Genomic DNA, 576,716 nt, shown 5'->3' on the forward strand with positions numbered 1-576,716 from the left:
TTACAATATTGACAATATAACAAACTGGATCAAATGAATAAGTCTACAGCTAAATACTTTACCCAGGCTCCATCATGTCTGTTGTGGGACAGCACCTACCAACCACCACCTGTCTGCCCAGGACAGAACGACAAGGGTTTCAATACTTTTGTTTTTACACATAATGCAATTCACCAGGGAATGTTCTATTATACAGTGCCAGTCAAAGGTTTGGACACACCCACAAAAGTTTGGACACACCTACTAATTCAAGAGTTTTTATTTATTTTTACTATTTTCTACATTGTAGAATAATAGTGAAAACATCAAAACTTTGAAATAACACATATGGAACAATGTAGTAACCAAAAAAAGTGTTAAACAGATATATTTTATCTTTGATATTCTTCAAAGTAGCCATCCTTTCCAAGATGACAGCTTTACTGTAAAAGGTCTGGAAGTAGCTGGTGCAGAGTCAGGCGCAGGACAGCAGAGATAAGTAATAAAAGTTACATTACTCAAAATTGCCAAATACATGAAGATATACCAAGCCCACACTAAAGGACTGAAATACATAAAACAAACACTCACAAAAACCATGGGGAAAACAGAGGGTTAAATAAGGAACATGTAATTGGGGAATTGAATCCAGGTGTGTAAAACAAAGACCAAACAAATGGATAATGAAAAGTGGATCAGCGATGGCTAGAAGGCCGGTGACGTCGACCACCGAACGCCGCCCGTACAAGGAGAGGGACCGACTTCGGTGGAAGTCGTGACATTTACACACTCTTGGCATTCTTCTTAGGAGGTAGCCTAACTTTGAGTCAGATTTAGAGGAATTTCATTTAAATCTACCTGTATGGTATAAGCATCCTCAGGTAGGGGAAGTAGGGTAAATTGAGCCATTTTTTTACATTCAGCATCACTCTGTAAAGGGAAATACTGTATAGCGTTATTTTTAACTGATTGTTGTCCTATGGACAGAGTCTCACACCTCAGCTGTAGATCTCTGCAGTTCATCCAGAGTGATCATGGGCCTCTTGGCTGCATCTCTGATCAGTCTTCTCCTTGTATGAGCTGAAAGTTTAGAGGGACGGCCAGGTCTTGGTAGATTTGCAGTGGTCTGATACTCCTTCCATTTCAATATTATCACTTGCACAGTGCTCCTTGGGATGTTTAAAGGTTGGGAAATCTTTTTGTATCCAAATCCGGCTTTAAACTTCTTCACAATAATATCTCGGACCTGCCTGGTGTGTTCCTTGTTCTTCATGATGCTCTCTGCGGTTTTAACGGACCTCTGAGAGTATCTCAGTGCAAGTGCATTTATACGGAGACTTGATTACACACAGGTGGATTGTATTTATCATCATTAGTCATTTAGGTCAACATTGGATCATTTAGAGATCCTCACTGAACTTCTGGAGAGAGTTTGCTGCACTGAAAGTAAAGGGGCTGAATAATTTTGCACGCCCAATTCTTCAGTTTTTGATTTGTTAAAAAAGTTTGAAATATCCAATAAATGTCATTCCACTTCATGATTGTGTCCCACTTGTTGTTGATTCTTCACAAAAAAATACAGTTTTATATCTTTATGTTTGAAGCCTGAAATGTGGCAAAAGGTCGCAAAGTTCAAGGGGGCCGAATACTTTCGCAAGGCACTGTAAATATTACCAGTACCTTTTTAAAACCATGTCTATCTTTATTTTCCATACACAATTACAATCGCTTTTTGTCTGTTTTTATTTTTTATTTTTTATTTAACCTTTATTTAACCAGGTAGGCTAGTTGAGAACAAGTTCTCATTTACAACTGCAAACTGGCTAAGGAAAAGCAAAGCAGTGCGACACAAACAACAACACAGAGTTAATAATAATAATAAATACATGGAATGAACAAGCAGACAGTCAATAACACAATAGAAAAAATGAAGTCTATATACAGTGTGTGCAAATGGCATGAGGAGGTAAGGCAATAAATAGGCCATGGTAGAAAGTAATTACAATTTAGAAAATTAACACTGGAGTGATATATGTTCAGATGATGATGTGCAAGTCGAAATACTGATGTGCAAAGGAGCAAAAATAAATAAACAAATAACAGTATGGGGATGAGGTAGTTGGATGGGCTATTTACAGATGGGCTATGTACAGGTGCAGCGATCGGTTAGCTGCTCGGATAGCTAATGTTTAAAGTTAGTGAGGGAAATATAAGTCACCACATTCAGCAATTTGTGCAATTTGTTCCAATCATTGGAAAGGCAGCCAAAGGACATGTTGGCTTTGGGGATGACCAGTAAGATATACCTGCTGGAATGTGTGCTACGGGTGTTGTTATTGTGACCAGTGAGCTGAGATAAGGCAGAGATTTACCTAGCAAAGACTTATAGATGACCTGGAGCCAGTGGGTCTGGCAACGAATAGTGGTGGGTCGTATATGGGGCTTTGGTGACAAAACAGATGGCACTGTGATAGACTGCATCCAGTTTTCTGAGTAGAGTGTTGGAGGCTATTTCGTAAATGGCATCGCCGAAGTCGAGGATCGGTAGGATAGTCAGTTTTACTAGGGTATGTTTGGCGGTGTGAGTGAAGGATGTTTTGTTGCGGAATAGAAAGCAGATTCTAGATTTTATTTTGGATTGGAGATGTTTAATATGAGTCTGGAAGGAGAGTTTACAGTCTAGTCAGATACCTAGGTCCACATATTCTAAGTCAGAACCGTCCAGAGTAGTGATGCTAGGCGGGCAAGGGCAGGGAACGGTTGAAAAGCATGCATTTAGTTTTACTAGCGTTTAAGAGCAGTTGGAGGCCACGAAGGAGTGTTGTATAGCATTGAAGCTCGTTTGGAGGTTTGTTAACACAATGTCCAAAGAAGGGCCAGATGTATACATAATGGTGTCATCTGCGTAGAGGTGGATCAGGGAATCACCCGCAGCAAGAGCAACATTGTTGATATACACAGAGAAAAGAGTTGGCCCGAGAATTTAACCCTGTGATACTCCCATAGAGACTGCCAGATGTCCGGACAACAGGCCCTCGGATTTGACCCACTGAACTCTGTCTGAGAAGTAGTTGCTAAACCAGGCGAGACAGTCATTTGAGAAACCAAGGCTGTTGAGTCTGCCAATAAGAATGTGGTGATTGACAGAGTCGAAAGCCATGGCCAGGTCGATGAAGATGGCTGCACAGTACAATCTTTTATCGATGGCGGTTATGATATTTCTTAGTACCTTGAGCATGGCTGAGGTCCACCCGTGACCAGCTCGGAAGCCGGATTGCACAGCGGAAGAGGTGGGATTCAAAATGGTCAGTGATCTGTTTATTAACTTGGCTTTCGAAGACTTTAGAAAGGCAGGGCAGGATGGATAAAGTTCTATAACAGTTTGGGTCTAGAGTGTCACGCCATTTGAAGAGGGGGATGCCCGTGGCAGCTTTCCAATCTTTAGGGATCTCGGGAAAGTAGCTCCGGGGGGGTTGGAGCTGTTGGCCGGGGTTGGGGTAGCCAGGAGGAAAGCATGGCCAGCCGTAGAGAAATGCTTATTGAAATTCTCGATAATTGTGGATTTATCAGTGGTGACAGTGTTACCTATCCTTAGTCCAGTGGGCAGCTGGGAGGAGGTGCTCTTGTTCTCCATGAACTTTACATTGTCCCAAAACTTTTTAGAGTTAGAGCTACAGGATGCAAATTTGAAAAAGCTGGCCTTTTTCAGGGCAGTCAGGGCAGTCAGGTCTGGCGTGAACCAAGGGCTATATCTGTTCTTAGAAATACAGTTTTTGAAAGGGGGATGCTTATTAAAGATGGTGAGGAAATTACTCTTGAAGAACGACCAGGCATCTTAGACTGACGGGATGAGGTCTATATCCTTCCAGAATTCCTGGGCCAGGTCGATTAGAAAGGCCTGCTCGCTGAAGTGTTTTAGGGAGTGTTTGTCAGTGATGAGGGGTGGTCATTTTATCATGGACTCATATCTGATGCAGCAATGAGGCAGTGATCCCTGAGATCCTGATTGAAAACAGTGGACGTGTATTTGGAAGGCAATTTGGTAAGGATGATGTCTATGAGGGTGCCCATGCATAAAGCAATCACAGGTGTCGATTGGGAGAGCTAGCTAAGACAACAACGGGCAAGACAACAGCTAATCAGCTAAGACAATAACAACAGGTAAAATGGTGATGAATGGGCAGAGAGGGTCAGTTACCTACACACAGGGCCTGATGTTCGAGGCTGGGGCTGACAGATAGCAAAATGGAGTACCGTGATTAATGAACAGTCCAGCAGGCATCAGCTGTGTAGCCAAGTGATCATAGGGTCCAGTGAACAGCAATAGATGAAACAGGGAAGCCGCTGGCTAGTCATTACTACCCAGCTAACAGGAGACACAGCGTTAAAAGTTCGCAGGCCGGGGCTACGTCCGGCAAAGGCCGGTTGGGGGCACAGCGGAAGGAGTTACATCGGCAGACCAGTAGTGGTGGAACGGCGGGCCTTCGTGTTGACAAAGGGTCCTGGCCAGTTGGCAAAAGAGGCATTGTAGGTTTTAGTAATTTTGTTTGCTAGTTTGGAGATGCGCCTGGCTCGTGGCTAACTGGTGCTAGCTTCAGGACAGGGGTGTTAGCCACTATAGCCACTCGGTAGCAGCTAGTTAGCAGCGATGATCCAATGCAAAGGTCCAGAACTTACGGCAAGGATCCGGAGGAGTACTGGAGTTCTAGCCATGTTGGGGGAGAGTCTGGGAGGCATCAACCGTGTAGCCGAGCGATCACTGAGCGGTCCGGGATGTGGGCTTGGCTCATAGCTAGCTTTGTGACTGGGCCACGAGGTGGCAGCTAGCTAGCTGTGATGATCAGGAGTAATGAACCAGAGCTTATGGCAGGAATCCAGCATTATACTGGAGAAAACAGTCCGATACTGGCAGGTTGGCAAGTGTTATCAAGGCTAAAAGCGGCTGGTGTCTGTGCCAAAGGTAAAAGCCGCTAGCAGTGGCTGACAATGACTAAATAGCTAGTTGCTAATTTGCTGGTTAGCTTCTGATGGAGGTTCTGGCTAAAAGGTCTAAAAATAGCGGATCCGTATCAAATTGGGAGAGGCGGGTTACCGGAAGGTATATTTAATTTAAAAATGGAAAAGAGATTGAAAATAAATTGAAATATATACAAAAAAGACGAAAAATACAAAATGTACAGGGGAGAACTGCAAACCGCGTCTGCACTGCTATGTCATCTTGGATCAGTATGTTAATCATTTTAAGCATCTTTTAACACAGGCTTAACACCTAACACATATTTTGTACTTTTAACATAGGCCAGGCCCTGCTGTTACCTCATATCCCAGTAACAATGCCTTGATTTAGGCCTGGGAAGAAAACACTTTAATTTTCTCAACTCGCCATAGGCTCAACCATTGGCTCGACTTATTCCATGAGCTTTGGCTCAGTTTATCCCAAGGCAAACATTTTGACTATATTAGTCCACACAACTACAAGGATGCACATTCATGCTAGTTTTAGAACCTCATATTGAAGTTTATAGATGTTTAGAACAATCTTTACATGATCTACTTTGGTCAAGATACAAGCATCATGAAACCTCTAACATACAGTAATACATTCATTTGAAAATCCATTCTTTGGACCGAACTTGCTTACCACTTTTTCCATGTGGTTTCTTCCTCCATGGACTCCATGACATTATTACCTTTTCCTCCATATTTGGTCAAATTATTATTTTTGTGTATGGTTTCCTCGAAGCAAAGGTGGCTCAATTTACCACAATCTCCCCTACCAAACAAATTACCTAGTTCCTACGTTTCTGTTTGTGGGTGTGAAGAGGTGAATTCCTCTCTGTCCAATGTGGTCCAATTGTGTGCGTGTGTGTTTGTGTCTGTGTGAGATGTGTGGTCTGCGTGTGTTAAACATAAAGTCAGTCAGTTGGAATCATATTCAAAGCTCGGATGGTATTTCCTGTGTCCCAGTTTCCCCATGATATCGTAAACTCTATTTTTCCCGTTTGGCCACACAGTATCGTAGCGGAGTTTTATATCCACAATCCGATAGCGGTTAAAAGTCATTTCAATTCGACATGATAATCAAATGTATCATGTGTATTCTGTATACATGTGTTCACACTGGATGGTACCAACATACTGTGGCTATACTTTAATAAATGGAGCAGAGTGGAGAACTCATTATTCAAACCCACAGCCCTCTGTAGCCTCTGTGACCTCTGTAGCCTCTAGGACCTCTGACCTCTGTAGACTGTGGCTCAGATTAAAGCCTATTCAAACATGGAGACGTCAAGTCACCATGACCCATTTGGCTCCAATGGGGCTTAAAGTGGCTATTAGCTGTAGCCTCTTGAGGTATCCCCTAATAAGAAGCAGATATGAAAAGCATTTTCAGCCCTTGTAATTAAACGGTTCAAGATTAATGATCTAATGAAGCATATCTCTATGCTCTTTGTGTTGATAAATGACCTAAACGTAGCCTCTCATGATAGTCTAGATGGTGATTGTAGTTTAGGTCAAAAGGGGGACTGAAAGCTGAAGACAAGGTATGCTGGCAAGGTGTCAGTGCTTAGGCCTTAGCTAGTTCATAGAATGAGTTTAAATTAGCCAAAAGCCGCTAGAAAGTACACCTTCGTGAGCTGGTGGCTATAAAGGGGAAATCTGTAGTTGAAACATAACAAAAGTCCAGTCCCTGCCATTGATTTGGTAAAAAGCTGAAGGATTGGGCTTCAGCTTTCAAATTCCTAAACAGAGTTATGGATGCAAGGACTGACCATCCATGATATCAACATTATAGTTATGAACATGTTTTGAGGCTGTACAGTTTTTGTTTACCTTTACTTTGTTTACCAACATTGGAGTAAAAGCTTCTATTTGGGGGGTTCTGATGGGCTACGACACCTGAACTAAGCTCATGAAGTTATATTTTTCCAGAATCGATGGCTACATATCATACATTTAAACATCCAAAAACGGATTTAGCGACTGCGGATTGGCCCTTGAATACCCTTTCTGAACCCATGATCACCTGGAACAATTTACCAAGATATCCAAGATGAATATCACTACCATTATTACTCCGAGCTTGAGAGGAAAAGCCTTCCCTAACCTAACACGGTGCTGTTATTGCAAATAATAAAACGCCAACCCATTACCCCCGCTATGCTCCCATAAAGGTTAGCGCAATTCATTATTTATTTTGCATGGCCGTTCCCCTCCTGATGTGTTTGAAATGGCCTCCCTAGGATTTGTGCTCACTGCCAGCACACACAGAGAGAAGGATATATACGACTGGGAAGAGCAGCCTTTCACCTCGAGGCAAAACACAAACGGCTGTTGCTTGGAAACAGAACAGGAATCCCATTCCATCATTCATTATGAACTATGTGGTATCCTCCCCAATACTGCTCACTGATATCACTCAGCCAGCCAGGCCATATTCAATTAGCCTCTAGCCCCGAGAGCTGAGCAGATGTATCAAACGTCCAAATGTTCTTGGAAGGAGACCGTCTCGGTCATCTTAGATCAAGAGTGAAGCCATCAAGAAACTTCCAAGCTCTAAGGGAAAATGTCAACTTTTATAATATGTCAGGTTAGATCTTTGAGTGATCTGTTTTCATTCACTTTGGTAGCCAGCTAGCCCATCTATCATCAACTTAACTTGAGAATTGAGAAAAGTTGCCGCAAAGTCTTTTGTCTCCATGTTGCCCAACAGTTCATTGCCACAACAGTGACATAATGGTGGAAACAGAAGTTATGTTCTTGTAGTGAAATGGGTTTCTGTTTCAAGATAAAGGTTGGGAGTACTGCATTATTATTTTAGGGGCAAGAAATGCATCTTGATTTGAAGAACATCGGTAATGTCTCATTTCGGACTTATTTTAGACCAATACCTGGAATCAGTTGTTCGATGCTCTATATTATATAATTTGGAATTGTGTCAGCATTAGTCATGACACTGTAGTCAATTTCCCACCAAGCTTTCTGACAACAGTCCATCTTGAGGCAATCACATTCTTATAGACAAGTAAGCTAACAACGTCACGAAAACAACGCGCACGCTTTAATGGAGCAGAAATCCACTTGTAGTTGGGATTCTGGATGGCCAGATAGCTAGCAAAAATTAAGACAAGAAACTGGCATGTGGGGAATCGTAGGTGTCTCGTTTCAGCAAATTTGATCTTGTTCTTACCATGTCTTGTTTTGAGATGTTTTGAGTTGTCACGTCTATGCTAATATGGCTCAAATTCACTAGCTAGTAAACCAACAACTGTAACAATGTATTTGAGAGACAAAATGTGCTCATTGTGCAAATGTATTTGTGTTTTCAATAAACATTGGAGACAAAATATAGTTTGCATGTTGTTAACAATGTAAGCCAAGCCCTTCTGTTTTGCCCCATAGTTGTGTATGCGTAGATCTTGTTGCTAAACCACCAACCCGTCTATACAGAGACAATTTAGCAAAAAGGGGAAAAAACTATTGCAAACATGGTCTGATAAAGGTCTATGTATCTCATAGTAAGACATCAAACTGGTGCATCCCTCTACACAAACACAACACCAGCCCCAACACACAGAGATAGCAGATGGGCTGTCCGATCAAGTTTCCCACAAATCCATCCATGAAAATAGAAGGTGGCAGCTGGAGCATTCCTGCTGTTATTGCGGTTCAACCTTAGCTAAAGCAAGGAGAATTGAACCATTATTCTAGAGTGGAAACTCAGAAGACAGGTAGAATTGTCAGCGCCATTAAAAAGAAAAGTAAAAAAGTAACCTGATTAATATGGATTGGGGGACTAAGCTAAATGTTGAAGAATAAAGCCTAAAGACATTCCATATTATACAATTTCTTTATACACAAATGGAACTACAAAGGCTTCATGCTGCAATTAACATTCCAGCATGAATATCTGATTATGGTTCCAGGGTCAAATAGGTTAGGTTATTAAGGATCAAGATTGAAGAGAGTAACCTATCTTTAAAACATTTGATAGACTGCTATCAATATCACATAACTCTGAATGAAAGACATTACAGAGGATTTGGATCTTACATTGGGTGTAGTGTTTCAACCTCACTGACCTATCATGGACCTATCATGGACCTATCATAGACCTATCATAGACCTATCATAGACCTATCATGGACCTATCATGGACCTATCATGGACCTATCATGGACCTATCATGGACCTATCATGGACCTATCATGGACCTATCACTGGACCTATCATGGACCTATCATGGACCTATCATGGACCTATCATAGACCTATCATAGACCTATCACTGACCTATCATGGACCTATCACTGACCTATCATGGACCTATCATGGACCTATCATGGACCTATCATGGACCTATCATGGACCTATCACTGACCTATCATGGACTTAGACCTATCATAGACCTATCACTGACCTATCATGGACCTATCATGGACCTATCATTGACCTATCATGGACCTATCATGGACCTATCATGGACCTATCATGGACCTATCATGGACCTATCATGGACCTATCATAGACCTATCACTGACCTATCATGGACCTATCATGACCTATCATGGACCTATCATGACCTATCACTGACCTATCATGGACCTATCATGGACCTATCACTGACCTATCATGGACCTACCACTGACATATCATGGACCTATCATGGACCTATCACTGACCTATCACTGACCTATCATGGACCTATCACTGACCTATCATGGACCTATCATGGACCTATCACTGACCTATCATGGACTTATCATGGACCAATCATAGACCTATCACTGACCTATCATGGACCTATCACTGACCTATCATGGACTTATCATGGACCTATCATAGACCTATCACTGACCTATCATGGCCCTATCATGGACCTATCATGGACCTATCATAGACCTATAACTGACCTATCACTGACCTATCATGGACCTATCATGGACCTATCATGGACCTATCACTGACCTATCATGGACCTATCATGGACCCATCATAGACCTATCACTGACCTATCATGGACCTATCATGGTCCTATCATGGACCTATCACTGACCTATCATGGACCTATCATGGACCTATCACTGACCTATCATGGACCTATCATGGACCTATCACTGACCTATCATGGACCTACCACTGACATATCATGGACCCATCATGGACCTATCACTGACCTATCATGGACCTATCATAGACCTATCACTGACCTATCATGGACATATCATGGACCTATCGCTGACCTATCATGGACCTATCACTGACCTATCATGGACCTATCACTGACCTATCAATGACCTATTGCTGACCTATCATGGACCTATCATGGACCTATCACTGACCTATCATGGACCTATCACTGACCTATCATGGACCTATCATTGACCTATCATGGACCTATTGCTGACCTATCATGGACCTATCATTGACCTATCATGGACCTAGGCCCCAATTAAATGAACTGCAGACAAATGAAGATAGTGCTAAACGTTAACTCAAGAGTGTTTACACTGCTAGATGTTAGCTATTTTAAAATTCACACACCCTCCAAGCTCTTGGGTATAACAGGTGCTGTAACCTTTTATAAATTATAGGTCTAACAGTTATTGTTTCTTCTGATTTTCTGTGCAAATTAAATCCTGTTCATCACACCAGTTATGTCTCAATAAGGAAATGTGTAAATATCAAGTATGGACAAAATTGTCCCACTTTGTGTAGACTTGGCCTGCACTCCTTTTGCAGTGGAATAATTAGCTGCAGTGTCAAGGATATCTTCAGCGGACGCCTAAGAAAAGGTATTTACATAAACTGAACTCCAGTGCAAAGTTTAGTAACATGTTGTTGTAATAGTCAGTGAGACTAGAGGGACTGGGAACAGGAAGGTCAAAGGTAAACAGTTGACCTGTGAGGCTTTTTGGTTCACGTTTTTACACACACACAAAACACACACAATACACACACACAATACACACACAAAACACACACAATACACACACACAATACACACACAATACACACACAATACACACACAAAACACACACAATACACACACAAAACACACACAATACACACACAAAACACACACAAAACACACACAAAACACACACAATACACACACAACACTTCATTTATAGTGTTTGTGATTTTCTTACCTATTACTGATTACAAGCTTTGCCACTTATACTTCTCTAGAGATAAACACACGGGCAACATTTCATTTGAATAAAGAGTTGTACTTTAGGGAACATTTGTAGGAAAAGGGTTTCTGTCCTCTACTAGATGTCCATCAGAGTAGGTCTAGTGATGAATAGAAGGGCACCTGTTCTGCTAAACGTAAAAGGAGCTGTTTCATTGAATTCCATTTCACTCTTATGACTATCTGAAGTCTTGTCCTAACTGTGTACTGTGAGGTTGAACCACATTGAGTTGTCCATTTTTGATCGATAGCTCCGACTCTCACTAGCCTGGAAAAAAATGATGCTTTATTGAGAATGATTCATTATAGCAGACAATTATGATCAAACAATCAAATCAATCGAACTAGCTTTTCTCACACTTCTCAAAGGTGACTTTCTCATAGAACAGGGATATTTACTAGTGTACAGTTTAATTGCATGGTGTAAGACGGTATTCAGGATATCAATGGTGCGTTGTTCTTGAAGAGAGTTTTCAGTGAGCTGGGTGACATGAACTGCGTTCAGCAGAGGATGGGTTTGTGTTTCATTCCTCCTTTTATTAAATTAAACAAGACATTCAATTCCCGTTTGAAAACAACAGCTCAGTTTAATCTCTTGGTAAACTCTGCAAAAATAACAACTGTTGTTGGTTGTGGCCAAGAGAATCTAGAATTCTTCCCCTCGTGGGAGATCAAAACCAATAAAGCCACACAGAAGGCCAGAAAAGAGGAGAAACACTCCAAAATGTGTTGACACATTGTCCAACCAGTAAGCCAGACATTATAGAAACAACGATAACCACTGCTCTTCAGTCTTGTTTTGTCCTGTATTATCTCTGTTAATGTTTAAAGGAGCACTCCATGTGTGGTAAGCAGTGAGGATGACACTATCTGTCATCGTGGAAATGACCGGACCAAAGTGCAGCATGGTGAGCGTACATTTCTTTTACTGGTAAATGTCGCCAACAAAACAAAGAAACGACCGTGAAGCTTACAATGACAACTACCCACCATTACAAAAGGGGAAAAGGCTGCCGAAGTATGATTCCCAATCAGAGACAACGATAGACAGCTGTCCCTGATTGAGAAACATAGAAACAAAGAACATAGAGTTTTCCACTCGAGTCACACCCTGACCAACCAAACATAGAGAATAAAAAGATCTCTACGGTCAGTGCGTGACACTATCACTTGTTTGTTTTCATTTGAGAGGACTGGGGGGAGAGGGGTTGCGTCCTGGTTGTTGTAAATCAAACAATGATAGTGTTTTATGTGTTTATTTCATTGTATAAGGGATTTGTTGTGCAACCACTGGAAAGAAAAGCTTCTAAGTGTCTTCAAGTTTTATTTGTCAGTGATGTTGTCCACAGGAGGTTGGTGGTATCTTAATTTTGGGAGGACTGGCTTGTGGAAATGGCTGGAGTGGTATATATGGAATGGTATAAAATACATCAAACATACGGTTTCCATGTGTTTGATGACATTCCATTCACTCCATTTTTGTCACGACTTCCACCGAAGTCGGTTCCTCTCCTTGATCGGGCGATGTTCGGCGGTCAGCGTCACCGGTCTTCTAGCCATAGTCCATCCACTTTTCATTTTCCGTTTGCTTTGTCTTGTTTTTCTACACACCTGGTTTTCATTTCCCTCATTAATCGTTGTGTATTTAACCCTCTGTTCCCCCCATGTCTTTGTGTGGAATTGTTTGTTGTAAGTGCTTGTGCACATGTTTACTGGTACACGTCGGGTATTGTACCCATGTTGGTTATTTCTTTATGCCGGCGGTTTTGAGATGAAACAGCTCCGGCTATTACCTAGTTCTGCTCTCCTGCGTCTGACTTCCCTGTCACCAGTTACGCACACCTTACAATTTTGTCCATTATTATGAGCAGTTCTCCCCTCAGCAGCCTACTGTTATGTAATATTTATTTGATTGATAAAACCTAATCATCTACCTTTTTATAAACATTATGGTGTTGTTGTTACAAAAAGGTCCTAATCCAGGCACTTGTCATCTCCCGTCTGGATTACTGCAACTCGCTGTTGGCTGGGCTCCCTGCCTGTGCCATTAAACCCCTTCAACTCATCCAGAACGCCGCAGCCCGTCTGGTGTTCAACCTTCCCAAGTTCTCTCACGTCACCCCGCTCCTCCGTTCTCTCCACTGGCTTCCAGTTGAAGCTCGCATCCGCTACAAGACCATGGTGCTTGCCTACGGAGCTGTGAGGGGAACGGCACCTCAGTACCTCCAGGCTCTGATCAGGCCCTACACCCAAACAAGGGCACTGCGTTCATCCACCTCTGGCCTGCTCGCCTCCCTACCACTGAGGAAGTACAGCTCCCGCTCAGCCCAGTCAAAACTGTTCGCTGCTCTGGCCCCCCAATGGTGGAACAAACTCCCTCACGACGCCAGGACAGCGGAGTCAATCACCACCTTCCGGAGACACCTGAAACCCCACCTCTTTAAGGAATACCTAGGATAGGATAAATAGTGCCGGTTCTTAGTGAGACCTGAACGTCTGGTTCAGATGTCCCAGTGTTGTGCTTGATAGGAGATTTAGATGCATCTATTGTTTGTTTGAAATCTGTTAAATGACTGTTCCACTGAAACCCCACCTCTTTAAGAATACCTAGTAGGATAAAGTAATCATAAAATATTTAGATGCACTATTGTAATGGTTGTTCCACTGGATGTCATAAGGTGAATGCACCAATTTGTAAGTCGCTCTGGATAAGAGCGTCTGCTAAATGACTTAAATGTAAATGTAAATGTACACACTATTGTAAAGTGACTGTTCCACTGGATGTCATAAGGTGAATGCTTGTAAGTCATAAGAGCGTGTAAATGACTTAAATGTAAATGTAAATGTACACTACACTTTGAAGCTTGCATTGTGTCAGACACAATGCAGGGTTGGTGATACATTGCTATTTTGAACTCCTAATAATTTCCACATTAATAATTCCTTCTGCATGGAAATATCCAATCAGCATAGCTAGCTCAGTCACTATGAATAACCCATTTCCCATTTTGTTTTGAAATATGTGTCAGTTGTTGTTCTCCCCGAGACTGAACCAGTGGGACTCTAAACGTCTGCTGTCTCTGTTTCCCTCCATTTGCTACCTGTCACACTCAGAATCCAACAACACAACAACATGACTAATGAAGTAAATAACGGAATCCTTTTTTTTTGTTCAGTTTGCTGGAAAGGCTGAGAAGATGAAAAGAAGCAGAGAGGTGAAAGTTGAAAAAGGTTGGTTCCTCAAGACGTCTGCCACGTCTCATAGAAATGGATTAGCAAAATGAAGCAGTGGGTGAGGTAGCAGAATACAGGAGTGGGTGAGGTAGCAGAATACAGGAGTGGGTGAGGTAGCAGAATACAGGAGTGGGAGAGGTAGCAGAATGGAGGAGTGTGTGAGGTAGCAGAATGGAGGAGTGGGTGAGGTAGCAGAACGGAGGAGTGGGTGAGGTAGCAGAATGGAGGAGTGGGAGAGGTAGCAGAATGGAGGAGTGGGTGAGGTAGCAGAATGCAGGAGTGGGAGAGGTAGCAGAATGGAGGAGTGGGAGAGGTAGCAGAATGGAGGAGTGGGAGAGGTAGCAGAATGCAGGAGTGGGAGAGGTAGCAGAATGGAGGAGTGGGAGAGGTAGCAGAATGGAGGAGTGAGACAGGTAGCAGAATGGAGGAGTGGGAGAGGTATCAGAATGGAGGAGTGGGAGAGGTAGCAGAATGGAGGAGTGGGAGAGGTAGCAGAAAGGAGGAGTGAGACAGGTAGCAGAATGGAGGAGTGGGAGAGGTAGCAGAATGCAGGAGTGGGTGAGGTAGCAGAATGCAGGAGTGTGAGAGGTAGCAGAATGGAGCAGTGAGACAGGTAGCAGAATGGAGGAGTGGGAGAGGTAGCAGAATGGAGCAGTGAGACAGGTAGCAGAATGGAGGAGTGGGAGAGGTAGCAGAATGCAGGAGTGGGGAGGTAGCAGAATGCAGGAGTGGGGGAGGTAGCAGAATGGAGCAGTGAGACAGGTAGCAGAATGGAGGAGTGGGAGAGGTAGCAGAATGCAGGAGTGGGTGAGGTAGCAGAATGCAGGAGTAGGAGAGGTAGCAGAATGGAGGAGTGGGTGAGGTAGCAGAATGGAGGAGTGGGAGAGGTAGCAGAATGCAGGAGTGGGTGAGGTAGCAGAATGGAGGAGTGGGAGAGGTAGCAGAATGCAGGAGTGGGTGAGGTAGCAGAATGGAGGAGTGGATGAGGTAGCAGAATGGAGGAGTGGGAGAGGTAGCAGAATGGAGGATTGGGCGAGGTAGCAGAATGCAGGAGTGGGTGAGGTAGCAGAATGCAGGAGTGTGAGAGGTAGCAGAATGGAGCAGTGAGACAGGTAGCAGAATGGAGGAGTGGGAGAGGTAGCAGAATGGAGGAGTGGGAGAGGTAGCAGCATGGAGGAGTGGGTGAGGTAGCAAAATAAAGCAGTGGGAGAGGTAGAAGAATGCAGGAGTGGGAGAGGTAGCAGAATGCAGGAGTGGGAGAGGTAGCAGAATGGAAGAGTGGGATGGGTAGTAGAATGCAGGAGTGGGTGAGGTAGCAGAATGCAGGAGTGGGAGAGGTAGCAGAATGCAGAAGTGGGAGAGGTAGCAGAATGGAGGAGTGGGTGAGGTAAAAGAATGCAGGAGTGGGAGAGGTAGCAGAATGCAGGAGTGGGTGAGGTAGCAGAATGCAGGAGTGGGAGAGGTAGCAGAATGCAGGAGTGGGAGAGGTAGCAGAATGCAGGAGTGGGAGAGGTAGTAGAATGCAGGAGTGGGTGAGGTAGCAGAATGCAGAAGTGGGAGAGGTAGCAGAATGGAGGAGTGGGTGAGGTAAAAGAATGCAGGAGTGGGAGAGGTAGCAGAATGCAGGAGTGGGTGAGGTAGCAGAATGGAGGAGTGGGATGGGTAGTAGAATGCAGGAGTGGGTGAGGTAGCAGAATACAGGAGTGGGTGAGGTAGAAGAATGCAGGAGTGGGCGAGGTAGCAGAATGCAGGAGTGGGAGAGGTAGCAGAATGCAGGAGTGGGAGAGGTAGCAGAATGGAAGAGTGGGAGAGGTAGCAGAATGGAGGAGTGGGTGAGGTAGCAGAATGGAGGAGTGGGAGAGGTAGCAGAATGGAGGAGTGGGAGAGGTAGCAGAATGGAGGAGTGGGAGAGGTAGCAGAATGCAGGAGTGGTTGAGGTAGCAGAATGCAGGAGTGGGAGAGGTAGCAGAATGCAGGAGTGGGAGAGGTAGCAGAATGCAGGAGTGGGAGAGGTAGCAGAATGGAAGAGTGGGAGAGGTAGCAGAATGGAGCAGTGGGTGAGGTAGCAGAATGCAGGAGTGGGAGAGGTAGCAGAATGGAGGAGTGGTTGAGGTAGCAGAATGGAGGAGTGGTTGAGGTAGCAGAATGGAGGAGTGGGAGAGGTAGCAGAGTAGAGGAGTGCGAGAAGCGAATGAAAATCGTATCTAAATTCCCTCATTTTAGACCGATCTCTCTTTAACAGAAATCTCCATGCTGCCCTGTAGGGCAACGGGAGCCGTGGATTGAGAATGTCATTTTGAGCATGAATGAACCACACTAATTACCTTGAAGTAAATAGGCGATGGGGAAACATCTCTGATAATTGGATGAATGTGGAGCCTAAGTATTTGTTATCATGCATCACCCATTCCTCTGCTCATATTAACTAAAGCACATTCCAACTGAACAACCAGAGACAACAACCAGAATCAAGAGAAACTGGTTGAATCAATGTTGTTTCCACATCATTTAAAAAAATATGTTTATGCGATGATATTGGATTGGCAAAAAGGTAATCAATTTAAGGGAATTTCGGCTTTTTTTCATCCAACTTTTCACCTAAACCTATTGACAGGATACATTTTTTGTTGTTGATTTGATATTGAATTCATGCTAGTTGACAACTCAATTACATGTCAGTCAGAACTTAACGTTAAACGGACTTCTGTGCCTAGTGGGATGGATTTTCTCCCCCCTCCAGGAAGAGGTCTGGAACTGGAACTAATGAATTGAGTCAATAAACTCTCCAGGCTGCTGCTTTACAATAAACAGGACTCACAGTGGGGGCCTCTTGGGATGCAAGGGAAATGCACATACTGTATAATATGGAAATCTGGACTGATGAACTCTGTGCCTCCAGAAGAGGATGTGTATCCAACTGTGCCTGGATTGGCCCTGTGAAATCCAGCAACAAATGAAAAGTGACTTGAAGATGAAAACTTCAAGAGGTCAACCATATGAAATTAATAGAAACTAACTGTATACCACAGGCAGTATGCATACTGCTCTTTGCTCTCTTTACAGCTCTATTCTGCTCCATACTGCTCTGTGCTCTCTATACAGCTCTATTCTGCTCTGTACTGCTCTATACTTCTCTATACAGCTCTATACAGCTCCATACTGCTCTATACAGCTCTGTACTGCTCTATACTTCTCTATACAGCTCTATACAGCTCTATGCAGCTCTTTAGAGCTCTATACGGCTCTGTTCTGCTCCATACAGCTCTATGCAGCTCTGTTCTGCTCCATACTGCTCTTTGCTCTCTTTACAGCTCTATACAGCTCTGTTCTGCTCTGTACAGCTCTATACAGCTCTATGCAGCTCTATACAGCTCTATACAGCTCTATGCAGCTCTTTACAGCTCTGTTCTGCTCCATACTGCTCTATACAGCTCTGTACTGCTCTATACTTCCATACAGCTCTATACAGCTCCATACTGCTCTATACAGCTCTGTACTGCTGTATACCTCTTTATACAGCTCTATACAGCTCTATGCAGCTCTTTACAGCTCTATACAGCTCTGTTCTGCTCCATACTTCTCTATGCAGCTCTATACAGCTCTATGCAGCTCTGTTCTGCTCCATACTGCTCTTTGCTCTCTTTACAGCTCTATACAGCTCTGTACTGCTGTATACCTCTTTATACAGCTCTATACAGCTCTATGCAGCTCTTTACAGCTATATACAGCTCTGTTCTGCTCCATACTTCTCTATGCAGCTCTATACAGCTCTATGCAGCTCTGTTCTGCTCCATACTGCTCTTTGCTCTCTTTACAGCTATATACAGCTCTGTTCTGCCTCATACTTCTCTATGCAGCTCTATACAGCTCTATGCAGCTCTGTTCTGCTCCATACTGCTCTTTGCTCTCTTTACAGCTCTATACAGCTCTGTTCTGCTCCATACAGCTCTATACAGCTCTATGCAGCTCTATACAGCTCTGTTCTGCTCCATACTGCTCTATGCAGATCTGTCCTGCTCTATACAGCTCTATACAGCTCTATACAGCTCTATGCAGCTCTTTACAGCTCTGTTCTGCTCCATACTGTTCTTTGCTCTCTTTACAGCTCTATACAGCTCTGTTCTGCTCTGTACAGCTCTATACAGCTCTATGCAGCTATATACAGCTCTATACAGCTCTATGCAGCTCTTTACAGCTCTGTTCTGCTCCATACTGCTCTATACAGCTCTGTACTGCTCTATACTTCTCTATACAGCTCTATACAGCTCCATACTGCTCTATACAGCTCTGTACTGCTGTATACCTCTTTATACAGCTCTATACAGCTCTATGCAGCTCTTTACAGCTATATACAGCTCTGTTCTGCTCCATACTTCTCTATGCAGCTCTATACAGCTCTATGCAGCTCTGTTCTGCTCCATACTGCTCTTTGCTCTCTTTACAGCTCTATACAGCTCTGTACTGCTGTATACCTCTTTATACAGCTCTATACAGCTCTATGCAGCTCTTTACAGCTATATACAGCTCTGTTCTGCTCCATACTTCTCTATGCAGCTCTATACAGCTCTATGCAGCTCTGTTCTGCTCCATACTGCTCTTTGCTCTCTTTACAGCTCTATACAGCTCTGTTCTGCTCCATACTGCTCTATGCAGCTCTGTCCTGCTCTATACAGCTCTATACAGCTCTATACAGCTCTATGCAGCTCTTTACAGCTCTGTTCTGCTCCATACTGCTCTTTGCTCTCTTTACAGCTCTATTCTGCTCCATACTGCTCTGTGCTCTCTATACAGCTCTATTCTGCTCCATACTGCTCTATACTTCTCTATACAGCTCTATACAGCTCCATACTGCTCTATACAGCTCTGTACTGCTCTATACTTCTCTATACAGCTCTATACAGCTCTATGCAGCTCTTTAGAGCTCTATACGGCTCTGTTCTGCTCCATACAGTTCTATGCAGCTCTATACAGCTCTGTTCTGCTCCATACTGCTCTATACAGCTCTGTACTGCTCTATACTTCTCTATACAGCTCCATACAGCTCCATACTGCTCTATACAGCTCTGTACTGCTGTATACTTCTTTATACAGCTCTATACAGCTCTATGCAGCTCTTTACAGCTATATACAGCTCTGTTCTGCTCCATACTTCTCTATGCAGCTCTATACAGCTCTATGCAGCTCTGTTCTGCTCCATACTGCTCTTTGCTCTCTTTACAGCTCTATACAGCTCTGTTCTGCTCTGTACAGCTCTATACAGCTCTATGCAGCTCTATACAGCTCTATACAGCTCTATGCAGCTCTTTACAGCTCTGTTCTGCTCCATACTGCTCTATACAGCTCTATACTGCTCTATACTTCTCTATACAGCTCTATACAGCTCCATACTGCTCTATACAGCTCTGTACTGCTGTATAACTCTTTATACAGCTCTATACAGCTCTATGCAGCTCTTTACAGCTATATACAGCTCTGTTCTGCTCCATACTTCTCTATGCAGCTCTATACAGCTCTATGCAGCTCTGTTCTGCTCCATACTGCTCTTTGCTCTCTTTACAGCTCTATACAGCTCTGTTCTGCAGCTCCATACAGCTCTATACAGCTCTATGCAGCTCTGTACTGCTCCAGCTATACAGCTCTGTTCTGCTCCATACTGCTCTATGCAGCTCTTTACAGCTCTATTCTGCTCCATACTGCTCTGTGCTCTCTATACAGCTCTATTCTGCTCTGTACTGCTCTATACTTCTCTATACAGCTCTATACAGCTCCATACTGCTCTATACAGCTCTGTACTGCTCTATACTTCTCTATACAGCTCTATACAGCTCTATGCAAGCTCTTTAGAGCTCTATACGCTCTGTTCTGCTCCATACAGTTCTATGCAGCTCTATACAGCTCTGTTCTGCTCCATACTGCTCTATACAGCTCTGTACTGCTCTATACTTCTCTATACAGCTCCATACAGCTCCATACTGCTCTATACAGCTCTGTACTGCTGTATACTTCTTTATACAGCTCTATACAGCTCTATGCAGCTCTTACAGCTCTATACAGCTCTGTTCTGCTCCATACTTCTCTTGCAGCTCTATACAGCTCTATGCAGCTCTGTTCTGCTGTATACCTCTTTCTCTTACAGCTCTATACAGCTCTGTACTGCTGCTCTTTACAGCTCTATACAGCTCTGTTCTGCTCCATACTTCTCTATGCAGCTCTATACAGCTCTATGCAGCTCTGTTCTGCTCCATACTGCTCTTTGCTCTCTTTACAGCTATATACAGCTCTGTTCTGCCTCATACTTCTCTATGCAGCTCTATACAGCTCTATGCAGCTCTGTTCTGCTCCATACTGCTCTTTGCTCTCTTTACAGCTCTATACAGCTCTGTTCTGCTCCATACAGCTCTATACAGCTCTATGCAGCTCTATACAGCTCTGTTCTGCTCCATACTGCTCTATGCAGCTCTGTCCTGCTCTATACAGCTCTATACAGCTCTATACAGCTCTATGCAGCTCTTTACAGCTCTGTTCTGCTCCATACTGCTCTTTGCTCTCTTTACAGCTCTATTCTGCTCCATACTGCTCTGTGCTCTCTATACAGCTCTATTCTGCTCCATACTGCTCTATACTTCTCTATACAGCTCTATACAGCTCCATACTGCTCTATACAGCTCTGTACTGCTCTATACTTCTCTATACAGCTCTATACAGCTCTATGCAGCTCTTTAGAGCTCTATACGGCTCTGTTCTGCTCCATACAGTTCTATGCAGCTCTATACAGCTCTGTTCTGCTCCATACTGCTCTATACAGCTCTGTACTGCTCTATACTTCTCTATACAGCTCCATACAGCTCCATACTGCTCTATACAGCTCTGTACTGCTGTATACTTCTTTATACAGCTCTATACAGCTCTATGCAGCTCTTTACAGCTATATACAGCTCTGTTCTGCTCCATACTTCTCTATGCAGCTCTATACAGCTCTATGCAGCTCTGTTCTGCTCCATACTGCTCTTTGCTCTCTTTACAGCTCTATACAGCTCTGTTCTGCTCTGTACAGCTCTATACAGCTCTATGCAGCTCTATACAGCTCTATACAGCTCTATGCAGCTCTTTACAGCTCTGTTCTGCTCCATACTGCTCTATACAGCTCTGTACTGCTCTATACTTCTCTATACAGCTCTATACAGCTCCATACTGCTCTATACAGCTCTGTACTGCTGTATAACTCTTTATACAGCTCTATACAGCTCTATGCAGCTCTTTACAGCTATATACAGCTCTGTTCTGCTCCATACTTCTCTATGCAGCTCTATACAGCTCTATGCAGCTCTGTTCTGCTCCATACTGCTCTTTGCTCTCTTTACAGCTCTATACAGCTCTGTTCTGCTCCATACAGCTCTATACAGCTCTATGCAGCTCTATACAGCTCTGTTCTGCTCCATACTGCTCTTTGCTCTCTTTACAGCTCTATTCTGCTCCATACTGCTCTGTGCTCTCTATACAGCTCTATTCTGCTCTGTACTGCTCTATACTTCTCTATACAGCTCTATACAGCTCCACACTGCTCTATACAGCTCTGTACTGCTCTATACTTCTCTATACAGCTCTATACAGCTCTATGAAGCTCTTTAGAGCTCTATACGGCTCTGTTCTGCTCCATACAGTTCTATGCAGCTCTATACAGCTCTGTTCTGCTCCATACTGCTCTATACAGCTCTGTACTGCTCTATACTTCTCTATACAGCTCCATACAGCTCCATACTGCTCTATACAGCTCTGTACTGCTGTATACTTCTTTATACAGCTCTATACAGCTCTATGCAGCTCTTTACAGCTATATACAGCTCTGTTCTGCTCCATACTTCTCTATGCAGCTCTATACAGCTCTATGCAGCTCTGTTCTGCTCCATACTGCTCTTTGCTCTCTTTACAGCTCTATACAGCTCTGTTCTGCTCTGTACAGCTCTATACAGCTCTATGCAGCTCTATACAGCTCTATACAGCTCTATGCAGCTCTTTACAGCTCTGTTCTGCTCCATACTGCTCTATACAGCTCTGTGCTGCTCTATACTTCTCTATACAGCTCTATACAGCTCCATACTGCTCTATACAGCTCTGTACTGCTGTATACCTCTTTATACAGCTCTATACAGCTCTATGCAGCTCTTTACAGCTATATACAGCTCTGTTCTGCTCCATACTTCTCTATGCAGCTCTATACAGCTCTATGCAGCTCTGTTCTGCTCCATACTGCTCTTTGCTCTCTTTACAGCTCTATACAGCTCTGTTCTGCTCCATACAGCTCTATACAGCTCTATGCAGCTCTATACAGCTCTGTTCTGCTCCATACTGCTCTATGCAGCTCTGTCCTGCTCTATACAGCTCTATACAGCTCTATACAGCTCTATGCAGCTCTTTACAGCTCTGTTCTGCTCCATACTGCTCTTTGCTCTCTTTACAGCTCTATTCTGCTCCATACTGCTCTGTGCTCTCTATACAGCTCTATTCTGCTCCATACTGCTCTGTGCTCTTTATATAGCTCTATTCTGCTCCATACTGCTCTGTGCTCTCTTTACAGCTCTATACAGCTCTGTTCTGCTCCATACTGCTCTGTGCTCTCTATACAGCTCTATACAGCTCGAGGGCTATACAGCTCTATACAGCTCGATGTTCCCATTCTGTACGATGCTGTAAAGTGAGCAAAAATATTACATCTCTGCCTTCATTTTGCCAAGTGCTCCAAGTGCTTTTTGGAAGTTTTCCTTGGTAAGCCCTGCTCTTGATTTGTGTTGCTGTTGAGCACCTTTCCTTTGTTTGCTGAAGCACAAAGGACCATCTGAGCTCTGTACTCACCCAACATTTGTAAAGAAATGTAAAGCAGAAATGAACAAGTGGTCATAATTCTGATCTGGTCCAGACTGCCTTTCAAGTTAACATTTAACAATGGCGCTGGGGTTGAGCCCAGACAGAAAGGTCACTAAAGGTCATCATGACGTGAATACTGAGTACTATGTCGAACAGAGCAGAGAAAAGTCCCCCTTGTGAGTCATTTACGCATCACAAGCCTAGATATTACAGAAAGACATCCAGTATATTTCTTTGTCAGTTTCCATTACGTTCACGCCTTGGAGGTTTTTTTAGTTGTTGGAGGAAAGCCCATGTTTTCATTGGTTAAGCAATCATGTTCTTTGGCCTGGGTTTGCCTGGAACAGGGAGTCCAGTCCAGGACCTATTAATTTCAAGCCAAAAATCCATTAGCTGGGAAATGACACATTTCATTCCCCTAACCGGACTCCACTCATAATGACCTTGAATCAATGTTAAACCAGGGAGCTGTGTGATTTTGGAGCCTGCAACAAAAGGTAAACAGGGTCAATTGTAATTCAGTCCCATTAATGTAAATGTCAGTTTGTGCTCAGAGCCATTGGTTCACTGCTCCCCACTCTGATTTTTGAAACGTTCTTCACTTTGTTCCAGCATTGGGATCTAATCAAACCTATTTGTGGTTCAATTGGATCATTTAAAACCAACTGCAGATTTTCATTGTAAACTAATGTGATTATTTGGTCAGAGACACACAATGCCAAGACAAAACATTGAAGTAAAACTTCCATTGAAAATTTTGCACATTGCTTCACTCTGTTAGAATTAAGATGCCAAGCTCTTTCGCCATGTGTAATGTTCCAAAATAAGATTAAAGGGCACATTTACAAGCAATTAATAATCATATCCACTTCACATACACCATGTGGCAACACATGCAGGTTGACATTGGGTATAGTAAGCAATATCAACTTAGTGTAATAAACGTAATGTTTATTGAGAGCTGGTGAATGCGTTTGCATTGTTTATGAATATGTTGAGTCCTTGGGACTATAATGGGCTCCGATAGTTATTGCCAAATGTTGAAACATAAAGCTTAGCAATGTAAGAGGAAGCACACTAACATGTCAGCCCTCTTACAAACTCTGACAATACCCATTGAGCAGAAAACACACTACAATTCCTACGTGTGAAAAACAAATTAAATGGAAAAGCTATTTAATCAAATTAAATTCAGGATGCTTTTCCCATCTACAAATGTGGGATCTTAATTTGACCAGTATTGTCGCAGCAACAAGATTTCAACGATTAGTCCATAATATCGCTCGATCGGAAGTTAGGCTATTAGTTGGCCAAAAGTAAGCTACATGAAAAGTGCAATTCTGTTCAAATAACTGTACGTTAATGTGGTTTTCAGTGAATTTATGTAAGTCATGAAGCATCATGAATTTTCAACAAAATAAGAGTGCTGAAATTAAGATCCTACAACTGTACAGCACATCAGATAGGTATTTTCAATTCAGCTCGGCTTGTCTTCTTGCCAGTTGCTCTTACTATTTTCCCAGCTGGCTGGTCAGGCAGTTTCCTGGCCATTACACTACTCAGAGGGAGCAGCACCTGCTAATCCTATGAGTTCCTATAGGAGTGGGAGCACATGTACCAATGCAGCCGGGAGGGGATGAGCGATGATTTGACCCGTAATTCAATTAAAGGAGGGGACGGGTGGGAGGCAAACCTCAGCCAAGGCATCATTTTATAATTCTCTGTACTAATCTGGGGCAGTGCTGGAATGTGCTGTGCAAGTATTCAGTATGACAAGGCTTCATTACGCACAACACCTGAGAGAAATGACAGGATCTGAAATGAGATTCTGGGCTCCTGGCGGGTATACAACTCATTTTTTCTACTGCTTGACATGGCAGACATCATGTGAGAGATAGGCCCTCATAGTAAAAGGTTTGATAGAGGTCTATGTGGAATTTAAGACTACGTTTTAGCAATTTACCTGGTTGCATAGAAACAAGAATGAGCTCAGTAATGTATAATGTACATTTATGTTTTTTTTAACAAAGATGCTGGTTGAATTATGCTTCAACGTTGTGAGATTAATTATTTTATACAGCAATCTTAAACTCCTTAACAATGACTATACATGTACAGTACTGTATCATCAACAGTTGGATGCAAAAATAGAGTTAGTAGATCTTTAAAAAAAAGTATTTATTTCCCCTTTATTTAACCAGGTAGGCCAGTTGAGAACAAGTTCTCATTTGCAACTGCGACCTGGCCATGATAAAGCAAAGCAGTGCGACACATACAACAACACAGAGTTACACATGGAATAAACAAACATACAGTCAATAATACAGTAGAAAATCTAAATACAGCATGTGCAAATGAGGTAGGATAAGAGAGGTAAGGCAATAAATAGGCCATGGTGGCGAAGTAATTACAATATAGCAATTAAACACTGGAATGGTAGGATGTGCAAAAGATGAATGTGCACGTTGAGATACTGGGGTGTGAAGGAGCAAGATATTCACAGATGAGCTATGTACAGGTGCAGTGATCTGTGAGCTGCTCTGACAGCTGGTGCTTAAAGCTAGTGAGGGACGAAATAGTATCCAGCTTCAGAGATTTTTGCAGTTCATTCCAGTCATTGGCAGCAGAGAACTGGAAGGAAAGGCAGCCAAAGTAAGAATTGGCTTTGGGGGTGACCAGTGAGATATATCTGCTGGAGTGCGTGCTACGAGTGGGTGCTGCTATGGTGGCCAGTGAACTGAGATAAGGCGTGGCTTTAGCGGAGACTTGTAGATAACCTGGAGCCAGTGGGTTTGGCGATGAGTATGAAGCGAGGGCCAGCCAACGAGAGCATACATGCCGCAGTGGTAGGTAGTATATAGGGCTTTGGTGACTAAATGGATGGCACTGGGATAGACTGCATCCAATTTGTTGAGTAGAGTGTTGGAGGCTATTTTGTAAATTACATCGCCGAGGTCAAGGATCTGTAGGATGGTCAGTTTTACAAGGGTTTGTTTGGCAGCATGAGTGAAGGATGCTTTGTTGCGAAATAGGAAGCCGATTCTAGATTTACCGTCTCTAGGACGGTCTCTCGCCCCCTTATGGTGATAGGTGGAACCATTACAACCTGATTGTTGTTAATTTCTCTAGGACGGTCTCTGGTGCTCTCTGGTGACAGATAAAACCATGACAACCTGATTGTCGTTAATGTAATGTCTCTAGGAGAGTCTCTGGCCTCCTTCTGGTGACAGATAAAACCATGACAACCTGACTGTCCTTAATGTCTCTAGGACGGTCTCTGGTGCCCTTCTGGTGACAGGTGGAACCATGACAACCTGAGTGTCGCTAATGTCTCTAGGACGTTCTCTGCTGCCCTCTGGTGACAGGTGGAACCATGACACTCTCTCTCTCTCTCTTACATATCAATGCATACACAAAAACTGTCTAGGTCAAATAGGGGAGAGGCTTTGTGCCGCGAGGTGTTGCTTTATCTGTTTTTTGAAACCAGGTTTGCAGCTTAATTGAGCAATATGAGATGGAAGGAAGTTCCATGCAATAAGGGCTCTATATAGTACTGTACGCTTTCTTGAATTTGTTCCAGATTTGGGGACAAAAATAACTTTTCTATCTTTCCATCTAAATTCTATCAAGTTATTCAGTCTTTTACCAGAGTTTTATTTTGACCGTTTGTTTACCAAACTATACCGTTTTCTTATTGTTTTGATGTTATAGCCTGGGGGTTAGAGCATTGGACTAGAAACGGGAAGGTTGTGAGTTCAAACCCCCCGAGCTGACAAGGTACAAATCTGTCGTTCTGCCCCTGAACAGGCAGTTAACCCACTGTTCCCAGGCCGTCATTGAAAAAAAGAATGTGTTCTTAACTGACTTGCCTGGTAAAATAAAAAATAAAATAAAAAGAATAATGTCATGATGTCTATGACCTCATCACTTTATGTCATTTGGAAAGACACCTGATGCAGTAAGATCATTATTTGATCAACAAACAACAACAAAAGCAATGCAGAGAGGAAAGAGTGAGGGAAGGTTCTTTTCTGATCAGAGATCAATTGAGTATGAAATATCTTCTTGAACAATTTCCTTTCTTCCTATCTATCAATGTTGATCACAAATGATTAAAGTGAAACAGTGAACCAAAAATGGACCACTTTCAGAGGGAGATATTTTCAGAATGGCTTAGGGATGATGTGAGTTCTGTACATCTGCTATCCCAGAAGATTATGTTCCCTTGTCAATACCTCTAATAAACCACAGGTGCATTTACGCCCTAGATTTGGAGCTAACCTATTTTAAAATAACTTGAATTAAACTAAACTTTCAAAAAACTTCAACAATTAAAACCAGAATACAGGCGGTCTTTCCTACGTAGCAGCAGGAGGTGGATAATTTCACAACTCCTGTATTTCACTACATATGCCCATTAATATGTTATTAACATATCATGTGTCATAAAAATGTAGAATTTCCTCACTACACACACAGACAAGTGTCTCCGTGTAACGGATGTGAAACGGCTAGCTTAGTTAGCGGTGCGCGCTAAATAGCTTTTCAATCGGTTACGTCACTTGCTCTGAGACCTTGAAGTAGTAGTTCCCCTTGCTCTGCAAGGGCTGCGGCTTTTGTGGAGCGATGGGTAACGACGCTTCGTGGGTGACTGTTGTTGATGTGTGCAGAAGGTCCCTGGTTCGCGCCCGGGTATGGGTGAGGGGACGGTTTAAAATTATACTGTTACATCCGCATCTCATCGCAGACGTTAAGGTCGGGGTTTGGTGGTTCCATCCTCCCGCACTCCCTCTCCAATACCCATGGAGCTGGGAGGGGCGGTGCACAGGGAGACAGGAGGGTTTTTTCGCTCGTGCACCATCTGTGGCCGCAGAGGTCACACTGCTGGTCGGTGCCGGGTTGGTTCCTCTGGGAATCGACGAAGCAGGCAGGGCGCTCCGGCGTCACCCCTGGTGAGCTGGCACCATTCTCTCCCAAAGTCGTCGCTTGCACATATGTTTGTGTCACTTTTCCCCACATTTTGTTTTCTTTGTTTTACCTTTATTTAACCAGGCAAGTCAGTTAAGAACAAATTCTTATTTTCAATGACGGCCTTGGAACAGTGGTTTAACTGCCTGTTCAGGGGCAGAACGACAGATTTGTACCTTGTCAGCTCGGGGGGTTTGAACTTGCATCCTTCTGGTTACTAGGCGGGGCGATTGTGCGATAGATATCCTGGTAGACGCTGCACTTCCCAGGAGTCACGTGTATCCCTTCTCACAGGCAGAGACGGAGTCTATGGAAACATATGTCTCCTAATCCCTGCGTCAGGGGTACATTCGGTCCTCCACTTCACCCGTCTCCTCTAGTTTCTTTTTTGTAAAGAAGAAGGAGGGAGGTCTGCGCCCGCGTATTGACTACCGGGGTCTAAATCAGATCAGATTCTATGTTGAATCAGATCACTATCATAAATATATTCATAGTTACCCTCTACCGCTCATAGCTACAGCGATAGAGTCAATGCACGTGGCGTGCTTCTTCACCACACAAGATCTGGCTCACGACCCAGACCCTGTCATTCCGCCTGCCCTGTCAGAAGCTGGGTCCGCGGTTTGTTGGCCCATTTAAAGTCCTGAGGTGTGTAAATGAGGTATGTTACAGGTTACAGATTCCCCCCCGATTACCCCATTAACCCCTCGTTCCATGTGTCTCTCCTCAGGCCGGTGGCGGCTGGTCCACTCCAGTAGTCTGAGGTGTGGGAGGTTCCTCGACCCCCTCTGGACATCGATGGAGGCCCGGCGTACTTCGTTCGTTCTTTGCTGGAATTAAGACGTCGGGCGAGAGGCCTTCAGTACCTCATGGACTGGCAGGGGTATGGTCCGGAGGAGAAATGCTGGGTTCCGGTAGAGGACATGTTGGATCCTTCCATGCTGCGAGATTTCCACCGTCTCCATCCTCGCCCCCCGGATCGTCCCCGAGGTCAGTGCCGACGTGCTGCTGGAGCCGCATGTCAGGGGGTGAATACATATGCACGCACCACTTTTCCATTTTTATTTATTTTTAATTTGGACTATTTTGTGTATGTCCATTACATGAAATCCAAATAATAATCCATTTAAATTACAGGTTGTAATGCAACAAAATAGGAAAAACTCCAAGGGGGATGAATCCTTTTGCATGGCAGTGTAACAGTTTATTACGGTCATTTTCTTAATGGGTGCTGTCACACCCTGACCATAGTTTGCTTTGTATATTCTATGTTTTGTTTGGTCAGGGTGTGATCTGAGTGGGCATTCTATGTTGGATGTCTTGTTTGTCTGTTTCTGTGTTTTGGGCCTGATATGGTTCTCAATCAGAGGCAGGTGTTAGTCATTGTCTCTGATTGAGAACCATATTTAGGTAGCCTGTTTGGTGTTGGGTTTTGTAGGTGATTGTTCCTGTCTTTGTGTTTGTTACACCAGATAGGGCTGTTTTCGGTTTTTCATGTTTCTTGTTTTTGTATATTGTTCATTTATCATCTTCATTAAAGATGTATCTAAATAACCACGCTGAGTTTTGGTCCGCCTCTCCTTCAACAGAAGAAAGCCGTGACAGGTGCGTGCTTATTGGTAACTGGCATAAGCAATTTCATAAATGTGTTGAACACCGACCAGCAAATATTATTTGAATCATCAACACTATATTAGGCCCAGTAAGCTTTTGGAACATTGGTTTTCCTAGATATGGCTACTATATTGTGATCACTACTGTAACGGCTCTCCTCTTTGTGTGATGATGAGGAACAGGAATCATCAGACCAAAACGCAGCGTGGTAAGTGTTCATAGTACATTTAATTAAATAAACTGAACACTGAATGACAAAAAACAACAAAGAGAGTGAACAACACGAAACAGTCCTGTAAGGTGAAAAAACAGGAAACAACTACCCACAAACACAGGTGGGAAAAGGCTACCTAAGTATGGTTCTCAATCAGAGACAACGATTGAGAGCTGCCTCTGATTGGGAACCATACCAGGCAAAACACAGAAATACAACACACAGAACAAAACATAGAATGACAAACATAGAATACCCACCCCAACTCACACCCTGACCAAACCAAAATAGAGACATAAAAAAGGAACTAAGGTCAGGACCTGACAACTACATCCTATGGATTTGGATACTGCTTTAAAGCAAATTTCTACAAAATTTACAAGGAAACACTGTCAGCTTTTACAAAAGAAATAAACCGAGGTCTCTCCTTCAGCTTTCAGCATTCAACAACAAACAACATATTTTGTTCATGCAAGGTTTTAAGTCTAAATTAAAGAAAAGAAGGTATAAGTAAGGAGGGGATGTGGTAGGTGACTGACTGGTTGGTGTCTGTTTGGGGTGGATATTGTGTGTGAGTGTTAGTATGAATGATCTACTGACATGAAGGGGGTGGACGTTTATAGTACATTGTTTCAGTGGGTATTGATGGGGACAAAGTAGCAAAATGTTGTCTAATCACTGACTTGTGTGTGTCCTACAGACTAATCCTGCTGCTAATGAAGATGACCTTGACACCAGCTTTAGTAGTACAGAGTCTGTAGCAGTGGAGGTTCCATCTTCCTCAGTGAAATTTCATAAAAAGAAAAATAGTGAAACATTGAAAAAGTCTATATTTTTTGATAAAACTATAATAAATATATTCATATGTTACCAAATAATTGATTAAAATACACTGTTTTGCAATGAAGGCCTACAGTAACTTCAACAGCACTGTCTGTGGTAGCACCATGGTGAAGCCGGAGGACAGCTAGCGTCCCTTCTCCTCTGGCTACATTGACTTCAATACAAAACCTAGGAGGCTCTTAAGCCTCACCCCCTTCCTTAGATATACATGGTAATTATGACCTCTTCCGGAGGATGTCCTCCAACCAATTAAAGAATGGTAGAATGGCCAACGCTGCCGAAAATGTTGTGTACTTCTTGTTGAAGAACCCCTTTCATTCTCTGGGGATACATGGAAAAGGTGCGAATTAAAAGTGAGGGTCGACCTCTGCCTGAGGACAGTTTCATGAAGACGGATGAAAAGGTGAGGGCGTTCAATACTAACTTGAATCAAAAGTGCAGCTGATTAACAGGGAGCCTTTCATCAGGCTGCCTGTATTGCCTGCCTTACCTGCTTTTTGGAAAGTCTGAGCCTTGGTCAAAAGGTTGGTGCAGTGACCTGAAGAACATCGATCGTTTACGAAAAAAACTAAACCAGGGCATGCAAGAATTTGCTTTTAGGAGGACATGACGGGAGATAATGTTCCGTTAACAAGGGCAACTACAAGGAGCTTGAAGAGGTAATTGATGTTGAAAACAATTCCAAATGATTTGATAGCTTCCATCACCTCATCCATTAAAGGCTATATTAAACACTTTTTATGGCTGCAGGCACTAGCATTTCACTGAATCCTAAAGTGGTTAAAAACCTCTTTGGGCTGCAATCCCGTTAAAGGGATGATATGACAACAGCCAGTGAAAGTGCAGGGCACCAAATTCAAATCATCAAAAACCTCATAATTAAAAGTCCTCAAACATACATCTATCTTATATCGTTTTAAAGGTAGTATTGTTGTTAATCCCACCACAGTGTACAATTTCAAATAGGCTTTACGGCAAAAGCACCACAAACGATTATGTTAGGTGACCAACAAACCTTTTACAAGTGACTAAATGATTCCAGCTGCATCAGAAACCAGTAAAGTGTTGACTTCAACTTCTTCATCAATTCATTGTGATATTCATGAAATGTATTTGGATCAACTAGATTCAATCTTACTGCTAAACAAATGATGCAGGGAGTTGTTGTATAATTTAACACTAGAACCGCCTGGCTTTTCAGAATATAAGTACCCGCGAGAGAACATTGCTGGTTGTCCCTTTATCAACCTACAAGGAGTGCAAACATGCTTGATAAATAGATGCTTGATAAATAGGAAATAAACTATTGTAAATTATTAATTGCAAAAATAAATATTCATAGGAATCTCGTTTAAAAAAATAACAATAACATTTATTTGTTTAGATAGTCAAGGATATGTTTTGTATAATTCTGCAAAATTCTTACAATAAAAACATTACAGTGTGATCCATTTGATGAAATGTATTTGTTATAGTAATTAATAAAGTTCAGTTACAGCTTCTTCTGACAAAGTAGAAAAAGAATCTCAGAATTTTAGATTATAGGCTCAATCAACCAATGACGTCATTGGTTGAACTGTCCCGACACGAAGATACTAAAATACAGCTATAGTGCATAATTATGTCTGAAACATCATCTCATCGCTCAGAATTATGTAGGGAGACAGTAAAAACACAACAAATACGGTCTAGTGGTGAAGTTTCCCATTAATTTGACGATATACATTGTCATTTCGATAACAGTCTTTGAGTGACATGAAAGTGGAATTTTAAATGTACTATATTTTAACTTTTAGTATGAAGAATATGGAAAATCAATCAGAAGATGAATATCATTGTGGTGTAGAAAGATTGATGGATGGATATCATCATCATCACAATCATCATCATCATCACATCATCATCAGTATCATCACCATCTTCATCACCATCTTCATCATCATCATCATCACCATCATCACAACCCATCATCTTGCTGCCAGTAAGAAAGGCCAGCTGAGGGCGAGAGGTAGTCTAGCAGTTAGGAGCCTTGGGCCAGTAACCGAAAGGTTGATGTTTCGAATCTCTGAGCTGACTAGGTGAAAATCTGTCTGGCTTCAGTGGAGTTTTGGTAGCCAAAGGAGCCGTCCTCCTCCTGAAATACACAACCTGCTGTTTCATCTTCTTCTCATTGAGTTGCTTATTATTCCACCACAAGTGAAAGTTATCCACAAAGTACCTGGCATCACGGCCGTCACCCTCAATTATACACCCTACAATAGAGGAGTCATCTTCTTTTAGCTAAATGTACTCAACTGTTATTTTGCTATGTAGATTTGCACAACCCCTTCAGGTTCTGTCAACTTTAATTTCCCCTACATGACCTCTCTACGCCCCAGGTGACCTTTGTACGGTTAACGTGGGAGCAGACATTCTCTGTTAGCTTAACCCTGTTCTGTCAGAACATCTTCAGAGGCTAACACTAAATGTGGCTTTTATATTACCAGCCTAATGCTGGAGGGGAAAGTGCCAGAACGTTCTCTGTGAAGGGTGTAATTAATGCCTTTGACAGCATATTTAATCTGGAGCACTTAAAGTGAAGGATAATTCTCAGTGGGTTACACGGGGGACAGGATCCATGGTGGTTTTGACATCACCGGAGCGATCATAACATCGGCGGTCCCGAATGATTCTTCTTCTTTAAAACCTGTGCTTTATTCTGCTAAAGAACCACTACTTAACCTATGTCACCTTGTTCAAAAAATGAAAGAACAATAGACACAACTCTAAAAATATTATCCATTTCACTCTGGTAAATGCAGCTAAAAATATAAACAAAAGAACCGCAATGATGGGTCATTTGATTAGTTCAGTGGAGTCTGGCACAAAATAACAGTGTATCTGTTCACCACAATGGAACTGATTGGAGCAGTTGGATAAGATGGACACAATAGCAGCAGAAGAGAACAGCAATTATTAAATTATCTTCTAATCAGAACACTGGTGAAGAAAGACAAAGCACAGCATGCTTGGTCCTACCAACAGCTGGAAAGAACTAGATAACAAACATGGACGTCTCAGTAGCCAGTGAACAGATTGGTTCAGATTAAGCTCTGCGATATCCCATCACAGACAGTGTATCATATAATTAGTCCACTGCAATAACACACCTCTCTTTAAAAAGGAACCTGAATTGTCTGACAATATCTTTTAGAGGGACAGGATCAAGAAGTTATCTAGTTCCCAGTTAAAAGATACAAAGCGATTTGATGCAACATTGGGTTCTTTCAACCACACAGGTGGATTCAGAATCTATTGGGGATGTAGTTAGAATGCAAAAGTAAGTAGCATAGGGAATGGTGTTGAACCTCAGGAGCTGTCCAACAGCGGAGTATAGTCTTTCAAAAATAGCAGACTGTACAGCTGGGGCACTTTGAACACTCACTGCATTCTCCTGTCTTCTCTTGCTTCACAGTGATGAGGAACCCTTGTTTTCACCTATCCAAACCGGTTCGTCTCATTTGTGTTAGGCCAGTGACTACTTCAAACAGAAAAACACGATTCAATAGGTCAAACCTCAGATCTCACTTGGATCACGATCCGGCTTTACTTCTAGGGAGGACCGATAGATGCATGTCAAAAGTATTCAAACAATGCCCCAGTCTATGTCATAGCATTTATCTCAATTGAATAGCGTTTAAAACATACTGTGAGTTTCCACACAATATAATGCATCTCTAAGTGTTTTATGATGTAAGGTCCTTTTTAAAAATGGTATATCCTTGGGTTATATTTTTGTTGAAAAGAAAAATCGTTCCTTTTGAAAATGATATTAGCAAGGCTATTTGAAATATGAGGTTAAAGGGTGAGTTGGCTAAGCACACATACAACACATGCTTCTGGTTAAAGGCACAGAAAGTGCTTGTAACGTTTGAGTCCATTTGGATATGAGTTGGCCGTGGGATTACTATTAGCAAGGAAAATATTTCACGTCTGATTAATCCTTTAAATGATGTATCATGCTTTCCCACATGTGTTATCCCTTCACAAGATTGGCTAAATGTTAAAACAAAAGTGTTCAACTTGGTTATGCAAATCTCTCAGATAATGGCACATTTGTGCTAGCCATTCAAATAGGGGCCAAGCTGAACTTGCATCTAAGGCGGTAATCATTTTCAGCCCGTGCAAGGGTATGCATTATGGCATTACCTCCTTAGCTAATGAGATATTCCTACCTTTTGTAATTCAAAAGCAATTCACGGAACAGTGTTTCATCAAAACATTGAATGCATTTGTTCAAGCTCTGTAAAACACCAGACATGAACTCAAATGTAGTTTAAAGCCTTAATCTTGATCTAAGAGCAAGATAATCTGATACAGAGATAAACCACTTTTTCAGTGGTGCCCAACTCAGTCTGGGAAATATCCGTATCAAATCAAATCAAATGTATTTGTCACATACACATGGTTAACAGATGTTAATGCGAGTGTAGCGAAATGTTTGTGCTCCTAGTTCTGACAATGCAGTAATAACCAACAAGTAATCTAACTAACAATTCCAAAACTACTACCTTATACACACAAGTGTAAAGGGATAAATAATATGTACATAAAGATATGTGAATGAGTGATGGTACAGAGCAGCATAGGCAAGATGCAGTAGATGATATCGAGTACAGTATATACATATGAGATGAGTAATGTGTAAAAGTGTAAAATTGGCTAGTGATAGATGTATTACATAAAGATGCAGATGATATAGAGTACAGTATATACATATACATATGAGATGAGTAATGTAGGGTATGTAAACATTATATTAAGTAGCATTGTTTAAAGTGGCTAGTGATGTATTTTACATCAATTTCCATCAATTCCCTTTATTAAAGTGGCTGGAGTTGAGTCAGTGTGTTGGCAACAGCCACTCAATGTTAGTGGTGGCTATTTAACAGTCTAATGGCCATGAGATAGAAGCTGTTTTTCAGTCTCTCGGTCCCTGCTTTGATGTACCTGTACTGACCTCACCTTCTGGATGATAGCGGGGTGAACAGGCAGTGGCTCGGGTGGTTGTTGTCCTTGATGATCTTTATGGCCTTCCCGTGACATCAGGTGGTGTAGGTGTCCTGGAGGGCAGGTAGTTTGTCCCCGGTGATGCGTTGTGCAGACCTCACTACCCTCTGGAGAGCTTTACGTTTGTGGGCGAAGCCGTTGCCGTACCAGGCGGTGATACAGCCCGACAGGATGTTCTCGATTGTGCATCTGTAGAAGTTTGTGAGTGCTTTTGGTAACAAGCCAAATTTATTCAGCTTCCTGGGGTTGAAGAGGCACTGCTGCGCCTTCTTCACGACGCTGTCTCTGTGGGTGGACCAATTCAGTTTGTTTCTGTGATGTGTACGCCAAGGAACTTAAAACTTACTACCCTCTCCACTACTGTCCCATCGATGTGGATAGGGGGGTGATCCCTCTGCTGTTTCCTGAAGTCCACGATCATCTCCTTTGTTTTGTTGACGTTGAGTGTGAGGTTATTTTCCTGACACCACACTCCGAGGGCCCTCACCCTGTAGGTCGTCTCGTCATTGTTGGTAATCACGCCTACCACTGTAGTGTCGTCCGCAAACTTGATGATTGAGTTGGAGGCGTGCATGGCCACGTAGTTGTGGGTGAACAGGGAGTAAAGGAGAGGGTTCAGAACGCACCCTTGTAGGGCCCCAGTGTTACCTATTCTCACCACCTGAGGGCGTCCCGTCAGGGAGTCCTGTACCCAGTTGCACAGGGCGGAGTCAAGAACCTGGGTTGACAAGTTTGACAAGTTTGGAGGGTACTATGGTGTTAAATGCTGAGCTGCAGTCAATGAATAGCATTCTCACATAGGTATTCCTCTTGTCCAGATGGGTTAGGGCAGTGTGCAGTGTGGTTGAGATTGCATCGTCTGTGGACCTATTTGGGTGGTAAGCAAATTGGAGTGCGTCTAGGGTGTCAGGTAGGGTGGAGGTGATATGGTCCTTGACTCGTCTCTCAAAGCACTTCATGATGACAGAAGTGAGTGCTACGGGGCGGTAGTTGTTTAACTCAGTTACCTTAGCTTTCTTGGGAACAGGAACAATGGTGGCCCTCTTGAAGCATGTGGGAACAGCAGACTGGGATAAGGATTGATTGAATATGTCCGTGAATCTACTTTCTCTCTATACTGACGCTACACTGAATAGCTACACTGTTTGTATTTGGTCATGTTTCCGGTCACCTTTCCCTGGTTAAAAGCAGTGGTTCGAGCTTTCAGTTCACCCGAATGCTGCCATCAATCCACGGTTTTCGGTTTGGGAATGTTTTAATCGTTGCTATGGGAACAGCATCATCAATGCACTTTCTAATGAACTCGCTCACCGAATCAGCGTATTCGTCAATGTTGTTGTTGGAAGCAATGCGGAACATATCCCAATCCATGTGACCGATGCAGTCTTGAAGTGTGGAATCAGATTGGTCGGACCAGCGTTGAACAGACCTGAGCACGGGAGCTTCTTGTTTTAGTTTCTGTCTGTAGGCAGGGAGCAACAAAATGGAGTCGTGGTCAGCTTTTCCGAAAGGAGAGCGGGGGAGGGACTTATATGCGTCGCGGAAGTTAGAATAACAATGATCCAGGGTTTTACCAGCCCTGGTTGCGCATTCGATATGCTGATAGAATTTAGGGAGTCTTGTTTTCAGATTAGCCTTGTTAAAATCCCCAGCTATAATGAATGCAGCCTCGGGATATGTGGTTTCCAGTTTGCAAAGAGTCAAATAAAGTTTGTTCAGGGGCATCGATGTTTTTATTTATTTATTTTATTTCACCTTTATTTAACCAGGTAGGCAAGTTGAGAACAAGTTCTCATTTGCAACTGTGACCTGGCCAAGATAAAGCATAGCAGTGTGAACAGACAACACAGAGTTACACATGGAGTGAACAATTAACAAGTCAATAACACAGTAGAAAAAAAAGGGGAGTCTATATACAATGTGTGCAAAAGGCATGAGGAGGTAGGCGAATAATTACAATATTGTCTGCTTGGGGGGGAATATATATGGCTGTGATTATAATCAAAGAGAATTCCCTTGGTAGATAATGCGGTTGACATTTGACATTGAGGAATTCTAAGTCAGGTGAACAGAAGGATTTGAGTTCCTGTATGTTGTTATGATCACACCACGTCTCATTAATCATAAGGCATACGCCCCCACCCCTCTTCTTACCAGAAAGATGTTTGTTTCTTTCGGCGCAATGCGTGAAGAAACCAGCTGGCTGCACCGACTCCGATAGCGTGTCTCTATTGAGCCATGTTTCTGTGAAGCAAAGAACGTTACAGTCTCTGATGTCCCTCTGGAATGCTACCCTTGCTTGGATTTCATCAACCTTGTTGTCAAGAGACTGGACATTGGCGAGTAGTATGCTAGGGAGTGGTGAGCGATGTGCCTGTCTCTGGAACCTGACCAGAAGACTGCTTCGTTTGCCTCTTTTACGACGTTGTTGTTTTCGGTGGGATCCATTCCCTTGTCCTGGGTGGAAGGCACCACACAGGATCCGCTTCAGGAAATTCATATTCCTGGTCGTACTGCTGGTGAGATGACGTTGCTCTTATGTTCAGTAGTTCTTCCCAACTGTATGGAATGAAACCTAAGATTTCCTGGGGTACCAATGTAAGAAATAACACGTAAAAAAACAAAATACTGCATAGTTTCCTAGGAACGTGAAGCGAGGCGGCCATCTCTGTCGGCGCCGGAAGTAAATGGTCTACATCATATTCTACATCATATTAGTAAGGCAGGGATAAAAAGGATTAAGGTTAGGGTTAGGGTTAGGGTTGTCAGGGTTAGGGTGGGTGAGGTAAGAGTTAGTATTAACTTTGGTTAGATGGAACCGCCATCCGACACCATAGGAAATCTTTTGGCTATGCAATTGGAAATCAACGTCATCTGCATCGTTACATTATAGTTTCCCATTTATTTGTGTATGTTTTTGGCCCACTTAACTGTCACTTGCTCAGACATTTGAATCTAATCCAAAATATATAAGCATTACAACAGGTTGCCAAGTAAATAATATAATTAGAAAACAATAGTTTAATGGTACAAATTATGGACCATAAATTCCAGTTTGGTATGCAAATGTAAGAAGTTTCAGTGTGTCAGCATCAGGAAAGGTCTTGCTGGTTGGTATTGATTTCCTTTGTCTACACCACTCCCTGGAATGCATTATTCCCAAGAGAGAGATACACATGGTCTCTCAATGCTTGTGAATTCTATTCCATATTTATGAGGGCAGGGCCAAGTTCTGTGAGGTGAACCTGTACTTTTGAGAAGTGGGCACTGACGGGCACTGAAACACTGTTGCTGTCATGGAAATAAACCCTGTACTTTGATGGGAACACCACAGTCCTACGGTTTCAGCATGGAGCTGGACAACATTTTGGAATTACTCGCAATGTCCTATCAGCTCTCATGTCAAATACGTAATATCATCAAAGTTGTTGAAAGGCAATACTATAGAAGTATGTGGTCAACAATATGATTTTCAGAACAATTAAAAATGCAGGAGGGGTACAGATAAGTTTTATAGTTGAGGTACTACTGTAGGTAAACAGTGCAATAATTGAACATTTAAATGGCAAGCCGGAGGGGACTTACATCCAAGAGGGTAATGTTTTCTGAACGTCCAACTCTCTGGTATAGAATACAGAGTAATTTCCCTGTAATAACTCATCTTGACATTCAGCGGTCGTCTCTGTACGCCACTTATTTTCAAACTCAATTTCCCACAACATGCACTTCTTTTTTGATACAGCATTTAAATCAAATCAAATCAAATTGTATTTGTCACATACACAAGGTTAGCAGATGTTAATGCGAGTGTAGCGAAATGCTTGTGCTTCTAGTTCCGACAATGCAGTAATAACCAACAAGTAATCTAGCTAACAATACCAAAACTACTACCTTATAGACACAAGTGTAAGGGGATAAAGAATATGTACATAAAGATATATGAATGAGTGATGGTACAGAGCGGCATAGGCAATATACAGTAGATGGTATCGAGTACAGTATATACATATGAGATGAGTATGTAAACAAAGTGGCATAGTTAAAGTGGCTAGTGATACATGTATTACATAAAGATGCAGTAGATGATATAGAGTACAGTATATACATAAACATATGAGATGAATAATGTAGGGTATGTAAACATTATATTAGGTAGCATTGTTTAAAGTGGCTAGTGATATATTTTACATAATTTCCCATCAATTCCCATTATTAAAGTGGCTGGAGTTGAGTCAGTGTGTTGGCAACAGCCACTCAATGTTAGTGGTGGCTGTTTAACAGTCTGATGGCCTTGAGATAGAAGCTGTTTTTCAGTCTCTCGGTCCCAGCTTTGATGCACCTGTACTGACCTCGCCTTCTGGATGATAGCGGGGTGAACAGGCAGTGGCTCGGGTGGTTGTTGTCCTTGATGACCTTTATGGCCTTCCTGTGACATCGGGTGGTGTAGGTGTCCTGGAGGGCAGGTAGTTTGCCCCGGGTGATGCGTTGTGCAGACCACACTACCCTCTGGAGAGCCTTACGGTTGTGGGCGGAGCAGTTGCCGTACCAGGCGGTGATACAGCCCGACAGGATGCTCTCGATTGTGCATCTGTAGAAGTTTGTGAGTGCTTTTGGTGACAAACCGAATTTCTTCAGCCTGCTGCGCCTTCTTCACGATGCTGTCTGTGTGGGTGGACCAATTCAGTCTGTCTGTGATGTGTACGCCGAGGAACTTAAAACTTACTACCCTCTCCACTACTGTTCCATCAATGTGGATAGGGGGGTGTTCCCTCTGCTGTTTCCTGAAGTCCACAATCATCTCCTTAGTTTTGTTGACGTTGAGTGTGAGGTTGTTTTCCTGACACCACACTCCGAGGGCCCTCACCTCCTCCCTGTAGGCCGTCTCGTCGTTGTTGGTAATCAAGCCTACCACTGTTGTGTCGTCCGCAAACTTGATGATTGAGTCGGAGACGTGCGTGACCATGCAGTCGTGGGTGAACAGGGAGTACAGGAGAGGGCTCAGAACGTACCCTTGTGGGGCCCCAGTGTTGAGGATCAGCGGGGTGGAAATGTTGTTGCCTACCCTCACCACCTGGGGGCGGCCCATCAGGAAGTCCAGTACCCAGTTGCACAGACCCAGGGTCTCGAGCTTGATGACGAGCTTGGAGGGCACTATGGTGTTAAATGCCGAGCTGTAGTCGATGAACAGCATTCTCACATAGGTATTCTTCTTGTCCAGATGGGTTAGGGCAGTGTGCAGTGTGGTCAAGATTGCATTGTCTGTGGACCTATTTGGGCGGTAAGCAAATTGGAGTGGGTCTAGGGTGTCAGGTAGGGTGGAGCTTTCTTGGGAACAGGAACAATGGTAGCCCTCTTGAAGCATGTGGGAACAACAGACTGGGATAGGGATTGATTGAATATGTCCGTAAACACACCAGCCAGCTGGTCTGTGCATGCTCTGAGGGCGTGGCTGGGGATGCCGTCTGGGCCTGCAGCCTTGCGAGGGTTGACACGTTTAAATGTTTTCCTCACGTCGGCTGCAGTGACGGAGAGTCCGCATGTTTTAGTTGCGGGCCGTGTCAGTGGCACTGTATTGTCCTCAAAGCGGGCAAAAAAGTTATTTAGTCTGCCTGGGGGCAAGACATCCTGGTCCGTGACTGGACTGGTTTTCTTTTTGTAATCCAGGATTGACTGTAGACCCTGCCACATACCTCTTGTGTCTGAGCCGTTGAATTGAGATTCAACTTTGTCTCTTTACTGATGCTTAGCTTGTTTGATTGCCTTGCGGGAAGGAATAGTTACACTGTTTGTATTCGGTCATGTTTCCGGTCACCTTGCCCTGATTAAAAGCAGTGGTTCGGGCTTTCAGTTTCACGCGAATGCTGCCATCAATCCACGGTTTCTGGTTTGGGAATGTTTTAATCGTTGCTATGGGAACGACATCTTCAACGCACGTTCTAATAAACTCGCTCACCGAATCAGCGTATTCGTCAATGTTGTTGTCTGACGCAATACGAAACATATCCCAGTCCACGTGATGTAAGAAGTCTTGGAGTGTGGAATCAGATTGGTCGGACCAGCGTTGAACAGACCTCAGCGCGGGAGCTTCTTTTTTAGTTTCTGTCTGTAGAAAGGGATCAACAAAATGGAGTCGTGGTCAGCTTTTCCGAAAGGAGGGCGGGGCATGGGCCTTAAATGCGTCGCGGAAGTTAGAATAGCAGTGATCCAAGTTTTTTTCAGCCCTGGTTACGCAATCGATATGCTGATAAAATTTAGGGAGTCTTGTTTTCAGATTAGCCTTGTTAAAATCCCCAGCTACAATGAATGCAGCCTCCGAATAAATGGATTCCAGTTTGCAAAGAGTCAAATAAAGTTTGTTCAGAGCCATCGATGTGTCTGCTTGGGGGGGAATATATACAGCTGTGATTATAATCGAAGAGAATTCCCTTGGTAGATAATGCGGTCGACATTTGATTGTGAGGAATTCTAAATCAGGTGAACAGAAGGACTTGAGTACCTGTATGTTGTTATGATCACACCACGTCACGTTAACCATGAAGCATATGCCCCCGCCCCTCTTCTTACCAGAAATATGTTTGTTTCTGTCTGCGCGATGCGTGGAGAAACCAGCTGGCTGCACCGATTCCGATAGCGTCTCTACAGTGAGCCATGTTTCCGTGAAGCAAAGAACGTTACAACTTCCGGCGCCGACAGAGATGGCCGCCTCGATTCGCGTTCCTAGGAAACGATGCAGTTTTTTTTTTTTTTACGTGTTATTTCTTACATTAGTACCCCAGTTCATCTTAGATTTCATTACATACAGTCGAGAAGAACTACTGAACATAAGAGCAGCGTCAACTCACCATCAGTACGACCAAGAATATGACTTTCGCGAAGTGGATCCTGTGTTCTGCATTTCACCCAGGACAACGGAATGGATCCCAGCCGGCGACCCAAAAAAACGACTTCGTAAAAGGGGGAAACGGAGCGGTCTTCTGGTCAGACTCCGGAGACGGTGTAATGATCATGTACAGCATTTTCTTCATTAAAAGTCATGAGTAACCTACACGCTGCATTTCGGTCTGACTCACTTCAAACAACAGACGAATATCATTACAGAATCGCCCACCACGATTCACAGACCGAGCAGCGTGTGAACTGGCAGGAGCTAAAGGAGGACGATATGGATGGCAGAAGCAGGGATTATATGATGTGGGAAGAAATCGACAGGTGGGCAGCCGATCCAGAGCGAGTGCAAGAGCCCGCCTGCAGCAATGCGAAGAGGGCTATACACGGATGGAATCGAGAAGGAAAGCATTGCTATACAGAGCGAAAACTGAAGGTAACAGGGGAAAGCGCAGAGAGAGAGTGGCTGAGTCAGGAAACAGACCTGAGCCTACTCTCCTTGTTAATCGTGAAGAGCAGTTGCAATGGGAGAGAATGCATCATTTGGAGATTTGGACATGGGAGGAGGAATTAGACGGTCAAGGACCCTGGGAGCAGCCGGGAGAATATCGCCGTCCCAAGGAGGAAATAGAGGCAGCTAAAGCGGAGAGGCGTATGTATGAGGAGGCAGCACGGCGACGCGGTTGGAAACCGAAAAGTCACCCCCCAAAAAATATTGGGGGGGGCTAAAAGGGAGAATAGTTATGCCAGGTAGGAAACCTGCGCATACTCCCTGTGCTCACCGTTGGGCTAGAGAGACCGGGCAGGCACCGTGTTATGCTATGGAGCGCACGGTGTTTCCAGTGCGGGTGCAGAGCCAGCTGCGACACATACCAGCCCTTCCTATTGGCCGGGCTAGAGTGGGCATCGAGCCAGGTAAGCTTGGGCAGGCTCGGTGCTCTAGAGCTCCAGTGCGCCTGCACGGTCCGGTCTATCCAGAGCCACCTCTACACACCAGTCCTCCGGTAGCATCTCCCCGCACCAGGCTTCCTGTGCGTGTCCTCGCGCCAGTACCACCAGTTCCAGCACCACGCACCAGGCCTCTAGTGCGCCTCGCCTGTTTAGCGCAGCCAGAGCTTTTCTCCTCTCCTGCGCTGCCAGAGTCTCCTGTCTGTCCAGCGCCACCAGTGCTCCCAGTCGGCCCAGCGCGTCCAGTGCTCATCGCCTGTTCAGCACAGCCAGTGCTTTTCTCCCCTCCTGTGCTATCGGAGTCTCCAGCCTGTTTAGCGCAGCCAGAGCCTTTCTCCTCTCCGGCGCTGCCGGAGTCTCCTGTCTGTCCAGCGCCACCAGTGCTACCAGTCGGCCCAGCGCGTCCAGTGCGCCTCGCCTGTTCAGAGCAGCCAGAGCTTTTCTCCTCTCCTGCACTGTTGGAGTCTCCCGCCTGTTCAGCTCAGCCAGAGCCTTTCTCCTCTCCTGTGCTGCCGGAGTCTCCTGTCGGCCCAGCGTCACCAGTCTGCCAGGATCCACCAGAAGTGCCAGTCTGCCAGGATCCGCCAGAAGTGCCAGTCTACCAAGATCTTCTAGATCGGCCAGACAACTTTAATCATCCAGGTCCACCAGCCAGCCAGGATTTACCGGAGCCTACTACCTGCCTGAGCTTCCTCTCAGTACTGGGCTCCCTCTCTGTACCGGGCTCCCTCTCAGTACCGAGCTTCCTCTCAGTACCGAGCTTCCTCTCAGTACCGGGCTTCCTCTCAGTACCGGGCTTCCCTCAGTACCGGGCTTCCCCTCAGTACCGGGCTTCCCCTCAGTACCGGGCTGCTTTGGTCCCAGGCTGCACCTCTGTCCCGGGCTGCCCCTCTGTCCTGGGCTGCCCCGCTGTCCTGAGTTGCCCCTCTATCCTGAGTTGCCCCTCTATCCTGAGTTGCCCCTCTATCCTGAGTTGCCCCTCTATCCTGAGTTGCCCCTCTATCTTGAGTTGCCCCTCTGTCCCGAGCTGCCCCTCTGTCCCGAGCTGCCCCTCTGTCCCGAGCTGCCCCTCTGTCCCGAGCTGCCCCTCTGTCCCGAGCTGCCCCTCTGTCTCAAGCTGCCCCTCAGTTATGTGGGGGTCAGGGTGAGGACTATTAGGCCATGGTCGGCGGAGAAGGTGGATTATCCTAGGACGCGAAGGGGAGGAACTAGGACATTTATGGAGTGGGGTCCACGTCCCGAGCCAGAACCGCCACCATGGACAGATGCCCACCCGGACCCTCCCTATGCTCTTGAGGTGCGTCCCGGAGTCCGCACCTTAGGGGGGGGGGTTCTGTCACGCCTTGGTCATTGTATCTTGTGTTTTTGTTATATGTTTGGGTAGGCCAGGGTGTGACATGGGTTTATGTTGTATTTCGTATTGGGGTTTGTATTAATTAGGAGTGTGTATTAGTAGGGGTGTGTCTAGTTAGGCTTGGCTGCCTGAGGCGATTCCTAATTGGAGTCAGCTGATTCTCGTTGTCTCGATTGAGAACCGTATTTAGGCAGTCTGAGTGCGCGTTGTTTTCGTGGGAGATTGTACCTGTCTTTGTGTTAGGCTGTAAGTAGTTTCACTCGTTTGTTGTTTTGTATTCTCAGTTATTTCATGTACAGCATTTTCTTCATTAAAAGTCATGAGTAACCTACACGCTGCATTTCGGTCTGACTCACTTCAAACAACAGACGAATATCATTACAATTATTATGTGGATTATAGGTTGACAATCAAGTCTGATAATTCAAATTACAAAACTGCTACCTCAAATATAGTACACTACAAGTTAAACATTTCCTGCATCAGGGTGATCAAATTAAGTCTACATCGTGGTAGAAGTCTTGTCATTATTTAATTATTTAATGTAAAACACTTTAGAAAGAGCTATCTGGAAAGCTGCTATCTGCAGTGAGAGAGCTATCTGGAAAGCTGCTATCTGCAGTGAGAGAGCTATTTGGAAAGCTGCTTATCTGCAGTGAGAGAGCTATCTGGAAAGCTGCTATCTGCCGTGAGAGAGCTATCTGGAAAGCCGCCATCTGCCGTGAGAGAGCTATCTGGAAAGCTGCTATCTGCCGTGAGAGAGCTATCTGGAAAGCTGCTATCTGCAGTGAGAGAGCTATTTGGAAAGCTGCTTATCTGCAGTGAGAGAGCTATCTGGAAAGCTGCTATCTGCCGTGAGAGAGCTATCTGGAAAGCTGCCATCTGCCGTGAGAGAGCTATCTGGAAAGCTGCTATCTGCCATGAGAGAGCTATCTGGAAAGCTGCTATCTGCAGTGAGAGAGCTATCTGGAAAGCTGCTATCTGCAGTGAGAGAGCTATTTGGAAAGCTGCTTATCTGCAGTGAGAGAGCTATCTGGAAAGCTGCTATCTGCCGTGAGAGAGCTATCTGGAAAGCCGCCATCTGCCGTGAGAGAGCTATCTGGAAAGCTGCTATCTGCCGTGAGAGAGCTATCTGGAAAGCTGCTATCTGCAGTGAGAGAGCTATTTGGAAAGCTGCTTATCTGCAGTGAGAGAGCTATCTGGAAAGCTGCTATCTGCCGTGAGAGAGCTATCTGGAAAGCTGCCATCTGCCGTGAGAGAGCTATCTGGAAAGCTGCTATCTGCCGTGAGAGAGCTATCTGGAAAGCTGCTATCTGCAGTGAGAGAGCTATTTGGAAAGCTGCTATCTGCAGTGAGAGAGCTATCTGGAAAGCTGCTATCTGCAGTGAGAGAGCTATTTGGAAAGCTGCCATCTGCTGTGAGAGAGCTATCTGGAAAGCTGCTATCTGCCGTGAGAGAGCTATCTGGAAAGCTGCTTTCTGCAGTGAATAAAATCCTGACCTTACTAGTTGAACGTAAATACAGAATGGAAATTACACTTTTAGTCTGTAGGATCTCAGGTAGGCTTTTATAGACATTGTTTAAAAGACAGCATTTATTACTCAGTGAGAAACTTTTTAGACCGATAAGATTCAATTAACAGTGGGGTGATCAACTGCTTATAAAAATGAGTGTCGTTGAACTGCTTCATAATCCCCTGCCCCTAAAGAGGACAACTAATTTCCAATGCACATTAAACGTTGCTCGCTTAATGAACAGTTGCTACTGTCAACTAACTGAGAAGGTACAGCCACGCGCAGAGATAACAAGCATTCTGTATTTGCTTGATGTGAAAGGACTTGGTGAAGGCTGATTGCTTGCTGGCACTGAAAGAACAATTCAGTCAGCCATGTTGGAGCATTCAGTCAGCCATGTTTGGGAACCAGAAGTCTTCAGCCCACTGTGCTGGACAGTTTAGCTTCCACCGAGTCCAGAATATTTCATTGGGGATAAGGACGGCAAAACTCCCCACTTTGTTTTTGTACTGGGTCATTCCGCTGGGGACACACACGGTTGGACCTCTGCCAGGAGCCATTAAAGAAGCGCTCCACATTCCGGCACATCACTTGGACACGGAGGATTTTGTGATTGTTTTGGTCTCTATCTTTCCCTCCTTGGGTAATGTCCACTTGCATGCTCTGTGACACTCAGGGATATGGTAAGCTTATCCGAGGAGACCATCCGACTCTCCAAAAATGCAGAAAATTGCCCCTGTTGGTCCCTTAAGCAAGGCTGGGAAATTAGATTGCCATGGTGATACACCTCTATCGCTGCCACTGTGGTTCCCACTTAGCAACTCGCCAAGCCAGAGCAAGTATCGACCAATCCCCAGTAGACAGAAAACCTACCTCAGCAGCCTCCTGATAACCAAATAAAATCACATCAGAACTCAGGGCATGCAGGAGGATAGGGACCGTAGCCTCGCCTGTAGAATGAATCAACATCTATGAATTGATACTTTATTTTGGTTTCTAATGAAGCTTAGCAGCCCCAATTTGTTCCATGTTTAGGAAGTGGTTTTACTGCTGAAGGAATAAAACCTTCAAGGAAGTATAATACACAGTAGAAATATTTTTAAGCGCACCGCTCATCAGCGGGTTTGTGTTTTTTGTCATGAATCTTGTTCTGGACACAGCTCTGCAGAGTGGTCGCTAGTTAGCACAGGCACAAAGTTGTAAAATCTGATTTTAAACCTAACCCTAACCTTATAGCTACACTGCTAACACTAATGTCAAAACCTAACATTAAATGTAGGCCAAAAAGCACATTTTTGTTTCAATTAATTCTTAAAATATAGCCAATTTTGACTTTGCAGCTGGTCAATTTAAGGGGAAATCGCTCAGTGCTGTCTCCAGGACAAAACTCATGACAATAAAAGTCAGCCTGGCACCAGAGGTATTGTCATCTCCTCACATGCTATGGATTCCTGCCGGCAAGAGTGAGTCGATTGCTGAAGGCCTTTTTTGTCCACAAACCAACGTGGCTGGCTTTCCAAAGACTTGTCAAGCACTCATAATGTTGTCACTGCAGTTAGAGATTAACGTGACCCATACATTTCAGGCAAATCTGGTCCAATTAACAGCGTTCTCCTGCCACTCCTGAGGTTATTGAGTATGCTGTATTCTACTGGACTCTGTGGGAAGGGTTCTACATGGAACCCAAAAGAGTTCTAACTGGAACCAAAAGTATTCTACCTGGAACCAAAAATGGTTCTTCAAGGGGATATCCTTTGGGGAGAGCTGAAGAACCCTTTTAGATTCTAGATAGCACATTTTGTTTCTGAGTGTGGAGGGAATCACACAATTCAGATTTTAATGCTGTGTTTCTATAGGCTACATGGCTCCACACAATTCATCTGGATGTGCTGAGGAATTTCCTATGGAGAGATGCGAGATGCTCAACTGTAAATATACCCACCACTGTTGCCAGTTCCCATAATCCTCTTCAAAGTCTCCTATGGTGTCATCAGTATTGTAATGCAGTGTAATATGTCGAAACCCTGCTGGTTAACCAGCTTGACACTTTTAATGAATGCTTATCTATTACAAATGTGTCAGAAAATGTTTTTGTGTTTAAAGAAGCTGTTAAGGCTAAATTGGATGGACAAATCTATGTTGGCTCTCCATTGAATGTGTGTTATGTGTAGCTTACCTCAGGAACTCAAGAGGTGTATATGAGGTCCTTTTACATTAAATGGAAGCAAATATGTTCTGCTTTCTCAAGGGAACCAAGGATTCTCAAACCTCTGAATAAAACAGAGGAGAAAACAATATCTGCGCTTATTATAGCTGGTAGTTCGGCCTAATCCGAAAAATCAACCTTCCTTATCTCTGGGGTGTGATGTTTATCTCCCAGCACAATATCCCTCACGCCCTCTGAGAGGCTGGCAATCAATCCTGAAAGCACTCATATTTTCTCCAGTGTGTCTTCCTGGGTAAAGGCGAAATCAATGGCTAAACTAAGTAATGAAATCCATTGGCTATCATGTCTGTGGCACTGCCAGCTGAGCCGGGAATGTGCTGGTGAATTCCGACCGCATTGGTTCTCTCACTATTTCCCAGAAAACAATTTAGCCTCTCATGAGTCGTAAGTCACCGTTAATGACACAGTCTCATGATATGTTTCAGTGAAGCACCATTATTCCTATGACTTTTTCCTGATTTGATGCTGAGATAATTAATTTAAGATACCGTGTCCTTGACTAATGGTTACAGTTCACCACAGAGGGATATGCTAAGAAGAGGAGGCTTTGAGGCTTGAGTGAATAAATGTCCCCTTTTTTACTTAGCTATACTCCTGGAGTGGCCTTTTGACGAACTGCCCCCTACCTAGTCCCTCCACCCCGCAGAGGGGTTAACCACATTTTGTGTTCAGCTGTGTGAAATTATGGAGAGCAATTTCACAGAAAAGCCCAATCGTTTGTTTACATGTTATGGTCATAGTGGTCTGGTTCACGCTGAATACAGATTTCGGCACAGGAAATGGGAAACACGTTCACATGAGAGGTGAGAGGTCAGAGCAGAAGCAATAACTGGTCTGGATGCATCGCAGCTGTTAAAGACACACCCTGCCACGTTTTCCACCAGGCTCCCCAGAACAATGGAATGGTGTCCTCCTGTTTTTGAGGTTAGGACCAAATGATAAGGTAGAAATGATAAGGTATTCCTCCCAAATGAATACATATTACTTGGATCAATAAAAAAAATTAGCTCATGCAGGTACAATTGATTCCCTTCACCCAAGCTTGCCTTTTTACAACTACCCCCAGGCATAGAGAGGTGTGAAATTGTGAACCACTTTGTGAAAAACCTGACCTACAGTATTTTAATGCGATTTCCAATTCCACCATCTGGAGGTAATTTGGTGCTTCCTGCTTGGATGGCATCTGCAGCTGTTAACATGCCCAGGCATCTCTCTCACACTGGGGAAAGACTACACACGGTTCACACACAGCTGGACTTGATAGTTTTCATCTGCAATCAAATCAAATCAAAGTTTATTTGTCACATGAGCCGAATACAACAGGTATAAACCTTACATTGAAATGCTTACTTACAGGCTCAAACCAACAGTGCAATTTAAGTAATATATATTTTTTAATAAATAAAAAGAGGCGAGTGAGAGGTGAAGGCTATTTTCACCATGATGTTCTGCCGAGATCCAATATGTCAAAAACTGACCGAAACAGCTGTTGGTGTTTGGACTAAAAGGTCATCTTGAACGATTGTTCTAACACATCAAAGCATTTTGTTCCCTTTATGTTCCTATTATATAATCACCGACCCGTTATATTCCTATCATATAATCACTGACCCTTTATGTTCCTATTATATAATCACTGACCCTTTATGTTCCTATTATATAATCACTGACCCGTTATAATCCTATTATATAATCACTGACCCTTTATGTTCCTATCATATAATCACTGACCCTTTACATTCCTATTATATAATCACTGCCCCGTTATAATCCTATTATATAATCACTGACCCTTTACGTTCCTATTATATAATCACTGACCCGTTATATTCCTATTATATAATCACTGACCCTTTATGTTCCTATTATATAATCACTGACCCTTTATGTTCCTATTATATAATCACTGACCCTTTATGTTCCTATTATATAATCACTGACCCGTTATAATCCTATTATATAATCACTGACCCTTTATGTTCCTATTATATAATCACTGACCCTTTATGTTCCTATTATATAATCACTGACCCGTTATGTTCCTATTATATAATCACTGACCCTTTATGTTCCTATTATATAATCACTGACCCTTTATGTTCCTATTATATAATCACTGACCCGTTATATTCCTATTATATAATCACTGACCCTTTATGTTCCTAGTATATAATCACTGACCCTTTATGTTGTACAGCAAGTATGCTCTGTATTCTTATACAGTATTTAGTGCATGCTGTGCTGTGCTCGCATTCACCAACTCTTATCCAATATCACTGTGCTAAATACTGGACCTTAAATCATAGATTTTGTGTTCCCTAAATCATCTACAAACTCCATGTGCTCTTATATTTTATTCAATGTTTTCTGAGGCAAATATGAAACTGGCCGACTGCTGTGTGGAGACAACGATTTAATACAAGGGGAAGTTAAAGCAATGGGTAACTAGCTATTATACTGAAATGTATAATTATATTTTTGATCTCTTACCTTTTATATCCAGTAGTTATATAAAGGTGGATAATTAATTATTGACACTGTGGAATAATGTTTCCGAATTAAAATCAAGGTATTTGGTGTTTCAGAATTGTTTTATGAGTTTTTTTTTTTCCAAGTTGACCTCAACATGATCTGTGTTGACATGATCTGACATGATCTGTGCTGAAAGTTACAGGGCTGTGATCAGTGGCTACAGTATTTGTGTGTAAATTACCCTTTGAGTCCATGAAAGACCTAGGTTACAGAATCCTATGATGTGGAAAGTCATTTATATACTGTAGTTCAGATATTTCCGCTTCTATAGGGGTAGTCATGGTCACTGAGCCTGGAAAATATCTCAACAGTGTATCTGTGTGATAGTCATTGAGAAATCTGACTGGACTACGGTTAATCTGATCTATGTTATAGACATTGAGAGACTGGACTGGACTACGGTTACTGTGATCTATGTTATAGACATTGAGAGACTGGACTGGACTATGGTTAATGTGATCTATGTTATAGACATTGAGAGACTGGACTGGACTACGGTTAATCTGATCTATGTTATAGACATTGAGAGACTGGACTGGACTACGCTTAATGTGATCTATGTTATAGACATTGAGAGACTGGACTGGACTACGGTTAATCTGATCTATGTTATAGACATTGAGAGACTGGACTGGACTACGGTTAATGTGATCTATGTTATAGTCATTGAGAGACTGGACTGGACTACGGTTAATGTGATCTATGTTATAGACATTGAGAGACTGGACTGGACTACGGTTAATCTGATCTATGTTATAGACATTGAGAGACTGGACTGGACTACCGTTAATGTGATCTATGTTATAGACATTGAGAGACTGGACTGGACTACGGTTAATCTGATCTATGTTATAGACATTGAGAGACTGGACTGGACTACGGTTAATGTGATCTATGTTATAGACATTGAGAGACTGGACTGGACTACGGTTAATCTGATCTATGTTATAGACATTGAGAGACTGGACTGGACTACGGTTAATCTGATCTATGTTATAGACATTGAGAGACTGGACTGGACTACGGTTAATGTGATCTATGTTATAGACATTGAGAGACTGGACTGGACTACGGTTAATCTGATCTATGTTATAGACATTGAGAGACTGGACTGGACTACGGTTAATGTGATCTATGTTATAGACATTGAGAGACTGGACTGGACTACGGTTAATCTGATCTATGTTATAGACATTGAGAGACTGGACTGGACTACGGTTAATGTGATCTATGTTATAGACATTGAGAGACTGGACTGGACTACGGTTAATCTGATCTATGTTATAGACATTGAGAGACTGGACTGGACTACGGTTAATGTGATCTATGTTATAGACATTGATAGACTGGACTGGACTACGGTTAATGTGATCTATGTTATAGACATTGAGAGACTGGACTGGACTACGGTTAATCTGATCTATGTTATAGACATTGAGAGACTGGACTGGACTACGGTTAATGTGATCTATGTTATAGACATTGAGAGACTGGACTGGACTACGGTTAATGTGATCTATGTTATAGACATTGAGAGACTGGACTGGACTACGGTTAATCTGATCTATGTTATAGACATTGAGAGACTGGACTGGACTACGGTTAATCTGATCTATGTTATAGACATTGAGAGACTGGACTGGACTACGGTTAATCTGATCTATGTTATAGACATTGAGAGACTGGACTGGATTTCTCTGTGCACGTCATAGTGTTGAATGAGCCATTTTATCTTTTAAATAATTATTTTTTAACTTGAGCTTCATGTGTTGCCAACACGGCCCTACAACTATCATTTAAGGCAAAGTTGTTGAGATGGTGAAAATCCCTTCACATACCTGGGGATAACCATCAACAGCATACACAACACAGCTTTATACCACTGGACTGTTGTGGTAGATAAGCATTGAGATAGCAACACAGTGTTCTCCATGCACTGTGCTCCATTGCATTAAAAGATCAAATAGATCTAACTGCTGCTGTTTTTCTGAATAATCAACTCAGTGTTTCTGTGCAGTAGTCTATCTCCACATGCTCTCGTCTTCCAAAAATAACACACTACGAAATGATTACGCACAGAGATAGAGAGCATTTTACAATCTAGCTGCACATGCAGTTGAATGAAAAGTCACTTTTGTAGCCTCTGTCCTGATTAACTACTGCACTGGAGTTTATTTATTCTCAGTTTGCAGGTATTGGTGCCTGACTGTAAGAAATCTCCTCTATTCAGCTAAATCACACCGAACAGTAACACACAGACTCACTTTACCCTACAACTGTGTGTTTTTGCTCTTCATGGCGCAAACTTCAGTCTTTCTGGAATTTACTGTGGATTTCAAATGTATATCATTGAGTCTTCAGTGCTGCAATGATTTGAAAATCATTTATAGTATTATTGCTCACAAATGTATCACTGTCACGCCCTGACCTTAGAGATCCTTTTCATGTCTCTATTTTGGTTTGGTCAGGGCGTGAGTTGGGGTGGGCATTCTATGTTGTTTTTCTATGTTTTCTTTTCTAAGCGTTTGGCCTGGTATGGTTCCCAATCAGAGGCAGCTGTCTATCGTTGTCTCTGATTGAGAACCATACTTAGGCAGCCTTTTCCCACCTGGTGTTTGTGGGTAGTTGTTTCCTGTTTTGTGTTGTGTCACCTTTCAGGACTTGTTTGATTTTTTGCTGTTTCACTTTGTTATTTTGTATTTTGTGTTCCGTTAGATTAAATTAACATGGACACTTACCACTCTGCGTTTTGGTCCGATTTTCCTGTTCCTCAGATGAAGAAGATCGTTACAATCACATTGAATACATACTGTATATATTACAGTACATGTACTGTAATTCCCTACATGTTTCACGTTCTGACCTTAGTTCCTTTGTTTTGTCTTTGTTTTAGTATGGTCAGGGCGTGAGAGTTGGGGTGGGCAGTCTGTTTGTTTTTCTATGTTGGTTTTTGAGTTTGGCCTGGTATGGTTCTCAGTCAGAGACAGGTGTTGTTACTTGTCTCTGAGAATCATACTTAAGTAGCCTTTTTCCACCTGTGATTGGTGGGTGTTTATTTTCTGTTTTGTGTGTCATCACTAGACTGGACTGTTTCGTTTGTTCGTTCTTCCTAGTTGTTATTTTGTTTAGTGTTCATTTTTGATTATATTAAAAATCATAAACACTTTACCACGCTGCACCTTGGTCCTCACCTTCTTCCACCGACGACTGCCGTTACAAAATGTGTCTGTTTCATTGTGTTGTTATAAACTGGGTGCGTCGAGCCCTGAATGCTGATTGGCTGACAGCCGAGGTATATCAGACCGTATACCACGGGTGTGACATAACATGTATTTTTACTGCTCTAATTTACATTGGTTACCTGTTTATAATAGCAATAGCAAGGCACCTCTGTTTTTTTATGTATGGCGAATATACCATGGCTAAGGGCTGTGTCCAGGCACTCCACATTGTATTGTTTATCTGAAAAATATACAAGTAAAACATTGTGAAGTATAACTTCAAACCATACAGCTCTAATTATATATTCTATGATCCCATCATTGCAAATGTTCAGATTTCAAGATTGGGACAAAGCTCGCTCCATATTCATGCATCTCTGTCTATGCAGTGAAGTTAATCTGTTCGGTGCAAACTATAATCTGTATTAGAAAGAGGGGTGGTTAGTTTAGCGGTTGGGTCAGTCACCAAAAGGCCGCTGGTTTGAATCCCCGCACCCACTCTGTGAAAATTCTACTGATGTGCCCTTGAGCAAGGCACTTAACTCTAATTGCTCTGGATAAGAGCGTCTGATAAATGCATTGACGTTTTAGTCCATCATAGATTGGCCTAGAATACTGTGCTTTTATTGGGTGGATTATAACATGGTGTGAAGGGAAATGCACACAGTTTAAGTGATTGTAGAGAAGGAGAAAATGAATTACTCTGTCTGCAAGGCTCTAATAACAGGAGGGAAAATTGGTATCTTCATTAGAGAGACAATTCAATTTAAGGAGTGGCTGCGGTTCTGGGTTTTCTGGACTCCGACCTGCTGTTGTAAAAAAATATGGAGATTTGTGCACATGCAAGATCCACTAGTCTACCTCCTTTCAGCTGCTGCTCAGTGCTCAGTGCTCAGTCCTCAGTGCTCAGTGCTCAGTGCTCAGTGCTCAGTGCTCAGTCCTCAGTGCTCAGTGCTCAGTCCGCAGTGCTCAGTCCTCAGTGCTCAGTCGTCAGTGCTCAGTCCTCAGTGCTCAGTGCTCAGTCCTCAGTGCTCAGTGCTCAGTCCTCAGTGCTCAGTGCTCAGTGCTCAGTCCTCAGTGCTCAGTCCTCAGTGCTCAGTCCTCAGTGCTCAGTGCTCAGTCCTCAGTGCTCAGTCCTCAGTTCTCACTGCTCAGTGCTCAGTCCTCAGTGCTCAGTGCTCAGTGCTCAGTCCTCAGTCCTCAGTGCTCAGTGCTCAGTTCTCAGTGCTCAGTGCTCAGTGCTCAGTCCTCAGTGCTCAGTTCTCAGTCCTCAGTGCTCAGTTCTCAGTGCTCAGTGCTCAGTCCTCAGTGCTCAGTTCTCAGTGCTCAGTGCTCAGTCCTCAGTGCTCAGTCCTCAGTGCTCAGTGCTCAGTGCTCAGTGCTCAGTGCTCAGTGCTCAGTGCTCAGTCTTCAGTGCTCAGTTCTCAGTGCTCAGTCCTCAGTGCTCAGTGCTCAGTGCTCAGTGCTCAGTGCTCAGTGCTCAGTGCTCAGTGCTCAGTCCTCAGTGCTCAGTGCTCAGTGCTCAGTGCTCAGTCCTCAGTGCTCAGTTCTCAGTTCTCAGTCCTCAGTCCTCAGTGCTCAGTGCTCAGTGCTCAGTTCTCAGTCCTCAGTGCTCAGTTCTCAGTGCTCAGTGCTCAGTCCTCAGTGCTCAGTGCTCAGTGCTCAGTGCTCAGTGCTCAGTGCTCAGTGCTCAGTGCTCAGTGCTCAGTGCTCAGTCCTCAGTGCTCAGTTCTCAGTGCTCAGTTCTCAGTCCTCAGTGCTCAGTTCTCAGTCCTCAGTGCTCAGTTCTCAGTCCTCAGTCCTCAGTGCTCAGTTCTCAGTCCTCAGTCCTCAGTCCTCAGTTCTCAGTTCTCAGTTCTCAGTTCTCAGTTCTCAGTGCTCAGTTCTCAGTCCTCAGTGCTCAGTTCTCAGTTCTCAGTCACTCCATAACTCCACTGCCGCTTGTACACAAAACAGTTAGAACAACCGTAGGCTATTACAAACATAAGCATGACACAAACAGTGTTCATGTTATTTTTCAGGAGGGGAGTTACATGCAGATATTAAGGGAAAGCCTTACATTTACAAGGCTTGCTGTTTAAAGTAGCTGGAACAAAGCGTCAGAGCATTGACTGAAAGGCAAGTTCCTCAACCTCTGATGTTTATCAGAGTCTTTGAGAGTGCAGTTTTATTTGTTTAGTTTCTATTTATTTTTATAGTATTATTTAGGATCATCCCAGATTCTTACAAACTTTTTGAGAATTAAACCAAATCTTTTGATAACAACACAGTGTGTGAGTCTAGCAATACCACTCTGCTGGCTCTCATATGAAGTTAAGTAGGTCTACACCTTGTTGATACCTGGATGGGAGACCAGATTCTGCTGTAAGTGGAAGTGGTGTTGGAGGGCCAGTAGAAGGTACTCATCAGTGGTGTTGGAGGGCCAGTAGAAAGTACTCATCGGTGGTGTTGGAGGGCCAGTAGAAGGTACTCATCGGTGGTGTTGGAGGGCCAGTAGAAGGTACTCATCAGTGGTGTTGGAGGACCAGTAGAAGATACTCATCGGTGGTGTTGGAGGGCCAGTAGAAGGTACTCATCAGTGGTGTTGGAGGGCCAGTAGAAAGTACTTATCAGTGGTGTTGGAGGGCCAGTAGAAGGTACTTATCAGTGGTGTTGGAGGGCCAGTCGAAAGTACTTATCGGTGGTGTTGGAGGGCCAGTAGAAAGTACTAATCAGTGGTGTTGGAGGGCCAGTAGAAGGTACTCATCGGTGGTGTTGGAGGGCCAGTAGAAGGTACTCGTCAGTGGTGTTGGAGGGCCAGTAGAAGGTACTCATCGCTGGTGTTGGACGGCTAGTAGAAGGTACTCATCAGTGGTGTTGGAGGGCCAGTAGAAGGTACTCGTCAGTGGTGTTGGACGGCTAGTAGAAGGTACTCATCGGTGGTGTTGGAAGGCCAGTAGAAAGTACTCATCGGTGGTGTTGGAGGGCCAGTAGAAGGTACTCATCGCTGGTGTTGGACGGCAAGTAGAAGGTACTCATCAGTGGTGTTGGAGGGCCAGTAGAAGGTACTCGTCAGTGGTGTTGGAGGGCCAGTAGAAGGTACTCATCAGTGGTGTTGGAGGGCCAGTAGAAAGTACTAATCAGTGGTGTTGGAGGGCCAGTAGAAGGTACTCATCGGTGGTGTTGGAGGGCCAGTAGAAGGTACTCATCGGTGGTGTTGGAGGGCCAGTAGAAGGTACTCATCGGTGGTGTTGGAGGGCCAGTAGAAGGTACTCTTCGGTGGTGTTGGAGGGCCAGTAGAAGGTACTCATCGGTGGTGTTGGAGGGCCAGTAGAAGGTACTCATCGGTGGTGTTGGAGGGCCAGTAGAAGGTACTTATCAGTGGTGTTGGAGGGCCAGTAGAAGGTACTCATCCCTATAACTAAGGACCAGATCCTGATACATCAATGTATGCCATCATTGTGAATTTACACACAGGGTTTGACTCATGGTCATTAACAATCCCATGGCACATGTTGCAAGATAAGGGGTGCTAACCGGTGTCGTGGATTAATATTTCCAACCTAGCAGCCCATAATACTATGACTACCTCAGTTCCCAGTTGGATCATTCAAGCCCTTTTATCTCTGAAATTCTTCCCCAAGTCATTGCTGCATATTTCAATGTGTTCTTATTCAACTTGGTATACTACTGAGAGTTAGCTAAAATACTGACATACTGAAAGAAAACATAATATATAATATATGGTCTACACAATTTCCTTTGCATTGCATAATTTCAATTAAAAACTGGAGTGGCCTGTTAGTAAAGTATACAACATTAAGCTGAGCAAAATCTAGTTTTCATATAGGATGCATTTTAAAAGGAGAATCCTTAGTGCTTCCATGTTGGATTCATATGAATTAAATATATGTACTCATTGATTTGTGAAGAATATAACTTATAAAATACCTAATGAACAGCTGTCGTACCCCATCAGAACCCAAAATACGAGCTTGCTTTACTCCAATCTTTGTAAATATTGTAAATGTAATAAAAACACTGCATAGACTCAATGTGCTTAACTATAATTTTGATATCTTGGTTGGTCAGACCTTGCATCAATAGCTCTGTCTATAAATGTATGAGTGGTTACATTTCTCCAGGCCCACCTCCCAGTTTTTTACCAAAACAAAGGTGGGGTAGCCTTTGTTATTGTTTCAACTGTGGATTTCACCTTTAAACCAATCTAAAGGTGGAATTGAATCAGGCTCATGTCATCAACGTCCAATCTATCACAGACAAACAACCCGGCATGCATCACAACTAGCTAACCCGTCGGTAGCAGTCAGAGTTTCTTTAGGTCTATTTTAGTATTCAAAAAAGTAAACTCTGGCTTTTATGTGATACAACCATCCACCTAATCCCATTCACCATAAGGTTACCTTCCACCTTTCGCACTCAGAAACCCCAACAGGGAACAGGCCCCTGCTCTCAGCATCCGTGGCAAAGGATGTTTTAAATCTGAAACTCATATCAAAATGTAAGCAATTTCCATACTGATGGACCTTCATATCAGCCTCAGTCAGAGAAGCCTCACCTGAACATTTCTGCCATCAATATTTTAGAGACATTTCATGCGAGTCTTCTTTTGACTGCTGGTGTGATGAGCTGTGATGGTGATGGATATAGTGGAGCCGTGCTCTTCTGCACTCGTGATGCAGGGCCTCATTTCACAAATAAAAAAAAATGGCCTGATGCACGCTTTCTGTGAGTACTCTTGTTGAAATGCAATTGTCAACTATAATGGAATCTGAATGAATGTGTTAACAACAATATGAGATCATCGGGTGTATTATCCAGAATACAAAAAGTAGACAGATAGAACAATCAGTGTTTCAGGGACCTATGGCCCTACTTTTTAATCATCAAATGGCCGTCCTCAGAGAGGTAGTTGATACATCATAAAGACCTTAGAGGAGGGGTGAGGCAAGTTTTAGTTAAACTATTCTTAGGTCTGTGAGTTCGGGAGACCTGGTTGAAAAACTACATTGACTAATTCAAACAGAGACTCTACCAATTATAATGAGTTAATTGTATGTGGAAATTGTATTTTTTGCACGTTTTCTAGCTGCAAAAAAAATCACCCTGAAAGGTGGCACTTGATGTCCAGATGTATGTCAATTTGTTATCACCTCATGATCTGTCGCTTTAAATGTGCAGCTTGCTGGCACTTCCAGTAGATCTGCAACGTTAACCCGAGTACGTTGACGTCACTAAACTTTCCCACCATATGTGTGTTGAGATGAGATGAGGGCATGAGAGAGTGGGTTGATGTGGTATCGCCGAGGACCATCTTTCAGGACAGCCCGTTAACTGTCGTGTTGTAATGTAAGTCAATTCAGATTTTTTTCATACGTTTTTGGAATTGGATTAGCCTACACTTGTTTCAATAGTTTTTGTGTTTGGATGTTGATCGAGTCGCATGTTTGTGTAGCCTTCTTGTTGTTTTCTGTACAAAACACGTCCGCGCAGCCTAGTGAAGAATAATAATGCACTTCTTGCAAGTGCAAAATATGTCGAACTTTATACATTTGCTATCAGTGTATTTGTAGTGCGGATAGGTCCATTCTATGTTCACATATTCTCAATGTTACTCCGTGATGTTGACAATAAACTTTGTAGCGCGCACTCGGAACGACAGGTTTATTTGCTTCAGCGTGGATGCGAGCGTCAAGTGGCACTAAGTTTTACTGTTGGTAGACATGACGACAGAAGGCAATACTGCATTGAGTGCAATGCTACATATTTGCAATTCGTCTATTGGAATCATGTTCCACAACTGCATGCATAAATCAAGCCACCGAGACACCGTATTTCAGTGCACGCGGGAGGTACACGCGGGAGGTACATTTTCATTATTGCAGTTTATAAAGACCAGATATAATATAACGGTGTTATTACCAGTTGTAACGGTGTTACATTGTCTTTTCACTGTGGTAAGCTATACTGCTTAAAAACAGTTGCTTATCGATTTTTCAGACTTTCAGAGAATATGTAATTGCCATACAAATTGTACATTTCATTAAACAGCTGATGAAAAATAATAATATATACTACTAGGACCTATTTCAATATTGTTGATGTTGTATGTTTATTTCAGACATTTGTGACTGCAGTTGTCATTGTCACTGAGTAAGCTATGTTTTTCACACTTTCACCATGGTACCTTCAGCAACTTCATACTGGTCATTACTTTGCACTATTTCATCCATGGGGGCAGTCTTTTGCATTTTGCCAAAGATCTGGATTTATTTTCTATTTATTTAACTAGGCAAGTCAGTTTAAGAACAAATTATTATTTACAATGACGGCCTACTGAGGAACACTGCTTTGTTCAGAGGCAGAATGACCGATTTTTACCTTGTCAGCTTGGGATTCGATACAGCAACCTTTCAGTTACTGGCCCAACGCTCTAACTACTAGGCTACCTGCCACCCCAATTTGTCCTCCAGTGTTTGGGACAGTGTAGAGATACTGCAGGCACTGTTGTTTTCACCCTGAGGCAAAAGAGGAGCTCCGAATGGAAAAGACATGCAGTCCACGTTTACCTCCCAGAGAATTGTTTATTGCTTTCAGTGCCAAAATGAACTCTGTCCACTAGAGGACATGTGGCATGTCTTTTTGTGGTCATATTTCACATGGTTAATGTACTGCATGATGCTGGCTGTGACTTTTTCACCGACCATGTCTCATACACCATTTCCATTGATGTATGTTTTCATCTCTGAAGTAGTATTGTAGTGTCTGTGGCAATTTGATGAATTGTATAGCCATTACTGCTCTGTTAAAGCTAGAAACATGAGCATTTCACTGCACCTGCGATACCATCTGCAAATCTGTGTACGCAACCAACAAACGTTGGTTTGATTCGATTGATTGACTGTTTTATTAGAAACATGTCCACCTACCAAACATTGTCTGTTACAGTGACCATTACCCGAGAAACAAGGATATTTAGCCTAATGTATCTGGGCAAACAATGTTTCCATTGTGAGCAACTGAAACCTGTCTTGATGCCATGTGCAATGCCTTTAGGCTCTTACACAATGAATTACGCCTTTTGCAAATCATTGTGAATGAGCCTTTAAAGCCCAGGATAAAGCAGAGAGCCAACTGATCTTTCTTTCAATTTTCAGTGGTCCTCCATGACCGCGAGAGAAGTAGAAGCGGTCATGGAACACTGGGTACGATTGGAGCGCATAGTTAAATTAAGGTCATAATATAAGCGAGGCGACAAAAGAACAACATGTTATTCAGCTAAAACCCCCTGAGCTGGCATGTAGGCTAAGGCTCCAATGTGTCGTCACAGTTTTACTGGGTTTAGGAACATTCCACTGAACTATACTGTATCTGGTCATGCAGAGTTCTGTGAAGGATGCATTTGAAACAAGTCAAGCACCGTCAGTCAGGTGTGTGTTGTGTCTGCAATGGCACTTGTTTGAAGTGCAGTAGACTATAGGGAGGAAGTCCCACAGTAATTTAGGTTGACACAGGTTTGGTATATTGACTCAACCGTAGAGTGTGCAGAATAACATTCTGTCTGATCTAGATTGACTCAAACGTAGAGTGTACAGAATAACATTCTGTCTGGTCTAGATTGACTCAAACGTAGAGTGTGCAGAATAACATTCTATCTGATCTAGATTGACTCAAACGTAGAGTGTACAGAATAACATTCTGTCTGATCTAGATTGACTCAAACGTAGAGTGTACAGAATAACATTCTATCTGATCTAGATTGACTCAAACGTAGAGTGTACAGAATAACATTCTATCTGATCTAGATTGACTAAACCGTAGAGTGTACAGAATAACATTCTGTCTGATCTAGATTGACTCAAACGTAGTGTGCAGAATAACATTCTGTCTGATCTAGATTGACTCAAACGTAGTGTGCAGAATAACATTCTGTCTGATCTAGATTGACTCAAACGTAGTGTGCAGAATAACATTCTGTCTGATCTAGATTGACTCAAACGTAGTGTACAGAATAACATTCTGTCTGATCTAGATTGACTCAAACGTAGTGTACAGAATAACATTCTATCTGATCTAGATTGACTAAACCGTAGAGTGTACAGAATAACATTCTGTCTGATCTAGATTGACTCAAACGTAGTGTGCAGAATAACATTCTATCTGATCTAGATTGACTAAACCGTAGAGTGTACAGAATAACATTCTGTCTGATCTAGATTGACTCGTAGATTCTGTCTGATCTAGATTGACTCAAACGTAGTGTGCAGAATAACATTCTGTCTGATCTAGATTGACTAAACGTACATTCTGTCTGATCTAGATTGACTCAAACGTAGTGTGCAGAATAACATTCTGTCTGATCTAGATTGACTCAAACAGAATAACATTCTGTCTCAAACGTAGTGTGCAGAATAACATTCTGTCTGATCTAGATTGACTCAAACGTAGTGTGCAGAATAACATTCTGTCTGATCTAGATTGACTCAAACGTAGTGTGCAGAATAACATTCTGTCTGATCTAGATTGACTCAAACGTAGTGTGCAGAATAACATTCTATCTGATCTAGATTGACTCAAACGTAGTTGCAGAATAACATTCTGTCTGATCTAGATTGACTCAAACGTAGAATAACATTCTGTCTGATCTAGATTGACTCAAACGTAGTGTGCAGAATAACATTCTGTCTGATCTAGATTGACTCAAACGTAGTGTGCAGAATAACATTCTGTCTGATCTAGATTGACTCAAACGTAGTGTGCAGAATAACATTCTGTCTGATCTAGATTGACTCAAACGTAGTGTGCAGAATAACATTCTGTCTGATCTAGATTGACTCAAATGTAGTGTGCAGAATAACATTCTGTCTGATCTAGATTGACTCAAACGTAGTGTACAGAATAACATTCTGTCTGATCTAGATTGACTCAAACGTAGTGTGCAGAATAACATTCTGTCTGGTCTAGATTGACTCAAGAATAACATTCTGTCTGATCTAGATTGACTCAACCGTGTGTACAGAATAACATTCTATCTGATCTAGATTGACTCAAAGGTAGTGTGCAGAATAACATTCTGTCTGATCTAGATTGACTCAAACGTAGTGTGCAGAATAACATTCTGTCTGATCTAGATTGACTAGATTGAATAACATTCTGTCTGATCTAGATTGACTCAAACGTGTGTGCAGAATAACATTCTGTCTGATCTAGATTGACTCAAACGTAGTGTGCAGAATAACATTCTATCTGATCTAGATTGACTCAAACGTAGTGTGCAGAATAACATTCTGTCTGATCTAGATTGACTCAAACGTAGTGCAGAATAACATTCTGTCTGATCTAGATTGACTCAAACGTAGTGTACAGAATAACATTCTGTCTGATCTAGATTGACTCAAACGTAGTGTACAGAATAACATTCTGTCTGATCTAGATTGACTAAACGTAGATTGACTGTACAGAATAACATTCTGTCTGATCTAGATTGAGAATAACATTCTGTCTGACGTAGATTGACTCAAACAGAATAACATTCTGTCTGATCTAGATTGACTCAAACGTAGTGTGCAGAATAACATTCTGTCTGATCTAGATTGACTCAAACGTGTGCAGAATAACATTCTGTCTGATCTAGATTGACTCAAACGTAGTGTGCAGAATAACATTCTGTCTGATCTAGATTGACTCAAACGTAGTGTTGACAGAATAACATTCTGTCTGATCTAGATTGACTCAAACGTAGTGTGTAACATTCTATCTGATCTAGATTGACTCAACAGAGTGTCAGAATAACATTCTGTCTGATCTAGATTGACTCAAACGTAGTGTGCAGAATAAGAATAACATTCTGTCTGATCTAGATTGACTAAACGTAGTGTGCAGAATAACATTCTGTCTGATCTAGATTGACTCAAACAGATTGACTCAAACGTAGTGTACAGAATAACATTCTGTCTGATCTAGATTGACTCAAACGTAGTGTGCAGAATAACATTCTGTCTGAATAACATTCTGTCTGATCTAGATTGACTCAAACTGTCTGATCTAGATTGACTCAAACGTAGTGTGCAGAATAACATTCTGTCTGATCTAGATTGACTCAAACGTAGTGTGCAGAATAACATTCTGTCTGATCTAGATTGACTCAAACGTAGTGTGCAGAATAACATTCTGTCTGATCTAGATTGACTCAAACGTAGTGTGCAGAATAACATTCTGTCTGATCTAGATCTAGATTGACTGATCAGAATAACATTCTGTCTGATCTAGATTGACTCAAACGTAGTGTGCAGAATAACATTCTGTCTGATCTAGATTGACTCAAATTCGTAGTGTGTGTGCAGAATAACATTCTGTCTGATCTAGATTGACTCAAACGTAGTGTGCAGAATAACATTCTGTCTGATCTAGATTGACTCAAACGTAGTGTGCAGAATAACATTCTGTCTGATCTAGATTGACTCAAACGTAGTGTGCAGAATAACATTCTGTCTGATCTAGATTGACTCAAACGTAGTGTGCAGAATAACATTCTGTCTGATCTAGATTGACTCAAATGTAGTGTGCAGAATAACATTCTGTCTGATCTAGATTGACTCAAACGTAGTGTGCAGAATAACATTCTGTCTGATCTAGATTGACTCAAACGTAGTGCAGAATAACATTCTGTCTGATCTAGATTGACTCAACCGTAGAGTCAAACGTAGTGTGCAGAATAACATTCTGTCTGATCTAGATTGACTCAAACGTAGTGTGCAGAATAACATTCTGTCTGATCTAGATTGACTCAAACGTAGTGTGCAGAATAACATTCTGTCTGATCTAGATTGACTCAAACGTAGTGTACAGAATAACATTCTGTCTGATCTAGATTGACTCAAACGTAGTGTGCAGAATAACATTCTATCTGATCTAGATTGACTCAAACGTAGTGTACAGAATAACATTCTATCTGATCTAGATTGACTAAACCGTAGAGTGTGCAGAATAACATTCTGTCTAATCTAGATTGACTCAAACGTAGTGTGCAGAATAACATTCTATCTGATCTAGATTGACTAAACCGTAGAGTGTACAGAATAACATTCTGTCTGATCTAGATTGACTCAAACGTAGTGTACAGAATAACATTCTGTCTGATCTAGATTGACTCAAACGTAGTGTACAGAATAACATTCTGTCTGATCTAGATTGACTCAAACGTAGTGTGCAGAATAACATTCTATTTGATCTAGATTGACTCAAACGTAGTGTGCAGAATAACATTCTGTCTGATCTAGATTGACTCAAACGTAGTGTGCAGAATAACATTCTATCTGATCTAGATTGACTCAAACGTAGTGTGCAGAATAACATTCTATCTGATCTAGATTGACTCAAACGTAGTGTGCAGAATAACATTCTGTCTGATCTAGATTGACTCAAACGTAGTGTGCAGAATAACATTCTGTCTGGTCTAGATTGACTCAACCGTAGAGTGTACAGAATAACATTCTATCTGATCTAGATTGACTCAAACGTAGTGTGCAGAATAACATTCTGTCTGATCTAGATTGACTCAAACGTAGTGTGCAGAATAACATTCTGTCTGATCTAGATTGACTCAAACGTAGTGAGCAGAATAACATTCTGTCTGATCTAGATTGACTCAAACGTAGTGTACAGAATAACATTCTGTCTGATCTAGATTGACTCAAACGTAGTGTGCAGAATAACATTCTATCTGATCTAGATTGACTCAAACGTAGTGTACAGAATAACATTCTATCTGATCTAGATTGACTAAACCGTAGAGTGTGCAGAATAACATTCTGTCTGATCTAGATTGACTCAAACGTAGTGTGCAGAATAACATTCTATCTGATCTAGATTGACTCAAACGTAGTGTACAGAATAACATTCTGTCTGATCTAGATTGACTCAAACGTAGTGTACAGAATAACATTCTGTCTGATCTAGATTGACTCAAACGTAGTGTACAGAATAACATTCTGTCTGATCTAGATTGACTCAAACGTAGTGTGCAGAATAACATTCTATTTGATCTAGATTGACTCAAACGTAGTGTGCAGAATAACATTCTGTCTGATCTAGATTGACTCAAACGTAGTGTGCAGAATAACATTCTAATAACATTCAGAATAACATTCTCTAGATTGACTCAAACGTAGTGTGCAGAATAACATTCTATCTGATCTAGATTGACTCAAACGTAGTGTGCAGAATAACATTCTGTCTGATCTAGATTGACTCAAACGTAGTGTGCAGAATAACATTCTGTCTGATCATCAGCGTAGAGACTAACTCAAAGCTGCCATTTTCTGCCTCTTGCTCCTTAGATCTTAGTCTTGACAAGCCTAAATGTTTTATGGTAAATTGATGGATTTTCTTTCATTTGATGTTTTAAATGTTAGAGAATGGTGTGTCATCAAAATTAAATTTTATTCAGTGACTAATTGATATTGACTTAAAGAGAATGGACAGGATACACTTACAAATAATTCATAATATATTGTACAAATTCGAATTTATAACAAAAACATATTGCAGGATCTTTAAAAAAAGAATTGCAGGAAGTAACATATAAGAAATGGAGGATTTGGCCGATCTTCATGTACCTGTTTTGGCTTGTTAGCACTGCTTTCAAAACTACTGACTGAAATGATACAAAAACATTTATAATGCATCTTTAATAGTTTTGTCACTTAGCCATTGTGCCAGGGTTGAGGATTTCCCTTTGCCCAACCTTACGGCAACAACAGTATTCTCCTCAGTGTACTCAGTCAACACTTTCAGTGGTCTTTCCAGTCTGTCTGAGTCTTAGACCATTCTCACGCGGACTGATAACATCATCGCATTCAGCCGATGCTTACTATCCCTCACTGTCACTGAGATCTCACTGAGATCTCCATCACTCCAAGCCTAGGAGCTGCCTCTATCACTTACTGCTGCATTCCATTGGTCAGAGTTTACTTTTAACCCCATCCTTATAACAGAAAAATATATATCTTGAACCAAATAGGCCCATTCCTAACGTGACTAGTAATTGAGGTAAACTTAAAAGGTGATGGACACTCAGTGGAGAACCTGCACTCATCTCAAAGAAATGCTAATAACTAATATCACGTCTGCGTGCAGGCAATAATGACATGTCTAAATTGTTCTTTCATTAATGGAGGACAGTGTGTGGCAGGAGCGAGTCAGTGAAACAGAGACTTTTGATGTTTTTGTCTTGCTTGACTTATGCATTGACTCCCTGAAATGTCAAAGCTTTGAATTTCAGACGTAATGAGTGAATTAATCCTCTCTGCACTTATTACACATCTCAATTAATCATTGCCCCTTGCCAATGATGTGGCGGAAAGTTATTAGGTCCTGTAATATTCCCCCTTCGGTGATTATATATGATTTTGTCTTAACTGTTCCAGGCAGATGGGCATTGTTGTTATTGAATAAAGACTTTCCAAGCTGTGATGGGACCCTTTGTTATTCAAACAATGTATGGAACTGGAAGTCTTTTAGAACCACCCGAGCTACTGTATCAAAGATAATACTGCTCAACTCCCAGGCACACTTTATAATGTATTTTCACAGTCAATGTTTTCTCAATTGACTGCACTTTTGTGTGTGTTCTACTTCTGTAAGAATACTTTGCATTGGGAAAAGCATTGTAAAACAATCACAGACTGAGTTGTAAAAGAGTAGTACATTTCTGAAAATCCATTTTGTGTGAAATCATGTTGGAATGAAAACATTCTAATATTCATAGAAAAAGGTATTGTGAATGAAGTAAAGAACCACAGGGATGCTGGCCCTTGTTGACTCCAAAGCTCGCCACATTTGTGTCAAGTTGTTTGGATGTCCTTTGGGTGGTGGACCATTCTTGATAAACACAGGAAACTGTTGAGGTTGAAAAACCCAGCAGCGTTGCAGTTCTTCACACAAACCTGTGTGCCTGGAACCTACTACCATAACCCATTCAAAGGCACTTCAATATTTTGTCTTACCCATTCACCCTCTGAATGGCACGCATACACTTCCACCATGTCTGAAAGCTTAAACATCCTTCTTTAACCTGGCTCCTCCCATTCATCTACACCGATTGAAGTGGATTTAACAAGTGACATCAAGAAGTGATCACAGCTTTCACCTAGATGCACCTGGTCAGTCTGTGTCATGGAAAGAGCATGTGTTCTTATTGTTTTGTAACTCAGTGTAAATATATATGTTATCCACCGCATAATAAGACATTTAACAGCTCATACATGACAATTAAATAAGCATTATACCTTTTTAAATATGTTAATTAAATATCTTACAATGTCCTTGTTATTAACGTATTTCATGTGTACCGCTACATTCTTTGGTCTGGTACTAAATGTGCAATATTCTCTGGGCACAGCCAGACTTTCGGGATGTCCTTTAAAAACAAGCTCTCAACAGTTTGATCTCCAAGGAAGTGGTGACCACTGTACAAGGGCGGTCAGAAACACAATATATCACTTCGCATAGATTCTGGTGTTCCACCAACGCCAGCGGGGAAATGACTTTGTAAGATTTCATCATTTGTGAGACCATACCAGAGCAACCAGATATGAATTCTTAGAGCATTGTAATACAGTGGAAGCATGCTATGCCACTGCTTATAGTTACAAGTTAAGTAAAACTATGATACATCTAAGATGTATCAAACCAAATGTCTGCAGCTCGGGGCTCATGTTATGCATTTGGCTAGATGTCAAGATCAGCTTTTTGGTTACAGCAGAGACATTCAGTCCCCTCCTGGATCAAGATCCCTGTTGCCTAAATAGTTTTGTGTTAAAGACCTTCCCTCTCGGTCTCGAGTGAGCCCCACCTCAGTAGGCTAGGTCCTGGGTTCTCGTACCAGATCCGTCTCAGCGGAGGCGGGATGTCCATTAATTCAGAGTTGAACATCGGCACACACGTTCAAAAGTCCTCCACGTGCTTTCCAGTCTTTGTTCATATCAGACACAGCTAAGTCATTGTTAGCAAAAAAGGTTTACAAAGGCCTACACTATGGAGCTGCTTGCTTGTTAAGACATGAACATTATTTACACAAATCACTGGTTAAATACAAAGTGAATATTGTAATAATGCTATTCTGTAGTCTAGCACTATATAATTGTTTAAAAAACAGATTCATTCCCGAAGTCGTTCACTTATCAGCTGAACATCAACTGTTGGGTGAAAAGAGCAGCAACTCCTCATACATATAGATGATTGCTGCTCAGAAAGAAATGTGTTCTAATAATCCCAGTCACTGCATAACATTCCTAAATGCAATCTTGGGAAAATACAACTGTTTTGATGGAAAATTACTGAAAAGAGGGGGATCCCAGCTGCATCAGACAGGTGATCATGCTTCAGTCATGTAGCCACCATGCTGCATCAGACAGGTGATCATGCTTCAGTCATGTAGCCCCCATGCTGCATCAGACAGGTGATCATGCTTCAGTCATGTAGCCACCATGCTGCATCAGACAGGTGATAATGCTTCAGTCATGTAGCCCCCATGCTGCATCAGACAGGTGATCATGCTTCAGTCATGTAGCCCCCATGCTGCATCAGACAGGTGATCATGCTTCAGTCATGTAGCCCCCATGCTGCATCAGACAGGTGATCATGCTTCAGTCATGTAGCCCCCATGCTGCATCAGACAGGTGATCATGCTTCAGTCATGTAGCCCCCATGCTGCATCAGACAGGTGATAATGCTTCAGTCATGTAGCCACCATGCTGCATCAGACTGATAATGCTTCAGTCATGTAGCCCCCATGCTGCATCAGATGATCATGCTTCAGTCATGTAGCCCCATGCTGCATCAGACAGGTGATCATGCTTCAGTCATGTAGCCCCCATGCTGCATCAGACAGGTGATAATGCTTCAGTCATGTAGCCACCATGCTGCATCAGACAGGTGATCATGCTTCAGTCATGTAGCCACCATGCTGCATCAGACAGGTGATAATGCTTTTTTCTAAAATAGCACAACTGCCTGATAATATGGACCATGTACAAGCCCCAAAGATTTTTATCAATATGCTATTGGGCACATTTCTGGAGGGGAAGATTACATTTGAAATGATTTAATATAGGCTGTAATGTATGTCATCACTGGGGGGGGGGGGGATGATTTTATTTTTGTTTTCTAAACAATCAGTGTAAATATCAGATTTTATGGTAGGCTATAAAAGGTACTGGCCCAGACTGCAAATGAAACATGAGATCACCAACGATTTAAATTCTGCGTGCAAAACTAGCTTTTCATTTGATCTTGGCCCTGGCCAGTAATTTTCTCATTTGGGCCACTGTCAATTTTACAATGACTTATAGCGACCTTTAATAAAATGACTCTTGTTGACTTGATGCATATTTGGAATTGAACATTCACTCTGCAGCACATTTTCCTCACACATGTCCTTGTAAACTGCAGTGTATTAACGAAGCAACTAAATATAAGCGCTGTAATTATTTATTTTCCCCCTAATCTTTGACAGTAACATGAATAAACTTTTAATAGTTTGGTGTCAAAGGTGATGTAAAGCTTAATAAAATGCAGGCTGTCATCATGGTTATATGATGTCAGGTCTATATTGGTGTCTCGATTCAGTCGAGCCTGCATTGCAGATCTTTTACCCTATGGTTTAAACAAAATCACAAAACGGTTGAGGGGACTGTAAGAACCTATTTTTACTAGTTTAACTAGTTTTCATTAGACGTGTGTGTTTAAAAAAATAAAACATATTTCACCTTTATTTAACCAGGAAGGCAAGTTGAGAACAAGTTCTCATTTACAATTGCGACCTGGCCAAGATAAAGCAAAGCAGTTCGACACATACAACAACACAGAGTTACACATGGAGTAAAACAAACATACAGTCAATAATACAGTATAAATAAGTCTATATACAATGTGAGCAAATGAGGTGAGATAAGGGAGGTAAAGGGAAAAAAGGCCATGGTGGCAAAGTAAATACAATATAACAAGTAAAACACTGGAATGGTTGATTTGCAGTGGAAGAATGTGCAAAGTAGAAAAAAAAAAATGGGGTGCAAAGGAGCAAAATAAATAAATAAATAAAATAAATATAGTAGGGAAAGACATAGTTGTTTGGGCTAAATTATAGGTGGGCTATGTACATGTGCAGTAATCTGTGAGCTGCTCTGACAGTTGGTGCTTAAAGCTAGTGAGGGAGATAAGTGTTTCCAGTTTCAGAGACTTTTGTAGTTCGTTCCTGTCATTGGCAGCAGAGAACTGGAAGGAGAGGCGGCCAAAGAAAGAATTGGTTTTGGGGGTGACCAGACAGATATACCTGCTGGAGCGGGTGCTACAGGTGGGTGATGCTATGGTGACCAGCGAGCTGAGATAAGGGGGGACTTTACTTAGCAGGGTCTTGTAGATGACATGGAGCCAGTGGGTTTGGCGACGAGTATGAAGCGAGGGCCAGCCAACGAGAGCGTACAGGTCGCAATGGTGGGTAGTATATGGGGCTTTGGTGACAAACGGATTGCACTGTGATAGACTGCATCCAATTTGTTGAGTAGGGTATTGGAGGCTATTTTGTAAATTACATCACCGAAGTCGAGGATTGGTATGATGGTCAGTTTTACAAGGGCATGTTTGGCAGCATGAGTGAAGGATGCTTTGTTGCGAAATAGGAAGCCAATTCTAGATTTAACTTTGGATTGGAGATGTTTGATGTGGGTCTGGAAGGAGAGTTTAGGGTCTAACCAGACACCTAGGTATTTGTAGTTTCCACATATTCTAAGTCAGAGCCGTCCAGAGTAGTGATGTTGGACAGGCGGGCAGGTGCAGGCAGCGATTGGTTGAAGAGCATGCATTTAGTTTTACTTGTATTTAAGAGCAATTTGAGGCCACGGAAGGAGAGTTGTATGGCATTCAAGCTTGCCTGGAGGGTTGTTAACACAGTGTCCAAAGAAGGGCCAGAAGTATACAGAATGGTGTCGTCTGCGTAGAGGTGGATCAGAGACTCACCAGCAGCAAGAGCGACATCATTGATGTATACAGAGAAGAGAGTCGGTCCAAGAATTGAACCTTGTGGCACCCCATAGAGACTGCCAGAGGTCCGGACAGCAGACCCTCCGATTTGACACACTGAACTCTATCAGAGAAGTAGTTGGTGAACCAGGCGAGGCAATCATTTGAGAAACCAAGGCTGTCGAGTCTGCCGATGAGGATGTGGTGATTGACAGAGTCCAAAGCCTTGGCTAGATCAATGAATACGGCTGCACAGTAATGTTTCTTATCAATGGCGTTTAAGATATCGTTTAGGACCTTGAGTGTGGCTGAGGTGCACCCATGACCAGCTTTGAAACCAGATTGCATAGCAGAAAAGGTATGGTGAGATTCGAAATGGTCGGTAATCTGTTTGTTGACTTGGCTTTCGAAGACCTTAGAAAGGCAGGGTGGGATAGATATACGTCTGTAGCAGTTTGGGTTAAGAGTGTGTCCCCCTTTGAAGAGGGGGTTGACCGCAGCTGCTTTCCATCTTTGGGAATCTCAGACGACACGAACGAGAGGTTGAACAGGCTAGTAATAGGGGTGGCATCAATTTCGGCAGATAATTTTAGAAAGAAAGGGTCCAGATTGTCTAGCCCGGCTGATTTTGTAGGGGTCCAGATTTTGCAGTTCTTTCAGAACAACAGCTGACTGGATTTGGGAGAAGGAGAAATGGGGAAGGCTTGGACAAGTTGCTGTGGGAGGTGCAGTGCTGTTGACCGGGGTAGGAGTAGCCAGGTGGAAAGCATGGCCAGCCGTAGAAAAATGCTTATTGAAATTCTCAATTATAGTGGATTTATCAGTGGTGACAGTGTTTCCTATCCTCAGTACAGTGGGCAGCTGGGAGGAGGTGTTCTTATTCTCCATGGACTTTATAGTGTCCCAGAACTTTTTTGAGTTAGTGTCCCAGGAAGCAAATTTCTGCCTGAAAAAGCTAGCCTTGGCTTTTCTAACTGCCTGTGTATAATGGTTTCTAGCTTCCCTGAACAACTGCATATCATGGGGATGTTCGATGCTAATGCAGAACGCCATAGGATGTGTGTGGGCAGTATTTTGTAAACAAAGATAAGCTGTGCAATGGAAGGTTTAAATGGATTCCTAATCCACCTGCCCTGTCTCTTATGACAACACTTAGCCTCAGGTTGCACACATTTGTTTTTTTTCAGTCACTTAACTATTTAACAGCAGATTTATCAGAAAATAATGCCTTTCCAAAAAAAACTTCCAATAATGTGTAATTTCTGTAAATGCAATTTTGATAAGCTTATTGAGATGGGACCAACCTGCTTGCTAAATCCATAATTTTCTCATGCAGAATGTCTCAGAACCTATAATGGCATAATCTGTGTATTTGGTTGGTCCTAATCTCCTGTGGGCATATTCTGTGTTTAGACCAAGATAATTTGCCAGGACTGAATGGGGTGCTTGAGATCAGCATTTGTTCCAGGTTATTTGGACATATCAGGATTGGGTGAAGATAGTTTTTACACTGCTTCACCTCGAGTGAGCCCACACAATAGGGGGGACTTTGTTTTTGCCACAAATCTCAATTTCTAACACGTATGAACACAGAAGTTAATCTCGCAGCTGAACAAATTCTGTGAGATTAAACCTCCTGGGTTAACAGAGATTAGAATTGGATGTAGCCTAAAATATTAAACACTGCAGACCTTTCCATTCATGACCATTTTGGAGGAGCACTGCCTACTGTCACAGGTCAGAATGGTGTAGTAGTCAATTCACAGCTAAGGCAGAGAGGAAGTACATGATAAATGTTGTACAGATTTCACATTTAACAGACACTCTTATCCAGAGCGACTTACAGTAGTGAGTTAATACATTTTGATACTGGTCCCCTGTGGGAATTGAACCTATAACCCCAGCGTTGCAAGCATCATGCACTACCAACTGAACCTATAAACAGTTTGTTACTGCTTGTTTTGAGATAAACAAATTCCCACATTTTCAAGTGTAATGTTTTGTATTTTTGAGATATTACGATGTCTTTTACTTCCTTAACCCTGATGTTTACTGTCATCTTGAATCCATGCTAAGGACAATCCCACCACTATAACTAAGTTAGAGTAGTCGCCATGAAGTTAAATTGATAAGGCTGTTAATTGTAGAATTGATCAGGCTGTTGATTGTGGCCTGTGGAATGTTGTCCCACTCCTCTTCAATGGCTGTGCAAATTTGCTGGAAATTGGCGGGAACTGTAAAACAGTTTCTGACAGTTTGTGTAGAAATTCTTCGGTTGTGCAAACTCACAGTTTCATCAGCTGTTTGGGTTGCTGGTCTCAGACCATCCCACAGGCGAAGAAGCCGGATGTGGAGGTCCTGGGCTGGCATGGTAACATTTGGTCTGCGGTTGTGAGGCCGGTTGGACGTACTGCCAATTTCTCTAAAATGATTCTTGAGGTGGCATATGGTAGAAAAATGAACATTCAATTCTCTGACAACACCTCTGGTGTACATTCCTGCAGTCAGCATGCCAATTGCATGCTCCCTCAAAACTTGAGACATCTGTGGCATTGTGTTGTGTGACAAATCTTCACATTTTAGAGTGGCCTTTTGAGAGAAATACGTTTTTGTGCATATGGAACATTTCTGGGATCTTTTATTTCCATCCATGAAACATGGGATCAACATTTTACATGTTTCCTGTATATTTTTGTTTAGTATATTATTTGCGAGGAAGTTGCTACCATTTAAAAGTTTTGCTACCATTTATTTACAAGCTGCTTATGTCATTAATGATAATCTTATTGAGTTGTGTTGTAAATCACATCAAGAAAGAAATGTTCACCTCTTTTCACTGTTTTAATGTCGACCACTTATTGTCAAAACAAACTCACAGCAATTGAATATCAATGAGTTTCAAACAGTCACATCGTGGACATAGTTATACTTTTGAATTAATTAATAACAGTCTCCAAAATGTAATTTGTTGATGAATGTGTTATTGCTTTTTTAATTGATGAGGTAATAGAATATTGAACATAGCATTGCACAATTAGCTAGTTAGGATTCAAGATGGCTGCCTGTTCTGGATTAATTTATGTTGTACATCTCTGCTATATCAGAAGCTGCAACCTTCCCTACACTTCCTTATCAGAAACAGCTTTTTCCAAGGATTTACATATGTCTATCTCATTTCTGTTATGGTTAGTATTGAGTGCATTAAGGCTATGCTTGAGGCTGTTTTGCTGTTTAAGATCAATGTATGCTGTGTAAGATCAATCTATGCTGTGTTAGATCAATCTATGCTGTGTAAAATCAATCTATGCCGTGTTAGATCAATCTATGCTGTGTTAGATCAATCTATGATGTGTAAGATCAATCTATGCTGTGTTAGATCAATATATGCTGTGTTAGATCAATATATGCCGTGTTAGATCAATCTATGCTGTTTAAGATCAATGTATGCTGTGTTAGATCAATATATGCTGTGTTAGATCAATATATGCCGTGTTAGATCAATCTATGCTGTTTAAGATCAATGCATGCTGTGTTAGATCAATCTATGCTGTGTTAGATCAATCTATGCCTTGTTAGATCAATCTATGCTGTGTTAGATCAATCTATGCTGTGTTAGATCAATCTATGCTGTGTTAGATCAATATATGCTGTGTTAGATCAATCTATGCCTTGTTAGATCAATCTATGCCTTGTTAGATCAATCTATGCTGTGTTAGATCAATCTATGCTGTGTTAGATCAATCTATGCCGTGTTAGATCAATCTATGCTGTGTTAGATCAATCTATGCCTTGTTAGATCAATCTATGCTGTGTTAGATCAATCTATGCTGTGTTAGATCAATCTATGCCGTGTTAGATCAATCTATGCCGTGTTAGATCAATCTATGCTGTGTTAGATCAATCTATGCCGTGTTAGATCAATCTATGCCGTGTTAGATCAATCTATGCCGTGTTAGATCAATCTATGCTGTGTTAGATCAATCTATGCTGTGTTAGATCAATCTATGCCGTGTTAGATCAATCTATGCTGTGTTAGATCAATCTATGCTGTGTTAGATCAATCTATGATGTGTAAGATCAATCTATGCCGTGTTAGATCAATCTATGCTGTGTTAGATCAATCTATGCCGTGTTAGATCAATCTATGCTGTGTTAGATCAATCTATGCTGTGTTAGATCAATCTATGCCGTCAATCTATGTTAGATCAATCTATGCTGTGTTAGATCTGCTGTGTTAGATCAATCTATGTTAGATCAATCTATGTTTTTATCTATGCTGTTAGATCAATCTATGCTGTGTTAGATCAATCTATGCCGTGTTAGATCAATCTATGCTGTGTTAGATCAATCTATGCTGTGTTAGATCAATCTATGCCGTGTTAGATCAATCTATGCCTTGTTAGATCAATCTATGCTGTGTTAGATCAATCTATGCTGTGTTAGATCAATCTATGCCGTGTTAGATCAATCTATGCTGTGTTAGATCAATCTATGCTGTGTTAGATCAATCTATGCTGTGTTAGATCAATCTATGCCGTGTTAGATCAATCTATGCCGTGTTAGATCAATCTATGCCGTGTTAGATCAATCTATGCTGTTTAGATCAATCTATGCTGTTTAGATCAATCTATGCTGTGTTAGATCAATCTATGCTGTGTTAGATCAATCTATGCTGTTTAGATCTGTTTTGATCTGGATTCAAAGGTTGAGTGTTTTTATCTCTTGTTCCCTTGTAATCGTGTTGCCCTCAAAACATCATTTTTTTCTTGTAAATGCGGCTCTGAGTTTTTAGTTCTCAAATCTCTTGCTGTATAGTGTGAGAACTTTATTACTTAGCCACCCATCGTGGAGTGGATTACGTGTCAAGTGTCTGCATTCACGGTAGCCTGGCAGACATTCCCTTCGTTCAGCTCCACAGGAGTTGACGGACAGCGTTCGGAGCTGACAGCGTTCAGAACCCAGCTAAGCAGAGCTAAGAAACAGTCTGGCATTGGCATTGGCACTGACATTACGACTGCTGGAAACACAGCAAGGCATGTCTTTTGTAGACCAACACCCCTTGAGAAATGACCGGCATGTATTTCTGAAAAGTTTCTCTTTCTATTTTTTGTCAAAGAGAGCTTCTGAGAAGGAATCGATTTGTGAAAATATCACACTATGTGCAAAATGGCAGCTTTTAATGTCCACATGATTCCGTAGTGACTTTTTATGTCTCTTTTATTTCTAGCAGGGTGCCATTCATATCACACTCATTAGTCTTGATTTCCCATTAATTTTCAAGCTCCCCAGCCTCGCGGCGCTTTGGCATTTTTCATCGCTTCTGACAACATGCCTGTAGTATCCTACTGCTCGTAATGAATCGGGGAATTATCTGTATTTTATTGGTTTGTTTAGTGCTTTAGGGGGAAAGGGCTGATAGCTCCATTCGTCCTCTATGGGCCAGACTGCATATCTCATCGTGGCAGGCCTGAAACGTCTTTGGGTCATATATTTTGGCAAGGCTGCAGACGGTGTGATACATAACTTAGGTCCGATAAGTAAGTTATTCATTCTGGTTCCCTCAATCAGTCAAGGCTAGAGAGAACTCCCAGGCAGACGCCCTCATAAAGTTAATCCACATAAAAACTAATGAGATTTATAGGGTAACCATTACAATGCTGCCTCCTCGTGCCAAAATAATCCATATTTACTCTGTTTAATGCTGTTGTTTATGCTCACAGTTGACTTGTCAGTTCTCGAGGCCTGCAGATCAGGGTGTTGATTCAAAACTCTGGGCATCCTTTCTCTATCCTTGGATCAGTTGATTCATGGTTGATGTTGGAAGCGATTATGGCATGATTTTCTCAAAACATATATTCTGTATTGAACTCTGAATGGATCAGAGTCATCTTTGCAGTATAGGCTACGGCTTAATAGTATGGTTAGCTCACTGAAGATGATTGCTTATAGTCAAATGTTATTTACTGTCAAAACCAAGGGCTGTGTGAGCATGTGAAGTCAAGTTGTACCAACGTTGTATATTGCAATTGTATTTCTCACCTGACAAAGGTACACATTTTGTCTTTAAAGGTGTTAGACGTCATCAACTGGCTGAATAGGGTTGCAGAATTCTGGAAACTTTCAATAAATTCTCTGTTTTTCATAAAATCACAGTTGGAAGATTCCCGGAATCAGGAGGGAATAAATGGAACATTCAGAATCCTTCAACCAGGATTTCTGGAAAACCAGAGAAAACCAAAGTCCCTGGTATTTTGCAACCCTATGGCTGACAAAATCAAAGACTTCCTTTCTCAGTGTTGTCCCACTAAGGATTTGGGAGAGTTCCTTTTGCTCCGGATACAATATTTATTTGAGCGACAGAATTAAAGTGCGATTCCAACTAGGGCTGTCAAACTGTAAAAATAATGAATCACGATTAATCACATGATTTTCTGAAGTCAATCGCAATTCATCTCAACTTTTGAATTTGCTCAAATTTGTCCCTAAAATATTTTTTTCATTTAATAAACAGTGCATTGAGTTACAGGCATAATGTACTATGCTTCGACTTTAATGGACGGAAACACAAAACCTTCTGTATCAGAATGTTTTTAACAGGACCATAAACAACACAAACTTCACTGTAACGTACTATTACATTTATTAGCTAATAATGCTCCCAATGTTTAATTAAGTAGGCCTACTCCCCCCACACACATACTGTTAAAGCTTCAGGCATTTTAAATGAGTTCTCCCAATTTCTGATTAGAGGGCTGACTATAGGAGAAAATAACTGTCTCTATGAATAACAAGAACATAGGGCTTTTAACCCTCTACTGCACACATTTAGGTTTTTCATGAAAATAAATAGTCCATCCTATTTTTTGGAAGATTTAGGCCTTTAATAGTAAAAAATACAAACACTTTTACCCCCCCCCCCACACACACATATAATTGTCTAATCGCTGTGCCATAACGGTACTAAAACACCAAGAAAAATCTCCAATTTTCAGAACATTTATAATGTGAAATATAAATGAGTAGAAAAAAGCATTATTTTTACAAGGTGGGCCTGAACTTGTATTTCACTGCCTCTCAAACCTGATTCTCGGTCAGTTTTTCTTTGCTGTCACTGTCCTCAAGCTGACACATATTCTAAGTGTCGTGTCTTTGGCTATGCCGGATTAGGTGATATGACATGCTATTCTATAAAATCCTTTCTCCGTAATTAATATTATCTGATTGAGCTAATCATCTAAATGTAATTAACTCATTGGATTGGTTACAGACAAGTCATCACATATTGTCATGTGTAGAAATAGTAAAAATATATATTGGGGTGAGGGGCAAAAAGGTTTTCTGTTGCCTGAGGGCAATGATGTGAGGTAGAGCGGTAACACTGGAACAGCCGGGACATTCAGTCTATAAGTATCTGCTAGAGAACGTTGTCGGGAAGCCTATTAGCATACACAGGGCCTAATGAATACTTTTCATATATGCTATTGGAAGATAATAATTTGGTTGTGTTTATGATGGTCTTAGGTAACATAAGAATAGAAAATAACAATTATTTCAAAGAACATAACAACATTTTCATTTGTTTTTGTTACTCTATTCCAAGGGTATTCAACTCTTACCCTACGAGGTCCGGAGCCTGCTGGTTTTGTGTTCTACCTGATAGTTAATTGCACCTACCTGGTGTCACAGGTCTAAATCAGTTCCTGATTGGAGGGGAATAATGCAGTGGAACTGGCTTTGAGGTCCAGAGTTGAGTTTGAAGGCTCTAGGCTATAAGTTAAAAACCACTAGTTCAAGGGTCAAATCCATCACAAGGAGATCCGTTATCATTTTGTTTGGGCAGGTCTAAAGAAAAATTGTGGAAATTAGAAAAGGTATATCAATATAAAACAGTAGCTTATTTTAAGTTCATCATGTTACTGTAACGTCGTTCTTCGTTTGTAGAAAGAGAGTCGGACCGAAATGCAGCGTGGTGGTTACTCATGACTTTAATGAAAAAAGTGACACATGAAATAACTAACAAATACAAAACAACAAACGGAACGTGAAACCTAATTACAGCCTATCTGGTGCAACTACACAGAGACAGGAACAATCACCCACGAAATACACAGAGAAACCCCGGCTACCTAAATACGGTTCCCAATCAGAGACAACGAGAATCACCTGACTCTGATTGAGAACCGCCTCAGGCAGCCAAGCCTATACAACACCCCTACTCAGCCGCAATCCCAAATACTACAAACCCCAATACGAAAATACAATATATAAACCCATGTCACACCCTGGCCTGACCAAATATTTAAAGAAAACACAAAATACTAAGACCAAGGCATGACAGTTACTAGTATTTGCTTAATAGCCTGAGCCAGTACTCATGTGCAAGTGTTTAGCTGCCAGGACGAGTGCTCATGTGCTGAACACATGGACAGTGGAGTGCTCATGTGCTGAAGGCATGGACAGTGGAGTGCTCCTGTGCTGAACACATGGACAGTGGAGTGCTCATGTGCTGAACACATGGACAGTGGAGTGCTCCTGTGCAGAACACAGGGACAATGGAGTACTCATGTGCTGAACACATGGACAGTGGAGTGCTCATGTGCTGAACACATGGACAGTGGAGTGCTCCTGTGCTGAACGCATGGACAGTGGAGTGCTCCTGTGCTGAACACATCGACAGTGGAGTGCTCATGTGCTGAACACATGGACAGTGGAGTGGCCATGTGCTGAACACAGGGACAGTGGAGTGCTCATGTGCTGAACACATGGACAGTGGAGTGCTCATGTGCTGAACACATGGACAGTGGAGTGCTCATGTGCTGAACACATGGACAGTGGAGTGCTCATGTGCTGAACGCATGGACAGTGGAGTGCTCATGTGCTGAACACATGGACAGTGGAGTGCTCATGTGCTGAACGCATGGACAGTGGAGTGCTCATGTGCTGAACACATGGACAGTGGAGTGCTCATGTGCTGAACGCATGGACAGTGGAGTGCTCATGTGCTGAACACATGGACAGTGGAGTTCTCATGTGCTGAACGCATGGACAGTGGAGTGCTCATGTGCTGAACACATGGACAGTGGAGTGCTCATGTGCTGAACACATGGACAGTGGAGTTATCATGTGCTGAACACATGGACAGTGGAGTGCTCATGTGCTGAACGCATGGACAGTGGAGTGCTCATGTGCTGAACACATGGACAGTGGAGTTCTCATGTGCTGAACGCATGGACAGTGGAGTGCTCATGTGCTGAACGCATGGACAGTGCGGATATTCTTGGAAAAAGTGACATTTGGAAATAAAGCTGCACCTCTTGAATTAGGAGAGCTATTTGACAAAGGTAAGTGTCATAGAAACTGCAGAATATGCACATACTGATACTATATATAAATCAAAACGTTTTACCAGCATGCAAATCTGAAGGAGGATTTGATAAAGCTGTGCTCCTTTCCCTGCCTTGTCTTTAGGCTAACTCTTATTAGGTGTGAAATGAGTTTGGGAATAGTTTAGGTGTTGTTTCAACGGGCCAGCAATATTGGCTGGCATCGTTTGTTTCCGTTTGCTCATCAACTCAGATAGAATCAAGGATATATTTGTTTCATTATTCTATAGGCCTCCTGCAACACAGAGCATGTTTTCCTTTTGATTACTAATAGAGTAAATGATACAGTCCAGTAACAGTTCTTCTTTTTACAAAGTAAAACGTTAAAGAGAATGATATAAACTATCAAGGCGCACGGTCAAATAATTTGCCATGAACATGAGCGCCAATGCTGATAAATAGGCATAACTAAGTTGTAAAGAATGAATTGCATAAATAAATACAGTGCTTTCAGAAAGTCTTCAGATCCCTTCACTTTCCCACATTTTGTTACGTTACAGCCTTATTCTAAAACGGATAAAAAATATATATCATCAATCTACAATACCGCATGATGACAGAGCAAAAACAGTTATTTTATTTAAAAAATATATTTTATCAAAAACAATCTGAAATATGACATTTTCATAGGTATTCAAACCCTTTACTCAGTACTTTGTTGAAGCACCTTTTGGCAGAGATTATAGCCTCACGTTTTCTTGGATATGACGCTACAAGCTTGGCACACCTGTATTTGACGCGTTTCTCCCATTCTTCTCTGCAGATCCTCTCAAGCTCTGTCAGGTTGGATGGGGAGCGTCACTGTACTGATATTTTCAGGTCTCTCCAGAGATCTTCGATCGGGTTCAAGTCCGGGCTCTGGCTGGGCCACTCAAGGACATTCATCAAGGATCCCTCTGCACTTTTCTCCATTCATCTTTCCCTTGATCCTGACTAGTCTCCCAGTCCCTTCTGTTGAGAAAGATCCATACTGCATGATGCTGCCACCACCATGCTTCACCGTAGGGATGGTGCCAGGTTTCCTTAAGATGTGACGCTTCGCATTCAGGCCAAAGAGTTCAGTCGTGGTTTCATCAGACCAGAGAATCTTGTTCCTCATGTTCTGAGAGTCTTTAGCTGCCTTTTGTCAAACTCAAAGTGGGCTATTACGTGCCTTTTACGCAGGAGTGTTTTCAGTCTGGTCACTCTACCATAAGGCCTGATTGGTGGAGTGCTGCAGAGATGGTTGTCCTTCTGGAAGGTTCTCCCATTGTCGCAGAGAAACTCTGGAGCTCTGTCAGAGTGACCATTGGGTTCTTGGTCACTTCCCTGCTAAGGTCCTTCTCCCCCAACTGCTCAGTTTTGCCGGGCTGCCAGCTCTAGGAAGAGTCTTGGTGGTTCCAAACTTCCTCTATTTAAGATTGATTTAGGCCACTGTGGTCTTGGGGACCTTCAATGCTGCAGACATGTTGGTACACTTCCCCAGATCTGTGCCTCGACACAATCATGTCTAGGAGCCAGATGGATAATTCCTTTGATCTCATGGTTTGTTTTTTACTCTGACATGCACTGTCAACTATGGGATCTTATATAGACAGGTGAGTTCCTTTCCAAATCATGTCCAATCAATTGAATTTACCACAAGTAGACTCCAATGAAGTTGTAGAAACATCTCAAGGATGATAGGTAGGCTGTCATTGTAAATAAGAATTTGTTCTTAACCTCTCTAGGGTACGTGGGATGGAAGCGCCCCCTGTCAACAGCCAATGAAGCTGCAGGGAGCCAAATTCACAACAACAGAAATCCCATAATTAAAATTCCTGAAACATACATGTATTTTACACCATTTTAAAGATACACTTGTTGTAAATCCAGCCACAGTGTCCGATTTCAAAAAGGCTTTACGACGAAAGCAAACCAAACGATTATGTTAGGTCAGAGCCAAGTCACAGAAAAACACAACCATTTTTCCAGCCAAAGAGAGGAGTCACAAAAATCAGAAATATAGATCAAATTAATCATTAACCTTTCGTCAGATTACACTCATAAGACTCCATGTTACACAATACATGTATGTTTTGTTCGGTAAAGTTCATATTTAAATCCAAAAATCTGAGTTTACATTGGCGCGTTATGTTCAGTAGTTCCAAAACATCCGGTGATTTTGCAGAGAGCCACGTCAATTTACAGAAATACTCATAATAAACTTTGATAAACGATACAAGTGTTATTCACAGAATTAAAGATATACTTCTCCCTAATGCAACCGCTGTGTCAGATTTGTAAAAAATTTTACGGAAAAAGCAAACCATGCATAAATCTGAGTACGGCGCTCAGACAACAAATCAAGCCAAATTGATATCCGCCATGTTGGAGTCATCATTAGTCAGAAATAGCATTATAAATATTAAATTACCTTTGATGACTTTCATCAGAATGCACTCCCAGGAATCCCAGTTCCACACTAAAGGTTTGTTTTGTTCGATAATGTCCATCATTTATGTCCAAATAGCTACTTTTGTTAGAGTCACGAAGCGCGTACACTAGGAGCAGACGAAATGTCAAAAAGTTATGTTACAGTCCATAGAAACATGTCAAACGATGTATAGAATCAATCTTTAGGATGTTTTTAACATATATATTCAATAATGTTCCAACCGGAGAATTCCTTTGTCTGTAGAAAAACAATGGAACACAGGTCGCTCTCACGTGGACGCGTGAGACTGAGCTCGTGGCTGCTGGCAGAACTCTTACTCATTCCCCTCTCATTCGGCCCCACCTCACAGTAGAATCATCAAACAAGTTTTTAAAGACTGGTGACATCTAGTGGAAGCCTTAGGAAGTGCAACATGACCCCATAGACTCTGTGTATTCGATAGGGCAAGAGTCGAAAAACTACAAACCTCAGATTTCACACTTCCTGGTTGGATTTTTTCTCAGGTTTTTGCCTGCCATATGAGTTCTGTTATACTCACAGACATCATTCAAACAGTTCTAGAAACTTCAGAGTGTATATGCATATTCTAGCTTTTATGGCAGAGTAGCAGGCAGTTTAATTTGGGCACGCTTTTCATCCAAAATTCCCAATGCTGGCCCCTACCCTAGAGAAGTTAGCTGACTTGCCTAGTTAAATAAAGGTTAACTTTAAAAAAAATATCAATGGAAATAGGTTGCACCTGAGCTCAATTTCGGGTCTAATAGCGAAGGGTCTGAATACTTATGTAAATAGGTATTTCTGTTTTTTATTTTTAATAAATTATTATTATTATTTTTTCACTTTGTCATTATGGAGTATTGTGTGAAGCTTGATGAGGACATTTTTTTAATAAATCCATTTTATAATAAGGCTGTAATGTAACAAAATGTGGAAAAAAGTCAGTCTAAATACTTTTCGAATCCATTGTATTTGTGAAAATATTTATTCATGACAAGATATGAAAGCGATAGTCATTTATTAATTGTATTAACCCTGTATTGTTACCTTACCCATATCTTTACGCATGAACCAATCACATCTCGTCTTTTCTTCTCTGCTCCTAATGTCACAATGGCCACAATTCTTCATCATTTTTATACTGTTCTAAATTAAATCAACCTGTTCACCTTCCTTATTCTTCAGTTAGGCCTAATTGAAATTAAATTGTGAACTAAAGTGCACAATTATCAGTTTATTTTGCCCATTCATTCATTTAGCCTACGACATTCATTCAGTGAGGCGAGAGAGACACATTAGCACCTAGCTTGATACCAACGTCTTAACAGCGCATTTGTTTTGGCCCCTTAAGGTAGAAATAGGTTTGAAAACAACTCGTAAAAAAGCTCTCAATACTTTTCTGTTTGTCATTTCAAAATTCTGACTTCTGAGCAATGTTAAATAGAAACATTTAGGAAAAGTCCGGGAACGAGTAGGAGGAATTGTTCTTATTATTATTATTTTTATTTTTTTACAAAATCAAATGTCAGCAGTCGTTGGCCTATGGTTCTGGTGTTAAACCTATCCAACAAAGTAATGCATTCCACAGAAGACAATAAAAACAGTTAAGTCTGAGTTAGAGGTTGACCGAATAATCTGAATGGTGGATTAATTAGGGCCGATTTCAAGTTTTCATAACAATCGGAAATCAGTATTTTTGGGTGCAGATTTTGTTGATATATTTTTTGAATTAATTATTGTTTTTTTACACATTTATTTTACACATGTATTTATTTAGGCAAGTCCGTTAAGAACACATTCTTGTTTTCAATGACGGAACGAGGCAGAATGAAAGATTTTTACCTTGTCAGCTCAGGGGATCCAATCTTGCAACCTTACAGTTAACTAGTCCAACGCCCTAACCACCTGATTACATTGCACTCCACGAGGAGCCTGCCTGTTCCCCGAATGCAGTAAGCCAAGGTAAGTTGCTAGCTAGCATTAAACTTATAAAAAACAATCAATCAACGACTGTCGTTGCTCCAATGTGTACTTAACCATAAACATCAATGCCTTTTTAAAATCAATACACAAATATATATTTTTAAACCTGCATATTTAGCTCAAATATATCCAGATTAGCAGGTAATATTAACCAGGTGAAATTATGTCACCTCTTGCGTTCATTGCACGCAAAGTCAGGGTATATGCAACAGTTTGGGCCGCCTGGCTCTTTGTAAACTAATTTTCCAGACTTTTACGTAATTATGTGGATAATATTGAAGGTTGTGCAATGTAACAGGAATATTTAGACTCATGGATGCCATATATGAGATAAAGATAAATGAGATAAAATACGGAACGGAATAAATGTATTGTTTTCGACGTGATAGTTTCCGGATTTGACCTAGAAGGTGTCATGGGGATTATGACTCGCACTTTGGTAGTCAATACTTATCATGCCCATTATTAAAATATGATTTCCTGCATATAGAAATTACAGTTTTTGTTTTCAACATTCATCACAGGTAAATTAAACTCTATTTTTATTCAAACAGTTGAAAGTATTTGTCTCCTAAGCAGACTCTTCAGTAACATTGTCACTTCAGAGCTGTGTGTGTGTGTGTGTGTGTGTGTGTGTGTGTGTGTGTGTGTGTGTGTGTGTGTGTGTGTGTGTGTGTGTGTGTGTGTGTGTGTGTGTGTGTGTGTGTGTGTGTGTGTGTGTGTGTGTGTGTGTGTGTGTGTGTGTTCTACAGATGGCAGAGAAAAGCAGAGCACCAGTGTGGGACTATTACATGGAATTGGCACCAGGGAAAGCCAGGTGTCTTATTTGTGATAAAGATGTAAGCATGGGGTCAGCAACGACTAAATCAAAAAATACCACCAACCTGTGGAATCACCTTAAGAACACCCATCCAAAAGCCCATAATATGTATTATATTAAGTTAAAATAAAAGTGTTCATTGTTCATTCAGTATTGTTGCAATTGTTATTACAAAAATATGTGTTTATATATATATGTATGTAAAAAATAATATGGGCCGATTAATCGGTAGCAGATTTTTTTGTCCTCCAATAATCGGTATCGGTATCAGCGTTGAAAAATCATAATCGGTCGACATCTAGTCTGTTCATGTAAAATATCAGACAGCTATTAGATCTAGCCTAGGATACTTATCCATGTTATTTAAAGTAGATAAAGGTGAATTATAGAGAGAGTTAACATGACCTCTGCTACTACAAGAACTGGGATAATTTGCTTAAATCTTTTGACCTGAGAACTACATCCCAAAACAGTAGCTAATGGAATAGATGTCCTGTTCTGATTAGTTCTGATTTAAAATCATTGTGGGAAATTAGAGTTGAATCGAGGCATTCAGCCATGGCATTGTAAACATGATTTTGGTTAGCTAGCTATCTACTTCTGTGCAAATGATGTTTTTTCTGTTTTTTCTGTTGTCTAAAGACCCGTTCCCGCCCGGGAACGGGTTCATGGTTGAACTTGCTCCAAACTGTGTGCATAGTGCAGAGAGACAGACAGCACTGCATCAACTGCTGCTTGCTGAGAAACACAGCGTTGGCAGAGGGTATTGTGTGGTGTGCTTAAAAGGGTCTGTGCGGAAGATGCGATTAACGGCGCCAAAATAACGAACTGTGTTAAAAATGTGTCAAAAAACTTTTACAGCCCTAACTATAACATTATCCTCTGGGGCACACGACTCCTCACTCACCAATGAGCTGAGTGCTAAAGTGCTAAGTTCCACTCCTTCAGGGGACTCAGAATTTGCATGCAGCCAATTTTGATTAGTTTTAAGCAGCGGATTACTTAGATGCTCTCACAAGAGGTGTTCCGTTTGAATTGCACGTCTGCCGCTGAGGTATGTAGGGTTGTGCGATGTCAACCTTTGTCCTATTGTGATTATGTACCCACAAAGCATTGTGATATACGATGCTATCGCCCCTATATACGATATACGACCCCCCTACACAACCCCAAATAAACAACAAGAGTTGGGCTATAGCGTAAAATCAAAAGGCAAATTGATGAATCATGGCGAAAGGTTGATGAAAAGCTAAGTGCAGCCAATCTTTTCTACTTTTCTAATATCTTGTATAAAAGCTTTTATATAGCAGGAGAATAGGTTTCTGGCCATTTAGTTTCCAACCACTCATGGAGGGATTTTCCTGTTCTGTATGGATCATTTCTTTCTTAACCCTAGAATCATTTCTTTCTTAACCCTAGAATCATTTCTTTCTTAACCCTAGAATCATTTCTTTCTTAACCCTAGAATCATTTCTTTCTTAACCCTAGAATCATTTCTGTCTTAACCCTAGGATTATTTCTTTCTTAACCCTAGGATTATTTCTTTCTTAACCCTAGAATCATTTCTGTCTTAAACCTAGGATCATTTCTTTCTTAACCCTAGAATCATTTCTTTCTTAACCCTAGAATCATTTCTTTCTTAAACCTAGAATCATTTCTTTCTTAACCCTAGGATTATTTCTTTCTTAACCCTAGGATTATTTCTTTCTTAACCCTAGGATTATTTCTTTCTTAACCCTAGGATCATTTCTTTCTTAACCCTAGGATTATTTCTTTCTTAACCCTAGAATCATTTCTTTCTTAACCCTAGAATAATTTCTTTCTTAACCCTAGAATCATTTCTTTCTTAACCCTAGGATTATTTCTTTCTTAACCCTAGGATTATTTCTTTCTTAACCCTAGGATTATTTCTTTCTTAACCCTAGGATGCATATGGCGGGTCAAAATGTCCCAGGCCTATTATTTTTTATTTGTTGCTGTATTGAACCCCCCCCCCCCTGATGTCATCATCTAATATTCCAGGAATTCATTAAATAATGTGTCTTTAAAGTTAACATCCTAGTTTTGTTTTTTCATTTTTTATTTTTTTTATTCAAAATTGTTTTTTTTTCATCACTACCCCAAGTTTTAATATTTGGGTCAAATATGGAATTCACTGCATTGCACTCGTCAAACAAACCTTTATTTTTTGTTACAACAATAAAATCTAAGTAATTAATAAAATATTTGTTAAATATATTGTTTTTAAATGTTCATTAATCACCGTTTCAATTTCGCCTTTTTTAACTTATTGAGTGAAAGGAGTGAACTGGAGTGAACACCCCTTCCCCCCCCCACTAAAGGCAGGACCAGAGGCCATAACATTCTTTGTAGCTGCCCAGTGCCGGGGTCAACAGTTCATTAGTGCCAACATCATTGAGGAGATCCTAAAGTGTACAAATTTAGAAGGACGGAGAAAAACGACAGCAAAAAGGACAGAGTGGAGAGAGGTCAACAAAGAGGAAGTAAAGGCCTTTATTAGTTTAACTGTCCCTGCCGGCATGGAGGAAAGGTGGGACATCTCCACACGGGAGCTATTTTTGTAACCACTGTAGGATCCGATGTATAATGCCACCATGTCTGTCGGAAGATATCCGTCGCTACTTGATGCTTGATGACAAGAGGACCAGAGTGTTCAGAGAAGCAATGGAGCGAAAAGAGGAACTGGTATGTGTGATATCTTTTCCTGGCAAACTGAAGAGGAAGGTTCATCTCCAGCGAAGATGGACATAATCGCCTTCAGAAGTTTCCCGTGGTGACTAATTGAACAGCGACTTGCAATCAAAGTTGTCACTCAAAAAATTGGATGCAGTCTATCACAGTGCCATCCATTTTGTCACCAAAGCCCCATATACTACCCACCACTGCGACCTGTACGCTCTCGTTTTTTGGCCCTCGCTTAGCAGCACCCACCCGTAGCACGCGCTCCAGCAGGTATATCTCACTGGTCACCCCCAAAGCCAATTCCTGCTTTGGTTGCCTTTCCTTCCAGTTCTCTGCTGCCAATGACTGGAACGAACTGCAAAAATCACTGAAGCTGGAGACACATATCTCCCTCATTAGCTTTAAGCACCAGCTGTCAGAGCAGCTCACAGATCACTGAACCTGTACATAGCCCACCTGTAAACAGCCCATCTATCTACCTACCTCATCCCCATACTTTATTTATTTATTTATCTTGCTCCTTTGCACCCCAGTATCTCTACTTGCACATTCATCTTCTGCACATCTACCATTCCAGTGTTTAATTGCTATATTGTAATTACTTCGCCACCAGGGCCTATTTATTGCCTTACTTCCCTTATCTTACATTATTTGCACTCACTGTATATATACTTTTTATTTTATTTTTTCTACTCTATTATTGACTGTATGTTTTGTTTATTCCATGTGTAACTGTGTTTTTGTATGTGTCGAATTGCTATGCTTTATCTTGGCCAGGTCGCAGTTGCAAATGAGAACTTGTAAGAGCGTCTGCTAAATGACTTAAATGTAATGTAAATGTAGCCTACCTGGTTAAATAAAGGTGAAATGGAAAAAAAATCTTACATTTGTCACAAGTCATGTACTATACGAAGACAAATATGTCCTTTGTGTCATTAGCATAATGCGTGTCATTAGAAGCAGCAGGAAATGCCAACCTCGCCCCCTCGACTATAAAGACAGTGAATCATACTTCTAAATCAATATTAGAATGCATGAGCATGATGGAGTTTTTCAATAATATTATGACCCACAATATAATGTTGTCCTATTTCTTTAGGGTTTATTCTTAGATAGAGAAATGCCTTTAGGTCAACCAATTGGTGCACTAGTGCATGTTTTTGAATTTTATTTTAGAATTGTATTACGATCGCCATTAGCTGACGCCATAAAGTCAGTGAATCTTCCTGGTGTCCAACACAGAACTAACAAGATATTACAAACAATTACAATTTACATTAAGACATTATTACGATTTTAATAAGTAGACATTACAGACAGTTTAAATACCTGACAGGTAATACATTTAACATTCAGTAGATGTTCTATAGTATCTGTCCAGTCATATGGTCCTTGACATTAGATGTTCTATAGTATCTGTCCAGTCATATGGTCCTTGACATTAGATGTTCTATAGTATCTGTCCAGTCATATGGTCCTTGACATTAGATGTTCTATAGTATCTGTCCAGTCATACGGTCCTTGACATTAGATGTTCTATAGTATCTGTCCAGTCATATGGTCCTTGACATTAGATGTTCTATAGTATCTGTCCAGTCATATGGTCCTTGACATTAGATGTTCTATAGTATCTGTCCAGTCATATGGTCCTTGACATTAGATGTTCTGTAGTATCTGTCCAGTCATACGGTCCTTGACATTAGATGTTCTATAGTATCTGTCCAGTTATATGGTCCTTGACATTAGATGTTCTGTAGTATCTGTCCAGTCATATGGTCCTTGACATTAGATGTTCTATAGTATCTGTCCAGTCATATGGTCCTTGACATTAGATGTTCTATAGTATCTGTCCAGTCATATGGTCCTTGACATTAGATGTTCTGTAGTATCTGTCCAGTGATATGGTCCTCCACGTTAGATGTGTGCTTTTAGGTGCCTTTTCGCAAACTCCAAGTGGGTTGTCATATGCCTTTTACTGAGGAGTGGCTTCCGTCTGGCCAATCTACCATAAAGGCCTAATTGTTGGAGTGCTGCAGAGATGGTTGTCCTTCTGGAAGGTTCTCCCATCTCCACACAATAACTGAGGCAATGGAAAGATGTGGGGTGATGAAAGAGAGCCATGCCACCACCACTCAGAGGAGCCAGAAGAGGAAGAGGTGCCAGCTCTACCCACCACTCAGAGCAGCCAGAAGAGGAAGAGGTGCCAGCTCTACCCACCACTCAGAGCAGCCAGAAGAGGAAGAGGTGCCAGCTCTACCCACCACTCAGAGCAGCCAGAAGAGGAAGAGGTGCCAGCTCTACCCACCACTCAGAGCAGCCAGAAGAGGAAGAGGTGCCAGCTCTACCCACCACTCAGAGGAGCCAGGGCCAGAAGAGGAAGAGGTGCCAGCTCTGCTCACCACTCAGAGCAGCCAGAAGAGGAAGAGGTGCCAGCTCTACCCACCACTCAGAGGAGCCAGGGCCAGAAGAGGAAGAGGTGCCAGCTCGACCCACCACTCAGAGGAGCCAGGGCCAGAAGAGGAAGAGGTGCCAGCTCGACCCACCACTCAGAGCCAGGGCCAGGAGAGGAAGAGGTGCCAGCTCTACCAACCACTCAGAGGAGCCAGAAGAGGAAGAGGTGCCAGCTCTACCCAAGCGCAAAGGATAGAGAAGTCAGCTGCTGGTGTTCTCAGTGCAACACACCCGTCTGCAAAGAGCACTGTCACATGCTTGTGGTTTGTAACAGATGCATGGACTAAGACAGCTTAAGTAAACATCACACACATGCTTGTGGTTTGTAACAGATGCATGGACTAAGACAGCTTAAGTAAACATCACACACATGCAAACTTTGTTCCTTTTAGTGTTCATGTTTTCTAAATTCACATTTGTTAGTGTTGCCATTTATATTGATGATGAACTTTGGATTATCAAATAAATGTTTTGAAATATTATGAAACATATTTAAGGTGTTTTTATTTTGTTATTCACACTAAAAGGGTGAATGTGAATTGTGAATTGAACTTTGATTGTAAGTAATATACGGTCATAATTTCAATAGGTGTTATGAATGTTCATATTATTTTAACATTGAAATGTGTATCAAACTGTTAAACAGAAACTAAAAACATTTCAAACAATAAAATCATTTTTGAAAGGTCTAAATCATTATGTTCCACAAAATGGATCATATTTTAGACCCATTTAAAAAAGCAGAAATGACATTATTGGGTTCTTCATTATGCATTATGCATTCTTGGGGCGCCATGTTTACTATGCATCCTAGGGTCATTAAACTTGACTAAACTTGTCAAATCGATTTTTCTAAAGACTACCGATATTGTTTCTTCTCTCTCATTATTAGTCCCCTGGTTACTTTAAGTTGTTAGGCTATTCCAATAACTTTTGGAGATGGAACTCTATTACGTTAATTGTTTGATAGGGAGAAAGCCATGCATAAAATGATGACCCGTAGCCTTCGGTTATATTCATATCCCATTGAATGGAGAGAGAAGGGAATATAGACTACGTTTTTAAAACAGCTAGACAGAGAGAAGGGAATATAGACTACGTTTTTTAAAACAGCTAGACAGAGAGAAGGGAATATAGACTACGTTTTTAAAACAGCTAGACAGAGAGAAGGGAATATAGACTACGTTTTTAAAACAGCTAGACAGAGAGAAGGGAATATAGACTACGTTTTTAAAACAGCTAGACAGAGAGAAGGGAATATAGACTACGTTTTTAAAACAGCTAGACAGAGAGAAGGGAATATATACTACGTTTTTTAAAACAGCTAGACAGAGAGAAGGGAATATATACTACGTTTTTTAAAACAGCTAGACAGAGAGAAGGGAATATAGACTATGTTTTTTAAAACAGCTAGACAGAGAGAAGAGAATATAGACTACGTTTTTTAAAACAGCTAGACAGAGAAGGGAATATAGACTACGTTTTTTAAAACAGCTAGACAGAGAGAAGGGAATATAGACTACGTTTTTAAAACAGCTAAACAGAGAAGGGAATATAGACTACGTTTTTTAAAACAGCTAGACAGAGAGAAGGGAATATAGACTACGTTTTTAAAACAGCTAGACAGAGAGAAGGGAATATAGGCTACGTTTTTTAAAACAGCTAGACAGAGAGAAGGGAATATATACTACGTTTTTTAAAACAGCTAGACAGAGAGAAGGGAATATATACTACGTTTTTTAAAACAGCTAGACAGAGAGAAGGGAATATAGACTACGTTTTTTAAAACAGCTAGACAGAGAGAAGAGAATATAGACTACGTTTTTTAAAACAGCTAGACAGAGAAGGGAATATAGACTACGTTTTTTAAAACAGCTAGACAAAGAGAAGGGAATATAGACTACGTTTTTTAAAACAGCTAGACAGAGAGAAGGGAATATAGACTACGTTTTTTAAAACAGCTAGACAGAGAGAAGGGAATATAGACTACGTTTTTTTTTAAACAGCTAGACAGAGAGAAGGGAATATAGACTACGTTTTTAAAACAGCTAGACAGAGAGAAGGGAATATAGACTACGTTTTTTAAAACAGCTAGACAGAGAGAAGGGAATATAGACTACGATTTTTAAAACAGCTAGACAGAGAGAAGGGAATATAGACTACGTTTTTTAAAACAGCTAGACAGAGAGAAGGGAATATAGACTACGTTTTTTTTAAACAGCTAGACAGAGAGAAGGGAATATAGACTACGTTTTTTTAAAACAGCTAGACAGAGAGAAGGGAATATAGACTACGTTTTTTAAAAACAGCTAGACAGAGAGAAGGGAATATAGACTACGTTTTTTAAAACAGCTAGACAGAGAGAAGGGAATATAGACTACGTTTTTTAAAACAGCTAGACAGAGAGAAGAGAATATAGACTACGTTTTTTAAAACAGCTAGACAGAGAAGGGAATATAGACTACGTTTTTTAAAACAGCTAGACAGAGAGAAGGGAATATAGACTACGTTTTTTAAAACAGCTAGACAGAGAGAAGGGAATATAGACTACATTTTTTTTAAACAGCTAGACAGAGAGAAGGGAATATAGACTACGTTTTTTAAAACAGCTAGACAGAGAGAAGGGAATATAGACTACGTTTTTTAAAACAGCTAGACAGAGAGAAGGGAATATAGACTACGTTTTTAAAACAGCTAGACAGAGAGAAGGGAATATAGACTACGTTTTTAAAACAGCTAGACAGAGAGAAGGGAATATAGACTACGTTTTTTAAAACAGCTAGACAGAGAGAAGGGAATATAGACTACGTTTTTTAAAACAGCTAGACAGAGAGAAGGGAATATAGACTACGTTTTTTAAAACAGCTAGACAAAGAGAAGGGAATATAGACTACGTTTTTTAAAACAGCTAGACAGAGAGAAGGGAATATAGACTATGTTTTTTAAAACAGCTAGACAGAGAGAAGGGAATATAGACTACGTTTTTTTTAAAACAGCTAGACAGAGAGAAGGGAATATAGACTACGTTTTTTAAAACAGCTAGACAGAGAGAAGGGAATATAGACTACGTTTTTTAAAACAGCTAGACAGAGAGAAGGGAATATAGGCTACGTTTTTTTAAAACAGCTAGACAGAGAGAAGGGAATATAGACTACGTTTTTAAAAACAGCTAGACAGAGAGAAGGGAATATAGACTATGTTTTAAAAAAACAGCTAGACAGAGAGAAGGGAATATAGACTACGTTTTTTAAAAACAGCTAGACATTCCTTGTGATTCACACATTGTGACATGTTGCGTTCAATCACTTAGCTAATTTTAAGCCTGGATCTCTATTACTTGAATGTGTATTGAACTCGTCCTCATTAACATGGCATCTTGTCTCTTCTCTTTCGTCATACAGTGTTTGCCCAATTAGCTTTGTGTCTGTTATCATTATAGATTCTCTCTATTGATGTACTGTAATAAAAAGTAGACCCACTGTATTGAATCATTTGCATTTATATGTGACCCGTTTCAGGAAGCTAAGGAGTATGTCGCACGTCACTACTGAATTTAACTGAATTTAACAGGCGCTATCAACAAACTGAATTTAACAGGCGCTATCAACAAAGATCACTGGAAATAGTTGTGATGGACTACTTTCTCAAAGACAATTGTGCCATGCTGACTCTCTCTCTGACTCTTAAAATGAATCAGATGATGAGGAAGTCCCTGATTTAGGTAAAAACATTTTCATTGAACCAGACATTGTAAAGTCTTCCTATGACAGTGATGTTGAAGAAATACATATTTTAATCAGTGGAATGCCCGGAGAAAATAGAGTATGATTGCAAATGCGGTGAGAGTCGAGGTCAAATCATGACAACAGTGATCTTCAGGTCGGAAAGTCAGAGCTTCAGAAAGAGGCCTGAGTCCCGAGTTGGATTTCTGAGTTAGATGACCATTCTAAACCATTTTTCCCCGTCTGAGCTTGTTTTTTTTCCAGAGTTCCCAGTTGCCTTGAACGCACTGAAGTCGGTAGTCTGAGATTTCCGAGTTCCCAGTATCTAGTTCCCAGTTGCCTTGAACGCACTGAAGTCGGTAGTCGGAGATTTCTGAGTTCCCAGTACCTAGTTCCCAGTTGCCTTGAACGCACTGAAGTCGGTAGTCGGAGATTTCCGAGTTCCCAGTACCTAGTTCCCAGTTGCCTTGAACGCACTGAAGTCGGTAGTCGGAGATTTCCGAGTTCCCAGTACCTAGTTCCCAGTTGCCTTGAACGCACTGAAGTCGGTAGTCGGAGTGTCATGCAGGTGAAAGAGGACCCAAAAGCGACTTGGCGAAAACAGAGTCTTTAATCCAGTAAAGTGAATACAATCAAAAAAACACAACTTTCACTCGAAATGACGAGGACAAACTGTAGACTCGATCTTGAACAGCAGGTGAACAGCAGGTTGCCTCGGGAAGGCACTTGAACCAGACAGACTCAGACACCTGCTCACCACGCAGCATCTGAGGAAAACACGACACGACAGGGCGATACACAAACACAGCACGGTGAAATCTAGACAAGGAACCGACAGGACAGGAACGGAACACAAAGGAAGAAATAGGGACTCTAATCAGGGGAAAGGATCGGGAACAGGTGTGGGAAGACTAAATGATTGATTAGGGGAATAGGAACAGCTGGGAGCAGGAACGGAACGATAGAGAGAAGAGAGAGCGAGAGAGTGAGAGAGGGAGGGGGAGAGAGAGGGATAGGAAGAGGGAAAGAACCTAATAAGACCAGCAGAGGGAAACGAATAGAATGGGAAGCACAGGGACAAGACAAGATAATAAATGACAAAACATGACACGGAGATTTCCGAGTTCCCAGTACCTAGTTTCCAGTTGCCTTGAACGCACTGAAGTCGGTAGTCGGAGATTTCCGAGATCCCAGTACCTAGTTCCCAGTTGCCTTGAACGCACTGAAGTCGGTAGTCGGAGATTTCCGAGTTCCCAGTACCTAGTTCCCAGTTGCCTTGAACGCACTGAAGTCGGTAGTCGGAGATTTCAGAGTTCCCAGTACCTAGTTCCCAGTTGCCTTGAACGCACTGACGTCGGTAGTCGGAGATTTCCGAGTTCCCAGTACCTAGTTCCCAGTTGCCTTGAACGCACTGAAGTCGGTAGTCTGAGATTTCCGAGTTCCCAGTACCTAGTTCCCAGTTGCCTTGAACGCACTGAAGTCGGTAGTCGGAGATTTCCGAGTTCCCAGTATCTAGTTCCCAGTTGCCTTGAACGCACAAAGTCGGTAGTCAGAGATTTCAGAGTTCCCAGTACCTAGTTCCCAGTATCTAGTTCCCAGTTGCCTTGAACACACTGAAGTCGGTAGTCGGAGATTTCCGAGTTCCCAGTACCTAGTTCCCAGTACCTAGTTCCCAGTTGTTTTCAACGCTGCATTATACGTTTCTAATTTTGTCAGAAAGTTGTTTTCAGTGGAAGTTAAAGTGTATTGTTAGCTAGCTAGCTAACGTTAGCTGGCTGGCTCGCTAGCTAACTTTACATGTATGAGCTGTGTAATAATATTATCAGAAAGCTATTTTCATTGCTAGTTATCGCCTAACATTGAACCTAGCTGGTTAGCTTTAGCTACCTGCAATTTCATGCATGGTGTATGGTAGTATGGGTTGGGATTATGGCTCTAAACAAAAGACTCCACTAAGCTAGTAACCATTTCACTGTATCTTTTACACTTAGATTTGATTTGATAAAGTTTGTGTTTACCAGAGACAGTAATATGAAGAACAACATGACTTACACCAAAGTCAGATTACGATATAGGCCAAAAACTAGATAAGGTGTATTTTTACTTCTACTTTTTGCTAAAACTTTCACCACTTTTAGTCTTAATCGTAGGTTGTTTACTACACTACCTTACTATGTTTAACACATGGCCTCAGACCTAAATCCTTAAAGAGATGGGTGGGGCTAAGGCTTAAGAGGGTGTCAACGATGCCGAATGTGTGTAGACAAAGAAGAGCTCTCCAGTAGGTGTACCAAAGCATTCACTGGCCATTTTCTCAAAGGTGGGGCTACCTCTTGATCAACTTTAAAGGCAGAATTACTTTCCCATTGTTCCTCAGCTGTAGTGTTGATATACAATTTTCTAGCTCTGAGTCTCTACATTTATCCAATGTAAAAATCACAATTTCAAATGTTTCTACATAGGACCGAATCAAGGTGGTGGGGCACATATTCTCTGTATCTAAACTATGGTATCAAATAGCATAATTTCAGGTTGCATGGAATAATGAGCTGGCACATTTAAATCCAATTCCTTCTCAAATTTTATATTCAACTTGAAGCATAAACAGAGTAAATCTTTAGGGAAAATTCTTTGTGCGAGTATGAGTGACACATTTTTTATAGATAAGTGAGCTCAAATCCCACTGCTTCCTGACATTTTATTAGGCGTGAAGTCACTGTGCATATTTGTCAGACTTCAAACGTCAGACTTCAAAAGATATTAACATTTTGTTTTTCACCTCTTACAAAGACTGGGTACAGCGACTATAAAGAGAAGTATTTGCATTCTGTCCTGAAATGTACTCTTTCGGGTGGGTGGGGGGGTGAGTCTTGGAAGAGATTCGAGAAGATTGCATGTCTAGGAAGAAACCTGACAACCAATTCCTTCAAAGGTCATCTAAAGGCTCTTCAGACTATGGACAGTGAGGGTCAGTTTTCTCGGAGAGGGTCAGAGAAGGTATTGACTTAGTGGTGTCGTGAGTTGTTGCCTGTTTGGGCCTTCTCCAAGATACATTGTTCTCCTGCTCAGACTCTCTTCACGCTGTGGTTGATTACAAAAGGCCCCTCGCTCCCGGGCTCCAGGATACCATTTGCACAGCGCGGATGTGGACGCTCTTTGCTCTCCAAGCTTCTCCAAGCTTCCAGTAAAGGGTAGCTTGGGATACATCAACATATGACAATGGAGGATGACGTCTGACTTTTCCAAAAGCTTGTCAGATTACTCTTCTCTGTATTGTAGCCATATAACAGGCTTCTCTTAGGCTGTATTCATGACAAACCATGGGAGATGGACATAATCGCCTTCAGAAGTTTCCCATGGTGACTAATTGAACAGCGACTTGCAATCAAAGGTTGTCACAGATCTTATTATAATATATATAATAATATATGCCATTTAGCAGACGCTTTTATCCAAAGCGACTTACAGTCATGTGTGCATACATTCTACAGTTTGTCATGGTAGAAGACTTGCTCAACAGACATGCAAACATGGACATTTTTGTTTACTTTACCATCTTGTTTGTGTTCCCCCATCTAAGTGCCCCAGAACAGGCAGAACATGTCATAGGTCATGTACTATACGAAGCCAAACATGTCCTTTGCTTTGTCATTAGCGTAATGCGTGTCATTAGGAGCAGCAGGAAATGCCAACCTCGCCCCCTCGACTATAAAGACAGTGAATCATACTTCTAAATCAATATTAGAATGCATGAGCATGATGGAGTTTTTCAATAATATTATGACCCACAATGTAATGTTGTCCTATTTCTTTAGGGTTTATTCTTAGATAGAGAAATGCCTTTAGGTCAACCAATTGGTGCACTAGTGCATGTTTTTATTATTATTATTATTATTATTATTATTATTATTCTCATTTTATTTGAGAATTGTATCAGGATCCCTATTAGCTGACGCCATAACGTCAGTGAATCTTCCTGGTGTCCAACACAGAACTAACAAGACATTACAAACAATTACAATTTACATTAAGACATGATTAAGATTATACATTACAGACAGTTAAAATACCTGACAGATAATACATTTAACATTCTGTAGATGTTCTATAGTGCCTGTCTAGTCATATGGTCCTTCGCATTAGATGTTCTGTAGTATATGTCCAGTCATATTGTCCTTCACGATATTATTTTAATGTTTTCTTGAGGTAGATGTACTTTGTGCTTGAGAAATGTGAGTTGGTAAATAATTCCATTCAGTGATGGCTCTGTATAAAACTGTAGATTTGAGGAGATTTGTCCTTTGTCTAGGTGGTATCAGGTGCCCTGTATTTGCCTGTCTGGTTTGGTGGTGATGTTTGTTGCTAGTTTCAAATCAAATCAAAGTTTATTTGTCATGCGCCGAATACAACAGGTGTAAACCTTACAGTGAAAAGCTTACTTACAGGCTCTAACCAATGGTTCCAAAAAAAATGTATGTGTGTGTGTGTGTGTGTGTGTGTGTGTGTGTGTGTGTGTGTGTGTGTGTGTGTGTGTGTGTGTGTGTGTGTGTGTGTGTGTGTGTGTGTGTGTGTGTGTGTGTGTGTGTGTGTGTAAGTAAAGAAATAATACAACAGTAGAAAGACATTTTTAAAAAGAGTAGCAAGGCTCTATACAGACACCTGTTAGTCAGGCTTATTGAGGTAGTATGTACATGTAGGTATAGTTAAAGTGACTATGCATATAAGATAAACAGAGAGTAGCAGCAGCGTAAAAGAGGGGTTGGGGGAGGGGGGAGGGGCACACAATGCAAATAGTCCGGGTAACCATAGGTTACCTGTTCAGGAGTCTTATGGCTTGGGGGTAAAAACTGTTGAGAACTCTTTTTGTCCTAGACTTGGCACTCCGGTACCGCTTGCCATGCGTTAGTAGAGAGGACAGTCTATGACTGGGGTGGCCGGGGTCTTTGAACATTTTTAGGGCCTTCCTCTGACACCGCCTGGTGTAGAGGTCCTGGATGGCAGGCAGCTTTACCCCAGTGATGTACTGGGCTGGACGCACTACCCTCTGAAGTGCCTTGCGGTCGGAGGCCAAGCAATTGTCGTACCAGGCAGTGATGCAACCAGTCAGGATGCTCTCGATGTTGCAGCTGTAGAACCTTTTGAGGATCTCAGGACCCATGACAAATCTTTTTCGTTTCCTGGGGGGGAATAGGCTTTGTCGTGCCCTCTTCACGATTGTCTTGGTGTGTTTGGTCCAATCTAGCTTGTTGTTGATGTGGACACCAAGGAATTTGAAGCTCTCAACCTGCTCCATTACAGACCCGTCGATGAGAATGGGGACGTGCTCGGTGCTCCTTTTCCTGTAGTCCACAATCATCTCCTTAGTCTTGGTTACATTGAGGGATAGGTTGTTATTCTGGCACCACCCGGCCAGGTCTCTGACCTCCTCCCCATAGGCTGTCTTGTCATTGTCGGTGATCAGGCCCACCACTGTTGTGTCGTCAGCAAACTTAATGATGGTGTCGGAGTCGTGCCTGGCCATGCAGTCATGGGTGAAGAGGGAGTACAGGAGGGGACTGAGCACACACCCCTGGGGAGCTCCACTGTTGAGGATCTGCTTGGCAGATGTGTTGCTCCCTACCCTCACCACCTAGGGGTGGCCTGTCAGGAAGTCCAGGATCCAGTTGCAGAGGGAGGTGGTTAGTCCCAGGATCCTTAGCTTAGAGATGAGCTTTGAGGGTACAATGGTGTTGAACGCTGAGCTGTAGTCAATGAACAGCATTCTCACATAGGTGTTCCTTTTGTCCAGGTGGGAAAGGGCAGTGTGGAGTGCAATAGAGATTGCATCATCTGTGGATCTGTTTGGGCGATATGAAAATTGGAGTGGGTCTAGGGTTTCTGGGATAATGGTGTTGATGTGAGCCATTACTAGCCTTTCAAAGCACTTCATGGCTACGGACGTGAGGTCTACGGGTCTGTAGTCATTTAGGCAGGGATGCCATGAGAGATTCTGATGCATCTGGTTGACATTCATTCAGATAGTGCATTGAAGAGCTAATCTGGCAGCCTTGTTTTTAGAGCGCTTTTAAAAATCAAATCAAAGTTTATTGGTTGTGTATACTGATTTGCAGATGTTATCGCAGGTGCAGCGGAATGCTTGCCTTTCGACCTCCCTTCAGTGCCGTAACACTAAATGCTAAGCACAATACACACATAATCCAGAAAATAATCTAAATCAGTTATATAGGATGAGCCATGACTAGAATACAGTATACACATATAAAGTGGGTAAAACAGTATGTTTACATTAATAAAGTGACCAGTGTTCAATGACTATGTACATAGGGCAACAGTCTTTAAGCTGCAGGGTAGAGTACCGGGTGGTAGCCGCCTAGAACGGTGACTATAACGCCCTAAGCGCACGGGATTGCTATAGAATGTTGGTTATGTATATATTACCCGAGAATGTCAATAATTCCAGGGGACGATTCGGAAGGAATTAGTAGTGTCTCCATAATGTTTAAATTGGGGATATTTCAGTCATCTGCCGTAGAAGATGTCCGAACTGCCCTCCGGCCTTCAGATGTGAGCTAAATAACGGACTTGCACTTGATATGCATTTTTTGGCTATGAATGAGAACGTGAATTTGTCATTTCCAAACGTTTAGCTCAGTTGTATGCTGCTTTGCTATCGATTAACAGAAAGGGTTGCATTAAATATGCACAATCTTTTTTTAGTGATGCCGATGTTCAATTAATTTCGCACACAACGTATTAACAAAAGCATTCACCTTGAAGGTTGATACATACAGGCCCTTCATATATAGGCTATGTATATAGGCTATGAGCAGCACTTTGTTCAATTTATCAATGTTTTACTCCTTTCTTGCTCAAACCACAAGCATCACCTGTCAAACTTTGACATTTCTCTCAATACACAGGGATGTCGATTCGCACGGGACTGGTATTATCAGAGGACTTTTGAGTGTGCCAAAGTGTAAAAATGACTGACATGGCAGATTTGGACAGGACTAAAATGACAGATGTGGTGTTTTGTGCTCGTACACATAATGACTTTACCAGACCTCCCACAGTAAAACGAATCCCGTCCGAATAGGGTTTAAGGTTCAGGGTAGGGTATTGGGTGGAGGCTGGCTAGTGATGACTGTTTAACACTCTAATGGAATCTGTTTCTCAGTTTCTCTGTATCATCTTTGATGGACCTTTACTGTGTCCGCCTTTTAGATGGTAGAAGGGTGAACAAACCGTGGCTCGGGTGGCTGAGGTCCTGATGGTTTTGGACTTCCTGTGACACCAGATACACTGACCGCACCATCCTCTGGAAAGCATTGTGGTTGTCAATGGTACAATTGCTGTACAGCCCGACAAGATTGCTGATACAGCCCGACATGACGCTATCAATAGAGCATCAGAAGAAGTTCGTGAGGGTCTTGGGGCCCAAGCCAAAGTTCTTCAGCATCCTGAGGTTGTCTAAATGACAACAATAACTGTCTAAATGACTATCTCCCCATAGCACTCATATCTGTAGCCATGAAATGTTTTGAAAGGCGGGTCATGGCTCACATCAACACCATCTTCTCAGACACCCTGGACCCACTCCAATTCGCATACCGTCCAAACAGATACAAAGATGACGCAATCTCTATTGTACTACATACGGCTTGGACAGCTACAGTACCAGTCAAAAGTTTGGACACACCTACTCATTCCAATTTTCTTTATATTTACTATTTTCTACATTGTAGAATAATAGTGAAGACATCAAAACTATGAAATAACACATATCCATGTAATCATGTCGTAACCAAAAATTGTTAAACAAATCAAAATATATTTTATATATCAGGGTAGCCTAGTGGTTAGAGCGTTGGACTCGTAACTGAAAAGTTGCAAGTTCATATCCCCGAGCTGACAAGGTAAAAATCTGTCGTTCTACCCCTGAACAGGCAGTTAACGCACTGTTCCTAGGCCATCATTGAAAAAAATAATTTGTTCTTAACTGACTTGCCTAGTTAAATAAAATAGAATGAATTTCATATAACTGTTAAAAGTTTAGTCAATCTGGAGAATTTCATGAACCTTGAAAGTTTCTTCAAGTGCAGTTGCAAAAACCATCAAGCACTATGATGAAACTGAAAATGAAACTCTCATGAGGACCGCCACAGGAAAGGAAGACCCAGAGTTACCTCTGTTGCAGAGGATAAGTTCATTAGAGTTACCAGCCTCTGAAATTGCAGCCCAAATAAATGCTTCACGGACTTCAAGTAATAGACACATCTCAACATCAGCTGTTCAGAGGCGACTGCGTGAATCAAGACTTCATGGTCAGATTGCTGCAAAGGAACCACTACTAAAGGACACAAATAAGAAGAAGAGACTTGCTTGGGCCAAGACATGAGACCCGTTGGCCTGACGAGAACAAATTTGAGATTTTTGGTTCCATCAGCCGTGTCTTTGTGAGATGCAGAGTAGGTGAACGAATGATCTCTGCATGTGTGGTTCCTATCATGAAGCATGGAGGATGAGGTGTTATCATGTGGGGGTGTTTGGCTGGTGACAATGATTTATTTCGAATTCAAAGCACACTTAACCAGCATGGCTACCACAGCATTCTGCAGCAATACGCCATCCCATCTGGTTTGAGCTTATTGGGACTATCATTTGTTTTTCAACAGGACAATGACAACACACCCTCTTGGCTATGTAAGGGATATTTGAACAAGAAGGAGGTGGATGGAGTGCTGACCAAGAAGGAGATGGATGGAGTGCTGACCTGGCCTCCACAACCACATGACCTCAACCCAATTGAGATGATTTGGGATGAGTTAGACCGCAGAGTTAAGGAAAAGAAACCAACAAGCTCTCAGCATATGTGGGAACTCCTTCAAGGCTGTTGTAAAAGCCTTCCAGTTTAAGCTGGTAGAGAGAACGCCAAGAATGTGCAACGTTGTCATCAAGGCAAATGGTAGCTACTTTGAAGAATAGAAAATAGAAAATATATTTTGATTTGTTTAACACTTTTTTGGTGACTACATGATTTCATGTGTTATTTCATAGTTTTGATGTCTTCACTATTATTTGTCAATGTAGAAAATAGTATAAATAAATAAAAACCCTTGAATGAGTAGTTGTGTCCAAACTTCTGACTGGTACAGTACGTGAGAATGCTGTTCACTGACTATAGCTCAGCGTTCAACGCCATAGTGCCCTCCTTGGTGCCCTCACTAAGCTAAGGACTCTGGGACTGAATACCTCCCTCTGCAACTGGATCCCCGAGTTCCTGACAGGACGCCCCCATGTGGTGATGGTAGGCAACAACACATCTGCCACGCTGACCCTCAGCACAGGGGACCTTGAGGGGTGTGTGCTTAGTTCCCTCCTGTACTCCCTGTTCACCCGCGGCTGTGTGGACATGACAGTGGTAGACCTGATCACAGACAACGATGAGACAGCCTATAGGGAGGAGGTCAGAGAACTGTCAGTGTGGTGCCAGGACAACAACTTCTCCCTCAACATCAGCAAGACAAAGGAGCTAATCGTGGACTACTGGAAACGGAGGGCCGAGCACATCCCCATTCACATCAACGGGGCTGTAGTGGAGCGGGAAAACAGCTTCAAGGTCCTCTGTGTCCACATCACCAAGGATCTATCATGGTCCAAACACACCAACACAGTCGTGAAGGGGGCACGACAATGCCTCTTCCCCTTAGGAGGCTGAAAAGAGTTTGGCATGGGCACTCAGATCCTCAAAAAGTTCAACACCTGCACCATTGAGAGCATCTTGACTGGCTGCATCTCCATTTGGTATGGCAACTGCTTGTCATCTGACCGCAAGGCGCTACAGAGGGTAGTACGTACGGCCCTATACATCACTGAGACCGAGCTCCCTGCCATCCAGGACCTCTGTACCAGGCGGGGTCAGAGGAAGGCCCTAAACATTGTCAAAGACTCCAGCCACCCAAGTCATAGACTGTTGTTTCTGCTACCACATGGCAAGTGGTACCGATGCACCAAGTCTGGAACAAACAGGACTCTGAACAGCTTCTACCCCAAGCCATAAGACTGCTAAATAGTTAACCAAATAGCTACCTGGACTATCTGCATTAACCCTTTTTGCACTAACTTTTATGACTCATCACATACTGCTGCTGCCACTGTTTACTATCTGTACATATCAACCTCAATTACCTCGTACCCCTGCTCATCCACTCAGTGCTTTTACTTGCTATATTGTATTTACTTCGCCACGATGGCTTTTTTTTGTGCCTTTACCTTCCTTATCTCACCTCATTTGCTCTCATTGTATATAGACTTATTTTTCTACTGTATTATTGACTGTATGTTTGTTTTACTCCATGTGTAACTCTGTGTTGTTGTATGTGTCAAACTGCTTTGCTTTATCTTGGCCAGATCGCAATTGTAAATGAGAACTTGTTCTTAAATTGCCTACCTGGTTAAATAAAGGTGTTATAAAAAAAAAAATTTTTTTGTCATTTTTGTCACCCATTCCTCCATTTTCTCCAGGAAAGTTATTTATTCCTGTCCGCGCGATGGACGGAGAACCCCGCTGGCTGAATGGACAGGGACAATATATCTGGAGAGAGCCATGATTCCGTAAAACATAGTATGTTACAATCCCTATTGTCTCTCCGGAATAAGATCCTTGCCCTGAGCTCAACTTTTTATTGTCCAGGGACCCAGCGTTAGAGAGTCATATACTTAGAAGCGGTGTATGGTATGCACGCCTGTAGGGCCCCACTCTTTTGCTTACTACTCCGGTGTGTGCATTTTTGGTGGAGCCCTCTGGATGAATAGAGCTGCCTAGGGAAGTTCAAACAATGGCTCCGGGCAGGGAAGTTGAATTTCTGCTCGAATATCTGTGAGTGACCATCGATCATATCCAAAAGTTCCCGGATGCATGTAATAATATAAGAACCGTTCTGAGCAAATAATGTGAAAAAAGACCAAAAAATATTACACTGCAAAGTTGACTGGGACCTAGAAACAGGGCGACCATGTCTGTCGACACCATCTTTTTTAAAGTATTTTTTGTTACAGCCCTTAACAATTTTATTTACGATATGATCTATGTGTCGTTTTCAACTTGCTCTACAGGCATCTCATTCATCAACTAATTTATTTGGGGTCTCCAGCAAGCATATACTGTATTTTGGTCCAAATACAATATATTTTGTTTAAAAAATATTCAACCCCAATTTGTTTATGTCAACCCACTCAGACAACATTTTTAATTCTCAGAAAAATATGATCAGTACAGGTTGATGATTTGATGCCGGACCTGTAAGTGAACGATCTGATTGGTAGTGTCATAACTTGGGTCAGTTTACATACATTGGGCAGAGAAAAAAAGCTTTTTTTCTCAGTATTCAAATCCCCCCCATCTAAAAAATATTTCCCTGTTTTCATCAGATATCTTATCCAACATTTTCACAGCTTACATCAAGCTATTTCACATCAGCACTAGGTGGCCTGTAGCAGCAGCCAACTAGTATCAGTTTTGAATGTGATAAAGGCACATGTATTCATAGCTTCTATTTCACCCAGTATTAAATCATTGCGTTGTTTGGCTGGAATGTGACTCTGGACATAAACTGCAACTCCACCTCCATATATATTCCTGTGCCAGGAATAGATCCATTGTATCCCTGTATCGAGATCTCTGCATCTTCAAATGAAGAGTCCAAATGAGTCTCCGATATTGCTAATACGGCAATGTTATTTTGCCTGCACTAAAAATAATATTTCATTCATTTCTATTCCTTAAACTGAATATATTCAAATGAGCAATCAACAGACCTTTTCTTTGGGGGGTTTAGAGTATTTGATTGCCCAAGCATGAATCAGCTGTGTGAATCTGAGAGATTCTCAGCCAGTGTGTGTGCATGTGGGTTAAGTGGGGCTGCGATTACTGGATTGTGTTTGTCACTGCTCTTAGGCTTTTTCCCCACATTCTCTCGCAGCTTTCATAGCTGGTATGTTGTTTTTGATGCATTCCAGGATTTGCGTGGCCGTACATTTATTTGGTCATATTTTAGCGTGCTCATTCAGTACACATCAGATAAAAAATATAATTTGGGTATGAATATGTTTTGATAATGGCTCTAATTGAATTATATTAGCCAGCCACAATGGATACAAACATCTCATGGGTCTGTGTTAGTGTAATTTTGTGTGAGAGGAAAATGTAATAACCCTTAATGGTCTTTGTAAATCTTAAACAACATCATTATTTTCAGTTAAGGGTGAATTGATTTGTATGACACTGTACTATTCTCTGGATTTGTTTATACAAATCCCAATCCTTCAGGATGTAATTTAATTGAAATCACATCTCCAAATAAAAATATATCTCCTTTCATTTCTATTAGAGCTTATCTCCAACATTTTATTATGGAAGTTTCCAGAAAGAAAAGCCTTTCAAAACGGTTGCATATCTTAAATCACCTCGTAGGCGACATTGCTAACAGAACATTTTCAAACGTAGGCCCTTGTAAAATCACATTTTTGCACAACAGCATTGTTGTTATGTATTCCCCCCTGACTCAGAGATAGCTCCAGTCTGTCTGAGGGACAGGGTGAAATGGTTGTCTGGTTGCATTTGACCAACTCAAGGTCTGTGAGGAAATCCAGTGTGTAATTGTTGCGCTAACAGTCTGGGAGTTAGCTCTTTGTGCAGGGGAAAGATACAAACCTGGACGTTTCCTCCTCTGACATTGTGCTCAGCCAAGCCTTAGCTGACAGTCTCTGTGGCCAGATGTCACCCTGGCTGAGATAGCCCCCTGGAGTGGAATTACAAATGAAATTGTCACTGAATGTGGGTCCCCATTTCTTACTACAATCCATGTAGTATACTGTAGGAATTTCTCTCTCTCTCTCTCTCTCTCTCTCTCTCTCTCTCTCTCTCTCTCTCTCTCTCTCTCTCTCTCTCTCTCTCTCTCTCTCTCTCTCTCTCTCTCTCTCTCTCTCTCTCTCTCTCGCACACACACTTCAATTCAACTGAGCATTACTGTCATGAATAGAACCACCTGCTGCTGCCAAAGTATTGCAATTAAGCCAGAAATGATAAATTAAACAGATTGTTCATCTGTCAAAACACATTTGAGTTATATACTCCAATGTTTTTTTTAAATTGGCCACCAGGGGGCCAAGCAGATGTTTTCAGTTTAAAATCACAACTTCTATGCTCTCTATATCACAGGAGGTTGGTGGCATCTTAATTGGGGAGGAAGGGCTTGTGGTAATGGCTGGAGCAGAATATGTGGAATGGTATCAAATGTGGTTAATATCATTCCATTTGCGCCGTTCCAGCCATTATTATCAGCCGTCCTCCCCTCAGCAGCCTCTACTGCTCTACTCTCATTACAGAATCGTTGGCATTAATATGGAGTTGGTCCCCCCTTTGCTGCTATAACATCCTTCTGAGAAGGCTTTCCACTAAATGTTGGAACATTGCTGCTGGGACATGCTTCCATTCAGCCACAAGAGCATTAGTGAGGTCGGGCACTGTGATTGGGCGATTAGACCTGGCTCGCAGTCGGCGTTCCAGTTCATTCCAAAGGTGTTCGTTGGGGTTGAGGTCAGGGCTCTGTGCAAGCCAGTCAAGTTCTTTCACACCGATCTTGACACACCATTTCTGTATGGACCTCAATTTGTGCATGGGGGCATTGTCATGCTGAAACAGGAAAAGGCATTCCTCAAACTGTTGCCACAATGTCGGAAGCACAAAATCGTCTAGAATGTCATTGTATGATGTACCGTTAAGATTTCCTTTCACTGGAACTAAGGGGCCGAGCCCAAACCATGAATTACAGCCCAAGACCATTATTCCTCCTCCACCAAACTTTACAGTTGCCACTATGCAGTCGGGCAGGTAGCATTCTCCTGGCATCTGCCAAACCCAAATTCGTCCGTCGGACTGCCAGATGGTGAACTGGGATTCATCACTCCAGAGAACACGTTTCCACTGCTCCAGAGTCCAATGGTGGATAGCTTTACACCACTCCGGTCAAAGCTTGGCATTGTGCATGGTGATCTTAGGTTTGTGTGCGGCTGCTCAGCCATGGAAACCCATTTCATGAAGTTCTCTACGAACAGTTCTTGTGCTGATGTTGCTTGTTTAGGCAGTTTGTAATTCATTAGTCTGCAAACGAGGACAGGCAATTTGTATGCGCTTCAGCACTCGCCTGTCCCTTTTTGTGAGCTTGTGTGGCCTACCACCTCACGGCTGAGCCTTAGAAATTTGACGAACTGACTTGTTGAAAATGTGGCATCCTATGATGGTGCTATTTTGAAAGTCACTGAGCTGTTCTGTACGGGCCATACTACTTCCAATGTTTGACTATGTAGATTGCATGGCTGTGTGCTTGATTTTAAACACCTGACAACACCGAATCCACTAATTTGAAACGATGTTCACATACTTTTAGTGGAGACAATGAAGACCAGTGAAAGCATGCAGCGAATTGTGCAACAGGGTTATAGCCTACAGTACCTGTTCTCCCTTCATCAATGGCCCTATTTTATCCTTCACCCTCATAAGCATTCAAAGACCTGCTAGCCTTTTCGCATTTGATTTTCTCTTTCTCTGTTTCAGTACAGGATGTAATAATTAAGCCCCTTAAGCCTAAATCGCTGAAATTAACTTGAAAGATCTGTGGCATTATCTGATGATCCAACATCAAATTAGCCACCTGGGGCACCCGATGCCCATGGACACATCACCTCGGGCCCCGATGCCCATGGACACATCACCTCGGGCCCCGATGCCCATGGACACATCACCTCGGGCCCCGATGCCCATGGACACATCACCTCGGGCCCCGATGCCCATGGACACATCACCTCGGGCCCCGATGCCCATGGACACATCACCTCGGGCCCTGATGCTCAGGGACACACAATGTCCCACCCAGTTATATGTCATCACCGATGCCTATGATAGCAGGTTGCTATGGAAATGATAAACAGCTGCTAAAGTGGCATCAACATAGATGATATAGCAAGATAGTTCAGTTAATTTATCATCAAACACAAGGAAAATGGCTTGAAAAAGATAAGGCAAAACACAGGGTAGCAATAGAGAATTAATTCTATATAAGTTATGTGTACTTATGTACTGGGTCACTTTTTTTGACATCGTCACCTTGAGAGGTTTGAGATTGTTACAGGTTTTTCCATTTATATTTTGTGGTTGGACTCATTGGGCGTTGGTGTCACCTCGTTAGTTAGTATGTGTTACACCTCTGCTGGCTTGTCATCTCGTTAGTCAGTTGGTGTTTCACCTGTGCTCCAGTTGGCATGGACTCATTGGGCGTTGGTGTCATCTCGTTAGTCAGTAGGTGTTTCACCTCTGCTGGCTTGTAATCTCGTTAGTCAGTTGGTGTTTCACCTGTGCTCCAGTTGGCATGGACTCATTGGGCGTTGGTGTCATCTCGTTAGTCAGTAGGTGTTTCACCTCTGCTGGCTTGTCATCTCGTTAGTCAGTTGGTGTATCACCTGTGCTCCAGTTGGCATGGACTCATTGGGCGTTGGTGTCATCTCGTTAGTCAGTTGGTGTTTCACCTCTGCTGGCTTGTCATCTCTTTAGTCAGTTGGTGTTTCACCTCTGCTGGCTTGTCATCTCTTTAGTCAGTAGGTGTTACACCTCTGCTGGCTTGTCATCTCGTTAGTCAGTAGGTGTTACACCTCTGCTGGCTTGTCATCTCTTTAGTCAGTTGGTGTTTCACCTCTGCTGGCTTGTCATCTCTTTAGTCAGTTGGTGTTTCACCTCTGCTGGCTTGTCATCTCGTTAGTCAGTAGGTGTTACACCTCTGCTGGCTTGTCATCTCTTTAGTCAGTTGGTGTTTCACCTCTGCTGGGTTGTCATCTCTTTAGTCAGTAGGTGTTACACCTCTGCTGGCTTGTCATCTCTTTAGTCAGTTGGTGTTTCACCTCTGCTGGCTTGTCATCTCGTTAAGTCAGTAGGTGTTACACCTCTGCTGGCTTGTCATCTCGTTAGTCAGTATGTGTTACACCTCTGCTGGCTTGTCATCTCTTTAGTCAGTAGGTGTTTCACCTCTGCTGTCTTGTCATCTCGTTAGTCAGTAGGTGTTTCACCTCTGCTGGCTTGTCATCTCGTTAGTCAGTTGGTGTTTCACCTGTGCTCCAGTTGGCATGGACTCATTGGGCGTTGGTGTCATCTCGTTAGTCAGTTGGTGTTTCACCTGTGCTCCAGTTGGCATGGACTCATTGGGCGTTGGTGTCACCTCGTTAGTTAGTATGTGTTACACCTCTGCTGGCTTGTCATCTCGTTAGTCAGTAGGTGTTACACCTGTGCTCCAGTTGGCATGAGTGATGTTGAAAGAACTGCGCCGCTGTAGCTTGGCTCCTTTAAGTTGAATAAGCTTTTCTGTCTTGTATCTCCTTGGTTTTGGTTTGCTCCACTTATTTTTTGACTACGTATTGTCTGGTGTGTTTTTTATTTTTATTTTGATTTGCCCTGTAAAATGAGTGGGCACTCATGGTGGGTGTCTTAAGTCACACTTTCTTGTTGCTAGTCAACTTTCAGTGGAGACCCCCATGAATGTCTTTGAGAATCCCTCCTAGAGCCACACTTGTTTCCTTTTGGTTGTTGTGAGTGACTTTTGGTTATTCCCCCTTCTGTTTGAGCGACACTTTCTTGTTTCTTGTTGGGGAATGTAACAAGATGTTGCAGTATGAAATTGGCTTCTCAATGGGTTCTTTGGCGAGTATTGCATCTTTGTGGGGAACGGCAAAGAAGGAATGCTCAGGGACATATAATTCACTGCCAATTTAGTTTGTAAATCCACCCCAGGGTGCTATCTCTGCCAGACTGATCTATGACAACAGAGACTGTCAGCTAAGGCTTGCCTGAACACAATCTCTGAGGAGGAACCATCCAGGTCTGTATCTAGCACCTGCACAAAGTGCTAATTCCTAGACCTAGACTGTTAGCGCCACAATAAGACACTGGATTTCCTCACAGTCCATGAGGTGGTCGATGCAATCAGACAACCAACCAACCAACGAACAGCAGCTGTGTCGTCAACAGTGTTGAGGGTAATACGTAAGAAAAATGACTCGTTACTTTTTAAAACCGAGTAATATAATTATAGGGGCGGCAGGTTGCCTAGTGGTTAGAGCTTTGGGCTAGTAACCGAAAGGTTGCAAGTTTGAATCCCCGAGCTGACAAGGTACAAATCTGTCGTTCTGCCCCTGAACAGGCAGTTAACCCACTGTTCCTAGGCCGTCATTGAAAATAAGAATTTGTTCTTAACTGACTTGCCTAATTAAATAAAGGTAAAATAAATAAAAAATGTATTTTGTCAAGTAACCTGTCGTTACATTCAGAATCATATCTCTACTCTGCGTGTGTTTCCATGGTCCAATCTCAACTGATTTCCTCATTTAGTTCTCGAGCGAGTGGAAAAAGATGTTTGGAAAAATGTCATTACAGCAGCTGTCCATAACAATGTATAGAGGGCCCACTTCTGAACTTTGACATCGATCGCTTCTGTGATAGCAAAGCCTGTAGAGCGCATCACTGTCCAGTGGCAAGTGTGCTGTCTATACATCTCTATGGGTCCATCTATGTGCGGTCCAACCAGAAATGTTGGCTCAAGAGGAAGATTTTGAATGAAAAGGTAGCACATTTGTATTGATATTTGTCTTACAGTATACAGTACATTCGGAAAGTATTCAGACTCCTTCAATTTTGTTACGTTACAGCCTTATTCTAAAATTGATTAAATTATTTTAAACAGGTTTTTTTAAATGTTGCCAAATTTCTTTTAAAAAACAACATAATTTTGTTATTTACATAAATATTCAGACCCTTTACTATGAGACTGCATCCTGTTTCCATTGATCATCCTTGAGATGTTTCTACAGCTTGATTGGACATGATTTGGAAATGGACACCTGTCCATATAAGGTCCCACAGATGACAGTGCACGTCAGAACAAAAACCATGCCGTGAGGTTAAGGGAATTGTCTGTAGGACTCGTGTCGAGGCACAGATCTGGGGAAGGGTAACAAAAACTTCCCCAAGAACACAGTGGCCTCCGTCATTCTGCAGCATTGAAGGTCCCCGAGAACACAGTGGCCTCCTTCATTCTGCAGCATTGAAGGTCCCCGAGAACACAGTGGCCTCCGTCATTCTGCAGCATTGAAGGTCCCCGAGAACACAGTGGCCTCCATCATTCTGCAGCATTGAAGGTCCTCGAGAACACAGTGGCCTCCATCCTTCTGCAGCATTGAAGGTCCCCGAGAACACAGTGGCCTCCGTCATTCATAAATGGACAAAGGTTGGAACAACCAAGACGGGGAGATAAACAAGAACCCGATGGTTACTCTGACAGAGCTCCAGAGTTCCTCTGTGGAGACAGGAGAACCTTCCGGAAGGACAACCATCTCTGCAGCACTCCATCAATCAGGCCTTTATGTTAGAGTGGCCAGACGAAAGCCACTCTTTTGTAAAAGGCACATTACAGTCCACTTGAAATTGTCACAAGGCACCTAAAGGACTCTCAGACTATGAGAAACAAGATGTTCTTGTTTGATGAAACCAAGACTGAACTCTTTGGCCTGAATGCCAAGCATCACATCTGGAGGAAACAAGGCACCGCTCATCACCTGACCAATACCATCCCTACGGTGAAGCATGGTCATGGAAGAATCATGCTGTGGGGATATTCTTCAGCAGCAGGGACTGGGTGATTTGTCAGGATCGAAGGAAAGATGAACGGAACAACGTACAGAGAGATCCTTGATAAAAAACCTGCTCCGGAGCGCTCAGGGCCTCAGACTGGGGAGAAGGTTCACCTTCCAACAGGATAACAACCCTAAGCACACAGCCAAGACAACATGGGAGTGGCTTCGGGACAAGTATTTGAATGTCCTTGAGTTGCCCAGCCACAGACTTGACCCCGATCAACATCTCTTGAGATACCTAAAAATAGCTGTGCAGTGTGTCGTGGTAATTTCCTGTATTAATAAACATTGAGAGAGCAAACCACACACAAGTCAGAGTATATTATAAAGTCCATCTTTAATTATATATGAGCTTCACCATAGCCTTGTGACTCTCCGATCAATTCAGTGTCTATAAATGAATTCTCTGAGATTGCTTACAAAACAGTTCTTAGTATTATTTACAGCCAAGACACACCCATCTCAACTCACATGACGAAACACAGATCTTAGGAACATTACAAAGGAAGACTTTACTTGAGAGAGGAGTATCCCATAGCCAGACAACATTAGCTATAAATTATCGTTCAGTTTGCTCTCTTAGACAAGGTTATAATATTGTTCTTGGTACCACTTAGGACCAAAACATTACCTCATCCAATGGCATATATCCATTGTCAATTCTAGATACTTCCTTCTCAAATACACCCCCTCCTAGACAAGCTCACTGAGACAGTGAGCCTCTTAGGTCATATACTAGATCAAGATAAGGGCAACCTCAGAGGGGACATACAATAGTTACAGACACATTCCCATAAGAAGACAAGCCTCCATTCTGTCCTCCTCCCCTTCTGATATTCTTCATAGCATCACATGGTTTAACAGATATATTGACATATGAAGACAAGCCTGACCTCTCCCCTCTCTGGGCCCCTAGTGACTAAGCCCTGGGAGAAGAGAGAGGAAAATGCAACTGCCAACAGTATTATCCAAAAGAAAACATCCTAATGACAAATATCTCACATAAGCATTATTATGTAAATAAAACATCTTATTTATCAATGTTACCTAACTAATTCTGATTCAGCCACGACAAGTGACGCTTCCTATCCAACCTGACAGAGCTTGAGAGGATCTGCAGAGAAGAATGGGAGAAACTCCCCAAATACAGGTGTAAAGGGTCGATGTGCAGCAGGTGGGACGGAATCAGGCACAGGACACAGAGGATGAGTAATAACAGACTTTTACTCAAGACGACAACAAAATAAATTCCACGCAGGGAAAACAAACCAGCTCACAAAATAGTAGCGACTATTTAACACAGAACAAACATGCACAAAACCATGTGGAAACCAGAGGATTAAATAAGGAATAACTAATAATGTAATGGAAACCAGGTGTGTACAATAAAGACAAAACAAATGGACAATGAAACGTAAATCAGTGGCAGCTGGAAAACCGGTGACGCTGACCGCCGAACGCTGCCCGAACAAGGAGAGGCACCAACTTCGGCGGAAGTTGTGACAACAGTTGTACCAAACTTGTAGCGTCATACCCAAGAAGACTCGACGATGTAATCGTTGCCAAAGGTGCTTCAACAAAATACTGAGTAAAGGGTCTGAATACATGTGATATTTTTTTAAATATATAAATTCGCAAAAATCTATAAACATATTTTTGCTTTGTCATTATGGAGTATTGTGTGTAGATGCATACGTTTTAGAATAATTCTATATCTTCTGCAACAAAACGTGGAAAAGGTCAAGGGGTCTGAATACTTTCCGAATGCACTGTGTATATATACTGTATTTTGAGATCTGGCTGCGGACCCAGTTTGAGAACTCTGAACTGGTGTGTGTGTATGTGTGTGTGTTCAGAGAAAGCCCCCATAGACATTGTTCTGGGTTTGTCCTAGGCTGACTGCAGTACAAACCATATTTTCATCATTTACTGACAGCTATTGGATTGACAGTGAAGCTCAATTACGAAGTGTTTACTGATAAATGTGTTGCTGTTAGGATAGTTACCATTTGTTCTGTGAAGTACCAGTAATGTGTAGCTGTTTGGATAGTTGCAATTTGTTCTGTGGAGTACCAGAAATGACCCATTATTCCTACGTAATTTCCTAGGAAATATTAGATGAATAGGGTAACAGTACCCGTCAAATAAAGTGCTACCCATGTTCTCATACAGTGCCCAACTACGACGAAAGCTTTGTGATCCATTCATATCCCCTCTTGCTGTTGAATAACCGCTTAGTTTTGCCTATGAATGAAGCTGCATTGATTCAGCTGCAAGGCTGAGGGCCTCTTGTCAAGCCCTTTCTATGAGATATGGTCTGCAGAAGGTTATGACTTAATTGAAGAGGGCCTTTAAGGCTAAACGTTCATAACCTCCAAAGGCTATCTTAACAGTGGAGGTTATGCTGATAAGATCATTTATGATGATTATATGCACACTTGGGCCTAAACAATGCACATAATTTTAACTTGAATAATTGATCATGTTCGTTTGGTATTTGGTATTTTATTATGGGGTCCACACAAAACACGAAACATGACATAATACAGAATGTTAATAGGCAATTACAGTTTAACCTTATTAAAGGCTTCCTCCTGTTTTCTTCTCATCTCAAACTACCTCAGTCCTTGTATGTTGGTATATCAACACAACATATCTATGTCGTATATGTTGCGTCTTTCTGTGATGTCTATTGCAAACATGTCTCATACGTCTTTCTCACAAGAGGTACGTTGTTTGATGAATTGAACAGATTCCATTAGAGTGTTAAACAGTCATCACTAGCCAGCCTCCACCCAATACCCTACCCTGAACCTTAAACCCTATTCGGACGGGATTCGTTTTACTGTGGGAGGTCTGGTAAAGTCATTATGTGTATGAGCACAAAACACCACATCTGTCATTTTAGTCCTGTCCAAATCTGCCATGTCAGTCATTTTTACACTTTGGCACACTCAAAAGTCCTCTGATAATACCAGTCCCGTGCGAATCGACATCCCTGTGTATTGAGAGAAATGTCAAAGTTTGACAGGTGATGCTTGTGGTTTGAGCAAGAAAGGAGTAAAACATTGATAAATTGAACAAAGTGCTGCTCATAGCCTATATACATAGCCTATATATGAAGGGCCTGTATGTATCAACCTTCAAGGTGAATGCTTTTGTTAATACGTTGTGTGCGAAATTAATTGAACATCGGCATCACTAAAAAAAGATTGCGCATATTTAATGCAACCCTTTCTGTTAATCGATAGCAAAGCAGCATACAACTGAGCTAAACGTTTGGAAATGACAAGTTCACGTTCTCATTCATAGCCAAAAAATGCATATCAAGTGCAAGTCCGTTATTTAGCTCACATCTGAAGGCCGGGGGGCAGTTCGGACATCTTCTACGGCAGATGACTGAAATATCCCCAATTTAAACATTATGGAGACACTACTAATTCCTTCCGAATCGTCCCCTGGAATAACGGACATTCTCGGGTAATATATACATAACCAACATTCTATAGCAATCCCATGCGAATAGGGCGTTATAGTCACCGTTCTAGCCGGCTACCACCCGGTACTCTACCCTGCAGCTTAAAGACTGTTGCCCTATGTACATAGTCATTGAACACTGGTCACTTTATTAATGTAAACATACTGTTTTACCCACTTTATATGTATATACTGTATTCTAGTCATGGCTCATCCTATATAACTGATTTAGATTATTTTCTGGATTATGTGTGTATTGTGCTTAGCATTTAGTGTTACGGCACTGAAGGGAGGTCGAAAGGCAAGCATTCCGCTGCACCTGCGATAACATCTGCAAATCAGTATACACAACCAATAAACTTTGATTTGATTTTTAAAAGCGCTCTAAAAACAAGGCTGCCAGATTTGCTCTTCATTGCACTATCTGAATGAATGTCGACCAAATGTATCAGAATCTCAGTGGCTAGATGTGCCATTGACACATACCCCAAGAGACTTGCATCTGTAATTGCTGCAAAAGGTGGCTCTACAAAGTATTGCCTTTGACGGGGTGAATAGTTATGTACTCTCAAGTTTTCCGTTTTTTAAAATCTTATATCTGTTTGTTTCACCATATAACATATTTTCCATCTTCAAAGTGGTAGGCATATTGTGTAAATCAAATCATACAAACCCCCCAAGACATCTATTTGGATTCCTTTTTGTATGGCAACGAAGTAGGAAAAATACAGAGGGGGTGAATACATTCACAAGTCACTGTAGATAAAATAATAAGAAGCATACTGTTTTTAACCTCTGTGCAATTTCCGCCTGAAGACATACCAAAATCTAACAGCCTGTAGCTCAGGCACAGAACCAAGGATATGCATATTATTGGTACCATTTGAAAGAAAACACTCTGACGTTTGTGTACATGTGAATTGAATGTAGGAGAATATAACACAATAGATCTGGTTTTGATTTTAAGAAATGACAAAAATGATCATCATTTTAAAATGAAGAAGATAAAAACAAACATTCAGATAGGATGATGGGGACAATTTCCCTGAAAAATATAAGAGGGCAACAGTACTTGTGCAAAGTTTCAGAATGATAACTTCCAAAATGAGTGTGCTACATGAAATGTCACCCAGGTGTCCCAACCAAGTAGCCCAAATGTACCCAAGTGGCCAAATTGGTGAAGGTATACATTTTGAAACAAATAACTATATAAAAATACCAAAATGGTATTCTAACACACCACTCCCAAAAAATTGAGAAAAATAAATGAAAATAATATATAATTATTGATAAAATAATATATGGGAAAAAAATATATACATTTACAAAATAACATGGGTAACTATTTACACACTTTCAATATTTGGAAGACCCTCAGTCCTCCATCAAATCAAATCAATTTATATAGCCCCAGCCTAAAACCCCAAACAGCAAGCAATGCAGGTGTAGAAGCACGTTGGCTAGGAAAAACTCCCTAGAAATACAAAAACATAGGAAGAAACCTAGAGAGGAACCAGGCTATGAGGGGTGGCCAGTCCTCTTCTGGCTGTGCCGGGTGGAGATCACAGTGGTTGTAGAGGGTGCAACAGGACAGCACCTAAAGCGTAAAAATGAACAGTTTAGGGTTCCATAGCCGCAGACAGAACAGCTGAAACTGGAACAAAGGCAAGACCAGGTGGACTGGGGACAGCAAGGAGTCATCATGCCAGGTAGTCCTGTCACAAGGTCCTAGGGCTCAGGTCCTCCAAGAGAGAGAAAGAGAGAATTAGAGAGAGCAAGGTTGAATATATTATTATGACCTACTAGATCTACTCTCTCTTTTATATTATGACATTTCAGCTAGATCTACTGTCTCTATTATATTGTGACAGACCAGCTAGATCTACTGTCTGTATTATATTACAACAGACCAGCTGTATCTTCTGTCTCCATTTCACTTTGGCCATTGATGTGGTCCTGCCCTCTCCTCAACAGCCTCAAATAGGCTATTTCATGTGGGTTGTGGTGGGGCAGCAGACACACGCATCTCACATTTCATGAAATTACATGTTTATATATTGCTTCTAAAATGTTTTAAAAAATCACAAATAATATTTTATATTTTTAATTTCAAACAAGGGCATTAGCATGATAAGAACTTACCAGTCCAAAACTATGTCCTCTCCCGTTCAAAAAATATTCCTCCACAATCGCTAAATGAATCGTCCTACAACAATCTCTGTCTCACCTTCCCAATCAATTTATTCTAAAGTTGTGTGTACATCTGTATATCTAGACTGGTATATCTAGATTTATTTTTCCCTGACTTAGTCGCCATAATGATTGATATATAAACAGCTGAATCTGCGCATTCACCAAACAATGCAGTGCGTAATATGTGTTTCTCCTTCTGGTATGAAACTTCAATAGCGAATGACTCACTTTACGCTTGAGCTTACTACATGGGTTGATCTTGCAACACATAAACATGGCGTATTGCCGTTTAGCTCAGCTCATTGGCTATCTACCCAGCTAGATTTCAAGACGGTCAGTGGTCATTGGGTTAAAAGACAGTCAATCAACAAAACAGCGGGCAAATCATTGGTGCACAATGATGTCATTACTTGTTGTCTTCAAATCGGTTTCTTTCAGTCAATACGTCCCGCGAAATTGCCCATCACGTTTGATTGTGTTACAAACAAACCAGTTGATTGCGGTGAAACCAAACATGACTGGAAAAGTCACGTTATGTGTGGGTTATTTACCTGGAAAGTGTCGTCGAAAATGGAATGAGATGGAATTCACGACACAAGCGGTTCACAAAATGTTTCGTGTTAGGCTATAAAAAATTGATTTTATCAAAGAAAAGATCATTCATTGTGTAACAATGAGCATTGGAATTGCAAACAGATGAAGATTGTCAAAGGTAAACAATTTATTTTAATGCAGTTTGTGATTATGTTATGCCTGTGCTGGTTAAAAGTTTTTTCTTTATGGAGCTCTAAGCTCAGATAATTGCATCGTATTCTTTCGCAGTAAATAATTTTTTAAATCTGACAATGCAGTTGGATTAGCAAGATTCTAGGCTTTTGATACATGTGAGACACTTGTATTTTCATGAATGTTTAATATGACTATTTATGTAGCGATCACCGTATGTTGTGGAATTTAAGCCCGCTAGCGGTTACCGTGCGCAGGGGGGTTAAACTTGTGCATATTTCTTTCCTACGGCAATACAACAGCTGATCCAAAGGTGGTGTGGCAGGTATCAAACGTCTGCTGTGGTAGGACACACTTATGCTTCCTCATCAAATGGAGGCTATCAAGGATGGGAGGACCATATTTTGTTTGCCAACTAACGAATTGTGGCACTCCTTGACCACACAAACCCCTTATTGTTTTCTGGGTCATGGGGTAGAGTGGACAGAGGACGGACTTCCAAAATGAGAGAACCTCAATCTGGCTGTCTGAGATAACAGGCTGGGAGGAATACTAATGACTCTAGCCAAGCTGCCTTACAGACAGAGCCCTAACACACTCTGGTCAGGCCGCCTCACAGACAGAACTCAGGCAATGCCCCCACTCCACACTATGAATAAATGAGTCTCCTCTCATTGCCGGTCGATCATACCCATTAGATAAAGGTTACTGTGTTGTTTAGATTGATGGTTGCTAAGTTGAAATGGGCTTATGCGAGACCTGAGGCCAGCTGTGAGCCTGACACAGTGTTAATGCATTCTTCTTTGGTGGTTTGATATGGAAAGTTTTTATGACCAGGGTTGGATTTCCGGGTGACTATAAAATACAACTAACTGTACACTGTGTACACATACTCTACATGAGCTGAAACATGGCAGGGAAAAGCAATATGGTGGTAAGCCACTCCTTTCCTGCTGCTCCCTCCTATGATAGTACAATTGTGAGTGTAAGTTGAGTTTCTAAATATTGCTTTCATCTATTCAGCCCTTTCAGTTTCAGATAAATGCTTAAAAAGGAAACTTAATGGAGGAATATGTTGAGCAGTCTTTGTGCTTGACTACGGGTTACAGATCGTTTGTTAATTCAAATCAAATCAAATTTATTTATATTGCCCTTCGTACATCAGCTGATATCTCAAAGTGCTGTACAGAAACCCAGCCTAAAACACCAAACAGCAAGCAATGCAGGTGTAGAAGCACGGTGGCTAGGAAAAACTCCCTAGAAAGGCCAAAACCTAGGAAGAAACCTAGAGAGGAACCAGGCTATGTGGGGTGGCCAGTCGTCTTCTGGCTGTGCCAGGTGGAGATTATAACAGAACATGGCCAAAATGTTCATGAATGACCAGCATGGTCAAATAATAATAATCACAGGCAGAACAGTTGAAACTGGAGCAGCAGCACAGCCAGGTGGACTGGGGACATCAAGGAGTCATCATGCCAGGTAGTCCTGAGGCATGGTCCTAGGGTTCAGGTCCTCCGAGAAAGGGAAAGAAAGAGAGAATTAGAGAGAGCATACTTAAATTCACACAGGACAAGACAGGAGGAGTACTCCAGATATAACAAACTGTCCCTAGCCCCCCGACACAAACTACTGCAGCATAAATACTGGAGGCTGACACAGGAGGGGTCAGGAGACACTGTGGCCCCATCCGATGATACCCCCGGACAGGGCCAAACAGGAAGGATATAACCCCACCCACTTTGCCAAAGCACAGCCCCCACACCACTAGAGGGATATCTTCAACCACCAACTTACCATCCTGAGACAAGGCCGAGTATAGCCCACAAAGATCTCCGCCACGGCACAACCCAAGGGAGGGCGCCAACCCAGACAGGAAGACCACGTCAGTGACTCAACCCACTCAAGTGACGCACCCCTCCTAGGGACGACATGAAAGACCACCAGTAAGCCAGTGACTCAGCCCCTGTAATAGGGTTTAGAGGCAGAGAATCCCAGTGGAAAGAGGGGAACCGGCCAGGCAGAGACAGCAAGGGCGGTTCGTTGTTCCAGAGCCTTTCCGTTCACCTTCACACTCCTGGGCCAGACTACAATCAATCATATGACCCACTGAAGAGATGAGTCTTCAGTAAAGACTTAAAGGTTAGAGGTTAGACCGAGTTTGCGTCTCTCACATGGGTATGCAGACCATTCCATAAAAATGGAGCTCTATAAGAGAAAGCCCTGCCTCCAGCTGTTTGCTTAGAAATTCTAGGGACAATTAGGAGACCTGCGTCTTGTGACCGTAGCGTACGTGTAGGTATGTACGGCAGGACCAAATCAAAGAGACAGGTAGGCGCAAGCCCATTTAATGCTTTGTAGGTTAGCAGTAAAACCTTGAAATCAATTCATTTCAATGCTACTAATTCATTGTTTGTGTTATGCAGGTGAGTGAGGACCCAAAAGCGGTTTAACCGGTTAAGACTCTAGGGGCAGTATTTCATTTTTGGATAAAAAGACGTGCCCATTTTTAGCGCAATATTTTGTCACGAAAAGATGCTCGGCTATGCTTGGAATTGATAGTTTTGGAAAGAAGACACTCTGACGATTCCAGAACTGCAAAGATTTTCACTGTGAGTGCCTTAGAACAAAACCTACAGGCAAAACCAAGATGTTTGAGCGACCAGGAAATCAACAGGATTTCTGATGGCACGTTTTCCATGATCGCCTTATATGGCTGTGAATGCGACAGGAATGAACGGACACTTCCTATCGTTTCCCCAAGGTGTCTGCAGCATTGTGACGTATTTGTAGGCATATCATTGGAAGATTGACCATAAGAGACTACATTTACCAGGGGTCCCGCACGGTGTCTGTGTGGAAATTGGTGCGCAAAAGTCACCTACCAGTATTTTTCCATCCGAATCTGAGAACAATGCAGGCTTCCAGGAATGGCATTTCAATGAAGAGATATATGACAAAACACCTTGAGGATGGATTCAAACAACGTTTTCCATGTTTCAGTCGATATTATGGAGTTAATTCGGAAAAAAGTTTGACGTGTAGGTGACTGAATTTTCGGTTAGTTTCGGTAGCCAAATGCATAGTAACAAAACGGAACGTTGTGTCCTACACAAGCATCTTTCAGGAAAAACTGGACATCTGCTATGTAACTGAGAGTCTCCTCATTGAAACATCTGAAGTTCTTCAAAGGTAAATTATTTTATTTGATCCCTTTGCTGGTTTTACTAACAGGTTAACAGAAACAGAGTCTTTTAATGTTCAAGCACAGGAAAAAACATAAATCCTCTTCAGATGTATCGGTAGACTAGTCCCCTTCTAGTAGCAGAGGAGAATAGCAGGGCTAGCGGCAACAGACTGCAGGTCCCTCCGGGTAGGCGCGGGCCGTAGAGGACAGAGGCACCTGATCAAACGCAGCATCTAATAAAGAGGCAGATAACGACAGGACAGAACAAGGGCGAAGCAAACGAGAATCCGACAAAGACAGAAGCAGAAACAGAGAGAGAAATAGAGACCTAATCAGAGGGAAAAGAGGGAACAGGTGGGAGAGAGGAAACGAGGTAGTTAGAGGAGACGAGGGACAGCTGGGGGAAGGAAAGGGAGAGAAGGTAACCTAACACGACCAGCAGGGGGAAACGAAGTGAAGAGAAAGAACAGGAACAAGACAACATGACAATACATGACAGTTTGAGGATATTTTGAGCAATTATTTGAGTTTGTTTGTTTATTAGTCTGTTACTTGCTATATTGATTTCATACAGATTTTCAATCTACTTGGAGTGAGTGGTCTCTCAAAATTGTCAAATCTTCTCAAATCAAAATGTACAATATCATGAGATTTGTCAAATGATATTAGCTTTCTTATAAATACTTGTTAGCTTGCTTTTGAACCATAGCTAAACAAGCATTTGTGTAAGAGTATTGATAGCTAGCATAGAATTAAGCCTAGCATTCAGCATGCAACATTTTCACAAAAACAAGAAAAGCATTCAAATAAAATAATTTACCTTTGAAGAACTTCAGATGTTTTCAATGAGGAGACTCTCAGTTAGATAGCAAATGTTCAGTTTTTCCAAAAAGATTATTTGTGTAGGAGAAATCGCTCCGTTTTGTTCATCACGTTTGGCTGGGAAAAAAACCCGAAAATTAAAACGCAAACTTTTTCCAAATGAACTCCATAATATCGACAGAAACATGGCAAACGTTGTTTAGAATCAATCCTCAAGGTGTTTTTCACATATTGAAAATTGCAAAAATCGCAGTAGTTGGAGACTTTTATCTCCCTCACCATCTTCAAACATCTGCTATCTGAGCAGCTAACCGATCGCTGCAGCTGTACATAGTCTATCGGTAAATAGCCCACCCATTTTTACCTACCTCATCCCCATACTGTTTTTATTTATTTACTTTTCTGCTCTTTTGCACACCAATATCTCTACCTGTACATGACCATCTGATCATTTATCACTCCAGTGTTAATCTGCAAAATTGTAATTATTCACCTACCTCCTCATGCCTTTTGCACACAATGTATATAGACTCCCCTTTTTTTCTACTGTGTTATGGACTTGTTAATTGTTTACTCCATGTGTAACTCTGTGTAGTCTGTTCACACTGCTATGCTTTATCTTGGCCAGGTCGCAGTTGCAAATGAGAACTTGTTCTCAACTAGTCTACCTGGTTAAATAAAGGTGAAAAATAAAAATAAAATAAAATATCTATCGATGATAAGTCACTCCTGGCAGTTTAGTTTCTCCTCTCTTCAAAATGGAAACATGCACGTGCCTGGAGATTACGCAATGATTTTGACGGAGGACACCGGGCGGACACCTGGTAAATGTAGTCTCTTATGGTCAATCTTCCAATGATATGCCTACAAATACGTCACAATGCTGCAGACACCTTGGGGAAACGACAGAAAGTGCAGGCTCATTCCTGGCGCATTCACAGCCATATAAGGAGACATTGGAACACAGGGCATTCAAACTCTGGACCATTTCCAGTATGAATTTCATCTTGGTTTCACCTGTAGCATTAGTTCTGGGGCACTCACAGATAATATCTTTGCAGTTTTGGAAACGTCAGAGTGTTTTCTTTCCAAAGCTGTCAATTACATGCATAGTCGAGCATCTTTTCGTGACAAAATATCTTGTTTAAAACGGGAACGTTTTTTATCCAAAAATTAAAAGAGTGCCCCCTATCTCGAAGAAGTTAAGTTACAGCCTGGAATTTAAAATGGATTTAAATTTTAAATTGTATTTAAAAAAAATGTTTTTATGAAAAGCTGAAATCTCTTGAGTCAGTAAGTATTCAACCCCTTTGTTATGGCAAGCCTAAATAGGTTCAGGAGTAAAAATGTTCTTAACAAGTCACATAATAAGTTGCAATAACATTATTTTTGAATGACTACCTCATCTCCGTACCCCACATATACAATTATATATAGTCGAGCAGTCGAGCAGTGAATTTCAAATACAGATTCAACCTCAACGACCAGGGAGGTTTTCCAAAGCCTCACAAAGATGGGCACCTGTTGGTAGATGAGTCGGGAAAAAAAATATATATATTGACAGAATCTTGTCTTTTACATGTGAATATGTCCACGAGAGATTCGTGTGGACTTGATACAGAACATGAACACAATGTCTAAATGATTACATTCTGACTTATTTAGCTTGTCTAGCTTTCAGTAAAATTCAATGACCTGAAACCAAGGACTCTTATTTCCTACACTGGTCTTCTGCACTCATTCAGTGGGTTCACTGGGTGAATAAGCTGCTCAGTTATTTGTCTGTTTTTCTCGGCGGCCTTGATGTCTTTAAGGTCTGTGAAAAATAATGCTTCACCTTGACTGTCAAAGGAAATGGCAATCTTTATTTGTCACGGTATGCAATGTACCAAGAAGTAACTCCGGCAATGAAACAGATTATTCAGAGTCCCTGTTGGTTTGAACATATTTTTCAGCTTCTTCTATCAATTCCTCCATCTAATATACATATTTCAAATATACATATTTCCTTTTAATGAAAATGAGTCTTATTTTGACCCAAATGTCTTGTTCCTTATTGTCTTATAGCCTATTGCTCAATCAAATTAATATATGTAGGCTCTATCCCAGATGCATTTCGTAAAAAAAAAATGTTTTTACGTTTAAAATGAATCATGTTGGGAAATACATGTGTTATTGATTTAACAAATCCCAAAATATTTAAGCAATTGTCAAAAGCAGCACTTTGATTGATGACCTATTTATCTAGTCATCCAAGTTTCTGTTGGCCTCAGGGTACCCAATATAATAGATCTCTTGTACAGTATACGCCCTTCTCGAAACTGAAGGGCGCACAATTTATGTTGGAGGTTTTTCCATTTACCGTCCACTTCAGCTTTGGAGATGTTGTATCACACCCAGAAAATACAAGACAAAGGCAAGGTTATCTTGTATGTTATATCTGTCAGTGACAAATGGTTCTTTCAGAGGGTTTTCTGTGCCTCTTTTTGACCTTGCAAGTAAGCACTATTTAACCACTAGATAAACTGATGCATGAAAACTATTTTAAGAGGTATTGATTAGTTAAACCTTGTTCAGACAAGGATCTGTTCAGACATGGTTTCCACTTCGTCCAGAGTGGACAAAACCTAAATTATGGTTGGTCCAGCCTCACATCTACCATTCCTTTTGAAACGTTTAGGTTTCAATTAGGGCTCAAATGCTTTGTATTTTGAAGTAGACCTTCAAATCAAAACAAGATAAAAGTGGCTTGAATTTGTGTTTGCTCAGACAATTCACTTTAAGGCCACGCTCTGTCAAAGCTAGCCTGCTTACTGACTGAAAAAAAGAACCCCAAGGTAGATTGTGTTGGCGACAGATTTTCATGTGAATATTCTCAAATCTGCATAATGAATATTTGTGCATTTTCCTTCCAGTGGTATTTCCACCAACTGAACTGAGGATAAAACTCAGTGGTTGATGAAGTAGTGCACACAAAATGGACTTTTTCACTTGAGTTTTCATGTACTGAATAGAAACTTATATTTTTTCACAAAAACTGTTGCGTTAGCAAATGTGCCTTCTCTGGTCTCGGCAAGTGCGCTTTAGCCACAGCTCTCAGATACGGTGTGGGTAGGCTGTGCAGGTAAGCTACTCTACATTATGAGATTATTATGTAAAACATTTTTGTCTAATGTCAGTCAGGCATCGATCTTCATGTTACCAGAATCAGACCCTCGATATTTACTTGGAAAGGAGCATCAAGATTACCGTGCACTTTCACCACCCGGTGAAGTTGATAAATGATTTGATCTGTAGCCTAATAAACTGCATGGTTTCATCACATGACTCCACGTTTACTTCAATAGGATGGTTATTATATAAATATTTGCACATGAAGGTGTTTCCACCATCATTTCTCACATAATTTATTTGACTGACACAAAAGATCCCACCATGTCTAAAAAACAAATGATCTTTTGGCATTTATAAAATTGTACCAAAACTTAATGTTTCCATCACAGGTTTATATATACGGTATGACTTTACTCGCATACAAACTGTGGATGGAAACATGGTTATTGTAACCAATTTTCAACATAGTCTAACCTTGTATAAAATATAGTGAAATGTGTACCTTTGAAAATATGTCAGATCTTCAATGTTATGTACACTTTCAAAAGTAGAAAAACAACTGTTGGACAGACAGCACATCTTACTGGAGAGGTAATATACACCTATCCATTTGGTCTCCCATTCAGGGTTTTAACCAAGCACAGCTTAGCTTTCATGTTTGTCACTGACTACTAATGTGTCATTGTGAGAATGATTAGAGATAGTTCTCTTACCTAAACATATGTACTGTTGCTATCAAAGTCATTCCAAAGGGTAGGTTTAACACAGCAAATTCATTGTAAGTCATGTATCATCACTGATACTACTTAGGCCTATATAGCATTTACAAAGTCATCAACAACTATTGTTTCAATTCAACCCAGGGTTCAACTAAAATATACATTGCATAAAGGCCTAGTGTTTCAAGCTTTGGTTGATTTCAAATGTATATATATATATATATATATATATATATATATATATATATATATATATATATATATATATATATATATATATATATATATATATATATATATATATATGTTGAAGTCACGTCTCCATTTCAACCAAAAATGTAAGTTAAAGAATAGAACTAAATCAAATCAAAATGTATTTTATTACACTTTTGCAAAACAGCAAACAGCCTATTAACTTGTTAACAAATGATACTGTATGTTGGATTCACATCTCCAACTAAACCAAAAATATAAGTTCAAGAATAGGACTAAGCCAGTGGATCAGATTAAACTATCCAAGCATTAAATATCCTTTAACAGGCAACCGTGAAGTTGAGCTAATTTTGACGACCAATTATTTTATGAAATTAAAAATGTAATTTTGTTTGGCATATTTTATCATCTTAAGCAATGTTATTATGTAAAATGATAATATGGTTTTTATTATTATCGCACTCCTGTATTAAAAACACATTCAAAGATGGGTGAATACCAGGAAGGGAACCTTCCAAACCTCATTAATCACACATTTTCAGTACTAATTGTGCATAAAATGGGAAATTACAAGACTGTCAAATGTTTTTGACTTCTGAAATATAATTTTGGAATTGATCATTTATTTAAATGTTGTTTTACAATTTGAGGAACTCTTGAAAAATATGCTTTACCAGGCGGTTGAGTTGCCCGTTAAGGGAATGCTATTTAGTCCAAGCTAGCTATTATGGACAGTGGAGAAATATTGTTTTGGGACTTTTTGGTCAGTGCAAATCGACAAATATTTTCATATTCATATCAGTATTTGCTCTCTGCCTGTTATCTTCAATATGTTTCACAGTTTCACAATATTATTCAGTACATGTTATTTTACAGCTCCTAGCTCTGCCTTAACACAGGCACAGACACACATACACATGATTAGACATGCACGCTACAGACACGTATACATGGATGTTGTATTGTAGATGTGGAGCAGTGGCCTGAGGGAACACACTAAGTGTACTGGGTAAAGTGTTATGAAATGTAATATCATGGAATATTTTAAACTGTATATAACAGTCTTAATGTTGTTGGACCCCAGGAAGAGTAGCTGCAAGCAGCAGCTAATAGGGATCCTTAATAAATACAAAAACCTACTCAACCCTAGATCTGCCCTAGTTCTGCCCTAGTTCTACCCTAGTTCTGCCCTAGTTCTACCCTAGTTCTACCCTAGTTCTGCCCTAGTTCTACCCAAACTCTACCATAGGTCTACCCTAGTTCTGCCCTAGTTCTACCCTAGTTCTACCCTAGTTCTACCCAAACTCTACCCTAGTTCTAACCTAGTTCTGCCCTAGTTCTGCCCTAGTTCTACCCTAGTTCTACCCAAACTAGTTCTGCCCCTAGTTCTACCCAAACTCTACCATAGGTCTACCCTAGTTCTGCCCTAGTTCTACCCAAACTCTACCCAAACTCTACCATAGGTCTACCCTAGTTCTGCCCTAGTTCTACCCAAACTCTACCATAGGTCTACCCTAGTTCTGCCCTAGTTCTACCCAAACTCTACCATAGGTCTACCCTAGTTCTGCCCTAGTTCTACCCAAACTCTACCATAGGTCTACCCTAGATCTGCCCTAGTTCTACCCAAACTCTACCATAGGTCTACCAGTTCTACCCAAACTCTACCCTAGGTCTACCCTAGTTCTACCCAAACTCTACCATAGGTCTACCCTAGTTCTGCCCTAGTTCTACCCAAACTCTACCATAGGTCTACCCTAGATCTGCCCTAGTTCTACCCAAACTCTACCATAGGTCTACCCTAGATCTGCCCTAGTTCTACCCAAACTCTACCATAGGTCTACCCTAGTTCTGCCCTAGTTCTACCCAAACTCTACCATAGGTCTACCCTAGATCTGCCCTAGTTCTACCCAAACTCTACCATAGGTCTACCCTAGATCTGCCCTAGTTCTACCCAAACTCTAAACTCTACTAGTTCTGCCCTAGTTCTACCCAAACTCTACCATAGGTCTACCCTAGTTCTGCCCTAGTTCTACCCAAACTCTACCATAGGTCTACCCTAGATCTGCCCTAGTTCTACCCAAACTCTACCATAGGTCTACCCTAGTTCTGCCCTAGTTCTACCCAAACTCTACCATAGGTCTACCCTAGATCTGCCCTAGTTCTACCCAAACTCTACCATAGGTCTACCCTAGTTCTGCCCTAGTTCTACCCAAACTCTACCCTAGGTCTACCCTAGTTCTGCCCTAGTTCTACCCTAGTTCTACCCTAGTTCTACCCAAACTCTACCTTAGCGCTACCCTAGTGCTACCCTAACTACCCTCTACCCTCATGCTATCCTAGCTCTACCCTAACTCTACCCTAGCCCCTCGCTCTACCCCAGCTCCACCCTAACCCCAAACTCTACTCTAGCTCTACCCTAACTCTTCCTTAGTCCTACCCTAACTCTACCCTAGCCCCTAACCCTACCTCAACTCTATGCTAGTTCTACCCTACCGCTACCCTAATTCTGACCCTAGTGCTACCGTCTTCTACCCAAACTTTTCCATAGTTCTACTCTAGCTCTACCCTAGCACTAACCCATTGCTACACTATCTCTAACCTACCCCTCTTAAATATATCTTAACTCTACCCTATCCCTACTCTAGCTCAACCCTAGCTCTACCCTACTTTTATCCTATATCTACCCAAACTTTACCAAAACTCTACCCTAGCTCTACCCTAGCTCTACCCGAGTCCTACCCCAACCCTACACTAGTCCCTAGCTCTACCCTAACTCTACACTAGTTCTACACTAACTCTGCTCTACCCTAGTTCTACCCTAACTCTACTCTATTTTTACCCTAACTCTAACCTAGCTATACCCTAACGCTAACCTAGCTCTACCCTAGCTCTACCCTAACTCTACCCCAACTCTAACCTAGCTATACACTAACTCTACCCTAGCCCCAAGCTTTACCCTAATTCCACCATAACTCTACTCTAGTTCTAACTTCCGGTGCCGACGGAGATGGCCGCCTCGCTTCGCGTTCCTAGGAAACTATGCTCACCATCAGTACGAACAGGAATATGTCTTTCCTGAAGCGGATCCTGTGTTCTGCCTTTCACCCAGGACAACGGAATGGATCCCAGCCTGTGACCCAAAACAAAGATGTCGTAAAAGAGGGAAACGAAGCGGTCTTCTGGTCAGGCTCCGGAGACGGGCACATTGCGCACCACTCCCTAGCATACTTCTCACCAATGTCCAGTCTCTTGACAACAAGGTTGATGAAATCCGAGCAAGGGTAGCATTCCAGAGGGACATCAGAGACGTAACGTTCTTTGCTTCACGGAAACATGGCACACTCGAGAGACGATATCGGAGTTGGTGTAGCAGCTGGTTTCTCCACGCATCGCGCCGACAGAAACAAACATCTTTCTGGTAAGAAGAGGGGCGGGGCGTATGCCTTATGGTTATGGTTAACGATGGTCACACACATATAGGAACTCAAGTCCTTCTGTTCACCTGATATAGAATGCCTCACAATCAAATGTCGACCGCATTATCTACCAAGGGAATTCTCTTCGATTATAATCACAGCCGTATATATTCCCCCCCAAGCAGACACATCGATGGCTCTGAACAAACTTTATTTGACTCTTTGCAAACTGGAAACCACATATCCTGAGGCTGCATTCATTGTAGCTGGGGATTTTAACAAGGCTCATCTGAAAAAAATTTTTTTCAGCATATCGATTGCGCAACCAGGGCTGGTAAAACCTTGGATCATTGCTATTCTAACTTCCGCAACGCATATAAGGCCCTCCCCCGTCCTCCTTTCGGAAAAGCTGACCACAACTCCATTTTGTTGCTCCCTGCCTACAGACAGAAGCTAAAACAAGAAGCTCCCGCGCTGAGGTCTGTTCAACGCTGGTCCGACCAATCTGATTCCACGCTCCAAGACTGCTTCCATCCCGTGGACTGGGATATGTTCCGCATTGCTGCGAACAACAACATTGACGAATACGCTGATTCGGTGTGCGTGTTCATTAGAACGTGCATTGAAGATGTCGTTCCCATAGCAACGATTAAAACATTCCCAAACCAGAAACCGTGGATTGATGGCAGTATTCGCGTGAAACTGAAAGCGCGAACCACTTCTTTTAATCAGGGCAAGGTGACCGGAAACATGACAGAATACAAACAGTGTAACTATTCCCCCCGCAAGGCAATCAAACAAGCTAAGCGTCAGTATAGAGACAAAGTAGAGTCGCAATTCAACGGCTCAGACACAAGAGGTATGTGGCAGGGTCTACAGTCAATCACGGATTACAAAAAGAAAACCAGCCCTGTCACGGACCAGGATGTCTTGCTCCCAGGCAGACTAAATAACTTTTTTGCCCGCTTTGAAAACAATACAGTGCCACTGACACTGCCCACAACCAAAACATGCGGACTCTCCTTCACTGCAGCCGACGTGAGTAAAACATTTAAACGTGTTAACCCTCGCAAGGCTGCAGGCCCAGACGGCATCCCCAGCCGTGCCCTCAGAACATGCGCAGACCAGCTGGCTGGTGTGTTTAGGGACATATTCAATCAATCCTTATCCCAGTCTGCTGTACCATCATGCTTCAAGAGGGCCACCATTGTTCCTGTTCCCAAGAAAGCTAAGGTAACTGAGCTAAACGACTACCGCCAGTAGCACTCACTTCCGTCATCATGAAGTGCTTTGAGAGACGAGTCAAGGACATTATCACCTCCACCCTACCTGACACCCTAGACCCACTCCAATTTGCTTACCGCCCAAATAGGTCCACAGACGATGCAATCTCAACCACACTGCACACTGCCCTAACACATCTGGACAAGAGGAATACCTATGTGAGAATGCTGTTCATCGACTACAGCTCGGCATTTAACACCATAGTATCCTCCAAACTCGTCATCAAGCTTGAGACCATGGGTCTCGACCCCGCCCTGTGCAACTGGGTACTGGACTTCCTGACGGGCCATTCCCAGGTGGTGAGTGTAGGTAACAACATCTCCACCCCGCTGATCCTCAACACTGGGGCCCCACAAGGGTGCCTTCTGAGCCATCTCCTGTATTCCCTGTTCACCCACGACTGCGGGGCCATGCACGCCTCCAACTCAATCATCAAGTTTGCGGACGACACTACAGTGGTAGGCTTGATTAAAAACAACGATGAGACGGCCTACAGGGAGGAAGTGAGGGCCCTCGGAGTGTGGTGTCAGGAAAATAACCTCGCACTCAACGTCAACAAAACTAAGGAGATGATTGTGGACTTCAGGAAACAGCAGAGGGAGCACCCCCTTTTCCACATCGATGGGACAGTAGTGGAGAGGGTAGTACGTTGTAAGTTCCTGGGCATACACATCACAGACAAACTGAATTGGTCCACACACAGAGACAGCATCGTGAAGAAGGCGCAGCTGCGCCTCTTCAACCTTAGGAGGCAGAAGAAATTCTGCTTATCACCAAAAACACCCACAAACCTCTTCAGATGCACAATCAAGAGCATCCTGTCAGGCTGTATCACCGCCTGGTACGGCAACTGCTCCGCCCACAAACGTAAGGCTCTCCAGAGGGTAGTGTGGTCTGCACAACGCATCACCCAGGGCAAACTACCTGCCCTCCAGGACACCTACACCACCCGATGTCACAGGAAGGCCATAAAGATCATCAAGGACAACAACCACCCGAGCCACTGCCTGTTCACCCCGCTATCATCCAGAAGGCGAGGTCAGTACAGGTGCATCAAAGCTGGGACCGAGAGACTGAAAAACAGCTTCTATCTCAAGGCCATCAGACTGCTAAACAGCCACCACTAACATTGAGTGGCTGCTGCCAACACACTGTCATTGACACTGACCCAACTCCAGCCACTTTAATAATGGGAATTGATGGGAATTTATGTAAAATATATCACTAGCCACTTTAAAAAATGCTACTTAATATAACGTTTACATACCCTACATTATTCATCCCATATACATATGTATATACTGTACTCAATAATCTACCGCATCTTTATGTAATACATGTATCACTAGCCACTTTAAACTATGCCACTTTGTTTACATACCCTACATTACTTTTGGAATTGTTAGGTTAGATTACTCGTTGGTTATTACTGCATTGTCGGAACTAGAAGCACAAGCATTTCGCTACACTCGCATTAACATCTGCTAACCATGTGTATGTGACAAATACATTTGATTTGATTTGAAACTAGCTCTACCCTAGCTCTACCCCAACTCTACTCTAGTTCTTCCCTAACTCTACCCTAGTTCTACCCTAACTCTACTCTAGTTCTACCATAACTCTACTCTAGCTATACCCTAACTCTACTTCAGCCTCTTATCTACCCCCAACAGCAGCTCACTGGCAGTGGAGCTGCTGCTGGAACCCGAACACACAAACCCTGGCCGGATGCTTGGGAAATGACTGCTGTTGCCACATCACATCCAACACCTTTTTGAATGTAAAGAAAAGGCAGGAGAAACACTTTCACAATGTAGGACAATGACTTGAAAGGGAAATTACTTTTTTTGCCAACGTTAATGTTTTAAAGGCAATGTGCTGCTGGCCAATCAAAAGTAAGTCCCTGTGGGGTTTGTTGACTGCACTAACACAAATACAGAAAGATGGATACCTGACACCCAGTAGGAATATTGTCTTGTTGCCAAGGACTAGGTTCAAGTAACCCATTTTAGGACTATGGGGATCTGGTTTTCATATTCTATTTCTACTGTTTTCATTTGATAGTTGAAGTTGAAATACTCTCATCATGCTGCTTTGTCCTTCATCATTAAGTGTATTCCGTGCAAATGCTGCCTATTTTTTTCTAAAGAGTCTTACAATTGAAGTCGGGAGTTTACATATAGTTAGGTTTGAGTCATAATAATGCATTTTTCAACCACTCCACAAATTTCTTGTGAACAAACTATAGTTTTGGCAAGTCGGTTAGGAAATCTTTCCAAAAATTGTTTACAGACAGATTATTTCAGATTATTTCACTTATAATTCATTACAATTCCAGTTGGTCAGAAGTTTACATACACTAAGATGACTGTGCCTTTAAACAGCTTGGAAAATTACAGAAAATTATGTCATGGCTTTAGACGCTTCTGATAGGCTAATTGACATAATTTGAGTCAATTGGAGGTGTACCTGTGGATGTATTTAAAGGCCTACCTTCAACGCACTGCCTCTTTGCTTGACATCATGTGAAAATCAAAAGAAATCAGCCAAGACCTCAGAAAAAAATGATCTGGTTCATCCTTGGGAGTAATTTCCAAATGCCAGAAGGTACCACGTTCATCTGCACAAACAATAGTGCGCAGGTATAAACACCATGGGACCACGCAGCTATCATACCGCTCAGGAAGGAGACGTGTTCTGTCTTCTAGAGATGAATGAACTTTGGTGCGAAAAGTGCAAATCAATCCCAGAACAACAGCAAAGGACCTTGTAAAGATGCTGGAGGAAACAGTTACAAAAGTATCTATATCCACAGTAAAACGAGTCCTATATTGACATAACCTGAAAGGCCACTCAGCAAGGAAGAAGCCACTGCTCCAAAAGTGCCATAACAAAGCCAGACTACGGTTTGCAACTGCACATGGGGACAAAGATCGTCATTTTTGGAGAAATGTCCTCTGGTCTGATGAAACAAAAATAGAACTGTTTGGCCATAATAACTATTGTTGTGTTTGGCTGAAAAAGGGGGATGCATGCAAGCTAAATTACACCGTCCCAACCGTGAAGCATGGGGGTGGCAGCATCATGTTGCGGTGTTGCTTTCCTGCCGAAGGGGCTTGTACTCTTCACAAAATAGATGTTATCATGAGGCAGGAAAATTATAAGGATATATTGGAGCAACATCTCAAGACATCAGTCAGGAAGTTAAAGCTTGGTCAAGAATGGGTCTTCCAAATGGACAATGACCCCAAGCATACTTCCAAAGTTGAGGCAAAATAGCTAAGGACAAGAAAGTCAAGTAATTGGAGTGGCCATCAGAAAGCACTGACCTCAATCCTATAAAACAATTGTTGGCAGAACTTAAAAAGCGGGTGTGAGCAAGGAGGCCTACAAACCTGACTCAGTTACACCAGCTCCTTCTGGAGGAATGGGCCAAAATTCACCCAATTTATTGTGGAAGGCTACCCGAAACATTTGACCCAAGTTAAACAATTTAAAGGCAATGCTACCAAATACTTGTGTATGTAAACTTCTGACCCACTGGGAAAGTGAGGAAAGAAATGAGAGCTGAAATAAATCCTTCTCTCTACTATTATTCTGACATTTCACATTCTTACAATAGAGTGGTGATCGTAACTGTCCTAAAACAGGGATTTTGTACTGGGATTAAATGTCAGGAAAAACAGAGTTTAAATGTATTTGGCTAAGGCGTATGTAAACTTTCCACTTCAACTGTATGTAACGGCATTGTTTGTTCTTTTAGTCTATGTTTTTGGTACACTTAGAAAAAAGGGTTCCAAAAGGGTTCTTTGACTGTCCCCATAGGAGAACCACTTTTTGGTTCCAGGTTGAACTATTTTGGGTTCCATGTAGATCCCTATTTGGAAAGGGTTCAACCTGGAACCAAAAATAGTTATTCTATGGTACGGCTGGCTGGTATACCGTTTTTACGACATAATTCTATTAATGCATGGACCGGTATTGTGTTTTACTTTATCTACTATAACGGTATTGGAACGTTTGGTTTGTTAAATGTAATGAGCTGTGTGTAACATGCACTTTTATTGTTTACTTTGCTACTTGAGTCTTCGGTCTCTCTCTCCATGCCGGTTTCCACACAGACTTAGCCTCCCCCCCCTCCCCCGGTCACTCAACCAAATCAAATGTATGTAGATAGCCCCTCGTGCATCAGCTGATATCTCAAAGTGCTGTACAGAACCCAGCCTAAAACCCCAAACAGCAAGCAATGCAGGTGTAGAAGCAATGCAGGTGTAGTAACCACTAGACACTTACGTTCAGTCTGCGTTCAGTCTGGTCAATGCAGCACATGCAACAATGTGACCGACCGGCTCGATTCGGTCTTATATAGCAACATTTTAAATTGTGTTTTATACATTGGGTAAAAGTCGAAACTCATAGCTAGATAGTTGAATACCATACACTACAGTTGAGAAACAATGTGAAAGTTATTCTGCTTTAAAAGTTGCTAAACTTGTTACCTCACTTTTGAGAAAATGACCCTTGAATGTTTTGGTACCTACCAAAGAGCTCTTCCTTGTCTACATCTATTCAGTATCATTCACACCCTCTAAAACCGTATCCCCACCCATCTCTTTTTAGAATTCACACGCAAGGCCATCTACTAAACAAGCAAAGACTTCAAGACTAAAGGCTGGTTAAAACTACGGGTGTGTCGTGAATTTAATCTGGAGTGCCAGAGTGTGCTCAGAGTGTGCTCTGGGCATTTGTAAACGCAGAGCTTTGTCAGATTGTCCATTCTAAATTCAGAGCGTATAGCTCTCGGAGCGTTCAGAGCGCACACTGGGCTTCCAGACACAAATGAGAGAAAAAGCTCACTTTGACCATTTTACTCGCCCTAGCAGAGTTGACGAGGTTGTTTTTATGTGATCCAGAGCATTGGTGACTGCAACTATGCTGCTGGCAACAATTTAATTATGCTATTTTTGACAACGTTTACTGACACCGGCCATATTCAATGGGTGTTTAGCATTCAGAAATGTCTCAGTTATTCTGCGCTTTGGTACAATCAGATGAGACTGCTCTGAAATCGGAGTAGAAAGGCAAAGCAAATTTACCAGCTACGTCTATTGACAGTTGTCACAGCGACATCATTTACATTCTATTGAAATGGTTACTTGCATAATGGAGCGGACTACAGAAGGTGGGGGGAAATGAACTATATTCTGGTAATCCGACCAATTGAACATATGCGGTGGTACTTAATGAATATGATGTCAGTTCGGTTGTCATCTGAGACATTCTCATCAATGATAAGATGACATAAACTCTACAGTGGAAAGTCTACACATCAGAGTTATCGGATTCACATGGAATTGTTGTTCAATTTAAATGTTTGAATATGAAATTATTTGTGATGGGATGAAATGTGATTTTAGCTTCTAAATTGTGAGATTTGGGTTTTCATAAGGTTGGGACTCTGCTCAATCAGTGGCCCGGTTACAAAAAAATTCAAACACGCCCTCCTCTCCCTTCCTATATAAAGCCTTGACAACAATATGACCTCCTGTTCCGAGGATGTGAGGATGACGGTCCGATGTCAGAATGGTTCAGATAATAACTACAGAACAAAGCAAACATCAGCGTGAGCCTTGGTTGCGAATGGTATGAACTTTGAACTCTTATTCACTACAGAATTGATACCTCCTAGCCGCTGAGTTAGCAACAGCAACTGCAAATGATGATTAGGAAGGAACAGATAGAGTATCCCGTCTATCACAAAACGACGTTACTACAACATATCCAATTGACCACCAGAGACATTCTTCAAAGGACCCGGTTTTGCAACACGGCCTTCCATCTACCACCAACCTACTGAAGCGCAGCTCAGAGTAAATATTTATTGCATTTTCCTTTTCCAAATGGGCGGTCATTTAGAATGCATAAGATACTGTATTTACGATAGCACAGCTTCTTCCTTTGTTACTCAGTCTTCCCGCTGTCGTGACATTGTATTAGTTAATGTGACGACTGTTGTTCATCGAATGATTACAAGTTTCTAATTACATGATTAACTGAATCAAGCGATTATTAACTTATTAACCTGGGGCACCATGGGAAAACAAGTTTTTATTGAGTTTCTATTTCCCAAATTAACTCAATATCAGAATATTGATTTTACAACAGCCGCTAATTATCCAGATACCTCTACAATCTCGTATTGTCCGTGAATCTGCATGGACCCGGGTCTCACCAATGAGTTCGTAGCACACAAATCTTAGCTGAATATTTATTTACTAAAAAGCTAAAATGATGATAAAAGATACACATAGACAAAACACATTATAGACTATTGATTAGAACTTAGTATAACGGGCCAACACACTATGGCGCGTGTTACCCAAAATGGGGATTTCAAAGAGAGAGAAAAAGAGAAAGTTCACGAGAGAAATATACATTTGTGTGAATTTGTCAGCTATGCTTATTCTAACCCAAGCCTTGCCCCAAACTGCCGCTCTTATGGGTCAGAATATAATGATGTAATTACGTGCAGATGATCTCCGAGGATTCTCTGCGTGGACCGTTCAGGAGAACATTCAGGATGCTCGATGACGCACCTCTCCGGCACACCTCGCTGATCGTCCTCCCGATGTCAGTGTCTTTTTGGCTTAGGAGTCTGTTCCCTCACCCTTGCTATGGAAGGGGTCTTCTGTGGACAGACAGTTCTGTAGTTCAGAGCTCACAGCATAGGAATTAAACCTTTTAGATACCACGATTCGCTGGGATTGGATGCTAAGGGGGTCCGGCTTGAATTCACCCGCTTAGACACAGCTACTCATCCGTAGCTTGGGTAGAAAAGGATTTCTTTGTCTTCAAACTTGTGTTGCGTTCTTGGTTCGTTGACTTTTTAGACCTTGGCTGCAGCTTGGGTCACGTAGTCTTGCCTGTAAATTCTATACTCACAGGTTTTATACCCTTGGGTCAGAAGTGGGCGTACCTGTCACGCCTTGGTCTTAGTATTTTGTGTTTTCTTTAATTATTTATTCAGGCCAGGGTGTGACATGGGTTTATTGTATTGTTGTATTGTTTTTTTGTAGGCATTGGGATTGTGGTTGATTAGGGGTGTGTCTAGTATAGGCTTGGCTGCCTGAGGCGGTTCTCAATCAGAGTCAGGTGATTCTTGTTGTCTCTGATGGGGAACCGTATTTAGGTAGCCTGGGTTTCACTGTGTATTTCGTGGGTGATTGTTCCTGTCTCTGTGTAGTTTCACCAGATAGGCTGTAATTAGGTTTCACGTTCCGTTTGTTGTTTTGTATTTGTATAGTTATTTCATGTGACGCTTTTTTTCATTAAAGTCATGAGTAACCACCACGCTGCATTTCGGTCCGACTCTCTTTCTACAAACGAAGAACGACGTTACAGAATCACCCACCACACTCGGACCGAGCAGCGTGTTAACAGGCAGCAGCGAAGGGAGGACGTTATGGACAGCAGAGGCTTGGAGTATACGACGTGGGAAGAAATAGACAGGTGGGCGGTCGACCCAGAGAGAGCCGGAGCCTGCCTGGGATTCGCTGGAGCAGTGCGAAGAGGGCTATAGGCGAATGGAGTCGAAAAGACACGGCGGCACAGAGCGAAACCCGAAAGTCACCCCCAAATATTTATTGGGGGAGGGCTCAGGGAGAGAGTAGTAGAGTCAGGAATAAGACCTGAGCCTACTCTCCCTGTTAATCGTGAGGAGCAGCGATATAAGGACTTCTGGTCTTGGGAGATGATATTAGACGGAAGAGGACCCTGGGCTCAGCCTGGAGAATATCGCCGTCCCAAGGAAGAACTAGAGGCGACTAAAGCGGAGAGGCGCTGGTATGAGGAGGCAGCATGGCGACGCGGATGGAAGCCCGAAAAGCAGCCCAAAAAAATTATTGGGGGAGGGGGCTTAAAGGGAGTATGGCTATGCCAGGTAGGAGACCTGCGCAAACTCCCTGTGCTTACCGGTGGGCTAGAGAGACCGGGCAGACACCGTGTCATGCTATGGAGTGCACAGTGTTTCCAGTGCGGGTGCATAGCTCGGTGCGGTTCATACCAGCCCTTCGTATTGGCCGGGCTAGAGTGGGCATCGAGCCAGGTAAGCTTGGGCAGGCTCGGTGCTCAAGAGCTCCAGTGCGCCTGCACGGTCCGGTCTATCCAGAGCCACCTCCACACACCAGTCCTCCGGTAGCAGCTCCCTGCACCAGGCTTCCTGTGCGTGTCCTCGCTCCAGTATCACCAGTGCCAGCACCACGCATCAGGCCTACAGTGTGCCTCGCCTCTCCTGTGCTGTCGGAGTCTCCCGACTCTCCAGTGCTGTCGGAGCCTTTCTCCTCTCCTGCGCTACCGGAGTCTCATGTCTGTTCAGCGCTATCAGAGCCTTCCTTCCCTCCTGCGCTGTCGGAGTCTCCCGCCTGTTCAGCGCAATCAGAGCCTTCCTCCTCTACAGCGCTGTCGGAGCCTCCTGCCTGTTCGGAGCAGCCTGAGCTGCCAGTCTGCAGGGAGCTGTCAGTCTGCAAGGTGCTGTCAGTCTGCATGAAGCAACCAGAGCTGTCAGTCTGCAAAGAGCTGCCAGTCTGCAAGGAGCTGTCAGTCTGCAAGGAGATGTCAGTCTGCAAGGAGCTGCAAGTCTGCAGGGTGCTGTCAGCCTGCATGGAGCAGTCAGAGCTGTCAGTCTGTATGAAGCAGCCAGAGCTGTCAGTCTGCATAAAGCAGCCAGAGCTGCCAGTCTGCAAAGAGCTGCCAGTCTGCAAGGAGCTGTCAGTCTGCAAGGAGCTGCCAGTCTGCAGGGTGCTGTCAGCCTGCATGGAGCAGTCAGAGCTGTCAGTCTGCAAGGAGCTGTCAGCCTGCATAGAGCAGCGAGATCCGCCAGTCAGCCATGATCTTCCAGATCTGCCAGTCTGCATAGAGCAGCTAGATCTGCCAGTCAGCCATGATCTTCTAGATCTGCCAGTCAACCAGATTCTACCAGATCTGCCAGTCAACCTCTTCCAGATCTGCTATCTTCTTCCAGATCCGCCAGCCAGCCAGGATCTACCGGAGCCTACTACCTACCTGAGCTTCATCTCAGTACTGGGCTTCCTCTCAGTACTGGGCTTTCTCTCAGTACTGGGCTTCCCCTCAGTTCCGGGCTGCCCCTCAGTCCCGAGCTGCCCCTCAGTCCCGAGCTGCCCCTCAGTCCCGAGCTGCCCCTCAGTCCCAAGCTGCCCCTCAGTCACGAGCTGCTCCTCAGTTCAGTGGGGTTCTGGGTGAGGACTATTTGGCCATGGTCGGTGGTGAGGGTGGATTATACCGGGACGCGAAGGGGAGGAACTAGGACATTAATGGAGTGGGGTCCACGTCCCGAGCCGGAACCGCCACAATGGACAGACGCCCACCCGGACCCTCCCTATGGTTTTGAGGTGCGTCCGGGAGTCCGCACCTTAGGGGGGGGGGGGTTCTGTCACGCCTTGGTCATTGTATTTTGTGTTTTCGTTTATATATTGTATTTTCGTATTGGGGTTTGTAGTATTTGGGATTGCGGCTGAGTAGGGGTGTTGTATAGGCTTGGCTGCCTGAGGCGGTTCTCAATCAGAGTCAGGTGATTCTCGTTGTCTCTGATTGGGAACCGTATTTGGGTAGCCGGGGTTTTTCTGTGTATTTCGTGGGTGATTGTTCCTGTCTCTGTGTAGTTTCACCAGATAGGCTGTAATTAGGTTTCACGTTCCGTTTGTTGTTTTTGTATTTGTATAGTTATTTCATGTGTCACTTTTTTCATTAAAGTCATGAGTAACCACCACGCTGCATTTCGGTCCAACTCTCTTTCTACAAACGAAGAACGCCATTACAGTACCAAGTTAATGAGGCAAGGTCTTGATTTTACTCAAATCCAATTTTAGACAACTAACTTAACATTTCATCTTTACCAAAACATTCCCTTTGATTTGGACATTTTCCGCACAACGTACAATGTATAAACATAAACTAGGAAAACTCTTCACGTTACAATGTTTTCGTAATAATGTACTGAGTCATAGTAAACATAATTAGCTATACAGCCTAATAATACCAATTATGGTGTAGACATACAGTGGGGCAAAAAAGTATTTAGTCAGCCACCAATTGTGCAAGTTCACCCATTTAAAAAGATGAGAGAGGCCTGTAATTTTCATCATAGGCACACTATAACTATGAAAAAAAATCCAGAAAATCACATTGTAGGATTGTTTATGAATTTATTTGCAAATTATGGTGGAAAGCACTCACTTCCGTCATCATGAAGTGCTTTGAGAGACGAGTCAAGGACCATATCACCTCCACCCTACCAGACACCCTAGACCCACTCCGATTTGCTTACCACCCAAATAGGTCCACAGACGACTTAATCGCAACCATACTGCACACTGCCCTAACCCATATGGAGAAGAGGAATACCTATGTGAGAATGCTGTTCATCGACTTCAGCTCAGCATTTAACACCATAGTATCCTCCAAACTCGTCAACAAGCTCGAGACCCTGGGTCTCGACCCCACCCTGTGCAACTGGGTACTGGACTTCCTGACGGGCCGCCCCCAGGTGATGAGGGTAGGTAACAATATCTCCACCCCGCTGATCCTCGACACTGGGGCCCCACAAGGGTGCGTTCTGAGCCCTCTCCTGTACTCCGTCTTCACCCACGGCTGCGTGGCCATGCACGCCTCCAACTCAATCATCAAGTTACAGTACAGTGGTAGGCTTGATTACCAACAACGACGAGACGGCCTACAGGGAGGAGGTGAGGGCCCACGGAGTGTGGTGTCAGGAAAAGAACCTCACACTCAACGTCAACAAAACTAATGAGATGATTGTGGACTTCAGGAAACAGCAGAGCACCCCCCTATCCACATCGATGGGACAGTAGTGGAGAGGGTAGGAAGTTGTAAGTTCCTCGGCGTACACATCACGGACAAACTGAATTGATCCACCTACACAGACAGCGTCAGCCTCAGGAGGCTGAAGAAATTTGACTTGTCATCAAAAGCACTCACAGACTTCTACAGATGCACAATCGAGAGCATCCTGTCGGGCTGTATCACAGCCTGGTACGGCAACTACCCACAACCTTAAGGCTCTCCAGAGGGTAGTGAGGTCTGCACAATGCATCTCCGGGGGCACACTACATGCCCTCCAGGACACCTACTCATCTCATATGTATATGTATATACTGTACTCTATATCATCTACTGCATCTTTATGTAATACATGTATCATTGCCACTTTAAACTATTCCACTTTGTTTACATACCCTACATTACTCATCTCATATGTATATACTGTACTCGATACCATCTACTGCATCTTGCATATGCCGTTCTGTACCATCACTCATTCATATATCTTTATGTACATATTCGTTATCCCTTTACACTCGTGTGTATCAGGTAGTAGTTTTGGAATTGTTAGATTACTCGTTGGTTATTACTGCATTGTCGGAACTAGAAGCATAGGTATTTCGCTACACTCGCATTAACATCTGCTAACCATGAGTATGTGATCAATAAAATTTTATTTGATTAGATTTTTTCATCTATTTACATTCCCAAATCCACTTGCTGTACCTTAGATAGGCTATTGTACAACTTCATATGGAAAAACAAGCTACATAAGATAAAAATAAATGTTATCACCAACAGGGTTTGTGATGGTGGTCTAAATGTCTTAGACTTCACTATCTTCAGTCAGATATCAAAAGTCAACTGGTTTTAAGGGTACATAAAAAATCCTCATAGTTTCTGGAATATTATTGTCAGGATTTGGCCAGCGTTGTTCCGGTTTTTGGTCACTAGATGCCCCCATTGTGCCTTTTGACCTTTTGTTTTCCCTCGATCCCCATTATTATTTGCACCTGTGCCTCGTTTCCCCTGATTGTATTTAAACCCTTTGTTTTCCTCAGTTCTGTGCTCTGTGTTTGTATGTTAGCACCCAGCCCTAGTACTTTGTGAACTCTTGTAGATCCCGGTGGACTCTCTTGTGGAATTCTGTTTTTTGTTCTTGTTTGTTTTGTTTTTTTGAGTATCTTTTGAGGCTTTTTGTGCTATTCCTTCCACCTTGTGGATTTACATTTTTGTCTTGGAGGATTACCTTAGTTCTTGTGGAATTCCTTTTGAGGTTGTGGAGTTACATGTTTTCCTGAAGAACTTCACTTTTTACTTCATTAAATATACCATCTCAAGTACTGCTGTGTCTGCCTCATCTTCTGGGTTCTGCCGACTATTTGTGGCTCAGTTGGTTAAGTGACTGTTTCTCACTCCGGAGACCTGGGCTCGTAACCGGGTCCTAACAATTATACCTCATTTGGTTTTTCTGAAGCTCGGAGGGCTTAATTTTTTACTACAATGTCCAATATTTTGGGTAAACTTCCTGTGAAATTGGCAGCTTTTCACAAGCAGGCTTTAAAGTGCTGGGCTTTGCTGTAAAAAGACGACTTTTCACCTCATAAATGTTATAAATGTTATAAATGGAACAATGCGTCGATATTACATAGAAACAATATATTTTACCATAACAGGTTCTCGAAAAACATTGTCCTTGTCAGCTAATTACATAGTATAAGTGGGAATCTATTTATGCAGAGAGAATTTGATACTGTTATTAAAGCTATACCTAGTTGGATAAATACTTTACTTCAGAAAATTAATATTTTGGAAGATATCCTATTGTAAGCGATTTCCAGGGGAATGGCATAGGTCTACTAGATGCGGAGTTCAACAATCGTTTATTAAGGGATATTTTCTACAGGAACTCTATTCCCTCTGCGATATTTTGTTTGGCTTCATCATTTGATGTAAACTGGCGCCGTGTTTGGCTCACGTCACACAAATTTATGGTGACCAATACAGTAAAGGAGATCTCCTTTCAGATTATCCATAGATTCTATCTGTGTAATAGCTTGATTTCTAAATATATATCTGATGTTACGAGTGAATGCAATTTTTGTGAACTAGAAACTGAATCTATTGAACCTATATCTGAATCTATGTCTTGGCCACAAAATGCATACAACCATTGAAATTTCTAAGTTTGACATATTATTTTACTACGATGATTCTACAATTGAACGTGAGTATGTCATAAATCTCTTTATTTTATTAGGAGCTTTTTCCATACACAAATCCAACAATTATGAAGAAAAAGCCCAATTTCTTCATTTTTTAAACAGATTTAGAAAACTATTTAGAGTCATTAAAGCGTAAACAAAACAAAATGTTTTAAAAATGTATTCGCTACATGCCTGTATTTGAATTGATAATAATGTGCATTTGTTTTTTTTGTTTTTTTCTTCTCTTATTTCTTTGTGGAATTCCTCTGGCTTTTCTGTTTATGTTTTGCATGTTACTGTTTAATTTAAAAAAACATAATAAAAACATAACTAACGATTATATGGTCCCCTAGGAAACACTTATCAACATCCTACCCTGTCACAAGAACTCCTCCCTGGCATTTTCATTCGTTGTCATGTCAAACAACACTGTATTCCAAGGTGCCCACTATTATATTCTAACTATTGAATTAGAATAATCATTCTATTTTCAGTGTTTTGCTCTAAATCACAAGTCAAATCATAATTGCAACATTTGGTTAAAAACAAGGCCTTGATTGTTTGCCCATATCGTACATGACAGTGTTTGATGCTATTTTATATTTTTGAATAATAATAACGCATACATTCTAAGTGATTTCAATCTGTCTTTTTCCATTCAGATTCCTTATACTGCTCAATTCAACTTAAAAAAATATGAATACAATTTCCCTGCACTCATTTGAGATCTTTTTCACACTGCTGTGGTAAAATAAAATAAAATACTGTGATATTTTGGCCATATCGCCCAGCTCTATTCTATGGGACCGCCGAAGAACCCTTTCCAGCTCAAGAAAACACCTTTATTTTTTCCTAAGAGGGTAGGACACTGAACCATCTTCTGCTCCCAGGTGATATAATCTCATAATGGAATTAAAATAGACACTGTAATGTGCTCTGCCTCAGCTCAACAGGATTGCATTCTGGGACATAGGATTTGTGCTTGCACAACATTAAGCCTTATTATTGCCTGCCGACAGGAAACTGGAGAGTCAAAATGTCTTCGGGGTCTGCCAGATCCACATTTAGGTCGCGCTGTCCCACTAGCTTGAGGGTCTGTGGATGAGATGACTGCAGCAAGACCAATAAAGCAGCCAGGGAGAGGGCCCCAGGACAATGCATTAACAATGTCTCCCTGTAGAGGTTTTTGGTATGTCTGTGCTGCAGGCTACTTCTGTTCACACAAGCGGCTGGTGAATAGCAGATGCGTTGGAAGTCTCCATAGGTCCCTAAGCAGTACTGAGATATTAAAGTCTCATTTGAACAAATGAACCCCTCAAATGCCCCCCATGCTGAAGGAAACTACAATTTCAAACTATATGGCTTGGTTGGGGAAGGTATAACAGTATAGCAGTTGTTTTTCATTCATGTCAGCACTGAAGCAAAACAGTAACTTTTTACAACCTATGGGTATAAACCATGTAGCTGTTGAACTGAATATTGAATTATTAATTTCAGAATATACAGCTGTAAAGGAAGTTGGACTGAAGATTAAACAGTATTTACATATTTTAGACCAAGAACATGTAAACAATGTAAACAATGCGCCTTGACAGAGTACTCATGCCCTGGAAGCAGCGTTTCCTGTTAATTCTGCTCCTTGACAGAGTACTCATGCCCTGGAAGCAGGGTTTCCTGTTAATTCTGCTCCTTGACAGAGTACTCATGCCCTGGAAGCAGGGTTTCCTGTTAATTCTGCTCCTTGACAGAGTACTCATGCCCTGGAAGCAGGGTTTCCTGTTAATTCTGCTCCTTGACAGAGTACTCATGCCCTGGAAGCAGGGTTTCCTGTTAATTCTGCTCCTTGACAGAGTACTCATGCCCTGGAAGCAGCATTTCCTGTTAATTCTGCTCCTTGACAGAGTACTCATGCCCTGGAAGCAGCGTTTCCTGTTAATTCTGCTCCTTGACAGAGTACTCATGCCCTGGAAGCAGCGTTTCCTGTTAATTCTGCTCCTTGACAGAGTACTCATGTCCTGGAAGCAGCGTTTTGTCACGTTCTGACCTTTATTTCTTTGTTTTGTCATTATTTAGTATGGTCAGGGCGTGAGCTGGGGTGGGCAGTCTATGATTGTTTTTCTATGATTTGGGTATTTCTATGTTTCGGCCTAGTATGGTTCTCAATCAGAGGCAGGTGTCTTTAGTTGATTCTGATTGAGAATCATACTTAAGTAGCCTGGGTTTCACTGTGTGTTGGTGGGTGATTGTTCCTGTCTCTGTGTTAGTTTGCACCAGTATAGGCTGTTTAGGTTTTCTCGTTACGTTTATTGTTTTTGTACTGTTCGTGTTCTTATTCATTAAACATTAATCTAAATAGCCATGCTGCATTTTGGTCCTCCTCTCCTTGAACTCAAGAAAACCGTTACACGTCTCCTGTTAATTCTGCTCCTTGACAGAGTACTCATGCCCTGGAAGCAGCGTCTCCTGTTAATTCTGCTCCTTGACAGAGTACTCATGCCCTGGAAGCAGCGTTTCCTGTTAATTCTGCTCCTTGACAGAGTACTCATGCCCTGGAAGCAGCGTTTCCTGTTAATTCTGCTCCTTGACGGAGTACTCATGCCCTGGAAGCAGTGTTTCTTGTTAATTCTGCTCCTTGACAGAGTACTCATGCCCTGGAAGCAGCGTCTCCTGTTAATTCTGCTCCTTGACAGAGTACTCATGCCCTGGAAGCAGCGTCTCCTGTTAATTCTGCTCCTTGACAGAGTACTCATGCCCTGGAAGCAGCGTTTCCTGTTAATTCTGCTCCTTGACAGAGTACTCATGCCCTGGAAGCAGCGTTTCCTGTTAATTCTGCTCCTTGACAGAGTACTCATGCACTGGAAGCAGGGTTTCCTGTTAATTCTGCTCCTTGAAGTCCTTTGTTTAATGCATGTGATCAAGCATCTACTGCTTTTATTAGGTCAGGCTATGTTTTTTATAGCTTAGAGCAGCAATTCTCAATTGGAGGGTCGAGACCCAAGGTTTTGAATGGTTCACGAGTGTCTAAGTAAAACCAATACTAAATAGTCCAATATGAGTTTAAACGACTATCATCAACTATAAAGTGTGTGGAAATTATAATGAACCTATATAGTTTTATAATTATACCTAATAATTTATTAGAAGCACTACTTAGCGTGTTTGGTTGATTTTGTGGTCTCAAACATTCTTCATCAAGAATATTGGCCAAATGCAGTTATTGACGATGAAAAAGATGGGACTGTTGTTCCCATGTCATATAGTTGGTACATTTTACTATCAATATAATAATATATAATATATGCCATTTAGCAGACGCTTTTATCCAAAGCGACTTACAGTCATGTGTGCATACATTCTACGTATGGAATTATAACTAGTTTTCCAGATTGCATTTTGGCCATGCAAATATTGGATTGCGACATGCTGGTTCAATGTGGGTCCTGAGGCAAAACCAGATAAGAACCACATAGCTTAGATTATGTTTATTATAGCTTAGAATATGTTTATGAAATCAAATCCAATTGTATTTGTCAAATACTTCGCAAACAGCAGGTGTGGACTAACATTGAAAAGTAAAACATGTAGTATTAATAGATACATAATGAGTAACGATAACTTGGCCATACCCCTGCACATAGACTCAGTACGAGGTAATTGAGGTAGATATGTATGTACATATAACCAAGAATAAAGTTACCTATAGTAAACAGTAGCAGCAGTATATGTGATGAGTCAAAAACTTTAGTGCTAAAAGGGTCAATGCAGAAAGTCTGGGTAGCTATTCGGTTAACCTTTGAACTAACTATTTAGCAGTGTGGCTTTGGGTTAGAACACAGGAGGCTGGTGGGAGGAGCTATAGGAGGACAGGCACATTATAATGGCTGGAATGGAATTAATGGAACGGTATCAAATACATCAATCATATGGAAACCACCAATTTATGTTCCATAAATTCCATTCCATTACAATGAGCCCAACCTCATATATCTTCTCCCACCAGACCCCACTGGGTTAGAAGCTGTTCAGGGTCCCGTTGGTTCCAGACTTGGTGCCTTGGTACCGCTTGCCATGCGGTAGCAGAGATAACAGCCTATGACTTGGGTGGCTGGAGTCTTTGATGATTTTAAGCAGTGGTGGAAAAAGTACCCAATTGTCATACTTGAGTAAAAATAAAGATAACCTTTTAATAGCAAAGCAGACAGCCGCATGTTCAAGTTTTTAAATGTATTTATAGATAGCTAGGGGCACACTCCAGACATAATTTACAAATGAAGCATGTGTTTAATGAGTCTGCCAGGTCAGAGGCAGTAGGCATGGCAAGGGATGATCTCTTGATACCAAACTGAAATGGTCCACCCACACAGACAGTGTGGTGAATCAAATCAAATGTTATTTGTCACATGCTCCGAATACAACAGACCTTACAGAATACAACAGACCTAACAGAATACAACAGACCTTACAGTGAAATGCTTACTTACAAGTGCTTAATCAACAAAGCTTTAAGAAGTTAAGTAAAAATACAAAATAGAAAATAAAAGTAACAATTAAACAGCAGCAGTAAAATAACAAGTGAGGCTATATACAGGGGTACCGGTACAGAGTCAATGTGCAGGGGCACCGGTTCGTTGAGGTAATATGTACATGTAGGTAGAGTTAACGTGACTATGCATAGATTATGAACAGAGAGTAGCAGCAGCATAAAATAGGGGTCTGGGTATGGGTAGCCCTTTTATTAGCCCTTTAGAAGCTGTTAAGAAGCCGTTTGGACCTCGACTTGGTGCTCTGGTACCGCTTGCAGTGTGGTAGCAGAGAGAACAGTCTATGACTGGGGTGGCTGGAGTCTTTGACAATTTTTAGGGCCTTCCTCTGACACCACCTGATATAGAGGTCCTGGATGGCAGGAATCTTGGCCCCAGTGATGTACTGGGCTGTACGCACTACTCTCTGTAGTGCCTTGCGGTAGGAGGCCGAGCAGTTGCCATACCAGGCAGTGATGCAACCAGTCAGGATGCTCTCGTTGGTGCAGCTGTGGAACCTTTTTGAGGATCTGAGGACGCATGTCAAGTCTTTTCAGTCTCCTGAGGAGGAATAGGCTTTGTCATGCCCTCTTCATGACTGTCTTAGTGTGTTTGGACCATGATAGTTTCTTGGTGATGTGGACACCAAGGAACTTGAAGCAATCAACCTATTCCACTACAGCCCGTCGATGACAATGGGGGCGTGCTCAGTCCTCCTTTTCATGTAGTACACAATCATCTCCTTTGTCTTGATCACGTTGAGAGAGAGGTTGTTGTCCTGGCACCACACAACCAGGTCTCTGACTTCCTCCCTATCGGCTGTCTCATTGTTGTTGGTGATCAGACCTACCACTATTGTGTCATCGGGAAACTTGATGATGGTGTTGGAGTCGTGCCTAGCAATGCAGTCATGAGTGAACAGGGAGTACAGGAGGGGACTGATGATCTTTATCAGATGGCACTCATAGGACTTCATGTTACACAATACAAATCAAATAAAATAAAATGTTATTTGTCACATACACATGGTTAGCAGATGTTAATGCGAGTGTAGCGAAATGCTTGTGCTTCTAGTTCTGACAATGCAGTAATAACCAACAAGTAATCTAGCTAACAATTCCAAAATTACTACCTTATAGACACAAGTGTAAGGGGATAAAGAATATGTACATAAAGATATATGAGTGAGTGATGGTACAGAGCAGCATAGGCAAGATACAGTAGATGGTATTGAGTGCAGTATATACATATGAGATGAGTATGTAAACAAAGTGGCATAGTTAAAGTGGCTAGTGATACATGTATTACATAAAGATGCAGTAGATGATATAGAGTACAGTATATACATATGAGATGAATAATGTAGGTATGGGTATGTAAACATTATATTAGGTAGCATTGTTTAAAGTGGCTAGTGATATATTTTACATAAATTCCCATCAATTCCCATTATTAAAGTGGCTGGAGTTGAGTCAGTGTGTTGGCAGCAGCCACTCAATGTTAGTGGTGGCTGTTTAACAGTCTGATGGCCTTGAGATAGAAGCTGTTTTTCAGTCTCTCGGTCCCAGCTTTGATTCACCTGTACTGACCTCGCCTTCTGGATGATAGCGGGGTGAACAGGCAGTGGCTCGGGTGGTTGTTGTCCTTGATGATCTTTATGGCCTTCCTGTGACATCGGGTGGTGTAGGTGTCCTGGAGGGCAGGTAGTTTGCCCCCGGTGATGCATTGTGCAGACCTCACAACCCTCTGGAGAGCCTTACTGTTGTGGGCGGAGCAGTTGCCGTACCAGGCGGTGATACAGCCTGACAGGATGCTCTCGATTGTGCATCTGTAGAAGTCTGTGAGTGCTTTTGGTGACAAATTTCTTCAGCCTCTTGAGGTTGAAGAGGCGCTGCTGCGCATTCTTCACGGTGCTGTCTGTGTGGGTGGACCAATTCAGTTTGTCTGTGATGTGTACGCCGAGGAACTTAACACTTACTACCCTCTCCACTACTGTTCCATCGATGTGGATAGGGTGGTGTTCCCTCTGCTGTTTCCTGAAGTCCACAATCATCTCCTTAGTTTTGTTGACGTTGAGTGTGAGGTTATTTTCATGACACCACACTCCGAGGGCCCTCACCTCCTCCCTGTAGGCCGTCTCATCGTTGTTGGTAATCAAGCCTACCACTGTTGTGTCGTCCGCAAACTTGATGATTGAGTTGGAGGCGTGCGTGGCCACGCAGTCGTGGGTGACCAGGGAGTACAGGAGATCGCTCAGAACGCACCCTTGTGGGGCCCCAGTGTTGAGGATCAGCGGGGTGGAGATGTTGTTGCCTACCCTCACCACCTGGGGGCGGCCCGTCAGGAAGTCCAGTACCCAGTTGCACAGGGCGGGGTCGAGACCCAGGGTCTAGAGTCTAGCTTGATGACGAGCTTGGAGGGCACTATGGTGTTAAATGCCGAGCTGTAGTCGATGAATAGCATTCTCACATAGGTATTCCTCTTGTCCAGATGTGTTAGGGCAGTGTGCAGTGTGGTTGAGATTGCATCGTCTGTGGACCTATTTGGGCGATAAGCAAATTGGAGTGGGTCTAGGGTGTCAGGTAGGGTGGAGGTGATATGGTCCTTGACTAGTCTCTCAAAACACTTCATGATGATGGAAGTGAGTGCTACGGGGGGGCGGTAGTCGTTTAGCTGAGTTACCTTAGCTTTCTTGGGAACAGGAACAATGGTGTCTCTCTTGAAGCATGTGGGAACAACAGACTGGGATAGGGATTGATTGAATATGTCCGTAAACACACCAGCCAGCTGGTCTGCGCATGCTCTGAGGGCGTGGCTGGGGATGCCGTCTGGGCCTGCAGCCTTGCGAGGGTTGACACGTTTAAATGTTTTCCTCATTGTCAGCTGCATTGAAGGAGAGTCCGCATGTTTTAGTTGCGGGCCGTGTCAGTGGCACTGTGTTGTCCTCAAAGCGGGCAATAAAGTTATTTAGTCTGCCTGGGAGCAAGACATCCTGGTCCGTGACGGGGCTGGTTTTCTTTTTGTAATCCGTGATTGACCGTAGACCCTGCCACATACCTCTTGTGTCTGAGCCGTTGAATTGAGATTCTACTTTGTCTCTATACTGACGCTTAGCTTGTTTGATTGCCTTGCGGAGGGAATAGTTACACTGTTTGTATTCTGTCATGTTTCCAGTCACCTTGCCCTGATTAAAAGCAGTGGTTCGCACTTTCAGAAACCAGCTGGCTGCACCGACTCCGATAGCGTCTCTCCAGTGAGCCATGTTCCGTGAAGCAAAGAATGTTAGTCTCTGATGTCCCTCTGGAATGCTACCCTTGCTCGGATTTCATCAACCGTCTTGTCAAGAGACTGGACATTGGCGAGAAGAATGCTAGGGAGTGGTGCACGATGTGCCCGTCTCCGGAGTCTGACCAGAAGACCGCTCCGTTTCCCTCTTTTACGAATTTGTTTTTTTGGGATCCATTCCGTTGTCCTGGGTGAAAGGCAGAACACAGGATCCGCTTCGCGAAAGTCATATTCTTGGTCGTACTGATGGTGAGTTGACGCTGCTCTTATGTTCAGTAGTTCTTCTCGACTGTATGTAATGAAACCTAAGATGACCTGGGGTACCAATGTAAGAAATAACATGTAAAAAAAAATAAAAACTTCATCGTTTCTTAGGAACGCGAAGCGAGGCGGCCATGTGTGTCGGCGCCGGAAGTTACATGTTTGTTTTGTTTGATAAGTTCATATTTATATCCAAAAATCTCTGTTTACATTGGCGTGTTATTTGTTGCCTCCAAAACATCCGGTGAATGTGCAGAGAGCCAAGTGAATCTACAGAAATACTCATAATAAATGTTGATGAAAATACAACTGTTACGTATGGAATTAAAGATATACTTCTCCTTAATGCAACCACTGTGTCAGATTTCAATAAAGCTTTACAGAAAAAGCACACCATGGAATAATCTGAGTACAGTGCTCAGAGACCAAAACAAGCAATACAGATATCCAACATGTTATGGAGTCAACAAAAGTCAGAAATAGCATTATAAATATTCACTTACCTTTGATGATCTTCATCAGAATGCACTCCCAGGAATCCCAGTTCCACAATATATGTTAGTTTTGTTCGATAGAGTCAATCATTAATGTCCAAATACCTCCTTTTTGTTCACGCATTTAGTACAGTTATCGAAAAGCGCAAGCACTAGGTTCAGACAAAGTCAAAAAAGTTATATTACAGTTCGTAGAAACATGTCAAACAATGTATTTAATCAATCTTTAGGATGTTTTTATAATAAATATTCAATAATGTTTCATCCGCAGAATTCCTTTGTCTTTAGAAATGAAAGGGAACGGAACTAACTCTCACAGGTGCTCGCCTGACTGAGCACATGGCCTTCTTGTTATGCAGGTGAATGAGGACCCAAAAGCGACTTGGCGAAAACAGAGTTTTTAATCCAGTAAAGTAACTTTACAATCAAAAGGCATAATTCTACTCGTAATGACGAGAACAGACTGGAGACTTGATCAAGAACTGCAGGTTGCCTCGGGAAGGCACTTGAACGTAGCAGACTCAGACACCTGCTCACCACGCAGCATCTGAGGGAAACACGACACGACAGGGCGATACATAGACACAGCACGGTGAACAATAGACAAGGATCCGACAGGGCAGGAACGGAAAACAAGGAGAGAAATAGGGACTCTAATCAGGGAAAAGGATCGGGAACAGGTGTGGGAAGACTAAATGATTGATTAGGGGAATAGGAACAGCTGGGAGCAGGAACGGAACGATAGAGAGAAGAGAGAGAGGAAGGGAGAGAGAAAAGACCAGCAGGGGGAAAATGAACAGAGGGAAAAGCAAAATGACAAGACAATCTAAGACAAAACATGACACTTCTGGCAGACCCATGACTCAATCAGCTCTCATTCTCTCCCACTTCACAGTGGTAGCCTGCAACAAGGTTCTACAGACTGTTGACATCTAGTGGAAGCCTTAGGAAGTGCAATATGACCCCACAGACACTGTATATTGTATAGGCTAAGACTTGAAAACCTACAAAACGTCAGATTTCCCACTTACTGGTTGGATTTTCTCTCAGGTTTTTGCCTGCCATATGAGTTCTGTTATACTCACAGACATCATTCAAACCGTTTTAGAAACTTCAGAGTGTTTTCTATCCATATATACTAATATGCATATCCTAGCATCTGGGCCTGAGTATCCGGACGTGAAAATACTGCCCCCTACCCCAAAAAAGTTAATTTAATCGCTATTTCTGACTTTTGTGAGCCCTCTCCTTGGCTGGAAAATGGCTGTATGGTTTTCTGTCAATAGGTGCTGACCTAACATAATCGCATGGTGTGCTTTCGCAGTAAAGCCTTTTTGAAATCGGACACTATGGTTGGATTTACTAGAAGTTTATCTTTAAAATTGTGTATAGTACTTGTGTATAGTGTTTTAGGAATTTTAATTTGGCACCCTGCAATCTCATTGGCTGTTGTCGAGGTGGGACGCTTGTACCAGAGAGGTTAACTTGGCTTTCGAAGACTTTAGAAAGGCTGGGCAGGATGAATGGTCTATAACAGTTTGGGTCTAGAGTGTCCCCCCCTTTGAAGAGGGGGATGACCGTGGAACCTTTCCAATCGTTATGGATCTCGGACGATACGAAAGAGAGGTTGAACAGACTAGTAATAGGGGTTGCAACAATGTCAGTGGATCATTTTAGAAAGAGAGAGTCTAGCCCAGCTGATTTGTACAAGTTCAGTTTCTGCAGCTCTTTCATAACATCTGCTGTCTGAATTTGGGTGAAGGAGAAGCTGGGAAGGCTTGGGCAAGTAGCTGCTGGGGACATGGAGATGTTGGCTGGGGTTAGGGTAGCCAGTAGGGAAGCATGGCCAGCCGTGGAGAAATGCTGTTTGAAATTCTCGTTTATCGTGAATTTATCGGTGGTGACACCTGGGTGAGCCGGCCGAGACATGGGCACTGGGCAAGCTGGCTGGGGGTGAACTCCCCACAAACCGGAAGGGGCATGGGAGCTGGCTGAGCTGGCTGAGGCATTGTCCACATGTTCCTAGGAAACTATGCAGTTTTTTGTTTTTTTTACGTGTTATTTCTTACATTAGTACCCCAGGTCATCTTAGGTTTCATTACATACAGTCGAGAAGAACTACTGAATATAAGATCAGCGTCAACTCACCATCAGTACGACCAAGAATATGTTTTCCGCGACGCGGATTCTGTGTTCTGCCTTACAAACAGGACAACGGAATGGATCGCATGCAGCGACCCAAGGAAACGGCTCTGAAAAAGAGGGAAACGAGGCGGTGTTCTAGCCAGACTCCGAAAAAGGGCACATCGCGCACCACTTCCCAGCATTCTTCTTGCCAATGTCCAGTCTCTCGACAACAAGGTTGATGAAATCCGAGCAAGGGTGGCATTCCAGAGGGACATCAGAGACTGCAACGTTCTCTGCTTCACGGAAACATGGCTTACTGGGAAGACGCTATCCAGGGCGGTGCAGCCAACGGGTTTCTCCACGAATCGCGCCGACAGAAACATACATCTCTCTGGTAAGAAGAGTGGCGGGGGCGTATGCCTCATGACTAACGGGACATGGTGTGATGAAGGAAACATACAGGAACTCAAATCCTTCTGTTCACCTGATTTAGAATTCCTCACAATCAAATGTAGACCGCATTATCTTCCAAGAGAATTCTCTTCGATTATAATCACAGTCGTATATATCCCCCCCCCAAGCAGACACATCGATGGCTCTGAACGAACTTTATTTAACTCTTTGCAAACTAGAAACCATTTATCCGGAGGCTGCATTCATTGTAGCTGGGGATTTTAACAAAGCTAATCTGAAAACAAGACTCCCTAAATTTTATCAGCATATTGATTGCGCAACCAGGGGTGGTAAAACCTTGGATCATTGTTACTCTAACATCCGCGACGCATATAAGGCTCTGCCCCGCCCCCCTTTCGGGAAAGCTGACCACGACTCCATTTTGCTGATCCCTGCCTACAGGCAGAAACTAAAACAAGAGGCTCCCACGCTGAGGTCTGTCCAACACTGGTCAGACCAAGCTGACTCTACACTCCAAGACTGTGGACTGGGATATGTTTCGTATTGCGTCAGATGGAAATATTGACGAATACGCTGATTCGGTGTGCGAGTTCATTAGAACGTGCGTCGAAGATGTCGTTCCCATAGCAACGATAAAAACATTCCCAAACCAGAAACCGTGGATTGATGGCAGCATTCGCGTGAAACTGAAAGCGCGAACCACTGCTTTTAATCAGGGCAAGGTGACTAGTAACATGTCCGAATATAAACAATGCAGCTATTCCCTCCGCAAGGCTATTAAACAAGTTAAGCGTCAGTACAGAGACAAAGTGGAATCTCAATTCAATGGCTCAGACACAAGAGGCATGTGGCAGGGTCTACAGTCAATCACGGACTACAAGAAGAAACCCAGCCCAGTCACGGACCAGGATGTCTTGCTCCCAGGCAGACTAAATAACTTTTTTGCCCGCTTTGAGGACAATACAGTGCCACTGACACGGCCTGGAACGAAAACATGCGGTCTCTCCTTCACTGTAGCCGAGGTGAGTAAGACATTTAAACGTGTTAACCCTCGCAAGGCTGCAGGCCCAGACGGCATCCCCAGCCGCGCCCTCAGAGCATGCGCAGACCAGCTGGCCGGTGTGTTTACGGACATATTCAATCAATCCCTATACCAGTCTGCTGTTCCCACATGCTTCAAGAGGGCCACCATTGTTCCTGTTCCCAAGAAAGCTAAGGTAACTGAGCTAAACGACTACCGCCCCGTAGCACTCACTTCTGTCATCATGAAGTGCTTAAGGTAATCTAGGGAAGGTAATGACCAGAACACCAGGGGGAGGAAGAGTGGGAGCAGGCTTGACACGAATCAAATCAAATCAAATGTATTTATATAGCCCTTCTTACATCAGCTGATATCTCAAAGTGCTGTACAGAAACCCAGCCTAAAACCCTAAACAGCAAGCAATGCAGGTGTAGAAGCATGGCGGCTTAGAAAAACTCCCTAGAAAGAAACCTAGAGAGGAACCAGGCTATGAGGGGTGGCCAGTCCTCTTCTGGCTGTGCCAGGTAGAGATTATAACAGAACATGGCCAAGATGTTCAAATGTTCAAATAAATAATAATCACAGTAGTTGTCTAGGGTACAGCAAGTCAGCACTTCAGGAGTAAATGTCAGTTTGCTTTTCATAGCCGATCATTAGGAGTATCTCTACTGCTCCTTCTGTCTCCAGAGAGTTGAAAACAGCAGGTCTGGGACAGGTACCACGTCCGATGAACAGGTCAGGGTCCCATAGCCCCAGGCAGAACAGTTGAAACTGGAACAGCAGCACGGCCAGGTGGACTGGGGACAGCAAGCATTCATCATGCCAGGTAGTCCTGAGGCGTGGTCCTAGGGCTCAGGTCCTCCGAGAGAGAGAAAGAAAGAGAGAAAGAGAAAATTAGAGAGAGCATACTAACATTCACACAGGACACTGGATAAGACAGGAGAAGTACTCCAGATATAACAAACTGACCCTAGCCCCCCGACACAAGTTGCTGCAGCATAAATACTGGAGGCTGAGACAGGAGGGGTCAGGTGAGACTGTGGCCCCATCCGAAGATACCCCCGGACAGGGCCAAACAGGAAGGATATAACCACACCCACTTTGCCAAAGCACAGCCCTCACACCACTAGAGGGATATCTTCAACCACCAACTTACCATCCTGAGACAAGGCTGAGTATTGCCCATAAAGATCTCTGCCACGTCACACCCAAAGGGGGGGCGAGAACCGAGACAGGAAGATCACGTAAGTGACTCAACCCACTCAAGTGACGCACCCCTCCTAGGGACGGCATGAAAGAGCACCAGTAAGCCAGTAACTCAGCCCCTATAATAGGGTTAGAGGCAGAGAATCCCAGTGGAGAGAGGGGAACCGGCCAGGAAGAGACAGCAAGAGTGGTTCATTGCTCCAGAGCCTTTCCGTTCACCTTCACACTCCTGGGCCAGACCACACTTAAAGAGATGAGTCTTCAGTAAAGACTTAAAGGTTGAGACCGAGTCTGCGTATCTCACATGAGTAGGCAGACTATTCCATAAAAATGGAGCTCTATTGGAGAAAGCCGTGCCTCCAGCTGTTTGCTTAGAAATTCTAGGGACAATTAGGAGGCCTGCATCTTGTGACCGTAGCGTATGTGTAGGTATGTACGGCAGGACCAAAGCAGAAAGATAGGTAGGAGCAAGCCCATGTAATGCTTTGTAGGTTAGCAGTAAAACCTTGAAATCAGCCCTTGCGTTAACAGGAAGCCAGTGTAGGAAGGCTAGCACTGGAGTAATATGATCCAATTTTTTGGTTCTAGTCAGGATTCTAGCAGCCGTATTTAGCACTACCTGAAGTTTATTTAGTGCTTTATCCGGGTAGACGGAAAGTAAAGCATTGCAGTAGTCTAACCTAGAAGTATTTTTGGATAGAAAGTTTCAGATTTTTGCAATGTTACGTAGATGGAAAAAAGCTGTCCTTGAAACAGTCTTGATATGTTCGTCAAAAGAGAGATTAGGGTCCAGAGTAACACCGAGGTCCTTCACAGTTTTATTTGAGATGACTGTACAACCATCAATATTAATTGTCAAATTCAACAGAAGATCTCTTTGTTTCTTGGGACCTAAAAACAAGCATCTCTGTTTTGTCACAGTTTAAAAGTAGAAAGTTTGCAGCCATCGCAAAATTGCGAGGGAAATTTTGGGGCTTCACCATGTTTCATTGAAATGTGTCGTCCGCATAGCAGTGAAAGTTAACATTGTGTTTTCGAATGACATCCCCAAGAGGTAAAATATATATTGAAAACAATAGTGGTCCTAAAATAGAACCTTGAGGAACACCAAGATTTACAGTTGATTTGTCAGAGGACAAACCATTCACAGAGACAAACTGATATCTTCCAACAGATAAGATCTAAACTAGGCCAGAACTTGTCCTTGTAGACCAATTTTGGTTTCCAATCGCTCCAAAAGAATGTGGTGATCGATGGTATCAAAAGCAGCACTAAGGTCTAGGAGCACGAGGACAGATGCAGAGCCTCGGTCATTTACCACCTTCACAGGTGCAGGTGCTATGATGGGATCTAAAATCAGACTGAAGCATTTCGTATACATTGTTTGTTTTCAGGAAGGCAGTAAGTTGCTTTTTCAAAAAAAAATTGAGAGGAATGGAAGATTCGATATAGGCTGATAGTTTTTATATTTTCTGGGTCAAGGTTTGGCTTTTTCAAGAGAGGCTTTATTACTGCCACTTTTAGTGAGTTTGGTACACATCCAGTGGATAGCGAGCTGTTTATTATGTTCAACAAAGGAGGGCCAAGCACAGGAAGCAGCTCTTTCAGTAGTTTAGTTGGAATAGGGTCCAGTATGCAGCTTGAAGGTTTAGAGGTCATGATTATTTTCATCATTGTGTCAAGAGATATAGTACTAAAACACTTGAGTGTCTCTCTTTATCCTAGGTCCTGGCAGAGTTGTGCAGACTCAGGACAACTGAGTTTTGGAGGAATACGCATATTTAAAGAGGAGTCCGTAACTTGCTTTCTAATGATCATGATATTTTCATCAAAGAACTTCATGAATTTACTGCTGAATTTACATTTACATTTACATTTAAGTCATTTAGCAGACGCTCTTATCCAGAGCGACTTACAAATTGGTGCATTCACCTTATGACATCCAGTGGGACAGTCACTTAACAATAGTGCATCTAAAACTTAGGGGGGGGTGGGGTGAGAGGGATTACTTATCCTATCCTAGGTATTCCTTAAAGAGGTGGGGTTTCAGGTGTCTCCGGAAGGTGGTGATTGACTCCGCTGTCCTGGCGTCGTGAGGGAGTTTGTTCCACCATTGGGGGGGCCAGGGCCGCGAACAGTTTTGACTGGGCTGAGCGGGAGCTGTACTTCCTCAGTGGTAGGGAGGCGAGCAGGCCAGAGGTGGATGAACGCAGTGCCCTTGTTTGGGTGTAGGGCCTGATCAGAGCCTGGAGGTACTGAGGTGCCGTTCCCCTCACAGCTCCGTAGGCAAGCACCATGGTCTTGTAGCGGATGCGAGCTTCAACTGGAAGCCAGTGGAGAGAACGGAGGAGCGGGGTGACGTGAGAGAACTTGGGAAGGTTGAACACCAGACGGGCTGCGGTGTTCTGGATGAGTTGAAGGGGTTTAATGGCACAGGCAGGAGCCCAGCCAACAGCGAGTTGCAGTAATCCAGACGGGAGATGACAAGTGCCTGGATGAGGACCTGCGCCGCTTCCTGTGTGAGGCAGGGTCGTACTCTGCGGATGTTGTAGAGCATGAACCTACAGGAACGGGCCACCGCCTTGATGTTGGTTGAGAACGACAGGGTGTTGTCCAGGATCACGCCAAGGTTCTTGGCGCTCTGGGAGGAGGACACAATGGAGTTGTCAACCGTGATGGCGAGATCATGGAACGGGCAGTCCTTCCCGGGAGGAAGAGCAGCTCCGTCTTGCCGAGGTTCAGCTTGAGGTGGTGATCCGTCATCCACACTGATATGTCTGCCAGACATGCAGAGATGCGATTCGCCACCTGGTCATCAGAAGGGGGAAAGGAGAAGATTAATTGTGTGTCGTCTGCATAGCAATGATAAGAGAGACCATGTGAGGTTATGACAGAGCCAAGTGACTTGGTGTATAGCGAGAATAGGAGAGGGCCAAGAACAGAGCCCTGGGGGACACCAGTGGTGAGAGCGCGTGGTGAGGAGACAGATTCTTGCCACGCCACCTGGTAGGAGCGACCTGTCAGGTAGGACGCAATCCAAGCGTGGGCCGCGCCGGAGATGCCCAACTCGGAGAGGGTGGAGAGGAGGATCTGATGGTTCACAGTATCGAAGGCAGCCGATAGATCTAGAAGGATGAGAGCAGAGGAGAGAGAGTTAGCTTTAGCAGTGCGGAGCGCCTCCGTGATACAGAGGAGAGCAGTCTCAGTTGAATGACTAGTCTTGAAACCTGACTGATTTGGATCAAGAAGGTCATTCAGAGAGAGATAGCGGGAGAGCTGGCCAAGGACGGCACGTTCAAGAGTTTTGGAGAGAAAAGAAAGAAGGGATACTGGTCTGTAATTGTTGACATCGGAGGGATCGAGTGTAGGTTTTTTCAGAAGGGGTGCAACTCTCGCTCTCTTGAAGACGGAAGGGACGTAGCCAGCGGTCAGGGATGAGTTGATGAGTGAGGTGAGGTAAGGGAGAAGGTCTCCGGAAATGGTCTGGAGAAGAGAGGAGGGGATAGGGTCAAGCGGGCAGGTTGTTGGGCGACCGGCCGTCACAAGACGCGAGATTTCATCTGGAGAGAGAGGGGAGAAAGAGGTCAAAGCACAGGGTAGGGCAGTGTGAGCAGAACCAGCGGTGTCGTTTGACTTAGCAAACGAGGATCGGATGTCGTCGACCTTCTTTTCAAAATGGTTGACGAAGTCATCTGCAGAGAGGGAGGAGGGGGGAGGGGGCGGAGGATTCAGGAGGGAGGAGAAGGTGGCAAAGAGCTTCCTAGGGTTAGAGGCAGATGCTTGGAATTTAGCGTGGTAGAAAGTGGCTTTAGCAGCAGAGACAGAGGAGGAAAATGTAGAGAGGAGGGAGTGAAAGGATGCCAGGTCCGCAGGGAGGCAAGTTTTCCTCCATTTCCGCTCGGCTGCCCGGAGCCCTGTTCTGTGAGCTCGCAATGAGTCATCGAGCCACGGAGCGGGAGGGGAGGACCGAGCCGGCCTGGAGGATAGGGGACATAGAGAGTCAAGGGATGCAGAGAGGGAGGAGAGGAGGGTTGAGGAGGCAGAATCAGGAGATAGGTGGGAGAAGGTTTGAGCGGAGGGAAGAGATGATAGGATGGAAGAGGAGAGAGTAGCGGGGGAGAGAGAGCGAAGGTTGGGACGGCGCGATACCATCCGAGTAGGGGCAGTGTGGGAGGTGTTGGATGAGAGCGAGAGGGAAAAGGATACAAGGCAGTGGTCGGAGACTTGGAGGGGAGTTGCAATGAGGTTAGTGGAAGAACAGCATCTAGTAAAGATGAGGTCGAGCGTATTGCCTGCCTTGTGAGTAGGGGGAAGGTGAGAGGGTGAGGTCAAAAGAGGAGAGGAGTGGAAAGAAGGAGGCAGAGAGGAAAGAGTCAAAGGTAGACGTGGGGAGGTTAAAGTCGCCCAGAACTGTGAGAGGTGAGCCGTCCTCAGGAAAGGAGCTTATCAAGGCATCAAGCTCATTGATGAACTCTCCGAGGGAACCTGGAGGGCGATAAATGATAAGGATGTTAAGCTTGAAAGGGCTAGTAACTGTGACAGCATGGAATTCAAAGGAGGCGATAGACAGATGGGTAAGGGGAGAAAGAGAGAATGACCACTTGGGAGAGATGAGGATCCCGGTGCCACCACCCCGCTGACCAGACGCTCTCGGGGTGTGCGAGAACACGTGGGCGGACGAAGAGAGAGCAGTAGGAGTAGCAGTGTTGTCTGTGGTGATCCATGTTTCCGTCAGTGCCAAGAAGTCGAGGGACTGGAGGGAGGCATAGGCTGAGATGAACTCTGCCTTGTTGACCGCAGATTGGCAGTTCCAGAGGCTACCGGAGACCTGGAACTCCACGTGGGTCGTGCGCGCTGGGACCACCAGAGTAGGGTGGCCGCGGCCACGCGGTGAGGAGCGTTTGTATGGTCTGTGCAGAGAGGAGAGAACAGGGATAAACAGACACATAGTTGACAGGCTACAGAAGAGGCTACGCTAATGCAAAGGAGATTGGAATGACAAGTGGACTACACGTCTCGAATGTTCAGAAAGTTAAGCTACGTAGCAAGAATCATATTGACTAAAATGATTAAAATGATACAGTACTGCTGAAGTAGGCCAGCTGGCAGTGGGTGCGTTGTTGACACTACACTAATCAAGTCGTTCCGTTGAGTGTAATAGTTTCTGCAGTGTTGGTATTCGGGGGCTAGCAGGCTAGCTAGCAGTGTTGTTTACGTTACGTTGCGTTAAAAGAACGACAATAGATGGCTAGCGAACCTAGAAAATCGCTCTAGACTACACAATTATCTTTGATACAAAGACGGCTATGTAGCTAGCTAAGTAGCTAGCTACGATCAAACAAATCAAACCGTTGTACTGTAATGAAATGAAGTGAAAATGTGATACTACCTGTGAATGCGACCGGGTAGTTGAGTTCTATACAGAAGACGTTGGCTAGCGTTGGCTAGCTAGCAGAGTCACCTACGTTAAGGACGACAAATAGCTGGCTAGCTAACCTCGGTAGATTAAGATAATCACTCTAAGACTACACACTCTAAACCTAAACAACACAATTATCTTGGATACGATGATACGAAGACAGCAAAGACAGCTATGTAGCTAGCTAACACTAAACTAATCAAGTCGTTCAGTTGAGTGTAATAGTTTCTCCAGTGCAGCTAATCAGTGGACGTTAGCTAGCTGGCTAGTGAAGACTACGTTAGCCATCCTCACTTGGGGAATGCTGCTTTTTAGTTAGCTTTGTGACAGTATCAAAAAGAAGACTACCTCCATGTAAGGCTTGAAAAAGCTACTGTAATTATAATGTGGACACTATTCACATTAAGCACTTTACTGTTCACAAACACAATATTTGCCTTAATTCATTGAATTTAGATCTCAATATGGTTATGCTTTTGGCAGTAATCATAATGATAGTAATATTAGTTGTGCTTTTGGCAGTAATCATAATGATAGTAATATTAGTTGTGCTTTTGGCAGTAATCATAATGATAGTAATATTAGTTGTGCTTTTGGCAGTAATCATAATGATAGTAATATTAGTTGTGCTTTTGGCAGTAATCATAATGATAGTAATATTAGTTGTGCTTTTGGCAGTAATCATAATGATAGTAATATTAGTTGTGCTTTTGGCAGTAATCATAATGATAGTAATATTAGTTGTGCTTTTGGCAGTAATCATAATGATAGTAATATTAGTTGTGCTTTTGGCAGTAATCATAATGATAGTAATATTAGTTGTGCTTTTGGCAGTAATCATAATGATAGTAATATTAGTTGTGCTTTTGGCAGTAATCATAATGATAGTAATATTAGTTGTGCTTTTGGCAGTAATCATAATAATATACGTTTTTTTAGATATATGCATACTCTCATGCAAATGTTCTCTTGCCTCGGATTGCAAGATAAATGAGTTGAGAATCAAATCAAATCAAATCAAATCAAATTTTATTTGTCACATACACATGGTTAGCAGATGTTAATGCGAGTGTAGCGAAATGCTTGTGCTTCTAGTTCCGACAATGCAGTGATAACCAACAAGTAATCTAACTAACAATTCCAAAAAAAAACTACTGTCTTATACACAGTGTAAGGGGATAAGGAACATGTACATAAGGATATATGAATGAGTGATGGTACAGAGCAGCATACAGTAGATGGTATCGGGTACAGTATATACATATGAGATGAGTGTGTAGACAAAGTAAACAAAGTGGCATAGTTAAAGTGGCTAGTGATACATGTGTTACATAAGGATGCAGTCGATGTTGTAGAGTACAGTATATACATATGCATATGAGATGAATAATGTAGGGTAAGTAACATTATATAAGGTAGCATTGTTTAAAGTGGCTAGTGATATATATATATATATATATATATATATATATATATATATATATATATTTACATCATTTCCATCAATTCCCATTATTAAAATGGCTGGAGTTGGGTCAGTGTCAATGACAGTGTGTTGGCAGCAGCCACTCAATGTTAGTGGTGGCTATTTAACAGTCTGATGGCCTTGAGATAGAAGCTGTTTTTCAGTCTCTCGGTCCCAGCTTTGATGCACCTGTACTGACCTCGCCTTCTGGATGATAGCGGGGTGAACAGGCAGTGGTTCGGGTGGTTGATGTCCTTGATGATCTTTATGGCCTTTCTGTAACAACGGGTGGTGTAGGTGTCCTGGAGGGCAGGTAGTTTGCCCCGGTGATGCGTTGTGCAGTCCTCACTACCCTCTGGAGAGCCTTACGGTTGAGGGCGGAGCAGTTGCCGTACCAGGCGGTGATACAGCCCGCCAGGATGCTCTCGATTGTGCATCTGTAGAAGTTTGTGAGTGCTTTTGGTGACAAGCCGAATTTTTTCAGCCTCCTGAGGTTGAATAGGCGCTGCTGCGCCTTCTTCACGACGCTGTCAGTGTGAGTGGACCAATTCAGATTGTCTGTGATGTGTATGCCGAGGAACTTAAAACTAGCTACCCTCTCCACTACTGTTCCATCGATGTGGATAGGGGGTGTTCCCTCTGCTGTTTCCTGAAGTCCACAATCATCTCCTTAGTTTTGTTGACGTTGAGTGTGAGGTTATTTTCCTGACACCACACTCCAAGGGCCCTCACCTCCTCCCTGTAGGCCGTCTCGTCGTTGTTGGTAATCAAGCCTACCACTGTTGTGTCGTCCGCAAACTTGATGATTGAGTTGGAGGCGTGCGTGGCCACGCAGTCGTGGGTGAACAGGGAGTACAGGAGAGGGCTCAGAACGCACCCTTGTGGGGCCCCCGTGTTGAGGATCAGCGGGGAGGAGATGTTGTTGCCTACCCTCACCACCTGGGGGCGGCCCGTCAGGAAGTCCAGTACCCAGTTGCACAGGGCGGGGTCGAGACCCAGGGTCTCGAGCTTGATGACGAGCTTGGAGGGTACTATGGTGTTGAATGCCGAGCTGTAGTCGATGAACAGCATTCTCACATAGGTATTCCTCTTGTCCAGGTGGGTTAGGGCAGTGTGCAGTGTGGTTGAGATTGCATCGTCTGTGGACCTATTTGGGCGGTAAGCAAATTGGAGTGGGTCTAGGGTGTCAGGTAGGGTGGAGGTGATATGGTCCTTGACTAGACTCTCAAAGCACTTCATGATGACGGAAGTGAGTGCTACGGGCGGTAGTCGTTTAGCTCAGTTACCTTAGCTTTCTTGGGAACAGGAACAATGGTGGCCCTCTTGAAGCATGTGGGAACAGCAGACTGGTATAGGGATTGATTGAATATGTCCGTAAACACACCGGCCAGCTGGTCTGCGCATGCTCGGAGGGCGCGGCTGGGGATGCCGTCTGGGCCTGCAGCCTTGCGAGGGTTAACACGTTTAAATGTCTTACTCACCTCGGCTGCAGTGAAGGAGAGACCGCATGTTTCCGTTGCAGGCCGTGTCAGTGGCACTGTATTGTCCTCAAAGCGGGCAAAAAGTTATTTAGTCTGCCTGGGAGCAAGACATCCTGGTCCGTGACTGGGCTGGATTTCATCTTGTAGTCCGTGATTGACTGTAGACCCTGCCACATGCCTCTTGTGTCTGAGCCATTGAATTGAGATTCCACTTTGTCTCTGTACTGACGCTTAGCTTGTTTAATAGCCTTACGGAGGGAATAGCTGCACTGTTTGTATTCAGTCATGTTGCCAGACACCTTGCCCTGATTAAAAGCAGTGGTTCGCGCTTTCAGTTTCACGCGAATGCTGCCATCAATCCACGGTTTCTGGTTAGGGAATGTTTTTATCGTTGCTATGGGAACGACATCTTCGACGCACGTTCTAATGAACTCGCACACCGAATCAGCGTATTCGTCAATATTTCCATCTGACGCAATACGAAACATGTCCCAGTCCACGTGATGGAAGCAGTCTTGGAGTGTAGAGTCAGCTTGTTCTGACCAGCGTTGGACAGACCTCAGCGTGGGAGCCTCTTGTTTTAATTTCTGTCTGTAGGCAGGGATCAGCAAAATGGAGTCGTGGTCAGCTTTTCCGAAAGGGGGCGGGGCAGGGCCTTATATGCGTCGCGGAAGTTAGAGTAACAATGATCCAAGGTTTTACCACCCCTGGTTGCGCAATCGATATGCTGATAAAATTTAGGGAGTCTTGTTTTCAGATTGGCTTTGTTAAAATCCCCAGCTACAATGAATGCAGCCTCCGGATAAATGGTTTCCAGTTTGCAAAGAGTTAAATAAAGTTCGTTCAGAGCCATCGATGTGTCTGCTTGGGGGGGATATATACGGCTGTGATTATAATCGAAGAGAATTCTCTTGGAAGATAATGCGGTCTACATTTGATTGTGAGGAATTCTAAATCAGGTGAACAGAAGGATTTGAGTTCCTGTATGTTTTCTTCATCACACCATGTCCCGTTAGTCATGAGGCATACGCCCCCTCCACTCTTCTTACCAGAGAGATGTTTGTTTCTGTCGGCGCGATGCGTGGAGAAACCCGTTGGCTGCACCGCCCTGGATAGCGTCTTCCCAGTAAGCCATGTCTCCGTAAAGCAGAGAACGTTGCAGTCTCTGATGTCCCTCTGGAATGCCACCCTTGCTCGGATTTCATCAACCTTGTTGTCGAGAGACTGGACATTGGCAAGAAGAATACTGGGAAGTGGTGCGCGATGTGCCCTTTTCCGGAGTCTGACCAGAACACCGCCGCGTTTCCCTCTTTTTCGGAGTCGTTTCCTTGGGTCGCTGCATGCGATCCATTCCGTTGTCCTGTTTGTAAGGCAGAACACAGGATCCGCGTCGCGGAAAACATATTCTTGGTCGTACTGATGGTGAGTTGACGCTGATCTTATATTCAGTAGTTCTTCTCGACTGTATGTAATGAAACCTAAGATGACCTGGGGTACTAATGTAAGAAATAACACGTAAAAAAACAAAAAACTGCATAGTTTCCTAGGAACGCGAAGCGAGGCGGCCATCTCAGTCGGCGCCGGAAGTACATTCAAGGAATCATCTACTGTTCTGATGCGTCTCACTTGAATAACCCTTGTAATCAAAACAGAGACACTCAGAAAGTCCATGTGATATATTTTCTCTAGCCAGAGAAAGATTAGGAGTTTGTATTATAACACATCCTTTTGTTTTTGTGGGGAATCTGGAGATTAATTGACATGACAGTGCGAGAAGGAGTACAGGTTTTTACTTTGGCAGGATATTTCTCTGCAGAAACGCTGAAATAGCTACATTAAGTTTGTCTAATCCAACTATGGAATGGAAGGTCTATTTCCTCTTAGTCTGTAAAATAAATAAATATATAAATATATATATATTATGCAACATATTTTACTTTCAATATGGTCTGGTAGGCAAATACCAGAGTTCACTGACTTTTTCCGACTGGCTATTTTTCTATTTTGGGGTAGTGTATGTACGTATGCCTGTCTGGTTTTTGCTGAGGTATTTGACACGGGGGCTATTTAAACACCGTAATCTGGAGGTTTCCGATGGATAAATGACTCAAACTGTCGTTTGCACTTATTTATTTTGTGTAGACTATATTCTCTTGGTCTTGTTTGGTATCGACCAATGGCGGTTGATGGTACAGAATCAATTCTTTGAATAATAACTCAGTTTTACCTAAAGCCTCAATGCTGTAAGACTAAACTTTTCTTCTTCTCCCCCCCCCCCCCTACAGAGGACACAGTGCTCATGAGAAGACAGCACTTATGAGAATTCTTAGGCCATTAGATGAGTGAGGCCCAACAGAGCATCCTGGTCGTTCACAGTCAAAAGTATTGGTAAGTCATTTCATCTGTTATCTTATATACTCTGGAGCTGTCCTAGATACTATTGATTGCAGCCTGTCTTCAAATCTAACTCACCCCAGGAGCTTCCAAAGCAATCGTTATGTGCTCAGTGTTTGTGATACAACAACAGCATATTTACATTCTTCAACAGATCTTTTGTGGGGCAAAGACTGCCATTTATACCATAAAGTGATCTCAGTATATGACAGTGACTGTGTATCCCGGTCATGTCCTTTCAGCCCAGTAGCCCATATCCACAAATAAGTGACGTTTTAATGACAGTTGATTAAGCCTCTTACACACTATGCTTTGACCTGTGTCCAGATGTTTTTCATAAATTCTGCTCCAACTTGGGATACAGTTTCACAGTCCAGCCTCTGGCTTCGAAGAGAATTCAACACATTTAAAACAGTCTCTGGCAGTAAAATATGGGATATTCTAAACGACTTGGACAGCTATTGCATCTAACTAAAGAAATGTCTTATCATGCAGAAACAGTGGCGAAGATTAGAGCTAAATTATTGAAGTAGATTTTGGCCATAAACGGGTCATTGGAATCCTTCTCTGAGATTTATGAGCATGTGCCACCAGTGAAAGCAGCTGTCTCACTGCTGGTGAAACGCACATCTCTAATCCTCAGGCAATTTCAATGTAAAAGGAAGAGTCCTGCTACAGTGGCTTGTGAAAGTACTCACCTCCCCCTTGGCATTTTTCCTATTTTGTGGCTTTACAACCTGGAATTAAAATTGATTTTTGAGGGGTTTGTATCATTTGATTTACAAAACATGTCTACCACTGTAAGATGCAAAATATTGTTTATTGTGAAACAAACAAGAAATAAGACAAACTGAAAACTTGAGCATGCATAGCTAGCTATTCACCCCCTCATAGTCAATACTTTGTAGAGCCACCTTTTGCAGCAATTATAGCTGCAAGTCTCTTGGGGTATGTCTCCATAAGCTTGGCACATCTAGCCACTGGGATATTTGCCCTTTCTTCAATCAAAACTGCTCCAGCTCCTTCAAGTTGGATGGGTTCCACTGGTGTACAGCAATATTTGTCATACCGCAGATTCTCAATTGGATTGAGGTCTAGGCTTTGACTAGACCATTCCAAGACATTTAAATGTTTCAACTTAAACCACTCCAGTGTTGCTTTAGCAGTATGCTCAGGGTCATTGTTTTGCTGGAAGGTGAACCGCCGTCCCAGTCTCAAATCGTGGTCCTGTGTAGCTCAGTTGGTAGAGCATGGCGCTTGTAATGCCAGGGTAGTGGGTTCGATCCCCGGGACCACCCATACGTAGAATGTATGCACGCATGACTGTAAGTCGCTTTGGATAAAAGCGTCTGCTAAATGGCATATATTATTATTATTATATTATTATATTATAAATCGCTGGAAGACTGAAACAGCTTTCCCTCAAGAATTTCCCTGTATTTAGCGCCATCCATCTTTCCTTCAATTTTGATCAGTTTCCCAGTCCCTGCCGATGGAAAAACATCCCCACAGCATGATGCTGCCACCACCATGCTTCACCGTGGGGATGGTGTTCTCGGGGTGACGAGAGGTATTGGGTTTGCGCCAGACATAGCATTTTCCTTGATGGCCAAAAAGCTCAATTTTAGTCTCATCTGACCAGAATGCCTTCTTCCATATGTTTGGAGAGTTTCCCACATGCCTTTTGTTGAACACCAAACATGTTTGCTTATGTTTTTCTGGCCACTCCTCCGTGAAGCCCAGCTCTGTGGAGTGTACAGCTTAGAATGGTCCTGGACAAATACTCCAATCTCCGCTGTAGAGCTTTGCAACTCCTTCAGGGTTATCGTTGGTCTCTTTGTTGCCTCTCTGATTAATGCCCTCTTTGCCTGGTCCATGAGTTTTGCTGGGCGGCCTTCTCTTGGTAGATTTGTTGTGGTGCATTATTCTTTCTATTTTTTTAACAATGGATTTAATGGTGCTCCGTTGGAAAAAAAGTTTCAGATATTTTTGGGGGGCCAACACTGATTTGTACTTCTCACTCGACTTGGAGAGCTCCTTGGTCTTCATGGTGCCGCTTGCTTTGTGGTGCCCCTTGCTTAGTGGTGATGCAGACTTTGGGGCCTTTCAGAACAGTTGTATATATACTGAGATCATGTGACAGATCATGTGACACTTAGATTGCACACAGCTGGACTTAATTTAACTAATTATGTGACTTCTGTATGTAATTGGTTGCACCATATCTTATTTAGGGGCTTCATAGCAAAGGGGGTGAATACATATACACGCACCACTTTTCAGTTTTTCATTTTGTATAATCTTTTGAAACAAGTCATTTTTTAAAAATGTCTCTTTACCAATTTGGACTGTTTTGTGTATATCCATTACATGGAATAAAAATCGATTTAAAATGCAGGTTGTAAAGCAACAAAATAGGAAAAACACCAAGGGGTTGAAAACTTTTGCAAGGCGCTGTATCATGTGCACTTAGGAGATGTATTGTCATGCATGAGGAAAGATGTTTAGCTGAGGACAGTCACAATTCCTGGACATTTAGCTTGTTACTTATTTACGATAATTTGACAGTTTATAGATGACGTTGTAGACCTGTTCCCAGTAGTCAGTCTGTACTTCAGTGTTTCCAAAGCACCAATCGCTACGTTCAAAGTTGTAACTTTGGGTCATCTGAATGCACAGTGTAGATGACCTACTCCACTGACTCGGGGCAAAAAGGGCAGTTGCTGCTACATTAAAACTTGTTCATTGTTATACAGTGCCTTTCGAAAGTACTCAGACCCCTTGACTTTTTCCACATTTTGTTACATTACAGGCTTATTCTAAAATTGATTAAAACAGGTTTTTAGAAATGTTTGCAAATATATAAAAATAAAATAAAAATAGTACATTTGCATAAGTATTCAGACTCTTTGCTCGTTACTTTGTTGAAGTACCTTTTGCAGCGATTACAGCATTGAGTCTTGTTGGGTATGACGCTACAAGCTAGGCACACCTGTATTTGGGTAATTTCTCCCATTTCTCTCTGCAGATCCTCTCAAGCTCTGTCAGGTTGAATTGGGAGCGTTGCTGCACAGTTATTTTCAGATCTCTCCAGAGATATTTGATCAGGTTCAATTCCAGGGCTCTGGCTGAGCCACTCAAAGACATTCAGAGACTTGTCCCGAAGCCACTCCTGCGTTGTTTTGACTGTATGCTTAGGGTCGTTGTCCTGTTGGAAGGTGAACCTTCGCCGCAGTCTGAGGCCTCTGAGCGCTCTGGAGCAGGTTTTCATCAATGATCTCTCTGTACTTTGCTCCGTTCATCATTTCCTCAAGCCTGACAAGTCTCCCAGTCCCTGCTTCTGAAAAACATCCCCACAGCATAATGCTGCCACCACCATGCCTCACTGTAGACATGGTGCCAGGTTTCCTCCACACGTGAAGCTTGGCATTCAGGCCAAAGAGTTCAATCTTGGTTTCATCAGACCAGAGAATCTTGTTTCTCATGGTCTGAGAGTCTTTAGGTGTCTTTTAGAAAACTTCAAGTTGGCTGTCATGTGCTTTTTTACTGAGGAGGGGCTTCCGTCTGGCCACTTTACCATAAAGGCCTGATTGGTGGAGTGCTGCAGAAATGGTTGTCCTTCTGGAATGTTTTCCCATCTCCACAGAGGAACTCTAGAGCTCTGTCAAAGTAACCATCAGGTTCTTGGCCACCTCCCTGACCAATGCCCTTCTCCCCTGATTGCTCAGTTTAGCCTGGCGGACAGCACTAAGATGAGTCTTGGCGGTTCCAGCCTTCTTCCATTTAAGAATGATGGAGGACACTGTGTTCTTGGGGACCTTCAATGCTGCAGACATGTTTTGGTACCCTTCCCCAGATCTGTGCCTCGACACATTCCTGTCTCAGAGCTCTACAGACAATTCCTTCTGCCTCATTGCTTGTTTTTTTCTCTGGCATTCACTGTTAACTGTGGGACCTTATATAGACCTGTGTGTGTCTTTCCAAATCATGTCCAATCAATTGAATTTACCACAGGTGGATTCCAATCAAGTTGTAAAAACTTCTCAAGGATGATCAATGGAAACAGGATGCACCTGAGCTCAATTTTGAGTGAAATAGCAAAGGGTCTGAATACTTATGTAAGTGAGATGTGTCGTATCTTTGGCTATGCCGGATTAAGTGAAACGACATGCTATTCTATAAAATCCTTTCTCTGTAAGTAATATTACCTGATTGAGCTAATCATGTAAATGTAATTAACTAGAAAGTCGGGGCACCACAAAATAGTGGTTATAGAGCTGTTATCTTCTGAATAAACTCTTCTGAATAAGACCTAGTAATATTTTACATCAATAGCAGTCAATATTAATCGTCACCTTATTTCAGTTTCATCTGAAAGTTGTAAATTCTTGGTTATCTTCAGGAACCCTGGCTAACAAGTTGAATCAGCAATACAATTTGGGTTTAATTATTTATTTACTAAATACCTAACTAATCACACAGAATTGCATATACACAGAATGCAAATTATGTCATACAGAAAACGTCCCTGGTGGACAGAGCCAACATAATTTCTGGTTACAGAAAGGAAAGGGGGTTGGGTTTGAGTGAAAGATCGGGAAGACTGAGGAACAAAGGGAGAAGCCATGCTATCGTAAATACAGTATCTTATGCATTATAAATTACCGCCCATTTGGAAAAGAAAATGCAATAAATACTTACTTTGAGCTGCGCTTCAGTAGTTGGTCGTAGATGCTGGCCGTGTTGGCCAACAGAGATCTTCCTGTCCTCGGAAGAATGTCTCTGGTGGTAAATTGGATATGTCGTCCGTCCTTTCCTAGCCCACGTTCACAGCGGCCGCTGCTAACTCAACGGCTAGGATGTCTCACTTCTTTAGTGAATAAGAGTTCAAATTTCATACCATTCACAACCAAAGCTCACACTGAGGTTGGCTTAGTTCTGTAGTTGACATGTTAGTCCTTTTTAACGTATAGACCGTCGTCCTATTGTCCTCGGAACAGCTTATTATATAAGACCTTTTAACGTGAGGCTGCAGAACAGAAAGTTACATTTTTGTCAAGGGCTTATATAGTGGAGGGAGAGAAAGGTGTGTTTCATAGTTTATAACCAAAATCTCTTCAGAGGGGCGCGCCACAGATTGAGCAGAGCTCTAACCTTATGAAAACCCAATTCTCTCATTTGGAAGCTAAAATTACATTTAATCTTTTCACAAATAGTTTCATATTCAAACATTTAAATTGCACAACAATTCCATGTGAATCTGATAACTAGAATGTGTAGACTTTCCCAGATACAGTTTATGTCGTCCTGTCATCAGTCATAATGTCTCAGATGACAACCGAACTGACATCATATTCATTAAGTACCAACGCATATTTTCAATTGGTTCTATTACCGAAATATGGTTCCTTTCCCCCCACTTGTTTGATGTTCACAGACTCTCTATGTTTAACAAAGGCAAGAGTCCTTCAGTAGAGTGAGAGAGAGAGGGAAGGGAGAATTTGCAAAAATGTCTAAATTTGTATTCGCTTTGTCATTAAGGAGTATTGTGTGTAGATTGCTAAGGAAATGTGTTTATTACATTTTTTGAATATGTCTGTTGCATAACAAAATGTGGAAAAAGTGTAATTTGTTTTTGAGAAGGACGTAGTAGTGACTATTGCTGTTGTGAGGTGATACAGTTGGCACGGGATGCCCGCTCGATAAAAAGGCTTCCGAAGGTTGCAGTGGAGGCCTCGATGACTTTACAACTAGCTTTTGAGATTGACTTGATGCACATATCGAGAGCTCAACGTTTTCGGTCTGATATTTAGCCAAGGTCTCTGGCCATAGCTAAGGCTCCTTAATAATGACACTAGCCAACCAAGGGTCTCAGCCCCCAGGCATCTCTACCCCCAATGCTCTAATTTATGTTAACCTGTTTGGGACCTGTTTGGGATAGGGGGCAGCATTTTCACGTTTGGATGAAAAGCGTGCCCAGAGTATACTGCCTTCTACTCAGTTGCAATTGCTAATATATGCATATTATTATTAGATTTGAATAGAAAACACTCAGAAGTTTCTAAAACTGTTTGAATGATGTCTGTGAGTATAACAGAACTCACGTGGCAGGCTAAAACCTGAGAAAAATCCACCAGGAAGTGGGAAATCTGATGTTTGTAGTTTTTCAAAGCTTGGCCTGTCGTTAACACAGTGTCTATGGAGACAAATTGCACTTCCTAAGGCTTCCACTAGATGTCAACAGTCTTTAGAAACTTGTTTGAGAATTCTACTCTAATGGAGGGGCTCATAACGGCTCTTTGAGTCAGTGTTCTGGCAGACTGCCACAAGCTCGTGGCGCTCCTTCACGTGAGAGTTAGCTTGCTTTCCATTGCTTTTCTACAGACAAAGGAATTCTATTGGGAACATTATTGAAGATTTATGTTTAAAACATCCTAAAGATGGATTCTTTTCATCGTTTGATGTGTTTCTACGGATTGTAACGGAACTTTTGGACTTTTCATCTGGACCTCGTGCTCGCGCCTCATGAAGATGGATTACTGGGCTGAACGCGCTGACAACAAGGAGGAATTTGGACATAAATTATGAACTTTATTGAACAAATAAAACATTTATTGTGGAAGTGGGATTCCTGAGAGTGCATTCTGATGAAGATCATCAATGGTAAGCGAATATTTATAATGCTATTTCTGACTAATGTTTACTCCACAACATGGCAGATATTTCTTTGGATGGTTTGGTCTCTGAACGCCGTACTCAGATTATTGCATGGTGTGCTTTTTCCGTAAAGTTTTTTAAAAATCTGACACAGCGGTTGCATTAAGGATAAGTCTATCTTTAATTCTGTGAATAACACTTGTATCTTTTATCATTGTTTATTATGAGTATTGCTGTAAATTCATATGGCTCTCTGCAAAATCACCGGATGTTTTGGAAGCAAAACATTACTGAATGTAACGCGCCGATGTAAACTGAGATTTTTTGGATATAAATATGGACTTTATCGAACAAAACATACATGTGTTGTGTAACATGATGTCCTATTAGCATCTTCTGATGAAGATCATCAAAGGTTAGTGATTAATTGTATCTATATTTCCGCTTTTTGTGTCTCCTCTCTTTGGCTGGAAAAATAGCTGTGTGTTTTTGTGACTTGGCTCTGACCTAACATAATCATATGTTGTGCTTTCGCTGTAAAGCCTTTTTGGAATTGGACACGATGGGTAGATTAACAAGAAGTTTATCTTTAATTTGATGTATTGCTCTTGTTAATGTGTGAAAGTTACATATTTCAAAAAAATATTTTTGAATTTCGTGCACTGCCTTTTCAGCAGAATGTTGTCGAGGGGTTCCACTACCGTAAGAAGTTAAGTGATCCCAGAGGTGGCCCAGGGTAGCCCTCATGTCCATTTGTTTACTACTAGGATATGCTGAACAACACCTCTTCTGCTTGCTTCCCTGCCTGCGGTGCTCCCACAGATTCAGAGATCCATGTAATGCATCAGCAGTGGGTAATCGGATTTACAATGACTACACCAGCAAATCTGCAATGCTAATGTGCTTAATAAAAGGCTCTCAAATAGGTTAAGTTGGTTTTGTATTTCATCCTATATGGAACTGACTCTCTCATCTATGTCCCATGGAGAAGCAATAGGCTACAGGCCAACATCACAAATATATCTTAGCAATTTCTGCACCCCCTCATGCAAATATGTGTGTTTCTCTGTGGGGAGAATGGTTAAAGTGAAGATGGGCAGTGGACTGAAATCAAAAGTTGCACTGTGTGGAGCACATGAATGGTTTCAGATGTGTGTGTGTGTGTGTGTGTGTGTGTGTGTGTGTGTGTGTGTGTGTGTGTGTGTGTGTGTGTGTGTGTGTGTGTGTGTGTGTGTGTGTGTGTGTGTGTGTGTGTGTGTGTGTGTGTGTGTGTGTGTGTGTGTGTGTGTGTGTGTGTGTGTGTGTGTGTGTGTGTGTGCAAGGAGGGGGTACTGGATTTTCTAAGAACAGTAAACCAAGGGAGCAAGTTGAGATTAGTGTTTTTTGAGCTATGTCTGTGGGTGTGTGATGGCTCTTGCAAAATCCCCCCACTTCCCCAAACCCTATCAGCATTATGATATCACTTCACGAGAAAACCAAAAAGTTCTGTGTTTTTGCATGTCTGTTTAGTGTCAACCTTCACAGTACAAAAGAATGTATGAAGAAGACAATTTGGCATTCAGCTAACATTATTCATCGCAAAACAATGCAGACTGTCATGAAATCCTTTTCTCCTCAAATAGTAATTTAATTCATATTTTTAATTTAACTATCCAGCTTCAGCAGCACAGTAGGGCTCCACATTTTGCATATGTGAATAGAAAGAAAGTTGTTTTATGATGAAGGAATGTTTAATCATCTAACAAAGTATCTAATTACAATGGCTTGAGAAAGTATTCATCCCCTTGTGCATTTTTACTATTTTGTTGCATTACAACCTGGAATTAAAATGGATTTTTAGGGGGTTTGTATCATTTGATTTACATAACATGCCTACCACTTTGAAGATGCTAAATGTTTTTTATTGTGAACGAACAAGAAGACAATTTTTCTTTTTTACTTGAGCGTGCATAACTATTGACCTCGTCAAAGTCAATTTGTAGAGTCACCTTTTGCAGCAATTACAGCTGCAAGTATCTTGGGGTATGCCTCCATAAGCTTGGCACATCTAGCCACTGGGATGTTTGCCCATTCTTCAAGGCAAAACTGCTCCAGCTCCTTCAGGTTGGATGTGTTCCGCTGGTGTACAGCAATATTTAAGTCATGACCCAGATTCTCAATTGGATTGTGGTCTAAGCTTTGACTAGGCCATTCCAAGACATTTAAATGTTTCCCATTAAACCACTCGAGTGTTGCTTTAGCAGTAAGCTTAGGGTCATTGTCCTGCTGGAAGGTGAACCTCTGTCCCAGTCTCAAATCTCTGGAAGACTGAAAAAGGTTTCCCTCAAGAATTTCTCTGTAATTAGCGCCATCCATCATTCCTTCAATTTTGATCAATTCCCCAGTCCCTGCTGATGAAAAACATCCCCACAACATGATGCTGCCACCACCATGCTTCACTGTGGGGATGTTCTCAGGGCGATGAGAGGTGTTGGGTTTGCACCAGACATAGTGTTCTCCTTGATGGCAAAAAAACACAATTGTAGTCTAATCTAACCAGAGTACCTTCTTCCATATGTTTTGGGGAGTCTCCCACATGCCTTTTGGCGAACATCAAACGTCTTTTCTTATTTTTCTCTATAAGCAATGGCTTTTTTCTGGCCACTCTTCCGGTAAAGCCTATCTCCATGGAGTGTACGTCGTAAAGTGGTCCTATGGACAGATACTCCAATCTCCGCTGTGGACCTTTGCTGCTCCTTCAGGGTTATCCTTGGTCTCTTTGCTGCCTCTCTGATTAATGCCCTCCTTGCCTGGTCTGAGTCTTGGTGGGCGGCCCTCTCTTGGCAGGTTTGTTGTGATGCCATATTCTTTCCATGTTTTAATAATGGACTTAATGGTGCTCTGTGGGATGTTCAAAGTTTCTGATATTCTTTTATAACCCAACCCTGATCTGTACATCTCCACGACTTTGTCACTGACCTCTTTTGAGACCTCCTTGGTCTTCATGGTGCCCCTTGCTTAGTGGTGCCCCTTGCTTAGTGGTGCCCCTTGCTTAGTGGTGCCCCTTGCTTAGTGGTGCCCCTTGCTTAGTGGTGCCCCTTGCTTAGTGGTGCCCCTTGCTTAGTGGTGCCCCTTGCTTAGTGGTGCCCCTTGCTTAGTGGTGTTGCAGACTCAGGCCACTTTCAGAACAGGTGAATATATAGAGATCATGTGACACTTAGATTGCACACAGGTGGGCTTTATTTAACTAATTGTGTGACTTCTGAAGGTAATTGGTTGCACCAGATTTTATTTAGGGGCTTCAGAGCAAAGGGGGTGAATTCACGCACCACTATTCTGTTTTTTATTTGTATAATATTTTGAAACAAGTAATTTTGAAAGTTTCACTTCATTTTGTGTATGTACATTTTTACTTATCTTTATTTAACTATGCAAGTCAGTTAAAAACAAATACTTTTTTCAATGACGGCCTAGGAACAGTGGGTTAACTGCCTCGTTCAGGGGTAGAACGACCTTGTCAGCTCGGGGATTCGATCATGCAACCTTTCGGTTACTAATCCAATGCTCTAACCACTAGGCTACCTGCCACCCAGTACATAAAATCCAAATAAAAATCTATTTATATTACAGGTTGTAATGCAACAAAATAGGAAAAACGCCAAAGGGTATGAATACTTTTGCAAGGCACTGTTGATATCATGCTCTATAAAACAAAGCTTTATTCAAATAATGTTAAAAAAAAAAAAAAATGTACCTCTACCCTCCGTTCCAGCTGAACCCTAGACATCTTCTTCAGATACTACCTTGACACATTGAAAGTGGGTCAACTTCTTTACAATAACTTGAAATGCTTGAATGCATCCAAAATAGCTGCATTATATGCATATTCATTATAAAACTACAATGTAGAACATATCAACATGTAAATGTATAATAATCTAATGTATAATGCATTATTTAAGCATTGGGGAAAAATTGGTAGTGACATGTAATTCGAAAAGTGATTTTCACATCACTGATGTCATATTTGGCAACTTGCATTTTGAGATACAACATTTGAATCATTATTAGAGTAAATTAAATTCCTCTGTCATGCAAAGTCAAGGTAATTGTGCAGAAACTTTAGACACTTAGCGAAACCTCAATGGTTTGCAATTACTGTAGTGGCAAATGCAATTTGTCCCACAGTTTGAACCCAGTGATCATATGGCAGTGTATGTTGGAAACTTGATAGAATGTGAATTGAGCTTGTGAATTGAGCTTGGAGTGTATCACTATGTCAGCAAAAGTGTCAATGTCAATGAATTGTTAGCTAAATTACTCTGCAGAATATCTGACCTTCTTGAATGCATGCCAAGATGCTTGTCTGTGTAGGTGGAAGGATACATTTTTATTTAATTATTTGTCGTTGACACTATAGACATTGTGGTTACTGTGATGGATCGGAGTCAAGATACAGGGGAAGCGTTACATATATCAGGGCTCCCAGACGATGACCCTTGACAGATTTGATAATTTTGTCTAAATATTTCTGAGAATTTGACATCCCTTTCCAGAAATGGTGTGCTTTGTCAGCTGTTTCCACTCGCCAAGATTCAAGAGGCCCGTGGAGAGTGAGACTCCTGTCACGCCCTGACCATAGAGATCTTTTTATTGTCTATGTTTGGTTGGTCAGGGTGTGACTCAGGTGGGAAACTCAATGTTCTGTGTTTCTATGTTTTGGCCGGTTATTGTTCTCAATCAGGGACAGCTGTCTATCTTAGTCTCTGATTGGGAATCATACTTAGGCAGCCTTTTTCCTTTTGTATTTTGTGGGTAGTTGTCTTTGTTAGTGGCCTGTATAGCCCTAGTAAGCTTCACGTTCATTTTTGTTGTTTCTTGTTTTGTTAGCGATATTTATAATAAAGACAAATGTACGCTCACCACGCCGCACCTTGGTCCGGTCATTTCCACGATTTCGACGAGCGTGTCAACTCCAAACATTTTCTCAATCTATTTTTGAATTGCATGTGACAATCTTCCCCCTATTGAAATTGTAACGGGATAACTGCTCTTCCTGGATATATCATTGGCCTAATAACTGTTGGTATATTAAAGACATACTGCAGCATTTTGCACATTCAGGCCTTTTTCTCTACTTACCCTGTCAGACGAACTCATGGATATCATTTTTCTGTCTGTGCGTGCAGTTTAAAGGATGTTAGTTTTGCTAGCCAATACTAACTAGCAATAGTGCAATGACTGGAAGTCAACAAGAATAGCTAGCATTAACTCTTCATAACTTATGATTAGTCTCTCTGCTTGTGTGGTTTTTTGTCTTGTCCTTTGTATCAACTGTAGACTCGTGACTTTAACATTTCTCTGTCCCACATTGAATATGTTACTTTATAATTATTTTGATAGATTTGACTTATTTAATTGAAAGAAGGCTATTCAGATTACATGGTAGTATAGTTACAATTGGTAGAAGTCAGAGTAATCTTGGGATGTGAGAAGCACATTGGACACGTTTCCACTTCTTTTAAGGTATGAGTCATATGTTGATAAACTCAGCTGTGATTTATTGTCACGACTTCCGCCGAAGTTGGTCCCTCTACTTGTTCGGGCGGTGACGTCACCGACCTTCTAGCCATCGCTGGTCCATTTTTTATTTTCCATTGTTTTTTTCTTGTCTCACATCACACCTGGTTTCAATCCCATCATTATATGTTGTGTATTTAACCCTCTGTTTTACCTCTTGTCTTTGTCGGTGATTGTACATTCTATGTATAGGTGCTATGTCTGTTATGGTGTGCGACAGGTTTTATTTACCCACTTTATTTTGTATATGTTGGTTTTTGTAGTTTGTGAGCTTTCATTAAATACTCAGTTTATACCAAGTTCTTCAGCTCCTCCACCAGCACAACCAGGGTCTCCCCCGAGCGCTCTGTTTCCATCTGGTTCCAGTGGGATTCGTCTCTCCCTGCTCCAGGAGTACAACGGAGAGGCTGCGGGCTGCCGAGGGTTTCTCCTGCAACTGGAGCTATACCTGGCCACCGTTCACCCGGCTTCATCGGATCGGGAGATGGTGTCGGCCCTCGTCTCATGCCTCACTTGGAAAGCCCTGGAGTGGGCCAATGCCATGTGGAGAGGGGGAGATGCGGTGTTGGACCAGTTAGAGGAGTTCACCCACCATTTCCGGGCAGTCTTCGACCACCTGCCCGAGGGTAGAGCAGCGGGGTAACACCACGATCCTGGTCGTTGTGGATTGTTTCTCTAAGTCCTGCCGTCTCCTCCCTTAGTCCGGTCTCCCTACGGCCCTACAAACTGTGAAGGCCCTGTTTACTTGTGTCTTCCCGCACTACGGGGTGCCTGAGGATATAGTGTCTGACCGTGGTCCCCAGTTCACGTCGAGGGTCTGGAGGGCATTCATGGAACATCTGGGCGTCTCAGTCAGCCTTACCTCAAGTTTGCACCCCGAGAGTAATGGGCAGGTGGAGAGAGTTAAACAGGATGTGGGTAGGTTTCTGAGGTCCGGTCGGGAGTGGGCAGCGTTCGTGCCCTGAGCAGAGATGGCCCAAAACTCGCTCCGCCACTCCTCCACTAACCTCTCTCCCTTCCAGTGTGTACTAGGGTATCAACCGGTTCTGGCTCCTTGGCATCAGAGTCAGACCGAGGCTCCTGCGGTGGATGACTGGTTCCGTCACCCCGAAGAAACATGGGACGCCGCACATGTCCACCTTCAGCGCACCGTGCTGCTCCAGAAAGTTGGCGCAGACCGTCACCGCAGTGAGACCCCAGTGTTCGCACCGGGGAACCGTGTCTGGCTCTCGGCCCGAAACCTGCCCCTCCGCCTGCCTTGTTGGAAGATGGGTCCGGGGTTTGTGGGGCCATTTAAAGTCCTGAGAAGAGTGAAAGAGGTTTGCTATAAGTTACAGCTTCCCCCCGATTACCATATTAATCCCTCGTTCCATGTGTCTCTCCTCAGGCCGGTGGTGGCTCCTCAGGCCGGTGGTGGCTCCTCAGGCCGGTGGTGGCTCCTCAGGCCGTTAGAGTTTGTGAACTTTCATTAAATACTCCGTTTATACCAAGTTCGTTCTCCTGCGCCTGACTTCCCCGCCACCAGCACGCACCACATTAAATTTATTTTTGTAATGGAAAAGTCAAAACATGACAGCACTTTTAACTAACGCTGATACTAACAGTGTAGTGCAAGGGATTTATAGCCATAGAAATACATGATTAATTATACATGATTTACAGTATAATGTGCACCACTCACTTCTAGATTGTGACATGACCTCAGTCAGCAGCTAAACATCTGTCATCTGCCATCTGCCATTAAAATTACATTATTCTGCAAGTCCTGTGCACTCGTCTAAGAAACTTTTCAAACTTCTATTGTGAGTGGTGGCAAATATGACCTCTGAAAGAAGTATAAGATACGATTCCCAGAGGATATACTGCCATGACCTTTTGAAAGGATATACTGCCATGACCTTTTGAAAGCCTTGAAACACCCTGAAGACATCAGTCATTTTCAAGGAATATCTGATAACTTTATAAGATTACCGTTGGGCAAACGTTTGACACTACTAAACAACTTATTCTTATTCTTTGTTAGCCAATCAGGGGCGTAACTTTTTGGTTGGAACAAAAGCCTGCAGCCACGATGGCTCTCTCTGGAAAAGATCTAACCCTGTTTTAAGTAGGTTGGGAGCAATAGTTACTGTTAGAGTGACATCCCTGTGTCTCTCTGATTTCAGTTGAAACCGATTTACATACTTTCTGATGGGATAACCCTTTTGTATTTGTAAATGTGTAATACCCCATGCATACAGAGTAACACAACTACACATTTTAGACTACAGAAGTTCCGTCCCCAACTAGGGACAAAGGGTTGATCAAACATATTATAATAAACACTGCGAGAGATGTAAATGCTCACCTCCAGTCCAGGGTTCCCTCCTAAACTCCTGCTAATTGCCAATTAGGTTCCCTCCTCACAGTGTGTACTGTTCCCCCATTCCTCTCTAATTACGTTCCATGACAGAGCAGCCAGCTAGACACATTATTCCATCAAGAAATAGGTAACCCCTCTGCTACCTCAACTTCATGTAACAGGCACTACTATTCAGGGAACATACTGTTTGTAGGCTTTACATTCAATTTCACTCTTCTGGAAGTGGTGGGTTAGCCTAAAGCTTTGGACACAACATCTGTGTATTGATAAGATAAGACAGGCTCAGCAGATGGTGGTTGTGGCTCTAACCATATGACGTTTTGAATGCAAGGGGAACCAGTTGTTGTTGAGAGCCTTCAGGACTGCTTGGTGATATGCTGCTGGATCAGCATGCATAACCTTGCACAGCTTGAGAAATTGGCCCTGGGAAGTGGATGACTCCTTCTGATTGGATGTCATGTTTTATTGTTGAAGGGAGAGACAGCCGAATCCCTACCCACAGGGCAAACAGGTTGAATCAACATTGTGTCCATGTCATTTCAACCAAAAGATGATATGTGATGACATTGAATCAATGTGGGAAACTGATTAGATTTGAAAAAAAGTCACCATAATTTGTAAACTAAATCAAATGACATGGTGGCATATTTGGTTGATTTCATATTGAATTCACGTTAGGTGGACAACTCAACCAAATGTAAATCAAAACTAGACATCTCTTGCCAGTGGGTATTGACCGTTGGATAAAGTAGTGTTTTTCTAGTTTCCATCTGAAACATGATTTGAGCAACTATGTGACATGTGCAGAGGACTGTATGTCTTTGTTTGTATTACGAAGAAGGCAGATATTTGATTTAGCAGGACAACCAATAAATACAGTGGGGCAAAAAAAGTGTTTAGTCAGCCACCAATTGTGCAAGTTCTCCCACTTAAAAAGATGAGAGAGGCCTGTCATTTTCATCATAGGTACACTTCAACTATGACAGACAAAATGAGGGAAAAACCCCCAGAAAATCACATTGTAGGATTTTTAATGAATTTATTTGCAAATTATGGTGGAAAATAAGTATTTGGTCAATAACAAAAGTGTGTCTCAATACTTTGGTATATACCCTTTTTTGGCAATGACAGAGGTCAAACGTTTTCTGTAAGTCTTCACATGTTTTTCACACACTGTTGCTGGTATTTTGGCCCATTCCTCCATGCAGATCTCCTCTAGAGCAGTGATGTTTTGGGGCTGTTGCTGGGCAACACGGACTTTCAACTCTCTCCAAAGATTTTCTATGGAGTTGAGATCTGGAGACTGGCTAGGCCACTCCAGGACCTTGAAATGCTTCTTACGAAACCACTCCTTCGTTGCCTGGGCGTGTTTGGGATCATTGTCATGCTGAAAGACCCAGCCACGTTTCATCTTCAATGCCCTTGCTGATGGTAGGCTTTGTTACTTTGGTCCCAGCTCTCTGCAGGTCATTCACTAGGTCCCCGCGTGTGGTTCTGGGATTTTTGCTCACCGTTCTTGTGATCATTTTGACCCCACGGGTGAGATCTTGCGTGGAGTCCCAGATCGAGGGAGATTATCAGTGGTCTTGTATGTCTTCCATTTCCTAATAATTACTCCCACAGTTGATTTCTTCAAACCATGCTGCTTACCTATTGCAGATTCAGTCTTCCCAGCCTGGTGCCGGTCTACAATTTTGTTTCTGGTGTCCTTTGACAGCTCTTTGGTCTTGGCCATAGTGGAGTTTGGAGTGTGACTGTTTGAGGTTGTGGACAGGTGTCTTTTATACTGATAACAAGTTCAAACAGGTGCCATTAATACAGGTAACGAGTGGAGGACAGAGGAGCCTCTTAAAGAAGAAGTTACAGGTCTGTGAGAGCCAGAAATCTTGCTTGTTTGTAAGTGACCAAATACTTATTTTCCACTGTAATTTGCAAATAAATTCATTAAAAATCCTACAATGTGATTTTCTGGAGGAAAAAAATCTAATTTTGTTTGTCATAGTTGAAGTGTACCTATGATGAAAATGACAGGCCTCTCTCACCTTTTTAAGTGGGAGAACTGGCACAATTGGTGGCTGACTAATACTTTTTTGCCCCACTGTACATCATGGAGACACAGCTTGTCTGTATGCACAATATCATTGTCTATAAAGTTTGATTTCAATTCATTTTTTATGATTTAACCAAATCACCAGTTGGTTCAGCTGTCAAACATTTCCCCCTCCAAATAATTTCACTTTCATTGTGTTTGCGCCATGTAAGAACCATAGCCTGAAATCAAAGACAGCAAGACTATAAGTGAGATTTCCTTTTTTGCTTTGTGTTCTGTAGTTTGTGACAGGGACATGGAGACCTAACACCAAGCTCCATGCCCTGCAGTGTTCCAAGGGTTGAAAACACATGCTTCTGCCCTCCAGTACAAACAGCAGATGCCTTACCCCAATGTTGTGCTTGCAGTTTTCAGGAACGTCCTGGCTTTGTTGACTTAAGTGGAAGACTTAGACTGTGGGTGGAAAATAAAATCTAAAGCCCAAATGCTCCTGGTCACTTCACATGGGGGGAAAAAAACATGTTTGTGTGCTTTGTTGGTGTAGTAGAGTATTATAGTAGAGTTTTGTACAATTCTCAAAATAGCTCCCATGTCTTTGGTAAACCAAAGTGTAACCAGATGGTGACTGTGTTTTATTGTAGTACCTGCAGTTGATGTCATCCCGCTAGGGGGGAAAAATGGTTGAGTCAATGTTGTTTCCATGCCATTTCAACCCAAAACAATCTACACGATGGTGTTGAATCAAAATGGAAAACTTTTTGAATTTGCAATAAGTCATCAACGTAAGGGCATTTTGTCTTTTTGCATTTCTTTACCCAACTTTTAACCTTTAATCTAATTACATGTTTTTTCTTGTTTTTTAAAAGTTGAATTAAATTAGTTGACAACTCAACCAAATGTAAATCAAAAGTAGCCTTTTAACTGACGTCTGTGCCCAGTGGGATGGCCATGCAACATATGATCACTGATGGATGTACCAACGGGGTTCCTGACAACTGGCTTCTCATAACCAAAACTTTGTTTGCACTTTAGAATTAGAATTAGCTGACATTTTCAGTCTTTATAAAAGTTAATATTGTTTTTTTTTTTTTTTTCACGCAAGGCACACTCTTCAACATAGGCTTTTCAAACTATCTAGAACGAAAGAGTGTGTCCTTCAATTTCTGATTAACATATCATGCAAGAGACACTGAAATCCATTATTGTTTCTGATCATTTCCTTGTAGAATCAGAAATAAATGCCAGTGCGTGTGACCTATGGACATGTTTATGTGGTTCAATTTGGTCACATTGATTTTGGTTTGATATGTCTTTGTGAAAGGAATGGTAACAAACTGGGAGGAATGTCTGTTAGCAACTGACTATTCATAATACTATTGTGTGGGTTGTAAGCACTTTTTACTGAATACATCAGATACGTAATAAAATAATAAGATTGAGTTAGTTGTTGTTGTTGTAATTCTTGATTTATTCTTATTTCCATAATAATAATTTAAAAAATGCTAATTTCCCAAGAACACTGATATTACCTCTTAAGATACATTTTATGTCTTGGGAATATCAATCCTGGAGATTGATATTGATCCGATAGAAATTAAGTAGATTTAATGTTTCCCAATGTGCCTTTGCACTCGTTGAGAAAAGAGCAGCCATGGCATTAATTAGCCACAGTAGATGTAATATTTTAAACGTGGAAGTTGGGGTAGAGGTGTGACAAGTGTCAATCAGATACTGTAGTGGTCCTACTTATTTAGATTTAGCCTTTCGCAGTATTAACTTGTTTAGGAAAACAGCCCTAATGTTGGAAACAAATGTCATCCAGAGTCACATGTATTTATTTTTCCAAGCTATAGGACACACTACTTTACATACAGCAGGTGTTTTCGGATCAAAGAGTTTGCTGTGCTTCATTTAGCCATGGAAACTATGTTGCGCTACTGGTTTAGTCACGGCCCTAATTGATACATACTTTGGAGGTTCTTGAGTGGTGCTGTGGTCTAAGATACTGCATCTCAGTGCTAGAGGCGTCACTGCAGATCGTGGTTCAATTACAGGCTGTATCACAACTGACCGTGATTGAGAGTCCCATAGGGCGGTGCACAATTGGCCCAGCGTGGTTAGGGTCTGGCCGGGGTAAGACTGTCATTGTAAATAAGAATTTGTTCTTAACTGACTTGCCTAGTAAAATAAAATCTAAATAAAATTTTTCCCTGATACAATTAAGGCCCGAGGGGGAGTGTTATGTGGACAATATACCACGGCTAAGGGCTGTACTTATGCACGATGGAACGTGGAGTGCCTTGATATACCTTAGCCATGGTATATTGGCCAAATAGCAATCAGTTTATAATCAAAAATAAGACAATAAAAGGTGCCTCTAACTTAACAGAGAAGTTGCATTGGTGACAGCGGAACTTGTAATGAAAATTCTCTTCATACTTGATCTTTCACATGGCCACTTGTGGAAGGGCCTCCACTTTGAGAGCTAGCAAATGTCTGCACAAACCTTAACACCCTACCTCACCCCAGCTGTCCATAGAAGACTGAAACACAAAATGATAGAGAGCAAACTAGAGCAAAGCGTTAGGAAAACAAAGTGTGAACAGAACCTCAGTCCTGATAGCCGGGCCCTCCCTGATTTAAATGGTACTCAGAAGCCCGGGAACTCCCAGCCAAAACAAACATGGCATCACATCGGGCCTGTATTCAATCAAAACCTATATAAAGAATTTGGGGGTCAAATCCAACATTTTGTTCCCTACAATGACATTTCTTAAGGAATTAATTTTGTTTGAATTAACATGCAGTTTACTTTAATTTTGTTTCACACTGTAAACTTGGTTTTGTTTTGAACTCGCAGTGCAAGAATCCCAGGAAACCTGCTGACCAGCTTTGATTGAAAAAGGGCCCTAATGAATTTCACTAAGATATAACACAGTCCAAGCAGCTAGGATTCACTGTTCCTATGCTTATGTATTTCTGCAGCTGCAGTTAAAATGTGTTTTCACAGCATATTGTGTTCCCCAAATCTCAATCAAACAAAGCATTTTCTCATGCTCTTTTATCGATTCAGGGCTTCTTTTCAGGCACATTACGTTACATCGTGATTTGAATATCTAAAAGCTCAATGTATTGCCATGTCTCTCCAAAAGTGATATAAGATTGACAGTTTAGACTGAAACCTTTGGAAAGTAGATTTTTGAAGGTAATCTCTGTATGTTTCCTCTTTGTGTAGAAAGCAATTTTCTTTTTTATGTCCTTCCAGAAAAATCTGCAGAAAAACAACTTTTGCATGAATTGTGGGTGGAGGAATTTTGACTCTGAAATCCAGGTATCGTGTTTCTGTTAAAAAAAAAGCCCTTGTTGAAATTTTGCAAAGCCATCTCCTCTACCACAATCCTGAATGTATCACCATCTGGCCCACAGCTGAAAACTATTAGGCTCTGCGGGAACTTCCTTCTTCTTACTATTCCACCCGGTTTCAAAGCAAGTAAGTCGCTTTTATTTTGGTGCTGTTGCCTGGTCATCTTTGCGTAATACCACTCGAAAGCCATTCTCTTATTTTAGTTTCTCTTGGCAACGGGGTAAATCATCGGTTGGTCTGTTTGTTTGTCTCTTTTGCTGTTGTTAAGGGAGCTGGAATTTTCCTGTGTCTGATTGAATGAAAGAGAGAGAGAGAGAGCTCGGGGAGCAGCGCTGTGTTTGGTTGAGGCTGATTTAACTGTGGAATGTCGGGGTAAATTAATAAAGAGTTTTTGCTATGTCTAATGTGTTTCGCGCTTAGCAAGCAAAATTCCAGAGCGAGTGAAAGCGAGTGAAGAAACAATGAAGCGCTGTTGTTTTCCGAGCGGCATTATGTTAGGGGACTGCAGTGCATGTTTTTCATCCCATGTCAAACTGGCTTGCTTTTTTTGTATGCGTATGGCTCAGATTTGCGGCTGCTAGAGAGGTTTTTAAAGGGGACATCAATTTTTTGGATTTTTTTAAATTTGCGGATTGCTTTTTTGGTTCGAGAATTTATTTTCCCCCTGGGTTCAAAGTAGGTCATTTCTGTTTTCCAACAAATTCCAACTGTTTGAGTCAGTGAAATGGAATTGCGCAACTGACGGCAAGTTTTTCTGAGCAAATGACGAATGATAAACCTCATGAATTAATTTCTGCCGCATTTAGTGAATCATTTGCTTAAGGACAATTAATTCAGGAAGTGATTTTAGTAAATAAAATTATAGCATTGAAAAACTTTTGATATAAATAGCTTCTACTCAGTTTATTGATAATTCATTGGAATTATAAGCAATCGTTTAAATAATTGAATTGGAATTAAGTTTACCTGAACGGACTGTCTTCAATTCTAATTATCCCAGCCTTGATTTAATTAGAAGTGTTAGCCTCAATGTGTATCAGTAAAACATAATACATACATTGTTGAATAATTAAATTGATTGCTGTTTTTGTTTTTGTCTTTCAAACATTGTTCTTAATATGTTTGCGCATCATTGCTCCCAATTATTATCACTTTTGTGTGGTGTACACTGATTGGAAGCAGTTTAGCCATGGCATCAGCTGTCAATTTGCATTCATTATGTCCTATTTGCTTTTATGATCAGACCTGATAGTGTTTATACACTACTGTAACTACTCCGAGCATCAGCTTGTCCTCTGATGTTTTCGGTCAACTGAGCGCACTGTAAACTGTAGTGAACCGGGAAAAACATCAATACAGTTACATATCGGGATATTATTACTGACAATATGTTGTCTCGTATCATGTTGTTGTTGCGGTAGTTGTCTGTACCTGCACTGTAAATCCACTATTTGTCCTTCAGAGCTTGTTCTCCATCTTTTCAAATAGACTGCAATTTTTCAGCACTTATATCCATGAATGATCAAAACTCGTTTTCTCATGGCTCTCTCTTGTCCCTCTGCAGAAGATATATAGTGAACTATAGCATATGTTAGGCACACCGAAATGCAGTAATATCACAGTATCGAATTGAAATACACATAGAATGGTGAGTCTCTCAATATATATCTTATTGGCATCTAAGTATCGTGATAATAACGTATAACGGTCCCTGGCTGTTCCCTGCTCTAGTAAACTGCGTAATATTATGGTCTTGGTCGTCCCCAGGAACAATCCATTCCCTCTAACTCTCCCGGCTATAGGTTACGCTACATACACGCTCCCGGGGAATTTTAAACCTGAGCAACGCCTGTGAGAATAAGGATTGTTCAGCCGGTCTGATTCTCCAGACGGCTATATATCACCGCAACTGTGACCTCAAACATACCTGACCCCGATGCTTGCACAGTCACACTGCAGAGGGTTAATAGCAGTGGGGAGGGTTGCGACTCTGTGTTAAGATTGGGGATAAGGTTCTTCAAAGAGAGGTTGACTCACCAGCCCAGGAAGCCATTAAAAATAGCAAACCGCTTCTGTCAATCATAATAAGGGACATTACAGTGTCAGTCCAGGCATACACAGCCCAACCATAGAGTAAGAAAACATCCACAGTGAGAGGGTATTGTAACCTGCTCTCCTATATTCCCTTGGTGGTTGCCTTTAGATACACTGTAGGCTGCTGGCACTTGATATTTTCTCTGCCTCTGGATGCTAGAATGGTATTTTTTCAGTCAGTCTTAGGGAGAGAAAGTTCTTGCTTTGAGTTGGGTTGTCTGATATGATTCTGCTGAAATAGTGATTTGAATGTAATGTAGGTCTTGTGCATCTTAGTCCTGATCTTCAACACAAGGTATAGATGCTGTCTTCATAAGAAGGGGAGTTCAAACCAAGTTCAGACTGTAAACTGTGATGCCACATAAACAAAATGGAATGGTAGAGTAGTAGGCATTTATAGGCAGTAATGCAGCAAGCATTTCTGATATGTTGTTTAAAACAGACAACCCACAAGGACAAGGTGGGAAACAGATATTGCCACTGGAATAGACCGATGCAGTCAACACACTCTAGCTGTTGATGGCTTGTCTTTTTGACTCCGTTATAACCTTTTAACTTATGACATAATACCCTTACTTGGTAGAGTTTTGGGGTAAAGGGAACCCGTTTTTATCCCACAGTGCTGTAAGAGTGTGTTTGAATGCGCTGTAAAGTAGTGATGGGGTACCTTACAATTAAATACCTTTCGGTGATAAAAAAAAAATAATTAAAATGGTCAAAAACAAACAAATAGCTTATTAGCAGAGAGCATTTTCTCAAGCAATAATTTTGCTAGTACTTTCTGGGAGTGGTCTGAGTGGAGAGGGGGAAACTGAAAATGAGCGGTTATTGGCAGAGAGGTTTGGAACGCTCTCTTTTTATTTGGCAGTTAACTAATTTACCTTATGATGGTGATACCATGGAAGACCAAAACTCCATCCCACCAAAACAGGATACAATTTTATGCAGTCTTTTCAAACAGTTTTTACACTAAAAGGGCATTATAATTTTCACAGTATTATTCCAACCTCTTAGTGTGGAAATACAGTTTAAGTCAGAAGTTTATAGGTTGATAGGCTAGGTTGATAGGCTAATTGACATCATTTGATTTAATTGTTGGGATACCTGTGGATGTATTTCAAGGTCTACCTTAAACCTCTGTGCCACTTTGCTTCACATCATGGGAAAATCCAAAGAATTCAGCCAAGACCTCAGAAAAAAATGGTAGACCTTCACATGTCTGGTTCCTCCTTGGGAGCAATTTCCAAACGCCTGAAGGTACAACGTTCATCTTTCCAAACAGTACGCAAGTATAAACACCATGGGACCACGAAGCCGGCATACCACCCAGGAAGGAGACGCTTTCCTTCTCCTAGAGATGAACGTACTATGGGTACAAAAGTATCTATATCCACAGTAAAACAAGTACTATATTGACATAACCTGAAAGGCTGCACAGCAAGCAAGAAGCCACTGCTCCAAAAACGACATAAAAAAAGCCAGACTATGGTTTACAACTGCATATGGGGGGGACAAAGATCGTACTTTTTGGTGTCATGTCCTCGGGTCTGATGAAACAAAAATAACTGTTTGGCCATAATGGCCATCGTTATGTTTGGCGGAAAAAGGGAGATGCTTGCAAGCCGAAGAACACCATCCCATCCGTGAAGCATGGGAGTGGCAGCATCATGTTGTGGTGGTGCTTTGCTGCAGGAGGGACTTGTGTGCTTCACAAAATAGATGGCATCATGAGACAGGGAAATTGTGTATATATTGAAGAAACATCTCAAGACATCAATCAGGAAGTCAAAGCTTGGTTGCAAATGGGTCCTCCAAATGGACATTGACTCAAAGCATACTTCCAAAGTTGTGGCAAAATGGCTTAAAGACAACAAAGTCAAGGTATTGGTGTGCCCATCACAAAGCCCTGACCGTCAATCCTATATAATATTTTGGGGCAGAACTGAAAAAGCGTGTGTGAGCAAGGAGGCCTACAAACCTGACTCAGTTACACCAGCTTTGTCAGGAGGAATGGGCCAAAATTCACCCAACTTTTTGTGGGAAGCTTGTGGAAGGCTACTCAAAACGTTTGACCCAAGTTAAACAATTTAAAGGCAATGTTACCAAATACTAATTGAGTGTATGTAAACATCTGACCCACTGGGAATGTGATGAAAGAAATAAAATATGAAATAAATCACTACTATTTTTCTGACATTTCATGTTTTTAAAATAGAGTGGTGATCCTAACTGACCTAAAACAGGGAATTTGTACTAGGATTAAATATCAGGAATTGTGAAACTGAGTTTAAATATATTTGGCTAAGGTGTATGTAAACTTTCAACTTCAACTGTATATATATAATATAAAACACAGGAAAATCACTTTTTTACTGCACTGGGGCTTTTTAAGGTTGATCCCTGAAATAATTTGTACTTCCTATGGAAGTAGGTCGAGGTGGAAGGTGGTCTTATAGCTGTGGTCGATAGGGCCTTAAGTCCTGTTGGTTAAGATAATAATAATAATAATAATAATATATGCCATTTAGCAGACGCTTTTATCCAAAGCGACTTACAGTCATGCGTGCATACATTCTACGTATGGGTGGTCCCGGGGATCGAACCCACTACCCTGGCGTTACAAGCGCCATGCTCTACCAACTGAGCTACACAGGAGAGCGAAGCATCAATAGTAGCACTGAAGGGACATTTCCCCTTGAGCATTGTTCTTCAGAGTAATGAGTCAGTATGCTCCAATGAGGGATACATGGTTTTCCAAATGTCACGTGCGCATCACAGTAGAATATTATTTTTTGAAGGCAATCTGTAAAGCTGATGTTTTTTTTCAAACTCCAGATATTGAATGGGGGTTTTTCAATCTGTCACTCGTAAAGTAGGCTAAGAATAATGAACCCTATTAAATCTTCACATGCTTTAGAACATACAAGACGGCGCAAAAAGACGCTTTGATACTATTTTCATCATTGTGACAAAAATAACTGACTTGGTGCCTATTGCTTATTTGTCTAGCATCTTTAGATGTGCAGAAAAGTGACTCCTTCTACCCTGAATTGTGGACATGGTTTTCTGGCTCTGCATCGCTCTGAGGCGGGGACAAATTCCTTGGCCGTAAATAAGAAAGACAAGATGTAATTTTAAGTGGCAAAACTATTCTGTTTTGGCAGCAGTCAGGATATCCCAATCCGCACCCTTTAGCTCATTCCGCTTAAGCTTTTCACCCTGAAGGACATTTTATAGATGGAAAGAAAACATCTCCCAAAGTCACAATGTGGTTTTAGACCTTTGTTAAATTAAGTTATATATCTGCAGAAAATGTATATGTTTTCTTAATAATTCCATGTCTAAACATTGTCCTAGTATTCTTAGCGACTTACTGTAGGACGAAAAGAGTAGTTTGGTGCTATAGTTCTGTCTAAAATATGGGGTTTTGATAATTTTTCGCATTTTTCCATTTCCTTTCATAATGGGAAGAAATCATGGTCCTCAGTGGCATGCTGAAGGTTTTACACAATAGTCAGTCAGAGCTGGCATTCCCATGTAGTGACTCAGGTAATATCATAACACTATACTGCAGCTAGCATATATATTAAAGCTAGACTAATTGATGACTAATTAAAGCTAGACTAATTGATGCTAAATTGCTAATTTCTGTTCCTGAATTACATCTCTCAACTTGGACAAATAAGACATGGGAATGCTTGCAATTGCTTTTCTGTCATGTCCAAGTATATGAAATAATGTTGTTTATCTATTATTAATACTAAAGCTTTTGACACACTATCCACACATTTCACATCGATTAACTTTGAGATTAAGGAGTAAGGAGACATTACTGTTCTTTGCATGGAAACATTCACATGGAGCCCTCAATCACTTTTTGCACATTGTATTATTGTAGAACGGATCACAGTCTCTCAGGTCTGGCTGTCAAATAGCTTAGCATGTTTGGACCTGCTAGGGGCGGCAGGTAGCCTAGCGTTTAGGAGCATTGGGCCAGTAACCAAAAGGACTCAGGTTCTAATCTCTGGGCCAACAAGGTAAAAAAAAATTGTTGACGTGCCCTTCAGCAAGACACTTAACCCTAGTCACTCTGGATAAGAGCTTCTGCTAAGTGACTCAAATGTCAGATTCCTATTTAGCACCACACCCCTCTTTAAAAAGTAGTCCTGAAACATAGTCCTCTTCACAGAGCTAGATGTGTGATCTTTGTCTCCCAAGTGAGAGTCATTATTTCCTGAATGTTGCAACGCTCCTCTGCATTATGTCAGTGGATAAAAATGTCCTTCCCGAAGTTAGTTGTCACTTTATCTCAACTTATGAAAAGATACAATTCTGGAACTACTGACTTTAGCTGTGCTATTGTAAGCATTTAAATCTACAGTATATTCTACATATTATGTACAGTGCATGAGGAAAGTATTCAGACCCCTTTACTTTTTCCACATTTTGTTATGTTACAGCCTTATTCTAAAATGGATTAAAATCTTTTTTTTTTATCAATCTACACAATACCCCATAATGACAGAGCAAAAACGGGTATTTTGACATTTTTGCAAGCTATTTTCAGGTGTCTCCATAGATGTTCGAATATGTTCAAGTCTGGACTCTGGCTGGGCCACTCAAGGACATTCAGAGACTTGTCACTCATTGTCTTGGCTGTGTGCTTAGGGTCGTTGGCCTATTGGAAGGAGAACATTCGCCCCAGTCTGAGGACCTGAGCGCTCTGGAGCACGTTTTCATCAAGGATCTCTCTGTAATTTGCTCCGTTCATCTTTCCCTCGATCCTGACTAGTTTCCCAGTCCCTGATGCTGAAAAACATCCCTACAGCATGATACTGCCACAACCATGCTTCACCATAGGGATGGTGTCAGGTTTCCTCCAGATGTGACGATTGGCATTCAGGCCAAAGAGTTCATTCTTGTTTCTCATGCTCTGAGAGTCCTTTAGGTGCCTTTTGGCAAAGTCCGAGCGAGCTGGTATGCCTTTTACTGAGAAGTGGCTTCTGTCTGGCCACTCTACCATAAAGCCCTGGTTGGTGGAATACTGCAGCTTTAGGAAGAGTCTTGGTGGTTCCAAACTTCTTCAATTTAAGAACGATGGACGCCACTGCGTTCTTGGGGACCTTCAATTATGCAGGCATTTTTTGGTACCCTTCCCCAGATCTGTGCCTTGACACAATCCTGTCTTGGAGCTCTACAGACAATTCCTTCAGCCTAATGGCTTGGTTTTTTCTCTGATATGCACTGTCAATTGTGGGACCTTATATAGACGGGTGTGTGCCTTTCTAAATCATGTCCAATCAATTAAATTTACCACAGGGGGACTCAAATCAAGTTGTAGAAACATCGGAAGGATGGTCAATGGGAACAGGATGCACCTGAGCTCAATTTCTAGTCTCATAGCAAAAGGTCTGAATAAGGTATTTCTGTTTTATTTTTAATACATTTTCAAACATTTCTAATAATGTTTTCGCTCTGTCATTATGAGGCATTGTGTGTAGATTGAGGTAAAAAAATCAAGAGTACATTTTAGAGGAATGCGTAAAGTAACAAAATTTGGAAAAGGGGAAGGGGTCTGAATACTTTCCAAAGGCACTGTATGCTTTACATATTAGATATTCATATTATATACAGTGTACTTTACATTTGATATATAGTATAATTTCTATATGATTTATACAGAATAATCTACATATTATATATACAGTATGCTCGACATATTATGTACAGTATACTTTACATATTCTATCTAGTATACTCTTCAAAAGATGTATACTTTACATATATGTAGCGTATACTGTATATACATAAAGTATACTCTACATATGATATATACAGTATAATATTCATGTGCAGTATACTTTACATATTATATATACAGTATACTTTACAATTATATATATATATATATATATATATATATATATATATATATATATATATATATATATATATATATATATATATATATACAGTACACTCTACATAGTATATATGCAGTACACTCTACATAGTATATATGCAGTACACTCTACATAGTATATATGCAGTACACTCTACATTGTTAATATATACAGTATATTCTACCGTGTATGTGTGTGTGTGTTTGTAATATATATATATATATACACACACATACAGTGAACTCTACATATTATACAGTACACTGTACATATTATATATAATAAAGTATACTCTACATATTATGTATATAATATACTCCACATTATGTATATGGTATTGTCTACATATTATATGTACAGGAAATGCTGCATATTATATATACAGTATAGTCTACATATTATATGTACAGGAAATGCTGCATATTATATATACAGTATAGTCTACATATTATATGTACAGGAAATGCTGCATATTATATATACAGTATAGTCTACATATTCAGAAATTATTCACTCCAATAGACTTTTTCTACTTTTTGTTTCATTACAAGGTGGGATTAAAATATATTTAATTTGGATTTTTTTTTTGTCAAATATCTACGTAAAATACTCTGTCAAAGTGGAAGATTCAAACATAATAAATGTGTGTTTATCTTGATTACATACAGTACCAGTCAACTTTGGACACACCTACCCATTCCAGGGTTTTTATTTATTTTCACTATGTTCTACTTTGTAGAATAATAGTGAAGACCTCAACTATGAAATACCAGATATGGAATCATGTAGTAACCAAAAAAGGTTTAAACAAATAAAAATGTATTTTATATTTGAGATTCTTCAAAGTAACTGCCCTTTGCATAAAACATTTTGTTTTATGCTAGGTGTTGTATTAATTTGGGATCTATCGCATCCCACAAATGTCCCAGACTCTTTTTAATATTTATTTAGTTTAGTTTATTTTATTTTTACAGGGACAGTGCACATTAATCAACGTTTCAGTAAAAGTGCCGGTTTTAGCCAGCCGGCTAATTTTCAACCGCAGTCCCTGGGCAGGTTATTAAAAACAATTACAATATAGACAATAGCACCATAGAACAAGCAAGACATAGCATACAGACAGAGAAACATAGAACAAAAAGCAGCAAAACAAAATTCATAAAAGCAACAAAGTGTTTCCACACCTCACAAGCTACAGACAACAGACAACATGGAAAGCGGCAACACACAGCTAGGGACCATGTTCACAAATCTGATTGACCTTTAGCCAGGTCTTCAAGCATTTTGTGAAAGTGTGATATGTGGTGCAGTTATGTGTGTCTTTCTCGCACAGAATAGAATAGGTCGACTTTTGTACCATGGGGGATAGTAGATTGACATGGGCTAGTGCATCAATGGTCCTAAACATTTATTTACTAACTAAATAATCACAGAAATACATAAACAATAAAACAGTAGATATGGTTAAAAGAAAATGATAGGTTCCCTAGTGGGCTAAGCCGATATGACGGCTTGGTGGACAAAGGGAAGTGGGGGTGGACTGAGGAGGGCGGGAATTACAAGAGTCACAGTTGATAATTATACTAATTGAATTGCTAATCCTTTGCACATGAACGCTCACTCATTCGGGAATAATTGCAATCAATATATATTTACGCTCAGTGTGTTGTCATGATCTCTGTTGGAATCGTCCGTCTTTCTGATCGTCTCTCTGCTTCCATGAAGTATTTCATGGTTTCATGGTTAGAATGGGTACCTCAGAGTACCATTGAGAAATGTTATAGAATAGATGTTTCGGCGGTTGTCGGCCTTCGCATTCAATGGTACATTATTTCTAGCTGCAGACTAGTAATTCGTTTCGAACTGTTGCTCTTATTCTGTCGGGATTGATAGTCTCAGAGTTGAACCATTCGGTGTGGTTAGGAATTCAAAAATCCTTACATTAGCTTATACTGAGGTTTTCGTGGTTTCTACTCAAACCTTTGTTCCCTCAGCTGACTGAGGTATGCATGGTCTGAAGGGGTTTCTTCAGGTGTTTAAAAAAAAATTGTAACAGCAGAAAATGTCTGTCCCATGAGCCGGATCAATGTCTGTGCTCACTGGGGCGGGCCAATGACTTAGTTAACCTTACATAATTTCATAAATAGTTTCATATTTGCTCATTCATTTTATACAATAATTAGACACAAACTTCATAACAGAGGCTCCTGTATGAACAGAGTTATGGTAATGTGGCTAAATTGTCTTTCATGAGATCACAACATGAAACAAAACGGACCGGGTCGTAGCTGGCTACTCCACATTCTCCAAAATATGGATATTGTTCAGTTCTCAAGTCCTGTGTTGTAGAGGAACTTTCTTTGTTCTACTGTAAAACTCTCTCTCTATACTGCCTGGCCATGAGGAGAGAGTCTCCTCCGGGAATTTACGACCTGAGACAACAGATCCTGGGTGTAGGAGGAGGGGGGATGGAGAAGAGAAAAACGATCTCGCTATACCCAAAGAGGGCCACGTTATGACAGAGTTGTGTCCCTGATGTGTCTGTCTTAACCTGTAACCTGTATGGAGAGCAGTGTGAGTGAGAGACACTTCGGATTGCGCAGTACTTAGGGAGAAGGGCACAACTGACACTGGCTGCAAAAGGCATGTATGTTTTAGGGTGCATTACGGCCACAAAGGGGATGCTGGTGTGAAATTTGAGGCAATATGAAGTGCTTGTCAAATTGTGAATGAGAGACTATTGGAGTGTGTACAGCCTGTGTGAAAAAAACAAAGCAGAACTCATGCCTTTCAAGTGACTTTTTTCAAATCCTCATTCGTCTCATCATGCAGCCTTACAGTGGCTTGCGAAAGGATTCACCCCGCTTGGCATTTTTCCTATTTTGTTGCCTTACAACCTGAAATTAAAATAGATTTTTAGGGGGTTTGTATCATTTGATTTACACAACATGCCTACCACTTTGAAGATGGACATATTTTTTTCTTGTGAAACAAATAAGAAATAAGACAAAAAAACAGAACTTGAGCGTGCATAACTATACACCCCCCCCCAAAGTCAATACTTTGTAGAGCCATCTTTTGCAGCAATTACAGCTGCAAGTTTCTTGGGGTATGTCTCTATAAGCTTGGCACATCGAGCCACTGGGATTTCTGCCCATTCTTCAAGGCAAAACTGCTCCAGCTCCTTCAATCTGGATGGGTGTAAAGCAACCTTTAAATCATAATCTGCGCTATCAATTGGATTTAGGTCTGGGCTTTGATTAGGCCATTCCAAGACATTTGAAATGTTTCCCCTCAAACCACTTGTTGTTTTAGCAGTATGCTTAGTCATTGTCCTGCCGGAAGGTGAACCTCTGTTCCAGTCTCAAATCTCTGGAAGACTGAAACAGGTTTCCCTCAAGAATATCATTGTATTTAGCGCCAGCCAACATTCCTTCAATCCTGACCAGTGTTCCAGTCCCTGCCGATGAACAACATGGTGTTCTTGGGTGATGAGAGGTGTTGGGTTTGCGCCATCTAGAAGAAAAATAAATGCACACCTATTTAGGTGAGGTGCTGGCTAGCGGAGTAGAAAACTTGAAAATAAAGGAGAGCCGCACACTCTAGGAGCTCAGATGCCAAAATGTAACATCCAACATTTCGACAGGCAAGCTGTCTTCATTAGGGTATAATCACAAACACTGCAGGGTGACACACAGGTGTCTGTAATCATGGCCAAGTGTGGCCTAATATCATTGGTGAATTCTCAAATATTAAAATGGCATACAAAGAACAGCATACAAAAAACAAATGGATAGCATCAATCATAGATTCATTTTAGACTACACAAGCTTACAAACAATTACAATGGCAAAAGTCACGATAATCACAAGAATGGCTTCAGATCAAAGTCTATGTTGAGACCGAAGGGAGCAAGGGTCTTTAAATTAATGATCCAGGCAGCCTCTCGTTTTAACAATAAATCATCAAGGTCACCCCCTCTCCTAGGGATGGTGACATGTTCGATGCCAATATAACGCAGAGACTAAATCAAGTGGTTTGCTTGCAAAAAGTGGGCCGCAACTGGGATACACCTAATGGTGCTACGATGCTCTGAGATATACTTTTAATTTGCGCTTTGTTTTACCCACAACATTTGTACCACAAGGACAAGCTATAGGATGAATAACACCCTTAGTGGAGCACGTGATGACACCTTTGATTGGGCTCGATTTCCCTGTTTGTGGGTGTTTGAAGGATCTACGTTTATAAGTGTAATTGCATTGAGCACAGCCAGTACACGGGTAATTTCCATCCAGTAGGGGCGCAAATAGACATTGTTCAGGAATATCTTGGGGTGGTAAATCAGTGTACCAATTGGTCTCTGTGATTTTCTGCCCCACGGGAATACGATCAAGGGAAGGTCCGAGAACACATTACCTAGATTATCATCGGATTTTAGAATGTGCCAATGTTTGAACAATTCCCTTAATTTTTTCAGAGCACTTTGAAAAGCTCCATTTTAGTCTAATCTGACCAGAGTACCTTCTTCCATATGTTTGGGGAGTTTCCCACATGCCTTTTGGTGAACATCATGTGTTTGCTTATTTTTGTTCTTTAAGCAGTGGCTTTTTTCTATCCACGCTCCTGTACAGTCCAGCTCCGTGGAGTGTACGGCTTAAGGTGGTCCTATGGACAGATACTCCAATCTCAGCTGTGGACCTTTGCAGCTCCTTTGGGGTTATCGTTGGTCTCTTTGTTGCCTCTCTGATTAATGCCCTCCTTGCCTGGTCTGAGTCTTGGTGGGTGGCCCTCTCTTGGCAGATTTGTTGTGGTGCCATATTCTTTCCATTTTTTAAATAATGGATTTAATGCTGCTCTGTGGGATGTTCAAAGTTTCTGATATTCTTTTATAACCCAACCCTGATCTGTACTTCTCCACAACTTTGTCCCTGACCTGTTTGGAGCGCTTCTTGGTCTCTGTGGTGCCCCTTGCTTAGTGGTGTTGCAGACTCTGGGGCCTTTCATAACAGGTGTGTGTATATACTCAGATCATGTGACACTTAGCACTTTATTTAACTGATGTGACTTCTGAAGGTAATTGGTTGCACCAGATCTTGTTTAGGGGCTTCAAAGCAAAAGGGATGAATACATATGCACGTACCACTTTTAATTTTTCTTTTTTTAAATATTTTTGTGAAACAGCTTTTTTTTCCACTTCACGTCACCAATTTGGGCTATTTTGTCCATGACATGACACAAAGGGGGATTAATACTTTTACAAGGCACTGTACAATATATTAAAAATCAAAACATATATTCCAACATTTGTAGAACAACTGAAGTTACATGAATAACTGTATAAAGCATATAGGAGGACCTGTTTCTTTGTTAACCACTTGACACACTCCCTCAGATCTGGTTTAACTCAATATCAGGAAGGTGTTCCTAATGTTTGGTTTACTCAGTGTGAATACTTTCTGAAGGCACTGTATCTGTCAGTGTCACAGAAGATGACATGGCACATGTTTAACTGTGCTCTTGGCCTGCTGCAGTGTCATGGTCAATTGTGTGATGCTGTGTCAAATACACATGATCATATTCAGTGTCTGTGTACTGTACATCTACTCGTCCTATGCATTCTCTGTTGAGCATCTGAATAAGGTTTCTATAGCATATTCATGTCTGCTGTGAGATCTTCAGTAGGGCACATTACACACAATGGTCAATGTCATCCTCATTGCATACAATTCAGAATTGAAGGACTGTAGCCAGATGCTATATTATCCATCTAGAAAGGAAGTTGTTGCCCTTCAGTTGTATCGAAGGGATACATAACAAAGACTGAAGCCTTTTTTAATTACTTTTCAATCATATAGACGTTTCAATTCTGTTCTATTGTTTGATTCACAACAGCTCTTATGTCTGGACAATAAAGTCATTTGTATCCTTGGGACTCATCTGAGACATTGTATTTGGTTCCTTAGCAGAATATTTAACAGAATATGTTGGCTTTAAAGTGTAATGTACGTCCATGAGTAAAACAGTTTTATCAGTGCTTTATTCCATTTAAGTTTTGCAGGAGTGGATGTTTTGAACGGAAACATATCGAGGTGTAATGAAGTTGACTCAAATGTTTCTACCTTTTCCCGAAATCACTGGCTTAGACTGGATTCTATCACCATTTAAGGGACTTCATCAATATCTGGAAGGACAGAGATGAAGAAAGAAGCAGCAACTGTCAAAATAACTGAGTCGACCTATTCTGAGGCAGAACGTATGTATAGTAGCCATCTGTGAGAGTAAAGAACATAGATTTTGGAAATTGGCATTTCAAATCCAATTTCAATTCGTCACATGCGCTGAATACAACAGTACATGAATACAATACTCATTTACACATTTCATAACCAACCAATCCCCCCTACCCCTCTGTGGGCAATGAAAATAGCCTGTTTAGCCATTTGACTAGATATTCAGGAGTCTTATGAATTGGGGGTAGAAGCTGTTTAGGAGCTTCTTGGACCTAGACTTGACGCTCTGGCAATGCTTGCCGTGCGGTAGCAGAGAGAACAGTCTATGACTAGGGTGGCTGGAGTCTTTGACAATTTTTAGGGCCTTCCTCTGACACCGCCTGGTATAGAGGTCCTGGATGGCAGAAAGCTTGGCCCCAGTGATGTCTGGGCCATTCGCACTACCCTCTGTATTGCCTTGCGGTCGGAGGCCGAGCAGTTGCCATACCAGGCAGTGATGCAATCCGTCAGGATGCTCTCAATGGTGCAGCTGTAGAAGCTTTTGAGGATCTCAGGACTCATGCCAAATCTTTTCAGTCTCCTGAGGGGGAATAGGTTTTGTCGCGCCCGCTTCACGACTGTCTTGGTGTGCTTGGACCATGTTAGTTTCTTGATGATGTGGACACCATTTTAAACCTTGCAAAGTTGATGTGCTCTTAATGCTTTGTTGTATAATGTCTTGATTCCTCATTCTCATTCATACGTACTCAGTAAAACATGTTGTGGAGAGATTGCAAGGTTGCAACAGAACTTTTAAGTTGAGCTTCTCCTCCTTATCGCCATTTACCTTTGGTATTAATAGTTCTCACTTGGTTGGGATCATCAGCAAATGTTCAAAGAGAACATCTATGTACTGTAACCCGATAATGCCTTTACTTATTTACTGTTCATACATGCATGTTCATTCACTGTTCATACATGTTCGCTATATCCAGCAGAGTTTAATATGACCGCACTTTATGTGAAAGCTACAACTTTTTCATGACTTTGCTGATATAAGAAGTCTTACGTTTTGCTGCAATAACTAATCTACTTTGGTTGGATTTATTCGTCCAGCCAACGACAAGCTTTCTCCCAGTTATACTGTCATGCAAGAGATTGTGGCAAAAATAAATACATAATAATAAAAAAGTCTAGAAAATGGTCTCAAGTGACATTTACTGTTACTACAAAGTCGACCAGCAGTAGTTGATTTCTTTCGACCTTTGACCTGTTTTAGTGTGATATATCGACAGTGACCAACAAGTCTAGCTGTCTAAAATACCAAAATGGTCAACTCCCCTACTCAGACGGTAAACGGCTTTAACCCAAAGGTAAACACAAGGTGTTTTGCAGGTGGACCCAGGTTTTCATCGGTGGATTTTCGGACTTCTTAAACATTGACTTTCTGTCAGAGGGTGGGTTTCCTAAATCACAGGCTTAATTTGGGATCTATCGTATCCCACAACTGTCCCAGATTCTTTGGAATATTTACTTCTCGCACAGAATAGAATAGGTAGACTTTGGTACTATGGGGATAGTAGATTGATATGGGCTAGTGCTTTTGCTGTTCGTTCGGCCTACTCATCTTGTTGGCTGACAAAGTAAATGTGGACGTTTGTAGAACAACTAAAGTTACATAAATAACTGTATATTAAGTATATAGGAGGACCTGTTTCTTTGTTAACTGCTCAACACAGAATAGTCGCATGTGCTCACTCCCTCAGATCGTTTGGAGAAAAATATTTATATTTTTCAGTGTTTAATTGTATTCTTCATACTATTAAATAATTCCACGGAATTATAAACTAATATTGTCTGCTACATGAGCTAGTGTAGCCAACAGCCATTTTGCGTAGCCACATCAGGACCTAACATAAGGACAACTCCGTATGCTATTCTTTTCTTCTGAAGTAGTGTAGCCAACAGCCATTTTGCGTAGCCACATCAGGACCTAACATAAGGACAACTCCGTATGCTATTCTTTTCTTCTGAAGTAGTTTAGCCATCAGCCATTTTGAGTAGCCACATCAGGACCTAACATAAGGACAACTCCGTATGCTATTCTTTTCTTCTGAAGTAGTGTAGCCAACAGCCATTTTGCGTAGCCACATCAGGACCTAACATAAGGACAACTCCGTATGCTATTCTTTTCTTCTGAACTAGACTACATTTTTGTCTTCAGATCATGCTTCTTTTTCATTTATTTTATTTAACCTTTATTTTAATAGGCAAGTCAATTAAGAACTCATTCTTATTTACAATGACGGCCTAACCCCGGCCAAACCCGGGGTAGGCCCCAGGTAGTAACATTTTCCAGATTTTAGTTTGTTGAGCGTCTGAGATTTTAAAGGATTCTGAAACGTTTTGTTTTTCCCATCCAGGTGGAATATTCCAGGTGGAATATTGGCAAATCTACAGGAGGGATCTCAAAGACAAGGTTTTTCCAGTATGAACCGGGCTTTTAACAGGAAAAAAGGTGAGCACTCATTTTGTTTCTCTTCCCCATTTGTTAAGCAGATTAACATTAAACCCAGATCTACCTCAGATCAAATCAAATTGTATTTGTCACATACACATGGTTAGTAGATGTTAATACGAGATCATATTACGTCTCATATTATGGCTCAGAGATTTCAAGTAGCCTTTGTTCAATGAGCTACTTGTTATTATACCTGGAGCTAACGGGCGTAATCTACATGAGCACCGTGGTACTGAACATGTCTGACTTGACCGTTGCGGTTTCGCAACAACATCTTGTTGTAATTTACCTCCATCTGTCCCACCACTCCAACTCCCGGTTAACACAGACACAAAGTCATAAACCCCACCTATTTCTACAATTTCTCTTCTTAAAAACGTATTTTACATTTAACCTTAACCACGCGGCTAACCTTATGCCTTACCCTTACCTTAAATTAACCAAAAAGACAGTTTTCATGATAAGTCCAAAGACCCTGCTGGACAATTTTGGTGCCCAGTTGGCCCAGGGTTTTCTAGTGATATTTGAGCTTTGTAATTTCCCCCAGCCCTGTCAGACACACAATGAGTAAATAAAGACAGTAATCAGGCTAGACAGACCACTTCTCCTGCTTCCGATTACATTACCTTTTCATGGACAATATTTAAATGCAGCTTGGCTTGAAGGTACTCCACTACTGCCCCTACTGTAACTTTTATTGGGTTTTTACTTTCTCAGGAATATAAGTTCATACTTTGTCAATATCATCAACTCAGACTCAGTAGGGTGCATTTAAGGAGTCTATTTAGAGGTTTGGCATAACAAAGAAGTTATGGCTTCTCAGCTGATGCAGAAAGTAGTCAGTGAAGTGTTCCCTAGGCACAGTGGCTGTTTACCATTCCCTGCCTCTTAGTGATGGGCCCACAAATGCCTCCAAACATACTTGCACCCTGTCCAGTTCTGTGTGATTGTAGAGAACTACAGAGCCATCTGGCATAATAAAGAGGGCATTAAAGTCTTTCAGCAGAGGACAAAGGTTCCTCCGAACCCTCCCCGAACAAAACAGACATTTTACCCCATAGCAACACAGAACACTGGGCTTTTGGAGACAACCATTCATTACCAGAGCATTGCTCATAACTGATAAAGGGCTTGGTAAGAAAATAGAAAAGGGTATCAGTGTTTTCCATAAGCGCCGGCCGTCGGCTTAATAGCCAATAACACGCTACTGTTCCACTTCATTAATTAACTAGGCTTCTTTTAATTTTGAAGTTTCAATTCGTTAGTCATGAAAGTCAGTGTAGCCTTCTCCCGCTAGAACGAATGATATGCATGTTCTAGTGATCTGTTGATAGAACAGGCGCCTGTCAGTCACAAAGCGAGAAATAACAGGGGCAGAGTACTGGTTTGTCGTTCTAATATAATAATAATATAATAATAAATAATAATAATATATGCCATTTAGCAGACGCTTTTATCCAAAGCGACTTACAGTCATGTGTGCATACATTCTACGTATGGGTGGTCCCGGGGATCAAACCCACTACCCTGGCGTTACAAGCGCCATGCTCTACCAACTGAGCTACAGAAGGACCACCCTGTCCTACCTCTCGGTACCTGTGTTATTTTAGTGCTCTCTGATTGGCTGCAGTCAAATGTCTTTTAACGGGATAGGGAGAGCATCACCGGTGAGTTTGAAGTTAGGGGAAGCAAAATATATATACAGTGGGGCAAAAAAGTATGTAGTCAGCCACCAATTGTGCAAGTTCTCCCACTTAAAAACATGAGGCCTGTACTTTTCATCATAGGTACACTTCAACTATGACAGACAAAATGAGAAAAAAAATCCAGAAAATCGCATTGTAAGATTTTTTTCAATTAACTTATTTTCAAATTGTGAAAAATAAGTATTTGGTCACCTACAAACAAGCAATATTTCTGGCTCTCACAGACCTGTAACTTATTCTTTAAGAGGCGCCTCTGTCCTCCACTCGTTACCTGTATTAATGGCACCTGTTTGAACTTGTTATCAGTATAAAAGACACCTGTCCACAACCTCAAACAGTCACACTCCAAACCCCACTATGGCCAAGACCAAAGAGCTGTCAAAGGACACCAGAAAAAAACTGTAGACCTGCACTAGGCTGGGAAGACTGAATCTGCAATAGGTAAGCAGCTTGGTTTGAAGAAATCAACTGTGGGAGCAATTATTAGGAAATGGAAGACATACAAGACCACTGATAATCTCCCTCAATCTGGGGCTCCAAGCAAGATCTCACCCCGTGGGGTCAAAATGATCACAAGAACGGTGAGCAAAAATACCAGAGCCACACGGGAGAACCTAGTGAATGACCTGCAGAGAGCTGGGACCAAAGTAACAAGGCCTACCATCAGTAACACACTACGCCGCCAGGGACTCAAACCCTGCAGTGCCAGATTTGTCCCCCTGCTTAAGCCAGTACATGTCCAGGCCCATCTGAAGTTTGCTAAAGAGCATTTGGATGATCCAGAAGAAGATTGGGAGAATGTCATATGGTCAGATGAAACCAAAATATAACTTTTTGGTAAAAACTCAACTCGTCATGTTTGGAGGACAAAGAATGCTGAGTTGCATCCAAAGAACACCATACCTACTGTGAAGCATGGTGGTGGAAACATCATGCTTTGGGGCTGTTTTTCTGCAAATGTACATCATGTACTTTACTGTACTTTACTGTACTCATGTACTTTAATGATCCGTGTAAAGGAAAGAATGAATGGGGCCATGTATCGTGAGATTTTGAGTGAAAACCTCCCTCCATCAGCAAGGGCATTGATGATGAAACGTGCCTGGGTCTTTCCGCATGCCAATGATCCCAAACACACCGCCCGGGCAACGAAGGAGTGGCTTCGTAAGAAGCATTTCAAGGTCCTGGAGTGGCCTAGCCAGTCTCTAGATCTCAACCCCATACAAAATCTTTGGAGGGAGTTGAAAGTCCGTGTTGCCCAGCAACAGCCCCAAACCATCACTGCTCTAGAGGAGATCTGCATGGAGGAATGGGCCAAAATACCAGCAACAGTGTGTGAAAACCTTGTGAAGACTTACAGAAAACATTTGACCTCTGACATTGCCAACAAAGGGTATATAACAAAGTATTGAGAAACTTTTGTTATTGACCAAATACTTATTTTCCACCGTAATTTGCAAATAAATTCATTAAAAATAGTACAATGTGATTTTCTGGATTTTTTTTCTGTCAGTGTAGCTATGATGAAAATTACAGGCCTCATCTTTTTCAGTGGGAGAACTTGCACCATTGGTGGCTGACTAAATACCTTTTTGCCCCACTGTAGGCTTATTTTAGAGGATTTTCACTGACCGCTGAAAAGCAACAGTCATCTATTTGATAAGAACACACTCTGCCCAAATTGTGCGCTTCCCGACTGTAGTTTATACCCAGGCCTTGTCGTTTAAAAAAATGACAGCTATTTCTTTGAAAGACTGTAATGGTCTCTTGGCTAAATGGTCTCTTGGCTAAATGGCTAAATCATGCTCTCTTGTGTAGTTTCTTTTTTTAAGGATTATATTTATTTTTGTGTAGACATGAGTAATTATGTAGTTTTGGCAAGTTCAATTCAATGTACTTTAGGGGAAGCACGACTGTGCAAATTTATACATTTGTTGTGGTTATTAAAAGCCGCCTGTTGAGATTTAATGGTTTAGCACAGATTCTTCACTGGTACTTTTCTTCCTTTTGAGATTGATGAATTAGCGTTAACATTCCTAGTGGCATATGAGCAAAGTTGTTGCATTTTTGAGAAAAAAAAACTATTCTAACTTCTTGCACATTCCTCCAACTTGTATTTATTAATTTGGACTGATGCCAAAATGTGGTTGAAAAATCAGGAGGACAAACAAAATACTGTTCCTCATTCTGCAAGGGGAAGAACAAATCACCAGTTATTTGTCTGGTCGGTCTGACTACAAGCTGAGCAAAAACATTTGTCTGATACACTATATATACAAAAGTATATGTGGACACCCCTTCAAATTAGTGGACTCAGCCGTGAAGTGGTAGGCCACACAAGCTCGCAGAACGAGACCACCAAGTGCTGAAGTGCGTAGCACGTCAATATCGTGTGTGCGAAGTTGCAACACTCACTACCAAGTTCCAAACTACTGCTGGAAGTAATGTCAGCACAATAAGCTAGGCTACCCTGTGTGGCAGGGTAGCCTAGTGGTTAGAGCTTTGGGCTAGTAACTGAAAGGTTGCAAGTTCGAATACCCGAGCTGACAAGGTACAAATCTGTCGTTCTTCCCCTGAACAAGGCAGTTAACGCACTGTCCTAGGCCATCATTGAAAATAAGAATTTGTTCTTAACTGACTTGCCTAATTGAATAAAGTAAAATAGTAAAATAAAAAATAACTGTTTGTTGTGAGCTTCATGAATGGCTGAGCAGCTGCACACAAGCCTAAGATCACCGTGCTCAATGCCAAACTTCGGCTGGAGTGGTGTAAAGCTCGCCACCATTGGACTCTGGAACGCCATCCATCATTTCTTCAATTCTGTCCCTTGTCGATGAAAAACATCCCCTCAGCAGGATGCTGCCACCACCATGCTTCACTGTGGGGATGGTATTCTCGGGGTGATGAGAGGTGTTGGGTTTGCTCCAGACATAGCGTTCTCCTTGATGGCCAAAAAGCTCAATTTTAGTCTGATCTGACCAGAGTACCTCATTCCATATGTTTGGGGAGTCTCCCAAATGCCTTTCGGTGGAACCCCAAATGTGTTTGCTTATTTTTCTTTACGCAATGGCTTTTTTCTTGTATCTCTTCCGTAAAGCCCAGCTCCATGGAGTGTACGGCTTAAAGTGGTCCTATGGATAGATATTCCCATATCCGCTCTCTGGATTGCAGGAAACTTGGCCCCAGTGATGTATTGAGCCATTCGCACTACCCTCTGTAGAGCTTTACGGTCAGATGCTGAGCAGTTGCCATACCAGCCGGTGGTGCAACTGGTCAGGATGCTTTCAATGGTGCAGCTGTAGAACATTTTGAGGAGCTGGGGATCCATGTCAAATCTTTTTAGTCTCCTGAGGGGGAAAAAATGTCATGACTGTCTTGGTGTGTTTGGACCATGATTGATCGTTGGTGATGTGGACACCAAGGAACTTGAAGCTCTCGACCAGCTCCACTACAGTGCCATTGATGTTAATGGGGGCCTGTTCAGCCCTTCCTTTTCCTGTAGTCCACGATTAGCTCCTTTGTCTCGCTGTTGTGTCATCAGCAAACTTAATGATGGTGTTGGAGTCGTGTTTGGCCACGAAGTCATGGGTGGACAGGGAGTACAGGAGGGACTAAGTACACACCCCTGAGGGGTCCCAGTGTTGAGGATCAGCATGGCAGGCATAAAAGGTTTACCACCTGAGGCAGCCCGTCAGGAAGTTCAGGATCCAGTTGCAGAGGGAGGAGTTTAGTCCCCGTGTCCTTAGCTTAGTGATGAGCTTCATGGGCACTATCGTGTTGAACACTGAGCTGTAGTCAATTAACAGCATTCTCACATAAGTGTTCCTTTTGTCCAGGGCTGAAAGGGCAGTGTGGAGTGTGATTTGAGATTGCATCATCTGTTGAGGCGGTTTGCGTCCTGTGTGAGCCACGGCCAGGCTTTCAAAACACTTATGGCTACGAATATTGACCTGTTTAAAGGTCTTTCTCACATCGGCCACCAAGAGTGTTATCACACAGTCATCCATAACAGCTGGTGCTCTCGTGCATGCTTCAGTGTTGCTTGCCTGGTAGGCTCGCATCACTGGGCAGCTCGCGTCTGGGTTTCCCTTTGTAGTCCGTAATAGTTTTCAAGCCCTGCCACATCCGACGAGCATCAGAGCCGGTGTAGTAGGATTCAATCTTAATCCTGTATTGACGCTTTGTTTTTTTGGTGGTTCGTCTGAGGGCATAGCAGGATTTCTTATAGGCATCCGGATTAGTGTCCCACTTCCTGTAAGTGGCAGCTCTAGCCTTTATCTTGATGCGGATGTTGCCTGTAATCCAACGGCTTCTGGTTGGGATTTGTACGCACGGTCACTATGGGGACGACGTTGTCAATACACTTATTGATGAAGCAGATTACTGAGGAGGTATACTCCTCAATGCCATTGAATGAATCCCGGAACATATTCCAGCCTGCTAGCAAAACAGTTCTGTACCGTAGCATCCGTGTCATCTGACCACTTCCATATTGAGTGAGTCACTGGTACATCTTACTTTAATTTTAGCTTGTAAACAGGAATCGGGAGGATATAATTATGGTCAGAAATGTCAAGTGGAGGGTGGGGGAGAGCATCTCTGCGTGTGGAGTAAAGGTGGTCTAGATTGTTTTTCCCTCTGTTTGCACATGTGACATGCTGGTAAAAATGTTGTAAAGCTTTTTAAGATTTTAAGTTTACCTCCATTAAAGTCCCCGGCCACTAGGAGCGCCGCTTCTGGGTGAGCATTTTCTTTTTTGCTCATGGCCGTATAGAGTTGGTTGAGTGCGGTCTTAGTGCCAGAATCGGTCTGTGGTGGTAAATAGACAGCTACGAATAATATAGATGAGAACTCAATTGGTAGGTAGTGTGGTCTACAGCTTATTATATGGTTCTCTACCTCAGGCGAGCAATACCTCTCGACTTCTTTAATATTGGACATCGTACACCAGCTGCAATTGACAAAAAGACACACACCCCCACCGCTCGTCTTACCAGACGTAGCATCTCTGTTCTGCCGGTGCATTGAAAATCCCTCCAGCTCTATATTATCCTTGTCATTGTTCAGCCACGACTCGGTGAAACATAAGATATTACAGTTCTTAATGTCCCTTTGGTAGCATGTTAGCAAGTAGAATTGATGGCAGTGGGAGTATACACGCTCGCCTAAGGATTCTCAAAAGGCAGCCCGATCTGCATCTTCTTTTCCTCTGTCTTTTCTTCTCGCAAATGACGGCGATCTGGGCCTGTTCCCAGGAGAACAGTACAGTTCGTGGTGAGTAATCCCAGTTCTGATGTCCAGAAATTATTTTCAATCATAGCAGCGTAGCAGCAACATTATGTACAAAATAAGTTCAAAAATAAGTTACAAACAATGCAAACAAAACAAAACAAAATAGCACAATTGGTTAATTAAGGGCATGTAAAACGTCAGCCATCCTCTTCGGCGCCATCTTTGGGCGGTATGATGTTATAATGATGTGGGAATGTTAAGTGAAAGACAAAGTGCTGTATAGTCTGACAGGGCAGTAATGACAGACACTATACTGTATAGTCTGACAGGGCAGTAATGGCAGACACCGTAATGGACTGTCTTACAGGGCAGTAATGACAGACACCGTACTGGACTGTCTTACAGGACAGTAATGACAGACACCGTACTGGACTGTCTTACAGGGCAGTAATGACAGACACTGTACTGTACAGTCTTACAGGGCAGTAATGACAGACACTATACTGTACAGTCTTACAGGGCAGTAATGACAGACACTATACTGTATAGTCTTACAGGGCAGTAATGACAGACACCGTACTGGACTGTCTTACATGGCAGTAATGACAGACACTATACTGGACTGTCTTACAGGGCAGTAATGACAGACACTATACTGGACTGTCTTACAGGGCAGTAATGACAGACACTGTACTGTACAGTCTTACAGGGCAGTAATGACAGACACCGTACTGGACTGTCTTACAGGGCAGTAATGACAGACACTATACTGTACAGTCTTACAGGGCAGTAATGACAGACACTATACTGTACAGTCTTACGGGGCAGTAATGACAGACACCGTACTGGACTGTCTTACAGGGCAGTAATGACAGACACTATACTGTACAGTCTTACAGGGCAGTAATGACAGACACAGTACTGTACATCCTTGTAACAGGGCAGTAATGACAGACACCGTACTGTACATCCTTGTAACAGGGCAGTAATGACAGACACTATACTGTACAGTCTTACAGGGCAGTGATGACAGACACCGTACTGGACTGTCTTACAGGGCAGTAATGACAGACACTATACTGTATAGTCTTACAGGGCAGTAATGACAGACACCGTACTGGACTGTCTTACATGGCAGTAATGACAGACACTATACTGGACTGTCTTACAGGGCAGTAATGACAGACACTATACTGGACTGTCTTACAGGGCAGTAATGACAGACACTGTACTGTACAGTCTTACAGGGCAGTAATGACAGACACCGTACTGGACTGTCTTACAGGGCAGTAATGACAGACACTATACTGTACAGTCTTACAGGGCAGTAATGACAGACACTATACTGTACAGTCTTACGGGGCAGTAATGACAGACACCATACTGTACAGTCTTACAGGGCAGTGATGACAGACACTATACTGTACAGTCTTACAGGGCAGTGATGACAGACACCGTACTGGACTGTCTTACAGGGCAGTAATGACAGACACTATACTGTACAGTCTTACAGGGCAGTAATGACAGACACAGTACTGTACATCCTTGTAACAGGGCAGTAATGACAGACACCGTACTGTACATCCTTGTAACAGGGCAGTAATGACAGACACTATACTGGACTGTCTTACAGGGCAGTAATGACAGACACAGTACTGTACATCCTTGTAACAGGGCAGTAATGACAGACACCGTACTGGACTGTCTTACAGGGCAGTAATGACAGACACAGTACTGTACATCCTTGTAACAGGGCAGTAATGACAGACACTATACTGTACAGTCTTACAGGGCAGTGATGACAGACACCGTACTGGACTGTCTTACAGGGCAGTAATGACAGACACTATACTGTATAGTCTTACAGGGTAGTAATGACAGACACCGTACTGGACTGTCTTACATGGCAGTAATGACAGACACTATACTGGACTGTCTTACAGGGCAGTAATGACAGACACTATACTGGACTGTCTTACAGGGCAGTAATGACAGACACTGTACTGTACAGTCTTACGGGGCAGTAATGACAGACACCATACTGTACAGTCTTACAGGGCAGTGATGACAGACACTATACTGTACAGTCTTACAGGGCAGTGATGACAGACACCGTACTGGACTGTCTTACAGGGCAGTAATGACAGACACTATACTGTACAGTCTTACAGGGCAGTAATGACAGACACAGTACTGTACATCCTTGTAACAGGGCAGTAATGACAGACACCGTACTGTACATCCTTGTAACAGGGCAGTAATGACAGACACTATACTGGACTGTCTTACAGGGCAGTAATGACAGACACAGTACTGTACATCCTTGTAACAGGGCAGTAATGACAGACACCGTACTGGACTGTCTTACAGGGCAGTAATGACAGACACAGTACTGTACATCCTTGTAACAGGGCAGTAATGACAGACACCGTACTGGACTGTCTTACAGGGCAGTAATGACAGACACAGTACTGTACATCCTTGTAACAGTGCACAACAAAATGTATTTGGATGTAGTGCATACACACTCGTGCGCACAGACAGACGAATGTTTCCATAGAAAGGGTAAATAATGTTTCCATAGAAAGGGTAAATAATGTTTCCATAGAAAGGGTAAATAATGTTTCCATAGAAAGGGTAAATAATGTTTCCATAGAAAGGGTAAATAATGTACAAAGTGTAACTCGTAAACAACTAACATGTCAGAAAACACCCTTTTTTCACCTGGATACTGTGAATGGAGCAATTTTGATCCTGATTCCTGGAATTGATCTCGGTTTGTTCAATGAATATCAATGAATACAATGTGAGTGTTAGGTTTAAAAAAAGTCTGTCGATGTGCCCTTGAACAAGGCTCTTAACCCCAATTGCTCCTGTAAGTCACTCTGGACAAGAGCTTCTGCTGAAATGTACAAATGTACACTAGCGATAATCCAGGGTGATACTGTAAATCCATTTTTAATGCCCTCTCTTTGTAATTTGGAGATCAACAGATGAACTCACTCATGTGGAAAATTTGATTCAGAGGTAATAAAATGCTTTTACATTTATCTGGACCATGTTGGCAGCTCATCTCCAGACAAACTGTTAAACAACGTATCAGAGGTGTTAAACTGAACTTAGCTTAACTCCTCTGACCAGCAGGCAAATGAGGCAGCTGGACAAATAGTACAGGGACATGTGCCTTGTAACAATGATAGACAACTAGCATTTTTATGGGGATGGAAGATTGTACTAAATGTCGTTAGGGCCTGTTACTGTAAGTGTCATACATGGAACATAGTGTATATTAATGACATTCATCTCCAGGTATACAGAGGTTATATACAAAAGAAAAACAGAGCTGTTTCCTGTGAAATATTTGGGTCATCATTTATATAGCTACTGTCTTCTGAAAAGCTGCATTCTCTTTGACAGGGAAATGATTTATGAGTATTTCTCTGCTAATGGTTCCTGCAAAGGGCACTGCCTTAATGTCATTTTAACACTTGTGAATGTTACCTAGCCTATGACATTTCCCCTAGCTGTAGATGTGAACCACTGCTTGCATGGCTGCTTTGCCCAGCAAACAGACGCATTGACGTGACGAAGAGTTTGCATACCAAGCAATCTCATTGTCAGCTTTGACTTGAGGTAATTTACTGCATTGAACAACCTTATCGAAGTATTTGTTCTGCAATCACCGTACCTACAGTGTACTCTCATCTAGGTTTAAGCTTACAAGGCATTAGACTGCTGCTGTCCTAAGTACAATACATAGTCCATGAACACTGGACATTTAAAAAATGTCTACATACTGTTTTATCCACTTCGTATGTTTATGTACTGCATTCTAGTCAAGGCTCATCCTATTTAACTACTAACGACGTACACACCTTTTCTAATTATATACTCCCTCCATACTGTGTGTGTGTGTGTGTGTGTGTGTGTGTGTGTGTGTGTGTGTGTGTGTGTGTGTGTGTGTGTGTGTGTGTGTGTGTGTGTGTGTGTGCGTACATTAATTGTTCATCTGAGTTTAGCTTTATTTGTACTTTTATTTCTTCTTAATCCTTGCTGTTTTCCGTCTACATATTTCATTATTTTCAGATTAAGATTGATGTAGGCGATTCCTTAATTTTAGTATGTACATACATACATACATACATACATACATACATACATACATACATACATACATACATACATACATACATACATACATACATACATACATACATACATACATACATACATACATACATACACATATATATATATATATATACACACTAATGAAGCTGCCAGTTGAGGACTTGTGAGGCGTCTGTTTATCAAACTAGACACTAATGTACTTGTCCTCTTGCTCAGTTATGCACCAGGGCCTCCCATTCTTTTCTAATCTGGTTTGAGCCAGTTTGCGCTGTTCTGTGACTTTATTTTGACCCCCTCCCCTTTGTTTAGGGACACATTGTTCCATTTCTGTTTGTCACATGTCTGTGGAACTTGTTCAGTTTGATGGGAAATGATGTAAAATATATCACTAGCCACTTTAAACAATGCTACCTAATATAATGTTTACATACCCTACATTATTTATCTCATATGTATACGTATATACTGTACTCTATATCATCTACTGCATCTTTATATAATACATGTATCACTAGCCACTAACTATGCCACTTTGTTTACATACTCATCTCATATGTATATACTGTACTCGATACCATCTACTGCATCTTGCCTATGCCGCTCTGTACCATCACTCATTCATATATCCTTATGTACATATTCTTTATCCCCTTACACTTGTGTGTATAAGACAGTAGTTTTGGAATTGTTAGTTAGATTACTTGTTGGTTATTACTGCATTGTCGGAACTAGAAGCACAAGCATTTTGCTACACTCACATTAACATCCGCTAACCATGTGTATGTGACAAATAAAATTTGATTTGAGTTTGTCTCAGTTGTTGAATCTTGTTAGGTTCATACAAATATTTACACATGTTAAGTTTGCTGAAAATAAATGTAGTTGACAGTGAGAGGATGTTTATTTTTCTGCTGAGTTTATACTTACACTTTTATTCTGAACCTTGCTAGTTCTAATAATTCTATATTTCTTAATTCCTTTATTTTATTTGTGGGGATTTGGGTGTTGTTAGCATTTTTTGTGTACACGACCAATCACCATTTTATTTGATTGAGCAATTAGCAGTGGTGCTCTTGTCAGTTTGACCTTTGAGTTGTCCTCTGGAAGTAGGAGGAGTAACCTTTTGGGATAGTTGTAAGGCATCACTCTTGTAGCATCAATAAAGGTTGAACATTTCTTTAAAATATGATTTAAAAACGGCCTTGAGATGGGTGCAACATAAAATTGGAAACCCATCATCGACTGTTTAGGCAAAATTATTTACTGTCATCAGTTTCCTCATTACCCTAAAGGTGATGACTGTTGGAAATATTAAGTGCTATGGAACACAAGAACAGTCCCCACTCCCCACTCTATTCACTGGAGTCCTATTCACTGGCATTAACCAAGAAAACTCCCCTGGTTGTATTGCATTGTGTTGGAAGAGATTGTTGGAGAAGATCCATTGTATTTTCTTTTACCCTTAATGATAAACCATTTGTGTCCGTCCACTCCATTTAATTAAAACGGTCGTCTGGAGTACGGACGTCTATATACTGCTGGAGGTATTTTAGACTTCAGTCCTCCGGGGCCTACTGATTGATCCAACAAAACTCTGAATTAGACAAATGTGAGATTAATTGGCCATTGTTTTCCTGTAAGGGCCCAGTTCCGGTGATGGCTACTGTCCAGCCTGGCCCATGGGAACATTAGCTGTGTAATTCATTACAGTGAATGGGTGAGATAATGAGCTCAGACTTGGACTTGGTCTGTCTGGAACTTCTGATGGCTTTACTACTAACTGTGGTTCTGAGTTCTAAGTTCACACAAAGCACTAGCTTTGATGTTCTAGTATTGTTTGATAACTTTCAAATACTTTGAAATATGTTTGAGTGTGTCTGGAGTGTGAACTGGGTTTGGTTTGTACTGTTGGGACTATGACATTGATGTCACTGTGGGAGGCAACCTCAATAAAGCACAACAAAACTGGTTTTGAAAGAAAACGTGTATTATTTGCATCATGTCTTTGTGTTCCGCTTTATTGGCAGTTATAAACGGGGTGTTCAAGCCCTGAATGATGATTGGCTGACAACAGTGGTATGTCAGACCATATACCACTGGTATGACAAAACATTTATTTAAACTGCTCTAATTACGTTGGTCAGCAGTTTATAATAGCAATAAGGTAACTTGGGGGGTTTGTGGTATATGGGCAATATATCATGGCTAAGGGCTGTATCCAGGCACTCCGTGTTGTGCCTAAGAACAGCCCTTAATTAAATGTAAGCTATGTAGTGTATATGTTCAGAACCAGTCTGTCTTTAGTAGTAGTGAAGCACTGAGATGCATCGTCCCCCTGAAGTCTCCATCAGGCACCTCTTTCAACATGACAGGTGACCCTAAAGCTGTCACTGAGTTAGACTGCTGAGGAAACGCGCCACACAAGCTGACCTTCAGTCTCTCAGATGCATCCTCTCACGCCCATGCCACTTTATTTACACCGTCTAATATTTGATGCCCCGGTGCCAGTCCATTATTTTAGTGACTTTACAGTCCACCTTTTTAACGTTTATATAAGGTGGGCACGGAGAGGTGGGGCCGCCTCTATTAATCAAGATTGGGTGCTGACACACAGAAAAACTGTCTGGGCTACCTGCCTTCACCGCAGTGAGTCCAGGACCTACCACCATTCATCATAGTTAGAATGTACAGTTCCTTAGCAGGGGGTGCTGGGTACAAAATCTCCCATCAAGAGAGAACCACCAAGAGCTTTATCTCACTCATTTAGTCTTTGATGTTAAGTAGTATGGTGGGGATGGGAGCTAGTGCTTAGCAGATGGGACAGCTGTGTTGGTCAGGGCTGTTGTGGCTAGTATGGCTATGGTATAGGTACTGGTATGGCTATGGTATAGGTACTGGTATGGCTATGGTATAGGTACTGGTATGGCTATGGTATAGTGGCTGGTATGGTATAGTGGCTGGTATGGTATAGTGGCTGGTATGGTATAGTGGCTGGTATGGTATAGTGGCTGGTATGGTATAGTGGCTGGTATGGTATAGTGGCTGGTATGGTATAGTAGCTGGTATGGCTATGGTATAGATACTGGTGTGGCTATGGTATAGTTACTGGTATGGTATAGATACTGGTATGGTATAGATTCTGGTGTGGCTATGGTATAGATACTGGTGTGGCTATGGTATAGATACTGGTGTGGCTATGGTATAGATACTGGTGTGGCTATGGTATAGATACTAGTGTGGCTATGGTATAGTGGCTGGTATGGCTATGGTATAGTTACTGGTATGGCTATGGTATAATGGCTGGTATGGTATAGTGGCTGGTATGGTATAGTTACTGTTATGGCTATGGTATAGGTACTGGTATGGCTATGGTATAGTGGCTGGTATGGTATAGTGGCTGGTATGGTATAGTGGCTGGTATGGTATAGATACTGGTGTGGCTATGGTATAGATACTGGCGTGGCTATGGTATAGGTTCTGGCGTGGCTATGGTATATTGGCTGGTATGGTATAGGTACTGGTAGGGCCATGGTATAGGTACTGGTATAGTGTTACTGTAATTTAATTATACCAATATGTATTAATTGAATTCCCTTAATCTATTTTATGAGAATTTGTAAGATTCTTGTTTACATAAAATAGACGGAGACCAGTCTTTTCAATAATAGGTAATCTATTCTCGGAGCGCGCTGCCACGTTACCACGAGCAACAGTTTATATACAATAACATGACGCCATTTCATTGCTTAACAGAATCCCCTCCTCTCGACCGGGACAAAGGGAACTTTAAAAGTTCATTCTGACCCCCCTAGCACATACACAGGCCACACAACTGAATTAACTTTTGACCCCTCAACATTATCGATCACCACTTAGCTGACAGTTCTAATTAACAGAACCTAGGAATGCACTCACTGTCTTATCTAAAACACCCCAGAGCTCAGTTTGGTCAGTTCAACCATAGGTTAACTACATTATCTGTTTACTTAATCCACAACCCATTTCTTTCTTCCTAGTTGGAATGGTGTTCATTAACTTTAATTACTCCTTGTCCGTGTCACACAATCCCTTCTTATGAACTCATATTGTTAATCAAATATAATAAGAGTATAAGTTTACTTAGTTACAGTTCCATTTAAAATGATTTGTTCAGTCATTTAATCATAATTTTCCTAACAATAGGTACTGGCATGGTATAGGTACTGGCATGGTATAGGTACTGGTATGGTATAGATACTGGTATGGTATAGTGGCTGGTATGGTATAGATACTGGTATAGTTACTGGTATGGCTATGGTATAGTTACTGGTATAGTTACAGCTGTGGTATAGGTACTGGTATAGTTACTGGTATGGCTATGGTCTAGTTATGGCTATGGTATAGTTACTGGTATAGTTACAGCTATGGTATAGGTACTGATATAGTTACTGGTATGGCTATGTTATAGTTATGGCTATGGTATAGTTACTGGTATAGTTACAGCTATGGTATAGGTACCGGTATAGTTACTGGTATGGCTATGTTATAGTTACTGGTATAGTTACTGGTATAGTTACTGGTATGGCTATGGTATAGTTACTGGTATAGTTACAGCTATGGTATAGGTACCGGTATAGTTACTGGTATGGCTATGGGATAGTTACTGGTATAGTTACTGGTATGGCTATGGTATAGTTACTGGTATGGCTATGGTATAGTTACTGGTATGGCTACTGGTATGGCTATGGTATAGTTACTGGTATAGTTACTGGTATGGCTATGGGATAGTTACTGGTATAGTTACTGGTATGGCTATGGGATAGTTACTGGTATGGCTATGGGATAGTTACTGGTATGGCTATGGGATAGTTACTGGTATGGCTATGGTATAGTTACTGGTATGGCTAGGGTATTGTTACTGATATAGTTACCGGTATAGTTACGTGTATGGCTATGGTATAGTTACTGGTATGGCTATGGTATAGTTACTGGTATGGCTATGGTATAGTTACCGGTATGGCTATGGTATAGTTACTGGCATGGTATGGCTACCGGTATAGTTTCTTGTATGGCTATGGTATAGTTTCCGGTATAGTTACTTGTATGGCTATGGTATAGTTACTGGTATGGCTATGGTATAGTTACTGGCATGGTATGGCTACCGGTATAGTTTCTTGTATGGCTATGGTATAGTTACTGGCATGGTATGGCTACCGGTATAGTTTCTTGTATGGCTAGGGTATAGTTTCCGGTATAGTTACTTGTATGGCTATGGTATAGTTACTGGTATGGCTATGGTATAGTTACTGGTATAGTTACCGGTATGGCTATGGGATAGTTACTGGTATAGTTACTGGTATGGCTATGGGATAGTTACTGGTATGGCTATGGGATAGTTACCGGTATGGCTATGGGATAGTTACCGGTATGGCTATGGGATAGTTACTGGTATGGCTAGGGTATTGTTACTGGTATAGTTACTGTTATGGCTATGGGATAGTTACCGGTATAGTTACTGGTATGGCTATGAGATAGTTACTGGTATAGTTACCGGTATGGCTATGGGATAGTTCCTGGTATAGTTACTGTTATGGCTATGGGATAGTTCCTGGTATGGCTATGGGATAGTTACCGGTATGGCTATGGGATAGTTACTGGTATAGTTACCGGTATGGCTATGGGATAGTGCTTCTACACCTGCATTGCTTGCTGTTTGGGGTTTTAGGCTGGGTTTCTGTACAGCACTTTGAGATATCAGCTGATGTACGAAGGGCTATATAAATACATTTGATTTGGTATAGTTACCGGTATGGCTAGGGTATTGTTACTGTAATTCACATCCCAGGCTTGTTGAGAAAGGTTCTATATTGACCCGGCTCTACAGGTGTGTTTCAAGGTTATTGTCAGGTGTATTTGTTTTGAGCTTCATTGAGAAGAAGTAGTGGAGAAATGGGGTTGACATTAATGCACCATACAAGACTATCAGTCCCTGATTGAAGGAAGAGAGTGCATAAGATATTCCATTCTCGCTTTGGATTTCATTACTTCTTTAATGTTTAGTCTTGTACTCAATGTCAAAGAAATAATAGTGTTAGGAGTCACGAGGCAAACAGTGACTTACGTCACTGCAATGCGCCAGCCTTTAGGAATTAAAGAGAACATCTTAGATGTATGAGCTCGGAGACTGAGCCCCAGTAATGAATCATCATCTTAAATATTTGTATTCTTCGACTGCCTTTACAATATAATTCCAATAATGTTAAGTTAGCCGTTTCCTAAGGGTTCAGACACACCTCTGAAGATAATTTGCGAACCGAGTACTGAACGACCGAGTACTGAACGACCGAGTACTGAACGACCGAGTACTGAACGACCGAGTACTGAACGACCGAGTACTGAACGATCTGCCGACGAACACTAGATCCACATGTGATGTGGGCGAGCCTTAAGATGTTTAAAGTTACTTTTATTTGAATGTTTCTTAGATTCCCTAGATTCATTCTTTTTTTTATGATAAGAAAATAAAGAACCTTTTCATGTTTTTGTTTAGTCTGAAGTTTTGTTTTGACTCCTGGTTGTCTTTTAAAAAATGTTTTACAATTATAAAGGGACTTTAGGTCCTTGAAAAGCCCAGTTGTTGTTGTTAATATTAATATTGTTGTTATTTAAAATAGGAAAATAGTGATTTATGGATGTTAACCACATCTATTTTCAATGAGAGCCCACTGTGATATCTCTTTTCAGATAAATCCTGGATGCACACTCCAGATGCGCTGGCAAAGCATTACATACCCTACAATGCCAAGGTAATAACCCTTTTCCAGCAATCAAGATAATGTTCCCTTGCAAAGGACTGGAAGTTAGATATAAAATAGGTTTCACCTTACACTGATGCAGAATGATGTTCAGCATGTTTCACCTTACACTGATGCAGATTGATGTTCAGCATGTTTCACCTTACAATGATGCAGATTGATGTTCAGCATGTTTCACCTTACAATGATGCAGATTGATGTTCAGCATGTTTCACCTTACACTGATGCAGATTGATGTTCAGCATGTTTCACCTTACAATGATGCAGATTGATGTTCAGCATGTTTCACCTTACACTGATACAGATTGATGTTCAGCATGTTTCACCTTACACTGATGCAGATTGATGTTGAATATGCCACCATACATATAGAACCTATTCAGTGGGCATATACATCATTTCAGTGTCTATTTTTGATTTACATTTGGTTGAATTGTCAACTAACGTGAATTCAACATGAAATCAACAGAAACATTCACCACGTCATTGGATTTACTTTAAAAGTTGGTGTCAGGATTTGGCCAGGGTTGTTCCGGTTTTTGGTCACTAGATGCCCCCATTGTGCTTTTTGACCTTTTGTTTTCCCTTGATCCCCATTATTATTTGCACCTGTGCCTCGTTTCCCCTGATTGTATTTAAACCCTTAGTTTTCCTCAGTTATTTGCTCTGTGTTTGTATGTTAGCACCCAGCCCTAGTACTCTGTGAACTCTTGTTGATCCCGGTGGACTCTCTTGTGGAATTTTGTTTTTTGTTCTTGTTTATTTATTTTTGAGTATCTTTTGAGGCTTTTTATGAGGCTTTTTATGCTATACCTACCACCTTGTGGTTTTACCTTTTTGTCTTGGAGGATTACCTTTGTTCTTGTGGAATTCCTTTTGAGGTTGTGGAGTTACATGTTTTCCTGAAGGAATTTTTTACTTCATTAAATACACTGTCTCAAGTACTGCTGTGTCTGCCTCATCTTCTGGGTTCTGCCGTCTATTTGTGGCTCAGTTGGTTAAGGGACTGTTTCTCACTCCGGAGACCCGGGTTCGTAACTGGGTCCTGACAGTTGGGTGAAAAAAAGACACAATTCCCTTTAGTTGATTACTTTTTGGAAATCCAAACAGTTTTTCACATTGATTCTTAACTTGATTCAATATCATCACATTTAATTGTTTTTGTTGATATTATGTGGAAACAAAGTATATTCAACCAGTTTTTGCACTGTGAGTAGGCCTTGAAAAAGTAACGTTTACTTGGGAAAAATACTCTGTTTTCTGTTACACTGGTTTTGACTATGGCTTTGTCCAAAATAAATCTAAAAACACTCAATATGAACCTATTGAGTTTTCCATACCTCTGAACAAGGTGTCTGCTTCAGACTGCAGTACAGTCAAAGAGCACAAACAAACACAGGCAGCCTAGAAACATTTCCTTACTGACTGCAAACATAGCAGTAGATTTGGACTGGAAACAGACCGTTACTAAACAACAGATTTGTTTAGTCTTCTTTGTCTTTTCTTATGCGGCACACACCTTAAAAGCCAACTCTTGGGAACAAAGTATCCTGTCTCGGGGCTGTTTTCTGCTGTGCTTCAACCAAAGACTACCCTCTTATTTGAGGCAGAGAGCCCGTCAGTGAGCATCCAGCGCCTCCAGAGATGTCTCATTGAAGTGAAGCAAAAGGCTAAACTACTGCCACATCTGCTGCCACTGTAGACTGGAACATTACATAAGGCAGTGGGTGAGAGTGAGGTGCAGCAGAGAACTGTACCTGTACCAATGAACTCTCCAAGGTGATGGATCTCAGAAGGCATCGGGTCAAGAATGAGTCACTCAGTCCCATGTAACACATCTGTCATTCGCTGCATCCCACTAGCATAACCCGACTGAGCTCATATGTGTCCTTGAGTGCAGACACCATTTGTTACAGCAGTGTGAAACGATTACACCATTTGACGCTGGGGCCCATCCGTCTTTGCGTTCTATTGATAGGAGAGTGAAGGGGCTTTTTTTGTACATTGTTTGTCCAGATTTCTGGCATCGTTTGCACAGATTTCTGGCATCGTTTGCGCAGATTTATGGCATCGTTTGCGCAGATGTTTGGCATAATTTGCGCAGATGTTTGGCATCGTTTGTCCATTGTTCACCCACTGTGTTCTGTATTCGAATGAAATGAGGAAGGAAGGAAGTGGGCACACATTGACCAGTGTAAAGTGTGGGCAGAACTACTGATATCCATGACTTGAATGTTGAAACAACTGTTACATCATGTTATGTTGATGAATTATGTATCTTAGCAAACATGCCATATGTTTATAGAAGAACCTTGATGTTACTCCATATCATGTTGAAACAGCATGTTGCCTTTACATGGGAGGCCCTAGCAGAAGAATGTCCAGACTCATAACTTAACCAGGCGAGCCGAAAACAAAAGTATGAAAATGCATGCACTCATTACTGTAAATCGCTCTGGATAACAGCGTCTGCTAAATGACAAATGTAAATGAGCCATATTGGCAGAGCAACTGTTTCCATGGATAGATGAAGCTTTGGTCTGAAGGTCCTTGGCTCCATCTGTTGGAGAAAAAAATGTCCTGCAAACCCTCCCACATAACTCTTTTGTTTCTTTGACACACTACATTGTGAGGGATTCATAGAAACTTTAACAGTTTTATAGTGTTATAATTGCATCATAAAGCTGTATAGTTTTATGCCTAAAGTAAACTGGCACTTTAATTTTCCCTTTTTATTCTAGTTTCTTGGAAACACAGAAGTTGACCAACCGAAAGGCACAGAGATTGTTAAGGAAGCAGTTAGAAAGTTAAAGGTAAGTTAGCTATAGACTTTGTTTCCTTGGCAACCTCAATTAAAGCTGTATTTCAGAACTTTTTCACCTAAGGACGAGTATAAAGAGGGTCTCCGAAATTGGACCTGATTGGACATAAATGTGAACTCCAGGTTGGGCATCTCTACGGCCACCAGCAACGGCTTAGACATTTAGGTTGGCTTTTATTTCCAGATGTTAATCCCCTAAAAATGAAGATTTGATGGTTTACTGTAATTCAGACATATTGAACCATAGTGTTTACATTCTAGACAGAATTCCAGGTAAAGTATTAGCGATTAGCTTCCAAGTTATGTGGTCATGTGCCACATCTCTCCTTTGATCTTGTTATTCTTTTTTTTCTCCTTTATTTTCTGAACCTTACCTTTTAAAAATAAAATAAAAAAGGGAAAATTAAGTCATATAATCAAAATCTTGACACAAGATTCAATGGATCTGAAGTGTGGAGTTCAGGTCAGACCAAGGTAAGAGCATTGAATGTGTCTTACTTTGGAGACTCTGCGTCTTCTTGAAATTGTCCAACTCCACACTTGACAGACACTGATTATAGTTTTTCTTTTCTCTTTGTTGTCTCGCCATATGTCCCTGAAAGGGCTCTGGTTTCTTTATATGCAGTATGTGTAACCCTAAATTTGTTAATGGGTTTTGGGGATAAGCAAAAATAATATTAAGGCACTCAGAAAATTAGTTCATAGTCTGGAAGAAAAAAAAGCTCAGATCACATAATTGATACTCAACCTTATTCAAAAAATAATTTCACTGTGTTGGAAGAATGCCATTTTCTAACCTACTTTGGATAACCTTTTTCGGTAAATAGGGTCCTTAACCGGTTATCATTATTGCATGATATGACTTTTAATAATAGACTGTACATTTCCGACTGAGCCAGGGCAAGTCGGATTACCATTATACTGTTAATACATACATTACCATTATACTGTTAATACATACATTACATTATACTGTTAATACATACATTACCATTATACTGTTAATACATACATTACCATTATACTGTTCATACATACATTACCATTATACTGTTCATACATACATTACCATTATACTGTTCATACATACATTACCATTATACTGTTCATACATACATTACCATTATACTGTTAATACATACATTACACTGTTAATACATACATTACACTGTTAATACATACATTACACTGTTAATACATACATTACACTGTTAATACATACATTACACTGTTAATACATACATTACACTGTTAATACATACATTACACTGTTAATACATACATTACACTGTTAATACATACATTACACTGTTAATACATACATTACACTGTTAATACATACATTACACTGTTAATACATACATTACACTGTTAATACATACATTACACTGTTAATACATACATTACCATTATACTGTTAATACATACATTACACTGTTAATACATACATTAACATTACACTGTTAATACATACATTAACATTATACTGTTAATAAATACATTACACTGTTAATACATACATTACCATTATACTGTTAATACATACATTACACTGTTAATACATACATTACCATTATACTGTTCATGCATGCATTACCATTATACTGTTAATACATACATTACCATTATACTGTTAATGCATACATTACCATTATACTGTTAATACATACATTACCATTATACTGTTCATACATGCATTACCATTATACTGTTAATACATACATTACCATTATACTGTTAATACATACATTATACTGTTAATACATACATTACCATCATACTGTTAATACATACATACATACATTACCATTATACTGTTAATACATACATTACCATTATACTGTTAATACATACGTTACCATCATACTGTTAATACATACATACATACATTACCATTATACTGTTAATACATACATTACCATTATACTGTTAATACATACGTTACCATTATACTGTTAATACATACGTTACCATTATACTGTTAATACATACGTTACCATTATACTGTTAATACATACATACATACATACATACATTACCATTATACTGTTAATACATACGTTACCATTATACTGTTAATACATACGTTACCATTATACTGTTAATACATACGTTACCATTATACTGTTAATACATACGTTACCATTATACTGTTAATACATATGTTACCATTATACTGTTAATACATACGTTACCATTATACTGTTAATACATACATTACCATTATACTGTTAATACATACGTTACCATTATACTGTTAATACATACGTTACCATTATACTGTTAATACATACATTACCATTATACTGTTAATACATACATACATACATTACCATTATACTGTTAATACATACGTTACCATTATACTGTTAATACATACGTTACCATTATACTGTTAATACATACGTTACCATTATACTGTTAATACATACGTTACCATTATACTGTTAATACATACGTTACCATTATACTGTTAATACATACGTTACCATTATACTGTTAATACATACGTTACCATTATACTGTTAATACATGCGTTACCATTATACTGTTAATACATACATACATACATACATTACCATTATACTGTTCATACATACATACATACATACATACATTACCATTATACTGTTCATACATACATACATACATTACCATTATACTGTTCATACATACATACATACATTACCATTATACTGTTCATACATACATACATACATTACCATTATACTGTTCATACATACATACATACATACATTACCATTATACTGTTCATACATACATACATACATACATACATACATACATACATACATACATACATACATACATACATACATACATACATACATACATACATACATACATACATACATACATACATACATACATACATACATACATACATTACCATTATACTGTTCATACATACATTACCATTATACTGTTCATACATACATACATACATACATTACCATTATACTGTTCATACATACATTACCATTATACTGTTCATACATACATACATACATTACCATTATACTGTTCATACATACATTACCATTATACTGTTCATACATACATACATACATACATACATACATACATACATACATACATACATACATACATACATACATACATACATACATACATACATACATACATACATACATACATACATACATACATACATACATACATTACCATTATACTGTTCATGTAATGTTTCTACTCTTTGTAGTTTCAAAGGCACATCAAGAAGTCAGAGGGACAGAAGACACAAAAAGTGGAATTACAAATCTCCATTTACGGAGTAAAGATCTTAGATCCCAAGACAAAAGTAAGTCAACTAAACATGGCATGGATTTTAAATAAATGCTCCAACGTTCTTTTTTTTAATGCATATTAATGATAACACTTCAGTTGGAGATAACACTTCACGTGAATGTTATCAGGAAGGTGTGGTCTCCAACTGAAGTGTTATCAGGAAGGTGTAGTCTCCAACTGAAGTGTTATCAGGAAGGTGTAGTCTCCAACTGAAGTGTTATCAGGAAGGTATCAGAAGTGTTATCAGGAAGGTGTAGTCTCCAACTGAAGTGTTATCAGGAAGGTGTGGTCTCCAACTGAAGTGTTATCAGGAAGGTGTGGTCTCCAACTGAAGTGTTATCAGGAAGGTGTGGTCTCCAACTGAAGTGTTATCAGGAAGGTGTGGTCTCCAACTGAAGTGTTATCAGGAAGGTGTGGTCTCCAACTGAAGTGTTATCAGGAAGGTGTAGTCTCCAACTGAAGTGTTATCAGGAAGGTGTGGTCTCCAACTGAAGTGTTATCAGGAAGGTGTGGTCTCCAACTGAAGTGTTATCAGGAAGGTGTAGTCTCCAACTGAAGTGTTTCTTTTTCATTTCAGGATGTCCAGTACAACTGCCAGTTGCATAGGATATCCTTCTGTGCAGATGACAAGACGGATAAAAGGATATTCACCTTCATCTGCAAAGACTCCGAATCAAACAAACACCTCTGCTACGTGTTTGACAGTGAAAAATGTGTAAGAAATACACACTTTGACAGTAAAACAAATACACACTGAGAGTTTACGTTGTGAGTTTATGTTCCACACCATCAGTTGTTGTTCCAGCTACATGTGTCATCAAACCCTAGTAAATAATAAAGAAACTGACCTTCTAAAATTAAGAATTTGTTCTGGTGACTCAGGACAATTTTTATAAAGAGTTTTGTAAAAAAGTCACGGAGGATGCTGTTGTCTTCCAGGCAGAGGAGGTAACACTCACTATTGGCCAGGCGTTTGACTTGGCCTACAAGAAGTTCCTCGAGTCTGGTGGGAAAGATGTGGAGACACGGAAACAGATAGGAACCTTACAGAAAAGAGTAAGATTCAACTGTTGGACAAGTGACTGCTCCTTTATATGGGATAGGGATTGAAGATATTGTACACCTCCATACTAATGATATTGATATTAACAGGCGATTCCCATATCAGGTGTAGGTAGTTCTAAAACTATTCTAAAACGAGCATGCTTATTTTTCACAGATTCAAGAACTGGAAACGGAAAATTCTGGGCTTAAGAAGCAGCTTTGGGAACTGGAAGAGCAATTGATGATTGCTCCTGTACCACCAGTAAGAACTGCATGGACAGCCCTTCCAGTCTCTAGACTTCCCTAAGTAACCCATATTACCCAGAGTAAGATGTCTGTCATGCTGTGTGTGAACTAACAAGCCACTTTCAGTCTTCCACTAAATCGTCTGCATGTGATCTTTTCACAGCAGCTGCACATAAACTCTACTAACGAGGCCTACATGCTCTCAAGACCCTCCTCGCTCTTCTGGTGTCACAATCTGACGTCCTTCTCGTGTCTCGAGATCTCCTCGGTCACACTCACCCCTATGAGCTCGCCCGAGTCCAACCTCTCGGCAGGCCTACTAACCCCTCCTCCGGCTAAGTCTGCTCTCCTCCCAAAGCCTGCCGACGGGTGCAGCATCCCGCGGCCTCGCGTACTGTACAACTAGCTTTATCTTTCAGCCTTTCTTTCTTGAGTTCTAGTTCACTTTCTTCTAATTTACAATAGTTAATTTTGGCTGATATTTTTCTACAGTAGGCAATGCAGATACATATAAAGTATGCTTAATAAGACTTAAGTCTCAGTTAGTTGATTTCATCACTCTTTATATTAGGACTACAGTCGGACTTGAAATGCATAGTCATAACTCTGACTTCAGAATGTAGGTCAGAGTACTACTGCTCATTGGAATGAACCAATACCTTCTACACTCACAGGCTGGCAGCATCTCCTTGAACCCCCCGATGTCCACAGACGTTTTTGACATGGTTCCCTTCTCTGCTGTCACACCCCTGGTGCCAATTCCCGCAAGCAACGGCACACCCCCTCCCCCCACTACAACATCTCCTCCAGACACGAGTGAGAACTGCTCTGGTTACCTTACAGTTCAAGGATGACAGTGAGAGTTAGAATTGAACCACACACAGAGTAAGGCATAAACCGTGGGGTCGTTGGTGATTAGCGAGAATTTATTTCAGGTTACACTTTATAGTAACTGTCATGAATAATGTTTATATATACTTAATAAATAAATGTTACCAATGTAAATTGATTTAAACTCCTACTACGTTGTAGCATCTCATATATTGTCGCTCTCTCTCTCTCTCTCTCACAGGTAAAGACCTTTTTGGAGCGGAACCATTTGATCCATTCACCTGTGGGCAAGCAGACTTCCCCCCAGATATCCAGTCCAGGCTGGACGAGATGCAGGTCTGTGAATGATCTTAAGCCCTGTTTAATGGACTCGTAAGAGAGTAGCGGTTGAACCACCACATGATAAAGTGTTGTTGAGTAGACCTCCACCCTAGTAAGGGGGCCCCTACCCTCTCATTTTTGTTTTATATAATATTAACCTTTCAAAAATACCAGAAATGTTTCCAACTTCAGTTGTTCATAATAGTTGCATTTTGGCTCATAAAGGTTTTGTTTTGTTTGTTTCCTGACTATGATGCTCAATATTGGCCAGGAGCCTCATTTTCTTTGTCTGACATTGTGAACATTAAGGCAAAAATATATTTAGCAAGATGTTGAATCGTCGATCCATATTACTGCAGTTAGTCAGCTGAAAACATTGTCATAGAATAGCACTGTGTTCAAAATGCACTTCAATCATCTTGTAATCCACATTCACTCTTATCTTTATGAGATATAGCTATTTTGTAACATCAGCCGTTAGATTCTAGGGCTTGAATGGAATATTCTATTCTATATGTTAGCTATTTCAAAGCTATTGTTTTATGGAAACAAACTCTATGTAAATGATCAGTTGTCACTGATTGCAGATGCAAAACAATAATTTGTCACATCATGGACACCAAACAACTGTTAGTTGTGGTTTTATAGATGCTTATAACAATTAATATTATACGGCTTCTTTTAAAGAGGCAGGTTGGGCTTCTTGCTGCGCATGAATAGATACTTAGATTATAACTGTCATTATTATATTTGATTTAATTGTATTTAAAGTTGCAGCACAGCTTGTCTGAAATTACAAATACAATGACAGTTTGAACAGCATAGCTCACTCACGTCTTTTACATAAGTGCCTATGATGGCAGAGTTGTCAGATGAATTTAACTGTAAAACTGAAGCATGGGGTTGTTTTTATATTTCAAACTCTTTATTTTAAATGGAATTAAACTTTGGGAACATGCACAGCAAATTTGACATCAGAATTTTAACACTTTCTTAGAAATTATATGTGGCCCACCAAAATAGTGTTAAACTAACACTTTTCAAAGTGTTGACAAACTAAAAACCCTAGATTGTTGGGTTCCTAACACCATGGATGTTGAAAATTCAGACTTAAATTAACACTTTTATTAAAGTTGATGCTTTTAAGGCGTCCTCATGGTTCCCAGCCAAAACAGTTCAGTAGAGTTCATGCATATATTATGACAAGGTTTTGTGACGTTCGTTTTGGACTGGAGGCAAGCCGATGTTCAGAGCTGAAGTCTATACCACTTCGTCGGTGATTGGTCAACAGTAGGGATTCTTCTGTAAAGTCTTTGTTGTCATTCAAGGAGAGATGACACGTTTTCATGCACATTTTTTAATCGAAAAATACTGCACCAAAAATCTTACTTGGATGTAGAATTGTACAACTAATATTAAAATAATTACAGATTTCTGAGTAATCTTTTTGAGGAAGTGTATACTGGCTATGGTGTCAGGAGTATATACTACATACTATTAGTTAATGTTAGCATACTGTAAATGAACGGTATCATTTCAGTTGAGCGAACTAGAGCGTTGCCTGTCTACCGGAAGTTGATGCTGTTCTATGCAACCTCTTTTTAGCTTGTTAGCATGACAAATGACTAGCCAAACATTTTACAATTTCGGGTGTGTTCGTAAATTCAATCTGGAGTGCCAGAGCGCACACTGGACGCTCTAGCCGAGGAGTAGGGTTGATCCGGGCATTCAACGGCAGTCAAGCATCCAAGCTAACTGGCTAATGTTGGCTAGCTACTTCCAGTCACAAATGAGGGAATGCTGCACTCTGACAATTTTACTCACCCTAGCAGAGCTGGTTATCCAGAGTGTAGGTGACTGTAACTGTGCCTCAGGCAATAATTTTTTATTTTTTTTTAAATTGCGACGTTTACTGACACCGGCCATATTCAACAGGTGTTGAGCGTTTGTAAATTCATCAGTTATTCTGCGTGAGTGGGATCTGAAATCGGAGTAGATAGCCAGAATGTACAGTGTCAATTGAAACGCACAATGACTATACCACTTAGCTAAGAATTATGTGAATAATCAAGACAACAAACGTTGGGTAGTTAGATAGTTAATAGGAAAATATTCCAAATTAGCTCCATAATATCAACAGAAACATGGCAAACGTTGTTTATAATCAATCCTCAAGGTGTTTTTCAAATATCTATTCGATAATATATCCACCGGGACAATTAGTTTTTCAGTAGGACCGATTGGAACAATGGCTACCTCTGTGTTATACGGGAGAATCACTCTGGGAGCATCAGGTGACCACTTGCGCAATGTAGCCGCTTACGGGTATTCTTCAACATAAATGCGTAAAACTACGTCACAATGCTGTAGAAACCTTGGGGAATACGGAGAAAAAGTAATCTGGTTGATAGCCCATTCACTGCTCAATAGGGACGCATTGGAACGCAGCGCTTTCAAAACATGAGGCACTTCCGGATTGGATTTTTCTCAGGCGTTCGCCTGCAACATCAGTTTTGTTACATTGACAGACAATAGTTTCGCAGTTTTGGAAACTATAGAGTGTTTTCTATCCTAAGCTGTCAATTATATGCATATTCTAGCATCTTGTCCTGACCAAATATCCCGTTTACTACGGGAACATTATTCTTCCAAAAACTAAAATACTGCCCTCTAGTCACAAAAGGTTTTAAGGCACATGAAAGTTTACATGTTCCAAAAGCACCCCCCCCCAAAAAGTTGTTTCAATGGCTCTCCTGTGATGTATTAATGTGCGATATACACCTAGTTTCCTGAAACGAGTCCCAACAACTTCATTATGCTCTAAGGGATATTCATTGGTTTTTAGTTTTTTTTACCCTTCTACTAATAGGTGCATTTCTTTGCGAGGCATTGAAAAACCTCCCTGGTCTTTGTGATTTAATCTGCGTTTTGAAGTTCACTGCTCGACTGAGGGACCTGACAGATAATTGTTTTGTGCAGAGATGAGGTAGTCATAAAAAAATCTGGTTAAACACTATTATTGCACACAGAGTGAGTCCATACAATTTGTGTGACTTGTTAAGCACATTTGTACTCCTGAACTTATTTAGGCTTGCTATAACAATGAGGTTGAATACTTACTGACTCAAGACATTTCAGTTTTTCATTTGTAAAAAAAATGTTTTTTATATATAATTCCCTTTTGACATTATGGCGTATTGTCTGTGGGCCATTGACAAAACATCTCTATTTAATACATTTTAAATTCAGGCTGTAACACAACAACATTTGGAAAAAGTCAAGGGGTGTGAATACTTTCTGAAGGCACTGTATACAATACATTTCATAAGGCCTTTAGTTATGGCCTAGTTATCCTCAATATTGTGGTGTGACAATATTGTCTCATGAGGCACATCATACCTGCAAATCACAATACGGTAGTTGGTGAAGTGGTTAATAATACAGCCAGAGGGAGGATATCCAATATTTGTTTATATTTTATCAACTACAACCTGCATTCAGAATGACTGCTATGGTGAAAGATAAACAAGACTACCATAACCATCTAACTGGAACAACCATCATAGTAACGAATGCAATAAGTCCAACCCCCTACAACTTGGATTAGTTGTAAGTTATTTATCTTTGTATAGTATGAGATCAATTAATCAATGTGCACACAGAAACATTGTTCTTAAAACAAACCATTCTAAAAAGGGCCCACCCTGTCTTTTTCACTCTGAGAGAGTTCATGGAAATTAAATCAACACAGTCAAGTAACGACAACACATTTATTCACCAATCCCACTGGTGTTAACCCCACTAGAATCAACACTCGGACATAAAGTCTCAGTGTTAAGGTAAAAAGAGAGTTAACACATGCAAATTTGCTGTGGCATCCAGCTACAAATTGCTATCTACAAACGTTTACATAATCCCTCTCTCTCTCTCTGTCCGTACATGATAAAGGGCTCGATTCAATGCGCAGCGCGGAAGAACTGCTTTGTAGTGCGGTTAAAATGTAAAGGTAACTTCCTATTGAACCAACATAATAAGTGTTTACCGTGAATACAGTCTCTGTGAACATGGAAGCCTTGGCTTTTAAATATCAATCACACTATAATGCTGATCTTCTGCGCTTCTGATTGAATGAAGTTAAGAACAAGTTTTTATTTACAATGACAGCCTAGGAACTGCCTTGTTCAGGGGCAGAACTACAGAACTTTTACCTTGTCATCTCGGGGCCAGTAACCTTTTGGTTACTGCCCAACGCTCTAACCACTAGGCTACCTGCTGGTTACTGGCCCAACGCTCTAACCACTAGGCTACCTGCTGGTTACTGGCCCAACGCTCTAACCACTAGGCTACCTGCTGGTTACTGTTAACCACTGGCTACCTGCTGGTTAACGCTCTAACCACTAGGCTACCTGCTGGTTACTGGCCCAACGCTCTAACCACTAGGCTACCTGCTGGTTACTGGCCCAACGCTCTAACCACTAGGCTACCTGCTGGTTACTGGCCCAACGCTCTAACCACTAGGCTACCTGCTGGTTACTGGCCCAAACGCTCTAACCACTAGGCTACCTGCTGGTTACTGGCCCAACGCTCTAACCACTAGGCTACCTGCTGGTTACTGGCCCAACGCTCTAACCACTAGGCTACCTGCTGGTTACTGGCCCAACGCTCTAACCACTAGGCTACCTGCTGGTTACTGGCCCAACGCTCTAACCACTAGGCTACCTGCTGGTTACTGGCCCAACGCTCTAACCACTAGGCTACCTGCTGGTTACTGGCCCAACGCTCTAACCACTAGGCTACCTGCTGGTTACTGGCCCAACGCTCTAACCACTAGGCTACCTGCTGGTTACTGGCCCAACGCTCTAACCACTAGGCTACCTGCTGGTTACTGGCCCAACGCTCTAACCACTAGGCTACCTGCTGGTTACTGGCCCAACGCTCTAACCACTAGGCTACCTGCTGGTTACTGGCCCAACGCTCTAACCACTAGGCTACCTGCTGGTTACTGGTCCAACGCTCTAACCACTAGGCTACCTGCTGGTTACTGGCCCAATGCTCTAACCACTAGGCTACCTGCTGGTTACTGGCCCAACGCTCTAACCACTAGGCTACCTGCTGGTTACTGGCCCAACGCTCTAACCACTAAGCTACCTGCTGGTTACCTCGCCCAACGCTCTAACCACTAGGCTACCTGCTGGTTACTTCGCCCAACGCTCTAACCACTAGGCTACCTGCTGGTTACCTCGCCCAACGCTCTAACCACTAGGCTACCTGCATGCTGAAGTAGTTCCTGTGGGAGGCATTAAGATACCACTCAGTGCAATGTATTTTCTTTCCTTTCCTTCCTGCCTTTAATTCTGTCTTAATTCTGTCTTCTTTCTGTTTCCATCTCTCTTTTCCCCCTTTTGCTGCAGCGTCAGAGATGGTTTGTACCGTTACACTACATTGACCCTTCTTGTAGTTGTCATGACTGTGTCCTCGTGAATGGATTTGCATGTATTCAGTTTGACTCTGTTGTAACTAGTCTGCATACAGTCCATCAGTAAAACCAAGCATTTTGAAATGTCATTGAGTTGATGTTACATTTTCTAGTAAACAATGTGATTTAGAAAAAAATATAATTATTAACCTTGTTGGTTAAGGAAGCTTCACTTTTCTCAGTCAGTCTCTTTGATTTGATCATTCACTGCAACAATAATGGAAAATTAATTGAATAAATAACTAAGGCTGTCAAAGGATAGAAAAATGTAATCACAGGATTTGTTGTGATTAATTGCAAATTCAGAATTTGCTTAAACTGAGCTGTAGATTTATTTTTAATACAAAACCTATTATAAGAATATTGACGTCTTAATTTGGTCTAAAAAAATCTGGTAAATTGATTAAGCACACTTTCTTTAACCTCAATGTCAACTAGTTTTGACATCACATTGTTGTTTTTAGCTGTATAGATGTATTTTGAATGTTTTCAGGGAATTTTTGAACGCTTTCAGACAAAATAAATAGGGTTATTACCCTAAATGTACGTTAGTTGACTGATTTCCTCTGATAGCCCTATGAATAACACATCTGATCTAATGTTGTGTGTTCCTGGCTGTCAACAGTATTATCTTTGTTTTGTTACTGAAAATGTGTTATTGCTCGTAAAGCTACTTCATCATATTTGTATTACTTGTTGTTTCTGGAACAGTCTATCGTCACATGGTGTCAGATGTATTAAAAGTCCTGTAGTTATTATTTGTTACATCCATAGGTCCGACACAGATGCTGATGTGGTTTATGGTGTAGACTGTATATGAGGGTTTAACACTTCTTTGAAGGGATTTGGGTCAAAGCTTCCTCAGATCTTGTTATTTCTCTGAGAAGTGCTTAGGCAATCTAGATTTCATATCCCCTAACCATTACTTTGTGGACTTGGATGCCTGCTATTTTGGACCAAGCAATAATAAGAACTTGGGGCCAGTATGAATATATTTTACGGTGTTTTGGTTACAGCTCACCAAGGCTGTGTCTACACTTAGCACTTACATGCGATTTCTGCTATCAGAATACAAAGATCGCATTGAAAAGACTGGATGCATTGTGTGCTGAATTCTCCTCAGTCCTGACGCAATCAGGCTATCGAAAGAGTATACAGTGGGCGAGATCATCAGCACTCTGCCCACAAGTATCAAATTACATCAAATCACATGCGCCGAATACAACAATGTAGACCTTAACCAACAGTGCAGTTCACCAAGTATCCAGAAAACTTGTGTTTTGGGACCGAAAGGCACCATTTGTCATTAAACATGGGAGGAAATACGTTCCTAGGAACGTGTTTGCTGACTTCATGAATCCTATATTAGCATATTTTGAAAAATAGTCATGTTAACCTGTTTGCAATCTCTTTGGCTTTGCTAGCTAGCTTGCTGACTAGTTACAGAGGTTAGCTACAGTAGTTGGCTACTGCCATCAAGTTGTTGTTGTGCTATTATCAGATGCAGCCTGTTCTACCGTTTGCAGAATGCATACTGGCATTTGAATATACAGCGGGAAGAGGACACCGTGGACACAATGTGGACACCGTGGACACAATGTGGACACCGTGGACACAATGTGGACACCGTGGACACAATGTGGACACCGTGGACACAATGTGGACACCGTGGACACAATGTGGACACAGTGGACACAATGTGGACACAATGTGGACACATTTAACATGTAGCTGTAGTAGACTCATTACGTGCTTGGAACTGTCAAGTCTAGACACAGCTCAAAACTCAGCAATGTCTCTCTAAGGTTGTGGACATGGAGGAAGTGTAGTATTGATTATACCGACCACCTTCCTTTGACGTCTTTCTTCCTACAGAGACGTTTCAGATGGGATTCGTGTATTTTTCTAACAGCCGTTCTCCCCCTTGTTTTACAGGAGGGGTTCAAAATGGGACTAACCCTAGAGGCCACTGTCTTTTCTCTTGAGCCACTAGGCGGTCGCTGCTGATGCAAAGAAGACATGTTTGTGTTACATACTGTAAACTCATTTGTATTAAAAAACTGCCAGAATTGGGTCTACAGTCAAGATGTCAATGTTCTTCTAGTCCTTGAGGTTTATATGTATTTGCATATGAATTTGGTTTTAGAATATTCAAAAGGTAATATTCAAATCTGATAAAGAAAACACTATTTTTCTAAGAACTGATATGGGAAGGAGTATTTTTGAGACCCCTTGCTTTTACAGGCAACGAAGGATGTAAATAGTATGTCCAATGGTATACTCTGTGGCAGAGTTTTCATATACATCTTATGTTGTAGAATCTGCTTTATTGAATATACACCACTTAGATCAACGCTGTTATTTGTCTGTTAGATGTAATGACTTGCTCACCATCAACTCACAAGACACGGAAATGTAGTTGGTCTTGTATTACCACTCATGTACCTAACTCTCAGCTTGTCCTTAATTTGACCATTTGAAAATTTCCTCTGTTATTTTTACTCATTTTATTTTTAGTGTAATTAGTTCTGTTTTGACCTGACATTTTAACTGATTTAGTTGTATTGTCTCATTAAACATTTTAACAGGTGCATTTTACATATCGGTATGTATTGCCAGGGATTTACTTATGATACATGTCAGTGTTCTCTTGCACCAGAAAGCACTTTTGAAAACCTCTGTCAGTGCTTGTTCTTTTACTTTGCTGTTTCAGTTATTAAAGAAAACATTACTGCATCAGTTATCAACACTCAAAAATTATTGAAATGTGTTGGCGCTACAATTAAAACAATTAAAAAGTTATTCATTTTAAATGTAAAATTCTGGGGGGATCAAGTATTTTTGCTAACACTTTACATATAGTAATTTTTAAGTCCAGTTACAAAAGTGCAGTTACAAAAGTGCTATGTAACAAAGAGATATTACAATGTTACTAGTGTAATTACAGCATTACTGCACAGGTATAAGAAAACAGAAACTTAATGTAAATTGTTTGCATGTTGGATATTCTCAAGATGTACCTGCAGATATTCAACCATGGATCTCCACTGATGGTTAGGCTTTGATGGACTTATTCAGTAAGTCTGTTGCTTGGTGACATCATAATAACAGTAAGTAATACAAAATTAAAATAAAAGTTTTGTTGTCACATACACCAGACAGATGCAGTTAATTTGTGTTGTTTTACAGGGTCAGCCATAATTAGGGTTAAGTGCCTTGCTCAAGGACACATTAACAGATTTTCATGTTTTCGGCTCAGGTATTCAAACCAGCAACCTTTCGGTAACTGGCCCAAAGCTCGAACTACCTGTTTGAGTCGCTTGTTTACAAACTCATGAACCCTCCTGAGTTTTGATGACAACTTTATTGTATCCATTAGGACATTCTTTCTCTCTTGGCGTCCCGCTCAGTCACACAGATGCAACTGCAGCTAGTCAGTCTAATTACTGATGTAGAAGGTAATTCAGTCAGTTCTATGCAAGCTAGAAGCTGCTGTACCCTAACAATTACAAAGAGCTTGGGACGAGGAGAGTCTATTAAGAATGACAGAAGAAGGATACCGTGCCTTGCAAAAGTATTCACCTCACTTGGCGTTTTTCCTATTTTGTTGCATTGCAACCTGTAATTTAAATGGATTTTTATTTGGATTTCATGTAATGGACATAAACAATAGTCCAAATTGGTGAAGTGAAATTTAAAAAATGATACAAAAAATAAACAAAAGTGGTGCATCCATATGTTTTCACCCCCCTTTGCTCTGGAGCCCCTAAATAAGATCTGGTGCGACCAATTACCTTCAGAAGTCACATAATTGGTCAATTGTGACAAAGTGTCACATGATCTCAGTATATATACACCAGTTCTGAAAGGCCCCAGAGTCTGCAACATCATAAAGCAAGGTGCACTATGAAGACCAAGGAGCTCTCCAAACAGGTCAGGGACAACATTTTGGAGAAGTACAGATCAGGGTTGGGTTATAAAGACATCCCATGGAGCACCATTAAATCCATTGTAAAAAAAAAAGAATATGGCACCTCAACAAACCTGCCAAGAGAGTGCCGCCCACCAAATCTCACAGACCAGGCAAATAGGGCATAAATCAGAGAGGCAACAAAGAGACCAAAGATAGCCTTGAAGGAGCTGCAAATCTCCACAGCGGAGATTGGAGTATCTGTCCATAGGACCACTTTAAGCCGTACACTCCAGGGGCTTTACTCCAGCTGGGCTTTACGGAAGAGTGGTCAGAATAAAATAAGCAATCATGTTTGGTTTTTGCCAAAAGGCATGTGGGAGACTCCCCAATCATATGAAAGAAGGTACTCTGGTCAGATGAGACTAAAATTGAGCTTTTTGGCCATCAAGGCAAATGCTGTGTCTGGTGCAAATCCAAAACCTCTCATCACCCAGAGAATACCATCCCCACGGTGAAGCATGGTGGTGGCAGCATTATGCTTTGGGGACTGGGAAACTGGTCAGAATTGAAGGAATGATGCATGGCGCTAAATAGAGGGAAATTCTTTAGGGAAACCCATTTCAGTTTTCCAGAGATTTGAGACTGGGACGGAGGTTCACCTTCCAGCAGGACAATGACCCTAAGCATACTGCTAAAGCAAAACTTGAGTGGTTTAGGGGGAAACATTTAAATGTCTTGGAATGGCCTAGTCAAAGCCCAGACCTCAATGCATTTGAGAATCTGTGATGTGACTTAAAGATTGCTGTACACCAGCAGAACCCATCCAACATGAAGGAGCTGGAGCAGTTTTGCCTTGAAGAATGGGCAAACATCCCAGTGGCTAGATGTGCCAAGCTTATTGAGACATACCCCAAGAGACTTGCATCTGTAATTTCTGCAAAAGGTGGCTCTACAAAGTATTGACTTGGAGGGGTGAAGAGTTATGCACACTCAAGTTTTCCTTTGTTTTGTCTTATTTCTTGTTTGTTTCACAATAAAGAAATGTTTTGCATCTTCAGTGGTAGACATGTTGTGTAAATCAAATGATACAAATCCCCCCAAAATCCATTTTAATTCCAGGTTGTATGGCAACAAAATAAGAAAAATGCACAAGGGGATGAATACTAATGCAGGCCACTGTAGTTTCATTTTTGGATCCCTTCCATTGGTCATAACCTTTTGAGATGATCCCTTCTGTGTGCTGAAAAAGGGGAATGAAATGGACTGTTCTAGTTGTAAACATAAAAGATGACCAGCTTCCAGCTACATTCAATACAAAAGTCTTACTAATAAACAAAGAAACTTTGAAATGAAAACAGAACAAAATCTTTTCAATATTTATTTCAGTGGATGAAACTGACTTGGTTCCGGGATAGAATATCCTATTGATCTGCCTCTGAGATGGTCATAAGCAATCAGACCATTCTGCCACCAGAATATTTACAGTTTTGAAATATTTAATAAATACTATCATTATGGAAAGTGTCCTCAAACATTGGAATTAGAAAGTTGATTTAAGAAAAGCTTAACTAAAGAGAGACATAAATCAACATCACAATGGACATACTACCTGTATAATTACAAAGCTAAATACATGTTCAATTCACATGCAATGTGTCTTCTAACTACGCCAATATTTCCTGGAAATATTTATATATTTATCTGTGGAAACAAATTGCTTAGTAAATGCAGAAAGGCTCAGCTTTTCCCTAAAAAGGAGAACCTTAGCTAATTAATATGACAAAAAAAGAACTTTGGGGATAGACAAGCGTTTTGTTTAATTTGTTGCATAGCAAAAAATACATGAAGCAAATAGGCTTCGTCTCAAAAGGTTTCTATAAAACTAAGAGAATGTGACTTAAAGGGTTGACCGACATGCAGAAAAAACAACAACACACTTGTAGTGTTAAAAGGATCATATATTAAAAATATAACACATTCGTAGTGTTAAAATGATCATGATTTAAAAGATAATATGTAAAAGAAATGATCAGGAATTACAAACAAAGCTCACTAAGTGTTAAAATGACCAGGGCTAATTGAAAATTAAAGCAATTATTTAAAAAGACAATCACCACACACTGTGTACGAGACATTGATTCCACCTCTCCATTTTATTGGTAGTCTCTAACCCTCCCCTGTACTGTATATGGGAGAGGAACACTTACAGACAGCACCAAACCTGTGAACAGGGTTACACATCATCATGGCATCCCAGTTTGTGGAGACGAGGTAGCTAACACTGAGGAATCGACAGGTAGCTAACACTGAGAAATCCACTGGTATCTAACACTGAGGAATAAACAGTCTGGTTGGATCTTTAATTTGGATTCAATGGAGTCAGTTCAGAGCTAGGATAACTTGGATACAGAAATCAGTTATTTCAAACTGTTTTTCAGTTCTGGAAAAAAAGAACAATGTAATTTCCTCAATAGCACCATAAATGTTCATTTTACATTGAAAACTGTTGTGGTATAAACATAAATGAAAGAAATGATGTAAAACATTAAGAGCTTAGGAGATCTTAGTGGTGGAATAAACCATTGTAGTTACATTATTTAATAAACTGGGTGGTTTGAGTCCTGAATGCTGATTGCTATCAGATCGTATACCACGGGTGTAACAAAGCATTTCTTTTTACTGCTCTAATAAGTTTGGAAACCAGTTTATAAAAGCAATAAGGCACCTTGGGGCGTACTGCCAAGAACAGCCCTTAGCCGTGGTATATAGGCCATATACCACACCCCCTCGTGCCTTATTGCTTAAGTAGAATGGTGTTCTCATCTTACAAACAGCAGTTATTGACTATATATATTTTTAAGTATTCATATTTATCAAGGACACACGGCAGCTTTTCATCTTTTATGCATAACATCAAATAGAGTATCAATGGATTGGATCTTTGTACCTTTATAGATGAAATATCATTTCTGAAAACTAATTTCTAATTGGCTTGAAGGGCATTCTAGAGCAAGCATTATTTCTCTATATGCACGGTATATCAGCAAGGTTGAACTCAATGGCTTTTGTTCATTCTTACATGTTCTATGTTTGAGCTGGTTTTGAAAGCAAAAAGTCTAATTGAAAAAACTATTGGCATTGTTGAATTGGATTTTCATAATAACAAGCTAGTTGATTGGCTAAACTAGCAAGTATTTTTGTTTGGTTACCAAGGCAACTACTGTAGCTGTCTAGTAAACTTTCTGGCTACTTCAGTGGATGTTGAACACATTTCTACCTGCAAATGAACACATTTCAAGAGGTAAATGTGTTTAAATTTTAGCCTTGGTATAATAGGGATAATCAATTCTGAGCTATATGCAACTCAGAGGAAGGCTAGTTCCACTCTGCTAGACCATCATGGAACACAGCTTCCACGTTGTTCATTATTTTCCAGAGAACCCATAGCCCCTCGTTGATTATCCCTTACATAATGTATTTGTCAAAATTCAAGCAAAGTTTCTAAATGTTGCTTACTTGATCTTTGTTTCCCCCAAACATTCATCTAACATACACAGGGCGAAAACATATCAACTATGATGGGGAATGGTTGGAAAGGCACAATAAATATCTTGCCACGAGGCGAGAATAGTCCGCAGTACTTGTATGTACAAGGCTGATCGCGTCAGCTGATAGTTCAAGAGTCTCAGGATTGTCTTCAATGTGTCCCTGTTGTTGTTGTAATTTAAAGGAAGCAAACAGAGCCAATATCGATACCAAACTCCTGATCTGAACCACCAATGTCCACAGGGGCCATATCCATGATGGGAAGTCTGGCTGTTTTCTGTGTCCTGTACTCAAACACGGTCTTGCCCCAGTTACCATTGGATTGCTGTAAAGAGAAAGACATGGGAAAGGTTCAGTAAGTCAATATACCACAAACCTCTGAGGTGCCTAATTGCTATTATAAACTGGCTACCAATGTAGTTAGAGCAGCAAAAATAAATATTATGTCATACCAGTGGTATATGGTCTGATATACCACGGCTGTCAGCCAATCAGCATTCAGGGCTTTACCCACCCAGTTTATATATATATATGTATGTATATACTGTATAATATAATAATATGACTCACTCCACAACTGTCCTCCACCACGGTGTATCTGAAGCGGCTGTTCCCCTCTGCTTTGAGCTCCAGGTCATTGGACCCCTTGAGGATGACAGCTTTCTTCAGGTTCCCAGTCGACTCGTCCTTGTAGCCCACTGTGTTCTTGCAGTGGTAGGTAATGGTCTGAGAAGCCTCTTTGGAAAGCAGACGAATGAACGTCATCTGAACCGTGACAGAGTTGGCCGGCTGGTCTTTGTTACCATAGGTGAACTGTGAATGCACAAAAAGAGAAAACAAACAAGTTGGAAAATTGCCACCATTTGATGAACTCACATTTTAGATTAAACTACATGTAAATGTGTTATCAACAGTTATTGGTAATGTTGTTATTTATCTATGTACAGGTAACATTTACATAGCACATATTATCAGTGACGGTAAAATGTGTCTGTTGCTAGATTTATAAAATTACCAGCCGTGGTCAATCTTGCTTTACAAGTATTTTCCCTCAGCAATAACCCACTACCATATAAAATACTTGCATCCTATAATTACGGGTGGAATTGGGTAGGAATGCATAGGAGCAGAATTCCCTCAGACTTCTGAAATGTAACATTTTAGGGGGAACATTTTGAATGCCCAGTGATCCAGCAGTTCCTGGAGTTGTTTTCCAACCTGAGTCATAGAAAAATATGAGTATTACAGGGTAGAAACATTGTTCTTACTTGCTGTCCTCTATTGATGTCCGCTCCAAACCACACAGGCTTATTCCTTGAGGTGCTCCACCACACTTTGCGAGGTATGCTGGCGGGATTGGCTGAGATGCACGTCTCTCCCGTCTCCATATTACAATGTACTTTGATAGCATCCTCTGAGCTTCCTTGGTTTGGATCGACCCAGTATTCACCTGGAACAGAGAAGGAGAACATTGTCCCACAATTGTCACATTCAAAATAAATAGCAAATATTTACTCATGAATTAGATCCCATCTGCCAGACTATTGGCTACTTTTACATGGGAGATATTTCAAATGTGAGTTAGAAAACGTGGCGACATCAGGGGTAGAAGTACTGCCAAAATAAGATTAATGAGACATGCTCTGAATACCTAATAACTACAAAAAAAACACCATAATGATGATTTTTGATGTGTAGTACATCCCACCTCATGGAAACAACAACTCACCGCTCTTCTTCAGTGGGTAGCACTGCTTCAAGTCCTCACAGGTCCTAGCCGGGTGCTTCCTGCTGCCGTCGGGGCTTTTCATGCTGTCGATCTGGCTGCTGAGGGCCTTCAGAGTGGCCTGGACACCTGGGTCCAGCTGCTGGGTGGCATTGCTGTTGGGCAAAGCCTCATCCTCATTGAACTCGGGAGGGGAAGGGGGGCCGTCATCGTAGTCTTGCATGGCGCCAAACAGGTCATCCATGGCAGCTGTGGGGGGGCCGGGAGGGCCGGGGAGACCAGTGGGGCCTGGCTCTCCAGGAGGTCCCTGGAAACCACAGAGTAATGGTAAGTAATAGTGTTTTATTTAAGTATGAACAAATGATGTGTCTTAACATTATGTGCCAAATGATCATGATGTTTTGATCACAAATTGTAATGTATTCAAGGTCTATTCAAGGTTTAAAAGGTCTTCTAAAATGTGTAATGTCCACCTAAAAATGTCAGACATGAATTGCCCAACCCTGACAAAAATATCCATCAATTATATAATGATTTTCCTGCCCGTGAGAAACTGGTCAAATTAAGATAGAGCATGATTGGTGAAATGACCCTCATATCAACATGCCTCAGGTCCGATTTCGCCACTAATTCCACGTGTTCCAGGAGGTCCCATTGGTCCAGGCTGGCCGATGTACCCTTCTTTTCCTGGGGGTCCAACTGGTCCAGAGGGTCCCTATCATAACATACCATATTAAAGATACATTTTAATGAGTCACGAAATTCAACTTGGTTAACAGTATGGAACATCATAGAACAGTGTCCTGTATGGTTCGTACTCTCTGTCCACTCGGTCCGACGATTCCTGATGCTCCCTGCTCTCCTGTTGTACCCTATAAAAATAAATACAAAATGTAATATCAAGACAGATAGTACTTTAATGGGTATACATTCTACTCAGTAACAGATACTGTATGTATTGATTTGACGTACCGGTGGTCCGGGTAAACCTTGTAAACCAGTGAATCCCCTGTGTCCCTTCTGTCCTCTATCTCCGTGGTCTCCCAGGTCACCCTTATCACCTCTGGGTCCTTGTGGTCCCTGTTGTTTAGGAGGACACCGTGCAGTCACAATTTTTATGGGAAATCCAATGAAAAACCAAGAAAGCTAATTTTTTGTTTGTGATTGTGTTGTCATGCAAATGAGTTCTGACATGAGTCTAGTAGTTTTAACCATCACATACTGGGTAATAATTTCTGTGAATGCTCGCAGGAAATCAAATGACTTGGATTTCTATTAGGATATCAAATACATGTTTAAGATAAATTGGTGGTATAGTCATTCAAGTCAAATGAAATGATAACCTTCGATTTTTTGATTATGCATCTGTTGATAATGGTCTTACCGTTAACCCTCTCTTTCCTGTTGAACCGGGGGGACCATTTGGTCCTCTGGAACCCTGTGTTTGAATAAGACCACAGCATGACTTAGTCAGATACTGTATATTAGTAACTGGGTTCAAATGCCTTCTGTTTCATTTTTCTGTATTTCAAATTATTGTTTGGATACCCTTATTTACTATTTAGTATGTATTGATTTTTATTCTTTTTTAAATATTAAAAATATATATTATTATTTATTTATTAGTATTAAAAATCATTCACTCTTTATGCGATGCAAACTGCCGAGAACACCGCAAGAAGAATTATCACTGAATTATCCCAGTGAATTATTGTAATGTTTGTTTGTTTGGGTCAATTTGACACAAAAATAAAATGTCATTCATTTCATTCAGTAACATGTACACATTACCATGACCCTTTCCTTTCATCTTATCTCACCGTGGGATGCTCATGTATTGGCAGGGAAAGTCCAGCATTAATGAAAAGGGCATTTTACGTACAGCGTCTCCTCTCTTTCCAGAACCACCAGTGGCACCAACTGGACCCGGAGTTCCAGGTTGTCCCGGGGTCCCGATCAGTCCCTCTGGACCATGGTCCCCTCTCTCTCCCTGTGAGGGTCATCAGAACCAGAACCATTTCATTGCCACGCCTAAAAAGGTTGAAAATCATTTGTCTTGCTGTTACAGCACAGTTGGTCAATGGGAGACGTTCTGGACACAGTATTGAAAATGAAAAGTGTTCAGCTCCTTCCTACCCTTTGACCAATGACTCCAGCTTTGCCTGGTGGTCCATCAGATCCAGCATGACCCTGGAGGAAAGTAAATATTGTGATTAACTACTGTATTCTCCATACACTCCATACAAGAGAAGTTATGCTTTTTTAAAATGGGATAAACTTGTTTTCTAGAGTGCTCTGCTTTGTTTTTGCCCATTTAGCATCGTTCACACCCTCTTAAGCCGTAGCCCCACCCATCTCTATAAGTATTCACATGTAAAGGCATGAGTCAGCATTGCATTGTCCTCCAGGAAGTAGTTTCTCCCCCCCCCCATTATCTCAGCCAATCATGGAGACTGCCTTTCTCCCTACATACCGTAGCTCAGTGTTTTCTCCTTGGCTAAACTAGGCTCATAATTTATTATTTTTATTATTATTTACTGCTCCAATTAAGTTTGAAATTAAGGCACATAAATGTCCATATGTTTAAGAAGGCATTTATGCAAAAAATGTAATACAAAATATATAAAATAAAAAAAATGTATGGCCCTACTGTGAAGTAGGAAATAGGGTCAAATGCCTATGATCCTGAATCCGGACACAAATGGTGACTTGTGAAGTAAAGACTTTTGTTCAGGCAAAAAAGTGTAAGGGTCAACTTACATCGGGACCAGGATCGCCACGGGGTCCGTTGGCACCAGGAGAACCGACCGGGCCAGGGGGACCTTTGTCTCCCCCAGGTCCTGCAGTCCCCTGTTTCCCTGGAGGACCCTACAAACACCACAGAGGAACCATGAGGGGCACTGCAATGTACATGCAATGTAGAAGCAGTTCATATTGTGGCCACACGTGTGATCCAAATCAATACACACCGCTGGTCCTGGAAGTCCCAGCATTCCACGCTCTCCCCTCTGACCAGGAAGACCCACAATGCCTCTCTGTCCTGTTGTTCCGGCGGGACCTGGAGGCCCATCAGGACCCTGTGGGAACAAACCCAGGTGGAGTTTATATTGACTGGATATTGTGCTGTACCAGGGTTGTGGTCAGTCCAATTCAACATGACTCAAACTGGTAATTCAGTTCATCAATTGGATGTTTCCTGATATTTTGGTTGATAATTATTTTTCTTATTCCAATGCAAATCCTGACTGAATGAAGTGGATAAATTGTATTATACAGCAATGTGTTAATTAAGAATTAAAGCACGAGGGGGTGTGGTATATGGCCAATATTCCACGGCTAAGGGCTGTTCGTAGGCATGACGCAACGTGGAGACAGCCCTTAGCCGTGGTATATAGTCCATATACTACAAACCTCCAAAGGTGCCTTATTGCTATTATAAACTGGTTACCAATGTAATTAGAGCTATAGAAAATACATATTTTGTCATACCCGTGGTAGACGGTCTGATATAGCACGGCTGTCAACCAATCAGCATTCAGGGCTCGAACCACCCAGTTTACAATGTCCAATCAATTCCTGAGGTTTATATTTTTGTTCTAGCCCTTTATGAATACACCCAATTGAACTTATCAATGGCTTAGTGATGTGCATCACCTGAGATTTTCCCAGGAACCGATTGAGAAACATTTATATTCATTGATAGTTTACCGTGGGTCCGTCCTCCCCAGAGTCTCCCTTGTCTCCTGGGCCTCCGGCTGGTCCTGGGGGGCCTCTTTCTCCTTGTCTTCCAGGGGATCCATTCTCTCCACGAAGGCCAGGAGGACCCTCCTTCCCAGGGGGACCAAGGGGTCCGGCCTCTCCAATGGGACCCTGTCACAAACATCATTTGTTGTTATTGTTGTTTATCTCTCTGAGAATAATGTGAACTGCATTCACAATAGCTGGTAAGTGGTTATCATTAAAGTATTACATTCCAGTGGCATATTGAAATGATAGCCGATGGCTACTTCCGAAATTGGTACATTTAATCAATCTAACCAAAAGTGGTTTGGTGATGACTTACAGTTGAGCCTGGTGGTCCAACCCTGCCTGCAGATCCAGGGAAACCAGTGGGGCCCTACGAGTGAAAAGATGAGAAGATCCACATGATTACTGTTCATTACATGTTTATATACTCTCTGAACTCTATGTGTCAATACCTGGACACTATCATGTCAAAGTCCCCAGAGACTGATCAAAATATAAAACATGAACTTACAGGTGCACCCTGGGTTCCTCTGCCGCCCTTCAGTCCAGCCACACCAACAATACCCTACGGAGAGATGAAGATTGTTGTATGAGATTGTTCCTCCTGATCTGTTGTCTAAGTGAGACAATGTAGCACAAGAGAATGTGACATGTTTACTCACAGGAGGTCCGTGGGATCCAGATAAGCCCTGAGGCCCTGGAGAACCAGCGTCACCCTTCTGACCTGGCTCTCCGGGCTCCCCCTTGACTCCTGGTTGACCATCAGGACCCTGTATAAGAATAATAGGAAAATAAGAGCTGGAAACATCCCGAAGGCCCTACTTTTTGACAACACAAAAGGAGGTGTAATAATATGCTACATACAAGGGGTGTGTCAAATCCTGGAGTCCACCTGTGGTGAATTCAATTGATTGGACATGATTTGGAAAGGCACACCTGTCTATATAAGGTCCCACAGTTGACAGTGCATGTCAGAGCAAAAACCAAGCGATGAGGTTGAAGGAATTGTCCATAGAGCTCTGAGACAGGATTGTGTTGAGGCACAGATCTGGGAAAGGGTACGAAAAAATGTCTGCAGCATTGAAGAATCCCAAGAACTCAGTGGCCTCATCATTTCTTAAATAGAAGAAGTTTGGAACCACCAAGACTCATCCTAAAGCTGACCGCCTGCCCAAACTGAGCAATCGGGGGAGAAGGGCCTTGGTCAGGGAGGTACCCAAGAACCCAATGGTCAACCCAGAAGGAAAGCCTGTATTTTACTAGGCAAGTCAGTTAAGAACAAATTCTTATTTTCAATAACAGCCTAGGAACATTGGGTTAACTGCCTTGTTCAGAGGCAGAATGACAGATTTTTACCTTGTCAGCTCAGGGATTAATTCTTGCAATCTTTTGGTTACAAGTCCAACGCTCTAACCACTAGGCTAACACTCGCCTTTATGGTAGGGTGGCCAGACGGAAGCCACTCCTCAGGAAAAGGCACACATGACAGTTTACCAAAAGGCACCTAAAGGACTCTCAGACCACAAGAAACAAGATTATCTGGTCTGATGAAACCCAGATTGAAGTCTTTGGCGTGAATGCAAGCATCGTCTGGAGGAAATCTGGCACAATCCCTAAGATGAAGCATGGTGGTGGCAGTGGCAGGGACTGGGAGACTTTTCGGGACTGAGGGAAAGATGAACTGAGCAATGTTCACAGAGATCCTTGATGAAAACCCGATCCAGAGCACTCATGACCTCCGACTGGGGCGAGGGTTCACTTTACAACAGGACAACGACCCTAAGCACACATCCAAGACAACGCAGGAGTGGCTTTGGGACAAGTCTCTAATTGTCCTTGTGTGGCCCAGCCAGAGCTCAGACTTGAACCTGATCGAACATCTCTGGAGAGACCTGAAAATAGCTGTGCAGCGATGCTCCCCGTCCAACCTGACAGAGGTTGAGAGGATCCTCACAGAAGAATGGGAGAAAAAACCCAAAATGCCGGTGTGCCAAGCTTGTAGCGTCATACCCAAGAAGACTCGAGGCTGTAATTGCTGCCAAAGGTGCTTCAACAAAGGACTGAGTAAAGGGTCTGAATACTTATGTAAATGTGATATTTCCGTTTTCAAAAATGTCTAAATACCAGTTTTGTCTTTGTTGTTATAGGGTATTGTGTGTAGATTGATGATGGAAAATAACACTAAGGCTGTAATGAACGAAAATGTGGAAAAAGTCAAGGGGTCTGAATAGTTTACGAATACGCTGTATGATATACAGTATGACATGAATTATTATAATTGCGTTATTTACATCTGTAAATAAAAAGCACTCTATAAATGTAACGTATTATTATTATTAGTAGTAGTGGTATTAATATTAGTATTAGTACGATGCTAAGACAATCAATTTAATGTCATCTCATAGGCATCATTGGTTACAGTAATTAAGAATGACTTACGGGTGGCCCACCAAACCCAACAGGACCAATAGGACCAGGTTCACCACGGTTTCCCTGGTGGAACAGGATACAAACAGATCATAATGCCATAACTGCTGATATGATAATTTCCAGGTACATGTGTCACTGTATGGTTTTATACTGAATGTCAGGTTGTCCACTCACAGGCATCGCTCTTGATCCATGAGGTCCAGGAGGGCCTTTAGGTCCAGCTTCTCCCTGCAATTACAACAAGTTCCAGTTGTTCTCGTGTCACAACAAAATAATAGCTAACTAAAAGATTCTAGCTTTTGGCAAAATGTGTATTTACCTTTTCACCGCTGGGTCCATGGGGTCCAGGTGGGCCGAGAGGACCAGGAAGACCCTGTGGTGAGAAAAGGTCGTGTTAAACGAAATACATTCATCCATTTTGTGACTTTGTACAATTAAATGAGCAGACATATTTCTCTGACAGAACATGCAGCTACATGTTTCCGAGCTGACTCCTACTGTAATACTACACTGTAGAATAACTCATCCCTTATAAGGAAGTGTGTGTGTTGTTGTTGTTTTATAACCCCACAGTACAGATAAGCATGGCTCGCCAACTGTTTGAATAAGCTTGGTAAGCACCTGGGGCTACTGTAGCACCTTTCAAATAAGAACATCTGGTATCTGTCTTCACATGATCAAAGCACAAAACTGTTTGTCTTAGGTCAAAATAAGAAATAACACAATGCCTCTTTGTGTTGTATTATTAAAGCGAAAGATAAAATGCACGTGTAAATTTGACTTACTCTTGCGCCATCGTTTCCAGGTGTACCTTCCGATCCCTTCTCTCCACTTGTTCCCTACAATGAGAATGTCACATATCAGAATCAGATGGATAATACTATTCTCATGTTATTATAATGATTTACTTGCTTTAACTACCAACATCTACTGTACTCTTCCAAGGGTCCACACAAATCACAGTAGAAAACAATCATACACATTCAGTAGACAGAAACAAGGATACACTGTCTCCCTAGACAGGATATTATAAGATAAGGAGATGAATACACCGTCTCCCTAGACAGGATACTGTAAGATAAGGAGATAAGCAAGCAGTGTGTGAATACTTACTCTGTCACCTTTAGGCCCAGGAGGACCAGAGATCCCTCTCTCACCAGGCATCCCCTGAAGACCAGGAGGTCCTAGGTCACCAATTCCACCGTGAGGTCCAGGACTACCCTTTGGGGAAAAAAACAATGGGATCAGTCTCATATTTGCGGCTTCAAAGATCCCATTCACATAATCCTCCGTTGAGGTTCCACATGACATCTCTATGCATAGACAAAAAATACCTTTGGTCCATCGGGTCCTGGTGCTCCGGGGATTCCTTTGGGTCCAGCTAAACCGTGAGGTCCGAGTTCTCCTCTCTCTCCTGGGATTCCACGTTCTCCCTGTTTAAACACAGAACAGGTGTCAGTCACACAACATACAATGTATATGTGTGTCTGGTGCAATAATACATGGTATATACAGTATGTTCAATATATTCCAATATATATTTCTATTAGTAAGATGGTAAACGTACCCTTGGTCCAATTTGACCCACAGCACCTCCTTCTCCGGGGATACCCTAAACAAGACAAATAAAGTCAATCTATAACGTCATGATATCATACAATGAGGATTGCATCCCATAAAACAGAGGGTCTATTTATCTTATTAGAGATATACTTCAGCTAACTCAGACTGTGCAAGTGCTCAGTTGCTAGAGCATGGAGCTTTGCAACGTCAGGATTGTGGTTTCGATTCCCCCTGGGGTCAACTATGCATAGAATGTATGCATGCATGAGTGCTTTGGATTTTTTTTGAAAGAGTCTGGTAAATGCCATATACTGTATATGATATAATATCATTCATCAAACTCACCAGATCACCTGGTTTTCCTGACTCTCCAGGGGGGCCTGGTGGTCCAGGTAATCCCTGAAACACAACAGCATATACACTTCAGATGACAACAACAGTGCGCAGTTGGTTCAATCCCATATGTGACAAGCTTTGCTGACACTTTCAGTAATCAGCCAATGCTATCTTGTTCACCGTTCTTAATGCCATTGGTAAAAAAATGTATGATAACTCACCTGGAAGCCGTTCACACCGGGAGGTCCCTGTTCTCCTCTGTCACCAGCCACACCCTTCAGACAAACAGTTTACAGAACATTTTCACTCAATCGTTAATCAAGATGAGTATATTGTGATACAGCATACTTTGAAATGAGATTGGTAATGTCTATACCAGAATGCTACTAGATAGGAGTCATGATAATCAGAGACAAACAGGTGACTTACCAGAGGTCCAGCGGGACCTGCAGGGCCAACCTCCCCATCTTTCCCAGGAGGACCCTAGAAAGGAAGTCATCATTAGTGATCGTCCTCATAAACACAATTGTTTCTGAAAACACGTACAAAGACAGATGTAATTTAGCGCTCACTCTTTGTCCTGCCACTCCTGGAGATCCTTGTTCACCTGTCTTCCCTGGATCTCCCTTTGGGTTGAAAAGACAAGGGCTCATTTTTATTTTTTTATTTCACCTTTATTTAATGATTTGATTCAAGAGAACATGAGGAGATAGGACAAGTTTGATAGCAAGAAGATTAGAACTTTTAAAGTTCCTTACGTTAAAGCCCTTTGGTCCAGGAGTTCCCATGGTTCCTGCAGGACCTCTGGTTCCAATAGATCCTGCTGGTCCTGGGCGGCCATCTTCTCCTGCTGGGCCCTTCAGACAGAGGACACAAGCACAACACTTACCTCTGGCTGTTCATTCAGTGTTACGACATCTGACGCCAATGGTCAAACCTCGAAAAGAGGTATTGTCCACTCACTGATTGTCTGAAAAATAGACCCTGTCGCTCTAAGCTTGTTGGTATATCAGTGAAATAATTGATTTAAGAACACTTGTTGGAGCTGTGGCAATCGCTGAGTGCATTAGCTTCTTCTCTGCAGTTTAAAAAAAAGTTGTATTAACTTGGATGTGTGTAAAGAGTCTTTTTTTCCACCTATGGTCAACCTTACCAGTGGTCCTGGCTTGCCCTCCGCTCCCTGGACTCCTGGGGTACCAGTCAGACCCTATAAAACAACAGACAAGGTTATGAGCTTCAGAAACAAAGATCCACAATATGTGGTACACCAAGACAGATTCCCATCAGCATCAGGTTTTTTTGTTGTTGATATAAATATGGGATATAAGTTAACGAGGGAAACTTGGAAAGCTAGATGATGTCTTCACATTACCCTTGCGCCTGGGAGACCTGGTTCGCCAGTGCGCCCTGGATCGCCTCCTGAACCTTTAGGCCCAGATATGCCAGATGGTCCACGATCTCCTTGTGCACCCTTCAGGAGAAACAGTATAGTGAGTTAGGTTTGGGCTTGGGGCTCCAGTCCTTAGAATCCGGACTAATGACCACATGGTTTAGCTGTAATAGATCTCTGATCATCTGTCTGTACCTTCGGTCCAGGTAATCCATCAGCACCGGGAAAACCTCGGTTACCAGGTGACCCCTGTAATACACATGCCCATCAATATATGAAATGAAGACACATAGAATATACAGGTACCAAGATTACAATCTATGAAACAATATACATTTGTCTGCACAGGGTTGAGGACATATTCATGGTGAATGAACTGAGGTAAATGAGAATGGAGGGCTGAAATTAATCCTGAGAAGTCTGAATTTACAGTCACTGACCTAAATCCTTACAATCTAGAGGTGTTCAGTAGTAGAGAGGCCAACGGTAGACTCACCCTCTCACCAACAGGACCCAGTGGTCCTAATGAACCAGAGTCACCACGATTTCCTCTTTTTCCCTCCTCACCCTGGGGCCCAATCACTCCTTGGGAACCAGGGGGACCCTAGGAATCAAAACAAACTTTATTCAAAATGTGTTTAACTTTATCTCAATAAACTTGACATTCAACCTTCTTAATACAGTCTGTACCAGGTATGACAGTGTCTCTCTTTCATCCAATGTGGAATAATGTACATTTAGACAACCAAGTATTGTAATATATTACAATCACTGTATATAAAGTAATCTGTGAAAAGGTCACATTATTTGGGCTTACAGGTTCTCCTTTGGGTCCGCCCTCTCCTTTGTACCCAGGAACACCAACATCTCCCTGAAACAAAGACGTGAGATGCATCAGTATATCACAAGTCACATTTTATTATATATATTATAATGCATCATAAAAATGAAAAACAAAATCCCCATTCCCTTGTCAAACAGTCAAAACAACTATTTTGCAGTAAAAGTACATTGCTTAGAAGGCGCTCTGGGCCATTTCCTCTGTGCTTTGGTAAAGGCCAAAGTAACACAGAGCGATGTTTATGTCTAGAGCATGCATGTCATAACATTGATAGTGTATTTATACATGTTTAAGGAACATGAATGTCTGGACCTCGCAAGAGTAGAAAAAAAAACTTTTATCCAAAGTAAAAAGAGGCCACATTACCAGTTGACCTTTGATCCCAGGCTGTCCAGTGCTTCCCTGAGGTCCGGGTGGACCGTGGGGTCCGAGGTGACCCCCGGGACCCTGCACACCCATGGTACCCTACAAAACAACAGGAGCATCTTTAAATACACACCAATCTTGATCATATATATCTTTAAATACTCTAGGTATACTATGTGAAATTACACTTAAAGTTGTTTAACTTCAAATTATTTTCTTGGTAATTAGGAGTACTAGATTAATGATAATATACATACCACTGGACCCTTAGTACCTGGGCCACCGTCAGTTCCTGAAGGACCCTAGAAATAGCAAATTTGTCATGTTAATAAAATCTTAAGTGCATTGCCAAAATCCATTGTGCATATGAGAATGTTAAAGGCCCAGTGCAGTCAAAAACGTGATTCCCTGTGTGTGTGTGTGTGTGTGTGTGTGTGTGTGTGTGTGTGTGTGTGTGTGTGTGTGTGTGTGTGTGTGTGTGTGTGTGTGTGTGTGTGTGTGTGTGTGTGTGTGTGTGTGTGTGTGTGTGTGTGTGTGTGTGTGTGTGTGTGTGTGTGTGTGTATATATATATATATATTACCACACTATGAGGTTGGGATTATACTGTGAATGTGTGGAAATTGTGACAATGCCCTTTTAGCGTAATAGCTGTTTGAAAAGACCCTCCGCAAATGTCAGCCTGTTTTGATGAGATGGAGTTTTGGTCTCGTGACATCACCAGGCGACAAATTAAGAAATAGACCAATAAGAAAGAGAGTTCCAAACCTCTCTGCCAATAACAACTAGTTTTCAGTTTTCCCCTCCCTGCTCAGACCACTCCGAGCCAGTCTTAGCAAAATTGAGAAAGTACTCATTGCTAAGAAGCTATTTTTGTTTCTTTTTGACAATATTAAGTGAAAACAATTAGAGTACAGTATTTAATTGTTACCCAGAAATGACTTGTTATTGAGATCAAGATGGCTGCATTGAACCTTCAATAAATAGAGTAGGTGTTAGAAATAAGAGCCGTACTTGTAGGCCAATTGCCCCTGCCCTGCCTTGGTGTCCTGTCTCACCCCTCTGGCCCTGTTGCCCCTCGGGGCCCCTCACTCCTGTGGCACCCGGTTGGCCCTGGAAAAGGGAAACAGAAATCCTCAATGAGTCCATTTTATCTACATAGCCCTGCATAAACGTATTAGCTAGCAATATCTGTTGCTAGGTTACATATAACATGATGTATACAACATTACATATACAACCTCTGAAGTCTCAATTCGTATCGTATAGATTTGAATATGGATTAAATACTTAGTGTTCTACTTGACAGTCTACTTGCCTTCATTCCTGGAATTCCTGGATATCCTGGGGGACCATTGATACCTAATGGACCCTGCAAGCATAAAACCAGAAAAGTGCATTTATTCATCGCTGAAAAGCTTTAATATGCTAGTAGCAACTCCAGTGTGTTGAGTAATATGATAGTAGCAACTCTAGTGTGTTTAGTAATATGATAGTAGCAACTCCAGTGTGTTGAGTAATATGATAGTAGCAACTCCAGTGTGTTGAGTAATATGATAGTAGCAACTCCAGTGTGTTGAGTTGATAGTAGTAATAGTGTGTTGAGTAATATGATAGTAGCAACTCCAGTGTGTTGAGTAATATGCTAGTAGCAACTCCAGTGTGTTGAGTAATATGATAGTAGCAACTCCAGTGTGTTGAGTAATATGCTAGTAGCAACTCCAGTGTGTTGAGTAATATGATAGTAGCAACTCCAGTGTGTTGAGTAATATGATAGTAGCAACTCCAGTGTGTTGAGTAATATGCTAGTAGCAACTCCAGTGTGTTGAGTAATATGATAGTAGCAACTCCAGTGTGTTGAGTAATATGATAGTAGCAACTCCAGTGTGTTGAGTAATATGCTAGTAGCAACTCCAGTGTGTTGAGTAATATGCTAGTAGCAACTCCAGTGTGTTGAGTAATATGATAGTAGCAACTCCAGTGTGTTGAGTAATATGATAGTAGCAACTCCAGTGTGTTGAGTAATATGCTAGTAGCAACTCCAGTGTGTTGAGTAATATGATAGTAGCAACTCCAGTGTGTTGAGTAATATGCTAGTAGCAACTCCAGTGTGTTGAGTGATATGATAGTAGCAACTCCAGTGTGTTGAGTAATATGCTAGTAGCAACTCCAGTGTGTTGAGTAATATGATAGTAGCAATTCCAGTGTGTTGAGTAATATGATAGTAGCAACTCCAGTGTGTTGAGTAATATGCTAGTAGCAACTCCAGTGTGTTGGGTAATATGATAGTAGCAACTCCAGTGTGTTGAGTAATATGCTAGTAGCAACTCCAGTGTGTTGAGTGATATGATAGTAGCAACTCCAGTGTGTTGAGTAATATGCTAGTAGCAACTCCAGTGTGTTGAGTAATATGATAGTAGCAACTCCAGTGTGTTGAGTAATATGCTAGTAGCAACTCCAGTGTGTTGAGTAATATGATAGTAGCAACTCCAGTGTGTTGAGTAATATGCTAGTAGCAACTCCAGTGTGTTGAGTAATATGCTAGTAGCAACTCCAGTGTGTTGAGTAATATGATAGTAGCAACTCCAGTGTGTTGAGTAATATGCTAGTAGCAACTCCAGTGTGTTGAGTAATATGATAGTAGCAACTCCAGTGTGTTGAGTAATATGCTAGTAGCAACTCCAGTGTGTTGAGTAATATGCTAGTAGCAACTCCAGTGTGTTGAGTAATATGCTAGTAGCAACTCCAGTGTGTTGAGTAATATGCTAGTAGCAACTCCAGTGTGTTGAGTAATATGCTAGTAGCAACTCCAGTGTGTTGAGTAATATGATAGTAGCAACTCCAGTGTGTTGAGTAATATGCTAGTAGCAACTCCAGTGTGTTGAGTAATATGCTAGTAGCAACTCCAGTGTGTTGAGTAATATGATAGTAGCAACTCCAGTGTGTTGAGTAATATGATAGTAGCAACTCCAGTGTGTTGAGTGATATGATAGTAGCAACTCCAGTGTGTTGAGTAATATGATAGTAGCAACTCCAGTGTGTTGAGTAATATGCTAGTAGCAACTCCAGTGTGTTGAGTAATATGATAGTAGCAACTCCAGTGTGTTGAGTAATATGATAGTAGCAACTCCAGTGTGTTGAGTAATATGCTAGTAGCAACTCCAGTGTGTTGAGTAATATGCTAGTAGCAACTCCAGTGTGTTGAGTTATTCTATGAATTTCATAAACAGTTGATAATGAGATATGTCATGAGATATGTCTTACCATCGGACCTGGTTTGCCAATGTTCCCAGGAGGACCTTTCATACCCTACCGTAAAAAACAACAACAGTTGATTGGATTCAAATAGAAATGTGTAATGTGTACGTTTGGCAAAGACTGTACATGGCCACAAAAAAAATATATTTGAAATAATAATTGAGCACTCTAGGTGAATAAAAGCTTGTTATGTGGAGGTATCAATTGTATACCGTTAATTGTGTACTGTATGTAAAAAGCAGCAATACATCTGAGAATGCTATTATTGGCTGTGTGGAATAATGCACTTTATTAAAAGTGTTCTCATTCTTACCGGTATTCCATTAGCTCCTAAGCGGCCTCTCTCCCCAGGCATGCCTCTAGGGCCCTAAAAAGCCATAAGTCATGATTGCTTTTACAGTGGCAGAACAATAAACATATAAATGTAAGAAAAAAGTGACCATTCGAGTACAAGTTTGAATTGGCCGTGAGTTGACGCACGAGGACGAGGCCTTTCTACAGTCCTGCAAATAGGTCCAACTGCTGCTCCTAAGCAACCATGAAGCAACACCATTAGGCTTCATGTCTTATGAATTAAATAGGCTTCTACGAAAAGAAAAGAATAATTTGAAACATTTGTTTTATTTGTTTTATTTTCATAATTTATTAATTAAACTATGCCTGTTAGTTATGCATATTGCATTGTTCATTTTAGACCTGCATTAGACTGTGAAGGATCTGTACTGGTCAAAGCCAACACCAGGTTAGACTGTGAAGGATCTGTACTGGTCAAAGCCAACACCGGGTTAGACTGTGAAGGATCTGTACTGGTCAAAGCCAACACCGGGTTAGACTGTGAAGGACCTGTACTGGTCAAAGCCAACACCGGGTTAGACTGTGAAGGATCTGTACTAGTCAAAGCCAACACCAGGTTAGACTGTGAAGGATCTGGACTGGTCAAAGCCAACACCGGGTTAGACTGTGAAGGATCTGTACTGGTCAAAGCCAACACCGGGTTAGACTGTGAAGGATCTGTACTGGTCAAAGCCAACACCAGGTTAGACTGTGAAGGATCTGTACTGGTCAAAGCCAACACCAGGTTAGACTGTGAAGGATCTGTACTGGTCAAAGCCAACACTAGGTTAGACTGTGAAGGATCTGTACTGGTCAAAGCCAACACCAGGTTAGACTGTGAAGGATCTGGACTGGTCAAAGCCAACACCAGGTTAGACTGTGAAGGATCTGTACTGGTCAAAGCCAACACCAGGTTAGACTGTGAAGGATCTGTACTGGTCAAAGCCAACACCAGGTTAGACTGTGAAGGATCTGTACTGGTCAAAGCCAACACCAGGTTAGACTGTGAAGGATCTGTACTGGTCAAAGCCAACACCAGGTTAGACTGTGAAGGATCTGTACTGGTCAAAGCCAACACCAGGTTAGACTGTGAAGGATCTGTACTGGTCAAAGCCAACACCAGGTTAGACTGTGAAGGATCTGTACTGGTCAAAGCCAACACCAGGTTAGACTGTGAAGGATCTGGACTGGTCAAAGCCAACACCAGGTTAGACTGTGAAGGATCTGTACTGGTCAAAGCCAACACCAGGTTAGACTGTGAAGGATCTGGACTGGTCAAAGCCAACACCAGGTTAGACTGTGAAGGATCTGTACTGGTCAAAGCCAACACCAGGTTAGACTGTGAAGGATCTGGACTGGTCAAAGCCAACACCAGGTTAGACTGTGAAGGATCTGTACTGGTCAAAGCCAACACCAGGTTAGACTGTGAAGGATCTGTACTGGTCAAAGCCAACACCAGGTTAGACTGTGAAGGATCTGGACTGGTCAAAGCCAACACCAGGTTAGACTGTGAAGGATCTGGACTGGTCAAAGCCAACACCAGGTTAGACTGTGAAGGATCTGGACTGGTCAAAGCCAACACCAGGTTAGACTGTGAAGGATCTGTACTGGTCAAAGCCAACACCAGGTTAGACTGTGAAGGATCTGGACTGGTCAAAGCCAACACCAGGTTAGACTGTGAAGGATCTGTACTGGTCAAAGCCAACACCAGGTTAGACTGTGAAGGATCTGGACTGGTCAAAGCCAACACCAGGTTAGACTGTGAAGGATCTGTACTGGTCAAAGCCAACACCAGGTTAGACTGTGAAGGATCTGGACTGGTCAAAGCCAACACCAGGTTAGACTGTGAAGGATCTGGACTGGTCAAAGCCAACACCAGGTTAGACTGTGAAGGATCTGGACTGGTCAAAGCCAACACCAGGTTAGACTGTGAAGGATCTGGACTGGTCAAAGCCAACACCAGGTTAGACTGTGAAGGATCTGGACTGGTCAAAGCCAACACCAGGTTAGACTGTGAAGGATCTGGACTGGTCAAAGCCAACACCAGGTTAGACTGTGAAGGATCTGGACTGGTCAAAGCCAACACCAGGTTAGACTGTGAAGGATCTGGACTGGTCAAAGCCAACACCAGGTTAGACTGTGAAGGATCTGGACTGGTCAAAGCCAACACCAGGTATGCATCCACCATTTTGCTTTCACCTATCTTATCTTTTTGATTGGTGCAGAAGTTGAGAAATCTTCTAATGATCAAATAGCAAATTGCTATCAACATAACAGTTGCTCTATTTATGTCAGTGGTCTTTGCTTTAAATTGATATCAACATTACAGTCACTCTATTTATCTTAGTGTTCTTTGCCATGATTTGCATTTTGTCAGAGACAGCACAAGTGGTTAGTACACAATACTGTATATTTAAAATATGTTCCACTTACCATAGGGCCAGGTGTGCCAATCGGACCAGTGGGGCCTAATGCACCCTAAGAGATCGATGACAGAAACATTGCATTGATTAATACATGCTTAGCAACACTCTACAGCACGTGCCCAAACTCATTACGCACAGGGATGAGATTCTACAGTTCTTCGCTCCACCCTTCTACTTGATTGATTAATTAAGACACAGACACAATGATAACACACACACACACGTATGGATGTTGAGTTGTAGATATGTGGTAGTAGAGTAGAGACCTGAGGGAACATACATCATGTGTTGTGAAGGTCTTCATTTAAAGAAGAAAACAATAAACCAGGAGACACTCAACCCTTCTGTGGAATCAGTTGGACACCCTGATCTACAGGAATGTATAGTTATACGTATCATATATTATCTGTTATCTGAATGAAACTGATGTATCATGACTAGAAATAACTATGGGGTCTACATGAATCATGAAACCAGTTAGTTATAACATAATATCTATATGAATATCACTGTCAGTTATAAAACCAGTCAGTTATAACATAATATATATATGAATATCACTGTCAGTTATAAAACCAGTTAGTTATAACATAATATCTATATGAATATCACTGTCAGTCATAAAACCAGTTAGTTATAACATAATATGTAGATTGTCTACCACTATCAGTTATAAAACCAGTTAGTTATAACATAATATCTATATGAATATCACTGTCAGTTATAAAACCAGTTAGTTATAACATAATATCTATATGAATATCACTGTCAGTCATAAAACCAGTTAGTTATAACATAATATGTAGATTGTCTACCACTATCAGTTATAAAACCAGTTAGTTATAACATAATATCTATATGAATATCACTGTCAGTTATAAAACCAGTTAGTTATAACATAATATCTATATGAATATCACTGTCAGTTATAAAACCAGTTAGTTATAACATAATATCTATATGAATATCACTGTCAGTTATAAAACCAGTTAGTTATAACATAATATGTAGATTGTCTACCTTGGATCCGACACTTCCAGTTTCTCCTCTTAAACCCATTGGACCTGAGTGACCCTGAAAGATGGAATGTGTATTTCTCCATTAATAATAACAATAATAATAATAATAATAATAATACATTTCATTTGTATAGTGTTTTTAATTACAGCGTTAGCTCAAAGCTCTAAATAGGCAAAAATATATATATATTGAATGGGGTTATACTTACTCTATGGCCTTTCAATCCCGGAGGCCCAGGTGTCCCTGGAAATCCTCTAGCTCCCTGAAATACATTACATGGTAATTGAGTACAGCATTTCAGTCATGTTAGTAATCATTTCAAGCATAAGACTTCTATTGATATAAAACTTACTGCCGATCCAGGGAATCCCATCTCTCCTGAATTTCCAGCTTTCCCTGCTTCTCCCTAGGATGACATCACAAGAGATGAGTAGCATTTACTGAGTATAAAGGGTGACGTTTCTTACACATCACGGGGGAGTAAGGATAGCATGCCTTCAATATAGTATGTTCATGTCTTTTGAGATTGTTTCTGTTGGGAAGGTTATTGTGACACAGAGCATCTGGAATGCAGTCCATCTTGGAATGCGGTCCATGGAATGCAGTCCATCTTTGAATACAGTCCATGGAAATGCAGTCCATCTTGGAATGCGGTCTATGGAATGCAGTCCATCTTGGAATGAGGTCTATGAAATGCAGTCCATCTTGGAATGCGGTCCATGGAATGCAGTCCATCTTGGAATACAGTCCATGGAAATGCAGTCCATCTTGGAATGCAGTCCATGGAATGCAGTCCATCTTGGAATACAGTCCATGGAAATGCAGTCCATCTTGGAATGCAGTCCATGGAATGCAATCCATCTTTGAATGCAGTCCATGGAAATGCAGTCAATCTTTGAATGCAGTCCATGGAATGCAGTCCATCTTTGAATGCAGTCCATGGAAATGCAGTCCATCTTGGAATGCAGTCCATGAAAATGCAGTCCATCTTTGAATGCAGTCCATGGAAATGCAGTCCATCTTTGAATGCAGTCCATGGAATGCAGTCCATCTTTGAATGCAGTCCATGGAAATGCAGTCCATCTTTGAATGCAGTCCATGGAAATGCAGTCCATCTTTGAATGCAGTCCATGGAAATGCAGTCCATCTTTGAATGCAGTCCATGGAAATGCAGTCCATCTTTGAATGCAGTCCATGGAAAGCAGTCCATCTTTGAATGCAGTCCATGGAAAGCAGTCTATCTTTGAATGCAGTCCATGGAAAGCAGTCCATCTTTGAATGCAGTCCATGGAAAGCAGTCCATCTTTGAATGCAGTCCATGGAAAGCAGTCCATCTTTGAATGCAGTCCATGGAAAGCAGTCCATCTTTGAATGCAGTCCATGGAATGCAGTCCATCTTTGAATGCCATCATGGAAATGCAGTCCATCTTTGAATGCAGTCGATGGAATGGCATCAGTGCTTCTGGTGAACAGAGATGAGAGTTTACTCACGTCTTCACCCGGCTTTCCTGGTGGCCCTTCAGGTCCCCTTTGTCCAGGTTGACCCTACAACAGAAGATTATGATAAGACATTATATAATGCATTATAAGACATTATAATGCATTATAAATAATATAAATAATAAATAAATAATAAATAATAAATAATATAAGACATTATATAATATAAGACATTATATAATGCATTATAAATAATATATTATAATAATATATTATATCTGTCAGCTTAATGTCGAGTGTTTACCAGGAGATGTAATGGTCAACATAAACAGTTGCACATATTGTATAGTCTGCCACTTTTGTGTTGTATGTTTTCCAGAAGATGGATGTGACGACTGTGGTGCCAACATGACTCAAGGTGCTATTCTTTATAGACACATAGTTGAGAATGGTTGCAATAAACAGGGAACACCGGACCAGAAACAGAACATGTGACAAGGAGAAGGTTGTCATACCATGTGACCTGGATCACCAACTTCCCCATGGGGTCCTTGCGGTCCAGAATGGCCCTGAGAGAGAGAGCGAGAGAAAGAGGGAGGGAGAGAGAGAACAAAGAGAGTGAACAGCTTGCTCCAAATATAATTGTTTGAAATTATTTTTTTCAGTCGTTGTTTTTAACTTACAGGGTTTCCATTTGGCCCAGGAGGTCCTCTTGCTCCTGCCTCTCCCTAAAACACAGGTTGCATAATTGTACACAGAATCATAAACGTTATGAGCCCACTAACACCGATAGTTCAACAAATTCAAAACATACACCAACATCACCATAAAAGCTAAATTATCCAAGCCATAGTAAATAAATATGGCACAAGAAACTTGTGTGATCCAATATGGTTCCACTGCACCCTTCTTACCCTAGTTCCTGGCATCATGGCCATTTGCCCGGCTGATTTCTCATCCCCAAATCCTCCAGCCATCTGAGCTCCCAGTCCCTGGTGAAACAGAACAGTGATTTACATTATTGGATATTCAACCTGAAACTCAGAGGACATCTCCTCTCCTGTCCTGTGTGTTATGAAATCTTCAGGGATCCTGTGGTTCTGTGTTGCAGCCACAGCGCCTGAAAAACCTGCCTTGAGGAGTACTGGAAACATATAGAAGACCAGCAGTGTCCAGTCTGCAGGAGGATCTCCTAAATGACTTTCCCAGCAGTGAACCTTACCCTGAAGAGGCTGTGTGGGGGCTTCCTACAGAAGAGGAGCTCCAGAGGCTCTGCACTCAACACAAAGAGAAACTCAAGCTCTTCTGTCCGGAGGATCAACAGCCTGTCTGTTTAGTGTGTCGGGATTCAAGAACACACACAGGACACAAGTTCTGTCCCATATTTGAAATTGTCCAGGATCACAAAGAAAGAGTAAAGGTTGAACTGGAGCTCTTGAAGGAGAAGCTGGGACTTTTTACTGAAGCCAAACTAACCTGTCATCAAACAGCGAAGTACATAAGACAGGCCGATTTTACACAAATGCAGATCAGGATAGAGTTTGATGATCTTCGGAAAATTCTGCTAAATGAAGAGGAAGGAGGCCAGGATACGTACTCTAAGGGAGGAAGAGAAGGAGAAGATTTGGATGGTAAATGAGAAGACTGAAGAGATTACCAAAGTTATTTCGAGTCTTTCAGATCAGAGCCGTAGAGGAGTGTCTAAAGGGTGACTATATCCCCTTCCAGGAGAGATACAAGGACATTCTATACAAGGCCAGATCCCAGTCCACAGTAGCAGATCCACAACTGCACTCAGGAGCACAAATAAATTTGGGCAAACACCTGTAGACCTCCACAAGTCTGGTTCATCCTTGGGAGCAATTTCCAAATGCCCGAAGGTACCACATTCATCTGTACAAACAATAGTACGCAAGTATAAACAGCATGGGACCATGCAGCCGTCATACCGCTCAGGAAGGAGACGCGTTCTATGTGCTAGAGATGAACGTACTTTGGTGCGAAAAGTGCAAATCAATCCCAGAACAACAGCAAAGGACCTTGTGAAGATGCTGGAACAAACGGGTACAAAAGTATCTATATCCACAGTAAAACGAATCATATATCATCATGACCTGAAAGGCTGCTCAGCAAGGAAGAAGCCACTGCTCCAAAACTGCCATAAAAAATATGGTTTGTAACTGCACATAGGAACAAAGATCGTACTTTCTGGAGAAATGTCCTCTGGTCTCATGAAACAAAATAGAACAGTTTAGCCATAATGACCATCGTTATGTTTGGAGGAAAATGGGGGAGGATTGCAAGCCGAAGAACACCATCCCAACCGTGAAGCACGGGGGTGGCAGCATCATGTTGTGGGGGTGCTTTTCTGCAGGAGGGATTGGGGGAGGAAAATGATGTGGATATATTGAGGCAACATCTCAAGACATCAGTCAGGGAAGAATACACTACATGATGGTAATGCTTAACAATAACGTTGCCTTTAGAAAGGGTTTATACTTATTGACAGTCAATTAAACATTTATAGACATGTTATACACTTGAGATGATACATGCTTATGAGGGGTGGGTATTGTGGTACATACTCCTGGTGGACCCTGGTTTCCTGCAGGCCCTGGTTCTCCTGGGTTTCCAGGCACACCAGGCTCTCCGTCGTATCCTGCTTGTCCACGCAGCCCCTTTAGATAGATCATGTTAATTTAAGCAGGATGAAGCAACCCATAAGAAGTAAATACTGTGTCATTCATTAAGTGGCAAAAGGTAAACTTGTTACTGTGTAAACCTCTTTTCCCCCCCCTCTCAACTCTTGTATTGATATCAGTGACCCCTGAGATCTCCATTTATGTTTAGTAGCGTAATGTGTAGACAGTCATATTGTCTTGTGTTCTAAAGCAGGTTTTCTAGTTGATACGCAATAACAGTGGAGGATTAAAGTAGACACAATGAGAAACAAAACATAAATCATGAGAGGTACACCGAGGACATATTATGTCATAAATCATAAAGAGTAATGATGTTCTGCTAAATGTATGTGCTCAATTGGATCAGCATTCCAATGAGAGGGACATGTTCATTCATCATTTAGGTTTTTGTTGTGAACTGAATTTAAATGAAATACATACATTTGCCGAATGGGTCTTTTGGGAGTGCAAACCAATGATAATGTAATGTCATTGAAACTGAAAATAAATGGTGTGTTGATTGTTTGTTTGTTTTTATCCCAGTGTTTTTCAGCACAGAGAAAAATCTCCACACAGTGCACAGTATATCATTGATTGTCTGCAGTCTTTAACAGGTCATGTACTGTTGATTATCTTTGAAGATACTGTATTCTATTTGAGCATAACAATGAAAGCCATTTTTTTAAATTTTATGTCCATAATTACATACATTAGTTGCTTCTCTGAAATACCCTAATTCAATAGAGACTGAGTAGTATGTAAATTGTCATGTCTCAGCTTGGTTGTCCTGGAGAGGAAATGACACCATTAAGGCTGTGTTATACCTGCCATTATATAATGACTAAATACTACTTTAGCATATTTTCCAAATCAAGCTACATGACATTGGGTTTTTATAAGACAAGCTCTGTGTGGACTGCACAGTTGGGGCCACATGGATCACTTCTGAGGGGGTGTCACAGAAAAGGGTTTGCTGATCATACTATTTAGGTCCAGAAAAGGGAATGATTAAGGATTTGCGATTTGGCAAAGATCCAACTTGTATTGAAACTCACTATTTTTTGTTGTTGTCAACGTGTCAATGTAAATAAGTATACAGTACAGAACTCCAGCGTAGCAACAACGTGATGTATTTGCTCTACATGCATCCTAGAGGTGTGTGTGTTTTCACAAGTCATGTTTGGAACGTACAGGTCTTCCTTTCTGGCCTCGGTCCCCTCTGAATCCTGGAGATCCGGGAGGCCCCTGTTGTCCAACAAAAAGAACGGATGGGAAAAGCCACACTAATGTCCCTTCATTAATCACATGATGGCATCATTACTGATATGGAGGAAAGTCATTATTGATGCTCTGTCAAGTACAGGTAGGTAACTGTGTTGTAGGTAACTGTGCTCTTCTGCCATCTAGAGTTGACTGAAAGAGTCTTACAAAATCCACACCACAAGTGAGAAACAACTGGTAAAAAACATACGCCTTAAAGCTGTATTTTAGTGAATTTCGACAAAGCACTATATCACAAACTCAGTGTATAATAGATTCTGAAAACAAAGTGATCTATAAGCTTACCATAGGCCCAGGACGACCTCTGATCCCAGTCACCTGTGGTACATCTCCAGGTTCTCCTTTCTGACCCTACAAATTAAGAGCAAGATTGCAGATGTTGCTTCACTGTTAAAATCAAGTTAGTAACAAGATATTGTAAAGATGTTTAATAATCACAAGGAGATCGTAAAGCTTACCCTGTAGACTCTGCCAACATCTGAAAATGACAGAACAGACATAAACAATTATCTTACAAAAGCCTGTAGTCTACCGTGTCATGACTGTCATCAGTGTATTAGTGTCATCTGTGCCATGACTGTCATCAGTGTATTAGTGTCATCTGTGCCATGACTGTCATCAGTGTATTAGTGTCATCTGTGCCATGACTGTCATCTGTGCCATGACTGTCATCTGTGCCATGACTGTCATCTGTGCCATGAGTTTCATCTGTGCCATGACTGTCATCTGTGCCATGAGTGTCATCTGTGCCATGACTGTCATCTGTGCCATGAGTGTCATCTGTGCCATGACTGTCATCTGTGCCATGACTGTCATCTGTGCCATGACTGTCATCTGTGCCATGAGTGTCATCTGTGCCATGACTGTCATCTGTGTATTAGTGTCATCTGTGTCATCTGTGCCATGAGTGTCATCTGTGCCATGACTGTCATCTGTGCCATGACTGTCATCTGTGTCATCTGTGCCATGAGTGTCATCTGTGCCATGAGTGTCATCTGTTCCATTAGTGTCATCTGTGCCATGAGTGTCATCTGTGCCATGACTGTCATCTGTGTCGTCTGTGCCATGAGTGTCATCTGTGCCATGACTGTCATCAGTGTCATCTGTGTATTAGTGTAGTAGTAGTTACACATTCAAACACAGTTCATACTGGGTTCTCTCATAACCAATGTGTGTCTTTGTCATGACTTGGGGTCACTACAGATTTCCAGTCACCCTTTCCGACCGCTCACCGGGTCTGCCATTGCCACTGGTGTCTGTGCTGCCCTCGCTCTGGCAGATGGGACAGCACTCGCCCTCGGGGATGATCACTTTCTCACAGTTGGAGAGCTCATCGCACTGGATCTCGTCGCACAGGACGGCGCCGTTGTCGCACACGCAGATCCGACAAGGCTCCGGTTTCCAAATGTCTCGGTTGGTGTACACCTGGCCATCAACCGTGCAGCCCAGGTCATCTCCTGTGGAGGGCGGAACAGACAGGAAAGGTTAGACAGAAAAGGTCAGACAGGAAAGGCCAGACAGGAAAGGTCACACAGGAAAGGTCACACAGGGAAAGGTCAGAAAGGGAAAGGACAGACAGGAAAGGTTAGAAAGGGATGGGTCAGACAGTAGAGGTCAGACAGGAAAAGTCACACAGGGAAAGGTCAGACAGGAAATGTCAAACAGGAAAGATCATGGAGGAAAGGTCAGATAGGAAAGGTTAGAGAGGGATGGGTCAGACAGTAGAGGTCAGACAGGAACAATCAGACAGGTAAGGTCAGACTGGGAAAGGTCAGACAGGGAAAGATCAGACAGGAAAGGTCAGACAGGAAAGGTCAGACAGGAAAGGTCAGACAGGAAAGGTCAGACAGGAAAGGTCAGACTGGGAAAGGTCAGACTGGGAAAGATCAGACAGGAAAGATCAGACAGGAAAGGTCAGACAGGAAAGGTCAGACAGGGAAAGATCAGACAGGAAAGGTCAGACAGGAAAGGTCAGACAGGAAAGGTCAGACAGGAAAGGTCAGACAGGAAAGGTCAGACAGGAAAGATCAGACAGGAAAGGTCAGATAGGAAAGGTCAGACAGGAAAGGTCAGACAGGAAAGATCAGACAGGAAAGGTCAGACAGGAAAGGTCAGACAGGAAAGGTCAGACAGGAAAGGTCAGACAGGAAAGGTCAGACAGGAAAGATCAGACAGGAAAGGTCAGACAGGAAAGGTCAGACAGGAAAGGTCAGCAGGGAACATGAGCAACAGAAAGGAACTGTGATGGGTAGGAGCATATTAGAGAGATCTGCATTTCTGAGAACAGGGACAGGAAGAAGTTGAACACAAAGAATTGGACCGCTGCTCTTAAAATTCACATTAAGGATAATGTGGTGTCATTGTTCATTTGTACAATGTGTTATCGCTAGATGCTACAATCATAGGCAGAAGGCAAAGAGGATGCCTAGTTCTGGGTTACTACATTAACACAGACGTTACATGTTGAAAAATGTAATAAATGCCACAGTCCAGAACTGAGATAGATCAATATGAAGACACTAGTCATTGAAAGCGATGCACTGGTTAAATGTTATACTTCAGACTTTTTTAGTGGCTTGTGAACATGTTCTCATAGCTCTCTTCCTCTTGGCTTCCTGTGTGGCTTCATGAGAGATTACATGTTTCCTCATTGGACATCGCAAAACCTTCTGCTTTCTTTACTGGCAGGCAGTATCACCAACAACAAAATGAACACAAACCCAATTGGACACTTTAAACACAGAAGAATAAATGCAATGTTAGTGTAACAGAATCGTATTATTCTGAATCCTTAATCAACAACAGGTAACTGTGTTTAGAGGTAATGTGGAGCATGTGTTTTCCATTAGGTACTTGATAACATCTCAGTTCAACTGCAGGAAGAAGAGGGTTCTGGAAAAGGTGACTGTCGGTTGTAGTAAAGTCTCCCCACTGTCAGACATGAGCTAACTTCCTCCAATGGAATGCCTTGAAAACCTGACTCACAAAAATGACCCAGCCACCAATGAAAAATGTCCCCGCATAGATCTACCAATAAAATACTAAATGTTTATTACACACACACAGAAAAGTAGTGGAAAAGGGATATTAAACAGTAATGGTGCTCTATAAAACACAAACAATCTTGAGTGCTTATGTGAATTTACAACAAAATTTAATGGGTTTACCTGGTCTAACTACCCCAAATGCAGGAGAGTCTTGGCTATATTTTTTTAACCTTTATTCAATTAGGCAAGTCAGTTAAGAACAAATTCTTATTTTCAATGATGGCCTATGAACAGTGGGTTAACTGCCTGTTCAGGGGCAGAACGACAGATTTTGTACCTTGTCAGCACAGGGATTTGAATTTACAACCTTTCGGTTACTAGTCCCCATATCAAGAAAAGCTCCCACTTGTTTTTAACACGATATGACACCCACCTACTTATTGATTATGATTCACATTTTTATCTACTTCATTATTTATTGAATTTCTTCTCTACCAGGTTAGTAAGTTTACTGAGAAGAACACATTCTCATTCACAGCAACAACCTGATGGAGACTTGCAGGGGAAAGGAGAGCGGTTGAACTTTACTTTAGGGCACATTAGCATTTCTAGGTAGTCATGACAACTGACACACAAAACATAAACAAACGTATCATTCGACTGAGTTGATGGAGAAAAGGGGACTTGAAGGTCCTTTACCTGTTCTCGTTATAAACACCAGGTGGCATCCCTGAGCTTTATAGGTAACCATTTGACAAGAACAAGCCTCAGACTCAGAGTGCCAGAGGAACATATCTACCAGGCCAACAGCTCTCACAAGAATCTACTTTATATTTCCACGTATTACTTAAGTTCCTCAGTGTGCTGTGAGATCTGACTGGGAGGAAACAGACTGAGCCGTCGGCTATGTCATCACCTTGGCACTGTGGGGTTAACGGATCAATCTAGATTAGCTCGTCTGCTAAATGAACCATCTGTTATCTCACTCTGCAACATATACAAAACGGCCACAGGAAGAGTTTAGCCTAAAACTGTCGACTCCATCTAAGATGGATGCCGTAGACGATGACCAACATTTTATAAAATTATGACAACGTTATGACAAAAACTATACACAAAATTTATCCTGGAATCCTCGGTACACCATGATCTTATTCTGGGGTGGCCTAGTGGTTAGAGTGGTTGACCAGTAACTGCAAGATTGCAAGTTCAAACCCCTGAGCTGACAAGGTAGAAATTTGTCATTCTGCCCTTGAACAGGCAGTTAACCCACTGTTCCCAGGCCATCATTGAAAATAAGAATTTGTTCTTAACTGACTTGCCTAGTTAAATAAAGGTAAAATATTTTTAAAAATCTGATTATTAGAAGAAGATAAAGTGCATAAAAGTGTCTGACTTCACAGTACTGTGTTGTCAACTCCAGGGGTTTCCAAACCCAGGTCGTTAACAGAGAGAACATTTTGCAGGTTTGAATATTATTTCCTGCAATTGTATGAATTTTGCCAAGAGGTGCTGTGAACATTTTGCTGACCCCCACAGTTTGGGAACCACTGGTATACTAAACAAAGAGAGGAGAGAACAGATAAGGGGAACCAAATACTCTTATTCTGGGAACTGGATCAAACTAGAGAGCCAGTGGGATGATGTAACTGATACCACCAATCATTTTTAAACATGCCTTAGCAAAACACAATGCGGACGGTATAGCCATCTCAAATTAAAGGAAACTACAGCCTTGGATAAGCTACAATATGGCGAAGTGATCAAATTTAATGGCTAATGTCTAATCTTATAATTGAGGGTACCATAATTCAAGGTATTTCGCCTGCCCTGATGAATGTCTGTGATTATGAGTCATGCCGCCCACATCGGCTCCACACACACACACACACACACACACACACACACACACACACACACACACACACGCACGCACGCACGCACGCACGCGCACACACACACACACACACACACACACACACACACACACACACACACACACACACACACACACACACACACACACACACACACACACACACACACACACACACACACACACACACACACACACACACACACACACCACAACAGACACCCACCCCTAGGTCTCAGAAGATCTCCCCCCTGTCAGAATTTATCCATAGAGCCTGCCCTGCACCATGTCTCGCGTGAGATAACGGAAAACGACCCTCTGATACTCAGCAGGGTTCGCTACGCCTTTTATCATCATTCTTTATCTCTGAACCTCTGTTTGTAACCAGCTGTGTTGTCTCTACACTAGTCTAGGCTCTTTAGACTGTAGGCAGTAGGCAGTAGGTAGTAGGCAGTAGGCAGTAGACAGTAGGCGGTAGACTGTAGACAGTAGACAGTAGACAGTAGAAGTAGACAGTAGGCGGTAGACTGTAGACAGTAGACAGTAGACAGTAGACAGTAGACAGTAGACAGTAGGTAGTACACAGTAGGTAGTAGGCAGTAGACAGTAGGCAGTAGGCAGTAGGCAGTAGGCAGTAGACAGTTTCCAGCTCATTTGTGTTCTATCTCCTGAAAGACATTTGACAAGTCTGAATGTCCCGGGATAAAGCTCTGCTGCCCTGCCTCCAGGTACTGTACATAACTAAAGCAAGCACTTTGTTTAAACTTGATTCCCCGTTAAATGACCAGTTTCCAGGCTATTGCTCTGTGAAAATGCACGTTTGGATGAATTTAATCAATAAAACACTGGAACAAACAAAGAAAAAGTCATATTCATATGAATCCAAAAATCAAACATGTTTTTGCAAAGCAGAGCAACTTAGTAAATACATTTTCATTCGTACATTCCACCGTAGGAATCGAACCCACAACCATGGCATTGCAAGTGCCATGCTCTACTAAATGAGCCACACGGGACCATGTAGATGGATCATCTCCCTAACTGTGCAGACGTATTCGTTTCCTAACCATGTAGATGGATTATTATTACAGGCAAGAACATCTTAACTAGATGTACACATGATCTACACATGATCTACACACGATCTACACACGATCTACACAAAATGTAACCAGTTGTAAATACACTTCTATAAACTACAGAAGAATAAAAATGTCCAACTGGCCCTGTCAAGCGAAGCCATAGACCGCAGAGCTTGGAAAGTACCATTTTCCCTGTTGGGGTTTCGAAAGAGGGTGTCGGGAGCATTTGAAGTTTACAGTGAGAGAAGTGAGGTTTGCTGGGCGGTCTTAAAACCTCAGTGCAGGCCAGAGTAAGGAGGGGGTGGTTAACTTTTCCTCCCCCTCAGCTTAATTCATCACAGGTTCCGTACTTTCAGCAGACGCCACATAAACCGGATAATCGTGACAACGGTGAAAAGGCATGCTCGTCTGATGCATATTTTCCATTAGTGTTCTCACTCAGTCGGTTGGTTTCCCCCACTGTTCTACAACATTTACTTTCCCAGGTTTCTGAGAGAATGAGAGAATGTCTGGCTGTGTTCTTTGTACTACAGACTCACCAGACTGTTAGACGTTCCTCAGGGGGAACAAAAGCCAGATAACAATGAACCACAACATTCGACACTGAAACCATGTCACACATCTATGACAACTTGGAATAATCAGTGGGTAAGTGTGTAATACAATCATACATCAGGCTGCATTTAAAAATATATATTTTTAAGCTTTATTTAACCAGGCAAGTCCCAATCACAGCCGGTTGTGTTACAGCCTGGAATTGAACCAGAGTGTGTAGTAACACCGCTTGCACTGAGTTGCAGTGCCTTAGACCGCTGCGCCGCTCGGGAGCCCAGGAAATGGTGACTTTATGGATTTTCCCTGGTTAATGCGGAAAAACTCATGACACTGTGTTTGGGGAGTAGATTGTTGCAGCCAGAAGTCTAGAGGTTAAAACATGACCTTATGGAAACAATGAGTCATTTAAACTCTCTCTTTTCCAAGGACTCAATGCCAGCCAAACTGTTTCAGAAAGTAGGCTTACGTTTGTTTAAAATGAGCAAGATGTCCCGACTGCTCTGTCAGGTGTCAGACTCATTCAAAAGCAGCCTAATCCTTGTACTAAGACTTAATCCTTTTAAATATTGATGGTTTTCTTTATAGCCTGAACTGATCTGTCATCTGGCAGGACCAGAATGTTCCGGCTGACTTTGCCTTCTTTCCCAGGTCATGCAGATGAGTTCCAGCTGCTGCGGCAGCTGTGCATGCCTGCTTTGAACCATCTGGTGGCGGACATAAATCTTCCAGTCCCTGCTCCCCCCCCCCCCTCCTATAATTGGTTCACTGATTCATCTATCCAGGACAGTGATTGGTCACAAACAACTGTGTCACAATTTTATCTACTGAGCTTAGTGAATGCTTCATAGCCCTTTATAACAGCTAGGTAGATGTTTCACAAACCATTCATAAGCCATAACCATAATATGAAGGGTGATATGACAGGTCCTTACATGACCTCCACGTGACAGAAGTATTATTATGTGTGAAGGTTACGAAGGCTTTATTAAGCCTTCATGACAACCTTGTGTAAAGTTGCATTCCACTGTTGTTCTGAAATTGGTGTTAAGCACTCCGACATGTTGACCTGCCTTGTCAGCAACTAGTTACTAGAGTGTCAGTTCAAAGTGAACATAAACCCTATGATTATACCTGTCCCTTTGTTAGTGTGACTAGAAGAGATGACTCCCTTCATTTTATAAAGATATCTGTGTGTCTGTAAAAACATATTCCATGTGAGGTATGAGCATTGGGGATTATAGGCAAACCTTGTTGGCGCAAGAGAACATTGTTGCTTCTGGTTTGAACACGCACCTCACCTTCCCTTCTCTTCTCTTCCACAAACATGGCTAGGGGATGGGGGTGGGGCTAGGGGATGGGTAGTGGGGATGGGGCTAGGGGATGGGTAGTGGGGATGGGGCTAGGGGATGGGTAGTGGGGATGGGGCTAGGGGATGGGTAGTGGGGATGGGGCTAGGGGATGGTGGTGGGGCTAGGGGATGGGGGTGGGGCTAGGGGATGGGGGTGGGGCTAGGGGATGGGTAGGGGGATGGGGCTAGGGGATGGGTAGTGGGGATGGGGCTAGGGGATGGGGGTGGGACTAGGGGATGGGGGTGGGGCTAGGGGATGGGGGTGGGGCTAGGGGATGGGTAGTGGGGATGGGGAAGGAAGGACAGCCAGGAAAGTTAAATTAAAAAGTAGCTGATTACACGTCTGTGCCTCTTTTCCTTCTGGAGCTGTCTCTGACAGCCGGGTCTTCCAGTAAAGAAACACAACACACTGCTGTGGTTCCCACCATGTTGGCTTGGATGAATGTGGTCACTCAAAATTACCCCCTTCTACTGACTCCTAGTTTTCCATTGTCTCTATTCCACACAACTCAACTATGGTCAACTGCTGTCTACACTGGGTTCAAAATGTTTTCAAATATTTCAAGGTTTGCTTCTTTGCATTTTCCTTGTAGAATGGAACCAATTGCATAATCCAAAATGTGCAAACCCTGCCTATAGATAGCACCACAAGCAGGCTCAACAAAGCCCTCAAAATCTTAGAAATAATTCAAATACTATTTGGCATGTTGCAATGTACACTAACTTTCTCAAACTGTTGCCAAAAGTTGGAAGCACAGAATCGTCTAAAATGTCATTGCATGCTTTAGCGTTAAGATTTTCCTTCGCTGTAACTAAGGGGCCTATTCCTCCTCCACCAAACTTTACAGTTGACACTATACATTCGGCCAGGTATCGTTCTCCTGGCATCCATCAAACCCAGATTCGTCTGTCGTACTGTCAGATCGTGAAGCATGATTCATCACAACAGAGGACACATTTCCACTTCTCCAGAGTCCAATCATGGCGGGCTTTACACCACTCCAGCTGACACTTGGCATTGTACATGGTGATCTTGTTAGTGAGTATTGCAACTGAGAACAGACAATTTGTATGCTCTACGTGCTTCAGCGCTCGGTGGTCCCGCTCTTGTGTGGCCTACCAATTCGCAACTGAGCCGTTGTTGCTCCTAGATGTTTCCACTTCACAATAATAGCACTTGCAGTTGCTCGAGGCAGCTCTAGCAGTGCAGAAAGTTTATGAGCTGACTTGTTGGAAAGGTGGAGCCACGTTGAAATTCACTGAGCTCTTCAGTAAGGCCTTTCTACTGCCAATGTTTGTCTATGGTGATTGCATGACTGTGTGCTCGATTTCATACACCTGTCAGCAAGGGGTGTTGCTGAAATAGCCGGATCCACTAATTTGAAGAGGTGTCCACATATTTTGTATATACTGTATAGTTTAAGTGCATTGCCTGAGATGTCCCTCTTAGTTAGAGGTTGAATCTTTACAGTAATACTATGGTATTCAAGGCTTTTGAGTAACTATAATATGTGGAAAACATATTTAGTCGGCTATACTTATACTAGATTTGAAAGTAATGGGGCCCTGGGGAAGATTATGGGATGAGAGCAGTAAATGGGACTTCACATAATCATATCAAAGATGACTAAAAGCTACAGTAACAGACTAGGTTTTTCTCTTGTGCACAACTGAATTTGTGCAAAGCAAAGTTATTCCAGGGAATTAAGAGCAATGGGGAGCAAGCCATCCATCTGAAAATTGTCAACCAGCAGTGCATCAAAGGAAGAATTATAAAAGCCATATACTTGGGAGCATTCAATCATCTACTGTAGCAAGGTTCAACAATATGCCCGTTACTGAATAGAATAACCTTGAAGGACATTGGTCTTGCCTTGGTTTACCTCATGGTGGCATTTGGCTCTGTCACCATACATGGTTTGTGTGTTTGCTTTTTTTCACTTTCAGATGAATTACAGCCCTCTGACCACAACGTCAGTGATGTTGAGCATATGACATATAATTTAGGGTATCATAACACACTTGGCACATAAACACAGGCATGCCGAAGAACACGGATCAAAGAGTAGGATACAATATGATTCATCTGTATTGAAAAGCCCATGAACTCTCCTTAACCTGAACCAGCTGTGGGATACTTAGCCTGTCTGTAACTGTAATGAATTTCCATTTCACTCCAAAGTTGTCTTGAATGGCATATCGTATTGTGAGATAAATGATTGTCACAATCCAGAACTGACATGACCTAGAGGTTGAACGGAGGAAAACCTCTGTGTGTATAGTGATGATCGTCATGACATCATTTGCGTATATGTTTAAAGGTGTGAAAATAAACATACACAGGTAAAACATTTGTCTGAAAAGGTGTAGGTTAACCTGTTGAATTTCTAACCATGTGATTTCCACATCGTCTCAGATGGTGTCCACTAGCACACTAGATCAAACCAAGCAAAACACATTGACATGCTTTAACAAATGGGAGCAACATTTTCTCCTACGTGATTTAACCATACAGTATACATGGTAGGCTATCCTGTAACAGACCTTTTGAATCAAACTCAGATGCATAACAAAATTGACATTCCCTGTCTCCGATGTTTAATTAGCTTGATATCAATTGAGCCTCATTGACAGGCAACCTTAAAAACCAATAAAAAGCATCGCATTGACTACAACACACAGGGAAATAACGTCATCATTACTTCGATAGCAATTTCAAGCTCCATTTCCTTCTTCCATCTTCCATGCATGAGAAGCCAGCCAGTCCATACAATCATGCCAGGGTTGTATTATTTAAGGCATGTAGTAATAGGAAACGTTTAAAAACATTTTGCAACACAAATCCATGTCGTCCCTCCCAGTTTCTGTCCATTTTCTTCTGTTTTCTTCTGTTGGAGCCAAATGAATACAACCCAGGTATGACTAAAGGAAACTTTACACGATGACGTACATTCCAGTTTACCAGTCTGCACTTTAACATATACACAAGGTCACGGCCTCCTGGTGTTTTACATCAACTAAGTGCATATCCAGATGTAGGAGAATAAATGGTCTGCTCTGCTCTTGAGGAGGAAGAGGAATGTTATATGTACTTGTGGCTCTATTGAAACACTAGGAGGAGAAATACAACGGTATTATTTTAGTTCATATGTTTTTACCTAAGAAAGTGAGAATAAATGTAAAAGAGTGAGAATAAATGTTTGGTATAAATGGAGATGTAAACAAAAGGGAGTTGTTCCTAATCCATGACCGGGTCTTTTATTTCTGACGCTGCCTATCTGTGAGGGCGCAAAGTCTTCCCTCATTTTCTCATGTCGAAACCAGGTTAGAAAGGAAGAAGAAGAAGAAGAAGAAGAAGAAGAAGAAGAAGAAGAAGAAGAAGAAGAAGAAGAAGAAGAAGAAGAAGAAGAAGAAGAAGAAGGAAATGGCTGCCGGTGTGGCCATGCTGTTGGGGGTAAGATGGAGGACAGGAGAAAAAAGGAGAGAAGTGGAACACAATATAAGTAAATATGGAGTGGGGAATGCACACGCCTTGTGGAAGATCTGATGAAGGATAAGATGGTGTACAGGGAAAAAAGGAGAAATGTGGAAGATGTTTTTAGTGAATATAGAATGGTGGATCACACAGAACGTTTGGAAGAGCATTAGGAGGAAATTGAATGTGATAAGTGTGAGGAGGAATTAACTGTGGTGGCAGGTGCAGTGAAGACTGCAGATGTTGAAAAAGATGATTCTGGCCCAGTGGGAGTGACATATCTGGAGAGAATTGATCCTTGCCTTCTGGTAGATTCTTACGTGGTGTCAGGTTGGGTGGAGAAGTGGTTTGGGACTGAGTTGGTGAAAGTAACTCGAAATGGACTCGTGAAGATATTTTGCCTTCCTTCTGTCCAAAGGGAGTAGGCACTCCTTTGCTCTGTGGAGCAGAGCACCGTTGAAAGGAGTGATAGCATTGGTGGCATTAACTTCAACTGAAGTTGAAGATTACCGGTGTCTATGACGCCTGCCATTTGGTGCAACGCGGTGGAGAGGATAGGGAAATTGAAAGGACACTGTCTGTCCTGCTAAGTTTTGATGCAGAGTGTTAACCTGACAAGGTATGAATTTTAAGTATGCTCTCTCTATGCTCTCTTTAATTCTCTCTCTCTTTCTCTCTCTCGGAGGACCATGCCTCAGGTCTACCTGGCCTGATGACTCCTTGCTGTCCCCAGTCCACCTGGCCATGCTGCTGCTCCAGTTTCAACTATTCAGCCTGTGGCTATGGAACCCTGACCTGTTCACCGGACGTGCTACCTGTCCCAAACCTGCTGTTTTCAACTCTCTAGAGACAGTAGGAGTGGCAGAGATACTCTGAATGATCGGCTATGAAAAGCCAACTGACATTTACTCCTGAGGTGCTGACCTGTTGCACCCTCAACAACCACTGTGATTATTATTATTTGACCCTGCTGGTCATCTATGAACATTTGAACATCTAAGCCCATGTTCTGTTATAATCTCCACCCGGCACAGCCAGAAGAGGACTGGCCACCCTGGCCATCCTAGGTTCTGGCCTTTCTAGGGAGTTTTTCATAGACACCGTGCTTCTACACCTGCATTGCTTGCTGTTTAGGGTTTTAGGCTGGGTTTCTTTACAGCACTTTGTGACATCAGCTGATGTAAGAAGGGCTTTATAAATACATTTGATTTATTTGACAAGGTCAAGTTAGAATGTGTAATTTATCCCGTGGGAGCTTTTGTCCCGAACCCATTACGGTGTTTTAAGTGCCAAGGTTATGGTCATGTTGCAGCAGTGTGTAGGAGGGAGATTGCTAAATGTGAGAAGTATGCAGGCGGGCATGAGACAAAGGAATGTGTAGTGTCGTTAGAAAAAGTTATGTGTGTGTTAGCTGTGGGGGTGCCCGTGATGTTGGAGATCGGAGGTGTCCAGTGAGAGAAAGACAGGTTGAGGTTGCCGGGATCAGAGTAGTATAGAAGGTGTCATATGCATAGGCAGTGAAGAGAGTAGTAGAGGAAGATGGGTCCAGGGCGAGAGATCCTGAGAGGATTCCTGCGTAGTAGGCCGAGTCCAATAGAGAGTGATTGGAATAATATGTGTTTCAGTAAGGTGGGTTTCTTAGCATTTATAGCCATGGTTGCCAATTGTACTCTAGAAATGAAATGTAAGTCATAGAAAATAGTGGCAGCTCAGAGAGGTAGTTGGGATTGCAAGATTTTACTGCAGAAGAATTGCAGTGGGGTGCTGAGCGGCAGTGTTCTGTCCTCCCAGGCCGTCGACTCGGTGTTGGACTAGGTAGGGTTAAGTAGTGGAATGGGGTGGTGGGTTTTTAATTAGGTTTCATTTGCAGGGCCGTTTTCCTTTTTATTTTTCCAAATGTTTTATTGTCCTATCACCAGGTATAATGGGAATGTATGGCGGCATCCACGTAACATTTGTTTGTGGACCAGTATAACACTACAGAAGAAGAAGAAGATCTGATGAAGGAGAAGATGGTGGACGGGAACAAAAGGAGAAACATGGAACAAGAAGAAGAAGAAGGATTAGAAAGGATACATACCGGTAGTTAATCATTTAAATAGCAAAAAGATTATATTTGCAATGTCACTAAGCAAAAAGCAAACAACCAAAATATCAATAACCATTACTATGTGTAAACATGATTTAGTCATGAGTTCAGTACCATTTGCATGATTTTGCGGACCCACAACTACAGTGTATGGTAATTAGCTAGCTAGCTGTTAGCAACACTAGTCAGCATAGGCTGCTACATGATCATTAGTTTGTTAGCTAGCCAGCCTAGCATGCTCTAGTCCAATGGAAAACAATGCAACCCTGCTGGCTAACAGCTAGCTAAATAACCAGTGGTGACAAAAGTGTAAGCAGGTTCCTATGAGATTCAAGGCTTTAATAAGTGCCATCGTGCAGATATACTGTAGCAAAGAAAGAATTGTGATCTGGTAGGTCCCTGAAAACTGAACAGAGAAATTGTGTCAGAGAAATTGTGGACTAATCCACAATGCATTTAGAGGTATTTTGTCGTATGCGTTTTTTATGCGATAGCAAGATAATGGAGATGATGAGATGCTAGCTACTTTAAAGTTTAAAACATGGTCGTTCATAGCTATGTGAATTTATGTGTACTGACTGCTATTAACTACAGCTAATAAAATATTGTTGCATTGCATGAGAGCTTCATCTATGTATGTGCCAGCATTTTCGGGTCTAATAGGACAATCTGTCCTGGTTGACATGTTGACACAACATCGGAGATGGTCTACCATCTTGGCAACACTGGTCCTGCCATGCATGTAAAGCTCGCTGGCATCCGCTTTGGTAACTGGTCTACCTTTGCCAGCTATATAACTAATAGCTTATCAAACTGTATTTTCTTTGCTACTACTACACGATGACACTTAGCATGCTAACCTTAGCTTGCTAGCTAATGACGATACTTTTGCAAAATTAAGCAAATAGTACTGAACTCATGAAAGAAAATCATGTTTTGACATTGTATTGGCTATTGGAGTTTTGGTTTTTGCTTAGTGACATTGTGAATATCATATTTTTGGCATTTAACTCCGATCAAACTAACTATGTATCTAATCTGGTTAAAGGCATAGAAAATGTCTGAAGTTCCGAATTCCTGTGAGATTCTTTTGAGAATTTGCGCACTCATCGATATGGAGCCTCATATATAAAAGACCCGGTCACAGATGAAGAGCCACTCCTTAAACAAAAATCTTTGTACATGTCTCTAACCTTACATAAGATAAACTACGTCTAATGATGAAATACGCATGTAAGGTCATTATCATTCTTTTTGGAGGGGTGGACCTGGTTTTGGTGGAAACCTATATATATGTCATGGGGAACATCCCTGGGCTCGTGAAGATATACTGCCACGACCTTTCATTTGACCACTAGGTGCGTTAACTAAATAATACCATATTACCTCGCAAGCCAATGAAAACATCCTTGCCTGGTTTTAACTTCTAATGCTAAATCTCTCTCTTCCCCCTTCTCTCCCTCCTTTCCATTCCCCCTCTGTTTGTTTGATAGTGCTGAAAGCTAGCAGATCTCATGCAGCTGGTTTGCCATGACACTGGCTTACATTTCAGCGTATTACTAAGTGCAGCCTAAGGCAAGGTAAAGATGTATGGTATAAATATTTACATCTTGCGCCTGGACGGCAGATTTGTGTATAGTGAATACTCTCAATACTTCTCAAAGTATCGCAAATAGGTTTGATTCATGTTGGAGAATAATACATTATTACTGCATCACAGCAACTAGGAATGAATTGGAATGCTTTTCTTGTTAGCTTGAAAATGAACCGTTGGCGATCTGACAAACACTCAAGGGAGGTAGAAAACACAGAAAGCTGTTTGCAAGAACAGCAACCTATCTGAGGGTGGGGGAGTGACATGGTTTTCACTTTAAAAGTCAAATGACCCCTTGATGTTTACGATGTCCTATATCTCTGTCAAACCTGGAGACAGAATCTAGAGCAGACACAACTCCAAATTGCACTCTTTAAAATACTAGCACACACTTGTTGTTTACTTGATTTTTGTGTTTAAACAATACTTGAACGGATTCTCTAATTGTAGTATCCTACATAGCATAAAGAAACAATATGAGACCTAAAAAACTCATGTTGAAACCTAGACTGCCAAAATAATTTAATAGAATTTCACGTTTTGGAGAAAATCGATTTCTAATCTAATTGTAGACAGAAAATCACAAACACAGTCGCTTTGAGTTCTGGGATGAGTGAGAGCTGTGGAACATTTCAAACTATGTTTCCTACTGACCTGATAGTGAAAGGTCAAAAAGCAATTTGACAGTTACATTCCAAACCGACTATTCCGCCATAGAGAATCGCCCCAAAGCAGGCGAGGACATTTATCTTTTTCTCTGTTGTTATGAAAAGTACAAAACAAAACTTTCCTGTAAAGTTTACATTCAATCATTCAATCAATGTTATCAACATCTGAACCAGGAATAAGAAACACCCACTGGGCTCAGACTGGTTGAATCAACATTGTTTTCATGGTATTTCAATTAAATGACTTTCAAACAAACTTGGAATAAACACTGAATTGACGTCTGTGCCCAATGGGCATTGTCTTGATGTGTTACTGGCAAATTTAGAACGAATGCTTGTCAAGTTGTCTCCAGTATGTTGCCTGCGGCTCCTCCCTTCGATGAGCAGCCATTACATATTTTCTGAATATGTCATCAGCAGCTGTGTCAGCTTCAGCAGTTCCAAAATGTCTGCTCTGAATTCAGAGTAGGGTGGACATTTTCCCATTAGGAAATAAGTATGTTCTTCACTTATTCTCATTTGACCTAATTAAATAACCAGCAGTACATCCTATTGATGCTGATGTATGACCTAAATGGTTCAGACCCCCCTTCAGACCTCTTAAATTTTTCCACATTTTGTTATGTTTACAGCCTTATTCAAAATGGATTAAATTGTTTTCTTTCCCTCGTCAATCTTCATACAATACCACATAATGACAAAGGAAAAAAGCATGTATTTTTTTTTGGCGCCAGGTTTCCTCCAGACGTGACGCTGTGATGTTCAATCTTGGTTTTATCATACCAGAGAATCCGTCTGGACACTCTACCATAAAGGCCTGATTGGTGGAGGGCTGCAGAAATGGTTGTCCTTAAATCTAGAAGGTTCTCCCATCTCCACGGAGGAACTCTAGAGCTCTGTCAGTGACCGTTGGGTTGTTGGTCACCTCCCTGACCAAGGCCCTTCTCCCCAATTGCTCAGTGTGGCCGGGCGGCCAACTCTAGAAAGAGTCTTGGTTGTTCAAAACTTCTTCCATTTAATAATGATGGAGGCCACTGTGTTCTTGGGGACCTTAAATACCACATAAATGCTTTGGTACACTTCCCCGGATCTCTGCCTCGACACAATCCTGTCTTGGAGCGCTACAGACAATTCCTTCGACCTCACGGCTTGTTTTTTCTCTGACATGCACTGTCAACTGTGGGACCTTATATAGACAGTTGTGTGACTTTCTAAATCATGTCCAATCAATTGAATTTACTACAGGTGGACTCCAATCAAGTTATAGATACATCCAAAGGATGATCACTGGAAACAGGATGCACCTCAGCTCAATTTCGAGTCTCAAAGCAATGGGTCTGAATACTTATGTAAATAAGATATTTCCGTTTAGTTTTTTTATGAATTTGGCAAAAATAAAAAAAACTGTTTTTCGCTTTGTCATTATGGGGTATTGTGTGTAGATTGCTGAGGAATTATATTTAATCAATTGTATAATAAGGCTGTAACGTAACAAAATGTGGATAAAGTCAAGAGGTTTGAATACTTTCCAAAGACACTGTACTTGCGTTTTCTCTGTCCACAGTCTCCATGTCTGCTCCCTGCAGAGACTGCACAAATTTAAACTGGCGAGCAGTGGATTATGGTCAATGTAGTTTATTACCACATTTTCTGCACTAATCTATGTAGAATATTGGCCTGTTGGAAACTACAACTCCCTACGACATCGCACAGTTCAGGCTTGATCTGATTTAGCTTTACAGAAACTGCACATCGAGGTCACAGAAAAAAAATGAAATAGAATTCAAATAATTGAACTGACATCTGTCAATTAGTTGTTTAAAAACCAAAAATAACTGACATTTCGATTAATCGCTCAGCATTACTTAATGGTATGCTTACAACAACTCAGTCAGTTCATATATGGGTGCCATAGAACATCTAAACAGAATGTTTGAACTCTAGAGTATAGATGCTAAGTTCTTGGTCTACTTAACACAGCTATACACTAAGTGGACAAAACATTAGGAACACCTAGTATTTCTGTGACTGACCAGGTGAATCCAGGTGAAAGCTATAATCCCTTATTGATGTCACCTTCAGTGTAGATGAATGGGAGAAGACAGGTTTAAAGAAGGATTTTTAAGCATTGAGACAATTGAGGCACGGACTGTATATGTCAGAGGGTGAGTGGGCAAAGCAGAAGATTTAAGTGCCATTGAATGGGGTATGGTAGTAGGTGCCAGGCGCACCGGTTTGAGTTTGTCAAGAACTGCAACGCTGCTTTGTTTTTCACGCTCAACACTTTTCCGTGTGAATCAAAAATGGTCCACCAGCCAAAGGACATCCAGTCAACTTGACACAACTGTAGGAAGCATTGGGCCAGCATCACTGTGGAATGCTTTCAACACCTTGTATAGTCCATGCCCCGATGAATTGAGGCTGTTCTGAGAGCAAAAGATGGTGCAACCCAATGTTAGGAAGGTGTTCCTAATGTTTTATACACTCAGTGTATGTCCTCTAACACATATCTGCAGTACAATGGCTCTGTTTACACAGTCATCCCAATTCTGATATTTCTTTCACTAATTGGTATTTTGACCAATCAGATCAGCTCTGAAAAAGACCTGACATGGACAGATATGATGTGATTGGCCAAAATACCAATTTGTGGAAAAAATATCCTAATTTGGCTTCATGTGTAAACGCAGCCAATGTGTCCTTGTACACAATATCCCTTAGAGACGCAGACCTAAAGTAAACGTTTCCTGTCTCTCTCCAAGGTTTGACAGGGGCATAAATGACCGTGGACATGAATAGCCCAACCCCAGAGACAAAACACCAAACTCTTCCAGAGGAAATACCACTGTGACAGGGCTTCCTGTGATGGAGATAGCCCAGCCTGTGAGGAGGGGACTGGGCTGAGAGAGATGAAACTTCCCTGGATGAAATGTATTACACAGAGCTAATCCACCACCCACCCACAAGCACCTTGATAACCTGCCAACCCAAATCACTGGATGACTGAAGACCTGAAGGGGAAACGACAGCATCAATATGTCTACAGTCAGACACAACAATTCAAACTAGTCATAGACTGTTCTCTCTGCTACCGCACGGCAAGCGGTTCCCGGAGCGCCAAGTCTAGGTCCAAAAGTCTCTTTAACAGCTTCTACCCCCAACCCATAAGACTGTTGAACAGACAATCAAATGGCCACCCAGACAGTTTACATTGACCCCCTTTTTTCACACTGCTGTTACTCACTGTTTATTATCTATGCCTAGTCACTTTACCCCTACCTACATGTACATATGACCTCAAATACCTCAACTAACCCGTACCCCCCGCACATTGACACAGTACCGGTACCCCTTGGATATAGCCTCCTAATTGTAATTTTATGCGTCACTTTTTGTTTTCTTTCGTTTATTTAGCAAATATTTTCTTGCTATGCGTTATTGGTTAAGGGGCTTGTTGTGTTCGGCGCATGTGAGAAATAAAATGTAATTTGATCTGATATCAACTTCTTTAGTTCCCTCACTGAGTCTGTGTGGGTAAATAAAGATGTAATAATAAAGACCCTGTATGGCTGTGTTGATGTTATGGTCACTAAAAGTATTCGCAATGGCAATTAGAAGGCAATTAAATTGTTCCCAACAGAAAACAACATGTGGATCCACTTTGAGCTCACATTTACAGCATGCGTCCAAAATATGTACTTAATAATACTTCACTCACTCAGGCTTTTTTCTTCTCGGTAAATTACAGCTTTCAAGATGTTTGATCCCTGAATATAGCCATCAATCTTTGTTATTAATGGCTGTTGTATAGGTTAATACCGTATGTATACATGTCATGTTCTAAATGTCATCTAATGTCATCTAATATGGAATATGTCACATCCAATGTGGAATATGTCACATCTAATGTGGAATAGGTCACATCTAATGTGGAATAGGTCACATCTAATGTGGAATAGGTCACATCTAATGTGGAATATGTCAAATCTAATGTGGAATAGGTCAAATCTAATGTGGAATAGGTCACATCTAATGTGGAATATGTCACATCTAATGTGGAATATGTCACATCTAATGTGTCATATGTCAAATCTAATGTGGAATATGTCACATCTAATGTGGAATAGGTCACATCTAATGTGGAATAGGTCACATCTCATGTGGAATATGTCACATCTAATGTGGAATAGGTCACATCTCATGTGGAATATGTCACATCTAATGTGGAATAGGTCACATCTAATGTGGAATAGGTCACATCTCATGTGGAATATGTCACATCTAATGTGGAATATGTCACATCTAATGTGGAATAGGTCACATCTAATGTGGAATATGTCACATCTAATGTGGAATAGGTCACATCTAATGTGGAATAGGTCACATCTAATGTGCAATATGTCACATCTAATGTGGAATAGGTCACATCTAATGTGGAATATGTCACATCTAATGTGGAATAGGTCACATCCAATGTGGAATATGTCATGTTCTAAATGTCATCTAATGTCATCTAATATGGAATATGTCACATCCAATGTGGAATATGTCACATCTAATGTGGAATAGGTCACATCTAATGTGGAATAGGTCACATCTAATGTGGAATATGTCACATCTAATGTGGAATAGGTCACATCTCATGTGGAATATGTCACATCTCATGTGGAATAGGTCACATCTAATGTGGAATAGGTCACATCTAATGTGGAATATGTCACATCTAATGTGGAATAGGTCATATCTAATGTGGAATATGTCACATCTAATGTGTCATATGTCACATCTCATGTGTCATATGTCACATCTCATGTGGAATATGTCACATCTAATGTGGAATAGGTCACATCTCATGTGGAATATGTCACATCTAATGTGGAATATGTCACATCTAATGTGTCATATGTCACATCTCATGTGTCATATGTCACATCTCATGTGGAATAGGTCACATCTAATGTGGAATAGGTCACATCTCATGTGGAATATGTCACATCTAATGTGGAATATGTCACATCTAATGTGGAATAGGTCACATCTAATGTGGAATATGTCACATCTAATGTGGAATAGGTCACATCTAATGTGGAATAGGTCACATCTAATGTGGAATAGGTCACATCTAATGTGGAATATGTCACATCTAATGTGGAATAGGTCACATCTCATGTGGAATATGTCACATCTAATGTGGAATATGTCACATCTCATGTGGAATATGTCACATCTCATGTGGAATATGTCACATAGGCCTAACCTGACATCTCTGTATAAGAAATGCAACACTCTGAGGTTTTCAAATTGTCTTTTCATTCAAACGTACCCGTTAGCAGCCCAGTTCCTTCAAATCATAGAAACTCTGGTGAAATCATCCAATTTAGTTTCCTGGTACCCATGACTCAAACATTTCACTGGTCAGACGTTGACATTGGTCTGGTTTACTGTGTAGTCTGCTTGTTGGCGTGGGAATGGACATCTGGTGGGTGACTGTCTGACACACAGTCCTACATTGTGCTGAAAGAATGCACTCATTTTCAGGATGGTTTATTTCCATGGAGGATTTCTTTATGGCCCATGACACAGTCCAGCAGGAATGACCCTGATTCATATTGGCAGCATGCTGAACTGCATGGTTTTGCAGATTCTAAATTCCCTCCTCTCAACATCTTAACGTCTTTAAAGAACCCTCGTACACCATTTTACCAGAGAATCAACTCGTGTGTATGTCTCTCTCTGTGTGTGTGTGTGTGTGTGTGTGTGTGTGTGTGTGTGCGTGTGTGTGTGTGTGTGTGTGTGTGTGTGTGTGTGTGTGTGTGTGTGTGTGTGTGTGTGTGTGTGTGTGTGTGTGTGTGTGTGTGTGTGTGTGTGTGTGTGTGTGTGTGTGTGTGTGTGTGTGTGTGTGTGTGTGTGTGTGTGTGTGTGTGTGTACATGCAGGTGTCATTACAGCATCCATGACTATGTACATGAGGTACATGAGGTAGTACAATGTAGTAATGGTTAATCATGCAACAAATCCATTGTATAGTAATGAGGACCAGAAATGCATATAACATCTATTTTTTTCATCACATCTGATACAATCTACACTTCACAGCAATCGGAGCTTGACTTGGATCTGCTTTGCTGACCATGTAAGTGTAATTGCGAGGGACATTGAGAGAGACGGTCATACTAGGAACTGTCAGAGAAGTATTCTGCACTGTTACCGTTGGACCCATACGTAGAATGTATGCACACATGACTGTAAGTCGCTTTGGATAAAAGCGTCTGCTAAATGGCATATATTATTATTATTATAAAGGTTAAATAAATCAAAAATATTTAAGAATAAAAATATAACGAGTACTTTTGGGTGTCAGGGAACATTATTGTGTAAAAAGTACATATTTTCTGTAGAAATGTAGTGGAGTAAAAGTAAAAGTTGTCCAATATATAAATAATAAAGTAAAGTACAGATACACAAAAAACTACATAGGTAGAACTTTAAAGTATTTTTACTTAAGTATTTTACACCACTGGTAGTATTATAGTGGACACAGTACAGCAGCTATTCAAGGCTTGACTCAAGTCCAAGGAATTCTCTGAACCGGAATTCCAAACCACCAGAAACATCCATTAGGCAGATCTGTTCTGGGATTTGACCAGGAAGTCTAGAATCATGCATGCTGTTGTTTATAAATGCAGTGACTCTCAAAGTCATGCAAACACAGTTTACAGTTAATGTTCACAATAACAAAATAGCCAACATAAAAGTGCTTCAGAGAAAATGAGAGGTTCTAGGGTAATCTTGAAAGGGTCATATATTTCCCATGCTACCTGCCATTGGAACCCTTTTCACTTGAGCTTGTAATCTTTCACCTGTGACCTTTCACCTGTGACCTTTCACCTGTCATAAACTAAGGAAAACAGACAAGCAACTGGCCTCCTATTTAAAGATTTTCTTTAAGTAGTTGAACGTAGTTGTTAAAGCCAATAACATCAATACTTAAATGTTAAGCGAACATGGTGGACAAGCTGAGTTTGAAAGGAGCTAACACATACTATACTAACACATACTATACTAACACATACTACACTAACACATACTATACTAACACATACTATACAAACACATACTATACTAACATATACTATACTAACACATACTATACTAACACATACTATACTAACACATACTATACTAACATATACTATACTAACACATACTATACTAACACATACTATACTAACACATACTATACTAACACATACTATACTATACTAACACATACTATACTAACACATACTATACTAACATATACTGTACTAACACATACTATACTAACACATACTGTACTAACACATACTATACTAACACATACTACGAACACATACTGTACACATACTGTACTAACACATACTGTACTAACACATACTATACTAACACATACTTTATCTGAACATCTGAATAATACTAAACTAACATATACTACATGCTTCCATTCCTTTACTAACACATACTCATGTCCCTGACTAACATACTATACTAACCAACTGAACCACATGCTGTCCTTCCGGGTACTGTATTTGCTCTGCTGCTAGGACATTGTGGGCTAGAGAAGGACCAGCAGAGGAGACACACGAGAGAAGGACCAGCTATCGTCAAGGAATCAACCTCTAACCCACGTCAGCTGTCAATCAAGTTTCCTACACGACAAGAATATGGAACCTAAACATGACCACCATGACCATTGACACCCACTAGTCATTGCAGGCAGCAACCATAGACCTAAACCACAGAGTAAAGCCTAGAATTTAGGTTTGCGAAGGCTGCTTGTAGTCAAACATCAGGCAGCACATGGCCCACAGACGGCACAGTACAGACAAGCAGCTATAGGAAACCACTTCTGACATCATGCTGTACACTCAGTATCCAACAAGTATAATTTAATATCAACAAGGTTTCATAATTGCATTTATCAATTCAGGAAAGTATCTGTTTAGTTGTGTCGCAGACCTGGGTTCAAATAGTGTCTAAAATATTTGACACTCTGGGCAGGATTTGCACTTTTGGGACTATTCCATTGGTTCCATTATGCCAGGCAAGCACAACCAAGTACAACTAATGTATTTGGGAAAAAAAATACTATATGAACCCAGGTATGTGGTGCTGACTCACGTTCAAGACAACTTGGAACTCAAAACTCTCAAATATCCGACTTAGTAACTGGTTGTAGAAAGATGAGGTCTGAATTTCCCACTTGGAAAGTATCAGAATCAACCACTAGGAAGTTGTATGAAAAAAAGCGTACGCACATTTTTACTTGAAGGTTCAGAGGTTCCGATTAGTTTTGAACACATTGAGCCCGCGTAGGAGAACCTATCCTAATGTGACATAGCATGTCATGAATTTGGAGGATCTAAACCAATTACACCAGTCTTTGAAATGGTCACCAGGGGACAGATAGAGAACATGCTCGGAGGAAGAGAACAGTATATTTAAGACTGCCAACCTCCAGCGGATCAACTCCAGAGGGCAGACGTCCTTCTTGATCTCCTCCGACAAAATACAACCAGCTGTATAAACATTCAAAACCTGCAAAGACAACTCAAAACAACAGATGCACACCGTTCGCCAGCAAGTCTGCGTTTGTGTTCTTGAACAAGGCACACGCTTAACAGACCATCTCGTCATCATCTACATTTCCTAAAACTGGACAGGTTGTTGAGTTACTCACAAAGCTGATTGAAAAGGAAGTGCCACTCAGAGCTGACTGAGAAGGAAGTGCCACTCAGAGCTGACGCAACATGTGAGAGAGCTTTCAAAAATGATATTTTTTACTTTCAAACCATGGAGTCTTGAGGGTGGAAAGAGGAGAGGGGGCTCCATCCCTCAGGCGTCCCACAGCCCCAGGCCCCAAGCCGTACCCTGACCTACCGCGTCTTACAGCTCTATAACTTCACCCCCCAGCCTCCCTCCCTCCTTTCGGCTAAGACTTGTTTTAATATTTTCCAAATACTGCCAAAGCAACTATTTTAACATCTGGAGATCACCCCCCCTCCACTCCCCTGTTTGCTGATGCTGTCATTTGGTAGTTCCCATGGAGCGGCCTCATTGGCACGAGCTGCATTAAACATCTATAATCTCGATCCATTTGGTAGTTCCCATGGAGCGGCCTCATGGGCACGAGCTGCATTAAACATCTATAATCTCCATCCATTTGATAGTTCCCATGGAGCGGCCTCATGGGCACGAGCTGCATTAAACATCTATAATCTCCATCCATTTGGTAGTTCCCATGGAGCGGCCTCATGGGCAAGAGCTGTATTAAAAATCTATCATTTCCAATGAGTCCTGCATATTCAAAGCCATGGGCTATCACGCCAGGCAGTTGATAAAACATGGATGTCTGGTACTCTGGTTGAGGTGTAATCCAACCCAAAGCACAATCTGGATTTCTTCTGGTCCGTAATCAAGTCATAGCGCAAAAATGCAGCACATGGTTCCAATCAGTCCCACGTCTGGTGGACTTCATGTGTTTGGACATTAGCTTTTGGGGAAAAAACAGCCCATTTCTTGTGATGTAAGTAACTGATGTGGCAGCAACAACTGGAACCAATTTGCGAGACAAAGTGACCTAATATATGTAGGTTTGTTGATTCAGAATAACAGCTTTGTTTGCCTCTTGCACATTACCCACAGAGAGAGAGAGAGAGAGAGAGAGAGAGAGAGAGAGAGAGAGAGAGAGAGAGAGAGAGAGAGAGAGAGAGAGAGAGAGAGAGAGAGAGAGAGAGAGAGAGAGAGAGAGAGAGAGAGAAAGTCATCAGTCTGGCATTTGTCTTCAATAAATACCAAAACGTTTATTAAAAACACCTAAGACCAAAATCTAATATAAACACATGTATAAGTAAGTAGAAAGAACACATGCTCCACAAAGATTAAATGGTCTAGTTTCTTTGATGTACAGTGTTGTGGCCATCTTTGAAGATGTTTTACAGGCGTGTCAGTCTGCCCGTTGGGAGGGGGAGTGTTCACACACTAACATGTTTTGCATGGTTTCTCACTGGTCCACTGCTGGGCAAGAACCACTACAGTGATCCATGGTATTATGAGGGGTACATGGAGGGGTATTATGTAACATGTTCTGCATGGTTTCTCACTGGTCCACTGCTGGGCAAGAACCACTACAGTGATCCATGGTATTATGAGGGGTACATGGAGGGGTATTATGTAACATGTTCTGCATGGTTTCTCACTGGTCCACTGCTGGGCAAGAACCACTACAGTGATCCATGGTATTATGAGGGGTACATGGAGGGGTATTATGTAACATGTTCTGCATGGTTTCTCACTGGTCCACTGCTGGGCAGTTTGACGTCACTTATTAGGCCTCTTTTGATGGTATATGGAGGGGTATTATGAGGGGTCTATGGAGGGGTGTTATGTAACATGGGATTTATGCATGGTTTCTCACTGGTCCACTGGATGGGCAGTTTGAGGGGTCTATGGAGGGGTGTTTTGGATGGGTGTTATGGAGGGGGGTATTATGAGGGGTCTATGGAGGGGTGTTATGAGGGGTATATGGATGGGATTTATGAGGGGTCTATGGAGGGGTGTTATGAGGGGTAATATGGAGGGGTATTATGAGGGGTATATGGAGGGGTGTTATTATGGAGGGGTATATATCTATGGAGGGAATATGGAGGGGGGTGGATTGTTATGAGGGGTATATGGATGGGTATGGAGGGGGGTACTATGGGGGTATTATGAGGGAATATGGAGGGGTATTATGAGGGGTATATGGATGGGATTTATGAGGGGTCTATGGAGGATGGCTGTTATGAGGGGTATATGGAGGGGTATTATGAGGGGAATATGGAGGGGTATTATGGGGGGTATTATGAGGGAATATGGAGGGGTATTATGAGGGTTATTATGAGGGGAATATGGAGGGGTATTATGAGGGGTACATGGAGGGGTATATGGATGGGTGTTATGAGGGGTACATGGAAGCGGATTATGAGCGGTATTATGAGGGGTATATAGAGGCGTATTATGAGGGGTTTATAGAGGGGTATAAATGAGGGGTATTTGGAGGGGTATTATGAGGGGCATTATGAAGGGTACGTGGAAGGGTATTTTGAGGGGTATATGGAGGGCTGTTATGAGGGATACATGGAGGGGTATTTGGAGGGGTATTATGAGGGGAACATGGAAGGGTATTGTGAATATGAGGGGTATTATGGGGGGTATATAGATGGGTATTATGAGGAGTACATGGAAGGGTATTATGAGGGATATATAGAGGGGTGTTATGAGGGATATATGGAGGGGTATTATGAGGGGTACGGGGGTATTATGAGGGGTACATGGAGGGGTATTATGAGGGGTACATGGAGGGGTTATTATGGGGGGTATTATGAGGGGTACATGGAGGGGTATTATGGGGGGTATTATGAGGTGTACATGGAAGATTTTCATGGGGGGTATTATGAGGAGTATTTGGAGGGGTATTTTGTGGGGTACTATGAAGGGTACATGGAGAAGTATATGTTGGGTTAAATGCAGGGGTATTATGAGGGGTATATCGAGGGTTACTATGCTGGTACATGGAAGGGTATTTTTGGGCTATTTGGAGGGGTATTATGAGGGGTACATGGAGAGATATTATGAGGGGTATATGGAAGGGTTTTATCACAGGTATATGGGAGGGTATTATGAGGGCAATATAGAGGGGTATTATGAGGGGTATATGGAAGGGTATTATGAGGGGTACATGGAATGGTATTATGAGGGGTATATGGAGGGGTATTATGAGGGGTATTATGAGGGGTACATGGAAGGGTATTATGATGGGTATATAGAGTGGTATCATGAGGGGTATATTGAGGGGGTATTATGAGGGGTACATGGAAGGGTATTATGAGGGGAATATGGAAGGTTATTATGAGGGGTATTATGGGGGGGTATATTGTGGGGTTCCTTTGAGGGTTATTATGAATGGTACATGGAGGGGTATTATGAGGGGTATAAGGCAGGGTACATGGAAGTGTATTATGAGGGGTACATTGAGAGGTATGTGGTGGGGTACATGGAAGGATATTTTGAAAACACAGTATAAGTGAAAGGATAAATGAAAGGCCCCCCAATCTTCCACTAACAAATATATTATTTTATTATTTAGGTATGTTTTGGGTTGGAACTCCGAACTTCTTGCATTTCATCACATTATGCCATGAGGAACTTTGGCTACAGAACTGCCATTTATTACTGATCTCTACAGCTTCCGTCCAAAAACAAATCCTCTGAAATGACATCATATTCCCCCCATCCCCCATGGCAATTTTGCCTATGTTCACAAACTTGCTTGTTACAACTTGCACACTACATACTTTTATTATGCAGTGAAGACCTACCTATGTCAGAAAAATGATTGTGTTTTGTTTGTATGTGTTAGTTCAAAGCTTAGACCTCTCGTTTGTCATCCGCAAGTCTATCAAGAATTTGAGACCATTGCGCAAGCACACTTCCAACACATGTGTACACATATGAGATTAATTTAAAACTGTTCAAAAAAGGATTTCAAACATTTGCTCTAAACATGTTTCCAGTCTTCAAAAGTTAATCTTGAACTCTCCCGTTCAGAAATCTAACCAGTTTTGAAAAATATCTTTAATACCCTCCACAATGTTTTCTTCTTCATGGTTACAGTCTCTATTTTCTAGAACAGATAAATATTACTGTTGTGTTCCAACTTCTCTGAGACAGAATGTCTGTTTGCAATTCCTCACTTTAATCAACATTCAACCACACTCCATTATAAGTCGCCATCTTCCATATAAAAATCTCAATTAAATCCAGTTACACTGCTTATTATAGATGAGGGCATAGAGGGCGATATATGATTACTATGCTGAAAACATATCTTGGAGTATTATTCTACAATGCATTTACCCTTTTCAAAAACAGCTTTTTCAATTGTGCAAAATAACATATTGAATCATTGGAGGTCTCTAGAGTTTTACTCAGCAGCACATCAGCCTATTCAGAAGCTGGTCTCTGTCACCACATTACATACTCCACTTTTCATAACATTTAAATCTAATTGCAAATCGAAAGTCTCGTTCTGATTCAACCAAGTTTGATGGGTTCTTGAAATGACAAAGTTCTAAATACAGGGATTTGTTGCTGCTATTCTAAGGACTAATAAACACTTTGGAAAAATAGGATGGCCTTTCTACTCACAATGACATAAAGTGGCTAAAACCTCAACTGTACCCCATACTTAACTCAACATAACCATTCAATGATAACCATACCCTAAAACATTTCTCAAAAGCAGAGTTGACTCGTTTTTCACTTAGTTGCGGGAATTTGAGAACTTTTCCGCTGCTTTGACAGGATTGAATTAGAATGTTCTTCTCCCTAGGTTGGCATCATTAATGTTCTGTGGGAACATGAGTTCAAGTTCTCTGTGCCTCGTTTCATGTGGACAAATGTGATAACCTTGGCCTCCACCCTGAGCAGAGACCAGACAGGGAAACGACTAGTGGGACTAGTACTCTGAAATCCAATAGAATGTAAGGGACATAACTTTCATCTGGGGGGGGGGGGGGGGGGATTCGTCACCAGTCGTCCATTTTGAAGAGGCATTAGATCAGGGTCCCTACATAAAACATGTTGTCTTTCGAGAATATTAGGTTTAGGTCCTCCTCTGGTCAGGCTTTGTAGATGAACACCTATTCTTATAATGCCTAAAGTAGTCCCATGTTTTCCTGGAAGATATGCCTCTATTGTAACAGTATTGTCATAATGGTAATGAACTCAACATAAAATGTGCAGACATGTTGGACATGATTACGCTTCATACATGCTCAGATGTGAGAGGCTTCTGTTCATTTCACCACAAGGGGGAAACAAACTCCAATCGAGCCTTTAGCTAGAAGTAAAAAAGATTGACTTGACAGCACACTAAAATCAGGGGCCACTCAAGGGCCACAAAGGTACTTTCAGTAGCCTGTTTTATGTATTTTGCTCTCATGACATCATACAAAAATCTGTAAAAGAAGACATGACATCACTAAAACAATAACACTCAAGTGTTTCAGCTTTGGGTTTTAAGTGTTGGCTACCTAGTCTGTATAGGCTGCCTATACACTCTTAGGAAAAAAAAGGTGCTATCTAGAACCTAAATAGGTTCCTTGGCTGTCCCCATAGGGGAACCCTTTGTATAACCCTATTGGTTCCCGCTAGAACCCTTTTGGTTCCCTTTTGAGTTCCATGTAGAACCATTTGCACAGAGGATTCAACATGGAACCCAAAAAAGTTCTACCTGGAACCAAAGAGGGTTCTCCATGGGGACAGCCGAAGAACCCTTTTGAACCCTTTTTTTCGAAGAGCATAGAGAGCTCTAATGACTCAGTGAATCCAACACCATTTGCCCCTTATCTGGCTCCTCTCCTCACATCTGCCCTGCATTAGAATGCAAGCTGTGTTCCCTCCAAGACGTGTGGTGTTGAAATAGTCTCGGCAGATGTAGAATACAGAGGAAAAAACATCTGCTTGTTGGTGACGAGAGGTGAGGAATAAAGTTAGTCCTGAGGCACTCCCTTTCTCTCACAGAGCTTTCACCTGACACCTTAGAGGAACATGTAACATCATTGGCATTTCACTAACATATGTTCATACAGGAAACTACAGAATCTTACTGAGAGTTTATTTTCCCATTTAGGATAATCCACACTATGAAGTTACTCTCACCTCTTTTCAACCTTTCCAAAGTTGGAACGAATCTCAGAGAGCCTACCGGCTGAGGTCTGTCCCAATCACCCTTTAAACAAATCTATCTTGCGTGTTCCATGTCGTCACTCTGTCCTCAGCTGCTATCCATTAGAATGCAAAAAAAAGAAAAACCCCAAACAAGGTAACGGTGCACTTCATATTGCCTTGCTATTTACTTTGGCAAAAACAGATCCGTCGTAATAAAGAAACTAATTGTTATCTGTACGTCCAACACTTCTCATTAGCAGAACACTTCAGAACTACCATAACTAAGTAAATCCAACTACTTGAAACAAATGAAGCTCTTCACAGATAAGTGTAAAAATTCAACACCAGAGAAGTCCTAGTCCAACAAGCTCATGTTAAAAGTTCAACTCTGCGTGCAACCAGCACCCACACTCTTAACGCTATACCAATCAACTTTAATTAAGTAAGCATTAATATAAACAAGCAGTGAGGTACTTACCACTGTTTCCATCCTGGCATTTCACAAACAAAACTTGAGTCACAGAGACAACCAGAAAAAGGCAAATCCTTGAATACACAAAGCTCATCATGTCTATAGGAAAGACATGGGCTCTCCTTGTGCGCAAAGTGAGGTGAAAATGTACAGGGTATCACTGTACCATGTACACAGAGAACACTACCAGTAAAGCAGCGAGTAAGACAGACCCAACCCAGACTGCACCAGTGCTTTTTTTGTGGGGAAGAGTTAAAGCTTTAAATGAGAAGAACGCTGGCAACCCTAATTTTCCTCCCCCTCTTGTCAGCCCTCTCTCATAACCATCCACTCACAGGCATTTGGGGTTTTGTGAAAACTACACCCTTGTTTACAAGTTCCCATTATTCTACTGATTCTTGTGTGTTACTTTTTGTTCTCAGTCTAAAACAATTGAGATCAGAATTAGAGCAACGATAGGAAGAAACAGATAAGAAAAGCTTTGTTTGTCACTGATTTGATTTACCCCACCCCCTCCCTGGACTGGTTGCTAAGCAGGTCTGTTGAAGTACTGTTTTATGGGTTGAAAGGCAACTTTTTTATTAGAAGAATAAGAATACATTTTATGGCCCAAAGTCTCTGTGGAAAGGTGATGGGGAACCTGAACTGCTGGTGTGGTTGAAGTTGGAAGTGAGATTTCTAGATTTTTTTGGGGGGGGGGCAGATCTATAAGTGATAAATCAATGTATTAATGATTAATTATTATTCATGTATTAATTAATTATTTATTTCCATATTTGTTCTTTATCATGATGATTGCGAACATACTCTGATGTACAACAACAACATTGGGAAGTATTACACTGGAGAGACAAAGCATCATTGGGATTATGGGTTGATAACGGCAGCCATGTTGGTAAGAACAACCAGGTTGAAATGTTAGCCAGGACTCAATCGTTTAAGTAACCATCCAGTGAAAATCTCACTTGTAAATATTTGTATTCTGTTATGAATTCTCAGTTGTTAGAGCAGCTCAGTTGGTAGAACATGGCTCTTGCATTGCCAGGATAGTGGTTACAAATCCCCATCACCACCCACCCTTACTAAAAAAAGATATGCATGACAGTAAGTCGCATATGTTACAGTATTATACACTGAACAAAAATATAAATGCAACAACTCAAACTATTTTACTGAGTTACATTTCATATAAGGAAATTCATTAGGCCCTATAAATTTCACATGACTGGGAATACAGATTTGCATCTGTTGGTCACAGATACCTTTAAAAAAGTTAGGGGCGTGGATCAGAAAACCAGTCAGTATCTTGAGAAATAGAGCCGAGCATTATTATGCTGAAACATGAGGTGAAGGCAGTAGAATAATGGCACGACAATGGGCCACAGGAACTCATCGCAGCATCGCTGTGCATTCAAATTGCCATTGATTAAATGCAATTGTGTTCCTTGTCCGTAGCTTATGCCTGCCATACCATTACCCCACCGCCACCATGGGGCACCCAAAAAACGCCATACTGCCTGGTACAGTTGAAACCGGTAATCATCCGTAAAGAGTAGATGGTCCTTCTGTAGCTCAGTTGATAGAGCATGGCGCTTGTAACGCCAGGGTAGTGGGTTCGATCCCCGGGACCACCCATACGTAGAATGTATGCACACATGACTGTAAGTCGCTTTGGATAAAAGCGTCTGCTAAATGGCATATATTATTATAGCACACTTCTCCAGCATGCCAGTGGTCAGCAAAGGTGCCCACTGAAGTCAGATACGACTCCAAACTGCAGTCAGTTTAATACTCTGAGGGCAATTTTGAGACTGATCTTTGTCTATTCCAATTTGTAAGTCGCTCTGGATAAGAGCGTCTGCTAAATGACTTAAATGTAATGTAAATGTAATGAGCAGGCAGATGAGCTTCCCTGAGACGGTTTCTGACAGTTTGTGCAGAAATTCTTTGGTTGTGAAAACCGACAGATTCATTATCTGTTCAGGTGGTTGGTCTTAGACAATCCCGCAGGTGAAGAAGCCAGATGTGGTGGGCTTGGGCTTGCGTGGTTACATGTGGTCTGCGGTTGTGAGGCTGTTTGGAAATGAACATTATCTTCTATGGCAACAGCTCTGGTGGACATTCGTGTAGTCAGAATCCCAATTGCACGCTCCCTCAAAACTTGAGACATCTGTGGCATTGTGCTGTGTGTCAAAACTGCACATTTTAGAGTGGCCTTTTATTGTCCCAAGCACAAATCAAATCAAATGTTATTGGTCACATGCACATGGTTAGCAGATGTTATTGCGAGTGTAGCGAAATGCTTGTGCTTCTATATCCGACAGTGCAGCAATATCTAACATGTAATCTGACAATTCCACAACAACGACCTAATACACACACATCTAAGTAAAGGAATGGATTAAGAATATATACATAAATATATGGATGAGCAATGACAGAGCGGCATAGACAAGATGCAATAGATGGTATAAAATACAATATAAACAAATGAGATAAGTGATGCAAGATACGTAAACGTTATTAAAGTGGCATTATTAAAGTGACTAGTTGTCACACTCTGACCTTAGAGATCCTTTTTATGTCTCTATTTTGGTTTGGTCAGGGAGTGAGTTTGGGTGGGCATTCTATGTTTTGTGTTCTATGTTTTCTATTTCTTTGTGTTTGGCCGGGTATGGTTCTCAATTAGGGACAGCTGTCTATCGTTGTCTCTGATTGGGAACCATACTTAGGCGCCATTTTTTCCCACCTGTGTTTGTTGGAGGTTGCCTCTGTTTAGAGCACTTTGCTTTTAAGCTTCATGGTTTGGTTTTGTAGGGTTTGGTGTCATTTTGATTAAAATAAAGAATGAACGCTAACCACGCTGCACCTTGGTTCTCTCCTTTCATCAACTGTGACACTAGTGATCCCATTATTAAAGTAGCCAATGATTTCAAGTCTGTATGTAGGCAGCAGCCACTCTGTGTTAGTGATGGCTGTTTAACAGTCTGATGGTCTTGAGATTGAAAAACAGCTTCTGTCTCTCAGTCCCAGCATTGATGCAGCTGTACTGACTTCGCCTTTTGGATGATAGCGGGGTGTTGTCCTTTATGATCTTTCTGGCCTTCCTGTGTCATCGGGTGGTGTAGGTGTCCTGGAGGGCAGATACTTTGCTGGAGAGCCTTGCGGTTGTGGGCGGTGCAGTTGCCGTACCAGGTGGTGATACTGCCCGACAGGATACTCTCAATTGTGCATCTGTAAAAGTTTGTGGGTTTTAGGTGACAAGCCAAATTTATTCAGCCTCCTGAGGTTGAAGAGGCACATTTGAGCCTTCTTCACCTCACTTCTTCACTCACCTTTCTCCATGATGTGTGTGCCAAGGAAGTTAAAACTTTCCACCTTCTCCACTACTGTCCCGTCGATGTGGATAGGGGGTTGCTCCCTCTGCTTTTTCCTGAAGTCCACAATCATCTCTTTTGTTTTGTTGATGCTGAGTGAGAGATTGTTTCCTGACACCACACTCCTAGTGCCCTCACCTCCTCCCTGTAGGCTGTCTCGTCATTGTTGGCAAGCCCACTACTGCTGTGTCGTCTGCAAACTTGATGATTGAGTTGGAGGCGTGCATGGCCACACAGTCATGGATGAACAAGGAGTACAGGAAGGTGCTGAGCATGCACCCTTGAGGGGTACCAGTGATGAGCATCAGCGAAGTGGAGGTGTTGTTTCCTACCTTCACCACCTGGGGGTGGCCCGTCAGGAGGTACAGGGCCCAAATCAAATCAAATCAAATCAAATCAAAATTATTTATATAGCCCTTCGTACATCAGCTGATATCTCAAAGTGCTGTACAGAAACCCAGCCTAAAACCCCAAACAGCAAACAATGCAGGTGTAAAAGCACGGTGGCTAGGAAAAACTCCCTAGAAAGGCCAAAACCTAGGAAGAAACCTAGAGAGGAACCGGGCTATGTGGGGTGGCCAGTCCTCTTCTGGCTGTGCCGGGTAGAGATTATAACAGAACATGACCAAGATGTTCAAATGTTCATAAATGACCAGCATGGTCAAATAATAATAAGGCAGAACAGTTGAAACTGGAGCAGCAGCACAGTCAGGTGGACTGGGGACAGCAAGGAGCCATCATGTCAGGTAGTCCTGGGGCACGGTCCTAGGGCTCAGGTCCTCCGAGAGAGAGAAAGAAAGAGAGAATTAGAGAGAGCATATGTGGGGTGGCCAGTCCTCTTCTGGCTGTGCCGGGTGGAGATTATAACAGAACGTGGCCAAGATGTTCAAATGTTCATAAATGACCAGCATGGTTGAATAATACTAAGGCAGAACAGTTGAAACTGGAGCAGGAGCATGGCCAGGTGGACTGGGGACAGCAAGGAGTCCTCATGTCAGGTAGTCCTGGGACATGGTCCTAGGGCCCAGGCCAGTTGAAACTGGAGCAGCAGCATGGCCAGGTGGACTGGGGACAGCAAGGAGTCATCATGTCAGGTAGTCCTGGGGCATGGTCCTAGGGCTCAGGTCCTCCGAGAGAGAGAAAGAAAGAGAGAAGGAGAGAATTAGAGAACGCACACTTAGATTCACACAGGACACCTGAATAGGACAGGAGAAGTACTCCAGATAAACAAACTGACCCTAGCCCCCCGACACATAAACTACTGCAGCATAAATACTGGAGGCTGAGACAGGAGGGGTCAGGAGACACTGTGGCCCCATCCGAGGACACCCCCGGACAGGGCCAAACAGGAAGGATATAACCCCACCCACTTTGCCAAAGCACAGCCCCCACACCACTAGAGGGAAATCTTCAACCACCAACTTACCGTCCTGAGACAAGGCCGAGTATAGCCCACAAAGATCTCCGACATCTCCGAAATGCACAGGGAGGGGCAGAGACCAAGGGCCTCAAGCTTAATGTTGAGCTTGGAGGGTACTATGGTGTTAAATGCTGAGCTATAGTCAATGTACAGCATTCTTACATAGGTATTCCTCTTTTCCAGATGGGATAGGGCAATGTGCAGTGTAATGACGATTTCATCGTCTGTGGACCTATTGGGGCGGTAAGCAAATTGAAGTGGGTCAAGGGTGACAGGTAAGGTGGAGGTGATATGATCCTTTATTAGTCTCTCAAAGCACTTCATGATGAAGTCATTTATTTCAGTTACTTTTGCCTTCTTGGGTACAGGAACAATCGTGGAAATCTTGAAGCATGTGGGGACAGCAGCAGGGGTAGGGAGTGATTGAATATGTCCTGTAAACACACCATCCAGCTGGTCTGCACATGCTCTGAGGACACGCCTAGGGATGTTGTCTGGGCCGGCAGCCTTATGAGGGTTAACTCGTTTAAATATCTTCCTCACTTTTGCCACGGAGAAGGAGAGCCCATAGTCTTTGGTAGTGGGCTGTATTATCCTCAAAGCAGGCAAATAAATTATTTAGTTTGTCTGGAAGCAAGACGTTGGTGTCCGTGTCGTGGCTGGTTTTCCTTTTGTAGTCCGTGATTGTCTGTAGTCCCTGCCACATACGTCTCGAAGTCTGAGCCATTGATTTGCGACTCCACTTTGTCTCTATACTGACATTTCGCTTGTTTGATTGCCTTGCGGAGGGAATAACTGCACTGTTTCTTTTCAGCCATTTTCCCAGTCACTTTTCCATGGTTAAATGCGGTGGTTTGTGCTTTCAGTTTTACACGAATGCCACCAATCTATCCACGGTTTCTGATTGGGGAAGGTTTTAATAGTCTCAGTAGGTACAACATCTCCAATACACTTCCTTATGAACTCACTCACCGAATCAGCGTATACCTCAATATTATTCTCTGAGGCTAACCAGAACATGATCAAGGTGGACCTTTTAATGATCATGCTGTTTAATCAGCTTCTTGATAAGCCACACCTGTCAGTTGGATGGATTATCTTGGTGAAGGATAAATACTCACTAACAGGGATGTAACCAAATTTGTGCACACAATTTGTGATAAATAAGCTTTTTGTGCATATGGAACATTTCTGGGATCTTCTGTTACAGCTCCTGAAACATGTGACCAAAGCTGTGCTCAAATACTCATACGAACCGCACTAACCATACTATTTGTGATGTGAATTGAGTATATAGTATGCTTATTGGTCATACTATGGATATAGTTAGCATGCCAAAGATTCCCGGATGTCGTACTAAATTCGCCAAAATATGAAGTATACACATAGAGGAAACTATTTCCGGACATTAGGGCCTTCTATGCAATTATTCAGGAAATGGGCGTGTCTTCACATCTTTTTCAGATTTGAAGAAAATGGCAAAAAATATGCAACCGAAGTACAACGAGATTGGGGCGGCAAGTAGCCTAGTGTTTAGAGCGTTGGACTAGTAACTGAAAGGATGCTAGATCAAATTCCTGAGTTGACAAGGAAACAATCAGGCAGTTAACCCACTGTTCCTAGGCCATCATTGAAAATAAGAATTTGTTCTTAACTGACTTGCCTGGTTAAATAAAAAATCGGTTTGACAAATGTTAAGAAAATGTTGATCAATGTAGTTACTTTTCAAATAAGTTACCTTACATGTTATGTTGGCTGACAATTTGTTAGCTACTCTGTTTTTACGAACCACATAGAATATCATTACAACAGTATGTACCAGTATGTTAGCTAACTACCTAACATTAGTTGGCTACTTATACATCACATTTTCCAGTATATTAACTATAGGCTGTCTAACATACTACCCAACGTTCATTGACTTGGTTATTCCCGTCAGTCTTAGCTTAGTAAAATGGTATAGTTGTTGTGCGTTCCCAATGGACATTCGGGTGCGCTTTTAAATTCGCTCGACTGAGTGTACCAGAGCGCAGCATAATGAATTTACAAGCTCTCAACACCCGTTGAATATGGCCAGTGTCAATAAACGTTTGCAAAAAGGGTACTTAAATTGTTACCAGCAGCACAGTTACAATCACCAATGTACTGGATAACATGAAAATAGACTAACCAGCTCTGCTAGGGCAAGTAAACGGTCAGAGTGGTCTCATTTGTGTCTGGAAGTAGCTAGCCGATGTTAGCTTGGGTGTTTGACTGCCGTTGTATGTTCAGAAAGGTCAAATCAACCCCACTCCTCAGCCCAGGCGTCCAGTGTGCGCTCTGAGAGTGAAACAAATGGACAATCTGAAAATGCTCTGAATTTAGGAATGCACTCTGGCACTCCAGATTGAATTGAAACAACACACCCGAAGTTGTAAAATGTCTTAACTAGTAAATTGTTATGCTAACTAGCAAGCAAGAGGTTGCACTGCAACAGCATCAACTTCCAGTAGACTGGCGAAGGTCTAGTATGCTCAACTGAAAGGATCCCATTCGTTTACAGCATACTAAAATGAACTAATAGTACAGTTGAAGTCAGAAGTAATTAAAAGTCATTTTTCAACAACTCCACAAATTTATTGTTGAGTTGGTAAGTTGGTTAGGACATCTTCTTTGTGCATGACAATTCATTTTCCCAACAACTGTTTACAGACAGATTTTTTTACTTCTAATTCACTGTATCAGTGGGTCAGAAGTTTACATACACTAAGTTGACTAACTTTAAACAGCTTGGAACATTCCAGAAAATTATGTCATGGCTTTAGAAGCTTCTGATAGGCTAATTGACATCATTTGACTCAATTGGAGGTCTACCTGTGGAAGTATTTCAAGGCCTTCCTTCAAACTCAGTGCCTCTTTGCTTGAAGTCATGGGAAAATCTAAATAAATCAGCCAAGACCTTGTAGACCTCCACAAGTCTGGTTCTTTGGGAGCAATTTCCAAATGCCTGAATGTACAACGTTCATCTGTACAAACAATAGTACACAAGTATAAACACCATGGGACCAGGCAGCAGTCATACCACTCAGGAAGGAGATGCGTTCTGTCTCCTAGAGATGAGTGTACTTTGGTGCAAAAAGTGCAAATCAATCCCAGAACAACAGCAAAGGACCCTGTGAAGATGCTGGAGGAAACTGGTACAAAAGTATCTATTTCCACAGTAAAACGAGACCTATATCGACATAACATGAAAGGCCGCTCAGCAAGGAAGAAGCCAGTGCTCCAAAACTGCCATATAAAATCCAGACTACAGTTTGCAACTGCACATGGGGACAAAGATCGTACTTTTTGGAGAAATGTCCTCTGGTCTGATGAAACAAAAATAGAACTGTTTGGACATAATGACCACCGTTATGTTTGGAGGAAAAAGGGGGAGACTTGCAAGCCGCAGAACACCATCCCAAACCTGAAGCATGGGGGTGGCAGAATCATGTTGTGGGGGAGCTTTGCTGCAGTAGGGATTGGTGCACTTCACAAAATAGATGGCATCATGAGGTAGGAAAATTATGTAGATATATTGAAACAACATCTCAAGATATCAGTCAGGAAGATACAGCTTGGTCACAAATGGACAATGACCCAAAGCATTCTTCCAAAGTTGTTGCAAAATAGCTTAATGACAACAAAGTCAAGGTGTTGGAGTGGCCATCACAACGCTCTGACCTCAATCCTATAGAACATTTGTGGGCAGAACAGAAAAACCATGTGTGAGCAAGGAGGCCTACAAACCTGATTCAGTTACACCAGCTCTGTCTGGAGGAATGGGCCAGAATTCACCCAACTTACTGTGGGAAGCTTGTGGAAGGCTACCCAAAACGTTTGACCCAAGTTAAACAATTTAAAGGCAACGCTACCAAATACAAATTGAGTGTATGTAAACTTCTGACCCACTGGGAATGTGAGGAAAGAAATAAAAGCTGAAATTAATCATTGTCTCTACCATTATTCTGACATTTCACATTCTCAAAATAAAGTGGTGATCCTAACTGACCAAGGACAGGGACTTTTTACTAGGATAAAATGGCAGGAATCGTGAAAAACTGAGTTTTAAATGTATTTGGCTAAGGTGTATGTAATCTTCCGAATTAAACTGTATATAGTGTGTTGTATACACTCATTAAGTAAATAGTATACACTATCTCAGTATTTGCCGTCCAACACAGCTCAACACTCTACATGTTATAGCAGTTCAATGCACTGCATCTCAGTACAAGAGGCTTAACTGCAGTCCCTGGTACAAATCCAGGCTGCATCACGTCCGGATGTGATTAGGAGTCCTATAGGGCGGCGCACAATTGGCCCAGCGTCGTCCGGGTTTGCCTGGGGTAGACCGTCATTATAAATCAGAATCTGTTCTTAGCTGACTTGCCTAGTTAAATAAAGGTTAAAATATCTATATACACAGTGCATTCAGACCCCTTAACTCTTTTCATATTTTGTTATGTTACAGCCTTATTCCAAAACTGATTAAATAGTATTTCCCCCTCATCAATCTACACACAACACCCTGTAATGACAAAGCAAAACCTGTCTTTTAGACACTTTCGCAAATGTATAAAATATAAAAACTTAAATATCACATTTCCATAAGTATTCAGACCATTTACTTCGTACTTTGTTAAAGTACCTTTGGCAGCAATTGCATGATTCTTCTTGGGTATAATGCTACAAGCTTGGCACACCTGTATTTGGGGAGTGTCTCCCATTCTCAAGCTCTGTCAGGTTGGATGGGAGCGTTGTTGCACAGCTATTTTCATGTCTCTCCAGAGATGTTCCATCGGGTTCAAGTCCGGGCTCTGGCTGGGCCACTCAAGGACATTCAGAGACTTGTCCCGAAGACACTCCAGCTTTGTCTTGTTTTGTGTGCTTAGGGTCGTTGTCCTGTTAAAAGTTAAACCATCGTCTGAGCGCTCTGGAGCAGGTTTTCATCAAGGATCTGTCTGAACTTTGCTCCTTTCATCTTTCCGTCGATCTTGACTAGTCTCCCAGGCCCTGCCCCTGAAAAACATCCTCACAGCATGATGCTGCCACCACCATGCTTCATCGTAGGAATGGTGCCAGGTTTCCTCCAAACGTGATGCTTGGCATTCATGGCTTCTTATGGTCTGAGAGTCTTTAGGTGCCTTTTGGCAAACTCCAAGCGGGCTGTCAAGTAAGTGCCTTTTACTGAGGAATGTCTTCTGTCTGGCCACTCTACCACAGAGGCCTGATTGGTGGAGGGTTGCAGAGATAGTTGTCCTTCTGGAAGGTTCTCCCATCTTCACGGAGGACTCTGGAGCTCAGTCAGAGTGATTACTGGGTTCTTGTTCTCCTCCTTGACCAAGTCTCTTCTCCCTCCATTGCTCAGTTTGGCCTTGGCGGCCAGCTCTAGGAATTGTCTTGGTGGTTCCAAACGTCTTCCATTTAAGAATGATGGAGGCCACTGTGTTCTTGGTGACCTTCAATGCTGCAGAAATGTTTTGGTACCCTTCCCCAGATCCTTTAACCTCGTTGCTTGGTTTTTGTTGAAAAAACATCTCAAGGATGATCAATGGAAACAGGATGCACCGGAGCTATATATCGAGTCTCATTGCAAAGGATTTGAATACTTATGTAAATAAGGTATTTCTGTTTTTTATTTTTTATTTTTTTTTTATTTTTCATACGTTTGCAAAAATTTTAAAAATATATATATTTTCACTTTTTGTTATGGGTTACTGTGTTACTGTGTTTAGATTGATGACAAACTATACGAAATTCAATACATTTTAAAATAAGGCTGTAAAGTAACAAAATGTGGAAAAGGTCAAAGGGTCTGAATACTTTCTGAATGCACTTTGTAGGAGCACAGTAACACCTCTATTTGCTAGACCCTCTTCTGTTGGAGAAGACAATACGAAGATAACCTTAACCAGAAGTGAACATTGAGATGAGTTATGCTGATTCCTAGACAGGTTTTCCCTAAACATATTCATTTTCAAACTCAGGGGAAGTTTTCATGGGACCCATCAATTTAGGAAAATGTTGGCCCCATTCTCCATGATTGTTAATTTAAATTTGCAAATGGAAAGATTTGTGTTGATTCACGCTCTGTGGCAAATTACATTTACTGTAAAATGTCTACTGTGACTTTAAGGAGCTGAACAGGCACTCCCTGTATATAGGTAACCATGTCATTTTTTTACTTGTTATTCGTTATTCACTGTGTATTTATTAATCATGTTTTATATTTATCTTTAACTCTGCATTGTTGGGAAAGGGCCCGTAAAGTAAGCATTTCACTGATACACCTGCTACACCTGCTGTTTACAAAGCAAGTGACAAATAACATTTTAATTTATTTTATTTGTCATGTGAATGAGCTTTCTAACACTAGGTACTGATGTAGTGTTTTTAGTTGAGAAAGGAGTGAGGTTGTGGAATATGCTGTCAGCCAGACATACTTTGTTCTGAAGATCAATGGTTATGTCCATTACCTGTGTTGTATGTATCTCAATTAGGGTTGCAAAGCTACTGGTAATTTACCAAAGTTACCGGAATATTCAGTAATTTTGGTAATTATTCTGTAATCTATGTTAACTTTAGTCATTTATACTTGAATAACTATAAAATAAATGTATTTTTCTGGGTCCGTATTGTCCATGAGTTTCTAGTAGATAAACCATATGGTTCAAGATAAAATAGCCTAATTAATAAGAAAACATCTTATCAAAATGTGCATTATTTTCAACTAACTTGGCAACTCTTCTAACTATTGTTTTTTTTTCACAACTGCCACCATTTTGGCCCCAAAATATTGACAACAAAGACATATTGACATAGTGAAATAAAAAAAAGTGTAAAAAGATATTAAGGGATATTTCATGTTTAAACCCTTATATTAAACAGCAATGGTATTCACTGAGTTGAAGGTTTATATTTAAGATAATGTTTTACAACTTTTTTTTTAGGAATCTTATTTGATTGTTTTATATATGTTACCTGTGATGGCCACACAGAAGGCCAGAGATAATTACAGACACCTCTGATAATCTGAAGTACCCAAAAAGGCCACTAGATGTCATCTGATAAAATTCCATATATTTCTTGAAAGTTACCAAACTAATAATAATCTCAATACACATAACCAATCATAGAGTGTGGATTAATCCTTTAGAACATGACGAGGCATGGGTCGTGTTCAGTAGGTAGAAAACGTTTTGAAAGGCAATGAAATGGGGAGGTACTGTAGTACCTGAACCCATCCTATAAGTACACACATTTTCATTTTCTGTTGCAATTGTTTTTCCTACATTGTGCCCAACTGAACAGGGCCAGGATGTTGAGGTATATCAGCTTAGCACTTGGAACGGGACACATATGTCTAACAGTTCCTCTGCCACAGTCACAGTTCAGTCTTTTGGCCCTGTTGTAAGTCTTGGCTAGTTAATGAGAGGAAACAGCTGTGGACTGTGTTCTCAAGGTGCAGAAACCATCAGGTGATTTACTTGCCATCAGGACCTGGATGTTTTGGGAGCCATTGGGACTGTGGCTGAGATGGAGGAGAAAGGCAGCTGTTCCAGCTGTAGCCCTGCCCGTACATGGAGGGACCCTCAGCCAATTCAACCCCCCTCTGCAAATAGCATCAGTTTTCTTTTCACTTGAGAAAGGGGAAATGGCAAGCCTTTGTGATGCTGGTTAGCATGCCTGCCAAGTATGGGATCATCAGAGCAGGTAGCCAGAGGGAGGGTATAGCTGCGCAGGGAGCATACATTAGGATGAATCATGGCCTGTCTCCCCTTCTTGTTAAAGTGTTACCTGACTATCTGGCCATGGATTGCTGTCTGTCTGTCTGTCTGTCTGTCTGTCTGTCTGTCTGTCTGTCTGTCTGTCTGTCTGTCTGTCTGTCTGTCTGTCTGTCTGTCTGTCTGTCTGTCTGTCTGTCTGTCTGTCTGTCTGTCTGTCTGTCTGTCTGTCTGTCTGTCTGTCTGTCTGTCTGTCTGTCTGTCTGTCTGTCTGTCTGTCTGTCTGAACATCTCTGCTGAATGTCTTGATCATTCATTGTACAGCTATTTAGAAGCTGTATGTAAATAGCCCCTAAAGTTGTCCAACACGAGCAAAAAATGTATGTCAATATAGAAAGAAAACCTGTTGAAACAATGTCCAGCAAGACTGCAAGGCCTAGTATTTCCATAGAGCCTGACAGCTTGTGCAAAGCACTCAACTGGACTATACATGTAATGAAAGGAGTTGTGAAAGAGATCATATTATGGGTAAATACCAACCAGTAGTTGGGGATGGTGACAAATGTTGAACTCTGAATTGCACCTTCCACTGAAATACAATGAATGATTTATCCCAAGGAATGTCTCGCCTGGACTGTAGCCAGTTACGATCAAGTACTGACAAGCTCACTGACTTTTCTATCGTTAGCAAGGCAGTCATATAAACAAAGACTATGACATTGGGAAAATGGCTCTTTAGATTTCCCTAAAGGTGTTGTAGAAGAGGTGTTGATTGGACAGCAAGGAAGGGAAGGAGAAGCTAAATGTGCTACGCTACAAAGGAGAGGCAAAATGTGTTACGTGGGAGAGTATGCTTATGTCCTGGGTTTGTGAGAGTGGTAATTTTCAACTCTAACTCTCTTGATCGACAGTGTACTTGCTACCAACCCTGATCTAGTATATGCACATCTAGCTATCAACCCTGATCTAGTATTTGCACATCTAGCTATCAATCCTGATCTAGTATATCCACATCTAGCTACTATAATACATCTGGTTCTGATGCATATAGATAATTCACTACCTTGGTTGATAAACAGTAGATCAATCTACAACCCATGGTTTGAATTTCATAAGGAGAGTGACTGCTGAGTACCATCATTATGCTGTCATCACTTACAGTAATATAAGAAAGAGCGGAAGCATCTAGAGTTATTTAAACCCAGATAGCAATCTTAATAAATAATTACAATGCTCCTTCGCTTTCTCCTTTAATATTTTTATTAAAAAATGCCTACATTATGTCCTTTCCTTACAAGAGTATAATGTTACTTACCCAAATTCACTTTCCACCATTGATTTTGAAAGAACTTATGTTAAAATAATACTCTACGCTGAAACAATAGATGTACAGTGGAGGGTGCTGAGGGGAGGATGGCTCATATTGGCTGGAACAGAGCAAATGGAATGGCATCAAACACATGGCATCCATGTGTTTCATGTATTTGATACCATTCCACTAATTCCGCTCCAGCCATTACCATGAGCCCATCCTCTCCAATTAAAGAGCCACCAGCCTCCTGTGGTGTACTAGTAATATTAAGGGGCTTGTTGGTCCAAACAATGTGGTGGGGAATGAAGAGCTTTGCCATGCTAGCTTCACCCATCCAGTCTTTACAGATTAGGAGAATAAGGAAGCATTTTAGAACTCTGACAGAGCTCAACTTGCACCCATCCTTGTTCTGACTCCTCCTATGACAGCCGCCCCAAAAAGTGGAATACTAATGGCAATAGCGGGAGAAACCCCATTTAATTTAATTGGTTGTTCTATAATCTAGCACCTCCCCTTATTGTAAGTAAGTTCCAAGATGGAGGAATATTTACCACCTTTAACCTCTGTGGCTACATCTGTGAACCATCCTAAACATTTCTGGGAGAAAGACGATTCCTTCCAAAAGTGTTCTTCTTATTCTAGAAAGATGTCCTAAAATGTTAGGCTTCAGACTGTGTTTCCTTACTGTAGCTAACTACATTTAAAGAGACACAAAACTCTTGAGCTTTTCTTCAATCCTAGGAACATACATTCCCTACTTCCTTCTAAGAAATGGTTGAATCGTAGATCAAATGTAAGGGAATTGTAAAGTGGGCTTCTTTGATAGAGGCTAAACAACCTCAGACTCAGCTAGTGGACTCAAATGGAGAATGGAAATAATTAGCAACGTCTCCAAGGGAACGCCTGCCAAATATTGCTATAAACAATTTATCCAGCCAGAGCTCACACACCATCATGAAGTGAATTACTCCCCCACTTCTGAAACAAAAAACAGCATTTGTTTCCACATATGAATTTTTAAAACACTTTTTCTACAAATGTTCTTTTGACTCCTGTTTGCTCCTTTGTATACAAAGAGGATGGAAGAAATATGTACCCATAACCAAGGTTTTTACTGCAGGACGGTCAAATGGTCTTTGCAGAATGTATCCTTTCTAAAATGTGTCATGGCGTCACATTATTGTTTGGATTAGAGCAGTTCTCTTTCTGTGCCAGGGAAAACTAAATATCTTTGCAGCAAGGATTGTATTATTGGCAGAAGCCTCTCCCTGGTAATTCTCCATGGTAATTCTCCCTGGTAACTCTCCCTGGTAACTCTCCCTGGTAATTCTCCCTGGTAATTCTCCCTGGTAATTCTCCCTGGTAATTCTCGCTGGTAATTCTCCATGGTAATTCTCCCTGGTAACTCTCCCTGGTAACTCTCCCTGGTAACTCTGCATGGGAATTATCCCTGGTAATTATCCCTGGTAATTCTCCCTGGTAATTCTCCCTGGTAATTCTCCCTGGTAATTCTCCATGGTAATTCTCCCTGGTAACTCTCACTGGTAACTCTCCCTGGTAACTCTGCCTGGGAATTCTCCCTGGTAATTATCCCTGGTAATTCTCACTGGTAATTCTCCATGGTAATGTAAGCTGTGAGCAGACTTCCTACGGAGGAAACCTCCCTCATGCTACAGTATGTCCTGCCTTTAACATCTCCCTCCACAACAACCCCAGGATCAAAGAAGCAGTTCTACATATGACCAAGCTGCCCTGTCAAGATCCTAATCACTTTCCCTCTTCCAACTTGAAGTTTCAAGGGTCTTGTTCATCTGCAAAATAGATCTACCTCCTTGAACCAGAGGACATGTGTGGCCAATAAACGAGAGGAAAAAAAACAGGAGATACAGTACTTTGAACAAGGCAGTGTCATTTTATAGGATGAGAGCAATGCACGTTCAGGGTCTGGTTTGTATCTAATGTAAGTAAACATACATCACACCATTTTTTTATGTCTCCCATGTTGTACCTGTATGTTCTTACCTTTTTCGAACATCCTCATAACTATGGGGCCCTAAGGGTGAAAGTACATAACAGTGGCACATCTTAGTTCATGTCATGTTTCACACTACATTTTTAAAAAAAATGAAAGTTGGTCCGTCTATGCACCATAATCAAACAATATTACTGGAAACGTGAAACCATGACCTGCGCTTTCCATGGTAATTGATGAAGATGAATTACCATGGCATTACAATGCTTTGATCATGTGATTTGAAACCCATCTAGACTCAAGAGTGTTATGTTGTTTTTAGCCCCTGGTAGGCATGTTTCTGTCAGGCATGTGTTAGGGAAGCCCCCAACGTATACAGGGTCCTTCAGTGCCAACATACAGTATGAACACCTCCTGCTGCAGTGAACCCAGCATTGACTTCCAATCCCCCGATGAGAAATGAATTACTTCCTGCGGAGCTTTCCTGGTGAACTTTTGACAAGAGGCGCAACATCCTGAGTGAACCAAGGAATTTTCAGCAATTCATGAGTCATGAAACTGGTCTTTACTTGCCACTTGTTTGTGGACCAAAAAATCTATTAATTTGCTACTGACGATATTCTCTTTCCTTAAATTACATTTCGTTGATTTTCTTTTTTTTACAATGAGTAGGTTAGCGGTCCGTGTTTTTCTCAGCCCCTTAAAGAGTTTCCCTTGGAGGTATGTCTGAAAGCTACAATATGTAACGCTTTGGGGATCCAACAAAACTAACATAGAAAGGTGAGTTATAGATCTGTCATTCTCACCGGAAGCAAGTCTATGAAGCGGTATATCTGTTCTATGTGCGCTATTTCTATGCTTACAGTGTTTTCAGTTTTGTTTTTGCATCTTTTACTTTCGGTGTTGTACATCAGCTTCAAACAGCTAACAATACAATATTTTTGGTTATGGAAAATATTTTTCACAGTGGTTTAGATGGTACAATGATATTCTACACTACACTTGGTGGTTGTGTCACATAAACCGAAATTAGGCAAACTATTTGAATTTTAGCAACCAGGAACAGGCGTAGCGATTTCTGCATAGTGCATCTTTAAATTGCAATTAAGTTCATGCACTTTCTGTATAGTACGTAGGTAGCCGAGGTGAGTTCCTTTGACCTGAGGTCTGTTTCTCCTTCTTTCTTCCTACTCAATAACTCCTCCTTAACGATGAGTATCAACCCTGAATAGATTTTCAAGGTACTGTTGGAGCCCTTGGAGCACGTTCCAACAGAACTTCTCAGAACTTCTGACCGGCCACTAAGGCTGTATGCAGTGACAGATGAGGAAATAAAGTGAAAACACAACAGTCATCTATCACTTTCTCAGACAAGCTCATACAGGGAGAGAAAGGGACCGTAGGCTAGGGATTTCCCTACCTGTGGGGTCATGGAAAGCACTGGCTACATCTTAGTAAATTGCATCCCATGTTCATCGGTCAGTGTATGTCTTAGCTGTGTACAGTAAAATATGTTGAACTCTACACTCCAGATAGTTACACACACATACTGTGCATTCAGAAAGTATTCACACCCCTTGACTTATTCTACATTGTGTTGTGTTACAGCCTGAATTCAAAATGTGTGAAATACACAAATTCCCCATAATGCCAAAGTGAAAACATGTTTTTAGAAATGTTAGCAAATGTATAAAAACTTAAATACAGACATATCTAATTTACATACACTACAGTTCAAAAGTTTGGGATCACCCGAAAGAAAAGCACATTTGTTGTCCATTAAAATAACATCAAATTGATCAGAAATACAGTGTAGACATAGTTAATGTTGTAAATAACTATTGTAGCTGGAAATGACAGATTTTTTTATATGGAATATCTACACAGGCGTACAGAGGTCCATTATCAGCAACCATCATTCCGTTGTTCCAATGGCACATTGGGTTATCCAACTTTATCATTTTAAAAGGCCAATTGATCATTAGAAAACACTTTTGCAATTATGTTAGCACAGATTAAAACTGTTGTTCTGATTAAAGAAGCAAAAAACTGGCCTTCTTTAGAGTAGTTAAGTATCTGGAGCATCAGCATTTGTGAGTTCGATTACAGGCTTAAAATAGCCAGAAACAAAGAACTTTCTTCTGAATCTCGTCAGTCTATTCTTGTTCAGAGAAATGAAGGCTATTCCATGCGAAGAATTGCCATGAAACTGAAGATCTCGTCCAACGCTGTGTATTACTCCCTTCACACAACAGCGCAAACTGGCCCTAACCAGAATAGGAGGAGTGGGATGCCCCAGTAGACAACTGAGCAAGAGGACAAGTACATTAGAGTGTCTAGTTTGAAAAACAGACGTCTCACAAGTCCTCAACTGACGGCTTCATAGTACCCACAAAACACCAATCTCAACGACAACAGTGAAGAGGCGACTCCGGGATGCAGGCCTTCTAGGCAGAGTTCCTCTGTCCAGTGTCTGTGTTCATTTGCCCATCTTAATCTTTTCTTTTTATTGGCCAGTCTGAGATATGGCTTTTTCTTTGCAACTCTGCCTAAAAGGCCATAGCAAATTGAATACTTACTTTTCATTTTTTATTAATTTGTCAACATTTTGAATTTTGTGTGTAGGAAAAAAAAATCAAAATCTAAGGCTGTAACAGAACAAAATGTGGAAAAAATCAAGGGTTTTGAATACTTTCTGAAGGCATTGTAGATTAATATTTCTTGTATATTGTTTGTTCTTCCTAAATTGACACGTGTAAGAGTAGGCATTGTTCCTCAAAATCACTATAAAAGTGCAACTTAAAAAAAAAAATCCCTTCTATCTGATCATGATTCTCAAGCTTTTAGAGAAAGCTGATCAAAACTACTAATTCAAGGCTGTAATTGAGAGCAACACAAAATGTCTGAATCTGACGAAAAAGAAGCTGAAAAAATATAGTTTTCAATGCTTTTTGAGTTACACTGCTTAACGTGAGAATCACATGTATAATTGGTTTTACATGGTGGTAGGGAGATGATTTGCACCTAGTGGAAAATCTGAAGAGCGTTGGGACCACAGAGTATGACTCACTGCCCAGCTATCTTAAAGGGGGGGTTAGAAGGATGTCTGACTTAGAGGGGGGGTATAGAGGGACGTCAAAGAGGGGGGGATGGCGGGACCTCCCAGTCTTTGAATGCTGGACTCAGACTTGTGTTTACTTTCCAGGCAGTGTAGCCTGGGAGGCTCCAGGAGGGTAACCCATAATGCAGGGCAGAAGAACATGACTCTTCCGGGTTCATTGACTCAGAGACCAGGGTCAGCGCTAAGCTATAGCTAAAGCTAGGTATGTATATACTGTAGGGGTGTCCGTATGCTGCAATATGTGGGATGTATTATAAGCATGAAAACATTGGTAATTACCTTCCAGCTCAAGCTCTAGCCCAGTCGTGTGCTATTCTGGCCTCATCACGCAGTTGCGTAAATCAAAGAGCATTACATGCAAAAAAAGAGATACTGATAGTTGATAGTTGCACTTTGTCCCTCCAGCCAACATTTTATGGAGGAGCCCAGTTGTATTTTCCCTGCTATTTGCATCTGGTATACCTCTCTGGGTAAAAGTAAGACTGGTGGAGTATCCTCATGTTTTGTGAGACAGACGAGACAGCGCAGAGTAACACACTGGAAAATGATGACTACAGCTCCAGTCTCAAGAACTCAACCAAGTATTTCCTGAGATGTCTGGCAGGTTCACCACAAGGGACATAGGGGTATTACTCATCTTTAGGCCAGAAACCACAGGCTATAATCCAAATGTCATGAATTTTAACCACTTTTAAATAAATATTCATCCATAATTTCAAAGCTCAATACTTTGAATTACACATGATTTAAAAGCCCATTTCATAGAGAATGATACAAACTGGACTATATGTGCTAACTTACTTTGAAGAGATGGTGATTGGGTCTAATTAGGTGTTTGGTGTTTGTTGTTTGGTCGTCTAAATTCTGTGTACCTGTCTTCAACTGCCATTTCAAGTCAGACTCGTCCCACACGCCAACAAATGTTTCTCAGCCTCCGAAGCATCTATATTCACCACATGTTGTGTGCTTATCCTTAGATGTATTCTCCAGACCTATACATAGGTTATTGTTAATAGGTTGCTCAATTTCTATTTTAGATTACATTTTCTGATTACATAAACTGTACACACAAATTTCCTCTGTGTTGTCTTTGGAAATCAGCCTTCTCTGTGTTAGTCTTGCCAACCCCCATTGTCACTCTGAGAGTGACATCACGCAGATCTGATATCTGACTGGAGGTTACCTTTACAATAATACTATTGAATTCAAACAGCTCAGATGCTTATAAAAGGGTCTTAGATTAATTGTTCTTTCTTTTATTTGTTCCTGACTTGCTGTGGTGAGATTCTCTTTCTTTCTTCGTCTTCTTTCTTTCTTTCACTCTTTCTTTCATTCAGTCTTTCTTTTTTTTCAGTCTTTCCTTCCTTAGTCTTTCTTCTTTTTCTTTCTTACTTTCAGTCTTTTTCATTCTTTCTTTCTTTCTTTTTCTTTCTTTCTTTCTCTCTTTCTCTCTCTCTTTCTCTCTCTCCCTCTCATGGCTCATGGTTTCTTTCTCTCTCTCTCTCTCTCTCTCTCTCTCTCTCTCTCTCTCTCTCTCTCTCTCTCTCTCTCTCTCTCTCTCTCTCTCTCTCTCTCTCTCTCTCTCTCTCTCTCTCTCTCTCTCTCTCTCTCTCTCTCTCTCTCTCTCTCTCTCTCTCTCTCTCTCTCTCTCTCTCTCTCTCTCTATGTCTCTCTCTCTCTCTCTCTCTCTCTCTCTCCTCTCTCTCTCTCTCCCTCTGACCATGCTTAGAATAATGTGTTGTAATGCTTGTTAATGCTTTGTAACTTAAGCGTCATGCCTTGAATGTGAATCCATACATTTTACAAAGAAATTAAATACACTTGTATTTAGAATTCCATTCTCAGACGTTTCTTCATTGACTATAACTGTAAGTCAACCATAGTCTCTTACATATTGCTAATTACACTAGATATACAAAAGTATGTGGACACCCCTTCAAATTGGTGGACTCAGCTATTTCAGCCACACCCATTGATGACAGGTATATAAAATCAAGCACCAAGCCATGAAATCTCATTAGACAAACATCGTCAGACAATGACCTTACTGAGGAGCTCAGTGATTTTCAACATGGCACCTTCATAGGATGCCACCTTTCCTACAAGTCAGTTTCTAAAATTTCTGCCCTGCTAGAGCTGCAAAGTGGAAAAATCTAGGAGCAACAACGGTTCAGCCACAAAGTGGTAAGCCACACAAGCTAACAGAACGGGATTGCTGAGTGCTGAAGCGCCCAAAAATAGTCTGTCCTCAGTTGCATCACTCACTATTGAGTTCCAAACTGCCTCTGGAAGCAACATCAGCACAAGAACTGTTCTTCGGGAGCTTCATGAAATGGATTTCCATGGCCTACTAGCTGCACACAAGCCTAAGATCACCATGCGGAATGCCAAGTATCGACTGGAGTGGTGTAAAGCTCGCTGCCATTGGACTCTGCCAGGAAAACGCTACCTGCCCAAGTGTATAGTGCCAACTGTAAAGTTTGGTGAAGGAGGAATAAAAGTCTGGATCTAGACCCCTTAGTTGCAGTGAAGGGAAATCTTAACGCTACAGTGACATTCTGGACGATTCCGTGCTTCTAAATTTGTGGGAACAGAAATGGTTTGTCGAGATCGATGTGGCTGCACAGAGTCCTGACTTCAATTAGAACGTCGACTGCGAGCCAGGCATCATCACCCAACATCAGTGCCTGACCTCACTAATGCTCATGTCGCTGAATGGGAAGCAAGTCCCCGCAGCAATCTGTCCTTTGCACACACACACACGGACACACACACACGGACACACACACACACACACGCACACACACACATAAACACCCACGTGTAGTCCTGCTTACGTGAATAGCGTTTAACAAGTTGTTTTGGCGAAAGTAACAGTCTCCTGCTTAGAGCACTAACAAGAGATACTCTTTTATATGGTGTTCATATGGTAAGCCTACATATCATACCAATCTACCTGCTCTCAGATTTATTCATTCATTGCTTATTGACTTATTATTGTTATTATTTTCTTTCTCAATTGCTTGATCTTTAAGTATTTAGAAAAGTGAAGAAAATGTTCTTATTTTGTGTTATAACTGAACAAAGAATGTAACTGGTTCGGTTGAGAAGTAGCATACATCACTGAATGTTAGTGGAAGAAGTAGACGATAGGAGATACTGAGAGTTGGTGCTGTTTGAAAGAATAAAAGCTGGACTTAAACATAGATCATGGAGTCATTGGGAAATCTCCTGATGTACATTTGTGGGGAATTTTCTAAGACTTAGGATATTTTGTATTTGTTTTATCGTTAATATTTCTGGTATGTACCATCTGTTAATTATATTCTTATTGCATAACTGTAATACATTTGATTACTCTTAAATGGATAAGAATCATTTATTATTTTGTGAAATGTCTAATGACAAATATTATTTTATTTAGATTTTTGAGTGTAGCTACCCTTTAATTCAAGTACACAGGCACCTAGCACTGTTGTTTGTTTAGCAGTGTTTCTGTAGCACATGGCCACTGGATTTACGCAGATGATCATGATATCATTCTGCCAGGTAAGCACAGGCTACTTTGTCACCAGTTAACATGTTATTTAGAAGGTTTTTGGGAAAGCCTTTCCATCTACCAGAAGACGGTTAGGCCTATCATTAGCATGGCTATATTTGTATTGTTTCTTAATTGTTTGAAACTTGAACGTTCTACTTCATATTATGCAGTGGTGTAAAGTACTTAAGTAAAAATACTTTAAAGCACTACTTAAGTTGTTTTTTTGGGTATCTGTACTTTACTTTACTATTCATATTTTGAACTACTTTTACTTAACTACATTCCTTTACTTCTTCAGTATCGGTGTCCTGTCCAAGGGACGGTTGAGCTAATGTAGGCTAATGTGATTAGTTGTAAGTAACAATGTCACGACATTCGCCGAAGTTGGCTCCTCTCCTTGTTCGGCGATCGACATTTTTCATATTTCCATTTGTTTTGTCTTGTTTCCATACACACCTGGTTTTCATTCCCTAATCACACTGCATGTATTTAGTCCTAAGTTCCCCTCCATGTCTTTGTATGAAATTGTATTTATGTTATGTGCGTATTGTTACGCGCCATACTGTTTGTCTATGTTCTGTGTTTGGGCACGTTTATGTACTCTTGTGCTTTCATGGACCAGTATAAAGAAGTGCGCCTGTTCACTACACTCTGCTCTCCTGACTTTGTCGCCAGTGCACACCCTTAACAAACAAGAACATTTCCTAGGACATAGACATATCTGATATTGGCAGAAAGCGTTATACTTTTACTTTAGATACTTAAGTATATTTTAAACCAAATACTTTTAGACTTTTACTCAAGTAGAAATGAACTGTGTGACTTCTAGTGTTGCTTGAGTCATTATCTATTAAGGTATCTTTATTTTTACTCAAGTATGACAGTTGGGTACTAAACCAAATACTTTTAGACTTTTACTCAAGTCGAACATTACTGTGTGACTTTTACATTTACTTGAGTCATTTTCTAATAAGGTATCTAAACTTTTACTAAAGTATGACAGTTGGGTACTTTTTCCACCACTGATATTATGAGGCGTGTCTTACCTTGCTTCAAAGTAGCCTATAGCCAAAATCCCATCGTAGAAACATTGAGGCAATTATTTTTTAAAGACTTTGGTGTTCTTTGAACTTTCTTTCATAGTCTAACAGCAAAAGGCATTATCCTAGTCAGAACAGGAACCCATGATAGTTGTTGCATCTTTAGATCTCCCCTCTTTAAAATATTTTCAAAGATATTTCCATCTCTGTCCATGAAACCACTCAGTGCGCATTTTAGAACCGCGTTCTCCCGCAAATTGCATTTTGGAACATTTGTATGTAGGCCTACTGCCATGTGCACATTACTGCATGTAGAATTTGAAGGACTAATAGTTGATCAACATTTTAAGCGAAACATTCTGACATGTTCAAACAGCTGTATTAAATGATGTATGCACACATGACTGTAAGTATAAAAGCTTTAAATGGCAATATTATTATTATATGTTCAAACAGCCGTATTAAATGATGTGGTGTATACCTTTACAACACTACTACACCGTAGGGATTAAAAAGTAGATATACGCAATGCCCTCTAAACAATTATTGAGTACACGGCATATACTTGCTTATATCCTTAACTACACAACTGAATAACACATACACACAAAAAATACAATTCCTATTGCCTCAATAATGGCAGAAGTTAGAGGGGTTTGCTTCCATTGAAGCCCATACACAGACCACTGCTCTTTCATTCTGTCGAAATTGGAGCAATTGGACTCTTTTGACATAGTGACACACATCATGTTCCTCCAAACCTTAGTGACTACAAGTTGGGGAAGCATTCTGCAAACGGATGGAGAAAATCTTAAGGCTTTACGGAACTGGGGTAATAAAGCCATCTCTCCTTACATTTGATGATGAGGCCAAATCCAAACTCCATGGTTCCTGGGACTTTCACTAGGAGATGGATCTCTACTCACTAAACACCTCAGGCTCAATCTAATTGTATAGCCTCCGACATCACTGTATAGCCCCAAACACATATTTAGGATGTGTTTACACACTGTTACTGTACATTTCTGAAACAATGTATAAAAACACATTTTGGTTCATTTTAATGCTGATAAATAAAAAGGCTGTTGGCCTAAATACAATGAAAGACAAGCCACATTTCCTGGGGAGAAGGTTTACTCTCTTCTACAACACCACAATAATCACTAGGTATAAAACAAATGTGCATGCAGCTGAGGTCATACTTTTATAGAAGGGCCCTGTGAGTGAGCTCCTTTTTTCCACAGTAGAGAAAGAAAAAAAAACATGCCGCTCCAGTAAGTTTAATCCAGATGCTTCCACAGATGCTTTAGCCACCCCCATGTGTCCAGTGAGTGAGGGGGATGGGGGGGGTGGGGTATCCTATTCTACTATCCATAATGGAATGTTCCAGTGAGGTTTATCATAATGAGGTCTGTGAGTCAGGAGGAACCAATTTCTATTTTTTCCTTTCGAAAAAGTAATGAACATGGGAAGGTTACTGGTAACACAGGCTAACTTACATTTTGTGAATTTTAAGCATCAAATAAAGTATCAAATAAATAACAGTGAAAATATAATTCTGAGCTTGACTCCTGTGTACTTTTTCAATAAAAAAAATGTTTTTTTTTAGGGAGTTAGTTGGAACCGCCAGATCTCCTTGTGTCATCACTGCATCTCAGTGCTAGAAGCGTCATGACAGACCCTGGTTCGATTCCAGGCTGTATCACAACCGGCAGTGATTGGGAGTTCATAGGGCGAGGCTAAATTGGCTCAGTGTCGTCCGGGTTACTGTTTCGCCGGGGTAGGTCATCATTGTAAATAAAAAATATGTTCTTAAATGACTTGCCTAGTTAAATAAAGGTTAAATAGATAAAATAAAGGTTTCAATAAAATCTCCTTGACGTCCCTTGACTCCCAAGTCAACACTAAATCTCTCTTTCTTCAGAGTATCCTCCCTCAAACAGGCCTGCTGCTGCATGTCTCTACAAAGACAATGTATGTAAACCAGTCCTAAAACTGAGCATGATTGCCGCTGCAGTGGAGCTGATTGACGGATGAATGAACGGATGGATGGAGAAGGAAGGCAGAGCCTCAGGGAAGGTTACGTTACAAAGAGCTGATAGGTGAGCAATGACAACTCAGCACAACGTGATTTATATAACGCTGCCGGGGCTGTGGTTGCTACAGGGAATGTGTTTGCTGTGTTACTGACTGCCAGCCTGCAGAGGTCTGTGTGAGTGTCTTGTCATTGGTCCGAGGTGTTCACGGAATCCAAATCAGAATCATAAAAATCACAGCGCTCATGTACTGTACCTAGAGACATCCATTTGATGTTTGCTTTTATTTAGCTCCATCAATCCCTTCCCCTTGAGTCTGCATCCCCCCCATCCCCCATACCTGTGCAGTTAGACTTATTCAAAGTATGCAAAGTGTGTGCACAGTGAGTAGCCATTGATTAGACTCAAAGCCCTTTATAGAGTTGTAAAACAGTCCTACATTCTCTTCTTAGGCAGACCGTCTACCTCTACCAAATAGTGTTATCTAATGCAAAGGCCTATAGCCAGCAATAATCATTCTGCGCTTGGCACCACCTGCTATTTATTGTCTTCCCGTTTGTTTTATGTTTCTTCTGAAAATGCTGCTTTGCATCAGTAATCAGTACTTCTAACCAACTTGTAGTTTTTGTCGAACTACAGACCTGTTGTAACCGTGTTTCCGCTATTCCAAGACAAAATGACCCCAGACATTATCACATTGGTTGCTGCAGCTTCATTCACCTCAGTCGATCTACAAATACAATATTAAATCCAAATCTAATCAAAATTATATTCGTCACATGCTTCGTAAAAAAACAACAGGTGTAGACTTACAGTGAAATGCTTACTTACGGGCCCTTCCCAAAAAATATTAGCTATAAAATGAGCTGCTACACATTAACTCAGCACTGGGATTAAAAAGTATACTTTAATACATACTGAGGGATCTGTTAGCAGAAAATGTATTTTATTATCAAAAGGTAAACGTTTATATTTGTTTTACAGAACTTGTTTTGTGCAGTTTTACGTAACATTTCCTGCAATTATACACATTTTGCCATGATTTATGCCAGGTTAATATGATATCTCATTGAGAGCGACTATCAAAACCCCCTCGAAGTCAGAAAATGCTGGAGCCATGATGAGTGGAGGACAGAAGGGACGATGACCTCAGCTCTGAATATCTGTTCACCGCATCAGGCTGGGAATGAGAGGCTGGTCTAATGACCTAGTAGTTAGTTGGAGCCACAGATTGACCAGAGGCCCTGGTCTGGCCTGGTCTGGCCCCTGACTGGGCTAGAATGTAGTGAAGGTCTACCCAACTTGGTAGTACTGAAATTACATTTCTTTGTAGAGGTACTGATGTGGCCTTAACCTTGACAGTAACTTAACACCACCAATTGCATTATAGATACTTAGCTAAACAGTATACTGTAAATGCAGTACAATGGACCAACTTTAAACAATTCCCTCACAGTGTTTACGTTGATATTTTCCCTCAAATGTGGATGTTGGTCTAAGCAATAGCTGAAACTCATCTTTACCTGACAAAAGCCGGGAGTGGCTTTTATCATATCTTCTGTCCAGTCTGAAGACATGTTAATAACTGGACATCCTCCAGATGTGGGACATGCTGGAAAAGGGACCAGAGGGTTAAAAGTCATAGTGAAGTTTTGAGATTGTCTGGTCTCTGCACGACACACGTTGGAATAAAATTGACTGTTCGATAATGGGAAAATCATACATTATGTATTCGAAAGGTTATTCTCACATTGAACATGTGATTTTTGCCAATGTGTCTTGAGTAGGAATTTAACACCAAAAGAGAGGGACGGTAGAGATAATGTACTGTATTTTGGCCACTCTACACACCAGGGCCGTGTTCATTATGGCACACTGTGGCAAAACGTTTTTCAACAGAAAATGAGCATTTCATAATGTACAGGTCGAGTCACACACCCAGTACATCACTGGGGCCAAACTCAATCCATCTAAGACCACTATATCAGTCGGTGTGAAAGGAAGGACCCGGAAAATTCTTAAAGACTCCAGTCACCCAAACCATAGTCTGACACCAACAGGTTCATGAACAGCTTCTATCCCCAAGCCATAGTCTGACACCAACAGGTTCATGAACAGCTTCTATCCCCAAGCTGTAAGACTGCTAAATAGCTCAAAAGAAATGGCTACACTGACTATCTGCATTGACCCTATTGCTTGTGTTTTTTTTGCACTGTCACTATGCACACACACACACTGACACTTCACACTCACTCACTCACTCACTCACTCACTCACTCACTCACTCACTCACTCACTCACTCACTCACTCACTCACTCACTCACTCACTCACTCACTCACTCACTCACTCACTCACTCACTCACTCACTCACTCACTCACTCACTCACATCATTTGCTCAAACACACACAGCACACACATACAATCATCAAATACACTGCTGCTATCCTGTTTATATACTCTGAGTACACCAAGCATTAGGAACACCTTCCTAGTAATATTGTGTTATGTGCATGCTATGTGTGTGTGAGCAAATGAAGTGTGTCAGTGTGAGTGAGTGCACTGAGTGTGCACTGAGTTGTCATTTTGGAGGAGTGCTTCACACTGATTGAAGCAGATTTAACAAGTGAAATCAATAAGGTTTCATAACTTTCACTTCGATTCTGCTGGTCAGACTGTGTCATCGAAAGAGCAGGTGTTCTTAATGTTTTGAATACTTATTGTATATACTTGTGCATTGTCACCTTACCCCCATACATACAGTATCTAACACAACCACTTCAGTATCCATGCGCATTGTAATAAGGATATTGGCACTGATCCTGGAACTGACCCTGTATAGAGCTACTGACCCTGGAACTGTCCCTGTATATAGCTACTGACCCTGGAACTGTCCCTGTATATAGCTACTGACCCTGGAACTGTCTCTGTATATAGCTACTGACCCTGGAACTGTCCCTGTATATAGCTACTGACCCTGGAACTGTCCGTGTATATAGCTACTGACCCTGGAACTGTCTCTGTATATAGCTACTGACCCTGGAACTGTCCCTGTATATAGCTACTGACCCTGGAACTGTCCCTGTATATAGCTACTGACCCTGGAACTGTCCCTGTATATAGCTACTGACACTGGAACTGTCCCTGTATATAGCTACTGACCCTGGAACAGTCCCTGTATATAGCTACTGACCCTGGAACTGTCCCTGGAACTATATAGCTGACCCTGAACCCTGGAACTGTCCCTGTATATAGCTACTGACCCTGGAACTGTCCCTGTATATAGCTAACTGACCCTGGAACTGTCCCTGTATATAGCTACTGACCCTGGAACTGTCCCTGTATAGCTAGCTGGAACTGACCCTGGAACTGTCCCTGTATATAGCTACTGACCCTGGAACTGTCCCTGTATATAGACCCTAACTGACCCTGGAACTGTCCCTGTATATAGCTACTGACCCTGGAACTGCCCCTGTATATAGCTACTGACCCTGGAACTGTCCCTGTATATAGTTACTGACCCTGGAACTGTCCCTGTATATAGCTACTGACCCTGGAACTGCCCCTGATATAACTGTTACTGACCCTGGAACTGTCCCTGTATATAGCTACTGACCCTGGAACTGTCCCTGTATATAGCTACTGACCCTGGAACTGTCCCTGTATATAGCTACTGACCCTGGAACTGTCCCTGTATATAGCTACTGACCCTGGAACTGCCCCTGTATATAACTGTTACTGACCCTGGAACTGTCCCTGACCCTGGAACTGTCCCTGTATATAGCTACTGACCCTGGAACTGTCCCTGTATATAGCTACTGACCCTGGAACTGTCCCTGTATATAGTTACTGACCCTGGAACTGTCCCTGTATATAGCTACTGACCCTGGAACTGTCCCTGTATATAGTTACTGACCCTGGAACTGTCCCTGTATATAGCTACTGACCCTGGAACTGCCCCTGTATATAGCTACTGACCCTGGAACAGTCCCTGTATATAGCTACTGACCCTGGAACTGTCCCTGTATATAGCTACTGACCCTGGAACTGCCCCTGTATATAGCTACTGACCCTGGAACTGTCCCTGTATATAGTTACTGACCCTGGAACTGTCCCTGACCCTGGAACTATAGCTACTGACCCTGGAACTGCCCCCTGTATATAGCTACTGACCCTGGAACTGTCCCTGTATATAGCTACTCACCCTGGAACTGTCCCTGTATATAGCTACTGACCCTGGAACTGTCCCTGTATATAGCTACTGACCCTGGAACTGCCCCTGTATATAGTTACTGACCCTGGAACTGCCCCTGTATATAGCTACTGACCCTGGAACTGTCCCTGTATATAGCTACTGACCCTGGAACTGTCCCTGACCCTGGAACTATAGCTACTGACCCTGGAACTGTCCCTGTATATAGCTACTGACCCTGGAACTGCCCCTGTATATAGCTACTGACCCTGGAACTGTCCCTGTATATAGCTACTGACCCTGGAACTGTCCCTGTATATAGCTACTGACCCTGGAACTGTCCCTGTATATAGCTACTGACCCTGGAACTGTCCCTGTATATAGCTACTGACCCTGGAACTGCCCCTGTATATAGTTACTGACCCTGGAACTGTCCCTGTATATAGCTACTGACCCTGGAACTGTCCCTGTATATAACTGCCCTACTGACCCTGGAACTGTCCCTGTATATAGCTACTGACCCTGGAACTGTCCCTGTATATAGCTACTGACCCTGTGAACTGTCCCTTTTGTATAGCTACTGACCCTGGAACTTATATATATTTTTATAGCTACTGACCCTGGATTACTGCCCCTGTATATAGTTACTACCCTGGAACTGTCCCTGTATATAGCTTACTATCTCCTGTTCTTCTTATATCTATTTCTTGTGTATTTTTGTTCTACTTGACTTATATATATTACTACTGCTATAGTACTACTGCTATTGATTACTACTGCTATTGATTACTACTGCTATTGATTACTGCTGATATTGATTACTACTGATATTGATTACTGCTGATATTGATTACTGCTGATATTGATTACTGCTGATATTGATTACTACTGATATTGATTACTACTGCTATTGATTACTGCTGATATTGATTACTGCTGATATTGATTACTGCTGATATTAATTACTGCTGATATTGATTACTGCTGATATTGATTACTACTGATATTGATCACTTCTGATATTGGTTACTGCTGCTATTGATTACTGCTGATATTGATAACTGCTGATATTAATTACTGCTGATATTGATAACTACTGATATTGATCACTACTGATATTGATTACTGCATTGTTGGGAAGGAGCAAGCAAGAAAGGCATTTCACTGTACTAGTGCCCGTGACAATTAAAAGTAGAGAGACTAGGCTGGGCCCACACACACACACACACCTATGTTTGCTCTGTTTGATGGGTGGGGCTTGAAGCTATGAGGGACGTATTTTGAAGAGCAGCGGTGCATTTTGAACCCACAACACAACCTCTCCATGTTGTTCAACAGGTCGTTCGGAACAGTTTCCATTTAATTGTATGTCGCATTACATTTTTTAACTGGTCGTTCTGAACAGCTGTCCCCAGTCCACCTGGCCGTGCTGCTGCTCCAGTTTCAACTGTTCTGCCTTACTATTATTCGACCAGGCTGGTCATTTATGAACATTTGAACATCTTGGCCATGTTCTGTTATAATCTCCACCCGGCACAGCCAGAAGAGGACTGGCCACCCCACATAGCCTGGTTCCTCTCTAGGTTTCTTCCTAGGTTTTGGCCTTTCTAGGGAGTTTTTCCTAGCCACTGTGCTTCTACACCTGCATTGCTTGCTGTTTGGGGTTTTAGGCTGGGTTTCTGTACAGCACTTTGAGATATCAGCTGATGTTCGAAGGGCTTTAAAAATATATTTGATTCTGAACAGCCCTGTTACGTTTAAATGAACGTTGCAATATGTTTTTTAACTGGTTGTTCTGAACAGCCCTGTTCCGTTTAAATGAACGTTGCATTATGTTTTTTAACTGGTCGTTCTGAACAGCCCTGTTCAGTTTAAATGAACGTTGCATCGTATTTTTTAAGTTGTTACAAGTTAGCTCACATAATTGAGGGTTTGTTAAGAAGAGAGGGGAGAGAGAATGAGAGGAGAGAAGAGAGAGGAGAGAGAATGAGAGGAGAGAGAGGAGAGAGAGGAGAGAGAGAGAGAGAGAGAGAGAGAGAGAGAGAGAGAGAGAGGAGAGAAGAGAGAGAGGAGAGAGGAGAGAGAGAGAGGAGAGAAGAGAGAGAGAGAGAGAGGAGAGAGAGGAGAGAGAGAGAGAGAGAGAGAGAGAGAGAGGAGAGAGAGAGAGAGAGAGAGAGAGAGAGAGAGAGAGAGAGGAGAGAGAGGAGAGAGAATGAGAGAGAGAGAGAGAGAGAGAGAGGAGAGAGAGAGAGGAGAGAGAGGAGAGAGAGGAGAGAGAGGAGAGAGAGAGAGAGGAGAGAGAGGAGAGAGAGGAGAGAGAATGAGAGGAGTTATTGCTCCGTTCTCCTTACAAGTCTTGCGCAACATTGCAGTTTTTCCCCTTCACAAACCACGGCCTCTAAGGACATGTTCAACCAAAAGCATAATTGGCAGAATCAATCAAAACATAAAGAATTTAGTAGTACCGTGTAGTTTAAAAACAGAAAGTCAGTAGCGACTTTGAGAAAATAATTTAGAAACCATCAATTTCCTCATGATATATTATTGAGATGGTCTGATACACACGGACTAATAAAAACTTGAAACTTGAAGAAAGTTAAACTTGAAACTTGAGGTAGTTCCTCCCCGTTCAATTCTATTTTCTTATTTATTTTCTCATGGTGCCAACTGAATACGTGCCAGAATGAATACCTGTTAGAATTAGTGCAGTTTGCCAGTGTTTATCCAGGTCCCTCTTTGCTCCATGTCCCAGTTTTCCTCTGTGTAGACATGTCTGGGAATCTGTTTACCCAGCAGTCAGGGCCTTATACTGCCGTCTCGTTAAAGAGAACTAGGGATATGGCAGGCCACAATAAGACTGACAACTTGATATATGGCTCACATGCCCCCCCATGTGGATCAAAAGTCATGCTGGGGTTGCTTTTTTTAACAACTGACTCTGTTTTGGGATTATATAGCACCTTTTGGTATTAGCAGCCAATGTGAATCATTTGTTATTTCCTGTGTCTTCTTTAAGACGATTTCCCACTGGACAAAAACAGTTTGAATCAACATTGTTTCCATGTTATTTCAACCAAATCATTCAATGTGATGACTTTGAATCAATGTGGAAAACTGATTGGATTTGAAAAAGTCATCAACGTAAGGGAATTACATCTTGTTTTCACACAACTTTAACCTAAATCCAATGACGGAAATGTTTTTGTTGATTTCACGTTGAATTGATGTTGGTTGACAAAGCAACCGATTTTAAATCAAAACTAGACATTGAACTGACGTCAGTGCCCAGTGGGTTCCAATCTTGATCAAAGACAGATCCAAGTCGGTTTGCATAAATTACAAGTGAAAATAAGTTGCTTTCAGTTTCCATAAGGTTGGCTATGTTCCAGGCTCCATTTCTGTAGTTTGCTATCATGGCTGTCGGGATTCAATGACCAGAACCAGTCTTCAATCTTCTCTCTTGTAGGAAGCTCAGGCCAGAAAAGAACAGAGTACATTCTGTTCCAGAGTGTTACTAGGACTCCTGAAATGTATCTACTCCTTGGGGTCTTTGTGGGTGTGGAGGCTGTGCAGATGTTGTTTGTAAAGTCGGATGTCTTGTTTGCGGTTCCTCTACTGTTCAGCTCCCTGCTTTGTGTGGCTGGTTGAACCGTCTTCTCTGTCTGTTTAAGTCTGTCCCTATTGTTACGGAGCTTCTTAAGTATTTGTTTGGGCATCTCTAGTCAACAAGGTCTCAATTACTATACTTAAATGTGCAAGGCACTGTTGGAAATATGATATAATTGTGCAATTTTCAGACAGGGTTTTTTGGAAGGAAACCTTGGTTGTTCCTCTCTCCTCAAATGGCTATCCTTCTCTAAAACAAAACTAAAATCTGACTCCACCTACTGCGTTTGTGTGTGTGCTCTTGTGTACTTGTACGTTTGGATTGGCTTCAAGTTTACACATTCGGATTTAAACTTTTGATTCCACGAAGTCAATCTATTAATATATTGTGATAAGTAAGTTCAGTTACTTACCATACATAGGAAAATGATCATTGTTCCATCTCCTAACATACGTACATGTACGATTCAACTGCTTCAACAATGCATTCATCTTCTGCCCCAGAACTGTTCTTTTAAATATTTAGTTCCCGTGAACTGGGATCTCAAGGGCCATGTTTTTCATCATCTGCACATTTGCAGCCTTTCTCCTGCCAACTTTCTTTCAAAATGTCTGCCTTGGCCCCGCTGTATGTTCTGTTGCAGCACATGTGCTGCGTTATACTCTGAAGAAAAATGCTAAAAAAGCAACAATCTTTGCATTAAAAGACAGCATGTTTAATACGATTCCATTTTTCAAAATAATTTACACTTTTTGAGAAAGTGTTTTATTTTGAACATATCTGAGTTTGCCCACTAGTTTGAAATCAATCATTTCTTTCATATAATTTTTGCAGTTTTATATTTTAAAACAAATATCTATGTACATTTTAAAATGAGAAAAGCTGCATACAGACAAACAAAAACGAGCACATACTGTACGTTGTTCTTTCACAATTCTCTCAGGAAGCGGCAGAGATTCTTTACACTGAAGCCACAGTATTCAGTATTTGGAGATACTGCTTCAGCTAATTGTTCGAGGCAGTACTCATTGCACAATAGATGCATTTCATGAGGGCACAAAGGCGCTCTGTGATCATGTCTGAGACTCTTGTAGGGTCATCTCTTCACTCTCTGTGGGCTTGATTCATATAGTCACTAGTCAGATTCAGATTCTTTATCAGTCACATTAAAACGTGAAATGTGTCTTGCTTTGGTGCAAACCGGTCTGAAATATCCCTTGTTTACATATCCTGCTCGATTTGACAATATGCCAGGAAGAACTAAGTCTTCAAGCAGTGCTCTCCTCTTAACAGTTCGCTACACTAGTCTTCCCAGTGGTCTTTAAGCAGTGCTCTCCTATGGGAGCTAGGTCTCTAATCACTGAAGAAACAGCCTAGCCCCTAGGGCACAACCACAATGCCTAGGCCACAATCTAGGAGACTGGGAGACAACGGATACTTATAGCCCACAGGACTACTGAGAAAGACCATCTGGATGACTATGTAGGGGGGGGGGGGGGCGACTGTCTGTGGACTGGAGTGTGTTTACACTTTGTTTTTACACTTTCCTATGAAATTATACTCAACCTTAATTTTGTGTACCCTTAGCATTGTTAAGGTTTGCATGAAAGGCTACCAAAGCTGAGGAACATTGTAAAATTAAAAGCCAAGGCATAAATTAAAAATGTATACGTAATCTACAGTATATATCTACAATACAGTATGCTTGATGTTTGTACTATGACGGCTCCTCCAAACTGAATACCAATAGGATTCTTCCACAACTATTCCCCAACCCCCACCCCTGTGTCGTTTGACGCTGCTAGGAACTTTTTGTTTGAAAACGGCTCTCGTCATAGCTTCACTTAGCTGGCGTCGCAAGACAGGGGGGATGGAGTGTCAACATTTATCCAGAAGTCTTGTGGATTTGTGTTTAAAACCACATTCTAGGGGCCAGTCTGGAATTGGATTCCACCTCACTGCCATTTTATTTTCCACAAGGGAACAAGAATAAAAATTCAACATGAGCTTTTATTAACCTTTAATTAACTGATGAAAAAAGTGGACTCTATCTTTGTTTTTACGCAGTCTTGCCATGGGTGTTGTCCAGTAGGAAGAAAATGGTTTGAAGTGAAAGCTCCTGAACTCTTTCAATAAGAAACACACATTTGAGTTTTCTGTTCTATGGTGTGCCCTATTGAACACAACCCTGGTTGAGCCTTTTCTCCTAGCCTGCTCCTCCATCTTGGCTCTGTGTGTAGCAGTGACACACTTCAGCAACTTCAGACAATCTGTCTTCCAGATTTCCACCCGTCACAGTGATGGAGTCCCCCTCCTCCCCCTGTTTATAATTAGGCCGACACCATGGCCTCCATCTAGGCGTTGACATTCCAGGATCCTGGGTCACAACTTGCTGTCTGCAAATGGAAGAACATGAAAATAAATGAAATCGATAGTTCATTGATAAAGAGGGAAATGTAGTCTCTTCATCTGTTGGCTTAACACTCCTTAAAGAATCCTGTTTGTTTTTGCCTGGTGTGGTTGTTGTTCATTTCACATTATTTCAGTATTGAAAGAAAGTTCTTGAAGTTTTTATTTTATGTGACTAGTTAAACATGTTATAGAATGTTTGGCATTTGCCTCAGAATTGTGAAATAACTGAACTACTTTTTTATATCTGGTATCAGTGTCCCACCTAGTGAGCAAAGTGTGTATTGCTAACTCTGAAACAGCCTGCCCTGCCTCTCTACTCTACATTCTGGCCCAAATCCAAGTTGACCTCTAAACCGTAAACCCTATGCACTTTTACACAGATCTCTGTGTAAAAAAATATGCATTTTCTATTTTACACTGTAGTCTTACATGCTAATTACAGGCAGCTATGATAAAGTAGAAATCAATATCTTATAGATTCAAACATGCTACATAACAGTCCTTACCAGACCTTATACCAATTAATATAATTACTTATAATTAATATAATTAATTAATATAATTAAGTCTCATCAATTAGCTTTTTAAAATGTGTGAAAAGCTGAAGGAAAAACAGAGATGAAGGCATGTACTGTTAGTCTCTGTACATGAGCAGCTCTGCCCAGGGACCTCCACCCAGACAAACCGGCCACGCAATGTGTTTGCATTGGAAGACAAAGTGTTAACTCTAACATAGTCTATTAGCTAGAAAGCTATCTTGGTAGCATACATTTCCAGCAATTATACACAGTTTGGCATGGAGCTGAGAGACAATTTTGCAGTTCTGAAGTAATTAAATGCATGTTATGGATTTTCGATTCCCTGACTGTCTAGCTTTAATTTGACTATTAGTTGTCAAATATCGTATTATTTAAAATATATTTCGTTCAACATCTTTTCTGCATGCTTTTTAAGTTGACAAACAGTTTCTTTCATCCCAAAAATTGCCACTTAGAAGGCCCACCTAAGAATTTTCCTATACAGAAAACCCCCTGTAATTAGCTCCAATGACTGTTTCTGCTCCATATTAAAGGGATAGTCCGAGACTTTGCAATGAAGCCCTTTATCTACTCCCCCAGATTCGGATGAACAGGAACAGCTAACCTGCTATCTGTTCCTGTAAACGTCCGGTCATTGAGCTTGTTGGCATTGGCTTGTGAAACGACTTCTAACTTATTTCACACTGGACACAGAACCATAAAAATTGTATCCACAATGGTATTCTGTTGCAGCTAGCGATATTCACAAAATAATGATTTTACTTCTAATTACTAGAAGTGGACTATTCTGTCTTGGCCCAGATGCTTGGGGAAGGTTGCTTCATTGGTCACGTGGTTAAAGCATCATTCTGTTAGGCAGCTGGCTACATTCTAGCAGCGCGTTTTCAATATGAAGCATCATCGCGATTGCGGCGCAATTTGACTGCAAGCCTTTCCTCCCGTTTCCAACTGGACAGCTCTCCAAACGCACAGGTAAGCGGTCAAATCCGATTGACAAAACGTTCAGACCAAGACCATATAAAAAATACATACAAAGTTGCTATGCGGAAAGAACAATAAAGACCACTAGCCATCGTCTTGACTCAAGGAAATTGGTAGGCGGAGTCGCCGCTTCTCCCAAGCACCCAGAACTACGTTTATCCGGCTTATCAAAGTAGCCTATTTACGTTTAATATTAACCCGGAATAAAGGACGTGATGATGACATGCAGCATTCAAATGCAACCTTGTAAATGAACATCTAAGGGTCCACGCAGGTTATCCATGGGCTACAGACAGGTGATAGCGCTGTGTATCGCAAGATATTCACTGTGTCGATGCAGGTGAATCATGGGTTGCTGCGAAGGCGGCTTGGCGCTGCATTTGACGGTTTTATATTTGAGTCATTAGTTTAACGGTGCTTTTCTGCCACGTTATAAGGTAAACCGTTATGACAATTACTTCGGCCACTAAATCAACATGCAGATAAGAATGCTAATTTGCATAGAACAAAGGACTGATTTGTTGAATGAAAGCACATCCCATCACGTTATTTTTGGGCAAATTCGGATTTATATGAAAATAGTTTAACCGAAAATAGTTTAATCTTATTACTAATATTCTTAGTAATATTTCCATCAATACAAAACGCTTGAATTATTCCCCCAATTTCCATCTGTTCATGCCATCCATGCAGCCTTCGCTATTCTGTTTTATGGCCCATGCCATGAAATTGATGGTAGGATAGCAGAGGATAAATTGACATCAGGTGCATGACTTCATTCCACAAGCCTATTGGTTCTGCAGAATGGGAGGTGGGCGGTGAATTTTGTTGAAAACCACATGGCCTCGGTATTATTATGAGTTTTCAATTTCAATATAGTATGTTTATCAATTAACATACATGCAGTTGAACAGCATCACATAGGGTGGTGCACAATTGGCCCAGAGTCGTTAGGGTTTGGCCGGGGAGGCTGTCATTGTAAATAAGATTTAGTTCTTAACTGGCTTGCCGAGTTAAAGAAAGGTAAAATAAATAAATACAATGATACTGTTTTTAGGCAATAAGGATATCTACTGTACAGTAGCCTAAGTTTGGACACCTACTCATTCAAACGGTTTTCTTTATTTTTACTATTTTCTACATTGTAGAATAATACTGAAGACATCAAAACGATGAAGTGACACATGGAATCATGTAGTAAACCAAAAAGTGTTAAATAAATCCAAATATATTTGAGATTCTTCAAAGTAGCCACCCTTTGCCTTGATGATGGCTTTGCACACTCTTGGCATTCTCTCAACCAGCTTCATGAGGAATGCTTTTCCAACAGTCTTGAAAGAGTTCCCACATATGCAGAGCACTTGTTGGTTACTTTTCCTTCACTCTGCGGTCCAACTCATCCCAAACCATCTCAATTGGGTTGATGTCGGGTGATTGTGGAGGCCAGATCATCTGATGCAGCACTCCATCACTTTCCTTCTTGGTCAAATAGCCCCTTACACAGCCTGGAGATGTGTTTTGGGTCATTGTCCAGTTGAAAAACAAATGTTAGTCCCAATATGCGCAAACCAATTGGGATGGCGTATCGCTGCAGAATGCTGTGGTAACCATGCTGGTTAAGTGTGTCTTGAATTCTGAATAAGCAACAATAAGCTCACATATTTGTCTGTATCAGAGTCTTTAGCTTCAACCAGCTAAGCCTATATATTGAGGAAAGCAGCATTTTTGTAGCTATTCTAATTCCTGGCCTGCTGGCCTTTTGCCCAGCCTAGATCACATGCACCATCTCTGTAACAGTCAATGATTTCAAATGGCTGTGAGACTGCTCAGGTAGTTGAACCAAAAATGTTTTTTTTTTAAAATGTTCTACCTAATTGAACGGATCCAGGTCTTCTCCACCATAACACTGTCTGTTTGAGGCCGTTGTTCTATAATGTGAACCATGCTAGTGTCTCTGCAGCAGCCCACTAGTCTGTAAACATAGACACATACATCAGCGGATATTGCCTCAAGTGAGCTGTGTTATCGGCTTGCCTACCATTGAAGTGCCCATTGAATGACAGATCAGCATTCTCAGCTGAACGTCTGGCACCGTTTTTGTCAGGCTTACTTTGTGTTAGCCTGGATACTTACTTACAGTGGCCATTATCACAATGTAATGTCAACTTTTAGTACTTTTTAACTGGGACCTGCATTTCAGAGTGGGAAAACTAATCTAGGATCAGTTTTGTATTTTAGATCATAATGTATGAGATTTCATAGACGTGGGGAACCTTGGCTCGTATTCCTAAAGCATCTCAGAGTGTGAGTGCAGTATTTTTCAAGTGTCCATATGATCTTATTCAGCCATCCAGGACGTTCATGCCAGGCGGTCTCAGAAAGGCCCGAAAAATGTCCAAAGACTCCAGCCAGCTGAGACATGGACTGTTCTCCCTGCTCCTGTCCGGTAGGCCGGTACCAGTGCAACAATATCAAGGCTCAGATAAACAGACTCTTATCCCCTGGTCATAAGACTGTTAAATGGCTAACAACTATGCTCTCCCTCTCCCACAGGCTATCCACACTTACTCTATTCCCATCCACAGGTCTCTACCCACTCAGATACAACTTACACTGCTGCTGAAGTGGTTATTGATTAGATACATTACTCCATTACACTGCTGTCCATAGATTGTTTTTGTATACTCATTGTATAATATTATCATTCTTACCATTGCATTGTTGGGAAAGAGCTCTCCAGATAAGAATTTCACTATACTGTTTTACACCTGTGTACGTCAAGAACATATAATGAATACATTTCAAGTTTATACATTTATATCAATCAATCAAATGTATTTATAAAGCCCTTTTTACCTCAGCTGATGTCACAAAATGCTGTATAGAAACCCAGCCTAAAACCCCAAACAGCAAGCAATGCTGCTGTAGAAGCATGGTGGCTAGGAAAAACTCCCTAGAAAGGCCAGACCCTATGAAGAAACCTAGAGAGGAACCAGGCTATGTGGGGTGGCCAGTCCTTTTCTGGCTGTACCCGGTGGAGATTATAACAGAACATGGCCAAAATGTTCAAATGTTCATAGATTACCAGCAGGGTCAGATAATAATACTCACAGTGGTTGTCGAGGGTGCAACAGGTCAGCACCTCAGGAGTAAATGTCAGTTGGCTTTTCATAGCAGATCATTCAGAGTATCTCCACCGAACCTGCTGTATCTAGAGAGTTGAAAACAGCAGGTCTGGGACAAGTTAGCACGTCCGGTGAACAGGTCGGTGTTCCATAGCCTCAGGCAGAACAGTTGAAACTGGAGCAGCAGCACGACCAGGTGGACTGGGGACAGCAAGGAGTCATCAGGCCAGGTAGTCCTGAGGCATGGTCCTAGGGCTCAAGTCCAACTAGAGAATTATAGAGATCATACTTAAATTCACATAGGACACTGGTTAAGACAGGAGAAATACTCCAGACTTATACAGACTGACCTTCGTCCCCCGACACAAACTATTGCAGCATAAATACTGGAGGCTGAGACAGGAGGGGTCGGGAGACACTGTGGCACCGTCCGACGATACCCCCGGACAGGGCCAAACAGGCAGGATATAACCCCACCCACTTTGCCAAAGCACAGCCCCCACACCACTAGAGGGATATCTTCAACCACCAACTATTCTGAGACAAGGCCGAGTATAGCCCACGAAGATCTTCCCCACGACACGAACCTGAGGGGAGCGCCAACCCAGACAGGAAGATCACATCAGTGACGCACCTCTCCTAGGGACGGCATTGAAGAGCACCAGTAAACCAGTGACTCAGCCCCCATAATAGGGTTTGAGGAAGAAAACCCAAGTGGAAAGAGGGAAACCAGCAAGGCAGTGACATCAAAGGCTCAAATGATCCTGGATCAGACGCTATATGAACACGAGCGAATGTCCCCTGTGTCTATATAATCGTATACATTATGATACATTATGATCTAAAAGACACAACTGATCCTAAATCAGTATTCCCACCCTAGACTCTCTTGATACTCCAGACTGGTATGAAGCCATACTAGATCCTTCCTATGGAACCCCCAGGCAAAAGAGGTGCAGCTTAATGTATGTTTCATGCTTACCAATTGTCTGACACACTTGCTAGCGTCCTACACAAATCCACATCCACACTACCTAACACCCTAGGCCAATTAATCATAGTAATTTGCCAAATAATCAATCTAAGTCTAACATGGAATCAATGTGTGCCTATTAAACCATGTCTTTAGATGTATTGCTTGTCCAAGGGTTAAAGGTGTCTGCATGTTTCCCAGACAAAACAGTTCGGAACAGTTTGTTCGTATATAATGATAACAATGTGACGTTTTTGTCTGTTTTGGACTTCGACAATGGTTTTTTACGCTGTTCAGGCACACAACTTTTTTCTCTCAAGGCAACCCGAAGTCTGTTGCCAAAGACTACTCCCCCTCTTCGTTGATTGCTCAACAGTAAGAATTCTTCAACAAAGTCTTAATCTGAATGTACAATTGCGCTACCAAGATCTCCATGGCAAAACTCAAGAAATGCTTTAAATTTTGATTTTTTTATCTTAGATTAAGTCAGACTATTTTGAGTAAGGCTATGGCGTCTCAAAATGGACAAACAGCCCTATGCGAGCACACTCTTTCGGTTGGACTAGCCGAGGAGGGGGGCCTGTTCTAACATGCTGAAATGGGAATGGCTCCAGCTGTCAATTCCCTTCATGTTGGTGTCATGCAGGATAGACATATCATGGTAGCACAAAATAGGAGGGATCCAGGTATCTATTATGGATTCAAATGGCACATTTGCATGTTTTATTACTGTTGGACAAGTGAAACTGTTTCCAGAGTTCTGCTCCTTGTTGGCATTGTCGACATTTGTATTTACATGCCTGTCTCTCATTATGCTTGCCAAAGAGCACTTTGCTTTCTCCTTGGATGAAGGCATTCCTCATATGCCAGTCGGCAGCGTAGCCTAGTGGTTAGAGCGTTGGACTAGTAACCGGAAGGTTGCGAGTTCAAACCCCCGAGCTGACAAGGTACAAATCTGTCGTTCTGCCCCTGAATAGGCAGTTAACCCACTGTTCCCAGGCCGTCATTGAAAATAAGAAATATATATTCTTAACTGACTTTCCTGGTTAAATAAAGGTAAAGAAAAAAAAATATGCATGAGGATGCACACACACACTTTGTTCATCCCTCTCACATAATACTGCCCCTCTCAGATACTCAGTCATAAACCCAACCCCTAGAGTCTATGACCAGCTGTTAGACAGCTAGATACTGTAGAGTGACTGGCTTGACATTTGTTACAGGTTTGTCCAGAAGGTGGTTGACTGGAGAGGCTCCTGCCTATGTGGAGTTTTTTTTAATAGTCAATAATAATACAATACAAGGTTAGCTGTGGCCAGGGTGGCGGCACACTTCACCGGCTAACAAGAAGACACCCTGGCATACCAGAGAGAAGGGAAGGTAGGACATTTTAGTGTTTATTGTGCAGACCTCAAGATGTGTTTTAAGGGCACAAGGAGGCAGTAAAACAAGGCATGCTCAAGACCAGTGTTCTTAGAGCCTTGTCACATTCAGATAGCTTCAGCACTACAGCGTAACGGGGGATTCTCCATGCAGGCTAACATCCAAGGTTAAGCTATTCATCATGGTTGGATGTTTGAACTGTTGAGTGTAACGCACAGATTGTGCATGCTTTTCTGTCAGTCTGGCTCGCAGCACGGGGCCCCACGGACACTGGGGAATCTCAAGGGCATCTAGACGTGGAGGCTTTTGATAGGCTTGTAGGTATTGTGGTCATGTTGAATTTACTGTTTAAACCAGTCCAATTCTTTCAGACCTACACTAGGGGGGTAGTTGTTGTTTCTGAACAGGACTGTTGTTATTCTGTCTGAGTAGCAAAAGTTGAGGATGTTTTCTGACTGTCACTTTGTCACTTGACAGGGGTCTGTAAATCATTACAGCTGCTCAATAACGGGATGATGGCTAAAAGCCAGTCCCAAATTGACCATTAACCCCTACCCCTAGGCACTCATGTAGATCTGAAAGGATTGGATACATATGATGTAAAGCAGGCCTGGTCAACCCTGCTCATGGAGAGCTAACATCCTGAAGGTTTTTGCACCAACTCTAATCTAGCGCACCTGATTCTAATATTTAGATGTCAGGTTAGTGTCAGGTTTTTAATTAGAGTCAGGTTAGTTACTACTGGAGATGGAGCGAAAACCTTCAGGAGGGTAGCTCTCCGGGTACAGGGTTGGGCAGGTCTGATGTAAAGAATAATGGTAATGGCCCACTTTGCCCTCTGATCGCCTGTTGTGGAATGTTCAGCATATTATTGTTTATGAATGTTATGAAGCACATGCTGTATATGTGCCCTTTGTTCTGACCAATGGGGAGCTTTGGTTCCCATGCCCCACTGAAAGTATCATACTGTCCACTAGCAATATTGTTCTTTATTCTCTGAGCGATCAGTCCTAGCCAGCTCTGAGGCACTATGCATAACAATACACTAGAAGGTGTCTGGATCCTGGATGTCATCCAGACAGGCAGATCTTTCGTGAGGGGGAAAGATTGTTGTTGGGCCCCCTTGACCTCTCTCCCATTGCCCTGGTCTGGGTAATTACAGATCTACTATCCATGGCATGTTTACATGGATGAGAGACACCTGTTGCTTCTTCCCAAGCAGAAATAAATCCACTGCAGCTATTTTAGATAATTATATCATGATAATTAAGTTATCCAAGGTGCCCTAAGAAATTTGCCTGACGACTCACGCTGAATTGGATTTCTCTGCTCTATCGATAGCTATGTACATTCAGTCTGAAATTGCCATCCTATAAGTTGTTTGTGTGAATTCGAAATGAGGGACATTGTACAAAACAAATGAATCAGTGATTGGATCGTCTTTAACAAATCTAACCGATCAGAGTATCAAAGTTGATAATGTCATCACAGGCTCTGGCCCAACCCATTGGTTTCTTGGGACCAATCAAAATGGTCAGAATGTGTTCGCATTCTAGAAATCTTTGGGGAGGGAGCCAAATCCAGACTCATGGTTGAGAAGAAACATCCGTTGGTCAGAGCGATGTGGATGGGCAGCCATGTAACTGAGCAAGGTAGTTACATTGATAGCAGATTTCCACCTGCACTTGGGTTGATTGTAGAACATAAAGAAACATTAAAATAAATGCCTGCCTATTAATATTCTAGCTAGATAGCGTAGCTGCTTTTGGGTTAGCATGAGATAATTCCTTGGCAATGTACTAAGCAAGGCCGTGCACAGACCTTTCAGGGGGGCAGGTGTTCAAAATGTAAAACATTTGGGAAAAGAGGATGGGCTATTAGCTGATCATTGATGTAAATCTGCTCGTTAGCTAGCTCCATTTATTTTACTTATTGTGATTTACCTCTGTCTTTCTGCCTCTCTCTGCCTCTCTTTGGATGTCCACAACAACCACATCAGGAGACCACTTTTGAGGTCTGGGAAAAATCTAAGAAATTACAATTTTGGGGGGGTATAGTTAGCCTTTAATTGAACTGGGAACCAGCCAGAGACTGGTTAGTGATGTTTGCAAAACAAATGGCCACTGGATGGAAATAATCATGAAACAGTATGATTCTGCCAGGTAGGCACAGGCTAATTTGTAGTTAACATTTAATTGAGAAGGGGTTTTGGAACCTACATTAGCATTATCGCTAACAGCTACTTAAAGTGGTAGACAAACACGCACATAAATACAGGGGCATTCCTGTGTTGTTACCCCCAGAAGCATCATACCCATAGGGGGCACAGGGCCATTTGCCCCCTCAGATTTGTCCTGTCATTTAAAAAAAGGAGTTGTTGTTTCTCTATAATACTAGACACATAGTAATTTTATGAAGTAGACTTTAGATAGGTTGTGTCACGCCTCGGTCATTGTATTTTGTGTTTTTGTTATATGTTTGGGTAGGCCAGAGTGTGACATGGGTTTATATGTTGTTTTCGTATTGGGGTTTGTATTATTTGGGATCGCGGCTGATTAGGGGTGTTGTTAGGCTTGGCTGCCTGAGGCGATTCTCAATCAGAGTCAGGTGCTTATCGTTGTCTCTGATTGGGAACTGTATTTAGGGAGCCATAGTTTCGCTTTGTATTTCGTGGGTGATTGTTCCTGTCTTTGTGTAGTATTCACCAGATAGGCTGTAATTAGTTTCACGTTCCGTTTGTTGTTTTCGTCTTTCAGTTATTTCATGTACCGCATTTTCATTTCATTAAAGTCATGAGTAACCAACACGCTGCATTTCGGTCCGACTCTCTTCTTTCAACAGACGAACGCCGTTACAGGTTGTCAATCTCCCAACCTCATAACTAGCTACCATGAAGCCATTTCAGGCTATTAATCAATTTAGCGTAGTTAGCTCGTCTAACCATTTTAGCTGGCATGCCTGCTGGCTAGGTTGGTAGACTTTAGAAAAGCAAGCATTTACTAAATGTACTGAAGAAGCCTCACATTCCTTTCAGTTGCAGATTAGCAGAGATTCAGAGAAGCATATTTAGTTTACTCATAATGATTCTAAATTCTCAGACTTCTGGACAGAGAGCACAGCACACCTCCAGACCACCAACAAACATCCTCACATACTTTTTGTCCTGTTAGATTTTGCGTTGTTTCAGTGTCTCTTCCGAATGTTTAAGGGAAATGCGATACACTGATGCGTTTTGTTAATGTCTTTTGAGAATCTTGGGCAAGTTCATGCATTTTCTAGTAAATTAAATATATTTAGTTGATTTCCTGTTAAGTTCAATACATTTTTGAATATTGTTGAATTCCGTCTGGATTCTGTGATTCTGTCCACGTTTTCCACAACACAGATTTTATAGAACCCTAGTAATAGGGGCAGAGAGAGAGTTTGATATAGCGAATCAAGTAAATTCAGGAGATCTGAATGTAAAGATCTGGAGAACATTGAAATTAATATTTTGTTTTGCAAGCCTATTAGCTAGTCTGCCGCCAATAACAGTGTTGACATCAAAGTAACATATTCACCAATGGTTGTTTGTTTACATCTGGCTGTGTATTGTTTCAACAGTGATTTGTAGCTCTGGATTGATAGATTGAAATTCATGGACCTCTGTTATTCTAGTAGTAACAACAAGATAATTTTTTCAACTTTTAATTGTTAGATTTAAAAAAAATGTTTTTAGGGGGGTGGATCAGCTTTAATATTGCAGATAGATTGTAGATTCCATCAAATGTAACTGTCTGCATCACTTCCAATCCCCCATCACTTCCAATCCCCCATCACTTCCATCCCCCATATGTTTTTTTGCATATAAACTAAACTAAAAAAGAAACGTCCTCTCACTGTCAACTGCGTTTATTTTGTGTAAATATTTGTATGAACATAACAAGATTCAACAACTGAGATATAAAGTGAACAAGTTCCACAGACATGTGACTAACAGAAATGGAATAATGTGTCAAAGGGGGGAGGGTCAAAATCAAAGTAACAGTTAGTATCTGGTGTGGCCACCAGCTGCGTTAAGTACTGCAGTGCATCTCCTCCCCATGGACTGCACCAGATTTGCCAGTTCTTGATGTGATATGTTACCCCACTCTTCCACCAAGGCACCTGCAATTTCCTGGACATTTCTGGGGGGAATGGCGCTAGCCCTCACCCTCCAATCCAACAGGTCCCAGACGTGCTCAATGGGTTTGAGATCCGGGCTCTTCGCTGGTCATGGCAGAACACTGACATTCCTGTCTTGCAGGAAATCACGCACTGAACGAACAGTATGGCTGGTGGCATTGTCATGCTGGAGGGTCATGTCAGGATGAGCCTGCAATGACAACAAGTTCAGTCCGATGATGCTGTGACACACCACCCCAGACCATCAGCTTATTGTCAACTACTGTACCGAGGCACTTCCACTCCTCCACTTGTTCTATGCTCTGGTCACCGATGGGGATTTCTTTCGGAACTGATGATTGCTTCCTATAGTCTGTGATTTGGTCTTGGTGACATTCAGATCCAGGATGTAATCCTTTCACCATAGGTCAAACTTGTTGAATCATGTCATAAGAATTGGATGTGTCAAGAATAACAGTACACATTTGATATATGTTATCTCAGGGCAGGTACTCCTACAGTCATCTGTATGGAGTGTAAATAGGACAGGAGAGATTACTGAGCCCTGTGGTCAGAGAGGAGTGTCATGAAGCACAGCCCTAAAGGGGACAATGCTGTACACTCTCAGAAAAAGGGTTTCCAAAAGGGTTCCCATAATAGTAACCTTTTTGGTTCCATGTAGAACCCTCTGGGGAAAGGGTTCTACATGGAACCCAATAGGGTTCTACCTGGAACCAAAACGTGTTCTTCAAAGGGTTATCCTATGGGGTCAGCCAAAGAACCCTTTTAGGTTCTACATAGCATTTTGTGTATAAGCATCATTCCCGCCTTCAAGGTTGAGAAGGGTACAACATTCACAAGGCCAATGGCCTTACCTAAAGTTGCATCGATGTATCACTGACTGATTGTTTTTTTCGTTGGGCTCAGAGGAGAGCAAGCTAGAGAGAGAGAAAGAGTGGGTGTTGGGCATGCCTCTAGGGATGTGTCATGTCTTTGGCTATGCCGGATTAAGTGATATGACATGCTATTCTATAAAATAATTTATCTGTAATTAATTTGACCTGATTAAGCTAATCAGGTAAATAGTTAACTAGAAAGTCGGGGCACCACAAAATAATGTTCATAGAGCTGTTCTCTTAATAAACTCTTAAGACCTAGTAATCTTTTACATCAATAGCAGTCAATATTTTATCGTCACCTTATTTAGTCTCATCTGAAAGATGTAAATTCTTGGTTATCTTCACGAACCCTGGCTAACAAGTTGAATCAGCAATACAACATTTTATTTAATTATTTATTTACTATATACCTAAATAATCACACAGAATTACATATACACAGAATGTATCATACCTTGATTACAAATTATGTCATAAAGGAAAACGTCCTCAGTGGACGGAACAGATATGACAGCTGGTTACACAAAGAAAGAGGGTGGGGTTTTCATTGAAAGAGCAGGAAGACTGAGGAACAAAGGGTGAAGCTATGTCTCTATTGGGATGTAGGCAGCTATGCTATCATAAGTACAGTATCTTATGCATTCTAAATTACCGCCCATTTGAAAAAGGAAAATCAAATAAATATTTACTCTGAACTGCGCTTCGATCGGTTGGTTGTAGATGGGAGGCCGAGTTGTCCTTTGAAGAATGTCTGATGGTAGAATGGACACTTGCTAGTACTGTCGTCTTGTGGTAGAACACATACTCTGCCCGTCCTTTCGTAGCCCACATCTACAGTTGCTGCGCTAACGTGGCGGCTAGGAGATATCACTACTTTAGTGAATAAGTGTTCAAAGTTCATACCAAGTTGCTATGCTATATGCTCATGCCATATTCTGGCTGGTATAGTCGAAATGCATCCTTCTGGCATGTAGGTCGTCACCCTCACATTGAAAGTCAATGCTAATTTCGTTACGTTCTCCAAGGTTGTCTTAATTCTGTAAGTGGTCTTTGTCCTCCCCCATAAACCTCCCCCATCAAGCCAACGTAATGACAGATGGCAGTATGCCACTGGAAATGATCAGGAGTTGTGGAGGGGGACTGGAGTGGGATAATCAGGAGTGGTGGAGTGGAGGGAGACTCAATGATGATCAGGAGCAGGTGTTTGTTCTGGCCACCTGAAAAGACCTATTCCTTCAGTGCGTGTTTATTTTTTATTTTTTGCCAGGCAGCAGTCCTCTGAAATATCATATTCTCCCTGTCATTTTCCCCTGGCTGAGGAAATGTTTCCCTTGGCTAGCCCCGAGCCGTTTAGGTTAACATTTGGCAGGGGTTCCCTGATCCGCTGGTCAATTCCTGGGTCATGGTCAGTAGTGACAAAAATTGAAGAAACGTTTTAAAGCTGAGTGCAACGGAAGAGATACAATCAGAACATGTCCAATAAGAATGATTATGTTGTGAATTTTTTCTTCTTCTCCATGTTATGGCCTGGTAAACATTACCCATGTAGCCTACTGTATGAAGGGTCAGGGCACCAGGGTGACATGTGGGTCAATGACCTCACTGGGACAGAGGTACTGTTCTTGTCTGTCATGGTTTCACATCTCATGTCATTTCATATTTATAGCACTTGCATTTTACAGTCATTGAATTTCACACTGTTACCTGCCTTGTTGTTGTATGCGTGTTGTATGACGTGTTGTATGACGTGTTGTATGACGTGTTGTGTGTTGTATGACGTGTTGTATGACGTGTTGTATGACGTGTTGTATGACGTGTTGTATGACGTGTTGTATGACGTGTTGTATGACGTGTTGTGTGTTGTATGACGTGTTGTATGACGTGTTGTATGACGTGTTGTATGACGTGTTGTGTGACGTGTTGTATGACGTGTTGTATGACGTGTTGTGTGTTGTGTGACGTGTTGTATGACGTGTTGTATGACGTGTTGTATGACGTGTTGTATGACGTGTTGTGTGACGTGTTGTGTGACGTGTTGTGTGACGTGTTGTGTGACGTGTTGTGTGACGTGTTGTGTGACGTGTTGTGTGACGTGTTGTGTGACGTGTTGTGTTGTTGTGTGACGTGTTGTGTGACGTGTTGTATGACGTGTTGTATGACGTGTTGTGTGACGTGTTGTGTGACGTGTTGTGTGACGTGTTGTATGACGTGTTGTATGACGTGTTGTATGACGTGTTGTATGACGTGTTGTATGAAGTGTATGCTATTTGAATGTTGTGCACTAACTGAGATCAACATGGTTGTACTGTGTTATAATAACCCAGTCAGTACCACCTCTCAATTTCCTCATATATGCCCTCACTCAATTCTATCACACTTGCCTCTCCAATTCTCTTGTTTGATATAAAGTCTCTTTCAAGTCCTCTAAGTGTTATAGAGTTCACCAATGTTTAAGTTGTCTACTCTGGTCATTCTGTCAATGTTGCTCTAAATGAAATCAAATTATGTGCCAACTCCTTTAGAGTTGGGGTTTCAACTGGAGTTGGCGTTTCAACTGGAGTTGGCATTTCAACTGGAGTTGGCATTTCAACTGGAGTTGGGGTTTCAACTGGAGTTGGGGTTAGGTAAGGGAACTGAGGTATCTTACCCACAAGTAGGACAGGGTGCACGGGCCCATAGGTTTGATACACTTCTAGTTAAAACAATAACACTTCTACAGGCTGTTAAGACTGTATGTGGGGGGTCCCACAGCAAAGTCCAAACTACCAGAATCAACACAAAGTGCTCAGTAGTGTTTGTAAAGGGTCACAGGTGGGTCCAAATATTCAGGAGCTGTGGCTACAAAGCCCAACTTAAGGCCTTGTTGTTGGGAGAAGAGACCACCACAGGATCAAACCTCTAAATATGTATACCCTTAAATAAATATATACTAAATCAATATTGTAATTTATTAAGTTATAAGTGCTAATATAGGCAAATCAAGAGTTATGGTTAGGGTTGCAGCTGGAGTTATGGTTGGGTTGTGTGTGTGTGTGTGTCAGTTGACCTATTTCCAAGCTAAACAAGGTTCCCTCACCACCTACATCTCACTTCTCTCTCTTGCTTACACAGGTTATGCCACCCCACAGGCTTCCTGGAACCCCCACTGTGAAAGAGAAGGGCTGATCCCCAGTCCTCAAGCTCTAGCTACTCTCCTCCCAAGTCCACCCCCCCACCCCCTCTCCCAGACCCCGGCCCCATGGCTGCAGGAGGCCATGGCGCTGCCAAGGGTGTGTTGATCAACCTGCATCAGGTAAGATTGATTTATTGATTATGTTGATTTTCCTTCAAGAGGACATTTCTTCCGCAGCTCTCAATAGAAGGAGTAAACATACCTGAAACATAGACACAAGTCAACTGGGAACTCAACAGGGAAACAGGCACAGGAGCTCACAGGTCAGCTACCCAACTGCACAGACACCCAGCAGGGATGCAAACCAGTTGCCTTTTTGGCAACACGACATATCCCTCTAAACACAGCACTCGTTTGTGTAGTTCTTACTCATCAGTCACGATTTCAATTGTTGCCTTTTTTGTCTGAAGTCCAGCTTACCATAAAGTCATACCCAGAGCAGAAATTTGAAAAACATTTGGAAAAAGGCAACAGAAGTCAGGTTGTGAAGTAGAATGACTTGAATATCCCTGATTAGACTGGGTTGCTACGGCGTCTCCTAAGCAACCACCAGTAGCGCAGTTTCATGCCAAGCCATGTGAGATGCACTATGACATTTGCGACTACTCACTGAGGAGAAAGTGTGTGTGTGTGTGTGTGTACAGATAGATATACTGTAGGTATGCTGGCACTGCTGAATGTCTCTATGGGATTTTGTCCTGTAAGGTCAGTGGTAAATAGACATCAATGCCATGCATACAGTGAGCTACTGTATCAAGGATCTCCTTCAGCTTGCAAGTTCTTTCATCTCCCAACTGTTTGTGACATTTCTACATGAAAGGAAAGCAGAACAAAATGACCTGTCAATGATTGACCTGATGTCTCCATTTCCTTTGAATGGAATGGAAACGAGATAATGAAGGCTGTATTCTGGCTTTGAGCAGGAGGAACATTCAGTAGAATATAGGCTAGTCAGTCAACTGTAGTTGCTCCCAAGCTATTTCTAAATTAATATTTTGTGACTGCAGCAGAATATGTATATATATATGTGTGTGTGTGTGTGTGTGTGTGTGGTGTGTGGTGTGTGGTGTGTGGTGTGGTGTGTGTGTGTGTGTATGTATGTATGTATGTATGTATGTATGTATGTATGTATGTATGTATGTATGTATGTATGTATGTATGTATGTATGTATGTATGTATGTATGTATGTATGTATGTATGTATGTATGTATGTATGAGAGAGAATTTTTAAATGTTCTCTCTAACGTTGTTGTACAATTGAAGGTCATGTAATTATTTTATCAAAATAGTTTAACCAGAGTTTTTTAGTTTAACCAGCAATATTTACTGATCTGTCTTTCAGATACACATTCATTAGTCATTCAATAATGACTAACTTCTTGTAGCAGGCTATAGAAAATGAACACAGGTCTCATCCAAAAATCACAAGCCCACGTGTTAGTGATTTTAGCCAATTAATCTTTATAGTTCATGTTTAGCCAACTTGGCTCTTCGCTAGCTAATAAGGTTGAACAGTTTAATTGTTATGAACACAACTTTCTGTCTGTCTCCAACTGTTTGAAAAGCATGTTAACCTGTCCACTTTGTTCAGATGTTGAAATCAAGTGGCCTACCTTATTACTCAGAATGAGAACGAGTTGCCAGTTCCTTATATCATTTGGCTAAAATGCTGCTAGCGGTAAGTCAAATAAAATTTAATTTGTCACATGTGCTGAATACAACCAGTGTGTAGACCTTACAGTGAAATGCTTACTTACAAGCCCTTAACCAACAATGCAGTTTTAAGAAAATACATAACATTTTCTTTTAAAGGTAAGGGATAAGAATAACAAATAATTCATGCGCAGCAATAAATAACAATAGCGGGGCTATATACAGCGGGTACCGGTGTCTAGGTAATTGAGGTAATATGTACATGTGGGTAGAGTTATTAAAGTGACAATGCATAGAAAATAACAGAGTAGCAGCAGCGTTTCAGAGGGGGGGCAATAAAAATAGCCTGGGTACCCATTTGATGAACTGTTCAGAAGTCTTATGGCAGGTAGAAGCTATTCAGAAGTCTTGGGGGTAGAAGCTATTTAGGAGCCTCCTGGACCTAGTCTTGGCACTCCGGTACCGCTTTCTGTGCGGTAGCAGAGAGAACAGTCTATGACTAGGGGGCCTTCCTCTGACACCACCTGGTATAGAGATCCTGAATAGCAGGAAGCTTGGCCCGGTGATGTACTGGGCCCGTACACACTACCCTCTGTAGTGCCTTGCGGTCGTAGGCCGAGCAGTTGGCATACCAGACAGTGATGCAACCGGTCAGGATGCTCTTGATGGTGCAGCTGTAAACCTTTTGAGGATCTGAGGAACCATGACAGATCTTTTCAGTCTCCTGAGGGGGAATAGGTTTTGTCGTGCCCTCTTCACGAATGTTTTGGTGTGCTTGGACCATGATAGTTTGTTGGTGATGTGGACACCAAGGAACTTGAAGCTCTCAACTTGCTCCACTACAGCCCTATCGTTGACAATGGGGGCGTGCTCGGTCCTCCTTTTCCTGGAGTCCACAATCATCTCCTTTGTCTTGATCACGTTGAGGGAGAGGTTGTTGTCCTTGCACCACACCGTCAGGTCTCTGATCTACTCTCTATCGGCTGTCTCATCATTGTCTGTGATTTGGCCTACCGCTGTTGTCATCAGCAAACGTAATGATGGTGTTGGAGTCGTGCCTGGCTGTGCAGTCATGAGTGAACAGTGGGTACAGGAGGGGACTGAGCACGGACCCCTGCGGGGCCCCCGTGTTGTGGATCAGCGTGGCGGATGTGTTGTTACCTACCCTTACCACCTGGGGGCAACCTGTCAGGAAGTCCAGGATCCAGTTGCAGAGGGAGGTGTTTAGTCCCAGGATCCTTAGCTTCGTGAGGAGCTTTAAGGGAAGTATGGTGTTGAACACTGAGCTGTAGTCAATGAACAGCATTCTCACATAGGTGTTCCTTTTGTCCAGGTGTGAAAGGGCAGTCTGGAGTGCAATAGAGATTGCATCATCTGTGGATCTGTTGGTGAGGTATGCAAATTGGAGTGGGTCTAGGGTTTCTGGGATAATGATGTTGATTAGAGCCATGACCAGCCTTTCAAAGGTTTTTTATGGCCACAAATGTGGGTGCTATGGGTCAGTAGTCATTTAGGCAGGTTACCTTAGTGTTCTTGGGCACAGGACTATGGTGGTCTGCTTGAAACATGTAGGTATTACAGACTCAGACTGGGAGAGGTTGAAAATGAGAGTGAAGACACTTGCCAGTTGGTCAGCGCATGCTAGGAGTACACATCCTGGTAATCCATCTGGCCCTCCTGCCTTGTCAATGTTGACCTGTTTAAAGGTCTTTCCCATATTGGCTACGGAGAGCGTGATCACACAGTCGTCTGGAACAGCTGATGCTCTCATTCATGATTCAGTGTTAGTTGCCTTGATGCAAGCATTGAAGTTATTTAGCTCATTAGGTAGGCTCGTGTAATTAGGCAGTTCTCAGCTGTGCTTCCCTTTTGTAGTCTGTAATAGTTTGCAGGAGTTGCTACATCCAACGGGCATCGGAGCCGGTGTAGTACAATTCAGTCTTAGTTCTGTATTGACGCTTCGCCTGTTTGATGGTTCGTCGGAGGGCATAGCAGGATTTCGTATAAGCTTCCGTGTTAGAGTCCCGCTCCTTGAAAGTGGCAGCTCTACCCTTTAGCTCAGTGTGAATGTTGCCTGTAATCCATGGCTTCTGGTTGAGGTATGTACGTACAGTCACTGTGGGACGACATTCTCGATGCACTTTTTGATAAAGCCCGTGACTGATGTGGTGTACTTCTCAATATCATTGGGAGAAGCCCAGAACATTTTCTAGTCTGGGCTAGCAAAACAGTCCTATAGTTTAGCATCTGCTTCATCTGATCACTTTTTTTATAGACGGGTGCTTCCTGGTTACATTTTTGCATGTCAGCAGGAATCAGGAAGATAGAATTATGGTCAGATTTTCCAAATGGAGGGAGAGCTTTGTACACATCTCCGTGTGTGGAATATATGTGGTCTAGAAGTGTTTTTCCTATGGTTGCACATTCAACATGCTGATAGAAACTAGGTCAAACTGATTTAAATTCCGGTCACTAGGATTTTCTGGATTATTTTTTTTAGATTCCGTCTCTCACAGTTGAAGTGTACCTATGATAAAAAATTACAGACCTCTACATGCTTTGTAAGTAGGAAACACTGCCGATTTTGCAGGTTATCAAATACTTGTTCTCCCCACTGTATGTGCTGAGTTGTGTAAGGCAGTGGCTCCCAAACTTTTTATAGTCCCGTACCCCTTCAAACATTTCACCTCCAGCTGCGTACCTCTAGCACCGCGTACCCCCTCTAGCACCAGGGTCAGCTGTGTACCCCCTCTAATACCAGGGTCAGCACACTTTCAAATTGTGTTTTTCCCAACATTGTTGGCACACTACACAAGAATGAGTGCGAGTTTTTGTCACAACCCGGCTCGTGGGAATTGACAAAGAGCTCTTATAGGACCAGGGCACAAATAATAATATAATAATCAATCATTTTGCTCTTTATTTAGCCATCTTACATATGAAACCTTATTTGTTCATCAGAAATGGTGAATAATTCACCACAGGTTAAAGAGAAGGGTGTTCTTGAAAGGATGCCCATAACTCTGCAATGTCGGATTGTATTGGAGAGAGTCTGTCTTAAATCATTTTCCGCACACAGTATTTGCCTGTATTTAGTTTTCATGCTCATGAGGGCAGAGAATCCACTCTCATATACAGTGCCTTGCGAAAGTATTCGGCCCCCTTGAACTTTGCGACCTTTGGCCAGATTTCAGGCTTCAAACATAAAGATATAAAACTGTATTTTTTTGTGAAGAATCAACAACAAGTGGGACACAATAATGATTTATTGGATATTTCAAACTTTTTTAACAAATCAAAAACTGAAAAATTGGGCGTGCACAATTATTCAGCCCCTTTACTTTCAGTGCAGCAAACTCTCTCCAGAAGTTCAGTGAGGATCTCTGAATGATCCAATGTTGACCTAAATGACTAATGATGATAAATACAATCCACCTGTGTGTAATCAAGTCTCCGTATAAATGTACCTGCACTGTGATAGTCTCAGAGGTCCGTTAAAAGCGCAGAGAGCGTCATGAAGAACAAGGAACACACCAGGCAGGTCCGAGATACTGTTGTGAAGAAGTTTAAAGCCGGATATATTGCACAAATCTGGCCTTTATGGAAGAGTGGCAAGAAGAAAGCCATTTCTTAAAGATATCCATAAAAAGTGTCGTTTAAAGTTTGCCACAAGCCACCTGGGAGACACACCAAACATGTGGAAGAAGGTGCTCTGGTCAGATGAAACCAAAATTTAACTTTTTGGCAACAATGCAAAACGTTATGTTTGGCGTAAAAGCAACACAGCCCATCACCCTGAACAATCCATCCCCACTGTCAAACATGGTGGTGGCAGCATCATGGTTTGGGCCTGCTTTTCTTCAGCAGGGACAGGGAAGATGGTTAAAATTGATGGGAAGATAGATGAAGCCAAATACAGGACCATTCTGGAAGAAAACCTGATGGATTCTGCAAAAGACCTGAGACTGGGACGGAGATTTGTCTTCCAACAAGACAATGATCCAAAACATAAAGCAAAATCTACAATGGCATGGTTCAAAAATAAACATCCAGGTGTTAGAATGGCCAAGTCAAAGTCCAGACCCGAATCCAATCGAGAATCTGTGGAAAGAACTGAAAACTGCTGTTCACAAATGCTCTCCATCCAACCTCACTGAGCTTGAGCTGTTTTGCAAGGAGGAATGGGAAAAACTTCAGTCTCTCGATGTGCAAAACTGATAGACATACCCCAAGCGACTTACAGCTGTAATCGCAGCAAAAGGTGTCGCTACAAAGTATTAACTTAAGGGGGCTGAATAATTTTGCACGCCCAATTTTTCAGTTTTTGATTTGTTAAAAAAGTTTGAAATATCCAATAAATGTCGTTCCACTTCATGATTGTGTCCCACTTGTTGTTGATTCTTCACAAAAAAATACAGTTTTATATCTTTATGTTTGAAGCCTGAAATGTGGCAAAAGGTCGCAAAGTTCAAGGGGGCCGAATACTTTCGCAAGGCACTGTAGGTGCGTGGTTGCAAAGGGCATCAGTGTCTTAACAGCGTGAAATGCCAAGATTGGATACCCTATCCAGAAATCTGTCAGTGGCTTCTGATTAAATGACATTTTCACAGAACCTCTTGTTGCAATTTCAATGAGGCTCTCTTGTTCAGATATCGGTAAGTGGACTGGAGGCAGGGTATGAAAGGGATAACGAATCCAGTTGTTTGTGTTTTCCATTTCGGGAAAACCTGCATAATTGTGCACCCAGCTCACATATCACATTTGACATTGTCCATAAACATGAGTTCATTTGCACACAAACAATCAAGCAATGATGGAAAGACCTATGTGTCGTCCTTGTTAATGCAGACAGAAAAGAACTCCCAACTTCTTATTCCCGCACATTGGATATAGTCGCGGAGAGTCCCTGTAATCCTAGATTCAGATCATTCAGGTGAGGAAAAAACACCAGATAGGCCAGTCGTGTGAGAAACTAGTCGTCATGCAAGCAGTTAGACAGTTTTTTTAAGTGTCAACACTTTTCCCCTTGATAACCAACACACTTCTGTATGTTGTAAAAGCTTTACATGGTTGCTGCCCATATCATTGTATATTGCAGAAAATACACAAGAGTTCAGGGCCTTTGCTTCAATAAAGTTAACCATTTTCACTTTAGTGTCCAAAATGTCTTTCAAGCTGCCAGGCATTCCCTTGGCAGCAACAGCCTCTCGGTAGATGCTGCAGGGTGCCCAATTGTCGTCGGGAGCAACTGCTTGCACTAGCGTTACCACTCCACTATGTCTCCCTGACATGGCCTTTGCATGTTATTTCGCTGAACACTAGATGGTTTAATTTTATTTTTAGCAGTGAAACGAGGCTACTCAATCGAGAAAAAAACTTCATCCAAATGTATAGCCCCGTTGGGAAATCAAAATTGACTGTTTGAAAATGTGAATCAACATTTTATTTGGGGTACCCTGACGGCATTGTGCGTACCCCTGTTTGGGTATAGCTGGTGTTAGGCATAAGATTGCGGACTCACTAAACCTTCCGTCCTCTGCCTCGTTGGTGTCGTGGTCCAGGGCGATGAAGTAGAAGCCTGACTCCACCTGGTAAAACGTGTTCTCTACACACACTGACCTGTCTTCTGAGAACAACTGGAGTGAGAGAGGGAGGAAAATAAGATGTCAGAGTTCAATTGGAGTTGAAATGTTTTAACATCTTAATGTTGCATTCAATTTAACAGTCAATTTTAAGACTGTATCTAAAGAGGAACCTATGGATAATAATTTAGCCAAATAAGCGATAACATGCAATGTGGGACTGAGCCCAGCTGTAGTGCAATTCAATTGTACAGAATGACGCTGATGCTCAGGTTTTTCACTATAAAATGTACTGTAGGTCAAACAAAAACCAATGATTTCCAGGTGGAAAAACCATACAACTCAATGCACAAGAACCACTTTAAATAATTTGCAATCATTGGTTTGTTTGACATACATACAGTCTCAAGACAACTCACTCTGTTATTGTGGAATTGCCCTGTAGCAATCCAAACAACTTGTCAGTCAGCATGGCTCAGTATTGAACAGCCTGCTGTCATTTCATATCCAACCCACCTCGTGAAGAGCTATCCTCCTATAGGTTCACTTCATCCCTTATCTACACTACTCATATTGTTTAGCAATGACTATCACATACATCCAGTATAGAACCATTCTCTGAATATAATCATATTTTCTAACAAATAGACAGCAGCTGGTCATCATCTTCTCTACATGACAAATGTCCTATGGCACAATGTCTTCATACAGTGTCCAAGAAATTAGAGGAACTCTCAGTACCACTAATGATTCATTTAGGGGGATGATTGGTGGATGTCATGGTTACCTGCAGGAAGTCCCCAGAGTGCTGTGCATAGAGAAGAGCCAAGGTAACCTACTTGGAATGTATGTCCTGTCTCTGTCAGATGAGAAGAAAACAACTTCACTACCACATATTAGTGCCAGTGGACCTGCATGGAAAGAGGGCCGGAGAGATAGAAATGGTTTGAAGTCATTCTTATTTATTGTAACTAAACAAAAACTAAGTAAAAGTTATCAAACGTTAGCTAGTTGTCTTCCTAGATAGTTGATGTTAACTTAGCTTACCTCATCAATAGCCTTCTTTAATAACAGAATACCAAATAACTACTTACTTGAATTTCGATATTGAAATCATCGTTGATTAGCTTGCTAGTTGGTTAGTTTTTCAGTAGAGAAACTAGCTAACCAAAAGGTCCAAAGACCTGACCAATTGCATTTCAGTTTGTCTGCTACAGGCTATGTTCATTGGCTAGAATTTCCTCCTATTATGAAATTATAGTAAGCATTTGTGAGAGGAAAATGGATTTTGGAAAATTGGAGTGAGAGGGAGAGAACATCCATGTGGCGATGCGGCGTATTTGTGAGAGTGCAGTAATTTCTGAGTCAGGCTAACAAAAATGTCTGCTCTCAAATTAATTTACTGTGTACGGAAATGCAGTTGTGCCCCGCTCAAAGTCACTCTGGCAAGCTCTGAAGTTTAATTTGTGCCCACCACTCAGCTAGTTTTCCATCCAATAGGTCGTTAACAATAAAAACATCACAGCATTCGATTTGCCGACTGGAGGGCAAGGTGAATGTGATATTTATTTTTTTATATACATTTGCAAACATTTCTAAAAACACGTTTTTTCTTTGTCATTATGGGGTATTGTGTTTAGATTGATGCTGGAAAACAAACAATTTAATCCATTTTAGAATAAGGCTGTAAAGTCAAGTGGTCTGAATACTTTCTGAATGCACTGTATGTCTGGCAGAATCCCTCATTACCACTGTCTCAGCGAAAGATTGTATGTTGTGTATTTATATATGGGGTCTCTGCATTCTCAGATAATTCCTCAATATGTTTAGAACTGTAACTACTGAACCACTCGGCTGCAATATTCTTGCCTGAGCAGGCCACACATGATCTATCTCTCTCTCCAGCACGCGTGTGTGCACACACAGAGACACCCGCGGACAGAGACACCCGCGGACAGAGACACCCGCGGACAGAAGTTAGCAATGTTACAAGTAAAATATTGTGGTCAGATTAAAGATACTTTTAAAACACTAGATGATTACTTCAAGGATTACTTGTAAAAAAATACGGCAAGAATTTTTCACATGCAAATATAACTTTTTGTTAGTGCTCAAGGCATTTCATTCCAGCATTTATTTTTTCGACAGAACGGTGCAATTGCGACCCGCAATTCGGGACGTTCCTGCATCTGCTGGAACCCCTCTTTATACTTCTATTTGTCCATTTTTAAGCTGGGACACAGGCGGGAGCACTACACTACATTAGGTGGCGGTAATGCACCATAACGTTGGATGCCAACCGCCGATGAACCCCACAGAAGAAGAGGCGGCGGCACTGCTTTCCCACAGTTCTGTTAATGACGGCAAGGGCAGGTCTTCGGCATGCAGTAGCAAAGGACAAAGGACACTCTGTGCTAGCTAGCTAGGATGACTCTGGTACACAGCAGGCGGGAGGTGACACCGGTAGTTAGCTAGCTAGGAGGATTCTGGTACACAGCAAGTGGGAGGCGACACCGGTAGTTAGCTAGCTAGGACACCGGTAGACAGTGAAACTCAGATAACAACACCTTTTTATTTCCCTTTTGACCCACATTTTAACCTCGTAATCAGGGGAAATCCAGACTATCAATTCACCCAAGCAATAACAATCCGGACGTGTCTCCATTTATCCATGGTTTTTGGTTGGGGTATCTGTACAATTCTGAGAGCCCGTACTGCAGCATTCAATGCCAGCAGAACGAACTCTGATGACTCAGTGGCGCGAAACACGTACAAGGCAAGCAAGTACAAGCTCTGCAAATCCATTAGGGTTACGAAAAGACAAAACAGACTCAAACTTGAATTGATGTTCCACAACTCAGACTTGCGACTCGTGTTACAAAGTCTACAGAATATCACAGACCGCAAATCCAGCTGTGCGGTGCCCACCAAAGCCTCCCTCCCAGACAAACTTAACACATTCTATGCTCGCTTTGAGTCAGACGATACCGAGCCATCTTTGCTGTATTCGTTGACAGTCTCTCTCTAGTCATGGTTTTAGACATTTTGAAATTTCACAGTATCAACTTTGCTGTAGCTTTTCTTTTATGCCTGCTATGTTACTGCAGACAGGGTCATCTCAGCCATCCGATTGGCCAGTGGTAGGCCTATAGTGCACTTGATTTGCTCTCTGGGCTGGTTTGTACCTTCAGACACATGAAATGGTTCAAAATGGCAACAATTTGCCTACCCGGCACGCAGGGCAGCTGAATTGGGTGTAATTACTGAAAACAGCCTGAGACGAAGAAAAAAAAATAGGAACTTAATTTTTGTGTTTTTTACCGAAATGTTTGGCGATCGGAATGCCTTGGAGGTAGGTCGAAGATAGAGTTGGTAACCACTGCCCTAGAAAGTTGAGAAGTTCAATCTCATGCTTCTCTCTGTGCGCTAATATTTCTGCCTGGATGCAGTCTCGGGCTACTGCACGCCGTGGCATGTCTGCAGCTTAGAGAGAACATTTCCTGCTAGTAAATATTTCGTTGGACAATGTATGCCATGTGTATCCCATACATACGACTAATTGAACTTGAAACTATTGAAAAATGGGCGCCCCGAATTGTGGGCCGCAATCACACTATTGTTTCCACCATGTTTGGAAGCAATGGGCCCATGACGACAAAACCATCAACAACACAGTAGGCTAAAAAGTCCTTCATTTTTTAGTTAAGTTCCTGTACAATTTTTTTGTAATCTAGTTTTCCATATTTCCAAGTCATATTTTTTAAGATCAAGGGGAATGTAATGAATTGTAATGACTGGCAATCTTACTTTGTTTTTTAATGTAAAGATATAGCCTTGTTGTATTATCTGTAATTAATGTTGTTCAATTGGTGATATTTTTTGTCTATGTATCGTAAGGGGAAAGTAATCTAAAAGTAAGTAGTTAATCCAAAAGCAGTGTTGGGGAAGCTACTCTGAACAGATAGTTTACCAAACTACTATTTCCATTTACTTAACACTAGAAGAAGATAGTGCTTTCTCCTTTAAAACTTGCGAGCGTACACCGCGGGAGGTACCCAGCGTCACAGCTTCATTGCTCCAGACCACCAGAAGGGGGAGTTAGAGCACTTATTATACATTTGGGTCCCAAGGTTTTTATATGACCAACCACGTCGTGGTTCCAATTATGAATTTGACGTGGGCAACCCGTCCCTGAGTGAAGATGGCTGACAAAACATTACCGTGGAACCAAATGTAAGTAGTTATGTCATAACGAGTCAAGCAAAAAAAACAAAAAAAATTCAGAGGAATATGTTAGTTAATGTAGAGACAAACGATTGTGTATTTTTTTCCGTAAAGTTAATTTACAAAAATCGCTATTTAGCAAGTTAGCTGACTAGCTAACATTAGCCAGCTAGCTAGCTAGTGTTTTGTCATGAGAATGAATTTGTAATTTGTGTTCTTTAACCTGTCTAGGACCTCGCCAACAGCCAATGAAATTGCGGGGCGCCAAACATAAATCAACAGAAATCTCATAAATCAAATTTCTCAAACATACAAGAATTAGGCACCATTTTAAAGATACAATTCTCATTAATCCAGCCACAGTGTCTGATTTTAAAAATGCTTTACATCGAAAGCTCCACAATCGATTGTTAGGTCACCACCAGCTCACAGAAAAACCCTGCCATTTTTCCAGCCAAAGAGAGGAGTCACAAAAAGCACATATGGAGATAAAATGAATCACTAACCTTTTATGATCTTCATCAGAAGACACTCATAGCATAGGACTTCATGTTACACAATACATTTATGTTTTGTTTGGTAAAGTTAATATTTATATCCCAAAATCTTATTTTACATTGGCGTGTTATGTTCAGTAGTTCCAAAACATGCAGTGATATTGCAGAGCCACATGAATTCACAGAAATACTCATTATAAATGTTGATAAATTCAAGTGTTATGCATGGAACTTTAGATACACTTCTCCTTAATGCAACCGCTGTGTCAGATTTAAAAAAAAAAAACATTACGGAAAAAGCATAATCTGAGATCGGCGCTCAGAGCACAAACCAGTCAAAATAAATATCTAGCCAAATGCTTGGCCTTCTGCATTTGTGTAAGAGTATTGATAGCTAGCCTAGCATAAATCCTAGCATTCAGCAGGCAACATTTTCACAAAAACAAGAAAAGCATTCAAATAAAATAATATACCTTTGAAGAACTTCAGATGTTTTCAATAAGGAGACTCTCAGTTAGATAGCAAATGTTCAGTTTTTCCAAAAATATTATTTGTGTAGGAGAAATCACTCCGTTTTGTTCATCACATTTGGCTAAGAAAAAAAACAGAAAATTCAGTCATTACAATGCCGAACTTTTTTCCAAATTAACTCCATAATATCGACAGAAACATGGCAAACGTTGTTTGGAATCAATCCAAGGTGTTTTTCACATATCTATTCGATGATAAATTATTCGTGGCAGTTGGTTTTCTCCTCTGAAGCAAATGGAAAAATACATGCAGCTGGAGATTACGCAATAATTTTGACAGAGGACACCAAGCAGGCACCTGGTGAATGTAGTCTCTTATGGTCAATTTTCCAATGATATGCCTACAAATACGGCACAATGCTGCAAACACCTTGGGGAAACGACAGAAAGTGTAGGCTTATTCCTTGCGCATTCACAGACATATAAGGAGACATTGGAACACAGTGCCTCCAAAATCTGGCTCACTTCCTGTATGAAATTTCATATTGGTTTCACCTGTAGCATTAGTTCTGTGGCACTCACAGACAATATCTTTGCAGTTTTGGAAACGTCAGAGTGTTTTCTTTCCAAAGCTGGCAATTATATGCATAGTCGAGCATCTTTTTGTGACAAAATATATTTTTTAAAACTGGAACGTTTTTCATCCAAAAATGAAATACTGCCCCCGGAGGTTCAAGAGGTTAATTCTAGGACGACTACATCTCTATCTGTATTTCAATGTAAAGCATCTCTTTAATAATACTTACTGTTGACCCAACCGAGTGACCTCTCACCTATGATCATGCTGTGCCGTCTGTGTCAGTCAGTTCAGATGCGGAAGGGGTAAACCAACACAGCTGATGTAACCTAGAGGATTTAGGGAGAAGGGGGATGAAGTGAAGGAGAGAGAGAGAGAGTGTGTGTGTGTGTGTGTGTGTGTGTGTGTGTGTGTGTGTGTGTGTGTGTGTGTGTGTGTGTGTGTGTGTGTGTGTAGTCTCACCAGGTGTCCACACTAATTGGCTATAGAGTGTTTTATGCTGAAAAACAGACATATGAGGACAAACAATAGAAGATAATGTCAATAGAAGATGCATGTGTAGAAGATGTAGAACTGTATGTGATGCAGACACCTATCGGAGTGTACCTGACCCCTTGATCAGCTCGCTATCTGAAAGAAAATAGCACATTTTTTGTAGATGTGAAAACAATAACTGAGATATGACCATTCACTCTAAAGCAACAGATGTCCTTTTCAGGATACGTCAATACAGTGCAGAAAGTTTAACACCAGACTGTTATTGTGGTTGTTCATTACATGTCATGAAATATGAGAATAATAATTGCATGATTTATCATTCTACGGTATGTATGCAATTTCTTAGAATGTTATGAACGACAATGAATCGTAGCTATGTAAAGGTTGGACAGAAGAACGCCCGGTGCTGCTTACCTGAGATGCCATCATCACACAGTCCTTCGTAGGTGTCTGCTATGACTTCTTCCTTTTGTGTCAGAAAAAGGTTGCTTTCAGAACAATTATTTTTGGTTGAAAATAAACACGTTTTGCTCTCGACAAAAAGACACATGTACACATATATAGCATAACAATTTGCCTGTGAATAACCACACCTTCATACAAACCTTCTACTGTATGCAGAATTCTTGATGCACAACTGAAAATGCTACCATATCCTGCCAGCATAACCACATGCGAACCATTCAGGCGCAGAATGATGACACGTGGAAGAGGGAAAGGAATGAGATCGGAACAACAATGTGTTGCAAGTTGGGGAGGGGGGCTAATAGCTGAACAATAGACTATTCAACCTTTACTAACGAATAGTCTAATAGCCGAGCTAGGTATGAAAAAAAAAACTATCACCAGATTTGCCCTAACGACCAAGAGGTAGCTTGCTACTCAATGTAATGAAGTAATGTCTTTTCAAATAAGTTACCTGACACATTATGTTAGCTGACAATTTGTTAGCTATGCTATCCTTACAAACCACATAGCATATCATTACAGCAGTATGTACCAGTATGTTAGCTATCTACCTAATGTTAGTAGTTATGCATCAAACTTGCCAGTATATTAACTTTAGGCTAACTACCCAACGTTTATTGAATTGATTATTCCCGTCATTCTTAGCTTAGCTAAATGGTATAGTAATTGTGCTTTCATTAATTCGCTCTGGCTATCTACTCCGATTTCAGAGCATTTGTCTGAGTGTACCAGAGCGCAGAATAATGAATTTACAGGCACTCAACACCCATTAAATATAGCCGGTGCCAGTAAACGTAAAAAAAAGCAGAATTAAATTGTTTCCAGCAGCACAGTTAGTCACCAATGCTCTGGTTAACACGAAAACTTCCTTACCAGCTCTGCTAGGGCGAATAATATGGTCAGTGGTCTCATTTGTGTCTGGTAGTAGCTCACAAGCTAGCCAATGTTACCTTGGGTGCTTGACTGCCGTTGTAAGGCCAGAAGCTCAAATAAACCGGACTCCTCACCCAAATGTCTGAATTTACAAACTGACAACACTCTGAATTTATGAGCCTCACGTTTTAGAGCTCCATATTTTCTGTTCCATCTTAACGGAAACTCAGAGGGTTTTTAATTTTTCATAGAAGAGAAACACCTTAAAATTAATCAAATGAATTAAGCAAGTACCAGTCAAAAGTTTGGACTCACCTATTCATTCCAGGATTTGTCTTTTATTTTTACTATTTTCTACATTGTAGAATAATAGTTCAGACATCACAACTATGAAATAACACCGGTCTCCCGTGTGCCCCTCATTCTGTAGTACAGACATGGCCTGCTCCTGCTTATGTAAGGAATTAGGCACATTCCCATGTTTACTACAGTATGTATTGTAGACTGCACAGTATCCTCATGAACAAATAAACACATTTCTTTAATAAAATAATATTTTCTTTTTAACCTTTTTATTTAACTAGGCAAGTCAGTTAAGAACAAATTTTATTTACAATAACAGCCTAGGAACAGTGGGTTAACTGCCTTGTTCAGGGGCAGAATGACAGATTTTTTAACCTTGTCAGCTCAGGGATTCGATCTGGGAACCTTTCGGTTACTGCCCCAACGCTCTAACAACTAGGCTACCTGCCGCTCCTTCACCCATATTTTATTTGAGCTAAAAAAGTAGTTTGTCATTCTAGTAGTTGGCTACACCGCTACATGGTAAAACAGTAGTGTATAGTTCCAGTAGTTAGCTACACCGCTACATGGTAAAACAGTAGTGTATAGTTCCAGTAGTTAGCTACACCGCTACATGGTAAAACAGTAGTGTATAGTTCCAGTAGTTAGCTACACCACTCATGTTTTATGTGGACCCCAGGAAGAGTAGCTGCTGCTTTTGCAGCAGCTAATGGGCATCCTAATAAAATACCACTTCACCTCATCCACCCCAAATTATCCCACCTCACACTGTAAAACATATTGTGCCCCTTTTAAGTAAATCCAACAAGGAGGATATTTTAAGTAAAACATACTTTGCTTTTAGTGCATTTAAAACTCAAATATATTAAGTGCATACAACTAACAGGATCTCAAATTGCTTTCATTCAACTTAATTTTATCAGGTTCAGTACAGTTCTTTTGACCTGCTGAATTCCTTCAAGTCCCAGAGCTAATGTTATAAGTTTGATGTACTTAATGTAATCAGTTACAGAACTAATATTGTAAGTTAGCTGAATTTATTATTCAGTATCGTAATTGATATTCTGTTTTTTATGGTACTCCAGGTTAGTAAAATGTATTTAAGTTGGTTTCCTACTAATGAAATATATACTCACAACTATACTTAAAAAACAAATAGTTACCTCAATATACTTGGGATAATTTACAAAACAAAAAAAAATTATATACAAGGGAATATATGCAAAAAGAATTGGTTTTCAAATTCAACACCTTTTTAATTTTGAATAAAGGTTTTCTTCAAACTTCAATCTCAAATTGCCCCTTAAACCCTACTCTTTAAGCATTTGTGGGGAGCTCATTATTTTGTAATCTGTAAGAATTCTGGGTATAACTCCACCTTGCCTCCTTAGGTAAAGTTACATCCAGATTGCTTGCACCAGACTACAAATAATTTCAGATCTTCACAACTGCATAAAGTAGGCGATAGTTTGGGATTAGCACTTTGACCTCACATCTTGTACATTTTGGCAAGAATTCTCTGGTGGTCTGTGTGCCCCTTAACAAAGCAATACTTTAACAGAAACGTAAATTAACGATGTATCTTAATAGACTTTACACATAGCACAAAATGAACTTTAGCTCAAATACAACCTCAAACTGTTTTAGATTTATCAAAACATGGGTTTTCAAAACATACATTGCACATTTTGTTACAAAATATAAACCTGACTCCACAAGTGAAGCCCATATGGACATATTATTTTGACAGGTATAAGCATTCTGGGTATACCTCCACCTTGCCTCCTTAGGTGCAAGCTATCTGGATGTAACTTTACCTTACTACAAATAATCTCCACTAGTGCATATGAAGTAAGTTTTAAAAAAAAAGCTGTTTTTTAAAACAGGAATTGACAATGTCTTGTATAACTTCACCTGAAAAAGAGCATCATGTAAACTGTAGCTCCTATACCACCTAGCAACTAGCTTTACAGCTTTCTAACTAGGGTTTAGACCGCAGTTTGTGAGTGGCCCTTTGAGAGTTCTCATAGATATCTCTGAAAACAAGTAACTTCATCTTTAGAGCTTGGACACGTGGGGAGGTCCTGAGATCATCAAGTTCCAAGAATAGTTGTTGGAACACCTCAATGGCATCTTTCAGTTCTTTGGGGTACCTTAGATTTAAGCCATAGATGAGGCCCTAAAGCAAGGTACATGACTGTGCAATACTGCGAATACCAGCCAGGATCTCTGCTCCTTCGATGCAGATCCCATGCTCTATATTCTTGTGCAGATACTTCACAGTGAACACCTTCAACACATGCTGAACGAGGTCCTCTCGGATCATGGTGTCGTCAGCATCCGGAGTGAAAAAAATAACAAATAACAGATTAGGCTGTTGCATTATCTGCTCAACTTGAGGAGAGAGAAACAAAGGAAGATACCTCATTTTGAGATAAATAAGGATACAAAAATAAAAACCTTGTATTCTGTAATAAGGTCTTCAACCCTCTCACTGAGGTATATGATCAGGCCACGGATCACAATGTCTCTTCTTTCCTGGCTGATGTTGCACTATAATATGTTATACAAATAATTGCATTTAATACCGGTAACTAAATACATACAGTATACCCTATATACTTTTGTGAAGGTGTTACTGTGCATACCCCATACAGAACTTCAAATATTTTCTGCCTTCCCACCTTTACAACACCCCCTTTTGACTTAAATAAGTCCAATAGTTTTGGTGTATATTCGTCCAGCTTCTGGATAAAGTTGGACTCAAGCGCAACAGTTGTAATTCTTCTGAACTCTTCCTTAATCTCTGAGAGAGAAGGGGAAGGCAACATCTTCTGATCAGATAAGGACAAAAGATGATCTGAGAGCAGAATGCTATTGTGGAAACCCCCCCCAAAGCATGTGCAGAGTGAGAATGTTCAGACTAATCTTTAATGCATATATCATTGTAGATTAGAATATTAGGTCAAGACAACACAAAATATTTAAATTAATTTTAAAAATGTTTCACCTACCTTGACTATTTTCATTCAGCTGTATTTTGTACTTGAGTGGGCTCAAACAGAGCTGGCCATCTTTCTTTGAAGTCCTTCACAGGAAGGGCCTGAACGACATCTTGTCATCGATATGAGACGGTCTTTGCCATTTTGGCACTCAAGGTTGTGGTTGTCACGTATTTGTACTTGAATGCAGAAAAACTGCTGATCTTACATTGCATGTGCCGCCTGATCCCTACGGAACTAAGATAAAAGCCATTCATTCTTTGGGTTAATATAAGCTTTAACATATTATTACTTGTGTAACCTTTATTTAACAAGGCAGTTAAGACAGTTAAGAACAAATTCTTATTTACAATGACAGCCTATGAGGGTACAGTGGGTTAACTGCCTTGTTTGGAGGCGGAATGACAGCTTTTTACCTTGTCAGCACGAGGATTCGATCCAACAACCTTTTGGTTCTTGCCCAATGCTCTAACCACTAGGCTATACCTGCTGCCCCCATATGCTATCTCATTCTCAAATAAGCAAGATACACATTGTCAATACCTGCCTGGGCAACAACGCATTGAGTAAAACATGAATAGGGTCCTATGAAATTGTAATTTTTTCCCAAATGCAGTTTTATTTTCCGTAATTCTGTGTTAACTTTTTGTTGCCTAACGTGTTCAATCCATTTGGTTGTTAACTAGACATCACGTCTGTTAACTAGCTAGTAGCATGCCCACCACTAGCTAACTATACAGACATCACGGCTGTTAACTAGCTAGTAGCATGCCCACCACTAGCTAACTATACAGACATCACGTCCGTTAACTAGCTAGTAGCATGCCCACCAATAGCTAACTATACAGACATCACGGCCGTTAACTAGCTAGTAGCATGCCCACCACTAGCTAACTATACAGACATCACGTCCGTTAACTAGCTAGTAGCATGCCCACCAATAGCTAACTATACAGACATCATGGCCGTTAACTAGCTAGCTTATCAACGTGAAAATATATAAACGTACTCTGGCAATATAGCTAGCTAAAGGCTTTTCGAATATTATTTTACGTTTTCCACCAATATTTCCAATTTTTGACATTTCTTCTAAAATATGTGGAGAGCGATCGAAACAACTCCATTCCAAGTGATAATTTGCTCCTTACCTGCCACATGGCCTTTCCAGAGGAGAAAGATCAAGACGATGTTCGTTGAAATGTTCCAAGCACAATTGAAGTTCATAACTAGATCTAGCATGTCGGTCCAACATAATAATAATTTGAATATCATATTTTTAAGTTGTGACTTAGAAATATTTGTTCAAATTTAGCAGCACATTACCTTGGATTTTTATTTGCAAATGCCAGTCTTTCAACACATATATAAATAATATGTATTTAAAAAAGTAAAACCAAAAACATATTATTTTAAGTAAAAATCTATCATTTTTTACAGTGTAGCCCACCTCACCCTAGCTGAGGTGAAGGTTGAAAGAGCAGTCAAGCTTAACCAAAAGAGACATAGGCTCCACCTTAGCGTGCAATGGTGTAGCTTAGTGGTAGTTAAATTATAGTCGAACATGGTAATATTTTCAGTCGTTAATTACAATTTTACCATGTAGCAGTGTAGCTAACTACTGGAAATACACACTACTGTTTTACCATGTAGCTAACTACTGGAACTACACACTACTGTTTTACCATGTAGCTAACTACTGGAACTACACACTACTGTTTTACCATGTAGCAGTGTAGATAACTACTGGAACTACACACTACTGTTTTACCATGTAGCAGTGTAGCTAACTACTGGAACTACACACTACTGTTTCACCATGTAGCTAACTACTGGAACTACAATTACTGGAACTACAATTAAGAGCAAAATGTGTCACTCTGTTCTGGGCCAGCTGCAGCTTAACTAGGTCTTTCCTTGCAGCACTGGACTACACAATTGGACAATAAGATTAGACAAAACTAGAGCCTGCAGTACTTGCAGATGGGTGAGGGATAGCAACAAGGGGGGTTAAATGAACCGCATGCCCTATCCCCAGGAACCAGCTGGGACTGGATTTGCAATGGTGATGTACATGGCAGGCTGACATATATACACAGGGCAACATCAAACACAGACATTACGGCCGTGTAAACAAACGCAGGTTCACCCACGCTAGCATGTGCGGGGGGAGAGGGCACATTGTGACCACATACTTGGATTAGGTAAATGTGTGCCCAAGATGGATCATTGTTAACTGGTGATGCTGGATGGAAGAACATGTTATATAGGTTCCAGAAGACCAGCTGTGAGAATGGAGATGTCTGCTAGCTGTGTGTGTACTCTCACCTCTTATCTGGCACAGCCTGCAGCCTTCTGTCTGCAGTTTACTCAGAGCCCTATTGAAGAGAGTACAAACACATCTGTAGGCCTCTCCTGAATTCCCAGCGCCATCCATTCTTATTTGTCTTGCTTGTTTAACATGTAAATGCAATCCATAACCTTTTTACTGCGCTCAATTACCATTCATACAATGGACAGATAAAATGTGCGTGCCGAAAAGACGAGACAAACACTGTCCAGGCCCACATGTTTGGGTTAGGGTTGAGTATAGATAGTTGTCAAAAGCAATATACTTCAAAGTTGTACTTTTTGCTTGTTTACAGGTGTCATTTTCTCAGTTGAAGCAGAGATTTAGAACACATGCTTGTGTGCCTGTACAGTAAAGACACTTGCACATTGTCTCAACCCGATGAATGCAGTTTGAACATGTCAAACTGGACAAAACATTAATCAAACAGAAAAGTGAATCACACCAATCTGACTTTTTTGTGCCGTTTGTATGGCGGTGTGCCAGCACCTTGAGTCCAAAACAGAGCAAGTAGGATATGTGTAGTTACAGTTGTGGACACCCATGAGAACAGAGAATTGCTCTGTCACTGCTCATCCATATATTTTATACTTAAATATTCTCATCCAATTCCCTTACTAGAATGTGTGTATTTGGTTTTGATGTGGAATTTGTTAGGTATTCGGTTTTGTTGTGGCATTGTTAGATATTACCTCTTAGATACTGCTGCGCTGTCGGATCTAGAAGCATAAGCATTTCGTAACACTCTAAATAACATCTGCTAACCATGTGTATGTGACCAATACAATTTTATTTGAATTATTTTTATTTTACAGAGAGATCATCTGTGTTAGTGAGCTTGACGGTACAGTATTCAACTCATATCAACAGACTACCTTGACGATGGCATCAATAGCACACTTCGATATCATCAATAGCACACTTCGATATCATCGATGAGCTAACCACCTCCGTCACCAGCTTCATTAGGAAATGCATCGGTGTGAAAGGAAGGCCCGGAATATGTTGTGTATTGATACAGTGCCTTACAAAAGTATTCACCCCTCTTGCTGTTTTTTTCTTATTTTGTTGCATTGCAACATTTTAAATACATTTTTATTTGGATTTCATGTAATAAACTTACACACAATAGTCCAAATTGTTCAAGCGAAAAGAATAACTTAAAAAAAAAAAATCCTGGACCCCAGACCTTGTGGAGTGAAGCATCGCCAGTAGTTTTTTGGACATTAGCCTGTAGCGTAAAGACATCAGTACAGATTTGAGGGATGGCATCCAGTCCTGTTCTGTGTGTCAGGGTAACTCAAAGAAGAAAGACCACATCCAGAGTGTCACTTTCATGATTAAAAATAACCAAACCCTGACTGACACACAGACACACACACTTCAAATCAATTGTTTTTGTCACATGCGCCAAATACAACAGGTGAAATGTTTGCTTTTCAAGCCCTTAACCAATAATGCTTTAAGAAGTTAAGAAAATTGTGTTAAGTAAAAAACTGAAAATAAAAGTAACAAATAGTTAAATAGCAGCAGTAGAATAACAATAGCGAGGCTATATGCAGGCGGTACAGAGTCAATGTGTGGGGGCACCATAAACCTACAAAAAACCCTAGACAGTAAAAAAAAACACTTCACCCATGTCACACCCTGACCTAACCAAAATATATAAAGAAAACAAAGAATACTCAGGTCAAGGTGTGACACTAATACAGTGGGGCAAAAATTATATTTAGTCAGCCACCAATTGTGCCAGTTTTCCCACTTACAAAGATGAGAGGCCTGTAATTTTCATCATAGGTACACTTCAACTATGACAGACAAAATGAGGAGAAAAAATCCAGAAAATCACATTGTAGGATTTTTAATGAATTTATTTGCAAATTATGGGAGAAAATAAGTATTTGTTTAGTCAATAACGAAAGTTTAATTCGTTTAGTTTCAATTACAGAAATGCTGATTATAAAAAATTCAGAAAACAAAACATATTTTACATAGGTTTTAAAGATGAACTTCTCGTTAAACCAACCAGTGTCATATTTATAAAATGCTTTTCGGCGAAAGCATACCTATCCCAGAACATACCTAGCCCAGAATATAGTCCAGTTGACAAATTATTACAAACAGTACTCAGCCAAGCAGAAGCATTACAAATCTCAGAAATAGAGATAAAATTAATCCCTTACCTTTGATGATCTTCATATAGTGGCAATCAGAAGACATTCATTTACTCAAAAAAAATATCATTTTGCTCGATGAAGTCTCTTTTATATCCAAAAACCTCAGTTTTGTTAGCGTGTTTTCTTCAGTAATCCACAGGGTCGAACTCAGTCAAAACAATCAGATAAAAAAAATCTAAATTGTATCCGTAAAGTTCATAGAAACATGTCAAACGATGTTTATATTCAATCCTCAGGTTGTGTTTTAGCCTAAATGATCTCTAATATTTCAACCGGACAATAACGTTGTCAATATAAAAGGTAAACAAGAAATGCACATGCACCTGAAAAAACTCAGCGTCCCGTTAGGGTCCACTCGTTCAGACTGGTCTTACTCCCTCATTTATAAGAATACAAGCCTGAAACGATTTCTAAAGACTGTTGACATCTAGTGGAAGGCATAGGAACTGCAAATGGAGTCCTAAGTCAATGGATACTGTAATGGCATTGAATAGAAAACTAAAAAAAAAAAAAAAAAAACTACTTCCTGATGGATTTTTTCGGGTTTTCACCTGCTAAATCAGTTCTTTTCACAGACACTATTTTTTAACAGTTTTGGAAACTTTAGAGTGTTCTCTATCCAAATCTACCAGTTATATGCATATCATATCTTCTGGGCCGTTTAATTTGGGCATGCTTTTCATCCAAAATTCTGAATGCTGCCCCCTACCCTAGAGAGGTTAACAAGTTAGAAATGATTTAAAACACAGTTTGCTGTAGGCTACTATTTACTAGTTAACATAAAATAATGTATGTCATATGAAATATATTCACCTCACCCAGTATTGTAATAAAGACGTACCAGAAAGCATGTGGTCCTTGGCTCAGACAGTGTAATAGTGTGGGCTCAATAGCATCTCATTAGTGTGCAAGATCTTGAGAATCAGCTGTACATGTGATGGAAGAATGTACTGTGCATGCAGAGGGTTGCAATTTCATTGAATTGGAGATAGTTTAACCAAAATATGCCACAAGACCTAGAATTGCCTCATGTGTATCCCACAACAAAGGTTCACTGTTATAAGCAAACATTTTGTTGATGAATTCAAGCAAAATTCACAAAATTCCAGGGCTTAACTTCCCATGGAAAATTTCTGGAGAATTACACTTTGCAACCCTACTTACAAGGCACCCAGAACTATGTCCTTGATACCCCCGTCTCTTCTTTCTGCGAATGACGGGGATGAGGGCCTTGTCGGGCGTCTGAAGTAAATCATTCCCTTCTGATTCATCTCCTTTGGTGCCATTCTTCAGTGAGTGGTCACAAATGTTATTGTTCACCTCACATGTCTTGGCATGAAACTGTGCTACTGGCCTTCCCTCGGTGGTTGCTTAGGATACGCTGTTGCGTATCCTTTCTCCCTGAGTAAAGAATACTCAGGGCGAAAAAGGTGTAGATTCACATGCAGAGCAAGGCAGGTGTTTATTTTGCCTTCGCAGAATGCAGGTAGGCAAGTGAATCAAAACTAGGACTGAAGGTTCTCACAAACGAGCTAGAAAAAGGCTTGGTAGAGTCAAAATGAACAATACCTCACAAAGGTGAAACAGAATGAACTGAACTAAATAAGGAGCTAATGAGACCAGGTTAGTAACTAACACAGGTGAAATCAATGAACAAAAGTGAAAGACCGGGCTACATTGAAGAACATAAAGAAACAGAACACAATGTTGACTATGAAAATAAATGCAGAACCTCTTACCAGATGGTGTCTCAGGAGGAGCCAGTTCTGCGGTTAGGGCTTCTTGTATGGCAGAGTGAACCTCCCACTGTGCCTGTCCCATAATGCAAGAGGAAGCAAGAATGGGTGTAGGGTCTGAGTTCTTTCCAGGGATGTAAGTAACATGAAAATGGAAGCGTGTGAAGAAGAGAACCCAGCGGGCTTGTCTGGAGTTTAACCTCTTGTCACCTCTATATTCCAGATTAAGATGATCTGTTAGGATGAGAAAGGGATGTTGTGCGCCCTCCAACCAGTGGCACCTCTCCTCGAGGGCCGCCTTGATTGCGAGGAGTTCTGTTCCCCACATCGTAATTCCTCTCAGCATGTTGTGTAAATCAAATTACACAAACCCCCCCAAAATCAATTTTAATTCCAGGTTGTAAGGCAAAAATGCCAAGGGGATGAATCATTTCGCAAGCCACTGTATATACTGTATTGAGACCCAACCACTGGATACTGTAATAAATGGATCACTAGTCACTTTAAACAGTGTCACTTTAAATAGTGCCACTTTAATAATGTTTACATATCTTACATTACTCATATCATGTGCATATACTGTATTTTATACCATCTACAGCACCTTGTCTATGCTGCTTGGCCATCACTCATCCATATACTTACATGTACATATTCTCATTCACCCCTTTAGATGTGTGTGTATTAGGTCGTTGTTGGGGAATTGTTGGATTACTTGTTAGATATTACCACATTGTTGGAACTAGAAGCACAAGCATTTCGCTACACTCGCGTTAACATCTGCTTACCATGTGTATGTGACCAATACAATTTGATTTGATTTAATATAACTGTTTGTTATTTGACATGTCAAATGGAAAGTTTATTTAATAAAGATTAGCCACAGTAGTGGACTTTGCTGTTTGCCTTCAAAATAAAAGTATGTCATTGACAGTGATGCAAATGAATACAAATAGTAGAATTATGCCTTAGCTGAATACATCATGCTAAACGAGGTTGGAATTTAGTTAATTTGACAAATATCTGTTGAAACCACACTGGATGTATTATACTTTAGAATTGCATTGGGGGCGTACTTATTTCACTGTACAGCCTTACCTATGGATTGTGAATCAACGACATGGGGTATCAGTCTACTCAGTGACACACAGACAACATTAACATCGTAGCTCTTTTTGCAGGACTCTGAAACAACTGTGGATTGAGCCACATTTATTGTCAACCTATGTGTATTGAACACTATTCCAGAGGAAAAACAATATTGCGTGGATGTTTTGGAGTCTGATAAATCTGAGGAGGACGTTTGGAAAAAAATATATTGGGTAGACTGTTACCCCATTTCATTGATCCCCAATCCTTAGGTAAAGCTGTACAGTGCAATATGAATGTCAATACACACAATAGGTTGACTGGGAAGGTGATTTCACACAGTCACAGTCCTGCGATAAGTGCTACAATGCGAATATTTGCGTAAACTCTTCACAGTCATTGCTTCACATTCCAACCTTGTTTAACATGATCTAGTCTAAATATGGCATGATTCCACCAATTGTAACCTTCTGCATCACTTTCAAAGAGGTACTTTTATTTTGAAGGCAAACCGCAAATTCCACTATTGTGCCTAATCCTTATTGTGGCTAGTTTCACACATACGCTCGACCGAGGGTTAAGTAGCTGGCTAGCTATTTATTTTCTTGTACTGAAGTTCAATTTCAATAGGCGAACAACAAGTAGCTACCTAGCTAATACTTACAATGATTCCTAAATAACTTCTAAGAATTGTGAAAATGACTGCAGTTTCTACTGGTAATTGTTTTATGGCTGGTTGTATTGAGCTAGCTAACTACACCAGAAGTTGTAGTCAAACAAATAATGCTTTATTACCAACGCGGTATTATAAACACATTGTTTGTGGCTGGTGTCTGCTTGTTTGCAGACTTTTTGTACAGCGTTGAGAGTGCTACTGATGGTAGTGGTGGCGCTTGGCTTGCACAGGCAAATTCAGAACACCCAACATACTGTAATAGAACTGTGTGTTATTTGACATGTGTTTTTTAACGCGTCAAATAGTGTTATTTGACATGTATTTTTTTTGACATGCAAAGACCCAAAGGCGTTCCATAGTATGTCGTGAAGCTTATAGCAGTGACGCTATTCCTGTGTAACTCTCGTAGGGCAATATCTGAACAATAGCACCCTTGGTAACGTTAGTGTGTACCGGTGCTCGACCAGTCGCGAAAGCCAACATCACCCACGACAGAGAACGGTTGATTGTCAAGGGCAATGAATACCATTATCATGCCGTTAATGGATTTCGCCTTTGAGTTGTCTCTCTGAAAGGTTCTTACTCTTTCAAATGACTGCTGGACTTGTTGACTGCTCGATCCACACAGCAGACATTGTGGGCTAGGTTAAGAATGCTGTGTTGCACGTGTAGCGCAACATTTTACAAGGCGTCAATACGTTATATATATAGACGTCAGCTAAACTAGACATCGGGCTGATACCGATGTTGGCATTTTTAGCTAATATCGTCCGATTCCCGATATGTTCACCGATATATTGTGCATCCCTACTCTATACTGTAAGTCACTCTGCATAAGAGCATCTGCTAAATGAGTAGCCCCCTGTTGGTTGGTCCTTCATCACCTTAGCAAACACCACCCACTTCTAGTCTGTGACCCTCACAACAGACCCCTTGACTTCAAAGTCCAGATCAAAGCCTCTGGAGGCCAACGAGATCTAAAGGGTTAGGCCGCCTCAGCTCTAGAAACCCACTGTGATTATGTACTTTGGTAGATGATCTGTATTTGTCTCATTATGGCGTCTGTGAGCGCAGCCCTACAGAACTCCCAATTACAGCCAGTTGTGATACAGCCTGGAATCGAACCAGGGTCTGTAGTGACAACTCTAGCACTGAGATGCAGTGCCTTAAAACGCTGCGCCACTCGGGAGCCTTGCAATTTGTTGTATAACTACAGCCGTGTTTAGACAGGCTGCCCAATTCTGCTATTGTTTTCCACTAATTGGTCTTTCGACCAATCAGATCAGCTTGTTTGCCGATAATTGGGCAAAATATCCGATTTGGGCTGCCTGTGTAAACGCAGCCCGGCATTGGGACTGTCTCTCAGATGAAGGAAGGACAGAAGTGTGTTTAGTAGAGGGCCCAGCAGTGCGTTAGCCTCACTTCCTCTCTCAGCACTTTGCTACATCGACCCTGAGTTGGTTGCCGTAATGATAGGTCCCCTTGTGTATACATAGTACTAACTAGCACAAGGTTTCCCAAACTGATGCAACTTGTGTTATCGACGGTACGTTTGTTTATTTCATGTGTGACTCAGTGTTGTCTGTGTCACACTGCTTTGCTTTCTTGGCCAGGTCACAGTTGTAAATGACAACTTGTTCTCAACTGGCCTGCCTGGTTAAAGAAAGGTGAAATAAAAATACAATTGTAACTGTAACTGACCCTTCCCGTTTCGAATGGTCTGCACTGTGAACCCCGGTGAACCCCGGTGAATGGTCTGCACTGTGACAACTTGCTGACACGCTGAAAGTTAGTTTATTTTGGTAAATATTGTAATACATTGGAATAATTAGATACCTAGCAACTTGATATAAGTATCTTGACTATGAAGAGCTTGTAAGAGCTGAATCTGTGACATTGACAACATGTAATTACACAGTTCCCACTCTCTCTCTTGCTCTCTCTCTCTCTCTCTCTGTCTTGCTCTCTCTCTCTCTCTCTCTCTCTCTCTCTCTCTCTCTGTCTTGCTCTCTCTGTCTGTCTTGCTCTGTCTCTCTCTCTCTGTCTTGCTCTGTCTCTCTCTCTCTGTCTTGCTCTCTCTCTCTCTCTCTCTGTCTCTCTCTCTCTCTCTGCTCTCGCTCTCTCTCTCTCTCTTGCTCTCTCTCTCTCTCTCTTGCTCTCTCTCTCTGTCTTGCTCTCTCTTGCTCTCTCTCTCTGTCTCTCTCTCTCTCTCTCTCTTGCTTTCTCTCTTGCTCTCTCTCTCTGTCTCTTGCTCTCTCTCTCTCTCTCTCTCTCTCTCTCTCTCTCTCTCTGCTCTCTCTCTCTTGCTCTCTCTCTCTCGCTGTCTTGCTTTCTCTCTTGCTCTCTCTCTCTCTGTCTCGCTCGCTCTCTCTGTCTCTGTCTTGCGCTCTCTCTCTCTCTGTCTTGCTTTCTCTCTTACTCTCTCTCTCTGTCTGTCTTGCGCTCTCTCTCTCGCTCTCTCTCTCTCTCTCTTGCTCTCTGTCTTGCTCTCTCTCTCTTGCTCTCTCTCTCTCTTGCTATCTGTCTTGCTTTCTCTCTTGCTCTCGCTCTCTGTCTCGCTCGCTCTGTCTTGCTCTCTCTCTCTCTCTCTCTCTCTCTTGCTTGCTCACTCTTGCTCTCTGTCTTGCTCTCTTGCTCGCTCTCTCTTGCTCTCTGTCTTGCTCTCTCTCTCTCTCTCTTGCTCTGTCTTGCTTTCTCTCTTGCTCTCTGTCTTGATTTCTCTCTTGCTCTCTGTCTTGATTTCTCTCTTGCTCTCTGTCTCGATTTCTCTCTTGCTCTCGCTCTCTCTCTCTCTCTCTCTCTCTCTCTCTCTCTCTCTCTCTCTCTCTCTCTCTCTCTCTCTCTCAATTCAAGGGCTTTATTGGCATGGGAAACATGTGTTAACATTGCCAAAGCAAGTAAGGTAGATAATATAAAGTGAAATAAACAATAAAAATTAACAGTAAACTTTACACATACAGAAGTTTCAAACCAATAAAGACATTACAAATGTCATATTATATACATATATACAGTGTTTTAACAATGTACAAATGGTAAAGGACACAAAATAAAATAAATAAGCATAAATATGGGTTGTATTTACAATGGTGTGTGTTCTTCACTGGTTACCCTTTTCTCGTGGCAACAGGTCACACATCTTGCTGCTCTGATCTTGCTGATCTTGCTTGCTGCTGTGATCTTGCTGCTGCTCTCTGTCTCTCTCGCTCTCATCTCTCTCTCTCTCTGTCTTGTGCGCTCTCTCAATTCAATTAACTTCAATTCAATTTGCTTTATTGGCATGACGTAACAATGTACATATTGCCCAAGCTTGTTTTGGATATTTACAATATAAAAATGATAATCAAAATTGTCAACGGTACAACAGTAACAATCACCACCTTCCGGAGACACCTGAAACCCCACCTCTTTAAGGAATACCTAGGATAGGTTAAGTAATCCCTCTCACCCCACCCCCCTAAGTTTTAGATGCACTATTGTTAAGTGACTGTCCCACTGGATGTCATAATTGAATGCACCAATTTGCTTTAGTGGCATGGATAAGAGCGTCTGCTAAATGACTTAAATGTAAATGTAAATGTAATAACCAAGTGATAAAATAACCATACATTCAACAATAACAATAAGTATACAGTAGAGGACATGTGCAGGTTGATTGTTCTGTCAGACACTGTCCCTCATCTTATGGCAGGCAGCAATGTAGTGCACTGCCAACCCACAGCTCTCTGCGTCCTCCCCCAACAGGACAGGTAGCCTACTCACATCAGAGAGGTCTTTGAAACCTTGAATAAGGGTTTCAAATTTGTTTTATATTTTTGACATTTTGTCAGGAAATGCAGCTCCGTCTCAGGTTCTGCTGTTGCGCTGTGGTTGCACAGCCTTTCCTCTACAGGGGGCCAGGTTTTCCTGTGTCTACCCTTCTCAATGGCAAAGCTGTGCTCACTGAGCTTGTACTTTGTCAATGTTTTGATCAGTAATCATTGTCAAATATTTAGCCACAGTGTACTGTCGATTTAGCGCCAGATAGCACTGCATTTTGCTTTGTTTGTGCTTGTTTTTCACAATTGGCGATATAGTTTTGACTGTGTTGTAATTTGGTTTATCCTGATTGATTGGATGTTCTGGTCCTGAGGCTTCAGTGTGTTAGTAGAACAGGTTTGTGAACTCACCCCAGGACCAGCTGGATGAGGGGACTCTTTTCTTTGCTCAGCTCTTGGCATTGCAGGGCTTGGTAATTGTACATATCTCTCTCTGACTCTCTCTCTCTCGCTCTCTTTCTCTCAATTTCAATATAAGGGGCTTTATTGGCAACATATGTTTACATTGCCACAGTGGCCTTTTCAATAGCAAGGCTATGCTCACTGAGTCTGTACATAGTCAAAGCTTTCCTTAAGTTTGAGTCAGTCACAGTGGTCAAGTATTCTGTCACTGTGTACTCTCTGTTTAGGGCCAAACTGCATTCTAGTTTGCTCTGTTTTTTTGTTAATTCTTTCCTATGTGTCAAGTAATTATCTTTTTATTTTCTCGTGATTTGGTTGGGGCTAATTGTGTTTCTGTCCTGGGACTCTGTGGGGTCTGTTTGTGAGCAGAGCCCCAGGACCAGGTTGCTTAGGGGACTCTTCTTCAGGTTAATATATCTGTAGGTGATGGCTTTGTTATGGAAGGTTTGGGAATCGTTTACTTTTAGGAGGTTGTGAAAGTTAATGGCTCTTTTCTGGATTTTGATAAATAGCAGGTATCGGCCTAATTCTGCTCTGCATGAAATATTTGGTGTTTTACATTCCACAAAGAGGATATTTTTGCCGAATTCTACATGCAGAATCTCAATTTGGTGTTTGTCCCATTTTGTGAACTCTTGGTTGATGAGTGGACCCCAGACCTCACAACCATAAAGTGCAATGGGTTCTATAACTGATTCAAGTATTTTTAGCCAGATCCTAATTGGTATGTCAAATTTTATTTTCCTTTTGATGTCATAACTTCCACAGCTTTGTGGAATTTACCTGTGGTGCTGATGTTTAGGCTGAGGTATGTATAGTTTGTGTGCTCTAGGGCAACGGCGTCAAGATGGAATTTGTTTTCGTGGTCCTGGCAACTGGTCCTTTTTTGAACACCATTATTTACTGAGATTTATTGTCAGGGCCCAGGTGTGACTGAATCTGTGCAGAAGATATAGGCGCTGCTGTAGGCCCTCCCTGGTTGGGGACAGAAGCACCAGATCATCAGTAGACATTTGACTTCAGATTATAGTAGTGTGAGGCCGGGTGCTGCAGACAGTTCTAGTGCCCTCGACAATTCATTGATATATATGTTGAAGAGGGTGGTGCTTAAGCTGCATCCTTGTCTCACCCCCTGCCCTGTGGAAATAACTCTCTCTCTCTCTCTCTGTACAGATTAGTGTGAAAGAAGAGGAGGAGGAGGATAAGGACTTTTCCACAGAGGAGCAGGAGGAGGACGAGGACTGGGAGAATGCATTATCAGTGGAGAGGTTCGGGAACACTGACTCCGCGATCAGTGGGGGAGAAAAAATGGGCCGCAACTACAATGAGAAGGATTTTGAGTGTAAGTCTTTAGTCTTCTTTATCTTTTCTGCTTTTGTAGAACACAAAGTAAACATTCCATGAATGTCTGCTTACTAGTGTTGTCAAGATACTAGAATTTTCAGTACCGATACCAGGTATACTATCACAATACTCGAGACCATTACGATACTCCATACCTAAACGATACCACAAAAAAAAGCTTAATTAGTGAAAGAATGCCACTTTCTCCAGACAGATAACCTCGGCTCCTACTCTGTTCAATTGTTGGGCATCTTGTGAGTTCAATATAATTTAATCTGAACATTTGATGTACTTGTTTGTAGTTGAGACAGCCATGTATGCATTAATTTGATCAACTGTACAATCATCCAATCAATTTGATTTGGTTTTCACCCATCTAACTACATAACATAATGGTAATCGTTTATTTGAATGGTAAATCTCTATTGATAAACTGAGTAAATCAAGATGTAGACTAGGTCTATTCACAATACAGGTTAATGCATATTATTCAATAGGAGTTTGTGCAGGCATATTATTCAGTATGAGTGTGTATGCATTGAGTTATTCAGCATGTTTTAGCTGATAGCATGGGGCTACAGATGACAAATGTTCCCTTTAATGTAGGACTTATTTTATCGCCAACTGCTATTCGAACATATTATTTTATTGAAGTGATAAACAACATTTGCATAGAAGAAGCAATCGCTTCTTTTATAAATGTGTGCGCTGTCTCTAAGAAAGTAATGACTTAATTTTATAGGCAGAAGGTTGCTGTGGAATCTGATTTTGTGGCTGTGGAATCTAGTGGAAACCAGATGATAGGCGAGGGACATGAAAAGTGACTTCAGCTGTAGGAAATTCAGCTGTTAGCTAGCAAGGAAAGTTTGCCTATAAAGCTAGAAGTTACCGGTATCTTCCTGCATTGTAAAGTGTTCTAGCCTGTAGGAACATTGTTTTGAGAACAGTAATTAACAGGTTCCACATGCTGTGTTGCATTATTTAAGTGTGATAAACTTCTGTGCAGAATGAGTGGAGAGCTAATGCAGCCCGGAGAGCTAATGCAGCCCAGACTGCTCTAGCGATGAATGAGGTAGTGGAGCTATTTGCTCTTCACGGGTTAAATGGATTGCGCTCTGAGACAGACTTAATCCTCTTGATCACGTGAGACAACATTTGAACATAACAAAAATTCTAGTACCGTTTTCTGATTTTTTTTTTATCGACAAAGTACCAAAGTTTCGTGCAACACTACTGCCTACCCAGTTTTTTGGGGGTGTTCTCCATAGTTTTTGGAATATCAATTTTTTGCCAACAGGAATGTGTTTTGGTTTAAATTACATTTTGGTATCACTTAAAGGAAGTTTTTATCTCCATATCAAACCATTTCTGGGTAGCGTTTAAGTATCTTTGATTGTTTTCAATTAAAATGGTCAAAAAGAAAGACATAGCTTCTTAACAAAGAGCAATTTCTCAAGCAAGAATTTTACTAGGACTGTCTGGTGGTGTTCTGAGTGGGAAGGGGGAAACAGGAAACTAACTGTTATCGCCAGAGAGGTTTGGAATTCTCTTTCTTATTGGTTTATTAACTAATGTACTGCCTTCTGAGAACAAAACTCCATCCCACCAAAACAGGCTGAAATTTCAGCTGGTCTTTTCGAACAGCTGTTACACTAAAAGGGCATTATCATAATTTTCACAATTTCATAATATTAATCCAACCTCATAGTGTGGAAATATACACTGAGCAAAAATTATAAACACAACATGCAACAATTTCAAAGATTTTACTGAGTTACAGTTCATATAAGGAAATCAGTCAATTTAAATAAATTAACTAGGTCCTGGTGTAGTCATGGCCCTGCCTCCTGCTAGAACCTCATGGGTGTGGAAGTATGTGTGTGGGATAGGACTGTTCCTTCTCACTTCATCTGACCTGACCTCGGTCGAATTCCTTGCTCCTCCCAAATCCAGGACTGTCCTACCTTATCAGTGACTGAAACCAGACCTCCATAGGAGCCATGACATTTAACGGTAACATTTTTTAACAGAATGTAAACATTCTACCTCCCCCTTTCTCACTCAGTAACTTTCCATAGACCTCGTTATTATCCACACTCCACTGACTCCAACACATACATTCCTTGGACATGTAAAGTAATCAATAAGTTCTAGTATGGTAACATGAGTTAGTATATTTCAAACTGGAATCCAACAGCCCTAATCTATGGATTTCACATGACTGGGAATACAGATATGCATCTGTTGGTCATAGATCCCTTAAAAAAAGGTAGGGGCTGTCACATATTCCCTTTCCGGCGCTCGAGGTCGCCAGTCTGCTTACTTTAACGCACACCTGTCACCATCGTTAGGCGCACCACGCTTCATCAGACTCACCTGTACATTCCTGATTACCTTCCCTATAACTGCCACTCCCTTTGGCTCTTTCCAAAGGCCTTATTGACTCTGTTTTGTGTTCCATGTCTGTATGCTACTCATGTTTCATGTTTTGGCCTATGTTAATTTATTTCTTAAATACACTCCCTGTACTTGCTTCCTGAATCCCAGCTTACACGTTACAGGGGTGTGGATAAGAAGACCAGTCAGTACCTGGTGTGACCACCATTTGCCTCATGCAGTGCGACACATCTCCTTCGCATAGAGTTGATCAGGCTGTTGCGACATGGGGCCGTGAGTTATCATGCTGAAACATGAGGTGATGGCGGCAGATGAATGTCATGACAACGGGCCTCAGGATCTCGTCATGGTATCTATGTGCATTCAAATTGCCATTGATAAAATACAATTGTGTTCATTGTCCTTAGCTTATGTCTGCCTATAACATAACCTGACCGCCACCATGGGGCACTCTGTTCACATCGTTGACATCAACAAGCCGCTCGCCAACACGACGCCATACACATGATCTGCCCAGAACATAGCCCAGTTGACAAATTATTACAAACAGTAACCAGCCAAGTAGAAGCGTTACAAAACTCAGAAATAGAGAGAGAATTAATCCCTTACCTTTGATCTTCATATGGTGGCAATCAGAAACATTCATTTACTCAATAAATGTTCCTTTTGTTCGATAAAGTCTCTTTATATCCAAAAACCTCTGTTTTGTTTGCGCGTTTTCTTCAGTAATCCACAGGCTCAAACGCAGTCAAAACAGGCAGACAAAAAAATCCTAATTGTATCCGTAAAGTTCATAGAAACATGTCAAACGATGTTTATCTTCTTATGGCTGCAGGGGCAGTATTGAGTAGCTTGGATGAAAGGTGCCCATATCAAACGGCCTGCTCCTCAGTCATAGTTGCTAATATTTGCATATTATTAGTAGTATTGGATAGAACACATTCTGAAGTTTCTAAAACTGTTTGAATTATGTCTGTGAGTATAACAGAACTCATATAGCAGGGAAAAACCTGAGAAATTCCACTTCCTGTTTTTTTCTGGAGGTGGCAGATTTTCAACCAAGGTCTCATTGAAATAACAGCGAGATATGGATGAGATTTCACTTCCTACGCCTTCCACTAGATGTCACCAGTCAATAGAACTTTGTCTGATGACTCTGTGAAGGGGGGTCGATTGACACCGGAAATAGTCACCACAGCCATGAGTGGACCATGCTTTCACCAGGCGCGTTCACAGGGGAAGGACTTGCGTTCCACCGCTCATCTGAAGTAATTCTAATTCTCCGGTTGGAACGTTATTCAAGATATATGTAAACAACATTCTAAAGATTGAGTACATCGTTCGACATGTTTCTACTGACTGTTACGGAACTTTTGGACATTTCCTCACGTTATAGTGGATGCACTTTGTGACCAAATTGGCTAATTGGACATAAATAACGGACATTTTCGAAGAAATCAAGCATTTATTGTGGACCTTGGATTTCTAGGACTGCATTCTGATGAAGTTCATCAAAGGTAAGGAAACATTTATCATGTATTTTCTGGTTTCTGTTGACTCCAACATGGAGGCTAATTTGGCTACTGTTCTGAGCGCCGTTTCAGATTATTGCATGGGTTGCTTTTTCCGTAAACCTTTTTTGAAATCTGACACAGCGGTTGCATTAAGGAGAGGTATATCTATAATTCCATGTGTATAACTTGTATTATCATCTACATTTATGATGAGTATTTCTGTTGAAACGATGTGGCTATGTAAAATCACTTGATCACTTGAAGGCAAAGGAACTGCAAATTGAGTCCTAAGTCAATGGATACTGTAATGGCATTTAATAGAAAACTACAACAAACAAACAAATACTTCCTGAATGGATTTTCCTCAGGTTTTTGCCTGCCAAATCAGTTCTGTTATACTCACAGACACGATTTGAACAGTTTTGGAAACGTTAGAGTATCCAAATCTACCAGTTATATGCATATCATATGTTCTGGCCCCGAGTAGTAGGCCGGTTAATTTGGACATGCTTTTCATCCAAAATTCCGAATGCTAGAGGGTTAAAATGACGTTTGAGGCATTTTTGACACACCTGTCAGGTGGATGGATTATCTTGGCAAAGGAGAAATGCTCACTAACAGGGATGTCAACAAATTTGTGCTCAAAATGTTAGAGAAATCTGGTTTTTGTGAGTATGTAAAATCTTGGGATCTTTTATTTCAGCTCATAAAACACTTTACATGTTGCATTGATATTTTTGTTCATTGTATATAAAATACAGGGAAATCACGTGTGCTGACACTGGGCCTTTAATTTAAGCCTGCCAGTATAATTCTTCATAACTTGTTATAAGCATATGAGCCTTTGTAATATCAGGGGCATTTCTGTCTGTTCATAAACAATTCAATTGCTTTCAATGTCTATGATTTTGTCAGGATCTGTATGAGTTTTATTTTACTGTCAGATAGTTCAAAAACGTTATAGAAGGGTTGTAACTGCTTATGACAAGTCTTGCATTCATTATGCTGGCAGGCGAGGACGGTATTTTAACTTAAACGCCTACCATTCCTTTCACAGATCACCGGCACACCTTTCACCACACCCACCACCCGCTGTCCACCCATCTACCCCCACCCCAGCGCCTACGCAAGCGGGTGCTCAGCATGGACCGCAAACGCCGGCGCAAGAAGAAGCGCAAGAACAAAAAGACCTCCATGGCGCCCTCGGAGGTCACACCCACCATCCATGAGGTAGACGAGGAGGAGGAGTCTGAGACAGAGGGGAGGGACCTGGCAGCCACTCCCACCGAGCAGCTCGACGACCAACAGCAGGTAACATAACAGAGAAATGTGTGATCATGACAGCTTATCAGAATACCTCTGTTTGTTATTGATCATTTATTGTTTATAGAATCCAATACAATGTTTGGAATGTTGCAAGTAGAAGTTTAGTTTATTAATTTGTTATATATTCATTCAGTGTATTCATTTCAAAGACACTCCAGAGAGAAATGTCTCACACATGACATGTTTTGTGTGAAGGAGGCAGAGAATTCTGGTCTCCTGTGTAATTTGAGACCTTTGAAACAGAGCAGGCAGTAGCTGACCCAAGAAAGTTGAAGATCTGTTAAACTAGTACTAACAGGTGCCATGGAGACAGAGAGAGAGTTTGCTTATCTTCCCATACTATTCGTACTACAACTATTTGCACATCGTTGAAAACACTGTACATCTATTTTTTATTTAACCTTCATTTAAGTAGGCAAGTCAGTTAAGAGCAAGTACAATGACGGCTAGCCCGGCCAAACCCTATCCCGCACAACGCTGGGCCAATTATGCGCCACTCTATGGGAGAGATGCTAAGACCAATGTAACCAACTCCCTCTCCTCTTAGTTTAGCCTGGGGAGTGAGGAGAATTTGGAGCCGACCGTCCCACTAACTTCCTTCCACATGGAGAGCGAACAACAACATCCGCCGCCGGAGAAAGCCACACTGGCCACGGCAGAGGTGGTGGAGGGGGAGTTGGAAGAAGCGCAACAGGACATTCGGGAGCAACCAGAGGATGAGGAGGGTGATGAAGAGCCCACCAACAGGTGTGCCCAGAATCAGATGTTTGGATGCATAAAGCAATTTCACGGTAGCTAGCAGGAGATGAGGCACAGGAACTTGGCTGTGTGGTGAAACAATGTTTTTTCAAATTAGCCAATTTTATGGATCACTTCAATATGCAGCAACCAGCAACCATCACTTATTTTGTTAGCAAAGCTTGCCGTAAGACACAAGGTGATACTGGGATGTAACTAGAAGGATGATATGTTTCATGAATTGTGAACTAAGAAAACACAGAACTAGAGTGCACTAAAAATAGTACAGTGCCTACAATATTTATTTTGTATGACAGAGGTCGGTACTCAATATTTATTTTGTATGACAGAGGTCGGTACTCAATATTTATTTTGTATGACAGAGGTCGGTACTCAATATTTATTTTGTATGACAGAGGTCGGTACTCAATATTTGAAGATATTTAAAGGGCTCATCAAACAAGGAGCCCAGCTCTTTCTACAATGCTCTTCATTTAAAAACTTCAAAAATTCAGTGCTCATTTCTCCCGATTCTTCTGGTAGATTTATCTGTTTTTAAGTGAACATCTAAAAACAATCAAAACATTTATATGGCTTAAAAGGAAACTTTGTGCCTGTCACCATCATGTCTCGTGTCCTAGATAGGTTTACTCATAAAGATCCTATCTGACTCATCAACACAGAGCTATGAATTATTTGGTAATGGTTTGAATAATATATGCATTCATCCTGGGACATCAGAGACTGTGTGGAGTCGAGGGTCATATTCATTAAGGCTCAACATAGAAAAATATCTTGCAACGGAAACAGAAATTGTACATTTCTTATTGGACAACTCCAGGTAGTCCCTCCCTGTTTCATTCTGTTTTCTTCCTCTTGTAGCCTAATGAATACAACCCAGGTACTTGTTTCCCTCTCTGCAGGGCGGTTAATCTCACTGATTTATTATTATTGCAGCAGCAAAAAAGGAACGTAGTCACATTGTCATGTAATGTTAGGATGTTGTTGCCTGAGTTAAAGCAGCCAATGATTCACTGGGTGAGGAAGCCAGTGTTGCAGTGCTGTGCTGTGTTCTGGTGCCCTCTGTTGCATGATGGACCACACTACACACAACAATCTGACCCCTCCAAGGTGATTCATACAGTGTTTGTGTGTGCCAGTCAAGATGTTTGTTCGTATAGACTGGGTTGACGTTTGATACCATGTTAATTTTAAAGAATGATTTAGTAGATTCTGGAGTTCTAACACTGGGACAAAAAAAATCAAATTCTGAACTGATTTATGGCTGATGGTCCTTCATGATTTGTATTTATTTATTTTATTTAACCTTTATTGAAGTAGGCAAGTCAGTAAATAACAAATTCTTATTTACAATGAATGCCTGGCAAAAGGCCTCCTGCGGGGACGGTGGCTGGGATTAAAAATAAATCAAATATAAATATAGGACAAAACACACATCATGACAAGAGAGACAACACAACACTACATAAAGAGAGACCTAAGACAACAACAGAGCATGGCGGTAACACATGACAACACAGCATGGTAGCAACACAACATGGTAGCAGCACAAAACAGCGTACAAACATTATTGGGCAAAGACAACAGCACAAAGGGCAAGAAGGTAGAGACAACATTACATCACACAAAGCAGCCACAACTGTCAGGACTGTCCATGGTTGAGTATTTGAATGAAGATGAAGAAATTGAGATGAAACTGGTAGTTGATAGTTGACACAATAGATAACAGATAGTTAGTTACCTGACATACTTCAAAAGCAAACGTTTAAAGAATCAAATACAATATGATCTCTATGATGGGTTTTCACATGTACTCAAGTATTCCCTCTGCACTGTCCGTGATTTCCCCCTGTGTTCCCCTCCCCTGGTGCCCCTCTCTGCGGGCCCCCCTAGCATGAACACCCGTGGCTGGTTCAGGAGGAATCCTCTCCACCCTGCACCGCGGACCAGTTACGACATGCGGGAGCGCGTCTGTATGGGCAGCATGACAGCCGTGGAAACAGCCGTGTACCGGAAGGTGCCCACCGACGAGGCTGAGGCTCAGATGTTGGCTAGCGCCGATCTGGACGACATGAAGAGTAAGACACACACATACACACCAGAGAGAATGGACCGTTCCCAAATCAACCCCTCTAGCCCACCCTCCTGCTGTTGAGAAACCCTCCTGCTGTTGAGAAACCCTCCTGCTGTTGAGAAACCCTCCTGCGGCCCTAATCTACCACACCTGATTCTACTAATCAGCTGCTTATCGGGACTTTAGTTGAATCGGGTGTATTTATGTAGGGCTGGAGCAAAAGCCTGCATACCCAGCTGCTGGAGGAGGGTTGACCACCCCTGCCTGGTGTAGCCCCTTTTTCCTGAACAAGGGCATACTATTTCTAATGAAAGTAGAGGGTAAAGGTCGTGTAATTTAATACTAAGTAACGTTGGTTGCAGGTTTAAATAAAAAATGCATACCTTGAGACTTAGTAACTTGGTAAATATATTTTAACCAAACTCACGCGTTCCTCATTTGGTGCCTCTTGATGGACAGACCCAGTCATCATCCTTTACGCCTGACATAGGCAGGTTGCTCCAATTGGATGCAATGCTTCAGTTGCCTTCCCAGCTGTTCTGCTGTGGGACAGTTTGAGGGTGACAGTTTGAAGCAGGTCTGAGTACTGGGATAAAATATCAAATATAAATCACTTACACCCCAGGATTGATGTACTGCAATAATGCCAGTGTGGCAATATGTTAAATGATACTGTACTGTATTACCATAGTTCATATTCTTGAACGTATAACAAGTGGAGGGAAAATCTGCTAGTTTAGGGCACCCTCTATTGACGTAACAATATAGGACATATCTGTCCGATGTATATGTCCTTATGTGAGAGTGTAATACATGGTGTTGCTATGTTTTAGTACTAGGATATACTGGGATTTGATAGGGTGGATATGTGAATACTGGGATTTGATAGGGTGGGTATGTGAATACTGGGATTTGATAAGGTGGGTATGTGAATACTGGGATTTGATAGGGTGGATATGTGAATACTGGGATTTGATAGGGTGGATATGTGAATACTGGGATTTGATAGGGTGGGTATGTGAATACTGGGATTTGATAAGGTGGGTATGTGAATACTGGGATTTGATAGGGTGGATATGTGAATACTGGGATTTGATAGGGTGGGTATGTGAAAACTGGGATTTGATAGGGTGGATATGTGTATACTGGGATTTGATAGGGTGGGTATGTGAATACTGGGATTTGATAGGGTGGGTATGTGAATACTGAGATTTGATAGGGTGGGTATGTGAAAACCGGGATTTGATAGGGTGGACATGTGAATACCGGGATTTGATAGGGTGGACATGTGAATACCGGGATTTGATAGGGTGGACATGTGAATACCGGAATACCGATTTGATAGGGGACATGTGGACATGTGAATACCGGGATTTGATAGGGTGGACATGTGAATACCGGGATTTGATAGGGTGGACATGTGAATACCGGGATTTGATAGGGTGGACATGTGAATACCGGGATTTGATAGGGTGGACATGTGAATACCGGGATTTGATAGGGTGGACATGTGAATACCGGGATTTGATAGGGTGGACATGTGAATACTGGGATTTGATAGGGTGGACATGTGAATACTGGGATTTGATAGCGTGGACATGTGAATACTGGGATTTGATAGCGTGGACATGTGAATACTGGGATTTGATAGGGTGGACATGTGAATACTGGGATTTGATAGGGTGGACATGTGAATACTGGGATTTGATAGGGTGGACGTGAATACTCTGATTTGATATGGTGGACATGTGAATACCGGGATTTGATAGGGTGGACATGTGAATACCGGGATTTGATAGGGTGGACATGTGAATAATACCGGGATTTGATAGGGTGGACATGTGAATACCGGGATTTGATAGGGTGGACATGTGAATACTGGGATTTGATAGGGTGGACATGTGAATACCGGGATTTGATAGGGTGGACATGTGAATACCGGGATTTGATAGGGTGGACATGTGAATACCGGGATTTGATAGGGTGGACATGTGAATACCGGGATTTGATAGGGTGGACATGTGAATACTGGGATTTGATAGGGTGGACATGTGAATACTGGGATTTGATAGGGTGGACATGTGAATACTGGGATTTGATAGGGTGGACATGTGAATACTGGGATTTGATAGGGTGGACATGTGAATGTGAATACCGGGATTTGATAGGGTGGACATGTGAATACCGGGATTTGATAGGGTGGACATTTGATGAATAATACCGGGATTTGATAGGGTGGACATGTGAATACTGGGATTTGATAGGGTGGACATGTGAATACTGGGATTTGATAGGGTGGACATGTGAATACTGGGATTTGATAGGGTGGACATGTGAATACTGGGATTTGATAGGGTGGACATGTGAATACTGGGATTTGATAGGGTGGACATGTGAATACTGGGATTTGATAGGGTGGGTATGTGAATACTGGGATTTGATAGGGTGGACGTGAATACTCTGATTTGATAGGGTGGACATGTGAATACCGGGATTTGATAGGGTGGATATGTGTATACTATAATCTCCACCCGGCACAGCCAGAAGAGGACTGGCCACCCCTCATAGCCTCGTTCCTCTCTAGGTTTCTTCCTAGGTTTTGGCCTTTCTAGGGAGTCTTTCCTCGCCACTGTGCTTTTACACCTGCATTGCTTGCTGTTTGTGGTTTTAGGCTGGGTTTCTGTACATTACTTTGAGATATCAGCTGATGTACGAAGGGCTATATAAATAAATTTGATTTGATATACTGTGATTTGATATGGTGGATATGTGAATACTGGGATTTGATAGGGTGAATGTGTATACTGGGATTTGATAAGGTGGGTATGTGAATACTGTGATTTGATAGGGTGGGTATGTGACTACTGTGATTTGATATGGTAGATTTGTGTATACTGGGATTTGATAGGGTGGGTATGTGACTTCTGTGATTTGATATGGTAGATTTGTGTATACTGTGATTTGATAGGGTGGGTATGTGACTACTGTGATTTGATATGGTAGATTTGTGACTACTGTGATTTGATATGGTGAATATGTGAATCAAAAGGGACAGAAATAAGACGGCGAAAGGAATGTGTGAATGTTGAGAACATCTGCTATCTGTGAATGACAGTGCGGTGGCCTCCCGAGTGACGCAGCGGTCTTACTACAGACCCGGGTTCGATCCCAGGCTGTGTCACAACTGGCCGTGACCGGGAGTCCCACAGGGCAGCACACAATTGGCCCAGTGTCGTCTTATAGCGCTCTGGCGACTCCTTGTGGCGGGCTGGCTGACTGTGGTCGTCAGTCGAACGGTTTTTCCTTCGACACATTGGTGCGGCTGACTTCTGGGTTAAGCGGGCAGGTGTTAAAAAGCGCGGTTATGGCGGGTCAAGTTTCGGGGGACGCATGACCGACCTTCACCTTTCCCGAGCCCTTTGGGGAGTTGCAGAGATGAGACAAGATCGTATTTGTATATCACAAAATTGGGGAGAAAAGGGGGGTACATTTTTTTTCAAGAATGTGTGTGAATCGCCCTGACCTTAGAGATCCTTTATTCTCTATTTTGGGTTAGGGGTGTAACTAGGGTGGGCATTCTAGTTTTGTTATTTATATGTTGGCCTGGTATGGTTCCCAATCAGAGGCAGCTGTCTATCGCACCAGGTCTCCAGTGACTGTTCCCAGCACGGAACCGCCAGCGATGGTTTACATTCCGGAACCTCCAGCAACGTTTTGCAGTCCGGTGCCTCCAGTGATGATCCATGGCCCGAAGCGTCCAGTGATGATCCATGGCCCGGCGCCTCCAGTGATGATCCATGGCCCGGAGCCTCCAGAGACGATCCAAGGTCCGGAGTCTCCAGTGACGGTTCCCAGTCCGGGGCCTCCAGCGACGGTTCACAGTTCGGAGCCTTCAGCGGGGGTTCCCAGTCCGGAGTCCTCGATGACGATCCACGGTCCGGAGTCCTCAGCGACGATCCACGGTCCGGAGTCCTCGGCGACGATCCACGGTCCGGAGTCCTCGGCGACGATCCACGGTCCGGAGTCCTCGGCGACGATCCACGGTCCGGAGCCTCCGAAGCTGGCGGATCCGCGAGTGGAGCGGAGTCTACGTCCCGCACCGGACCCGCCACCGAGGCTAGATGTCCACCCGGACCCTCCCCTATAGAGTCAGGTTTTGCGGTCAGAGTCCGCACCATTGGGGGGGGGGGGGGGGGGGTACTGTCATGCCCTGAACTTAGGTGGGATGCTTGTCTACTGGCCTGTAGGAGAGTGGTGGTATGTATGATATTAGGCCCTTGGGAAGGGAATGCTACAGTATATGAGTGTGGAAGTCAGGAAGCTGATACGCTTGTTGTTGTTTACTGTCCCTCACACAGGTGAATGTCAGGGGGCTTGTGCTTGTTTGCCGGACTGTGCAAGTGTCATTGTTTGGGGGTGAGAGTTTTGTTTAGGACCTGTTTGTGTCTGGGGAACACACGGCAGGAAACTGGCCTGTCACAAGAGAGCAATCGAGAGAGAAATTTCCAAAGAGAGTGACAAATAGAGCAAGAGATACAGACCAGAGAGAGAAAGAGAGAGGCAGGAACTTGGACTTTGTCATCCTACAAGAAACATGGTATAGAGGAGATGGACCCACTGGTTTCCCTCTAGGTTACAGAGAGCTGGTAGTCCCATCCACCAAATTACCAGCTGTGAAACAGGGAAGAGACTCAGGGGGTATGCTAATTTGGTATAGAGCAGACCTAACTCACTCTATTATATGAATCAAAACAGGAACATTTTACATTTGGCTAGAAATTCAAAAGGAAATTATCGCAACAGAGAAATGTTCTCATGTGTACTACCTACAACCCCCCACTAGGATGAAGACAGTTTCTCCATCCCGGAGGGGGAAATCAATCATTTCCAGGACCAGGGACATGTACTAGTCTGCAGCGACCTAAATGACAGAAATGGACAAGAACCTGACACCCTGAACACACAGGGTGACAAACACCTACCTGGAGGTGACAGCATTCTCTCCCCCATATGCCCCCCCACCCTCCTAGACACAAAACGGCTCACAACTCCTGCAGCACTGTCACATGCTGGGTATGTACATAGTCAATGCAGGCTTCGAGGGGACTCCTATGGTTGGTACACGTATAGCTCATCTCTTGGCAGTAGTACTGTATACTACTTTATCACTGACCTCAACACTGAGTCTCTCAGAGGGTTCACGGTCAGCCCACTGACACCCTTATCAGATCACAGATAAATCACAGTCCACTTGAACAGAGCAATACTCAGTCATGGCGCATCAAAGCCAAAGGAACTGCATAATGTAGATGGATGGAAAATAGTGTAAAAGCCAATTAGGCAACAACAAATGCAATCCCTTTTAGACAATGTAATAAATAATCTCAAAGTAATTGAAGATTCTATACAATCTAACCATTTCTGGGAACATTTGAACAAACTTAACAAACAACAACACAGAGTTCTCTATCCAAAATGGACATTAAACCACTTCTCCAATATTGTTGTCCCTATAACAAATAACAAAGAACAAACAGCAAAAACATATACATGATCAAATACAAATCTTAGAATCAACTATTACAGACTACCAAAACCCTCTAGATTCTCCAATTACATTGAATAACCTACATGACAAAATACCAACCCTCCAAACCAAAAAGGTTTGGATATCCTCAATAAAATGATCAAATATACAGACCACAAACTCCAATTGGCTATACTTAAACTCTGTAACATCATCCTCAGCTCTGGCATCTTCCCCAATATTTGGAACCAAGGACAGAACACCCCAATGTTACTCTAATAACTACCGGGGGATATGCGTCAACAGAAACCTTGGGAAAATCCTCTGCATTTTCATTAACAACATCGTACATTTCCTCAGTGAAAACAATATACTGTGCAAATGTCAAATTGGATTTTTACCAAATTACCGTACGACAGACCATGTATTCACCCTGCACACCCTAAGTGACAAACAAACAAGCCAAAACAAAGACAAAGTCTTCTCATGCTTTGTTGATTTAAAAAAAGCTTTTGACTCAATTTGGCATGAGTCTGTTATACAAATTGATGGAAAGTGGTTTTGGGGGAAAAACATACAACATTATAAAATCCATGTACACAAATAACAGGTGTGCAGTTAAAACAGGGCTGTGGAGTACAGCTTGAGCCCCACCCTTTTTACCTTTTATTTTACTAGGCAAGTCAGTTAAGAACAAATTCTTATTTTCAATGATGGCCTAGGAACAGTGGGTTAACTGCCTGTTCAGGGGCAGAACAACAGATTTGTACCTTGTCAGCTTGGGGATTTGTACCTTGTCAGCTTGGGGATTTGAACTTGCAACCTTCACAGTTGCTAGTCCAATGCTCTAACCACTAGGCTACCCTGCCGCCCCACCCTCTTCAACATACTGTATATCAACAAATTATCAAGGGCACTAGAACAGTCTGCAGCACCCGGCCTCACCCTACTAGAATGTAAAGTCAAATGTCTACTGTTTGCTGATGATCTAGTGCTTTTGTCCCCAACCAAGTAGGGCTTATAGCAGCACCTAGATCTTCTGCACAGATTCTGTCAAACCTGGGCCCTGACACTAAATCTCAGTAAGTCAAAAATAATGGTGTTCCAAAAAATATCCAGTTGCCAGGACCACAAATACAAATTCCATCTAGACACCATTGTCCTAGAGCACACAAAAAACTATACATACCTCGGCCTAAACATCAGCGCCACAGGTAACTTCCGCAATGCTGTGAATGATCTGAAAGACAAGGCAAGAAGGGCCTTCTACGCCATCAAAAGGAACATAAAATTCAACATACCAATTAGGATTTGGCTAAAAATACTTGAATCAGTTATATAACCCATTGCCCTTGATGGTTGGGAGATCTGGATTCCGCTGACCAACCAATAATTCACAAAATGGGACAAACACCAAATTGAGACGCTACATGCAGAATTCCGCAAAAATCTCCTCAGTTTCCAACGTAAAACGCCAAACAATGCATGCAGAGCAGAATTAGGCCGATACCCGCTAATTATCAAAATCCAGAAATGAGACGTTAAATTCTACAACCACCTAAAAGGAAGCGATTCCCAAACCTTCCACATAAAGAGATATTAACCTGAAGAAGAGTCCCCTAAACAAGCTGGTCCTGGGGCTCTGTTCACAAACACAAACAGACCCCACAGAGCACCAGGACAGCAACACAATTAGCCCCAACCAAATCATGAGAAAACAAAAAGATAATTCCTTCCAATGTGTCAAGTAATTAACAAAAACATTTGCAAACTAGAATATTTGACCCTTAACAGAGAGTACCCAGTGGCAGAATACCTGTCCACTTTGACTGACCCAAACTAAAGGAAAGCTTTAACTATGTACAGACTCCGTGAGCACAGCCTTGCTATTCGAGAGGCCGCAATAGGCAGACCTGGCTCCCAAAGAGAAGACAGCCTATGTGCTCACTGCCCACAAAACGAGGTGGAAAATGAGCTGCACTTTCTAACCTGACAAATGTATGACCACATTAGAGACACGTATTTCCCTCAGATTACACAGAGCCACAAAGAATTGGAAAACAAATCCATTCTTGATAAGCTCCCATATATATTAGGTGAAATACTAAAGTGTGCCACCACAGCAAGACTATTTGTGACCTGTTGCCAAAAGGAAAAGGCTACCAGTGGAGCACAAACACCATTTTAAATACAACTTATATTTATCTGTTTATTTATCTTCACTTTCATACTTCAACTATTTGCGCATTGCTACAACACTGTACATATCCAATAATATAACATTTGAAATGTCTATTATTTTACACATTTTGTAAGTGTAATGTACACGGTCAATTTCTGATTGTTTAATTCCATTTTGTTTAATGTCTATTCCACTTGCTTTGGCAATGTAAACATACAGTATGTTTCCCATGCCAAAAAGCCCTTTAATATAGATAGACAGTAGTGAGAAAGAGAGAAAAACAGACCGGAGAGAGAGAGATGCAGATCAGAGAGAGAGAGAGAAACAGACTGGAGAGAGAGATTTAGGGATGCAGAGCAGAGAGAGAGAGATAAACATACCAGAGAGGGAGACATACAGATCAGAGAGAGAAACAGACAAGAGAGGGAGAGAGAGACACAGATCAGAGAGAGAAACAGACAAGAGAGGGAGAGGGAGACATACAGATCAGAGAGAGAGAGAGAGAAACAGACTGGAGAGAGAGAGAGGGATGCAGAGCAGAGAGAGAGAGAAACAGACCGGAGAGAGAGAGAGAAGGATGCAGAGCAGAGAGAGAGAGAAACGGACCAGAGAGGGAGAGAGGGAGACATACAGATCAGAGAGAGAAACAGACAAGAGAGGGAAGAGAAGGATGCAGACCGGACCAGAGAGAGACAGATACAGATCAGATCAGAGAGAAACAGACCGTAGAGAGAGAGAGGGATGCAGAGCAGAGAGAGAGAGAGAAACAGACCAGAGAGGGGGAGAGGGAGACATACAGATCAGAGAGAGAAACAGACAAGAGAGGGAGAGGGAGAGAGAGACATACAGATCAGAGAGAGAGAGAGAAACAGACCGGAGAGAGAGAGAGGGATGCAGAGCAGAGAGAGAGAGAGAGAGAAACGGACCAGAGAGAGAGAGGGGGATGCAGAGCAGAGAGAGAGAGAGAGAGAAACAGACTGGAGAGAGCGAGAGAGATGCAGATCAGAGAGAGAGAGAGAAACCTACCAGAGAGGGAGACATACAGATCAGAGAGAGAAACAGACAAGAGAGGGAGAGGGAGACATACAGATCAGAGAGAGAGAGAGAGAACAGAGAGAGAGAGGGATGGAGAGCAGAGAGAGAGAGAGATGCAGAGCAGAGAGAGAGAGAGAGGGAGAGAGAGAAACAGACTGGAGAGGGAGAGAGGGAGACATACAGATCAGAGAGAGAAACAGAGAGAAACAGACAGAGAGAGAAACAGACAAGAGAGAGAGAGAGACATACAGATCAGAGAGAGAAACAGACCGTAGAGAGAGAGAGGGATGCAGAGCAGAGAGAGAGAGAAACAGACCGGAGAGAGGGAGACATACAGATCAGAGAGAGAAACAGACAAGAGAGGGAGACATACAGATCAGAGAGAGAGAGAAACAGACCGGAGAGAGAGAGAGGGATGCAGAGCAGAGAGGGAGAGAGAGAAACGGACCAGAGAGAGAGGGGGATGCAGAGCAGAGAGAGAGAGAGAGAGAAACAGACCGGGGAGAGAGAGAGGGATGCAGAGCAGAGAGAGAGAGAGAGAAACGGACCAGAGAGGGAGACATACAGATCAGAGAGAGAAACAGACAAGAGAGGGAGACATACAGATCAGAGAGAGAAACAGACAAGAGAGGGAGACATACAGATCAGAGAGAGAAACAGACAAGAGAGGGAGACATACAGACCGGAGAGAGAGAGAGAGAAACAGACCGGAGAGGGAGAGAGAGGGATGCAGAGCAGAGAGAGAGAGAGAAACGGACCAGAGAGAGGGAGAGGGATGCAGAGCAGAGAGAGAGAGAGAGAGAAACAGACCGGAGAGAGAGAGAGAGGGATGCAGAGCAGAGAGAGAGAGAGAGAGAGAGAGAGAGAGAGAGAGAAACAGACCGGAGAGAGAGAGAGGGATGCAGAGCAGAGAGAGAGAGAGAGAAACGGACCAGAGAGGGAGAGAGGGAGACATACAGATCAGAGAGAGAAACAGACAAGATAGGGAGAGGGAGAGAGAGACATACAGATCAGAGAGAGAGGATGAGAGCAGAAACAGACCAGATCAGAGAGAGATACAGATCAGAGAGAGAGAGAGAGAGAGGATGCAGAGCAGAGAGAGAGAGAGAAACGGACCAGAGAGGGAGACATACAGATCAGAGAGAGAGAAACATTCCAGAGAGGGAGACATACAGATCAGAGAGAGAGAGAGAGAAACAGACCGGAGAGAGAGAGAGAGATAGAGGGATGCAGAGCAGAGAGAGAGAGAGAAACGGACCAGAGAGGGAGAGAGGGATGCAGAGCAGAGAGAGAGAGAGAGAAACAGACTGGAGAGAGAGAGAGGGATGTAGAGCAGAGAGAGAGAGAGAGAGAAACGGACCAGAGAGGGAGAGAGGGAGACATACAGATCAGAGAGAGAGAAACAGAACAGAGAGAGAGGGATGCAGAGCAGAGAGAGAGAGAAAAACGGACCAGAGAGGGAGAGAGGGAGACATACAGATCAGAGAGAGAGAGAAACAGACCGGAGAGAGAGAGAGGGATGCAGAGCAGAGAGAGAGAGAGAAACATACCAGAGAGGGAGAGAGGGAGACATACAGATCAGAGAGAGAGAAACATACCAGAGAGGGAGACATACAGATCAGAGAGAGAGAAACATACCAGAGAGGGAGACATACAGATCAGAGAGAGAAACAGACAAGAGAAGACATACAGATCAAGAGAGGGAGACAGACAGATCAGAGCAGAGAAACATACGGACAGAGAGGGAGACATACAGATCAGAGAGAGAAACAGACCAGAGAGGGAGACATACAGATCAGAGAGAGAAACAGACAAGAGAAGACATACAGATCAGAGAGAGAGAGAGGGATGCAGAGCAGAGAGAGATAGAGAGGAACGGACCAGAGAGGGAGAGAGGGAGACATACAGATCAGAGAGAGAGAGAGGGATGCAGAGCAGAGAGAGAGAGAGAAACATACCAGAGAGGGAGACATACAGATCAGAGAGAGAAACAGACAAGAGAGGGAGACATACAGATCAGAGAGACAAACAGACAAGAGAGGGAGAGAGAGACACAGATCAGAGAGAGAAACAGACAAGAGAGAGAGAGAGAGACACAGATCAGAGAGAGAAACAGACAAGAGAGGGAGAGAGAGTCATACAGATCAGAGAGAGAGAAACAGACAAGAGAGGGAGAGAGAGACACAGATCAGAGAGAGAAACAGACAAGAGAGAGAGAGAGAGACACAGATCAGAGAGAGAAACAGACAAGAGAGAGAGAAACAGACAAGAGAGAGAGAGAGAAACAGACAAGAGAGGGAGACATACAGATCAGAGAGAGAGAGAGAGAAACAGACAAGAGAGGGAGACATACAGATCAGAGAGAGAGAGAGAGGGAAACAGACAAGAGAGGGAGACATACAGACAAGAGAGAGAGAGACAGACAGAGAGGGAGACATACAGATCAGAGAGAAAACAGACAAGAGAGGGAGAGAGAGACATGCAGATCAGAGAGAGAGATACAGACAAGAGAGGGAGACATACAGACCAGAGAGGGAGAGAGAGGGATGCAGAGCAGAGAGAGAGAGAGAGAAACAGACCCGAGAGGGAGGGATGCAGAGCAGAGAGAGTGAGAGAAACAGACAAGAGAGGGAGAGAGAAACATACAGGTCAGATCAGAGAGAGAGAAAACATACAGATCAGAGAGAGAGAAACATACAGATCAGAGAGAGATACAGATCAGAGAAACATACAGATCAGAGAGAGAGGGAGAAACATACAGATCAGAGAGAGAGAAAAACAGACCCGAGAGGGAGGGATGCAGAGCAGATCAGACAAGAGAGGGAGAGAGAAACATACAGGTCAGAGAGAGACATACAGATCAGAGAGAAACATACAGATCAGAGAGAGAGAAACATACAGATCAGAGAGAGAGAGAGAAACATACAGATCAGAGAGAAACATACAGATCAGAGAGAGAGGGAGACATACAGATCAGAGAGAGAGAAACATACAGATCAGAGAGAGACGGAGAAACATACAGATCAGAGAGAAACATACAGATCAGAGAGAGACATACAGATCAGAGAGAGAGGGAGAAACATACAGATCAGAGAGAAACATACAGATCAGAGAGAGAGAGAGAAACATACAGATCAGAGAGAAACATACAGATCAGAGAGAAACATACAGATCAGAGAGAGACATACAGATCAGAGAGAGAGGGAGAAACATACAGATCAGAGAGAAACATACAGATCAGAGAGAGAGAGAGAAACATACAGATCAGAGAGAGAGAGAGAAACATACAGATCAGAGAGAGAGGGAGAAACATACAGATCAGAGAGAGAGAGAGAGAAACATACAGATCAGAGAGAGAGAGAGAAACATACAGATCAGAGAGAGACATACAGATCAGAGAGAGAGGGAGAGAGAGGGATGCAGAGCAGAGAGAGAAAATACTTGAATCAGTATCATGTTTATTGTACATTTTTTATTGTTCATTTCACTTTTATTTATTATCTATTTCACTTGCTCTGACAATGTAAATGTTCCCATGCCAGTAAAGCCCTTTGAATTGAAATTGAATTGAGAGAGCGAAAGTGAGAAAGACAGCGAAAGAGGGAGAATATATTTGATTGCATTCTCCAGGCCATCAACACCTTTTGAATGTCATGTAATTGGGAGAAAGAGAGGGAGAGAGGATGGACCATTTTGGCAAATAGATGGGCAGCACTCTCTGGTCTATCCCATGATCCTGCGGCAATAATTAACACGAGATCAGTGGTCGATTCTCCTTGACAGCGACCCTGCCCCAGGCTCTTCCTGCTTTTATCCACCCAGCATGGGAATCATTGACCGGCCGCTCAGACTAGATTAAAATGGAACCAGAAACAGACAAGCTATCAGATGTAGGGGACGGACAGAAAGAATTCAGGCTATGCCGCATATATCCATTAGCTCATGTATTTTCCACCTCTTCCACTTCGATGAGTACATATTGTAATTCAGTCACAGCACACAGAAGTGTATTCATCATGCAGGATGATAGTTTAATGTGGTACTGGTTGATGGTTTGATGTTTCGTGATGGTTAACTTACGCCATAGAATAGATTTTTTTAACAGGACATAACTTTCATTAATTACTATTCCAAACAAATTAAACTTCTCCGCGTGACCATTGACTTGTTCAGCAGAGTCTTGTCACAGTAAAACGTCCAGTATAGTACTGCAGTTTAATCTAGAACTGCAGCAGTCATGACAACCGTTTCAAATGGTGACAGAGGTTTGCCCTGTCTTGCCCGAGGCACTGTGAATTCCAATGCCCCACTGAGAGTGTACTTGTTCATTCACTGTGAGTAACATGGCTGATGTGGGCTACCAATGGCTGATGTTGGCTACCGGTGACCATGCTTGACACAATGCTGTGGAGCAGGCTTGCTTTGAAGCATAACCAACATGTGCTTATGTTCAGAATGCCTCTAAGCAAGTGAAACGCACACACACATACATATTCGCACACACACACACACACACACACTGTAAACATAGGTTTGAGGAAAGGTCAGTGTTCAACTCAGGATGACAGGACATTAGAAGTAATCATCGTTTCCATGGAGACAGTGCTGGAGACAGGTTCTTGCTCCTAACCAGAGTTCCATTCTGTACAGAGGCAGTATGACTACTGTTTTCTGTCTCTGTGTCTGTGTCTGTGATGGGGTAGAATGCTTTTTTCAGTTGTTTGGATGTTTTCTGAGACAAGAAGAGAGCTTTCACTTCCATGTTTTTTTCTTGAGCCTCTGATTTTGCCTTGACTGTGCTCCTGCTGTCTGCCCTGGCTGTGACGGAGTGCCATGGAAACCAAAACGGGGGTGCGTCACCCCACCCGCATGCCCCGCCTCATCCCAGCATTTATCCCAGGATCAATGGATGGCCGGCACCACGGAAACTGGTGAATTAGCCCAATAGATTAGAGGAAGGTCTGAAAACAAGTGCTGCAGTTTGTATCAATACTTATTTTTGGAATGACAGCTTGAGCCAGTCTGCTGCTGAATCGTGCCCAGCCGAAATCTACTAGAGAAACCACTACTACCTCTGTCTACGCCACTGAGAGGACAGCAGCAGTGTGACATTTCTCTTCCACTTTTGAGTTCGATTGGGACGCTAAGAAGATAAATATCTGCTTTTGGTAGTCTTTTTTTGTCAGCTTTTTTTTTACATATTTTTATCCCAAACCGTTATCTAGAGTGGACTTCCAGTGACAGCAGATACTTCATATGAGGACCTATTTATAGTAGTCTGCAGATTGGACATAGCCTTTTGGTAACCAGCAGCCACTACTTCAGCTTGGCTTGTGCTGGCGCTTCTGTTCCTGACGAATATCAACCCCATCAAAACACAGAACCTCTCTCTGGTTCCGTGAGGCTCAGGCTTGGCTAACAGTTAACAACAAACGGTGAGGAGCTGCAGGTGAGAGAACGCCAGAACCCTGGATGAGCAGGGCGCCCACCCGGAGTGGGGTGGGGAAGAGGCACCACAGACACCATCACAGACCCAGGAGATGACAGATCCCATGGGGCAGGAGAACCAGGGACCACCAGCCCCCTGTCCAGAGGTGGTGGTGGTGGGGGAAAAACACCCAAAAACCAAGACGACCACCAACATTCACACACCAGGGACCTTGGGCACCCCACACCAGCGCCCCTCTGTGAACCACCGGCACAACGAGGGAGCAGAGGTTGTGCACCGCGCCTCTCAGTTCAACATGGAGGGCTTGGAGGACTTTGAGGAGTTTGTGTTGAATTTTGACGATTATGACCTGCTTGAATCCATCCATGACCACCTGGGGTCCCCTGAGGACACAGTCCCCCTGGAGCCCGACCATGACCAGCTGGGATCCCCTGAGAACCCAGAACCCTTGGGACCCATCAGTAAGTACCAGGCCCCCCCCCCCCTTAGGGAAGTAATGTGTGGCCATGGAAGAATGGGAAAATTAGCATTACATTGATCTTCATTTAGGCTAGGGTAACTGTATAAGGAAATGACAATTATACATACATTATGTTGCTGCTTGTTACTCTGCTAGTTACTCTGCTAGTTACTCTGCTAGTTACTCTGCTAGTTACTCTGGCAGAGTTCTATAAAATGTGACTGTATGGTTTAATCACGAATGAGGAGTCAGTGTGTGATAACCTTTTTTGTTTGGTATACTGTTTCCAGATAAGGTTCTTATTTATCAATATTAGAACGTTTTATTCTCAGATGCATGGGTCTCATTCAAGCATGTCTGATGTAAAGTGTAACTGTTGATATATCTAGTTACTATTTGCTTAATTGTTTTGTTTTTTCATTGACATACACTGAATTTTTGGAAACACATTATTGCAGCATTTCCCAAACTCTGTCCTCGGTACACCAAGGGTTACACTTTTAGTCGTGTCCCCCCCCCCCAACACTACACAGCTGATTCAAATGATCAAAGCTTGAAGATTAGTTGATTCTTTTTAATCAGCTGTGTAGTGCTCGGCCAAAATGTGCAGCCCTTGGGATCCTGAGAAGCACGTTGGGGAAACCCTGTATTATTGGTACACTTAATGGTTTCCCTTGGCTATAAACACTGTATCTCTGTTTACAGACGCGCGTCATCATTCCCATTCACTAATGTACTTCAGAGCAACTCCAACATTCCAGTAATATTACTTAGCTGTTTCCGTACTAACGAGTGTGAGTCTGACGTGATGGAATAGCACTCTGCCCTTTTGGTGGAAAGCCCTGACATTGGCAATTGATTGGGGAGAATTCAGAGTTGTTTTCATTGATTTGTATGTAGAAACAAACACAAGCTAATTAATGCCAATGCTTGGTTGGCCTGGCAATGGTGGTGTGGAAATCAAAGCTCTCTCAAGTCCTGGGTCATGGGTGAATTGGCACTCTCTCTACCTCTCGCCGTTCTCTGCTAACCTATTGATCGTTTGGCCCTGGGGGGCCTCTCCACTTACTGGACTGGAAAGATATCCCATTGACAAACTGTACGGCTCTTTTTCTGACTACCATTGGATTGGGACACACTGGTATTCTGCAGTAGTGCTGTGAGGGGTAGCTAGGTGCTGGTCACGATGGCATTGTAGCAAAGAGGAGGCTGTTGGGAGGAGCTATACGAGGATCGGCTCATTGTAATGGCTGGAATGTAATTCATGTAAAGGTATCAAACATATGGAAACCACATGTTTGACTCCGTTCCAATAATTCCAAACCATGCATTACAATGAGCCCTTCCTCATATAGCTCCTCCCACCAGCTTCCTCTGATGTAGCGCTGCTGTACAACGATGGATAGAATGGACATGAAGGACAAGCTCCTTAAGATCTCCTCCTCAGAGACAGAGACAGACAGACAGACAGACAGACAGACAGACAGACAGACAGACAGACAGACAGACAGACAGACAGACAGACAGACAGACAGACAGACAGACAGACAGACAGACAGACAGACAGACAGACAGACAGACAGACAGACAGACAGACAGACAGACAGACAGACAGACAGAGAGAGCAGACAGGGAAACAGGACAGAGACAGACAGACAGGGACAGACAGACAGGAAAGGTAGAAAGAGAGAGAGAGGGGGTCGGGGAAACAGGACAGAGAGAGGGGGACAGGAAAGGTAGAAAGAGAGAGAGAGGGGGGTCGGGGAAACAGGACAGAGAGAGGAGGGGGACAGGAAAGGTAGAAAGAGAGAGAGAGGGCGGGGAAACAGGACAGAGAGAGGGGGACAGGAAAGGTAGAAAGAGAGAGAGAGAGGGGCGGGGAAACAGGACAGAGAGAGGGGGACAGGAAAGGTAGAAAGAGAGAGAGAGGGGGTCGGGGAAACAGGACAGAGAGAGGAGGGGGACAGGAAAGGTAGAAAGAGAGAGAGAGAGGGGGCGGGGAAACAGGACAGAGAGAGGAAGGGGACAGGAAAGGTAGAAAGAGAGAGAGAGAGGGGGCGGGGAAACAGGACAGAGAGAGGAGGGGGACAGGAAAGGTAGAGAGAGAGAGAGAGAGAGAGAGAGGGGGCGGGGAAACAGGACAGAGAAAGGGGGATGGGCAGGACAATTTGGCTTGAGGGTCTGCTATACAAATTCATGAAAGCGTTGTTGGGGGGGGGGGGGGAGCATATGACATTATAAAATCAATGTACTCAAACAACAAGTGTGCAGTTAAAATTGGCAATAAACACACAGATGTCTTTCCTCAGGGCCATGAGATGAAACAGGGATGCAGCTTGAGCCCCACCCTCCTCAACATGTATATCAATGACTTGGCAAGGGCTAATTAACTAGAACAGTCTGTAGCCCCCAGCCTCACCCTACTGGAAAGGCCGGGTGTCTAGTGTTTGCAGATGATCTGCTGCTACTGTTCCAAAACAAGAGGGCCTACAGCAGCATCTAGATCTTCTGCATAGATTCTGCACAGACTTGAGCCATGACAGTGAATCTCAGTAACACAAAAATAATGCTGTTCCAAAAAAAATCCAGTAGCCAAGACAACAAATACATATTCTATCTAGACACTGTTGCCCTACAGCACACAAAGAATTACACCTACCTCAGCCTAAACATTGAAACCACACGTAACTTTCTCTAGGTTGTGATCGATCTAAGAAACAAGGCAAGATGGGCCTTCTATACCATCAAAATGAACATAAAACTCAACACCCCAATTAAATCCTTGACTATGTACATACCCGGTCAGAATAGTATTGCTTTTGAGAAAGGCTGCTATAGGAATGCCTGGCTCTAGAGAGGACCGGCTATGTGCCCACTGCCACAAAATTAGGTGGAAACTGGGCTACATTTCTTTTTATTATTTTTTATTGTTTCTCTCAATTTCGTGGTATCCAATTGGTAGTTCGCCTCTCCCGTACGGTCCCGGGAGAGGCAAAGCTCGAGAGCCGTGCGTCCTCCGAAACACAACCCAGCCAAGCCGCACTGCTTCTTGAGACCATGCCTGCATAACCCGGAAGCCAGCCGCGCCAATGTGTCGGAGGAAACACAGTACACCTGACGACCATGTCAGCATGCATTGCACGCGGTCCACCACAGGAGTCGCTAGAGCGCGATGGGACAAGAAGATCCCTGCCAGCCAAACCCTCCCCTAACCCGGACGACGCTGAGCCAACTGTGCGCCGCTCCATGGGTCTCCCGGTCACCGCCGGCTGCGACAGAGCCTGGACTCAAACCCAGAATCTCTAGTGGCACAGTTAACACCGGGATTGAGCTACATTTCTTAACCTCTTGCCAAATGTATGACCACATTAGAGACACACTTCCCACAGTTCACACAGACCCACAAATAATTTTAAAACAAATCAAACATTCCTAAACTCCCATATCTGTTGTAAATACTGCAGTGTGCCGTCACAACAGCACGATGTGTGGTCCGTTACCATGACAACAGAGCAACCAGAGGAGCACAAACAACACTGTAAATACAAACTACATTCCGCTTCTCTATGGTCCCTTTCGTACTTCAACGACTTGCACATTGTCACAACACTGTACATACACAATTATATAACATTTGAAATGTCTATATTATTTAATAACTTTTGTGAGTGTGATGTTTACTGATCATGTTTTCTTGTTTATTTCCCTTCTTGTTTGTCTATTCCATTTGCTTTGGCATTGTAATCATATTTTTCCCATGCCGATAAAGCCCTTTTGAATTTAATTATGCAAGAGGGAGTGAGACAGAGGATGTATAATCTAGTTGATGGCTCTGTATAGATGAGCCATATTGTTTATACGTTACACCTATGTATAGGGGTTACCTTAGGGACACAACCAGCCCCAGGGATTTTTATTTATTTAAGTAGGCAAGTCGGTTACAAACAAATTCTTGTTTATAAGGACAGGCTACTCCTTCCTCTCTGTCAGAGAATTGAACCCCGGTCTCCCACGTGACACACAGGGACACACAACACTATACTAAAGAGGAGAAGGTGATGATGATGAGTTGATGATCGATCAATATCTCAATTTTCCCAATTGGAAAAGTCACAAAGTCACTCTGTCGTCAGGAATTGACGACATAATACATGTATAAACCACATACTACGCATTTGTGCAATAGTTCTACACTGTTGATGAAAAGCAATAGAGGGGCTACAACGAGACCTGTGGTAGAATACAGAATGAATGAACATGACTTCCTCACTAAGGGGCGATAGAAGATTCACAGGAGAAGAGACCAGCTCAAATCAAATCAAATTTTATTTGTCACATACACATGGTTGGCAGATGTTAATGCGAGTGTAGCGAAATGCTTGTGCTTCTAGTTCCGACAATGCAGTGATAACCAACAAGTAATCTAACTAACAATTCCAAAACTACTGTCTAATACACAGTGTAAGGGCATAAAGAATATGTACATAAAGATATATGAATGAGTGATGGTACAGAGCAGCATAGGCAAGATACAGTAGATGGTATCGAGTACAGTATATACATATGAGATGAGTATGTAAACAAAGTGGCCTAGTTAAAGTGGCTAGTGATACATGTATTACATAAGGATGCAGTAGATGATATAGAGTACAGTATATACGTATACATATGAGATGAATAATGTAGGGTATGTAAACATTATATTAGGTAGCATTGTTTAAAGTGGCTAGTGATATATTTTACATCATTTCCCATCAATTCCCATTATGAAAGTGGAGTTGAGTCAGTGTATTGGCAGCAGCCACTCAATGTTAGTGGTGGCTGTTTAACAGTCTGATGGCCTTGAGATAGAAGCTGTTTTTCAGTCTCTCGGTCCCAGCTTTGATGCACCTGTACTGACCTCGCCTTCTGGATGATAGTGGGGTGAACAGGCAGTGGCTCGGGTGGTTGTTGTCCTTGATGATCTTTATGGCCTTCCTGTAACATCGGGTGGTGTAGGTGTCCTGGAGGGCAGGTAGTTTGCCCCCGGTGATGCGTTGGAGAGACTATGCCAAGGAAGTGGGGTGTCCATTTCCACTACTGTGTTAATCTGAATCAAAGCTGTTCCATTCAGACTGGTAATTGTAGAATCGAAGGGGCAGACGGGGAAAAGTGGCGTTCTCAAGGGCATATTCAGTGGAACAAAGAGGGTATGGGAAGGACCGAGCGAGAGAAGTGCTTTTATAGAGGGTAATGGGAAGGACCGAGCGAGTGAAGTGCTTTTATAGAGGGTAATGGGAAGGACCGAGCGAGAGAAGTGCTTTTATAGAGGGTAATGGGAAGGACCGAGCGAGAGAAGTGCTTTTATAGAGGGTGATGGGAAGGACCGAGCGAGAGAAGTGCTTTTATAGAGGGTGATGGGAAGGACCGAGCGAGAGAAGTGCTTTTATAGAGGGTAATGGGAAGGACCGAGCGAGAGAAGTGCTTTTATAGAGGGTAATGGGAAGGACCGAGCGAGAGAAGTGCTTTTATAGAGGGTAATGGGAAGGACCGAGCGAGAGAAGTGCTTTTATAGAGGGTTTAGAAGGGACACAGAGGCCAGATTGTTCCTGCAGACAGGACAATATGGACTACTGAAAGACACAGAGACCAGATTGAGCCTGCAGACAGGACAATAGGGACTACTGAAGGACACAGAGACCAGATTGAGCCTGCAGACAGGACAATAGGGACTACTGAAAGACACAGAGACCAGATTGAGCCTGCAGACAGGACAATAGGGACTACTAAAGGACACAGAGACCAGATTGAGCCTACAGACAGGACAATAGGGACTACTGAAGGACACAGAGACCAGATTGAGCCTACAGACAGGACAATAGGGACTACTGAAGGACACAGAGACCAGATTGAGCCTGCAGACAGGACAATAGGGACTCTGAAGGACACAGAGACCAGATTGAGCCTGCAGACGGGACAATAGAAACTACTGAAGGACACGGGCGATACATTGAGAAGTTATGATGATGAAGACTTGAATTTACATTGACATGCATATTGTAGCGACATTAACCCACCAGCTATCGGCCTCATCAAGGATTTCTTGGCCTTTGCCGCCAAGGTTTTGGATTGAAAAGCTATACGGAGCTCCCCTGAAGGAAATGGGTAGTGTAGCGACCTTAACCCAACACATAGTGTCATTGTCGAGAGGTTTGGATAAGGTATTAGGTTGACAGTCGCAGGCCCTGGGTTCAAGTCCCAGTTGGGGTGACACCCTGAATTAGCTACAATATATTATCCCATTATGAAGTCACAACAATGGCTTCTTATTATGATTAACCGGTGAGACAAATGTACTGTGAAATGGCATCTGTCAAAAGAATGTGTGTTGTGTTGTTTTCAAGCGAATGCATTTTATGAGCAGCAGAAGAACTTGTACTTAGCTAGCAAAGCTCAGGGCGAGTCCAGCCAAAGGGCGTCTCTTCCAGGTCAATACCGACTTCTCCCTGGGAGCGCTCCCAGACCTGTCAGAATAGAGCCTTTTTTATTAGGAATATATTGTCTGAACAGAACCACACAAAGAAGAATGGAAGGATGGAGGGATGAACTTTGGGTCAGAGGGATGGAGGATGAGAAAGGGAACATTGTTTCTGGCCCTCTCTGTGGTGGGTGTGTCTAGAACACAACACAAAGCAGCTGAGGCCTAGAGGTGGTTTGGTCTTCTCCCCAGATTGTCTGCAAAACCAGCCCTCTGATTGGCAGTGCACCTATCATCTACACAAAGCTGTGAGTGAGCTCCTACCCCCATTCCCCAGGGAGATGACACAGCCCACGGTCGAGCATCTGAATACACACAAGAGGATTCATACACATACACACACACACATACTCACACACCTGGCTAGCCTTTTCCCCCCAAAAGGGGAAAAGAGGGCCCTCTTCCTTGTTCCACCCCCTATAGCCTCACCAGGCCCTCTCCCTCGTTCCACCCCCTATAGCCTCACCAGGCCCTCTCCCTCGTTCCACCCCCTATAGCCTCACCAGGCCCTCTTCCTCGTTCCACCCCCTATAGCCTAGCCCTCTCTCTCATTCCACCCCCTATAGCCTCACCAGGCCCTCTCCCTCGTTCCACCCACCCCCTATAGCCTCACCAGGCCCTCTCCCCCCCTATAGTTCCACCCCTCCCTACCCCTAGCCTCACCAGGCCCTCTCCCTCGTTCCACCCCCTATAGCCTCACCAGGCCCTCTCCCTCGTTCCACCCCCTATAGCCTCACCAGGCCCTCTCCCTCGTTCCACCCCTATAGCCTTCCACCCCTATAGCCTCACCAGGCCCTCTTCCCTCGTTCCACCCCCTATAGCCTCACCAGGCCCTCTCCCTCGTTCCACCCCCTATAGCCTCACCAGGCCCTCTTCCTCGTTCCACCCCCTATAGCCTCAGCCCTCTCTCTCATTCCACCCCCTATAGCCTCACCAGGCCCTCCCTCTCCCTCACCAGGCCCTCTCCACCCCCCCCTATAGCCTCACCAGGCCCTCTTCCTCGTTCCACCCCCTATAGCCTCACCAGGCCCTCTTCCTCGTTCCACCCCCTATAGCCTAGCCCTCTCGTTCCACCCCCTATAGCCTCACCAGGCCCTCTTCCTTCCCTCTCTCACCACCCCTATAGCCTCACTCTCTCCCTCGTTCCACCCCTAGCCCAGGCCCTCTCCTCGTTCCACCCCCTATAGCCTCACCAGGCCCTCTTCCTCCACCCCCTTCCACCCCCTATAGCCTCACCAGGCCCTCTCCTCGTTCCACCCCTATAGCCTAGCCCTCTCTCTCATTCCACCCCCTATAGCCTCACCAAGCCCTCTTCCTTCCCACCCCCTATAGCCTCACCAGGCCCTTTCCTCGTTCCACCCCTATAGCCTCACCAGGCCCTCTTCCTTGTTCCACCCCCATAGCCTCACCAGGCCCTCTTCCTCGTTCCACCCCCTATAGCCTAGCCCTCTCTCTCATTCCACCCCCTATAGCCTCACCAAGCCCTCTTCCTTGTTCCACCCCTATAGCCTCACCAGGCCCTCTCCCTTGTTACACCCCCTATAGCCTAGCCCTCTCTCTCATTCCACCCCCTATAGCCTCACCAAGCCCTCTTCCTTGTTCCACCCCCCATAGCCTCACCAGGCCCTCTCCCTTGTTACACCCCCTATAGCCTAGCCCTCTCTCTCATTCCACCCCCTATAGCCTCACCAAGCCCTCTTCCTTGTTCCACCCCCCATAGCCTCACCAGGCCCTCTCCCTTGTTCCACCCCTATAGCCTCACCAGGCTTTCTCCCTTGTTCCACCCCCTATAGCCTCACCAGGCCCTCTCCCTTGTTCCACCCCCTATAGCCTCACCAGGCTCTCTCCCCCTACATGCTCACTATGGTCCCTCTCCTGATGAGTAGATAATGCCATTTACGCAAAATTCAATAAAATATGGTTTGAGAACCACCCAAAATAAGCACCCCTGTGCGTTACCCTAGCTGTGTACAGAACCTCAGTTACCTCATGTACCTGCTGCTTCCCCTTATTTCTATGTTCTCTTTATTTCCAACAGAAACTTTAATGAACATCTAAAATCTGATTTTTTCTTATTGTCACAAGACATAGCACCGCCATAGAGAAAGTGCTCAGCCAGTATTTGGCCCTAGTGCACACAGGTTGTATAAAGCATTTGGCACAATGATTGTGCTAAAAAAAGAAGAAGATGGAGACTGTTCTGTTGTGCAGACAAATTAAAACAAATGTCAGCTGTGTCATACATCAGTTGGACAACCTGAGTGTGTACTATCATAGGCCTTTGAGTGAACACAGTTGACCTTTTCTGCAGCTGACCTCTGTGTCATTAACAAGAGCTTCTGTTGTGTTGCTTTAAGGTCACCGATTCGAGGACAACCCTGGGATGAGGCGTCATCTGGTGAAGAAGTCGTCTCGATGCCAGTTCACTCAGAACAGCAAAAGCTCTCCGCTCCAGTCCAGCCTGAAGAAGAAGAAGAGGGTGGCTGACAAGAAGACCCATGAGGTGAGACATCAGACTAGTTGGTGATTGGTTAATTGATAAATTGATTGATTGGATGTATAAGATAATTAATAACACACAATCTTCCTAGTATTTTTTTTACTAAAGATTAAGCAGCTCTAAAGCCAGGGGACTTTACAGTGAGGACGCGTGTTGCCAGAATCTCCTGTTGGAGTCATGACATAGGTCTAAGCCCTCAGTCATGACATAGGTCTAAGCCCTCAGTCATGAGCTTAGGAGATTTATTTTTAGATTGTATGAGAAGTAGGTGAATGTAGGTGAAGTTATGGATAACTAGTTGTCTGTTTGGTACCTGTAGGTGAAGTTATTGATAACTAAATCAAATGTATTTATAAAGCCATTCTTACATCAGCTGATGTCACAATGTGCTGTACAGAAACCCAGCCTAAAAAATACCAAACAGCAAGCAATGCAGGTGTGGCTAGGAAAAACTCCCTGGAAAAGGCCAGAACCTAGGAAGAAACCTAGCCCCCGACACAAACTATTGCAGCATAAATACTGGAGGCTGAGACAGGAGGGGTCGGGAGACACTGTGGCCCTGTCCGATGATACCCCCGGACAGGGCCAAACAGGCAGGATATAACCCCACCCACTTTGCCAAAGCACAGCCCCCACACCACTAGAGGGATATCTACAACCACTAACTTACCATCCTGAGATAAGGCCGAGTATAGCCCACAAAGATCTCCCCCACAGCACAACCCAAGGGGGGGCGCCAACCCGGACAGGAAGATCACGTCAGTGACTCAAGCCACTCAAGTGACGCCCCCCTCCTAGGGACGGGATGGAAGGACGGGATGGAAGAGCACCAGTCAGCCATAGGGTTAGAGGCAGAGAATCCCAATGGAGAGAGGGGACACGGCCAGGCAGAGACAGCAAGGGCGGTTCGTTGCTCCAGTGCCTTTCCGTTCACCTTCACACTCCTGGGCCAGACGACACTCAATCATAGGACCTACTGAAGTTATGTTGTCTGTTAGTTGTCTGTTTGGTACCGGTTTTTGAAGTCATGGATAACTAGTTGTATGTTTGGTACCTGTTTTTGAAGTCATGGATAACTAGTTGTCTGTTTGGTACCTGTTTTTGAAGTCATGGATAACTAGTTGTCTGTTTGGTACCTGTAGGTGAAGTTATGGATAACCAGTTGTCTGTGTGGTACCTGTAGGTGAAGTTATGGATAACCAGTTGTCTGTGTGATACCTGTAGGTGAAGTCATGGATAACTAGTTGTCTGTCTGGTAGGTGTTTGTGGAGCTCAACGAGCTGATAGTGGATAAGAACCAGAAGATGCGCTGGAAGGAGACGGCTCGTTGGATCAAGTTTGAGGAGGACGTGGAGGAGGAGACAGACCGCTGGGGAAAACCCCACGTGGCTTCACTCTCCTTCCGCAGCCTGCTTGAGCTTCGCAGGACCATCACACATGGTAACACACACACACACACACACACACACACACACACACACACACACACACACACACACACACACACACACACAGATATACACACACACACACACAGATATATATATAAATATACACACACACACACACACACACACAGATATACCCCCACACACACACACACAGATATATATATAAATATACACACACACACAGATATATATATATATACAGATATATATATACACACACACACACACACACACACACACACACACACACACACACACACACACACACACACACACATATATATATATACACACACACACACACACACATATATATATACATATATATACACACACACACATACACACACACACACAGATATATATATATATATACACACACACACACACACACACACACACACACACACACACACACACACACACACACACACACACACACACACACACACACACACACACACACACACACAGATATATACACACACACACAGATATATACACACACTAACACAGATACACACACACACACACAGATACACACCCAGTCATAAAACCTTGTCTCCCCCCTCTATGCCACCCTAAGGTGTGGTCCTATTGGACCTGGAGCAGACCACTCTGCCTGGCATTGCCAACCTGGTGGTGGAGACCATGATCATCTCAGACCAGATCAGAGCGGAGGACCGGGCCAACGTGCTTCGTGCCCTGCTGCTCAAACACCAGTGAGTGGTCATCTACCCAGGCTTTAGCTCAGAGGACGTTAAGATTACACACCCGTTAATATAAATGCTGTCAAGAACGTGTATCATCTTAATCAGATGTCAATCAGAGAGAGGAAGTCCAGGGCTGTCTTCCAAACGGCACCCTGTTCCCTATGTAGTGTCTTACTTTTCAAATCAAATCAAACTTTATTTGTTACATGCGCCGAATACAACAGGTGTAGTAGACCTGACCGTGAAATGTTAACTAACAAGCCCTTAACCCACAATACAGTTGAAGAAATTGAGTTAAGAAAATATTTACTAAATAAACTAAAGAGAAAAAAAAGAAAAAAAATGTTTTCCTGCTCTACTGTTTACCAAAGACCATAGGATCTGTGGTTCTGGTCAACAGTAGTGGACATTTTAGGGAATAGAGTGCCATTGAGAGGCCACATCTACAGGGGTTGTAGTAAGTGATGTTGGACCTCAAACCAGGATTACAAGTGGGAGATCAACTGTAGATAGCAGAGATTGTTGCATAAGACAAAGAGATGTCAATCTCAATGTGACTTCCCCAGTGAAATAAGCTACTGCAGAGTTTTAAGTCATTCAAATATAAGTCATTTCTGTACTACATGAAAATACAAAAGAGTATCACCCCGATGCCAACCCTCACCTCCCAACCTCCATTGGTTTATCTATCTATTGATCTAGAGTTCATTACCATTTGCCCTAACAGAGCTGCTGCGTTGGTGGCACATGATAGATTTCAACTGGAATTATACAGTATCATGGAGAAAAAAGGCTTAATGAATATCAGCAGTCAAATGTAATTAGGCTGAGGGCCAGGCACGATGAACACATGCATGAAGGATAAAGGAAGACTTTCTCTATGTGTATTTTGTTGTCTTCAATGTGGGGTTTTTCCACAGTTCAGTATAACCCCAAAAGTTGCCTTACGTTTGTGCACAGGCCTATGGGGCATCAATGCATCTCAAACTATACACATGCACACACACCTTTTCAATATGTGTGAACCCCTCCCTTCTATCGGTCTCCTGACCTCAGATTCAGTTTTTGCAAAGCCCAGATTGATCCCTAGGCCCAGCTTGGTCCCTAGGCCCAGCTTGGTCCCTAGGCCCAGTTTGGTCCTTAGTCCCAGATTGGTCCTTAGTCCCAGATTGATCCCTAGTCCCAGCTTGGTCCCTAGGCCCAGCTTGGTCCCTAGGCCCAGCTTGGTCCCTAGGCCGAGTTTGGTCCCTAGTCCCATCTTGGTCCCTAGTCCCATCTTGGTCCCTAGTCCCAGCTTGGTCCCTAGGCCCAGCTTGGTCCCTAGGCCCAGCTTGGTCCCTAGGCCCAGCTTGGTCCCAGCTCTGTCCCCAAGCCCTCCAGTGAAGAAGAGCACTGAATGGTACCATGTTTGTCCATCAACAGTATTCATTTAACATGGTGTCTCTAGTTCCTCTGTGGTGGATCATGAATGTTTTACGGAGACTCAACAGCCATAGTTTTCTGACTACTGTTGTGGTGTGTTCCTGGGGTTTGCTTCAAGCAATCATCCATTTTTCTTTTAATGGTATATCTTTTGGATGATCGGATGGATAACTCTAGGCCTTTTAGGGTCAGTGTCTGTGATCGATTGTTGTGTTGTATTAGTGTGTTATTTTAGACCTATTGCTACAGAGCATTTGGATTGGAATAGGTTACAATTACCTCATTTCAGAGTCTGTCAGAAGGGACAATAGGGAAATAGCGTCAATAGTGTCTCTTGTGAAAATCAAAGTCCTTTTTCTATTTGTGATAGTAAAGCTTGAGGACAAATATGGTTTCAGTTGTATTAAGTCCATACATTGTCAAGGTATTCTGGCTTCATCCCAGAAGTAGCACCTGCCTAGTCCCATTCTTATGATGCCAACCTCCATGTACGCCATGTCACACCAAGGGTCAGTGACAAGTCACCTGACAGTCTGTCACCAACCATAGAGCAAACTGGGCCAGGTGGCACCTCTGTCAACCGTTCAGAGAAATTCCCTGTATGTGCAACACACACACACACACACACACACACACACACACACACACACACACACACACACACACACACACACACACACACACACACACACACACACACACACACATAACAGACGGCGATCCACGCCACCAGGCCTCGTCACACACACCCCATCAGTTGAAACCTTTCGGCCATGTTTCCCACCATGTTACCAGCTGCTTTCCATGGGGAAAAAGCTGTCTAATTGGCTGAGCCAGTTCAACATAGGAATTGATGATGTGGAAAGAAAGACATCAAGGTGGCTGTAGAATTTAGCTCATGGCTTACTCAGTCTGGGCGCTGCCGGAGTACAATCCGGTGTGGTGTCACACCTTGTTCCTTTGTTTTGTTGTGCTTTTGTGTCCAACTCGGGAGGCGGGTAACGAGAGCAAACGGACCTAATGATGGTGGTGATGTCACCTTTGGGTTGGAGCGGGAGTGTGATCAAACTGTCTGTGTGTTGTGAGGGGCATGTTCACACACACACACACACACACACACACACACACACACACACACACACACACACACACACACACACACACACACACACACACACACACACACACACACACACACACACACACACACACACACACACACACACACACACACACACACACACACACACTGCAGTGTCTTTGTTAACAGGGACACACCCATTACAACCCAGTGGAGCCCATATGCTGAAAGAGCTGTTGGACAGTATGTATGGAGGATTGTTCTCTTTCTGTTTCCTTTCTGTCTGTATAAACTATCAGCCACTCACCAACTTATTGAAGGAACACATTATATAGTATAACAACCTTCATGAAGTTCCAATCCGATTGCATTGTGTCCCTCTCCCAGCCCCACGCTGTTAATGTAATACAGCCTCCTGTATCTCCTGCTTCCAGCCACCCCAACGACGAAAAGGAGGGCCTTTTCCACCGCAACCACTCCACTAAAAGCCTTCACGGCAGCTTCCAACGCAACCACAACCACGTTCCCGACACCACGGTGCCCCTAGTGGCTGAAGATCCTACAGAGGCCCTCCACCATGAAAAGAAGCAGCAGAGCAGAGATGTGTTTGTGAGCTTGTCTGTTTAGTTTAGTGCACATCTATAGGCTGGAGTGGAGATGGATGCTGCTTGAAGCTGCTTGGGTGCTGCTTGGGTGCTGCTTGGAGGCTGCTTGAAGCTGCTTATAGGCTGCTTATAGGCTGCTTATAGGCTGCTTATAGGCTGCTTATAGGCTGCTTGGCAGCTGCTTGGAGGCTGCTTGGCTGCTGCTTGGAGGCTGCTTGGGTGCTGCTTAGAAAGAATGTTGCTCTTTGTTTCATTTTGTCCAGCAGGCAGCCTAGTGGTTAGACAGGCAGCCTAGTGGTTAGACAGGCAGCCTAGTGGTTAGACAGGCAACCTAGTGGTTAGACAGGCAGCCTAGTGGTTAGACAGCTCAGCCTAGTGGTTACATGGTTAGCAGATGTTAATGCGAGTGTAGCGAAATGCTTGTGCTTCTAGTTCCGACCATGCAGTGTTTTGGGCGGCAGTGTAGCCTAGTGGTTAGACAGGCAGCCTAGTGGTTAGACAGGCAGCCTAGTGGTTAGAGTGGTGGACTAGCAACCAAAAGGTTGCAAGATCAAATCCCTGAGCTGACAAGGTACAAAATCTGTCATTCTGCCCCTGAACAAGGCAGTTAACCCACTGTTCCTAGGCCATCATTGAAATGAGAATGGGTTCTTAACTGACTTGCCTGGTTAAATAAAGGGTAAAAATGTAGGTGAGTTTTTTGGAAGTGTTGGTTTAAAAGCAGAAGTCAAATTTCAATTAGACCTTGTGTGCAATTGACCAATAAAGTCATCTAAGGGCTCTAATTCATCTGAATCACTGAAGCGTTACACATTATGTGATATAATAATTTGAAGGTAATTTCAGAATGAGCTGACATAGGCAGCATTAACCAGCCAATCACAGCTCTAACACTGAACTTCCATTATACGTATTGAATAGAGCCCAGTAGCTCTTCATCTTAATCAGCAGGCTGGAGTGGAGATGGATGTTTAAAGTTGTGCTCCAGTACAGTTAGAGTTGCGGAGACGATTATCATTTTATATCTGTGTCTGCATCTGAGTCACACGCCTGAATCGTCCTTCAGGTGGACAGACGACGCTGCTTCTTGGCTCATTAGCCTTGTCCAATTCCTCTGAAAACAGTAGAGGAGTCATCTGAATAGATGATTACAAGTACTGAGACTAGGAGGATATTACAAAAATTCCACCTTGAAATGTCATATTGTATTTTATTTTGACCCCATTATACACACCTGTCTATAACATACATTAGGTCAGGGGTATTCAACCCTGACCCTACGAGGTCCGCAGCCTGCTGGTTTTATCTTCTACCTGAACATGAAGTACACCCACATGGTGTCCCAAGTCTAAATATGTCCCTGATTAGAGGGAAACTATTTTAAAAAGCACTGGCTTTGAGGTCCAGAGTTGAGTTTGAGAGCATTATCGAGTGTACTAAAACATCAGATATATGCGGCTAGGACAGTAATGCAGCCATGGTGGGAAACCGGGAAACACAGATAGTTCTTGGAATTGGAAACAGAAAGAAAGTTCCTATGAGCCTCTCCACATGTGGCGAATGTGAGGTTCTTGGTCAGCTTACAGAGGTGCTCTTTGTTAAAACTTCTTGACTGTGAAACTGTAATGTTCCCTGTGACTTGAAACATTGGCACATTTCAACTCCAGTCGTATTAAAAACATTTAACAGGGATTTTAACATTTCGTACCTTGGTCACTTTGTGGATTTCTGTATGTCAGGGGTAGACGACGACATTCAGCCGCGGGCCGATCTTTGTCGGAGTGGATGGTCAGGGGGCCGAAACAGAATTAGAATATTTTGTCCTCGGCAAATTGATCACAACTAAGCTCAAAAAGAGATTGTATTTGAAATTAACAATAAATTCATAACTTGATTACATTGAGACATGATCACGTATGTTTCTTTGTTTATTGTGGGAATAGTTGGGATAACATTTCCGAAATAATATATATATATTTTTTTTTTTTACTGAATTCTTGGTGATTTTACAGTGATTTTACAGTCTTGTTTATGACAAAAAACTTTGGGGGGGGCCCCCCAAAAATCCCTCAATGGCATCTAGCTGACCCCATTAAACACTGATAATCACAGTTTTACTGTTTGACTGTTCGAGGTTCATAACAGTCTGTAAAATTGACAAATGTAGGCTTGTGAGCTTTGGACTTGTGAGCTTTGGACCAACTGAGGAAAGAGCCTGTGCATGTGCTGTGAATGTCTGGTAAAAGCTTGTGTTAGCACACAGGCTTAACATGAGATGTTAATGTTTATCTTTCACCCACCTGTTAACGCTTGTCTGTTTCATCACATCAGAAATCACTCCATCCCCCCCTGCCGATGGCTCTCCAACAACAGGTTACCAAACACACAAAACTCCTAGCCAAGATTCCCAAGGATGCAGAAGCAACCGTGGTCTTAGTGGGTAAGCTTAAGGAATGTTGTGTGTGTGTGTGTGTGTGTGTGTGTGTGTGTGTGTGTGTGTGTGTGTGTGTGTGTGTGTGTGTGTGTGTGTGTGTGTGTGTGTGTGTGTGTGTGTGTGTGTGTGTGTGTGTGTGTGTGTGTGTATGAATGTATGTTGCGTGTGTTTTGGATGTACATGTATTTCCAGGCTACATTTGTAAATATTGACTTTTTCCGTTCACGACATAGGCCTAAGGCGTTGTGTACCAGGGTTCTCCCCATAGAATGCAAGCGTGGTGCTGCGTCACCTTGTGGACTGGCTGTGCCACTATGTCAAATATATATATATAAATTTATTTTTTTAAATATATGATATATTTTTTACTTTATTTGTTGTCATTTAAGGCCATGCACCATACCTTAATATAGTAACAACATGTTTTGCTCTAGATTGCAGGAAATGGCAGTTACAGGTGTTAAAAAATAAATAATTCTCTGAATCGCTCTAGACACCACCCCATGCTCCGCCCCCTGCCGTACTCAGCAGTACCACCTTGTTCAAAAAAATCTGGGATGAACCCTGTATACCAATTCATATCATTTCTAGCTGGCACAACTCACCTCTCCCCTGACAGTGATAGCAAATGTGATTTCTCATACAAAATAGCTGCCCTGGAATCACCTGTTGTATATATCCAGTCCATGCTTTGTTAGCCATCGCCCATCAGCACAAGCATTGGTCCCAGAGATCCTCCACTGTGTGTCATTCCTCAGGTTGCGTGGAGTTCCTGGAGCAGCCAGCCATGGCCTTCATCAGGCTGAGTGAGGCGGTCCTGCTGGAGTCGGTCCTGGAGGTGCCGGTGCCGGTTCGTTTCCTCTTTGCCCTGCTTGGACCCACTCAGTCCAACATGGACTACCATGAGATTGGACGCTCCTTCTCCACCCTCATGTCTGACAAGGTAGCCAACCTGAACAACAACAACAAAATGTCACTCAACTTTTTCCCTAATTCCTCTGAACTGTAAATGGTACCAATAGTACTTCCGTTCAGGGCTGGTTTCCCGGAGTCAGATTAAAACTAGTCCTGGACAGAAGAATCACCAGTAATCAACCTCCATTGAAAGTGCTTCTAAGTCAAGAACTAGGCTAAATCTGGGTCAGGGAATCAGCTCTTCAAGATCTTACAGACCATTTCCCATCTCTTTAAAAACCTCCCAGAACTTCCACGAGGTGGCCTACTTTGCGGACGACCGGCAGGACCTGCTGAACGGCATTAATGAGTTCCTGGACTGCAGCATCGTCATCCCCCGTCGGACGTGGAGGGAAAGGACCTGCTGAAGACGGTGGCCTCCTTCCAGAAACAGATGCTGCGCAAGAGGAAGGAGAGAGAAACATCAAGACCCACACCACCCCTGGACAGACCAGGAGACCAAAGGTGATTATAATGTCTGTGATTAATTGATTTAATTACTTTTTGTTGTTGTATTTTTTTGTATTCATACAGTCCTTATATAACAATAAGGGTATATGTTCTAAGACCATTAGTTTATTCAGCTGATGTGTGAAGCACATATGTACCCATTTAGGGTCCCAGGACTAGATTGAGAATCCCAGGCATTCTGTCTGTCTGTCTGTCTGTCTGTCTGTCTGTCTGTCTGTCTGTCTGTCTGTCTGTCTGTCTGTCTGTCTGTCTGTCTGTCTGTCTGTCTGTCTGTCTGTCTGTCTGTCTGTCTGTCTGTCTGTCTGTCTGTCTGTCTGTCTGTCTGTCTGTCTGTCTGTCTGTCTGTCTGTCTGTCTGTCTGTCTGTCTGTCTGTCTTTTTTATTTTATTTATTTAACCTTTATTTAACCAGGTAGGCCAGTTGAGAACAAGTTCTCATTTACAACTATGACCTGGACAAGATAAAGCAAAGCAGTGCAACACAAACAACACAGAGTTACACATGGGATAAACAAATGTACAGTCAATACCACAATATAAAAATCTATATACAGTGTGTACAAATGTAGTAAGATTAGGGAGGTAAAGGAAATAAAGGCAATAGTGGTGAAATAATTACAATTTAGCAATTAAATAGATGTGCAGAAGATGACTGTGCAAGTAGAATGAATGAATGTGCAAGTCTGTCTGTGTGTGTGTGTCTGTCCATCCAAACCAGAGGTGAGCCAGGATGAGCAGGAAGAGGAGGAGGACCAGGAGGTGGACCCCATGAAGAGGTCGGGCATCCCCTTCGGAGGCCTCATCCATGACATCAGGCGGCGCTACCCGCGCTACGCCAGCGACATAAAGGACGCCTTGGACTCACAGTGCATCGCCGCTGTCATTTTCATCTACTTCGCCGCCCTCTCACCCACAATCACCTTTGGAGGGCTGCTGGGTAAGAGAGCATGGGGGCTCATGCCCACAATAATTGTTTTTCTTCTACCTCAAGAATGTGATTGACTGACTTGTCAGAGCAAACAATGACATGTTTGCTATCTGTCCTAAGAGAATGTGTACTCCATAAAGAGCTAGCTAGCTAAATAACCACCTAGCTTGATCGATCCTCAAATTGGAAAAAAATGTTGTGATGACCTAGCTAGCTGGGCATCTCCATTTCCTTGTATCTCTATTGTACATGCCACTGTAGGTTTTAGACATTGATTCGTTCATTGATACTGTAGTGTTCTCATTAACTCGAAAGTAGCTGTTACTGAATGAGAGGAAGTTTAAAACTGTCAGTCAATATCCTTCTGCCTTTCCATTTAAACAGGAGAGAAAACAGAGGGCATGATGGGAGTGTCGGAGCTCATCATCTCCACAGCGACCCTGGGGGTACTTTTCTCTCTGATGGCCGGACAGCCCCTCCTCATCATCGGCTTCTCAGGACCCCTGCTGGTGTTTGAGGAGGCCTTCTACAAGGTGTCTGAACAAAAACATATTTACAGCATGGCGATGGTAGATTATAATCCATCCAAAAATCACAGTCATTTTATGCATTAAAAAAATTGTCATGACAACGTTAGGAAAGTTCATGTTCCATTTGAAAGCCTATTTTCTCATATTCTGAGCCTAATAGCCTCTCCTGCAGTCAAATGACCTAGTGGCCTCATGGGTGGAATGTTATACATTTTTTTGAGAAGTAATATTAAAAAAAAAAATTTAACCCGCTGAAAGTGTTTCTATGTCAAACGGTTTTGTTATATTTCAGTCTTCTGTGATGTATATAAAGTGTAATATTGTGATGCAAATTTAAAATGTAATACATTTCAACTCTATATCTGACGTGGTACATGTGTCTTCTTTATTCTAAGGCGAAATGCATGTGTGTGAGGTGTATACTTTTATTTCAAAGTAGATTTGTTTAAGACTACCAACAAACACTCTGTGTAACCCTGATTTAGCCCTCTGCAGTAAAAGGTTAAACATCTATTTAACCCTCCCTCCCTTTTCCACCCTCAGTTCTGCCAGGCCCAGGGCTTTGAGTACCTGACGGGCCGGGTGTGGGTCGGCTTCTGGCTCGTCTTCATAGTGCTGTTGATAGTGGCGGCCGAGGGAAGCTTCTTGGTTAAATACATCTCACCCTTCACCCAGGAAATATTTGCCTTCCTCATCTCACTCATCTTCATCTACGAGACCTTCTCCAAGCTCATCAAGGTACAACCAGTAGACAATGTTTTACATGACGACAGTCTAAAGGGCTGTAACTTCGTTGTTCTTTGGAAAAGAATAGAATAGATAAAATTGACCAGATGTGGTATTTGGCATATAATAATGACGGAAATTAAAATAAATCATTTTATGGCAAGTCCCAGCTGGTTGCATGGGATCCGTCCATTTGACTGTGACATGGATATTTGGTCCCTTTTACAGGTATTCCAGGAGCATCCTCTGATGAGAAGCTACCCGCCTGCCTTTGGCCTTCCCGGCATGGAGTTCACCAACCCCACAGACCCCCATGGCCCCATCCTAAACCAACCCAACACGGCCCTGATGTCTTTCATCCTCATGCTTGGTACCTTCTTTGTGGCCTACTTCCTTAGGAAATTGCGCAACAGTCGATTCCTGGGCGGGAAGGTAACCTATCGCAGCCATTTTCTCAGAAACCCCTCGTGTGTTGTCCATGGGCTCATGTCCAAGTTTTTGTCTATGTGTATCTGTCTTACAAATTACAATAACAATTTGATCACAAAAAAACTTGAAGTGTCATGGATGCGTTATGAATTTCCTATTTTAGGCCTATATATGACCCTATGATCTTAAGAATTCAATTTTATCATGTGATCCCCCCCCCAAGGCCAGAAGAATCATCGGAGACTTTGGCATCCCCATCTCCATCCTGTTCTCTGTACTGTTGAGTTACTCTGTCCCCGACACATATACCCAGGTAACCATGACAACTAACTCCTACATCTATCCCTACAGATATCTAAAGGCTACCCTCCATCCCTGATAACTACACGCCCTAACTCACACACCACTAACACATTGAATATTTAAATGACGTCTCTCACAACCAACTCTCCTGTACTTCCTCCTGTACTTCCTCGTCATAACAACTTTTTCCTGTTTCTGTCGCTTGGGGTTTTACAGAAGCTGAATGTACCGTCTGGTTTCTCGGTCACGTCTCCTGACAAGCGGGGCTGGTTCATCAGTCCGTTCGGCGACCTCAAGCCCTTCCCCGCGTGGATGATGGGGGCATCGGTGGTGCCCGCCCTCCTCGTCTTCATCCTCATCTTCATGGAGACACAGATCACCTCGTAAGTGTTGCAGGTTGCTACGGTAACACAGTTCACTTTTGTTCAGTGACGAGTGTCCATCCATATAGTGGAGCTTGTCAGATGTGTTAGACTAGATCATCCTGTGATCAGGATACAGGTTGGCTCATGCATACAGTTGAAGTCGGAAGTTTACATGCACCTTAGCCAAATACATTTAAACTCAGTTTTTCACAATTCCTGACATTTAATCCCAGTAATAATTCCCTGTTTTAGGTCAGTTAGGATCACCACTTTATTTTAAGAATGTGAAAAGTCAGAATAGTAGTAAAGATCATGATTTATTTCAGCTTTTATTTATTTCATCCCATTCCCAGTCGGTCAGAAGTTTACATACATTCAATTAGTATTTGGTAGCATTGCCTTTACATTTTTTAACTTGGGTCAAATGTTCCGGGTAGCCTTCCACAAACTTCCCACAAGAAGTTGGATGAATTTTGGCCCATTCCTCCTGACAGAGCTGGTGTAAGTGAGTCAGGATTGTAAGACCTCCTTGATTGCACACAAATGTTTGATGGGATTGAGGTCAGGGCTTTGTGATGGCCACTCCAAAACCTTGACTTTGTTGTTCTTTCGCCATTTTGCCACAACTTTGGAAGTATGCTTGGGGTCATTGTCCATTTCAAAGACCCATTTGCGACCAAGCTTTAACTTCCTGACTAATGTCTTGAGATGTCGCTTCAATATATCCACATCATTTTCCTACCTCATGTTGCCATCGATGTTGTGAAGTGCGCCAGTCCCTCCTGCAGCAAAGCTGCTGGCACCCCCGTGCTTCACGGGTGGGATGGTGTTCTTTCGGCTTGCAAGCATCCCCCTTTTTCCTCCAAACATAATGGTCATTATGGCCAAACAGTTTTATTTTTGTTTCATCAGACCAGAGGACAATTCTCCAAAAATGTGCAGTTGCAAACCAAAGTCTGGCTTTTATATGGTGGTTTCGGCGTCGACTGAGATGGCCGCCTCGCTTCGCGTTCCTAGGAAACTATGCAGTTTTTTGTTTTTTTACGTGTTATTTCTTACATTGGTACCCCAGGTCATCTTAGGTTTCATTACATACAGTCGAGAAGAACTACTGAATATAAGATCAGCGTCAACTCACCATCAGTACGACCAAGAATATGTTTTCCGCGACGCGGATCCTGTGTTCTGCCTTACAAACAGGACAACGGAATGGATCGCATGCAGCGACCCAAGGAAACGACTCCGAAAAAGAGGGAAACGCGGCGGTGTTCTGGTCAGACTCCGAAAAAGGGCACATCGCGCACCACTTCCCAGTATTCTTCTTGCCAATGTCCAGTCTCTCGACAACAAGGTTGATGAAATCCGAGCAAGGGTGGCATTCCAGAGGGACATCAGAGACTGCAACGTTCTCTGCTTTACGGAAACATGGCTTACTGGAAAGACGCTATCCAGGGCGGTGCAGCCAACGGGTTTCTCCACGCATCGCGCGGACAGAAACAAACATCTCTCTGGTAAGAAGAGTGGCGGGGGCGTATGCCTCATGACTAACGGGACATGGTGTGATGAAGGAAACATACAGGAACTCAAATCCTTCTGTTCACCTGATTTAGAATTCCTCACAATCAAATGTAGACCGCATTATCTTCCAAGAGAATTCTCTTCGATTATAATCACAGCCGTATATATCCCCCCCCAAGCAGACACATCGATGGCTCTGAACAAACTTTATTTAACTCTTTGCAAACTGGAAAACATTTATCCGGAGGCTGCATTCATTGTAGCTGGGGATTTTAACAAAGCCAATCTGAAAACAAGACTCCTTAAATTTTATCAGCATATCGATTGCGCAACCAGGGGTGGTAAAACCTTGGATCCTTGTTACTCTAACTTCCGCGACGCATATAAGGCCCTGCCCCGCCCCCCTTTCGGAAAAGCTGACCACGACTCCATTTTGCTGATCCCTGCCTACAGGCAGAAATTAAAACAAGACGCTCCCACTCTGAGGTCTGTCCAACGCTGGTCAGACCAAGCTGACTCCACACTCCAAGACTGCTTCCATCACGTGGACTGGGACATGTTTCGTATTGCGTCAGATGGGAATATTGACGAATACGCTGATTCGGTGTGCGAGTTCATTAGAACGTGCGTCGAAGATGTCATTCCCATAGCAACGATAAAAACATTCCCTAACCAGAAACCGTGGATTGATGGCAGCATTCGCGTGAAACTGAAAGCGCGAACCACTGCTTTTAATCAGGGCAAGGTGACTGGTAACATGTCCGAATATAAACAATGCAGCTATTCCCTCCGCAAGGCTATCAAACAAGCTAAGCGTCAGTACAGAGACAAAGTGGAATCTCAATTCAATGGCTCAGACACAAGAGGCATGTGGCAGGGTCTACAGTCAATCACGGACTACAAGATGAAATCCAGCCCAGTCACGGACCAGGATGTCTTGCTCCCAGGCAGACTAAATAACTTTTTGCCCGCTTTGAGGATAATACAGTGCCACTGACACGGCCTGCAACGGAAACATGCGGCCTCTCCTTCACTGCAGCCGAGGTGAGTAAGACATTTAAACGTGTTAACCCTCGCAAGGCTGCAGGCCCAGACGGCATCCCCAGCCGCGCCCTCAGAGCATGCGCAGACCAGCTGGCCGGTGTGTTTACGGACATATTCAATCAATCCCTATACCAGTCTGCTGTTCCCACATGCTTCAAGAGGGCCACCATTGTTCCTGTTCCCAAGAAAGCTAAGGTAACTGAGCTAAACGACTACCGCCCCGTAGCACTCACTTCCGTCATCATGAAGTGCTTTGAGAGACTAGTCAAGGACCATATCACCTCCACCCTACCTGACACCCTAGACCCACTCCAATTTGCTTACCGCCCAAATAGGTCCACAGACGATGCAATCTCAACCACACTGCACACTGCCCTAACCCACCTGGACAAGAGGAATACCTATGTGAGAATGCTGTTCATCGACTACAGCTCGGCATTCAACACCATAGTACCCTCCAAGCTCGTCATCAAGCTCGAGACCCTGGGTCTCGACCCCGCCCTGTGCAACTGGGTACTGGACTTCCTGACGGGCCGCCCCCAGGTGGTGAGGGTAGGCAACAACATCTCCTCCCCGCTGATCCTCAACACGGGGGGCCCCACAAGGGTGCGTTCTGAGCCCTCTCCTGTACTCCCTGTTCACCCACGACTGCGTGGCCACGCACGCCTCCAACTCAATCATCAAGTTTGCGGACGACACAACAGTGGTAGGCTTGATTACCAACAACGACGAGACGGCCTACAGGGAGGAGGTGAGGGCCCTCGGAGTGTGGTGTCAGGAAAATAACCTCACACTCAACGTCAACAAAACTAAGGAGATGATTGTGGACTTCAGGAAACAGCAGAGGGAACACCCCCTATCCACATCGATGGAACAGTAGTGGAGAGGGTAGCTAGTTTTAAGTTCCTCGGCATACACATCACAGACAAACTGAATTGGTCCACTCACACTGACAGCGTCGTGAAGAAGGCGCAGCAGCGCCTATTCAACCTCAGGAGGCTGAAGAAATTTGGCTTGTCACCAAAAGCACTCACAAACTTCTACAGATGCACAATCGAGAGCATCCTGGCGGGCTGTATCACCGCCTGGTACGGCAACTGCTCCGCCCTCAACCGTAAGGCTCTCCAGAGGGTAGTGAGGACTGCACAACGCATCACCGGGGGCAAACTACCTGCACTCCAGGACACCTACACCACCCGTTGTTACAGGAAGGCCATAAAGATCATCAAGGACATCAACCACCCGAACCACTGCCTGTTCACCCCGCTATCATCCAGAAGGCGAGGTCAGTACAGGTGCATCAAAGCTGGGACCGAGAGACTGAAAAACAGCTTCTATCTCAAGGCCATCAGACTGTTAAACAGCCACCACTAACATTGAATGGCTGCTGCCAACACACTGTCATTGACACTGACCCAACTCCAGCCATTTTAATAATGGGAATTGATGGGAAATGATGTAAATATATCACTAGCCACTTTAAACAATGCTACCTTATATAATGTTACATACCCTACATTATTCATCTCATATGCATATGTATATACTGTACTCTACATCATCGACTGCATCCTTATGTAACACATGTATCACTAGCCACTTTAACTATGCCACTTTGTTTACTTTGTCTACACACTCATCTCATATGTATATACTGTACTCGATACCATCTACTGTATGCTGCTCTGTACCATCACTCATTCATATATCCTTATGTACATGTTCCTTATCCCCTTACACTGTGTATAAGACAGTAGTTTTTGAATTGTTAGTTAGATTACTTGTTGGTTATCACTGCATTGTCGGAACTAGAAGCACAAGCATTTCGCTACACTCGCATTAACATCTGCTAACCATGTGTATGTGACAAATAAAATTTGATTTGATTTAGAGCAGTGGCTTCTTCCTTGCTGAGTGGCCTTTCAGGTTATGTCGATATAGGACTTGTTTTTACTGTGGATATAGATATTTTTGTACCTGTTTCCTCCAGCAACTTAACAAGGTGCTTTGCTGTTGTACTGGGATTGATTTGCACTTTTCGCACCAAAGTACATTCATCTCTAGGAGACAGAACGCGTCTCCTTCCTGAGTGGTATGACGGATGCGTGGTCCCATGGTGTTTATACTTCCGTACTATTGTTTGTACAGATGAACGTGGTACCTTCAGGTGTTTGGAAATTGCTCCCAATGATGAACCAGACTTCTGAGGTCTTGGCTGATTTCTTTTGATTTTCACATGATGTCAAGCAAAGAACATCCACAGGTACACCTCCAATTGACTCAAATGATGTCAATTAGCCTATCAGAAGCTTCTATAGCCATGACATCATTTTCTGGAATTTTCCAAGCTGTTCAAAGGCACAGTCAACTTTGTATGTAAACCTCTGACCAACTGGAATTGTAATACAGTGAATTATAAGTTAAATAATCGGTCTGTAAACAATCGTTGGAAAAATTACCTGTGTCATGCACAAAGTAGATGTCCTAACCAACTTGCCAAAACTATAGTTTGTTAACAAGAAGTTTGTGGAGTGGTTGAAGAATTAGCTTTAATGACTCCAACCTAAAGTGTATGTAAACTTCTGACTTCAGCTGCACTCCGCCAGACTCCAAGACAATGTGCTATAGGACGTTGGTGTTGTGCTAAAGGCTAGAGCTGCTGCTTTCAAGGAGCGGGAGACTAATCCGGAGGCTTATAAGAAATCTCACTACGTCCTCAGACAAACCATCAAACAAGTAAATCGTCAATACAGGATTAAGATTGAATCCTACTACACTCCGCCAATCTGACGATTGTTGGATGAGGCAGGTTTTGAAAACTATTACGGCCTACAAAGGGAAAACCAGATGCGAGTTGCCCAGTGACGCGGGGCTACCAGACGAGCTAAATGCCTTTTATGCTCGCTTTGAGGCAAGCAACACTGAAGCATGCACGAGAGCACCAGCTGTTCTAGATGACCGTGTGATAACATTCTTGGTAGCCGATGTGAACAAAACCTTTAAACAGGTCAAGATTCACAAAGCAGCTGGGCCAGACAGATTACTGGGACGTGTTCTCAAAGCATGCGCGGACCAACTGTCAAGTGTCTTCACTGACATTTTCAACCTCTCCTGACCGAGTCTGTAATACCTACATGTTTCAAGCAGACCACCATAGTCCCTGTGCCCAAGGAAGTGAAGGTAACCTGCCTAAATAATTATCGCCCGTGGCACTCACGCCATGAAGTGCTTTGAAAGGATGGTCATGGCTTACATCAACAGCATCCTCCCGGACACACTAGACCCACTCAAATTCTAATACCGCCACAACAGATCCAAAGATGACGCAATCTCAATCGCACGCCACACTGCCCTTTCTCACCTTGACAAAAGGAACACTTATGTGAGAATGCTGTTCATTGACTACAGCTCAGCTTTCAACACCGTAGTGCCCACGAAGCTCATCACTAAGCTAAGGATTCTGGGACTGAACACCTCCCTCTGCAACTGGATCCTGGACTTTGTGAAGGACCGCCCCCAGGTGGTAAGGGTAGGCAAAAAAACATGTCTGCGACGCTGACCCTTAACACTGGGGCCCTTCAGGGGTGTGTACTTAGTCCCCCCTGTACTCCCTGTTCACCCACAACTGCGTAACCAAATACGACTCCAACACCATCATTAAGTTTGCTAACGACACAACAATGATAGGCCTCGTCACCGACAACTATGAGACGGCCTATTGGGAGGTCAGAGAACTGGCAGTGTGGTGCCAGGACAACAACCTCTCCCTCAATGTGAGCAAGACTAAGGAGCTGATCGTGGACTACAGGAAAAGGTGCGCCGACCAGGCCCCCATTAACATTGGGGCTGTAGTGGGTTGATAGTTTCAAGTTCCTTGGTGTCTACATCCCCAACGAACTATCATGGTCCAAAAATACCAAGACAGTCATGCAACCGCTTCAGAGAGACAATGCCACGCAACCGCTTCAGAGAGACCATGCCACGCAACCGCTTCAGAGAGACCATGCCACGCAACCGCTTGTTCATGCACTGGTGCTTTTGTTTAGGAATACGGCAAATCATGTCACCTGTGAACTGGCTGGTTAAGTTATTATTATCTTTTTCTTTTCAACTTTTTCAAAAGAATCTGTAACTGGACTTTATACATTTCTATAACTCTATTACTATCAAATATAAAAATAAAGTTGATCAAATGGATTACACTGTCATGTTTTTATTGTTACGGAAACTAAAATAGGCTATAGGCCGACTTTTTTTATCGAGGACTTTGTAGAATTGTACAAAACATATCCTTGACTTCTAGTGTTAACCAACAGGCATCTGATCCATCTCTTGAATTAACCAATCAGATTGTAGTAAAGTGAAGAGGAAAGACGTTACACAATTACGATCTTCATATCACAGGCACAGAACCAGATACTCTGTGTAACGATGGGTGTGTGTGTGTGTGTGTGTGTGTGTGTGTGTGTGTGTGTGTGTGTGTGTGTGTGTGTGTGTGTGTGTGTGTGTGTGTGTGTGTGTGTGTGTGTGTGTGTGTGTGTGTGTGTGTGTGTGTGTGTGTGTGTGTGTGTGTGATTTTGCACGCATATCTCTGTGTGTGTGATTTTGCACGCATATCTGTGTGTGTATGATTTTGCACAAATGTGTTTCTGCATGTGTGTGTTTATTTATACCTCTCTTACACTTTCCTTATCCCCCCTCAACCCAGACTCATCGTCAGCAAGAAGGAGCGTCGACTGGTCAAGGGCTCTGGCTTCCACCTGGACCTGCTGCTCATCGTCACGCTGGGCGCCATGTGCCCTCTGTTAGGCCTGCCCTGGCTCACCGCCGCCACGGTGCGCTCTGTCACGCACGTCAACGCCCTTACTGTCATGAGCAAGGCCACAGCGCCCGGCGAGAAGCCTGTGATCCAGGAGGTGAAGGAGCAGCGGTTGACGGGCCTTGTAGTCGCCGTGCTCGTGGGTGAGGAGGATGCTGTTGTTCTGGAAAGGGTTGGATTGGATATCTAGGTCCTGGGGTGGTTGTTGGGATGTGAAGGAAGGTGTTCCTCATAGTAGATAGTGGTCCATTCTGAGGTGTCTTTGACTATGGTACCTTGTGATGTGTACTTTACCATTGGGACTCAGGAAAGTAACATGGAAAGCAAACCAGGAAATTGGAAAATAAACAGACAGAGTTGACAGTGACTTCAGTCTGGTTGTAGAGGTCTTATTTATCTGTGTATAACGAGGCTTCCTCTGGTTGTAGAGGTGTTATTTATCTGTGTATAACAAGGCTTCCTCTGGTTGTAGAGATGTTATTTATCTGTGTATAACAAGGCTTCCTCTGGTTGTAGAGGTGTTATTTATCTGTGTATAACAAGGCTTCCTCTGTGATTAAAACTAACCAACCTTGTATTTACATTCTTGTTTGGTGTTCCACCTGAACACAAAGCTTGTCATTTTTTTGTTCTGGATGAACATTTAGTTCTGGGTTAACATTTAGTCCTTACTTAACCTTTAGTTCTATCTTAATATTTAGTTCTGGGTTAACATTTAGTCCTTACTTAACCTTTAGTTCTATCTTAATATTTAGTTCTGGGTTAACATTTAGTCCTTACCTAACCTTTAGTTCTATCTTAATATTTCGTTCTGGGTTAACATGTAGTTCTATCTTAATATTTAGTTCTGGGTTAACATTTAGTCCTTACTTAACCTTTAGTTCTATCTTAATATTTAGTTCTGGGTTAACATTTAGTCCTTACCTAACCTTTAGTTCTATCTTAATATTTAGTTCTGGGTTAACATGTAGTTCTATCTTAACATTTAGTTTTGGTTAACATTTAGTTATGTTTTAATATCTAATTCTGGATTAGCATTTTGTTCTGGGTTAACATTTAGTTCTGGTTTAACATTTAGTTCTAGATTAACATTTATTCTTGGGTTAACCGAGATTGATTACCCTACAGATCCCGAGGCAACCTAAATGTCACACATTTGACCTTTCACCTTTGACTTTCCCTAGGCATGTCCCTCGTGATGACAGATGTGCTTCGTCACATTCCGCTGGCCGTGTTGTTCGGGATCTTCCTCTACATGGGCGTCACGTCAATCACCGGCATCCAGCTCTACGAGCGCATCACTCTCATGTTCACGCCCGCCAAGCACCACCCCGACCACATATATGTGACCAAGGTGAGCCCTTTACCAGAATATGATGGAGAGTCTACCACATATACTGAACGTGACCAAGGTGTTCCTTCTACCAGAATATGATGATCCGTTTCTGTTATAGATGTCTGGTTTCTATTCCTGGTCTGTTTGCGATTTTATTGAAATATATATAAAAATAAATAACAATATGATGAAGTTGCCCCAAGGCATTGATATAATGTCACTTTTCTGATCAATGTAAGTAAAAGACTAGAGGAGATCCACCCAGTAGATGGAGCTCAATCCATCTAATTCTATATAACAAATTCCATATGCAGGTTACCAACCATTTTTTGCCCATCTATCTGTCTGTATGTCTAGCATGTCAATTGTCCTGCCCAGAACATTATCCCTAAATAAATTATTTCCAAACACTGTTAATTGGCAATAAAGTATGAATGCAATACAATTCGTAACACTGTACTTAAAGCATGCAGGTAAGGCTTGTCATAAGCATGTATAGCCTCATAATAGAGTGTGTGTGTGTGTGTGTGTGTGTGTGTGTGTGTGTGTGTGTGTGTGTGTGTGTGTGTGTGTGTGTGTGTGTGTGTGTGTGTGTGTGTGTGTGTGTGTGTGTGTGTGTGTGTGTGTGTGTGTGTGTGTGTGTGTGTGTGTGTGTGTGTGTGTGTGTGTGTGTGTGTTGCAGGTGAAGACGTGGCGTATGAACATGTTCACCATCATCCAGCTGGCCTGCATCATGTTGCTGTGGGTGGTCAAGTCCACCGTGGTCTCACTCGCCTTCCCCTTCATCCTCATCATGACCGTGCCGCTCCGCCGCCTCATACTCTCCCGGATCTTTGAGGAGCGTGAGCTCCAGGCGGTAGGTGGACATTCCTGGAATGATCTGAATTCTGGCCCAATCATCTGGTCTGGGCATCATTGGGTCGCACATTAGAAGTAGTAGCATGGCCCTGCCTACACCTAACAACTTGCTTTTTAAATTAGATAAGCAAAAAATATTCCACTTTATTTGGAACAGCAAACCAGACAAAATTAAACAGCCCTATTTATATAATTAATATGAATTTGGAGGGCAGAAATTATGAAATATTAAAACATTGGACCTCTCAATAAAGGCTTCAGTCATTCAAAAGCTATACTTAAATCCAAATGGTTCTCTAGCACACTGGTTCTCTAGCACACTGGTTCTCTATCACACTGGTTCTCTAGCACACTGGTTCTCTAGCACACTGGTTCTCTAGCAAACTGGTTCTCTAGCAAACTGGTTCTCTAGCACACTGGTTCTCTAGCACACTGGTTCTCTATCACACTGGTTCTCTAGCACACTGGTTCTCTATCACACTGGTTCTCTATCACACTGGTTCTCTAGCACACTGGTTCTCTAGCACACTGGTTCTCTAGCACACTGGTTCTCTAGCACACTGGTTCTCTAGCAAACTGGTTCTCAATCCTGGTCATGGAGACACAAACGGGTGCACATTTTAGTTTTTGCCCCTAGCACCACACAGCTGATTCAAATGATCAACTCATCAAAAGGCTTTGATAATTTGAATCAGGTGTGTAGTGCTTGGGCAAAACCAAAAATGTGTCCCCGTTTGTGTCCCCATGACCAGGATTGAGAACCACTGCGAGCAGATTAGTAAGAATGTTTCACCCCATGTTCAAGAATGTCCCTTTTCCCCTTTAATCAGATTACAATCTCTCACTTTTGTTTTTTTGACAATGAAATAATCTCCAAAAGATCTCTATTTTTAAAACAGGCAATAGAAAGCTGGTTGAAATTTCAGTTTAATCCACCAGAAAAGACTAAATAATTATTAGATAAAATATTAGGGTATAATTAAAATAAACAAATTGGTATTTTTTTTAAATTTGAGGGAAAAAAATAAAAACAGCATAATCTTGGTAAATTATGTCATAAATAGGACTGGTGGCGATATTTCAGACATCCAGCTAGCAAATGTATATGGAAATATCTGCTCTACTCAAAATCCCATCCAACTTATTGCAGCATTACCTCAAACATGGAGAAGAAGTGGAAAGGGAAGAAGGTAAGGAATGTGTATGTCGGCATTAAAGACCAAAATTGTTATAAGTAAAAAAGTATACCAAGTTTCATTTAAGGACCCAAAAATTGACAGCTGCGCCTTACATGTTGCAAAATAGTTGGAGGAGATTTTCGATGTACCGATTCCATGACCCATGGTTTATGAACTGATACACGAAACGACACAGAATGTCAAACACATGAACAAAAATACAAGCGCAAGCAACAATTTCAATGATTTTACTGCGTTACAGTTCATATAAGGAAATCAGTCAATTGAAATAAATTAATTTGGCCTTGATCTATGCATTTCACATGATTGGGCAGGGGCACAGCCATGGGTGGGCTTGGGAGGGCTTAGGCCGACCCACTCACCTACTGGGGAGCCAGGCCCAGCCAATCAGAATGAGTTTTCCCCCACAAAAGGTCTTTGTTACAGACAGAAATATTCCTACTTTTCATTAGCTGTCAGGCTGGTCTCAGACGATCCCCAGGTGAAGAAGCCAGATGTCCTGAGATGGCGTAGTTACACATGGTCTGCGGTTGGTCTCAGACGATCCCCAGGTGAAGAAGCCAGATGTCCTGAGATGGCGTAGTTACACATGGTCTGCGGTTGTGAGGCCGGTTGGACGTCCTGACAGATTCTCTAAAATGTCGTTGGAGGTTGCTTATGGTAGAGAAATTAATATTCAGTTCTCTGGCAACTGCTCTGGTGGACATACCTGTAGTCAGCATGCCAATTGTACGCTCCCTCAAAACTGGAGTGGCCACTCTAAAACAGCACATTTTAGAGTGGCCTTTTATTGTCCCTAGCACAAGCACAAGCACAAATTTGTGCACATTTGAGAGAAATAAGCTTTTTGTGCGTATGGATGATTGCTGTAATCTTTTATTTCAGCTCATGAAATATGTTGCATTTATATTTTTATTCGGTATATATGGGGGAAATAACCATCCCAGCTCTGCAGATATTGCTGCGAAGAGACACAATCATTAGATCCCTTTTTTTTGGTATTGCCCATATGTAGCTTGTTTTTGGTAGCAGGTTCTGGAATGGCAGAAAAATTGCAACATTTAGTTGGCGCTAACTCTGCAAATAACGCTGCTGGATGATTTGATCAATAACAGTCAATAATATATAATAATACTCTGAGGAAAAAAATGTTTATTTTTAATTTACAGTCTGTAGAAACTATGAGAATTTAAAGGTTCAGAACTTTTGTGAAACTTCACAGCACTTTGGAAAAATGATGGCGTCTTGAAATCAAAACTGGATGTTCTTCAGAGATAGATGGGAGGGGTTGAGGGTAGCTGAAGGCTGGGACTGGATGGTCTTCATAGATAGATGGGAGGGGTTGAGGGTAGCTGAAGGCTGGGACTGGATGGTCTTCAGAGATAGATGGGAGGGGTTGAGAGTAGCTGAAGGCTGGGACTGGATGGTCTTCATAGATAGATGGGAGATGGAGGGGGACTTGAGAGTAGCTGAAGGCTGGGACTGGACTGGGTCTTCAGAGATAGATGGGAGGGGTTGAGAGTAGGGACTGGAAGATAGATGGGACTGGATGGTCTTCAGAGATAGATGGGAGGGGTTGAGGGTAGCTGAAGGCTGGGACTGGATGGTCTTCAGAGATAGATGGGAGGGGTTGAGAGTAGCTGAAGGCTGGGACTGGATGGTCTTCAGAGATAGATGGGAGGGGTTGAGGGTAGCTGAAGGCTGGGACTGGATGGTCTTCAGAGATAGATGGGAGGGAGGGGTTGAGATAGATGGGAGGGGCTAGCTGAAGGCTGGGACTGGATGGTCTTCAGAGATAGATGGGAGGGGTTGAGAGCTAGCTGAAGGCTGGGACTGGATGGTCTTCATGGTCTTCAGAGATAGATGGGAGGGGAGAGTAGCTGAAGGCTGGGACTGGATGGTCTTCAGATAGATGGGAGGGGTTGAGAGTAGCTGAAGGCTGGGACTGGATGGTCTTCAGAGATAGATGGGAGGGGTTGAGAGTAGCTGAAGGCTGGGACTGGATGGTCTTCAGAGATAGATGGGAGGGGTTGAGAGTAGCTGAAGGCTGGGACTGGATGGTCTTCAGAGATAGATGGGAGGGGTTGAGGGTAGCTGAAGGCTGGGACTGGAAGGTCTGAAGGCTGGGACTGGATGGTCTTCAGAGATAGATGGGAGGGTTGAGAGTAGCTGAAGGCTGGGACTGGAAGGTCTTCAGAGATAGATGGGAGGGGGGTTGAGGATGGTCTTCAGTGAAGGCTGGGACTGGAAGGCTGGGACTGGAAGGTCTTCAGAGATAGATGGGAGGGGTTGAGGGTAGCTGAAGGCTGGGACTGGATGGTCTTCAGAGATAGATGGGAGGGGTTGAGAGTAGCTGAAGGCTGGGACTGGAAGGTCTTCAGAGATAGATGGGAGGGGTTGATGGTCTTCAGTAGATGAGAGGGGTTGAGAGTAGCTGAAGGCTGGGACTGGATGGTCTTCAGGATAGATGGGAGGGGTTGAGAGTAGCTTCAGGAGATAGATGGGACTGGAAGGTCTTCAGAGATAGATGAGAGGGGTTGAGGGTAGCTGAAGGCTGGGACTGGAGGTCTTCAGAGATAGATGCTGAAGGCTGGGACTGGAAGGTCTTCAGAGATAGATGAGAGGGGTTGAGAGTAGCTGAAGGCTGGGACTGGATGGTCTTCATAGATAGAGAGAGGGAAGGCTAGCTGAAGGCTGGGACTGGATGGTCTTCATAGATAGATGAGAGGGGTTGAGAGTAGCTGAAGGCTGGGACTGGATGGTCTTCATAGATAGATGAGAGGGGTTGAGAGTAGCTGAAGGCTGGGACTGGATGGTCTTCATAGATAGATGGGAGGGGTTGAGAGTAGCTGAAGGCTGGGACTGGATGGTCTTCATAGATAGATGGGAGGGGTTGAGAGTAGCTGAAGGCTGGGACTGGATAGATAGATGAGAGGGGTTGAGGTAGCTTGGGACATGGTCTTCAGATAGATGAGAGGGGTTGAGAGTAGCTGAAGGCTGGGACTGGAAGGTCTTCATAGATAGATGAGAGGGGTTGAGATGGTAGCTGAAGGCTGGGACTGGATGGTCTTCATAGGGACTGAAGGCTGGGACTGGTCTTCAGATAGATGAGAGGGTTGAGATAGGAAGGCTGGGACTGGAAGGTCTTCAGAGATAGATGGGAGGGGTTGAGGGTAGCTGAAGGCTGGGACTGGATGGTCTTCATAGATAGATGGGAGGGGTTGAGGGTAGCTGAAGGCTGGGACTGGAAGGTCTTCATAGATAGATGAGAGGGGTTGAGAGTAGCTGAAGGCTGGGACTGGAAGGTCTTCAGAGATAGATGGGAGGGGTTGAGGGTAGCTGAAGGCTGGGACTGGAAGGTCTTCAGAGATAGATGAGAGGGGTTGAAGGTAACTGAAGGCTGGGACTGGAAGGTCTTCATAGACACTAATCTAATTCATTCAGATGTTGATGACATCCCAACCTCCCTCACCCTCACTCTCTCCCTCACCCTCTCCCTCTACAGCTCGACGGGGAAGACGAGTCATCCCCCAACTTTGACGAGGATGGTCGGGACGAGTATAACGAGATTCACATGCTTGTGTAGACACGTGACACGAGGAGGCCCAATAGGCTCTCTCTGTCTTCCAACACAAACCAATTACGAGCAAGCTTCTTTGGAAGGCAAAACTTATAATGTCTGGGTAACTGTGTTTTTCAACCCCCCCCCCTCAGATGTGCTGAGGGTAGAATATTTGTCCAACAGAGAAACATTATGTATACATATATATATATATATATTATATGTGTATATTACTGTGTGTACGTATATATTCAAATCTTGCTCCTCTTTGATCTAAAAATGCTGTAAAGGAATAACCCCACTGTTATGATTTATTTCTGTGTGTCCTGCTCCAACTATAGATGTTTTCTCCCAGAAGGTCTGGGAGACTCTACTGCCCTACTGTGACAGTGTGGGTGAGGAATCCTAAAGTATGTGACATGGACAATGCACCATGTCAACACAGACCAGTCATTTAAAAACCCTCCTCCCTACACAAACTCTGGACATGGGTTCCTCCCCATTTCCTTTAACGGTCAAGCTCACTACAGATTCCAGGCGTACGTGTAATGTCGACAACCCCAAGGATTCCAGTAGGTTGGTTTCCTCGCCCATATTTTTGGGGCACCGGTGGGATGAACACTGGTTGTACGACAGCCTCAGAGGTTTCACCAGGAGCCAATACTCCACTGCCTACTCAGCGTAACTGCCTTCCCCCTCTTCTTCATACTGTAGGCCTTATCAGTGCAGTTTGACGTCGTCGCTAACCAAACAGTATGACGTTCCCTTTTATTTGTTTTTAGTTGTTTGCTACTCACAGGACACGTTCATCTTTGACCTTTGCGATTCACCTGCACTGCCACACCAGTTCCCTGGTCCATGAACAGAAGAATAATCATTGGATGAGACCTCTCAATGCATTTCCTCTGAAACGAAGATGCACTGAGGACTGTGTGTGTGTTGGAGCAGTTTTTCTTCATGTGGTATATTCTGCATTACATGCCAGTCCAATGATGTCACTGTGGATGTATATGTGAACACATTGTGATCTGCTGACCTTGAATACGTTTAAATTGTTTATTTAGTATTTGTGACCATACGAATGAAATGTTATCCTACCTATTTATTTACAATTTTGTTTTAGTTGCCAAAATTCTATGAAGCCATATTGACATATGGGATGCTTTCTAAATGTCTGTTTGTTCAATTAATAACTTTATTTGAAACCTTTGTCACAGTCACTGGAATTATGCCACAGTTATCAAAATCAGTGTGTAGCACCACTGTCATTGTGTACTTCCTTGTTCTGAGGGCAACTGTTGGATGTGAATGGTACTGAAGCTTCATATGAACCCTTGAACTGCAAACAGATCATTGACCAGTAGTTTGTTGTTCCTGTTGTGAACACAAATCAGTCGTGACATTTTGAAATGTTTTTCAAGTTATTTTTTTTATTTTTTACCTTTATTTAACCAGGCAGGTCAGTTAAGAACATATTCTTATTTTCATTGACGGTCTAGGAACAGTGGGTTAACTGCCTGTTCAGGGGCAGAACGGGGGTTTGAACTCGCAACCTTCCAGTTACTGGTCCAACGCTCTAACCACTAGGCTACGCTGCCGCCCCAAGTTATACACAGTTGGTTCAGAAGGGAATTCTATACAACTTAGCATTAGTTTAACATGTAAAGTCACTGGAATGGACTCTTTGACACAAGGTTCAGAGTTTATAGCACACACAGGATGTCTGTGTATTTAAAATGTAAGTTTTCATGAGCTGTGTTGCAGAACCATTTTTGATTGGTTGTATTAACGCTAGATGCTAGGATTGGAGAGTTATTGAATGCATTTTGTGTATGGACAACCTACTTAGCCCCACACCATGTGAGACTTATTGAATGTATAGGCCTACCCAATGGGCACACACTGGTTGTGACAACATTGTTTGACGTTGAACCAACGTGGAATAGACATTGTATTGCGTTCAGGGGACAGAAGCAAGACCGACACTAAAAAATCATCCTCAGGCGTCGGGGGGAAAAAATGAAGAATTGGAATTGTGGTTATTATTCAAGAGGATATAAGGGTTGTTCTGTCAGTATTCTCTGAGTGTTGGAACAGGGACAAGAAAATGGGTATGGGGATGGGAAAAAGGCCTGGCATGTTAGACGTTGGGAATCCACAATGTTTCATCACCTGATACCTCCATGCTAGCACAGACCAGACTGCCCACCCAAAATCTAGGAATATAGCCTTGTCACTTTTGAACAGACATTACCTAGACTTCTCGCTTGATTGAAAGTCTCCGGGCCCGTTTTTCCTTCATTTGATTGGATGTCCAGGACAAGGAATGTTTTTGTTGTCTGTACATTATGCACACTTGTGAAGGCTATTAATAAGTAGACAATCAGAAATGTACTCCTGTATATCTTTATGTATCTACTGTCATAAGGAATATGATAGATCCGCTAACCCTGTGGCGACATCCTATTGTATAATGAGCTCGTATTTCCCCAGTCCTTTTTTGTACTGCATATTCATTTGAATTAATGAGTCAATCCCAACTTGTTTGCGCCATGTAATAAATATGATGTTATAAAGGTGAGGCTCCCCTTTAAATAGTTATAGTTAATTCTCTAAGCGTCAGGTCAGTGATTATTTAAAGGGGAATTGTACTTTAATTGAGGGTCTTGAGGCATTGAAAAGATGTCCTGCAGGCCACTTGTAATGAATCCCTTATGACATACTATTTATGCCTCAATACAGGACAATGACTTTAGTTTCCTGTAGAATTTTGAATGGTTTATACATGCTATACTTGCGTGTTAAAATCAGCTTGAAGTCATGTCACACACAGATATAGTGACACACACATAAACATATTGCCACACACAAACAGAGATATAACTCTTTCTGCTCTGAAAACGATACCTGACTATAATGACGAAGTGTGGTTTGTCGGTCTGAGAATGTTTTTATGTGAGTATATTTTATGGTAAATTATTCATTACTTTAGCATTAGCAATACCGAATTATACTTATGTTATGTGGATACTTGAATAGCAATTCAGCCTGCTGTTATTGTAAAGGCGTTTTCAAACTACTGTAAAACAAATTATTTTTTTGTCTGAAAATAAATATTTATTATGTGTTTCAAATAAATCTATCTACTCTTTATTCAATACTCATTTAAGTACATAACAATATAATACAACATTATTAGCACCATGGTTTGGTCATTGGTCATCCAAGATGGCGCAGCAGTCAGACGTCTTTGTCCTGTCGTGTCCCTTGTATATATCGTTTTACATCTTTTTCTTTGTATATCCTTTAAAATATTTAGCTAAACCTCAACATCTAAATACTCTCCTGTATCCCGTCTCACCCAATGTGGCGCGGATCTGCTTTTTTTTCCTAAAGTATTTATATTTACTTCGGACTCCAACAAGAAAAGCATTCAAATAAAATAATTTACCTTTGAAGAACTTCAGATGTTTTCAATGAGGAGACTCTCAGTTAGATAGCAAATGTTCAGTTTTTCAAAAAATATTATTTGTGTAGGACAAATCGCTCCGTTTTGTTCATCACCTTTGGGTAAGAAAAAACCCGAAAATTAAGTCATTACAACGCAAACTTTTTTCCAAATGAACTCCATAATATCGACAGAAACATGGAAAACGTTGTTTAGAATCAATCCTCAAGGTGTCTTTCAAATATCTATCGATGATAAATCATTCGTGGCAGTTGACTTTCTCCTCTGAAGAAAATGGAACGCGCATGGAGCTGGAGATTACGCAATAATTTCGACGGAGGACACCGGGCGGACACCTGGTAAATGTAGTCTCTTATGGTCAATCTTCAATGATATGCCTACAAATATGTCACAATGCTGCAGACACCTTGGGGAAACGACAGAAAGTGCAGGCTCATTCCTGGCGCATTCACAGCCATATAAGGAGACATTGGAACATAGGGCCTTCAAAATCTGGACCATTTCCTGTATGAAATTTAATCTTGGTTTCGCCTGTAGCATTAGTTCTGGGGCACTCACAGATAATATCTTTGCAGTTTTGGAAACGGCAGAGTTTTTTCTTTCCAAAGCTGTCAATTACATGCATAGTCGAGCATCTTTTCGTGACAAAATATCTTGTTTAAAACGGGAAAAATTTTATCAAAAATTTAAGAGCGCCCCCTATCTCAAAGAAGTTTTAACTAACCTCCAGACGAGCTTCAATGCCATACAACTCTCCTTCCGTGGCCTCCAACTGCTCTAAAACGCAAGTAAAACTAAATGCATGCTATTCAATCGATCCCTGCCCGCACCTGCTCGCCCGTCCATCATCACTACTCTGGACGACTCTGACTTAGAATACGTGGACAACTACAAATACCTGCGTTTTGTCACCAAAGCCCCATACACTACCCACCATTGCGACCTGTACGCTCTCGTTGGTTGGCCCTCCCTTCATACTCGTCGCCAAACTCACTGGCTACAGGTAATCTACAAGTTTCTGCTGGGTAAAGCCCCGCCTTATCTCAGCTCACTGGTCACCATAGCAGCACCCACTCGTAGCACGAGCTCCAGCAGGTATATCTCACTTGTCACCGGCAAAGCCAATTCATCCTTTAGGTCGTCTTTCCTTCCAGTCCTCTGCTGCCCATGACTGGAACGAATTGCAAAAATCTCTGAAGCTGGAGACTCACATCTCCCTCACTAGCTTTAAGCACCAGCTGTCAGAGCAGCTTACAGATCACTGCATCTGTACATAGCCCATCTATCTATCTACCTACCTCATCCCCATACTGGTATTTATTTATTTTGCCCCTTTGCACCCCAGTATCTCTACCTGCAAATTCATCTTCTGCCGATCTACCATTCCAGTGTTTAATTGCTATATTGTAATTACTTCGCCACCATGGCCTATTTATTGCCTTTACTCCCTTATCTTACCTCATTTGCACTCACTGTATATAGACTTTCTGTTTTCTTCTGTTCTACTGTATTATTGACTATGTTTTGTTTATTCCATGTGTAACTCTGTGTTGTTGTATGTGTCAAACTGCTGTGCTTTATCTTGGCCAGGTCGCAGTTGTAAATGAGAACTTGTTCTCAACTAGCCTACCTGGTTAAATAAATGTGTTCTCAACTAGCCTACCTGGTTAAATAAAGGTGTTCTCAACTAGCCTACCTGGTTAAATAAATGTTCTCAACTAGCCTACCTGGTTAATTAAAGGTGTTCTCAACTAGCCTACCTGGTTAAATAAAGGTGTTCTCAACTAGCCTACCTGGTTAAATAAAGGTGAAATAAATAAAATTAAAAGTTTAATATATGGGTGTGCAGTGGCGATATGTAACGTGTGGTAGGTGGGGTGGAGCCCTACCAATATCCAGGAGATTTGCCATTCTGTTATTGCATGTCACAACGATATAGGACAACAGTTAGCAACCATAATCTTCTATTATTAAAATAAAGAAAATGCTTGATTTTTATAAAGCATGACGTTCCCATGGTATTGTTGTTTTGGTCGGTTTTCGTTGAGTGAGGCAGCTCCAGAATGCAGCTGTTTCAGCCTCGCGCTGTGCTTTCTGTGTTGGAGGGGCACGCAGAAAAAGTGGAGGCGTTGTTGATCTTAGCTGTTTGCGCGTGATTGGCTCAGGTTGCTGTCACTCATGGGGACACTACATCACCGCAGCACCTTGCTGGGAGAGCTAGCCAGAAAAGAATGTCTCTTCGGTGCTCCATTGGTTTACAGTAGAAGTGCCCGCCTAAGAAAGCTCATTGTCCAACTGATAAATCAACATCTTGCGTCTGCTAACTTTGATTGCACTGTCAACTTCATAGCTAGTTAGTAAAAGTACATAGTAAAAGTACATAGTAAAAAACTATGTACTTTTACCATCTTCAAGCTAGCTAGTCAACATGTTTCAGCTAGCTAAGCTAACTCCTAGCAAACAATTTTCAAACAGTCTTATGAAAGAAATGTAGAGATACAATGTCTTGGTGCTCATTAGCCAACTAACCTTTAAAATATGTCCATCCGTTAAGATAAAGCACGCTGGAAAAGAAGATTAAAGTCGAGTGGTTGGTGGTGTACCATGGTGCAGTGGCTAATATCTGTTTTGAGGTAGGCTAGCTATAATATCCGATATGTCTTATTGTTGATGTTTGATGACAGACTGTAATACCCATGGAACCACATGTTAAAGGGTTAGTTATAAATAAGTTTGATGTAACTGAAACTGTGCAATAGCTGAAGCGAGGGAATAACGTTATGAACTATGCATATTGTTAACAGGCAGGCAGACACAAGATGTGTCGCAATATTACAGACCGATTACTAGCTAGTTTACTCTATAAAGTATTGTAATGACCCGACTAGATCATAAAGGAACAATTGTCCAGACAGAGGCTTGAGTTTACGAATTGACGGTTTATTACACCAACTTTACACAGGCTACTGTTTGGGCCGTAGCACACGCCAAATAGATGACACAAGCCAATCGTGACCTTCTCTTGTGAAGCCCAGACGTAAGAGAGAGAGAACAAAAGCTGAACCTGGTCTTAACTTCCAATGCTCCACCCCCCTGCCCAACCCCCCTCCACGCCACTCCACCAACCACCAGGATGCCCGGCATCAGAACATTCCAGGCATTCCCGTGATTGGCAGATAGCAGGTTGATTGACAGGTTGGACCCCGCGAACACCGGGTACTGGTCAGTACAACACAACCACCTCCTAGCCTAACACATAACACACAGCTGTCTGTGCGGGTCGCTACACAGCCCCCCCACCACAAAGTCCCTCGTCCCCGAGGGAACAAACAAAGTCTCTGAAGCGACCCGGAGGTCTCCTTTGCCTGCGTGGTCGTGATGGTCGCAGAGTGCCCCTCTGGGACCCAGGGGATGAAGGCAGGGATATGGGTGACAAGGAAGCGGGAACGGGTAATACAGTCCGTGGCTCTGGGGAACCACGCGGTGACACAGGGGGAGACAGGGGAGTGGGCTGTCTGGAGCCTTGTCTGCGGCACCTGAGGGTGGGTGCCTGGAGAATGTCATTGCCAGAGAGGGGAATTGTGGGGGTTCCTGGGGTTTGGGGAGAAGAGGCCCCTCTGTATGGGGCTAACCTGTCCCGGTGCAGTGCCACCTTTCTCCCCCTGGGAGGAAGCTGCACCCGGTACACAACCTCCCCTACCCTCTCCAGGACACTGCAGGGTCCCACCCAGTGACTGTCCAACTTGGGGCATCTGCCTTTTTTCCTTAGGGGGCTGTAGACCCAGACCAGCTCCCCAGCCACAAAGTGCCTTCCCCGGGTGTGCACGTCATAGTTCCTTTCTGCCTCACACCTGCATTCACCAGCTGCTCTCTGGCGAAGGTGTGGGCTGTCTCCAGGCGGTCCTGGAGTCTCCGGGCATACTCCGGCCCCGGACGAACATGAGGGCTATCCAGGGGCCGACCAAACGCCATCTCCGCAGGGGTGCGGATCTCTCTCCCCAGCATGAGGAGGGCAGGCGTGCAGGAAGTGGAGTCTTGGACAGCGGAGCGGCATGCCATGAGGACCATAGGCAGGTGCTTGTCCCAGTCACGCTGGTGTTTGGAAGAGAAGATGGCCAGCTGCTGTCCAAGCGTTTTGTTGAAGCGCTCCACAAGGCCATCACTTTGAGGATGGAGAGGAGTAGTGCGGGTCTTGTGCATACCCAGCCTCTCACACATGGTGGCGAACACACGGGACTCTAAGTTTCTGCCTTGGTCGCTGTGGATGGACTCTGCAGCTCCAAACCTGCTGAACATCCCCGCTGTCAGGGCGTCAACGATGGTCTCTGCCTCCTGGTCAGGCAGAGCATAGGCCTCGGGCCATTTTGTGAAATAGTCCATGGCCGTGAGCACCCAGCGGTTTCCACTGTCTGTGGTGGGGAACGGCCCAACTACATCCACTCCCACCCTCTCCATGGGAGCCCCCACTGGGAACTGTTGTAGCTGAGCATGAGAGCGGCCTGGGGGGCCCTTTCTCGCTGTGCAGTTGTCACAGCGGCGACAAAAGTCCTCCACATCCCTCTTGTGCTGCCCCCAGTAGAAGCCCTGACGGAGACGGCGCAGTGTTTTTGTGACCCCAAAGTGTCCAGTCCCCACCCCCCCATGAGTACTCTGGAGCACAGCCTCCCGCAATGCTTTTGGGACCACCACCTGCCACCTCTCCTCTCCCGTAGCTGACTCCTTCCATGCCCGCTGTAGCACGCCATCAGCCAGCCGCAGTCTCTCAAACTTCGACCACAACCCTTTGGTCGCGAGTGAGAGCGCTGTCACCTCTTCCCATGGTGGCCTCACCTGCGCCTCTACCCACTGTAGCACTGGCTGTAGGTCTGTGTCCCGTCCCTGCTGCTGCCGCCATTCAGCCACGTCGACAGTCTGCAGCTCACAGCAGACAGGCCCGCTCGCCCGACACACTGTGGCACAGACACCCTCCTCTGCCCGCAGCTCTCTCTCCGTCCCTCTCTCCGTTCACAGTGGCGGCAGCCGTCTGCAGTACAGGGCCGACGGGACATGGCGTCGGCGTTGGAGTGGCGTGCCCCTGCCCTGTGCACCACCGTGAAGTCATACGGCTGAAGCTCCTCCAACCAGCGTGCCACCTGCCCCTCTGGCTCTCTGAAAGACATGAGCCACTGGAGAGCAGAGTGGTCAGTCCTTACAGTAAAGGGCAGACCACCCAGGTAGTACTTGAAGTGTTTGACGGAAGCCACAACAGCCAAGAGCTCCCGCCGGGTGACACAGTAGCGGCGCTCATGTTTGTCAAATGTTTTGCTGAAGTACGCCACCACTCTCTCCCCTCTGGCCCCACCTGGGCCAGCACCCCACCCATGCCCACATTGCTCGCGTCTGTGTCCAGGATAAAGGGCAAGGTGAGGTCAGGGGGCGAGCACGGGGCCTCGATCAGTGCACGTTTGAGGGTGTTGAACGCCTCCTCACACTCCACTGTCCAAGTGAAAGCCTTGTCCTTCGGCAGCAGGCGGTTCAGTGGAGCAGCAACGCTTGAGAAGCCCCGTACAAACCTCCTGTAGTACGAGGCCAGGCCCAGGAAGCTCTTCAGCTGACGCTGGTCGGTGGGGGTGGGCCAGTCTCTGACAGCCCCTACCTTGTCCTCCATGGTGCTGATCCCCTCCTTCCCCACTCGGTGGCCCAAGAAGGACACCTCTCTCCTCATGAAGTGGCACTTCTCGGGGTGGAGCTTCAGACCTGCGGCAGCCACCCTCTCCAGCACACGCCGTAGCGCCCCAGGGCTGACTGGAAGGAGCTGCCATGGGCCAGGATGTCATCGAGGTATACCAGACACTGCTGTCGGGGATGCCATCCAGCACCCTGTCCATCAAACGCTCAAAAGTAGCTGGAGCGTTGCACAGGCCAAAGCACAGGACCTTGAACTGCCAGTGTCCTCTGTTAGTGGAGAACGCAGTTTTGGCTCTGGCCTCTGGGGAGAGGGGCACCTGCCAGTAGCCACTGCGGAGGTCTAGTGAGGAGAACCAGGAGGACCCCTAACCAGGTCCAGCGACTCATCGATACGTGGTATGGGGTATGAGTCCTTCCTGGTTACCTCATTCAGCCGCCTGTAGTCCGCACAGAACCTCAGCTTGCCCCCTTCTTCGGAACCATGACGACTGGCGCCGCCCAGGGGCTGTCTGAGGGCTCAATGAAGTCTGCCCGCTGCATCTCCAACACAGCCTTGTCTGCCGCCTCCTGGCGTGCCAGCGGGATACGGCGGGGACGCATCTTGATGGGTCGAGCATCACCTGTGTCGATCTCATGCTGCACCAGATGAGTCTGACCCACCTCTTCCTCACTCAACGCAAAGCTGTCTCTGAATTCAAACAGCAACTGCCACAACCGTTCCTGCTGCTCAGGGTCAAGACCAACACAGTTCCTCCCCCATATCTCCCTCACTGCAGACAGTGTCCTCTCCTCTCCCATCTGGGGAAGCTGGGCTGGGGGGATGCGACCCGGGCTCACAGAGGGCTGTGTCATGGAGGTAGCTGGGGGAATGTAACACACCGCTGTAGGTGACAGGGGGACTGGGGAAAAGTCACACACAGCTGTGGGGGAGGGGGCAGCCATGAGTCTCTGCTGCTTTAACTGTTGGAGTAAAGGGTTTGTTGGGTTGAGTGAATGTGACATTAGGGGGGCCATGGTGACTTCCGTCCCTCCCTGGAAGCTCAGTGTGCCCCTATTTAGGTCTAACTGGCAGCCTGTGCTCCTAAGAAAGTCCAACCCCAGGATACAAGGGTCCTGCACAGCCGCCACCCACACAGGATGACGCACAGTCCTGCCCCTACTGTCAGAGTCATTATTCCCTTCCCTTTCATGGGTGCCAGCTCACCTGTGACTGTGCGGAGCTGCACAGTTGTAGGCTCACACTGAGTCCAACCTGGCACAATATCTGGCCTCACCAGGGTTACTGTGGAACCAGTGTCCACCAGGGCGGAGCAGGGCACCCCTCCACAGTGACAGGGACATGACAAAAGTCCCCAACACAGGTCCGGCCCACCACAACAACAGGCTCCATCCGCTTGCCCTCGTCTGCTTCTGGGGGAAGTGGAGCCTTGCTTCCCCGTCTGTGCCGGTGGGCTCCTCCAGAAGATGATGGTGGTTGGGATAGAAAGCCAGGGGTCCGCACTACCCGGTCTATGCGGACCCTGAGCCGTTTCCCTGAGCTCTGGGGGACATGGGGCAAACTCGGCGCAGATGGCCTGGCTGGCCACAACCCCAGCAGACCCTGGGACCAGGGCGTGTGTTTCGTTCCGCCTGTAGCGACACAGCACGAATGAGTTTTGTCATTTCGGCCACCCAAGCAGGCTTTTCCGGCTCCGGACTGCTCTGCCCCCCAGCTCGCACAGAGGGTGTGTCTCCCTGCACCCCCACCAAAGCCCCAGCTGAAGCCCCAGCCCACACCAGCTCCCTCTCCAAAGCCATCTCCAAGGCTGTCTGCAATGACTCAGGATGAGCCAGCTGGGTCTGTATGCGCAGCTCCGTAGGAGAGAGCGCCTGTATGAACTGGTCCCGTGCTAGCTCGCTCTGCACGGAGGGGGGCATGTGAGCATATGCCCGCCGAGAGAGGCTCTCAATGTCATTAGCTAGCACCCGTAGAGGCTCTCCAGGCTGCCTGCGTCTATTACTCAGTTCGGAGCGCAGTAGCCCGGGCTGTACACACTGTCCATAGCGCCTCCTCAGTGCTCCCACTAAAGCCCCATAATCATGCCTGTCCTCAGGGCTAATCAATATCAAACAGGCCAGAGCTTCATCCGTGAGGCATAAAGCCAACTGCAGTGCCCTTTCTTCATCCGACCACCCCTAAAATGAGCTAACAGTTCAAACTGAGCATGAAAAGCTTCCCAATCCGCCTTACCGGAATACTTCGGGTCTTAACAGATACGGACGCAGCCGGGAACTGGGCGCCGCCATGTTTGTTTACATCCTGAGCCCCAGATTCCTCATCACGCCGCGTCGACGCCACCACTTCGGTCCGCCCACCAGAATCCGCGCGAAATACATTCGACGAAGCACTCATGCCCGCTTCAGCCGCCACGCTCTAACGTCCCTCCCTCAAGCGGCCTCTGCGCTCCGACGCCCTGGCGATCTCCTCAGACAGAGCCCCCACGTCCATTCACATGCAGCTCCTTGGCCATAATCGTCCCCTACCTCCACCTTCACTTTCGGATTCCCTCGAAGCATTTTCCATCCCCGTTCTCACCTACGGTAGCTAGCCACATAAGTCAGCTAGCTAGCTGGCTAACTTGTATCAACGTTTTTACTTCTGACACCAATGTAATGACCCGACTAGATCATAAAGGAACAATTGTCCAGACAGAGGCTTGAGTTTACGAATTGACGGTTTATTACACCAACTTTACACAGGCTACTGTTTGGGCCGTAGCACACGCCAAATAGATGACACAAGCCAATCGTGACCTTCTCTTGTGAAGCCCAGACGTAAGAGAGAGAACAAAAGCTGAACCTGGTCTTAACTTCCAATGCTCCACCCCTGCCCAACCCCTCCACGCCACTCCACCAACCACCAGGATGCCCGGCATCAGAACATTCCAGGCATTCCCGTGATTGGCAGATAGCAGGTTGATTGACAGGTTGGACCCCGCGAACACCGGGTACTGGTCAGTACAACACAACCACCTCCTAGCCTAACACATAACACACAGCTGTCTGTGCGGGTCGCTACAGTATGCTCCACTACAGTCGTCTTCTAATATGAGTAGTCATAAACTGATCATAATGAGTAAAGATATGGGAAGTAGACATAAACCGATCATAATGAGTAAAGATATGGGAAGTAGCCATATACTGATCATAATGAGTAAAGATATGGGAAGTAGCCGTAAACTGATCATAATGAGTAAAGATATGGGAAGTAACCATAAACCGATCATAATGAGTAAAGATATGGGAAGTAGCCGTAAACTGATCATAATGAGTAAAGATATGGGAAGTAACCATAAACTGATCATAATGAGTCAAGATATGGGAAGTAGCCATTCATAACCCAAATGTTCGTATGTCTGACTCCAGAGTCATTTCTGGGAATAGTTATTAGTCCATTCAGCATGTATTCAGTGTAGTGTAGTGTAGTGTGTAGTGTACTAGAGTGGTGATGTGGACACATCAGGGGGAGGAGCAGAGTGAGAAGAACATCTGGTGCACCTGTAGGAAAATGTCCTCCTTCAGTGAATGCCCCACAACTGGTAACGTTGGTCCCTTGGTCCACACTGGTTTTCAACACTACTTATGAGCTGAAGGAGTGTTCCATTTTTCTCTACTTCTCTCACTCAATCCATTCCTTTTAGTGGGGACTGAGTAGTGAAAAAGTGCACAGTTCAGGGAGAGCGGGTAAAGAATTTGTCTGGGATTCACTGACAAAAGCGACTAATAAATGTAGCATGTACTAAACAGCCTGGACTACTGTGTAGCAATCTCTCAAATGTCAGGGTGTGACCGGTCATGCTGTTTATCTTGTTAATACACCGTCCTAACACATCATGTAGCTCTCCTGGCCTGGGCCCCGCAGGCCATGTCAACAGTTGATTTAATGGACTAGCACTACAGCTTCGCTCTGAACAAACATGTGATGTCGGAGAAATATGATCCGGAACATTGTGGCTACCCATGTTTATTAGGCCCCCCCCCCCCCCAAAAAAAAAAATCCCCGTATTATCTCAACACAAAAACATGTGTTATCTCAACACAAAAAACACATATTATCTCAACACAAAAAAACACATGATCTCAACACAAAAACATGTCATTTCTCAACATAAAGAAAACTCCCAGGAGACAGGACAAATCTGACTTTCCCATGACTAAAGGTTGTACGTCCAAAAACAATGGTCCTATGCGTCTCTACTTATCCCTCTCCTCTGCCCTCAATCATCAGCCATGAAGATGTCATTGAGAGCTCAGGGCCCTTGATAGTGTGTGTGTGTGTGTGTGTGTGTGTGTGTGTGTGTGTGTGTGTGTGTGTGTGTGTGTGTGTGTGTGTGTGTGTGTGTGTGTGTGTGTGTGTGTGTGTGTGTGTGTGTGTGTGTGTGTGTGTGTGTGTGTGTGTGTGTGTGTGTGTTTATTTACATGTATTCAGAAAGAAGAGAAAAAACTATAACCATTCATTATAACTGAATAGTATAGGCAGTGGGTTGGTGATTTTATGTCTATAATTGGCTGTGTCTACAAACAAATTATGTTTAAAATAAATCACAGACCATTTGGGAGTGAGGGAAGAGGACGTGAAATATTCCAATGTCCCTCATGACTCTTCCAGTCAACACTAGTTAGAATGTGTTTTCCATCATTTTTTGGTAATTTATAAACTGAAAGTGACTGTTGGATCACAAAGCTCTTCTATTTGAAATAGGATAGCTCAGAGACATACCGCTTTCAACGCCCACTTTCAACAGCCTGATATCCATTACTGATGAATAGGGTTGCCAAATTCAGCTAGCTTTCCCGAAATTCCCGGTCTTCCAGGAATCCTGGTTGGAAAATGTCTGGAATTACAAGGAAATAAGCAGGAAATCTGGGAATCCTCCAATCGAGATTTCTGGAAAACCACCAGAATTTGTGGAAAGTAACTGGAATTTTTCCTGTATGTTTTTGCTATAACATTTAGTGGACTAGACTGCTGTAGACCGCTGTAGACTGCTCTATACTGCTCTATACTGCTATAGACTGCTGTAGACTGCTATAGACTGCTGTAGACTGCTCTATACTGCTATAGACTGCTGTAGACTGCTGTAGACTGCCGTAGAATGCTCTATACTGCTGTAGACTGCTATAGACTGCTCTATACTGCTATAGACTGCTGTAGACTGCTATAGACTGCTGTAGACTGCTCTATACTGCTATAGACTGCTGTAGACTACTGTAGACTACTGTAGACTGCTCTATACTGCTATAGACTGCTGTAGACTGCTATAGACTGCTGTAGACTGCAGTAGACTGCAGTAGACTGCTGTAGACTGCTGTAGACTGCAGTAGACAGCTGTAGACTGCTGTAGACTGCAGTAGACTGCTCTATACGGCTATAGACTGCTATAGACTGCTGTAGACTGCAGTAGACTACAGTAGACAGCTGTAGACTGCTGTAGACTGCTATAGACTGCTGTAGACTGCAGTAGACTACAGTAGACTACAGTAGACAGCTGTAGACTGCTGTAGACTGCAGTAGACTGCAGTAGACTGCAGTAGACTACAGTAGACAGTTGTAGACTGCAGTAGACTACAGTAGACAGTTGTAGACTGCAGTAGACTACAGTAGACAGCTGTAGACTGTTGTAGACTTTAGTAGACTACAGTAGACAGCTGTAGACTGCTCTATACGGCTATAGACTGCTGTAGACTGCTGTAGACTGCTGTAGACTGCTGTAGACTGCTGTAGAGTGCTGTAGAGTGCTGTAGACTGCTGTAGAGTGCTGTAGACTGCTGTAGACTGCTCTAGACTGCTTTAGACAGCTGTAGACTGCTGTAGACTGCTGTAGACTGCTGTAGACTGCTGTAGACTGCAGTAGACTGCTGTAGAGTGCTGTAGACTGCAGTAGACTGCTGTAGACTGCTATAGACTGCAGTAGACTACAGTAGACAACTTTAGACTGCTGTAGACTGCTATAGACTGCTGTAGACTACAGTAGACAGCTGTAGACTGCAGTAAAGTACAGTAGACAGCTGTAGACTGCTATAGACTGCAGTATACTACAGTAGACTGCAGTAGACTGCTATAGACTGCAGTACACTGCAGTAGACTGCTATAGACTGCTGTATTTACTGCTGTAGACATTTGTTAGACTGCTACCTTTTAAGGTGTTCAGATAGTATGTCTATAGAGTCTTAAAACTGCAGTATCATCAACATCTACCATCTATTTTTTTGTCAGTAAAGAGTTCAGGCCTCAAGCTGGCATCATTATTACCTCAATTACTATTACCCCAATTACCTCGACATCGGCACATTGACTCTGGACCGGTAACCCCTGTATATAGCCTCGCAATTGTTATTTACTGCTGCTCTTAATTATTTGTTATTCTTATCTCTTACTTTTAATTTATTTATATATTTTTAGGTATTTTCTTAAAACTGCATTGTTGGATAAGGGCTTCTAAGTAAGCATTTCACTTTAAGGTCTATACCTTGTAACATCTTGTAACATCTGAATTCAAATCACCTATTCACACCCTGTCATTGTTAGGTATTGTTAGGTATTAGACCTCCTCTGTATCATAGTTTTGGCCCTCCTCACTAACGACACCTTTTTGCCTGTTCCCTGCCTATCGGATTTCCTGTCTCCCGGACGATGTCACTAGCCTTTTCCCTGCCTGTACTGTTGCCGTTTTGGACCCCCTATGTATGACCTTCTGCCAGCCCCTGGACCCAGCTACCTGCCTCCTCCTGTGTATGACCTTCTGCCAGCCCCTGGACCCAGCTACCTGCCTCCTCCTGTGGTCCTCTACAATAAACACCTGCTGCTCCCTGCGCTTGAAACCAGCTCTCTGTCTCCCATCGTATTCATTACACACCTGTTGTATTCAGCGCATCTGACAAATAAAATTTGATTTGATTAAAGGGAAATTCCACCCAAACACTATATTTGATGAAAAAACACACACATATAAGGCAAAACACAGCATCATTATGCAAAATGCATCATACTGATGTTTTCTGTATTTTGAAAGTTTCATAGCTTGAAAACTTGATTGCTAACAAGCAAAACATTTTTGGCATTATGTCAACAATGGACTAATGAAATAAATACCAAAAGATAGTTTTTGGGTGGAGACTTAAGTTGTAGTCTAGCAATAGAGTTCAAGACTGGCTGGTGCAAGAACCAGCCTACAGAAAAATACATTACAGTCATTGCTATTCCATGCACTTTTCCCCTCAGCTCGTGGCAGTTAAAAAAACTTGCCTTCCCAAAAAAACACTCCACTTCCACCCTCAAGAATCATCAAAAGGTTACTAGGATACTTCCGGAGCAGATAATAGTCACTCAAATGGATACAGGCTTTGTTGCTTATTTATTTTGTAATGAATGACAGATCAGGGAGAGAGAAAGGTCGCTGAAGTTCTGCTTTGATTGAAATGTGTAAATTGTGACGTGAGTAAAACATGGGCTACATTTGATATCTGCAGTAGTTGTTGTGGGCCTACAGAGGTTGTGTCTATACACACATACACACATACACGCACGCATGCACGCACACACACACACACACGCACAAACAGCTTCCAATATAATAGTTTTCTAAAGACGTAAATTGACAACCCAGGTCTACACCCTCGCCTCATGTCCATATTGTCTTGTTTCAAGCATCGTATTTCAGTTCTCTATTACCTAAATGTATTGGACTGTAGCATCGTATTATAGTTCTCTATTACCTAAATGTATTGGACTGTAGCATCGTATTATAGTTCTCTATTACCTAAATGTATTGGACTGTAGCATCGTATTTCAGTTCTCTATTACCTAAATGTATTGGACTGTAGCATCGTATTATAGTTCTCTATTACCTAAATGTATTGGACTGTAGGGAGAGGCAATAGATTTATCTGAGAGTAGCACTCTCTCTGAGGGGCTGTGTTTTCTCCCCCTACTGCTGTCTCCTGAGTAAATGTATGCCGTAAATCTGCTCTTAGCCCTGCTCTTGAACCCTCTGGGTCTCCAGAAGCTTAGCAAGCCAGAAGGCAATGGGGAGTATGGTGTGCTGTTCTGTTTCATGAGTAAAACTGTGTGAATTGTGACATGAGTGAAACTGTGTAAATTGTGAATTGTGAGTAAAACTTGGGCTACATTTGATTTGACCTAAATAGGCCCAACAACTATCTGCAGTAGTTGTTGGGCCTACATATGTTGTCTACAGTTTGATTCAGTTTAACACTATGACCGACAGTATCATTGCATTACAAATCTATTACTGAACTTTAATAACTCCACCTACATGTACATAGTACCTCAATTACCTTGACACTGGTGCCCTCGCACATTGACTCTGTACCGATACCCCCTGTATATTGCCCCGGCATTGACTCTGCACCGATACCCCCTGTATATAGCCTCCACATTGACTCTGCACCGATACCCCCTGTATATAACCTCCACATTGACTCTGCACCGATACCCCCTGTATATAACCTCCACATTGACTCTGTACCGATACCCCTGTATATAGCCTCCACATAGACTCTGCACCGATACCCCCTGTATATAGCCTCCACATTGACTCTGCACCGATACCCCTGTATATAACCTCCACATTGACTCTGTACCGATACCCCCTGTATATAGCCTTCACATTGACTCTGTACCGATACCCCCTGTATATAACCTCCACATTGACTCTGTACCGATACCCCCTGTATATAGCCTCCACATTGACTCTGCACCGATACCCCCTGTATATAGCCTCCACATTGACTCTGCACCGATACCCCCTGTATATAACCTCCACATTGACTCTATACCGATACCCCCTGTATATAGCCTCCACATTGACTCTGTACCGATACCCCCTGTATATAGCCTCCACATTGACTCTGTACCGATACGCCCTGTATATAACCTCCACATTGACTCTGTACCGATACCCCTGTATATAACCTCCACATTGACTCTGTACCGATACCCCTGTATATAACCTCCACATTGACTCTGTACCGATACCCCCTGTATATAGCCTCCACATTGACTCTGCACCGATACCCCTGAATATAGCCTCCACATTGACTCTGTACCGATACCCCCTGTATATAGCCTCCACATTGACTCTGCACCGATACCCCCTGTATATAACCTCCACATTGACTCTGTACCTATACCCCCTGTATATAGCCTCCACATTGACTCTGTACCGATACCCCTGTATATAGCCTCCACATTGACTCTGTACCGATACGCCCCTGTATATAACCTCCACATTGACTCTGTACCGATACCCCCTGTATATAACCTCCACATTGACTCTGCACCGATACCCCCTGTATATAGCCTCCACATTGACTCTGCACCGATACCCCTGTATATAACCTCCACATTGACTCTGTACCGATACCCCCTGTATATAGCCTCCACATTGACTCTGCACCGATACCCCCTGTATATAGCCTCCACATTGACTCTGCACCGATACCCCCTGTATATAACCTCCACATTTACTCTGTACCGATACCCCCTGTATATAGCCTCCACATTGACTCTGTACCGATACCCCCTGTATATAGCCTCCACATTGATTCTGCACCGATACCCCTGTATATAGCTTCCACATTGACTCTGTACCGATACCCCTGTATATAACCTCCACATTGACTCTGTACCGATACCCCTGTATATTGCCCCGGCATTGACTCTGCACCGATACCCCTGTATATAGCCTCCACATTGACTCTGCACCGATACCCCTGTATATAACCTCCACATTGACTCTGCACCGATACCCCTGTATATAACCTCCACATTGACTCTGTACCGATACCCCTGTATATAGCCTCCACATAGACTCTGCACCGATACCCCTGTATATAGCCTCCACATTGACTCTGCACCGATACCCCTGTATATAACCTCCACATTGACTCTGTACCGATACCCCTGTATATAGCCTTCACATTGACTCTGTACCGATACCCCTGTATATAACCTCCACATTGACTCTGTACCGATACCCCCTGTATATAGCCTCCACATTGACTCTGCACCGATACCCCCTGTATATAGCCTCCACATTGACTCTGCACCGATACCCCCTGTATATAACCTCCACATTGACTCTGTACCGATACCCCTGTATATAGCCTCCACATTGACTCTGTACCGATACCCCTGTATATAGCCTCCACATTGACTCTGTACCGATACGCCCTGTATATAACCTCCACATTGACTCTGTACCGATACCCCTGTATATAACCTCCACATTGACTCTGTACCGATACCCCTGTATATAACCTCCACATTGACTCTGTACCGATACCCCTGTATATAGCCTCCACATTGACTCTGCACCGATACCCCCTGAATATAGCCTCCACATTGACTCTGTACCGATACCCCCTGTATATAGCCTCCACATTGACTCTGCACCGATACCCCTGTATATAACCTCCACATTGACTTTGTACCTATACCCCTGTATATAGCCTCCACATTGACTCTGTACCGATACCCCCTGTATATAGCCTCCACATTGACTCTGTACCGATACGCCCTGTATATAACCTCCACATTGACTCTGTACCGATACCCCCTGTATATAACCTCCACATTGACTCTGTACGGATACCCCCTGTATATAACCTCCACATTGACTCTGTACCGATACCCCCTGTATATAACCTCCACATTGACTCTGCACCGATACCCCCTGTATATAGCCTCCACATTGACTCTGCACCGATACCCCTGTATATAACCTCCACATTGACTCTGTACCGATACCCCCTGTATATAGCCTCCACATTGACTCTGCACCGATACCCCCTGTATATAGCCTCCACATTGACTCTGTACCGATACCCCCTGTATATAACCTCCACATTTACTCTGTACCGATACCCCCTGTATATAGCCTCCACATTGACTCTGTACCGATACCCCCTGTATATAGCCTCCACATTGATTCTGCACCGATACCCCTGTATATAACCTCCACATTGACTCTGTACCGATACCCCCTGTATATAACCTCCACATTGACTCTGTACCGATACCCCTGTATATAACCTCCACATTGACTCTGTACCGATATAACCCCCTGTGATATATATAACCTCCACATTGACTCTGTACCGATACCCCCTGTATATAACCTCCACATTGACTCTGTACCGATACCCCCTGTATATAGCCTCCACATTGACTCTGCACCGATACCCCTGTATATAGCCTCCACATTGACTCTGCACCGATACCCCCTGTATATAGCCTCCACATTGACTCTGTACCGATACCCCCTGTATATAGCCTCCACATTGACTCTGTACCGATACCCCCTGTATATAGCCTCCACATTGACTCTGCACCGATACCCCTGTATATAACCTCCACATTGACTCTGTACCGATACCCCCTGTATATAACCTCCACATTGACTCTGTACCGATACCCCTGTATATAACCTCCACATTGACTCTGTACCGATACCCCTGTATATAACCTCCACATTGACTCTGTACCGATACCCCCTGTATATAACCTCCACATTGACTCTGTACCGATACCCCTGTATATAGCCTCCACATTGACTCTGTACCGATACCCCCTGTATATAACCTCCACATTGACTCTGCACCGATACCCCCTGTATATAGCCTCCACATTGACTCTGTACCGATACCCCCTGTATATAGCCTCCACATTGACTCTGTACCGATACCCCCTGTATATAACCTCCACATTGACTCTGTACCGATACCCCCTGTATATAGCCTCCACATTGACTCTGTACCGATACCCCCTGTATATAGCCTCCACATTGACTCTGCACCGATACCCCCTGTATATAGCCTCCACATTGACTCTGTACCGATACCCCCTGTATATAGCCTCCACATTGACTCTGTACCGATACCCCTGTATATAGCCTCCACATTGACTCTGTACCGATACCCCCTGTATATAGCCTCCACATTGACTCTGTACCGATACCCCCTGTATATTGCCCCGGCATTGTCTTTTACTGCTGCTTTTGAATTATTTGTTTTTCTTATCTTTTTTTTCTTCTGGTATTTTCTTAAAACTGCTTTGTTGGTTAAGGGCCTGTATGTAAGCATTTCACTGTAAGGTCTACTACACCTGTTGTATTCAGCATTTCACTGTAAGGTCTACTACACCTGTTGTATTCAGCATTTCACTGTAAGGTCTACTACACCTGTTGTATTCAGCATTTCACTGTAAGGTCTACTACACCTGTTGTATTCAGCATTTCACTGTAAGGTCTACTACACCTGTTGTATTCAGCATTTCACTGTAAGGTCTACTACACCTGTTGTATTCAGCATTTCACTGTAAGGTCTACTACACCTGTTGTATACAACATTTCACTGTAAGGTCTACTACACCTGTTGTATTCAGCATTTCACTGTAAGGTCTACTACACCTGTTGTATTCAGCATTTCACTGTAAGGTCTACTACACCTGTTGTATACAACATTTCACTGTAAGGTCTACTACACCTGTAGTATTCAGCATTTCACTGTAAGGTCTACTACACCTGTAGTATTCAGCATTTCACTGTAAGGTCTACTACACCTGTTGTATACAGCATTTCACTGTAAGGTCTACTACACCTGTTGTATACAACATTTCACTGTAAGGTCTACTACACCTGTTGTATACAACATTTCACTGTAAGGTCTACTACACCTGTTGTATACAACATTTCACTGTAAGGTCTACTACACCTGTAGTATTCAGCATTTCACTGTGAGGTCTACTACACCTGTTGTATTCAGCATTTCACTGTAAGGTCTACTACACCTGTTGTATACAACATTTCACTGTAAGGTCTACTACACCTGTTGTATACAACATTTCACTGTAAGGTCTACTACACCTGTTGTATTCAGCATTTCACTGTAAGGTTTACTACACCTGTTGTATACAACATTTCACTGTAAGGTCTACTACACCTGTTGTATTCAGCATTTCACTGTAAGGTTTACTACACCTGTTGTATACAACATTTCACTGTAAGGTCTACTACACCTGTTGTATTCAGCATTTCACTGTAAGGTTTACTACACCTGTTGTATACAACATTTCACTGTAAGGTCTACTACACCTGTTGTATACAACATTTCACTGTAAGGTCTACTACACCTGTAGTATTCAGCATTTCACTGTAAGGTCTACTACACCTGTTGTATTCAGCATTTCACTGTAAGGTTTACTACACCTGTTGTATACAACATTTCACTGTAAGGTCTACTACACCTGTTGTATTCAGCATTTCACTGTAAGGTTTACTACACCTGTTGTATACAACATTTCACTGTAAGGTTTACTACACCTGTTGTATACAACATTTCACTGTGAGGTCTACTACACCTGTTGTATACAACATTTCACTGTAAGGTCTACTACACCTGTTGTATACAACATTTCACTGTAAGGTCTACTACACCTGTAGTATTCAGCATTTCACTGTAAGGTCTACTACACCTGTTGTATTCAGCATTTCACTGTAAGGTTTACTACACCTGTTGTATTCAGCATTTCACTGTAAGGTCTACTACACCTGTTGTATTCAGCATTTCACTGTAAGGTCTACTACACCTGTTGTATTCAGCATTTCACTGTAAGGTCTACTACACCTGTTGTATTCAGCATTTCACTGTAAGGTCTACTACACCTGTAGTATTCGGAACATTTGATTTCATTTCATTTACTGGACTTTATAAGCTGGGTGGCTCGAACTCTGAATGATGATTGGCTGAAAGCCATGGTATATCAGACTGTAAACCACTGGTATGACATAACATGTATTTTTACTGCTCTAATTACGTTGGTAACCAGTTTATAACAGCAATAAGGCACCTCGGGGGTTTGTGGTATATGACCAATATACCACAGCTTAACGCTGTATCCAGGCACATAACAGCCCTGAGCCGTATTATATTGGCCATATTCCACACCCCCTCGGGCCTTATTGCTTAAGTGTACTGTGAGAGATATTTTTCATGCACGCACAGTATTAGGCAAGCTGTTTTTCAACACACATACCACACTGACTGAGATGGACAACTTCATATTACTCACCCAAAAGTTTCTCAATCCTAATGGTGGAAGGTAGGTAACCTAGCGGTTAAGAATGTTGAGCCAGTGACTGAAAGGTAGCTGGTTCAAATCCTGGGCCGAATAGGTGAATAATCTGCCAATGTGCCCTTGAGACAAGGCACTTAGCCATATTTTCTCCTGTAAGTCGCTCTAGATAAGAGTATCTGTTAAGTCACGTAAATGTAAAATGTACCAAACACAACTCAATCACTGCCTAAATTGCTCAAGCAAAAGGTTTACTTGTATAATTTTCTCTTTGTCAATATGCTCCACAGAATTCTTTAAAAAGAAACTTTAATCACTTAACCGTTTAACTTATTTTGAAAGTGTCTGAATTATTCATTATTATTTTTCTCATTCTGCTCCTTTTTATCTAATAGTAAAAAAGGAGCCCTAAATGCTTGAAGACAACACTCAGTCTTTGCTTTTGATCGACTACTACACTGTACTATACTATATTATATTGTACTATGCTATACTATGTTATACAGTACTATGCAATACAATACTGTACTATATTATACTGTACTATGCTTTACTATATTATACAGTACTATGCAAAACAATACTGTACTATATTATACTATAGTATACAGTACTATATTATTCTGCTATACCATATTATACAATACTATGGTATTCTATATTATACTGTGCTATGAAATACAATACTGTATTATATTATACTATACTATATTATACTGTTCTATGCTATACTATATTATACAGTACTATGCAATGCAATACTGTACTATATTATACTATACTAAACCCAAAGGAGCAGTAGGCTACTGCAATGTCTGAATAAGCCTCATTCACTCATGAGCCCATGGTTAAGTCCATGCCTGTCTGCCTCTTTCTTTACTATCTAAAACACAGCTAACCGACATAGTGCTGTGTAAACAGAAAAGCTTTTAGAAGTCCTGCAGACTGTGACACTCACCTCTCAACACATTGACAGGGCCCAGACAGCCAGTGCAACAGAAGTGATATCACGCCCCTGTCATTGCTTAGAGACCGCATGTTTGAGCCTATGGTTGCCACTGTGAGGGAGACATGTTTATTACCTTGGCAACCACTTGTACAACAATACAGTCCCATCCCCTATGTATACCTGACAATGTTATTGTTGAATCCCAAAAGTTAATGCAATCTGTTCTCTAAACTATGATTTGAAGTGTCTGTTTAGGGTTGTGTGGCTATAGAAGTTTCCTTGGAGAGAATGGTTAAACTTTTCAAGAACTCTGTCTTTTTCTAGTGACATCTCGGATCTCAGGACAATTCTTCTGGAATGCAGGACTCTGGGAATGTTCCCGAGATGGATTGAAGAATGACAAGAGGCCTGGATTGCACATCACAAGTGTCAGAAGGATCTGACCAGCATCCAGTCCTACCACGGTAAGTCATGGACACACATATGCACACACGCATTCTTACTTATACCGTGCTGCCTGTCTAATTATTTTTAAGTCTCATGGCCAGTGTTCTTCTTAAAGCCTTCAGACTTGAAGGTCCCCACTGTTTCTTTACAATTCAACAAGAAATTAAAGCAAAGCTGGAACATTTTCCCCTCAAACCTTTCATCTCGTCAGTCTAATGTTCTGTCTTGGGTGTTAGCTTTGGTCCAAACAGCACCCGTCCATTCACTCTGCTCCTTTCAATTAAACTCAAGAATGAGCAATGGAAAATTTGAGCACCATTGTGTAGTGTTTCATTTGCCTCGAACTACACGACCACTTAAAAGATGGACCTTTCAGGAGTCCTGTGAAAACACTTTTCATCACCCCTGTCAGTTGTTTTTTCCCCTAAGTGCAAAATTGAATGATTTGACGATTTCACTAATGCATCTTGAGTTGCTAGGCAACATACACATGATATAATAACAACGCATTTGCAACTGGAGAAATGTGCAGGAGGGGTCATAAGAAAATGTTTCCATTTCACTTAGTTGTCAGCATAATACCATTAGTGTCAGAGCAAACATACAGTATAGACAGGACAGGGTCCGAACTAAAAACGCTTTTTTTGCGAAAGTGAATTAATGTGTTGTTTGGACAGTGTGTCTCATTGGTGTAATGGAAAATATTGTCTCAGATAGGTGCTGCTCGGTGGAAAAGCACGAGCTATGGATAACCTGTACACGTGCCTCAAGAGAGAGATAGCCTCCTTCCAGGACCATGTCCAGCAATGCAAACACTCCTTCAACATGGACGCTCTTCACCCAGTCTTGAGTGCCCTAACAACAAAGCAGCAGGATGAAATCCACACCTTGGAGCAGCTGCGGGTTCTCCTCTCCAGGGTTCAAGAGGAGCCTGCGGTGGCAGTCAGTGGCTACAGCGACTCGGAAATAAAGCGTTGCATCACCTGGCTTCTCTCTTTCGTGGAATATCTCGGCGCCATGAAAGAGACCTTTGACGAGAAAGTGGCAGTCCCTCTCTGCGAGAACCTGTACGTAACTGAGGAAGACGAGAGCACTGTCGCTTCTTCTGATCAGACTGTCCCTTTCACCTCTGACCCTCAAAGCCCGCCCCATACATCTGTGACTAAGGTGGCCAATGAGCTCCTTGTTCTCCGACGCAGATGGGCTTTGATGCTCGCCCCTGGTCCAATCAAGGCAGAGAACTTGAGTCTACTGACCAATACTGATGGGGTTGAGCGGTTCACTGAGCGGTTCGCCAACGTCCAATCGCTTGTACCAGATATCCTCTATAAGAGCTCTAGGGCTGCTCAACTTGCCTATCAGTGGGTGAACCTGCACCAGTGTGGGCACAGGGGTAGAAGTGTAGGGGCCAGTGAGTTGGAGGTTACCAAGACAGCCCCAATGAGGTCTACTGGCCGGGAAGCGAGTGATGAATATATCCTGGTTGAGGTAGAAAGGAGAGGGGAGGGAATGGCCGGAGAGGCCCAAGCCAGACTGATGGAGTCTAGGATGGAGCTCATGGCTTTGACCGGGAAAGAGCATAGGGTGCTATCTCTGGAGGTGAGGTTAGAGAAGGCCACCTACAGGATCCAGGACCTCCAGGCCAAGCTCCGACAGGAGAGGTTGATGGTAGAAAGTGGGGCCCAGCAGGAGGCCAGCGATGTGGGGGAAAGGAAGACAGAGGAGCTGGTCCTCAACCCAGGGCTAGAGCTGGAGAGGAGGCTGAGGATGGAAAGTTACCATCAGAAGATACTTCTGGGAGACCTGCTGATGGAGCTTAAGATTCGCCCAGTTCTCATACGCTACACTGATATGGTGAGTGGAGAAGTGAAAAAGAACATTCACATTTCATCTAGCTGGCATCGTATCTGTGTACAGATAGCATCAGAGTCATAAAGAGTTGGCCTCAGACTCAGACTGTCCTAATATGGATGAGTTGGAGTCAGACTCAGGCTGTCCTAATATGGATGAGTTGGAGTCAGACTCGGGCTGTCCTAATATGGATGAGTTGGAGTCAGACTCAGGCTGTCCTAATATGGATGAGTTGGAGTCAGACTCAGGCTGTCCTAATATGGATGAGTTGGAGTCAGACTCAGGCTGTCCTAATATGGATGAGTTGGCGTCAGACTCAGGCTGTACTAATATGGACGAGTTGGAGTCAGACTCAGGCTGTCCTAATATTGATGAGTTGGCGTCAGACTCAGGCTGTCCTAATATGGATGAGTTGGAGTCAGACTCAGGCTGTCCTAATATGGATGAGTTGGAGTCAGACTCAGGCTGTCCTAATATGGATGAGTTGGAGTCAGACTCAGGCTGTCCTAATATGGATGAGTTGGCGTCAGACTCAGGCTGTACTAATATGGACGAGTTGGAGTCAGACTCAGGCTGTCCTAATATTGATGAGTTGGTGTCAGACTCAGGCTGTCCTAATATGGATGAGTTGGCGTCTGACTCAGGCTGTCCTAATATGGATGAGTTGGCGTCTGACTCAGGCTGTCCTGATATGGACGAGTTGGTGTCTGACTCAGGCTGTCCTAATATGGACGAGTTGGTGTCTGACTCAGGCTGTCCTAATATGGACGAGTTGGTGTCTGACTCAGGCTGTCCTGATATGGATGAGTTTGCATCTGACTCAGGCTGTCCTGATATGGACGAGTTGGAGTCAGACTCAGGCTGTCCTAATATGGATGAGTTGGAGTCTGACTCAGGCTGTCCTAATATGGATGAGTTGGAGTCTGACTCAGGCTGTCCTAATATGGATGAGTTGGAGTCTGACTCAGGCTGTCCTAATATGGAGGAGTTGGTGTCTGACTCAGGCTGTCCTAATATGGATACTGTACGTTTAAGCTTCTGACATAAATGCTTATACAAAATTCCCTATTGTGGTGTCCTATTTCCATCAGCCTGGTTTAATCTGGAATAATCTGAGCTGTGATCTAAACATGTAAAAACTGTAGCTTCAATCGAAAACACAGTTGTCAGTGTTCTAATCTACTGTGTTCCCTAATTTCTAGGTGAGGGATCGATGCAAACAGCAGGAGGAGACACTACAGGCCATAGAGGGCAGTATGGGTACCAGGTTCCCTTCAAAGCCTGAGAGCCTCAACCTCTCCAAACAGTGAATCCATCTTCTCTAGCCTGTTGTCCCTCACATAGACGCCCTGCAAGAGACACTCATCCTGGTGTACAAGTCTAGGCTGCCTCCTGCTCATACTCCCAGGGTTGAAGGAGTCCTTCATCCCTGGGCCTCCAGATGGACATTCAACCCAACAAATGGATTGTTGTCTTGAGGATGCATCCTAATGAATCCTGGACAATGCTCCAGCCTCACATTAGGCACCTCAGAAGTGATACCACTCATATTTGATTTAGTTTCTTAGTTTGTCTTTCTTTTCATTCCATCTAATTTAGTCAACGATGAACACACACACACACACACACACACACACACACACACACACACACACACACACACACACACACACACACACACACACACACACACACACACACACACACACACACACACACACACACACACACACACACACACACACACACACACACACACACACAGTATGTATGACTGCAAATTGTTTTTATTACCAGTACCAACCAAATTAAGACGGAGACATTATTTATTAATAGTTAACTACAGTAGTGACTGCCCTTAACACAGTCTATAACTACAGTAGTGACTGTCCTTAACCCAGTCTATAACTACAGTAGTAACTGTCCTTAACCCAGTCTATAACTACAGTAGTGACTGTCCTTAACCCAGTCTATAACTACAGTAGTGACTGTCCTTAACCCAGTCTATAACTACAGTAGTGACTGTCCTTAACCCAGTCTATAACTACAGTAGTGACTGTCCTTAACACAGTCTATAACTACAGTGGTGACTGCCCTTAACACAGTCTATAACTACAGTAGTGACTGCCCTTAACACAGTCTATAACTACAGTAGTGGCTGTCCTTGACACAGTCTGTAACTACAGTGGTGACTGTCCTAAACGCAGTCTGTAACTACAGGGGTGACTGTCCCTAACACAGTCTATAACTACAGTAGTGACTGTGGTTAACCCAGTCTATAACTACAGTGGTGACTGTCCTTAACCCAGTCTGTAACTACAGTGGTGACTGTCCTTAACCCAGTCTGTAACTACAGTGGTGACTGTCCTTAACTCTCTGTACACAAGCCAATACAAGAAAACAATGAATGTCCCAAGAGAGCACAACCCACTTTTGTGTCCTCATCATTAAGAAAAATAATAATATAATTCATCACCATGACACAGCTGGTGTTGCTTGATGACACATGGTACAGTACACTTTTACATAGCACTGATGATGATTCATCCACACAGATGGCATTTGGGTGACCAGAGAGACTGCTAGTTCCATTCTCCTTACTCAGCGACATTATTTATATCCCTGCACAATAAGCTGCCTGTGTATTTTGGCATCAGACGCAGGGTCGCCATGGGTCAGCTCGTAGTTCAAAGGCCTCGTAAAGGCCGGCAGCGTAGCCTAGTGGTTAGAGCGTTGGACTAGTAACCGTAAGGTTGCGAGTTCAAACCCCTGAGCTGACAAGGTACAAATCTGTCGTTCTGCCCCTGAACAGGCCATCTTTGAAAATAAGAATGTGTTCTTAACTGACTTGCCTGGTTAAATGAAGGTAAAATAAAAATAAAAAGGCCACATCAAGCAAATTGGTTGTGTTGTTTGGGTAAGAGTTAATTATAGGGCTGAGAAATGTGTACACTGTGAGAAGGTTCACACATTCCACATATTATCATTCATCTGACCTTATGGGTCAGGGGACTGACATTCCATACAGCATGTGAATCAGCAACAAATGAATACTTGGTAAACTGTCTGGACTGGTGAGCTAATTGAGGGGTGGAAACAGTGCTGTATCTTCAGCTCACCACTGTACTCAAACTTCAGGGAGAAAGACATTGGTTGGTTATTGGCAGTCGTTTATTACATAAAAAGCTAAATCTCCACCCATCTGTCATTGAACTTGCCTGTGCACATTGGGGCTTGTCATGCTTAGTTTTTATTTAACTAGGCAAGTCAGTTAAGAACACATTCTTATTTACAATGACGGCCTACACCGGCCAAAACCCGGACAACGCTGGGTCAATTGTACGCCGCCCTATGGGACTCCCAATCATGGTCAGAGACTAAGATTAAGGAGATGATTGTGGACTACTGGAAAAAGAGGACCGAGCATGCCCCCATTCTCATAGACAGGGCTGCAGTGGAGCAGATTGAGAGTTTCTTGGTGTCCACATCACCAACAAACTAACATGGTCCAATCACACCAAGACAGCCGTGAAGAGGACACGACAAAACCTATTCCCCCTCAGGAGACTGAAATATTTGTCATGAAGTTAGAGGTCAGCTTTACAACAGGTGATATTACTGCACATTTCCAACCAGAAGGTATAACCCCCTCACTCCTAATCATATGAAATCATCCCAGGAGAACATGTATGGCCTCATCCGGCTGATGCTTATACATTCCACAACTGATCATGACCTGTGGCTGTATATTCACAGAATATTAAGACTGTTCTCACGTCTGGTAAAAACACCATCCAAAGAAGAGTCCATAGTATCCCTTTTCTTATACACATTAAGATGATCATTTAAAAATCTCACACTTGCATATGTACGTTATTATTTTTATATATTTTTGTAACCTTTTACTTAAGTAGGCAAGTCGGTTAAGAACACATTCGTATTTACAATTAAAGCCTAGGATCAGCAGGTTAACGACCTTGTTCAGGGTTAGAAGAACAGATTTTTATCGCATCAGCTCAGGGATTCGATTTGGCCCAACACTCTAATCACTAGGCTACCTGTCTCCCCAACCCTCTAACCACTAGGCTACCTGCCTCCCCAACCCTCTAACCACTAGGCTACCTGCCTCCCCAACACTCTAACCACTAGGCTACCTGCCTCCCCAACACTCTAACCACTAGGCTACCTACCTCCCCTACACTCTAACCACTAGGATACCTGCTACCCCAACACTTTGAGGATATGAAGTTACCCCTAGTTTTGTGTTTCCCTTTCTAGTGGTTAGGGTAAGATATTGGCGAAGGTATAAGCTCATTATATACATGTGCCTAAGGATAATTTCAGCACTGATGATATTACTGTAGAACAGTGGCAGTTGGTGCCATTTAAGATGTGGGAGGACAGACATTTGTTTTTATGAGCATAGCCTTATTTCTATAAGAGCATACTGGATGACTGCCATTCATATTCCATTCACCCAGTTCAATGTAACAGCGATAGGTTTAGACTACTACGTGATGCTAGAATGTTCCCTGTACCCATCACGAGGTTGCTACAACCTAGCCTATGAATGAAAGTTTACAACGTAGGTGCACATAGTTTGAGAGAAAATGTTGAGGTGACAGTTGGTGATGCATTCAATACCGCCTTGCACACTCTTGCATGCATCTAGGTGATCTAGGGTGTAATCATTAGTCGAACAGTTGCAAACGAGAATTTCTATTGGTCAAATGTATGTTTCTGTCACGCCCTGATTCTGTTTCACCTGTTCCTGTGATTCTCTCCACCCCCTCCAGGTGTCGCTTGTTTTCCACAGTGTATTTATCCCTGTGTTTCCTGTCTCTCTGTGCCAGTTCGTCTTGTATGTTTAGTCAAGTCAACCAGCGTGTTTTTCCTGTGCTCCTTTTCTATTCTCTTTTTATAGTCCTCCCGGTTCTGACCCCTGCCTGACTCTGGACTACTTTTCTGCCTGCCTGATCATCCTGCCTGCCCTGACCTTGATTCTGCCTGCCCTTCAGTACCTATTGGACTCTGATCTGGTTTTGACCTTTAGCCTGTCCACAACCATTCTCTTGCCTTACCCTGTTGGATTAATAAATATTGTAAGACTCCAACCATCTGCCTCCTGTGTGATCATCTGGTCATGATAGTTTCATTCTGTTTGCTTCCGTTTAAGAAATGTTTTTCAACAGAATCATTGGAATGAATAATCCCCGGATCACACGTAAACACAGTTCTCTTCCATAGCAACTCATTGCATTCCTTCTGGCATCTACGCGCTCTCCTCCTCTCACCTTTTCTCTTTGCTCGTCGACTTCAATGCACAACAAATCAGCTGTCTGTTACCAGGTGAAAAAACCTTTCCAAGCTAAACCTTCACATTATAACGCTAACCACTACACACATTGTCACCATATTAGCTAAAGTAACGTCATAGTCAACATAGCTAAGTAAACTAACAGGTTAATAAACCCGCTACAATCATGAAGTACAGTGTACTGTAAGTAAGCAGTTTATCAGTAACACTGGTTGTCCCTGGTGGCAATAAATGAGTAAAACCAAACGTTGACCTTGACTTGGAAGAGTTCCAGTGCTGGATAGTCATAGCCGGCTAGCTAACATATCACCCCCCCCCCCTGTTTGTGCCTGTTTGTGCTGGATGTTTGAGTAGGCTGCATTAGCTAGCTAAGTAGAAGAAGAACATATGAAATCTCTCTCCATTCAATTCAATAGAATTTATTGACATGGCAAGTTAAATGACTTACATTGTCAAAGTATACATAGAGCAAAAACGGGGGGGCCAACAGCAATAATAATAGTGGTTGTGGAAATGGGATTACTATTAACAGCAACTACAACAACAATATTCATGAGAATAACTATATGTTAAAGCAATAGTAGTAGACCAGTCTCCACCTTAGAATCCACCTGACATGGTATAAAAGCCAAAACAAAACGGGAAATATTATTGACATTACATTGCACTTTTCACTGGCTGTCCCTCAGGTTGTGGTAGGAGGACACATATTTGGCTTTTCACCCAATAAATATTCAATTTTTTTTCTTCATCTTTTATAGTCTCAAATTATTTGTACTGAATAATCATTTTGGGAAAGAAATTTTCTCTTAGGTCTGAGTATTTGTCACAGTGTAACAGGAAATTCAGCTCTACCTCTCTACCTCTCCCCTGGAGCAGAGTGAGCACAGCCTGTACTCTCTGGGTAGCCAGGTTTGCCTGTGACGACCGGTCTCTATAGACAGACTGTGCTCACTCTGTACCTAGTCAATGTTTTCCTTGGTTTTCTATTAGCCACAGTGGTCAGATAATCAGCCACCACGTGCTGTCTGTTTAGAGCCAAATAGTATTGAAGTTGACTTTTATTTTTGTGGTGTCTCTCCAATGGGTGATATATTTTTATTTTTGTTTTGTGATGATTTGTTTTGGCCAGATTTTCTGAGTGATGTCTTCAGGCTCTATGGGGTTGGTTTGGGTTAGTGATCTGAGCCTCAGAACCAGCTGGCTGAGGGGAATCTTCTCTTGTTTCATCTCTTGACATTGTAGAGCTGTGTGATGGAATGTTTTGGGGTCACTTGTTTTTAGATGGCTGTAAAATATGATGGCTCTTTTTTTCTATTCGAATAAGGACGGTGTATTGGTCCAATTCTGTTCTACATGCATTATTTGGAGGTTTTCTTTGCACTTGCAATACAGTCTTGCAAACCTCTGCATGCAGTACATCGATTGATGTTTGTCCCATTTGGTAAATTCATTATTAGACAGCGGACCCCATACTCCGCTGCCATATAGAGAAATTGGTTCTGTAACTGATTGAAACATTTTGAGACAGATTTTCTGACCTTTTTTGAATATCATTAAATGTGTTTTTTTGTTTAATTTTATTTGTATTTTTATATTCGTGGTACGATTACTTTTTAGACATCCAATGCTCAGGACGTGACATATGACATAGTAAATAGGGATTGAAAATAGGAAATGACATAGTCTGCTATTTATGATACTGCAAGGAATTTTCCCCAAGTTGCTCAAGTTCCTCTGTAATTATTTTGGTCAAATTTGTCTACATTAGTATGACCAATCCTTGGTTCCAAATATTGGGGGAAATACCTGCAGTAAGGATAATTACTGCAGGTATAATTAATAATAATTAATTATAGAGCAGTTGGCTCAGGTAGGAGACCTGAGCCAACTTCCTGTGTTTACCGGGAGGCTAGAGAGCCCGGGCAGGCACCGTGTTATGCAGTGGTGCGCACGGTGTCCCCAGTGCAGGTGCATAGCCCGGTGCGGTATATTCCTACTCCTCGTATTGGCCGGGCTAGAGTGGGCATCGAGCCAGGTAAGGTTGGGCAGGCTCGGTGCTCAAGAGCTCCAGTACGCCTGCACGGTCCGGTCTATCCCGTACCACCTCCACACCCCAGCCCTCCGGTAGCAGCTCCCCGCACCAGGCTTCCTGTGCGTGTCCTCGGCCCAGTACCACCAGTGCTAGCACCACGCATCAGGCCTACAGTGCGCCTCGCCTCTCCTGCGCTGCCGGAGCCTCCCGCCTGTTCAGTGCTATCAGAGCCTTTCTCCTCTCCTGCGCTACCTGGAGTCTCCTGTCTGTTCAGCGCAGCCAGAGCTGTCAGCCTGCATGGAGCAGTCAGAGCTGTCAGCCTGCATAGAGCAGCCAGAGCTGCCAGTCTACATGGAGCAGCCAGAACTGTCAGTCTGCATGAAGCAGCCAGAGCTGTCAGTCTGCAAGGAGCTGCCAGTCTGCAAGGAGCTGCCAGTCTGCAAGGAGCTGTCAGTCTGCAAGGAGCTGTCAGTCTGTAAGGAGCTGCCAGTCTGCAAGGAGCTGCCAGTCTGCAAGGAGCTGTCAGTCTGCAAGGAGCTGTCAGTCTGCAAGGAGCTGCCAGTCTGCAAAGAGCTGTCAGTCTGCAAGGAGCTGTCAGTCTGCAAGGAGCTGCTAGTCTGCAAGGAGCTGCCAGTCTGCAAGGAGCTGTCAGTCTGTAAGGAGCTGTCAGTCTGCAAGGAGCTGTCAGTCTGCATGAAGCAGCCAGAGCTGTCAGTCTGCAAGGAGCTGTCAGTCTGTAAGGAGCTGCCAGTCTGCAAGGAGCTGCCAGTCTGCAAGGAGCTGTCAGTCTGCAAAGAGCTGTCAGTCTGCATGAAGCAGCCAGAGATGTCAGTCTGCAAGGAGCTGTCAGTCTGCAAGGAGCTGCCAGTCTGCAAGGAGCTGCCAGTCTGCAAGGAGCTGCCAGTCTGTAAGGAGCTGTCAGTCTGCAAGGAGCTGCCAGTCTTCAAGGAGCTGCCAGTCTGCAAGGAGCTGTCAGTCTGCATGAAGCAGCCAGAGATGTCAGTCTGTAAGGAGCTGTCAGTCTGCAAGGAGCTGCCAGTCTTCAAGGAGCTGCCAGTCTGCATGAAGCAGCCAGAGATGTCAGTCTGTAAGGAGCTGTCAGTCTGCAAGGAGCTGCCAGTCTTCAAGGAGCTGCCAGTCTACAAGGAGCTGTCAGTCTGCAAGGAGCTGTCAGTCTGTAAGGAGCTGCCAGTCTGCAAGGAGCTGCCAGTCTGCAAGGAGCTGTCAGTCTGCATGAAGCAGCCAGAGGTGTCAGTCTGCAAGGAGCTGCCAGTCTGCAAGGAGCTGCCAGTCTACAAGGAGCTGTCAGTCTGCAAGGAGCTGTTAGTCTGTAAGGAGCTGCCAGTCTGCAAGGAGCTGCCAGTCTGCAAGGAGCTGCCAGTCTGCAAGGAGCTGTCAGTCTGCATGAAGCAGCCAGAGATGTCAGTCTGTAAGGAGCTGTCAGTCTGCAAGGAGCTGCCAGTCTTCAAGGAGCTGCCAGTCTACAAGGAGCTGTCAGTCTGCAAGGAGCTGTCAGTCTGTAAGGAGCTGCCAGTCTGCAAGGAGCTGCCAGTCTGCAAGGAGCTGTCAGTCTGCATGAAGCAGCCAGAGGTGTCAGTCTGCAAGGAGCTGCCAGTCTGCAAAGAGCTGTCAGTCTGCAAGGAGCTGTCAGTCTGCAAGGAGCTGTCAGTCTGCAAGGAGCTGCCAGTCTGCAAGGAGCTGCCAGTCTGCAAGGAGCTGTCAGTCTGTAAGGAGCTGTCAGCCTGCATAGAGCAGCCAGAGCTGCCAGTTTACATGGAGCAGCCAGAGCTGTCAGCCTGCATAGAGCAGCCAGAGCTGTCAGTCTGTAAGGAGCTGTCAGTCTGCAAGGAGCTGCCAGTCTGTAAGAAGCCGCCAGAGCTTTCAGCCCACATGGAGCAGCCAGAGCCGCCAGTCAGCGTGGAGCAGCCAGAGCCGCCAGTCAGCGTGGAGCAGCCAGAGCCGACAGTAAGCATGGAGCAGCCAGATCTTTCAGTCTGCCCAGCGCCGCCAGTCTGCCCAGCGCTGCCAGTATGCCCAGCGCCGACAGTCTGCCCAGCGCCACCAGTGCCGCCAGTCTGCCCAGTGCCGCCAGAACTGCCAGTCGGCCAGGATCCGCCAGCCAGCCAGGATCCGCCAGTCAGCCAGGATCCGCCAGAACTGCCAGTCGGCCAGGATCCGCCAGTCGGCCAGGATCCGCCAGTCGGCCAGGATCCGCCAGTCGGCCAGGATCCGCCAGTCGGCCAGGATCCGCCAGTCTGCCAGGATCCGCCAGTCAGCCAGGATCCGCCAGAACTGCCAGTCGGCCAGGATCCGCCAGTCAGCCAGGATCCGCCAGTCTGCCAGGATCCGCCAGAACTGCCAGTCGGCCTGGATCCGCCAGTCGGCCAGGATCAGCCAGTCGGCCAGGATCCGCCAGTCGGCCAGGATCCGCCAGTCTGCCAGGATCCGCCAGAACTGCCAGTCAGCCAGGATCCGCCAGTCAGCCAGGATCTGCCAGTCAGCCAGGATCCGCCAGTCAGCCAGGATCTGCCAGTCAGCCAGGATCCGCCAGTCAGCCAGGATCTACCAGTCAGCCAGGATCCGCCAGTCAGCCAGGATCTGCCAGATCCGCTAGTCAGCCAGGATCCGCCAGTCAGCCAGGTTCTGCCAGTCAGCCAGGATCTGCCAGAACCACCAGCCAGCCAGGATCTGGTAGATCCATCAACCTGCCTGAGCTTCCTCTCACTCCTGAGCTTCCTCTCACTCCTGAGCTTCCTTTCACTCCTGAGCTTCCTTTCATTCCTGAGCCTTCTCTCACTCCTGAGCTTCCTCTCACTCCTGAGCTTCCTCTCACTCTTGAGCTTTCTCTCACTCCCGAGCTTTCCCTTAGTCCCGAGCTGCCTCAGTCCCGAGCTGCCCTTCAGTCCCGATCTGCTCCTCAGTCCAGTGGGGTTCTGAGTGAGGACTACTAGGCAATGGTCGGCGGCGAGGGTGGACAATCCAGGGACGCGAGGAGAAGGGACTGAGACATTGAATGAGTGGGGTCCACGTCCCGCGCCGGAGCCGCCACCATGGACAGACGCCCACCGGTACCCTCTCTATTGTTTTGAGGTGCGTTCGGGAGTCCGCACCTTAGGGGGGGGGGGTTCTGTCACGCCCTGGTCGAAGTATTTTGTGTTTTTCTTCATGTATTTGGTCAGGCCAGGGTGTGACATGGGTTTTTGTATGTGGTGTGTAGCTTAGTGGGGTGTTCTAGGAAAGTCTATGGCTGTCTGAAGTGGTTCTCAATCAGAGGCAGGTGTTTATCGTTGTCTCTGATTGGGAACCATATTTAGGCAGCCATATTCTTTGGTTGTATTGTGGGTGATTGTCCTTAGTGTCCTGATGTCCTTGTTCGGTTTTAGTTTACACAAGTATAGGCTGTCTTCGGTTTCCGTTACGTTTATTGTTTTGTAGTGTTTGTGTTTATTCGTCTTTACGTTTGTTTCAATAAACATGGATCGCAATCGGCACGCTGCAGTTTGGTCCGACTCTCCTTCACCCTATGAAAACCGTGACACTAATTGCTTTTTGGTAGATTTCTGTAATGTTTGCATTCCATCTATAGGCCTGTTTAGTACAATGTAATTTGTTGGGCCGTGATGGTTCATGGTTGGGTTCCGCTCTTCTCAGATACACTGTGATTTTACTGTGGTCTGGGAGAGGTGTTAGTGGGCTGACTGTGACCCAGTGTTCGACAGAGCTCCATGAGCTGTACTACATTTTAGTTTTTCACTTTGTCATAGTTGTTTCTGGGGGGGTCTGTGGGGAGGGAAAGGTTGTTGCTTCCTGGTAGGTGTTTGTCTCCGTGACTGTTAATAGTGTCTAGTTCTTCTGCTGTTCTAGCATGCAGGTCTCCACAGACCAGTACGTTGCCTTGCGTTTCTCTAACTCTTTAATATATTTAGTATTGTTGTATCTAAAAAAGGATGACTTTTTAAATGCTTCAGTTTTTACATTTTTCTGAAAATTCACTGACGAGTATGGTCCTCCTCTGAGGAGCATCCACTGCTGTAGATTATCTTGTAAGTCTCTGCTGTCCATGTCACAGGAGGTTGCTAAGGGGGAAGGGCTCCTGGTGATGGCTGGAGAGGAATCAGGGGAATGGTATCAAACACAGCACACACATTGTTTCCTCGTTTTTGATTACATTCTATTGGCTTCATTCCAGCCATTATTATGAGCCATCCTCCCCTCAGCAGCCTCATGTGGTCCATATGCATACTAAATATAATAACCCATTACACAATGCACATTTAGTGAGTATTCACTGTTCCCTTAAATGGTGACCACTGCCAAGACAGCATATCCATGGCAGACCTGGGTCCGTGGTTTCTTTTGAAAGACTAGTTGATTGACCTTGCCTGGCTTAATGGAACCAATTTATGGAATAGCCCCAAAAGTGTAAAGTGGAGACTCAATCAGAGTTTTTGCTCTGACATGCACTGTCAACTGTGAGACCATATATAGACTTTTATTTTACCCAGGTCTGATCCACAGTTGCTGAAGGGTATTAGGGTAGGTATGGACAGACATGGTGATGAGAGAATGGACGAACAGAGAGACATTACCTCACATGCTGGGCACAGTGGAGGCCTCCCAGGCTGGTCCCAGGTAACGGCACACAGAGACCAGCTTTGACATGACAGGCAAGGCTACGTTGTAGGCTGGAAATCCCAGTGCCCACTCCAGGGTTAGACACACCAAGTGTGGGAAAGTATGTCAACTGGAAAAGGTACACCGGTGTTCTCCCTCTCACCTGACTGCCCAGTGTGGCATCCTGCATATATTATGTGGCTACCCTGAGTCCTGGTCACATGAAATGTGATCATTTTCCTGCAGGAAGTGCAGATAAGCGTTGTGATTTACATTACATTACATGCATTCGGAAAGTATTCAGACCCATTGACTTTTTCCACGGTTTGTTACGTTTTAACCTTAAATGGATGACATTAAAAAGATTTAGATATATATATAAATACCTTATTTACATAAGTATTCAGACCCTTTGCTATGGGACTCGAAATTGAGCGCAGGTGCATCCTGTTTATACAACATGATTGGAGTCCATCTGTGGTAAATTCAATTGATTTGACATGATTTGGAAAGACACACACCTGTCTATTTAAGGTCCCACAACTGATAATGCATGTCAGAGCAAAAAACAATCCGTGAGGTCGAATGAATTGTCCGTAGGGCTCTGTGAAAGGTTTGTGTCGAGGCACAGATGTGGGGAAGGGTACCAAAACATTTCTGCAGCATTGACGGTCCCCAAGAACACAGTGGCCTCCATCGTTCTTAAATGGAAGAAGTTTGGAACCACCAATACTCTTCCTAGAGCTGGCATCACGGCCAAACTGAGCAATCTGGGGAGAAGGGCCTTGGTCAGGGAGGTGACCAAGAACCCTATGGTCACCCTGAAAGAGCTCCAGAGTGCCTCTGTGGAGATGGGAGAACCTTCCAGAAAGGCAGCCATCTCTGCAGCACTCCACCAATCAGACCTTTATAGTAAAGTGACCAGATGAAATCCACTCCTCAGTAAAAGGCACATGACAACCTGCTCGGAGTTTGCCAAAAGGCACCTAAAGAATCTCAGACAATGAGGAACAACATTCTCTGGTCTGATGAAACCAAGAATAGACTCTTTCTTGGTCCCTACGATGAAGCATGGTGGTATATATCCTTTCTGTTTGGCCCTGTCCGGGGGTGTCCTCGGATGGGGCCACAGTGTCTCCTGACCCCTCCTGTCTCAGCCTCCAGTATTTATGCTACAGTAGTTTATGTGTCGGGGGGCTAGGGTCAGTTTGTTATATCTGGAGTACTTCTCCTGTCCTATTCGGTGTCCTGTGTGAATTTAAGTGTGCTCTCTCTAATTCTCTCTTTCTTTCTTTCTCTCTCTCGGAGAACCTGAGCCCTAGGACCATGCCTCAGGACTACCTGACATGATGACTCCTTGCTGTCCCCAGTCCACCTGGCCGTGCTGCTGCTCCAGTTTCAACTGTTCTGCCTTATTTTTATTGGACCATGCTGGTCATTTATGAACATTTGGACATCTTGGCAATGTTCTGTTATAATCTCCACCCGGCACAGCCAGAAGAGGACTGGCCACCCCACATAGCCTGGTTCCTCTCTAGGTTTCTTCCTAGGTTTTGGCCTTTCTAGGGAGTTTTTCCTAGCCACCGTGCCTCTACACCTGCATTGCTTGCTGTTTGGGGTTTTAGGCTGGGTTTCTGTACAGCACTTTGAGATATCAGCTGATGTACGAATACATTTTCTTTTATTTTATTTGGTGGAAGCATCATGCCGTGGAGATATTTTTCAGCGGAAGCGACTGGGAGACTAGTCAGGATCGAGGCAAAGATGAATGAAGCAAAGTACAGATAGATCCTTGATGAAAACCTGCTCCAGAGCGCTCAGGACCTCAGACTGGGTTGATGGTTTTACCGTCCAACAGGACATTGACCCTAAGCACACAGCCAAGACAACGCAGGAGTTGCTTCTTAATAACAAGTCTCTGAATGCCCTTGAGTGGCCCAGCCAGAGCCCGGACTTGAATCCGATAGAACATCTCTGGAGAGACCTGAAAACAGCTGTGCAGTAACGCTCCCCATCCAACCTGATAGAACTTGAGAGGTGAACTGCAGTGAAGAATGGGGGAAACTCACCAAATACAGGTGTGCCAAGCTTGTAGCATCATACCCAAGAAGACTCAAGGCTGTAATCGCTGTCAAAAGGTGCTTCAACAAAATACTGAGTAAAGGATCTGAATACTTACGTAAATGTGGTATTTAAGTTTTTATATGTTTTTTATAAATTAGCAACATTTTCTAAAAACCTGTTTATGCTTTGTCATTATGGCGTATTGTGTGTGTGGATTGGTGAGGAAAAAAATATGTTTAATCAATTTTAGAATAAGGCTGCAACGTAACAAAATGTAGAAAAAGTCAAGGGATCTGAATACTTCCGAAGGCACTGTACATAAATTCACTGAAAACACACACTAACACACAGCTATATTAACAGTATTGTACTTTTCATGTAGCCTAATTTTGCCCAGCTAATAGCCTAACCACAGTTCAAAAACACATTATGGACTTAACATAAAAATCATGTTGAATTCTTAATTTACTCTTAAAATTAACATATGGTGTAATCTAAGCCCCCAAAGCATTCTTTGACCCCTCAAATGCTGATGTGTCATTGGCTCCCAGCTACAGAATTGCTTTGCTTGTCATGTGAAAGTTTATGTTTTTGTGGGTAAATTACATTTAGTTTCATACTGTAGATGTTTGAGAGATCTGTATAGCATATTGTGAATCCTCAAATTAATGGACTGTGTGTTGATAAGTTGCTTTTAAATAAGTGGTGGTTTAAGGTTCTACATAAATAGACATCTCCATCCAAACTAGCTTCTCAGTTTCCTCCTCCTTCACTTCACAATTCATTCCAGATAGGTAACCCGCTGCCCACACATATGTATGTACACAAACGTGCTATCTTTGTCCCCCTTGAGTCAACAACCATTGCTCTCAACGGTGGCCAAGAGATACAGACACCCTGTATGGGTTTACAGAAGCCTGTTTGGTGGATAAGCACAACAACCGCTACTCGCTACCAAGAAATCAATGGGACGTACTGGGGAGGGAGAGACATTTATTTTTGGTCCAAAAGGCACATCTTTAATTAAGTGTCAATGAACATGCGAGAAATGAGTGGTCATGTCAGGGACACTCAGCACACGCTGTAATATTATTTTGTATTCTTGTCATTTAAACATACTCTTATGAAGAGCAAAAATGATCTTGACATAATGGCTGAATCGCATGAATGCTTAGGATCATTTTTCACTAGGGACAGCAGTGCAGCCTAAGATAAAATATAATGTTTTCTTATTAGAGATAATATCATTAGAAAGCACACAACAGGCTCTTGCTATTATAGAAGCATGGATATTAACACACAAGCACATAATTATTCAAATATTGACATTGTACAATTTGTTCCTTCAATGATTTGTAATCCATTGCACACAAACGTTATGTAAGAGACAACCCACTACTAGATGCATGTAGTCACCTTGGATTCTGACATACACTATCAGAAACATGACAGGTGATAGGACCCTGAGGCTTGCACCACAGGGTCTCTCTCCTGTTTGCTATGCTAACACAGATGACAGTTGCACTTTTGGACACAACGTTTACATCCTTATCTTTTCATGTTACTCTTTAATAAACAGTACAGCTAGAGGCAGAATGGTGCTATATTTTGGCTGCGGTTTGTTTCTGCTTACGTTACTTGTTCTGCCGGGCCTATTGCTCGGGGACTTGGTATTTTATTGTCCGAAATGCACTGCGGAGCGCCAAACTGCATGTCCTAAGCTCGCCACCAACTGTACTGAGATAGTCAGGGAGCCCGCCTGTGGCTGCTGTCCGGTGTGTGCCCGATTAGAAGGTGAATTCTGTGGCGTCTACACACCGAGGTGTTCCACAGGGCTGCGTTGTTATCCCACTGTAGATTCAAAATTGCCCTTGGAGCAGCTGGTTCGGGGGTTAGGGCGATGCTCACAAAAAGTGGACACAGTACCCAACCGCACCGAAGAGCACCGGGACACGAGTGGTAAGTAACTAAACTGTCACTAAGAGAAGGTTATCATTAATTTAGGGTAAATATTCTGTGTTATACATAGGGCCCTGTGTTTTGGTTAATCATGTCACATGACCTGGATTTTAACCTTTATTTTAAGCATTTTCCAGAAATGAGAATTAGACAACAAATTACAGCATTTGTCTGAGGATGGTGCTGAACCATCTGATATAAAAACAAAAGGGGACAGTTTAATGACAATGATTTAAATAAAGAGTAAAACCCAGGTCACGTGACATGATAAACCAAAACATAGTGTGTGAGTTATTTAATTGGCCACAAAGGTCTCCACACAATGAAAGTGCATGGCATCTGCTAAATGTCATGTCACATAACCTGGTATCATACGGAATATATATTGCTTCTCTGGGTGTTTCTATCATAATTAGATCAGCAATATATCTGTTGTCTTTTTTAATGGCTTCCATTGTTAAGCAGCATGCAACAATTCCTTCATTAGTTGTAAATGGCACCAGGCCAGAGGCAAAACATGTATTTTGTTTCTCCAAACCAAAATATGTGTTCAAATGGGTCACTATTGATATCTGGGAATAAATGTTGACATGGTATGTTTGAACTAACTGGTAGATGCTATTGATCTTTGAGGCAAAACAAGCTAACCTCTTTTGTCAAACTTATTTTTTTTTTCATATGGTCCTTCTGTAGCTCAGTTGGTAGAGCATGGCGCTTGTAACGCCAGGGTAGTGGGTTCGATCCCCGGGGCCACCCATACGTAGAATGTATGCACACATGACTGTAATTCGCTTTGGATAAAAGCGTCTGCTAAATGGCATATATTATTATTATATTATTTAGTTTCTTAGAGAGTAGATCAGCTTTAATATTGCAGATAGATTGTACCTTCCATCAATGTAATTGTCTGCATCATTTCCAATCCCCCATAAAAAACATGTTTGCGTGGAGGTAGGGACTAAAAACAAACAAAAGATAACTACTGTAAATTATACTGTGTCCGTAAAATGTATATACTGTAGTATGTAAAAGCTAGAAGTAGAAGCCTAAGAGTTATTGTCCATTCGTTTACTCCAACAAGGGGAAAATAAGTACCAAAATATATATCTCTGAACACCATCAAGATTTGATTGATTTTTGTCATATATTTTTCAACTCTGCTGTGATGTTTCACAAAAGTTCTGAACCTTTCTAGGCTCATAGATTCTACAGATTGTAAATTAAAGACAACATTTTTTGCGAAGAGTATTATTATATTATTAATCGATTGTCTATGACTTTTCAATCACCCAGCAGTGCTATTTGCAGAGTTATCTCCAGGTAAATGTTGCAATTATTCAGCCATTCCTGAACTTGCGACCAAAAACAAGCTACATATTGTACCAAAACAAATAATCAAATAATTCTGTCTCATAACAGGAAAATCTGCAGAGCTGGGATTGTTGTATCACCCATAAATATAACATTCTATTGGTTGCGAGAATTTTGTATAATAATTTAACAAGAATTTAAATAGAACATTTTTAAAGTTTTGAATCCAGCGGTGCTTTGTGTATCAGTTCATAGACCATGTGCCATGGAATCAGTACATTGAAAATCTCTTCCCAATTATTTTACAATCTATATGACACAGCTGTCAATTTTTGGGTCCTTAAATGAAACTGGTCTATTTTTTTATTTAGCACAATTTTCTTTAGCCAATGATGGTCTTTAATGCAGGGTCATCAGACAAGTTCCATACTTTCTCCCCTTTCCACTTTCCTCTTCCATTTTTGCTGTAATGCTGCAATTAGTTGGTTGTAATTTTGAGTAGAGCAGACATTTCCATATATTGTTGTTTGCTGCATGTGACATAACTCCACCAGTCCTATTATGACATCATTTACATTTACATTACATTACATTTAAGTCATTTAGCAGACGCTCTTATCCAGAGCGACTTACAAATTGGTGCATTCACCTTATGACATCCAGTGGAACAGCCACTTTACAATAGTGCATCTAAATATTTTAAAAGATAATACTTCTTTTTTCTTTCAAAAATATAGTTTTTTTTAATCCATTAGTATATATATTTTGTTGAACTGCTAATCATGTTTGGCTGACCCCATTTCTCCCATTTCTTTAAAAAGAAAGTAAATGTTTAACAATTTCCCCCCTTTTCTAGTTCCCAGAGCAGAGGTCAAACATGAATACTGCTGGCAGTAACTCTGTGCCATCTGACATACAGCATACCCTTCACATCACATTTCCATTTCATGAGCCAGTCATGAATACTGCTGGCAGTAACTCTGTGCCATCTGACATACAGCATACCCTTCACATCACATTTCCATTTCATGAGCCAGTCATGAATACTGCTGGCAGTAACTCTGTGCCATCTGACATACAGCATACCCTTCACATCACATTTCCATTTCATGAGCCAGTCATGAATACTGCTGGCAGTAACTCTGTGCCATCTGACATACAGCATACCCTTCACATCACATTTCCATTTCATGAGCCAGTCAAGTGTACAGAGGTGCTATCAGTTGTCTTTTACTTGAGGGGAAATGTCCCAGATCTAGCACCTTGGGGCTCTCTACATCCTCATGAATTAGTTAGCACGTCATACACCCATACAGAGTATTCCTCTTTTCACCCTCCACCGTGTGTTTGTTTCATAACAGTTGCTGTTATTGGCATGACATCACATCTTGTAGCAAATTGAAGAGCTGCATGAACTCATGCACCATGTGCTTTCGTTCCCCAATACACTCAACAAAAAAACTTGAGAGTACACACAGTACACCGTTAACTCAATGGTTTCACTCATCACTTTAAAGGGATTATGTGCTTGGATGGATATTTAAACCTTTGTCCTCATCTGCTTGAGTGCACATTGCACAGGCTGGAGCTGCATTCAGTCTCTCAAAGACACTGTTCTGACACAAAAACATTCCCAGATGTGGAAGAGTTAATAGTGGCAGTTTGGAAGCAATCAAATCCATTTTCCTGTTGTCGCTCCATGACTGATGTTTGACCATAAGTCTGTTTAGGGTTTCAAAGTTACCTGCATTTTACCAAAGTTACCAGAAACTTCAGTACCTTTGGTAATGAACAGAACATCTATGGCAATCGATCGTAGCTTTGATCATTTATAATTAAATAATTGCACATATAGTACTCATTTATTATATTTGTGTCTATGTTGTCCATGAGTTTCTAGTAGATTGACCATATGGTTGAAGAGGAAATGGCCTAACTCATTTTTAAAAAGCATGTCACCAACAATGATTATTATTTTTAAATAACAATGCAACTTTTTTGTTTTCCACAACTGCCACCAGTTTGACGACAAAATATTGACAACAAACACATAGTGACATAGTCAAATAAATACATTTGTAAAAAAAAAAAAATGCAGAAAGGATATTTGATGCTGAAACACTCCCATTAAACACCAATGGTATTCACAAAGTTCATGGTTTGTATTTAGGATAATATTTTACAGCTTTGGCTTTCTATTGTTTATTTAAAAATCATCTTATTTAATTATTTCATATCTTTTACATGTGATAAAGCCACACAGAGGAACAGAAAATTCTTAGACACCTGTGATAATCTGTAGTACCTAACAGGGCCACTAGATGTCTTGTGATAAATGACAATCCTTGAAAGATACCAACATTCTGATAGTTTACTGGTAAACTGAGAATGTTTTCAATAATACACCCTCTCTTGCGACTCTAAATCTGTTACCTATTTTTGAATCTCTATTTTCTCTCTTTCTCCTCTCAGTGTGTTGTCTTTGGACTGGCATTGCCCTTGTAGGCCTGCAGGTAATGGTGTGCTCAGACTTGGTGTGCTCAGACTTGGTGTGCTCACACCCCTACAGGTGTTTTATTACTGTGTGCGTGTGCGTATGTGTGATAGAGCGAGAGATAAAGATAGAGAGGGAGGGAGTGCTCTGGGTGGAAGCTGCATTTTAGTACATGTGACCCTGAAGACACACCCTTTAGGTGGATAAAGAACTCCCTTTTCCAGGAAGGCAATCAGCTGATGTTCTCCTTAATTGAATGCCATTAGCTTTACATTGAACCTGTTCTGAAAGGAGAAGCTATGGGCCAGGAGAGTTGAAAAAGGTGGTTTTCTAAACTAATCAAATACTGTATTTTTAAAGACAGAGCTCACAATAGTCAAAAACGGCAACTTGTTATCATAAGTTAGCCTATTTTAGCACATCCTAATCTTGTTCATCAGACTTCCTCCCAGTGCTCAGAAGATCTGGTAGGCCAACACTTCAAACATGACCTTTGTTGGGCCAGTGGAAAGTTCTGGAAAATGTCCATAAGCTAATATAAAAAGTCAGGGAGAAAGTCCAGATGCATAGCCATTGGCTTAACACTCATCAATAATCTCCCACAACACCTCCCCTGTCTTGTGTATGTCTGTGTATGTTTGCCTTTTCTGTGATCGTCTGATGCAACATGGAGATTTCATCAAATTTAGCTTGGTGTTTGAGTCCATTGTGTCGTTTATTTTTAGGGTTGTTAGTTTTCCCAACGATTCCGAGCACATATTGATCACAGATTTGGATGATATATAACCAGCAAGGCTGCTATATTAAGCTAGCTAGAGTTCAGCCACTCAAGTAATGTTCAATGAAAGTTTTTGCTAGCACACCACATGTTTCTGATTCACAGTCGTGTGATTCGCTATGTTCAAACAATGACAAATACTTAAGTTCACTCCCATAAAGGACACCTTTTTGTTGATTGGTGTTCCAGGCTCATATGCACAATTAGCTTAGGTTAGGCACATCATGACTATTCCCGCAGGATAACTTTTTGTGACTTTTTGTGAACTTCCTGTGATTTATTGCAAGTTTTTTTAACCATAAGTAAGCCACGTTGCAATTGACACATACGACAGCCATGCCTCTCCTTCCCTTTGGAATAATTGCTAAGTCATCAAATACAAGACTTCTGGACTTTTGACTTTGAAGAGTTGGAAGAAGCAGCAACTCATCTAATGTTCGGGGTTTTTTGGCTCGACAAAACCTACTCAATTATTTAACTTGTTTGAAGTGGTTTAGCCTCGAGTGTAGCCTAATACTGTTTTAAGTATCGACATTTCCTTGGCAGACAAGGAAGGTTTTATTTGGAACATAATGTAGTTACCACGTTTTGAGAGCACAGTTCTACTGTAAATGACAACTACTATCGAGAAAATAAACTAACATCGTAAATGACATTGTAAACACTGTATATTACTCACTCTTAGTATATTGCTGATTTGAGCAGTGAATGTGTACCCAAAATCATTCAGAAAGTCCCCAGTTCAGATGACTTTCCACAGGTAAGATGCCGTTTCTATGGCCAAGACTGGATCACCACGAGTGTTGCAAAGTGACTCTAACAAGCTGAAACGTGTATATTTCTGTTTGAAAAGTGTAATTTCAACAGCTTCTGCCACAGTGCATTTTAGCATTGAATCTGGGTCACCTTTATTTGGACTGCCAGAACACTATACTCTCTACTGCTGAGGACATTTTGACCTGACATTTTGACAGCCATCCCTGACATTTTGAGGAGAAGCATACTGAGTAAAGTCATGCCAAACTAGATATGAATACCCCCTCTCTCATTCCCTTGTTCTCTTTCACGCTCTCTCTCTCGCTCACTCGCTCTCTCCGACTCTCCCCCTCTTTCTCTCTCTCTTTCCGACTCTTCCCCTCTCTCTCACTCTTGCTCTCTCTCAGACACTCAGGCACGGTCACTGTACTCTGTATGAATACCTTTGTCGAGTCATCGGGTTGCTCTCCCTCCCAGGAGTGATTTAATGTCTCAAAGCCATACTCCTCAGTTTGTGCCTCCCTAATTACAGATAAGAGTTAGTGGAATGAGACACACACACACGCTCACACAGTGCCCCCGGCAGGTAGTTCACCTCCCCTGAGAAGGCAGGCAGAGAGTCCTAACTCAGCAAGAAAACCAGACTAAAAGTGCTTCCATACTATTCTGTGCTCACTTCCCGTAAAGTTTCGCTCCTTAGTAAACAATTTAGTCACCAGTGTGACTCTATTAGAATAGCAACATTCAGCTAAGTTATAAACATCGTTTCTGGGTTTCAAAAAATGAATGGGAAATGAGTGTAAGAACATCAGAATGGAGACATTGTGTAATATTGAGTTCCTTTTTTATGTCCCTATAGTTTAGTTTGGTCAGGGCGTGAGTTGGGGTGGGCATTCTATGTTTTTGTTCTATGTTTTGTATTTCTGGTTTTGGACTGGTATGGTTCCCAATCAGAGGCAGCTGTCTATCGTTGTCTCTGATTGAGAACCATACTTAGGCAGCCTGTTTTCCAATATGGGTTGTGGGTAGTTGTTTTCTGTTTTGTGTCGCTGCACCTCACAGGTCTGTTTTGTTTTCGTTTCACTCTTTGTTATTTTGTTTAGTGTTTCTGTTCCTAATAAATAACATGAACACTTACCACTCTGCGCATTCGTCCGATCCTTCATACTCCTCGTCAGAAGAGGAGGAAAATCGTTAGTTGGGCCAATTCAGCCTGCTCTTAGTAAGCCGAGCGATGCTGCAAAAGGCCAGTGTGAAAGACAGTGTAACTGGGCCAGCATGAAACATTGTAACGGGGACAGCATGAAAATCAAATCACATGTTATTTGTCACATACACATGGTTAGCAGATGTTAATGCGAGTGTAGCGAAATGCTTGTGCTTCTAGTTCCGACTATGAGGTAATAACCAACGATAAATCTAACCTAACATTTTCACAACTACTACGTTATACACACAAGTGTAAAGGGATAAAGAATATGTACATAAAAATATATGAATGAGTGATTGTACAGAATGGCATAGGCAAGATGCAGTAGATGGTATCGAGTACAGTATATACATATGAGATGAGTAATGTAGGTTATGTAAGCATATAAAGGTGGCATTGTTTAAAGTGGCTAGTGATACATGTATTACATTAAGATGGCAAGATGCAGTAGATGGTATAGATTACAGTATATGGATATGAGATGAGTAATGTAGGGTATGTAAACATTATATTAAGTGGCATTGTTTAAAGTGGCTAGTGATGTATTTTTCCAGTGGCTGGAGTTGAGTCAGTTGAGTCAGTATGTTGGCAGCAGCCACTCAATGTTAGTGGTGGCTGTTTAACAGTCTGATGGCCTTGAGATAGAAGCTGTTTTTCAATCTCTCGGTCCCTGCTTTGATGCACCTGTACTGACCTCGCCTTCTGGATGATAGTGGGGTGAACAGGCAGTGGCTCGGGTGGTTGTTGTCCTTGATGATCTTTATGGCCTTCCTGTGACATCGAGTGGTGTAGGTGTCCTGGAGGGCAGGTAGTTTGCCCCTGGTGATGCGTTGTGCAAACTTCACTACCCTCTGGAGAGCCTTATGGTTGTGGGTGGAGCAGTTGCCGTACCAGTCGGTGATACAACTCGACAGGATGCTCTCGATCGTGCATCATTAAAAGTTTGTGAGTGCTTTTGGTGACAAGCCGAATTTCGGCTTGTGCTGAGGCCCAGCGTCTCGAGCTTGATGACAAGTTTGGGGGGTACTATGGTGTTAAATGCTGAGCTGTAGTTGATGAACAGCATTCTAACATAGGTATTTCTCTTGTACAGATGGTTTAGGACAGTGTGCAGTGTGGTTGCGATTGTGTCATCTGTGGACCTATTGGGGTGGTAAGCAAATTGGAGTGGGTCTAGGGTGGAGGTGATATGGTCCTTGACTAGTCTCTCAAAGCACTTCATGATGACGGAAGTGAGTGGTACGGGGCGGTAATCGTTTAGCTCAGTTACCTTAACTTCTTGCGCTGAGCCATGCCGGATCCGGTAGCATAATCATAGCCTCAAGCTCAATACCATAACGCAACGTTAACTATTCATGAAAATCGCAAATTAAATGAAATTAATATGCTAACTCTCAAGCTTAGCCTTTTGTTAACAACATTGTCATCTCAGATTTTCAAAAATATGCTTCTCAAGCATATCAAACTAGCATTTGTGTAACAGTACTGATAACTAGCGTAGCATTTAGCATTAGCATCAGCAGGAAACATTTTCACAAAAACCAGCAAAAACTTTCAAATAAATCTTTTACCTTTGAAGAACTTCGGATGTTTTAAATGAGGAGACTCTCAGTTAGATAGCAATGGTCAGTTTTTCCTGAAATATTTTTTGTGCAGGAGAAATCGGTCCGTTTGGTGGCGTCACGTTTGGCTACCAAAAAAAGACGTAAATTCAGTTATCCAAACGCCAAACTTTTTTCCAAATTAACTCCATAATATCGACTGAAACATGGCAAACGTTGTTTAGAACCAATCCTCAAGGTGTTTTTCACATATCTCTTCAATGATGCACACTTCCAGGAACGACACCTCACTGTCTGTATCGCATGGTAAAAGTTTTGCCGCTGAGAGTTACGCACCAACGTGGACAAAGGACACCGGACGGGACCCTGGCAAATGTAGTCTCTTATGGCCAATCTTCCAATGATATGCCTACAAATACGTTACAATGCTGCAGACATCTTGGAGGAACGGCAGAGCGCATAAGCTCGTTCACAGCATATTCACAGCCATATAAGGAGCGAATGGGAAACAGAGCCTCAAAAATCCTGCTCATTTCCTGGTTGAAGTTGCATCTTGGTTTCGCCTGTAAGATCAGTTCTGGGGCACCCAAAGATAATATCTTTGCAGCTTTGAAAACGTCAGAGTGTTTTCTTTCCAAAGCTGGCAATTATATGCATAGTCGAGCATCTTTTTGTGAAAAATATTGCGCTTAAAACGGGCACGTTTTTTTATCCAATAATGAAATAGCGCCCCCCTACTGGTTAACAGCGCCCCCTACTGGTTAACCTTCTTGGGAACAGGAACAATGGTGGCCCTCTTGAAGCATGTAGGAACAGCAGACTGGGATTAGGATTGATTGAATATATCCGTAAGCACACCAGCCAGCTGGTCTGCACATGCTCTGAGGACGCGGCTGGGGATGCCGCCTGGGCCTGCAGCCTTGCGAAGGTTAACACGTTTAAATGTTTTACTCACGTCAGCTGCAGTGAAGGAGAGTCCGCATTTTTTGATAACGGCTGTGTCAGTGGCACTGTATTGTCCTCAAAGCGAGCAAAGAAGTTGTTTAGTCTGTCTGGGAGCAAGACATCCTGGTCTGCGACTGGCCCGTTTTTTCTTTTTGTAATCTGTGATTGACTGTAGACTCTGACACGTACCTGTCTGAGCCATTGAATGGTGACTGTACTTTGTCTCTATACTGACGCTTAGCTTGTTTAATTGCCTTGCGGAGGGAATAGCTACACTGTTTGTATTCGGTCATGTTTCCGATCACCTTGCCCTGGTTAAAAGCAGGGGTTTGTGCTTTCAGTTTCGAGTGAATGCTGCCATCAATCCACGGTTTCTGGTTTGGGAATGTTTTAGCTTTTCTGAAAGGAGGGCGGGGGAGGTCCTTATATATATATAAACACTTATCTCCCTCGCTAGCTTTAAGCACCAGCTGTCAGAGCAGCTCACAGATTACTGCACCTGTACATAGCCCATCTATCATTTAGCCCAAACAACTACTTCTCCCTCTACTGTATTTATTTATTTTGCTCCTTTGCACCCCATTATTTCTATCTCTACTTTGCACATTATTTCACTGCAAATCTACCATTCCATTGTTTTATTCTGTATATTGTATTTACTTCGCCACCATGGCCTTTTTGGCCTTTACCTCCCTTATCTCACCTCCTTTGCTCACATTGTATATAGACTTATTTTTCTACTGTATTATTAACTGTATGTTTGTTTTACTCCATGTGTAACTCTATGTTGTTGTATGTGTCAAACTGCTTTGCTTTATCTTGGTCAGGTCGCAATTGTAAATGAGAACTTGTTCTCAACTTGCCTACCTGGTTAAATAAAGGTGAAATAAATAAAAAGAAATAAAAAATATGCATCGCGGAAGTTAGAATAACAGTGATCCAGGGATTGACCAGCCCTGGTAGCACAATCAATATGCTTATTGAATTTAGGGAATCTGGCTTTGTTAAAATCCCCAGCTACAATGAATGCAGCCTCAGGATATGTGGTTTCCAGTTTACATAGAGTCAAATAAAGTTCGTTCATGGCCGTCGATGTGTCTGCTTGGGGGGGGAATATATGCGGTTGTGATTATAATCGAAGAGAATTCTCTTGGTAGATAATGCTGTCAACATTTGATTGTAAGGAATTCTAAGTCAAGTAAACAGAAGGACTTGAGTTCCTGCATGTTGTTATGATCACACCACGTCTCGTTAACCATAAGGCATACACCCCCACCCCTCTTTTTACAAGAAAGATGCTTGTTTCTGTCATCGCGATGCGTGAAGAAACCAGCTGGCTGTACCGACTCCGATAGCGTGTCTCTATTGAGCCATGTTTCTGTGAAGCAAAGAACGTTACAGTCTCTGATGTCTCTCTGGAATGCTACCCTTGCTCGGATTTCATCAACCTTGTTGTCAAGAGACTGGACACAGCTTGACCATGTGGTAATACAGATTAGGCATGTTATCAACAATAGATAAGATCTTGCTACCATGGTAAGGTAAATACCTGTCTTTGTAGGGAAATCACCCTGATTAACTCTTCAGTCATATCCCTGTTCACCTTGGTGCTTATGGTCTTGCCTACACCTAGTGAAAAGTGATTGAAATCATTTGAGAAAATAATGTTGCAATTTATTTGGAATGGCAAGCCAAAATTAAATGGGCCTATTTATAAAATGAATATGAATAGGAATTCATATGAATTCAGAAGGCAAAAATGATTAAATATTAAAGCATTAGACCTCTCTCTAAAGGCTTCAGTCATACAAAAGTTATAATTAAATCCAAACTGGTTTTCTAACAAATTAGTAAGAATGTCTCACGCCATGTTCAAGAATGGCCTTTCCTCTTTATTCAGATTACAAACTCTCACTTTCAGTTATTTGAAAAGAAAAACATCTCCCAAATATTGCTATTTTTAGAACAAGGCAAAGAAAGTTGGTTGCAATTTCAATTTAATCCACCAGAGAAGACAGAAAAAATAACACAACAATAATAAAACAAATATACCAACTTATAAAAAAACATAATACTTTAATTAACAAAAATGTATTAAAAAAGAATCTTCATCAATGATATCATAAATAGGACTAGTGGAGTTATGCCACAAATGCAGCTAACAAAAATATATGGAAATGTCTGCTCTACCCAACATTACAACCAACTAATTGCAGCATTACCGCAAAAATGGAAGAGGAAAGTGGAAGGGGGAAAATTATTATACAAACCTCTTGCAACCAATAGATTGTTATTTATATGGGGGATACAACCTTCCCAGTTCTGCAGATTTTGCTGGGAAAAGACAGAATCATTAGATCATTTTTTTTTTGCCAGACACCCATTTTCAGGTCTTGCCATAGATTTTCAAGTTGATTTAAGTCAAAACTGTAACTCGGCCACTCAGGAACATTCACAGTCATCTTGGTAAGGAACTCCAGTGTAGATTTGGCCTTGGGTTTTAGGTTATTGTCCTGCTGAAATGTGAATTCATCTCCCAGTGTCTGGTGGAAAGTAGCCTGAACAAGTTTATCCTCTAGGATTTTCCCTCGCTTAGCTCCATTCTGTGTATTTTTTCATCCCGATAAACTCCACAGTCCTTAACAATTATAAGCATACCCATAACATGATGCAGCCACCACTATGCTTGAAAATATAGAGTGGTAGTCAGTAATGTGTTGTATTGGATTTGCCCCAAACATAACACTTTGTATTCAGGACAAAAAGTGAATTGCTTTGCCACGTCTTTTGCAGTATTACTTTAGTGCCTTGTTGCAAACAGGATGCGGCAGGGTAGCCTAGTTGTTAGAGTGTTGGACTAGTAACCGGAAGGTGGCGAGTTCAAACCCCTGAGCTGACAAGGTACAAATCTGTCGTTCTGCCCCTGAACAGGCAGTTAACCCACTGTTCCTAGGCCGTCATTGAAAATAAGAATGTGTTCTTAACTGACTTGCCTGGTTAAATAAAGGTAAAAAAAAAACAGGATGCATGTTTTGGAATATTTTTTAGTCTGTACAAGCTTCCTTCTTTTCACTCTATCAATTAGAACTGTGGAGTAACTACATTGCTGCTGATCCATCCTCAGTGTTCTCCTATCACAGCCATTAAACTCTGTAACTGTTTTAAAGTCACCATTGGCCTCATGGTGAAATTCCTGAGCGGTTTCATTTCTCTCCAGCAACTGAGTTAGGAAGGACAACCGGTATCTTTGTAGTGACTGGGTGTATTGATACACCATCCAAAGTGTAATCAATAACTTCACCATGCTCAAAGGGATATTCAATTTCTGCTTTTTTTTTTACCCATCTACCAATATGTGCCCTTCTTTGCAAAGCATTGGAAAACCTCCCTGGACATCTGTGTTTGAAATTCACAGCTTGACTGAGGGATCTTACAGATAAATGTGTGAGCTACAGAGATGAGGCATTCATTTAAAAAGCACGTTAAACACTATTATTGCACACAGAGTTCATGCAACTTATTATTTGACCTGTTAAGCAAATGTTTGCTCCTGAACTTATTTAGGCTTGTCATAACAAAGGGGTTGAATATTTATTTACTAATGACATTTTAAACCTTTTCATTTTTTATTAAAAGGTAAAAATGTCACGCTTTTGATATTACGGGGTATTGTGTATAGGACAGTGACAAGAAAAATCACCAATTAAACTCAGGATGTAACTCAACAAAATGTGGAAAAAGTCAAGGGGTGTGAATACTTTCTGAAGGCACTGAACTAAGCCTTTGTGTGTGTGTGTGTGTGTGTGTGTGTGTGTGTGTGTGTGTGTGTGTGTGTGTGTGTGTGTGTGTGTGTGTGTGTGTGTGTGTGTGTGTGTGTGTGTGTGTGTGTGTGTGTGTGTGTGTGTGTGTGTGTGTGTGTGTGTGTACCTGTGTGTGTACGTGCGTGCGTGCGTGCGTGCGTGCCTGTGTGTGTGTACCTGTGTGTGTGTACCTGTGTGTGTGTGTGGACCTATAGGGGAGCTGCCGGGCACTGAGGGCCCCACTATGAAGAAGCCGACCAAAGATGTCAGGATCTGGATATGGTCCAGAGATATGGCTCCAAAGCAGGCCCAGAACGAGCTCAAAACCAAGATGAAGACCAACAACTGTCCCGAGGAACCTAAGACCCAACAGCCCATGAAGGTCAGGAAAAACCATTACAAAAAAAAAAAAATACGTCTTTGTTCACATCTGCTATTCGAGAGATGCAATTCAGAAACTTAATGAGCATTAGTATTATCGAACTACATAGTTTAGCTCTAAGCGTTGGATTTTGGTAGGGTTAACTCATTCTAGAACTGTGTCATAGGAGCCTCCCTTCCTCCCTAAACATGCTGCTGTGTAATTTGATTACAGTATAGAAAGTGGTATTTGTAATTCAACTATCCGTAGTTTATTGAATATTGGCCTTAATGCAGAGGTCAGTGGTGACCCTGGTCGGCATGGTATTTGGTACGGCAGTGCCCTCGCCTGGACACACGCTGGCACGCTCACACAGATTGTTATTTATTCAAATAAATTATTCAGATGATTTATTTTAATACTGCAATTGGTTATAACTGTTGCGAAATACCGTCAAAAATAGACTGCATTATGACCATCAATACATTTCTATGACAAAGTAGAAATACCAAAGCCAAGTTGTGGGTTTGCAGAGGGACAACTAATCTGAAGATTCACTATTTTTACAGCCTGCTGGAATGGTAAAAGATGGATTTTCTGTTTCCGTCAGAGTATGAGGTAGATAGTGAGATCAACATTTTCTCCAAATAGATATTAGAAGACTTGTTAAGTTTAGAGGAGCCTGCTTTTTCTACATTATCCTTCCCTCAACAGAATGTGTTAGAACTATGCATCCATATGGTATTGTAAGATCCAAATAAGATCGCTGGCAGGCCATGCCCCACTCCTCCCAGGCCAAGCCATCAGAGGACACACTTTGACCCACTATGATGCTTGTCAGATACACTACTGTCCAATATAGAGCAAACCTTCAGCCATCAGCTCTGTTACGCTCCGGCACCTGTCATACAAACTTCAGCCCTCAGCTCTGTTACTCTGGGCATCTGTCATACAAACCTTCAGCCCTCAGCTCTGTTACTCTGGGCATCTGTCATACAAACCTTCACCCCTCAGCTCTGTTACTCTGGGCACCTGTCATACAAACCTTCAGCCATCAGCTCTGTTACTCTGGGCATCTGTCATACAAACCTTCACCCCTCAGCTCTGTTACTCTGGGCACCTGTCATACAAACCTTCAGCCATCAGCTCTGTTACTCTGGGCATCTGTCATACAAACCTTCACCCCTCAGCTCTGTTACTCTGGGCACCTGTCATACAAACCTTCACCCCTCAGCTCTGTTACTCTGGGCATCTGTCATACAAACTTCACCCCTCAGCTCTGTTACTCTGGGCATCTGTCATACAAACCTTCAGCCATCAGCTCTGTTACTCTGGGAACCTGTCATACAAACCTTCAGCCCTCCGCTCTGTTACTCTGGGCACCTGTCATACAAACCTTCAGCCCTTAGCTCTGTTACTCTGGGCACCTGTCATACAATGCAATCCTTTATTTGCTGTATGGTGCTGACTTGAATGTCTAAATTCAACAGTCATGGAGACAACTTGCTGCCATAACAGACAATAATATCTTACAGTAGGCCTGCCTTGTGCTGCTGATGGTCTATTTCTGAACTTTTTTATTTGGTCGGTGCTATTCAGGGCCCTTGTGCACAGGAGCTGGAGAAGGTGATGGAGGAGATCTCCAAGATGAGCTTCCATGATAACAGGGGACATGTTGATAATCTGTACCAACTCAAATTCCCCAACTGTGAAAAAATAGGCCAGTACAATCTCAAACAGGTATGTCTCAAATCGTTGATATGTTTAATGCAATTTATCCTTGTTAGCTCAACTCATTCTGCTAAAAGGGTCAACTGAAAATGGTTGAAGAAAAACAATGTTGTTGTGATTTTCTTTTTATCCACACGCACGCACCCACACACACACACACACACACACACACACACACACACACACACACACACACACACACACACACACACACACACACACACACACACACACACACACACACACACACACACACACACACACACACACACACACACACACACACACACACACACACACACATACAAGCCCGAGAATGGGGTGATGTTTTTAACAGTTACAAGGTAATATTTGCAGACAGACTGTGGCAAGGCATTGGGAAGATTTCCACACTACACCAGTCAAAACATTGGTTACCAATGATAATTTTCTCAGTTTCCTCTGCAAGCTTGTCTTTGTTGCTGGAACGACCCACTTATTTTTAGAATGTGGTCAAAACAATGATATGACATATCTGTATTCTGAACATACAGCATCAAGGCATCTGTCTGAAGTTGTAAGAGAGAGAAAGAATGAATGAGGGCATTGTTTTGATGACAAAACCCCTCGGTTCCCAGGGCTCAAAAAATACTGCACCTCCAACAACACTTAATCGTTCGGTAATCATCTTATTCCTCTGGTTAATACTGTAAGTGTAACTTTTTGTTCTTTCTCATTGAAGGAAAAAATGAAGTGTGTTTTTGGCTCTCTCTCTCCTCCCCTTATGTCCCTATCCGGGGGGGATCCAGTCCCGCGCAGTAGAGTTATGACCTCATTCTCGGGGTAGAGAGGAGGGTCTCCACAGGGAGGATGGGGAGCAGGGGAGGGGTGGTTGACACAGGGGGGATGGGGGGCATGACATGAGGATGGGCTGTTATTGGGGGGGGGGGCAGAGCCTCACCCCTCCATCTCACCTCATCCCGGCCAATCCAAACGCAAACGCCCTCCTGTTACGTCGCCCCCACCAGCCCCCTGAAAACGCCCCATCTGACTGGATCCAGGGCCTCATTTAACCCTCCACCTCTCTCCATCACCCCATCGTCCTCCTACACTTTTCTCTCTAATTTTGCCCTTGTGTGTTCCAGTGCCACATGTCCACCCACGGTCAGCGGGGAGAGTGCTGGTGCGTTAACCCCTTCACGGGTGTCCAGATCGCCCAGTCCACCAAGGTGCGGGGGGACCCCAACTGCAGCCAGTATGTGGATGAGCAGGAGATGGAGACCGGAACACAGTCCACTGCCGTCCTGCAGATGGCAGAGATATAACAGCACTTCACTCACACACAGATACCCCCCCCCACCCACCCACAGTGGAACGGTCCAAATTGACTGACAGCTGACATAGTTGTCATGTGCATGGGTTTCTTTCAATGTAGCTGTTACCTGTCCCTTGCCCACTAAGATGCAAAAGAAAGATAAACTCGCTAAAGGTGCTTTAACAAAGTACTGAGTAAAGGGTCTGAATGATTATGTAAATGTGATATTTCAGTTTGTTATTTTTGATACATTAACTAAAAATTCTAAAAAACTGTTTTTGCTTTGTCATTATGGTGTATTGTGTTTAGATTGATGAGGAGAAAAAAATGATTTAATACATTTTAGAATAAGGCTATAACGTAACAAAATGTGGAAAAAGTCAAGAGGTCTGTATCCTTTCCGAATACACTGTATTTGCCTAAAACCTTTTTTTTTTGAGAAATGGGGGGTAAAATAATATACGTTTCTAAAACTCTCATCCCTATGGAACGAGTGCAACCAAAACAATAGTCATCTCCAACACAGCAAAACGTTTAGTCAAAACAAATTGTGAGCCCAGGCTACACACCGACCAAACACAAAACACAACCTATTGACTGCCCACCATTGAAAGTCAATCAGCAATCAAGTTGTCCTTACCATGGACATGTCTGATTTCAAGGGGGAAACTCTTGCAATATTCGTAGCAACTTTCCTCTCGTGATTTTCCTCAGTGGAATGGCCTCAGGGAAACGAGTGGCAGCCACATGATGGTCAAGAGAAACAGTTTACCCCTCTTTGCTTTGGGGAAAGGACCAACATAATCCACCAGAACCCTGCTGAAAGGGTTGTGAAAAGCAGAAACAGACTGCAAATGTGCAACCGGTAACAACCGGTAACAGCTTGGTTCGGTGTACCCATCATCTGGCAAACGTGATGATTTACCATAAACCATAACATCCTGTTTCAGACCAGGACAGAAGAAGTTACGCAAAATACATTCATACGTCTTGTTGAGCCCGAGACTATGGGTCTTGTTGAGCCCAAGACGGCCATACTACCATTGTGAGCCAACCTCAGTATCTCTTGTCAAAGCGCAATTGGAACGACTTGAGACACACTGGGCCAATTAGACCACCATCTCTGTCAAAGTAACCCACATGAACTTCATCAAACTCCTCCTCTGGATGTATATCAGAAAAAAAGAGGGAAGAGGGAAACATTTTTACTCTGCTCAGCAATCAAATGCTTCCTAGTCATCGAAGCATGTAGGTACCCTTTCTTCCTTCAGTGATCCTACAAACTCGCAAACCTTTCAACTTTCTTAGACATAGTATGTGTAACGGCACATGTTGGGAACAATCTAGGGTACTTTTCTGATAACCCATCAGGTTCCTCTACTCTGGGTTGCTTACAAATGACAGGATTTGGCACAACCTTCTCTCCAGCCAAATAATTTCCCAAAATGAATGAGACCCCCTTCACCGGTAGACTAGGCCTCACTCCACCGACAACCAAAACACAAATAAGGTCAGACTCGAGTTCCACAGTTTGTTCCTTCTAACGGCAGTAATGACAAGCTGGTGGATACGAAAAAACAGTTTTCTGACGATCTTTATCTTTGTGTAGAAATGGATTAAAATCTTGCAGTATTAGGTGAGTACTCTGGATTGCTTCTTGCGTAGGGATTACTACTGGGTGCTTTGTTTGTGAAGGTAGGTTTATGTGTCAACACAAACTCATCTGCAAGACATGCTTGTTGTCTTGCCAACTCAACATGCCTATGTGATTCTGTCTTGATAATTTACGGAACTGTTGTCTGTATACCTCTGGGATCAACTCGTAAGCCCGAAGGATAGCTGCTTAAACAGTGTCATAATCTGAACTCTGGTCAAGAGATAAAGTAGCGTACACTTTCTGAGCTTTTCCCACAAGAACACTTTGAAGGAGCAGTGACTAAATATCTCGTGGCCATTTTAGGGATGTGGCAATCCCCTCAAACTGAGTAAAATATACGTCTACCTCCTTTTTTCTTGAAAGGCGGTACAAGTCAGCTGTTTCGACCAAGATCAAACTCTGTTGAGGGTGCAGGATTGCTTGACTGGATGGCCTCTCTTGTAATCGAATGGAATTTTCAAGTCTTTCCTGTTTGGCTGCACACTCATCTTGTCTTTCCCTGTGCTGTAGTCTCTCCTCATGTTTTCTTTCCCTTTCCTTGTCTTCAAGTCTTCCTTGTCTTTATTTCTGTTGGTCCATTATTGCCTTTAGTTCTACCTTTCGCAGTAGCACGTCTATGGGGCTCTCCCCATTGTCCGTAGTGCTAATTTCATCAGCCTCTCTCTCTGAGAGGATTTCCTCCTCCACCAGAACAGTGCCGATCAACTCTTTGATTACTGCTTTTGGATCACCAGATGCCACTGATGTTATAATGCTTTGCAAAAAAAAGAGCAGATTCACCTTAGTACTTTTATCTAGCATCTCCCATTTAGGCTTTTCCACAAAGGCTTCCAACTGGCTTTGTTATTTATAAGCTTGTGTGTTTATGCAACTTTCAAAATTTATTCCACCGATCTTATAACCCCTCAAGGTGGATGTGAGTGACATAAACTCTATCTCAAAGGTGTATTTCAAATATTCAGGCGTAACCCGTACTGACTAACGAGGTGATACCAATCGGTATGCCCTACGTGCTAACGTGCTATACTTGCTAAAGTCCAACTTCCAAACATAAATAATAATAAAAATGTATATATATAACAGTAGCTTACATGTTGTTGTTTAAGTGCATGCATAGGTGGGGTGTTGTTGTATGCATTCATGAGTTGCATGTTTCCTCCCAAAATTGTTTTGAACATTCCGTTTGGACTGATGCCTAACTGAGCATTATACTCAATGCATTGTCAATGAGTTTTGATGAATATTTCATCAAAGGTTTATTACAGTAGCTTGGAAATACAATGATATGTCACAACAAGGAGGCAAATAATTAATTGGAAAAACCTTTTGTCACCATTTTGATGTTGCCAGATTGACTTTAGATACATTGTTACATTAGCTAGCTAGCTAAGATTGACGGGAGAACACTGGATTTTATTGTTAGCAAAGATAGATATTTATGACAAAGCTTGCTAGCTAATGACAACATTGCCAACTGTCTAAAATAAATTTGACGACATGCTAATGATGGCAAAGTTGTTTCCTACTAAATATTTGTCTACTTTCGCAATGTCATCGTATTTCCAGGCACTATAGTGTAATTTAGACTAAACTGTAGTTAGCCTCCGCCCAGAATGCCTGGGCTCATCATCACAATGTCGCTCATCAGACATTATCTATACTACAATTCAAAGCAGGGTTTATAAAGCTGTATTTACAGTGTGTGTGCATATCTATGTGAGCTGTCCCCAGCTTTTCGCAGGATAGGTGCTGGGAGTAGCATTTAATGCCGGAGATAACGCTATGCTAATCACAGGGCTCTCGCTGCATCTGGTTCAATTGGTTCTATCAGGCGGCAGATAACTTCCCGTTTTTGCAGCTGCTTGCCTTCCATACCGCGTTCCATATATAATTATTCAACCTTTTCTCTCATCACATCCAGTCGATATGTGTGGAGGACTCACAAAGCCTCACATGAAGCCCCTGGCATATAGAAAACCAAACTAATGGACCCTGGGTGACACTTTATGTTCATGTCCATATATCATAAACACACTTATCTGTTTTAAGTGTATCATTCCATTGATGACGATGTAGTTACATGCTAATGCTAATTTGAATTGTTGGCAACGCTTTACCATAGCGACCTACACCACTGCATTCTGTTACCCATGTAATTACAAAGCAGTTCCATACAGGTATTACTGTGTAGTTACATAGGTATGTTGTAGGGGCAACTTAAGGTACAGTATTACTGAATTGTTTCTTGTTAATTTGAAATGTTTAGAGATTTCTGTAGGGGAAATGATATGTTCCTAATTTGCCTTTTTTTAATACACGTTGTCTTCTGATCTTTTCTCTTTCTGGTGTACAGTTCCACATTTGTGTTGTTGATATACAGCTCTGCCCTAAAAACATATTAGGTCAAATCGCCTTTGCATAAATGTATCATGAAGGCCACTCCCTTCAACAAGGTTAGGAAATTTTACATTTTGTTCAGATAACTATCACCCTCTCTACTCTCTCTTCCACTATATCACCTCCTCTACTCTCTCTTCCTCTATATCACCCCCTCTACTCTCTCATATTCTGTATATCAGCCCCTCTACTCTCTCTTCCTCTATGTCACCCCACTCTACTCTCTTCTTCTGCATCAGCCCCTCTACTCTCTCCTATTCTGTATATCAGCCCCTCTACTCTCTCTTCCTCTATGTCAGCCCCTCTACTCTCTCTTCCACTATATCACCCCCCTATACTCTCTTCTTCTGCATCAGCCCCTCTACTCTCTCCTATTCTGTATATCAGCCCCTCTACTCTCTCTTCCTCTTTGTCACCCCCTCTGCTCTTTCTCTTCCTCTATATCACCCCCCTCTACTCTCTTCTTCTGCATCAGCCCCTCTACTCTCTCCTATTCTGTATATCAGCCCCTCTACTCTCTCTTCCTCTTTGTCACCCCCTCTGCTCTTTCTCTTCCTCTATATCATCCACCTGGTGTCTCCTCTCCCTCTGTCCATAATTTTTACAGCCTGCCACTCTCCCTTTCACCAATCAATCTACCTTCTGCACCCTGCATCTGTCCACTCCTCCTTTCTCTCTCTCTGTCCACTCCTCCTTTCTCTCTCTCTGTCCACTCCTCCTTTCTCTCTCTCTGTCCACTCCTCCTTTCTCTCTCTCCGTCCACTCCTCCCATCTCTCTCTCTGTCCACTCCTCCCATCTCTCTCTCTCTGTCCACTCCTCCCATCTCTCTATCGATGGGGGTTGATAGAGGGAAGGGTACATTGAGGTAGATGGATTTCTAATGAAGTGTTGACAGTGGGGAGAGATTAGAACCATGTTCTGACATTGACAAATGGGATACAAAGTGTCTAATAATAAAAGCAGGTTCTCAAATATATGTATGTCCACTATTCCATCGCTGGGGCATGGATGCTATAAACCTCCAGTCCACACTGCTAGGCAGAGGGCGAAGAGGGAGGGAAGGAGGGAGGGAGGGAGGGAGGGAAGGGGTGAGGGAGGGAGGGGGAGGGAGGGAAGGGAGTGAGGGAGGGAGGGAGGGAGGGAGGGAGGGAGGGAGGGAGGGAGGGAGGGAGGGAGGGAGGGAGGGAGAAGGGGAAGACGTAGGGAGGGGAGGTTTGGTGGGAGGAAGGTAGGGTTCAGTGGGAGCAGGTGGGTCTTGCTCTAATTTGCCCTATTTTAACCACTCCTGGAACTGGATTTCTGCCCACAATTCTGACAGCCAACCACTGAGTGTCTTAGATACTCATATTATGTCCATGATGTGATGAAAATACAATCCAATAACGAGGAGGTGGAGATGTAAGTTTAGGCTGTTGGCAGGTGTCCTTCCGCACGGATGGGGCACGCATACTATATCTGGTAGTGTCTGTGCACAATTCTTAACATGCCCACCACCAATACACCCAATACACAACAGCTCATTGACCCAATGATGATACGAGGACTAACAGGCAAGCATGTCCTACCATATCAATGTATCAATGTAATGACCTGCAACTAAAACAAAGAAAGACAGGCCAAAACAATAACATAAGTGTGTGTGTGTGTGTGTGTGTGTGTGTGTGTGTGTGTGTGTGTGTGTGTGTGTGTGTGTGTGTGTGTGTGTGTGTGTGTGTGTGTGTGTGTGTGTGTGTGTGTGTGTGTGTGTGTGTGTGTGTGTGTGTGTGTGTGTGCCCGGTGGGGAGGGTTTTGGCAATGAGCAGAGTAAAACTATCAGAGCAGGTCCCTGTGTTTGGAGAACCATACTATGGGTGACCTGATGACCTTCTGGGTTGCCAGCATGGTAGACTGGCACCATGCTGGCAAAAGGTCATAAGGTCAGTGCCAGTCTGCCGGGATGGTGCCAGTCGTCACCAACCATTCCACCTGCAATTAGGGCTGACATTTTCCCTTTTGGTAGGGTGAATTACTTGTGTTTAGGGGGATTCCAGTTCTTTGAGGATGTTGACAGTTCCGACTCATTTCCTGTATAGATCTCTCTGTACCCTCTGGTAGTGTACTGCATTTCACGCTAGTTTGACGCTGGCCTACTTTGAAAACAAAGAGAAACTAATCCCTGTGGTTTTGGGGTATATTGATTTGTCAGAGTGGGCTAAAGTGGTGTGTGTGTGTGTGTGTGTGAGATTAGAGTGTATGTGTGTGTATGTGTGCCCGGTGGGGAGGGTTTTGGCACTGACCAGAGTAAAACTAGCAAAGCAGGTCCCTGTGTTTGGAGAACCACACTGTGGGTGATAGAGGGAATTCTAACCTTGTGTAGCCTTAACAATCTGTATACTCCTCTTGTCCTAAGGGTAAAAAATGACCCGGATTCACTAAACCCCTAAAATAAAGCCGCTTAATTGAAAGTTAAACCCTAAATGGATTTTCCATGAAGAAACAGCCTGTCATTCATCACAAACGTTGTGAATTTCTGGGGATTCCCTCTTCACAATGCAGAAAGACTGCATTTAATAGGTGGACTGTTATTGCTTCGCTTCAATATAATGCATTCGAAACTACTTTCTCCGCATTACTGCTACTTTCTTAGGCTATACAAGTGCTATCTCTTGCTAAAAAACACATGTTTACACCGATGCAGTACCTTTAGCAATAATAATAATAATAATAACCCTCTAATTAAGCAAAGAAAACAATTATGACAGGTGTGTTGTAATAAAAACGAGTGGTGTCTTGAATTTTTTTGCCAACATAATGATATATTCTTATATACTGTACAATCAGCAATTCAACTACAAAGTATGTCTTCTCCCATTTTTTTAACCATTGCCCCGACTCACAAGGTGTATAAACAACAACAATAAATAAGAATAAAATAAGATAATAGATACAAAACATGAATAACATAAATCATTCAACTCTAATTAGCACATGTAGGACAGTATGCAAATGTTTGTGCATGGACTTTGCAGGTGTATTCCTTAGAGATACAGCACATAGTATTTGTTTTACAGTCCTTCTATGGGGGGCAAAATTGGCGTCTCCTCCTCTTGCCTGCCCCATCTGCAGCCTCAGGTGGATCAGGACAAGATTCAGCCCCCTGAACAGCTTTCACAAGCGCTGCAGAGGCTGCTGTGCGGGGAGGTGCTCTCTTCCCTGAATGTGTGGGGTTACAGGTGCCTTCCGAGGCTGCTCCAGGCACACCACTTGTTACGCTTATCAGGCATCCAGGTAGGGTTGATATTGTTCCATATCACGAAGGCATTGTATGAGGACATATCAATGATGTTATGGAAGATGACCAGGGGCCAGCAGGCAGTCATCCTCCTGCAGCTGTAAGTTCCAATCACCTTGTCCAGGTTGTCCATGCCTCCTTTGTTGTGGTTCTAGTCCAGGATGATGCCTGGCTTCCTGTCCTCACAATAACTGATCTCAGCCGGTTTGTGCGGTGTGCTCAGGAGGACCACATTTTTGTTCCTCTTTGGGAGGTAAGAAACCAGAGTTGTGGTTTGGGTGAAGGCAAACTTTCATGAGAAGGCCTCTCTCCCCCTTGTAGCGAGGAGTGCATGGTTGTTCTTTATAACTCTGCCAACCATTTTGATCTTCCTCTTCAGGAGGAAGCGAGTGGTTGGAGCGAGTGGTCGCATCTGCACTTCGCTCCAACGGGTAGTATAACTTTTTCATTATATTTCATTATATTTCATTATATCACAACGGTTTGATTTGTCTTATCTTAGCAATTTCTTCTCAGCTAGCTACATAGCCGTCTTTGTATCAAAGATAATTGCGTAATTATCGTATTTCGCCGTCCTAACGTAGTCTTCACTAGCCAGCTAGCTAACGTCCACTGATTAGCTGCACTGGAGAAACTATGACACTCAACTGAACGACTTGATTAGTTTAGTGTTAGCTAGCTACATAGCTGTCTTTGCTGTCTTCGTATCATCGTATCCAAGATAATTGTGTTGTTTAGGTTTAGAGTGTGTAGTCTTAGAGTGATTATCTTAATTTACCGAGGTTAGCTAGCCAGCTATTTGTCGTCCTTAACGTAGGTGACTCTGCTAGCTAGCCAACGCTAGCCAACGTCTTCTGTATAGAACTCAACTACCCGGTCGCATTCACAGGTAGTATCACATTTTCACTTCATTTCATTACAGTACAACGGTTTGATTTGTTTGATCGTAGCTAGCTACTTAGCTAGCTACATAGCCGTCTTTGTATCAAAGATAATTGTGTAGTCTAGAGCGATTTTCTAGGTTCGCTAGCCATCTATTGTCGTTCTTTTAACGCAACGTAACGTAAACAACACTGCTAGCTAGCCTGCTAGCCCCCGAATAGCAACACTGCAGAAACTATTACACTCAACGGAACGACTTGATTAGTGTAGTGTCAACAACGCACCCACTGCCAGCTGGCCTACTTCAGCAGTACTGTATCATTTTAATCATTTTAGTCAATAAGATTCTTGCTACGTAGCTTAACTTTCTGAACATTCGAGACGTGTAGTCCACTTGTCATTCCAATCTCCTTTGCATTAGCGTAGCCTCTTCTGTAGCCTGTCAACTATGTGTCTGTTTATCCCTGTTCTCTCCTCTCTGCACAGACCATACAAACGCTCCTCACCGCGTGGCCGCGGCCACCCTACTCTGGTGGTCCCAGCGCGCACGACCCACGTGGAGTTCCAGGTCTCCGGTAGCCTCTGGAACTGCCAATCTGCGGTCAACAAGGCAGAGTTCATCTCAGCCTATGCCTCCCTCCAGTCCCTCGACTTCTTGGCACTGACGGAAACATGGATCACCACAGACAACACTGCTACTCCTACTGCTCTCTCTTCGTCCGCCCACGTGTTCTCGCACACCCCGAGAGCGTCTGGTCAGCGGGGTGGTGGCACCGGGATCCTCATCTCTCCCATGTGGTCATTCTCTCTTTCTCCCCTTACCCATCTGTCTATCGCCTCCTTTGAATTCCATGCTGTCACAGTTACTAGCCCTTTCAAGCTTAACATCCTTATCATTTATCGCCCTCCAGGTTCCTCGGAGAGTTCATCAATGAGCTTGATGCCTTGATAAGCTCCTTTCCTGAGGACGGCTCACCTCTCACAGTTCTGGGCGACTTTAACCTCCCCACGTCTACCTTTGACTCTTTCCTCTCTGCCTCCTTCTTTCCACTCCTCTCCTCTTTTGACCTCACCCTCTCACCTTCCCCCCTACTCACAAGGCAGGCAATACGCTCGACCTCATCTTTACTAGATGCTGTTCTTCCACTAACCTCATTGCAACTCCCCTCCAAGTCTCCGACCACTGCCTTGTATCCTTTTCCCTCTCGCTCTCATCCAACACCTCCCACACTGCCCCTACTCGGATGGTATCGCGCCGTCCCAACCTTCGCTCTCTCTCCCCCGCTACTCTCTCCTCTTCCATCCTATCATCTCTTCCCTCCGCTCAAACCTTCTCCCACCTATCTCCTGATTCTGCCTCCTCAACCCTCCTCTCCTCCCTCTCTGCATCCCTTGACTCTCTATGTCCCCTATCCTCCAGGCCGGCTCGGTCCTCCCCCCCGCTCCGTGGCTCGATGACTCATTGCGAGCTCACAGAACAGGGCTCCGGGCAGCCGAGCGGAAATGGAGGAAAACTCGCCTCCCTGCGGACCTTGCATCCTTTCACTCCCTCCTCTCTACATTTTCCTCCTCTGTCTCTGCTGCTAAAGCCACTTTCTACCACGCTAAATTCCAAGCATCTGCCTCTAACCCTAGGAAGCTCTTTGCCACCTTCTCCTCCCTCCTGAATCCTCCGCCCCCTCCCCCTCCTCCCTCTCTGCAGATGACTTCGTCAACCATTTTGAAAAGAAGGTCGACGACATCCGATCCTCGTTTGCTAAGTCAAACGACACCGCTGGTTCTGCTCACACTGCCCTACCCTGTGCTCTGACCTCTTTCTCCCCTCTCTCTCCAGATGAAATCTCGCGTCTTGTGACGGCCGGCCGCCCAACAACCTGCCCGCTTGACCCTATCCCCTCCTCTCTTCTCCAGACCATTTCCGGAGACCTTCTCCCTTACCTCACCTCGCTCATCAACTCATCCCTGACCGCTGGCTACGTCCCTTCCGTCTTCAAGAGAGCGAGAGTTGCACCCCTTCTGAAAAAACCTACACTCGATCCCTCCGATGTCAACAATTACAGACCAGTATCCCTTCTTTCTTTTCTCTCCAAAACTCTTGAACGTGCCGTCCTTGGCCAGCTCTCCCGCTATCTCTCTCTGAATGACCTTCTTGATCCAAATCAGTCAGGTTTCAAGACTAGTCATTCAACTGAGACTGCTCTCCTCTGTATCACGGAGGCGCTCCGCACTGCTAAAGCTAACTCTCTCTCCTCTGCTCTCATCCTTCTAGATCTATCGGCTGCCTTCGATACTGTGAACCATCAGATCCTCCTCTCCACCCTCTCCGAGTTGGGCATCTCCGGCGCGGCCCACGCTTGGATTGCGTCCTACCTGACAGGTCGCTCCTACCAGGTGGCGTGGCGAGAATCTGTCTCCTCACCACGCGCTCTCACCACTGGTGTCCCCCAGGGCTCTGTTCTTGGCCCTCTCTCCTATTCTCACTATACACCAAGTCACTTGGCTCTGTCATAACCTCACATGGTCTCTCTTATCATTGCTATGCAGACGACACACAATTAATCTTCTCCTTTCCCCCTTCTGATGACCAGGTGGCGAATCGCATCTCTGCATGTCTGGCAGACATATCAGTGTGGATGACGGATCACCACCTCAAGCTGAACCTCGGCAAGACGGAGCTGCTCTTCCTCCCGGGGAAGGACTGCCCGTTCCATGATCTCGCCATCACGGTTGACAACTCCATTGTGTCCTCCTCCCAGAGCGCCAAGAACCTTGGCGTGATCCTGGACAACACCCTGTCGTTCTCAACTAACATCAAGGCGGTGGCCCGTTCCTGTAGGTTCATGCTCTACAACATCCGCAGAGTACGACCCTGCCTCACACAGGAAGCGGCGCAGGTCCTAATCCAGGCACTTGTCATCTCCCGTCTGGATTACTGCAACTCGCTGTTGGCTGGGCTCCCTGCCTGTGCCATTAAACCCCTTCAACTCATCCAGAACGCCGCAGCCCGTCTGGTGTTCAACCTTCCCAAGTTCTCTCACGTCACCCCGCTCCTCCGTTCTCTCCACTGGCTTCCAGTTGAAGCTCGCATCCGCTACAAGACCATGGTGCTTGCCTACGGAGCTGTGAGGGGAACGGCACCTCAGTACCTCCAGGCTCTGATCAGGCCCTACACCCAAACAAGGGCACTGCGTTCATCCACCTCTGGCCTGCTCGCCTCCCTACCACTGAGGAAGTACAGCTCCCGCTCAGCCCAGTCAAAACTGTTCGCTGCCCTGGCCCCCCAATGGTGGAACAAACTCCCTCACGACGCCAGGACAGCGGAGTCAATCACCACCTTCCGGAGACACCTGAAACCCCACCTCTTTAAGGAATACCTAGGATAGGTTAAGTAATCCCTCTCACCCCACCCCCCTAAGTTTTAGATGCACTATTGTTAAGTGACTGTCCCACTGGATGTCATAAGGTGAATGCACCAATTTGTAAGTCGCTCTGGATAAGAGCGTCTGCTAAATGACTTAAATGTAAATGTAAATGTAGGTATGTCAGACGCTCCACCCACTTCTCCTAGACCTCTCTTATGGCTCCACCCACTTCTCCCAGACCTCTCTTTTGGCCGCCAGTTTGCCTCTCACACGTCTTGCAGGTCTTAAACTCATGGTTATCAAATCGTAGCATTCTCGAGAAAGTGTGAAAGACCCTCCAAATTTGTCATCTCTACGATTGATGAACATGTTTAAAGTTGAGGCAATGTCCTGGGCATGGGCAACTGCATGTCTTGTGGGCCCTGGAGTCCTTATGACATCCTTATTAAATTTTGTGCTGCCGTCCTGCCCTGGTTGTCATATGGTGACAAGGACCATGTTATTTTGCTGTTCTTTGACAAAAATGTCTCTCTTTAAGCTTGGGGGATTTCTTCTTCATCTGAAGATGATGCATCATGCTCTGGGATGTATTCTTCCCCATCTTCTTCTTCAGATACTTCCTTCTCTTCTAAATCATTGTTCTCTTGTTCCTCCTGGACATCTGAATAAATCAGACCTGCACTCAGGGCTTCAGCAAAGAGAGAACTGGGGGGACTGTCATCTGCAGCACCTTTATAGCTTCTGACTGCATTCCTCATTAGTAAACAATGCTTTCAATAAATGTTTATTTTGTCTGAAATGTTGTTAATTTTGTCTGAAATTGTTTTCATTTTGTCTGTGAACTTGAGTCATGTGTGGGGTCATGGAGGAGAGATACTGCACATGCACAAGAAAGTTTTAGTTTTGTCTGAGTTCAATCAGTAGCACACATAATCTGAATTTCTCATTGTGTGTGTCTTTATAACTGCCAGCCCTTACACAGAACCTAAACCGGCTGCACGCATGCACCATTCTGCATAAATGTATTTTGTCCCCCCACACCAAAAGCGATCACGACACACAGGTTAAAATATCAAAACAAACTCTGAAAGGGGACAGGTCAGAAAAGCATTAAACATTTATGGCAATTTAGCTAGCTAGCTTGTCCTATTTAGCTAGCTTGCACTTGCTAGCTAATTTGTCCTGTTTAGCTAGCTTGCACTTGCTAGCTAGCTTGTCCTATTTAGCTAGCTTGCACTTGCTAGCTAATTTGTCCTGTTTAGCTAGCGTGCACTTGCTAGCTAATTTGTCCTGTTTAGCTAGCTTGCACTTGCTAGCTATTTGTCTTATTTAGTTAGCTTGCTGTTGCTAGCTATTTTGTCCTATTTAGCTAGCTTGCTGTTGCTAGCTAATTTGTCCTGGGATATAAACATTAGGTTATGATTTTACCTGAAATGCACAAGGTCCTTTTCTCCGACAATAATTCCACATGTAAAATAGTCAACCGAATCGTTTCTAGCCCTCTCTCCTCCTTCCAGACTTTTTAATATTTGAACCTATATGGTGTTTGGCATCTAAACTTTAATAGTATTACCACGACAACTGGCAACACAGTTCGTCTTTCAATCACCCACGTGGGTATAACCAATGAGGAGATGGCACGTGGGTACCTGATTCTATAAACCAATGAGGAGACGGGAGAGGCAGGACTTGCAGCGCGATCTGCGTCAGAAATAGAAAGGACTTATATTTTAGCCCTTGGCAAAGCAGATAGTCCTTGACGCGTGAGAGCTGTGTGGGTGCAGTAATTGAATAACATATATTTCTACATTTATTCTGCAACGTTCGCGCACGCGACGCGAGTGGTGTAGTCAGGCTATTAGACAATCTTTGTACCCTGGTGGTGTACAGCTTTCATGGAAATATGAACAAAGGCAATGTTTCACTTTTTCTAATGTTGGGGTCACTCTAGGAAGAGTCATCAAATTTCAAGTTGAAAAAAAATCTAATTTAGGGGTTTTTCTCTGCTGTTAAACATAGTGGCGGGTCATTTTTCACCCTTAGGTCAACACAAGGGTTAAGCAGAGCAAACAAGAATGTGCCCTTCCATGTACATTCATCGGTTGTTCTCCTTCCTCTTATTTTCATTCCATGTTTGATGTTAAGGTTGCACCCTTTATCAGTCTTTCTGATCTGTGTAAGCTACTGTATATATAGTATTTTGGTTGTCAAAAAACAGTTGATGTCATGAAATATTGAAAGATGTGGAACATGGCACTTCACTGAATGCGTTGAAATTAAGTTTAGGTGACATTTTCACTAGAACATTTCCCAGCCAAACATAATCCCGCCTCTGATAGTTTTTGATACTCTTGGAAGACATTTGATCAGATGTCCCGGCGTTTACGGACTCTAGTCCTAAAGGACCAGCATTGGGATATACATTCCTTTAAGTCATGTGATTTCAGACCCACAGCATGTACGTAGGCCGATAAACCTCAGAAACCTCAAATGCTTGATGTAAATCACCCTGTTCTGGGACAGGTTTGGTGTAGCGAGGCCCATGTTGCAGTTAGATGTGGTAATCCATAGTCATTGGTCTAATTATGTAATAAAAGAGGGATGAATGCTTCAAAGCCCTAAGTGTGGTTGTCAGTTACTTTGAAGGCAATAGTAATTGTCATGTTCACTACCTCACAAATCAAATCTCCTACACATGTCCCACTTCCCTATTCAGGCGAACCAAGGTACCAAGTGCTCCTCCCTCAGTGCCCACTTGCCGACGCTGCGTCAATCACACACATCTGGAGCTGTTCAAGCCCTAGCATCCCCAGGGAGAACTAACTTACCTCAACATCCCTGTCTCGTCATGTCGCTTCCTGGAAGCCATGAGAAAGCAATGCCCCCTCCACCCGGCCATCTCCCCCGAAACAAGCAAGATTCCCTTCAGAGGAAGGAGTGTACAAGAAGAGCTGATAATACCCTCCTCTTTCCTGTTATTGAGGCCACAAATTCTATTTGTGTGTGTGTGTGTGTGTGCGTGTGCGTGTGCGTGTGCGTGTGCGTGTGTGTGTGTGTGTGTGTGTGTGTGTGTGTGTGTGTGTGTGTGTGTGTGTGTGTGTGTGTGTGTGTGTGTGTGTGTGTGTGTGTGTGTGTGTGTGTGTGTGTGTGTGTGTGTGTGTGTGTGAGAAAGAGAGCCAAGATTTATAACACAGTTGCAGGACTTTTGCCTAAGCAAACTGGGAATTGACATGGGCAGGACGGTCATTGTTTCCATTCCTGACATACCAACCATGGGACAACCTCCATACTGTTTACCCCTTAACAACCTCCATACTGTTTACCCCTTAACAACCTCCATACTGTTTACCCCTTAACAACCTCCATACTGTTTACCCCTTAACAACCTCCATACTGTTTACCCCTTAACAACATCCATACTGTTAAGACCTTAACAACCTCTGCCAACACTCTTGACTAGGTGTATGTGTGTGTGCCTGTGCGGCATCCATTTGTGTTTGCCTGCGTTTGTGTGTGTGTGTGTGTGTGTGTGTGTGTGTGTGTGTGTGTGTGTGTGTGTGTGTGTGTGTGTGTGTGTGTGTGTGTGTGTGTGTGTGTGTGTGTGTGTGTGTGTGTGTGTGTGTGTGTGTGTGTGTGTGTGTGTGTGTGCCTCTGTGAGTCAATTATGCCTTTAAAAGCACAAGTATGCCTTTAGTAGCACAACAGATGGTGCAAACATTATTGGGCATAGACAACAGCACAAAGGGCAAGAAGGTAGAGACAACAATACATTATGTAAAGCAGCCAGAACTGTCTGTAAGAGTGTCCATGATTGAGTCTTTGAATGAAGTGATGGAGATAAAACTGTCCAGTTTGAGTCTTTGTTGCAGCTCGTTCTAGTCGTTAGCTGCAGCGAACTGAAAATAGGACTGACCCAGGGATGTGTGAGCTTTGGCGATCTTTAACAGAATGTGACTGGCAGAACGGGTGTTGTATGTGGAGGATGGGGCTGCAGTAGGTATCTCAGATAAGGGGGAGTGAAGGGGTGTTATATGTGGAGGATGAGGGCTGCAGTAGATATCTCAGATAGGGGGGAGTGAAGGGGTGTTATATGTGGAGGATGAGGGCTGCAGTAGATATCTCAGATAGGAGGGAGTGAGGCCTAAGAGGGTTTTATAAATAAGTATCAACCAGTGGGTCTTGCGATTGGTAAACAGAGATGACCAGTTTACAGAGGAGTATAGAGTGCTTTGAGGTGTCCTATAAGGAGCATTGGTGGCAAATCTGATGGCCGAATGGTAAAGGACATCAAGCCGCTCAAGAGCACCCTAACCTGCCGAGCTATAAATTATGTCTCCGTAATCTTGCATGTGTAGGATGGTCATCTGAATCAGAGTTAGTTTGGCAGCTGGGGTGAAAGAGTAGTGATTATGATAGAGGAAACCAAGTCTAGATTTAACCTTAGCCTGCAGCTTTGATATGTGCTGAGAGAAGGACTGTGTACCGTCTAGCCATACTCCAAAGTACTTGCATGTGATGACTACCTCAAGCTCTAAACCCTCAGAGGTAGTTACCAAACCACATGACCTTTGTTTTGGAGATGTTCAGAACAGGGCTAAATCGAGGGATGGGCTGGCTGAGTGTAATTATAATACTGTATCATCTGCATATAAATGGATGACAGAGCTTCCTACTGCCCTCACTCTTTCTTTCTGGTGACCCTTTTGGTTTCCCGCTAGAACCCTTTTGTTTCCATGTAGAACCCTTTTGGTTTCCTGGTAGAACCCTTTTGTTTCCATGTAGAACACTTTTGGTTTCCCAGTAGAAAGAACCCTTTTGGTTTCCCAGTAGAAAGAACCCTTTTGGTTTCCAGGTAGAACCCTTTTTTCCCCTTGTAGAACCCTTTTGGTTTCCAGGTAGAACCCTTTGGTTTCCATGTAGAACCCTTTTGGTTTCCAGGTAGAACCCTTTTGGTTCCACGTAGAACGCTTTTGGTTCCCCTGTATAACTGTTTTCACAGAGGGTTCTTTATGGAATCAAAAATGGTTCTACCTGGAACCAAGAAAATGATTTTACCTGGGGGAAAACACTGTTCTATAGGGACTGCTAAAGAACCCTTTTGGAACCTTTTTTTGCAACCATGTATGTAGTATGCAAACAGTAAGATGTAAAACCTGCAACTAATGTCATGGCCAGTGTGTGAAGATATGACCTCATCATGTCATCTCTGATTACCACAGCATTTGGCTCCATACACACTGCTCCTGGCAACAACAAGGAAGTATTTTCATTGGTTCTAGCCATATTAATCAGGGGGCGTGTCGGTACAAGTTTGCAATTCATTGGTCGAGGGCTTTGCGTATGGGGCTTTACTTGTCATTGTTCTTCTGTCGTGTAGCGACCAAGACGTGCCTGTGTTTCTTTTTTCCAGATTTGAGTTTACATCAGAAAGAAGAAACTATTTGCATGGGTTGTTTTGTATAGCTAGGATTACTCTGAGAAGTGATGCTGTTGTGATCGGGGTTTCCAGACCTCCACCAGTCTTTATCTGTACACCCCAATGTATTCATCTACAGTATCTTTTGTATGTGACAATATGTTAGTGCCTTGGGGTACCTGGAAGATAGTTTGATAAACCGTTTTTAGACTTTAAGGTCAAAATGCACATGACAGAAACACATCACTACCAAGACTTTAAATGAATTACATCACTTTATTTAAATAAAATGCTTTGTCATAACAAAAAAAGACAAAGGTTAAAAGAGTACATAAATTACAAGTTGAATAAATATTACACAGTGATATTCACTTTAATAGTTTGAGATTTTTTTGTCTTTTCTTCTTATTATTGTTGTTGTTTCACGAGGAGTTGCAAATGCTGACCATTTTACGTCACTGTCCTCTGGCACCAATGGATATTTTAATCACAAGCCAGTTAACACCACATGTTATTAAGGTAACTGATTGAATTTGTCTCATTTCATCAATAAAAACATTATGCATAAAAATAAATGCTGTAGTTACTTACTATTGTATCATGAACTGTGAGTATGAGTACATAACCAGGTGTGAGACGAGGAATCTGAATAAGGCAGTGTTACGAGTTGGAAACAGATGTAAATTACACTTTTAAAAGGAGGATAAGCTTTCAATACAACCTCTCCAACACCTCAATCTACCACCATACCACAAAGAAAATTTCAACAATTCATAGCTTGGTTGAATAGTGTCAATTGGTTAATTTGATGCCAAAGGATTCAATGCCCTTATCCACATTTTCTTTGACCCAAGAGACAAATCTTGATTTAGAAAACGCCCCGTTAGACTACACCATATGGCTGGCCAACTGCTTCAATAGGCCTCTGATGGTCTGGTGCTCAAATGGAAGCTGGAGAAGGAGTCAACATCTAAACTCCTTGCTGTGTTCCTATTCCTCAGATTTCCCTGGTCTCCTTGTGTCTGTTCCTAACTGTGTCTACTGTCATGCGATTGGTGAGCCCTCTGTGATGAGGGTGTGGCTAGCCCCTAAATGCGGCCCCTGTCCATGGTTTTTTCTCTCTCTCTCTCAGTCTGTCTCTGTCTGTGTGTGAGAGCAGACATATGAAAGTGGGACTGTTGTGTGGTTGTTAATGTACTGTACGGTGTGTTACTATCCCTCCATTCTTATTGGACGTTGGTGATAGAATTCCCAGGCATGGACCACATAAGCCCCCGTCAACCATGACCCAGGAGACCTTGCAGACACCCTTAACCTGTATCACACTACATGATTAGCTTGTTTTGTTTTTCTACCCAAGTGGCAGTTTTACTGTATGTAATCTGTGTTATCAATAAGTGGCAAGCTGCTTTCTTTCAATGTGGACTGGGTGGAGGTGGGGAAGGGTACTACGCTGCTAGTTTATCTGGGGTTTACCAAAAGGCGGAGGAGTTCATTTCCATTTAAGAAGACATTTTGGATGTGAAGGGTAGCAGGGTATAGTAACTTATTTTTCCCACAAATTCTCTCTCAAATTAACTGAGGCTATAAAGCTATAGGCCTGACATTTTGACCAATCCATTTTTGATGTTACAGCATCTCATTTATGAGCCATTAAAAACAACAGTATCCTATTCAACACATTTGTATTACAAAAAAACTGATAATTTCACATCATTATTGGACTACAGACTTAATTGAGGTTGGAGTACAAGCTCCCTAACTTGTTGTCTGTTGATGGCCTGGCTAGAGTAATTACGACCAGCCACACAAGCTGTGGAATAGGATCTGATGGCTAGTAATGCCTCGTCCATCTCTTCTCCGACTACTGAGAGAGGCAGTAGTTTTCTAGTCTGTGTGATCAACTATGATGTGCCTCGAAATTCTAACATCACCTGCCTATTCTCTGGCAATCAAATACATTAGCAGTCAACTTTGAAAGCAATACTCTAGCGTTTTTAGTGCTTTTTGAAAATAAGAGACAGAGACGGGCGCTCTTGTCTTCTTTGCCATCACACTCAAACACAGGGAGGGATTAGCAACAGATTCACAATGTGTTTGTGGCAAGAGCTATACCACATGACTAGAGCTATATCACATGACTAGAGCTATACCACATGACTAGAGCTATATCACATGACTAGAGCTATATCACATGACTAGAGCTATATCACATGACTAGAGCTATACCACATGACTAGAGCTATATCACATGACTAGAGCTATACCACATGACTAGAGCTATATCACATGACTAGAGCTATACCACATGACTAGAGCTATACCACATGACTAGAGCTATACCACATGACTAGAGCTATACCACATGACTAGAGCTATATCACATGACTAGAGCTATACCACATGACTAGAGCTATACCACATGACTAGAGCTATACCACATGACTAGAGCTATATCACATGACTAGAGCTATACCACATGACTAGAGCTATACCACATGACTAGAGCTATACCACATGACTAGAGCTAAACCACATGACTAGAGCTATACCACATGACTAGAGCTATACCACATCGCACCTTCTTTGTACTTTACCTAGACCTCTCGTCATGTCAGCTAGAGAACTACTACCCTGAGGGCCTCTCAGCCTCAGCAGGGTTTCCGTCCCTTAGATAGCTACCACGTCACGCGTCACTATTTAAATATGGATATGCATGTAAGAAGGCACTGCGACTTGCACACAGACGTCATAAAAGTACAATTTCAACTGACCCTGCAGGTAGTGGTCAAAGAAGCCCACTTGAGCAGAAGAGTTATTCCCTTTTGTGTTGCTTGTAACTGTTTTGGGTAATGCAAGTTCTTGTGCTGTTAGGGGAATAACCTGTTAAATGTAACAATCTGCTGCTGTATTTTGTGTTATCTGTGATCGTTTAGTTTGTCTTGTGTAGATTCTTAATCATTGTACTTAAACTGTATGTGTAAACATGTATACGCAGGGCCCAGCTGTAACAGAGTCCTTGGTCTCAGTCTGTGTTCCTTGTTGAAATAACGGTATAATAATAATGATAATAATAAAAATAAAAGGAAAACTGCTCACCATTTTGAATGCAAGTAATGTTGTGTTGTATAGAAAACAAGTTGTCGGGGGGGGGCGGCATGCAAGCCGAGGGGGAAGAAAATAGGTGGGATAGAGATTTTTTTGACTGTCTCATATTCAAATAAGGATGGCCAGGCATCATGGAACCATTCAAATTGTTCACAGGCTAAAATACACATGTCTTTTCCCCAAGCAACAGTACATTGTATTTCTTTAGTTAAAAAAAGAAAACATGAGTTAATTTATAGTCGAAAGTAATACACCAAGGTTCCACTGTAGCCGTGGTGACCATGGTAGCAGGCCCGTTGGTTAAGGAACACGGCTCAAAAGTGGGCGGTTACTACTCCACAACAGTACAAACAAAACCACACAAGACTAACACCCTCGAGCAACTGAGACAAAAAAAAACAGCTAACCTCACTGGTGAATGCAAGTCCGCAACATGCTTAATCCTTGTACTTACAATTTTTGCCCATGCTTTAGCAAAACAAAGAATTACTGTTGTCAGTTATTGCGGGACTGTAAGGTTCATTCCACTATTCTTTAAGTCCTGGTTGTTGGGCCAAGCAGAGCTCACATCAGATGACAGTATGAGCACTTTGTGGCAGTTTTCCCTTCACCAGTAGGGGCAGCGTTCTCCGATAAGTTCTGTGTTGCCCTGCATGGCAGTGTATGGTAACAATAGGCACAGTTGGCATGTCAGGCTAGATGCAGAGTCAATGAGCCACTAACATAGGTTTGTCTGTAATGATCTGATTATTGTGTCGAACTTTCTCCATCTCCCATAGACCTAGTTTTACATATCCTAGTGGAAGAAAGCCATCCTCAAGACTACTTCAAGCACCAGCCATAAATGTTGTAAAAAAAAAAAAAGAGAGATCGAGAGGAAAAAAAGGTCATTCTTGTGTTAAGCGCACTCCCTTTCCCTTTCACACACACACACACACGCACGCACGCACGCACACACATACATGCATGCTCACACAAAATTAGTGAAGTAACACATATCCAAGCAGGTTCCCTTATTCAAAAGTGCTCTGACAGAACCAAATACCAGGTAGAGTCAACTGTATCAGAAAGACCCTCTCAAGTTTTTTTTCTGCCAATAGATGGTTCAGCTATTGTCTCTGACACCTCAATAGAAGGTCCAGCTATGTCCTCTGACACCTCAATAGAAGGTCCAGCTATCTCCTCTGACACCAATAGAAGGTCCAGCTATCTCCTCTGGTACCTCAATAGAAGGTCCAGGTATCCTCTCTGACACCTCAATAAAAGGTCCAGCTACCTTCTCTGACACCTTAATAGAAGGAACAGCTATCTCCTCTGACATCTCAATAGAAGGTCCAGCTATCTCCTCTGACACCTCAATAGAAGGTCCAGCTATCTCCTCTGACACCTCAAAAGAAGGTCCAGCTATCTCCTCTGACACCTCAATAGAAGGCCCAGCTATCTCCTCTGACACCTCAATAGAAGGTCCAGCTACCTCCTCCTCCTCTGACATCTCAATAGAAGGTCCAGCGATCTCCTCTGGCACCGCAATAGAAGGTCCAGCTATCTCCTCTGGTACCTCAATAGAAGGTCCAGGTATCCTCTCTGACACCTCATTATTACCTCAATAGCAGGTCCAGCTATGTCATCTGACACCTTAATAGAAGGTCCAGCTATCTTCTCTGACACCTCAATAAAAGGTCCAGCTATCTCCTCTGACACCTCAATAGAAGGTCCAGCTATCTCCTCTGACACCTCAATAGAAGGTCCAGCTACCTCCTCCTCCTCTGACATCTCAATAGAAGGTCCAGCTATCTCCTCTGGCACCGCAATAGAAGGTCCAGCTATCCTCTCTGACACCTCAATAGAAGGTCCAGCTATCTCCTCTGACACCTCAATAGAAGGTCCAGCTATCTCATCTGACACCTCAATAGAAGGTCCAGCTATCTCATCTGACACCTCAATAGCAATAGATGTGAAAGATCAAAACAGTCCTGTTTATAATCAAAGTGACTTCTATTCATTTTTTAATCCATTTTATGTTAGCTTTAAATGATACAAAGTTTGGTGTTTCTATAAAAATATATCAATACAAGTATATATTTTCATGAATCGTTAGTGAGGCTCCCACCTCTTAGCGGGGGAGGGGCCAGAGCCCAGCTCTTAGTAGGGGAAGGGCCCAAGCCCAGCTCTTAGTGGGGGAGGGGCCCGAGCCCAGCTCTTAGTGGGGGAGGGGCCCGAGCCCAGCTCTTAGTGGGGGAGGGGCCCGAGGGTCAAACAAGGGCTTAAAACCTGCTGGGTTCTGTCTTTTAAGAGATGAGCGCACGGTCAAAAAAATAAAAAAGATTTCAGGTGTCCTTTTTTCAAGCCTGTCCTTTCGTTCATTCATTTGATTTGTTTAGTTGTCTTGTTTTTTTTCGTCTTGAAAATCTCAAAAAGTGACTGGAGGGCGAAGCAGACAGGTGGGAGGGAAAGGAGGAGGTGAGGCCCTGGGTCAGGTGATCGGGGTGGGGGCGGAGCCGCCTATTCACTCGTTGATGCTGCTGCTCTCTAGGTCCTTGCACTGGATGTCCCCCCCGCTGTAGTCTGTGCCGGGAACCTGCGAGCCGTACTTGTCTACACACCAGCAGATGCCTCGCTTCCTGCCACGAGAGGGCTTGCACTGTGGAGACAATCCATGTGCAACAACAGGTGGCAAAGAAAGAGAGAGAGAGAGAGAGAGGAAGACAGACAGAGAGAGAGAGAGAGAGAGACAGTGTAAGCATAAATATTATTAATATGTATAACTTATGTGTTAAACCATGTATAAGGATGATGACATAGGGCTCACCTGTTTGCGTTTGAAGAAGCCCTTCCTGTCACAGTTGGGAAGGTACAGGGACAGGGCCATGACACGGGATGTGTCCTTCATTCCCTGGATGATCCCATCCAGCTTCCTCCTGCAAGGACCCTGTGGAGGAATGGCACAACTAACATTAGCACCCAGTGCTAGCACCATAGGTGGAACAAAATCCTGCACTCAGTCAGCTCTCCTAGGATCAGAATCGGATATGTTTTCACACTAACAACATCAGCATCAGCACAGCTTCAACATTAGCTCCCCTCTTTCCTTCTCTCCACTCTTGTACTTACAAACTCTGGCTCGTGCTTGTCAATGGGTAGTGGGGAGTAGTCCATGGGGCCAATGGAGCGCAGTTTGGCCTGTGCCCGCTTGCGCTCCTTGTCCTTGCGCATTGCCTGGATCTTCTTACTGTTGATGAGATCCTGCTTGGGGAGGAGCGGCACTTTGGCGGGCTGCAGTTGGTCCTCCGAGATCTCAGTCGTCAGGGTGTCCTCGTGTTCCAGAGACTCATGATCTACACAAGGGAAAGACACAGCATACTTGTCACATTACCCCCACCTAAAATGTTCGAAAAGTTATTCTTGCCCAACCGAAAATATGGACTACCAGATGCTTTTCCCAGGGTTTGGGCCAACAAATGTTGCTTTCCCATTTGTTTACAAAGGAGGAGGCAGGATCAAGGATCGACAGCTGATTAACTACCTCTACCACTACTTCATCCCAGCCCCCACCATACAAAAACATCAAATCCAGCATCTACTAATGAAGGTCAAAGCAAAGAAAGTAAGTCTGGTTAAACAAGTCTGAATGCTGACTGAACAATACAAAATCTTAGCTCAGTCTCTTCTACATCATATTAAGGAGGTATGTGAAGTTTTTTGTGTGTGACACAGTGGCTTATTAGGTTGATCATAAGCTATTTTAGTAATACATACTTATAGTATCTGGCAAGTCCATGCAAAGACAAAAATAATTGGGTCTAATCAAAGACTTCACATCTCTCACAGATCATACTTGGAGACGTTGATGTCATGGTAACCGAGGAGCCATGGCAACTGAAGCCTACGGCAGAGGTGGACACATCCTAGTCTGAATGTACTGTATCATTTCATATCAAGAACAGAACTGAAGCCAGGAAGAAAGGCCACTGCTCTCCCCCTACCCCATCCTACCCCCCAGTGGTACCTACAGTCCTAGAGGTACATATTGAGGTCTCCCCAGGCTAGAGATTTGGGCTCCTGATCCCTTATCCCCTCTCCCCCGGTCCCTCCTCAGGGCTCAGCCCCCATAAGTCAAGAGCCCTAGCCTGCCTGAGGTTCTCTGAGGCCACAGAGATGAGCGCTCCTCTCCTGCTTGTGCTTACTCTATCGTAAGCACACAAGGCCCCAAAGGCCATGATGGGATTTTGCCAGGCCCCAACTGGCGAGTGGCCGCAGTGCCTGTAGACGACGGGGTTATATTTATCCAATGAGGAAACCCACGGGTGGGTGCAGCGGTGGCCATGGGGAAGGGCGTGGTTGGAATTCTGGGGCTGAGTGAATGTGCCAAGTATTGTTGGGGAGAGACAAACACGGGACATTGACAGATAGCTGAAGAAGGGCATGATTAAAAATTATTAAAACAAACCACATTTCAATGTTAACTTAAGTATAGGCACCACTGGACTAGATTTACATGGTCACCTTGGAAAAAAGGACAGGCATGTCACCACTGAGAGGTGTATTACTGGGAATTGACTAACCACAAACATGAAAATGTATCCCCCACTTCCACTTTACAAATAAAACACACACTACATCATAGGCCTACTTTAAATGCAGCATGGGAGACACTTATGATACTGATTTCAAGACATTTGAGCATCTTCCAAATGTGCCATTATTTTAGAACATCAAATACAATGTTGTTACACTTCCAATTCACAAGCTGTGCCGCAATTCAAAGACATGGAGACAGTATGTTTGAAGACAACGGGGTATCACTCTCTCTCTCAAAAAAAAAAGTTTTTCCATGCTTATGGTCCCCAGCTTGTAAAAGAGGCTTAGCAGGCCTGTGTTTAAGTACTGAAACACTGCCAAGATGCTGGCCTCCAGCCAAGACAGCACAGTCATGTGCAGCCACCTCCACTCAGCACCGGCTGAAGAGGTATTGGTATCTCTCCCACTGCTTGCGCTAAAGTTTTCATTAAGACAAGAGGAATGGGACAGGCAAACAATGTGCAACTGATATGCCTCTGTTTAAAAATGAACACGTGTGCAGGGTAATTATGCTTCACGAATATCCCAAGTTTCTTGCAGCCAGGAAGCCTAAGCATGAAAGACAAGCCACTATTCTTTCAGTTGTTTTTCTCTCTAACAGGTCGTTATGAATTCACAGTCATACAACTTTGGGCAGAAAATGCGCCACAACAATGAGATGCTTAAATTCTCATTGGCTCACACACCTTACACCACTGAGTGAATCCTAATCAATGTTGATAGCACAGAACACCCTCTGAAATTACACCTTTGCAAGATCCTAGGTCTTGAGTAGAGGTGCTGTTAATCCAGCGGACGGGGGGTGTATGCGGTGAGATAGTGATAATGGAGCAGGAAGTCCTCTGTCATTATCTTTAAGCCAAAACACTGGCCAACCATGACTCCCCCAGTCTTATTCCACTGCTTAATATTTCAAGGCTTCTGGACAGAATCCATGGCCTGATACCCCTACCACTGTAGCACAGAGAAGGAGATATGGAAAGCCCTTGGACCAGAATGAAACACTGCACTTCAGTCATTCAATTAGAGGTAGGTGATCCAGACCAACAGCATTCATTGTGTAGGGATCTAAACAAAATATAAATCCATTGGAGCACATACAATTCCACATTGAATGGCCTTGCAAAATGCTTACTCGTTGGGGCACAACTCAACCACTGCATTTCCCAATATAGTGTAAAGCATGCTTCAGTTTGATTCAAAAACAAGAAAAAAGTGGCAATAGAACTGTTTGTCCATATTGAGACGCCGTAGCCAGTATTCACTTCCTTAAAATAGTCAGACTTAATCTAAGATAAGTCACGATATCTGTCATTAATGTTGACGTTTCTGCTGAGGAGATCTTAGTCTCGTAATTTTACATCTAACTAAAATGTTTGTTGCAGTATTTCTCAAGTGAAAAAATGAGCATGAAAATGAGTCGTTTCTTTTTGAATGACAACTTCTTTGAAGAATCCCTACTGTTGACCAATCACGGACGAAGGGGTGTAGACTTCAGCTACCAACTTAAGCTTGCCTAAAAACAATGTCGGGGTGTGCACGAACAGCTGAAATAACTCTTGCTGTAGACCAAAACAAACAAACACGTCATCATAATATATGCACGGACTGTCCCGAACTGTTTCGGATGGGAAGCAGGTGGACAAATTTAGAAGAACATTAGTCCTGTGACATCAACTCAAAAAGATGCTGAGATAGTTCCAATGTAAGTGCTGGTGGATAGTCAAATCATAGCCATGTTTAACTTCATTTCAATTCACTTTATTGACACTTTTTTTATTTTTTATTTTATTTTACCTGTATTTAACCAGGCAAGTCAGTTAAGAACAAATTCTTATTTTCAATGACGGCCTAGGAACAGCGGGTTAACTGCCTGTTCAGGGGCAGAACGACAGATTTGTACCTTGTCAGCTCAAGGGTTTGAACTTGCAACCTTGCGGTTACTAGTCCAACACTCTAACCACTAGGTTACCCTGCCGCTCGTTTTAGATGGTTACTACCTGATTTGAATCTGACAAGGAGCCTTTTGGACCTTGACTTGGCGCTTCGGTACCGCTTGCCGTGCGGTAGCAGAGAGAACAGTCTATGACTTGCCTAGTATATAGGTTCTGAATGGCAGGAAGCATGGCCCTGGTGATGTACTGGGCCGTACACACTATCCTCTGTAGCGAAATATGCTCGGATACCAAGCAGTTGCCATACCAGGCGGTGATGCAATCGGTCTCGATGCTCTTGATGGTGCAGCTGTATACATTTTTGAGGATCTGGGGACCCAGGCCAAATCTTTTCGGTCTCCTGAGGGGGAAGAGGTGTTGTCGTGCCCTCTTCACAACTTTCTTGGATTGTTTGGACCATGATAGTTTGTTGGTGGTGTGGACACCAAGGAACTCGTAACTTTCGACCCGCTCCACTACAGCCACATCGATATAAATGGTCCGTACCATGGGAGTCTCTCCTGAAACTGAATTCTAACTTAATCAGCAACTTTTCCCTAGGTACTATGAACAACAAATATGTACAGTCAAAACGTTTCCTGCTTTTTGATTCAGAGTTAAAAATAGCAGCAGGAACAATTGAGGGATTAAAAATTCAAGCAACACCTGTTCCGTGGTGATGGGATTCCCTTCCAAATAGGGCACCTCAATGACCCTCTTGCAACTTCTGTACCGAAAACATGTCTCTGTTGATGTCAAATAAATGTACGACAGCAGTTGAAAGAACCCCCCGTGATGCTACATGCCACTGCTCTCTTATGCAAGCCTAATTAGGGTCTGCGATCTCATTCCACATCATTTGTATTTTTATTTTTTTACAAGCCACTCGGACGCTGCCTTTCTGGGTCACCGTCAACACAACACAATTGCCGGGGTGTGAAGAGATTCAGACTCCCTGGTGGAAGAGGATGCTATTTTGGCTTACACGAAACCTCCTCATCCACCGTCCAAAGCTCTTCTCCATACACTCAGGCCAGAGACATTAGGGTGAAAATGACAAAATCCACATTTTGGATCTGAAACAGGCACCAAAGCTGCAGAATAGAGATTAGGACATCTGTTGTTCTCATTCAGAATAGAAACTTGAGACAGGATTTTTTTATTGAGCTCCTGACAGTGACTTTCAATGAGTTAGGTTCTTCTGTGGTAAGTGATACTATTGTTGTGCTGTCCTGGGTCATGTCCAGTAGGGAAGAAATGTATTGAAATGGAGTGAAACAGAAAGGTAATACTTTATCGACACAATACTTTTTGCTGTCCTTTGCAAAGCGTTCTCTACTGGGCATGACCCTGATGTAAGTGTCAGCTAGTGGAGGCTGTTGGGAGGAGCTATAGGAAGACGGGCTCATTGCAAATTCTAGAATGGAATGAATGGAACGGTATCTAACACATCAAACATATGGAAACAACATGTTTGACTGTGTTCCATTGATTCCATTCCAGCCATCGCAATGAGCCCATCCTCCAATAGCTCCTAACACCAGCATCCAATGGTGTTAGACTGATTGCTGTAATACTTCACCAACTCATTCAAGCGTGCAAACTGCCACATAAGTTCTCTAGCTTGAATACTGTGCATGGGAACAGTGGCATAGCTTGGTGCTAGAGCATGTTAGTAGACCTTACACTGGCAATTGGTTTCAAATCAAATCAAATCAAATTTTATTTGTCACATACACATGGTTAGCAGATGTTAATGCGAGTGTAGCGAAATGCTTGTGCTTCTAGTTCCGACAATGCAGTGATAACCAACAAGTAATCTAACTAACAATTCCAAAACTACTGTCTTATACACAGTGTAAGGGGATAAGGAACATGTACATAAGGATATATGAATGAGTGATGGTACAGAGCAGCATACAGTAGATGGTATCGAGTACAGTATATACATATGAGATGAGTGTGTAGACAAAGTAAACAAAGTGGCATAGTTAAAGTGGCTAGTGATACATGTGTTACATAAGGATGCAGTCGATGATGTAGAGTACAGTATATACATATGCATATGAGATGAATAATGTAGGGTAAGTAACATTATATAAGGTAGCATTGTTTAAAGTGGCTAGTGATATATTTACATCATTTCCCATCAATTCCCATTATTAAAATGGCTGGAGTTGGGTCAGTGTCAATGACAGTGTGTTGGCAGCAGCCACTCAGTGTTAGTGGTGGCTGTTTAACAGTCTGATGGCCTTGAGATAGAAGCTGTTTTTCAGTCTCTCGGTCCCAGCTTTGATGCACCTGTACTGACCTCGCCTTCTGGATGATAGCGGGGTGAACAGGCAGTGGTTCGGGTGGTTGATGTCCTTGATGATCTTTATGGCCTTCCTGTAACAACGGGTGGTGTAGGTGTCCTGGAGGGCAGGTAGTTTGCCCCCGGTGATGCGTTGTGCAGTCCTCACTACCCTCTGGAGAGCCTTACGGTTGAGGGCGGAGCAGTTGCCGTACCAGGCGGTGATACAGCCCGCCAGGATGCTCTCGATTGTGCATCTGTAGAAGTTTGTGAGTGCTTTTGGTGACAAGCCAAATTTCTTCAGCCTCCTGAGGTTGAATAGGCGCTGCTGCGCCTTCTTCACGACGCTGTCAGTGTGAGTGGACCAATTCAGTTTGTCTGTGATGTGTATGCCGAGGAACTTAAAACTAGCTACCCTCTCCACTACTGTCCCATCGATGTGGATAGGGGGGTGTTCCCTCTGCTGTTTCCTGAAGTCCACAATCATCTCCTTAGTTTTGTTGACGTTGAGTGTGAGGTTATTTTCCTGACACCACACTCCGAGGGCCCTCACCTCCTCCCTGTAGGCCGTCTCGTCGTTGTTGGTAATCAAGCCTACCACTGTTGTGTCGTCCGCAAACTTGATGATTGAGTTGGAGGCGTGCGTGGCCACGCAGTCGTGGGTGAACAGGGAGTACAGGAGAGGGCTCAGAACGCACCCTTGTGGGGCCCCCGTGTTGAGGATCAGCGGGGAGGAGATGTTGTTGCCTACCCTCACCACCTGGGGTGATTAACACATATGTGTCAAATGGCACAGCATTCTAGAACACCAGAGTACATGATACACTCTCTCATGTGAATCTGAGGTTGGTTATATTTAGCATTCAACAACAACATCCACTTCTGTGAGGAGAGGGATCAGGTTGAGTGAGTTGCAAAATCACCCTCAGCAATGTTCTTCTCCTTATGACCTAGCCTTTAAACCATCAAACAGCTGGGGCCATCTCTGGTTGAACTGGAGCAGGACTAATAGTCTACTGTACAGTAGTATGCCATCTATAGTAGATAGGCCAACCAAGCTGACTCACACCAATGTGTATTGTCACTGGCCTCTTTGTTAAGAGAGATTGTCTGATGTATTTGGGAATATAACGCATGCAGTAGCAATGTGTAACCCTAACCAAAACCAACCCATTCTGGTCTGTCTGTTCAATTCACACGAGGACAATTGGTGTGGAGCATCCAGGAGCTGTATGAGGGAGGATGGTTATGACAAGAACACAGAAAAAAATAAATACTTGAAGTTGATCCTGCTACTGTAAAATGTTTTCCTAAGATGGCTGGTGCTGTATCTTTAAAATAATACTTGCTCATCCCCCTAGTTATGGCCTTTCAAGAAGAGTACAGAGCCACAAATCACTTGGTGCATGCATTAAGTTGTCGAGTTAACACCACATTTGGGGTGCCAGTGTTTATTCTGTCCCATAGCCATTGTAAATTGTGGTTACAAAGACAGGTGACAAACGGGCTTCATTGCATTGGCTTGTGATTGCACTAAAACTTGTAAATGCACCACCAAATAGGCATAAAAAAAGTATCTTGGGGCACAAAAATAAACCCTGAACTCAAAATTGTTCTGTTCCTTTGGGCTTTGGCTGATGCTATGTTTATAGAGTACTGCGTGCATGTTGATGTGCAAGTCAAGCTTTCTAGATTCATACACTCTCTTTAATCATCTTCTTGTTTCTTGGCAAAGGGAAACCTGTTCAAACATAAGGATATTTCACAAGCTCAGAGAGCAAGAGGCCTTATGCCATGTTGTAATATCTGTTGACATGGAGTCATATCTGTTGGCATAGACTCATATCTATTGGCATAGACTCATATCTGTTAGCATAGACTCATATCTGTTGGCATAGATTCATATCTATTGGCATAGAGTCATATCTGTTGGCATAGACTCATATCTGTTAGCATAGACTCATATCTATTGGCATAGACTCATATCTGTTAGCATAGACTCATATCTATTGGCATAGACTCATATCTATTGGCATAGAGTCATATCTGTTGGCATAGACTCATATCTGTTAGCATAGACTCATATCTGTTGGCATAGACTCATATCTGTTGGCATAGACTCATATCTATTGGCATAGACTCATATCTGTTGCCATGGACTCATATCTGTTGGCATAGACTCATATCTGTTGCCATGGAGTCATATCTGTTGGCATAGACTCATATCTATTGGCATAGACATATCTATTGGCATAGACTCATATCTGTTGCCATGGAGTCATATCTGTTGGCATAGACTCATATCTGTTGCCATGGAGTCATATCTGTTGGCATAGACTCATATCTATTGGCATAGACTCATATCTGTTGCCATGGAGTCATATCTGTTGGCATAGACTCATATCTATTGGCATAGACTCCTATCTGTTGGCATAGACTCATATCTATTGGCATAGACTCCTATCTGTTGGCATAGACTCATATCTATTGGCATAGACTCATATCTATTGGCACAGTCATATATGTTAGCATGTAGTCATATATGTTAGCATGGAGTCATATATGTTAGCATGTAGTCATATCTGTTGGCATGGAGTCATATATGTTGGCATGTAGTCATATATGTTTGCATAGAGTCATCTGTTGGCATGAAATCATATCTGTTGGCATGCGTTCCAGGTTCTTATTCTTCTGGGCTAACACAGTGAACTGAGTGGCCGGCAACACAAACCAACTCCTATGCCCAGCCATCCGAGCTAAGCATAATTTCCTTGCAACACAGTCAACAAAAGATGCTGGGTGACACCAGACTTCTGTAGACATGAGAGAGAGACAACAGGGTAGTGTGTAGTTTGACAACATTGCATTACAATGTTATAACTATGTCATGCCAATACATTTGTGAGAAAGAAATACAGAGATAATTCAATGTAATTCCATCTCGTTCAAGAAACATATGCAGAACTGGTATTTAAAGTGGCAGTCCCCTTTTAAATGCATTAAGTCTTTATAATATGTAGATGGGTTCAACTGGGTCCAAAGTGGCTTTTTTTTCTGCAAGGACGTGGTAGAATTGCATGAATACAGCCCAGAGATGGAAACTATTGGGTCCCCTAAGGATCCGTCTTTGGACACTTGGCCTGTCCTCTCTGTGTTTGCCAGCTGATCAGAGCAGGTTGAAACCCTACACAGGCAGGAAACTAAAGACTCATGTCTAACTCCAATCAGAGGAGCCCTTGATGGACGGCCCTTCAGAGAAGAGCAACCGGAGTCATTCTGCTGAATCACTGCACTGTGCCTGAGCGGTCACACTGTCTGGCCAGGGGCAGAAAGACGAACGAGCTCCTGTTACCACTCAGTGACAAAAGTTTGCATTTGCACACATGCACAGGCTTCAGATAGAGTGCGTGTTGGAATTCAATGTCCTGGATCAGAGTGATACTTAATGCTTCACACATGTACTGGGTTTATTTCAGTTATTGCTGCAAGTATTTGTGGGATGTATAGCTTTGCTGCCAGTACTACAGACAATGGTGACCTCTTGAAGGGGCTGAAATCCATTGTTGTGATGTCATGCATTGTCCCCCAAGGGAGGTACAGTACATGTAGGGTGTATCCAAAGCATAGCCTGAGTCTTTCAACCTGGCCAAACAAAGAATAGGCCTAAACCACTGGCATTAATCACATTTGGTTTGTCACCAAAAAAACGTATTTAGCCTAATATGATCTGGTAATAAGTGACAATCTAAATCATGAATAATATAATACCATCTATGACCTCTAAATGTTGACGTTTGGTTAATTCAAACCTAACTCCTATTTCCCCACTGTGCACACACATCCAAGATCCCGTCCAAGATCACATCCAAGATGTACAAGTGTGCACAGACTCATGCACACACACCATCAAATGTAATATTTGAGTGATAATCCGACTCTCAACACCACCCACAGGGACTAAACCTCAAATCAGTTTTGAAAAGGTCTGTAGCTCCAGGATCAGAGGCCTCTTCAGTCAATTACTATAAGAAGGACCCAACCCAATCTCCCAATGCAACGCAAACCCTTGGTGGAACTGCAGCAACATAATTAAACCATGGTTTGAGGTTTTAATTACACCATGTGGTGTCATATTATCTGTCAGTCAAACTCGGCAAAAGTGAAACTAACATTTAAATGTAGGCATGCATTCAGAATGGTTAAGGTTAGCGATCAATTGACCTTGAATCATTTATTCGGGGGTGGTTACGTAAAGAGTTAAAGGTCAACAAAACACGAGTGCATAGCACTGAGATGGAACACAGCCCTTGGAGCCGGAGACTGTGTTTTAAATATAATCTGGTACCTGCAGAAACCGCACCTCCTGGTGTATCCCAGAATATAATAGGATGGGCTATTGATATTATATTGATCTTATATTGAAAATATTGATCTTCTTTGAAGGCCGCAAATATGTTTGCAAGAAATGCAGGTGTCCAACAAAGTGAGATGTGTTAACTAATTAGAATAGCAGCAATTACGTATTTCCACATAGCCTACAATGTGTTCTCATACATTAATGTACGTCCAGACAGGCACGTGTCTGTGGGGGGACAGCCCTGTCGAAAAGCATTCAGCAGAACGCTTTCAGTCTACAATACGGTATCCATAACGAACACTATACAGCGACTGCAAGTTAGAGCGCAGCACAGCCCACTGCTGCGCACACAAACTCACTCAAAACTAAACTGACAAGTCCGCCAGCAGCAACTTATTGTGCATGTTGATTTTAAGCACATACCCACACGGATAAGATCAACACTAACAACACTCACCAGTAGGCCTATTTGCATATATATCACACTTGCTATTGCTATGGAAGGCTACGCAATAACGGATTTATTCCGCGCACGTGCTGTTATTGTGGCACTGTGATGATTCGGATACATTTTTGCGGTTGAATAAAGGCCCAGATTCACAATAAAGCTTGCCGTAATAAGACTGAGAAATCAGACAGTGTATAGAGCAGCTCATGTAACGTTACCTGGGCAGCTTTTTCAAACGTGGATTCCAAACTTCAGTATGCTAATGTAAATGCTCACAACAGTTGTCTGTGAAACTATGACTTCACAAAACCCGAAACAGCATAGAAGTTCGTTTGCGAGGAGTCATGGAAGAACCACATGGAACGTTCTGTTAAAATGTAACGAACACATTTACAATTCCATTTAGCGGGGCAGAGTATAGCTGAAACAGAATTTCAACCCTGCGACAATATCATGCTGTTGTATTTTCCACAGCCCCATCTTCCTCCTCTAATCGCATTTATGCACTGCGTCTCCTTACCTATGGGTGGATGGAGGGGTTTGTATCCTTTCTCGTTCGTGCACACCCCCCTGCCATGAAGGAGCGCGTGAAGGGGCTTCTCCTCTCCATTCCGCGGCAAGCAGCGCAAGCCATGGGTGCATGTTCCGGTGTAAACACCGCACGCCTGACCTTCTGATAGGGCACAGGTTAGGCAACAACCACAGCCAGGCTCCTTCACGAGTTGACAACCGACGGGGACCGGGGGGCACATAGAGAGCGCCTTCTGGTCGCACGGCTCGCATGGTACATATGAGCCAAAGGACCCGGTCAGCCCCAAGACAAATGTCAGCAGTAGGCAAAAACTGAGAAACATATTCGTCTTGCAATTGATAAACACCAAATGTGAATACAATTTACAGGCAATGCCCGTGCGTTAAATTATCCAATTTATAAAGCTAAAAACCAGTCCGCATCCAAATGCAAGAGTGCTTTCAGCACACTTCAGTCAAAATAAACGGAAAAAATATATTATTTACAAATCAAAGTATTCACAGAACAAGTAAAAATATCACCAATGACTACACTTCGGGGTGCAATATTGTTTCTCTTAATTGACAGAAGTTATGTCCTCTCTGGTTGCATTACAATTCTTTGCACAAAACCTGGATTTTTCCTCCTTTGAAACCGATTCTAATACTTTCCCTCCGGATAAGTTTTCTGAGCAGACTGATCAACTTCGGACCAGGCTTGCCTTTTTAAAATCGGCCAAACCCCTAACTATGAATACGCCTAACTAGGGAAGGGAGGCGCACTTGTTCCATGTCTTGGCAAGTGGCCAATCTTTTTTCAGCAATAGGATCAGTCTTTCACGCTAAAGGCTGAAGTGGTGCCAACTGCGAGGGCGCACAGAAGACACCAACGCAACCTTAATCAACACATTTAAATAAAAACACTTAATCTGGAGGCATGATTAGATTCCAGGGGTACTGAATACGTGCTTCTGCTCGGCGAGCAAACAAGTCTTTCTACCCCTTAATGTTTTCCGCCTCGTCTCACAGATGAAGCGGTGCACATCGATTGACCTAATCCTACACATGCGAAGCGCAAAACTGTTTTCTTAGACATTAATAAAGTTTGAGCCAGAATGAAGGTCTTGCTAGAATGAATCTACATGGAGAGAATAGAGCACTCGGCTGCTTCTATCAACTACAGTACTTTGGCTACAATGTCGGGGTGAGAACCAATAGCTGGCACAGCCATCAATGTCACTACATTCTGCATAAACGAATAATGTGAATAGGCTTATCCTATAATGACAATACAAGCATTGTATTGGCTGGATAGGCTACTGAAAGCATTATCTTACACACTATCAAACGTGTTATGAGGACCAGTGGTGGGGTCATGCAGTATGAATGATCTATTAACATTTAATTTCCCAAACAGGCTGTAAAAATGTGTTAATATGAATGTCGTTGTTTAAACTATGTTTGTACTTAGGCCTTCACGAATGTACAGTAACCATCAGGCAATGCCAGAAGACTTTTGCTCTTGCCTTCCATGCTAAGATCTCTGTTTTGTATTGAAATAACGCTGGTTGTGGATGTCTATTTCACTCTAAAACCTACACCTGTCCTCTCCATTGGACACCACTTCTGATACAAAGGTAGCCAAAGCCTGTATTAAATACGTGTATGTGCCAACTGACTGTGTTAAATACGTGTGTGTGCATACATACATGCGTGGGCGGGTGTGTGGCACATACATGTGCCTGTTACTTTCAGAGGGAGGTGGGAGAGGTGGGAGAGTGACTCAGACCCTTTTATGCAAATGCTTATTGGTCTGACAACTCCAATTCAAAATGAGACAATAATTGAATACACAAGAGCCTTCTAGGATCACTTAAGCATGTGTTCCTCAACATATATCATTCTAATCTACATCAGTCACTGTGGTGTTTCCATCCTAGTAGCTTTCAGCAAAAAAACACTCTGCAGTTACAGTAACCTTTGACCTAGGTATAGACTGCCCCCCCCTCACACAAAAACTGGCTAAGTGAAGGCTGCTGTCTTGTTTTTTTCTGAATTTGAAACATTCTATATCACTCACTTGTTCATCACTTATTAGGAGATTCTTGCTGAGTCAGTTTGACAGTCAACCACTAGGAGGAGCTGTTACCAATGTAAAGAGCTCTCTATTGGACCAATATCCAGAGCTCACTATAGGACCAATATCCAGACCTCTCTATTGAACCAATATCCAGAGCTCACTATAGGACCAATATCCAGAGCTCCCTATTGGACCAATATCCAGAGCTCACTTTATTTATTTTTTATTTTATTTCACCTTTATTTAACCAGGTAGGCAAGTTGAGAACAAGTTCTCATTTACAATTGCGACCTGGCCAAGATAAAGCAAAGCAGTTCGAGAGATACAACGACACAGAGTTACACATGGAGTAAAACAAACATACAGTCAATAATACAGTATAAACAAGTCTATATACGATGTGAGCAAATGAGGTGAGAAGGGAGGTAAAGGCAAAGAAGGCCAGTAAATACAATATAGCAAGTAAAACACTGGAATGGTAGTTTTGCAATGGAAGAATGTGCAAAGTAGAAATAAAAATAATGGGGTGCAAAGTAGCAAAATAAATAAATTAATTAAATACAGTTGGGAAAGAGGTAGTTGTTTGGGCTAAATTATAGGTGGGATATGTACAGGTGCAGTAATCTGTGAGCTGCTCTGACAGTTGGGGCTTAAAGCTGGTGAGGGAGATAAGTGTTTCCAGTTTCAGAGATTTTTGTAGTGATTTTTGTCACTATTGGACCAATATCCAGGGCTGTCTATTGGACCAATATCCAGACCTCTCTATTGGACCAATATCCAGAGCTCCCTATTGGACCAATATACAGAGCTCCCTATTGGACCAATATCCAGAGCTCACTATTGGACCAATATCCAGACCTCTCTTTTGGACCAATATCCAGAGCTTCCTATTGGACCAATATCCAGAGCTCACTATTGGACCAATATCCAGACCTCTCTATTGGACCAATATCCAGAGCTCACTATGGGACCAAAATCCAGAGCTGTCTATTGGACCAATATCCAGAGCTCACTATTGGACCAATAACCAGAGCTCACCATGGTTCCAATAACCAGAGCTCACCATGGTTCCAATAACCAGAGCTCACTATGGTTCCAATAACCAGAGCTCACCATGGTTCCAATATCCAGAGCTCACTATGGTTCCAATAACCAGAGCTCACTATGGTTCCAATAACCAGAGCTCACTATGGTTCCAATAACCAGAGCTCACTATGGTTCCAATAACCAGAGATCACTATGGTTCCAATAACCAGAGCTCACTATGGTTCCAATAACCAGAGCTCACTATGGTTCCAATAACCAGAGCTCACTATGGTTCCAATAACCAGAGCTCACTATGGTTCCAATAACCAGAGCTCACTATGGTTCCAATAACCAGAGCTCACTATGGTTCCAATAACCAGAGCTCACCATGGTTCCAATAACCAGAGCTCACTATGGTTCCAATAACCAGAGCTCACTATGGTTCCAATATCCAGAGCTCACTATGGTTCCAATAACCAGAGCTCACCATGGTTCCAATAACCAGAGCTCACCATGGTTCCAATAACCAGAGCTCACTATGGTTCCAATAACCAGAGCTCACTATGGTTCCAATATCCAGAGCTCACTATGGTTCCAATAACCAGAGCTCACCATGGTTCCAATAACCAGAGCTCACTATGGTTCCAATAACCAGAGCTCACTATGGTTCCAATATCCAGAGCTCACTATGGGAGTTCACATAAAACAAGCTCCAACATCTGTCCCAAAAAATCACCAACAATCAGCTTATCTTTGAAATGTCAATATTCATCACCACTGTGTGCAAGGCTGACTGAATGAAATGGCCTGTCAGGGAATATGAAGGCAGCCACAGGATGTGATTTGAATGTTACCTCCTGTATGGAGTGCAGGGCAAATGAGTTCATTTTTTGTCTAGTGGTCCTCTAACTTAAAAAGAAAACACAATTATCTGAACTAATAATGGGGGCCTCAACCACAAAAATGGGCCGGTGTGATGGCCTTGAGGAAGGAAATGGGCCAGTGTGCTTGAAATGCCATGGCTGATTTTTGGTCCCAGTCCGCCCCTGTTGCAATGTATGCTTTAATGGAAATCAATCGGACAGACGACCAGAAGTGTTGTGTTTCATGTTGTGCGTCTTACACTTGACCTATTTAACTACAACGTTTATTGTGATACATTAATATTAACTATGCAGCACTACCGTACTTCTAATTCTATGTTTCTAATGAACCTTCTGTACAAGCGCCACACACAAACGTGTCAAAACCACTTGGGAACATGTCTGTAGTGTCATTTCATAAAACGGATTACAATACATTTTGCATGATATAGTGCCTATTCCTTTGAAGAATATCATTCATTATTATTCTGATCCATTCATTAAATGAGATTGTACATAGTGGAACTTTCCCAGGACATTGGTTAACATTCCCAGGACATTAGCTAACGTTCCCAGGACATTAGCTAACATTCCCAGAACATTAGTTAAGGTTCCCATTAAGTTATAGTCAGGGTTGTATCTAACATTAGAATGATAACATCCCAAAAACATTCAAATAATGTTACTGGGAAACGTCTTGCAACATCAGGAGAATGTTTGATACAAACATTGTATAATTATCAGCACAACTGGACAGTTGTTTTTGTGTTATTAGAACTTTTGGGGTAACCTAATGAATGTTCTGGGAACATTCACAGAACCAATTTTGGTTTGCAGGGAAGTCTGCTTCTGTATCTGGGCAAGGTTCCCAAGCATTGCTCTCCCCTCCTTCTGTATCAATCAAATGTATTTATAAAGCCCTTCTTACATCAGCTGATGTCACAAAGTGCTGTACAGAAACCCAGCCTAAAACCCCAAACAGCAAACAATGCAGGTGCAGAAGCACGGGCAAAGTCTGCTTTTGTATCTGGGCAAGGTTTCCCATGCATGGCTCCCCCTCCTTCTGTATCTGAACAAGGTTTCTCATGCATGGCTCTCCCCTCCTTCTGTATCTGAACAAGGTTTCTCACGCATGGCTCCCCCTCCTTCTGTATCTGGACAAGGTTTCCCATGCATGGCTCCCCCTCCTTCTGTATCTGGACAAGGTTTCTCATGCATGGCTCTCCCCTCCTTCCTTATCTGAGCAAGTTTCTCATGCATGGCTCCCCCTCCTTCTGTATCTGAGCAAGTTTCTCATGCATGGCTCTCCCCTCCTTCTGTATCTGAGCAAGTTTCTCATGCATGGCTCTCCCCTCCTTCTGTATCTGAACAAGGTTTCTCATGCATGGCTCCCCCTCCTTCTGTATCTGAACAAGGTTTCCCATGCATGGCTCCCCCTCCTTCTGTATCTGAACAAGGTTTCCCATGCATGGCTCTCCCCTCCTTCTGTATCTGAACAAGGTTTCTCATGCATGGCTCTCCCCTCCTTCTGTATCTGGGCAAGGTTTCTCATGCATGGCTCTCCCCTCCTTCTGTGTCTGAACAAGGTTTCCCATGCATGGCTCCCCCTCCTTCTGTGTCTGAACAAGGTTTCTCATGCATGGCTCCTCCCTCCTTCCTTATCTGAGCAAGTTTATCATGCATGGCTCCCCCTCCTTCCGTATCTGAGCAAGTTTCTCATGCATGGCTCTCCCCTCCTTCTGTATCTGAGCAAGTTTCTCAAGCATGGCTCTCCCCTCCTTCTGTATCTGAGCAAGTTTCTCATGCATGGCTCTCCCCTCCTTCTGTATCTGAGCAAGTTTCTCATGCATGGCTCTCCCCTCCTTCTGTATCTGGGCAAGTTTCTCATGCATGGCTCTCCCCTCCTTCTGTATCTGAGCAAGTTTCTCATGCATGGCTCTCCCCTCCTTCTGTATCTGGGCAAGTTTCTCATGCATGGCTCTCCCCTCCTTCTGTATCTGAGCAAGTTTCTCATGCATGGCTCTCCCCTCCTTCTGTGTCTGAGCAAGTTTCTCATGCATGGCTCTCCCCTCCTTCTGTATCTGAGCAAGTTTCTCATGCATGGCTCTCCCCTCCTTCTGTATCTGAGCAAGTTTCTCATGCATGGCTCTCCCCTCCTTCTGTATCTGAGCAAGTTTCTCATGCATGGCTCTCCCCTCCTTCTGTATCTGAGCAAGTGTCTCATGCATGGCTCTCCCCTCCTTCTGTATCTGAGCAAGTTTCTCATGCATGGCTCTCCCCTCCTTCTGTATCTGGACAAGGTTTCCCATGCATGGCTCCCCCTCCTTCTGTATCTGGACAAGGTTTCTCATGCATGGCTCTCCCCTCCTTCCTTATCTGAGCAAGTTTCCCATGCATGGCTCCCCCTCCTTCCTTATCTGAGCAAGTTTCTCATGCATGGCTCTCCCCTCCTTCTGTATCTGAGCAAGTTTCTCATGCATGGCTCTCCCCTCCTTCTGTATCTGTACAAGGTTTCTCATGCATGGCTCCCCCTCCTTCTGTATCTGAACAAGGTTTCCCATGCATGGCTCCCCCTCCTTCTGTATCTGAACAAGGTTTCCCATGCATGGCTCTCCCCTCCTTCTGTATCTGAACAAGGTTTCTCATGCATGGCTCTCCCCTCCTTCTGTATCTGGGCAAGGTTTCTCATGCATGGCTCCCCCCTCCTTCCTTATCTGAGCAAGTTTCTCAAGCATGGCTCTCCCCTCCTTCTGTGTCTGAACAAGGTTTCCCATGCATGGCTCCCCCTCCTTCTGTGTCTGAACAAGGTTTCTCATGCATGGCTCCCCCCTCCTTCCTTATCTGAGCAAGTTTATCATGCATGGCTCCCCCTCCTTCCTTATCTGAGCAAGTTTCTCATGCATGGCTCTCCCCTCCTTCTGTATCTGAGCAAGTTTCTCATGCATGGCTCTCCCCTCCTTCTGTATCTGGGCAAGTTTCTCATGCATGGCTCTCCCCTCCTTCTGTATCTGAGCAAGATTCTCATGCATGGCTCTCCCCTCCTTCTGTATCTGAGCAAGTTTCTCATGCATGGCTCTCCCCTCCTTCTGTATCTGAGCAAGTTTCTCATGCATGGCTCTCCCCTCCTTCTGTATCTGAGCAAGTTTCTCATGCATGGCTCTCCCCTCCTTCTGTATCTGAGCAAGTTTCTCATGCATGGGTCTCCCCTCCTTCTGTATCTGGACAAGGTTTCTCATGCATGGCTCTCCCCTCCTTCTGTATCTGAGCAAGTTTCTCATGCATGGCTCTCCCCTCCTTCTGTATCTGAGCAAGTTTCTCATGCATGGCTCTCCCCTCCTTCTGTATCTGAGCAAGTTTCTCATGCATGGCTCTCCCCTCCTTCTGTATCTGAGCAAGTTTCTCATGCATGGCTCTCCCCTCCTTCTGTATCTGAGCAAGTTTCTCATGCATGGCTCTCCCCTCCTTCTGTATCTGAGCAAGTTTCTCATGCATGGCTCTCCCCTCCTTCTGTATCTGAGCAAGTTTCTCATGCATGGCTTTCCCCTCATTCTGTATCTGGGCAAGGTTTGTCCTACATGGCTCTACCCTCATTTTCCCTGTGTCTTCCTCTGCATTAACCATAACCCTCACTTACTGCTGTCTGAACTTGGTTACCATTCCCATCATATAAGGTGTCGGATTGCCCCTGGTCTGCCTTGCTTGGTTCTTTACCTTGGAAAGAAACTGAAACTCGCCAGAAAAACCAGAGCACAGAAGTGGTTGGAAAGATGCTGGAAATGTCATCCAGTCACTAATGAGGAGATAAACTGTCACAAGTGACTCTGTGGCGGCCGTGGTGTGGAGGATTGCTGCCATGTTGGCTTTTTTTCCCAGACTGAAGTGTCCACTCACCACAGCAAACAGGTTATGGATATGTAATCAAACTGTCCCTCCATGGCTTTGTTGGGGTTTCTTCACCACAGTACCAGGGGTCAAGGGGCAGGAGTCAGTGAGGGTTACCGACTGTAGTGGCCTGAGAATAGAGCCTCGAGGAACACTGAAACATATAGTAGATTTCTCATTTAAAGCCATTTCCATCCACAGGAATCTAAACCTGGCAAGACTGCGTAAACCACTGTTCAAGTATATGATGGAGAAAATTCCTTACGAATGTATGCAGTTTGCAGCAGACTTTTTCACATTTCAAGACCATTTGAACCCAGATCTGTCCGTCACTTTCCAGTGTGAACGTGATTCTGACTAGAGACAGACAGCAGACATCAGACCTCCAGAACTCTTTGTTGATGCACCTGGTTCACTGTGAATTACAGTTTCATAAAACCACAAATCTTTCACTTTTGTTGAGACAAAGTCTTAAACATACAGTAACACATGGACAACCTCAGGAACAAAACTGGTGTTACCATATTTAGGTGTGAAACCTTGTGACCGGTTCCACATTTGAATCATTCTAGACTAGTGCTGCATGTGGTTGTTGTTTCGTCAGTTAGAAAATATTGACTTTTCTTTCATTTCTCTGTGTATGCTATCACCACATACTGTACTAAATAGATGACTTATTTTCAACCAAAACCAAGAAGAGAACAGCTTCTTCCAATCCCTTTTCCTAGGGAATGAGATTGAGGGATAGAAGTGGGTGAAACTGAATTTCTCCATTAGTCAGCTGTGGATGAGTGTTATAAGATGAATTAATTTGTTATTTTCATGTCAGTGCGGCGATTGGGTCAGACCTTTCATTTCTATGTAGATTTGCTAGTGTCTTTAATCGTTAATAGCACAGCGGTGGCTAATTTCATTAAAAAATAAATACCAAATTATTGTGGCCTTTGCATTGTTTAAAGAATGTCTTAACTAATGATTTGATTATGTTAATCCATGCTTGATCTTAGCTCTCGCTCTCTCTATCATGTGTGTGCTGTAAATGTGCCTGTCTGAGCTGCACAGTGGCTTGCAAAAGTATTCACCCCCCTTGGTATTTTTCTTATTTTGTTGCCTTACAACCTGGAATTGAAATAGATTTTTGGGGGGTTTGTATCATTTGATTTACACAACATGCCTAACAATTTGAAGATGCAAAATACTTTTTATTGTGAAACAAACGACAAAAACCCCCAGAAAACTTCACCGTGCATAACTATTCACCCACCCAAAGTCAATACTTTGTGGAGTGCTGGAGGGATCCCAACAGCTTCCTTCTGCCTCTTACAGTATGCTGCAAACAGCCATTCTTCTTGTCCAAGACAATGATCCTCTTGCTATTCCTCAACAAGAGGCACAGCTTGCTCAGTTCCTGTAGCATCTTGCAGAATCAGTTCTTGCAAAACATGCAAAAGCATAGCAGAACCAAAAAACATTTAGGTATTAGAGTATTGGTGATGCAGTGGGTTAAACTGAAAAAGTATTATTGTTGCAGTCAATTGAATTAAATTCTGATATAAAGTCACATTAAACTCAATAATATTTACCTTTCACTCTTTGTGCCACCTGTTCCTTGACGAGCACATGGTGCTCCACCCACATCAGAGAAAAAGCCAGAACCAAGGCAGCTGCTTTGAGGTAGAATGGATCTGAAAAGGGGGCAGTGATTCCATCTTGTGTCCTGGCCATTTTCACATTGATGAAGATTCCAGGGATGCCTGGACACTTCTGACCAGGCAGCTCAGGAAATGGACTTGAGGCTTCCGCTGTTCCAGCTGATGATTCAGGGACAGCACCGAGGGAATAACAGAACTGATTGTGACCATCTTCTCCCCATGTGTCATATCTGTTGCTTCTCCAAATGGCTTCAGAATGTCCAACAACTTCTTCAACTTTTCCACTCCTGTACTGTGAACAACAACTCCTTGTGCTCAGCTTTTTCTAGAACATGACTGAGCTTTAGATGGTCACATTGAACAACTGCCTTCACTTGTCTCAGTGTTGAGATCCATCGTGTGTTGACAGCAGCAGGGATGCCTCTTTCCCCAAATTCAGCCTCAAACACCTCTTTGTATGTTGTGCTTGTATGCAGCAGTGAGCTGGTTTATGATAACTTTGAAAGCGAAGGAGTCATCACTTTTGTTTCTTTCAAGCCATCTCCCACCTGCAGCTGGAGAGTGTGGGCAAAACACTGCAAACACTGTTTTTTTGCAATAGCAGCATCCACTGTCTTCCAGGGTTAGGTCATTCCAGAGCTCTGGGTCATTAAGGTGATCTTCGTCATCTACTCATCTTCTTGTTCAATGGGGAAGCACACCGTGAATGCTTTTCTCATGTCGGCAGCATTGTCACTAATGATATAGTCCAATTTATCTTTAATGCTGTATCCATCACATATGGCCTCAAACCAGAGTACCTTCTTCCATATGTTTGGAGAGTCTCACACATGCCTTTTGGCGAACACCAAACATGTTTGCTAATTTTTTTCTTTAAGCTATGGCTTTACTGGCCACTCTTCTGTAAAGCCCAGCTCTGTGGAGTGTACGGCTTAAAGTGGTCCTATGGACAGATACTCCAATCTCTGCTGTGAAGCTTTGCAGCTCCTTCAGGGTTATCTTTGGTCTCTTTGTTGCCTCTGATTAATGCCCTTCTTGCCTGGTCTGTGAGTTTTAAAGACACAGGATCATACAGTCTATGGTATCTATGTGTGAGTGACTTTGAACAACAAATATTGAGTTAGATTTTTGGTATCATCCAGAAGGCGAGGTCAGTACAGGTGCATCAAAGCTGGGACCAAGAGACTGAAAAACAGCTTCTATCTCAAGGCCATCAGACTGTTAAACAGCCACCACTAACATTGAGTGGCTGCTGCCAACACACTGTCATTGACACTGACCCAACTCCCAACTCTCTCTTGGCAGTTTTGTTGTGGTGCCATATTCTTTCAATTTTTTAAATAATGGATGTAATGGGCCTCCGTAGGATCTTCAAAATTTCTGATATTTTTTTTATAACCCAACCCAAATCTATACTTCTCCACAACTTTGTCCCTGACCTGTTTGGCGAGCCGCTTGCCAAACATGGTGCTGCTTGCGGTGTTAGTGGTGTTGCAGACTCTGGGGCCTTTCGGAACAGGTGTATATATACTGAGATCATGTGACAGATCATGTGACACTTAGATTGCACACAGGTGGACTTTATTTAACTAATTATGTGACTTCTGAAGGTAATTGGTTGTATCAGATCTTATTTAGGGGCTTCATAGCAAAACGGGTGAATACATACTGTATGCACACACCACTTTTCCATTTTTTTAATTTTTAAAAATTGTTTTAAAAAAGTACTTTTTTAAATTTCACTTCACCAATTTGGACTATTTTGTGTATGTCCATTACATGAAATCCAAATATATTTAAATTACAGGTTGTAATGCAAAAAAATAGGGATAATGCCAAGGGGGATGAATATTTTTGCCAGGCACTGTATGCATGGAGTTTGGTTCTGAGTGTGTCGTGCATGAGCTGTGTGCGTATGTTTAAGCTGTGTGTATGTCCTGTGATACTTCGCTCCCACAGAGGAGAGACTGTTATAGAGCTGAGCCTTTAACGCTTTCCTTTCCTACTTTATACTCATTTACATACACATGATTCAGAAACATATACAAACAATACCTACTGTAGACAAACACCCACACACACACGCCACAAATCCATACACATGATTCATAAACAAACACCCACACACACACACCACAAATCCATACACATGACTCATAAACAAACACTCACTCACACACACCACAAATCCTCACTCACACCACAAATCCATCAGCATAAACGTGCTGTGTGCATGCAGGCTTGGGTAAAACCGAATGATGATTGTAACTTTCCTTTAAAATATATTTGTGTCAGTTATTTGTTCATTACAGAGTGTGTGTGTGTGTGTGTGTATGTGTGTGTGCGTGCTTGTTTGAGACAGTGTAGTCCACCACCCCATAACAAAACCCCAAATGATGTAATTTGTCATGGAAGAATGGTGTCACATCCCTCCAATAGAGTTCCAGAAACTTGTAGAATCTACGTTGGCGTTTCCTTTATTTTGGCAGTTACCTGTATGTTGAAGCAGTTATCTCCTTGTATGTGTGTGGTGGTGTGTGTGTTATGGTGTGTGTGGTGGTGTGTGTGGTATGGTGTGTGTGGTGGTGTGTGTGGTATGGTGTGTGTGGTGGTGTGTGTGGTATGGTGTGTGTGGTGGTGTGTGTAGTATAGTGTGTGTGGTGGTGTGTGTGGTATGGTGTGTGTGTGTGTGTGTGTGTGTGTGTGTGTGTGTGTGTGTGTGTGTGTGTGTGTGTGTGTGTGTGTGTGTGTGTGTGTGTGTGTGTGTGTGTGTGTGTGTGTGTGTGTGTGTGTGTGCATGTGGTATGGTGTGTGTGTATGTGTGGTGTGTGGTGTGTGGTGGTGTGTGTGTGTGTGTGCGTGTGGTATGGTGTGTGTGTGTATGTGTGTGTGGTGTGTGGTGGTGTGTGTGTGTGTGTGGTATGGTGTGTGTGTGTGTGTGGTGTGTGGTGGTGTGTGTGTTTGTGTGTGTGCCTGTGGTGTGGTGTGTGTGTGTGTGTGTGTGTGTGTGTGTGTGTGTGTGTGTGTGTGTGTGTGTGTGTGTGTGTGTGTGTGTGTGTGTGTGTGTGTGTGTGTGTGTGTGTGTGTGTGTGTGTGTGAGTGGTACGGTGTGTGTGTATGTGTGGTGTGTGGTGTGGTGTGTTGTGTGTGTGAGTTTGGTAAGGTGATTTTACTGTAGTCGAATCCCAGTCCTTAACTTTAAAAAGTCTAGAGTTTAGCTCTGTTTTAAAAGGTGATATTTGTTTGTTCTCTTTCTAATCTTCAGTTCCTAGAAGACTTACCTGAGGCCTCATTTTGTAGGTTAAATTCTGAATCTGCATCCTGTTTCTCCGTATCTACAGCACATTCGGAAAGTATTCAGACCCCTTGACGTTTTCAACATTTTGTTATGTTACAGCCTTATTCTAAAATGGATTAAATAGTTTATTCCCCCCTCATCAATCTAAAATTTTAGCACATTTTTTTTTTTTTTTTTACGGAAATATCACATTTACATAAGTATTTAGACACATTACTCAGTACTTTGTTAAAGCACATTTGGCAGCGATTACAGCCTCAAGTCTTCTTGGGTATGACGCTACAAGCTTGGTTCACCTTGGTACAAGCTTTGGGGAGTTCTCCCATTCTTCTCTGCAGATCATCTCAAGCTCTGTCGGGTTGAATTGGGAGCGTCGCTGCACAGCTATTTTCAGTTCTTCTGTAGAGATGTTCAATCGGGTTCAACTCTGGGCTCTGGCTGGGCCACTCAAGGACATTCTGAGATTTGTCCCAAAGCCACTTTTGCGTTGTCTTGGCTGTGTGCTTATGGTCTTTGTCTTGTTGAAAGGTGAACTTTCTCCCCAGTCTGAGGTCCTGAGAGCTCTGGAGCAGGTTTTAATCAAGGATCTCTGTACTTTGCTCCGTTTATCATTTCCATGATCCTGACTAGTTTCCCAGTCCCTGCCGCTGAAAAACATCCCCACAGCGTGATGCTGCCACCACCATGCTTCACCATAGGAATGGTGCCAGGTTTCCTCCAGATGTGACGCTTGGCATTCAGGTCAACAAGTTAAATTTTGGTTTCATCACACTAGAGAATTTTTGTTTCTCAGGGTCTGAGTCATTTAGGTGCCTTTTGGCAAACTCCAAGTGGGCTGTCATGTGCCTTTTACTGAGGAGTGACTTCCATCTGGCCACTCCACCATAAAGGCCTGATTGATGGAGTGCTGCAGACATGGTTGTTCTTCTGGAAGTTTCTCCCATCTCCACAGAGGAACTCTGGAGTTCTGTCAGAGTGACCATCGGATTCTTGGTCACCTCGCAGACCAAGACCCTTCTCCCCTATTGCTCAGTTTTGCCAGACCACCAGCTCTAGAAAGAGTCTTGGTGGTTCCAAACTGTAACGGCGTTCGTCTGTTGAATGAAGAGAGTCAGACCGAAATGCAGCGTGTAGGTTACTCATGACTTTAATGAAAGTATCGCGGTACATGAAATAACTGAACTAAATACAAAAACAACAGAAAGGAACGTGAAACTAATTACAGCCTATCTGGTGACTACAACACAGAGACAGGAACAAACACCCACAAAATACAAAGTGAAAGTCAGGCTGCCTAAATACGGTTCCCAATCAGAGACAACTCGAAGCACCTGACTCCAATTGAGAATCGCCTCAGGCAGCCAAGCCTATACAACACCCCTAATCAGCCGCGATCCCAAATACTACAAACCCCAATACGAAAAACAACATATAAACCCATGTCACACCCTGGCCTACCCAAACATATAACAAAAACACAAAATACAATGACCAAGGCGTGACACAAACTTCTTCCATTTAAGAATGATGGCAGCCACTGTGTTCTTGGGGACCTTCAATGCTGCAGACATTTTTTGGTACCCTTCCCCAAATCTATGCCTCAACACAATCCTGTATTGGAGCTATATGGACAAATCCCTCAAACTCATGGCTTGGTTTTTCTCTGACATGCACTGTCAACTGTAGGACATTATACAGACAAGTGTGTGCCTTTCCAAATCATGTCCAATCAATTGAGTTTACCACACGTGGACTCCAATCAAGTTGGAGAAACATCTCAAGGATGATCAATGGAAACAGGATGCACTTGAGCTCAATATTGAGTCTCATAGCAAATGGTCTGAGTGCTTATGTAAATAAGGTATTTCTGTTCTTTATTTTCAAAACATTTGCAAAAAAATCAAAAAACCTTGTTTCGCTTTGTTATTATGGGGTATTGTCTGTAGATTGATGATGGAAAAAAGTAATTTAATACATTTTAGAATGTGGTTGTAATGTAAAAAAATGTGGAAAAAGTCAAGGTGTCTGAATACTTTATGAATGCACTGTATATCTTATCAGTGCTCATAATTCACATGGTCTCCCAGTTTGGCATTGTGGAGAAGACAGATGGAATATTGAATATATATATATATATTATATATATTCAATATTATATATATATATTGAATAACCTCCATATTTACATTTACATTTAAGTCATTTAGCAGACGCTCTTATCCAGAGCGACTTACAAATAAAGTACTTGTTTCATTGTGATTATTCTGATTGTCAATTGAACGATCTGACAGGCTAGCATGACTTATCTGTCAACATCAGTTGCCTACACAACTTCATTGTGAAAAGGAAAAATAACACTATACAGTATTTTTTTAACAGATCTGTGCTCTGTGGTACCATCAACATGTAGCCCTACAATATTTGAACATTTTCCAAATCATACTTGTGATAATTGACAACCCTCCTCTTGATGGTAATGCTGAATCAGCAGTTGTATTCCAAAGCAGAACAGAATGATGATAGTTATATTCTGTTTCTACACAGAACACACAATTTAGTGTTGTAGGATCTCCCTTTCCTCTAACTCATTGGGTTGAATACGATCTGATGCCCTGTGGTACCATCCATCGAAGTTATGTCAACGTGCCCATCCCTCTGCCAATGCCAGCTTGTTGATCAGTTCACTAACAGTGGGAGGGAGAGCTTTTATTCTGGGCATATCAGGTATGTCCTACATTCAATCCATGACTGGCATTTTGGACCAAGTTCTAGGTCAACAAGACACCCCATCCGCTGCCTGGCATGTGTTCCGTGCTTCTACACCTGCATTGCTTGCTGTTTGGGGTTTTAGGCTGGGTTTCTGTACAGCACTTTGAGATATCAGCTGATGTACGAAGGGCTATATACATACATTTGATTTGATTTGATTTGTTCCAGAACGTAGGGCTTCACTGGAAGGCAGAACACAACCTTAGTAAGGAAAGTCAAGATGGACATATGCATGTGTATCTGTCTGTCTGTTTGGGTGAGATCTACTTCATGTTTGCACCTGTTCAGAATGTTCTTATTATGGCTCTACTTCTGAAGCTTCAGTTGTCATATAGTCTCTAGACAACTCATTGAAGCTTCAGTTGTCATATAGTTTGTAGACAACTCATTGAAGCTTCAGTTGTCATATAGTTTGTAGACAACTCATTGAAGCTTCAGTTGTCATATAGTCTCCAGACAACTCATTGAAGCTTCAGTTGTCATATAGTCTCTAGACAACTCATTGAAGCTTCAGTTGTCATATAGTTTGTAGACAACTCATTGAAGCTTCAGTTGTCATATAGTCTCCAGACAACTCATTGAAGCTTCAGTTGTCATATAGTCTCTAGACAACTCATTGAAGCTTCAGTTGTCATATAGTCTCTAGACAACTCATTGAAGCTTCAGTTGTCATATAGTTTGTAGACAACTCATTGAAGCTTCAGTTGTCATATAGTCTCCAGACAACTCATTGAAGCTTCAGTTGTCATATAGTTTGTAGACAACTCATTGAAGCTTCAGTTGTCATATAGTCTCCAGACAACTCATTGAAGCTTCAGTTGTCATATAGTCTCTAGACAACTCATTGAAGCTTCAGTTGTCATATAGTCTCTAGACAACTCATTGAAGCTTCAGTTGTCATATAGTTTGTAGACAACTCATTGAAGCTTCAGTTGTCATATAGTTTGTAGACAACTCATTGAAGCTTCAGTTGTCATATAGTTTGTAGACAACTCATTGAAGCTTCAGTTGTCATATAGTTTGTAGACAACTCATTGAAGCTTCAGTTGTCATATTCAGTTTATAGTTTGTAGACAACTCATTGAAGCTTCAGTTGTCATATAGTTTGTAGACAACTCATTGAAGCTTCAGTTGTCATATAGTTTGTAGACAACTCATTGAAGCTTCAGTTGTCATATAGTTTGTAGACAACTCATTGAAGCTTCAGTTGTCATAGTTGTCATATAGTTTGTAGACAACTCATTGAAGCTTCAGTTGTCATATAGTTTGTAGACAACTCATTGAAGCTTCAGTTGTCATATAGTTTGTAGACAACTCATTGAAGCTTCAGTTGTCATATAGTTTGTAGACAACTCATTGAAGCTTCAGTTGTCATATAGTTTGTAGACAACTCATTGAAGCCTCAGTTGTCATATAGTTTGTAGACAACTCATTGAAGCTTCAGTTGTCATATAGTTTGTAGACAACTCATTGAAGCTTCAGTTGTCATATAGTTTGTAGATAACTCATTGAAGCTTCACAGTTGTCATATAGTTTCATATAGTCTCCAGACAACTCATTGAAGCTACAGTTGTCATATAGTTTGTAGACAACTCATTGAAGCTACAGTTGTCATATAGTTTGTAGACAACTCATTGAAGCTTCAGTTGTCATATAGTTTGTAGACAACTCATTGAAGCTACAGTTGTCATATAGTTTGTAGACAACTCATTGAAGCTTCAGTTGTCATATAGTTTGTAGACAACTCATTGAAGCTTCAGTTGTATAATAATAATAATAATAATAATAATAATAATATTCAGTTTGTAGACAACTCATTGAAGCTTCAGTTGTCATATAGTTTGTAGACAACTCATTGAAGCTACAGTTGTCATATAGTTTGTAGACAACTCATTGAAGCTACAGTTGTCATATAGTTTGTAGACAACTCATTGAAGCTTCAGTTGTCATATAGTTTGTAGACAACTCATTGAAGCTACAGTTGTCATATAGTTTGTAGACAACTCATTGAACCTTCAGTTGTCATATAGTTTGTAGACAACTCATTGAAGCTACAGTTGTCATATAGTTTGTAGACAACTCATTGAAGCTTCAGTTGTCATATAGTCTCTAGACAACTCATTGAAGCTTCAGTTGTCATAATAATTTAATAACAACTAATAATAATATTCAGTTGTCATATAGTTTCTAGACAACTCATTGAAGCTTCAGTTGTCATATAGTCTCTAGACAACTCATTGAAGCTTCAGTTGTCATATAGTTTGTAGACAACTCATTGAAGCTTCAGTTGTATAATAATAATAATAATAATAATAATAATATTCAGTTGTCATATAGTCTCCAGACAACTCATTGAAGGTTCAGTTGTCATATAGTCTCTAGACAACTCATTGAAGCTACAGTTGTCATATAGTTTGTAGACAACTCATTGAAGCTTCAGTTGTCATATAGTCTCCAGACAACTCATTGAAGCTTCAGTTGTCATATAGTCTCTAGACAACTCATTGAAGCTACAGTTGTCATATAGTTTGTAGACAACTCATTGAACCTTCAGTTGTCATATAGTTTGTAGACAACTCATTGAAGCTTCAGTTGTATAATAATAATAATAATAATAATAATAATAATATTCAGTTGTCATATAGTCTCTAGACAACTCATTGAAGCTTCAGTTGTCATATAGTTTGTAGACAACTCATTGAAGCTTCAGTTGTATAATAATAATAATAATAATAATAATAACTCATTGACAGTTGTCAGTTGACATAGTCTCTAGACAACTCATTGAAGCTACAGTTGTCATATAGTTTGTAGACAACTCATTGAAGCTTCAGTTGTCATATAGTCTCTAGACAACTCATTGAAGCTTCAGTTGTCATATAGTTTGTAGACAACTCATTGAAGCTTCAGTTGTCATATAGTCTCTAGACAACTCATTGAAGCTTCAGTTGTATAATAATAATAATAATAATAATAATAATAATATTCAGTTGTCATATAGTCTCTAGACAACTCATTGAAGCTTCAGTTGTTATATAGTTTGTAGACAACTCATTGAAGCTTCAGTTGTTATATAGTTTGTAGACAACTCATTGAAGCTTCAGTTGTCATATAGTCTCTAGACAACTCATTGAAGCTTCAGTTGTATAATAATAATAATAATAATAATAATAATATTCAGTTGTCATATAGTCTCTAGACAACTCATTGAAGCTTCAGTTGTCATATAGTCTCTAGACAACTCATTGAAGGTTCAGTTGTCATATAGTTTGTAGACAACTCATTGAAGCTTCAGTTGTCATATAGTTTGTAGACAACTCATTGAAGCTTCAGTTGTCATATAGTCTCTAGACAACTCATTGAAGCTTCAGTTGTCATAGAGTCTCCAGACAACTCATTGACCAAGCTTCAGTTGACATATAGTTTGTAGACAACTCATTGAAGCTTCAGTTGTCATATAATTTGTAGACAACTCATTGAAGCTTCAGTTGTCATAGAGTCTCCAGACAACTCATTGACCAAGCTTCAGTTGACATATAGTTTGTAGACAACTCATTGAAGCTACAATTGTCATAGAGTAGACAAGTCATTTACCAAAGCTTAAGTTGTCATAGAGTCTGGACATGGACCATAGCTCTGCAGTCCTGCATTTCTGAATTGAACTGAACTGTCTGTGTTGTCTGTCTGTCTGCATTTTTGTCTGTGTAGTCTGTCTGTATCTCCTTCCTCTTATTCTCTATCTTTCTAAAATGAAAGAGAGGCCATCTTGTTTAATAGCTTTGATCTTTATTAGGATGGTCCACTATAGATGATCTACAGATGGTAGATATACAACTCAAATCAAATCAATTTGTATTTGTCACATGCACCGAATACAACAGCTGTGGACCTTACAGTGAAACACTTACTTACAAGCCCTTATCAACAATGCAGTTCAAGAAATGTAATTAAGAAAATATTTAAGAAATTAATGATATTTAAAACAAAATCTAAAGTAACACAAGAAAATTACATAACAGTAATGAGGCTATATTGTATACAGGGGCTACCGGTACCGAGTCAATGTGAGGGGGGACAGGTTAGTCGAGGTAATTTGTACATGAAGGTAAAGTGACTATGCATAGATAATAAATAGCAGTAGTGTAAAAGTAGCAGCAGTGTAAAAACAAAGGGGGAGTCAATGTACATTTTCTGGGTGGCAATTTGATTAATTGTTCAGCAGACTTATGGCTTGGGGGTAGAAGCTGTTAAGGAGCATTTTGGACCTAGACTTGGCGCCCCGGTACCACTTGTCGTACGGTAGCAGAGAGAACAGTCTATTACTTGTGTGACTGGAGTATTTGACCATTTTTTGGGCCTTCCTCGGACAGTATATACATTTCCAGTTAGAGTTTGGACACCCCTACTTGTTCAAGGGGTTTGTTAAGACATCAACAGTATGAAATAACACATATGGAATCATGTAGTAACCAAAAAAGTGTTAAACAAATCAGAATATATTTTATATTTGAGATTCTTCAAAGTAGCCACCGTTTGCGTTGATGACAGCTTTGCACACTCTTGGCATTCTCTCAAACAACTTCTTGAGGTAGTTACCTGGAATGCATTTAAATTAACAGGTTTTTCCTATTAATAATGTAAAATTAACATCTGTACAGAAAGACTCATGTGTAGGCTAAATTACAGAGGAGGAATTTCTTGATGCAATTTAACTCTATACGTCTGGGACAACTCCAGGGCTGGATGGCATACCAGTGAATTTATACCAAACTTTTTTTATATACTCAGAGGACCATTATTAGCATGTTTTAACCACTCCTATATAGATGGTAGATTATCAGTCACACAACAAGAAGGTCTGATGTCATTGTTACTGAAACAGGATCCAAGTGGTATATATATAAAGATCCAGTCATTTAAGAAAATTGGAGGCCTCTTACACTTCAGTGTTGTGATGCAAAAATTCTACATGGACAATACATTGGAGATAATAAATGACAAATACTGGAAACAATAGAACACTATGAAATATCTGGGAAACCAGGCCTGGTATTCATAACTGACTTTGAAAAGGCTTTTGATAAAGTACAACTGGAGTTTATATATAAATGCCTGGAATATTTCAATGTTGGAGAATCTCTTATTCAATGGGTTAAAGTTATGTATAGTAACCCAAGGTGTAAAATAGTAAACAATGGCTACATCTCAGAAAGATTTAAACTGTCAAGAGGAGTAAAACAAGGTTGTCCTCTATCGGCATATCGATTTATTATTGCCATTGAAATGTTAGCTGTTAAAATTCAATCCGACAATAATAGAAATGGATTAGAAATCCAGGGTTTAAAAATGCTGATGATTCATGTTTGCTTTTAAATCCACAATTAGAATCCCTCAACAGCCGCATAGAGGATCTAGATACTTTTTCTAACCTCTCTGAAGTAAAACCATTTTTATTTGAAAAGAAATATCTCTAAAATATTGTTATTTTTTAAACAAGCCATAGAAAGTTTGTTGCAAATTCAAATTAATCCACCTGAAAATCAGAACAAATAATACAACAAATATTGAGGTTAAACTCAAATATACTCATTTGAATTGATATATATACTAATAAAAAATAATAAAAAATAATATATATATATACTAATATAATAATAATAATATGTTTTTATATATATATACTAATAATAAAACAATATTTATATTGTATATAATATAATATATTTTAAATATTTTTTTGATAAAATGTTATTAAAAGGTATCATCTTTGTAAATTATATCATAAACATTACTGGTGGAGTTATGTCACACATGCAGCTAACACAGACACATGGAGTTGTCTGCTCTACCCAAAACTACCCAGAATTACAATCAACCAATTTTTTATTTTAAATGTTTTACCTTTATTTAACTAGGCAAGTCAGTTAAGAACAAATTCTTATTTTCAATGATGGCCTAGGAACAGTGGGTTAACTGTCTGTTCAAGGGCAGAATGACAGATTTGTACCTTTTCAGCTCAGTGATTTGAACTTGCAACCTTTCAGTTACTAGTCTAAATCTCTAACCACTAGGCTACCCTGCCGCCCAATTGCAGGATTACTGGAAAAGGCAAGTGGAAGGGGGAAGAAGTAAGGAAGTTGTCTGTGGGCCCTGCATTAAAGACCAAATTGTTTGAAGAAAATTGTGATAATTAAAAATATATACCAGTTTCACTTAAGGACTCAAGAATTGACAGCTGTGCCATATAAATCGCAAAATAGTTGGAAGATATTTTTGATGTACCGATTCCATGACACATGGTTTATGAATTGACACGCAAAACAAAACTTAGAAATGATTGCAACTAATAGAATGTTATATATATATGGGTGATCTTCCCAGCTCTGCAGAATTTGATGCAAGTAGGCAGTAGGCATTAGATAATTTATTTTGTTATGGTCCATATGTCAAATCAAATAACATTTCATTGGTAACATACACATGGTTAGCAGATGTTACACTATTTCAAGTGTAGTGAAGTGCTTGTGCTTCTAGTTCCAACAGTGTAGCAATATCTAACATGTGATCTAGCTATTACACAATGACTACCTAATACACAAGTTAAATACACAAGTTAAAGAATGGAAGAAGAATATATACATATACAATGCGTTGAAAAAGTTTTCACCCCCTTAGTGTTTTTCCTATTTCGCATTACAACCTGTCATTGAACTGGATTTATATGTGTATTTAATGTAATAGCCATACACCAAAAAGTCCAAATTGGTGAAGTGAAATTTTAAAAATAACTTGTTTCAAAAATTATAAATAAATAAATAAATTGAAAAGTTGTCGGTACATACTGTATGTATTCACCCCCTTTGCTATGAAGCCCCTAAATATGATCTGGTGCAACCAATTACCTTCAGAAGTTACATAGTTAGTTAAATAAATTCCACCTGTGTGCAATCAAAGTGTCACATGATCTCAGTATATAGTATGTTCTGAAAGGCCCCAGAGTCTGCAACACCACTAAGCAAGGGGCACCACCAAGCAAGCGACAATATGAAGACCAAGGATCTCTCCAAACAGGTCAGGGACAAAGTTGTGAAGAAGTACAGATCAGGGTTGGATTATAAAAAATATTTAAAACTATGAACATCCCACGGAGTGCCATTAAATCCATTATTAATAAATTGAAAGAATATGGCACCACAACAAAACTGCCAAGAGAGGGCCGCCCACTAAAACTCACAGACCAGTCAAGGGGGCATTAATCAGAGAGGACATAAACAGACCAAAGATAACCCTGAAGGAGCTGCTCCACAGCGGAGATTGGAGTATCTTTCCTTAGGACCTTTTTAAGTTTGGTGTTCACCAAAAGGCATGTTGGGAGGCTCCCCAAACACATGGAAGAAGGTACTCTGGTCAGATCAGACTAAAATTGAGGTTTTTGGCCATCAAGGAAAATGCTATGTCTGGCGTAAACCGAACACCTCCCATCACCCCGAGAACACCATGTTTTTTATCATCAGGGGCTGGGTGTCACGCCCTGACCTTAGTTATTTTTGTTTTCTTTATTATTTTGGTTAGGTTAGGGTGTGACAAGGGTGGTTGGTTTAGTTTTTGTATTGTCTTGGTGTTTTTGTCCTGTCTAGGTTTTTTTGGTATATCTATAGGGTTTTAGTATGTCTAGGTATATCTAGGTCTATGGTGACCTGAATTGGTTCCCAATCAGAGACAGTTGTTTATCGTTGTCTCTGATTGGGGATCCTATTTAGGTTGCCATTTTCCATTTTGGTTTTGTGGGTTATTGTCTATGTGTAGTTGTATGGTCAGCACTCGTTGTATTAACTTCACGGTCATTTTGTTTGTTTGTTTAGTGTTCTTTCTTTATTAAAAGAAGATGTATTCATATCACACTTCGCCTTGGTCTCATCAATACAACGGACGTGACACTGGGAAACTGGTCAGAATTGAAGAAATGATGGATGCTGCTAAATACAGGGAAATTATTGAGGGAAACCTGTTTCAGTCTTCCAGGGATTTGAGACTGGGATGGAGGTTCACCTTCCAGCAGGACACTTACCCTAAGCACACTGCTAAAGCAACACTTGAGTGGTTTAAGGGGAAACATTTAATAAATATCTTGGAATGGCCTAGTCAAAGCCTAAACCTCAATCCAATTTAGAATCTGTGGAATGACTTAAAGATTGCTGTACTGGTGTACGGAACTCATCCAACTTTTTGCCTTGAAGAATGGGCAAAAATCCCAGTGGCTAGATGTGCCAAGCTTATAGAGACATACCCCAAGAGACTTGCAGCTGTAATTGTTGCAAAGGTATCTCTCCAAAGTTTTGACTTTTGGGGGGACGGGGGGTGAATAGTTATGCACTTTCAAGTTCTCATTTTTGAATGTTTGTTTTGACATATTTCTTGTTTATTTCACAATAAACAATTATTTGCACCTCCAAAGTGGTAGGCATGTTGTTAAATCTAATGATACGAACCCCCACAAAAAATCTGTTTTAATTCCAGGTTGTAAGGCAACAAATACGAAAAATGCCAAGCCACCGTAAATATATGGATGAGAAATGACAGAGCGGCATAGGCAAGATGCAATAGATGGCCTAAAATACAGTATATACTGTACATATATGATGGGTAATGCAAGAAATGTAAACATAATTAAAATGTCATTATTAAAGTGACTAGTGATCCATTTATAGAAATAGCCAATGAGTGGAAGTCTGTACATAGGCAACAGCCTCTCTGTATTAATGTTGGCTGTTTAACAGTCTGATGGCCTTGAGATATAATCTGGTTTTTAGTCTCTTGGTCCCAGCTTTGATGCACCTGTACTGACCTCGCCTTCTGGATGGTAGAAGGGTGAACAGGCAGTGGCTTGGGTGGTTGTTGTCCTTGATGATATTTTTGGCCTTCTTTTGACATCGGGTGCTGTAGGTGTCCTGGCGGGCACGTAGTTTGCCCCAATCGACAATCTATCTGCAATATTAAAGCTGATCAACCCCCTAAAAAATTGGTTCCTGGTTAAAAGTTCATTTGTGAAATGTCTTTCCTTCTTAATGCATTTGAATCAATCAGTTGTGTTTTGACAAGATAGGGTTGACTGAAGGTCAGTCAATACTGAAATTTTCAAGAACTTTGAAAGTTTCTTCAAGTGCAGTCCCAAAAACAATCAAGCGTTATGATGAAACTGGCTTTCATGAGGAACGCCACAGGAAAGGAAGACCCAGAGCTAACTCTGCTGCAGAGGATAAGTTCTTCAGAGTAACCAGCCTCAGAAATTGCAGCCCAAATAAATGCTTCACAGAGTTCACATCTCAAAATCAACTGTTCAGAGGAGACTGCTTGAATCAGGCCTTCATGGTCCAATTGCTGCAAAGAAACCACTAATAAAGGACACCAATAAGAAGAAGAGACTTGCTTGGGCCAGGAAACATGAGCAATGGACACTAGACCAGTGGAAATCTGTCCTTTGATCTGATGAGTCTAAATTTGAGATTTTTGGTTCCAACCGCGGTGTCTTTGTGAGACGCAGAGTAAGTGAATGGATGACATTCCCATGTGTTTCCCACCGTGAAGCATGGAGGAGGAGGTGTGATGGTGTAGGGGTGCTTTGCTGTTGACACTGTCTGTGATTTATTTAGAATTCAAGGCACAGTTAACCAGCATGGCTACCACATTATTCTGCAGCGATTCAACATCCCATCTGGTTTGCGCTTAGTGGGACAAATAATTTGTTTTTGAACAGGACAATTACCCAACACACCTCCGGGCTGTGTAAGGGCTATTTGATGAAGAAGGATAGTGATGGAATGTTGCATCAGATGACCTGGCCTCCACAATCACCCCACCTCAACCCAACTGGGATGGTTTGGGATGAGTTGGACTGCAGAGTGAAGGAAAATCAGCCAACAAGTGCCCAGCATACGTGGGAACTTTAATTAACCCTACTGTTGTGTTTGTTTCATGTGAATTAATTCTGTGTTCCCTGTCCAAAATGACCGCCCCATTATAGTTGATAATAAACCCATAATAATACATATATTATCATTGAATGTTGTATTAGATCTTTTATCATCTTAAGTTCTTGTGAACATTACAAGTTTTGAACTTCTATTTGATATTTATGGCCTGTAGGCCTCATTGACCAGAGTCAATTGACCAACTCGTTTTTGAGTAAAAAAAAGCATAATGTAGGGATTATTTTGACTATAACAAATACTCAGATGTAACATATTGTGCTATTTATCACAAACTACTTTGTGTCAATGTTTAACAAGGAATTTCTCCTCCTCACCAGTCTCATGATGAAATATATGATCAAGAGCCTCACATACAGTATATCGTTAGGTCATTGTGCTGCCACAGAATGAATTGTGAGTAAGGCCTCATAAAAGCTTTAAATATCAGAACTGTGAGAAAAGTTATATATATTATTGAAACAATGTTGTGATTGTTCGTGAGAATGCCAACAGGTGTGGTTCCTGTGGGAAAAGATTCTATTGGGGAAAGGTTCCCGTGGGGGTTGCCATGGAAGCCAAGAAGGGGAGTTAGGTGTGTGTGTGTGTGTGTGTGTGTGTGTGTGTGTGTGTGTGTGTGTGTGTGTGTGTGTGTGTGTGTGTGTGTGTGTGTGTGTGTGTGTGTGTGTGTGTGTGTGTGTGTGTGTGTGTGTGTGTGTGTGTGTGTGTGTGTGTGTGTGTGTGTGTGTGTGTGTGTGTGTGTGTGTGTGTGTGTGTGCTCAAACACATACAGTTGAAGTCGGAAGTTTACATACACCTTAGCCAACTACATTTAAACTCAGTTTGTCACAATTCTTGATGTTTAATCCTAGTAAAAATTCCTTGTCTTAGGTGAGTTAGGATCACCGCTTTGTTTTAAGAATGTGAAATGTCAGAATAATAGCAGAGAGAATGATTTATTTCAGTTTTTATTTCTTTAATCACATTCCCAGTGGGTCAGAAGTTTACATACACTCAATTTGTTTTTGGTAGCATTGCCTTTAAGGGCAGTATTGAGTAGCTTGGATGAATAAGGTGCCCAAAGTAAACGGCCTGATCCTCAGTCTCAGTTGCTAATATATGTTCTAAAACTGTTTGAATGATGTCTGTGAGTATAACTGAACTCATATGGCAGGCAAACACCTGAGGAGAAATCAAAACAGGAAGTGAGAAATCTGAGGTCGGTATGTATTCAACACAGTTCCCATTGAAATCACCTTGAGATCTTAATGATGTTGCACTTCCTAGGGCTTCCACTAGATGTCAACCGTCTATATACATTTGAATGAGGCTTCTACTGTGTTGTGGGACTGAATGACAGCAGAATGAATCAGGTGTCTGGCAGTCATCCATTTTCTGGTCACGCAGATTTCACATGACAGCGACCTGCGTTCCATGACTCCTGAAGGCACAAAGGAATACTCCGGTTGGAACTTACATTTACATTTACATTTAAGTCATTTAGCAGACGCTCTTATCCAGAGCAACTTTATTGAAGATTAATGATAAAAAAACATCCTAATGATTGATTCTGTACTTAGTTTCTAATGTTTCTTCGACTTGTAATATAACTTTTTGAAGTTTTTGTCCTAACATAATCATTTGTGGTGCTTTTGCCGTAAAGCCTATTTGAAATTGGACACTGTGGTGGGATAAACAACAAGATTACCGTTAAAACGGTATAAAATACATGTATGTTTGAGGAATTTTAATTATGAGATTTCTGTTGTTTTGAATTTGGCGCCCTGCACTTTCACTGCTTGTTGTCATATCATCCCTTTAACGGGATTGCAGCCCTAAGAGGTTTTTAACCACTTTAGGATGCAGTGAAATGCTAGGGACTGGAAATAGAATTGAAAGTTTGGTACAGATAATCCTCCTACGTCTTTTTCTCTTTGTAAATAATTACATTTTATCTATGATTTTTTATCGCCATATACACTTTGAAAGCAGACTATGAATGTATCCTAATAGCCAGAAGGGGGAGAGAAGTGTTGAACCATATAAATTCATTTTGACATTAGATATTCTGCCGGTTAAAGCAATTGGGATAATATTCCATCTGTCAGATTGAATTGATTTGAGGTCAGATTGAATTGATTTGAGGTTGGATTTAATTGATTTGAGCATTCTGTTAAAGTTTCAGGCAATAGTTTTATCTAAGCAAGGCAGTATATCTTCCCCCAAACATGTAAAATGGGAAACGATTGGGATTCCATAAGCAGAGATGGAGTCCTCCATCGGGGTCTTGAGCGGCAGTAGGGCTCATTTGGTTAGATAAATTCAGCTTCATCTCAAACTATAAAATGAATCTATGATATTCAATGCATTTGTAAGTGATTGAGATACATTGTCTAGATATAGTAAAATATTGTCTGTGTATAATGAGATGAAGTGATCATTCGATTTTAGGAAAATGTGTGTTATTTCCCTCGATTGACAAATTGCCTAGGCCATGGGTTCCATGGATAATAAGAATAGCAAAGGCGCAATTGGATCACCGTGTCTGCTTCTTCTAGTGATTCTGAGCAGAGCAAATCAGTCATTGTCATATATACTGAGCAAAAATATAATTGCAACATGCAACAATTTCAAAGATTTTAACAGGTTACAGTTCATATAAGGAAATCAGTCAATTGAAATAAATTCATTAGGCCCTAATTTATGGATTTCAAATGACTGGCGATACAGATATGCATCTGTTGGCCACTGATACATAAAAAAAGGTTTGGGTGTGGATCAGAAAACCAGTCAGTAAATGAACATCAAATTCTCTTGCAACAGCTCTGGTGGACATTCCTGCAGTCATCATGCCAACTGCACACCCCCTAAAACTTGAGACATCTGTGGCATTGTGTTGTGTGACAAAACTGGACATTTTAGAGTGGTCTTTTATTGTCCGCAGCACAAGGTGCACCGTTGTAAGGATCATGCTATTTAATCAGCTTCATGATATACCACACCTTTCAGGTCGATGGATTATCTTGGTAAAGGAGAAATGCCCACTAACAGGGATGTAAACAAATTTGTGCACAACATTTTTGAGAAATAGGCTTTTGGTGTTTATGGAACATTTTGGGGATATTTTATTTCAGCTCATGAAACAGTGTTTATTTTAAAGCATTTGTCTGTGCTGTCATTTGAAGCATCTTTTTTTAGACGTTGTTGTTTGTATCATTTGCAAAGACAATGGTTTCTTGTAGTCAACTTTGTTCTCAAGTTATCAGTGTTCACAAAGAGATGATAAACCATGTGATTATATGTTTAGCAGAAATATTCTGTGCATAAATGATGCACTTAGCTTTTCTACAAGCAGTCTGAGGCAGGCGTTAGATTAAAGTTTTCAAGATCAACATTAATAATGACGATGGTTTTGAGAAACAGCTCAGAGTTTTAACGATGCTCCTACAAAGAATCTAACAGTGAACTTAGCCTTGAGATTCTTTTGGGAAACCGGGCCCTGGACCATAGGCAATTAAACAGTAACACGTTCCAATGTTCAGCAATAATAATAATAAAAATAATATTAATAATAATAATAGTGTTTCTTTTACCCAATTGAGGGGTGTACTCATCATTGACTTATGCTGAGGGCAGCATCACAGCCACAGCTGCGTGATTGTGCGTGGGTATCATACCTGAATATTGAGCCAGTCATAATGGGTTTAGCCTAGATCTTGCAGCTCTACCCCTTGCCTGTTGGGCTTGATGTCTTTAGCGTCCTTAGCAGTGGAAAATGTGTGTGTTATATTCTGGAAGATCAAGATGAGTTTTTCCAGGTGGGTGAAGCAGCATCTCAGGTTTAGCTGCTGGGATCTCACCTCGTTGTAGGTTGCCTCTCTGTTTTAGCAGTTCAGATGAAGCAGCATCTCAGGTTTAGCTGCTGGGATCTCACCTCGTTGTAGGTTGCCCTCTGTTTTAGCAGTTCAGATGAAGCAGCATCTCAGGTTTAGCTGCTGGGATCTCACCTCGTTGTAGGTTGCCTCTCTGTTTTAGCAGTTCAGATGAAGCAGCATCTCAGGTTTAGCTGCTGGGATCTCACCTCGTTGTAGGTTGCCCTCTGTTTTAGCAGTTCAGATGAAGCAGCATCTCAGGTTTAGCTGCTGGGATCTCACCTCGTTGTAGGTTGCCCTCTGTTTTAGCAGTTCAGATGAAGCAGCACCTCAGGTTTAGCTGCTGGGATCTCACCTCGTTGTAGGTTGCCCTCTGTTTTAGCAGTTCAGATGAAGCAGCATCTCAGGCTTAGCTGCTGGGATCTCACCTCGTTGTAGGTTGCCTCTCTGTTTTAGCAGTTCAGATGAAGCAGCATCTCAGGTTTAGCTGCTGGGATCTCACCTCGTTGTAGGTTGCCCTCTGTTTTAGCAGTTCAGATGAAGCAGCATCTCAGGTTTAGCTGCTGGGATCTCACCTCGTTGTAGGTTGCCTCTCTGTTTTAGCAGTTCAGATGAAGCAGCATCTCAGGTTTAGCTGCTGGGATCTCACCTCGTTGTAGGTTGCCCTCTGTTTTAGCAGTTCAGATGAAGCAGCATCTCAGGTTTAGCTGCTGGGATCTCACCTCGTTGTAGGTTGCCTCTCTGTTTTAGCAGTTCAGATGAAGCAGCATCTCAGGTTTAGCTGCTGGGATCTCACCTCGTTGTAGGTTGCCTCTCTGTTTTAGCAGTTCAGATGAAGCAGCATCTCAGGTTTAGCTGCTGGGATCTCACCTCGTTGTAGGTTGCCCTCTGTTTTAGCAGTTCAGATGAAGCAGCATCTCAGGTTTAGCTGCTGGGATCTCACCTCGTTGTAGGTTGCCTCTCTGTTTTAGCAGTTCAGATGAAGCAGCATCTCAGGTTTAGCTGCTGGGATCTCACCTCGTTGTAGGTTGCCTCTCTGTTTTAGCAGTTCAGATGAAGCAGCATCTCAGGTTTAGCTGCTGGGATCTCACCTCGTTGTAGGTTGCCTCTCTGTTTTAGCAGTTCAGATGAAGCAGCATCTCAGGTTTAGCTGCTGGGATCTCACCTCGTTGTAGGTTGCCTCTCTGTTTTAGCAGTTCAGATGAAGCAGCATCTCAGGTTTAGCTGCTGGGATCTCACCTCGTTGTAGGTTGCCTCTCTGTTTTAGCAGTTCAGATGAAGCAGCATCTCAGGTTTAGCTGCTGGGATCTCACCTCGTTGTAGGTTGCCCTCTGTTTTAGCAGTTCAGATGAAGCAGCATCTCAGGTTTAGCTGCTGGGATCTCACCTCGTTGTAGGTTGCCTCTCTGTTTTAGCAGTTCAGATGAAGCAGCATCTCAGGTTTAGCTGCTGGGATCTCACCTCGTTGTAGGTTGCCTCTCTGTTTTAGCAGTTCAGATGAAGCAGCATCTCAGGTTTAGCTGCTGGGATCTCACCTCGTTGTAGGTTGTTTTAGCCAGATGAAGCTCTGTTTTAGCAGTTCAGATGAAGCAGCATCTCAGGTTTAGCTGCTGGGATCTCACCTCGTTGTAGGTTGCCTCTCTGTTTTAGCAGTTCAGATGAAGCAGCATCTCAGGTTTAGCTGCTGGGATCTCACCTCGTTGTAGGTTGCCTCTCTGTTTTAGCAGTTCAGATGAAGCAGCATCTCAGGTTTAGCTGCTGGGATCTCACCTCGTTGTAGGTTGCCCTCTGTTTTAGCAGTTCAGATGAAGCAGCATCTCAGGTTTAGCTGCTGGGATCTCACCTCGTTGTAGGTTGCCCTCTGTTTTAGCAGTTCAGATGAAGCAGCATCTCAGGTTTAGCTGCTGGGATCTCACCTCGTTGTAGGTTGCCTCTCTGTTTTAGCAGTTCAGATGAAGCAGCATCTCAGGTTTAGCTGCTGGGATCTCACCTCGTTGTAGGTTGCCTCTCTGTTTTAGCAGTTCAGATGAAGCAGCATCTCAGGTTTAGCTGCTGGGATCTCACCTCGTTGTAGGTTGCCCTCTGTTTTAGCAGTTCAGATGAAGCAGCATCTCAGGTTTAGCTGCTGGGATCTCACCTCGTTGTAGGTTGCCTCTCTGTTTTAGCAGTTCAGATGAAGCAGCATCTCAGGTTTAGCTGCTGGGATCTCACCTCGTTGTAGGTTGCCTCTCTGTTTTAGCAGTTCAGATGAAGCAGCATCTCAGGTTTAGCTGCTGGGATCTCACCTCGTTGTAGGTTGCCTCTCTGTTTTAGCAGTTCAGATGAAGCAGCATCTCAGGTTTAGCTGCTGGGATCTCACCTCGTTGTAGGTTGCCCTCTGTTTTAGCAGTTCAGATGAAGCAGCATCTCAGGTTTAGCTGCTGGGATCTCACCTCTCACCTCGTTGTAGGTTGCCTCTCTGTTTTAGCAGTTCAGATGAAGCAGCATCTCAGGTTTAGCTGCTGGGATCTCACCTCGTTGTAGGTTGCCCTCTGTTTTAGCAGTTCAGATGAAGCAGCATCTCAGGTTTAGCTGCTGGGATCTCACCTCGTTGTAGGTTGCCCTCTGTTTTAGCAGTTCAGATGAAGCAGCATCTCAGGTTTAGCTGCTGGGATCTCACCTCGTTGTAGGTTGCCCTCTGTTTTAGCAGTTCAGATGAAGCAGCATCTCAGGTTTAGCTGCTGGGATCTCACCTCGTTGTAGGTTGCCTCTCTGTTTTAGCAGTTCAGATGAAGCAGCATCTCAGGTTTAGCTGCTGGGATCTCACCTCGTTGTAGGTTGCCTCTCTGTTTTAGCAGTTCAGATGAAGCAGCATCTCAGGTTTAGCTGCTGGGATCTCACCTCGTTGTAGGTTGCCTCTCTGTTTTAGCAGTTCAGATGAAGCAGCATCTCAGGTTTAGCTGCTGGGATCTCACCTCGTTGTAGGTTGCCCTCTGTTTTAGCAGTTCAGATGAAGCAGCATCTCAGGTTTAGCTGCTGGGATCTCACCTCGTTGTAGGTTGCCTCTCTGTTTTAGCAGTTCAGATGAAGCAGCATCTCAGGTTTAGCTGCTGGGATCTCACCTCGTTGTAGGTTGCCCTCTGTTTTAGCAGTTCAGATGAAGCAGCATCTCAGGTTTAGCTGCTGGGATCTCACCTCGTTGTAGGTTGCCTCTCTGTTTTAGCAGTTCAGATGAAGCAGCATCTCAGGTTTAGCTGCTGGGATCTCACCTCGTTGTAGGTTGCCCTCTGTTTTAGCAGTTCAGATGAAGCAGCATCTCAGGTTTAGCTGCTGGGATCTCACCTCGTTGTAGGTTGCCCTCTGTTTTAGCAGTTCAGATGAAGCAGCATCTCAGGTTTAGCTGCTGGGATCTCACCTCGTTGTAGGTTGCCCTCTGTTTTAGCAGTTCAGATGAAGCAGCATCTCAGGTTTAGCTGCTGGGATCTCACCTCGTTGTAGGTTGCCTCTCTGTTTTAGCAGTTCAGATGAAGCAGCATCTCAGGTTTAGCTGCTGGGATCTCACCTCGTTGTAGGTTGCCTCTCTGTTTTAGCAGTTCAGATGAAGCAGCATCTCAGGTTTAGCTGCTGGGATCTCACCTCGTTGTAGGTTGCCCTCTGTTTTAGCAGTTCAGATCTGGGTATATGCTGATCCTCTTCTCCGCATAGGTCAGAGCCCCCCGATTCCGCTGTGAGGCGAACAATTTGCCATTTGACTTCAACACTATGGATTGTCAGCGGCATGGGACCCAGATTGTCCTGCCCAAACAGTTCATAGAATGATTACTCATGAATGAAGTTGGGTTGCCCGCTTCCACAGCAGTTTCAAGTCCTGTGATCCGCACATTGGATTTACAGGAAAGATTTTTGAGGGATATATTAGAATATTGAATTCCTCTTCTAGCTTAGTTCGCGCTATTTTCCAGGTCATGGAATTTACCTTCTGTCACATTGGTCATTGTCTCCAAACTTTCCACTTTTTATGAGTGGGTGTCCACTTTAGAAATTAGCAGTTCAAGAGATGAATTGATCAGTTTAATTGCATGTGGATGGCAGAGGTAATATCCTCTCAGACAATCTCTTGGATAGTAGTGGCCAAATCTTTCTGTTGTCGGGTGTTGAGAGCCGCCATGTGTGGAGAATAACATTATTTAAATCCGACATGTGAATCTGTAATTCCACATGTGAACGTGAAGTTTTCACAGTTGCAAGACACCAACCCATAACTTCTGGAAACTGTAATCAAAGTGAAGAGTGAACAAATAAACATGTCAGTATTGGTGTCAACATGTGCCCACCAAGATAGATTTTTACTCATTTCAGTGTCAATGTTTCTGAAAATGGATCAACACAGTCCATCATACTATGTTAAAAATAGTAAGGTCCCAGGAAACAGGCTTCAGGTAACTTCATATTTCAATTAAAACTTGATATTTGTGTCACACCCTGACCTGAGTATTCTTTGTTTTCTTTATTGTTTTGGTCAGGTCAGGGTGTGACATGGGTAATGTATGTGTTTTTGTACTGTCTATGTCTAGTTGCCTGTGTCTGCACATTTGTAGTACAGCTTCACGTTCGTTTTGTAGTTTGTTTAGTGTCCGTCTTCATTAAAATATATCATGTATTCAATTCACTCTGCGCCTTGGTCTCCTCCCTACGACGAACGTGCCAATATGTTAGTACAGAGTTAACGCTTTGCCTCGAATTCAAACAAGACCTTGAGTGATTCAAGTTTGTGATTTCTTATTATAGTTCTCAATTTATAGATCCTGTGCAATCAATTTCTCTTCAGATGTCATACATACATTAGCCGCAAGATAAAGATCTAACTTATATTTCCAACAGATCAAAGAAGATGCAATGTCCTTATAATGACTTCTAAACAGAGATCTAAGAGATTGAAAGGGTGTGTCATCTCTATAGTGAGTATTCTCAAGATGTGTGAGGGACAATATATTGCGGTTTTGGATATTCATTTGTGATATTTCTGGTCATCATTTAACATTTTGTCACATTTTGGAAACAATTTAAAAGTTGTATTTATATGGTCATATTGCTAACGTAAGCAATTTAGAATTAGGAACGTAAGCATTTATAAAATGATTGACAGCACGACCATCTGTAGAGCATCTAGAGATGGACGATCCGGACGATCAGAATAAAGTGTGACCTATTATTTTAAGATGACATACTGCAATATACTTCTACGGTACATACTTTAATAATTGCAAAGTGATGAAGTTGAGACAATAATCTGCATTGCCAAACATTTTCAAACAAAGTTATTAGAATCGTGTGATAACTAAAGTATTGAACTAAAGTACCAAATCAGTCTATATAGGCCCATTAAAAATCAGACCCTGTGAACGTCCCTATTAAATCTGTTCAAAAATCTCCCCGGAATGTTGCTTGTAGAGCCAACTAAGGCACTTCTCACATGAAAGAGAACTTAAGCACATGAAAAAAATAAGCTTTTTAATGAGAGTGATTCTATTCTCTTATCAGCAGCCTAGCTTAAACCTACCTTAAGTTTGTATATCCTCCCACGGCTATTCCTTCCTTCCTTCCTTCCTTCCTTCCTTCCTTCCTTCCTTCCTTCCTTCCTTCCTTCCTTCCTTCCTTCCTTCCTTCCTTCCTTCCTTCCTTCCTTCCTTCCTTCCTTCCTTCCTTCCTTCCTTCCTTCCTTCCTTCCTTCCTTCCTTCCTTCCTTCCCTACTTCCTTCATTCCTTCCTTCCTTCCTTCCTTCCTTCCTTCCTTCCTTCCAATGATGACTTCTCCCTCCGTTCTCAGCAGCACCTATCTCCTCCTCACAAACCCACCCATCACCTCCTCACAACCCCACCTATCACCTCCTCACAACCCCACCTATCACCTCCTCACAAACCCACCTATCACCTCCTCACAACCCCACCTATCACCTCCTCACAACCCCACCTATCACCTCCTCACAACCCCACCTATCACCTCCTCACAACCCCACCTATCACCTCCTCACAACCCCACCTATCACATCCTCACAACCCCACCCATCCTCTCCTCACAACCCCACCTATCACCTCCTCACAACCCCACCCATCACCTCCTCACAACCCCACCTATCACCTCCTCACAACCCCACCCATCCTCTCCTCACAACCCCACCTATCACCTCCTCACAACCCCACCCATCACCTCCTCACAACCCCACCTATCACCTCCTCACAACCCCACCTATCACCTCCTCACAACCCCACCTATCACCTCCTCACAACCCCACCTATCACCTCCTCACAACCCCACCTATCACCTCCTCACAACACCACCCATCCTCTCCGCACAACCCCACCTGTCACCTCCTCACAACCCCACCTATCACCTCCTCACAACCCCACCCATCTCCTCCACACAACCCCAGCTATCACCTCTTCACAACCCCACCCACCCCCTCCGCACAACCCAATCCATCCCCTTTTCACAACCAATCTCCTCCTCACAACCCCACCCATCCCCTCCTCACAACCCCCACCCATCCCCACCTCACAACCCCCACCCATCCCATCCCCACTGTGCCTTTGTTCTGACAAATGACGTAATGCTGGAAGCATCTCTGTGGGACCGGTGTGCTACAAGTCCCAACACAGGGCTGCCAGAAGTCTGTTCACACATGATATCAAGATAAATAGACATGTTCTAACAGAAACAGCAGAGAGAGAGAGACAGCAGAGAGAGAGAGAGAGAGAGAGAGAGAGAGAGAGAGAGAGAGAGAGAGAGAGAGAGAGAGAGAGAGAGAGAGAGAGAGAGAGAGAGAGAGAGAGAGAGAGAGAGAGAGAGAGAGAGAGAGAGAGAGAGAGAGAGAGAGAGAGAGAGAGAGAGAGAGAGAGAGAGAGAGAGAGAGAGAGAGAGAGAGAGAGAGAAAGACAGACAGACAGACAGACAGACAGACAGACAGACAGACAGACAGACAGACAGACAGACAGACAGACAGACAGACAGACAGACAGCACAAGGGACTACAATGTATAAATGACAATGATGGGGGAAATATAATAACCTCTTGATTAACCCAAGTGCTGTATTTTAAATACACGAAAAGGAATCGTAAACATCCTTCAGCCTACCATGAAATAGGAGCATCTTAAAAACTTGTGGAAGTTATTGAAGATGTTGGCTACTGGTATAAAAATAAGAGAAACAAGGGTTGAAAAGTCCAATGCCTTTTTGATACAGTAATGATTGGCAAGGCTTTTTAATGCCGTGTAACCTAACTTCCTCGCCAGTACCAGACTTGTAACTTCGCTGCCTCGCTATATAAAACACACCTAACCTAGGCAGACTGCCACTCCAGTGGCCCGCACCTTCCACCCCCACGTCCCACCAGGATTCTCACTTGGACCCATAAATGCCTGGTAACATGCAGTTCCTCTTGAACGGAGTGCACAGTTGCCCCCTCTGAGTAGTAGGAGTGTTTTCTGAGGCTGCTTATAACATTTTGTCAAGTCGTTGCTGCGGTTTATTTGCTGTGGTTTCTCCCAAATGAATTAGTGTATGTCTGTGTGTGTGTGTTTGTGTGTGTGTGTGTGTGCGTGTGTATTTGTTTGTGTGTGTGTGTTTGTGTGTGTGTGTGTGTGTGTATTTGTTTGTGTGTGTGTGTGTGTGTGTGTGTGTGTGTGTGTGTGTGTGTGTGTGTGTGTGTGTGTGTGTGTGTGTGTGTGTGTGTGTGTGTGTGTGTGTGTGTGTGTGTGTGTGTGTGTGGAGCTTGCAAGAGGCTGATCCAACCTCGACGTGACTTATGGATATGTGTGATTCTATGTTAGTTCTTCACACATGCAATACAGTTTGCTCTGCTTATTTTAAAAATTATTTAATTTGTGGGATTATTTGATTATTTGAGATTACTGGCAAAGAATTTGACTCTTTCCAGAAATAATAATTTCTATCATGCTTCAGTAAAACATTCCGTGGGTAAAACATTTTGCAAAGCTTTTCTATTTTATGCTATCTTCAACAATAATCCCATCAATGAAAACTTTGATCGCATATTCTCTGTAAAACGTATCCTTTGCCAAACTCCTCCCCAGAATTTTGAGGAACCAATCGTAGCGCTCCAATGGATAGAAACTGTCGTTGAGTCCGATACCTTGGACAAGCTCATGTGTGAAACACATGAAAGCCAATGAGGGCAGTGGTCATTTTTAAAAATATATATATACATTGTTTAAATTGTTAAAGATGCACTATGCAGAAATTCGTCGGCCATTTTCTGGTTGCTAAAATTCGAATAGTTGGCCTACATTTATTTTATGTGCCAAAACAAGCAGTTATTGTGTAGAGAATCATTGTACCATCTAAACCACTGTATAATATAATTTCTACAACCCAAAATATTGTATATTCAGCTGTTTGAAGCTGGTGTACAAAACCCAAAGTAAAAGATGCACAAACAAAACTTAATAATGGGAAGCATAGAAATAGCACACATCTACCCCTGCTTAAACTTGCTTTCAACGAGAATGAATGACCTATATCTCACTTTTCTATGCCCAAAAAGTTACATATTGTAGCTTTAAATAATTGAACAGTACACCAGGGTTACCTGCTAATGTAATCTCTGAAAGGCAGAGCCTGTTGATGGAATATATTTTGAATCTGTAATTATATTTTTGTTACATTGTTTGCTAGCTCAGCTGGTTAGCTAGCTCTTTGTCTCATTAACCACCAAATGTTGCTAACACTATGCAGCTAGCCTTAATGAATATAACTTGTTTTTGAATATAACTTGTCTTCTAGAAATGTCTGTTAGCTAGCTGTTAGCCATGTTCTTATTACAAACCCCATAAGCTGTTGACAACAGTATATGTTCTGAGAGCAATACTTAACTCAAAGAGTGGTTAGTAGCTTTGACTTCATGCTGACAGTGATGATTCCCAGCCATTAACAGTCGCTAGCTACACTATAAACATCATTTTACCAGGTTCCTGTGAAGCAATTGTAATGACCGTTCACCACAACATACCCGAGAGTTCCCTGAGGGGTCGTCTGTGTTTAATTTCATTGTGTATTAGAAACATTGTTTGAGATCATTGTGAAGGGATTTTGAAGGTGGAATCGGGTTTCCCGGGAAATTGTTGTCCGAGGTTGCAACAGTAACCAAGGGGGGGCGGGGCTTAGGGTCAATTACGTAAGAAGTATCCTGTAGTAGCCTAACTCAAGTGTGTCTCTTCTCTCAGCACCAGAGAGTTGATTGAACTGAGGTGAATAAGACTCGTCTCAGCACAGGGACGGTAAACGAAAGGTTACTGGCTGGAATCTCTGAGACAAATTTCATAAAAATCTGCCGATGAGCTCTTGCGCAAGACACTTAACCCTAATTGCCACTGTAGGTCACTTTGGATAAGAGCGTCTCCTAAATGACTAAAATGTTAATGTAAAATGTGTGAGCTGCTGTTTTAAGAGGGCTTGACAGGAATGAAGCATTAGCTCTTGCAATACTCTTTTGACTTGAATTGACGATGAGGGAAATGAGCATCTGACAGACTATCTGCATTCAGTTACATGTACTGGCAACACACTTTATAGCTGCAGGCTCTTCAACAGTTGGTCTTTACTTGTTCTGAATTATCTTCAATCTGACATGGTGTGGTAGGTGCTTTGCAGCTTAAACATTTTCAACTTCTCATGCCCCTGCCTGTTGTGAGAGAGAAAGAGATAAACATTTGGGCAAATTGCTGATTTCATATCACTTTCACTCCACACATTGATGATGGTGCTGTGCCATCTCAGTTTGAGTAATTGGATGTGTGGATGAGGACAACTCGTGTGGGTGTTGCGCTCCTAGTCAGATCTCTGACTGATGCAGGATTTGGCAGGCAGGCCGTGCTAAGCGCCTGTCATGTCATCTGAAGGTCTCCTCATCCGCGGATGGTCGGCCAGCCTTGGCGTCAAGAAAGATCAGCACTGTCCTCGCTGTGTCATACTGACACGACAGTACCAGTACCGTTGTCAACTCTTTATCTGAAAATATGCACAAAAATGCAATGAGTCAATGTAATGGAGCCATGACTGAACGGTTGTATTAGAAGTTGGGCTCTCAGGCTCTCCTTTCTTTTTAGTTGAGTTATTCTTAATGGATGAG

The 576,716-nt window shown here is 42.4% G+C and overlaps 6 protein-coding genes across 13 annotated transcripts; 4 read left to right on the forward strand and 2 right to left on the reverse strand.

The window, feature by feature from the left end:
• Window positions 1–59,887: 59,887 nt before the first annotated feature.
• On the forward strand, window positions 59,888–242,555 carry LOC124044239 (PTB domain-containing engulfment adapter protein 1-like). 7 transcript variants are annotated; one of them, XM_046363841.1, is made up of 13 exons: window positions 59,888–59,990; window positions 171,057–171,159; window positions 207,790–207,884; window positions 225,680–225,741; window positions 228,492–228,563; window positions 231,816–231,914; window positions 232,479–232,616; window positions 232,841–232,957; window positions 233,121–233,207; window positions 233,355–233,582; window positions 233,866–234,007; window positions 234,264–234,358; window positions 239,755–241,744. In XM_046363841.1, the coding sequence occupies exons 2-13, from the start codon at window positions 171,110–171,112 to the stop codon at window positions 239,884–239,886; spliced, it is 1,317 nt and encodes a 438-aa protein (XP_046219797.1). In that variant the 5' UTR covers window positions 59,888–59,990; window positions 171,057–171,109; the 3' UTR covers window positions 239,887–241,744. The 7 variants fall into 7 exon arrangements, with proteins under 7 accessions (XP_046219797.1, XP_046219800.1, XP_046219798.1 ...); XM_046363844.1 differs by lacking the exons at window positions 59,888–59,990; window positions 171,057–171,159 and adding an exon at window positions 191,158–191,283; XM_046363842.1 differs by lacking the exons at window positions 59,888–59,990; window positions 171,057–171,159 and adding an exon at window positions 191,397–191,529.
• Window positions 242,556–245,530: 2,975 nt separating this feature from the next.
• Window positions 245,531–303,264, reverse strand: LOC124044240 (collagen alpha-2(V) chain-like). The gene is made up of 53 exons (XM_046363847.1): window positions 303,017–303,264; window positions 273,347–273,571; window positions 272,573–272,592; window positions 272,400–272,465; window positions 272,025–272,078; window positions 270,738–270,830; window positions 269,067–269,144; window positions 268,836–268,880; window positions 268,668–268,721; window positions 268,204–268,257; window positions 267,065–267,118; window positions 266,921–266,974; window positions 266,713–266,766; window positions 265,700–265,744; window positions 263,247–263,300; window positions 262,940–262,984; window positions 260,994–261,047; window positions 260,690–260,788; window positions 259,935–259,979; window positions 259,678–259,776; window positions 259,288–259,341; window positions 258,967–259,074; window positions 258,666–258,719; window positions 258,453–258,551; window positions 258,234–258,287; window positions 257,839–257,937; window positions 257,653–257,706; window positions 257,510–257,563; window positions 257,302–257,355; window positions 257,090–257,143; window positions 256,749–256,793; window positions 256,516–256,614; window positions 256,295–256,402; window positions 255,967–256,020; window positions 255,501–255,554; window positions 255,356–255,409; window positions 255,191–255,244; window positions 253,414–253,521; window positions 253,263–253,316; window positions 253,068–253,121; window positions 252,713–252,874; window positions 251,974–252,081; window positions 251,765–251,872; window positions 251,141–251,194; window positions 250,887–250,994; window positions 250,389–250,442; window positions 249,977–250,084; window positions 249,823–249,876; window positions 249,612–249,719; window positions 249,008–249,311; window positions 248,547–248,728; window positions 247,849–248,091; window positions 245,531–247,603 (listed from the first exon to the last, which is right to left on the reverse strand). The coding sequence occupies exons 1-53, from the start codon at window positions 303,105–303,107 to the stop codon at window positions 247,457–247,459; spliced, it is 4,491 nt and encodes a 1,496-aa protein (XP_046219803.1). The 5' UTR covers window positions 303,108–303,264; the 3' UTR covers window positions 245,531–247,456.
• Window positions 303,265–340,039: 36,775 nt separating this feature from the next.
• Window positions 340,040–444,405, forward strand: LOC124044241 (anion exchange protein 3-like). The gene is given in 25 exon segments (XM_046363848.1): window positions 340,040–340,293; window positions 353,937–354,117; window positions 385,564–385,732; window positions 390,703–390,956; window positions 391,519–391,718; window positions 393,624–393,808; window positions 417,332–417,477; window positions 418,734–418,914; window positions 419,512–419,647; window positions 422,576–422,750; window positions 425,078–425,186; window positions 425,939–426,123; window positions 426,383–426,464; window positions 426,467–426,578; window positions 426,580–426,599; window positions 427,323–427,541; window positions 427,917–428,065; window positions 428,606–428,800; window positions 429,017–429,220; window positions 429,441–429,530; window positions 429,737–429,903; window positions 437,156–437,409; window positions 438,451–438,620; window positions 439,285–439,458; window positions 444,165–444,405. Coding segments are annotated over 24 exon segments (3,711 nt in total). The 5' UTR covers window positions 340,040–340,293; window positions 353,937–354,063; the 3' UTR covers window positions 444,246–444,405.
• A 24,074-nt stretch (window positions 444,406–468,479) lies between these two features.
• LOC124043013 lies at window positions 468,480–474,098 on the forward strand. 2 transcript variants are annotated; one of them, XM_046361194.1, is made up of 3 exons: window positions 468,480–468,904; window positions 469,601–470,741; window positions 471,941–474,098. In XM_046361194.1, the coding sequence occupies exons 2-3, from the start codon at window positions 469,632–469,634 to the stop codon at window positions 472,046–472,048; spliced, it is 1,218 nt and encodes a 405-aa protein (XP_046217150.1). In that variant the 5' UTR covers window positions 468,480–468,904; window positions 469,601–469,631; the 3' UTR covers window positions 472,049–474,098. The 2 variants fall into 2 exon arrangements, with proteins under 2 accessions (XP_046217150.1, XP_046217151.1); XM_046361195.1 differs by having other exon boundaries at window positions 469,605–470,741.
• Window positions 474,099–486,284: 12,186 nt separating this feature from the next.
• Window positions 486,285–503,246, forward strand: LOC124044242 (insulin-like growth factor-binding protein 2-B). Its single transcript, XM_046363849.1, has 4 exons — window positions 486,285–486,727; window positions 499,799–499,965; window positions 501,544–501,684; window positions 502,800–503,246. Exons 1-4 carry the CDS (start codon window positions 486,364–486,366, stop codon window positions 502,977–502,979), a joined length of 852 nt encoding a protein of 283 aa, XP_046219805.1. The 5' UTR covers window positions 486,285–486,363; the 3' UTR covers window positions 502,980–503,246.
• Window positions 503,247–520,211: 16,965 nt separating this feature from the next.
• LOC124044243 (insulin-like growth factor-binding protein 5) lies at window positions 520,212–537,874 on the reverse strand. Its single transcript, XM_046363850.1, has 4 exons — window positions 537,194–537,874; window positions 526,175–526,398; window positions 525,873–525,992; window positions 520,212–525,704 (listed from the first exon to the last, which is right to left on the reverse strand). Exons 1-4 carry the CDS (start codon window positions 537,525–537,527, stop codon window positions 525,570–525,572), a joined length of 813 nt encoding a protein of 270 aa, XP_046219806.1. The 5' UTR covers window positions 537,528–537,874; the 3' UTR covers window positions 520,212–525,569.
• Window positions 537,875–576,716: the final 38,842 nt, after the last annotated feature.

The sequence above is a fragment of the Oncorhynchus gorbuscha genome, linkage group LG09 (genome assembly GCF_021184085.1).
Source record: "Oncorhynchus gorbuscha isolate QuinsamMale2020 ecotype Even-year linkage group LG09, OgorEven_v1.0, whole genome shotgun sequence".
Classification (NCBI taxonomy): Eukaryota; Metazoa; Chordata; class Actinopteri; order Salmoniformes; family Salmonidae; genus Oncorhynchus; species Oncorhynchus gorbuscha.

Coding starts and splice junctions, on each gene's coding strand:
- LOC124044239 (XM_046363839.1), top strand. CDS start 191,669: ATGTTTTTCATCCCATGTCAAACTGGCTTGCTTTTTTTGTATGCGTAT. Junction 232,958..233,120: donor TAGGAACCTTACAGAAAAGA/GTAAGATTCAAC, acceptor TATTTTTCACAG/ATTCAAGAACTGGAAACGGA. Junction 234,359..239,754: donor CCAGGCTGGACGAGATGCAG/GTCTGTGAATGA, acceptor CTTTTGCTGCAG/CGTCAGAGATGGTTTGTACC.
- LOC124044240 (XM_046363847.1), bottom strand. CDS start 303,107: ATGATGAGCTTTGTGTATTCAAGGATTTGCCTTTTTCTGGTTGTCTCT. Junction 251,873..251,973: donor TGGGACTTCCAGGACCAGCG/GTGTGTATTGAT, acceptor TGGTGTTTGTAG/GGTCCTCCAGGGAAACAGGG. Junction 247,604..247,848: donor TGGTGGAGGACAGTTGTGGA/GTGAGTCATATT, acceptor TTCTCTTTACAG/CAATCCAATGGTAACTGGGG.
- LOC124043013 (XM_046361194.1), top strand. CDS start 469,632: ATGGATAACCTGTACACGTGCCTCAAGAGAGAGATAGCCTCCTTCCAG. Junction 470,742..471,940: donor TCATACGCTACACTGATATG/GTGAGTGGAGAA, acceptor CCTAATTTCTAG/GTGAGGGATCGATGCAAACA.
- LOC124044242 (XM_046363849.1), top strand. CDS start 486,364: ATGGTGCTATATTTTGGCTGCGGTTTGTTTCTGCTTACGTTACTTGTT. Junction 486,728..499,798: donor AGAGCACCGGGACACGAGTG/GTAAGTAACTAA, acceptor GTGGACCTATAG/GGGAGCTGCCGGGCACTGAG. Junction 499,966..501,543: donor AGACCCAACAGCCCATGAAG/GTCAGGAAAAAC, acceptor GGTGCTATTCAG/GGCCCTTGTGCACAGGAGCT.
- LOC124044243 (XM_046363850.1), bottom strand. CDS start 537,527: ATGTTTCTCAGTTTTTGCCTACTGCTGACATTTGTCTTGGGGCTGACC. Junction 526,399..537,193: donor ACCCCTCCATCCACCCATAG/GTAAGGAGACGC, acceptor TCCCTTGTGTAG/ATCATGAGTCTCTGGAACAC. Junction 525,993..526,174: donor ACAAGCACGAGCCAGAGTTT/GTAAGTACAAGA, acceptor ATTCCTCCACAG/GGTCCTTGCAGGAGGAAGCT.